Source organism: Schistocerca americana, chromosome 1 (genome assembly GCF_021461395.2).
Source record: "Schistocerca americana isolate TAMUIC-IGC-003095 chromosome 1, iqSchAmer2.1, whole genome shotgun sequence".
Taxonomy (NCBI): domain Eukaryota; kingdom Metazoa; phylum Arthropoda; class Insecta; order Orthoptera; family Acrididae; genus Schistocerca; species Schistocerca americana.
In genome coordinates, this window is record NC_060119.1 from 707,973,760 (window position 1) to 708,550,475 (window position 576,716).

Here is a 576,716-nt window from a genome sequence, read left to right on the forward strand (position 1 = left end):
ATTTGCAGTTTTTGGGAGGATAATTCTCTAATACATATGATGTACTGTTTTTGTACGTGTTGGAACTTTGAGCACTTTTATAATAAGTGCATGATGATCAGATATTCCTAGGTCAATATTCAAAACATCTGTATCTGGGCTTTCTATCTTTGAAAATATATTAGCTATAAGACTTTTTCAAGTGTTCGTCACCCTTGTGGGACTGTTTATATTAGAATATAGGTTGAAAATGTGTAGAATATTGAGGAATTTAATTTTAAATGAACTATCTACTAACATATTGACATTTAAGTCCCCACATACAATTATTGATGACTTCTCATCATGTAAGATAGATGCTCAGCAGTTCTTCAATCTTATTTTAAAAAATTCTGGGCCACCGCATGGTGATCTATACACTGGCACAACTGTAATTTTCCTTTTTTCACTGCTGTTGCCTCAAAATGTTTTTCTATGATCAGGGTTCAGCTTCAGGCCTGTTTTTCACTTTAATATCTGATTTTACATAGATGCAAACTCCCAAACTCCCCCATTCTTGGCTCCCTTCCTAGAAAAATGACCAACCAATGTATATGGGGAAATATTAATTACTCACTTCCCAATGTAGTTTTCTGTTCTCAGATTCTCTTTTTCCATTCCTATCTCATTCATTTCAATCAAAATCTCTTCTATTCCCTCCTTCTCCTTTCCACTTTCATTCTTTAATCATCATCACCTCTTCTCCCCCAATTAAAGTTTCCGCCCTCAGTACTGATAACCACCAGGTTTCAAATATCTCTGTGGGGCTCTATGCAACAGATCAACATATTTCACAAATTGTACAATTGAATTATAAGGATCATATACTATTCTCATTATATAACTTTTAGTAATCTCCCCTTTAATGCATCAATCTGAGTCAGTTAATCAAAAGATTTAGCTAAATAAACTAACCTTCTAAGTTGTTTCCTGCATAAACCCTTCGTGCTACCACTTTGCTCTCTAAAATTTGGCCAGTTTAAAAATTAACTTTTTACTCTTCTGTGTTCTGACTCTGAAGAAAATTTACACAAAAAACGTTGACAAACTGACTATAAAACAATTTTGAACCTTTTGATTTGCTTACAATAGTGCTTTCCCATACAAAAACTTATTTCCAAACTTAATCTGAAACATATAAATCATTTCAGGATCAAAGTTGGTATTTGTTTCTGCTACCTGATAACTTAGATTTTAGCCTGATTTGTCGGATGTGTCTGCTAACCAGTGACATAGCATGGTTGTAAAGGTTGGGGAGACTCTACAGTTATTATAGGGAGACATAATAGTACAATAAACAATAATTTAAACAAATGAAACAAAATGCATCAAATAAAACAATAACAACAACAACAACAACTACTACTACTACTACTACTACTACTACCACTACCACTGCCCATAATAATAATAACTAATTTGTTCAAGAAATTATGACAAATTTGTAGAACTCCAACAGCAAGAGAAGAAGCACTTATATTTTCTTGTATACAAGTGCAATGCGCCTGTCTCTTCTTTCCATGACCAAGTCTGTAACTCGGCCTACAAAGATCTGGTCACTGGATAGCTCTCCAAGTAGTGTCTTTTCTATTGCTAATGTGTTCAAACATGACTGCTAGGTGTTAGACATTGAATTGCTTAAATAATTCTTCACTCGTTTAAGGGTAGTCATGCTTTGTTCACTGCTTGCTGTAGTTGCGGGCAGGGTCAAAACCAAATGCAGGAACTTCATTGTTTCTTCATAAACAGAGACCAAATCATTGTTGACAATGTACTTTAAGATGATTCTTGGAGATAAGTGTTTTTTCTCATCAGCGTATATGTTACACATTTCATTTTCAAGTTGTTCTTGTTTGAAAAAAGGGTACTGTTCTAATAACTGAAGCAGTTTCAGCATTGGGAATTCTTTTTGATAGTTCGGGGAACACTTTTCATTCAAAAGTTCAACAAACTGAATTTGGGGAAAGTCTTGAAATCTTCTTTCCATCTGAACAATTTGCAAATCCAGTATCTCATAAGTTAGTGCCTTGAGAGATGTCTTTTGACTGTCATGGAACAATAAGTTACCATTCAAACACAAGCTGCATTTAATGCATTCATCAACGAATGTTTCTGTTCTTAATCGCCATAAGTTTTTCAAAACAGTTCTTATTTCATTGTGGCAAGCAGTTACACTGACAGATTTGACTGAAGTACATTAAATAGATTATCAACATCAACAAAGCACCCTCGGTAGAAGCAAAGCAAGTAGACAAATGCAGGATCATCCATCTGTCATTTCATTTCCACAGTACAGCTCAAAGATTCTGGGTCCCACTGAGAGTCTGTATCATCAAGTATATAATTAAAAACACTATATAGCTCTGAGAAATAACTAGGTATTGTTGAAACTGATCTGGAATGAAAGTTCCAGCGAGTGTTGCTTCCATGTGGCAGTTTAAATCCTTTCTCAGTTACCAATACACTTCATTTTGATGATTTGCTGAAAAATGAATGGAATGCAATAAGGTCACTTACAAACATGCATAGTCTACTTGTCGTATGATTCTGGAGGCATATAACAGTACCAAATTCAGTTGGTGTTCGTAACAATGAATAAACAGTGCATAGGGACAGAACTACTTCACCAATTGTTGTAGTCCTCTTTCTCTTCCCGCCATTACTGAAGTGCCATCATATGTTTGATTAACCACTTTTCCTTCCACATTCCATTCTTTCAATACTGCATGAATAATGTTTGACAAACCTTCAGCAGTTTTATCTCCAGAAACACTGTAAAATCCAACAAATCTTTCCCCAATTTGTCTCTACAGTACCTGAATATTATACTAATTTGACTCTTGCATGACACGTCTAATTTTTCATCAGCCTGAATCAAAATGAAATTGCAGTTTTGAATTTCAGATTTTATTTTCTCATTAACTGCCAGAGTTATCATTTCTGTTGCATCATTCTGCATATCTGGAGAAGTTCCTTTAAAGGTTGAAGATGATGACAGACAGCCTCAGATTAACTACTCTCCTTGAGCCAGTAAAATCAACAATTCCAAATAGTTACCTTTGTTGCTGTAGGATTCATCTTCTTGATGGCCACGAAAGGCTAGTTCTTGTTTAGAAAGAAATACAATTGCTTGAATAAGAAGAGCCAATACTTTCCTGTTGGATGCAACTTGTTCATTGCATTTTATTACTATCAGATGAGTGGCTTCAGAAAGGGTGTGCTCAATTCCACTTTTGCATAATAACTGAAATGAATCTTTGTTCTGCAGGTGACGTTTTGATATCTAATGCTTTTGTGCTTTCCTGTCAAAGTTATTTATTGTACAAATGCCCTCATTGCAACTTTCCTTTTCTCCACCAAACAGGAGACATATATAACAATATAATCTGTTATTAACTGCATTTGCAGTCAGTCAGGTATACTTTTCATACTAGGCTGTCTGAAAAGTGTGTTTTGGTTTGGCTTCACTTAAAACTACACTGAGTATAGGAGTAGGTCGTTTGTCCTTCAAATCACACTTTTTTTCATACGTTAATGTAGAAAAAGGCATTTATAATAATTAATTTTTTCAGTTGCTGGCTCACTCACGTTGGTGACACAATGAAAATATGCACTAAAATCACAGAAAAATTACTATGAACACACACTGCGCAACTGTTCACTTCCTTGTTAAAAGCCAGCATAGAAGTGGTAAAGACTAGTCTCGATACCTACTAGCAAGTGCAGCGCACCAGCCATCATGGCAGAGGGGAAGTGGAGGGGAGCTGAGAATGCCACTAATGTGCAGGTGCATACAGCCAGGTAAGGCAAGGGAGGCAGAGACTGAGAGCATTCAAGTCTCAAGTAGGCAAATACGCCAATACTCAGGTGCGGCGCGGGCTACAAAACTGATGTCTTCGCACATTTAGAGCTCTTAGTAGAAAGTTGTTTATATTTTTGTTATGAATTACTATTGCATCTTTTTTAATCGTGAATACAGGGGAGACTAAGTCTCAAAGTCTCCCCTCACACTACGCCACTGCTGCTAACTCACAACTCAGTTCACTTTCCAGTCATTTTAGACCTTGAAATTTTGTCTATAATTTTGTCATTCATTGTTCTCAGATCCCTCATAAGCTGTTCCAACAGAATGTTTGTTGCTTTAATCATAACCCAAATCTGACCCCTTGGAATTCTCCTTTATTTACTTGATTGTTAAGTTCTGCATTCATTTTTTTCATTCCTCTTTACTTTCTGTGATGAAAATAATGGAACTCCATACACAATTCTTCCCCATAAGGTACCTTTTCACTGAATGCAAAAGCAATAAAAAATTAATTTTGACTACCTATCTTTTTAATTATTAGTAAGGCAGTAAACAGTTTGATACAAAACACTTATGGAACTTCAGTACATAGTGGTGGTGAATGATAGGTGACACAGCAGTACCAAGTAAACAACACACTTTATTTTATGGAAACTCAGTATGTACAAGAATACATGACATAACACACTCAACTCAGTTGACATAGACAACTGACTTGCTACTGTCAACCATCAGAGAAAGACTGCCAGTCATTTTCTCTGACCAGTGATGCTAACGTTCCCACACACACATCCAGTCTTTCTGTTTGAGACCAAATACTTAGTAATCCAAATCACATTCCATTTTCGTCTTTCAAATTATCTGAAAATTCAGAAGGTACACATTACAATGCTACTTCTAAACACCAATCCCAGCTCCTCCATCACTCGTAATATTTATATTCTCATATAAGGTGTCATTTATTTTTGCAAATCAGTTTATACATTACTTTGTACTCTAAGATATTAATGAGTGATTGCAACAATCAGGATTTTTTGGGATACATTAGTATCTTGGTACTTAGCTTGATGAGCTGAGCAAGTTCATTGTTGAACAAATTAGATCATCTTTATCATTCGTTGTACTTCCATCTTTTGGAATTGGACTATATTCATATGAAAATCATTTACTTTTTGAAATGAAAATTCAGCATACATGGTACTTCGATTACCCACATTTATTCATTAAAAAACTAAGCTAGAGAAATATGCCAACAACTTGGCGAATGCTGTCCTAAATTAAACAAGTGTTTTGAGACACAGATATTTACATAACTTTTTCACAATGAGATTAATGTTTTCTTCTTTGTTAAAACTTATGGAATAGTTACAGTTTCATAACTCAAATAATTTTCCTGCAAGATTCACATTAAAATTTTATTAACATTTTAGACTATTAGAATTACAATGACAATTTCAATTAATATTTTCCTTTTTCAGTGAAGTTACCATACTTCCCATATTCATATTATTTTTAACTTTTCTTATTTACTTTGGTCTTTAACATTCTCCCACAAGAACTAGAATATTAATTAGTACAATCATCCTTATATGAAAATTACATCAATTACATTATGTTAACAATATTATGTTTTACATATCCCTGTGGTTATTTACTCAACTATTTTATTTATAGAATGAAGCGTATGTAAAAAAGGAAAATAAGTACAATTGAATAATACTAATTTAATGCTACAAAGATGGTCTATGAAACATGTAATTAACTAACTAAATTAACAGAAAGAATTAAAGATTTGAATGATTAGCTATGAAAAGTGAAATGCACTCCATCTTCAGGCCACAAGGGGCCCATTGGGACCATCCAACTCCCATGCCATCCTCAGCTCTGAGGATGCAGATAGGAGGCGTGTGTTGTCAGCACACTGCACTCCCGGTCATTAAGATGGTTTTCTTTGACCAGAGCCGCTACAATTCGGTCAAGTAGCTCCTCAGTTGGCATCATGAGGCTGAGTGCACCCCGAATGAAAAGTGAAATACATAGGCCTAAACGTGTTGTGATCTGTATCAGATAGGAGTATTGTATTCCATAAAATGTGCAGCATGGTCTGTTACAGTACACTAGCAACTGGAAATCTGTGTAGGTCATTATCACTTAGAGGAAGGCCTGTAGGACAGACACACATAATTATAGGCCTATATTGTTGATGTCAATATGTTGTAGAATTATGAAACAGATTTTATGCACACATACTGAGACAATATTGAAGAACAAAATTTCCCTCTATAAAAATCAACATAGAACCCCCAAACAGAGATCTCTCAACTCTCAGGTTGCTATGCTTGTCCATGAGATCCAGAGCACTGTAGACATTGGGACTCAGGTTAGTGTGATGTTTCTTGATTTTGGAAAGGCATTTGGTACAGTAGGACATTATGCAGAGAACTGGTAGACAGTATACTGCTTGATATTTTATTTTAGTATATAAGCTTAATTCAGCTTTATTGCTTTCATCAGTATATGCCATGACATTGTAGACAGATAAATGTCAAATTTGAGTAAACTATTATTACTGCTTATAGTTGTTTGAGGTATTTTTTTCAGTGACATTTTAAAGTTGTTTTTTATTTGCTGTTGCACATAAATATAATTTGTTATTTATTATTTCATAGTTGTAGAAATTCAGGTCTGATCGCTAATTGTTTCCTTTGAGTAAACAACAAGCTGTCAAACTTGAACTTCTATGACTGTCAAATAATGGATAACTGTCAGAACATTGTTGATACTTTGAATAAACAATTAGCTGTCAAACTTTATCAAGTATTAGACAAGATGTGTAACTGGATCCAGGATATCCATGTAGATTGAAATCACTCCCTCCCCAATTAATCATTACCTTCTTCAACTAGGAATATGTTGCTGTTGTTGTGGTCTTCAGTCCTGAGACTGGTTTGATGCAGCTCTCCATGCTACTCTATCCTGTGCAAGCTTCTTCATCTCCCAGTGCAACCTACATCTTTCTGAATCTGCTTAGTGTATTCATCTCTTGGTCTCCCTCTATGATTTTTACCCTCCACGCTGCCCTCCAATGCTAAATTTGTGATCCCTTGATGCCTCAGAACATGTCCTACCAACCAATCCCTTCTTCTTTTCAAGTTGTGCCACAAACTCCTCTTCTCCCCAATTCTATTCAATACCTCTTCATTAGTTATGTGATCTCCCCATCTAATCTTCGGCATTCTTCTGTAGCACGACATTTTGAAAGCTTCTATTCTCTTCTTGTCCAAACTATTTATCATCCGTGTTTCACTAGGAATATAAGAATGAAAAATAATTCACTATTGAATATGAATGATGAATAGAATCCTAACAGGCCAATGACTTCTAGAAAAATCTGCACTATTATTGCCTACTTTATACTCTTGGACATGGAAAGTCTTGAATGTGTTGTATAATGACCTTTTACCACTAATCTCTAAAAAAAAATAGACTTGAACTTCATAAGAATAAAGATATCCAATTGGTTCTGATGTCCAATATATTTTTCTTCACAATTTGGTTGATTTTCAGATGCATCTTTGCTCAAAATGATTATAATCTCTAACAAAGTCACATTTCTCAACATAACAGGAAAGCAGATATGGAACATTCCACAGTTACAAATTAAGCACTAAGAACCAACATCCACATAGTTGCCACATTTCTTCTACATTCATAGCTTATGGATGCCTGTCATAACATTGTGGATACCATCAAACACAGTGATTTGAGACACCAGAGTGGGACTTTGGCAGTATAATTTACTTGCTCTTTTCTGCTGCATAGTAATGAACTGCTGTTAATTTCCACTTCTGTGCACCAATTATTTTAAACATGAGATTGCATTTCCCACATTCTGTGACTTTTATTTTGGGTCAAATGTTTACCTAGGCATGTATTTGACAAGCAGTCTCACTGTTGAAAGTTCTTGCAGTATCATCAAGTGGGAACATTCTATTGTTAGACTGGTGGGAAAATATCATAATGGCAGTTGTCAACAATATCATTAGCCAATGATATTCAGACAATTGCTGTACAAGTTTGTTGTGTTTTTCATCTAACGTTTTTCGTGATATCCAGTGTGGCAAATTATTGTATAAAGAAACGTGATTTGTATAGAATACCTTTATTGACCCTACAAAATCAGGTGCAGCAAATACATCTAATAAAATTGGGAGGACAATCATTTCTAAATGAGGAAGAAGAACAAAGTCTGAAGCAAGGTTTCTTGAGGGCTGCACATTGGGGATTTCCTTTCACTCAATTGGATAGTATACATTTAGTGAGGCTACATTGATAAATCAAGCCAAAAAATGAAGAAAAATTCTAACAATTTACCAAGAGAAGAGTGGGCACATTTATCCCTCAAACAACATTCACAAGCTCTCTCCATTCTCATAAGAAAAAATATATGGGAGTGAAGAAAGTGACAGTTAAAATATATTTGTCCAATATAAAGCCAATGCTGGAAAATCTCCTGCCAAGTAGCCGGCCGGGGTGGCCGAGCGGTTCTAGGCACTTCAGTCTGTAACCGCGCAGCCGCTACGGTCACAGGTTCGAATCCTACCTTGGGCATGGATGTGTGTGATGTCCTTAGGTTAGTTAGGTTTACAAAATAGTGGGCATGCTGAAAACGTGATGGATTCATTGAAAATGCTGGCCTGATAGCAATGTAGTAAGTGCCAGTGGTAAAGTGCTCCTCCATATGTACTTCATAAATCAGGCCATTTGTGGGACATGTGGCAAGGAAGTGGCCCACAGCAAACCTTTTTCAACAGAAATAAGAATGGGTGGTTTGGTCTACTGATATTTGAAGGCTGGTTCTGTGCAATTTTCCCTATTAGAAGAATCAAAATGGACCAACAGTGATGATTAGGGACAGCTTATCCAGTCATGTGTCATTGAGGTGTGTGAAGTGAATAATATTTCAATCATTCTCCTTCCCTCTAATAGCACTTGCCTGCTCCAGCAGCTGGATGTAAGATTCTTGAGACCAGTGAAAGCAGTGTGGTGAGCTGTACTAACTCAATATAAGAAGTACACTCATGGGACCGCTTCTAATGATGCTTTCTATCTTTTTTGAAGTAGACACTGACTAAGATTTCAGCAAATTCCACTGAAAACATAGAGTGGATATCACACCACAGGCCTAATCCCACTTGTCCAGATCATGTCTTGCAGAAACTGCCTGATAATGTGGAGTGGCAGCAAAGCAACACAGAGGCATAGACTTCCAGTTATGAAGACATGTTCAAAGAAGTTCATTATCCTGCAAATAAGCCCAGTAGTTCCCACTGTTGCATAATAAATATTCCTCCTCAGAAATTAATTATGGGACATGACTTCAAGGAAGATGAAAACAGCATGGAAACAAGAGATAGTGCTTCTAGCAGTAGTGAAAGTGAAAATGACCCATCACCCAATCAAATTTTACTGCTGAAGGGAGAGGCTTTCTTGTTGGAAGTATAAATACTCATCCAGAAACAAAGAGCTTATGAGGCAGTATTTTGGAGTGGCTACAAATATTGGTGCAAGGGAAGTATGCCTGAAATTCTTGCACCTACGGAACAACAGTAGTAATGTATTTTTGTTTCTTAATATCCCTGATGAAGACACAACACAAAAAGAACTAGCTTTGTGAGTATTTTTTACACTAATTGACCAGAGAAGGATGTTTATTTTTACTGTAGATGTGAATTATTCATAGGCCATCGTAACTTTACATCCAATGTTTGAAATGATTGCAACTTAATTTTGAATGTGGAATAAGAAAACTGATTTTGATATTTTAATAGAGTTTCTTTGTTTTCTTTCTGTTTTTAATACATAGATACAGAACTTAAAAAATCTGTGATTTAATTAATTAGAAAATAAATTAACTGAATCTTTATCATTTACTCATAATGATGAACATCCTTAAAGTGCGTTAAGAGTCACTTAAGTCAAATACAAATAATGTAACATCAGTTTATGTTCAGACCTACCCCCTCCCTAACATCTGATAGAGATTTAAAAAATATGTGTGTCTAAAATCACTTGAAAGCACACTTTTTGATAGTATTTTTAATGTCAGTTTAGTTATGTTACTAACATCCAATTTTAACATATGATGACATCAACCACCAGTGTCAATGTCAGCCAACATAGTGACCACAGCAGTTATGGGCATGGTTTATTTGTAGCCTAAGTTTGTGATCTCTGATCACCAGTTCCCACTTGTCTCTCAAACAGCGCACATTGCAATACCATTTCTTTTACATCTTTGTTTTATGTTCAATTCAATAATGTGTGGAATACTTTGTCAAGGTGTCTGTACATCATTCTGCTCAACACTGGTTGCCTGTTATTCCTATATTGGTGACAGCAGACCACAGAACATCTGTTGCACACTTATCAGACACACAGATCAACACCAGGACAATGAATACCATGACCAAAAGTGAATTTTCAGACCACTTGTTCAGCTTGATAGTGTTCTTCACAGACTACATTGTGCAACAAGCAATTCGGGACAAGCAAAACAGGAAATTGTGAGCAAACATGACTTATTCTTCTCTCCCAGTTGTGCTCTCAGATACTTCATCCTCTCATGCCACTAGCTCCAATGGGTCACATCAACCCACATTTGGATCCAGCAATGGGTTGCTGCAAACCTCTGACACTGGATCTAATTAGATCTTAACCAATGGACACCTTCCCTACAACTCCTCAACAGTGCCACGTACATCTTACACAGTCTCCACTCATAGCAGATGAACCTCTTACCTTGTTTGCTACTGCTAAATCAGTATTTTCTGCACCCAACATGTTTGATGAAGCATTTTTTGTGTCATTTAGGTGAACATGCCACCATGAACAGTGACATCATACTGTCTCCACCTGACTTAACAAGTTTGAGACAGCCAAAACAGTGTTACTTCTGAGATTACACAAGACCCCCAAACAACAAGGACTGGAAGCCATCCACATGGAATAATTAAATGGATGTCCATCTTCACAGGCATGGTGTCTTTTATGTGCCACAGTGGACTCCTCACTAATGCCCGATATTTCACGGTGGGCCATATGGTTGAGCAAATTGCCACTCAAACTCCAAGCTGTGCTAATATGCTATATGAATAACTCCCATTGGACCATAAATTACCATTAGCAGATTGCATACTCACTTTGCAAAATGACCACCTATACTATCCAGCAGTCACCAGCACTACATATTGCAGGCAGCAATGTTGCACAGTGAGTTGGCAGATTGTTTCCAAATGACACTGACTCTTTCTGAGGTTACCCAGAGTACTGAGCATGGAGCAGCTGCAGCCATTTTGCCCTTTCCAGGATGCCACCACTGATCAGTACTGACCTGACACAAGGTTCTCTGGCACATCATACATGGAGCAGTGGCAACCATTTTACCTCCGTAGCAGCAGGCCGTGACCAACTGCTATCAGACCTACCCAATCTTGCCCAAAGCCATCACTGCCAGTCGCCAACACTGGGCGGCCCCAGCCACACTGCGCCCACCACAGCTGATGACAACAGACAACATAATGCCACCTGTGCTGCAGGTTATAGGCAACAAACAACAGGCTGTGCAGTGGTGCTAGTTTCAAGCACACTTTGGCAACACCACATGCAAGTTTTCCCAGCCCTGTCAATAACCATAAGCCTCCCATGACCTTCACTACACATCAGAGACTGCAGCATCAGCAAAGTTTGCCACACACGTTACCCAGGTGAACCAAACTAGTTTGTCTCCCATTGGCAACAACTTCAGGCTCTGTATGCAAGATCATCACACCAAAGAGTACTTTTTGATTGACCTGGGGCCGTAAATCAGTACAATTCCAAATACCACCCTACCCCTTCTCACACATAACTCTGCACCTATACCACAAGCAGCAAACTGATTGATCATTACCACTTACAGAATGTCTCCTGCAACACTAAACTCAGTAATGGCCAACACTTCACATGGACATTTCTTCAGATCACGGTCAACCATCCACTGGTCTGGGCCAATTTCCTACAGCAATTCCATCTCTGCCCAGATTTACAGGAAGAAATATTGCTCTGCTTACCAAATAATGTCACCACCATGGACACCATTGGTCGATCACTGACTTCAGCTACATCACAATACAAGGATCCAGGAAATGCACAAGAACACAATAAACACTTACTTGAACTCTTAGATAACCCCAACACAGGCCTTTAACTCAATCAAATAAAGTTCTCTGACTCTCACATTAAAGTTTTGTGTCACACCAAACACATCAGGGAAGACCATGACCACTAACCCCAACCCACTGACAAAATAAGTTTTTGACAGCATTCATATGCGGTCACATCCTATTTTCTGCACTATGAGGCTGATACAGTATATGTTTCATTTGGCTTGGGGTTAAAGCAGACTGTAGGAAATGGGTGAGGGCATGTGTTCCATGCCAGCACAGCAAGACCAGATGGTATGCATCCCCACCACAAGACACCTTCAGGGTACATAAATGATGCTTTCGGCACATACAATTGGACTTAGTCAGTCCCCTACCTGAGTCCAAAGGCTACAAATACATCTTATCCACCATTGCCCACATGACCCACTGCATAAAAGCGAAGCCCTTACATGACATAACAGCTGAATCAATGGCATGGGCGTTAATTATCTGCTGGATTTTGCATTTTGGTTGCCCCCTTTCCATCACAACCAACCATGGCCTGCAATTTGCGTCTAATCTCTTTGCTGAGCTGTGCAAACAGTCTATCACCCACAGAGCAATAGGTTAGTGGAAAGATGACACCAGACTTTAAAGGTCTCCTTAATGTGTCACAACACACACTGAGCCTGCCCAGTTAGCCGTGCAGTCTAACACACTGCTTTCCGGGCAGGATTATTGGTGAGGTCCAGTGTGCTCACCATTCTGTGCATGGTTTTTTAAGGCGGTTTTCCATCTCCCTCAGCGAATGCAGGATAGTTCCCCTTATTCAACCTCAGTTACACTATGTATTATTCTACCACACAAACATTCGAGTTACACACACGTCTCGCATGAGACATTCCCAGGGGTGGTGGTGGTGGGGGGGGGGGGGGGGGGGGGGGGTCCACTGGGGGCCAAAATGCACAAGTAACCCTGGGTTCAGTGTGGATTGGTGGTGGGGTGAGTGGACTGCTGAAGCCTGTTGTGGGGTTGTGAACCACTGAGGGCTACGGCGGGAACAAAGCCTCTCCATCATTTCTAGGTCCACAGTTCCATATAATACAGTACAATACACACATTGGACAGGCACTCTGCCATGGTTTCTGCTAGGTACCTGGGCACCATACAAGGATGACCTCAAGTCATCACTCATGGAGGTTTTGTGTGACGAATGCCTTATGTCTTACCCTCACAGTAGACATTCTCTTGCTGCGCCACCCACTTATAACCACAGAGCTAACTGTGTTAGTACAGAATGTCTCACACCATGTTAACAATTCTGTCATAGCTCTACCATACGCCCATGTGTTACAACCAACCTTCATCCACGAGGGGCTAAGTAAGTGCTCTCATGTGACGCTACATGATGACACAGTCCATGCCACACTCCAGCAACCATACACCAGCATCTACAACAAAATCTGATGAAGCAAACATGCTTAATAATGCAAAAGGGCAAACCCACTGGCTTAAACTGGCCTGGGTTCTAACAACAGAGGAGATCACTGACATTTCCAACTCTCCCAGCTCCCCCACCCCCAGCCATCCTGACATAGAGCTTTGCCCTGATACAACAACATTGACACCAGGACTAGAGATGCTTCCAGATGTCGCAAACATTGCTGGTGGTGACACTCCCTATTCCTGCTACGGTACACCTCCTCCGCCACCTCCACCATTTCCACAGGACTGTGAATGAGAGTGAATGAAGACTGTCAACCTATCCACTACATAGAACTCCATGCTGGGAAGGAGGAAGGGGGGGGAGGGGGGGAGGGAGAGGGCTCTGTGGTGACATCAACCATCAGTGTAGGCACTAGCCAACATATCAACTGCAGCAACTACTGACAGGGCTTATATGTAGCCTACGTGCATGATCTTTGATCGACAGTTGCTCCTTGTTTCTGGAACAGTGTGTATTGTGATAACATTACTTGTACATGTTAAGCTTTTGCTGATGGAAGGTGTCATAACTGGTATTTTTCCCCCCCAAAAGCTAACTACATTTCCATAATCAAAATGTAATTATTTCAGTACTGAATAATAAATTTTAGTCTAGAGCAGCTTAAAAAACTTCAACATGTTAAGCTTTTGCTGATGGAAGGTGTCATAACTGGTATTTCCCCCCCCCCCCCCCCCCCCCCCACCCCCCCAAAAGCTAACTACATTTCCATAATCAAAATGTAATTATTTCAATACTGAATAATAAATTGTAGTCTAGAGCAGCTTAAAAAACTTCATCATTTAGCCAACTGTGGTGATATATGCTAATTATTTTTAAACTTACGTTCCCATCTAACCTTTTTTGTTTTATAGTGAAATTTTAATAGGATGACTACTTTTGTAAAATATTATGTTTTCAAACTTGAAATGACAGGAATGTTCTTATTATTCATAAACCTCAAATACAATTGTTAAGGGACTGATAACCCAGAAGTAGTCCCTTTCCTCCCCAAACCAACAACTGTTATTATTAAAAAAGCTCTAGCATATTCAGCACTTCATCAAAAGCTAAGTACTGTGCCTTTCAAAACTAAAATGGCATCTAAAACTTCAAATCCAAGAGTGGTATCAAACAGTTCATTTCAGTAAACTGGTGTAAATCTTGGTTCTTTGTTTCCAAGATGCAGCTTGACACGTCACTCATAACAGTACAAAATTGAAGATGTAAAGGTAATTTTATGAGTATCTCAAGGATAGGGCAGTTACTGTTTGCAATACATAAACAATCTAGTGGACAATGTTGGAAGCTTCTTTAGACTGTTAGCAGGTTATGTTGTTGTCTATAAGAAGGTACCAATGAGGGAACACTGTAGTGAGCTGCAGGAAGAGACGTACAGGATTGATGAACATTGCAGGGTCTGACAGTTGATGCTAAACATAAATATATGTGACACATAGTGCAGAAGTAGGTGAACAAATCCACTACTGTATAATTACACTGTTGTAGACATATTGGTGGAAACAGTAATTCCCATAAAATACCTAGTAGTAACCATTCAGAGTGACTTAAAGTGGAATGACCACATAAAACCACACAAGAGTGAGATGACCACTGAGGTCCATAGGAAGAATCTTAAGAAAAAGTAATTCATCCAGAAAAGAATTGGCTTACAAAACACTTTTTGGAAAATTCTTGAGTATTACTAATCATCTGGGACTCATACCAGGATTTATTAATAGAAGAGGTAGGCCAGATACAATGAAGAGCAGCATGTTTCATCACAGGATTGTTTAGTAGATGTGAGAACATTATCGGTCTGCTCAACAAATTCCAGGGGCAGACACTACATTGTGCATTGTGCATTGTGCATCATTGAGTGATTTACTATTGAAATTCTGAAAGAGTACATTCCAGGAAGAGTCAGGCAACATATTACTTCCTCCCACATACACCTCATAAACCAACCACAATGAATAAATCTATGAAATTGGAGCTAATATGGAGATTTACTTACAGTCATTCTTCCCGGGCACCACTCACAAGTAGAATAGGGAATGGGTACCCTCCACCACACACCACCTGGTGAACTTTATAGTATCTGTGTAGATGTAGATCAGATTGGATATAGATGTGCTTGTCAGTTCTGCAATGTTGGAGCATTTTGGTTTTTCAGCATTTAATCTTTGTATTAAGTTATGCATTTTAAAATAGCCACTAAATACTGAAAAACTGCACAGTTGATAGTGTTCTTTTGTTTACAATTAACTGATGTTGTTTAAAACCCCTGTTCACTAGATAAATGGAATATTCTGTTATTTTTTCTTTTTCTTTTCAGAAGGAAGCATGGCAATTTCTGTGCACACGACACTTCACTTCTCTAAGCACTAAATTATTAATTACACCACTGAATATTTTTGTATTGTATGTGTTTGTCTGAGCAACTTTTCTTGAAATGTTTTGTCATTGTAAGGACCCAAGTGTTTGTCAAAATCAATCTGTTGTTTCTTTGTAATGAAATAAATTTTCTCTATTGATTATAGAACATTCATTACTTGTATTTATTGTTTAGTTTGTTAATTTTAAAATAATTTTAATTTTTATTTTATGTCCAACAAACTGAGATATTTAGTGACAGCATATCACACAAGATTTGAATTTGAGTCAGTCAATTAACAGTCTAGCATTAAACTGTTTTTCATAAAATTTCATGTTGTTTTCTATAAAAATAATGTGGGGTGCATCATTATATTGACCATGTGCACATGATTTGTTTCTATGCATGGTTACATGCTTCCATTTACAAAATATTACATAAATGAGATTTAAATGCAATTACAAAAATGAACATGTTAATCTATAGTAGTGCCCATGCAATGAGTGAAATATATTTAAAGTAACTAACAAAAGTAGATACTTATCTTTTATACTACCTGTTGCAATAGTTCTCAATTAAAAAATAGCCTAAAGAATACCTTAAAAAGAGTATGAAGAAATTTCCATCAAATATGAATTAACTACAAATTTAAAATATGCTTAGGTATCTGTCAAATTTTTTATGTTATAGGGATAAGACAGATAGCCACTCATCATAAAGATGACATGTTGAGTTGCAGACAGGCACAACAAAAAGGCACTTAGACTTTAGCTTTTGGCCAGAGCTTTCTTAAAAAAGGATACACACACGCACACATTCATTCACACATGGAAGCACATCTCACACACACATGACCACTGTCTGCAGCAGCTTTGACCACAATGTGACTGTCCTTTAGAATGGAAGCAGCAATCTGATGGATGGAGAAAGGGAAAGCAGATCATGCAGGTACTGCTAATCTGTCAGTGAGCACAGTATTGGTAACATGTGGGGTATGGCAGTGGGGTGAGAAAGGGGGGGGGGGGGTGTTGGGACTGAAATAGGAGCGGAAAAGGATATGGGTAAAAAGGGAAAAAGGGAAAGATGGGTGGGTGCATTAGCAGACTCTTCATACCAGCATACAACCAGACTCCCCCCCCCCCCCCTACAAGCATACAACCAGACTTCCCCCCCCCCCCCCCCCCCCTCTGCCCCCCCACCTACCCTTCCCAGCTAACCATCCCTCGGTCACTAGCCAGGAATTCCTACCCTTACTCAGGTGCTTTCCTCACAACACCAGCCTTTCAGCAGAAGAAAGGACAGCCACATACAACCTTAAAACAAATCCTGATGTAATCAACCTACTCGCAAACGAAGGTTCCACCACTGTTGCACTATTGTTATGAACTGCAGTAGCAACCTGGCAGAAGACCTCCGCCAGTTACCTGACTCCTCCTCCTATAAATTCTGCCAGAATAATCACATCCCAAAAGTTCTACATTACCTTCAATCCCTGCTTAAATCCTTAGGCCCTTCCCAGAACTTCTCCCCTGAATCTACATCCCTCCTCATCCCTATGTCACTCCACAAACTTTCCTTCTATATGCTCTCCAGAATCTGAAAACTCAAAAATCCTGGATGCCCATCGTAGCTGGTTATTGTTACCCGCTGAAGGAATTTCAGCCCTCATTGACCAACACCTCCAATCAACTGCCCATAACCTAGCCTCCCACATCCTTCACCAGCTCTCCACCATCCTCCCTGTTACCTCCTGGATCCCTATGCATCACTGTTGAAACCGTTTGCCTGTACACAAACATTCCTCATGTTCATGTTCTTGAAATTACTGTTAAAACGCTCTTCAAACTCCTAATCCACTATCTCATCTTACTGACTTTGTACTAACTCATAACTACTCCTTTGAAGGGAAAGTATACAAACAAATCTGCAGCTCAGCCTTGGGCACTCACATGGCATTCTTTCATGCCAGCCTGTTTATGGATCATCTAAAGGAGACCTTCCTAGTCTCACACCACTTGAAAACCCTAGTCTAGTTCAGGTTCACTGACAACATCTTCTTGATCTGGACTCAGGGTCAGGACACCCTACCCTCATTCCTCACAACCTCAACACCTTCTCTCCCACCTGCTTCACCTGATCCTCTTCAACCCAACACGCCACCTTCCTCACCGTTGACCTCTTCCTCTATGATGCTTCCATTCATACCTCTGTCCACATTAAACCCACCAACCACCTGCATTTCAACAACTGTCTTCCTTTTCACTCCAAAAAATTGCTCCCACAGAGCCTGGCATTTTCCCAATATGCTGAGTGTCTCATCAAGGCTTTCACAGACAGACACTATTTCCCAGACCTAGTCTGCAAATAGATCTCCCATACCCTCTCTCCATACACACTCAATCCTCTGTCCACCCCAATGAACCAGTTACAGGGGGGTGTACCCTTCGTCACTGAATACCACACTGGAATGGGAAAAATGAATGATATCCTTCATCAGGGCTTTGATTTTTTATCATTATGCCCTGAAATGAGGGATATCCCACCCAAGATCCTTCCAGTCACTCCTAAAATGGTGTTCCATCACCCAACCAACCTCCACAATATCCTAGTTCATCCCTATGCCACTCCCAGACTCAATCTGTTGTCATAAGGATTATATCTCTGTGGAAGACCCAGGTGCAATATCTGCTCAAACCATCTACCCGGCAATTCCTATTCCAATTCTGTCTGAGGCTTATCTTAGCCCATCAGAGGATGGGCTGCCTATGAGAGCAGCTATCTCATATGCTAGTTCTATTGCAATCACTGCACAGATTTTTAGATTGAGCTGACTACCAGCCAGCTGTCCACTAGAATGAACAGCCGATGCCAAACTGTGGCCAAGAATAAAGTGGACCACCACTAGGCACAACATGCAGTTGAACATAACATGCTTGATTTCAATGGCTGCTTCACTACCCAATCCATATGGATCCTCCCCTTCATCACCAGCTTGTCTGAACAACACAGATGCATTCTTCACTCCTAAAATCATCCCAGCCTCTACCTACAGTAATCTACTGCCCTCATACCCCCCTCCAACAGTTTCCACCCCTCTGTCCTATCACCTCCTAAGCCAGTTGGCCGTTCCCATCACTGCCATGTAAATGATAGGAAAATGTTTGCAGTTTGTTAACAGGGGAGAAACAAAATCATAACTAGAAAAACTTCACTTCGTCACTCTTGGACATCCAACCAGTCAGCAAGACTCAGTGGAGGAGCACTTCTAAGGATGTCCAACACAGTCCTTGATGAAACATCAGGAACAGAAGAGTTTCTTGGACCATGACCTCACATCCTGAAAGGTCTATCAGCAGCTATGCTATTGATGGCTTCGCCTACTGAAGAAAAATATTTAATGAATATGTTAGCAATTTCAAGTTGATCTTTTACTACCATCCCATTGTGATCAATAATAAAATCCATACAGGATTTGTCTCTGCCTGCTCTAAAACTGTTTATCATTCTGCAGATACCCATAGTAGCACTGTGCAAAGCCTGAAGGTTGTTTGCATTGTAGTTGCTCCTGGCCTATATTTAAAAAACTTTATAGTATCCATGCTAAGTTTTGAATGCTTCATTTAGCTTAAGATTCTGTTTATTATTCAACATTGCACTATTGAATAATTTTAATCTGTCCCTTGCTTCAATGACATCATTATTTATCCAGATACTTTTGTTTATATTTCTAGTTTGTTTAACTTTTGGGGCTGCAACTGGGTATGTGGTATCAAAACAGTAGTAAAAGTCACCACCAAAGGTATAATAGGAAAAGCTATCATTCACAAACCATGGTATGTGTACTAACATGCAGTTCAGTCTATTGATGTTACCATTATACATAATTCTTTTGCTTACATGTAGTTTCTCTTTAGAGATAAAGGACATCTCATTTGCCTCCAATTGAAGCTGTACTGCATGGCGATCAGAGATGGCTGGTTTTAGAACAGATGTACTGTAGGAAGGATGGGTCATGTTTGTTATTATATTATCCAGACATGTTTTGCTGTTGCCAGCCTCTCTAGTTGGCTCATGGATAAATGGTGTCAGATTGAATTCATCAAGTAGGTAGTGTAGCTTTTTGGTGTTGGCATCATTGATTAATAAGTTTGTATTTATATCACCTGTTATTATAGTATTTAATAGCCATTTAATCCAGAAAATCTACTGTTTTTATATATCACCAAGTCAGATAGATTTTTGAAAAATGTTTCCATACATGCTACAGGTAGCCCACACACACCAATAATTGCTATACTTTCTCTATCCCATTTTAGATATATTTCAGCAAATGCACTTACATAAATAACACTGAAATTATTTGCCTTAAAAATAAGATTGCTACACCACCCCCAGATTTGTTTTTCCTACTACAGGCAGAGCAAAATTTCATGGAGAGTGGTTGACTAATGGTAAATAGGTCTTCAGTGTACCAATGTTCAGTTATGACTAAAATACCAGGTTTATCAAGACATGTAATAATATCCAGATCATTGTGCTTGTTTTTAAGACTGCCTAAATTCTGGTGTATGACATTAAGTCTGAGTTTCTCCTGCTGGACTATACAGTATGATTTTGGGCTACCAAACTGTCCAGCAGGCTTTACAAGTTTCTCAGACTTGGCTGCAATGGATGTTTGTGTGACAGATTCTGATTTGGCGGGTTGTACCATTCCATGGCAATGCACTTCTTTACACCACTTTGTAGAGAATTTCATCTAATTTCCTCAACAGTTAGTTTTCTGACAGTGTTTTTGCCTCTTTCATTCATGTGCATACCATGAGTAGTGTGAATTTTCTGTGCAGATTGCTCACATTTACCAGGGAAACATTGTGAAATTTATTACATATTGTTTTAAGTCTATCATTTGTCTTGTGCACTTCCAAGTTCACAATAGATTGTTCCATTTTATCATGTCTCTGTGGAATATTAATGATAATTACTTAAGTATTAATCAACTTTTGATAGCATCATTTGCTTGGTTTTTTGCTACATCATTTGTACCTCCCATGATTACGACAGGAAACTTGAAGCTTTTTTCAATATCATTATCCATTACTGAGATACAGAGGTTGAAGGTTACTGTACTTAATACAGAAAAATGCAAAAACTGTTTTTTAGCCATTTGTGCACCATGGGACACAGTTGTCTACATAACTAACCACCCTAAAAAAACTCTATTTTAGCTGTATATCTAGATATTCATCTAGAAACACTGATGTGTCTTCAAACATGATGCACATGATTTCAGAGATCATGTGACCACACAGTTCAAAGGGCCACTTAAAGAGGCAAAATGCATCAGCCCCCTGGCATGCTCTGGTGGGCCACCAAAGAAACAATATTATTTAAATGATCACAAATGAGTGCTCAGCCTATTCTGTAACCTGTATTACTGTTGTTCAGTCAAAGTGGTCAGTGCTATGCACATCATATTTTACATGTTGCTCTGTAAAGTAATATGTTCTGTAAATTGTGTTCATTCTTGCTACAGCAAACACCACTTTCCCATTTTCTAAAATCTGTAGCTGTTATCAAGATATACCCAAAAAAAATTTGATTTTTGCATACCAAAAGTACCAGTTGTTGGGATGGGCACTTCTATAATTTCTGTTCATGGCAAATTGTCAAAATTTTCACCACATATTCTTAAGATGATGTTCTCATGGAACCTTGAAACTTTTTTTGATGTCATTACCCATTAATAAGATACAAAGTTTCAAATTTACTATATTTATCCACATAAAATATGCATCTAATATCTGATCTGAGGCGTGAATGTAGTTTTAACTGACATTATGAACACATGGCAAGAGTTCTAGGGTCATCACAAGGATTCTGTGTTCACCAAATAATGTTTTTAGTCAGAATTTCTTTGCCAATAAAACTTATTATGTGCTCTCTCTGTATAATGGGCATTTCACTCCCATACAAATATGCCCACAGAGGTACTGCAGTGATAAAAAAAAGGACTGAAAAGGGTCTTGACATACCTGAAAAGTACTTAAAATAACTATCAAATATTATATAATATGGAAAGACTGAAAATTCAGAGACATATTTCTGATAAAATTTTACTCTTTTAAGATACAAATCATAAGCCAGGTGTTTCTAATGAATTGCTATCGATGAGCGAAGATTCCAGAGAAAAAGTAAAACAAATGAGTTTTTGTTAATGTTATATTGTGCACACTTAATTTTTGTTTACATGTGTCAAAGCTTACAAACCTGGTAAAGTTATAAAGAGTCAGAAAATTGATGGAAATGTAAGTAATTTGATAGATAAACAACTTCTAACCAAGCAGCAAAGGTGAATACACATATAAAACAGGTATTACAGTTTGCTAGTTTTCAGAGCCAGAGGCTTCTTCTTCTGGCAGAAGGATTGAGGGGGTAGCAAGAGGGGTGAAGGAAAAGGACTGGCAAAATTAGGAAAATGGTAGAGTTCATAAAAGTTGCCCAAAATCCCTGGTCAGGGGAGAGTCACTGGATGGGATGAAAATAAAAAACTGATTGTTGAGGACTGCACTGAATGAGAGTTGAAAACCTGAGAGCTTAAAGGTAGAAGACAAGGTATATGCAAGATAGAGATAATTGCTAAAACATAATGCACAAGTTAATAAGAGTGAAAGGTTAAGAGCACTGCATGTTATAGAGGTGGGAGGGTGACAGTGAAAAATAGACAGGTCAGAAAATGAAAGAAGTAGGAAACACAAAAGGGAGTGAAGAAAGGAATAGTTGCTGTGAAGAAATGCCGAGACCAACGAAATTAACATAAATTATGGCCAGGTGGGTGTCAAGAACCAAGGACACATTGTAGCACCAGTTCCCAGCTGTGGAGTTCTGAGAAACTGGTATCTTGGGGGAGAATCCAGTTGGTACATGTGGTGAAAGAGGCACTTAGGTCACAACTGTCGTGTTGTAGAGCATGCTCTGCAACAGGATATTGTGTGTTGCCAGTATAAACCCTCTGCCTATGCTCACTAATTGTAACTGATAATTTGGTGGTAGTCATGCTGATATAGAAGACTCAACAGTGCTTACATAACAGCTGGTATATGACATGTGTCATTTCACTTTGATAGTATATGTTTTGCCAGTTGCAGGGCTGGTATAGATGGTGGTAAGAGGGTGCATAGGGCAAGTCTTGCAGTGGGAATAGTCCCAGGGGTGGGAGAAATAGGACAGGGAGATGGGTTTAGAAGGACCATAAGATCTGACAAGGATATTGCAGAGAATGGAAGGGCAACAAGAAGCTGTTCTGGATGTGGTGAGCAAAATCTCTGGCAGAATGGACCTCACTCCAGGGCATGATTTTACGAGGTCTTTCCAAAGTAGCTGATTAATACACTCAAGAACAAGATGGTATTGAGTGACCAAAGGTGAACTCCTAAGTTATTTTTTGGAGGGATCAGCAGTACCAGGATTGGATGTGATGGCCCAGGGAACCTGCTTTTGAACTAGTCTGGTGGTGTAATTATGTCTAGTGGACCATGAGGTGAAAATGGTGCTGTATTTCTGTAAAGTGTCTGCATCTGAGCAAATATGTTTGCCTTGAATGCCAAGGTTGTGTGGGAAGGATGGCAACTATCAAAACGTAAGTACTGTTGTTTGTTGGTAAACTTAATGTGAACAGTAGAGTGTAGCTGGCCTTTGGTGAGGATGAGATCAACATCAAGGAAAGTGGCATGGGATTCAGAATAGGATCTACACAATTCCTTTTATATTAACAGCACACCCTGCTATAGAGGGCAAAAAGGGAGCCAGCAGAAAAATGCTCCCATCAGAGTAATGGTGAAAGAGAGAGGAGACAGTGCCAGTGAGAGGGAAAGAGAGAGGAGACAGTGGTTGTGGGAGAGAGAAAGTGGCAGTAAAAACGAAAAAGAGATGGACCAAGACAGAAAAAGTCAGAGCAAAAGAGAGAGGAGGCAGTGGAAATGAATAGTACAGATGCCTGAGCACTATACTATGCTTGGGGCTTCAGATCCTCCCTCACTGGTGAACTTTAACATGTAGGTATAGAAAATGGTGAATTTTGGACTGAAATGTTAAACACATGGTGTAGAGGGAAAAATAAATTGGATCCCCCAGAATTTTTGAGCTTCTGGGGTATGGTGTAGGCAGTGTCAATGGGAAAGAAACACAAAAGCAAATGGTGCAAGTGAGAGAGCAAATGGTGGCAGTGAGATATATTATAAATCAATGGGAGTATGAATGCTTAACTACAAAGAGAGGCTGGGTAATGATCTGTGTTGAAAGAGAGTGAATATTTTCCCATGTCAAGCCAGAGATAAATTCTGCCGAAATTTTTACAGAGGCACAGACGGTGTTTAGAAAAGATAGATTGCATGCAACCGGTGGTGGCATGTTTGTCGCTGTTAGTAATAGTTTATCCTGTAGTGAAGCAGAAGTGGATAGTTCCTGTGAATTATTATGGGTGGAGGTTACACTCAACAACCAAGCTAGGTTAATAGTTGGCTCCTTTTACCGACCTCCCGACTCAGCAGCATTAGTGGCAGAACAACTGAGAGGAAATTTGGAATACATTTCACATAAATTTTCTCAGCATGTTATAGTCTTAGGTGGAGATTTCAATTTACCAGATACAGACTGGGACACTCAGATGTTTAGGATGGGTGGTAGGGACAGAGCATCGAGTGACATTATACTGAGTGCACTATCCGAAAATTACCTCGAGCAATTAAACAGAGAACCGACTCGTGGAGATAACATCTTGGACCTACTGATAACAAACAGACCCAAACTTTTCGACTCTGTAAGCGCAGAACAGGGAATCAGTGATCATAAGGCCGTTGCAGCATCCCTGAATATGGAAGTTAACAGGAATATAAAAAAAGGGAGGAAGGTTTATCTGTTTAGCAAGAGTAATAGAAGGCAGATTTCAGACTACCTAACAGATCAAAACGAAAATTTCTGTTCCGACACTGACAATGTTGAGTGTTTATGGAAAAAGTTCAAGGCAAATGTAATGTATTGCAAATACATAGAAAGAAGGAGCCTTTATTGTATGATTATATGATAGCGGAACAAACACTGGTAGTAGTTACAATTAGACAATGTTGAGTGTTTATGGAAAAAGTTCAAGGCAAATGTAATGTACTGCGAATACATAGAAAGAAGGATCCTTTATTGTATGATTATATGATAGCGAAACAAAGACTGGTAGTAGTAACTTCTGTAAAATATCTGGGAGTATGCATTCGGAACAATTTGAAGTGGAATGATCATATAAAATTAATTGTTGGTAAGGCGGATACCAGGTTGAGATTCATTGGGAGAGTCCTCAGAAAATTTAGTCCATCAACAAAGGAGGTGGCTTACAAAACACTCGTCCGACCTATACTTGAGTATTGCTCAGCAGTGTGGGATCCGTACCAGATCGGGTTGATGGAGGAGATAGAGAAGATCCAAAGAAGAGCGGCGCGTTTCGTCACAGGGTTATTTGGTAACCATGATAGAAAAATGGAGATGTTTAGCAAACTCAAGTGGCAGACTCTGCAAGAGAGGTGCTCTGCATCGCAGTGTAGCTTGCTCGCCAGGTTTCGAGAGGGTGAGTTTCTGGATGAGGTATCGAATATATTGCTTCCCCCTACTTATACCTCCCGAGGAGATCATGAATGTAAAATTAGAGAGATTCGAGCATGCACGGAGGCTTTCAGACAGTCGTTCTTCCCGCAAACCATACGCGACTGGAACAGAAAAGGGAGGTAATGGCACTGGCACGTTTAGTGCCCTCTGCCACACATCGTTGGGTGGCTTGCAGAGTATAAATGTAGATGTAGATGTAGATGTCAAATATTTGTGGTGAGGAGGCAGAATGAGGATTGAGGCAGCTAGTTCCCTACTTTTTTGTCAGAGTCTTTTAAAGAGGAACATACACACCTTTCTTGTGCTCCAACAGGAGCACTTTTTCCACTGGCATAAATATGTATGTGTGTGTACATGTACTTTAGCTCAAAAAAGGATTTATTTTAAAGCTAGTGATGTTTTGAGTACTGTTTGTGTGCCTATCAACAATTCAGTCCCTCTACTACTTAGTGAGTTGTTTAAGTATCAGTAAATAATAATTCACTAATAGCCTGTTCCAATGTGTACCACACAAATCACTGCACTGCACAGTGGCTACAGCCAGAACTCTTTATGTGTGCTTCTTCCACACTTCGCAGTTCAAGTGCTGGTCCCTGTTTCTGCCACTGGCATTGATTTTTCACACAAGTTATACATAAAGAATTTTACTTGTTGATTTGTTTTATTTTCTTATTGTTTATAATTAGTCAGGATAGTAATTACACATGCCACCCACACACTTTAATCAAATACTACAATGAATAGTATCTAAAATTGAAAGATCACACTGCAAAGTATAACAACTTTGATAGTAATTCTTCATTAACTGCTGAACATTATTCATCTCCTTACTGTATACACTTCTGAAACTTACAGTTTTGTATTTATTCAAAGCAAAATAAAAATTCTAATTTAGTTCTTATAGACTTCATTGGCTTTCTTTAAAATTACCAACATAACACACTCGCCCAGGATTTGAAAGATGAACTGTCAAGTACACTTGTCTTGAAAAGACTTTGTTACAAGTGGAGCACTGATATTTAGTCACATGGAATTTGTTATTATGTCGAGATAAAGATGTCTGAAATTTAAATACTTTTCCACAGATATTACAGTGAAAATTGTGCCTGATATTCATTGAGCAGTCTGAAGTTTCATATTCTTTGTCCAGAAGTTCTTCCTCTGTGTTATTTTGCATGTTGGTGAAAATAACAACAATTTCATTATTTCTATCAGACTCATGCATTACTCCAACTTTGAGATGTAGTTTGAATCTCCGTCACATCTGTCTGCACTAACTGTATTCATACCACAAGTGTAAAATTTTATAAATTCATTTCTTCTTCCCTTTTTTGTGGGTTTTATTGTATCTTGATCTTGATTTTGAGGATCTTCAAGTAATGTGCAATGCCTGATATTTTCAGAATTCAGAGAAGCCTTATCTAAAGGTGAATTCATCTGTTTGGCTTTCTGGCACACTGAATTATATTTTGGTTCAGACACTTGCAGCTGATCATTGTAATTACTGTCATTGTTATAATATTCACTCTGGGATTTGTTAATTGGAGGAGAATAGTCTGAAACAGATAAAGGTGAAGAAAAATCAAAGGTAATCATGTAAGAATACGAAACACTGTATCTGATTCCATAGTGATGACATTGTAAAATACATGGAAACTTGTCATATCTGGATATACATCATTCTATGAGCACTTTGTTAGATACTAAAAATTACATCAATTGTTATAAGCTGTGTAATGTGACAATTTATATTAGAGAATTCTGATCATAAAAAGCATTTCACATAATTAAATTTGTACTTAAGAAATATTTTTAAAAAGCATTGTAAATTATTAAAAATGTGTAGTGTGTGTTGTTAGCAACTAATGTCTTTTTACTTACTGTGCACATTTAGTATAGTAGGAGGCATAATTAATTAAATTTTTAGAGAATTTGGATGGTCATAGGGCACCAAATTTATTACACAGAGCTGCCATCTCTGCCAGCAACAACAGCTCTATCTCAGTTGGGCATTGAGTCTGACCAGGCTTGGATGACAACTGCAAGTACCTCATTCCATACCACTTTAACTTTGTGCCATAATTCATTGCTTGTAGTATCTTGCAAATGGTGTTCCTGACGCCAATGACCAAATGTTTTCAATAGATGGGAGATCTGAAGAACTTGTTTACCAGGAATACTGCACAACACACTCGGCATCAAGTATGACCAGGACAGCACGGGCAACATATAGTCTTGCATTATTTTGTTTAAGGGTAATATCACAGAGACGTTGATGACAAGGTGAAGGCACTGGCCTTAGGGTGTCAGATATGTAGCAGATCCTGTCCAAATTACCAGCTATACAAACCAGAGATAATCATATAGTGTATCAGCAGTACCCTGCAGCATTACACAAGGTGTGTGGATCCATATAACAGTGAAGAATGAAGAATGCAATATCGGAATGTCCATTCTCCTCAGAGCCTCAGCTCACAGCTATATCTATTGTGATGCTGTACACAGAACTGGGAATCATCTGGAAAGATGATGTGGTGCCCCTCATCTGTCCAGTCATCATTTGGTGTGCAACTGTTGGTGCATCTGTCTCTGTGTTACATTGTCAAGTGATACCACAACAATTGGTTGCTGCACTTACAGTTCATAGTGTTCCAGGTGTCATCACACAACCATGTGGATATTTGTCTTACAGCAAAAAAGCTCATTTCCTGACTCAAAGTATATGATATGGATGTATGATTCTGCAATATGTCTGTCCTTGCCAGCACTGAATCCTGCATGCCATTGAATAAGGCCTTCCTAAACCCACCAATCCCAAATTTGCATGACAAATTATGGGATCCCTATCAACACAAGCAGCAATACTGTGGAACAATACACTGCAGACTTGACTGACCACAATCTTGCTGCTGTCAGATTCAAACATGTGGTAGTAGACATTTCTCCTATTTAAATGAGGAACAAGACAATCTTCTCACAAACAACCAACATATAAATGAAGTTTCTGAATGAGAAACCCATTGCTAATTCTTTCCTTGTCTACAGAATCGAGATGATGTTTCTCTCACCTACTTTGGATAGTTTTCCTTAAATACTAATAATCTACATACTCAACATGTTGCATGCTCTTCATACCAATTTGACATTTGTTGCATGCTATCTTCATGGTGCTACAGCCATGGTCAGCAGTGTGGTATCTTTCCCATCATGGATTACATACACCTCAGTGATTGTAAATGTTTATTCTGCATCTAAATCTGTGCTCTACAAACCTCTATGACGTACATGGTAGAGAGCAGGTGTGGCTTGGCAGTAAAGGCTCTGAGGCAGAGCTGCCCCAAAACATGCATTAAAATAAATTTCTCAGTAATGTATTTCAAAATTTAAATAACCAGAGAGCATTTCACATATTTCCTACACAGATTTAAGTAATGCCAGTCAACATTTTTAGAACTGTTGATGTCTGATTTCACATGGTGTTTTTTGAATAGGTAGTAGCTAGTCTTACAGCTGTGCCTTGAATTCCTGCTTAGCTCTATATAGTAGAGGTTTGGGTGTGTGGTTTCCTCAGAGTGCAGCTCTTCTGGGCGTCTGGTGTTTCGGCCTAAGTGCGCCCTACCAACCTGCACTTAATTTTCATCTTCCACTGCTTGCATCAAAAGGAAATGAACAGAGTTCCTGAAACTTTGCTATCGAATCACTGTCTCTGTATCCCTATTATGAGTTGATACATCTTTAATCAACATTTAGTATTACTGTTTTGGTAGTTTTTGAAGTGTTGGCAGAAGCGCCAACACCGTGTTGCTAGAGGAGGCCGAAATGCACGCTTTTAAGCTCACGCAGATTGGCGTGAGGTCTGGAACAGTTAAGGGAATTAATAGTAGCAAATAAAGTACGTAGTTGATGTAATACTTAACTTTAATCCATAATTGGTGAACATTGGTCTGACGGTACAGGCATCACAATATATATAGCAAAGGATTATGGCGCCTTGCTAAGTCGTAGCAAATGACGTAGCTGAAGGCTATGCTAACTATCGTCTCGGCTAATGAGAGCGTATTTGTCAGTGAACCTTTCCTAGCAAAGTCGGCTGTACAACTGGGCCGAGTGCCAGGACGTCTCTCTAGACCTGCCGTGTGGTGGCGCTCGGTCTGCAATCACTGACAGTGGCGACACACGGGTCCGACGTATATACTACCGGACCACAGCCGATTTAAAGGCTACCACCTAGCAAGTGTGGTGTCTGGCGGTGACACCACAGTTTTAGACAGTTTTTCTGTTTCTGCCATTAGCTATTCTATCCAATGTTGGAATATGTTTGCCAATGTCTCACCGGAGTGCACTATAGTAGTATGGTAACAGAAGTATCACCACCTAGTGAGAATTTCGTGAATGATTAAAGGAAAAAGCGTGCAAAATATACACCTTGTATTAAATATGTCCCATTATCTTAGTTTCCTTGCTTGCTGACTGCAGGTAACATGCATTTTGTAAGTGTATTATGCATGAGTTTAGAGAGTCTTCTTTCTTGTGAATAACAGCAGCATACCAACTGTTCGAAAATGACAGAATATGAATTCAATATGTAATTTATCATGCAAAAGTTTGTGACATGTGGTTAGGATGAAAGTGAAAGAACTTGCTGCAGCCAGATTCGATATAGACATTAATTGAGAACAAAACAGCGTAAATCTAAGCAAGGGTACACACACAATTTTAACAGAGCAACATACAATGCAGCTGAGTGGTTGTGTGCACTGTATGATTTAAAATGCATATTTTTGTGATACGCAAGTGTAAATATGACAAATATAGTCTGCACATTTGCATGGAAATTGTTCAGGTTGGTCATGTCAACCAATCAATCAAAAGTTCCATGACATCATGGAAACATCACTGTTACATCACGCAAAGTCATAAATACTGTGGTTTGAGTGTACAAAACATTAAACATCTGAAGTTTAGAAATGAAAATACCAAAAACTACAAGCATGCAATGACGCTAACATATGCCACATTAAAGATTTCTCCAAAATGTGCCTTTTATTATGATTTGTTGTGGTAAGCCATCGGGAAATGTGCCACTGGGGGATAAATAAGCTACATTACCTATAGATTTTATTTTGGAGTTAGCTTTTGATGTTACTCAGATATTGATTATGAAACAGAAAGAAGATACAGTATGTAAACATTTGGTTAGTGTGATATTGCCACCCCCATTCTGCTGAATTCATGGTTGTGGTGACAGACTAATCCATAGCATAACCTGACGTCTAGGTTACTTCTGCTCAGTAAATGTCACAGCCTTCCCCGCTAGGGAGACCACAAGCTCTACCGGGTAGAGATTATGCCATATTGTACCAATTATTAGGGCATTTTGCCATTCCATTCACATATGGAACATGAGATGAATGATTGAATGAATGCCACTGTGCATGCTATAATTAATCTAATCTTGTCCTCTCAATCCCTGAGAGAGTGAGAAGTAGAGGGTTGTAGCATATTCCTAGAGTATCATTTAAAGCAAGTTCTTGAAATTTTGTATGAGGGATTTCTCAGTATAGTTTATATCTATCTTCAAGAGTGTGCCAGTTCTGTTCTTTCCACATCTCTGGAACACTCTCCCAGGGATGAAACAAATCTGTGATGATTCATGCTGCCCTTCTCTGTATACACTCAATGTCCCCTGTCAGTCCTATTTGGTATGGGCTCCACACACTTGATCAATATTCTGGGATGGTCCACACGAGCAATTTTTAATTCATCTCCTTTGTAAACTGATTGCATTTCCCTAGTATTCTACCAATAAAACAAAGCCTGTCACCCACATTACCCTCAACTGAGCCTCTAAAACTGTTCTGTTTCATACCTCTACAGTGTTACACCCAGGTGTCTGTATGAATTGACTGATTACAGCTGTGACTCATTAATCCTATAGCCATAGGATACTACGTTCTTCTCATTTTGTGAAGTGTACAGTATTACATTTCTGAAAATTTACAGCAAGTTGCTAATCTTTGCATCACTTTGTAATCCTTTCAAGCTCTGATTGACTGTTTGTGGAGTTTCTTTCTGACTGTACTTCATTACAAATAACTGCATTGCCTGTGAAAAGTCTGAGGTTACTTTTAATATTGACCACAAGATAGTTAATACGTAACATGAACAGCAAGGACCCAATGTCTTCTCCAGGGCAGACCCAAAGTTACATCTGCATCATTGCTGACTCTCCATCCAAGGTAACATGACATGTTCTTACCAGGAAATTCTGAACCCACTTACAAATTTCACTTGGTACCCCATACAACGGTACTTTGAAAGTAAGCATACATGTGACATTGAGTCAAATGCTGTTTGTAAACTGAGAAATACTGCATTTATCTGACTGCCGTGACCAATGGCTTTCATTATGTCATGTGAGAGAAGTGAGGATCAGTTTTATATGATCGATGTTAGTAAAACCCTGCTGGCTGGCACATAGTAGGTCAAGCTCTTCGAGGTACCTAATTATGCTTAAACTCAGTATGTTCTAAGAATCTACAACAAATGAATTTCAAGGATGCTGGATGGTAATTTCATGGGTAACTTCTGCTATCCTTCTTGTAGACATGTATGACCTGTGCTTTCTTCCAACAACTGGGCATGGTTTTTTATTTGAGGGATCTACAGCAGATTGTAGTTAGAGAAGGTGCAAACCTGGTCACTATTTCGGGATAGAAACTCATAGAGAATCCATTGGGCCCTGGAGTTTTGTTCATTTTTAACAATCTCAACTGTTTCTCAACACCACTGACATTAATATTTATTTTACTCATCCTGTCAGTGTTCTGAGAATTAAATTTGAAAAATTCTCCTTGGGTTTCCTTTTGTAAAGGAAGTTTGAAAACAGAGTTAATCATTACTTCTCTCAATGTACTACCCACAGTTTTGGTTCCTGTCTCAACTGTGAGTAACGGGACATTAACTGTGGTGCAACTAGTAGCCTTTGCACACGAATTTCAACATTGTATCAATAAGTGTGTGCATTTGATTTCTTTGTTATAGTAATTATGAAAAATTTTTTCAAATCTGTATTGGCCACTGCCCAAAACAATTTGTAAATTTTTTGTGGGGAACATGGGGGCTATGTAAGTAGGCTGTTTAGGTTTTTATATTGGTAACGCCACGTAGTGCTCTGTATGAATATCACCGGCTGTGCAGTGTGCAGTCTGTGGCTAGTTTGCATTGTTGTTGGCCATTGTAGTGCTGGGCAGCTGGATGTGAACAGCGCATAGCGTTGCGAAGTTGGAGGTGAGCCACCAGCAGTGGTGGATGTGGGGAGAGAAATGGTGGAGTTTTGAAATTTGTAAGACTGGATGTCATGAACTGCTATGTATATTATGATTTTTCAACACTATTAAGGTAAATACATTGTTTGGTCTCTATTAAAATCTTTCATTTGCTAACTATGCCTATCAGTAGTTAATGCCTTCCGTAGTTTGAATCTTTTATTTAGCTGGCAGTAGTGGCGCTGGCTGTATTGCAGTAGTTCGAGTAACCAAGATTTTTGTGAGGTAAGTGATTTGTGAAAGGTATAGGTTAATGTTAGTCAGGGCCATTCTTTTGTAGGGATTTTTGAAAGTCAGATTGCGTTGCGCCAAAAATATTGTGTGTCAGTTTAAGCACAGTCATGTATAATTTTTCTAAGGAGACATTTCATAGACAAAAAAATGCAATTTGGCAAAGCAAGCAGCAATATTACAACTAATATAAGGCAATGAACAGCAAACAAGAAAAATAAATCAGTAAAACTGGCTTAACAGAGTAATGTAAAGTGAAATTTAGTAGCACTATGCCTAGCAAACAGCAGCAGCAAATGCAATAACTTATATCTAAACATGACATAGCTCAAGCAGAAAAAAAATTACAGTAAAAATGGCCATGTTTAATACCTATGTCACATCTTAACACTAGAGTGATGCATCACAAAAACTTACTCTGCAAGAAAGTTACCAAGTCATTAAAAAAATTATTTATGCAATTCCTGTGAGGGGAAATGTCTATTTGTGCTCTCATTTCTAAGAAAGTATATCATAAACGTATTCTTTACTGGGTCTGTAGGCAGAAAATAGTGATATTAGTACATCTATTAAATTTTATAATAACCAATGCTGCAGTGCAGCTAGAAACTAGATATTAAAGAAAATGAGCAAATACGAACAAAGGAAGGCATGAAACATCATTCATTAGCCATATGGCATTTCATAAGGTAGTAAAAAAAATCTCTCAACTAGAAAGACAGTAGTCATAATCAGGTGTATATACACAAAAATATTTCTCGTCATTCTGAGGGGCTGTATGGGTTTGACAGGTACTGATTCTTGTGCAACATGTCTTCAAAATATTTCACAAGACTGGAAAATTCAGATTGTTCGAAATGTTTCATCATTATGATGCTACGATTTACTTGGTCTTGTGTAGTTTGAGACCAATATGCTGAGAGGAAGGCATGGTAAAATTCTCCTTCACTGTGACAATCGTGAATGACCGATCGCATTCTTTCAGCTGGTTCATTCTCTAAGTAGCCACACATAAATTCTAATCTGTGCTCTAATGACCAGTTGGGAGGAAAACAATGAGAGAATTGATGGAGCCACGCTTGTGGATGAATGTCATTGCCAGAATTCTTAAATGTTTTGAACTTACGTGTAGTAATGAACAGCTTATAGTCAAAATCATCGTGTCGGCGAGTAGCATATCGGTCATTGTTACGTTGTGTCGGCGGTTCCATCTCAAAATTCGGTGCACCTTGCCAATTTCTTTCATAATTTCCGAAATGCCCTGTGTTTTTATTTTGTGGCTTTTCTGTATTTCTAAGTTCCTCTTCCTGTGTTGGAGCGCGAGTGTCCTCTGAAATATGTAATTTTTGTATTACTTGTGCCAACTGATCTTGTACTTCCTGGATTTCTCTTTTGTATTGTGTATTAATTTGATTCTGATTTTGTTCGAATTTATTAATTTGTTCATACTCTTCTGTGTCAGTGATGGATACAGGTCTTGTGTCATTCAGATCATCATCTACCTTTGCAGATAAGTTAGTGAACTGATCCGAAAGTTTGGCTACTTTCTCCAATAGTGTACTTATTTCCTCAGTGTGTTTTTCTGAACCAAGTTTCAGAGTGTCCATTTGTGTTGAAATCGTATCTACTGTGTTCTTTAAATTTTCCTGAGTTTTTGCAAGTAGCGTAACCGAATCGGTAGATGCAACTGAATCAATTTTAGCCCACAAGGTCTCATGATTTTCATGAACAACGGTTTGCAGTTCTTTTATGGCTGCTTTGTGATTCTGTAATGCATTTTCATGCCACGAAAATATAGGTTGAAAATGCTCACAAATTTGTGTTTTTACATCATTACAGACTTTTCGACATTTCGATTCAATGTTATGTAACTCAGTAGTTAAATCTTCACATGTTTGTTCAAGTGTGGTGTCTAACTTTTGAAGCTTTTGCTGTGTTTGTCTTTGATTTTGTTCCATTGTGTCTAACTGTTGCTGTGTTTGTCTCTGGTGTTGTTCCATTGTGTCTAACTGTTCCTGTGTTTGTCTCTGGTGTTGTTCCATTGTGTCTAACTTTTGAAGCCTTTGTCTCATTTGTTGCATTAATTGTAATAACAATGCACTGGTGTCTGAAACATGTTCCTCAGTGCTATTCGGCAATGCATTTGAACTGCCAATATTCGCATTTTGAAAAGCAGAAAATATGTCTTGGCTTATTTGAGAAAACGGCAAGGATGCAAAACCTGAATCTACAGTATTTGCAAGATTGTGTCCTGTCATTTCGGATTCCTGAGGGAAGCTGTTGCCGACCGAACGATCGATAATGCTTCCCTGTTCACTAATTGTTTCACTGCCTACACCATTATTTGCAGCCCGCTCCATTTCCCTATGTACAATTACCAAATTACTACTTTGAACATTAGTTAATTCATTACATGGTGGCGCTAACACACTGTTTTCGTCTTCACTGTCATTTCTCAGTTTACTTTGGAGCCTAGTATTACGTTTTTCACACGCCATTATTGTCACAATATTTCACACGACAACATAGAAAAGCACAATTTGAAGAGCAAAATAAGAAAACACATTAACATAGCATTGAAAATAATATCTCATTAATTGCAAGCGCAGCTGCAAAATACTTGGTGCAAATCTACATGCATGCCACAACTGTTTTACTGTACAAGAATGAAAACTACAACTACAAAGGAAATTCTCTCTATGATCATGTGCTAGCAATAAACAATAGCTACACTAATTACACAAACTACAAGAACAAAATCAGAAGATTCCAGTGGGGTATCCTCAGCTAAGGGTCGACATATGAAACGTCCCCTTAGAAAAATTGTACATGACTGTCCTTAAACCGACACACAATATTTTTAGCGCAATGCAATCTGACTTTCAAAAATCCCTACAAAAGAATGGCCCTGACTAACATTAACCTATACCTTTCACAAATCACTTACCTCACAAAAATCTTGGTTACTCGAACTACTGCAATACAGCCAGCGCCACTACTGCCAGCTAAATAAAAGATTCAAACTACGGAAGGCACAAACTACTGATAGGCATAGTTAGCAAATGAAAGATTTTAATAGAGAACAAACAATGTATTTACCTCAATAGTGTTGAAAAATCATAATATACATAGCAGTTCATGACATCCAGTCTTACAAATTTCAAAACTCTGCCATTTCTCTCCCCACATCCACCACTGCTGGTGGCTCACCTCCAACTGTGCAACACTATGTGCTGTTCACATCCAGCTGCCCAACACTACAATGGCCAACAACAATGCAAACTAGCCACAGACTGCACACAGCACAGCCAGTGATTTTCATACAGAGCGCTACGTGGTGTTACCAATATAAAAACCTAAACAGCCTACTTACACTAGTAGCCTTTACACACGACCAGAATTTCTTTTGGATTTGCAAGAGATCTTTCGACAGTATTCTGTTTTGGTAGTCAGCGAAGGCTTCATGTATTGCTTTCTTGAGAGTCAAATGTGTTTCATTAAGCATCTCTCGATCTATAACCCAATGATTTGTTTCACACCAATTATGCAGCACTCTCTGCTTCTTCAAAGTTTCTTTATGCTCATTGTTACCATGGAAGTTCCCCTCCATCATTAACTGTTTTATTTGGTACATATCAATCCCATGCATGATCAACTATTCTTTTAAATGTGTGTGATAGGTAATTTAAATGACAACTTCCTCAATTGTCACTGATATCAGTTTCAATGTGAGCATCCCCAAAGAGGTCTGGTCTATTTGTTGCCATTAGAGCTAATATATTTTTATCATGGGTGGGGTTCGAAACTACCTGTTCTAAGTAGTTTTCAGAGAAGGTATTTAGTAATGTTTCACAGGATGTCTTGTGATGCCCCACCACTTTCAAAACTGCAATTATCCCACTTGATTGTTGGATATTTAAAGACATCTTCAGTGATTACAGTATAATTGGGGAACATATGTACAAGAGACCTGAGAGTTTCTCTAAAGTTTTAAGTGACATTAGGAGGTGAGTCTGGTGGACAACAAAAGGATCCAGTTATAATTTTATGGCACCCCTGATACTGAGACTTGCCTAACCAGTTTCACATGTGGCTTCAATTTCTATCTTGGTAGATTTGAGTTCTTTGTCTACTGCAATAAATATACCACCTGCTTTCCAGTTGCCTATCCTTTTGATATACAATTCAGTTTTTCCCAAAAATCCCACTGATGTCAGATTCAAGTTTTAATCAGCTTTCTATACCTAGTATTTTGTGTGCTTTACTGCTTTTTAGGAGTGATTCAAATTCTGGAACATTATTGTGAATACTTCAGCTGTTAGCCACTAGAATTTTAATACTTTCTCCTGTGGAGGACTTTTTTTTTTGGATCTTACACTGCTACTTCTGGGTCTCCTCTACAACTATCATTATCTGGACTGGATGGTTCATTCAAACCCAGAGGGCAATGATCATTTTGGGAGACAAATGCTGCAGAAAGTGAGCTTTGTTGAAACTGAGCAATACTTCTCTGCCAGTCATAGGAACGATCCAAGTATGACTTTGGAACCCAGACGACAGGCATCATTTGCTCCAATGTGCTCTGCAATATGTAGTAGGTTGCACTCAGTTCCCCTAATGGTTGGCTGAACAGCCTCTTCAACAAGCAGGCATATACACTGAGTGCACATAGTGTTCTTTCCCACCGTTTGCTGCCATTGTTCCCTCAGTAACTGTCTCACAAAATTGCCTTTTCATCCTATTGAATGAGGCCCACAGGCAAAGCCAATGAGTGCACATGCTGTTCCTTCCCACCCTTTGCTGCCATTTTGGTGATGGGTAACGTCATGTTTGAACTGCTGACAACTAGCCCCTTTGTATTTACCTCCCCTTGGCGCAGGACACAGCACTTTTGCCAATATGTAAAGTAAGTCTCACTGGATCTGTTTTAGTTTTGGTGAATGAGGTCTCCTTGGACTTGTTGGTTAAGGGGATGGATATAACATTCTGAGTCCTCCCTTGTCCCCATTACTCCTTCACAGGCTACCTGGACCTACCATTGACACATTACTTCTCTACTTGACCACATACAGGATGTGCACTGATAACCATGCAGTTGAACACCCCACAAACCAAACATCATCATCATCATCAATATTTACAGGAGAGGATAGTATCTGAGGTACCATTGGTGTCTCTGGTACAGAATATCAGTAGCCCTTCCAACACACCCATTCATAACTTCCAACACACCCATTCATAACAGTTTCCAGTTGCTTTATAGTAGTCAGGTTGATGTGCAGCTGGTTTCGAACAGAAACTAACTCATCCCATGTCTGAGAGCAGAAAATACAGATGGGCTACATTGTACCTAGGGTAATATTTCGCAGAACAGTAATTAAATAACTGTAAATTAGTCTCGTTGATTCTTTTTTTAATACAGGATTTAAATATGACTCAATAATTCACAGAACTCTTATTATATAACTTTAAATTAAGTTTGTTGATTTTTTTAAAGCTATGATTGTTACCAATAGCCTTTTAGAGATAAAGCAACTTGCAGCCAAGATGAGATATGTATTATGCCAACAGAAAAACTTGATGTAAAATTGACTCTTTTTCTGAAACATTTTTCATATCATGGTTATTAACAAATTCTATAATAGATTTAATTTACTATAAACCTGCCTGTTGAAAGAGAAGACCAATATGACATGATGTGTCAGTTAACTGCAGTAACAGTAAATCACAAATGATGATTTCTTACAAAGTAGGTTATGCCCAATGCTCTTAAATTTCAAAAATATTTGTTTGCAAAAATCCCAAAATTCTCAGAAGTATATCTTTTTCGAATAAATATATAATTAAATTAAGGAAGTATTAACTTTGAAAGAGGATATTGTAGCCAAAGGTTTCTAAAGCACACAAGTAATATCTAGGATTGATATAGTACACATTATATCAAGACACAAGCACAATTTTCATACAATAAACATAACACAAGTGTGAATTTTGTTACAGCCAACACAAAAAAAGTTTAAATTTTATGTCAAACTTTGGACCTAAGTTTTCAAGACAGTTTTATCTCATACATATGATTTTACTCAGACACAATGGAAATACCAGAAGTTGGCTTATATACATAAGTATAAGTAAATAAATGTGTGAATTATATATATATATATTTTTTTTTTTTCTTTTTTTTTGCACTTAGCTGATTTTGTGTTGCCTGTTACACTAGTATGCCAAAGAGGAATATTGCAGAATCAGTATATCACACAAAATGTGGAGCGTGAAGTACATAAATTATAAAGAGACTCAGACATTTATGCAGTTACTGTTAGGCCTATATACAGTGTAATTAAATGACATCTGTACAGATTGTAATAATTCATTTCCTTTGAAAAATGTAGTGCTGAATAAATTTTCCAGTCATCACAAACAATGTTGTATGAAACAGCCTAAAGTTCTGGTGGGTATGTATCAATATTTTATACCATTAAGAAAAAAGTTATTGTATAGACACCAAACATACTATCTTCACAAGTACTTTAGTAAATTTAAAACGCGCATTATTAGTGCAAAGCACGCTTCTGAGGCATGAAACATTAGTTCCTTATGTAACTCAGAAATGCAGTAAATAATGTAATCAGATGACAAACTAGAGAAATGTTATGCATATCTTGTACCATGTAGAACAATGGATACTGTAGAGAGAGAGAGAGAGAGAGAGAGAGAGAGAGAGAGAGAGAGAGAGAGAGAGAGAGAGAGAGAGAGAGTGTGTGTGTGTGTGTGTTTGTGTTTGTGTGTGTGTGTGTGTGTGTGTGTGTGTGTGTGTGTGTGTGTGTGTGTGTGTGTGCAAGGGAAAACTGTGGTAATGAATGTTTGAGTTTGTGTGTGTCAACTGTCTTAAGAATGACTAACACTGCTTTCTGATGCTCAATGCATTTCAGATTCAATGAGCAGCAAACTGTCATCACACAATTAGTTGTGTTTCTGAATGAAAAATGGTTGTCAAGGGTGGTTGAACTGATTGCCTTTTACCAACAATCAATACAAGAGTAAAAATGTAGCTCTGATTTAAAATTACCATTATCAGAAACATGAAAGCCATTAATAAACTGCATGCAGTGTGCTTTTATAACCAGTATTCAATGTAATTATCTTCATAACTAATACATGATACAGAAACATTCTAATAGTATAATTTCAATTAAAACTGGATAATTATCTTGTCCCTCCCTCCAGGAAGCATACCCCTGAATGTAGTGGCATGGCGTGTAGGCTTGATAGCACAGATGGTTATGAATGTGTTCTGTGTATGTTTGTTAACTTTCTTAAGAATCACTGATGTTGTTGTCAGTTGCTCACTGCTCACTGCCTTTCCAATTCAATGAGCAGCAAACTTTCTTCATACTGTTAGCTGTCTTCTTATATGGAAAATAATTACTGAGGTTGACTGGATTGATTGCTTTTACTTCTGTGCATGAAATCACATTGGAGAGATCCCTGTTGAGAGGCTGGATTCTTGAAGAAGGGCAGGAGGTTTGTCAGTAGATATATGGGCAACAGTGCTGTCAAAGCAGAGCTACTAAACACAGCCTTCTGAAATGCCTTCACAAACGAAGATGAAGTAAATATTCCAGAATTTGAATTGAGAACAGCTGCAAACATGAGTAACGTAGAAGTAAATATCAAATATCCTCGGAGTTGTGAAGCAACTTAAATCACTTACTAAAAACAAGTCATCTGGTCCAGACTGTATACCAATTAGGTTCCTTTTGGAGTATGCTGATGCATTAGCTCCATACTTAACAATCATATACAACCATTCGCTCGATGAAAGATCCGTACCCATAGACTGGAAAGTTGCACAGGTCACACCAATATTCAAGAAAGGTAGTAGGATTAATCCACTAAATTACAGGCCCATATTATTAACGTCATTATGCAGCAGGACTTTGGAACATATGTTGTGTTTGAACATTATGAATTACCTCAAAGAAAATGGTCAATTGACACACAGTCAACATGGGTTTAGAAAACATTGTTCTTGTGAAACACAACTAGCTCTTTATTCACATGAAGTGGTGAGTGCTATTGACAAGGGATTTCAGATTGGTTCTGTATTTTTGGAAGGCTTTTCACATGGTACCACACAAGCAGCTCATAGTGAAATTGCGTGCTTATGGAATATCGTCTCAGTTATGTGACTCAATTTGTGATTTCCTGTCAGAGAGGTCACAGTTTGTAGTACATCTACATCTACATTTATACTCTGCAAGCCTCCCAATGGTGTGTGGGGGAGGGAAAGTTGTACAGGTCACACCAATATTCAAGAAAGGTAGTAGGATTAATCCACTAAATTACTGTGCAACTGTAACTGATGGAAAGTCATCGAGTAAAACAGAAGTGATTTCTGGCATTCCACAAGGTTAGTGTTACAGGCCCTTTGCTGTTTCTTATCTATATAAATGTCCATCCCCGGTAGCTGAGTGGTCAATCCAATGGGCCCGGGTTCGATTCCCAGCTGGGTCGGAGATTTTCTCCGCTCAGGGACTGGGTGTTGTGTTGTCCTAATCATCATCATTTCATCCCCATCGACGTGCAAGTCGCCGAAGTGGCGCCAAATCGAAGGACTTGCACCAGGCGAATGGTCTACACGACGGGAGGCCCTCATCACATGACATTTCATTTCATCTATATAAATGATTTGGGAGACAATCTGAAGAGTTGTCTTCGGTTGTTTGCAGATGACGTTGTCGTTTATTGACTATAAAGTCATCAGAAGATTAAAACAAACTGCAAAATGATTTAGAAAAGATATCTGAATGGTGTGAAAAGTAGCAGTTGACCCTAAATAACAAAAAGTGTGAGGTCATCCACATGAGTGCTAAAAGGAACTCGTTAAACTTCGGTTACACAATAAATCAGTCTAATCTAAAAGCTGAAAATTCAATGAAATACCTATGTATTACAATTACAAACAACTTAAATTAGTAGGAACACATAGAAAATGTATTGGAAAGGCTGACCAAAGATTGTGTTTTATTGGCAGGACACTTAGAAAATGTAACAGATCTACTAAGGAGACTGCCTACACTACACTTGTCTGTCCTCCTTTAGAATACAGCTGTGCGGTGTGGGATCCTTACCAGATAGGGCTGATGGAATACATCAAAAAAGTTTAAAGAAAGGCAGCATGTTTTGTATTATTGCAAAATGTGGGAGAGAGAGTCACTGAAATGATACACGATTTGGGCACATCATTAAAAGAAAGTTGTTTTTCGTTGCGATGAAATCTTCTCATGAAATTCCAGTCACCAACTTTCTCCTCCAAATGCGAAAATATTTTGTTGACACCAACCTACATAGGGAGGAATCATCACCATGATAAAATCAGGGAAATCAGAGCTCGTACGGAAAGTTATAGGTGTTCATTCTTTCCGCACGCTATACGAGATTGGAATAATAGAGAATTGTGAAGGTGGTTTGATGAACTCTCTGCCAGGCACTTAAATGTGATTTGCAGAGTATCCACGTAGATGTAGATGTAGAACAGTTAGGATATTCGAGTGAAGAGGGCCTTATAACATTAGCCAATATGGACGTCCGATGTCGGTACTATGAATGGCCAACTGCACAGAGAAAACAGCCATTATATTTCTCAATGTAATGTGGCTGTCCCATATCATTTAATAATGATACCATCCACCTGGAGTAAATTATACTGGAGATAAAATAGTTTTCACTTTGAATCACCAGGGAGGGAATATTTAGGAAGATGTTTTCATTCTGGTGTTTTATGGGTCAGAGTATGAAATGTTAGATCCCTCAATCATGTAGATGCAATGCAGAATTTGAAAAGAGAAATGTATAGATCAAAGTTATATGCAGCAGGAATCTGTGAAGTGCAATGGTAGAATGAAAAGAACTTCTGGTCAGCTGAATTCTGAGTTATCAACACAAAATTAAATAGGAGTAATGCGTGGGGGGGGGGGGGGGGGGGCGTATAATAATGTAATAATGAAAAGAAGGGCAATGTCAAGGAGGAGCTTCATGTGCACAGCATCAGCAGTTCCATTAGCACCTGGAACTTGCCAAAAAGAGCTATGGTGAAATTTATTAAGCGAAAGGGTTGTGGAGACTGTCAAAGAGGAACCTGCCATGGGATTTCATCTACTGTACATGACATGGAAGGCACTAAATTAATTGAGAACATGAGTGTCACAATGCAAGATGAACCTTTGAAAGTAGCATTTCATGAATAAAGATGAATCCTGTGAGCAGGGCAGGTTTCTGCAGAAACCTGCCTAATCCTTGGACCCCACAAGACCTATATGCATCAAGTGATAAGGCCATCAAAATGGAAGAATTCTGGACTTACAGTCCTTCTAATTCCTGCAAAATTTTGTTATTATTTTATATTACTGTATTGTAGTTTTATCTGTTGTTTTGGGTGCCCACAATTAAAGTACCAATTTCAGACTGCTGTAGAAAAAGAACCACAGCTCAGTATGATGTTAGATTGAACAGTATATAATTGATGCAGGGAGAAACATCATGGAACAAAAAAATTATCAATAATTTGACCAATGCTTTAAGCAACAGAATATGTACAATGACAGATGTATATGCAAAATTGCTGTTCCTCAGTTTGCATCTGAGATGCCCAACACGACTGTCTCCATGAACAAGAATTGTGTGCCAGTAGTTCCACAGAAGTTCTGGGCACTCAAGAGTATGAAAAAAGTCATTGACATGATGTTTGCTAAGGTACTGGAGAGAATAATTACAAAATTTGAAAAGACAGGTTCTTTTGAAGTTCAATGTGGCAGAGGGAGAAAAACAATTTATTGAATGACTCTTGAAGATATGGCCACAGCATTGCAGGAGGGGCCAAGCAGTGGTGTACAAACATACTGTGCACAGGAAATTGCCAAAATATTGGTCATTCCTCTGAGCATGGTGCATAAAATCGTACTACTAAACATCCTACATTGCTATCCATACAAAATCACCAATGTTCAGGAGTTGCTTACTGCTCACCTGCCAACAAGACAAACATTCACTCTGGAATTTCTTGCTCATATGGAAGTGGACAATCAATGGTCATGGAACATTCTGTGGAGAGATGAAGCCTATTTTCACCTCCAACGACACATCAACAAGCAGAATTGCAGAATATGGGCCACAGAAAATCGGCACACACATCAGATTGTACCACTTCATTCTGCAAAGGTGACTGTGTAGAGTGGGTTTACAGCATCATTTATCATAGGTCCATATATTTTTCGTGGAGAAGAATCCTGTGGGTCCTGTTACCTGTACCATTGATGGTAAATGCTATGAGAGTCTTGTGCACCAATGTCATTCCAACCTTACAACAGCATGGATGTGTGGATAAGACCACTTTTATGGAAGATGACACTCCTCCACAAATTGCACAGCCAATGAAGGAGCTGTTGCAGAGGCATTTGAGAAATGCTAAAATTATCAGAGATCATTTCCCTAAAGGTTGATCTTGCAGATTACCTGATCTTAATCTGTGAGACTTCTGACTGTGGCTTTATCTGGAAGATGTTGTGTTCAGTTCTCCAATAATGAACACTGTAGTACTGAGTCACACACTGCACAACACACTCTGAATGTGACCCCTGGGACACTCTGATCTGTTGTGGAACATGCTGTTTCTTGATTTCAGCTTAGGGCAAATAACAGGAAATGGTGGACAGTAAACTGAACATATTTTACACTAGTATCATAACAGTTAGAAACCAATGTTGTTTTGTTTTTTGTGCAGTTTTTGGCTGCAGGAAAATTAAAAATTGATGTTATTTTGCTTTGCATGTAGATTTTGGCCTCAGGACAATTAAAAACTGATTTTTCCTATCTTATGTGGTATGACATTGCCAGGGCAGATGGGCTAACCTAAGAAGCAGTGCCACAGTCTAAACATAATGATTTCATGCTCACTGCAACCATGACTGTTGATATAATTAGGGCAACATGAGAACACACAGAGATTGTCTCCGGTGGAGTTTCATGTTCAACATTGTGCACTGAATGGTGTGTTCCGTAACACCTATGCCTGAACCAGCATTGTACTCTGTTACCAGATCTGGCACAGATCTATCCTGCTGTACGGAGCAGGAAAGCCTCCAACGTGCATTTACTGTGATTGGGCATCGACATCCAACACCTTGCTGCCTGATTGCAGTTTCACTAGCTTCAACCACATCCCATAGTACTCACAGTAGCACCACTTAATCACCCAAAGAGCCAGCTTCATGATTTTCAAGGTGCTCCCCCATGTGCTAGGCCATAACAGCCTGCTCTTTATCAAAATCACTTACGTCAGTGGATTTTTCACAATTACAGCCCATATTGTTGCTGGAATCATTCCCCATTCACCTCTACTCCACTTCTATACTTTCCTTACTGCATCACATGCTTGCAACACCACCAGCTGGGATTCAATCTTGTGACTCTCCACACCAAGTAGCTGCTCATGTTAAAGTACCCTGAACACAAGAAGGCACCCCAGGGCATTAATGGTGAGGGCCAGTGTGCTGGGCAGTCCAGATGTTATTTCTAGGCAGTTTCCCTCCCCCAACCCCCCCTCCCCACCCTGCCCCCCCCCCCCTCCACCCCAAATGGGTGAATACTGTGTTGGTACCCAACTCCCACCTCAGATAGTTGCTTCACAAACACCTTTATTACATATATACATCCAGTTTACTGTAAATGCAGACAGATGGGGTACATTGATTCCATTCATGAGTATCTCCTTTGTCCCACAATCAGCAGCAGTTGTCAGTCTTGTGATGAGCAGTGGTCATCATGTTTTGGCCCATCAGTGCAACTAAATTAAAGAAACCCCTGAAGAAAAGAGAATCAATTTTATGAACATGAAGACCCCAAATGAGAGGCCAGTACTAAGCTAAGAAGGGAAGCCTGAAATGTGAGATTAATATAATGATCAGTCAAATGAAAATGAGACAGATGGAAAAAAGTAAGTAAAATGTTTGTTATTTCAAATGTAATCACCATAACTGTTAACACATTTATCCCACTGTGCAATAAGTTGGTTGATACTTTCACAGAAAAATATCTGCTGTTGCCTGAAGAACTATAATTGTACCCACATGTGTTCTTCTTCATCTTAAACAACTGATGGCCATGAATGTCTTTCTTAAGGGCTCCAAAAATGTGGAAATCACATGGGGAGAGATTGGGACTGCATGGAGGATGTGTAAGGTCTTCCCAGGGAAACTTCTACCAAGGTTGTTTTCTGTAAGCTGTGGAAGTTTTGCTGGGAAGCCCTTAACAGCCTCTGTATAGTCTAAATCTCTCAACATGTGATTTCCATATTTTTGGAGCTCTGAAGAAAAATACTTGTGGCTGTTGATTGCGTTGGATGAAAATGTGCATGCCTCGGTACAGTTGTGTTTCCATAGGAAAATGTAAATATTTTTCCATGAAGGCATTGATCATTTTGCCTCACAGTGGGATACATGTATTAACAGTTATGGTGATTATTTTGAAATAATGAACAGTTTACTTATTTTGTTGACATTTGTCTCATTTTCATTTAACTTCTCTTTATATACAGAAGCACTATATAAACAAAGAAACTGGCAGAGAACATTATGGACAAGAAAGAGCAAATTGATGAAGATGGTATATGAGATGCTGTAAAGGTTTAAGGTACAAGAGATCATTTCAATTGGTATGATTACATTAATAACAGTTATGTGTGTCATCCTGTTACACTGAAAAAACAGCTATTAGAAAATTTTATTTGCCTTTCCCCATTACAAAATATAATAAAAAAATATTTCAGAATAATTATTTCAGTTCACAGAATTATTTTTCATAATCTCAAATTACTGTAGCAATTACACAAAAGAAACTGAAAATGATTCATTGCAGTAGTCAACAAGAAGAATGCATTTTTCATGCTGCATATTAACTTTTTATTTTATTTCTGCACCCAGAAGCATTTTACACTTTAAAAAAGCCATCTTCAGTTTTTTATATAAAAAGACTTCCATGAACTGTATTAAATTACGACTTACACATGATAGTGAAATTGTGTGAACACTACTTCATGAGGTAACATTTCTGGTGATCAACTTCACTCCAGAGCAAAAGACTCTTTTAAAGGATAGCTGGTCTGATGACATCACTCTGATCAGCAGCTTGTATGCCCATATCATTAATAAATATTGTTCTTCAGAGAACCAGGATCATGTTGTTATTCATTTTAATCATCTCTTATACCCTTTGGATCTACATTGGTGATGCCCAATGATCATGGTCAAATATAAATTCAACATATGTGACTACTGCAGGACGACAATGATTCCATAGTGCCCAAATTGAGCTGTGCAGTTTTCACTGGCAGTCTCTATGGATATCACCTTGCATGCAACTTGAATGATAAAAAGTGACAGTGACACCCTCTTGTATGGTGCTACATTAGTGTGCAACAGTGCAGAACAATGAAGTGTGCCACTCAATGTACTTTGTGATTTTGCTCAGAACCATAGAACTACACCTGAGCCATGGCAATCCAATCTGTTGGACACGTGTTTAATTGCTTTTGATCAGACAGCTGTGGAACATGTAAATATGATCATTCAGGAACTCATGCAGCCAGCTGCATCACCTACCATGCCACCCTCTGTGCACCGTATCATGCTGCTTACTGATTATATGTGCTCAGCTGTATTCCCCTGTCAACATCATCATGGTGATCTATCAACTACAGGTTACATATCAAACTGCCACCTTCCCAGCTAGAGTAACCTATTTTGTAGAATGTCATTGCAGACAATATCCTCACATCAAATGGTGCAATTGGTGATTCCACCAAGTTCATCATGCTACTAACCGGCTTGGGGGAAAATATAGATACAACAAGTGATATAAAACTAGGCCCTCAAACAGGCAATAAACATGAATCTGCAAAAACTGCTCTACTCTGCCATCTGAGCTGCTCCCTGGAAGAGCAAATTCGCCACGTCATTTATGACGAAGTGTCAAACGACAAAACCCCATCATAATTTTGGTGCCACCTTCATACACAGATTGACATCCATCTCATGCCAGACAACATGTTATGAACTCTGTGGATTGTCAAGCTCCCCATACAAGTACAGGTGGCAGTGGTTACCCACAACCAGGAAACCTTAGACACTCACCTTAAAGTTGTGGATTGAATACATTCAATCAAACAACACAATCAATGCATTAATAATGTTGACAACAATGGTGGTAGGCATAATGCCCAGTTTCCATGGCAACTTACGCAACAGCCTGCCAAGCACGAGCTGAGCTGACTTCCACCAACTCGGATGTTACTGCACCCAGCCAACAAGATGACCTACATGTTACATCAACAAACCCTCACCTAACTGCCATCCATGTTGTGCCCACACTTGTTCACAACACTGCCAATGGCTATGCCTCTGCACATATGTGACATGCCATTGACCTCACCAAATGCATGTCTGCAAATAACATCTTCAACCTCATTTGGTCTGCACAACTGCAACACATGGTGACCATGTTACACCCCGGTGAAACTGTTTCTGCTAGTAACATGCAACATACACTGTCACTGCTCACAGCTGCAGGCCACCAAGTAATTTCGCAAACTAAACACATGAAATGTATGATGAGATAAAAAAAATATTCAGATAGTGAAGGGAGATGAAAATTTAATAGTCATGAGTGACTGGAATTCGATAGTAGGAAAAGGGAGAGAAGGAAACATAGTAGGTGAATATGGATTGGGGGGAAGAAATGAGAGAGGAAGCCACCTGGTAGAATTTTGCACAGAGCATAACTTAATCATAGTTAACACTTGGCTCAACAATCATAAAAGAAGGTTGTATATATGGAAGAAACCTGGAGATACTGACAGGTTTCAAATAGACTATATAATGGTAAGACAGAGATTCAGGAACCAGGTTTTAAATTGTAAGACTTTTCCAGGGGCATATGTGGACTCTGACCACAATCTATTGGTTATGAACTGTAGATAAAAACTGAAGAAACTGCAAAAAGGTGGGAATTTGAGGAGATGGGACCTGGATAAACTGAAAGAACCAGAAGTTGTAGAGAGCTTCAGGGAGAGCATTAGGGAACGATTGACAAGAATGGGGGAAAGAAATACAGTAGAAGAAGGATGGGTAGCTTTGAGAGACATAATAGTAATGGTAGTAGAGGATCAAGTAGGTAAAAAGATGAGGGCTAATAGAAATCGTTGAGTAACAGAAGAGATATTGAATTTAATTGATGAAAGGAGAAAATATAAAAACACAGTAAATGAAGCAGGCAAAAAGGAATACAAACTTCTCAAAAATGAGATCGACAGGAAGTGCAAAATGGCTAAACGGGGATGGCTAAATGTAAGGATGTAGAGGCTTATCTCAGTAGGGGTAATATAGATACTGCCTACAGGAAAATTAAAGAGACCTTTGGAGAAAAGAGAACCACTTGCATGAATATCAAGAGCTCAGATGGAAACCCAGTTCTAAGCAAAGAAGGGAAAGCAGAAAGGTGGAAGGAGTATATAGATGGTCTATACAAGGGCGAAGTTCTTAAGGACAATATTATGGAAATGGAAGAGAATGCAGATGAGGATGAAATGGGAGATATGATACTGCGTGAAGAGTTTGACAGAGCACTGAAAGACCTAAGTTGAAACAAGGCCCCAGGAGTAGACAACATTCCATTAGAACTACTGACAGCCTTGGGAGAGCCAGTCCTGACAAAACTCTACCATCTGGTGAGCAAGATGTGTGAAACAGGCGAAATACCCTCAGACATCAAGAAGAATATAATAATTCCAATACCAAAGAAAGCAGGTGTTGACAGATGTGAAAATTACTGAACAATCAGTTAAATAAGCCACTGCTGCAATATACTAACACAAATTCTTTACAGACGAATCGAAAAACTGGTAGTAGCCGACCTCAGGGAATATCAGTTTGGATTCTGTAGAAATGTTGGAACACGTGAGGCAATACTAACCCTACAACTTATCTTAGAAAATAGATTAAGGAAAGGCAAACCTACGTTTCTAGCATTTGTAGACTTAGAGAGAGCTTTTGACATTGTTGACTGGAATACTCTCTTTCAAATTCTAAAGGTGGCAGGGGTAAAATACAGGAAGCGAAAGGCTATTTACAATTTATACAGAAACCAGATGGCAGTTATAAGAATCGAGGAACATGAAAAGGAAGCTGTGGTTGGGAAGGGAGTGAGACAGGGTTGTAGCCTATCCCCGATGTTATTCAATCTGTATATTGAGCAAGCAGTAAAGGAAACAAAAGAAAAGTTCGGAGTAGGAATTAAAATCCATGGAGAAGAAATAAAAACTTTGAGATTCGCCGATGACATTGTAATTCTGTCAGAGACAGCAAAGGACCTGGAAGAGCAGCTGAATGGAATGGACAGTGTCTTGAAAGGATGATATAAGACGAACATCAACAAAAGCAAAATGAGAATAATGGAATGTAGTCGAATTAATTTGGGTGATGCTGAGGGAATTAGATTAGGAAGTGAGATACTTAAAGCAGTAAATGAGTTTTGCTATTTGGGGAGCAAAATAACTGATGATGGTCGAAGTAGAGAGGATATAAAATGTAAACTGGCAATGGCAAGGAAAGCATTTCTGAAGAAGAGAAATTTGTTAACATCGAGTATAGTTTTAAGTGTCAGGGAGTCGTTTATGAAAGTATTTGTATTGAGTGTAGCCATGTATGGAAGTGAAACATGGACGATAAATAGTTTAGACAAGAAGAGAATAGAAGCTTTTGTTGAATAGATTTGGAGAGAAGAGAAATTTGTGGCACAACTTGACTAGAAGAATGGATTGGTTGGTGGGGCATATTCTGAGGCATCAAGGGATCACTAATTAAGTATTGGAGGGCAACGTGGAGGGTAAAAATTGCAGTGGGAGACCAAGAGATGAATACGCTAAACAGATTCAGAAGTATGTAGGTTGCAGTAGGTACTGGGAGATGAAGAACCCTGCACAGGATAGAGTAGCATGGAGAGCTGCATCAAACCAGTGTCTGGACTGAAGACCACAATAACAAACAACAACAACAAACACATGGTTTGCAATTGAGTGAGGTGGCACAGTGGTTAGCAAACTGGACTCACATTCAGGAGGATGATGGTTCAAATCTGCATCCAGCCATCCTAATTTAGGTTTTCCATTATTCCCCTAAATCACTTCAGCAAAAACCAGGATGATTACTTTTGTAGGGCATGGCTGATATCCTTCCCTAATCTGAAGGGACCAATGACCTTGGTGATGGTTCAAATCTGCATCCAGCCATCCTAATTTAGTTTTTCCATTATTCCCCTAAATCACATCAGCAAAAGCCAGGATGATTACTTTTGTAGGGCATGGCTGATATCCTTCCCTAATCTGAAGGGACCAATGACCTTGGTGTTTGGTCCCTTCCCCCAAATCAGCCAACCAATCAGCATGATTTGCATGAGGCACACCAGATATTTAAGTCACCTTGAGACTCATGGAGACAATAGTGGATCAAACCCATCCCACTGACATTACAATAACAGATTTTTTGTGTATGATCGCACCAGCAGCCAACTATATCTTATCAACACAGGCTCTGAGGTCAGCATTTTCCTGCCTTCTTCACCAGGTGCAAGACCCATCTACAAACCTGTTCCTCATCTCCACATGGTGAACGATTTGACAGTCTGAGTACATGGCTCACAGATTCATATACTCAACCTAGGCCTCATTGAACAATTCAACTGGACATTTATCACTGCAGATGTGGCAGAACACATTATGACTGCTGATCTTCTCTGAACTTCAGCTTGATCACGGATCTGTCCGGCAACAGTCTCATTCACAAGATCAGTGGCCTCTCCATGGATCCCTTGAAGAGGAGTCCCTAGGATGTGGAAAGAGTCGAAGGTTTTTTTTTCCATTCAGATACATGGATATTGTACAATTCTAATGCAGACAGAGTTATGAGCTATAATCCTTGTGAAGATACTCATCGATGGAGTAGAAGGAGTTAGCCAACAGGAAGTTCTTTAATTCACTCTGAAACCAATCTTTATCACTTACAAGACATTTGACATGCTCTGGTAAGTTATTGAATATGTGGGTACCCATGTATTTGACTCTTTTTGTACTAATGTTAAGCTTTTATAGTCCTTATACAGACTGTTTTTGGTTCTGGTATTATAATCATGTTTTGTACTATATTGTGTAAAAAGAGACATGTTGGAAATGACAAAGGACATCAATGAGTATATGTACTGAGAAGTAGTAGTTAGAATACCAAGTTTCTTAAAGAGATCTCTGCATGATGATCTAGGACTGGCACCAGATATAATTCTAATGACTCGTTTCAGAATTTTGAAAATGTTCTCTTTGTGAGAGGAGTTTCACCAAAAGATGATTCCATAGCTCTTTATTAAATGGAAGTAGGCCAAATAAACTAACTTCTTCATTTTTAAATCACCTATTTCTGCTATCATTAAGTCTAGAGAGTGAGTTTTCCAATTTAGGTTGTGGTCAATTTGTAGCCCTAAAAATTTGACACCGTCAGCAGCTTTAATTTCATTGTTTGAATACATTATACTTTTAGGGTCAGGTATTCTTTGTGAGGTACTAAACTGTATGTACTGGGTGTTGTCAAAATTCAGTAACAATCCATTTGCTGTGAACCACCCATTGATCCTTACAAACATTTCATTAGCTGATTGCTCAGTGAGATCATGGGTACTGTTTTTTATACAAATACTCGTACCATCTGCAAATTAGACAAAATTTGCATTTTGTGGCACTGCATCTGGAAGGTCATTAATACATAATAGCAACAACAAGGAACCTAAAATAGAGCCTTGAGGCACCCCTTGTCTGGTGGTTTCATATTTTGAATGACTATTGTTATGTGCTAAGCCGGAAACAGACATAAACTGTTTCCTGTTAAAAAGATAGGATGAGAACCATGAGCCTGCTACCCCTGTTATCCCATAATATTTTAACTTTTGTATGAGGATATCATGCTTAACACAATCAAAAGCTTTAGTGATATCATGGAATATTCCAAGTGGTAATAACTTTTGATTTATCAATTCTAATATATCATTTGTAAAACTGAATATAGCTTGATCAGTTGACAATCCTTTCCAAAATCCAAACTGATTGTGAATGAGAATGTTTTTCTGTACTAAGTGTGTATAAAGTCTGTTGTACATAACCCTTCCAAACACTTTTGAAAATATTGCCAATAATGAAATGTGACAAAAGTTTTCCACAGGTGATTTGTCTCCTTTTTTGTGTAATGGTTTGACAATAGCATATTTAAGCCTATCTGGAAAAGTACCACTGTGGAGGGATTGATTGCATAAGTAACTCAGTATGTCACAAAGTTCTGAGGAGCAACTTTTAATTATGGTAGTGCTGATTTCATCATAATCACTGGAACATTTGTTTTTAAGAGAGCTAATAATATTAGAAACCTCTTTCAATGAGGTAGGATATAGCTGAATTTTGTCAGACTTCTGCAGAAATGCATTTTTAAAATATTTTAAGATGTCTTCTTAGGAACTATGCAAACCTAAGTTGTCTGCTACTGAAAGGGAAATTTGTTGAAAGGTCTGCAATTTAGGAGGTATCTCTAATCAACTCATTATTTACATTTAACATAATTTCCTCATTTGCCTGATTAGTTTTCCCTGATTCACTTTTTATTATGTTCCATACAGTTTTTATCTTGTTATTAGAGGCCTTTACTTTTTCCTTGAAAATAAATACATTTTGAGGTTCTCATTACTTTGTTTAAATTTTTACAATATAATTTGTAATGTGATTTAGTTCTGTAGTCATTGTTTTCCCTTGACATTAAGTAATGTCTTCTTTTGTTTTGCAAGATACTTTTATTCCATTTGTAATCCAAGGTTGTGAAACATTTAATCTATTTTCTTTGATTACTTTCTTAGGGCAGCAGTTTTCAATGTGACCTATGACCGTATTAGAGAAACAGTTATACTTTTCATTTATCCCGGGTGAATTGTATACATCTATCCAGTCTGTATTCCTCAACAGTTTTTTATACCTTCAACCCCTGTTTCATTTATTATTCATATAGTTTCCCACTTCCTGTTATTAGTTGAATCAGACCCCACTATATTAAATGTAAGTAACTGGGCATCATGATCTGAAAGGCCATTAAATACTGGATTTGTACTATGATTTTCTAGTGTGGTAGTGTCTATGAAAATGTTATCAGTAGCAGTGCTGCTGGTACCTGTGACCCTGGCTTTGAAATGTACTAAGGGAATGAGATTATAAGAAGTGGTAAGAGACTCTAGTATGGATCTTGAGTAACTATCCTCCAGAAAATTTAAATTAAAATCTCCTCTTAGTATGAGTTCATTATTTTTAGAAGTTAAGAAATTTAAAACTGCATCAATCTGTTTAGTGAATGCTGTATCTGAAAATTACCAGTAGGAGCCCTGTATATTGTGATTATAAGTATTTTTCTTTTGTGTGTTTCTATTTGTGTGGCACATGCTACAAAATGCTGAGCACTACAGAATTTAAGAATGTCAATGTTTTTATAATTGTGACCCTTTCTAATGTAAGTGGCAACTCCCCTTTCTCCGTCTCTTTTCTACAATACTTTGAAGCTAAGGTATACCCTTCCATATTGAGCATTTCAGTTTCACTACCTAATTTATGTTCAGAAATACAGACAATATCAACAGGATTTGTAGACTGTAGCTCATCTAAACAGATCTGAAATTCATTAATTTTGTTTTTTAAACTTCTGATATTTTGATGTAGTAAATTTGCTGTTACTTTTTTTGTCTTCACAAGTATTATGCTTAACATTTTCAGATACAGCTTATTTCAATATTGAATGTCTAGATAATGAGCTTAACCTAAAAAAGTATTACTTCCATGAGTTACAGTGTCCCCTCTTAAAGAATTTGCTATCAACCTAGCCAGCATATCCTTCCCTATTCTATTGAGATGCAGGCCATGCATCTGTCATCAGTTTCTTCAGAAGTGCCTCTGCATGTCAGACATATGTGAAGTAAACTGTCAACTATGTCACAACAGCAACAGTATCAGAGACAAAATTCAGAAATCAAACACGAACTCCTCATGACATAGCAGTATCTCAACTGACTCACCAACCACATCCACTCATCACCTCTTCCTCATTGACATACCCAAAACACACTGACATGGCACCTTTTTGCCACCCACAGAGATGACAACAACATTGCTTGCAGCAGTAACTTCAAATATCAGCACAGCACCATCCATTTACTCATCCACCACTGAGTTTTTAATGTTACCTTGCAAGTGTGTGTTAGACAGTGTGCCATTAAGATCACAACAGTCCATAAAATTATCACCACATCTGGCTCCCCAGTATGCACAGACATGCTGATTACCACCTAACCAACTAATCATTGCCAAAGCATCAGCGAGTGAACTCTTACAATTACGCACATTCCACCCCTTCAAGACTACCTGGGCTTCACCCACAAAACTGGCCCCAAGGAAGAGGGTTTTGTCAGGATGTGTGGTGACTATAGAACTCTCAACCAGATTTATGCAGAAAATAGTCAAAGTTGCAAAATTCAGTAAGTTTGTATGTTTGTCCTGCCAATGGTCACTGGAAAACATGAGTTAGACACATGTATGTACGATATTAACATTGTTTGCATGTTATCTCAGAATGCACCATCTTTTTCTGTTTTGATAATTTGAGAATCAGTTCTGGTACCCCAAACTCATCACTTATTTAAACTGAATTGAATTTCACAACTATGGATGTTTTCTACATCAAATTAGTTAATACATGTTGCTGTTCTGTTATTAGCCCTGCATGCTTGAATCTGAAAGAATCCTTAATGCTTTCACTGTCATAGACAACTACCCTGTTCCAAACATAGAGGCCATCACCTAATATTTAGAGAACACCTCAATTTTTAGTATCATTGATTGTAAAGTGGGATATCTACAAACACTTATGTGCATGAATGACATTCCAAAAACAGCCATAGCCACATTATTTAAACTATCTGATTTTATGTTCATGCCGTATGGACTTAAAAACTTGGCACAAACAGTGCAATACTTCATCAGTGGGTTACTCTTCAAGTTCCCATTTTCTTGTGCCCACCTGAATGAGGTCTTAATTTTCTCACCTAACAAGTTACTGCACAATAACAACCTCAAACAAGTTTTTGACACCCTCTCTCACAACAGTATCATAATAAACAAAGGCAAAAGTCTGTCTCAAAAAATCATCTTCCTTGCACACATTGTAAATGCATCAGTAAGAAGACCCACACCACACTGTGTCAAGGTTTCCAGACAACTGCCTGCACCACAAGACTTCCAAAAACCACACATTCATAGACACGACAAGTTTCTGCAGAAGACATCTTCCACAAGCAGCATCTTTGCAAGCATAACTAACTCAAGCCCATGCTGGCAAACATACGAGTGGCAAATGTAAAATCATGTGGACAGACCAAATGTAGTCAGGATTTGAATGCCTCGAAGACTGCCTCACCCAGGCCCATCTCACTGGCACACCTCCTCCCCAATGCACAGTTCATCATAACAGCAGACATGAGTGACATTCAGGGCTGTGTTACAACAAGAGATTCATCCTACAGTTGCTCCAGTTCTTCTCTCACAATCTCACTCTGTCCCAAAGCAACTATTCCACCAACAACATGGAGATCCTGGCACTCTACCAGGCAGTATGATATCTCAGGCAATATTCTGAAGAACATCCCCTGATTATTTACACTGATCATTGCTCCTTGGTGTACTCTATTTACAACTCACCCAAAGAGCCCTGATCCCAATGGTATTGGCACTTGGACTATGTAGCCCAGTTTAACATGAATGTCTGCCACCTCAAAGACACAGAGTATGTCATAGCAGACTATTTTATGTGCATCGGCACTTTGTCATCTACCATTTATTACAATCAGTTCATTGACATGCAAAAAAATGACTAACAGTTATAAGCACCCACCCATGATCTGGGCACAAACCTAAGAATCAAATTTTGTCATATCGCAGGTGTGAACCACCCCACATAATGCATATTTCTCAAAATAAGATATGTGCTCTTGTACCTCAATACTTCTGTGTAGCCATCTTTGAACAGATTCACAATCTGGTGCACCTCAGAATTTGCCCTCCATTCAATTAGGGATAGATCACTCACTTTGTGACTGATAGGTTCATTTGGCCTAACATAAAAATGACTGCAGCCTTTGGGCTCATGCACATATAACATATCAAAAAAGTAGTCTATGTCATGGGCAAAAACAACTAATAGGTCAGTTTCATACCCTAAAGGATGCTTCCAAAACGTTTATATTGACCTTTCTGGCCCACTACCAGCCTCCAATGGCTATCTCTATATTATCTCAGATATCAACTAAGTCACACAATGGACTGAAACAACCCCACTTTAAAAAGTTAAGACCAAAGCATTCACTGAAATATGGATATAAAGATTCAGCTATCCAGTGTCAATCAGGACAGACAGTTTGAGTCAGCACTCTTCTTTAAATTATGCAATTTTCAGGTACTATGCGATCACTATACATTAAAAACGGCCCTCATGTGTCACTTTCCAGCACTCCTTTGCATCATGCTCAGAGTGGGTTGTTGTTGTTGTGGTCTTTAGTTCTGAGACTGGTTTGATGCAGCTCTCCATGCTACTCTATACTGTGTAAGCTTCTTCATCTCCCAGTACCTACTGCAGCCTACATCCTTCTGAATCTGCTTAGTGTATTCATCTCTTGGTCTCCCTCTACGATTTTTATGCTCCACGGTGCCCTCCAGTACTAAATTGGTGATCCCTTGATGCCTCAGAACATGTCCTACCAACTGATCTCTTCTTCTGATCAAGTTGTGCCACAAACTCCTCTTCTCCCCAATTCTATTCAATACCTCCTCATTAGTTATGTGATCTACCCATCTAATCTTCAGCATTCTTCTGTAGCACCACATTTCAAAAGCTTCTATTCTCTTCTTGACTAAACTATTTATCATCCATGTTTATCATCCATGGCCTGACTCCATACAAATACTTTCAGAAATGACTTCCTGACATTTAAATCTATACTCGATGTTAACAAATTTCTCTTCTTCAGAAACACTTTCCTTGTCATCACCAGTCTACATTTTATATCCTCTCTACTTCAACCATCATCAGTTATTTTGCTCCCCAAATAGCAAAACTCCTTTACTACTTTAAGTGTCTCATTTCCTAATCTAATACCCTCAGTATCACCCGACTTAATTCGACTACGTACCATTATCCTTGTTTTGCTTTTGTTGATGTTCATCTTATACTCTCCTTTCAAGACACTGTCCATTCTGTTCAACTGCTCTTCCAAGTCCTTTGCTGTCTCTGACAGAATTACAATATCATCGGCAAACCTCAAAGTTTTTATTTCTTCTCCATGGATTTTAATACCTACTCTGAACTTTTCTTTTGTTTCCTTTACTGCTTGCTCAATATACAGATTGAATAGCATCGGGGAGAGGCTAAAACCCTGTCTCACTCCCTTCCCAACCACTGCTCCCCTTTCATGTCCCTCGACTCTTATAACTGCCATCTGCTTTCTGTACAAATTGTAAATAGCCTTTCGCTCCCTGTATTTTACCCCTGCCACCTTTAGAATTTGAAAGAGAGTATTCCAGCCAGCATTGTCAAAAGCTTTCTCTAAGTCTACAAATTCTAGAAACGTAGGTTAGCCTTTCCTTAATCTTTTTTCTAAGATAAGTCGTAGGGTCAGTATTGCCTCACATGTTCCAACATTTCTACGGAATCCAAACTGATCTTCCTTGAGGTCGGCTTCTACCAGTTTTTCCATTTGTCTGTAAAGAATTCGTGTTAGTATTTTGCAGCTGTGACTTAATAAACTGATAGTTCGGTAATTTTCACATCTGTCAACACCTGCTTTCTTTGGGATTGGAATTATTATATTCTTCTTGAAGTCTGAGGGAATTTTGCCTGTCTCATACATCTTGCTCACCAGATGGTAGAGTTTTGTGAGGACTGGCTCTCCCAAGACTGTCAGTAGTAGTAGAGTGGGTTCAGCACATAAACATGGTCTTGGATCATCACTGGCTGAACTTCTATAGGATGAGACACTGTCCCTCCTGGCAGATTTTGTACTTCAAGGTCCGACAGCTACACCTACCAATCTCTCACACCTAGTCACTCATGTCAAAAAACACATAGCACACCTCTTAATACCACCACCTCTTCAACTCTCAGTACAAAAAATGTTTATCCACAAAACTCTTGCAGATTGTGACTTCATCATGTTGAGAGACAACACAGTATGTCCTGTATTACCACCCCCTCCCCACCTCCCATCCCACCCACCACTACCCACTGCAGAGGATCTCACAAAGTGCTTCGATAAGACAACCTGAACCTCCTTCATCCTATAAAATGGAAAACTAATAACTGTGTTTAATAACAGAGTGAAACCTGCATGGACATTAAACGATGCTAAATTGGATGAAGATGCCTGCCGAGTACCCAATGCCCAATAACCTTCACATTACTAACGCTATATCACTGACCTTTCAACTTTGTCTTGACATCAGTAATTTCTTTTCTGATGATCTCACCACCAACATTATAGACAATGAGCTCCTCTTCAAAGGACAGGACATGGACTGTCAGACTACAGATGGCTCCATTATGCAGCACTTTCATTAAGACCCTCGCAGTGTCTCATGACACTGATACAGCAGCCCTAACTTCCTACTTCTCCAGTGATGGCATCCTCACAGTCACAGGTCCATGTCTACTTCTATCAGACCTCACACCATTTTCAGTAAGACTCATACCTGATGATGCACTGCTCACTCTCCCTTCTCCTAACGCCACCACACATTCATACTACGGCTGGGTCCACTGAATGCTGGCCCAGCTCCACAATTTTCACCCGCATGCCTTCCAGCGTACCTCACCACCTGACATCCTCAACACTGCATATCCAGGAGGCCTAATCGACTCTGCAGTTGATGTGGCTCCAGCACAATAGACTCTTCGAAGGACAGTCCATCCAATTACTTCACTGCACTCAGAGGTTTGTCTGCTCATATCATAAATACATTTTGTTCTTCAGAGTATTGGGATCATATGGCTATTTGTCATAATCATCTCTTATAGCATGTGAATCTACAAAACAATTATATAATATTCCAGGACACCCACTGAAGATGCCTTCCTAAAAACAGAAAAACATCAAGGTGCACAAATAAAAAAAAGATATGCAGCATGCAAAAGGCATTTTCTTGCAAACTACTGCATTTAAATACAGCTGTTGTTAAAATGGCTACAAACTATAAACTCAAGAATGATTACTATTTGTCAACTTCTAAATATCTTTGTATTGCATTTTCTGTGTGTGTAAAAATATCTCTGTTTTTTTTTTTTTTTTTTACTTTGTGGCTGGAGTTTAGGAATAATATGCTGTTGTAACCCAGTTCTTGTTTGGCAAGCAGTCTGTATAGTCATGACAGGAGGGGTTGAGCACGTTAAAGTATGACTACCATTAAAAGATGTTGTGGCTGAGTAAACATAGTAGAAAGATGTGTTTTAAATAACATTTATTCAAGCAAATGCGAATAAATATGAATTTGGATTTAGTTAAAGAACTACCAGTTTAACACGTTTCACGCAAAATAATAAACATGCACAGCTTTCTGCAATAAATGGAATAATTATGTTCAACAATCATCAAGACTCAAGAGCATTGAAACACAAAGATAAATACAATTAATGAAGTACAAATATGCACAGAAAACACACACACATTTGCAATGCTCCTATGCCACTACATGGCACAAGCTGGACACACAGTGCCAGTACTCCATATTGGCAAACAGTCCAGTGTGGGCTGGGTAGAGAGAGACAGAAATATGGGAAGCAGGGGAGGAGTTGGGGGTGGGTGTTTAGTGGCTTGAAGGGAGGCAGCCACTTTGATGGCTAGGAATGTGGGATAGAAGCAAGCACAAGAGATAAGCATGTGATGCATGGTTGTCAGAGTCAACAGTGGGGAGGGGGGAGGGAGGGGGGGGGGCAGTGCATGCTGAAGGTGAAGTGGGAATGTGAACTGGGAGAGGCTGACCAGACAGAGGGAGAGGAACCTGTTGGGTGTATGATGTGGGGACAGTGGGTTACTGGAGATTGAAACCAAGACAATTACAGGAGCAAAGGATGTGTTGCAATGATAAACCCCATCTGTGTAGTTCAGAGGTGGTGGTGGAGGGAAGGATCCAGATGGCCCAGACTGTGAAGCAGTCATTGAAAAAGAGTAATACTGATGGACAGCTGACTGGAAGCTACACCAACATAAAATGCTGTGCACTGTTTACAGCAGAGTTGGTATATGAAATGGCTGCCTTCATAGGTGGCTGTCCCCTGATTAGCAGAGAAGAGGCAAGTAGTTTCTGACTACTAAAGTATTGGGAAATAGTGAGACAAAAAGCAGTTATAAAATTTCAGGATGGAATGACAAAAATATGGAAAGGACAGACATATTCACCACATAGAGGAGGCACCGAGTGGCAGAAGGGCACATAGAAAAAGGAATGTGTCTGTCTTTTCTCAAAGCCTCCTCTATGTGGTATATATCATCCACTCTTTTCATATTGTAGTTATGGAGTTCCATTACTTATAAGTCACTTCTATCATCTGCTTGGTGAAGGGGGCCCTATTGCTTACAAGGTCCATTAGAAAGCAACAATACCTCACAATGTGAAGAAAGAAGATAACAGAGATATCAATTTTCTCTGTGTATTGACTTTGATGCATTGAAATTCACAGTTAAATAAAATAATCAGTGTAATATCAAAGCAAATTTAGCACTCACAGAGAAGAGATCTGTTCAAAAATTAGCTGCACCTTTTTCTTTATGTGATGACAAAGAATTATAATGACATGTCATCAGTATCATCCATAACTTCCCAATTATCCATATTATGGATATCCCATGTGTTTGGTAATTTTTCCAATGTCTGATTTAAGAGAGAAATAATAATACAATGTGAATTTCTCCATAACAATAGAGAAAAGATTTGTAGAAATATATGAACTTCATAAGCAAGCTTACAAAGATAATACTCTATGGCAAACAAGTTGTTATGAATGTTTTGTCATTGCTTAAGTTGTTCTCAGTTAATTAAAGATAATTATCAATAAGGAAAGTTTCAAACATCGTCTGGTGGCACCCACATTAAGAATATTAAGGACCTGGTATGTGACATCCATCACATGACTGTCAAAGAAGTTGTAGATGAGGCTGTAATTCCATTTTCTTTGTGCCATGAAAGTTTTTTTTAAAAAAAACAAAGAAAAAAGCATTGAAAATGTGTCAGATTGCAGCAAATTTTGTTCCTTGTTATTTGACTGAACAGAAAAAGAAATATTGAGTGGAGGTTTGTGAGGCACTTCTTGAATGAGCTGATGAAACATTCATGCCAAGCCATGGAGATGATCCGACTACTTTGTTCAATGTGCTAAGCTCTAAATACTTTTTATTTATGTACCACTTTAATGAAAAGACTGATGATGTGAACACAGGAAGCCCACTGGGCCCAGTTGTCAGTAATCTACACAGACTGACAAAAAAAAGTGAAACACCAAAATGGGTCCTGGGTTCGATTCCCACATGGGTTGGGGATTTTCTCTGCCCAGGGACTGGGTGTTTGTGTTGTCCTCTTCATTCATCATCATCATCATTTGAAACAGTGGCTAGATTGGACTGTGAAAAAAATTGGACTGTGTAAAAATTGTGACATCGTACGGGTGCTGATGACCGTGCAGTTGACCACTCCACAAATCAAACATCATCATCATCACCAAGAAGGTTGGGAAGGAACAAAATGAAACTTCATGGATTGAGAGTAAGCTGATATTGAAACTTCCTAGCAGATTAAAACTGTGTGCCCGACCGAGACTCGAACTCGGGACCTTTGCCTTTCGCGGGCAAGTGCTCTACCAACTGAGCTACCGAAGCACGACTCACGCCCGGTACTCACAGCTTTACTTCTGCCAGTACCTCGTCTCCTACCTTCCAAACTTTACAGAAGCTCTCCTGCGAACCTCGCAGAACTAGCACTCCTGAAAGAAAGGATACTGCGGAGACATGGCTTAGCCACAGCCTGGGGGATGTTTCCAGAATGAGATTTTCACTCTGCAGCGGAGTGTGCGCTGATGTGAAACTTCCTAGCAGATTAAAACTGTGTGCCCGACCGAGACTCGAACTCGGGACCTTTGCCTTTCGCGGGCAAGTGCTCTACCAACTGAGCTACCGAAGCATGACTCACGCCCGGTACTCACAGCTTTACTTCTGCCAGTACCTCGTCTCCTACCTTCCAAACTTTACAGAAGCTCTCCTGCGAACCTTGCAGAACTAGCACTCCTGAAAGAAAGGATACTGCGGAGACATGGCTTAGCCACAGCCTGGGGGATGTTTCCAGAATGAGATTTTCACTCTGCAGCGGAGTGTGCGCTGATGTGAAACTTCCTAGCAGATTAAAACTGTGTGCCCGACCGAGACTCGAACTCGGGACCTTTGCCTTTCGCGGGCAAGTGCTCTACCAACTGAGCTACCGAAGCACGACTCATGCCCGGTACTCACAGCTTTACTTCTGCCAGTACCTCGTCTCCTACCTTCCAAACTTTACAGAAGCTCTCCTGCGAACCTTGCAGAACTAGCACTCCTGAAAGAAAGGATACTGCGGAGACATGGCTTAGCCACAGCCTGGGGGATGTTTCCAGAATGAGATTTTCACTCTGCAGCGGAGTGTGCGCTGATGTGAAACTTCCTAGCAGATTAAAACTGTGTGCCCGACCGAGACTCGAACTCGGGACCTTTGCCTTTCGCGGGCAAGTGCTCTACCAACTGAGCTACCGAAGCACGACTCACGCCCGGTACTCACAGCTTTACTTCTGCCAGTACCTCGTCTCCTACCTTCCAAACTTTACAGAAGCTCTCCTGCGAACCTCGCAGAACTAGCACTCCTGAAAGAAAGGATACTGCGGAGACATGGCTTAGCCACAGCCTGGGGGATGTTTCCAGAATGAGATTTTCACTCTGCAGCGGAGTGTGCGCTGATGTGAAACTTCCTAGCAGATTAAAACTGTGTGCCCGACCGAGACTCGAACTCGGGACCTTTGCCTTTCGCGGGCAAGTGCTCTACCAACTGAGCTACCGAAGCATGACTCACGCCCGGTACTCACAGCTTTACTTCTGCCAGTACCTCGTCTCCTACCTTCCAAACTTTACAGAAGCTCTCCTGCGAACCTTGCAGAACTAGCACTCCTGAAAGAAAGGATACTGCGGAGACATGGCTTAGCCACAGCCTGGGGGATGTTTCCAGAATGAGATTTTCACTCTGCAGCGGAGTGTGCGCTGATGTGAAACTTCCTAGCAGATTAAAACTGTGTGCCCGACCGAGACTCGAAATCGGGACCTTTGCCTTTCGCGGGCAAGTGCTCTACCAACTGAGCTACCGAAGCACGACTCATGCCCGGTACTCACAGCTTTACTTCTGCCAGTACCTCGTCTCCTACCTTCCAAACTTTACAGAAGCTCTCCTGCGAACCTTGCAGAACTAGCACTCCTGAAAGAAAGGATACTGCGGAGACATGGCTTAGCCACAGCCTGGGGGATGTTTCCAGAATGAGATTTTCACTCTGCAGCGGAGTGTGCGCTGATGTGAAACTTCCTAGCAGATTAAAACTGTGTGCCCGACCGAGACTCGAACTCGGGACCTTTGCCTTTCGCGGGCAAGCGCTCTACCAACTGAGCTACCGAAGCACGACTCACGCCCGGTACTCACAGCTTTACTTCTGCCAGTACCTCGTCTCCTACCTTCCAAACTTTACAGAAGCTCTCCTGCGAACCTTGCAGAACTAGCACTCCTGAAAGAAAGGATACTGCGGAGACATGGCTTAGCCACAGCCTGGGGGATGTTTCCAGAATGAGATTTTCACTCTGCAGCAGAGTGTGTGCTGATGTGAAACTTCCTAGCAGATTAAAACTGTGTGCCCAACCGAGACTCGAACTCGGGACCTTTGCCTTTCGCGGGCAAGTGCTCTACCAACTGAGCTACCGAAGCACGACTCACGCCCGGTACTCACAGCTTTACTTCTGCCAGTACCTCGTCTCCTACCTTCCAAACTTTACAGAAGCTCTCCTGCGAACCTTGCAGAACTAGCACTCCTGAAAGAAAGGATACTGCGGAGACATGGCTTAGCCACAGCCTGGGGGATGTTTCCAGAATGAGATTTTCACTCTGCAGCGGAGTGTGCGCTGATGTGAAACTTCCTAGCAGATTAAAACTGTGTGCCCGACCGAGACTCGAACTCGGGACCTTTGCCTTTCGCGGGCAAGTGCTCTACCAACTGAGCTACCGAAGCACGACTCACGCCCGGTACTCACAGCTTTACTTCTGCCAGTACCTCGTCTCCTACCTTCCAAACTTTACAGAAGCTCTCCTGCGAACCTTGCAGAACTAGCACTCCTGAAAGAAAGGATACTGCGGAGACATGGCTTAGCCACAGCCTGGGGGATGTTTCCAGAATGAGATTTTCACTCTGCAGCGGAGTGTGCGCTGATGTGAAACTTCCTAGCAGATTAAAACTGTGTGCCCGACCGAGACTCGAACTCGGGACCTTTGCCTTTCGCGGGCAAGTGCTCTACCAACTGAGCTACCGAAGCACGACTCACGCCCGGTACTCACAGCTTTACATCTGCCAGTACCTCGTCTCCTACCTTCCAAACTTTACAGAAGCTCTCCTGCGAACCTTGCAGAACTAGCACTCCTGAAAGAAAGGATACTGCGGAGACATGGCTTAGCCACAGCCTGGGGGATGTTTCCAGAATGAGATTTTCACTCTGCAGCGGAGTGTGCGCTGATGTGAAACTTCCTAGCAGATTAAAACTGTGTGCCCGACCGAGACTCGAACTCGGGACCTTTGCCTTTCGCGGGCAAGTGCTCTACCAACTGAGCTACCGAAGCACGACTCACGCCCGGTACTCACAGCTTTACTTCTGCCAGTACCTCGTCTCCTACCTTCCAAACTTTACAGAAGCTCTCCTGCGAACCTTGCAGAACTAGCACTCCTGAAGGAAAGGATACTGCGGAGACATGGCTTAGCCACAGCCTGGGGGATGTTTCCAGAATGAGATTTTCACTCTGCAGCGGAGTGTGCGCTGATGTGAAACTTCCTAGCAGATTAAAACTGTGTGCCCGACCGAGACTCGAACTCGGGACCTTTGCCTTTAGCGGGCAAGTGCTCTACCAACTGAGCTACCGAAGCACGACTCACGCCCGGTACTCACAGCTTTACTTCTGCCAGTACCTCGTCTCCTACCTTCCAAACTTTACAGAAGCTCTCCTGCGAACCTTGCAGAACTAGCACTCCTGAAAGAAAGGATACTGCGGAGACATGGCTTAGCCACAGCCTGGGGGATGTTTCCAGAATGAGATTTTCACTCTGCAGCGGAGTGTGCGCTGATGTGAAACTTCCTAGCAGATTAAAACTGTGTGCCCGACCGAGACTCGAACTCGGGACCTTTGCCTTTCGCGGGCAAGTGCTCTACCAACTGAGCTACCGAAGCACGACTCACGCCCGGTACTCACAGCTTTACTTCTGCCAGTACCTCGTCTCCTACCTTCCAAACTTTACAGAAGCTCTCCTGCGAACCTTGCAGAACTAGCACTCCTGAAAGAAAGGATACTGCGGAGACATGGCTTAGCCACAGCCTGGGGGATGTTTCAAGAATGAGATTTTCACTCTGCAGCGGAGTGTGCGCTGACGTGAAACTTCCTAGCAGATTAAAACTGTGTGCCCGACCGAGACTCGAACTCGGGGCCTTTGCCTTTCGCGGGCAAGTGCTCTACCAACTGAGCTACCGAAGCACGACTCACGCCCGGTACTCACAGCTTTACTTCTGCCAGTACCTCGTCTCCTACCTTCCAAACTTTACAGAAGCTCTCCTGCGAACCTTGCAGAACTAGCACTCCTGAAAGAAAGGATACTGCGGAGACATGGCTTAGCCACAGCCTGGGGGATGTTTCCAGAATGAGATTTTCACTCTGCAGCGGAGTGTGCGCTGATGTGAAACTTCCTAGCAGATTAAAACTGTGTGCCCGACCGAGACTCGAACTCGGGACCTTTGCCTTTCGCGGGCAAGTGCTCTACCAACTGAGCTACCGAAGCACGACTCACGCCCGGTACTCACAGCTTTACTTCTGCCAGTACCTCGTCTCCTACCTTCCAAACTTTACAGAAGCTCTCCTGCGAACCTTGCAGAACTAGCACTCCTGAAAGAAAGGATACTGCGGAGACATGGCTTAGCCACAGCCTGGGGGATGTTTCCAGAATGAGATTTTCACTCTGCAGCGGAGTGTGCGCTGATGTGAAACTTCCTAGCAGATTAAAACTGTGTGCCCGACCGAGACTCGAACTCGGGACCTTTGCCTTTCGCGGGCAAGTGCTCTACCAACTGAGCTACCGAAGCACGACTCACGCCCGGTACTCACAGCTTTACTTCTGCCAGTACCTCGTCTCCTACCTTCCAAACTTTACAGAAGCTCTCCTGCGAACCTTGCAGAACTAGCACTCCTGAAAGAAAGGATACTGCGGAGACATGGCTTAGCCACAGCCTGGGGGATGTTTCCAGAATGAGATTTTCACTCTGCAGCGGAGTGTGCGCTGATGTGAAACTTCCTAGCAGATTAAAACTGTGTGCCCGACCGAGACTCGAACTCGGGACCTTTGCCTTTCGCGGGCAAGTGCTCTACCAACTGAGCTACCGAAGCACGACTCACGCCCGGTACTCACAGCTTTACTTCTGCCAGTACCTCGTCTCCTACCTTCCAAACTTTACAGAAGCTCTCCTGCGAACCTTGCAGAACTAGCACTCCTGAAAGAAAGGATACTGCGGAGACATGGCTTAGCCACAGCCTGGGGGATGTTTCCAGAATGAGATTTTCACTCTGCAGCGGAGTGTGCGCTGATGTGAAACTTCCTAGCAGATTAAAACTGTGTGCCCGACCGAGACTCGAACTCGGGACCTTTGCCTTTCGCGGGCAAGTGCTCTACCAACTGAGCTACCGAAGCACGACTCACGCCCGGTACTCACAGCTTTACTTCTGCCAGTACCTCGTCTCCTACCTTCCAAACTTTACAGAAGCTCTCCTGCGAACCTTGCAGAACTAGCACTCCTGAAAGAAAGGATACTGCGGAGACATGGCTTAGCCACAGCCTGGGGGATGTTTCCAGAATGAGATTTTCACTCTGCAGCGGAGTGTGCGCTGATGTGAAACTTCCTAGCAGATTAAAACTGTGTGCCCGACCGAGACTCGAACTCGGGACCTTTGCCTTTCGCGGGCAAGTGCTCTACCAACTGAGCTACCGAAGCACGACTCACGCCCGGTACTCACAGCTTTACTTCTGCCAGTACCTCGTCTCCTACCTTCCAAACTTTACAGAAGCTCTCCTGCGAACCTTGCAGAACTAGCACTCCTGAAAGAAAGGATACTGCGGAGACATGGCTTAGCCACAGCCTGGGGGATGTTTCCAGAATGAGATTTTCACTCTGCAGCGGAGTGTGCGCTGATGTGAAACTTCCTAGCAGATTAAAACTGTGTGCCCGACCGAGACTCGAACTCGGGACCTTTGCCTTTCGCGGGCAAGTGCTCTACCAACTGAGCTACCGAAGCACGACTCATGCCCGGTACTCACAGCTTTACTTCTGCCAGTACCTCGTCTCCTACCTTCCAAACTTTACAGAAGCTCTCCTGCGAACCTTGCAGAACTAGCACTCCTGAAAGAAAGGATACTGCGGAGACATGGCTTAGCCACAGCCTGGGGGATGTTTCCAGAATGAGATTTTCACTCTGCAGCGGAGTGTGCGCTGATGTGAAACTTCCTAGCAGATTAAAACTGTGTGCCCGACCGAGACTCGAACTCGGGACCTTTGCCTTTCGCGGGCAAGTGCTCTACCAACTGAGCTACCGAAGCACGACTCACGCCCGGTACTCACAGCTTTACTTCTGCCAGTACCTCGTCTCCTACCTTCCAAACTTTACAGAAGCTCTCCTGCGAACCTTGCAGAACTAGCACTCCTGAAAGAAAGGATACTGCGGAGACATGGCTTAGCCACAGCCTGGGGGATGTTTCCAGAATGAGATTTTCACTCTGCAGCGGAGTGTGCGCTGATGTGAAACTTCCTAGCAGATTAAAACTGTGTGCCCGACCGAGACTCGAACTCGGGACCTTTGCCTTTCGCGGGCAAGTGCTCTACCAACTGAGCTACCGAAGCACGACTCACGCCCGGTACTCACAGCTTTACTTCTGCCAGTACCTCGTCTCCTACCTTCCAAACTTTACAGAAGCTCTCCTGCGAACCTTGCAGAACTAGCACTCCTGAAAGAAAGGATACTGCGGAGACATGGCTTAGCCACAGCCTGGGGGATGTTTCCAGAATGAGATTTTCACTCTGCAGCGGAGTGTGCGCTGATGTGAAACTTCCTAGCAGATTAAAACTGTGTGCCCGACCGAGACTCGAACTCGGGACCTTTGCCTTTCGCGGGCAAGTGCTCTACCAACTGAGCTACCGAAGCACGACTCACGCCCGGTACTCACAGCTTTACTTCTGCCAGTACCTCGTCTCCTACCTTCCAAACTTTACAGAAGCTCTCCTGCGAACCTTGCAGAACTAGCACTCCTGAAAGAAAGGATACTGCGGAGACATGGCTTAGCCACAGCCTGGGGGATGTTTCCAGAACGAGATTTTCACTCTGCAGCGGAGTGTGCGCTGATGTGAAACTTCCTAGCAGATTAAAACTGTGTGCCCGACCGAGACTCGAACTCGGGACCTTTGCCTTTCGCGGGCAAGTGCTCTACCAACTGAGCTACCGAAGCACGACTCACGCCCGGTACTCACAGCTTTACTTCTGCCAGTACCTCGTCTCCTACCTTCCAAACTTTACAGAAGCTCTCCTGCGAACCTTGCAGAACTAGCACTCCTGAAAGAAAGGATACTGCGGAGACATGGCTTAGCCACAGCCTGGGGGATGTTTCCAGAATGAGATTTTCACTCTGCAGCGGAGTGTGCGCTGATGTGAAACTTCCTAGCAGATTAAAACTGTGTGCCCGACCGAGACTCGAACTCGGGACCTTTGCCTTTCGCGGGCAAGTGCTCTACCAACTGAGCTACCGAAGCACGACTCACGCCCGGTACTCACAGCTTTACTTCTGCCAGTACCTCGTCTCCTACCTTCCAAACTTTACAGAAGCTCTCCTGCGAACCTTGCAGAACTAGCACTCCTGAAAGAAAGGATACTGCGGAGACATGGCTTAGCCACAGCCTGGGGGATGTTTCCAGAATGAGATTTTCACTCTGCAGCGGAGTGTGCGCTGATGTGAAACTTCCTAGCAGATTAAAACTGTGTGCCCGACCGAGACTCGAACTCGGGACCTTTGCCTTTCGCGGGCAAGTGCTCTACCAACTGAGCTACCGAAGCACGACTCACGCCCGGTACTCACAGCTTTACTTCTGCCAGTACCTCGTCTCCTACCTTCCAAACTTTACAGAAGCTCTCCTGCGAACCTTGCAGAACTAGCACTCCTGAAAGAAAGGATACTGCGGAGACATGGCTTAGCCACAGCCTGGGGGATGTTTCCAGAATGAGATTTTCACTCTGCAGCGGAGTGTGCGCTGATGTGAAACTTCCTAGCAGATTAAAACTGTGTGCCCGACCGAGACTCGAACTCGGGACCTTTGCCTTTCGCGGGCAAGTGCTCTACCAACTGAGCTACCGAAGCACGACTCACGCCCGGTACTCACAGCTTTACTTCTGCCAGTACCTCGTCTCCTACCTTCCAAACTTTACAGAAGCTCTCCTGCGAACCTTGCAGAACTAGCACTCCTGAAAGAAAGGATACTGCGGAGACATGGCTTAGCCACAGCCTGGGGGATGTTTCCAGAATGAGATTTTCACTCTGCAGCGGAGTGTGCGCTGATGTGAAACTTCCTAGCAGATTAAAACTGTGTGCCCGACCGAGACTCGAACTCGGGACCTTTGCCTTTCGCGGGCAAGTGCTCTACCAACTGAGCTACCGAAGCACGACTCACGCCCGGTACTCACAGCTTTACTTCTGCCAGTACCTCGTCTCCTACCTTCCAAACTTTACAGAAGCTCTCCTGTGAACCTTGCAGAACTAGCACTCCTGAAAGAAAGGATACTGCGGAGACATGGCTTAGCCACAGCCTGGGGGATGTTTCCAGAATGAGATTTTCACTCTGCAGCGGAGTGTGCGCTGATGTGAAACTTCCTAGCAGATTAAAACTGTGTGCCCGACCGAGACTCGAACTCGGGACCTTTGCCTTTCGCGGGCAAGTGCTCTACCAACTGAGCTACCGAAGCACGACTCACGCCCGGTACTCACAGCTTTACTTCTGCCAGTACCTCGTCTCCTACCTTCCAAACTTTACAGAAGCTCTCCTGCGAACCTTGCAGAACTAGCACTCCTGAAAGAAAGGATACTGCGGAGACATGGCTTAGCCACAGCCTGGGGGATGTTTCCAGAATGAGATTTTCACTCTGCAGCGGAGTGTGCGCTGATGTGAAACTTCCTAGCAGATTAAAACTGTGTGCCCGACCGAGACTCGAACTCGGGACCTTTGCCTTTCGCGGGCAAGTGCTCTACCAACTGAGCTACCGAAGCACGACTCACGCCCGGTACTCACAGCTTTACTTCTGCCAGTACCTCGTCTCCTACCTTCCAAACTTTACAGAAGCTCTCCTGCGAACCTTGCAGAACTAGCACTCCTGAAAGAAAGGATACTGCGGAGACATGGCTTAGCCACAGCCTGGGGGATGTTTCCAGAATGAGATTTTCACTCTGCAGCGGAGTGTGCGCTGATGTGAAACTTCCTAGCAGATTAAAACTGTGTGCCCGACCGAGACTCGAACTCGGGACCTTTGCCTTTCGCGGGCAAGTGCTCTACCAACTGAGCTACCGAAGCACGACTCACGCCCGGTACTCACAGCTTTACTTCTGCCAGTACCTCGTCTCCTACCTTCCAAACTTTACAGAAGCTCTCCTGCGAACCTTGCAGAACTAGCACTCCTGAAAGAAAGGATACTGCGGAGACATGGCTTAGCCACAGCCTGGGGGATGTTTCCAGAATGAGATTTTCACTCTGCAGCGGAGTGTGCGCTGATGTGAAACTTCCTAGCAGATTAAAACTGTGTGCCCGACCGAGACTCGAACTCGGGACCTTTGCCTTTCGCGGGCAAGTGCTCTACCAACTGAGCTACCGAAGCACGACTCACGCCCGGTACTCACAGCTTTACTTCTGCCAGTACCTCGTCTCCTACCTTCCAAACTTTACAGAAGCTCTCCTGCGAACCTTGCAGAACTAGCACTCCTGAAAGAAAGGATACTGCGGAGACATGGCTTAGCCACAGCCTGGGGGATGTTTCCAAAATGAGATTTTCACTCTGCAGCGGAGTGTGCGCTGATGTGAAACTTCCTAGCAGATTAAAACTGTGTGCCCGACCGAGACTCGAACTCGGGACCTTTGCCTTTCGCGGGCAAGTGCTCTACCAACTGAGCTACCGAAGCACGACTCACGCCCGGTACTCACAGCTTTACTTCTGCCAGTACCTCGTCTCCTACCTTCCAAACTTTACAGAAGCTCTCCTGCGAACCTTGCAGAACTAGCACTCCTGAAAGAAAGGATACTGCAGAGACATGGCTTAGCCACAGCCTGGGGGATGTTTCCAGAATGAGATTTTCACTCTGCAGCGGAGTGTGCGCTGATGTGAAACTTCCTAGCAGATTAAAACTGTGTGCCCGACCGAGACTCGAACTCGGGACCTTTGCCTTTCGCGGGCAAGTGCTCTACCAACTGAGCTACCGAAGCACGACTCACGCCCGGTACTCACAGCTTTACTTCTGCCAGTACCTCGTCTCCTACCTTCCAAACTTTACAGAAGCTCTCCTGCGAACCTTCCAGAACTAGCACTCCTGAAAGAAAGGATACTGCGGAGACATGGCTTGGCCACAGCCTGGGGGATGTTTCCAGAATGAGATTTTCACTCTGCAGCGGAGTGTGCGCTGATGTGAAACTTCCTAGCAGATTAAAACTGTGTGCCCGACCGAGACTCGAACTCGGGACCTTTGCCTTTTGCGGGCAAGTGCTCTACCAACTGAGCTACCGAAGCACGACTCACGCCCGGTACTCACAGCTTTACTTCTGCCAGTACCTCGTCTCCTACCTTCCAAACTTTACAGAGGCTCTCCTGCGAACCTTGCAGAACTAGCACTCCTGAAAGAAAGGATACTGCGGAGACATGGCTTAGCCACAGCCTGGGGGATGTTTCCAGAATGAGATTTTCACTCTGCAGCGGAGTGTGCGCTGATGTGAAACTTCCTAGCAGATTAAAACTGTGTGCCCGACCGAGACTCGAACTCGGGACCTTTGCCTTTCGCGGGCAAGTGCTCTACCAACTGAGCTACCGAAGCACGACTCACGCCCGGTACTCACAGCTTTACTTCTGCCAGTACCTCGTCTCCTACCTTCCAAACTTTACAGAAGCTTCCGTAAAGTTTGGAAGGTAGGAGACGAGGTACTGGCAGAAGTAAAGCTGTGAGTACCGGGCGTGAGTCGTGCTTCGGTAGCTCAGTTGGTAGAGCACTTGCCCGCGAAAGGCAAAGGTCCCGAGTTCGAGTCTCGGTCGGGCACACAGTTTTAATCTGCTAGGAAGTTTCACATCAGCGCACACTCCGCTGCAGAGTGAAAATCTCATTCTGGAAACATCCCCCAGGCTGTGGCTAAGCCATGTCTCCGCAGTATCCTTTCTTTCAGGAGTGCTAGTTCTGCAAGGTTCGCAGGAGAGCTTCTGTAAAGTTTGGAAGGTAGGAGACGAGGTACTGGCAGAAGTAAAGCTGTGAGTACCGGGCGTGAGTCGTGCTTCGGTAGCTCAGTTGGTAGAGCACTTGCCCGCGAAAGGCAAAGGTCCCGAGTTCGAGTCTCGGTCGGGCACACAGTTTTAATCTGCTAGGAAGTTTCACATCAGCGCACACTCCGCTGCAGAGTGAAAATCTCATTCTGGAAACATCCCCCAGGCTGTGGCTAAGCCATGTCTCCGCAGTATCCTTTCTTTCAGGAGTGCTAGTTCTGCAAGGTTCGCAGGAGAGCTTCTGTAAAGTTTGGAAGGTAGGAGACGAGGTACTGGCAGAAGTAAAGCTGTGAGTACCGGGCGTGAGTCGTGCTTCGGTAGCTCAGTTGGTAGAGCACTTGCCCGCGAAAGGCAAAGGTCCCGAGTTCGAGTCTCGGTCGGGCACACAGTTTTAATCTGCTAGGAAGTTTCACATCAGCGCACACTCCGCTGCAGAGTGAAAATCTCATTCTGGAAACATCCCCCAGGCTGTGGCTAAGCCATGTCTCCGCAGTATCCTTTCTTTCAGGAGTGCTAGTTCTGCAAGGTTCGCAGGAGAGCTTCTGTAAAGTTTGGAAGGTAGGAGACGAGGTACTGGCAGAAGTAAAGCTGTGAGTACCGGGCGTGAGTCGTGCTTCGGTAGCTCAGTTGGTAGAGCACTTGCCCGCGAAAGGCAAAGGTCCCGAGTTCGAGTCTCGGTCGGGCACACAGTTTTAATCTGCTAGGAAGTTTCACATCAGCGCACACTCCGCTGCAGAGTGAAAATCTCATTCTGGAAACATCCCCCAGGCTGTGGCTAAGCCATGTCTCCGCAGTATCCTTTCTTTCAGGAGTGCTAGTTCTGCAAGGTTCGCAGGAGAGCTTCTGTAAAGTTTGGAAGGTAGGAGACGAGGTACTGGCAGAAGTAAAGCTGTGAGTACCGGGCGTGAGTCGTGCTTCGGTAGCTCAGTTGGTAGAGCACTTGCCCGCGAAAGGCAAAGGTCCCGAGTTCGAGTCTCGGTCGGGCACACAGTTTTAATCTGCTAGGAAGTTTCACATCAGCGCACACTCCGCTGCAGAGTGAAAATCTCATTCTGGAAACATCCCCCAGGCTGTGGCTAAGCCATGTCTCCGCAGTATCCTTTCTTTCAGGAGTGCTAGTTCTGCAAGGTTCGCAGGAGAGCTTCTGTAAAGTTTGGAAGGTAGGAGACGAGGTACTGGCAGAAGTAAAGCTGTGAGTACCGGGCGTGAGTCGTGCTTCGGTAGCTCAGTTGGTAGAGCACTTGCCCGCGAAAGGCAAAGGTCCCGAGTTCGAGTCTCGGTCGGGCACACAGTTTTAATCTGCTAGGAAGTTTCACATCAGCGCACACTCCGCTGCAGAGTGAAAATCTCATTCTGGAAACATCCCCCAGGCTGTGGCTAAGCCATGTCTCCGCAGTATCCTTTCTTTCAGGAGTGCTAGTTCTGCAAGGTTCGCAGGAGAGCTTCTGTAAAGTTTGGAAGGTAGGAGACGAGGTACTGGCAGAAGTAAAGCTGTGAGTACCGGGCGTGAGTCGTGCTTCGGTAGCTCAGTTGGTAGAGCACTTGCCCGCGAAAGGCAAAGGTCCCGAGTTCGAGTCTCGGTCGGGCACGCAGTTTTAATCTGCTAGGAAGTTTCACATCAGCGCACACTCCGCTGCAGAGTGAAAATCTCATTCTGGAAACATCCCCCAGGCTGTGGCTAAGCCATGTCTCCGCAGTATCCTTTCTTTCAGGAGTGCTAGTTCTGCAAGGTTCGCAGGAGAGCTTCTGTAAAGTTTGGAAGGTAGGAGACGAGGTACTGGCAGAAGTAAAGCTGTGAGTACCGGGCGTGAGTCGTGCTTCGGTAGCTCAGTTGGTAGAGCACTTGCCCGCGAAAGGCAAAGGTCCCGAGTTCGAGTCTCGGTCGGGCACACAGTTTTAATCTGCTAGGAAGTTTCACATCAGCGCACACTCCGCTGCAGAGTGAAAATCTCATTCTGGAAACATCCCCCAGGCTGTGGCTAAGCCATGTCTCCGCAGTATCCTTTCTTTCAGGAGTGCTAGTTCTGCAAGGTTCGCAGGAGAGCTTCTGTAAAGTTTGGAAGGTAGGAGACGAGGTACTGGCAGAAGTAAAGCTGTGAGTACCGGGCGTGAATCGTGCTTCGGTAGCTCAGTTGGTAGAGCACTTGCCCGCGAAAGGCAAAGGTCCCGAGTTCGAGTCTCGGTCGGGCACACAGTTTTAATCTGCTAGGAAGTTTCACATCAGCGCACACTCCGCTGCAGAGTGAAAATCTCATTCTGGAAACATCCCCCAGGCTGTGGCTAAGCCATGTCTCCGCAGTATCCTTTCTTTCAGGAGTGCTAGTTCTGCAAGGTTCGCAGGAGAGCTTCTGTAAAGTTTGGAAGGTAGGAGACGAGGTACTGGCAGAAGTAAAGCTGTGAGTACCGGGCGTGAGTCGTGCTTCGGTAGCTCAGTTGGTAGAGCACTTGCCCGCGAAAGGCAAAGGTCCCGAGTTCGAGTCTCGGTCGGGCACACAGTTTTAATCTGCTAGGAAGTTTCACATCAGCGCACACTCCGCTGCAGAGTGAAAATCTCATTCTGGAAACATCCCCCAGGCTGTGGCTAAGCCATGTCTCCGCAGTATCCTTTCTTTCAGGAGTGCTAGTTCTGCAAGGTTCGCAGGAGAGCTTCTGTAAAGTTTGGAAGGTAGGAGACGAGGTACTGGCAGAAGTAAAGCTGTGAGTACCGGGCGTGAGTCGTGCTTCAGTAGCTCAGTTGGTAGAGCACTTGCCCGCGAAAGGCAAAGGTCCCGAGTTCGAGTCTCGGTCGGGCACACAGTTTTAATCTGCTAGGAAGTTTCACATCAGCGCACACTCCGCTGCAGAGTGAAAATCTCATTCTGGAAACATCCCCCAGGCTGTGGCTAAGCCATGTCTCCGCAGTATCCTTTCCTTCAGGAGTGCTAGTTCTGCAAGGTTCGCAGGAGAGCTTCTGTAAAGTTTGGAAGGTAGGAGACGAGGTACTGGCAGAAGTAAAGCTGTGAGTACCGGGCGTGAGTCGTGCTTCGGTAGCTCAGTTGGTAGAGCACTTGCCCGCGAAAGGCAAAGGTCCCGAGTTCGAGTCTCGGTCGGGCACACAGTTTTAATCTGCTAGGAAGTTTCACATCAGCGCACACTCCGCTGCAGAGTGAAAATCTCATTCTGGAAACATCCCCCAGGCTGTGGCTAAGCCATGTCTCCGCAGTATCCTTTCTTTCAGGAGTGCTAGTTCTGCAAGGTTCGCAGGAGAGCTTCTGTAAAGTTTGGAAGGTAGGAGACGAGGTACTGGCAGAAGTAAAGCTGTGAGTACCGGGCGTGAGTCGTGCTTTGGTAGCTCAGTTGGTAGAGCACTTGCTCGCGAAAGGCAAAGGTCCCGAGTTCGAGTCTCGGTCGGGCACACAGTTTTAATCTGCTAGGAAGTTTCACATCAGCGCACACTCCGCTGCAGAGTGAAAATCTCATTCTGGAAACATCCCCCAGGCTGTGGCTAAGCCATGTCTCCGCAGTATCCTTTCTTTCAGGAGTGCTAGTTCTGCAAGGTTCGCAGGAGAGCTTCTGTAAAGTTTGGAAGGTAGGAGACGAGGTACTGGCAGAAGTAAAGCTGTGAGTACCGGGCGTGAGTCGTGCTTCGGTAGCTCAGTTGGTAGAGCACTTGCCCGCGAAAGGCAAAGGTCCCGAGTTCGAGTCTCGGTCGGGCACACAGTTTTAATCTGCTAGGAAGTTTCACATCAGCGCACACTCCGCTGCAGAGTGAAAATCTCATTCTGGAAACATCCCCCAGGCTGTGGCTAAGCCATGTCTCCGCAGTATCCTTTCTTTCAGGAGTGCTAGTTCTGCAAGGTTCGCAGGAGAGCTTCTGTAAAGTTTGGAAGGTAGGAGACGAGGTACTGGCAGAAGTAAAGCTGTGAGTACCGGGCGTGAGTCGTGCTTCGGTAGCTCAGTTGGTAGAGCACTTGCCCGCGAAAGGCAAAGGTCCCGAGTTCGAGTCTCGGTCGGGCACACAGTTTTAATCTGCTAGGAAGTTTCACATCAGCGCACACTCCGCTGCAGAGTGAAAATCTCATTCTGGAAACATCCCCCAGGCTGTGGCTAAGCCATGTCTCCGCAGTATCCTTTCTTTCAGGAGTGCTAGTTCTGCAAGGTTCGCAGGAGAGCTTCTGTAAAGTTTGGAAGGTAGGAGACGAGGTACTGGCAGAAGTAAAGCTGTGAGTACCGGGCGTGAGTCGTGCTTCGGTAGCTCAGTTGGTAGAGCACTTGCCCGCGAAAGGCAAAGGTCCCGAGTTCGAGTCTCGGTCGGGCACACAGTTTTAATCTGCTAGGAAGTTTCACATCAGCGCACACTCCGCTGCAGAGTGAAAATCTCATTCTGGAAACATCCCCCAGGCTGTGGCTAAGCCATGTCTCCGCAGTATCCTTTCTTTCAGGAGTGCTAGTTCTGCAAGGTTCGCAGGAGAGCTTCTGTAAAGTTTGGAAGGTAGGAGACGAGGTACTGGCAGAAGTAAAGCTGTGAGTACCGGGCGTGAGTCGTGCTTCGGTAGCTCAGTTGGTAGAGCACTTGCCCGCGAAAGGCAAAGGTCCCGAGTTCGAGTCTCGGTCGGGCACACAGTTTTAATCTGCTAGGAAGTTTCACATCAGCGCACACTCCGCTGCAGAGTGAAAATCTCATTCTGGAAACATCCCCCAGGCTGTGGCTAAGCCATGTCTCCGCAGTATCCTTTCTTTCAGGAGTGCTAGTTCTGCAAGGTTCGCAGGAGAGCTTCTGTATAGTTTGGAAGGTAGGAGACGAGGTACTGGCAGAAGTAAAGCTGTGAGTACCGGGCGTGAGTCGTGCTTCGGAAGCTCAGTTGGTAGAGCACTTGCCCGCGAAAGGCAAAGGTCCCGAGTTCGAGTCTCGGTCGGGCACACAGTTTTAATCTGCTAGGAAGTTTCACATCAGCGCACACTCCGCTGCAGAGTGAAAATCTCATTCTGGAAACATCCCCCAGGCTGTGGCTAAGCCATGTCTCCGCAGTATCCTTTCTTTCAGGAGTGCTAGTTCTGCAAGGTTCGCAGGAGAGCTTCTGTAAAGTTTGGAAGGTAGGAGACGAGGTACTGGCAGAAGTAAAGCTGTGAGTACCGGGCGTGAGTCGTGCTTCGGTAGCTCAGTTGGTAGAGCATTTGCCCGCCAAAGGCAAAGGTCCCGAGTTCGAGTCTCGGTCGGGCACACAGTTTTAATCTGCTAGGAAGTTTCACATCAGCGCACACTCCGCTGCAGAGTGAAAATCTCATTCTGGAAACATCCCCCAGGCTGTGGCTAAGCCATGTCTCCGCAGTATCCTTTCTTTCAGGAGTGCTAGTTCTGCAAGGTTCGCAGGAGAGCTTCTGTAAAGTTTGGAAGGTAGGAGACGAGGTACTGGCAGAAGTAAAGCTGTGAGTACCGGGCGTGAGTCGTGCTTCGGTAGCTCAGTTGGTAGAGCACTTGCCCGCGAAAGGCAAAGGTCCCGAGTTCGAGTCTCGGTCGGGCACACAGTTTTAATCTGCTAGGAAGTTTCACATCAGCGCACACTCCGCTGCAGAGTGAAAATCTCATTCTGGAAACATCCCCCAGGCTGTGGCTAAGCCATGTCTCCGCAGTATCCTTTCTTTCAGGAGTGCTAGTTCTGCAAGGTTCGCAGGAGAGCTTCTGTAAAGTTTGGAAGGTAGGAGACGAGGTACTGGCAGAAGTAAAGCTGTGAGTACCGGGCGTGAGTCGTGCTTCGGTAGCTCAGTTGGTAGAGCACTTGCCCGCGAAAGGCAAAGGTCCCGAGTTCGAGTCTCGGTCGGGCACACAGTTTTAATCTGCTAGGAAGTTTCACATCAGCGCACACTCCGCTGCAGAGTGAAAATCTCATTCTGGAAACATCCCCCAGGCTGTGGCTAAGCCATGTCTCCGCAGTATCCTTTCTTTCAGGAGTGCTAGTTCTGCAAGGTTCGCAGGAGAGCTTCTGTAAAGTTTGGAAGGTAGGAGACGAGGTACTGGCAGAAGTAAAGCTGTGAGTACCGGGCGTGAGTCGTGCTTCGGTAGCTCAGTTGGTAGAGCACTTGCCCACGAAAGGCAAAGGTCCCGAGTTCGAGTCTCGGTCGGGCACACAGTTTTAATCTGCTAGGAAGTTTCACATCAGCGCACACTCCGCTGCAGAGTGAAAATCTCATTCTGGAAACATCCCCCAGGCTGTGGCTAAGCCATGTCTCCGCAGTATCCTTTCTTTCAGGAGTGCTAGTTCTGCAAGGTTCGCAGGAGAGCTTCTGTAAAGTTTGGAAGGTAGGAGACGAGGTACTGGCAGAAGTAAAGCTGTGAGTACCGGGCGTGAGTCGTGCTTCGGTAGCTCAGTTGGTAGAGCACTTGCCCACAAAAGGCAAAGGTCCCGAGTTCGAGTCTCGGTCGGGCACACAGTTTTAATCTGCTAGGAAGTTTCACATCAGCGCACACTCCGCTGCAGAGTGAAAATCTCATTCTGGAAACATCCCCCAGGCTGTGGCTAAGCCATGTCTCCGCAGTATCCTTTCTTTCAGGAGTGCTAGTTCTGCAAGGTTCGCAGGAGAGCTTCTGTAAAGTTTGGAAGGTAGGAGACGAGGTACTGGCAGAAGTAAAGCTGTGAGTACCGGGCGTGAGTCGTGCTTCGGTAGCTCAGTTGGTAGAGCACTTGCCCGCGAAAGGCAAAGGTCCCGAGTTCGAGTCTCGGTCGGGCACACAGTTTTAATCTGCTAGGAAGTTTCACATCAGCGCACACTCCGCTGCAGAGTGAAAATCTCATTCTGGAAACATCCCCCAGGCTGTGGCTAAGCCATGTCTCCGCAGTATCCTTTCTTTCAGGAGTGCTAGTTCTGCAAGGTTCGCAGGAGAGCTTCTGTAAAGTTTGGAAGGTAGGAGACGAGGTACTGGCAGAAGTAAAGCTGTGAGTACGGGGCGTGAGTCGTGCTTCGGTAGCTCAGTTGGTAGAGCACTTGCCCGCGAAAGGCAAAGGTCCCGAGTTCGAGTCTCGGTCGGGCACACAGTTTTAATCTGCTAGGAAGTTTCACATCAGCGCACACTCCGCTGCAGAGTGAAAATCTCATTCTGGAAACATCCCCCAGGCTGTGGCTAAGCCATGTCTCCGCAGTATCCTTTCTTTCAGGAGTGCTAGTTCTGCAAGGTTCGCAGGAGAGCTTCTGTAAAGTTTGGAAGGTAGGAGACGAGGTACTGGCAGAAGTAAAGCTGTGAGTACCGGGCGTGAGTCGTGCTTCGGTAGCTCAGTTGGTAGAGCACTTGCCCGCGAAAGGCAAAGGTCCCGAGTTCGAGTCTCGGTCGGGCACACAGTTTTAATCTGCTAGGAAGTTTCACATCAGCGCACACTCCGCTGCAGAGTGAAAATCTCATTCTGGAAACATCCCCCAGGCTGTGGCTAAGCCATGTCTCCGCAGTATCCTTTCTTTCAGGAGTGCTAGTTCTGCAAGGTTCGCAGGAGAGCTTCTGTAAAGTTTGGAAGGTAGGAGACGCGGTACTGGCAGAAGTAAAGCTGTGAGTACCGGGCGTGAGTCGTGCTTCGGTAGCTCAATTGGTAGAGCACTTGCCCGCGAAAGGCAAAGGTCCCGAGTTCGAGTCTCGGTCGGGCACACAGTTTTAATCTGCTAGGAAGTTTCACATCAGCGCACACTCCGCTGCAGAGTGAAAATCTCATTCTGGAAACATCCCCCAGGCTGTGGCTAAGCCATGTCTCCGCAGTATCCTTTCTTTCAGGAGTGCTAGTTCTGCAAGGTTCGCAGGAGAGCTTCTGTAAAGTTTGGAAGGTAGGAGACGAGGTACTGGCAGAAGTAAAGCTGTGAGTACCGGGCGTGAGTCGTGCTTCGGTAGCTCAGTTGGTAGAGCACTTGCCCGCGAAAGGCAAAGGTCCCGAGTTCGAGTCTCGGTCGGGCACACAGTTTTAATCTGCTAGGAAGTTTCACATCAGCGCACACTCCGCTGCAGAGTGAAAATCTCATTCTGGAAACATCCCCCAGGCTGTGGCTAAGCCATGTCTCCGCAGTATCCTTTCTTTCAGGAGTGCTAGTTCTGCAAGGTTCGCAGGAGAGCTTCTGTAAAGTTTGGAAGGTAGGAGACGAGGTACTGGCAGAAGTAAAGCTGTGAGTACCGGGCGTGAGTCGTGCTTCGGTAGCTCAGTTGGTAGAGCACTTGCCCGCGAAAGGCAAAGGTCCCGAGTTCGAGTCTCGGTCGGGCACACAGTTTTAATCTGCTAGGAAGTTTCACATCAGCGCACACTCCGCTGCAGAGTGAAAATCTCATTCTGGAAACATCCCCCAGGCTGTGGCTAAGCTGTGTCTCCGCAGTATCCTTTCTTTCAGGAGTGCTAGTTCTGCAAGGTTCGCAGGAGAGCTTCTGTAAAGTTTGGAAGGTAGGAGACGAGGTACTGGCAGAAGTAAAGCTGTGAGTACCGGGCGTGAGTCGTGCTTCGGTAGCTCAGTTGGTAGAGCACTTGCCCGCGAAAGGCAAAGGTCCCGAGTTCGAGTCTCGGTCGGGCACACAGTTTTAATCTGCTAGGAAGTTTCACATCAGCGCACACTCCGCTGCAGAGTGAAAATCTCATTCTGGAAACATCCCCCAGGCTGTGGCTAAGCCATGTCTCCGCAGTATCCTTTCTTTCAGGAGTGCTAGTTCTGCAAGGTTCGCAGGAGAGCTTCTGTAAAGTTTGGAAGGTAGGAGACAAGGTACTGGCAGAAGTAAAGCTGTGAGTACCGGGCGTGAGTCGTGCTTCGGTAGCTCAGTTGGTAGAGCACTTGCCCGCGAAAGGCAAAGGTCCCGAGTTCGAGTCTCGGTCGGGCACACAGTTTTAATCTGCTAGGAAGTTTCACATCAGCGCACACTCCGCTGCAGAGTGAAAATCTCATTCTGGAAACATCCCCCAGGCTGTGGCTAAGCCATGTCTCCGCAGTATCCTTTCTTTCAGGAGTGCTAGTTCTGCAAGGTTCGCAGGAGAGCTTCTGTAAAGTTTGGAAGGTAGGAGACGAGGTACTGGCAGAAGTAAAGCTGTGAGTACCGGGCGTGAGTCGTGCTTCGGTAGCTCAGTTGGTAGAGCACTTGCCCGCGAAAGGCAAAGGTCCCGAGTTCGAGTCTCGGTCGGGCACACAGTTTTAATCTGCTAGGAAGTTTCACATCAGCGCACACTCCGCTGCAGAGTGAAAATCTCATTCTGGAAACATCCCCCAGGCTGTGGCTAAGCCATGTCTCCGCAGTATCCTTTCTTTCAGGAGTGCTAGTTCTGCAAGGTTCGCAGGAGAGCTTCTGTAAAGTTTGGAAGGTAGGAGACGAGGTACTGGCAGAAGTAAAGCTGTGAGTACCGGGCGTGAGTCGTGCTTCGGTAGCTCAGTTGGTGGAGCACTTGCCCGCGAAAGGCAAAGGTCCCGAGTTCGAGTCTCGGTCGGGCACACAGTTTTAATCTGCTAGGAAGTTTCACATCAGCGCACACTCCGCTGCAGAGTGAAAATCTCATTCTGGAAACATCCCCCAGGCTGTGGCTAAGCCATGTCTCCGCAGTATCCTTTCTTTCAGGAGTGCTAGTTCTGCAAGGTACGCAGGAAAGTTTCTGTAAAGTTTGGAAGGTAGGAGACGAGGTACTGGCAGAAGTAAAGCTGTGAGTACCGGGCGTGAGTCATGCTTCGGTAGCTCAGTTGGTAGAGCACTTGCCCGCGAAAGGCAAAGGTCCCGAGTTCGAGTCTCGGTCGGGCACACAGTTTTAATCTGCTAGGAAGTTTCACATCAGCGCACACTCCGCTGCAGAGTGAAAATCTCATTCTGGAAACATCCCCCAGGCTGTGGCTAAGCCATGTCTCCGCAGTATCCTTTCTTTCAGGAGTGCTAGTTCTGCAAGGTTCGCAGGAGAGCTTCTGTAAAGTTTGGAAGGTAGGAGACGAGGTACTGGCAGAAGTAAAGCTGTGAGTACCGGGCGTGAGTCGTGCTTCGGTAGCTCAGTTGGTAGAGCACTTGCCCGCGAAAGGCAAAGGTCCCGAGTTCGAGTCTCGGTCGGGCACACAGTTTTAATCTGCTAGGAAGTTTCACATCAGCGCACACTCCGCTGCAGAGTGAAAATCTCATTCTGGAAACATCCCCCAGGCTGTGGCTAAGCCATGTCTCCGCAGTATCCTTTCTTTCAGGAGTGCTAGTTCTGCAAGGTTCGCAGGAGAGCTTCTGTAAAGTTTGGAAGGTAGGAGACGAGGTACTGGCAGAAGTAAAGCTGTGAGTACCGGGCGTGAGTCGTGCTTCGGTAGCTCAGTTGGTAGAGCACTTGCCCGCGAAAGGCAAAGGTCCCGAGTTCGAGTCTCGGTCGGGCACACAGTTTTAATCTGCTAGGAAGTTTCACATCAGCGCACACTCCGCTGCAGAGTGAAAATCTCATTCTGGAAACATCCCCCAGGCTGTGGCTAAGCCATGTCTCCGCAGTATCCTTTCTTTCAGGAGTGCTAGTTCTGCAAGGTTCGCAGGAGAGCTTCTGTAAAGTTTGGAAGGTAGGAGACGAGGTACTGGCAGAAGTAAAGCTGTGAGTACCGGGCGTGAGTCGTGCTTCGGTAGCTCAGTTGGTAGAGCACTTGCCCGCGAAAGGCAAAGGTCCCGAGTTCGAGTCTCGGTCGGGCACACAGTTTTAATCTGCTAGGAAGTTTCACATCAGCGCACACTCCGCTGCAGAGTGAAAATCTCATTCTGGAAACATCCCCCAGGCTGTGGCTAAGCCATGTCTCCGCAGTATCCTTTCTTTCAGGAGTGCTAGTTCTGCAAGGTTCGCAGGAGAGCTTCTGTAAAGTTTGGAAGGTAGGAGACGAGGTACTGGCAGAAGTAAAGCTGTGAGTACCGGGCGTGAGTCGTGCTTCGGTAGCTCAGTTGGTAGAGCACTTGCCCGCGAAAGGCAAAGGTCCCGAGTTCGAGTCTCGGTCGGGCACACAGTTTTAATCTGCTAGGAAGTTTCACATCAGCGCACACTCCGCTGCAGAGTGAAAATCTCATTCTGGAAACATCCCCCAGGCTGTGGCTAAGCCATGTCTCCGCAGTATCCTTTCTTTCAGGAGTGCTAGTTCTGCAAGGTTCGCAGGAGAGCTTCTGTAAAGTTTGGAAGGTAGGAGACGAGGTACTGGCAGAAGTAAAGCTGTGAGTACCGGGCGTGAGTCGTGCTTCGGTAGCTCAGTTGGTAGAGCACTTGCCCGCGAAAGGCAAAGGTCCCGAGTTCGAGTCTCGGTCGGGCACACAGTTTTAATATGCTAGGAAGTTTCACATCAGCGCACACTCCGCTGCAGAGTGAAAATCTCATTCTGGAAACATCCCCCAGGCTGTGGCTAAGCCATGTCTCCGCAGTATCCTTTCTTTCAGGAGTGCTAGTTCTGCAAGGTTCGCAGGAGAGCTTCTGTAAAGTTTGGAAGGTAGGAGACGAGGTACTGGCAGAAGTAAAGCTGTGAGTACCGGGCGTGAGTCGTGCTTCGGTAGCTCAGTTGGTAGAGCACTTGCCCGCGAAAGGCAAAGGTCCCGAGTTCGAGTCTCGGTCGGGCACACAGTTTTAATCTGCTAGGAAGTTTCACATCAGCGCACACTCCGCTGCAGAGTGAAAATCTCATTCTGGAAACATCCCCCAGGCTGTGGCTAAGCCATGTCTCCGCAGTATCCTTTCTTTCAGGAGTGCTAGTTCTGCAAGGTTCGCAGGAGAGCTTCTGTAAAGTTTGGAAGGTAGGAGACGAGGTACTGGCAGAAGTAAAGCTGTGAGTACCGGGCGTGAGTCGTGCTTCGGTAGCTCAGTTGGTAGAGCACTTGCCCGCGAAAGGCAAAGGTCCCGAGTTCGAGTCTCGGTCGGGCACACAGTTTTAATCTGCTAGGAAGTTTCACATCAGCGCACACTCCGCTGCAGAGTGAAAATCTCATTCTGGAAACATCCCCCAGGCTGTGGCTAAGCCATGTCTCCGCAGTATCCTTTCTTTCAGGAGTGCTAGTTCTGCAAGGTTCGCAGGAGAGCTTCTGTAAAGTTTGGAAGGTAGGAGACGAGGTACTGGCAGAAGTAAAGCTGTGAGTACCGGGCGTGAGTCGTGCTTCGGTAGCTCAGTTGGTAGAGCACTTGCCCGCGAAAGGCAAAGGTCCCGAGTTCGAGTCTCGGTCGGGCACACAGTTTTAATCTGCTAGGAAGTTTCACATCAGCGCACACTCCGCTGCAGAGTGAAAATCTCATTCTGGAAACATCCCCCAGGCTGTGGCTAAGCCATGTCTCCGCAGTATCCTTTCTTTCAGGAGTGCTAGTTCTGCAAGGTTCGCAGGAGAGCTTCTGTAAAGTTTGGAAGGTAGGAGACGAGGTACTGGCAGAAGTAAAGCTGTGAGTACCGGGCGTGAGTCGTGCTTCGGTAGCTCAGTTGGTAGAGCACTTGCCCGCGAAAGGCAAAGGTCCCGAGTTCGAGTCTCGGTCGGGCACACAGTTTTAATCTGCTAGGAAGTTTCACATCAGCGCACACTCCGCTGCAGAGTGAAAATCTCATTCTGGAAACATCCCCCAGGCTGTGGCTAAGCCATGTCTCCGCAGTATCCTTTCTTTCAGGAGTGCTAGTTCTGCAAGGTTCGCAGGAGAGCTTCTGTAAAGTTTGGAAGGTAGGAGACGAGGTACTGGCAGAAGTAAAGCTGTGAGTACCGGGCGTGAGTCGTGCTTCGGTAGCTCAGTTGGTAGAGCACTTGCCCGCGAAAGGCAAAGGTCCCGAGTTCGAGTCTCGGTCGGGCACGCAGTTTTAATCTGCTAGGAAGTTTCACATCAGCGCACACTCCGCTGCAGAGTGAAAATCTCATTCTGGAAACATCCCCCAGGCTGTGGCTAAGCCATGTCTCCGCAGTATCCTTTCTTTCAGGAGTGCTAGTTCTGCAAGGTTCGCAGGAGAGCTTCTGTAAAGTTTGGAAGGTAGGAGACGAGGTACTGGCAGAAGTAAAGCTGTGAGTACCGGGCGTGAGTCGTGCTTCGGTAGCTCAGTTGGTAGAGCACTTGCCCGCGAAAGGCAAAGGTCCCGAGTTCGAGTCTCGGTCGGGCACACAGTTTTAATCTGCTAGGAAGTTTCACATCAGCGCACACTCCGCTGCAGAGTGAAAATCTCATTCTGGAAACATCCCCCAGGCTGTGGCTAAGCCATGTCTCCGCAGTATCCTTTCTTTCAGGAGTGCTAGTTCTGCAAGGTTCGCAGGAGAGCTTCTGTAAAGTTTGGAAGGTAGGAGACGAGGTACTGGCAGAAGTAAAGCTGTGAGTACCGGGCGTGAGTCATGCTTCGGTAGCTCAGTTGGTAGAGCACTTGCCCGCGAAAGGCAAAGGTCCCGAGTTCGAGTCTCGGTCGGGCACACAGTTTTAATCTGCTAGGAAGTTTCACATCAGCGCACACTCCGCTGCAGAGTGAAAATCTCATTCTGGAAACATCCCCCAGGCTGTGGCTAAGCCATGTCTCCGCAGTATCCTTTCTTTCAGGAGTGCTAGTTCTGCAAGGTTCGCAGGAGAGCTTCTGTAAAGTTTGGAAGGTAGGAGACGAGGTACTGGCAGAAGTAAAGCTGTGAGTACCGGGCGTGAGTCGTGCTTCGGTAGCTCAGTTGGTAGAGCACTTGCCCGCGAAAGGCAAATGTCCCGAGTTCGAGTCTCGGTCGGGCACACAGTTTTAATCTGCTAGGAAGTTTCACATCAGCGCACACTCCGCTGCAGAGTGAAAATCTCATTCTGGAAACATCCCCCAGGCTGTGGCTAAGCCATGTCTCCGCAGTATCCTTTCTTTCAGGAGTGCTAGTTCTGCAAGGTTCGCAGGAGAGCTTCTGTAAAGTTTGGAAGGTAGGAGACGAGGTACTGGCAGAAGTAAAGCTGTGAGTACCGGGCGTGAGTCGTGCTTCGGTAGCTCAGTTGGTAGAGCACTTGCCCGCGAAAGGCAAAGGTCCCGAGTTCGAGTCTCGGTCGGGCACACAGTTTTAATCTGCTAGGAAGTTTCACATCAGCGCACACTCCGCTGCAGAGTGAAAATCTCATTCTGGAAACATCCCCCAGGCTGTGGCTAAGCCATGTCTCCGCAGTATCCTTTCTTTCAGGAGTGCTAGTTCTGCAAGGTTCGCAGGAGAGCCTCTGTAAAGTTTGGAAGGTAGGAGACGAGGTACTGGCAGAAGTAAAGCTGTGAGTTCCGGGCGTGAGTCGTGCTTCGGTAGCTCAGTTGGTAGAGCACTTGCCCGCGAAAGGCAAAGGTCCCGAGTTCGAGTCTCGGTCGGGCACACAGTTTTAATCTGCTAGGAAGTTTCACATCAGCGCACACTCCGCTGCAGAGTGAAAATCTCATTCTGGAAACATCCCCCAGGCTGTGGCTAAGCCATGTCTCCGCAGTATCCTTTCTTTCAGGAGTGCTAGTTCTGCAAGGTTCGCAGGAGAGCTTCTGTAAAGTTTGGAAGGTAGGAGACGAGGTACTGGCAGAAGTAAAGCTGTGAGTACCGGGCGTGAGTCGTGCTTCGGTAGCTCAGTTGGTAGAGCACTTGCCCGCGAAAGGCAAAGGTCCCGAGTTCGAGTCTCGGTCGGGCACACAGTTTTAATCTGCTAGGAAGTTTCACATCAGCGCACACTCCGCTGCAGAGTGAAAATCTCATTCTGGAAACATCCCCCAGGCTGTGGCTAAGCCATGTCTCCGCAGTATCCTTTCTTTCAGGAGTGCTAGTTCTGCAAGGTTCGCAGGAGAGCTTCTGTAAAGTTTGGAAGGTAGGAGACGAGGTACTGGCAGAAGTAAAGCTGTGAGTACCGGGCGTGAGTCGTGCTTCGGTAGCTCAGTTGGTAGAGCACTTGCCCGCGAAAGGCAAAGGTCCCGAGTTCGAGTCTCGGTCGGGCACACAGTTTTAATCTGCTAGGAAGTTTCACATCAGCGCACACTCCGCTGCAGAGTGAAAATCTCATTCTGGAAACATCCCCCAGGCTGTGGCTAAGCCATGTCTCCGCAGTATCCTTTCTTTCAGGAGTGCTAGTTCTGCAAGGTTCGCAGGAGAGCTTCTGTAAAGTTTGGAAGGTAGGAGACGAGGTACTGGCAGAAGTAAAGCTGTGAGTACCGGGCGTGAGTCGTGCTTCGGTAGCTCAGTTGGTAGAGCACTTGCCCGCGAAAGGCAAAGGTCCCGAGTTCGAGTCTCGGTCGGGCACACAGTTTTAATCTGCTAGGAAGTTTCACATCAGCGCACACTCCGCTGGAGAGTGAAAATCTCATTCTGGAAACATCCCCCAGGCTGTGGCTAAGCCATGTCTCCGCAGTATCCTTTCTTTCAGGAGTGCTAGTTCTGCAAGGTTCGCAGGAGAGCTTCTGTAAAGTTTGGAAGGTAGGAGACGAGGTACTGGCAGAAGTAAAGCTGTGAGTACCGGGCGTGAGTCGTGCTTCGGTAGCTCAGTTGGTAGAGCACTTGCCCGCGAAAGGCAAAGGTCCCGAGTTCGAGTCTCGGTCGGGCACACAGTTTTAATCTGCTAGGAAGTTTCACATCAGCGCACACTCCGCTGCAGAGTGAAAATCTCATTCTGGAAACATCCCCCAGGCTGTGGCTAAGCCATGTCTCCGCAGTATCCTTTCTTTCAGGAGTGCTAGTTCTGCAAGGTTCGCAGGAGAGCTTCTGTAAAGTTTGGAAGGTAGGAGACGAGGTACTGGCAGAAGTAAAGCTGTGAGTACCGGGCGTGAGTCGTGCTTCGGTAGCTCAGTTGGTAGAGCACTTGCCCGCGAAAGGCAAAGGTCCCGAGTTCGAGTCTCGGTCGGGCACACAGTTTTAATCTGCTAGGAAGTTTCACATCAGCGCACACTCCGCTGCAGAGTGAAAATCTCATTCTGGAAACATCCCCCAGGCTGTGGCTAAGCCATGTCTCCGCAGTATCCTTTCTTTCAGGAGTGCTAGTTCTGCAAGGTTCGCAGGAGAGCTTCTGTAAGGTTTGGAAGGTAGGAGACGAGGTACTGGCAGAAGTAAAGCTGTGAGTACCGGGCGTGAGTCGTGCTTCGGTAGCTCAGTTGGTAGAGCACTTGCCCGCGAAAGGCAAAGGTCCCGAGTTCGAGTCTCGGTCGGGCACACAGTTTTAATCTGCTAGGAAGTTTCACATCAGCGCACACTCCGCTGCAGAGTGAAAATCTCATTCTGGAAACATCCCCCAGGCTGTGGCTAAGCCATGTCTCCGCAGTATCCTTTCTTTCAGGAGTGCTAGTTCTGCAAGGTTCGCAGGAGAGCCTCTGTAAAGTTTGGAAGGTAGGAGACGAGGTACTGGCAGAAGTAAAGCTGTGAGTACCGGGCGTGAGTCGTGCTTCGGTAGCTCAGTTGGTAGAGCACTTGCCCGCGAAAGGCAAAGGTCCCGAGTTCGAGTCTCGGTCGGGCACACAGTTTTAATCTGCTAGGAAGTTTCACATCAGCGCACACTCCGCTGCAGAGTGAAAATCTCATTCTGGAAACATCCCCCAGGCTGTGGCTAAGCCATGTCTCCGCAGTATCCTTTCTTTCAGGGGTGCTAGTTCTGCAAGGTTCGCAGGAGAGCTTCTGTAAAGTTTGGAAGGTAGGAGACGAGGTACTGGCAGAAGTAAAGCTGTGAGTACCGGGCGTGAGTCGTGCTTCGGTAGCTCAGTTGGTAGAGCACTTGCCCGCGAAAGGCAAAGGTCCCGAGTTCGAGTCTCGGTCGGGCACACAGTTTTAATCTGCTAGGAAGTTTCACATCAGCGCACACTCCGCTGCAGAGTGAAAATCTCATTCTGGAAACATCCCCCAGGCTGTGGCTAAGCCATGTCTCCGCAGTATCCTTTCTTTCAGGAGTGCTAGTTCTGCAAGGTTCGCAGGAGAGCTTCTGTAAAGTTTGGAAGGTAGGAGACGAGGTACTGGCAGAAGTAAAGCTGTGAGTACCGAGCGTGAGTCGTGCTTCGGTAGCTCAGTTGGTAGAGCACTTGCCCGCGAAAGGCAAAGGACCCGAGTTCGAGTCTCGGTCGGGCACACAGTTTTAATCTGCTAGGAAGTTTCACATCAGCGCACACTCCGCTGCAGAGTGAAAATCTCATTCTGGAAACATCCCCCAGGCTGTGGCTAAGCCATGTCTCCGCAGTATCCTTTCTTTCAGGAGTGCTAGTTCTGCAAGGTTCGCAGGAGAGCTTCTGTAAAGTTTGGAAGGTAGGAGACGAGGTACTGGCAGAAGTAAAGCTGTGAGTACCGGGCGTGAGTCGTGCTTCGGTAGCTCAGTTGGTAGAGCACTTGCCCGCGAAAGGCAAAGGTCCCGAGTTCGAGTCTCGGTCGGGCACACAGTTTTAATCTGCTAGGAAGTTTCACATCAGCGCACACTCCGCTGCAGAGTGAAAATCTCATTCTGGAAACATCCCCCAGGCTGTGGCTAAGCCATGTCACCGCAGTATCCTTTCTTTCAGGAGTGCTAGTTCTGCAAGGTTCGCAGGAGAGCTTCTGTAAAGTTTGGAAGGTAGGAGACGAGGTACTGGCAGAAGTAAAGCTGTGAGTACCGGGCGTGAGTCGTGCTTCGGTAGCTCAGTTGGTAGAGCACTTGCCCGCGAAAGGCAAAGGTCCCGAGTTCGAGTCTCGGTCGGGCACACAGTTTTAATCTGCTAGGAAGTTTCACATCAGCGCACACTCCGCTGCAGAGTGAAAATCTCATTCTGGAAACATCCCCCAGGCTGTGGCTAAGCCATGTCTCCGCAGTATCCTTTCTTTCAGGAGTGCTAGTTCTGCAAGGTTCGCAGGAGAGCTTCTGTAAAGTTTGGAAGGTAGGAGACGAGGTACTGGCAGAAGTAAAGCTGTGAGTACCGGGCGTGAGTCGTGCTTCGGTAGCTCAGTTGGTAGAGCACTTGCCCGCGAAAGGCAAAGGTCCCGAGTTCGAGTCTCGGTCGGGCACACAGTTTTAATCTGCTAGGAAGTTTCACATCAGCGCACACTCCGATGCAGAGTGAAAATCTCATTCTGGAAACATCCCCCAGGCTGTGGCTAAGCCATGTCTCCGCAGTATCCTTTCTTTCAGGAGTGCTAGTTCTGCAAGGTTCGCAGGAGAGCTTCTGTAAAGTTTGGAAGGTAGGAGACGCGGTACTGGCAGAAGTAAAGCTGTGAGTACCGGGCGTGAGTCGTGCTTCGGTAGCTCAGTTGGTAGAGCACTTGCCCGCGAAAGGCAAAGGTCCCGAGTTCGAGTCTCGGTCGGGCACACAGTTTTAATCTGCTAGGAAGTTTCACATCAGCGCACACTCCGCTGCAGAGTGAAAATCTCATTCTGGAAACATCCCCCAGGCTGTGGCTAAGCCATGTCTCCGCAGTATCCTTTCTTTCAGGAGTGCTAGTTCTGCAAGGTTCGCAGGAGAGCTTCTGTAAAGTTTGGAAGGTAGGAGACGAGGTACTGGCAGAAGTAAAGCTGTGAGTACCGGGCGTGAGTCGTGCTTCGGTAGCTCAGTTGGTAGAGCACTTGCCCGCGAAAGGCAAAGGTCCCGAGTTCGAGTCTCGGTCGGGCACACAGTTTTAATCTGCTAGGAAGTTTCACATCAGCGCACACTCCGCTGCAGAGTGAAAATCTCATTCTGGAAACATCCCCCAGGCTGTGGCTAAGCCATGTCTCCGCAGTATCCTTTCTTTCAGGAGTGCTAGTTCTGCAAGGTTCGCAGGAGAGCTTCTGTAAAGTTTGGAAGGTAGGAGACGGGGTACTGGCAGAAGTAAAGCTGTGAGTACCGGGCGTGAGTCGTGCTTCGGTAGCTCAGTTGGTAGAGCACTTGCCCGCGAAAGGCAAAGGTCCCGAGTTCGAGTCTCGGTCGGGCACACAGTTTTAATCTGCTAGGAAGTTTCACATCAGCGCACACTCCGCTGGAGAGTGAAAATCTCATTCTGGAAACATCCCCCAGGCTGTGGCTAAGCCATGTCTCCGCAGTATCCTTTCTTTCAGGAGTGCTAGTTCTGCAAGGTTCGCAGGAGAGCTTCTGTAAAGTTTGGAAGGTAGGAGACGAGGTACTGGCAGAAGTAAAGCTGTGAGTACCGGGCGTGAGTCGTGCTTCGGTAGCTCAGTTGGTAGAGCACTTGCCCGCGAAAGGCAAAGGTCCCGAGTTCGAGTCTCGGTCGGGCACACAGTTTTAATCTGCTAGGAAGTTTCACATCAGCGCACACTCCGCTGCAGAGTGAAAATCTCATTCTGGAAACATCCCCCAGGCTGTGGCTAAGCCATGTCTCCGCAGTATCCTTTCTTTCAGGAGTGCTAGTTCTGCAAGGTTCGCAGGAGAGCTTCTGTAAAGTTTGGAAGGTAGGAGACGAGGTACTGGCAGAAGTAAAGCTGTGAGTACCGGGCGTGAGTCGTGCTTCGGTAGCTCAGTTGGTAGAGCACTTGCCCGCGAAAGGCAAAGGTCCCGAGTTCGAGTCTCGGTCGGGCACACAGTTTTAATCTGCTAGGAAGTTTCACATCAGCGCACACTCCGCTGCAGAGTGAAAATCTCATTCTGGAAACATCCCCCAGGCTGTGGCTAAGCCATGTCTCCGCAGTATCCTTTCTTTCAGGAGTGCTAGTTCTGCAAGGTTCGCAGGAGAGCTTCTGTAAAGTTTGGAAGGTAGGAGACGAGGTACTGGCAGAAGTAAAGCTGTGAGTACCGGGCGTGAGTCGTGCTTCGGTAGCTCAGTTGGTAGAGCACTTGCCCGCGAAAGGCAAAGGTCCCGAGTTCGAGTCTCGGTCGGGCACACAGTTTTAATCTGCTAGGAAGTTTCACATCAGCGCACACTCCACTGCAGAGTGAAAATCTCATTCTGGAAACATCCCCCAGGCTGTGGCTAAGCCATGTCTCCGCAGTATCCTTTCTTTCAGGAGTGCTAGTTCTGCAAGGTTCGCAGGAGAGCTTCTGTAAAGTTTGGAAGGTAGGAGACGAGGTACTGGCAGAAGTAAAGCTGTGAGTACCGGGCGTGAGTCGTGCTTCGGTAGCTCAGTTGGTAGAGCACTTGCCCGCGAAAGGCAAAGGTCCCGAGTTCGAGTCTCGGTCGGGCACACAGTTTTAATCTGCTAGGAAGTTTCACATCAGCGCACACTCCGCTGGAGAGTGAAAATCTCATTCTGGAAACATCCCCCAGGCTGTGGCTAAGCCATGTCTCCGCAGTATCCTTTCTTTCAGGAGTGCTAGTTCTGCAAGGTTCGCAGGAGAGCTTCTGTAAAGTTTGGAAGGTAGGAGACGAGGTACTGGCAGAAGTAAAGCTGTGAGTACCGGGCGTGAGTCGTGCTTCGGTAGCTCAGTTGGTAGAGCACTTGCCCGCGAAAGGCAAAGGTCCCGAGTTCGAGTCTCGGTCGGGCACACAGTTTTAATCTGCTAGGAAGTTTCACATCAGCGCACACTCCGCTGCAGAGTGAAAATCTCATTCTGGAAACATCCCCCAGGCTGTGGCTAAGCCATGTCTCCGCAGTATCCTTTCTTTCAGGAGTGCTAGTTCTGCAAGGTTCGCAGGAGAGCTTCTGTAAAGTTTGGAAGGTAGGAGACGAGGTACTGGCAGAAGTAAAGCTGTGAGTACCGGGCGTGAGTCGTGCTTCGGTAGCTCAGTTGGTAGAGCACTTGCCCGCGAAAGGCAAAGGTCCCTAGTTCGAGTCTCGGTCGGGCACACAGTTTTAATCTGCTAGGAAGTTTCACATCAGCGCACACTCCGCTGGAGAGTGAAAATCTCATTCTGGAAACATCCCCCAGGCTGTGGCTAAGCCATGTCTCCGCAGTATCCTTTCTTTCAGGAGTGCTAGTTCTGCAAGGTTCGCAGGAGAGCTTCTGTAAAGTTTGGAAGGTAGGAGACGAGGTACTGGCAGAAGTAAAGCTGTGAGTACCGGGCGTGAGTCGTGCTTCGGTAGCTCAGTTGGTAGAGCACTTGCCCGCGAAAGGCAAAGGTCCCGAGTTCGAGTCTCGGTCGGGCACACAGTTTTAATCTGCTAGGAAGTTTCACATCAGCGCACACTCCGCTGCAGAGTGAAAATCTCATTCTGGAAACATCCCCCAGGCTGTGGCTAAGCCATGTCTCCGCAGTATCCTTTCTTTCAGGAGTGCTAGTTCTTCAAGGTTCGCAGGAGAGCTTCTGTAAAGTTTGGAAGGTAGGAGACGAGGTACTGGCAGAAGTAAAGCTGTGAGTACCGGGCGTGAGTCGTGCTTCGGTAGCTCAGTTGGTAGAGCACTTGCCCGCGAAAGGCAAAGGTCCCGAGTTCGAGTCTCGGTCGGGCACACAGTTTTAATCTGCTAGGAAGTTTCACATCAGCGCACACTCCGCTGCAGAGTGAAAATCTCATTCTGGAAACATCCCCCAGGCTGTGGCTAAGCCATGTCTCCGCAGTATCCTTTCTTTCAGGAGTGCTAGTTCTGCAAGGTTCGCAGGAGAGCTTCTGTAAAGTTTGGAAGGTAGGAGACGAGGTACTGGCAGAAGTAAAGCTGTGAGTACCGGTCGTGAGTCGTGCTTCGGTAGCTCAGTTGGTAGAGCACTTGCCCGCGAAAGGCAAAGGTCCCGAGTTCGAGTCTCGGTCGGGCACACAGTTTTAATCTGCTAGGAAGTTTCACATCAGCGCACACTCCGCTGCAGAGTGAAAATCTCATTCTGGAAACATCCCCCAGGCTGTGGCTAAGCCATGTCTCCGCAGTATCCTTTCTTTCAGGAGTGCTAGTTCTGCAAGGTTCGCAGGAGAGCTTCTGTAAAGTTTGGAAGGTAGGAGACGAGGTACTGGCAGAAGTAAAGCTGTGAGTACCGGTCGTGAGTCGTGCTTCGGTAGCTCAGTTGGTAGAGCACTTGCCTGCGAAAGGCAAAGGTCCCGAGTTCGAGTCTCGGTCGGGCACACAGTTTTAATCTGCTAGGAAGTTTCACATCAGCGCACACTCCGCTGCAGAGTGAAAATCTCATTCTGGAAACATCCCCCAGGATGTGGCTAAGCCATGTCTCCACAGTATCCTTTCTTTCAGGAGTGCTAGTTCTGCAAGGTTCGCAGGAGAGCTTCTGTAAAGTTTGGAAGGTAGGAGACGAGGTACTGGCAGAAGTAAAGCTGTGAGTACCGGGCGTGAGTCGTGCTTCGGTAGCTCAGTTGGTAGAGCACTTGCCCGCGAAAGGCAAAGGTCCCGAGTTCGAGTCTCGGTCGGGCACACAGTTTTAATCTGCTAGGAAGTTTCACATCAGCGCACACTCCGCTGCAGAGTGAAAATCTCATTCTGGAAACATCCCCCAGGCTGTGGCTAAGCCATGTCTCCGCAGTATCCTTTCTTTCAGGAGTGCTAGTTCTGCAAGGTTCGCAGGAGAGCTTCTGTAAAGTTTGGAAGGTAGGAGACGAGGTACTGGCAGAAGTAAAGCTGTGAGTACCGGTCGTGAGTCGTGCTTCGGTAGCTCAGTTGGTAGAGCACTTGCCTGCGAAAGGCAAAGGTCCCGAGTTCGAGTCTCGGTCGGGCACACAGTTTTAATCTGCTAGGAAGTTTCACATCAGCGCACACTCCGCTGCAGAGTGAAAATCTCATTCTGGAAACATCCCCCAGGATGTGGCTAAGCCATGTCTCCACAGTATCCTTTCTTTCAGGAGTGCTAGTTCTGCAAGGTTCGCAGGAGAGCTTCTGTAAAGTTTGGAAGGTAGGAGACGAGGTACTGGCAGAAGTAAAGCTGTGAGTACCGGGCGTGAGTCGTGCTTCGGTAGCTCAGTTGGTAGAGCACTTGCCCGCGAAAGGCAAAGGTCCCGAGTTCGAGTCTCGGTCGGGCACACAGTTTTAATCTGCTAGGAAGTTTCACATCAGCGCACACTCCGCTGCAGAGTGAAAATCTCATTCTGGAAACATCCCCCAGGCTGTGGCTAAGCCATGTCTCCGCAGTATCCTTTCTTTCAGGAGTGCTAGTTCTGCAAGTTTCGCAGGAGAGCTTCTGTAAAGTTTGGAAGGTAGGAGACGAGGTACTGGCAGAAGTAAAGCTGTGAGTACCGGGCGTGAGTCGTGCTTCGGTAGCTCAGTTGGTAGAGCAATTGCCCGCGAAAGGCAAAGGTCCCGAGTTCGAGTCTCGGTCGGGCACACAGTTTTAATCTGCTAGGAAGTTTCACATCAGCGCACACTCCGCTGCAGAGTGAAAATCTCATTCTGGAAACATCCCCCAGGCTGTGGCTAAGCCATGTCTCCGCAGTATCCTTTCTTTCAGGAGTGCTAGTTCTGCAAGGTTCGCAGGAGAGCTTCTGTAAAGTTTGGAAGGTAGGAGACGAGGTACTGGCAGAAGTAAAGCTGTGAGTACCGGGCGTGAGTCGTGCTTCGGTAGCTCAGTTGGTAGAGCACTTGCCCGCGAAAGGCAAAGGTCCCGAGTTCGAGTCTCGGTCGGGCACACAGTTTTAATCTGCTAGGAAGTTTCACATCAGCGCACACTCCGCTGCAGAGTGAAAATCTCATTCTGGAAACATCCCCCAGGCTGTGGCTAAGCCATGTCTCCGCAGTATCCTTTCTTTCAGGAGTGCTAGTTCTGCAAGGTTCGCAGGAGAGCTTCTGTAAAGTTTGGAAGGTAGGAGACGAGGTACTGGCAGAAGTAAAGCTGTGAGTACCGGGCGTGAGTCGTGCTTCGGTAGCTCAGTTGGTAGAGCACTTGCCCGCGAAAGGCAAAGGTCCCGAGTTCGAGTCTCGGTCGGGCACACAGTTTTAATCTGCTAGGAAGTTTCACATCAGCGCACACTCCGCTGCAGAGTGAAAATCTCATTCTGGAAACATCCCCCAGGCTGTGGCTAAGCCATGTCTCCGCAGTATCCTTTCTTTCAGGAGTGCTAGTTCTGCAAGGTTCGCAGGAGAGCTTCTGTAAAGTTTGGAAGGTAGGAGACAAGGTACTGGCAGAAGTAAAGCTGTGAGTACCGGGCGTGAGTCGTGCTTCGGTAGCTCAGTTGGTAGAGCACTTGCCCGCGAAAGGCAAAGGTCCCGAGTTCGAGTCTCGGTCAGGCACACAGTTTTAATCTGCTAGGAAGTTTCACATCACCGCACACTCCGCTGCAGAGTGAAAATCTCATTCTGTAAGCTGATATTATTTCACTGATTACAAAACCAAGTCAAATTAACAAATCATGTGGCAGTATGAGCCCACTTATCAGTGTGCCATAGCATTCAATATGGTCTGGACCCATGCATGAAACAGTTAGGAAGCATGTCATTAAGTCATTGTATCCCCTCCTGAGGCAGGTTGGCCCAAAAGCATAGACATCCACAAAGGGGGCCAAGACATAATAGCACTTTCTCCCCTAGTATAGTGTGGAATAGACTTTTTATTCATTACAGAATTCTCATGCATTTCTAGTAATGATTGCCTGAGACTGAATTAGACTGCAGATTTAGCATTGCTGAGTGCAATGGAATACACTGTGGCTAATTAAACACTAACAACAATTGTTTGTCAGGCAGTTCACAGGAAATTATATCTTCTCTTATTGTGGCAGCAGTCTTGGCATTATTTTGCAATCTTGATGGATGTGAATATTTGTAGAACATTGTCAAAATAGAACACATCTACATTTACATCCATACTCTGTAAACCACAATTAATTCAACAAAGATAAAGTATAGTATGAAGGCTTTCACGACCGGATGACATATCTTCTGGTAAACCTTCCGAGATGTAAGGTCGTGGTCCATGAAACTCTTCAGCTTCTAACGTTTCGTCCAGAGCTGTGCTGGACATCTTCAGAGGGGTGTTTCTCCTCCGGTGAGTCTTGCCGACTGACGGGTCGGACGTCTGAGAGCGACTTATATATCGTAGAAAGTGGGCGTGGCCAGAGTTACACGTGATATGCAGAGAGAATCTTTGTCAGAGATTACAATCAATAGTTAAGTTTTATCTCTGACAAAGATTATCTCTGCATATCACGTGTAACTCTGGTCACGCCCACTTTCTACAATATATAAGTCACTCTCAGACGTCCGACCCGTCAGTCGGCAAGACTCACCGGAGGAGAAACACCCCTCTGAAGATGTCCAGCGCAGCTCTGGATGAAACGTTAGGAGCTGAAGAGTTTCATGGACCACAACCTTACATCCCGGAAGGTTTACCAGAAAGATAAAGTATGTTGGTTGACTTTCACCACATATACTATATACAGTTTGTGAATTGACCGTTCTTTGTTTGCTACTCGTCACCCAATGCATATATTTTTAGTGATGTCACTCTATTTTATTAATTCTGTAGCAGAGGACACAACCATTTCATTATTATTTTGACATTGGCTTACCAATGATTTTAGTCTATTTAACTTCTGAAGATGATAGTTTAAGCTGTTGTTAGTATTGAAGTGAACCAAATAAAGGTTTTCATGTGCAATTGATGAATGACTTCTTATCTCTGTTGAAATAATATGAAGTTGCTGAATTACAGCTATGAACAAGACCACTGCTAAGTGCATTGCAGAAACTATGTCCCACTGTACCAGGTATTAGAGCTCCCTCCCATCCCACTCATGTGTGGAACACTGGAGTCATGACTGTTTAAGTGCTTCTGTACACATTGTATTTAGTTTGATCTTGTTCTCACAGTCCTTGTGAGAGTAATATGTAGATCGTTGTAGTATATTCCTAGAATCATCATTTAATTCTGGTTCCTGAAACTTTGTACGTAGATTTTCTCAGAATAGTTTACATCTATTCTCAAGAGTCCACCAGTTCAGTTCTTTCAACATCTCTGTGACACTCTCCCTCTCATCAAAGAAACCTCTGACCATTTTTGCTGCTCTTCTCTGTGTATGTTCAATATCCCCTGACAGTCCTATATTGTACAGGTTCCAAACAGTTGAGCAGTATTCTAGGAAGAGTTCCACAAGACATTTGTAAGCAATCTCCTTCATAGACTGATCGCATATTCCTAGTATTCTGCCAATTAATGGAAGTCTAGCACCTGCTTCACCCACAATTGAGCCTCTATGATCATTTCATTTTGTATCGCTAGAAAGAGTTAAACCCAGGTATTTGTTTGTTTGAATTGACTGATTCCAATTCAGACTCATTGATATTATAGTCATATAATACTTCTTTTTTCGTTTTGTGAAATGCACAGTTTTCAGGTAAATCAAATTGTCAGTCTTTGCACCACTTTGAAATCCTGCCAAGATTTGTGCAGTTTCTTTCCAACTGTACTTCATTATAGATAACTGCATCATATGTGAAAAGTCTGCCATTACTATCAGTGTTGCCTACAAGCTCATTAATACATAACATGAGTAGCAAGGGACCCAACACACTTCCTTGGGGAAGACTTGAAGTTACCTCTACATCCATAGATGAGCTCCATCCATCCTGTGTCCCATCCATCCTGTGTCCCATCTTCCAAAAAAATCCTTAACCTTTTCACAGCTAATGGCATACATATGTGCCCAGCAGATAGAAAGGCCAGATACCTACAGGCGTATATGTATGCCCAATGGGTAGAAAGGCCAGACGTCTATGGGCATTCATGTATGCCTGGCAGGCGGAAAGTCCAGATGGCTAATGGCATTCATATACGCCCAAGCTCAGGAGCAGGTAAACATACACAATACAATGGCTACTTGCTGTTGTCCACGTTTCTGACAACAGTGCCATTATCTAGTCTTCTCTGTAATGTAGGAAAGCTCTTTAGTTTCCACTTCCCCTGGGCCGTTTTTGCTTATGAGTCTAATATTCAGTCAGTCCTCTTTTCACTTCTGGTGAGATGAAAGTGTTCACATGTGTAGCCTTTGCCATGTCAGGACACAATGTATCAGACAAGGAAATCATGAATATTCTTTTGAATAGTAGCAACATACATTGTAGTGATACTTCGGAGCTTTCTTGGATGCGTCTGGATATATTGCTGAATCCTTGACGTCATGAAGACGTCATGACAGAAGATTCTTCCTCTGAAGACCAAAAAGAAGATGAAGTAAGTATGATGGAGAATCATCCAGTGACAAAATGACACTGGCATATAGAGCCAGCAGAATTTTATTGCTTCCTGGTGTGTTCTCTGCTTATGACTAGAAGTAAAAAGTTAGAAGTGAATGAATATTGGTAGACAGATTCTTTGCTTCAAACACCAATATTTTCTAACATAATGGCCAGGGACCAGTACAAGTTTATCCTGCATTTATTGCACTTCAGTGAAAATTTCACATTACTGAACAGTGGTTCTCTGCACACGGGAACATGTGGGAAGCCTGCAGTGGCTGTAGCCTCCAGCGGCCACAGGGCTGGGTCTGCTGCCCGTCAGCCAGGCAGACACTGCATTTCCTCCCATCTGCCAGGCGGGCAGCCAGGATGCTCGGTCCTTGTAGCCGCAAAAGGGTTAATCCAGTCACAAATTTTTGTTTAATATACCATATGATACCACTTTTGATAATAGCATAGGTAAGGTACTGAGTCAATTGCTTTTCAGAAACTGAGAAATACTATACCTGTTTGACTGCCTTGATCCATGGATTTCAATATGCCATGTGAGAAAAGTGTGAGTTGGATTTCACATGAAAGATGTTTTCAAAATCTGAGCTGAGTGGCATGTAGGAGATCAATCTGTTCAGCATAATTCATTATGTTTGGACTCAATATATTCTAAAATTCTGCAACAAATCAATGTTAGTTGATGTTGGAAGGCAGTTTTGTGGATTGCTTCTGCTGTCATACTTGTAGACAGGTATCACTTGTGCTTTCTTCCCACTACTGGGCATGGTTTCTTGTTCAAGGGCTCTATGATTGTTTGTAGTTAACCGAGAGGCTACCTCAGCTACAAATCTGGTACGTAAATTAATAGGTATTCAGTGGGCCCTGGAGTTTTGATCAGTTTTAAAGATTTCAACTGTTTCTTAACACATTTGACACCAATATCTATTTTACTCACCTTTTCAGTGCTCCAAGAATTAAAATGCGGGAATACTCCTGGATTTTCCTTTTGTAAATGAACATTTGATAGCAGATGTAATCATTTCTTCTCTTGATTTGCTACCCTCAATTTTAGTTCCTGTCTCGCCTGTGGGTGACAGATCATTGGTGCAACTAGCCTTTACATACAAAAAGAATTTCATTGGGTTTTGCGAGAGACGTTTTGACAATATTGTGCTAAGGTAATCAATGAAGGCTTTGCACATTGCTCTCTTGACAGCTAAACTTATTGCATTCAGCAGCTCTCTATCTATAGCCCTTTGATTTGTTTCACTTCAGTCATGAAGTAGTCTCTGTTTCTTTAGAAGTTTCGTTACATTAACTAGATACCATGAAGGGTCCCTCCCATCATTAACTGTTCTAATGGGCATGTATCTGTCCAGTGCATGATCAACTACTCTTTTAAACTTGAGCCATAGTTCCTTTATTGCTCCTCACTTGCACCAAAAATTTTATTTTCCTCATTAAGATGAGAGACTATTGCTTCTTTGTCTAGATTACCAACCATATAAATCTTCTACTTGTTTCATTTGCCCTTTGTACTTTGGTATTCATTGTTGCTATAACTACCTCATGATCGTTTATACCAGTTTCAGTGTAGAGATGCTCAAAGAGGTCTGGTGTATTTGTTGCCATTAGCTCTAGTATATTTCCATCGAGAGAGAGGTTCTGAACTATCTGTTCTAAGCCTTTTTCAGAGAAGGCATTTAGTACCCCATCTTTTCTCAGTTATTTCAATGTACAGAACATAATGAATTATTTAGGGGGACAGCTCCAACAGTCAGTTGGAGCAGCCCCTGCACTCACTACGCAACTTAATCTCAACAATCAGTTAGTGTTTGTCTTGTACAAAGTAAATGCAATCAGTTTTGCAAAGTAGTGTGTTTGTAATACTAAACTCTACTAAACTCCATCCAAACATGCCTTGAAAGGCCCATTGATACCGACCGGCTGCCATGTCATTTTTAGCCCACAGGTGTCATTGGATGCAGATATGGAGGGGCATGAGGTCAGCACACCACTCTCCCCTGGCCGTATGTCAGTTTACAAGACTGGAACCACTACTTCTCAGTCAAGTAGCTCCTCAGTTTGCCTCACAAGGGCTGAGCACACCCCGCTTGCCAACAGCACTCGGCAGACTGGATGGTCACTCATCCGAGAGCTAGCACAGCCTGACAGCATTTAACTTCAGTGATCTGACAGGAACCGTTGTTACCACTGCAACAAGGTCATTGGCCATGATTGTAATAGAGGTGGGAAAGACAGTCATGGTACACTGTATATGTATGTATCTACACTTCATCTATGGTCTCAAAGAGGTCTGGTGTATTTGTTGCCATTAGCTCTAATATATTTCCATCGAGAGAGAGGTCTGAACTATCTGTTCTAAGCCTTTTTCAGAGAAGGCATTTAGTACCTCATCTTTTCTCGGTTATTTCAATGTTACAATTTTATGTGCTGGGAGAGAGGAAAATAAGTGTGAAATATCAAAATCTAAAAGATGTTGGGGCCTTCTTAAAAGGGCATATGGGGGTGCAATCTATCATGACTTGCAGTCGCAGACATATGAGTTACCCAGCCCAGTTGCTATGGCTATGCAGTTAAATGTACAACCTCTTTTGTTCAGTCGTAAGCTGTCAACAGTTGATCTACCAACCAACTTTATGGTTGTTTTAAAAGGTTTCTTTTGCCCACATTCATTGTAATAACAAAAAAAGAGGCATTTTCGATATAGTAATAGAATAGTCTTTCCTCTAAGGTATAACGTTAATCTACCTTTAAAAAATATTGGCTGGATAACCTGCAGTTAAATAAGGTACAGTGACTTTGTGTGTTTCCTATCAAATTTATGTCTTGAGGTAGGCCTGTTTCTCAGACTCAGCAAAGGTATAAGCAAAAGGCACTTTTTAAATCATGCCTCCTCTTGTACAAATTTCTGTGATCACCCATGCCCACAAGTGTTGTAACCAATCCTTGATATCCTGGATATTGGCACTGGGACAGACCTGGCAGTCAAGATGGTCCTGCAAACATTCTATTGAGGGCAGATCTGTGTATCTTGCTGGTCGCAGTAGTACCTCAACATCATTTAGACAGTTCATAGAGACATGTGCCGTATGTGGATTGGCATTGTCCTATTCAAAAAGGCACCGCAACGCTGACACGTGAGAAGTAACACATGATGACACATGATACCTGTGACATACCTCTCTTCTGTCACAGTTCCCTCAAGGATTACCAGCTGTGACCTCAATGGCCCCTCACACCATGACACCAGAAGAAACACCGCTCCGCCTCTCCAAAAGACTGGAAGAATGGAACCTCCCCACCCCATTGCTGCCTTACTCACTGTTTATGGTCATCCAGGATATTTCAGAACTTTGATTCATTGCTGACTACAGTGTGATGCCATCCATCAGCAGTCCATCCTTCTTGGGCACGGAACCATTCCAAATGTAGCCATTTGTGTTGTGGTGTTAACAGCAGCCTATACATGGGGCAGTAATTACATAATCCAGCTGCTGCCATACTCATTGATGATAGTCATCAAGGATATTGCAAAACCTTGATTCATTTCCGTACAGAATGCAATACAATTCATCAGCTGTCCCTGTTTGTTCATCACAGCACCACTCCAAATACAGCTCTTTGTGTTGTGGTGTTAATAGCAGCCTGTACATGGGACAGTAATTCACTAATCCAGCTGATGGCTAGGTTGCAGCCAGTGGTGCAGGATGGCTTAGAATGTTGCAAGGAGTCCATTACTTGTGCTCAGATGGAAGGCACAGATGTGAAGGGGTTATGATGTGCTTGGTGCACAATATGGTGAGCTTCCCTTTGGGTGATCAAATTTGTTTAATCAGAACCTCCCTTCATGTTCCTATGCAGTCCAACATTGGGCTGTTGCCACATGCAAATGTCCCACAAATCTGGATACTGTGTGATTCAACCAAGTGTCCAAATGGAGATCCACAATGAGACCCCTTTCAAACTTTATCAGGTCTAATAACACTGTCTCACATGAGTATGCAGCATATCTATCTCCTTCACAGTGATCACTTAACATCTGAGGCTGTTCACACCGCTTACATACTCTACCAGGCATCATAACAACACTAAACATGAATAGCATTAATGTACTCTCTGGTGGCTACTTGAGCTGTCACAGAGAACTGCAATTCTAATTGTGGTGTCACCGCCAGACACCACACTTGCTAGGTGGTAGCTTAAATCTGCCGCGGTCCATTTAGTACATGTTGGACCCGCGTGTCGCAACTGTGTGATCGCAGACCGAGCGCCACCACAAGGCAGGTCTCGAGATACGATATAGCACTCGACCCCAGTTGTACGACGACTTTGCTAGCGACTACACTGACGAAGCCTTTCTCTCAATTGCCGAGAGACAGTTAGAATAGCCTTCAGCTAAGTCCATGGCTACGACCTAGCAAGGCGCCATTAACCATATCTGAAGATAGTCTTATTTGTATTATCAAGAGCAATGTACCACAAGGATAGAATAAAGTTAAGTATTCGAGGAGCTGCATACTTTTCTTATTAGCATTCAGTACTTATCCTGTTACAGAATTCACGCCCGTCTGCGTTAGATTTCGGCCTCCTCTATCTACAAGGTGTTGGCACATTTGCCAACACATCACTAATCACAGTAATCGTGAACATACCTGCTGGTGGTGTCAACACACACAAAGTTTCATTGATAACTGACCACGTCTTTTGGGCACTTACTTTTTTGCCAGGAAATGTATTTACGTGATATTTTGAAGAAAGAATCTTCAAGTACACAGTTTGAAAAACTCCTTTAGGCATGTAGATGATACCTTTGTTATCTGGCCTCACTGCAGGGACAATTTTTGTGTGATTCTGCAATGCTATAACTCAATCAACTCAAACATTTACTTAATGATGGAGATAGAGAAAGATAATATTGATGTCATAATCAGAAGGAAAGATGATGAGACACTGCAGCATGCAGTTTATAGGAAGCTTACTCCCACTGACTTAAACCTCTAGCTGTATACCTTTTGCAGGAATGTATACAGTGAGGAACAGATAGAACACACTTTGGTTGGTTGGTTGGTTGTCTGGGGGAAGAGACCAAACAGCGAGGTCATCGGTCTCAACACACTTTGCACTGTTGACTTGCTGTAAGTGAGATGGTAAAGAGGGTGAGAAGTCAATAGCTTTTCTGCCAGTTGCAGGATGAATTTCAATAAAACACTCATTATATCTTAAATAAATATAATGTTCAGTGTGTTTTCAGACTTCCTTAAAGGTCACAATTCATTTATCGTCCATGGAGGATGATCTAGCTCTATGGAAGGAAGGAGGTAGGTGTCCTTTCAAATTCCTTGCAGTTGTAGTTTGAATTATATTAGAACGTAAGTGTAGAACATAAGTGCTAAACATGTTTACAACTGCCAAGCAGATTGGCGATTGCAGAATACTGTCTCAATATTAGCCATTGCATTGAGTATAAAAATGCAAAAATTTTGACCTCAACTTCTAACTCTTGCAACAACATTGTAAAGGAATCCACTGAAACAAAATTAGCATAGGAACATATTAATACGGACAAATGGTTTTGTCCAAATTTTGCATTGGTTCCTGCTCTTTCCCTAGCAATACAGTATAGGGATAGAGTGAGAATCATTCCTTCATCTGTATGCTAGGGTTTACTATTAACACATATTGGTAATAGCAGTCCATTTCTGGCAGTGATGCTATTGTTGATTTGTTTAATCTATCCTTCTCTGTTTCATTTGAGCCTGCACAGCCTGTTCACTAAGGGTTTATATTCTTGGGCATCATCAGGTTAGTGTACAGTTTATGCCTTAAGATGATATGGGACGGGGGAGAGGAGTGTCACCAGTTGAAATATTAATGGTTTTTGATAAATTTGTTATGTTTCCTTCTTGTGAGTTATGTGACCATTGTACATTCCAGGTAAAGCTTAAAGTTCATATTTATTTTTATGTCAGTAAATAGCTGTTCCAACAGAACAGCCAGCTAGGAATCCAAATTCTGATTAGCTAAGTACCCCATTATTACAAAGGCAGTTAATTAGCTTTTGTCAGTATCATTAGCCATTATATCATCATTGCTGTGTAGATTAATAGTGAGTTTATACTGTACTTCTTAATTTTTTGTATTATATCAATTCCTCCTCTTTCCAATAATTTATTTGATTGTCTACCAAACCTTTTTTTACTTGCCTTAATGTTGAAGGCCGCCATCTGAAGGTCACTTTGCTCTTTAGTGTATATTAAACTCAACATTTCCATTGTTCTCTTTTTTTTAAGTAACTGAGTGTTGCAAATGGCCTTAATTTTTAGGATGCAAGCTCTCTCAATATATATGCTAGCAATTTTATAAATTCTGTGATATTCTAATGCAACCAATATTTTGTGTACTAAGGCCAAACAGAACAGAGTAATTCCCAAACAAATATGAAAAAAATTCACATAATCACTCAATATTTGGATGTAAAGGCCACAGTTCATGCCACAGCTATGAATTTTCAAAGTTGTGCCTGAAAGTGAAATTAACACAGTTTAAAACTCTGCTAACCATCTCTAGAGTGACATTCAACCAAAACACCCAAATTATAATATCAAATTACCCCATGGCTTTGCATGTAAAACCTGCACTCATGACATCTACAGCAGCAGATTTTTTGTCATACCACACCCCTTGCATAATTTATCATGAGGAGATAACTTTTGCAAATATACATTTTGATATGAACTGGTTCATACATTTCATTTAGAATGTTACAGTGGTGTGCCCACCACCTAATTGTCAGTCAGACTCTGCCTTTCTAGCAATGCTCAATACCATGTTGCTTAGTGTCCTAGTGTTGATAAACAATAGGATGCTGTTCAGGCCTACCATTTTTTCTTTTCCTTTTTTACCCACATGGGGCACTTGGTTTCTCATGCTCATCAAAAATGTTTCCAGACTCCAGAGGGCAACTGGCTCTTGAACATTATAGTGCCTCTTGTCAGCCACTGGGCCATAAGTTAAGCTAGTCACTATTTCCCTTGTTTACTTCTTTCTTAATACTTTCACTTTTCTTACCTCTTGCATTATTTTACCTGTTTTTATTTTTATTTTAGACCTAAATTTTTCATTTATTTATCTATTTCAAATTTAAGTTGTATGTTTGATTTATCTGCCATTGCTCATTCTCAGAAGTATCTTGGAATATGAATTTGGACTGTCAGTCTAGTACTAGTTGATACCAGTTTTATCCTGGTGAAGGAATTTGAGAAAATTCTAAAATATGTTATTGAGTCGTAAATATCTGTTAGTGTCTTGGGATCATTTTTATTGATTAAATCATTTAAAAAATTTACTTTAAAATGACAATTAAACTATAAACAATAGAGCACGGCAATCAGTTGTCCTTTCTTTTACAGGTTTTATAATGCAAATCCAGATTTTGGCTAGTGCCTTGCCATTATCAGATCCTAAAAAACCTCACAACTGAGCAGAAGGACAATAGAAGAAACATGTGCATTGATCTTCTTGAGAGGACTGCCAATGAAAATGAATGGTTCAGCCATGTGGTCACAGCTGATTAATCCTGAGTAAAATCCTGAGACAAAGTGTCAAAGACCAAAGAAAACGCAAATGAGAAAACAAAGAACAAAACCATGCTGATTTGCTTTTTTGATGGTAAGGGTATCGTGCATAAAGAACTTTTTTCTCCAGGACAAACTGTCAATCAAGCATTTTACAAAGATGTCCTCGAAAGGTTCAGGAAGAGGGTGAATTGAGTGAGACAGGACACTGAAGATAAGTTGATGCTGCATCATGACAATGCCCTATGTCACCTAGTCGCTTCCGTTATGGAATTTTTGACCTCAAAACATATTCCTGTTGTTACACAGGCCCCCTGTTTACTGGAACTGAATCCATCTGAATTTTTTCTTTCCTGAAATTGAAAAACGTCTTAGAAGGACATTATTTTGGGGCTCTGGAGAACATTCAAAAGAATGTGACTCATATATTAAAGGCCCTGCCAGTTGAAACCTTTGGCACTGCAACCAAGACTAGGAACAATAACTCCACCAGTGTATAGTTCCCAATGGGAACCACTTTGGAGGGTACAGTACTGATATTTGAGGAAAATAAAAACTTTGGTAGATAAGAAATTGGTCCCTTTATTTTTCTCAAACACCTCATATAAGCTGATTTCTAGGTCATTTTAAGAAACCTTGTGAATAATTTTATTCAGTTTGTATGATGCACTTCCTTTTCTCACTTTCATGGTCTATTTTATTCTGGAGAAATTTCTGTTAGCATCTGTTGCAAATGACAGCCTTTTATCCTAGCATATCACATGATCCAGATTTCCTGCATAGCTATTATCTCTGTCTTTATCATTTACTAGCAGTTCATATATGGGCAATACTTCATCAGATAAACATTCTCCTATTCATCTGAATGCATTTTAAACTAATCTGTTGCTTCACATTTGGAAAAAAATTGTTAACTCTTCTACATGTTATTGAAGTGTCCATGAACATTGCCAACCTTATGGGAGTCACATTTCAGTGTTCTCTTTGGTGGACACTTATTTTCCTGTGGTCTCCTTTGTCTTTGACTCTCCCTCTAGTTTAACCATTACTCTGTACTCTTCCCTAAAATTGTAAACCAGAAGTTGTGTTGGTTTCACCAGTTACAGCCTACGTGCCCCAAACAACTACTTCATATCTTGCCGTAGTTGTTAGAATAACCTCATAGTATATTATGACAGTATGTAATGGGAGTTTGAACATATTCTGTCTAATTTTCACTAAATTGTGAAGTCATTTGTTAAAGACATATTGGATCTAGGAAAAGTTTTGCCTCTTGTCCATTACCAGTAGCCTGTGAGAACATCCACTGCAATATACATTGCTGATGTACAATAAGTGGAATATCTGTGACTTGACCAAAGACAACAGTGTGTTCTGCCTCAAGATGACTGGGTGTTTGTGTTGTTCTCATCATTTCATCATCATTCATGAAAGTAGCAAGATTGGACTGAGCAATGCCTGCACAGAACATCACCATCTGTAGAGCATGCTGTGCACACATCTGTACAGAATACTGCCAACTGAGTTGTGCCTCCACAGCTGTAATATGTGAACAAGTATGCAACACCTGAACCATTTCTACAGGTATCATGCAAAACGTAAATCACTGCCACCACTCAGCACATTGACCTCCACCCAGCCAACACAAACGACCAAGCACTGAACAACCACACCCCAGAGCCTGCCACATTCATATTGAGCAGTTTGATGACATTGCAAGTGACTGTTGCTTGTCTTGTGGCTCCTCAATAATGCATGCAACACTGTTCGCAACACACAGAGCCATGACCCAGACACTTGTCACTGTCTTGCCTTCTCTCAAGTACATTCTCTTTTATGGACATCATAAAACTAGGCCTTAGTATGGACTTTTTATGGCTGTTCCACCTCTCCTTGGTCGTACAACACACTGTGCTCCTGCACATTGACACAGGCTGCAGCATCCCATGACCTTTTGCCCTAGCACCCTCACCCCTACCTGGAACATCAACCATTCAAGACAAACAGCAGGAAAACAATCACACACTTGTCAACACACTAAGGGGGTTTGGCTCCACAACTGATGAGCTTCCAGAGGTTTGGCTGCACTCCATACAAAGAACATGTGCTCCTGTAACATATTTACAATGTATCTGCTACTCTCGCCCTGGCACGTGAGGAGCTCATGGCCTTGCAACACAAGTGTCATGGCAACAAGAGTGGGAGCACACATGTGGCAGTGGGTCCACTAACAGGTCATGATCACCTGATGTCCAGCTACAGCCTCCCCCTGCTCTACATAGTTCACACACATCATCAACCCCGGACATACAGCTAAGCACAAAAATTAGTGCACCATCCCCTGTCTCGCCACACAGATACCCTACAGCTGGCATCATCATGAACACCCCTCTGGCTGTACAGCACACCATCACCACATCTCTTCCACATGATTCATGACCATGTAGCTCGACTGCTGCCTAATGCTGATCTTCACGCAACTACACCAACCTCACTGTCTATGTTCACATAGTTCCATGTTTGATCACCACACACTGACAATTGGTTGAAGGTGCTCTGCAATGCCACATTCAGAACACATCAGGGGGAAATGAATGCAACACGACACCTTTTAAACCACTTTTAATCATGCAATTCACTTTCATCTGTCACTTACAACTTCAGCACATCTACACAACACAAGTTCACCACAAAAATGCTGGATTCTGTGATTGCATCTCTGTCCATACCAACTTTAAATATGATCCAAAACTTGTTGCTACTGTGTGTTCCTGCTTCTCCACAGCCCCCAATTTGTCACAGATGGTCATTCCACAGACCACATCCATTGAAGTTGGTGCCAGTAATCAAATTACCAGTTCACATGAGGCACATTTCCTCTCAAAATATGCCATAAGTCTCTCTGTCTCACCAGGATGTCAACATCCTGGCCACCTACACCCTTCTCCCACCTCTTTGGTTGTACCACTGGTATACTGTGTGGACTCACTGGACACTTTCCACATCACTACAGCCATACCACCTATTCAGCATCATATGATGCCCACGACAACTTTGAGAAGTAGTGCAGTTGTGTCTTGTGAAAGCATCAGCCATGACATGACTGGTCAAATTCATAAATTTTTGGACAACACAGTTGTATAGAGATAAACAGCAATTAATTTACTTATAATCAATTATTCAAAATTACAGTCACAATCACATAATTTATTTTGCTGCCAACCAGTTTCAACCCGCGATGGGGTCATCTTCAGGGCAATTTGCACTGTAAAGTTATAATATTAGTAAGTAATCATGTACGTAATCTACAAGCAATTAGTCAAAGTTACATAAATAAACAGATTTTTATACCTATTTGTTCACTCACTGGAGTCGTCACCCTACCTGTGCGCAGTTGGTAACTATGCATGGTTGGTTCTCTGCATGAGCTTAAATAACGGCCAACAATTTCATCTGCACAGCATCACCTCAAGAAACAGTCCAGTCTTTTCTTGCACAAGTGTCAGCCACAGTATGACTGGTCATGTGCATCTGTGTAGAATTACTTTTGGAAATGGTTCAGTGATGTCTGACAATACTGCCACCCATGGCTCTACCAGTCATTAACATCACTGTTCACCACTCAATCAGTCACTGACACTACTCTCACCTTCCCTTCAGTGCTCCAAACTATGGGAAAGGGAGGGGGGGGGGGGGTGGAGGTAGTTTGGTGGGGGGGACTTTGTCAGGGGCTCTATGGGAGCATCCACTGTGATATACGTTGCTGAAATGTAACAAGTGGAAAATCTGTGACTTGACCACAGACAATAGTGCATTCTTAGCTTACAAACAGAAAATACATGTACTTTTCACTGTGTAAATATTTGTGCAATAAAACTTTAGTTGTGAACTGTACTGTGCTGTACTTTAGTACCATCGTACCTGCAACATACAACTTCTACAAACGTTTATCTGCAAGATTTTTGTCCATATAGTTGTTTTGAACAAAGTGAGTTGAGATTTACATTACAGGAACCCAGTAAACTATCCAGTGTATGGCCAACTGGAGGCTGTACATGCATCTTGCAGTTCACATGACATGTAACTGCAGTTGTCTTGTAGTTTGTACCTCAACTATCCGCAATAAATTGTATCTGCCTACACAGTATAATCTCTCATTTGACTTGTTCCAAACTTTTCCATGATGGATCAGAGACCATGTCCCATAAGACTGAGTTGATATCCTGTCATTAATTTCCTTCTAGGATATGTTTGTGTTTTTCTAAACATGAAAAAATATTATGACAATTTATAATATCTAACAGTCTTCCTTCAACATGTCTGTCTGCTACTTAGTGCCTCCTCTTTGCAGATGACACAAATGTGTTAATAAAAGGAAGGAACAGAGAAGAATGACTGCATGAGATTAAAAAGTGTACCAACCACATTACAAACTGGTTTTCTGGGACCAATTTAGTAACTAACACAGAAAAACAGCTACAATGCACTTACACACAGTGCAAAATAAATTTCCACTAACACCAGATGCACAATTGTTCACCAGAACCCCTGAAAATGTAAGCTCTACAAAATTTCTTGGAATAGGATCCAAGAAGATCTAAGATGGATCCAACATCCAAAGTGCATTACAAATAAACTGAATACCATTTGTTATACTATTAAAATTCTTTATGCTTGCACATCAAAAGAGATGCTAAAATGTATACTTGACCCAGGCAGAACCTTACTGTGATATGGCATAATCTTTTGGATAAATCCACCTGCCAGCAAAAGTTGTTTTATATGCCAAAAGAGAATTGTAAGAGCCATAGAAAATGCTGCCCCAAGAAGCTCAAGCAAGCCCTTATGTAAGTAACTCCACATCCTTCCACTATCATGTCTATATATCTTACAAGTAAAAATATTTGTTAGGAAAATCTTAGAAAATAGCAACAATCTTATATCAACTGACCAGAGCATCCATCTGTATAATACAAGGAGAAAGCAGGATATACATGTTCAGCATGCATACACAATACTAAAACAGAATCGACCACTGCAAACAGGAAACAGTCTATGCAATAAGCTGCCTAATAATCTTAAAACAATAAAAGACACTTCAAAATTTAAAACTGCTGTCCATAAATATTTATTGCAAAAGTGTTGTTATCGTATAGACGAATATCTTAAAAAATAAAAATTTGCTGTCAAATATTTAAAAAATGATATATGAAATGTTAATCAAAAGTTTTATGTAAAAATCTGAATTACTTGTGTTAAGCATTATGTATGAAAGCTGAATTTTCAGTTGTCATAATATTAAGCTTAAATCAATGTAAATATTCTTGTATAATTTAAAAATATGTATTGTATAGCACAATGACTTGTCCAGTATCATGTTGTATTATGTGTTACCATTACACAAACAAAAATTAACAGTGTTTTCTGTTTTTATTTTATGTTTTCTTTCACTTCATTTAAAAAAGTCTGTTACCAATATTAAAGTTCACTTACCACAATGTGAAAACAATTCTTGAAACTTTATCACACAATAAAAGTATGAGCCGATACAGGTTGCAATAACGTATATTGCAAAAGTGAAGCAATGTGTTCTGACAACAGTAGTGATCCCATAAGAAACAGAAACTGATTGTTATATCAGTGTAATACAACAAGATGTCATGCACACACAGTAATGGTAAGACATATTCCAAAAGCTTTGGAACACCCCTAAGTTGGTTTGCAGCTGTCAGTCTGTCTTTGATTACTGCCACAGGTTCAATGTAAGTGCAGGATATTGTCTCTCATAGCATAATACTGTTCCCACCAGCCTGCATCCACAGTGTGCTGCATGTTATGAGCTGTCATTCACCTAAATGGCTGTGTCTGTGGAGACAACCATTGACCTACTGTAGTAAAAATGTGATTCACATGAAAAGACAACACATTTCAATTGATCAATGGTCAAATCCTGATGGTCCCATGCCCACTGCAAACATAATTGATGATGTCATTGGGTCAACATGTGAACATGTTGGGGGTGTCCACTGCAGAGCTCCATGTTCAACAGTGTACAATGAACAGTGTGTTTCAAAACACTTGTGCATGCATCAGCATTGTGCTCTTTCAGCAAGGATGCCACAGATCACCATCTATCCTACTTTATAGAGCAGACAAGCCTCTGAACCCCATGTTCAGTGAAGAGTCATGGACATCCAACCATTTAGTGTCTAGAGGTAGTTTCACTGTCCTTCTATCTCTTTTCATAGATGTTCATGACAGGAGCGTGTGAACAATAAACCAGCTTTGTGTTTTTGAGACACTCATTCAGAGGCTCCATGTAATAATAATTTGCCTTTTGTTAGAGTCACTTATCTCAATCGATTTCACCATTTGCAGCCTGTATCTTCACTAGGGTGATCCCCCATTCATGTCTGCTCCACTTACATATTTTTGTTGCTGCACCACGTATCTACAATGCCACCAAGCACCATCCAATGTTGCGCTGGGCAGTGGTCATAATGTTTTGACTTATCAGTGTAATCTGCACTGTAAAATTTTATACTGGATGATTAAAAAATATGAATGTTCATGTCTCATGTTCAAAATCAGAACACTGGACATGTGATTAAAAGTTTGCAACTTACCCAGGACAAAAGCTGAAAATTCCACATTGTTCCAGCTAAAATTGTATGCCTGGCAACCCATGTTTAGCTATTAGTGCTGGAACATGTATGTTTGATTTTAGACTCTGCAGATATATACCTAATTTTTTAAAGGAATGATCATCTTGTTGATTTTGGTGGGACATGTGGAAGTTCATGCTTACACATTTTTCATTGTTTATTACCAAAATCAACAAGATGATCATTCCTTTAAAAAATTAGGTATATATCTGCAGAGTCTAAAATTAAACATACATGTTCCAGCACTAATAGCTAAACATGGGTTGCCAGGCATACAATTTTAGCTGGAACAATGTGGAATTTTCAGCTTTTGTCCTGGGTAAGTTGCAAACTTTTTTTCAAACCAGTATGCTAGTGCCATCAGTGAAGTGTCTTTTGATGACTGAAGGGCTTATTTGTCTCACCCTGTAATCAAAATTCTGGTCTCATCTGCAAATGGGATTTTCTGTTTCACGTGAACAGTGTCACTCAGCTCATTTATAAGTGTGGATCCTCCCATTCTATGGCCATGATGCAGCAACTGTGGCATATTTTCAGTAAAAAGAACAGTGTAGGTTGCAATGGCATCAGAAGATTTATTGTCGTGTATTGCCTTTTTGAGGCATCTTCAGAAAATTTTTAGGAACTGCAGGTAACATAGTGGTCATAAATAGCCAAATATTTTTGTATGCACTTTTGGCCAAGACATGCAACTATGCCAAGATAGGGACATACATCTAATCTTGACATATGTTGCATAACAGCAAACACATTGGAAAAGTACAGAAATATTCTGGTAGCCAACTCCTTTCCATCTATAGTTTTTAGGACAGCATGTAGGTAATTGTAGGTAGCAATCATTATGAAACTATCTTGCCTAAAGCAAGCTGATGATTTAATAGCAATAAGTTTTATTTATAAACTCAGGCACCATATTATGAAAGAGATTCTCAAAGTTAATTGAGAAATTACTATGCTGTGCAACAGCCTGTAATTGTTAACATTATCTGCTGCTCCCTTTTTGTGCAAAGGGGTGTCTGTTGCTCCCTTTTTGTGTGATGGGGTGACCGTGACACCCATTAGCAGATTTGGAAAAGTTCCTATTGTAAAGGAGTGATTAATCATATGCCTCAGAAATTCTATATTATAATGTATTATTCTTTTTATAATAGAGTGTGAAATGTCATCAAATCCACAATGCCAATATGAGCTCATCATCTGTGTGAGAATCATTGGTTCCGTTGGTAAGTCGGAGGGAGGGGGGGGGGGGGGGGGGGGTGCCATTTTCAGTTTGTTAACTGTTAAGAGTGTGACAATTATTTAGTGTAAGAGCATTTGTTAGTTTCCTAGAGTACACTAAGAAGAATATCTGCTACTATCAAATATTTGTCCATTTTCTAGCTTCAGACTGATACATTCTGTCATTGGTTTTTCTGCAGACCTGATGATGCTCCATGTGTTCTGGGCCTTGTTTTTCTTTATTTACATCTTTATTCATCTCTCTTCATGCTTGATATCTTCTCCAACAGTGATGTCATCCACAGCAGTATAATTGTCAACAATTCATTGCAAGCCATCATGTATTTTTTTGTTTTAGAACTGATTTCTTTGCGGAAGTGTGTGTTTAAAATAGATGGTAATGTGATAAATCCCATGAATGGTAAATTAGATACACAACCAGCACACCCTGGAATAGAAGACTGCAAGTGTTTCATCAGTTTGTGAAAAATAATTTCCAAGATTGCGGTCAGTTTCAGGAAACACATATAAAGCAAGGTGTGTTGTCTGTGCGGAAAAAGCTAGATAGGGATTTTCAATTTCACATGGGAGCAAAACTGATGTTGGACATCATTATGACAGTATGAACCACAAATGCAGATGCTTAACATCAATACAATCTATGCTGATGAAATACTTTACAAGGCGGACTCAGTTAAAGCAGACAAGGAATGTAGTAGATGCATGCAATTTCAACATTTCTGATTTTCAAGGTAATAATAGGACTGTTTAGAAAATTATAGAAAGGCACTTTTAATAGTGCTTTATTTTTCATTTCAGATATCTATGTCTGAGCTTATATTCGTATTTCACAGAGTTAAACATCTTCTTAGCTGTGTCAGCACAGAGTGCAATGTGAAAATATCACCTTAGTTATTCCTGGATTTGACAAGTGCAAATAAAATAATGTGTGGTGATATCAAGCAATAATCACTGGTGTTTTGGGACCATATAGCATCAATAATTTAATGCCAAAGTTTAGGAGTTCCTGCCAAAGTTTAGGGGTTTCCTTTTTTTTTTTTTTAATGAGGGATTTGACACATCTGACATAGGTAATGAAAATCAAACAATGGAAAATCCAGGAAAGAAAGTAACAATATAATGAAAAGGAAAATTTCTACTCATCATATAGTGGACATGTTGAGTCACAGATAGGCACACCAAAAAGACTGTCACAAATGAAGTTTAGCCTTCATCAGAAATAAATGACAGTTGCCTGAGACTGCAGTCATGTATCTGAGTTACATTTGTGTGTGTGATATTTATGTACAGAAGTTTGATGTCCAAGCATGTCTCCCAGAATTCTAGATTTCTATGCAGGCTCTGGTGAACTTGCATCTGCAATGTCTGAGCAGATCTTAAAAAATGATCACAAAACATGAGTTGAGTTTGTCCCAGGTTTAAAGTTTTCTACATCTACATCTATACACTGCAAATCACCATGAGGTTCATGGTAGAGGGTTCACCCCAATGTACTTATTATTATGGTTTCTTCCTGCTCCATTCACACATGGAGTGTGGGAAGAATGGCTGACTGAATGCCTCTGTGCTTGCAGTAATTATTCTAATATTGTCCTCAGGATTCCTATGTGAGTAACACTTGGGGGGTTGTAGTATATAACTGCAGTAATTGTTTAAAGCCAGTTCTGCATCCAGCATGTGGCACATCCCAGAACCAACAGCACAGAGAAAGTGGTGGAGGCTTATTTTGTGCAGCCTTCGATCAAGGAAGATTAGTGGACTTGGGGAGGTGCTTGTATCCAGTGCCAATGCAGCAATGTGGATCACCATGTGCATGCTCCAATGGGCCATTTCCCAATATCTACAGCACAATTTGGACATCTCCACATCGATTTTGTTGGGTCCCTCCTCCCTCCAATGGCTATAGGTACTTATTTACCCTTATTTACAGCAGAAGACCATTACACTTGATGGATGGAGACAATCCCAACCAAAAACATTTCCACAGAGTCAGTGGCACAGACATTCATTGAAAATTGGGTGGCATGCTTCAGGGGGGGGGGGGGGGGGGGGGGGTATAAAAAATCTGTCCAGGGATGCCAATGTCAGTTAGAGGTGGGACTCCATCACCTCCAAAGTTTCGAGGCATTTTGCTCTGATTGTTGCCAGCATCATATTTAAAGTACCAGGGAAGCAGGTTGCTAGCCTTACTTGCCTCGAATCCCACTGAGTTTTACCCCTAACGGTTGAGGGACTAACCGGTGGATTTGGTAGTCTTTGCCGTATGAGCACAAAGGTGACCACGACTCAGAATATGTCCGAGGTGCCCAGCCTTATTCCAAAGTAAGTGGTATCCCGACTGTCGGGACCACTTACTTGGCCACTTATACATTGCCCGTGGTTCATGAACTAGGACATGACTACAGGAACCCACATGATGAACAAGATTGCAAAGTAATATTTCAGGGCTAGATCAGAAATGTAAGGACTATGGTATGAAGATTAGCATCTCCAAATCAAAAGTAATGTCAGTGGGAAAGAGATATAAATGGATTGAGTGCCAAATAGGAGGCACAAAGTTAGAAAAGGTGGACGGTTTCAAGTTCTTAGGATGCATATTCTCACAGGATGGCAACATACTGAAAGAACTGGAAGCGAGGTGTAGCAAAGCTAATGCAGTGAGCGCTCAGCTACGATCTATTCTCTTCTGCAAGAAGGAAGTCAGTACCAAGACTAAGTTATCTGTGCACCATTCAATCTTTTGACCAACTTTGTTGTATGGGAGTGAAAGCTGGGTGGATTCAGGTTACCTTATCAACAAGGTTGAGGTTACGGATATGAAAGTAGCTAGGATGATTGCAGGTACTAGTAGATGGGAACAATGGCAGGAGGGTGTCCACAATGAGGAAATCAAAGAAAAACTGGGAATGAACTCTATAGATCTAGCAGTCAGGGCGAAAAGGCTTAGATGGTGGGGTCATGTTACACGCATGGGAGAAGCAAGGTTACCCAAGAGACTCATGGGTTCAGCAGTAGAGGGTAGGAGGAGTCGGGGCAGACCAAGGAGAAGGTACCTGGATTCGGTTAAGAATGATTTTGAAGTAATAGGCTTAACATCAGAAGAGGCACCAATGTTAGCACTGAATAGGGGATCATGGAGGAATTTTATAAGGGGGACTATGCTCCAGACTGAACGCTGAAAGGCATAATCAGTCTTAAATGATGATGATGATGATGATGATGATGATGATGAGGGATGCCAATTCGAATCACCACTTTTCCACGAATTGTCAAAATTACGTGAATTTCAGTGCAGTCAAACCACAAGCTATCACTTGGCAAGCAACGGCATGTTCGAAAAGGGGCACAGCATCTTAAAGGTTGCACTGATATGTACCAAGAATATTCCCACAAGTATGTATTGCCACTGGTGCTTTTAGGTCTACATAACGCACTAAAGACTGACACTGGCTGCTTGTCAGTGGCATTGGTATACAGAGAATCACTACATGTCCCAGCGGAATTTGTAACACCAGATCCACTTCCTGATGAAGTGTAGTTATCCAACCTGGTGCAACAGCTTTTGAAACACATTGCAGAACTTTGGGCTACTCTTGCATCACAGCATGGTATTCAGCCAGTTTTAGTGCACAAGTCTCCCAAAAACTGTTCCTACATCAAGTTTTGCATGGACATTGTATGCTCCCCACTATAATCTCTATACAGTGGCCCATACCTTGTTTTATGACAAGACACACACACACACACACACACACACACAATGGACATTCATCTCCAGGGAAAGCCAACCAAGGTTTCCATCAAGTGAGTCAAACCCACTTGGGTGCTTCCGACATCTTCCAGCACTTCCCAACATCCTCACATGCCCCTGTGACATGAACTGTGACACTGGTGTCTCCAGTCAGCTGTGACATGCCTGAGCTTCATACCAAAGGACTGCAGGCATTGTCAGAGTCATTCACCAGCCCAACTCGCCATGTGCAGGCTGCGAGGTCAAATTTAAATCATGACATCCATGGGGCTCTACATTTTGAGGGGGGGAGGGGTGGGGAGGGTAGTGTCTTGTGGGAGTGATCCCATCAATAACTGACAATGCACCATTTGCAGGGTATCTTTATAAAACTCCATTCTTTGATGGTGGAAAATCCAAGATGGAATGTAACAATATTGTGAAAAGGAAAGTTGCTACTCACCCTATAGCGGAGAAACTGAGTCGCACATAGGCACAACAAAAATACTCTCACAAATAAAGCTTTTGGCCAGCAAGGCCTTTGTCAAAAATAGATGGCAGGCACACACACTGCTGTCTATTTTTGATTAAGGTCTTACTGGCTGAAAGCTTTAATTGTGACATTGTTTGATGGTGTTTTCAGTTGACATTTGCTCATGATTCACATATGCTTTTGTATTGATTGGGCTAATAAAGTCAATTTTTGCTTTACAATATGTGTGTACACATTTTTTATGTTGTAGGAGTGGTCCTACACGTACAATATGCATAATAGTGCACTAACAGTTAAAACTTCAGACTCGGATACTGAAAATTACTCTGGGAAAACTTTAAATTATAATGGTGTCAATACATGCTCAATTCTGTGGTTACTTAAATTTCCATTTGAAATTTTGATTTGGTGTTTTAAAGATCATTGTTTGAAGCATACAAATAATTTCAGAGAGCATCTTTACAAATAATCTAGAAAAGCACAGTACAATAACAGTACTTTGCAAAGAATAGGGTATGCAAGAAAACATTTTGTATAGGAATTATCAAATGGCACATATTAGTAACTACTATGAAATGAACTGTTTAAGTTTTAAAAAGAGCAAAATACATAATTTCCAATCATTTTTGGTACATTTTGTACATATTACATTTAAATAAACATGCTTATTCAGGAACTCATATGTTGGAAATATCATGTCAGATACTGTCAATGTAATTTTTAAATACTTTTATTATAGTAAACTACATGTACGTATTCAAAGACAGTTTTACACAGATCTTGTTTTCATGGTTAGTCACTTCAATTGATAAATATATTATGTATTGGCACTATCAAAACTATAAAGATTGTAATACAGACAAAATTTTCCAATCAACATCATCTATCATACATCAAATCTGTTAATTATAGTCTCATTGTCAATATAAAACTTGTGAAGTAATTAATACACAATCAGTTAAAACACTACCACACAAAAAGAGAATGCATTTACTGTTAGTACTACTTGTCATTTTCAAACATCTTCTTTTAATATAGCAATACAAAATGACGTACATCAATGATCTATTGATACAGTTATGATACTTCCTGTCCAGTAACGTTATACAGTTAAAGACTCATCACGTGCACCAGTACTGCATGTGCCTAAGTACTGTCCACAATTTAGAACAATGGTGTCCTATTAATGCAAATCATCTACATCAGTAACACTAAATAGTACTCAGTTTTTAAAAATATCACAGACATTTCAGATATTCCTCATTCGAGTGTTAAAATATGTGGCAGAAAAAGTACAGGTCATAGATTGCATAATGTTGAGATATACTGATAATTATATTTCAAGAAATTAATAGAAATACAAGTTATGTGCACATTTGTTATGAGGCTAGATTACAGTATTCACTTGACTTTTGGTCTAGAATGTCTCTGTGCTTCTGACGGATATGGCTTCGTAATGTGTCAATGCGACTATATGATGCAGAACAATAAGGACAAAGTGATCTTTGAATTCCATGACTGTGATAGTGATGCCATCGATTTGTAACTTCCTTCCCACAGAGTTGACATTTCCACAGATTAAAGTGATTTGGGACAGCTTCATATATACTGTGATACAAGGGAAGCTGATGACCTGCATGTGGAAAGACAGACATTTACATATGTCAGAATTTTTTGTGATGAACTATCGTCTAAAGCATGAAAAAATAACTATTTTACAAAAATTTAATAAGACACCAGCATCAATTACAGTTTGTTATGAATGTAAGGAGTTGAATCTCAAACTTTTCTGTACAAATCATATAATATACAAACATAATTATTGTTTTGAAACTAACAGCCTTATGTAGAAATATGTTAGCTTAAGAGATATCTAACAGCTCTTATTACTCTTTATTTTTCTTCTAATTTTTGAATCTGGTGAGTTTGTAAGCACACTATCTGAAATCATATCAGATGATGAATGTTGTATATTTCTCAGTTCAGAGTAACTATGTTTTCCTTTAATAGTTATGCATATATGTATATATGTGTGCCTACAGCAAAATAATATAAGTATTTAAATTGCAAGTTACTCTGTAACTGTGAACTGGAAATATACATTGATGTGTCCAATATTCCACTCAACAGTGATCAAAGAATGAATAAATAAATAAAAACATATGCATTGTTATCTCAACGATCAATTATGTAAATAACAGTGTTATGATAATGGCGGTTCCAGGAGGGAAATAACATGCAAAAAATGATAGGCAACAGACAGTTCATCCTTCATATAAAATAAGAACAGTTCAGGGATAAATGTAAAAACAAGATAATTACCAGTTTTAAGATCTCTCTCTTTCTGTGTGTGTGTTTTTGCACATTAATTCAAGGAAATAAAAAGAATAAAAATTTGAAAACTAATGATTATTTTATCTTTGTGTATGTTGATTCACCACCAAAGTTTCATCTGCAGGTGAGTGAATGCCAGTGCCATCTATGCACATCACACATGGGATAGTTGGAGAGCTATTACATGTTTCAAATCCAGATGAAAGAGTTATATCAATAATAAGAGAAAACAATAAGTATACTTAGCCATTAACATTGTACAGTTCTTGCCATTACTTCTGATCCACAATTTATCCATGGTGTTGAAATGAAACTAACTAGTTATGGATAGCAATGACAGTACTGAAAATTATTGTAATGTGTCATGAGTCTGAATTTTTAACATTGTCACATATACTGCCAATATTTGTGCTTGGATCCATGTAATGAATTTTCTTACATGGCACTCTTTTTTACATTTTTCTGTTTTCCTCCACATCCTCTCTCTCCTCCTCCCCGCCCCCCTTCCCCCCCCCCCCCCCTCCCTCTCTCTCTCTCTCTCTCTGTCATCACTGCCATGTAAAAAGAGATTCACGTGATGATATTGTTGTTTATTAACAACATCCTACAACAATGCTGCTTTCAGACATAACTATTGCTCATTCTTACTACTGTACTATAGATTCACAAACCAAATAGCCAGTGTGTTAGGAAGAGAACACTCTTATCGTCATGGGTGGTGGAATTTTTGGTGAATCACATGCCTGTATTGTCAACTGAGCATGGATTGGTGTGATAGTTGAGTCTATAATGGGCAAAGATGCATAATGTTGTTCATTTGACCACAATCAGATCATTGACCCCTGATGGGTGGAACGCACTATTTGCAAGGTTGTGCTGAACCTGGGCAACCATGTGAAATCACAGTAAGGAAGTGCAGTGGGTAACTTGATTCAATGAAAACTGATGCTGTCAGAGTCAAATTTTGAGGACTACAATACATTAGTGACACTGTTGAATAACATGGATTGTAACAGCAGACAGAAGGCCAACAACACATCCAATAATTCTTTCAGTGCTGGACAACAATTAGTGGACTACCATAATATTCTAAAATATTTCTTCACTATGAAATACAGAAATCATTGCATCATACACCATCATTCACCTCTAAAGGATACTGATTTCAACCCACATAGCCCGTGTTGCTTGTCCTGGGCTGGAAGGTACATGGTGAGGCTTGTCTGGCTCACCTGACTATGCAGTTGGCCACAACCTGCCAGGTTAGTCTGTCCTGGTTGATGTGCCCCGCCAGCCTGTTGCTTCCCCCACTCACCAGGCTGCATGATTTGGTTACTAACCGGGTCAGCCTGTTGCTTCTGCTATGTTAGATTCTGTGTCCATCTGTGAATCCATATCTTTATTCTCTTCTGTTGCTATTTCAGTTAACTATGTAGGAGCAGTTGTAATGTGTTCATGTGTCATAGAATTATAGGCATAGGTTTTGTTGGCATCTCAGTTTTAGCCTGTCAGTGTATACTGTTTGTGAGAAAAATAATTTGCAGCTTATCATAGATGTTTACTGAAGATTTATTAATGTCACATAAATATAGAGAGCACTGCTGAATAAGTACCTTTTAGATAAAGCTACACATTACATGAAAACTGAGCATATAAATAGTAATGATGTACTTCCCCATCAATCGACAATTTCAGAAAATGTTTCTGAGGCAGTTGAAAAAATCAAAATGATGTGCAGTAAGAAATCAAAGCTCACTTAGCAACAAATGAATGTGATTTTGTAGTGGCTTTATGACCCAGTAAATATACCAGATGTGAATAGGTTACCACTGTTGGTTACTATATCAGCTCCAAAATGCATATGAAATTGTAGGTTTACTATTCAGCACAGCTATCTTCTGAAGATGATAATTCTGGTCTCAACAACGCAAGAGAAATTTTGTTTGAATTAAAATGTAATGAAATTTTTGTCACCAATTTAAAGGGTACACTATTTGTATCAGACCAATTGCTCATATCAAGGCAGCACTTTTGTCTTTTGAACAGTTCCGCTGTATGTTTCATTCAATTGCAATTGTGCTATGAGATGTTAGATGAAGACAAATTTCTCAAATAATGAGTGCCATAGCTACTTAAATTAATAACCATTTCAAAGAACATTTTTAACAAATTAAAAAACTTGTTTGAATAAGCTCCTAAAGGTATAGGTAAAGCTCATGATAAATTTCCAACGGAATACTGTTGATAGCAAGATACAGTCAGTGGTAAATACTACTGATGAGATCAGTGTTATATTAACTGATGAGATCAGTGTCATATAAATGGAAAGGAAACAAATACATTGATTAAAAGGCTGGAATGGGGAGCTTGCTATTGCCTAGATTTATTCCGTCTTGGAATTTTCAGATGTTACTTAAGACTTTCACACAAAAAAGCTGCAAATTCTTCATTTTGTTTGTATTTAGGAGTTTGCTCTGTTGTAGGAATTACACAATCAATATCATCAGAACCAAACATCTCAGTAGGTACTCCAACTGATTTCTTATTAACAAGCATTTATTGGTACCAAAGAATACTGTTATCATAATCTTATTTTACATTTTAGACAGATATCAAAGCTCTTAAATAATGAGCAGAATCATTTCTGAAAGAGAAAATGGAGAATTGTGACAAACATCTTGTTGCAGTATTTTTATGCTAAAAAATTCATAATTTCAAGAATCTGAAACCAGAAGACAGAGAGAAAATGGACAGTACTGTACACAAATTGTCCAATGTATTACAGGAAGGTAGATTTTTTTCTATTCCAATGACATCAAAGTTTGAGTAGCAGACCTTAAGATATAAATACTGTGATTGTCAAGGTGAATAATGATCAATAATCAGTAGTATGGTGGATGCAAAACTTGGGACTTAAATTAAATGTTAAAAAGTTAAAAATAATTTTAATATCCGATCATAAATTAGTGAATTCTGGATTCTGTGAACATTTGTCTCATATTCTTGTCAATGGTATTCCAATATTATATCAGAAAACAGTGAAGAACATGGATGTAATTCTAGATTTGGTAGAAGCTGAGTGGAATGTGCTAGTTACTAAAGGCAAGGTTCTGTGATAGCGTAATTGTATCACACACAGTTTTCTCGATGAGTAAGTTTAACAATATTGTTGATCTTTTGTTATGTTAGACGACAGTTATGCACCCACCGATGATAATTGCTTGACAGTAGCACCTGATATTATTTACACACTTGATATGATCTAATTTAATAAAGAACACACATTGTTACCGAAAACTGATGTTTACTGCATACAGAAAATAGTTTGATAAACAAAACTTTACAAAATCAATAGTACAAAAAATACTGCATACAGCTCATTTGAGGTGCAATAAAATGTGCGAACATTACAAAGCTTTGAAAAGGCACAGTCCAAATCAATGTATTAGTCCAACAAGCCAGAACGAGGAAGATTAAATTTCAGAGTTAGCTCAGTTACCAACGTATGAGGATAACAGTAATCCACTGGGGGCACTGAATGAGGCTGCCATGAACAGTTATTTACAGTTATGTACCTTCATTGAGAGTATGACATTTTGAATAATCGGGACAAGCTGTGTCATGCTTCATAAGACCTTTTTTTTCCTGTGTTCTCATATGCTGATGATATTGAAGCTCAGGAAGTTTGGAAACTGATATGGGGAGACAGTGAGCAACTTAGCCAAATATGCTAGCAAAGTTGACCTCAAAATACATGCTGTGAAGATGGAATCAAGTGTGCTGTACAGGGGAAACAATGCAAAGATCTCCACTGCAAGTTGAAGATTTGAGTTTGGCCAAGGTAAAAAACTTTCAGAACTTGGTTTAAAAAGCACTACAGTTTAATTCTGGAGATAAAACAACAGATTATAAATGCATCCAAAACAGTTTTCAGTGTGTTACAGATAATGAAATCATCCATGCCCACCAGCCAAACCAATCTTAATGCATATAACCAGAGACCTTGGGTACCAGAACAGCAGATGACAAGAAATTGTTAGTATTTGAATGAAAAATATTGAGGAAGGTCCTTCATTCATTCATTCATTCTCACATTGCTTTCTGTAAATCCTATCATGAAGTAGATATAGGCTTCAGGGGTGTTGAACGAGTCCAGTTACACATTAACAGGCAAATGCAGTCACTGCTGGCTGCTTGAGTAAGGTACACTGACTATAGATTATGCTTAGTTCAAGACTACTCTGACTAATAATTATAGTAATTATTTCTACAATACTTAACATATTTGTTATAGGAGAAAAACTTCTACAAAGATAAAAACCAGTGCTCCTTCTACTACACTACTCGTAGCGGTTTTTATAAAATAATCCAAATGAAGCATTTACAGAATTTTTCACAGGTTTCTAGTAGTTGTCCATATACAGTCAAAGTCTAGATCTCTCTATCATATATATAGTACTTCTTTAAAACAGTTTTTAAATAGTTGGGTACATTCGATTTCCTGCCTAATCTCTACTGGTAACCTCCGTAATAAACTTTTCCGCCACAGTATCAAATTCCTTTCTGAACCGCAGCAAGGAATGCATAGATGACACAAAAATTACTTTTGCTTCTGGCACTGTGATCTTGTATTACAGAGTTAACCCTAAAGCCATGCTTGTTAATAACCACAAACACCATTAGAAAGTGTATGTGTCAGCACATAAGTCTAAGTTCCCGAAGAGGCTTTTGCAAAATGTTTAGCTATGAATTTTATAGTTTTATTATTGCACGCTTCTGGAGAATAACCAGTTTTTTCACCTTACTTGCAATGTCCCAGAAAATTAGTAGTCCAGTCTCCAGGTCAATACAGTGAGAGAGATTTCTAAGTGTCTAAGTGTAAAGGAAGCAGAACTGATTTTTTTTTCTTTAAACTATCCATAAACTGGTTCCATTTCAATTTATTATCCATCTGAATGCCTAGAAACTTCACATTTTGTGCCTCATCCAGTTATGCCCATTGATCTCTATTGATAGGACAGTACCCCTAAATAATTTAGGAGTAAAGAAGACCATTCACCAAATAACAGAAGCATTAAGACATCACAGGTATGGTAATATTACTTGTATATTTTGTAAATATTGAATTTTATTTGTCACTTTGTATTATGTATTGTTTACTATTTATTTATTTAACACTAGAATGCCCACAGGGAACATATGTTTTCATTCAAAGGGATTGTTTAAGTACTGTTTCGAACTATAAGTAAATAACCTTTTTAAATTTCTTGTCCTTCAGACTAACCATTAAGAGATTTTGTCCTTCACTTGTGATTTGGTCAAAATCTCTGGGGGGAGGGGGGGAATTATAATATTACAATAACATCAATGATCAGTGGCAGATGACATCATAGAGGCTCTCTGAAATAATGCAAAGGTACTATTGCCATATGTTGGTTATTTTCGCAGGAAATCAGTGTGCTTACATAGTGTCAATGTGTGATACGTCTTACAACAATTTTCCGTAGAATTAAAATACAGCTCAAGAACAGTGACAGTTAGCCACAGAAAATTCTTTTAGAATGCCAGAATGTGGGAGGGTTGTGGAAGTCTTTGTTATTTAGGATGGGCTACTTTGTGTGTCAGAAGTGATGACAGGCCAAGACAAATGTTGCTTGGCGTCTTTACCATTGTGGCAGTGCTGGAGTGTGGATTTGACCACTTAACTAGAATAAAGCAACATGTTTTAAACAGTAATTTTTTATTTGGCCCAACCAGCTGCAATAAGTGAACAAATGTCACTTAACGCTAGTAGTGGCAAGATGCTAAGCGAAATCGACACTAGAGAGAGCCATTAAGTTAACAGAAAATAAGGACAATTTTTTTGGTAGTGAAATGGGATGTTTAGCATTACAGCCTCATCCAGTTATGCCCATTGATCTCTATTCATTGTACCTCTAAATGATTTAGGAGTAAAGAAGGCCACTCACCAAATAACAGAAGCATTAAGACATCACAGACATACAAAAAAGAATGAAAACTTTGTTAGTTTTTGGTTGAATTTTTATAAGCTAGAGGACACACACACACACACACACACACACACACACACACACACACACACACACACACACACTGCTACAACTACTGTCTGGCAAGTGAATGGGGGTGAGGGGTTTTCTTAGCTGGTGAGAGATGGGCGGATGGTGAAAGAGGTGGGAAGTGGGAGAAGGGGTTGGGAAAGGATAGCTACCAACTTGGAGAGAGTCAGAAGGTGCATAAGAGTAATGGGGTAGGAAGGGGCAGTGGGTGCATGGAAACTGGATCTGGTGAGTTTGTGTGGCACATAATGACAATGACATGGAGACACGGATTGGGAGGAGGTGACGATGGAAGAAAGGGAGACCTATGGGTACAGGGAATGAGTGAAATGGGTTAGTGGAGACTGAGGCCAGGAGGGTTACAGGAACAAAGGATGTGTTGCAAGGTTAACTCCCAGCTGCATAATTCAGAAAAGATGGTGCTAGGGAGAAAGATACAGACAGTATGGTCTGTGAAGCAGCTACTGAACTTGAGCATGTTGTGCAAACAGAACAGGAAATCAAGGAGACATGTGGAAACACAATTTAATTTCAAGGAGAAGAAATAATAATTTTAAGGTATGCTCAAGAAAATGTCAGAAACAGCAAAGGACTTGGAGCATCTTTGTCAAAGGTGCACTTTACTTATGTTACTATAGGATTATCTTTGATTTTGGTGTGCAAAACTTAACACTTTTATGATTCTTTCACTTCCCTAACATGACACATACGTGACGTTAACGTGGTCAAATAATAAATGAGTATTTCTTGACATGCAATGTGATTTCGAAAGAGCAGTTATAGTCTTATATGTGGACATTATGGTCATCATGATTTTTCATGATGGAAATTGTACTGTTAGAATAATGTACAAGGGATTTCTGGAAAGTAATATTACAATGTGCAAGATGGTACCGGCAGAAATGTGCAGTGACACTTCAGTCTCAGCTCAAAAGCAGTTTCATAACAAGTAACTTGTAAAGAAAGCAAAAAAGTGTGATTAAAGGCATCCTCTGTGTGAAATAGCACACAAAAAGAATGCTAATGTGAATATCAAATTTGTAAATGATGACATTATGTGGACATGTCATACTGTGTTAGTGGTGAACGTAAAAATTTTCTCAATACTATAAATTGAAAAGACAAAATCATCAACTTACTATATAGTGACATTGAGACTCTCAGAACAGAAATTGGAATCTTAAAGCAAGAAAACCCAAAACTATTAAATGAAAAACGTTTATGGACTTGTGGAAACAGTGAAGGGGGGAAAAAAAAAAAAAAAAAAAAAAAAAAAAAAAAAAAAAAAAAAAAAAAAAAAAAAAAAAAAAAAAATCCTGCACCGAAAGCCAGTTCATCAAAGAAAGTACGAACTTCTTCCATCAGATTAAATAAGATGGAGTGGCCTATAGATCATAGTATTTTTTGTTCTGAAAATTTTGCTACTTTCTTGGAAAACTTCAGATATGTTTTAATGAAACTTTCCTCCCTAACTGTACATTATTAAAAAAAAAAAAAAAGAAATAAAGTAAATTGGATTACAGTACTGTACAGTACTGATGGAATAAAAATCTCTAGTGCAAGAAAAAGACAGCTACATAGGGAAGTAAAATATAGCAAAAGTCCAAATTTTGTTACCTATGTAAAAAACTACAAAAATATTTTTAAAGAAGTTGTAAATTCAGCAAAAGAAATGGCAAATAATAGATTTATTTTGCATAGCGAAAACAAATCAAAGGCATTATGGACAGTAATCAAAGCTGAAACAGGTGCCACAGATAGAGGCCATGATATTTCTGAAATTGAGGTAGAGTATGAAACTATAGTAATTACTGCTCAAATTTCCAAATTATTTAATGAATTCTTTATAAATGTTAGCAAATCAAACATCAATATAGATGATTTCTCAGATACAGGTAGGTGAGCAATTTCACGGTGAACTTTTCAGTACATTTATCAAAAGTACTGTAAAAGGTATAGAAAATGACATAATATCACTCAAAAGTAATACATCAGCAGTAGGGGATGAAATACCAACAAAAGTGTTAAAACAGTCCCTAAAATAATTGCACAGTCACTATCTACAATAGTTAACCAGTTATTTTCAAGACACACTGAAGTGCACAGTAGTTAAGCCACTATTGAAAAAAGGCACAAAAATACACATGGGAAACTATCTCTCATCTTCCATCACTATCAAAAATATTTGAAAGGTAGTCACCATATAAATTCCAAATTTCATAGAAAAGTTTAAAATAGTCTAAAAAAATCAGCACGGGTTTCAAAAAGCCAAAACGGGTTTCAAAAAGTCAAAACCACAGTATCTGCTATAAACCATTTTGTAGATTAAATTAGCTCCTCTCTAGACAACTCACTCATGTCACAGGAATTTTTTGTGACCTATCAAAGGCCTTTGATAGTGTGAAATACTCCTTGCTAATCTGAAAACTGGAAAAGTATGGAATTAGGATCATGGTATTAGAATGGTTTAAGTCCTATCCAACCAACTGAAGACAAAGAGTGGTTATATCATCAGTGAGAGGAACTTTGCTTCAAAATGGAAAACCATTTCACATGGAGTACCCCACAGTTCTGTCTTAGGTCCTATTCTGTTCCTGTGTTACATAAATGATCTGTGACTTATTAGTGAGCATGACTCAATTCATTTGCAGATGATACATCTGCAATCATTGAAGTAACAGTGCTGACCAAATTCCCCAAACTGTATTACACTTTAGAAAAAATAGATATCTGGTTTGATTTAAACAGGTTAAAATTAAACATAGAAAAGAATCAGTCAATGCAGAAAAAAATTAAATGATGTTCAGGTCTGTTACAGAAACCAGGACTTGCAGAAAGCTAGCTGTGTGAGACTCCTAGGAATACAACTGGATAAAAATCTATTGTGGGGCTTCACATATACAGTACTTGCAAATAAATTAAATAGTGTAGCATTTGCAATGGGGATATTGTACAATGCTACCAGTATGGGCATAAGAAAAGTAGTATAACACAGCTACTTTGAGTTAGTAATATGGTATGCAATTGTGTTTTGGGGTAACTCAAAACATATGCATTGAATATTAAAGCTTCAAAAAATCATCGTTAGAAATACCCACAATGTAGTGTGAAGAAAGTCATGTTGCCAACTCCAAAAAAATCTAAGTAGGCCCTATATTATGTGTTCACTCACTATACATCTATGAGCTGATTATCTTTGTACACAGCAACCCTCATTTATTTGTAACAAATCATTTTCAACATGATTATAATGCCAGAAATCAAAATAATTTTAAGCTGCCCATTCACCATTTAAAACTTTATGCTCAAACTCCACAGTATATGGTCATGAAAATTTACAACAAAGTGAAAGTAAGAGAATTACTCAGCATAAATTTAGACACACTGAAAAAAAAAACCTTATATGAGAAACTAGTGCAGTTCAGTAGAAGAATTCATGAATGACAACCTAAAAATTTAAGCAGGAGAGAGCAAGTACTTAACACTGCTAATTTTTAAAAGGTTGTTACTTTTGAAGGAAAAATATTAATCACTCAATTAATAAGTTATCCAGTACAGTATATTATATTACTGATATTATAAGGAAAATTGTAAACCAGTTTTTGTGTTTTGATGAGTCTCCTGTACATTACATCAATGACTTGAAATTGTATGTTACAAGCCAATAAAATTCTATTCTATTCTATAAGATTTTTTATACGAACACATACATTTCAATGAAACATACAGGAACAGTAGCACAGGTATTGCATTGTTTTACCACAAAATCACCCTTTACTTCTATGCATTTTGTCAAGAGAGGTATGATTTTTTAAAAATATGTGTGTCTCAGGTGTCTCTCGCCAACTCCTTAAACCAGTTTACCACTTTGATTTCAACTTGTCATCATCAGAAAACTGTTTTTTACCCATATATTTCTTCAGTTTGGGAAATAAATGATAGTCAATAGGCATGAGATTGAGAATCTGAGAGGGGTGGTTTAAAAGATTCCAATGAAATGATGTCAACATCTCCTGCATTGTGCAACTGGTCTGTGGCCTAGCATTGTCATGAAGAACAACTCCCTTCATCAGCATACTACAGCATTTGTTCTGTATAGCTCTGCCAAGTTTCTGGAGTGTCTGAGTACTGTGCAGAGTTGATTCTTTTGCTTCTCAACAAGATTTCATCAATCACAACCAGTTTCTTTCTCAGAAAATACCTGCTGTAATTTTTCAAGATGATTGGTGAGTTCTGCAATTTTTTCAAGGGGAATAAGTGTAGTGTTACTGTATTGATTTTCACTTGTTCTCTGAGGTATGGTGGTTGACCTGTGTTTCATCCTCCATCACCATGGAGTTGAGAAAAGTCCATCACTCACAAAATGATCACACAACTCTTGTGCGGCCTTGACTTGGCTGGTTTTGTGTCCCACAGTAAGCATCTTTGAAACCCATCATACACACAGCTTGCAATAAGCTAGTCAATCAATCACAGTTTCATAAACAATGGGTCAGGGAACATCAGGACACAGTTTGTGCACATGATCAATTGTCACACAGTTATCAGAATGTTGTGCTTTTCAAGTTTTTTTCCACAGTTCATCAGTCAACACAGACGGGTGTCCATTTCTCTACTCATCAGGAATTTCCATTCTTCTGAAAGTGAAATTCTGTACTAATTTTGTCAAACGTTACCATGGCATAAACTTATCTCCATATACTGACGCAATTCCATGAATAATCTCAGTGGTGCTCATGCCCTTGGCATTCAGGTAGCATATCACAGTGTGCTCTTTGCACCAGTCAGAGGACAGAATGAGAGCACTCATCTTCAACCACCACAAATGTTGGGATTCTACTGATGACCATGACCACTAATTTGTTTCAGTATGCACTACCATAGACAACAGTGATACCAATTGTGAAAAACTCAATTCCCTGGAAGATCTGTGGACCTCGTAACACTAGTTTCTGAATATCCCTCATACTAATGCTGATATTTGTACGCTAATTGCAGAATCATTTGATAGTGGCTTCAAATCTAAAATTATATAATTTCCTGAAGAAAATAAATAATAGTCAAATGATGTAAGCACTGTAATTTAGATGACTTCTCTTCTTTTACCTCAGAGAGAGAGAGAGAGAGAGAGAGAGAGAGAGAGAGAGAGAGAGAGAGAGAAGCAAATGAGTTGGTTTCGAATGCACAACGAATGTTAATTGATGAGTCACAACCACAAATTTACACTTGCTGACAGCATCACCCAAGCTGCCTTTGTTAATTGCAAAAGTCTTAGGAGGTACAAACCTAATAACAAAGTAAATTATAAATAATTTGTAAAAGCATTTTCCAATGTGCTTCCTAATTATTGGACTCAAAGAGAAAAAGTTTCATTTGTACTATTATTTGGTGGGTAAGGTTTGCAGAGAGTAGAGGCCTACAACCTGCTTTTCAAGTTTTTTTAATTCCAATCTGAAGAAAAGCTGAAAAATATTTTGGTAGATTTCTGTAGTGCACAAAGATACTAGGCACAGTAAGATACTTTAAAAAGGTTTTGTGAATTTTAGAAAACCAGGTTAGAGTAGTTGAACTGTGATATCGAGACTGAGTTCTTCATTACTGACACTGAACAAAAATTTTCTTTCATATCAGAAACACTTTAATGATGCATTTGCATAAGGAGAAATTCATTGGGGGCATGCAATTGAAGGACTGCAGCAGTTGCAAGGGTTATGTGACATCTCTCTCCACAACATGCTGTTTAAAGTCCAGAAATCTCTACCTGTAAGATCTTTGCTAAAGACTGTCCATGTGGAAGCAAGTATGGTCTTCCCTACTTCACCTACTAATATAGTGAGGTGCTCTGCAGCTGATGCACATGACTGAATGGCTCTTATTGTGAGAGCAAGTGTTCGCTCATGGGTACACAGCCAACATACCTTCATGGCATCACTTTCATTGCACAATCATTCAAAAATAATGATAACTGTTTATATAATAACATCACTCTGTTTTACCCATCCCATGCCCAGACTCTCATCATGCAAGTTATGAGGAAGAGGAGGGGAAGGTATCAACCTCGTTAGTGAAAAGGGGACATACCTGGGGATACAGTGAAGACCTCAGTGGTAATGAAGGCAAAGATAATGGATGTTGGTACATTGGAGCTAGCAAAAGAGGCACCTCATTTGACAAACTCAATTTTACATCTGAATTGGATCAAGTGGCAACATGATCAATGTCTGTTCATCAGAGTGTAGCTGGAACCTAAAATTCTGGAACTGAACTCAACCCAATAATTCCAAGTACACAAGTGGAGCATTTTAGTAACCATTAAGTATGCTGCCTTCAGTTGTACAACTAAATTGCTGTATTCTGGGGACACTTGGTGGAGATGCTACATTCCAGATCAGAGGAAATTCGAGTTCTCTGGCTAACTTAAGCCCAAAATTTAAACTTTCAACACTAACTTACTCCTAAAGTCAGGAAAGCTCCACAAATAAAGAGAAACACTTAAGGAACAAAAAAATTTAGTTACACAAGGAACAAGGTAGCTATAAAGGATGGATATTGTCACCTGATTATACACAATCTGAAACACCACACCATATTACCAATATCAATATCGGTGCCATTATCCAGCAGTTGGAATTGTTGATGGTGAGGTACTGGCAGAAGAAAACTATGAGGATGGATTGTGAGTTGTGCTTGTACAGCCCAGTCGGTAGAGCACTTACCCATGAAAGAAAAAGGTTCGAAACTTCCTGGCAGACAAAAAATCTCATTCTGGAAAGGTTCAAAGTTCAAGTCTTGGTTTGGCACACTGTTTTAATCTGCAGGAAGTTTCACATCAGAGCACATTCCACTACAAAGTTAAAATCTCATTATAAGTGGATGCTCTCATTATTGAAGACCAGCGAATTATAGTGGCAACCATTGTTCCAGAGGTTGACTGAGCGTCAGAACTGAAACAGACATTCACTCTTCGCACACTTGTGCCATTCTTCAATGAATTTCCACTCCACACATTACTTCTGTTGTAAGGAAATGCAGTACACGTTTTGCTCTTTTTTTGAACAATTCATTTCTGTATTTTCAGCACTACTGAATGCAGTGGACAGTCTGTACATCCACATGCTTCCTCTGTTATCACAAGGGTGTGTGGCCATATCTGTACAGAGGTGAGTTTGGAAGCTCAGCAGTATTGTAAGCCTCCTTTTTCTTACACACAAGTTCTTCCATAACAATGGCATTATGATCCCTTCACCAGTTTTCATTTTATAACCTGTGGCTCATTTCTTTTTCAATGACCCTAATAATTTTAAAGCTGCAAAATTTCAGCAAAAGGACGTCAGTAATTCCTAAATGTAATGGTAGTAAATTCTAACAACTGTTGTTAGCAAACGGACTTAAAAGTACTCTAACACAGCACTGGCAACACCTTAAGTGCAAATTTATCGGAACTGGCTAAAATCAAATTCGTTTACATAGCCATTAAAAACATCCTTGCAGGAAGGTTGTGAACAGGCAGTAAAATCTCGGCATGAGACATTTAGTATAAGGAACAAATCAAATTTTAAAACCCACATGATATTTTTCAAGCAAACAGAAAATAAGCTTCAAAATTAATTAGGCAAACAAAAAGACAGTATGAGACTGTGGCCAAGCCATGTCTCCACAACGTCCTTCCTTTCAGGAGTGCTAGTCCAGTAAGTTAAGCAGAATGAAAGCAGAAATTTGGAAGTTAGGAGATGAGGTACTGGCAGAAGTAAAGCTGTAAGGGGGGATAATGAGTCTGGCTTGAGTAGCTCAGTTGTCACAGCATGTGCCCGTGAAGGGCAAAGGTCCATGGTTCGAGTTCCAGACTGACACAAAGCTTTAATCTGTCAGGAATTTTCATATCAGTGTGCACTCAGCTGCAGAGCGAAAATTCATTCTGGAATATGAGAACAGTCAATTCTATGAAACTGGAGAAGACTTACAAAACACCACCACCATAACTCTTTTTAAACATTTAAATTATATTGAATTGGAACCAACTCCCAAATCTGTGCTCCAGGAGGAAAATGGACAATTGAGTTTTAACAACCAATAAAGCTGCAAGGAATCCAGATCCAAGAGTACCAAATGAAGAAGAAATATCTACACATATTAAAAGATTAAAAACATAACAAAGCGCCTGGTGAAGATAGAATTTTTGCAGAATTCCTGAAATTCATTGGCCCAAACGGCCTTAAAAAATGACATTTATCATGCAATACATTTGGCAAACTGGGAAAATTCATTGATATGTCCATGTCCCATACAGAACATGTTAATAATTATGGAGGGATTTCCCTTCTTCCCATCTGTTTCATTGTCTTCTGGATAGAGAACAACAACTTGGACACAATATTCGTGAATATAAAGCTGTTTCAGACAAAACAAATCTTGCCCAGAACAAATTTTAGTTCTAAAACTAATTCTTGGACAGCAAAAACTTTATATATTTTGAAAACAGTTTGTACCTTTGCAGTTTTTGAAAAAAGCTTATGACTCAAAGTGATGGTGTCTCCTCATTACTTCTCAAATGCATCTCAGAAAAAATGATCAAAGAATGGTAAAAATTAAAACTGGAGCTTAAAATTATGTACTAATCAAATTAGTGAGAACCAATATTCAGATAAACTACTTAGCTTTTGCAGATAACCCGGTGATTCTATGTCAAGACTTTCAAACAGGACAAAAAGAAATAGAAAGAGTAGGGCAACAACTAATATTCAAAAAATAAATAAATAAATGTATAAATAAATAAAAATTATGTTTTTGGCAATACCTAACTATCAAAATTATAAAAGCTAAATACTGTATGGTAAAATCGAGAGTTTCTGAGTTCAAGTACTTAGGCAAAACTATTCAGGAAACTAGCTTGGAAAAGATTGACTATGAAGTTCATTGTCATAAACATAAAACAGCTTTCAGCCTTACAAAGGAGATGGATATTAAAAAAATGCCTCTGAAAATACACAAAATTTAGAAACAAGGACACAGTGATCAAACCAGAGTGGTTTTAAGGGGCTGAAGTGCTCATTTGAAACAGAAAAGAGGTATCGAATAAGCCCAAAAGATTGAATAAGAAGGAACTAGAAAAATTTGGATATGAAAAAAACACACTCTAAAATAATATGGGCATATTAAAATAATGGAACCAAACAAATTAAAGACAGGATGTGGAATTTTACAAAACTTGTAGTGAAGCAATCATTGCACAATAAAATGGATCAGTGCAGTACAAGATGATCTTGAGGAAGCAGAAGTAATCCAACTTGATGTGCCAGACAGACACCCTTTTAGGCAAAAAATTCGTGACTGGGCAGCTGGCCTGGCAGAAAACCGCACAAAGACCAGAAAATTTTGGTCTAAAGAGAAGTAAAGAGCCCATTCTGGGAGACTGAAATTAATATGAGCACAAAGAACAGTTGCAGCAAAACTCTGAAAATTCCTCTTGTTGTACAGTGTGTGGTCCAGTAAGATCCAAATATGGATGATAATAATAAGAACATTATCATCACTAACTTGTAGCATATGAAAAAAGATAATGACAGCCAAAGTTTTCATAAACTGAAGTACATAATTTTGGAGTTACTGTATGTTGTTTGATGATTTTTATGAGTAGCAGGAAAAATATGTAGATAGCCCAAATTTAGCAGAAACTTGAAAATTTTTCACACAATATGCATTCATTAAATTTAGTCATCTTTTTTTTATTTTTTTTAATACTGCTGAGTAATTTTGGTAAAAACAAATGCTATGCAAAATTCAATAGTATTTGTGCAAAATCACCCACTTCCTGGTTTTGGCTTACACTTCTGAAATTCTAATGAGTCGTAGAGTCTAGAATTTAATGATATGGTGTAGGTTCTGCCTATTGTAACATAAATATTGCAGCCACAATCTACAGTTTAATGATATTTTCAGGACACGCAAGTATTGATATCATGTCCTTCAAAATTTCTGGTTGTTTTATTTTGCAAAATATGGTACTTTTTACTGGACTTTACTCAGGGAAAGATCCTTCTTTGCTAGGGGAAAATTAGTAGGACACTGCAAAGTCCCAATTTTAATAATCAAAATGTTTGAGGTCACTACAGGCAGCTGCAGGTATTAGCTGTTAAGAACATGAGCTAGGTGCAGAAGCTGACACAGCCTTCATTACTCCCTGTACTCTGTTTCAGATATGCAAAACTTTGAAATTTTACACTGGGAGCAGTACAAGACTTTGAATTTTGAACAATGAAATGAAGTGCTAGTTACACCAGATACACAAGAGTTTGGACAGAAACTACTACTTATCTCTGGATTGATGGTAAACATGTTACTGTGTACTGATTTTCTAGTCAAGATGTGATGCCAACAAAACATAAAGGATGTCACAAGTTGTTAGATACAAATGGGAAGGAAAGTAGATGAGGAGGAAAGGAGAAATTTGGCCATAAGGAGCACCAACTTGTCAGACCTAAGTGTAGACAATGATACCTTTGGTAACAACTTACCTTATTCAAAAAGAAGTGAATAATAAAAGGAGTGCAGGGAGAAATATGCTGCATTGTGGGAAAGCTAGACAGGATGAGCTTTGCATCAATTTTGCTATTACATAGTGGAGTCTTTTCCAAGGGGCCAGGACTGATGAGGGAATTTGAATGTCTACTGAAATTAAAATCTCAAAAACAGTTTTCCAAATGCCCATATCTGATCTTTTCTGAAAAGGAAACATTGGGAGTGGTGATACATGTTGCATGGTTACTGCTATTGGTAATTTAAAATTGAAGAAACTATTTTACTTTCCAATGTGCTATGGAATAATTCTCTGGGGCAATTCAGGTTACAGGGATAGTAATTTATTAATAGAGAACTGTATTGTAAGAATTATATCTGCTATTAATTCTAGGACATTGTCCAGAAACTTCTTCAAAAACCTGGGTACTTTCACAACTACTTGATAATACACATATTTCCTAATGTTCTCTGTGTTTACCAATATTTCTTTTTTTGCAAAAAAGTATTAAAAACTATGAATATAATACTTTAACTAAAATAACCTCCACAAAGACTTCAAAGGGTTAACTTTAGCACAGGAAGTAGTCACTTAAAAAGGATCACGTCTTCAACAATCTATCAGGTCACATTAAAAGTCATGAACATAATGTGGTGGAGTTTAATGCTGAATTAGGGAACTTCCTGTTGGATGACTCCCTGTACTTCACTGAAGAGTATCTAAACACAGACTCTTAATTCTAACATTTTAGTTCAGTTTATTATTATAATTAACACTGTAATGCATTAATGTAAAGTCATTTCACTGTAGTGCACTTAAATTAGAAAATGGCTTTGACTTCCATCCTCATACCAGAGAGATCACTCTCTGTGGGAGCCATGGAATATAATGAATGTATTGTAATTTTATACATTGAGTACAACACTGAATGCAATACCACATCTTTTAACAATCAAACAATGTTAAACTTGAATTAGTTTTTTACATTAGATGCTAATTTTGAAAGTGCAACAAAATTTTCATAGTGATATTTTCATATATTTCACACTATTATTTTCTTCATACAATAAAGTATTGTTGTGAATATAAATGTGTGGTGGGGTAACATCTCGGAGTCTGTAAATAAGGATCGCTGCCTCGCAAGGCAGTGGGAATTAGTATGCTCTGTATGCTCATAATACTTCCACATGTTTTGTATATGTGCTTACTGATAAATAGTGTGGAAGACATATCTCTGTGCTATGTCAGTATACTGCTATATGTATGCACTGTAAGTGTTCATTGCACATTTTTGACATCTTCGGAAATGCCATTTTTGACTGTGTTATGATGATTTGAAAATGGGTGTCAGCCCAAAACTAGTCAGCAAGTGAATAAAAAGTAAAAATTTGCAACTTTGGACTGGTTTTTTGTTCTACTGATTAACGTAAGTTGACCAAGCTACTCTAGCGTACTAGAAGTTCATGAATACGAAATTGCCGAGACACTACTTGCTACAATGACTAACACGCATGCCTGAGCAGCAGCTACATCTCTTCATCATTGAGACTACCTTGGGCAACAGCATGCCATATTCACTCTGGCACTGCTTGCAAGTTCTAATTGACCCAACGCTCCTACCTGATCATGTGTTGTGGACACTTTGGCTCCTAAAAAGGCCAGAGAACATCCAAAAAGCGATTTTAGCACGTGAGGAGGCACCATTGGAGTTTAAACTTCAGCTTGCTGACAGAATGCAGGGACCATCACAACACCACATTCTAATTAACAGCCAACAGTGTTACACTGCAGTCTACACTCAGTATGCCTACACCGAAGCCAATTTTGCATGATCCTGGTCAAGCTGCCCCATATTTCGCACAGCTGAAAACTGTCCGATGATGGCTAGACTGACTTGAACCAGGCTGTGCCACCCGCCTCTACCATCCTAAGTCCCTTTCATGGCTCCAGTGGACAACAGTCATCTACCAAGACAGCCCAGGTTGTCACCCTCCCAGCTGACCACTGCCCTGACTCTGTGTATAAACAAAAGCCGTGCCAATCAAGTGCATTGCTTGCTTCTGTACCCAACACACAATAATGCTACTGCAGTTTGTGACATGATGTAGGTGCATAAGGCTACTTTTCATTAACAAGACACCTCTGCACACCACAACAAAACAGCACCGACAGAGTGTTTCAATGGGCAGATGGTCCACAACTCAACTTTTATAGCCCTGTCTTCCTCAGCTGCGTGTAATATTACGGTATATTAATAATTTTTACTTATGGACCGTCTGACAGCAACTGAATAAAACACAATTTTAGTGCCATACGTGTTTTGCCTTTATTTTCTGCAAGGCATCATCAGTGGCCTGGAATATGTACATATGTTAGCTATTTTATTTACATTTTTGTCATTGTGCCTATAGGTTATAAACAGTTCTGGTGGTTGGTATTTCCTATTAAGTAGTAATGTTTTGAACTGTACTTACAGGTTGCGTGGACAATTTCCTACATATTACGCTCCTGTTGCATTTTTGGTGTTGTTCTTCTTCTTATGAACGCCAATTTGCTTGTTTTAAAGCAATGTTTTGGTTTCTGTTGCCGACTGTCAAATGTTTTTGCCAAAGATCGAATGTTATTGCCAAACTTATGAGTGTAACTATTGAAGTATCTATGGTCTGTTCGTGTATGCATTTGTGTGTGTGTGTGTGTGTGTGTGTTTTTTTTTTTTGGTGTGATATATATTTTTTTGTGCTGTGTGTGTGTGTATTTTGTATGTGTGTGTGTGTGTGTGTGTGTGTGTGTGTGTGTGTGTGTGTGTCCAGATGATGTGGGGAAGAGGGTGTTGTTCCCCCCTCCCCCCCCCCCCCCCCCCCAAGTGTAGTAGGGAGCCTGTGCTGATGTGTGTTTGTTCATTTATCACATGTTTGTTTTCTGCTATGGCTTTCTGGATGTGGAAGTTTTCTTGCATTTGTATAAGATGTTTGTCATGGTTGCTTATTCTCATTATTTTCATTTCTTGTTCCATGTTTGTAGGATGATGGTTGTAGTGTTTTAAATGCCCTGCAAATGTGGAATGGTTTGTTTCATACTTCCAACATCTGATATGTTCTTTGTATCTAGTTTGAAAATTCCTGCATGTCATGCCTATGTATACTGCATCACAACTTTGACATTCAAGTTTATATATTCCTGATTGTTGGAATTTGTCTCTCTTGGTAGCTGGCTGGCTTAGGTGTGATTGAAGGGTTTGCTCAGGCTTATATGCTATTTTGAAGCCCTGTCTCCTTAGGATGTTTGCAACTCTGTGTGTTAGTTTATGTGTGTAGGTCATGGTGTACCATCTGGTTCTTTTCTGTGTGGTGTTGTCATTGTGTGTGTTTGTTGAGTGTGTTTGTAAGTTTTCAGCTTGTGAGTTCTTTTGTATTGTGGAACTGTTGTGTTTGTTTTTTTATTTGTGTTTTTATTTTTTGATTGAGCTTGTGTACCACATGTATGTCATACCCGTTGTTCCTAGCTATTTGTGTGATTGTACTCATTTCTTGTTCATAGTTTCTCTTGCTGAGTGGGATTCTGTTTAATCTATCTAACATGTGTCTTAGTGCTGTAAGTTTCTGGCTGTGGGGGTGGTTGGATGTGGAATGTATTATTGTGTCTGTGGCTGTTGGTTTTCTAAAGATGTTAAATGTATGTTTACAATTTTCTTTTTTAATTGCAATGTCAAGAAAATTTATTTGATTTTCTTTTTCTTTTTCAAGTGTGAATTTTATGTTCTGATGAGCTTTGTTTATTTTTGAATGGAGTTCATCTATTTTTTCACTTGGCTCATCTACCAGACAAATAATGTCATCCACGTATCTGTACCAATATATGATTTTGAAACTTTCATTTGTGGTTATCTTATCAAATATCTGATTTTCTAGGTGACTGATGAAAATGTTTGCTAGTGTTCCTGATATTGGGGATCCCATGGGCAGTCCATCAGTTTGTAGATAATATTCTTTCTCAAACTGAAAGTAGTTTTGTTCAGTTGTCAGTCTGAGCATATCTGTTATTTCTTTTATTGCATATGTGGTGAGGTTGCTGTGGGATGAGAGATTTTGTTCTATGATTTCTATTGTTTCTGTGATAGGGATGGAGGTATACATATTTTCTATATTGAATGAAATCAGTGATGCTGTGTGTGGTACCTGTATGTTCTGTATGTTTTCTATTAGGTTTCCTGTGTTTATCACTGTTCTGTTGTTTTCTACTTTATAGTGTTTTGTAACTAACTTTTGGAGGTGTTTGGCTATGTGGTATGTTGGGGCTTTCTTGAAGTTGATAACAGCTCTCATTGGCATTCCGTCTTTATGTACTTTCGGTTGACTGCGGAGTGTCGGTACTTGTGGGTTTTTCTGTGTTAAGTAGTATTTCTGTTTGTCTGTGAGTGTGTGTTCAATGTTTTTCAGTGTTCGTTTCACATTTGCCCAGAATCGTGTAGTTGGATCTGACTTCAGTTTTTGTATGGCGTTGGTGTTTATGTATTCCTTGGTTTTTGTGTTGTATTGCTCTTTATACATGAGTATTGTTACATTTCCCTTCTCTGCTCTTGTTATTAATACGTTATTGTCTGTTAACTTTTGTTTTAACCTTTTCATAGTAGTTGCTTCTGTTTGGCTGTTCTCATTGTGTGTCTGCTGTGTTTGTTTTATTATGCCTTTTATTTCTTCTTTTACTAGTTCTCCTGTCAGTCCTATGTTTATTTCACAATTATTTTGTTGTTCTTCACGTGTAAGGATGTGTTCGGTTTCTACTATGAGATTTTCTTTGTGTTGATTGTTCACTTTGCTATTGGTGCAGTGTTTCAAACCTTTTTCCAAGAGCATTTTTTCATTTTCGTGTAGTTCTGTGTCTGTTAGGTTAACTAAGCATGGATGGAATGTGTGTTGGTGTTCATGTGGTTTCACATTTAAAATGTAAATGTGTTTTTGCGTCTTTTTTACTGTTAGTTTCATTATCTTCTGTTTATGTTTGGTTTGTAAATGTTTCATTGCTGTATATGTGTTGTGTTCAGTTTTTTCTACTAGTGCCACGAAAACTGCGGCGTTTCCTACGTTTTTTGCCAACTCTAGATGAGTCTCATAGAGCATCATGTTTAGGTGTTTTATTCAGTTGCTGTCAGACGGTCCATAAGTAAAAATTATTAATATACCGTAATGGTCCACAACTATTTGTCCACTGACTCCAGGGCCAATTTGAGAACTCAACCATCTGCTCTCGCACCTACTACACTGTCACCATCACTACTGGAACTGCACGCTACCAATGACTCTGTAATCACAGTTTCTGGAACTCCACACATCAGACTCGACCTTGGCACAGATACACAATGACAACAGTCATCTACCAAGACAGCCTAGTTTGTCACCCTCTCAGCTGGCCACTGCCCTGACTCTGTGTATAAACAAAAGCCGTGCCAATCAAGTGCATTGCTTTCTTCTGTACCCAACACACAATAATGCTGCTGCAGTTTGTGACATGATGTAGGTGCACAAGGCTACTTTTCATTAGCAAGACACCTCTGCACACCACAACAAAACAGCACCGACAGAGTGTTTCAATGGGCAGATGGTCCACAACTATTTGTCCACTGACTCCAGGGCCAATTTGAGAACTCAACCATCTGGTCTTGCACCTACTACACTGTCACCATCACTACTGGAACTGTGCGCTACCAATGACTCTGTAATCACAGTTTCTGGAACTCCACACATCACACTCGACCTTGGCACAGTTACACAAATACTTTGGAGAGTCCTAGTGGCGGTGATGTTGAACCAGTTCTGGGAGCTGACTTCCTCTGGAACTACCAATTACTATCAAATTTAAATCTCATGCCCCTATTACAACTGGATGGCCATTAGTTGGTCTGTGGTGTGGTCAGTGATACACTACCTGCTGGCACTGCAATGATTTTGGTCATGCTGCCATCACTCAACACATCATTTGTCCTGAAACTACAAAGTGAAGCACTTTTCAACCTGCTGTGCTTAAAGGCAGCCAAATTTTCACCACTACACCATGACAATGAGGTCATGTGCCTCACTAACGAACAACTACAGAGACAAATCGTGGACACCACAGCATCACTACATGCAACTCAACAGCATCTTGATGAGATTTATCATCTCAATACAGATTACTAGCATCTGCCGATACTATGGACACTTCTCAGGATGGTGAAGCATTACAACCCTCACTCAAGTACACTCCTGAGACAGTGCTGTGTGACACTAACAGTAACGGCAAATCACGTCATGCCTCACTTCCTGGACTTGCTCCATGCTCCCCCATTATGCTTCCTGGACTCGTTCCATGCTCCCCCATTAGATCACACACCATTTGTACCATGCGGGATGGTGCAGTCTTCCACATTACAACCACACCAGGTCCCCTGTCCTTCATCACCAATGTTGTCTGGCTTCTCACAAACTTAAAGCATCAAAAGCTGTGTCGGATGAGCTTTTGCAAGCTGGCATAGTCAGGACATCAGATAGTGCTTGGGCCTCCCCAATTAAACTAGTTCCTAAAACAAATAGTACTTGGCACCTATGCAGTGACTACCACTACCTCAATGCCTGTATAATCATTGACAGCTACCCCATTCTGGACTTGCTTGATTTTTCCCAAATCTTGGCCTGGTGAAAAAAAATTTTTGTGTTGTCGATTGCAAAACAGCATATCTGCAAATTCCAATTGCAGATGAACACACATCATAAACTGTTTAACTGTTTCAATCATGCCATGCAGTCTCTTCAAGTTCCTTTACATGCGGTATGGACTAAAAAACGCGGCACAGACATGGCAAAGGTTTATTGGTAGTGTACTGTTGAATTTGCTTTTTTTTTATGACTACCTAGATGACATCGTAATCTTTTCACAAAATGAACTAGATCACCAGCATATCATCCTTGAGAAGCTGGCCTTTCATGGCGCTGTGATAAACAGTGACATGCGCCAACTTCTGCAACCCCATGTGACCTCTGTCAGACACCCTGTTGATGCATCCGGGGTGTGTCCTACTCCTGAGAAAACTGACTAGATACGCCTCCTCCCACTTCCCAACAACTACCTAGAGCTGTGTAGGTCTTTGGGGGTCATAAATTTCTACAGGAATCAACTGTCACACACTGATGAGACTTTGCTACCACTCCCCTAAGCATTGCATGACAAGAATACATCTAGTAAAAGACACCTAAATTGGGCTCTGCAAATGCAGGTGGCCTTTGAAAAAATAAAAGAGCACCTGTTGCACACCATGACCCTCACCTACGCATCACCTGATGCAGATCTAATTATTGTATCTGATGCTAGCGACCTTGTGATCATGACTGCTTTACAGCAAGAGATCAGTGGAATCACTGAGCTGCTCATGTTTTTCTTACGCACACTTACTGACACCCACAAAAAATGGTCTACATTTGACTGTGAATTACTAGTCATATATGAAGCAGTCTGTCCCTTTTAAGATGACTCTGAAGGGACACTCGTTACCACACATATAGACCAATGCCCACTGGCAGATGCATTCCACAACCCTTCAGCGGATTCTGCACCCAAGAGATTCCTCCACCAAGATTTCATACCACAGCTCACTACCAACTGTGATATGTTAAATGTGCTGATAATATTGTGGTGGACTGTCTTTGCCATATTGCAGCTACCTCTGCCTAGTTAGACTTCAATAGAATCACTGATGCAGAAGTGACAGATGATGATCTCAACAGCTTGTTTAACAAACCAGACAGCAGACCCCAATTGCAACACACTACCTGACATGACCAAACAAGTTTGGTGTGATGTGTCAGACAGACAGATCGGACCAGTTGTCCCAGAGCCATATTGCAGAACAATATTTGACTTTCTCCTCAACCTTGCTCATCCGGCTGTGTGCCCTGCTGTATGCCTCATCACGGAATTGTTTGTGTGGCCTAATATTAAAGAGGACTGTGCCACATGAACAAGGACTTGCATTCCACGCCAAGAGGCAAAAACTGGCCACCATACAAAGACCCCATTGGCTAAATTCCTGATTCCAAATGAGCAGTTCCAGCACATCCACATTGACATCACAGGGCCACTCCCGGAACTGCATGGCTACCATTACATTCTATGAGTGATAGATCATGTGACACAATGGGTGGAGGCCACACCCATTTCCGGCATATCAGCAGAGACAGTAGCAAAACTTTTTGTCAACAGTTGGAGTGCCAGATTCAGCTCCCTGGCCTCCTCAACAGTACACCAGGATCAGCCCAATCCCAACAGTTCAATGACTTATGCCCCCATGCGGAGGCCACCAGTACCATGCAACTGCCTACTACCCCAATCCCATGGCCTTGTGTACAGTGTCATCGGACAACGAAAGCTGCTCTTATGTGCCACTCAGAATCATGGGTGGAGGCTCCTTCCATTGGTTCTCCTGGTCATTTGCGTGGCACATGAAAATGACCTTGACATGCCACTTGTCAAAATACTATACAAGAAGCCCCTCACTCTTCCAGCTGAATTCGTAGCACAAGGAACAGTCCTCACAGACAAGGACGTACTAGACTTAGTTGTGCACATGTACACGCATATACAAACCATCCATGTGCTACCCCCCTCCCATCATATGACACAAAGACTTTTCATTTGTAAAGACCTGGCCACATGTTCTCATGTGATAATACGTACAAACACAGTGAAACACACCCTACAATTGCCATTTACAGGACCAATGTTGAAATATGATACAAACACTTTTAATATAGTAATTGCTGGAAAACAAACAACAGTGTTGGTGACCCGGCTTCAACCAGTGTGACTTACTGGATTTGTCACAATCGACACTTCCCAGCCCACCACCTCCTGCGCACATGCTAGTCAATTTACAAGTGTGTGCAAATCACCATGATTTTCTACCTGATGGCATATCCGTCACATTACTTGATACCGATCTCATGGTTATCACTACCTACGAGAACATGCACTCAGGTGCAAGCACTGTCATACACTGTTTCATCCACACACTCTTGTCCCACCGGAAGTTGACATGGCAGGACTCACCTCCCATTTCTCAGCAGACGGTACACTCATTGTCACTGCACCAGCTTACACCACCACCAGCTCCACAATGCCTCCTCTGTATGCAACAATGCAAGACAATGCCATCAACATGCATCACTCTGTAAAGGCCGCCACTGAGTCACCAACTATAAAAGACGCCACCGAGGCTACTTCCTTATCTGCTAATGCTCCTGGTGGCAACCTGCTAATCACACCACCGACGTCGCGATTTGGGTGTGTCCTGCACCCTCCGGTGCACCTTGCTGACTATGATGTGTCTCCCATCACATCTACCATCACACAGCCGCCTACATCACTTACAACAGACGATGCTCCACCACAGCTTCTCCTCACATGAAATGAAGATTGCTGCCCTGCGAGGAAGTGGGAGTTAGTATGCTCTGTTTGCTTGTAATGCTTACATGCTTTATGTACATGTGCTTACCAACAAATAGTGTGGAAATTGTATATCTACACTGTGTCACTAATCTGCTATCACACCACTGGTACCCCACATCTCACAAATGCATTGAGTCACATTGTGTATGTAATATCAATATCTTGAAAAGGAAAGTTGCTACTCAGCATAAAGTGAAGATACTGATTCACAGATAGCCACAACAAAAAGACTGTTCCAAATAAGACTTTCGGCCCATAAGGCCTTTGTCAAAAATAGACGACACACACACGCACACACAGACACATGCAAATGCACAACTCACACATGTGACTGCAGTCTAAGGCAACTGTAGCCACACTGTGAGCAGCAGCAGTACATGATGGGAGTGGTGACTGGGTGGGGGTAAGGCAGAGGCTACGGTGGGGAGAGGGAGGGATAGTAGGGTAGGAGTGGCGGACAGTGCAGTGCTACTAGGGAGCATGCAGAGATGCGGTGGAGAGGGTAGGGCAGCTATGTGCAGTTGGGAAGTTAGATGGAGGGCAGGGGAGAGGTGGGGAGAGAGGGTAGCAGAGAAGGAGAAAAGTAAAAAGACTGGGTGCGATGGTGGTATGAGGGCTGTATATGAGGGGCGTTTGAAAAGTCCACGCAAAGTCTGAGAGATGGCATCACCAGCACGTATCGAGGTCATGTTTAGTTAGTAGCATCTTTCGAAAGAACACAAGCCAAGTTTCAGCCATATTGGTCGATTTCTTTGTGTTTGGCATTCTTGTGAATCAAGGAAGTCAAGTAATTGTCAAAAAATGGATGAACAATAATTTTGTGTGGTGATTAAACATTTCTTTATGAAAGGCAAAACGCCTCAGGAGACTAAAGAGATAAACATTATGGTGACTCTGCACCTTCGATTAGAACAGGTTATAAGTGGTTTCAAAATTTCTGGAGTGGCCTTATGGGCACAAGTGATGCTGAACTTTCTGGACACCCTGTGGAGGTTACAACTCCAGAAATTATTGATAAAATCCATGATATGGTGATGGATGACAGAAGAGTTAAGGTGCATGAGATTGATGGTGCTGTGGGCATCTTGAATGAATGGGTACATAATATTTGGCATAAAAATTTGGACATGAGAAAGCTATCCACAAGATGGGTTCCACAATTGCTCACTCTTGACCAAAAATGGAATTGTGTGAAGTGTTGCAAGGATGGTTTGCAGCTGATCAGGAAGAATCCACAGGACTTTTAAGCACTGTTTTGTCACTGTCAATGAAACAGGGATACATTACTATACTCCTGAGACCAAACAAACAACAATCTATGGGTTACCAAAGCAGAAAGTGCACCAAAAAGGCAAAGACCATTCCTTCAGCCGGAAAGGTTATGGTGACTGTCTTTTGGGATTCACAAGGGATAATCCTCATCGACTATGTGGAAAAGGGTAAAACTATTACAAGTGCATATTATTCATCGTTATTGGACCTTTTGAAAACTGATCTGTAAGAAAAATGCTGGCAATTGGACCGCAAAAAAGTCCTATTCCATCACGACAATGCATCAGCAACCCTCGTCAGCAGTTGTGGTCACAAAATTAATGGAAATAGGATTCCAACTCATTTCACATCCCCCCTATTCTCGAGACTTGGCTCCCTCGGTCTACTATTTGTTCCCCAATCTGAAGAAATAGCTGACAGGACAAAGATTTTATTCAAACGAGAAAGTGATTGCAGCAACTAATAGCTGTGTTGCAGACTTGAACAATTCCTATTATTTGGAAGGGATCAATAAATTAGAACAGCATTGGATGAAGTGTATAAGTCTAAATGGAGACTATGTCAAAAAATAAAAAAGGTTTACCCCAAACACGGAAGTAGTTTTTATTTTTGCACGGACTTTTCAGACACCCTTTGTAGTGCTGGAATGGAAACAGGGAAGCTGGATGGGTGAGAACAATGACTAACAAAGGTTGAGGCCAGGAGGGTTACGGGAATGTAGGATATACTGCAGGGAAGTTCCCACCTGTGCAATTCAGAAAAGCTAGTGTTGGTGGGAAGTATCCATATGGCACAGGCTGTTGAATGAAGGATGTCATGTTTGGCAGCATGCTCAGCAACCGGGTGATGCACTTGTTTCTTGGCCACAGTTTGTAGATGCCCATTCATATGGACAGACAGTTTGTTGGTTGTCATGCCCACATAGAGTGCAGCACAGTGGTCGCAGCTAAGCTTGTAGATCACATGACTGGTTTCACAGATAGCCCTGCGTTTGATGGGATAGGTGAGGTTTGTGATCAAACTGGAGTAGGTGGTGGTGGGAGGATCAGGGCTTGCTTCTAGGTCTATTACAGGGGTACGAGCCATGAGGTAAGGTGCTGGGAGCAGGGGCTGTGTAGGGATGGATGAGTATATTGTGTAGTTTCGGTGGAAGGCGGAATACCACTGTGGGAGAGGTGGGAATGATAGTGGGCAGGACATTTCTCATTTCAGGGCACAACAATAGGCAGTCCAAACCCAGGCGGAGAATGTAATTCAGTTGCTACACTCCTGGTTGGTACTGAGTTACAAGGGGAATGCTCTGTGGCTGGACAGTGGGACTTTGGGAGATGGTAGGAGACTGGAAAAATAAGCCATGGGAAATTTGTTTTTGTACAAGATTGGAAGGATAATTATGGTCTGTGAGACCCTTGGTATATTTTGAGAGAGACTGCTTGTCCCTGCAGATGCAGTGATCACGGGTAGCTAGGCTGTATGGAAGGGACTTCTTGGTATGGAATGGGTGGCACCTACCAAAGCAGAGGTATTGTTGGTGGTCAGGAGGTTTGACATGGATGGAGGTGCTGACGTAGCCATCTTTGAGGTGGAGGTCAACATCTACAATAGTGGCTTGTGGGGTTGAGTAGGACCAAGTGAAGCAAATGAAGGAGAAGTTGTTGAGGTTCTAGAGGAATCTGGATAGGGTGTCCTCACCCTCGATCCAAATCATGAAGGTGTCATCAGTGAATCTGAACCAGGGAGGGGTTTAGGATTGTAGGTGTTTAGGAAGGTTTCCTTTAGATGGCCCATGAATAGATTGGCACAGGATGGTGCCATGAGGGTGCCCATAGCTGCACTTCAGACTTGTTTGTAGGTAATACCTTCAGAGGAGAAGTAATTCTGATTGAGGATATAGCTGGTCATGGCGTCTAGGAAGGAAGTTGTTGGTTTGGAATCTGTTGGGCATTGGGAAAGGTAGTGTTCAATAGTGCTAAGGCCATGGGCATTAAGGATGTTAGTATAAAGGGAGGTGGCATCAATAGTGACGAGCATGGCACCATGTGGTAAAGGGGCAGGGGCAGTGGAAGAAATGTTAGGTATCTTTTATATAGAAGGGTAGGTTCTGGGCAGCATGTTCAAGGTGTTGGTTTTTGAGAGGATAAATTCTCTCAGTAACCAGCCACAATGGGGTATCCTGGGTGGTTGGGTTTATGGACTTAGGAAGCATGTAGTAGGTACGAGTGTGGGGAGTGGTAGGGATGAACAGAGAGATATATTAATGTCATGTGACTAGGACCTCCCGTCAGATAGACCGTTCGCCGGTGTAACTCTTTTGATATGATGCCACTTCGGCAACTTGCGCGTCAAAACAGAGAGATGAGCTCCAGGGAGAGGTTATGGGATGGGCCTAAGGATTTGAGAAGTGACTGGAGATCCTGCTGGATTTCTGGAATGGGGTCACTGTGGCAAGGTTTGTGGATGTATCTGACAGCTGGAGGAGTCCTTTTGCCAGGTAATCCTTGTGGTTCAAAACAACAGTGGTGGAGCCTTTTGTCTGCACGTAGGATTATAAGGTCGGGATCAGATTGTAAATGGTGGACTGCAGTTCTTGCTGTGGATGTAAGGTCAGTTTGCACGTTGAGGGACTTGGGGAATAATAGTGAGGCAAGGTTCGAGGATAAGAAATTCTGGAAAGTTAACAGGGGATGGTTTGGGGGCCTTGCGGATGGATCATGGTTAGATGGAGGAGTGAACTGAGTTAGGCAGTCGCCACTCCCATCATGAACTGGTACTACTGATTTGTGTGTGTGTGTGTGTGCATGCGTGTGTGTGTGTGTGTGTGTGTGTGTGTGTGTGTGTGTGTGTGAGAGAGAGAGAGAGAGAGAGAGAGAGAGAGAGAGAGAGAGAGAGAGAGAGAGAGAGAGATATCTGTTTTCGACGAAGGCCTTACAGGCTGAAAGCTTTATTTAGAACAGACTTTTTGTTGTACCTATCTGTGACTCAGGACTGCTGCTATATGGTGAGTACCAACTTTCCTTTTCATAATATTGTTACATTCCATCCCTGGATTTTCCATTGTTTAATATCAATATCTTCATTAGGTATGCAATAACAGATTAAACAAATTTTAGTTCATAAAAATAAAATTTGAATAAAACAAGTCATCAGTAATTTATAATATCTTTTCTGGATATTTTATTTGCCTGTTAAACTTACTGGTGAACTTCTGCTAAAGATGAGAAGTGCATTGCTACCCTATCTCAGAGTTTTGCTAGCCCAAGATGGCAACTAATAGGATTGTTGGAGGTAGCCAATTGAACAAGTGTTGGCTTCTAATGTGTCTCAAATAGGAGAGCCTGAGATTAACAGTGCCTACCATGCAGCATCATGTGTTTTCTGGAATTCCCAAAAAATGGGATACATGTGCATCAATGCAGTGTTTATGTCATGAAATTAATGGATCAGCTTAAATCAGACATTGTAAGCCCATCCAATAACTGCAGTGGAACTAAAATTCATTTCTCAATAAAAATCTTGTGTGCTCAATGTACTACACATACAGCTTTTCTTCATGTGAAAAGATTTGTAATAGCCTTCAAGTATCATTTTTGAATGCCATTTTAAAATATATGTAACCTCAGTCACTCCAAATCTTCTCCCAGTAATTAATGCTCTTCCTGCACTTAGTTTAACAGTATGTACCTATTAAATTTGTTTTAATTTCAAGATTTTTCTGGAGTACATGCATACCATTGACAAAACAGAAATAAAAGCACTATGTCTGTCAGAGACAGCAAAGGACTTGGAAGAGCAGTTGAACGGAATGGACAGTGTCTTGAAAAGAGGGTATAAGACGAACATCAACAAAAGCAAAACGAGGATAATGGAATGTAGCCGAATTAAATCGGGTGATGCTGAGGGAATTAGATTAGGAAATGAGACACTGAAAGTAGTAAAGGAGTTTTGCTATTTGGGGAGCAAAATAACTGATGATGGTCGAAGTAGAGAGGATATAAAATGTAGACTGGCAATGGCAAGGAAAGCGTTTCTGAAGAAGAGAAATTAGTTAACATCGAGTATTGATATAAGTATCAGGAAGTCGTTTCTGAAAGTATTTGTATGGAGTGTAGCCATGTATGGAAGTGAAGCATGGACGATAAATAGTGTAGACAACAAGAGAATAGAAGCTTTTCAAATGTGGTGCTACTGAAGAATGCTGACGATTAGATGGCTAGATCACATAACTAATGAGGAGGTACTGAATAGAATTGGGGAGAAGAGGAGTTTGTGGCACAACTTGACTAGAAGAAGGGATCGGTTGGTAGGACATGTTCTGAGGCATCATGGGATCACCAATTTCGTACTGGAGGGCAGCGTGGAGGGTAAAAATCGTAGAGGGAGACCAAGAGATGAATACACTAACCAGATTCAGAAGGATGTAGGCTGCAGTAGGTACTGGGAGATGAAGAAGCTTGCACAGGATACAGTAGCATGGAGAGCTGCATCAAACCAGTCTCAGGACTGAAGACCACAACAACAACAACAACATGTCATACAGAGGCAAAAGCACTCAAATGTACACATTCACTTTTTTAATATAATAGAGGGAAACAATCCACGTGGGAAAAATTTATCAAAAAACAAAGATGATGTGACTTACCAAATGAAAGCGCTGGCAGGTCGAAAGACACACAAACAAACACAAACATACACACAAAATTCAAGCTTTCGCAACAAACTGTTGCCTCATCAGGAAATAGGGAAGGAGAGGGAAAGATGAAAGGATGTGGGTTTTAAGGGAGAGGGTAACGAGTCATCCCAATCCTGGGAGTGGAAAGACTTACCTTAGGGGGAAAAAAGGACGGGTATACACTCGCACACACACATATATCCATCCACACATATACAGACACAAGCAGAGATATTTAAAGACCATTTAAATATGTCTGCTTGTGTCTGTATATGTGTGGATGGATACGTGTGTGTGTGCGAGTGTATACCCGTCCTTTTTTCCCCCTAAGGTAAGTCTTTCCGCTCCCGGGATTGAGATGACTCCTTACCCTCTCCCTTAAAACCCACATCCTTTCGTCTTTCCCTCTCCTTCCCTCTTTCCTGATGAGGCAACAGTTTGTTGCGAAAGCTTGAATTTTGTGTGTATGTTTGTGTGTCTTTTGACCTGCCAGCACTTTCGTTTGGTAAGTCACATCATCTTTGTTTTTTGATAAATTTTTCATTCACTTTTTTAGTGAGATAAATCTATATTTAGTTGGCTTCATTACTATAAAACATTTAATGATCACTTTCTTTCTCTTGTTTAAATAAGTGGTTTAGAGTCAGTTGTTCTGAGTGAACTGATTCTTAATATGCCACAAGCAAAATTCTTTCAAAAATAAATACCAATTCCTGAATAGCAGTAGCTGTTACTGAAGAATGATCTAAGATGATATCTACTGCACTTTCCCACCATCTGAAGAGCTGATCACTGCATGTCTCTCGAAACCTCACACATTGGGCTTCATGTCAGATGGATTTTCAATCAGTACAAACAATATTATTGAATACAGTGGCAGAATTCTCAGCACTTTGAACTTCTGTCAGTGAGTAACAGAGAAACTTGGAAATATGCTACTTCTTCTTAAATCACTCTTGGCATCAATGTTATTTTTTCCCCACTTGTCTGTTCCTGTTTTGTTAACAGTACACATATAACACTCATTCAAAATATCTTTTATTACTTATTTAAGTGATGATATTCACAACTTTCTTATTTAGTTTGTAATTTCTCAGTCAGTGAAGATAATCTTGTTTCCAAAAAAATATTCATGATTTACTACATTTGCAAACCATGTGAATGTGAAATATTCTATAAGCAAGTAGTTGTTTGTTTCTAAATTAGTACAGATTATTTGAAAGTCCCCATTTTCCTATTTGTAATAAACACGTTACTCTTTCCAAAAACTTTGTATTTCAAAAATTATTTGTATTTGGAAGTTCCAGAACATTAATATCTTAAAATTTACTTCTTTTCATCAGAATTCACTACCGTAGTTCCATAACCCCAATTTCTGTGTGTCCAAAAATGCAAATTTGCATAAAAATAACTTGTCGGTTAGTTAATTATTCCAATCAGAAAATTTCACTTTGTCTAAACTTTTTGGTGGGTTTGAAAATCCTTGTGTATCTTAAAATCAACCTCATAAATAGTACCTATTATTTTTAGTGTTTTCTGGATATCCTCTATTAGTTAAACAAACTTACATCACTGACTGTCGTCTCTGTTTCTTTTCATTTTCCTGAGTTTTATGTTACTACCTATGTAACATGTTACAAGCTTGTATTTCAAGAAATTGTTATTTTAAATATTAAGCTCATGTATAAAGAGGCATAACATGTAAAATCTTAGACAGTCAAAATTCAGCATTTAATACATTAATATCATTTGATTACTTATTATTACATTAAAACCATGTAGTTATGAGTAAGAGCTCACTATGTAACTTTTCAGCCATGGACTACTAGTGTAACTGCAAACTTCACTTGTTTCTCAGACAGTTAACTCCATGCTGTTAAAATGTGAAGTCAGTATGTTTATCAGAGTCATGTAAAGGAATATGTTAATTTGCCACCAATGAACTTCGTGAATGTTTTTCAATTAGTGTTATTTGCTGATCTGGTTCAAATACAGAGACTCACATATATTACAGAGTTGAACATCAGAAAAGGAATATTATGTGGCATAAATATGGAAAAAGTGAAAATCATTTGCTACTGTGTTGTGTATTTTATTTAACGAATGTCCACTAGGACTATTTATAGCAGGAGGATGACCTAAAATGGTAAGTTATGTTGCACCAGGTCCATGTCAGGTGAATTACAGGTGGATTGTTAATAAATTTAATTCTGACTTGTTAAAATTGATATACACCATTCCACTTGTGCTAAAATGCGGCTACAATAATACTACACAGGTACAGAGTTGTTCATACATTTATTTACCCTGTAATGATTATCATCCAACAAAAGTTACATGAGCAAGAAATAAGCACAAAGGAATGGCATGCACATCTTCACTGTAGATGAACACAATGATATTAACAGAAAATTGCTATACTGAAAGAAGACCTCCCAATATTTTCAAAAGAATGTAGTGTTTCCAAGATGTAATCACTCAAAATCATACATTTCTTACTCTATCTTTGACCCAATCTTGGCATACATGTTTGTTATATTGCCTTCAGTAGGGAAAGAAGTCACGTATGATTCCTGTTTTGAATTTCTGGATGTGGCAATATCTGACTATGAAATATTCCTGAAAAACCTTCCCATAATAGTGAAGTCTTCAGTAATTAGTTCAACAGGACACACCGGTACAACCAAATTGGAGAAGAGAAACTGTGATATATAAAGGTGAGTTTCTGAAAAAGTAAGAAATTGCACTTTTTGTCAGTGATCTCAAATACAAATACCTGACATTTAGTTTTAGATTTTAATGTTAATATGACTAATAAATCAGACCATTGGCCCCATTCATGTAGTAAACAGACAATGAGTTGAATTCTGCAGTGTGAGTTGGTGTGTCTGTCATCATTCTGATGTAAATTCTTGATATTTCTTTTTTAACATCAATCACCCACGGTAAGTTCTTATGAAAGGTGCACTGAAAGAAACGGATGGGAAAAAGAGTTTTTCTGATGTCTGTTACACCAAGACTTCTAAAAATTATGCACAGTTTTTGTACCAGCAGCATAGAAACTGGATAAATTTAGTGGACATGTCAGCATCAGATGTTTTTATGTTGACGTTTTTCAAAACACTTCTGTTATGTCTTGACAGTACATACAGTATATACGAGGTACTAGTGGCTTAAAATAAAAGGTACCATAATAAAGATGCACAATCAGATACTACTTGAGTTTGATGAAAACCTTACCAATTTGTTTTTGAAATTCATTAACTTTTACATTAGCCATTACAGACAAGACTTCAAAGTCAATTATGAGAGGCACAAAACTAAAACTTCAGGCACACAGATGAAATTTCTCACTTTTGATGTTGCAGAGAAACCTGCAAAATGTGTACTCATATGGTATATTCAGTTTATCATGACATATATCATCAGAAAACTTCTACAATTCTTATATTGTATAGGAAAAATATTAGCTTGTTTGCTGCATGTGAACCATCATGTTTCCTATTGCACCATTCAGAATATGTGCAGATTAACAGAGACATTGTAAAAATAGAAAAAAAATTAATGCAAAACACAAAATCCAGAACAATGATGCGTTTTTCTAGGGAAAGAAACAATACTATCTTCCCAGCATACTGTTACTTTAGGAAGGTAAAGGAGGAGGTGTATAATGTAAGGACGGTACACTTAAATGAATGCACAATGCATGCTCTCTGACATATGATAATGAATGTACAGAAAGAATAAAGTATTGTTATCTGACAGAATAAATTATGTTAATGGACACAAAACATAATTAGGAATGTCAATAACAACAAAACAGAGAGACTGCAATATGAAAACACCCTAGCACTCCTGAACAAATGTGCAGTGTCATTAATTGATTATTATATTGTAAAACAAGAGTAACAGTTTTACAGTAAAAAGTGCTACCATCTGTTGGCAGTATTCTGTTAATGCTCAGAACTCGAGAGAGCTACATGAAAATAAAGTGTACTTCAAAAAGATTTCAGAGGTGTGAGGAGGAAAGTAACTTTTCTTCTGCACTATACACGACTGGGTGATTTTGTGATAAGAAAAGTAACTTTTCTCTTGTACTATATGTGACGGGATACTAATTAATGAGAGGTAGAGAATTAGGATGTCTGCCTCTGTAGCTGAGTGGTCAGCTTAGCAGACTGCCATGCAGAGACCCCAGGTTTGATCCCCAGTACTGCCAAGGATTTTTCCTTGGTGAAAGGACTGGTACGGGGTGCACTCACCCTCATGATGCCAATTGAGGAGTTACTTGACTGAACAGTAGTGACTCCATAGTCTGGAAAGTCCGCAAAGCAGTCAGGAGAGTGATTTACTGACCACATGCCCCTCCATACCACATGACATGCCAGCTGGTTGACGACCCTTGGGCCTTCACAGCCTGGATGAGGAGTTCATTTATAGAATTAGGATATGGATGCACAACTGGATCTCCATCATAAGACTGTTGCTTTTCCTCCTTTTGCTTTAAGGTGTGAAAACACAGATAGAAATTAAGCACTTTAAAGGACAGTTCAGAATAAGATACAACTGTAGTGCAGATAAATTATTATTGATAGTACCAGCTGGCACAGAAATGGCCACTACTCTAACTCTGCTTGTGTTGAATAATTTATGCACTAGGTGACTCACTTAACAAACTATGTTAAGGTACTCTCATTAGGTACTTCAATTACTGACTGACTCATAAACTGATGATCTTACTCTAATCGAATTACTGCAACACTGAAGACCCAGAAATGAACAATGATTAATTAAATGTAACTGAAAGTAAAGCAAATGTTTCTTTTTTATGTAACAAATATTTACAAAAGGCAATTCTAATAGTGATATAAACAGCAACAAAGATAATTTTAGTAAAGTGTCATCATTAAATAATCATAAATTTTTGAGCTAGGCCAGCAAATAAAAATTAGATAATGCTACAATGATTTTGGTACTTTGTGAACTATTTTGGTTCATATAACAACACTTTTTTCTTTAAAAACATCTGATATTTGTACAAATGATATTCTTCAATTTATAAAAAGTCATAATGGTGGCTACACATTAGCCTCCAGGTCATGAACTGATTACATTTAAAGGAACAAGATAACACAGTGACTTCACACAAAACATACATTTATGACAAAGATTTTTACATTGGTTCCCTGCAGACACTCAAAAACAGGAAGTATTTATTGTTCAGAGATGATAACTAGACACTTGTAAAGTGCGCAGGGAATGTCAGGTGCTTTGTCCGGTAGTGGTAGCGAAGCGAGTCACTCCGTGAAAACACACTGGGGCAGTGTGCACAACGATATTGGCCAGGAAAGTGAACATGATAGTGATTCCACAGATGTGACACAGCTTTACCACACAATTTACACGTGTGAGTGATACTGCCTGCCACTTGCTCAAACAAATTCCTATAGTTCCAAGCCCTTATTCCTGCAATGAGGAAACACTATTTCAGACAGGTCAAAATGTATTTCTCTTCCATGAAAATGCATCCAGTTTGTACAACTATAATCCATGAAGCAGCATAGAAATTACCAAATTACAATATCTGTTTTATAATCATATAGGCACAAACTAAAGATAAGAAATTACACATAATAATAATAATAACATGAAAATTAGTGTCTCTATGTTATTAGGAAACTGATAGGAGCTATTTACACTTCATACTACAGATATAATACTAGGATGAAAGAAAAACCTGAATGTTACTACCAAGAGGGAAGAAAGCATCAAAACTACATGAAAGACACATTAGTTATACAGTACAAACAACATACAGGGATTCTTTTATTGGGGCAGAATTGGAAAACTGTCACTCTTCACAAGGTATCAGCTTGTAGATCTAAAACCTCTAAAATTTTGAAAAATTTGATTATAAAACGAGAGTGTTGTTTTTTGCTGGTGTTGACAGCATAATCACAGCATGTTCATTCTTTTATAAGTTTATAAGCAATGCACCCCATACCCTCCCCCCCCCCCCCCCCTCCCCGTTCCTACCCACTATGATTTTACACAAGTAGCACTAAGTGCCTACAGCCAGTGGCTATTCTGTATATGAATGGATATGGACAAACACCTCACTAGTTCAATGTGGGATGGCGACTGCAGTATTACCATGAGTTGCAGTAACAGCCAGGCATTGCATTTGTTTCATGCTTCAGTGTTGCTTGGAGAAGCAGGGTGCAAAGCTGAGTAAAGAGCATATCATGACAATACTGATGACATCACAGTGAACAAAAGATGTACAAAGATATGTCAAAAACAGATTATTCTCTTGTTGTGCTGTCATATGTCACCATAAAATTTACACTGAGATTGAGACTCAAGTAATCATTGCAACATTCCTGGAGAAAGTACTGTTCATGAAGAAGATATTTGTATAATAGTGCAAGAACATGCATCACAATGAATGGAAAAGTATCATATTTATTTACGCATTTACAGAGTATGCTAAGTTCTGTGCTTCCAATGCCTACTGCAAAATATGAAGAAGAAATCTGAGTTTTTTTAGAATACATGGTCATGAAGAAATAAAACAGTGCAACCTACTACATAATATCAGCTAGTCAGAGCTCGCAGACAAATTAGTTATTAACATCAGTGATATTCACATTACAGTGTCCTAGGAAAATCATCCAGAACAATTACTGCTGGAAGTTAATTAAATTGATGAATAAAAATAAACTGAATTATTGAAGAAGATTTAAGATTTTTAATCAGAGATTTACAGGAAATTGTCACTTTTGCCACTGACATTTGATTCAGTAGTGAAGGCCCAAGTAATCACAAGCATTACAAGTGTTGAAACTAGAAATAGTTTGTCAACTGAAACTAAATAAATTAAATAATAATATAAATGTTGCCAAATAATTTAATAAAGCTGTAATTTGGGAGTCTGTTGGCCAGAACTACAAAGGACTATGACTGTGTCATCAGATCCTATGCCACAGCAAGCAGCAGCAATATCAGGAGATTAGTGGAAAATTTATTATCTTTTAAGTGGCATACCAGTAGCAACTCAGAAAAAGGAGGAAATTTTTAAAGCCACATCTGAGATGAATACTTGACTAGATAATGCAGATTTAAAAGCAGATTTAAAGGCTCAAAGAGATGAATTAAAAGTCAAATTACAAGTAACTAACCAGAAATTTGATCAATATACGAGGGTAATCCCAATAGTAAGGTCTCCTATTTTCTTATAAGTACATAGACCTGTTTATTTCAACAATGGTTTACATCAGTTTACAGCTTGAATATTTAGTTATTTTTTGACATATTCACCATTTCTGTCACTGCATTTTTGTAGGTGCTGTGGCAGTTTTTGTATGCCCATGTCATACCAGCTCACTGCCATGCTGTTCAGAAAGTTATGAACTTCTTCTTTCATCTTGTAGAAATAAACTGGTCTATGTATTTATAAAAAAACAGGAGACCTCATTTTTGGGATTACACCTGGATCACAGTGTCTCATAAAGAAAACTTAGAAATAATAATAAAATATTGAATTGGAAAATGCCATCTTAAATAAAGCAGAAGAGTTACATTCTGATGTATCTGCACAGTCTGATTTGATCATAGATCCATCACACATATATGTTATTGATTTAAATACAGTATTAAAACAAATTGTACAGTGGAAACATTGAGTAGCAAAGCACAACAAAAAGACTGCTAATTGTCCACTTTGTCAACTTTAGAGGTAACAATTAACACACCTCTTTTGTCAGACTTTGTAGCTGATAACCCTATTTGGGAAAGATTATTTGATTTTAATGCCTGGTGGAAATCAAACTGGTGGAACATTTATGTGGCAGATTTTAGTCAACAGTTTGGAAATAATTGATTTTAGTTGTCTACTAGCATTTGGCTGACCGCCATGTGGGGGACCCAGGTCTGATTCTGCCAGGAATTTTTTCTTGGCAAGGAAATTGGTGTGGGAGGCACTTAGCCTCGTGGTGCCAACTGAGGAACAACTTAACTGATTAATAGCAGTTCCAAGGTCAAGAAATCTAAAAATATCTGGAAGAGCAGTGTGCTGACCACATGCCACTCCATACCATATCTGATTACACCTTTGGCAGAGGATGACATGGTAGTGGGTTGGGTCCGATTGATCTATCCATGGCTAAAATGCAGAACTTTACCAAAAAAAATAGAGAAGCATTTGGAGTTAATTTAAATGATATAAGACTAAGCTCAAATGACTTAGTGTTAACATTTAGTGAAATGATTACATACAAAAAGGACAGAGTCAGGTTTAGCTATACATCTATGTTTGAATGTTAAGTTACAAGGGGTGACTGAAAAGTTTCTGTTTGAATACTGTACAGTCCATAATCAGTATGCCAATCAGGAAAAGTGCTGCCAAAGTAGAGTTACTAAACACTTCTTCTTCTTCTTCTTCTTCTTTCTTGGCTCTAAAGCTCATGATGAGCCTTGGCCTCTTCTATAATTTACCTCCATCTCTCTAGGTCCTTTGCCAATACTCTGCAGTTTTATAGCCCATCTTCCTAAGAACTTCGATTAGTCCATCTTCCTATCTGGCTCTTGGTCGGCCATGTCCTCTTTGCCCTCCTGGCTTTCCTTGTAATATTCTTTTTGGTACTTCTGTATCATTCATGCGACCCACATGTCCTGCCCACCTCAGTCTGGATGATTTCACTATCCTTCTGATGGGCTGGTCTTTGTATATGGTATACAACCCATGGTTGTATCTCCTCCTCCATCTTCCTCTTTCACAGATTGGGCCGATAATTCATCTAAGTACCTTTCTTTCAAATGCATCAAGTGTTTCAATATCTTTAGCTGTTAATGTCCAGAGTTACTAAGCACAGCCTTCCAAACTGCCTTCAAAAAAGAAGATGAAGTAAATATTCCAGAACTCAAACCAAGAACAGCTGCCAACATGAGTAACGTAGAAGTAAATATCCTCGGAGTAGTGAAGCAACTTAAATCACTAAATAAAAGCAAGTCTTCTGGTCCAGACTGTATGCCAATTAGGTTCCTTTCAGAGTATGCTGGTGCAGTAGGCCCATAATCATATACAGTCGTTTGCTCACTGAAAGATATGTACCCAAAGACTGGAAAGTTGCACAGGTCACACCAATATTCAAGAAAGGTAGCAGGAGTAATCCGCTAAATTACAGGCCCATATCGTTAACATAGATATGCAGCAGGATTCTAGAACATATATTGTGTTCGAACATTATGAATTACCTCGAAGAAATCGGTCTATTGACACACAGTCAACATGGGTTTAGAAAGCATCATTCCTGTGAAACACAACTAGCTCTTTATTCACATGAAGTGTTGAGTGCTATTGACAAGCGATTTCAGGTTGATTCTGTATTTCAGGATTTCTGGAAGGCTTTTGATGCTGTACCACACAAGCAGTTCGTAGTGAAATTGCGTGTTTATGGAATATCGTCTCAGTTATGTAACTGGATTTGTGATTTCCTGTCAGAGAGGTCACAGTTGTAGTAATTGATGGAAAGTCATCGAGTAAAACAGAAGTGATTTCTGGTGTTGCCCAAGGTAGTGTTATTGGCCCTTTGCTGTTCCTTATCTATATAAACGATTTTGGAGACAATCTGAGCAGCCGTCTTCAGTTGTTTGCAGATGATGCTGTCCATTATTGACTAGTAAAAGCATCATAATATCAAAACAAACTGTAAAACGATTTAGAAAAGATATCTGAATGGTGTGAAAAGTGGCAATTGACCCTAAATAACAAAAAGTGTGAGGTCATCCACATGAGTGTTAAAAGGAATTCGTTAAACTTCGGTTACACGATAAATCAGTCTAATCTAAAAGCCGTAAATTCAACTAAATACCCAGGTATTACAATTATGAACAACTTAAATTGGAAGGAACATATAGAAAATGTTGTGGGGAAGGCTAACCATTTTATTGGCAGGACACTTAGAAAATATAACAGACCTACTAAGGAGACTGCCTACACTACACTTGTCCGCCCTCTTTTAGAATACTGCTGCACAGTGTGGCATTCTTACAAGGTAGGACTGACGGAGTACATCGAAAAAGTTAAAAAAAAGGCAGCACATTTTGTATTATCGTGAAATATGGGAGAGAATGTCACAGAAATGATACAGGATTTGGGCTGGAAATCATTAAAAGAAAGGTGTTTTTCGTTGCAATGGAATCTTCTCACGAAATTCCAATCACCAACCTTCTCCTCCAAATGCAAAAATATTTTGTTGACACTGACCTACATAGGGAGAAATGATCACCATGATAACATAAGGTAAGTCAGAGCTCGTACAGAAAGATATAGGTGTTCATTCTTTCCATGCGCTGTATGAGATTGGAATAATAGAGAATTGTTAAGGTGGTTCGATGGCACTTGAATATGATTTGCAGAGTATCCATGTAGATGTAGATGAAAATCACCAAGAGCATGGAGAAAATCATCCCACCAATGCACCAGGTTGAAGACAGGCATTTGGTAAAACACCGTGTTCTGCTGTGTGAACAGGTCCATAATTGTCTGCTGCACATCCTCATCTGACAGGAATTATTGACTCTTCAAGGCCTGTTTTAAGGGACTGAAGGTGAGATAATCGCATGGGGAGAGATCAGGATTGTAGGGTGGATGCTCGAGTGTCTCCAGCTTGAGTTGGCATAATTTCTGTGTTACAAAATTTGCAGAATAGGGACATGCATTATTCTTAAGCAGCAGCATGGAAGTTAGCACACCATTCCATAAAGTTGGATTGATAGACATGCTGCCTCATACACATTCTTCATTCTCCTGTGAATGTCTACTGGTGTCTGTCTTTCAGCAGCAAAGAAAAGAATAACAGTATGTTGTCCCTGTTTGGATTCATTGGGTTATAATGTCACCGTACTTCATTTTCCCCACTTACCGCATGCACATTGGAAACACATAATGCCACAATAATCCCTTGCCTACATATTGATGTTTACATACCCACTTCAGAGTCATGCTAAGTTGCATATATGCTGCAGCAACAACCTCAAATGAGAACTTTTTGGTTACCCATTACACATCAAATAGTGATTTTAAATATTTGTGGAAAATCAAAAAGAAATAAAAATGGAAGTTTGAAATGGAACATTGACAGCCTCATACATATACTAAGCAAACTAAGGTACACGGTTTACAAAATTGTGTGTCAGAATACTCTCTTCGATCCCACAGTCATGCACTGATTATAATTACATGTCATTAATCTCAGTGGGTTCTCAGTCTGTTTGAACTATGTAGAGGAATGCTTACAACACTGTAGTTGGTCATTATAGTACTTCATATTTTAATTTATGTATAGTAATTCTTCACCTTTTACTATTCTATCTCCTATAGTTTCTTCTACTATTGTTATTATGCTAGAACTATAAGGTACTAGGATAAGCTTTAGTTACAACCAGGAAAATGTTTTCTCTCAGAGGCACTGTTCACAACTTCTGAGTAGAAATAATTAAGCAAGGGCAACTTTAAACTGCCACTTTTTGGTTTAAAAGCAACTGTTAATACTAGTTTTTGGTGTAGTATTTTGTGTGGTGTGTTATGTCATAAGTGCAGTAAGACTGTGGTACACTCTTTCAAAAGTGCCACACGCTGTTCAGGAAACAATAGTTCACATCCACAAAAGAACCTACACTAAAATTCTGTACAGGGTTCAGAAACTTTGCGGTCCTCACAACTCAAGTCTGTATTCCTGTGGCCTGAAGACCACAGCACTTTGGCTCCACACTGTCCCTCGCCATCCAAATGTGGCAGGTTATATTTTGTCATACTAGTAGACATACTCTTTGCACAACTTCCCACACATGCTTATGTTGCAAGAGAGTCATAATTACCAGAGTATTGAGTGTTTTGGAGTGCTGCACGTTCATTTTATATTGACAGAGTCATACCTATCAGTGGACTGAGTGTTTTTGCAGTCAAATATGCTTACATTATGTTGACAGCGTCATACTTATTGGATAGTACTATTTTATCTGTTCATAAATGCTTGTAACATAAGGATTGTTTTGGCAACAGGTAGTTGCTTTTATCATATGAAGGGGTCATACATAAATATTCAGAGGAAATTGTTTGCTGCAAAATATATTGTCAAGTGTTCTGTTCTGCTGGTTGTACTTTGAAGTGTGAATGGAAATATTTCCTGCACCACACATACACATGACTTACATTACACCAACAATGTCAATAAGATTTACTTATATAGCCACAAGAATGCTACCCTCTAACCGGGTTTCCTAGCCAATTATGAGCACAAATAACTCATACAACCATAAAATAAACACAAACAATACAGTTATAACATAGAGATTGCTCTACTCTTGCTGATACTTATTTTAGTTCTTTTTTATTTGAGTGAGATGAAAATAGATGTTACCGCAAAGCCACAGCCACACAGACCCAGCATTATAATGTGCAGATATTAGTGACATAATGTTGAGGAGAGAAAGAAAGGGTGGAAACTAATACATTTAGATTAAGTCCAATGATGTACTAACATCCAGATTAGATCCAAATGAGACCATTAATGTCCATATCACACAGTTGGTGTCATTTTTGACAAACCAATGGAATTCCATAAATAGGTATGGGAAGTTGCCAATCAGGTACTGGTTCTCAATGGTGTAGGAGTAAGTTATCTCAAAATAAATTAGTGAAGGGAAGGGAAGAGAAGTATATACTTACAAGCAGGATGTGCACCCTTTTAAAGATTTATGGAATGAATAAGGTAGCTGTATCAATGAACGATGATCTGCACCCTGAATATGTGTGTGTGTGTGTGTGTGTGTGTGTGTGTGTGTGTGTGTGTGTGTGTGTGTAAAGATATAAGTGCCTGAACTTCACAGCAGACATAATTTGTTGATATGAACTGTGAAAGAGATTCCAAAAATCATTGGGCCATTGACAAGTAATAACTCTTTGGTTATGATGTTATTGCCACCAAAGTATTAAAGTCTGGTGTTGACTCGGTACCATCTCCTTTGAGTTACTTTTGTAATCAATGAGTCAATGCATATTTACTCAATGATCCCTAATGGATTCTCCACAGATCAGATGAATTTGGTGGCCAAGACATCCATGTGAGTTCACTATCATCCTCTTCAAACCACTATAGAATGATTCTGGCCTTGTGCCACAGACAGTTATCCTGCTGGAAGGTTCCATCACTGTCGGGAAAGACATCAAGTCATCAAACAATGGAAAATCCAGGATGGAATGTAACAATATGAGAGAAGGAAAGTTGCTACTCACCATATAGCGGAGATGCTAAGTCGCGATAGGCACAACAAAAAGATTCACACAATCATAGCTTTCGGCCATTAAGGCCTTTGTCAGCAGTAGACACACATACACACACACACTCACGCAAGCGCAACTTGCACACACGTCTGCAGTCTCAGAGAGCTGAAACTACACTGCGAGCAGCAGCACCAGTGCATGCTGGGAGTGGCGACTGGGTGGGGATAAGGAGGAGGCTTGGGTAGGGAGGGGGAGGGATAGTATGGTGGGAGTGACGTACAGTGAAGTGTTGCAGTTTAGACGAAGGGTAGGAGAGAAGGTGTGGAGGAGGGAGGAGGTAAGTAGCGGAAAGGAGAGAAATAAAAATAAAAATAAATTAAAAGACTGGGTGTGGCGGTGAAATGATGGCTGCGTAGTGCTGGAATGGGAACAGGGAGGGGGTTGGATGGGTGAGGACAGTGACTAACAAAGGTTGAGGCCAGGAGGGTTACGGGAACATAGGATGAATTGCAGGGAAAGTTGCCACCTGCGCAATTCAGAAAGGCTGGTGTTGGTGGGATGGATCCATATGGCACAGGCTGTGAAGCAGTCATTGAGATGAGGGGTATCATGTTTGGCAGTGTGTTCAGCTACAGGGTGGTCCACTTGTTTTTTGACCAGTTTGTCGGTGGTCATTCATATGGACAGACAGCTTGTTGGTTGTCAAGGCTACATAGAATGCAGCACAGTAGTTGCAACTTAGCTTGTAAATCACTTGACTGGTTTCACATGTAGCCCTGCCTTTGATGGGAGAGGTGATGTTAGTGACCGAACTGGAGTAGGTAGTGGTAGGAGGATGTATGGGACAGGTCTTGCATCTAGGTCTGTTACAGGGGTATGAGCCATGAGGTAAGGTATTGGGAGCAGGGGTTGTGTAAGGATGGACGAGTATATTGTGTATCTTCGGTGGACGGCGGAATACCATGGCAGGAGGGGTGGGAAGGATAGTGGGTAGGACATTTCTCATTACAGGGCACGATGAGAGGTAATCGAAACCCTGATGGAGAATGTAATTCAGTTGTTGCTCCAGTCCCGAATGGTACTGAGTTACAAGGGGAATGCTCATCTGTGGCCGGACTGTGGGACTTTAGGAGGTGGTGGGAGACTGGAAAGATAAGGCAACGGAGATTTGTTTTTGTACAAGGATGGGTGGATAATTAGGGTCAGTGAAGGCTTCAGTGAGACCCTCGGTATATTTAGAGAGGGACTGCTAGTCACTGCAGATGCAACGACCATGGGTGGCTAGGCTGTATGGAAGACACTTCTTGGTATGAAACGGGTGGCAGCTGTCGAAGTTGAGGTACTGCTGGTGATTAGTTTGATATGGACAGAGGTACTGATGTAGCCATCTCTGAGGTGGAAGTCAACATCTAGGAAGGTGGCTTGTTGGGTTGAGTAGGACCAGCTGAAGCAAAAGGGGGAGAAGTTGTTGAGGTTCTGGAGGAATGTGAATAAGGTGTCCTCACCTTCAATCCAGATAGCAAAGATGTAATCAATGAATCTGAACCAGATGAGGGGGCTTAGGATTCTGGGTTTTTAGGAAGAATTCCTCTAGATGGCCCATGAATAGGTTAGCTTAGGATGGTGCCATGTGGGTGCCCACAGCCTTACTGCGGATTTGTTTGTAGGTAATGCCTTCAAAGGAGAAGTAATTGTGGGTGAGGATATAGTTTGTCATGGAGACTAGGAAGGAGGTTGTTGGTTTGGAATCCATAGGGTGTCTGGAAATGTAGTGTTCGATAGCAGTAAGGCCATGGGCATTAGGAATGTTAGTGCACAGGGAGGTGGCATCAATTGTGATGAGCAGGGCACCGTGTGGTAAAGGGAAAGGAACTGTGGAGAGTCGGTTGAGGAAATGGTTGGTATCTTTCATATAGGAAGATAGGTTTCGAGTAATAGGTTGAAGGTGTTGGTCTACAAGAGCAGAGATTCTCTCAGTGGGGGCACAGTAACTGGCCACAATGGGGTGTGCTGGGTGGTTGGGTTTATGGACTTAAGGAAGCATGTAGAGGGTGGGAGTGCGGGGAGTGGTAGGGGTAAGTAGAGAGATGGACTCTGGGGAGAAGTTCTGGAATGGGCCTAGGGATTTGAGCAGTGACTGGAGGTCCTGCTGGGTTGCTGGAATGGGATCACTGTGGCATGGTTTGTAGGTGGAAGTATCTGACAGCTGACAGAGTCCTTCTGCCACGTAATCCTTGCGGTTCAAAACTACATGTGGTGGAGCCTTTGTCTGCAGGTAGGATTATAAGATCAGGATCAGTTTTTAGATGGTGGACTGCAGTTATTACTGTGGATGTAAGGTTAGTATGCACGTTGAGGGATTTCGGGAATGATGGTGAGGCAAGGTTCGAGGATGAGAAATTCTGAATAGTTAACAGGGGCTGGTTTGGAGGCAGTCAGAGTGGATCACGGTTGGATGGAGGAGTGAACTGAGTTAGGCAAGGTTCAATATTGATCTTTGGTTAAGTGTGATTGGTTGGGTTGGTGGCAAAAAAGTGTTTCCACTGCAGGGACCGGGAGAAAGAAAGAAGGTCTTTAACTAGTCCCGCATGGTTGAATTTAGGAGTGGGGGAAAAGGTGAGGCCTTTGGAAAGGACTGATATTTCTGTGGGACTAAGGCTTCTGGAGGAAAGGTTCATGATTGTGTTGCAGGTCTGTTTCAGTTTTTAGTTCTGTGTGGTGGTGAGAGGGAGTTTTGGAGGGATGGGTAAGTGTAGTAGGTCTGCAAGACAAGGTTTGTCAACTATGAGGGGGCATGGCGGAGGTTTGGAGGTTGTTGTAGAAGTGCTGGACAGCGGTACTCCGAGGCGGGAGTAGGAAGTGAGCAGGATGGAGAGCTTTTTGAGGTGGCGTTGTGCATGTTGCTCAAGTTCCTGCAGGGCAAGAGTTTCAATGTGTGTTATGGGTTCCAGGAATTTGGGATTACATAGCAGGAGAATTTTGTGGATGGAAAGAAGGTACTGCAAGAAGAATTGGGCTTGGTTGATATGGTTTTGCAGGACTTTGTTGGTGAGGGCTAAGGATTGGCAGAATCTGAACAGATGGAGGTCATTGTGGAAGGAGGGGTGGCACCAGAGATGGGTAATTTGATGGTAAGGCCATTAGCAGGGATTTCATGAGCCAAGCAACAACACAGGAACAGTATGTGGGACTGGGATCTGGCTAAGGATAAGGCAACTTTTCTGTATTGACGCAGATGGAAGGAGCAAGGATCCATGGTGGTTCAAAAATGCGAAAAAATACCTCTCGTCATGCCCTGAAATGAGAAGTGTCCTACCCACTATCCTTCCCACCCCTCCTACCGTGGTATTCCGCTGTCCACCGAACCTACACAATATACTCATCCATCCTTACACAACCCCTGCTCCCAATCCCTTACCTCATGGCTCATACCCCTGTAACGGACCTAGATACAAGACCTGTCCTCCTACCACCACCTACTCCAGTCCAGTCACTAACATCACCTATCCCATCAAAGGCAGGGCTACCTGTGAAACCAGTCAAGTGATTTACAAGCTAAGCTGCAACCACTGTGCTGCATTCTATGTAGGCATGACAACCAACAAGCTGTCTGTCCGCATGAATGACCACCGACAAACTGGTCAAAAAACAAGTGGACCACCCTGCAGCTGAACACACTGCCAAACATGACACCCCTCATCTCAATAACTGCTTCACAGCCAGTGCCATATGGATCCTTCCCACCAACACCAGCTTTTCTGAATTGCGCAGGTGGCAACTTTTCCTGCAATACATCCTATGTTCCCGTAACCCTCCTGGCCTCAACCTTTGTTAGTCACTGTCCTCACCCATGCAGCCCCCTCCCTGTTCCCATTCCAGCACTACACAGCCGTCATTTCACCACCACACCCAGTCTTTTAATTTATTTTTATTTTTATTTCTCTCCTTTCTGCTACTTACCCCTCCCCCCTCTCCACCTTCTCTCCTACCCTCCGTCTAAACTGCAACACTTCACTGTCCGTCACTCCCACCATACTATCCCTCCCCCTCCCTGCCCCAGCCTCCTCCTTTCCTTCACCCAGTCGCCACTCCCATCATGCACTGGTGCTGCTGCTTGCAGTGTAGTTTCAGCTCTCTGAGAGTGCAGACGTGTGTGCAAGTTGCGCTTGCGTGAATGTGTGTGTGTATGTGTGTCTACTGCTGACAAAGGCCTTAATGGCCAAATGCTATGATTGTGTGAATCTTTTTATTGTGCCTATCGTGACTCAGCATCTCGGCTATATGGTGAGGAGCAACTTTCCTTCTCTCATATTGTTACATCAAGTCATCAAGTATATAGGGATGTAGATGGACTAAAGTAATGTTCACATAGTCCACAACTGTCTCGATGCCTTCTGTTACTACAATAGGCCCCCGTGAGAGCTCAGGCAACTGCCCCCATAATCAGTACTGCCACCACATGTCTGCCTCTGTGGCACATTGCATATTTTGAGCAGCTGTTTATGTATCTGGACATGACAACCAAGCTGGTGTAACAAGATATCTGAGTCATCTGAAATGCAACATGTTTCCATTGATCTACTGTCAAATCTTGAGAATCCTGTGCTCAAAGCCATCATAATCGATGATGCTGTTGGGTTACTGCAGGAAGACATAGTGGTCATCTAATGTGGAGCCACATGTTCAGCAGCGTACAATGAATGGTTGGCACTCAAACACTTATGCCTGTGCCAGTATTGTACTTCATCTTATCTTCCAAAAATCACTACCCATCCTGCTTTATACAGTGGACAAGCTAATGACCTCCATGTTCTTTGATGAGGCATGTATGTCCAACACCTTGTAGCCTGCTCATGGTTTCACTGTCCTTCAATCACTTTCCATAGGTGGTCATGACAGCAGAAGCTGACCAGTTTCACTGTTTACAACATGCTTGTTCCCAGGTGCCAGACCATAACAATTTACCCTTTGTCAAAGTCAGTGAGTTTTCCAATCTGCTGCCTGTATCATCCCTAGAAAGATTCTTCATATGTCTCTGCTCCTCTTATACACTTTCCTACTGTATCATGTATCTGGAACACCAGCAGGTGGCACTGAATCTCACAGTGGGCAGTGATCATGTTGTTTTGGCTTATAAGCATTTTGTGTGAAGATCATAAAGAACAGCTTGGAAAAACCTCTTTGAGTATGTAGGGATGTTTACTTTACTTTCCAATACATTTATACCCTAATGGTATTTATAGTTAATAGCAAGAATGAATTTATTTATGCATTTGTTTCATCTCACAAGGTTGAGGTCTTCACGTAATCCCTTACATCCAGCCAGATATCTTCTGTAAGTCACATACAATTCACATGCTACAACATAAATTTAAGACTAACTATACAATTTTCAACTGTAACACTGTAAAGAAACTTATAAATAAACAGAGACTACTGCATGTTGGGCATAAAACAAAGCAAAGGGCTATAAGTACATAGACAGAGAGATGCTAAATGAAATGCATTTGGCTGTCAAGAGTGAAGTGTGTGAAGCCTTCAATGACTACCATATCAAAATACTGTCAAATGATCTTTAAAATAAACCACAGGAATTCTGGTCATATGTAAAGGCTGTCAGTGGCACCAAAGTTAGCATCTAGTCACTCATGGATGAGACAGGAACTGAAACTGAGGGTTGCAAAGCAAATGCATAAATGTTTAACTCAAGTTTCAAATACAAGAGAACTGCCCCAATTTAACCCTTGTACCACTGAACAGACGAGTGAAATCAGTGGTAGTGCCAGTGGCATTGAGATACAGCTGAAATCATTAAAACTGAACAAAGCTCCAGGGCCCGATGGAACCCCTGTCAGATTCTATACTGGATTTACTGAACTTGGGACTGAGTTAGCCCCTGTGTTAACTATAATCAATCATCAATCCTTCAAACAAAAAACCCATTCCCAGTATTTGAAGGAAGTACAGGTCACGCATTTACAAGAAGGGAAGTAGAACTAATGCACAAATCTACCATCCAAGATCCTCAGTATCCATTTGTTGTAGACTGCTCATAACCTTATGGACAATATTAATGGTAACCTCAGATTTTTTGCAGAGTATGCAGCTGTCTATAATGAAGTAATGTCTGAATGAAGCTATATAAATATTCATCCAAATCTTGATAAGATTTCAAAGAGATGCAAAGATTGGAAATTTGATTTAAATGTTTAGAAATATAAAGCTGAACAATGAAAAATCCAGGATGGAATGAACAATATTATAAAAAGGATAGCTGCTACTCACCATATAGTGGAGATGCTGATTTGTTGATAGGCACAACAAAAACACTGTCAGAAAGTGAGTTTTCAGTTAACAAGACCTTTGTCAAAATTCGACCTCACACACATATGACCACAGTCTCTGGCAGTTGCCTATTTTTGACAAAGGCCTTGTTGGATGAAAGCTCACTTTCTGACAGTATATTTGTTGTCCTATTTGTGACTCAGCATCTCCACTATATGACATGCAGAAACTACCCTTTTCATAATATTGAAATGTAAAATTGTGCACTCCCCAAAACAAAAAACATATTACTCTATGACAATAACATCAATGAGTCAGTTGGAATCGGTCAGAGTCACATGTGGAATCAGTTAATTTATTATAATACCTGGGTGTGTTACTTTGTAGGAACATGAAATAATATGAGCACATACCAGGTGCAGAAGTATGAAACCAAAATTTGGTTGCAATAATTAGACGTCTGTTGTCTGAAACTGATAAACCATATTTTATTCAAAATAATCTCCATTGCTATTTATACATTACTCCCACCTCTCCAGCAGGCTAAGAATGCCATGCCAAAGAAACAGTTCTTCTTTAGAAGCGAACCAGTCAGCAAGCCGTTTTCATACAAATTGAAGCGTTGTTCAGTGAGAGCATGTCCCAGCATTGCAAATAGATGATAATCGGATGGAGCCAAGTCTAGAGATTAAGCCGCATGCCCTAGTGTTTTCCAACTCAACACCCAAATTGTTTCCCTGACCTGTTTTCTTGTGTGTGATGGTGCGTTATCATGGAGCAATATGACTTTGTATTGCCTTTTCCATATTCCGGTCATTTTTCAAATAATGCTCAATTTAAATCAATCATTTGTTGTTGGTAGCGATCAGTCTTAACTGTTTCACCAGTTTTAAGCAGCTCATAGTAGATGACATACTTCTGATACCACCAAACACAGACTCACCAAACAGAGAGCTTTGTCGTCTTTCCAAAGTGATTTGGTCTAGCAGTGAATGTTGATGGTTTTTCTGGATTCAACCAAGATTTACAATGCTTAGGATTCTCAAAATATATCCATTTTTCATCACGTGTCACTATTTGATGGAGAAATGACTTTCTGTTATATCTAGTGAGCAGCATTTCACAAGTGGTCTTTCGATTTGCTTGCTGTCTTTCATTCACTTCATGCAGAACCCATTTTACCACTTTCTGCACCTTACCCGTAGCTTTCAACCAAAGAGAAATGGCTTTCTGCATCACATTCAATTGTTCTGTGAGTTCCTGTTGAGTCTGAGTACCATCTTCATCCAATAAAGCCTGCAATTTGTTGTCTTCAAACTTTTTTGGTGGTTTCCCACACTCGTCGTTTCTCACGCCAAAATCACCACCTTTGAATTTGTTGAAATACTCAAGCCACTTCTGTTTTCCCAAGAGCATGTTCACCGAAAGCTCTGACAAGCATTTGATGCAATTCTGCAGCAGTTTTCTTCAAATGATAACAAAAACCAAATGCTGTCTGCAAATCATAGTTCACAGGCACAAAACTCAACATATTTATGGGTTTGAAACACATACCAATGTATGGAACTTGCGTTACCACATGTTGACATTCGTCATCAGCTGTTACAGGTGACAGATGGCACTGCAGACATGGTCTCACAGGCCCTACACTGATGGCTAGCACCATCTATAGGGAAATTCTGGTTTCATACTTCTACACCTGGTAGGCTTAGTCATTGGTAAAGTAGGCAATAGACTTCCATTTATTGTTAAAATACTGGGTAAACACAATCAGTCTGTAAAGGAAATTGCTTACAAAACACACATGCAACCCATCCTAGAATATTGCTCAAGTGTTGGGACCCGAACAAAATAGGACTAATAAGGGATACTGAATGTATACAGAGAAGGGCATCACAAATGGTCACACGTATGATTCATGGGAAAGTGTCACAGAGATGCTGAAGAAACTGAACTGGAAGAATCCTCCAGGTAAACATAAACTATCCCAATAAATCCTACTTACAAAGTTTCAAGGTCAACCTTTAAATGGTGGCTCCAGGAACATACTACAACCCCGTAAACATCACTGCTGCAAGGATCGTGACAAAAAGATTAGATTAATTACAGACTACATGGAGGCATTTAAACAATCATTTTTCCTGCCTACTATACTTGAATGGAATGGATAAAAGCCCTAATAACTAATACAACACAACATACCCTCTTCCATGCACTTCACAGTAGTTAGCAGATGACAGACAAGGATGAAGAAGGAAAAATAATTTACATGTAGACTATGCATCCATACCAACAGTTGATAATCAGGATTTATATTCTGGTGCAAAGTCCTACAGTATAACATGTTGCTCATAGAGATCAGGCAGGAAACTGGAAATCCCAAATATTACAAGAACTGAGAGATCGCAGACATAAGCTCTGCTTAACACTAATGTTCATATTAAACAGGTCCTGATTATACTGGTATATGTTGTTGTTGTGGTCTTCAGTCCAGAGATTGGTCAGATGCAGCTCTCCATGCTACTCTATCCTGTGCAAGCCTCTTCATCTCCAAATAACTGCTGCAATCCATATCCTTCTGAATCTACTTAGTGTATTCATCTCTTGGTCTCCCTCTACAATTTTTACCCTGTACACTTCCCTCCAATACTAAATTGGTGATCCCTCGATGCCTCAGAACATGTCCTACCAACCAATCCCTTCTTCTAGTCAAAATGTGCCACCGATTCCTCTTCTCCCCAGTTCTATTCAGTACCTTCTCATTAGTTACATGATATGCCCATCTAATCTTCACCATTTTCTGCAGAGCACCACATTTCAAAAGTGTCTATTCTCTTCTTGTCTAAATTAATTATCATCCATGTTTTACTTCCAAACATGACTCACTCCATGCAAATACTTTTAGAAAGGACTTCCTGACATAAATCTATACTTGATGTTAACAAATTTCTTTTCTTCAGAAACGCTATCCTTTCCATAGCCAGTCTACATTTTATATTCTCCCTACATCAACAGTCATCAGTTATTTTGCTTCCCAAATAGCAAAACTCATATACTACTTTAAGTATCTCACTTCCGAATCTAATTCCCTCAGCATCACCTGATTTAATTCGACTACATTGTATTAGCCTTGTTTTGCTTCTGTTGATGTTCATCTTATATCCTCCTTTCAAGACACTGTCTATTCCTTTCAGCTGCTGTTCCAGGTACTTTGCTGTCTCTGACAGAATTACAATGTCGTCAGCAAAACTCAAAGTGTTTATTTTTTCACTGGGGATTAATTCCTACCCCAAATTTTTATTTTTATTTCCCTTACTGCTTGCTCAATATACAGATTGAATAACATCAGAGATAGGCTACAACCCTGTCTCATTTGCTTCTCAACCACTGCTTTCCTTTCACGTCCCTAGACTCTAATAGCTGCCATCTGGTTTCTGTACAACTTCTATTTTATCCCCACCACCTTCAGAATTTGAAAGAGAGTATTCCAGTCAACATTGTCAAAAACTTTCTCTAAGTCTACAAATGCTACACGTAGGTTTGCCTGTTATATAGGCAGCTGATATTTGTCTCTATAAAATTACATAAATTATTTGTTGAAATATTAGATAACAACAGCAGCTGAGTATTATATAAGAAGTCTTTTTTATTTTATTTTTTCAAAATTACTGTTTTCTTCTAATATAAAAACTTAAGCTAATGAAGAAATAATTCCTGTAATTTTATTATGAGTGTGAGTAGATAAGTACTAGTCATAATTTTGTAGTTCTTTTTATACTTTATAGAGGTAGTCTGCAGTGGTTGCTTCCGCCATTTAATGGGGGACTCATTCCCCACCTGCAAAGGCTCTTCTTCAAGTTGAGATTTACTGAACACGACAAGTGAGTGAATGAATGAATGAATGAGTGCACTTGAATTTTTTTTACTTGCCCTCCAGCTGTCATTTTCACAGTATAAGATCACTTACTTTTGCATAAATTCCAGCACAGATACATGAAGCTAAAATAATCATATTGTCCTCATGCTACTGCAGTATGGTATAAGATGAAGGAAATCTGTTTACAGCAGAATTGCAAGAAAACTAAGCAGGGTGGATTTTCTAACAGACATGGCATGGAACTTATAAGAATTTATGATTTCTGAATACATCATTCACTTTCATCTGTATTTACATGTACATCTATATCTCTACTGCAAATGCCACTCAACATCTCTATTGCAAATGCCACATTTCAGTGTGTGTCAGACAGTACTTCTGACGCGTATCAGCTTTACCCCCTTTGCTCTTCCAATCATGAATGGGGGACATGAATGAAAACTACAGCTAAGTCTCTATATGAGCACAAATTTCTCTGATTTCTGTGTCATTTTGCAAAATGTTAATATGAAATTTAAGTCTTTGTAATCAAGTTACATAATTCTTATAAAAAAGGACAATTCGTGTTATGAATTGAAGGAGGATATTTAAGATTAGACATAATTATGCTGTCTTACACACCACAACAATTATGGAGCAATTCTGACTATATTATAAGTGAATGAGTGGCAAAGAGCTGCAAGAGACCAAGTCTCTTGGTGCTCTGTGCTGTTCTTTGAATTGAAATATTCTTGTTTGTCATAATAAGAAAAAAAGGACAGTTACAGAGGTGGTGTGGTTTTTTTCCCCCCAGCTAGGACATTATTGTTAGCCTCCCACCATGTTTAATTTCAGATTTATTTGAAGTTTTCTGAAGTACTACGACATTATTAAGTGTAGAACGTGTAAATACAAAATGATTTAAGGTGACTTTTTCACTGAACATGCCATTCTGTGATATTCAACACAGAACAGACTACTGCCTGGACAGTTGGATTCCGAATGGACTGAATACCAACATGAACCTGCTTGTGGTCTGGCTTTCCAAACTATGAAATGTTCCCCCAGCATAGTCATTATTTTCAAGATTCATTTTACTGTCTTTAGTATCAATAATCATCCAAATAAGGGACAAGCTACATACACTTGTTGTCTCCAAATAGCCATAGCCTTTCTGCAGAATCTATGTCAAGTTTTATATTGTTCAAGCAGAGTTTAGCTGCAGTGTTGTGGAGCCTCAAGGGATTAAGGCTATCGGATTATTTATTTGAAGCTCTATATGACTTTCAGCAGCATGTCATACAGGCACACTAAGAAAACAACTACCGTTGACCATCATTTTTTGTGGAAAGAACATTACTAGAGAAACTTCGATTCAGTATTAGGATTAATATTTTTTTACAACCAGTGACATTTTCTATTCACACCAAACAACAGATTTTTTTTTTCTTGAGCTCCAAGTGTATTTAGTAATATCTCTTCTGCAAAGCCCACAGTTCTATGTCTCTCAGACAGTACTTCTGATGCCTATCAGGTTTACCCCCTTTCCTCTTCCAGTCTTGAATGGTGGACAGGAACAAAAACTGAAGATAAGCCTCAATATCAGCACAAATTTCTCTGACCTGTGTCATTTTGCAAAATGTTAATATAAAATTTAAGTCTAATTTATGTAATAGACCATTTGCCATGCCGTTCAAAGGTTAGACTATAACTTTAAAGTTGGTAGTTGAGAGACTCCCTCAGTTATGAGTGATTTCCAGCACAGCAATTATCTGTTCTAGTCAGATATAGATATTATTACATTTGAAATTGATTAATCTCATAGATCCATTTCAGTTAATAATTACTGAGAAGTAGGGAATATCTTATTTAGCTTCTGATCGCCCTGTATGATGATACCAGAATGAACTTTCCCATTACGCATCCTCACCCGGCAACCACATACATGCAGGAGAAGCTTGTCCTCTCCATTCCTCCATCTTTTAGGACTCCAGAAAAAAGTGCAAGGACAGTAACTCTGAGGATTTTTTCCTTTACCTTTTAAGCATCTTTACTTTTACTGGGATTATTACTGACATTTTTGTTCATATTTGGAGCATTGCCTTTCTTTCTGTCATTTGCTGACATTTTGAAGAAGGTGATCAATAGAGACATAATTTTTTGTGCTGTTCAAGTTCTCTATCCACAAATAGTACATAGCAGATATCGAAATTATTTCAAAGTGAGAGGCATGCAATGGAAATGTTATGCCTTGTAGTACACATTTTCTAAATAATTTATTAAACGTGATAACACTATTGTGTTAATCTTTACTTAACAAGTCAGTTAATCAACAACTGTTGTGTATTAAACATATCATATTACCTAAAAACATGGCTTTCATTAAGACTTCTAATTGCAAATATTACATTACAAATTTCTTCATTAACTATCAAACAGGCAATGTAATTTCACCCAGTAGAAACAAAAAGTAATCAATGATGAAGACAAAGTGCAAATCAGGGTACTGCTAACCTTTCTCCATGGGTCACGTTGTGCTTTACTTTCATGTGTGTTTTTAGGTGATCTCTCCGGTTGTGAACCGTTTTACACAACAAACATTTGAAGTATTTTGGGTTGTGGTAATGATAATGGTGCCACTTGTTAGAAACAATTTTACCACATAACTGACACTGGTGAAGAGATGCACTATTATAACCATCCCCAGGTAATGTCCTGAAGATGGAGTTAGTAGTTCCTCTGTTATTATAACTTGTTTTTTCCAAGTCTTCTGGATAATTTCCTGAAATGTAGAAAGCAACGAAATGATACCAGTTGCTGATGGTGAGAACAAAGGACAACACTCATATTCTCTGGCAAGATTACAATTCTATAACTGAAGTGGCAATACCTGATTTTCTTTTCTTTCATGAGATTTTGTGAAAACCATTACTATTGGCCCACCAGCTACCAGGTTTTATGAAGAATTTTTTTTTATTTACATGAGTATGCAAGCAACAGCAACAGCTTTTACTATTCTGTTTCATTAATGGGTAATCTAAAGGGGTATGTCCTAATGATTTTATAGATTGCAAAGGATATGATGAAAACACTACGTTAAGCAAAAATTATAGCTGAATGTTAAAGTAAATGTTTTTCTTAAGGACAGTGGGATTAAGTGATTGTGCATCACAAAGGGAAGCACAAAAGGTACAGAACTGATGGGAAGAAGATGCACTACACAAGACTAACAATGAGTGCAAGAATATATGTATATCAAACTAAGTACCGATCTCAGTTTTTGTCTCAGCAAAATAAATGTAAACAAAAAGTCTTCTTTGTGGCATGGTGGCTACCTCAGTCCAATGTTGACTGCTCTGTAGAAGAGAAAAGAGAAGCATATGTGCAATTTTTAAATTATTAAATCAAAGCGTTACCCAAGATGCATGATGGTAGGGAGCTTCCAATAGAGACCATAAATCTTAATGTACCATTCAAAATAGTTGACAGTAGTGGACACTGGAAAATAGTAGACTACTATTTTGGTATTGCTGGCAAGTATGTCTATTACTATGGCCAAACTCATCAATAACTTTCAAAATCTATCTTAATTATCCAAAACTTGGATGAATCTCCTAAAAAGCACTAAAGATACATTCCTTTCACAATTCCCTCCATCCAAGATTTTAGTCCCCTTCTGGCTGTTCATTCATTGGTTATCTTAATAAACATACTGTCACTGTTAAGTGTTGTATTTGATTACCCCACTTTCAGATTTGGACGTGATTCTGGTGACAATGTGAGAATGGCGGAGTGCCGGGTACTTCAAAACATCTGCATCACCATGGCACCAATTATTCAATGTAAAAACCATCACCTACACGGACAGGAACCAGAATACAAGCAGTACATCATTCCTAAACAGCAGTAAGTCAGTTGTGCATCATGCATCCATCAGTGTTCTTTGCAGATGCTGGTCACAACCTGATGAAATGGCTGAAAGGATTTACAACCGAGCCACCGGGTATAACGGATGCAATGACATGTGTTTGGCGAATGTGATCTTTTACTTGGATGGTACAGCTCTGCAGTAGTGTGAGAACAATGAGAAGCTCAGTAGCTGAGATAAGATTTGATGACAACTAGCAACATGTCCACTCAGCACAAGAATAATTGAAGAACTGGGCCCAATGTCACATGAAACAACACAGTCCCACATACAGAATGTTTTAGCTCTATGCCACATTGTGGACCTGAATATGACAGGAGCTGAGAAAATTTTGGTGAAAGAGGTCACAGAAGGCATGTACCAAGCCCTCCTGTCAGCAACTGCTCATATCAGTATCGGTGTTTGTATGTTTGTGTCTATGTTCTCAATTGTGTGATATCTCAGATTCTAACAGGACCAAATCCTACTTTTGATCAGGATGAACTCCTTTGTTTTCACGTAGATGTTCGGTACAATTCACAGTGGAAGGGTTTCTTATTACAGGCTCCCAAAACACAGCTGCTGTTATTGCCGATCTGGTTTTGTTGGCTGCTTTCAGCTTGGTTGGCTGGACAGACCATAACTATGTTGTCATCCATCACAGCCTTTCAGTATTGGATGGTGTTCTTCTCTTAGCTACGGACAGGCTGTTACCTAAGATTCTACTCCTGTCCACCCTATAGTGAGATGTGCTTCAGTTTGTACATCAGATACATTGTGTGTGTGTGGGGGGGGGGGGGGGGGGGGGGGGAGGGTCCTCGCATACCAATTTCTTGGCCTGTTGGTTGGCACATGTTCCAGCCTAGTGTCAATGGTGACATTGTAATCTTATAGGAGCCTGCTCTCAGTGTGCCACGCAACAAGCGGCACTCTCTCAGTGGTCTGCACCGCAGTCTCCATGGGAACATGTTTATGTTGATTTTGTGGTATCCTTCCTAAATTCTAAATTCTTACTGGTTGTTGGTTGTCAATGGTTCCTCTAAATTGCCATACATTATCTGCTGTCCTTCAGTGTCATGCTTGGTAATTATTCAGGCCCCCACCAAATTTTGTTTTATTGACGGATTTCTTTATAGGCTTGTGACAGATAATGGTCCACATTTTGTGTCTGAGGCCTTTCACAGTTTCTACATCCATTAAGGCATTCACCATATGACTGCTACTCGTTTTCAACCCCCCCCCCCCCCCCCCCAATCTAACCAATCTAACGTTGAGGTGGAACATCTCATCCACACATTTAGCATTGAAATGAAGAAGTACATCACAGACTTCTGCGTGGACATGCATCTTGAGTTCCTACAAGTTTACGTCGGTGGGGATCAGAGTCCAGCAAAAATGCTCCATAGTTGCTAGCAACACACACCCTCCTACATCTGCTCATGTGCCCCACCAACACCCATTAGCATGGCTCTTATTGCGGTTCGCTCCTGCCTCTGCAGTCTGGGCTCAGAAGTTCAGCTGCCGACCAAAGTGGATTCCAACCAAGGTCCACAGCTGACGAGGCAGCCACATCCGTAGGGCGTGTGCTAGGGATGGGCTGCTGGCACACCATCACAGCAATGGCTGTGGGTGTGCCGGCACTGCCTCTGCCTGCTTCCTCAGTGCCTGTTCTGGCCTGGCAATGCGTCCCTACCCTAAGTGCGGGTCCGCCCTCTTATTCAGCGTGGACATGCATCTTGAGTTCCTACAAGTTTACGTCGGTGGGGATCAGAGTCCAGCAAAAATGCTCCATAGTTGCTAGCAACACACACCCTCCTACATCTGCTCATGTGCCCCACCAACACCCATTAGCATGGCTCTTATTGCGGTTCGCTCCTGCCTCTGCAGTCTGGGCTCAGAAGTTCAGCTGCCGACCAAAGTGGATTCCAACCAAGGTCCACAGCTGACGAGGCAGCCACATCCGTAGGGCGTGTGCTAGGGATGGGCTGCTGGCACACCATCACAGCAATGGCTGTGGGTGTGCCGGCACTGCCTCTGCCTGCTTCCTCAGTGCCTGTTCTGGCCTGGCAATGCGTCCCTACCCTAAGTGCGGGTCCGCCCTCTTATTCAATGTCACCACCTCCTACCTCTCCTCTGGTATCCAGCCCCCGATGTCTACTGCCAGACCTTCCCACAACGCTTTGCTGCCACCAGCTGGGCTGGTGCCTTTGGATCCTTTGACACCAGCATCCCTTGTGGCACTGACAAATGACTGGCACCATCAATATCAGTGCTGTTCCATCATGTTGGATAACCAGATATCTAGATACTACTAGCACTTGTTTCACTGATCCTTTCTTATGATAATTCACATTGGAGCAGCTGCAGCATGATTCCTCAGCCACGCCACATCTACTCCTCTTCACTGGTTCTGGCCTGGAACCACCTTCTACTGCCACTGTCATTGCCTAAGGCTGCCACCACAGAGGCTGGTTGTCTCAGCAGTTGCCTCGATGCCCACATTGGTGGAGCAGCCTTTCCACTATGTGGAGGGGTGCTATAATCGTGTATGTAATACTTGGGTATATGCTGTGGCACCAGACTGTTGGGGCATTACACTGTGAATATTCAAGCAATGGCATCTGCACAGGCTGCAACCAGTGGTCAACTGCGGTGGACCACATGACATTCGCACCACTGTGCCATCTACCAGAGCTCTCCTCTTTAAAAGTGCTGTGCAGCAGGCACTCCCTATCATATTGTGTTGATACTTACTGACAGCAACTGCTTGTATCATTACCTACATTGTTTCTGTGCTGTTGTGTATGTTCTCAAGTGTTGTTTGCTTGTAGGTGGAAGGAGATGGCTCTGAGCACTATGGGACTTAACATCGGTCATCAGTCCGGTGGAAGGAGAATAAACTTTGGTTCATTGTGGCCATGCTTTTTGCTTGTGTCTTACAGTACAACAGTGATGTTGTAGGTGAAAAAGCTGGAATTTCTTCATCTACTTTAATGCTTTAACTGTGGTTGCAGCAACATCATTGGAAACTCTGCTTACTCTGTCCTTGTTTAAAGCAGTGGGCTTGAACTGGTGATTTTCTCTCATCCCAGAAATGGTGTGGCCTTTGGCAAATCTTGTTTCCTGATCACACTGTATATGTTCAGTTTCTTTCTGTGCAATGCAAAAAAAAGATGATGCCTGAAATGTTATCATTGCAGAACTTAAATAGATCATGGGGTGTCTACATTCGCTTATCTAAAGGGTTCTACTGACTACCATGAGCTCCCAGTCTTTTAGCTGTTCCTCCAATTCCCCAACAAGTAAATTTTCTATGGCTGGTTCCAAAGAAATTTCATTCAGCAGAGATACCAAAGTCCTTTTCATGCAGGCCTAAATTCACAAAATTCTTAAACATTTTGTTTGGGGCAGCAAATCTATCACTAAAGTTGTGGATGTGCTTGATTTCTCCTATGATTATCCTCAAATATTTAATCAGACTCATTATGAATGCATGAACTGTAGTAAATTCATGATGAAGGCAGTCACTAGGGCCACAGATGCTCATATTCTTTACTACCAAAGTAAACCGCAAAGAGATGTAATGTGGCCTGGCTGTTCTCCCAATGAAAACCTTGAATAGCTTCATGAATGACAGATGAATAATTCTCAGCAAAATCCGTCAAAATGATCACTTCACCATTTGCAAGATTTTCTTTCAGGTGGCTCAGATATGAACTTTTTTTAATGAAATGGTTGCTTGTCAGGCCATGAATTTTTAGAACCAGTACCTCTAAATGCTCTTCTACAGTTGCATGATAAAGTTCTAGTCATCCATCTCAGTACCAACCCATTGTTTGTATTCTATAATTTCAGTTATAACCGATTTTATTATCTGTTTACTCATTCATGTCACATTCATACAAATACACTGTATATGGAGAATAATAAATTCAAGCTGAGTCTTGTCAAAATTTGATGTAAACCCATTCGTCTTGAACCATCGATTGTTGTTTTAAAATATTTCATCCGGTACCTTTTGTTAAGATAAATGGTACTACTTTTTATTTCTGTGCTTTTATCATCTGCAAAGGGGAAAAAATTTGCATCTCCTGACAATGCAAGAGGAAGATCATTTACACAGTGTCCCAGGAAGAATGGTCAGTATTGGTGGACTTGACAGGAATGCCCATTTGACACAAAATGCTCCATAAGGGCATATGCTCTATTCTGCATAGTTTCTGAGATAGAGTGCTTTTAATGTATATTTGTTTTGGGGCTGGTCATTTTAAAAGCACGAATCATGAGACAGAATTATATGCATGTCTTGGGAAATTTGTTTATTGATCACCTTGAGGACATTCCGCTGGCCACACGGTCTGCAATACACTTTCAGCATGATGGAGCCCCTCCACATTTTACATGATGTGTGAGGGAACATCTTAACTGCACTTGCTAATCGTGGTATTGGTTGTGGTAGCACCATTAATTGGTTACCAGGAACACCAGACCCTAAATCATCAGACTTTTGTTTATGGGATTAATTGAAATATATGGTGTACAAATGAAAGGTGAATATGCAAGATGAATTGCTCAGTCACATCATGGATGCCACTGCCCTCATTACGGAACATGCAGAGACACTCAAACAAGCAACACAGCAAGTTCTCCCAAGAGTGCACAAGGGCATTGGGATAGCTGAACATTTATTGCTGTAATGTGACATGTTCAATAATGCTTAGAGGTGAATGTGTTAAAAATATGTAGTTTTCAATTGATACTCCATAAAACACAAACTGTAATGTTTACTATGCATTTTACATGTGTAAGTCTCACAATGTACTGAATAATATACAAAAAAATAACATATATTAAATGTGTTCTATAATAGGAACTGCTCAGAAAATGGCATATGTCCATATAAGGGTTTTTTTCTTTGCTTCAGATCCCTGAAAATGATAATTCATCCAGGTACAGCCTGTACAGATCAGAAACAACAGTGAACCCAAAATAGAACACTGTGGTACATCGTGCCCGATTGCTTCAAATTTCATGTGCCTATTGCTGTATGATTGATAAGGAATTGACCTTTTGTCAAGCAGATAAGATGAAAAACATGAATCTGCTTCACCTATTATTCAATAACATTATAACGCTAGGATGAAGATACAGTAGTTCACATAATCAAAAGTCTTTGGTAAGTCACAAAATATTCTCCATGGTAATAATTTCCATACAGAGAATTCAATAATAGTCACTTCTGTATACTGAAATATTTCAGCATAAATGCAGTATTACTTGGGCACAGAGTTTTGAGGGTCAGTAAAACTATGGCGTCTTTCAAAATTACCACGTCTTCCATAGCCTTAAAAAAAAAAAAAAAGACTGGTTTTACTGAAAATTCAGCCCTGCCATTAACAGATTGCAGCCCTTTTCACTGTCAGTAGGTTCTAACACCACCACGAAGGTTTTAGAGCCAACTTGGCATTCAGAATAAATTAAAATGATGACCAAAATGCATACAGTTCATTTCTACAACAATATAAAGAAGCAGAATTTCTTCCTAATACACCAATATTCTCAAAGGACCACATTTATACAGATATTTAAAATGAAAATCATAATATAAATTTCCACCAAATCTAAATAAATTAACCCCACAAGACATATGAGAAATAAATAAATTCTTATTAAAATAGTTCCTTTGGCTAAGCTTTTCATTAGAAATCTGCACATCAGTGGGTTGGGAAAACTTTGGGACAAGCTGATGCGTTAATGACACTGAAACTGGATAGTCTAAATTCAAAGATGTAGTTAAGAAGACTGCTGCATAATAGATAGGACTCAGAGATATTAAATAAGAGAAGAAATCTCTTCACATTTGGAACAAGGAACATGAGGAAGCAACACAAAAGAAGAAACAGTTTTGTTAACATGCGAGCCAAGCAAAAATTGGAGGACAGGGAAGAGTACAAAACATATGCAAGAACAGTGAAAAAAACATGTGAAGAAACTCCATGGAGAGTCTAGAGGAGTACACTATATGCAATTATTAAGCCTGAATTTGATATGCATGGGAGACAAAAAAATCAACAAATAAGATGACGAAATATGACAGTAAGGAGGAAACAGATGCCTTAAATCTCATTTAGTTTAATCCAGTAACTTGGAGTTGATTCTGTAAAGAACTCTTGTGTCTGAGGCTGACAAAGTTACATGGGGATGGGGGGGGGGGGGGGGGGGGAGTTTTAGTATGAGAAATATAAATGGTACTGAACACAAAGAACTGCAGAAAGCACTAAAGGGAAGATGACTTCCTGAAACTGATAATATGGATATTGTACTGTAATACATATTTCAAGAAGCAAAGCAAGGATTGTTGGAAATAATCAGTTAGTGATGGATGCAAGTGATGATTCCAAATCAGTGTAAAGATGATGTATTAGTTCCCATACTCAAGACACAAATCACAGTAACAACTGAGGGATCAGCCTTCTAATTAAGTCAGTGAAACTTGTGTCCAAGCCACAAAAAATAACAAAACATAGAATTCACCAATGAACTGTAGAAAATGTATTCTAAAACATGATGGAAGACAAATAAAAAGCAGCCACGGTGCAGGAAAGCCAAATGCATGGTGTATTAAGTTAAATCTGTGGTTGGTTTTGGTTTGCAGCCACAGGACACAAACAATATAAATAAAAGGAAAAATAAAGGAAAACCCACTGAGGATGTCACAATTGTGGTGAAACATATTTGGGTATTAAAGCACAACAATAATTGGGTACTTGCAAAAAGGCTTAAAATTCCAATATGATAGTCTATACTTTGTTTGTTAGCTTTAAAACAGGATGGTCAAACCTTCATCCTGCCAATGAATCACACAGTTTCTGTAAAGGTACATGCTACTTTGAATTTTTTAAATGAATCCTTCCAAAAAGGAGAGAATGGAACCACAGCACCTGTGTAGTATTTGTTTATGATGTTAAAGCTTTTTGTACAGTAAGGAGCAGTAAGTTGTGGGACAGGTGGGGAATCCCAAACTACCTTGCAGGGGAATGTAAAATCTTCATGACAAGATTTAAATATGTGTGATCACAGTCCAGATAAAAAATAATCACAGTGTGTAACTGTGAGTGTATCACAAGGCTGTGCTATGTCACTGATTTTACTCTAATTATACACTGAAAACAGTATACAAGAACTGAAGACAAAACTTTTAAAATTAGGTTTTAATATGAATAATGACCATTTTGATCTGACGATCCAGATTGTAGATGATCAAGTAACAGTTTCCAGCACTGAAGACATTGCAGCAAACTCTCCTTGAATCAAGAGACTAATGAAAAAGAGTAATTTTGAAATATTGCTGAATCTATAGCTTTTTATGGTCCACCCAAAGACTGCTGTAAGTTAATTATTAATAAAAGAAATCTATTTAGTTGGTTGAAACATTCGTATTCAGTTTCTTGGAAAAGAATTTTTCTTAAAATTCTGTGTTTCTTTTCCTCAGTCTTATCAATGTCTGTTTTCCTGTTCAAAATCAGTGTTTCTTATCCATAGAGGCATTCTGGTCTAATTACTGTATCATAACATTTTAATTTTATGTCTTTGCAGATACATTTCTTGTTGTAGTTATTTTGAGTAAGTCAATATGTAGTTTCCATGGCATCTAATTTCATTTGCTTTTTGTTTCAGCTCCATTTTCCTAAATTATATTTAAATAGTGGGACTCATTTTAATTTTGGTCTTTGAAATTTGGTTCTTGTTTGTTTGAGATCATGTAACCTTTCTTTTGAAAAAACAACTGGAGATTACTTTTCCTGCTTTTTTTTTTCATGATTGTTCACAGATCTATACCTCATTCTTTTAATTTTTGGAAGAGCAATTTACAGTCAACTGGGTCAAATGTCTTTCTGAAATCAAGAAATGTGCAGACTAATTTATTTTTTTACAGATTCTCTAAGTCTTTAGGTTCAGGATCTGCTTTGGACATGAACGGCCTGGTCTGAATGCTGACAGATCTCCAAATTTTGGTTGAAGTTGTTTCTGTGCACCATCAAAAAGATATTGTGATAGAATTTTGTATGCAACTGATATTAAACTACATTAATAATCAACTATTGTTAAACTACAATATAAAACCCAAACTAAGTTACCAAACAAAGTAAAATTGTAACTTGGAAAAATGTGCACTTTCTCAGTTACATGAAACAGCTGCTGTTTATCTCCTGAATACACTGACATTCATTATAGTAAAAAGAGTTCTCTGTTTGCCCTAAGAATGGAGGCCTGTTTATGGTGATAAATGATACTTTCTGTTCATATAACATGAACATGTGTTGTTATTTATTTAATTAATATGGACTCCAATTTCTTGCTTCATGTTAAATGGGAGATTGTTATAGATCTTCAGTCTAGACTAACCTCAAACCTTAAACCAATCTCCATGAAGATTATTTTTTGCCTTCTATTTTGGCTGTGTGTGACAGAATTAATGTGAGATTTTTTTTTATTATTAGCAACAATCACCATTAATAAGTCAATGTACTTGGAAGTGAGTGCAAGAATTTGAAGAACTTTGAAGACACCTGTTAGATGTGCAGGTATACAATTTATACAGTGTTACCATTATTTGCTTTGTTGAATGAATACTTTCTTTAGGTCGAGTGCATTGCAGCAGAAACTGATTTCATAATGATTTGGATTTCAACTCCTGACAGATATTGAGAATTTTGAATGGAACATGTTCTGTGAAATATTAATGATTGATAGTGATCAGTTCAGCGGTGTTTTTTTCCATTAAGTGGACTTTGTTAGTGTCTCCTATACATACAAAAATTATGATCACAGATGAACAATATTATAGAAATCTTCTAGAAAATATCTCCTAAGGTATTTATGGAAATAGCTGCATTTTGTTCAGCACTGACAAACTTAAATTTGTTATTCCACAAGATGAGGTAAATCTTAGAATCACAGCTCAGCAGTAAACTGTGGAAAGTAGTTTCTCAATAGCTTTTGAAAATATCTGTAAAGAATACTTCCCCAGGTTTGTGTTGGATACAGCTTTTTTTAAATGTTTGACTGTTCTCAAATGTAATCTGTCAACAGATTTAAATTAGTTATTAAATGCATTGTTTTGTAATAAAAATCACGTAAATCTTAGAGGCACTGTAATAACAAACTATAAATTACTGCATATTTTGGCTTACATAACAAGACCCATTTCAGTTTCTGCCTGTCAAATCACCTATTGCCATATAAAATACTTTATTAGAAGTACGGCTGAAACACGCATGACTGTTTACAAAGAGGAGGAGAGAACCAATGACTTTATCAGAATTTTTTTATTAATCATTGTATTAAAATTGTTACAAAAAATTTTTATCTTTAGAAACATGTTATTGCACATTTATCAATATTAGCACCCATCCAGGATTATCACATTCTTGCACATTTACATGTGCAGAAATTCAACAAGACAAAACAGTTTTAAGAAATAAATTCTGCATTAAACCATGTAATCTGAAATATCACAAAATCTGGACCATTCAAAATGGAACATTCACTAAGACACCAGTCCAACAGTTAAACTGTCTCTTTCTTTTACAAAAAATCTTACCATATCAATTTAAGTGATATAAAACACAACCTTGAAATCAAAGCTCATTCTCATATCTATAGGTACAGATAAAATAAAACTATAAAGCTGAAATAACCAAAATAAACATTGAATATGAACTGTCAAAAACAGATACAAAACTTAGGTACAACTCAGTACTGGCAGAACATAGTACATAAATATGATTCATAAATAATCATACAGTAAGTATAATTGTATCAATCATGAAATAGATTTTTGCACTTATCTATTTATGCTGTCTGTGACAACAGTAAGCTGGCACAAAATAAACAATTACAATCTGTGAAACAACAATTCTGTGCACCATAAAGATAATAACACAAACATAATACTGAAACAGAGAGATTTATTTAACCCTCAACAGTTCAACTTGCTAAGGACCAGATGACTAAGCAGTTTGTAAAATGTACTGAAAATTGAATAGTAAATCGCCCTTTCACAAAATTAATTTTACTGTTAGTGTCTTCCTCCAAAATCAGTCAATGGTTTTGATTTATTTAAATAAAAGATACTGTGACTGAAGACACATCTTCAATGCATAAATATAAGTATGTAAGATCTGACAAACAAGAGCTATTGCTGTTAAAAAATTAACATAGATAATTTTACAGTTGTGGAACAACACTACAGGAAGAAATTTGAAGTTAGAGTCATTAGATGTAGTATACTGTGTGATTCTGTCATTAGTATTGCTCATTATTTCAAATCAAACAGAAGGAGTGAAATAACAAGTGGTAAATAGTGGTGCTTTTCTATGTATCTGAGGACCTGTCACTGCTATGCAGATACATATTTTTTTCCAACTTCTATACTGCAATAGTTTCACTTTGGCCTGCTCTTTTACGAACATTGTCTTGAATGTTTTCATTCATCAGCTCACATTTTTGAAGTGAGAAATGTGTTCAGGTAATATTTATTCTCAAGTTTATTTTTTTCAGTTATAAGTATAAAGTGTGAATTACGCAGTGTTGAGAAGCCACTTCCAGTGCAAGGGGACAGACATATATCCTAAAATAATTCTGCTAACAAATAATATTGTATAATAATCAGTCACTGGGCTGCTTCCTGGGCAAGTTGAACAGTACACTGTAGCACACTGCCATTCCAAGAAAGAAATGAAGGAAAGAAAATTAGGGTTTAATATCTCATTGATAGTTAAGTAATTACATATGGAGCACAATCTCAGATTGCAGAATGATGGAGCAGAAATCAGCTACTTCCTTTTATATAGGAACCATCTGGTATGCACCATAAGTGATTTTTTAAAACCATGGAAAACACAAATGTTGATGGACAGGAAGGGATTTGAACTGCCATCCTCATAAATGCAAGTCCAGTGTCTCTCCACTGTGCCACCTCACTTGCTTCTGTTGTTCCTGTGTTGCAATTTTATGAATGTAATTTTCTTACGATATTCAGTGAGAATACTAAGGAAACTGTGGTACAACAAGAACAGCCTGACCCATCAAAAACCAACTATACAGAAAAATAATACAATTATGTATGGTGTCTAGCAATACTGTCTCACATGATATAAGTAATCTCTCTTTGTCTACAAATTGTATGAATTATGGTAGATTGGTACTCACCACATAGAAGAGGTATTAAGCAGTAGACAGACAGATTTCAAAGTGGATTGTTGGATATTATTAAGCCATCAGACAAAGTCTTTCACCAGATACAGAAACACACACATATTCATATGTATGCAACTGACACATATGACCACTGTCATCTCATGCACTGTAGGTCTTGACTGGTGACAACAGTGGCCATATATTTATGAGTTATGAATTGTATGCATGCATGTGTGTCTGTGTTCTTCATCTGATGAAGGACTTCGTCTGGTAGCTAAATAATAATCAACAGTCTACTTCAAAATGTGACACTCTTGTCACTTAATACCTCTCTCTATGTCATGAGTGGCAATCTATCCTAATTCATATCATTATTCCTCCTCATATTTTTGCAGTTTGTCTGCACTCACCCCAACTACACATGAGACACTCATACTGGATTCTGAGTGACATACCTTTTCTTTTTAATGCTCCTCAATCTCTCTCTCTCCTACCTGTGGAAGTAACGAATAGTTCCAATAGCCACCAGTTTATTGACACGTTTAACAGGGAGAGCAAAACACAAAGAATGATCAGTACTCCAGCAGCTGCATGGGGCAGGGCAGTACATGAGACTAGGCAAGTTTGTCAAGTACTGCTGCTGGAGTACTAGTTAATCTTCATGTTTTACAATCCCTTTTAATAAATATAGATAAAGCAAATATTGCTCTAGACTAATTTGGGACCAAGAGCACACACAGGCAACTGTTAAAACTAAGATTTCAACAACAACCACAAGTTGCACTTTATATTTTTTTTATTACAACTGGTTTCACTCTTAAAACGAACAAGAGCATCATCAGAATATACAGTTTAAAGTTGTCTGACAGCATTAAAGATTGCCTTTACAGCTGTCTGATAGCTCTAAAGATTAATCTGACTGTACTAGAGTACTTAAACTTACGTTTAAAGTACTTTTGAAGTACAGCAGTAAATGATGACATTGACATTGATAGCACCAAAGATGAAATTACTACTGTACTTTAAACGTAAGTTTAAGTGCTATAGTACAGCCAAATTAATCTTTAGAGCTGTCAGCCAACTGTAAAGGCAATCTTTAATGTGTCAGACAACTTTAAACTGCATATTCTGATGATGCTCTTGTTTATTTGAAGAGCAAAACCGGTCATAATAAAAGCACAAAGTGCGACTTGTGGCTGTTGTCGAAAATTCTATTTGAGACTGCTTTATTGAATGAACTCCACTTAAAAATCATTTTGATTGTATCCAGAAACAAACTAATGTTTCCCATTAATGCTGGGAACACCTTGAAAAATGTGATAAGCAGTATTTATTTAGGATGACTTCAGCTACACATTACAAAAAACGAGTTGCAAATATTTCATAAAACCCCAGAGAAAACATGCCTGATGGCTTCTGGTAGATACACTCTGTGTGTGTGTGTGTGTGTGTGTGTGTGTGTGTGTGTGTTTCTTCTAGCTGTTAGTGTCTTCATGAGTAGTGTCAACAGAACACTTTCATATTAATGTTGTGTGATAACAAGCACTGGGTGCAGCTAGGCAATAAAATCAATCTTAACAGCTCAATGACAACAGTAAGAAAAGATAAGCCATAACAGGCTGATTTTAATGGAAGTCAGGACACTTCAGGGATCAAAGAATATGCACAAGCAATGTACACTAAAGCCTCTTTCAGGAAGGCATATAAACAATAGGTTCCTAATTTTGCACTGTAAATCAAGCTATAAAATGTGTAAGCGAACTAGCAAAATATATCTTCACAAAGTTTTTGTTAAAACTGTCTGAGAAATGTCTGATAATACAGATACTGCTTAGAAGACAATGTTCAAGAGAAACTTTTAAAATGACAGAATATAATATAAAATTTACCACATTATGTTATGAAATAATAACAGCAATTACCTTCATTAGGTGAACATCTCAACATCAACAATGAAGGAAGGAGGCAAAATGTCATAACATATTTGATGCTACTAGGGCTAAAGCAAACATGAAACATATGACTGGAAGATAAGAGCTAAAATATGTTGAGTATGCTAATTATTATATAGTTTTCATTTGCAATAAAGCACAGTGCCTACACTTGTCACCATATAATGCCATGTAAAGGTGTTTCTGTTACAACACAAACAAAACATGAATGTATATTCTTATGCAAATATTTTCAAAGTCAAGTGTGGTAGTGAGATGATATAGTTAACAGTGAGAATGCTGAATGTAATTTACCCTTTTCTTTTACTATTAAGTGCATACACTTATTTTAATTAATGATCTCTGCAGTTATCACAACAAAAACATTATTATAGAACGCTTTACTAATGGCATGATTTTTATGTATCTATAAACTCATATTTCATTAATAAACATTGCCATTATAAAGACAAAAATATTATTTAAGGAATGGAATACTAACTGGACATATTTTTATGTTTCTGTACAATCTATTAAAAATATATCTAATGTAGTACAGTGTAAACGGTAACATAACATAAAAATCAATTTTCACTGTACTATTACAATAAATATATCTCCATAAAATAACAACTGTTGACATAAAACATGAATATAAGTTTCTAGCAACTTCATAAAAAAACATATTCTTAGGAGCTCTTATAAATCTCATCAATGTTACATGGTATTGACACTTACTGCTTGCATGTTGTGTATATTAATTTCACAGTTTTTACATGACATGCAATACTGAATATGGTTGTAGTATGAGTACAACATTTTTCTGGCACTTTCATACATTTCTCTCACAACAATAATTAATACGGATCAACTTTAAGTCCCAACCAACATGCTGAGAAGATATTCAAACTTACACCAGCAACAACAAGCACATAATTATTTTCATACAATGTTATTATGTACCTGTGTTAACGTTCAAAAGACATACAAATAAAATTAAACAACTTACTGAATCAGAAATGAATACACATTCAGTCTGTGTTTACCAGTAAGAACTTACACAATCAGATACACTATTTGTAAAAATAATGGTTATCATAAATATTAGCAGAACTTTCAGGCTGGAAATCCCACATTGTTCACGAAATGAATGACCGACCTTCTATTCCTAACACCAAGTACAATGGGCCAAAACATTAAAATGAAATGTAACTGAATGATCTAAGTAGCATAAAGTATCATTAGTTCTGCTAAGTTTTACAACCTGATGATAAGACTATTGTCTCTTGCAATGTATTGTTGTGTTGTGTATAGGACAAAAATTATGGCTGAGTGCTACCAATTATTACTGTAGTACCAAGATTATCAAAAAGGGAATTCCTGCAGAGATACACACATGAAATCAAGCAGTGAGAGAATGTAAGTAGCATGAGAACCCTGACAACAGTGGCATTATTAGCCAGAAAGATGAGAAAGACCAGTCCTCATCAATACACAGGAAAAAAAATTGCATGTGTACTTACGCAATTTAAATATGGTGCAAAACAAAAAGTTTGTAGTAATCTAGAACATGAAGCACAAAGCATCAAGAACATGTCTAGCAAATATAATTCATAACATGTGAACAGATAACTAATATGTTGCATTCTTAACACTATTTACTTTTGTGGTACAAACAATCCTCCTGAAACTATTCAGAGTGTGTGGGACTCAGATTCAAAACTTGAAAAAAGTGGCAAGATGACATTTATGAAATGCATTATATTAATCCCTTATCCACTGAGGATGAATATGCAGGAAGATCAGAAGGGTTTTGTATGTGAAATAATCTAAGAATTATTTGTCTTGTGAGAGATTCCACTTGTGCTCTTTGTGGTACCATAAAACATGCTGATGCATATTGGTACAGTTGTACTATTCATTAATTAATGATACCATCTGAGTAATGGAGGTAATCACCACCAAAATAGGGATAGCTGACATATGAAAAGTTATGCTATGATAACCTGCATTTTACTAGAATGGCAATATAATAAATAAAATATTTTTTGCATTGTTACTTTCTGAAGTATTGCTAGCTCTTAACCTTATCTGCAATAATATTTGTTTGTGCCAAAATTTTAAAATAATAAATTCATTTTTCTGTTGATGAGCACTATGAGAATGGATAAACAACAGTGTTTGATACATCCGTAATAGGAATATGGGAATGCCTCCATTTAATATGTTGTTTAAGGTGGTCTGGTCGTGACAAGACACTTAAACAGATTGGGCACTGATACCTAGCAGGATTATGGTAGAGGTAGTGATTCTTCATATTATTCACAACTTTACCACAGACTTTGCATTGCCTTGCAGTTCCTGTTAGTTTCACAAACAACATCTTATAGTTGGTTATTTCATTCATAAGCACCGACTCTGCTCTCCCTGGAAGAAGAAAAATGAAATGAAAATCACTACCTCTACTCTTTTTCTGTACACTAACTCTCTCAGCTTTAAATAAAAATAAAGAACATTTAAAATATAAATAAATCATTTCACATTTTTGCAATGCTGTTATTCACATATCATTCATTACTTCTCTGTTTTCATAATAATTTCTTAAAACTTTTGCAGACATAAAATTCACATAAAGTGAGATAGTAAACTGAAGCATGAAATAGGCTTCTGTAAGGACCAATCATGGTTTCTCAGTGCTTCTGTTTAACGGGGCAGCTTTTAGATCAGAACTGCAAGGTGGTGACTCAAACTTTCTAGAGTCTGGATTAAACATTGGATGTTTAAATCGGCAATGAGTACGTAGGTTATCACTGCGTGTGTAAGTGGCTTGGCACAGAGGGCACTCAAACCTCCCTGGGAAGTGAACATGATAATGGTTGCGAATGTGTGTAACAACTTTGCCACAAAGTTTACAGCGATGGAGGTTGGAGTAGCCAGGGATCTTGTCAAACGTTAGCCTCATGTGCCAGGCTTTTGATCCTGCAAAAGGAAAAAAATAGTGTGTGTCACTTAATGTAAAACAGAAGTCTAAAACTGAGACAATTTTCTGATTAACAGAAAATACTGGTTACGAGCTCTTTACTGTAAAAATTTTTAGTTTATGTCCTCTGATGCACATTCATGTGACTGCAGTTATATTTAAAGTAACATATTGCTTATAAATAATGTGACACATACTACTTTACAGTACTGTTTTACATAACATAATACACTAAGTTTGCAATATACTGGTTTTGGCACTTTTTATATTAATGCAAATATGGTTTTTACAACATAGTAATGTTTATAGTCTAGACAGAAAAATAATAGTAACTGATTTATAGTACAACATTATGAAAAGGAAAGTTGCTACTCACCATATAGCGAAGATGCTGAGTCACAGATAGGCACAACAAAAGACTGCCACAATATAAGTTTTTGACCAACAAGGCCTTTGTTGAAAATACACACATACACACACACACACACACACACACACACATGAGTGAAGCCTCTGGTAGCTGCCAGAGGATGCTATCGTGTGTGTGTGTGTGTGTGTGTGTGTGTGTGTGTGTGTGTCATCTATTTCAACAAAGGTCTTGTTGGCCAAAAGCTTATATTGTGACAGTCTTTTTGTTGTGCCTATCTGTAACTCAGCATCTCCACTATATGGTGAGTAGTAACTTTCCTTTTCATAATATTGTTACATTCCATCCTGGATTTTCCATTGTTTGATTTATAGTACAACATTTACTTGAACATTTCACACAAAATATCTTTAACATTCACTTTTAGGACTGTATAAATCTGTCAATACACAAATAAAACAACTGCTTTTTTGACAGGAAAGTGAGAGAACAAAGTGGTGTAAAAGATATAAACTAGGGAAGACACTGAATAATAGTTGATTGCTATGGATAACTATGCCAGTAGGAATATGTAACTTGGTAGCCAGGCACTTGCATTTATTAATAAAAATGTGACACCATATGATTATCTTATAGTGAATATTAAGTGCAGTACTTTCATGAAAGAAAGCACCATTTTTTATCATTATTCTGGCCTACAGTAATAATTGAGGCATCTAGCACCAAGGTCTAAAATTTACAAAAATGAATTTAAGTATCAATTTACAGTAGAAGTATAACACTATCAGGTGAAACAGTCTTTTGCACTAATATCTGCATTCGCAGGCTTCTTACTGTGATCGGCAACAAAAGAATCCTATTTTCTGTGAGTTTGTATTTTATCATTATTGTGAGAGTAACATGTATATTATTCCGAATAGTGAACTGAAAAATTGACTTTTGTGCTCCTGATTTGGTCACAGAAATACAGACAGTTTTCCCAGTTGCAGGTCTTCATTTCTTACTCCTGACTGTGCTTTTGAAAACTGAAAAAGAAGTGGGAGGGTGTGGGTGTGGCTTGTAAGTTGAATGGTTGGAAATATCAGGCTGCTAATGTGTCGAAACCTTCTTATCAATAGAATTTTCACTAGCTAAGACTAAAAGAAATATTATGAAGAAAACAGAGAAGCCATAAAATTCTGTCCACATAAAAAATGAGGTTTCACAATAATGATATTGGGAAGTTCCAAAGTCTGTGTGAAACGGGAAAATCACTGACTCAAATGACTTCTCAAATAGTAATAAAACACATTACTCTCCCCATCTCTAAAACAAAAGAAAAAAAAATCTCCTGTAGAAACACTTTGGTCCAGCAAGGGAAGAGCTTCAGTCACTGCTGTTTTATAAAGCAATAATATTAGCTAGTGAAACAGCTTGCACCGGTGATAAGAGTTCTCATACAGTCTCTGAAGTCTGCTTTAAAGGTCAACGCGAAATCCCTGATATTGTAATCTAAATGAGAGCAAACCGAAGACTTAAAACAATGAAATTATTCAGTATGTCTAAAGCTGGGCCTGGTGGTCGAACGGTAAAGTGCTTGCCTGGAAACCGAGAGGTCATGGGACTGAATTCCGGTCAATCCATGAATTTTTCAGTCTTCGTTCTAACCTAGCCTTCACCTCTCAACAATGTGAGGAGTCACCAGAAAGGACAAGTGGTTCAGATTCTATGTAAAACTGTGGGTCCCCTTTCCCCAGCTAGATAACTGGGATAGGTTTTGGACACGTTAGTCGCTGAAGTGGTAACGATTCTATTAACATAATATATTGATTACTTGCAGATCAATTTCTTCTAAGTGAACAAGCTTCTAGTGAAATAAATTCTATTTTGCATTCTCTTCAGTTTGCTAATGTTCGTCTTTATATGTTATTACACAATTTATGCTGAAACGCTTTTTCATTGGTATAAAGAAAAGTAATTACAATGTCTCTTTATTTTCTTTACTTGCATTACTCACAATGTTTAGGAATTTAAAAACAGCAAAATTATATAAAATTGCAACAAAAAGGCCAAGTCAAAACATAAACTAACAAAAAAATGGGTTCTTTATGAATGAAAGTTCACTGAACAAGAGAACTTAAATAATAAACCATTAAGGATGGAACTATGAAATAAAATCATTTGTGACCATCACTGTTTTGTCTCTAGAGGTTTTTCATCAAGATTGAAAAACATCCCTTCAGTAATGTGGCTAGTTTTGCTACTAGATGCCTCAATTATCCACAGCTTTTTGTTCACAATATTAGACTCTTAATATACTAAGCAGGCATAAAAGAAAAAAGTAATTGAAATCCATGGGCCTAAATTCTTTATCAGGAACACTTCTAAGAATTGTTGGACACAACATCGGACTCTACCACTTTATAACAAATAAGGTTGAGTAGTTCACAAAGAAGTTTACATAGGTCATGAAACTGGAAATAATAACTCAAATACTCCACCACAGCCAATAAGTGAGTGAGAGATGTTTTAACGAACAGTTTAAAAATTTAATTTATGAAACTTACAGATTAAAGCTATGGCTGAACCAGGACTCAAACCCAGACCCTTGCCTTTCATGGAAAATTCTCTTACTGAGTGAGCTATCCAGGCATGATTCACGGCCCACACTTATGTCTTCAATTTTTTCAGCACCTCTCGCCTACTGCCCAAACTTCACTGAAGCTCCCCTGCATAACTTGCATGGCTAGCAATCATGGATGGAAGCATATTGTGGAGAAATGGCTTAGCCACAGCCTTGAGGAATTTATCCAAAATGATTTTTCACTGTACAGTGGAGTGTATACAGACTGAATTTGAGCCCCACCCTGGCACAAAGGTTTAATCTGCCGGTCAGTTTTAAAGGAGCACACACTCTGTCGCAGAGTAAAATTAATTCTTAAGATTAAAACTGTTTTCCACACTGGGACTCAAACATTTAGGGATTTGCATTTCCCACAAGATTTCTAGAGATCTTTCATGAAGTTAGAAAAGTAGGAGAGATGTGAGTGTGGGTAGTGACTCTTGTTTGAGTACCTCAGTCAACAAGAGCACTATCCAAGAAAGGTAAGGTTCTGGGTTCAAGTCTGTCAATGTTTTGAAACAGCACACACGCTCCTGCAGACTGGAAGTTTCATTCTGCAATTTGATTTATATTTCTTATCAGATTCAGTTATCCTCTGAGGCATAAAGTGTAGAAACAAGATAGATAATGACAGTCAGGCAATGTAGGAATTCATAATTATGTACAACTATATATCTGATTAAAATTAAGAACATATTTTGATGATACAGGTCCTGCAATATACTTATGTGATCCATGTCTGGACAGTTAAATACCCTAACAACGTAAGTTTCTGTTAATATAATAATCAAGAAAGCTGTAGCTGGTTATATGCCCAAAAACATCCAACATAGTTTCCCCCCCAACTCTGAATATGAAAACTTTTTTCCTGAATCGCAGCAACAAAATTACATTTCAAAATTGTACAAATATGAAATGTTTACTTTGAATTACATATGATGGTTTTATAAATGATATCCCAGATTTTGTACAGGAAAAGAAGGTCATACACATTTTATGACATCATACACAATAAAACATGTCTAACTATGAATTACTCTCCCTGCAACTACTGTGCTTTTAGTCTGCAATCCCATACCACATATAAGAGGGGCAACAACTGCAATACATGAAATGCTTTTCAAGACAAGCAAGGGTCAACTGAGACGAATACTCCTTTGGAAAAAGAATATGGACTCCCTGAATACGTAAGGAGTGAACGTGTGTTCTGCGTACTTGCCATCTTATTCTGTGTGCACTGTAGCTAAAACGATAATCATTTCATTTCATTCTCAGTTGTTTCAGGTCACAGTATTGGTCACATGCTTATAGAGCACACATGTCCTCTCTGGAAGGTAATATGAGAATGACTTGTCTGATATTCATACGCATAAATAATCCCTAATTTATAAAACACATACAAGAAAAAAATAAGAAAGAAAAATAATAATGTCAGGATTTGCAGAAAATAACAATGAAAAATGTGAGAATTTAATGTATTTTTAAGAATATGTCTTACTTCAAATTGATACAAGGGTTAAACGATTTTATTCTGTTTGAATATATATATTACACTGTGTATTTACAGTTAACAAAAAACCACCACCTACTTCATTTATGCATATACACAACCTCCTTTGACAAGTACTGTAGAATATTATCATTCATTTTACTAACTAAACTTTTCATCTAGTCAATAAAAAAAGCATTGAAATAACTTCAATTTATAGATACAAAAAGGAATATTTCTCTCAGAAATATTTATATCTGCAGTACTGCTACAATAATGAAGTACTGCTATAATATTGCTGTCACCTACTTTAGAAGAAAAAGTGCCATATTGTATACAGATGTAGGCAACTGCCAAATTGAGATAACTTTTTACTAGGGGTTACGATCAACCTGACCATTCAATTTTGTACTCTACATCTGGGATGCATTGTGGAAGCAAATGGCAGCCCAGAGGCAGCTGCCTGTCTCTAACAGACCTCCATACAGGGGAAAGCCTGTCTTCAAATATCTTGACCTGCATCATCATAGAGAGAACACTATTCTGAAAACAAGCACGTGTGACAGCTATGTGTTGGTGTGTGGAGTGGATTAGTGTAGTTTACTTATTCGCATGTTCCATGGGTCATAACTGTAACCTTTCGCTTTCATGTGGAATGAGGCTGTTTTACAAACACAATACACTAGCTCGTGGGAAAAATATATCTAAAAACACAGATGATGTGACTTACCGAACGAAAGTGCTGGCAGGTCAATAGACACACAAACAAACACAAACATACACACGTAATTCAAGCTTTCACAACAAACTGTTGCCTCATCAGGAAAGAGGGAAGGAGAGGGAAAGACGAAAGGATGTGGGTTTTAAGGGAGAGGGCAAGGAGTCATTCCAATCCCGGGAGCGGAAAGACTTACCTTAGGGGGGAAAAAGGACAGGTATAAACACACACACACACACATATATCCATCTGCACATACACAGACACAAGCAGACATTTGTAAAGGCAAAGAGTTTGGGCAGAGATGTCAGTCGAGGCAGAAGTACAGAGGCAAAGATGTTGTTGAAACACAGGTGAGGTATGAGCGGCGGCAAATTGAAATTAGAAATTAGCGGAGATTAAGGCCTGATGGATAATGAGAAGAGAGGATATACTGAAGGGCAACTTCCCATCTCCGGAGTTCTGACAGGTTGGTGTTAGTGGGAAGTATCCCGATAACCCGGACGGTGTAACACTGTGCCAAGATGTGCTGGCCGTGCACCAAGGCATGTTTAGCCACAGGGTGATCCTCATTACCAACAAAAACTGTCTGCCTGTGCCCATTCATGCGAATGGACAGTTTGTTGCTGGTCATTCCCACATAGAAAGCTCCACAGTGTAGGCAGGTCAGTTGGTAAATCACGTGGGTGCTTTCACACGTGGCTCTGCCTTTGATCATGTACACCTTCCGGGTTACAGGACTGGAGTAGGTGGTGGTGGGAGGGTGCATGGGACAAGTTTTACACCTGGGGCGGTTACAAGGGTAGGAGCCAGAGGGTAGGGAAGGTGGTTTGGGGATTTCATAGGGATGAACTAAGAGGTTACGAAGGTTAGGTGGACGGCGGAAAAAGACTCTTGGTGGATTGGGGAGGATTTAATGAAGGATGGATCTGATTTCAGGGCAGGATTTGAGGAAGTCATATCCCTGCTGGAGAGCCACATTCAGAGTCTGATCCAGTCCCGGAAAGTATCCTGTCACAAGCGGGGCACTTTTGGGGTTCTTCTGCGGGAGGTTCTGGGTTTGAGGGGATGAGGAAGTGGCTCTGGTTATTTGCTTCTGTACCAGGTCGGAATGGTAGTTGCGGGATAAGAAACCTGTTTTCAGGTTGTTGGTGTAATGGTTCAGGGATTCCGGACTGGAGCAGATTCGTTTGCCACGAAGACCTAGGCTGTAGGGAAGGGATCGTTTGATGTGGAATGGGTGGCAGCTGTCATAATGGAGGTACTGTAGTTTGTTGGTGGGTTTGATGTGGACAGACGTGTGAAGCTGACCATTGGACAGATGGAGGTCAACGTCAAGGAAAGTGGCATGGGATTTGGAGTAGGACCAGGTGAAACTGATGGAACCAAAGGAGTTGAGGTTGGAGAGGAAATTCTGGAGTTGTTCTTCACTGTGAGTCCAGATAATGAAGATGTCATCAATAAATCCGTACCAAACTTTGGGTTGGCAGGCCCGGGTAACCAAGAAGGCTTCCTCTAAGCGACCCATTAATAGGTTGGTGTACGAGGGGGCCATCCTGGTGCCCATGACTGTTCCCTTTAATTGTTGGTATGTCTGGCCTTCGAAAGTGAAGAAGTTGTGGATCAGGATGAAGCTGGCTAAGGTAATGAGGAAAGAGGTTTTAGGCAGGGTGGCAGGTGATCGGCGTGAAAGGAAGTGCTCCATCGCAGCGAGGCCTGGACGTGCTGAATATTTGTGTATAAGGAAGTGGCATCAATGGTTACAAGGATGGTTTCCGGGGGGTAACAGATCGAGTAAGGATTCCAGGCGTTCGAGGAAGTGGTTGGTGTCTTTGATGAAGGATGGGAGACTGCATGTAAAATGGGTTGAAGGTGTTGATCTACATAGGCAGCGATACGTTCTGTGTGGGCTTTGTAACCAGCTTCAATGGGGCGGCCGGGATGATTGGGTTTGTGAATTTTTAGGAAGAAGGTAGAAGGTAGGGGTGCGGGGTGTTGGTGGGGTCAGGAGGTTGATGGAGTCAGGTGAAAGGTTTTGTAGGGGGCCTAAGGTTCTGAGGATTCCTTGAAGCTCTGCCTGGACATCAGGAATTGGATTACCTTGGCAAACTTTGTATGTAGTGTTGTCTGAATGCTGACGCAGTCCCTCAGCCACATACTCCCGACGATCAAGTAAAAAAAAAAATTTTTTTCCGCTTTCAACACTACCGCTGCTATAAAATCCACCGTCTCCAGTTCACAAACAGTTCCTTTCACCTATTAAACAACCATTTCGGCTAGTTCTAATAACTTTCGCTTTATTTCCATTTTTGTTTTTTTTCCCACATCACTGATCATTTTTAGCCACTTCCGAGTTTTTAACGTCATTATTTCCTCGTCAGACAATTGTTAGCCTCATTTTCATAATCTGCCACCACAAAACCACTCCTTTCAATACATTTGCACGCAGTTTTTTCGAAATTTTCCCAAATTTCTCCACCCTTGAACGTGTTTTGCCGGCAACACAACCACCTAACCTTTGTGCACATCGTTGTTTACCAACACAAGTTCACCACAGGATCAACACTTTTTCGTCTTTTTTCACACCAGATCTCCAGTTGCTTTCTAGTTCACCTTTATCTCTCCCCATATATTTTTATTTTCATTTTCATTTCAGCCTCATGTCATACTTTCCACCTTCTAATACCATGTCACCCTCACAAAATCCCCACAACGACCCCATTAAGTTTTATTTACATTCCCTCCGCAAACATGCCTTCGCCCTAGCCAGATTACGCTCACATATTTTATTTTCCCAGGCCTGTCTGACATTTGGCATTACCCCCAAAGGGCTCACACTTAAAGTTCCCATCTCTGGCTGTAACCCTTCTTTCCATCAGTCCCTATACCAGTTCCAAACTGAACAATCCATTGCCCTCACCCACCTAATCCTTCACCTACACATCAACTCAGCCAATGAACACACCAGTCAACTCCTATCCTTAGTAAAAGTCCTCAATCTTTCCTCTCCCACATCCACACCAGCTGTTCAGAGCATCCTTCTACAGGCCAAACGCAAATTAGAACAGCATGCCACCCTTCACCTCAAAAAACTATCCAATCTCCTGGTTTCCCACCTCCGGAAAGGCAACTCACTCACCCTTCACAATCTTTCCAACAAACCTCAACCTCCTCTCACTGCACACAAACCCAGTCTCTCCCATCTACTCAATCTCCCACTTCCAGCTCCACTCCCCCCAAAACCTCAAAATTCAAATCAACACAATCTGGAACAACAACACCCTAATTCAGTAGTTAACCTTTCCTCCAAACCTCTCTCCCAATCCAAAACCTCTGTCCTATCCAATGGCCTCACCTTCAGCCCCACTCCCAGATTCAACCAAACAGCCCTCGTCAAAGATTTACTGTCCTACACCCGTACTCTCTGCTGGAAATATCACTTTGCCATCAAGAAAAATGATCCTAATCCTACTCGTAATGATCCAACTCCCCAAGACACTATCCAAATTGAGCCCTGCCTGGAACAGTTCCGTCCTCCGTCACAGCGGGACCCACCTCCTCTTCCGCAAAATCATCCTCTCCAAACCTTCCATGAATTTCTGACTTCAAGCCTTGCCTCTCAATCCTTCTTAAAAAACCTTAATCCTACTCCCAACAGCACCACTGCTGAAGCCCAGGCTATCCGTTATCTAAGGCTGACCGATCCATCGTCATTCTTCCGGCGGACAAGGGTTCCATGACCGTGGTACTTGATCGTCGGGAGTATGTGGCTCAGGGACTGCATCAGTTTTCAGACAACACTACATACAAAGTTTGCCAAGGTAATCCAATTCCTGATGTCCAGGCAGAGCTTCAAGGAATCCTCAGAACCTTAGGCCCCCTATAAAACCTTTCACCTGACTCCATCAACCTCCTGACCCCACCAACACCCTGCACCCCTACCTTCTACCTAAAATTCACAAACCCAATTATCCTAGCCGCCCCATTGTAGCTGGTTACCAAGCGCACACAGAACGTATCTCTGTCTATGTAGATCAACACCTTCAACCCATTTTACATGCAGTCTCCCATCCTTCATCAAAGACACCAACCACTTCCTCGAACACCTGGAATCCTTACCCAATCTGTTACCCCTGGAAACCATCCTTGTAATCATTGATGCCACTTCCTTATACACAAATATTCCGCACGTCCAGGCCTCGCTGCGATGGAGCACTTCCTTTCACGCCGATCACCTGCCACCCTACCTAAAACCTCTTTCCTCATTACCTTAGCCAGCTTCATCCTGACCCACAACTTCTTCACTTTCGAAGGCCAGACATACCAACAATTAAAGGAAACAGTCATGGGTACCAGGATGGCCCCCTCGTACGCCAACCTATTTATGGGTCGCTTAGAGGAAGCCTTCTTGGTTACCCAGGCCTGCCAACCCAAAGATTGGTACAGATTTATTGATGACATCTTCATGATCTGGACTCACAGTGAAGAAGAACTCTAGAATTTCCTCTCCAACCAAAACTACTTTGGTTCCATCAGATTCACCTGGTCCTACTCCAAATCCCATGCCACTTTCCTTGACGTTGACCTCCATCTGTCCAATGGCCAGCTTCACACGTCCGTCCACATCAAACCCACCAACAAACTACAGTACCTCCATTATGACAGCTGCCACCCATTCCACATCAAACTGTCCTTTCCCTACAGCCTAGGTCTTCGTGGCAAACGAATCTGCTCCAGTCCGAAATCCCTGAACCATTACACTAACAACCTGAAAACAGGTTTCTTATCCCGCAACTACCCTCCCGACCTGGTACAGAAGCAAATAACCAGAGCCACTTCCTCATCCCCTCAAACCCAGAACCTCCCGCAGAAGAACCCCAAAAGTGCCCCACTTGTGACAGGATACTTTCCGGGACTGGATCAGACTCTGAATGTGGCTCTCCAGCAGGGATATGACTTCCTCAAATCCTGCCCTGAAATCAGATCCATCCTTCATTAAATCCTCCCCACTCCACCAAGAGTGTTTTTCCGCCGTCCACCTAACCTTCGTAACCTCTTAGTTCATCCCTATGAAATCCCCTAACCACCTTCCCTACCCTCTGGCTCCTACCCTTGTAACCGCCCCCGGTGTAAAACTTGTCCCATGCACCCTCCCACCACCACCTACTCCAGTCCTGTAACCCGGAAGGTGTACACGATCAAAGGCAGAGCCACGTGTGAAAGCACCCACGTGATTTACCAACTGACCTGCCTACACTGTGGAGCTTTCTATGTGGGAATGACCAGTAACAAACTGTCCATTCGCATGAATGGACACAGGCAGACAGTTTTTGTTGGTAATGAGGATCACCCTGTGGCTAAACATGCCTTGGTGCACGGCCAGCACATCTTGGCACAGTGTTACACCGTCCGGGTTATCGGGATACTTCCCACTAACACCAACCTGTCAGAACTCCGGAGATGGGAAGTTGCCCTTCAGTATATCCTCTCTTCTCCTTACCCGCCAGGCCTCAACCTCCACTGATTTCAAGTTGCCACCGCTCATACCTCACCTGTCATACAACAACATCTTTGCCTTTGTACTTCCGCCTCGACTGACATCTCTGCCCAAACTCTTTGCCTTTACAAATGTCGGCTTGTGTCTGTGTATGTGCAGATGGATATGTGTGTGTGTGCGAGCGTATACCTGTCCCTTTTTCCCCCTAAGGTAAGTCTTTCTGCTCCCGGGATTGGAATGACTCCTTACCCTCTCCCTTAAAACCCACATCCTTTTGTCTTTCCATGTCCTTCCCTCTTTCCTGATGAAGCAAGTGTTGGTTGCGAAAGCTTGAATTTTAAAGGAAACAACCTTGGTCCATTTCTCAACTCTCAGGGCCTGCCCCTGTTTGCAGTTTTAAGCCCCCTCTTGCATGTTCTCTTTACTTATGATTTAGTGTGAATAATCACCCTCCGGACAAAAATTTTACAATATGCAGACAATGTTTATTCATTTGCAGACTCATATCTTCAGACTAAAACAGAATTACTCATCGCTACAGAACAAATTGAGGGATGGCTATTTAACAGTGGGTTGGAGATCTCGGCTGAGAAACCTGTGATTGCACCTATCTACAAATTGAACACTGCTCACATCACTGATCATGCCACATGCAAAAAGTATGCTTTCCAGATAAAATCTTATGCTTGCTTCCTTGAGATGATATTTAATTCTTGGCTCAGCTGGGTGCCTCACAGAAAATCTATCATTAATAAAAACGAAAAAGGATTTAATGTAATTCGCTCTCTCCTCCATATAATGTGGTGAGCATCCTGCTTACAATGTACCAAAAGATTATTCAATCTAGACTGGACTATGGTGGTATGCTGTATCACAACATGCCTAAGAGTTACCTCTCAAAATTAGATATTCTTCAGCAGATTTCCTTAAGCATTAGACATCAAATACTGCACAGACAAATTTTTCATTCAAGGAATGGCCTTCATGAACGTCCTGTCTATACGAGTAGAGACTGCACTTACCAATTATGGAATGCCTCCAACAGAAGAACTAAAATTCCGCCCGTCTGCACAAGCTTTGACTCTTGGCATCCAACCAAACATTCTATGTAAGCTTCTTCACCTGTGCTTTTATTTGAATATGATCTTGATAGACTCAGCTGCTAGATTTCAGTCTATTCTTATAATACGGCAGGCTCACAGAGTGTTAACATAAACTGAAGATTTAACTGTCTCAATGAAGCTGAGTGGCCTGGTTACGTCTGAATATATACCGAAAGATCTAAAATTCCGCACGAGGAGTATACTGGATATGTTTTCATATACCATCACATCCAAATCAGTAAAGCCTACAAACTGCCTAAAAGTGCTCCAGTTTTTACAGCGCAGACTGTGGCAATTTTGGAAACAATTAAGTTTGAATCTTCAGCTTCCTTCTTATAGACATCAGTCATATCCAACTCCAAAAACTAAATTAAACTCCGCCTGAACAGGCCATGAAGGGCCAACGGTACTGACCGGCCGCAATGTCATCCTCAGTCCACAGGCATCACTGGATGTGGATATGAAGGGTCATGTGGTCAGCACACTGCTCTCCCGGCCGTATGTCAGTTTACGAGACCGGAGCCGCTACTTGTCAATCAAGTAGCCCCTGAGTTTGCCTCACAAGGGCTGAGTGCACCCTGCTTGCCAACAGCACTTGGCAGACTGGATGGTCACCCATCCAAGTGCTAATCCACATCGACAGCACGTCACTTCAGTGACCTGATGGGAACCGGTGTTACCACTGTGGCAAGGCCATTGGCATATCCATCTCCAGAGTGTTCTTATAGTATTCAACATCAAAGGTGGAATAAAACAACCAATCATTATATTTTGGAGGTTGTATTGAAATATACTCACTGTAAATGGAGAGTGCAGGCAATCACTCTGCTGTGTGTGCATTCCCACACCAGCATAATCTATTCTGAGGAAGCTGATGTCTTCGCAAAGTAAGCTGCATCTATAGGAACTACTGTTGATTTAAAATTACCATATACAGGCTATTTATGTGAAGTCAAGAGCCATGGAAAACAGCAAAGGCAAGAGTTGTGGAATGTGTCTCAACAAACGAAAGGTAGATATTATGTGGCATTACAACCTCAAATTCCTACAAGACCATAGGTTATGAGGACACATTTGGACCAGTCTACAATTTACACCATCATTCAACTCCACTTTAACCATGTCCCAATTCCCATACATCTGCAGAATCAACATTTATGGTTCCCCTACATATGAGTGTGATTCTGAGTCAGAAGCTGATGTGAACCACATCTTGTTTTCATGTTCCAAATTTTACACTGAACGATCAGAATTTCCGAAGACTATGATCAGTACAGACTTCCTCCCTCCTCAACCAGCATCTACTCTTTTGGCTTCTAAAGACATTTTCCTGTATAAAGTGATTGTCAATTTTCTCAAGAGTATAGGGAAAAATCTCTAGGACTCGTGTTTTCATTTACCTGTATTAGTTACCACAGAATTCAAGTAGTAGTGTGAACTGATAAAATAAATACGCCTAGTTTACTTATCACTCTAATTTGTTAAACATTTGCTGTGGGAAAAATTGATGGCTGGAATTTTTCAATTCTCTAAATATTATTATATGTATTTTCTCTGTACAATTACGAATTCTATGTAAACATGTGTTCTTGATGGTTAAGTAGAACAGAAACTCTGGAGGCCAAATAAAACAAACAAACACAAATGAACAACATGCACTTTTGCTATCTTTTATGCACTTTCTTTTCTTTTCCATACTATTGTAAGTTCAGTGCTTTTCATTACTCTTCTCTACTGATTGCTCTCGTACATTTTTGTTGGAGAATAAAAGGTTAATTCCATAAGTTTAAAAGCACCTATCAGCCCACACAATTAGTGTCCCCTTTTTAGAACATTTTTGCCTTGCCAAGAATGGTATTCTTGACAAATGGCTGAAATACCCATGGAGACATTGGATAAAAATGACAGGATATTCCATGACATCACTGACAATATTAACAAACTCCACAATGACATACATGTTTTGGAGGTTGCTTTCCTGTCAAATTCGTACATGAATGCTATGCAGTGCAACATAAATGGCATTAATTCTGCAACGACCACAGATCACAGTGCAGTGAAAGGGAAGACAATTTTAAGCTGAACGTAAATAGTCTGTAAGCTCAGGAAAATTCTTCCGTATTGTAACCATATGTCATGATAAACCCTACAACAGAGCTGTGAATGCAGACAAAACAGCCAGAGCAACAAAATGGTGGAGTGAATTTTCCCACTAAGACTGAGAATGTGGTTATATCAGATTCAGAAACTTTAATGGTAGTGGTGACCTAGTAGGTACCATTACCACAGTACAAAGCAATGAACAATTCGCCAGCCAGATCCAGCAGTTCACTGCACCAAGCCTGCAATTATGGACTCCACCACTTATGTCCATCCAAGTGAAAACTTGGCTTGTAATAATGGAAAACATGTCTTGACAACAATAGGTAGTTGAGCTTACAAGAGACTAAAAGTTGAGTGATTTCTCACTGTACAAAATCCATCGACTCAGAAACAGACAAGCGATATATCAAGAGAAATGTGGCGACAAGACATCATCAGTGTTCTGGTACTTTAGTAGAGAGCTCCACAATATCCAATAATTTGTTACTACATGTTTGGCAGCAATAACTACCAGCACAAGTAGAGAAAGCATTGGCAGTATATGACAATAAATCTCATGACAAATTACTGTGGGTCTCTGACAGGGTCTATGTCACATCAAGTCACCTGCAGCAGTTGCCATGACAACATTGCCAGACTAGCTGGCCAAACCGACCAGAGTCTACTGAGCTCACCCTCGATGACAACAGACTGTGCAGCCATCATGTCACATCGTCCGCAGAGTGTTCCCGAAAAAATCCAAAGCTTAAAAACCTCAATGGAAGTGCTGGCAACATATGCATGTGCTGCAGAAATGTTGGAACAACAGGACCAGTTCAACCTTACACACCACCACAAGAACTACAGTGCCAGCAGAGCTTCACCCATGGTGTACACTGGTATCACAGAAGTTTTGGCTGACACACTGCAAAGTGTACTTCACTGTGCAGCTACACAAATAGCCCCTGCATCTATAGCAGCAGCGCAGTGACTACACACAGTCCTCAGCAGTCATCTGCATGCACACATTCCACTGCATCAAAACAACTTGTGTCAGAAAGGCACACTTTACAATGTTCCTCATAGACATTGACTCTGAAGTCAGAGTGCTGCCTATCAGCTATGCACCAGACAACAAACAGGATGTTTAAGCAAGCTGAAAGTGGTTAAAAACTTTGCGATCAATGGCCACAAAGCATCTGCCTTCAATGTGAGTCCCTCCGATCCTTTTACTTGGTCATTTATAGTCACCAACATCTCCAAACCTATATTTTAGGTGTCAAATTCCTCACACACTTTGTGCTAACAGTTGACCAGCATGGAACACTTTTATTGATGACAACTGACAATAGTGTATTATCAGGGACCTGAGGCCGCCTTGCTGACAGTGTATTACAGAGAATCAACAACACATATGTCTCCAAGCGACACATCACAGCTCTAACATGGAAGCCTTCCAAGAAACACACAATTAGATCATCAAGTGAATTACATGTTCATCACAATGGCACCCAGCACAATAAAAAGCACCACATCGACACACCACCCACACAATCCATCTCACGACGCACATGGGAATTGAACCTGAGTAGCTAAAAGAGATAAAGGCAATTTTTAAAGATGTTGCAGTCTGGTATCAATCATCGGTCCACAGCTCATGATCTTAACCCCCACACCTTGTCTACAAGAAAGATGCCTCATGGAGACCACAAGATCATTACCATTTCTTAAATGCAAGAACAATTCCAGACAGTTATTTGGTACCTAACATACAGAATTTCACATGAGAGATAGCACATGCAAACAGTTTTTGCATCCTTTGCTCTTGAAAAGCATATATCCAGATACCAGTAGCAAATAGCGACATCCCACGGAGGCTGCGGTAATCGCACCACTTGGTTTATTCAAATTTTTATTTATACCTTTTGAACTCAAAATGCTGTACAGACTTGGCAATGTTTTGTGGGTGAGATACTCAAAAAAGACCTGTTTTGATCAATTTACTCAGACATCAATTTGGTGTTTTCCCCTAATGCTCACGAACACAAACAACATGTGTGCCATGTGCGACAATAGCTATTTGACCATGGAATAGTCTTAAGTGACAAGAAATGCATCTTTGGGAAGATGCAAGTCACTTTCCTTGGCTGTACAGTTTTGGCCGACAGCATTTGCCTATTCGCAGAGAAGATTACAACACTACAATATCTGCTGAAACCAGCACATTACTAGCAACTGAGTCTATTTTTTGGTATAGTAAATTTCTATCGCCATCACCTCTGACAATGGTGGCTCTACAAACATCGCTCACAGATGCAAGTGTAAGTCGCGACACCACAGGTCAGCGACCTGTTAACAGACATAGCATTTTGCGGCCACTGGGTGAGGGGAAGTTAGGAAGTGCTCCTCGCCGTTTGTTACCTTATGCTCACCTGTCTATAGTTGTTGAATAAGGCAGCAACTGATGGAGCAGTCCACCAACAGGTAGATGAAGACTGGAAACCACTGAAATTTTTCTATAAAAAGTTGTAAAGAGCCAAACAAAAGTGAAGTGCATACGATGGAGAGCTGTTGGCAATCTACAAGGAAATCTGATAGTTCCAACCTCAAATCAAAGTTCAAGGAACGAGTATTTTTACGGACCACACACTAATTACTTCCACATTGAAGAACATTAATTAGAAGTGCTGACCTAAGCATTTCTGACATAATGAGTTCATAACCCAGTTCACAAGACACGTTCACTACATAAAAGGTGCTCAAAATTTAGTAGTTGACTACATATTTTGTATCTGTGGTTTGGTGTAGACTATAAAATACAGAGTACTCCAGTCCTCTTCCATCCACAGATGGATACAGGTACTTGCTCACAGCCATGGACAGATGTACGTGGTGGGCAGAGTCAATCCATGTTGCTGACATCTCAGCTGGAACTACGACAAAAACATTTATTTGTCTATGGATTGCACACTGCAGTGCCACTGCACTGCACCACACCAATAGCCACTGCCTGCACATCTCTCGTCACAGCAACCGTCAAATGTTTGTTCACAATGACACAACTGTTCGTATGTGATGCTTGATACGGATTCAGTCAGAATGCCCCTACAGCCACCATACACTGATCCCTTTCTAGTGTTGAGTAGAGGGGGTCACAACGTAAAACATCCTATAGAATGGCTTGCCCTTGAAAGTATACACCGAATGTGCCAAACCAACATGGATTTTGTCTGCAACTGTCCCACACACCTCACATATGCATCACACCACAATCAGTCCAGATCAAACTTTCTGGACATTGACCAACCATGCCTCACAGCCTGGACATCGTTGCCACCATGAATTTGGCCTGCGTGAGCCAGTCAATGCATCAAGTGTATTACCAGGACATTCCAGGTGCTCAGCACTACTGGGGAGGGAGGGGTGAGGCTATGCGGCAGTGATATATTTTGGCATTTGTGTGTCGTGAGGATAACAGTGCGTAATTGTGAAGTCTGAAAGAGCTGTGAAACATCAATGAACGAAAATGGTCAAAGTAAGTCAAGTTTCTGATATTTTCATCTCCAATAACTTACTATCCATAACACCAAAGTTACAGAACTTAGACGCTGAAGAAGATCTTTAACACATGACTTCCAGTCCACATTCTTATAAATATAAACAACCAAGAATTTAGAATAATCAATTTCATTCACTGATAACTCCTCATGCATTATTTCCATAAGTGTGCTCAAGCCTTGCGCACTACTTATTTGCATGTATTGTGTTTTATCTAAACTCAGTGATAGTTCAGTTGCAGAGGACAAGTGATTAAATTTCAAGAGAATATTTTTATGTACTGAACTGAAGTTCTAAAGTTATTCCTTTAGGCTTGATTATAACACGTGCACCATCAGTAGAGAGAACTACTGTATTTCTGCTTCTTGGATATATGATGGTAAGTCATTTATAGTATTGGCCATTAAAGTTGCAAAACCATGCAACATAGCAAACAGCAAGTACACATATTAAATTTGTAGGTGATCCTGCATGGTTGAGATAACAATATGTCTGTCCTCTCAGACACTAGTTGATAGGGTCTGTTGAGATCCTATACAGCAATGAACACATCAATTGCACATTCTTATGACAGTCCCGGGATACCAATCAATGAAAGCAGCAACATTGTGAAACGATAAAACCCAGTCTCAATAAGCCATGTACGTGCCACATCCAAATTCTGACACATGCTGGTAATGTTCCTCCTCCTTACACAAGGTCTAATGTGTTCTTCTCACAAACAAACAAAATTCAAATTCAATTTCTGAATGACAGACCTGCTACTTCTCTTATATACAGAACTCAGATAGTGTTACTCCTGCCTATTTTGCACAGTTGTGCTTAAGTGATAATCATTTCCATAACCAAGCATACAGCACCGTTTCTCTCAGTTTGACCTTCTTTACGTGTCTGCTTCATTGCTACATTGTCATATAATTTAATAACCACCAGTGTACAAGAGAAGGATGGATCCAATATCTACCCATGTCGTACATCTGTAGTGACTTTTCCCCATTCTGAAGATATATTTCATTGTGTTCATTCCCTGAATTTCTCAGTAAAGAACACTGCATTTTTTTAATAGTAAGATAAGATGACAACCAGTTACCAATACCATAATATTTGGACTTCTTTCTGCAGGAGAATAATGTGAACTGTGCAATCAAATACTTTTGACAAGTAACAGAATGTACCAATTTGCAGCATTTTGTCATTCAGACTTCGTTTAATCTGATTTGCGAATTAAAAAATAGTATATTCTGTTGAGAAACGCTTTTGAAATCCAAAATGAGAGACTGATTAAATAATTTATTTTGAGAAAGGTGTCTTATGGTTCTTGCATACATAATCATAATCACCACCACCACCACCACCATCACCAGGTGGCAGATCCAGTTTCCTGGGCACTGGTGACAAGCCTCTTCCACATTTTTCTGTCCTTGTATAACTCTTCCTCTTGGATCCTATCCTAAAGGAAACAACTTTTGGTGATATCCTTTTTAACTACGTCAACCCATCTTCTCCTTGCTGCCCAACAAATATTTTCCTATTTATAGTCATTTCAAGGAATTTCTTGGCTATCATGGTTTCTTCCCCCCATTTCACATGATCACATTAACCAACATACACTATAGACATGCACCAAGAGACAGTTAATTACATCGCTCACACAGTGGAGTTTCAATTTGATGAGATTAACGGAAATGAAATAACTGAGATACATTAAAAGAACTAACATTCAGCTGGATGGGATGGTATGTCAAGTGTTGTAGTCAAAAAATGCAAAAAAGAATTAGTTACATCACTAGACTACCTCATAAACCATAGTATTAGGGAAAACACTTATTCTAATAGCTTAAAAGATAAGCAATGTTAAACTGGTGTATAAGGAGGGAAGTACGATGAAGTCTTCAAATAACCATCCGATATATAGGGTTTTGAAATGATTATCCTTCCTCAGCTCTCTGCTTATTTTACAAAAAACAAATTCTTAACAAGATTATAGAATGGCTTTAGGAAAGATAGCTGTGCAACAATTGCGGGTGCTGAATTTCTCCATAAAGTGCACACCCTCCTAGACAAAGGAAAGAAGACGATGGGCAAATTCTTAGATCTTTCTAAAGGCTGTGACTCAGTCAACCATTGGCTACCCATTAAGAATTTGAAGGCTTACAATATCAAAGACTCATCTAAGAATTAACTGTCCACATACTTAACAAATTGTAAGTTGTGTACTAAACTTTCATGCAGAATAGATACTAATGTCATAACTTTCCAGTCTTCTAGAGAAAGAATAATACAGGAGGGGTGCTGTAGGAGTCAAATATTGGTCTCTTCCTCTTCTTGATTTACATAGTTGACATGAAACAACACTTTAAATCACATCTGGTAAGTTTTGATGAAGACACCTCCCTCTTATTTTAAAGAGAGACTTTGAGGCATTATAGTCAGCCGAAACTAAGGGTGTAATGGCAGAAACAACATATTTTCTACACCAAGGCCTAAATATTAACATCAGCTACTAATACTTAAAAAAACTGGCTATCATGAAGTTCAAATAAACAATAAATGTGGTATTACATCAGTAGAAACAGAGAACATTAAATTTCTTGGTGTCCATCTGGGCAAAAATATTCAATGGGTAAACCATATTCATTCTGTTTATGAGAAAATCAGCGGTAGCTTGTATCTGATAAGCCACCTGGCAAAAATAGTTCCACATCAAGCCTCAAAAATAGTTTACTATGGAACATTCATCCATTTCTTAATTACAGTACTGAACTGTGAGGCTACACGGCAGACCTACACCTAAATAGAATATTAGTACTACAGAAAAGAGTAATTAGGCTAAAGCATGGACTCAGACCCAGATAGTTCTGTCGTGAAACTGTCATTCCACACAAATATTTAATGATATATTGCTCATATTTGTATAAAATTATTACTTTTTGTGAATTGTAAGAACACTATACGCAAGTGCGGTGATACACATAATTATGGGACTAGAAGTAAGGGTAAATATTTCAGGCAGACAAAAAAATTAAAAATAACAACAATAGTCCTTATATTAATGGGCAGATATCATTCAACAAGCTTCCACCCACTTTAAAAATTTGTGAAGTAAAGTTGTTTCACAGGAAGTTAAAAGCTTTCCTAGTAAATAAGCATTTGTATTCACTCAGCGAATTGTAAGTTACATGTCCTCTGTTGTAACATATACTATACTTAGAATGTTAAGATGGGTGTACCACTACTATTTGTAAGTGTTATTTAGATTAATTTACTACACAACCCATGCATGTCACTTGGAAAAAGTCAGCAGGTTGATGGCTAAATGCAAAAAAATATAAAGAAATAAATAGTCCACTGGTGGAATTTTTTCCAGTACACTGAGCCTTAAAGCTGTGTCTATTCTGTTTCTATCATTCATTATCTTATCCTTTTTGGTTTGTTTCAACATATATCTAATGAGCTTCATTTCAGATAAGCAATCTAGTAATGAGAATGGACTAATTATTATCATCTGTCTTACTACCATTCTTGTAGATGGGTCTTATGGTAATACATTTCAGTCTGTCTAAAAATACTGGCTATGTAACTGAATACTTCGTGTGTGTATATGTGAATTCCAGGATTTGAATTGGTAGAGCATGGAGTAATTATGATTTTTGTGAATGATTATGACAACGGTTCTTGCACTATTGCTGTTGTTTTATCCCCTTCTGAGCTTGTTCATGGAAGTGATTAATGAATATGTTTAATATCTGACTGCTGTCATGTATTTTGATTGTTTTCTTTAATGACATGATAATTACATTCATTAACTGATTTTCTAGTTTATCTTTTAACTATTATCAATACAGATTTAATTTTATTACCTGAATCCTTAATTCCAGCCATTGTAAGGTGGCTTCCTTTAGTTTTAATCTGTCCTTAACATTAAATCAGTCTTATTCTGTTTCTCTTTTTCCTTGCACATGATATTTTGATTCATTTGGTAATTCACAGCTTTTTGATGTTTTACTAGTACCATATTTTATTGTTTTCTTGGCAAAGCAGCTGCCAAATATTGATAGAAACCCATCTACAATAACATTAAATTTTTAACTGATGTATATTACAGACTCCTTCCAGCCAGCATCCTGTAAGTTTGCCTTGAAATGTTCTGTTGTCTCTTCTTTAATTACTTTGTTTTCCATTATATAACTCCAATATAGTCTGGTAAATTATTTGTATGGCAGCTGGCCAGAGAGGCCATTCAATGCTAGATAAAGACTGATTAAGTGTTTGCCCGCAAAAATGTTTTCTATTAGTATACTGATTTACTATGTAATTTTGATGGGAAAATTACAACACAACTCATGTTATGAGAGTTATGTACCACTTCTAATTTTTTTTAAATTTTAGCTTAACCTTCAAGAACATTAATATTAAACTTTGCACAATCATCATTTTTTTCTTTTATCCTGTTAGGCGGCATAATAATAACTAATATTTTTCTAAGAATATCTGAAAGTTTCCCAGTGGGGATCCATATACTGTAACAATAATATTTAAGTGCCTTTTCCACTAGCAGTAGTTCACAACCACAAGCTTTCAACTGAGGTGTTCTCTGCAACAATGACTTAACTGAAATCCAAATCAGTCAGTAATACATTACACTATCATTTCATATATTCTGAAACTAAAATATTTCATTTGTTTGTTGACTGATATTTAGTCCATGTGTGGGAGCTTGAAAAGAATAAAAAACTATTTCAGAAGTTTGATGCTCTGTATCTCGATCTCCATATATTTCAGCTAACTTGTTGTTCCAAAGAATGCCTCAGTTGTTGAACTACTGATTTCAGTAGATTTGAGCTTGATGTTATTTTTAAAATATATGACAACACTTCCATTCTCTATATTTTTCCTATTAGTTTTATTCTTCACATTTTTCCTACTGGAGTAGTTGGTAATTTATAGTACTGTAAGTTCAACATATAGATTCCTGTATTTACAAGGTCTCAAACAGACATAATACAACTTCATTTTGATATTCCAGATTAATAACACCATAGACAACCACATGTTAGAGTAAACAATATTTGGAAGAGTGTCCTGTGAAGCTGGGCACTGAATGTTCACAAAGAATGTTCGTTTGTAATATTTATTAGATGATAGTGAACCATATTTGGATTTACTGCTGAGGGGGTCATGTTGATGCAAATGAAAGAAATGCAGTTATAGCTTCTATAGTTCTAACAGATCATCTGACAAATCACATAGAAATTTAATGAAATAAAAAAGTAGTTGGAGAAAATTATGATTTATTGTCATTATGATTATTAATTATAATATTAGAGTACCCCTGCAAGCTTGTGTTGAGTCATATTCATAACAGTTAGTGTGGTTTTGTATAAATAATTATTATATTAGTGTGACTCATCCAATAGTTTGTTTCACAATAGAAAACAGTGATTTTGTGTTTTATGTGTATATCTGTAGAAGGCAAAACACATTTTTTTGTTTGCCAGAATGAAAGCCACTGTAAAGGAAATGAAACTGTATGACTGAGACTTTTTCTGATGGTAATAACATATTGCTCTTGAAGTGTGAAATTTGATGCTTGTGCTTTGGTCAATAACATAAGTCTCAATATGCTTGACAGTAGAAGATATCCACGGAAAGTTTTGGTATAACTAGTACAGAACTGTTGTGGTCAGTAAGTGTAATGTGTACCCATTGAATTCTGACATCTTTTTATGATAAATTTCGTGTCTTAGAGAGAAAAATAAAAATATAGGAAGCAAATGGAAATAAGAAAGAAAAGAGGCAAAGATGAAATTAAATTAATAGCTAGAAACTTTGTAAGCGGGGTAAGACTGTAGTAATTGTACAGGTTAAGAGAGAGAATGGCAGAAAGAGGTTTACAATTTCGAAAAGAATGGAAAGATAAGTTTGGGCCGAAATTAATGCAGCTAAAGAGGTTATAAATCTCAGAGACAAATGGGTGTGTAAGGTGATGAGATACACCAAAGCTGACTAAAATGGTGATTCAATGAAGGACCAGATATTGAATCATACATTTTCACAGGCTTGTTGCATAAGTAATAGACTGTATTAAACAAGTTAGATGCAACTGTGCCAACAGGCCCATTGGGGCTTTTTGTTGGGCAGAACAGGCATGACAGAGTCAGTTTACATATGTCCAGAGGCTTTTTCAGGAGCACAGAGCAAGATCTGTTCTGTATGTCACAAAACCACTACAGTTTAGTGAAAAGTGTGATGATAAAATCAGAAACAAGTATTCAAGACTAGTTGCTGTATGTATAGTTAATAATAAACAATAAGAAAGATAACCGGTATTGCAATTATGCTTTGAGGAAAATAATTGCGCAAGTTAAATAAAATTCAAGAACATGAGGAGGACAGAGGTGACCTCTGATAGTAAGAGGTAGATGACACTGTAATATCAGAGGCACTTTGACATCAAGTGGAAATAAGTGGAGATGGTAATTGGGTGTAATTATATCAGCTCTGCCTAGTGTGTACAGTAATTACATTTTCAATTTCAATCTGTGTGTCAATCCAAGACATTATGAAAACAGGGCTTAGGTGAGCTCCATTCAGCACAAGTCTGGTGAAAACGTCAAAATGGTGTCACATGTACTTTACAGTTATAAGAATTGCATCACTTCTCTCTGTAAAATATTCTAATTGTTTTACTGTAAATCAGTTATTATTTTGAACCACTGAGTGCTTAGTGGCAATGCAGTGTTCCCTTCCACATGTAGGATGTAATGATCTGCACCACTTGCAATGTGGTCTGTGCACTTCTCTTCTGAACTCTCACACCTAAAATACATTTATGATGAGCCCACAAACAATTTTACTTTTACTTTGCCGCAAACTTTGAGTACATGGCTGTCTTACATATTCTGTGGATGTCACATCAAACAGGTAAGGGGCCAAAAACATTCAATCACTTGTGGTGTGGTGATGGAAGTTCCTTGATTGTGGCATTCACTGTGGAAGAATGTTGAATTTGTGGAGTCTGTCAAGAATGACAATATGACAGCAAGTATAAGAAATTTACTGAATTATAGAGGATCAGCACAAGTTCGGTCTGGGAGGAGGGAGGGGGGGGGGGGGGGGGGAAGAAAAAAAACCAGAGTTGGTTGCTGTATTGTGATGAATAATGAAGATAACAGGACAATATAACAGAAACAATTAACTAACTTACAGGTGTTTCCTTTTCAATTTAGACTAAATGCAAAAGAAATAAAAGAAAGAGTGTTAAACATCTGACTCATGTAACAGCATTGCAGAATACAGTCAAGAGATTGTGATTGTAAGGACTTCATGGGGAATTATACTTCAAGCAAGTGATAAGAACAGTTTTACACAGAAAAACTGCATCACCACAAATGTTATAACAGAGAAGAATGCATATTCATCTGCAACTCCAGAATCACAATGTGAGGTTTCAAGCTAGATGTATACCTACTTGAAGTGTCATTGAATTGAGAAACGTTTTGGAGAAAATTGTTTACTTAAAGAAATATGAAGGTTATCATGTTGACACAATCAAAATACTAGACTTTGGTTTGAAAGGAAAGAAAAGAAAAAGTATTTATTGTCTACAGCAAGTTCCCCATTGTTGGGACAGAAAATTCAGCATTCAAGTAGATACTGAATTCAGCCTTTAGGTTGATGATGGCCTGAAGCAGTTAACACCAAGTATTAAATGTGCATATGCATTAATGTTTTGATGACAGAAACCAAAATCATTTCAAAGACAGTGTCATTTTTCTTTTGGCTGGAAAATCTGTAAAAAGATAATGGGTATACACAGGTCAGCCAGAGTCACTGGATGAAGAAAATATCAGAGCACTTTCATAAGTGTGACAGCCATACTGTGAAGAATTGAATCATTGAGAACAAAAGTACTGCAGAGAAATTGTCTGAGCATCTTACATTACTGATGTATGACACCAGACATAATTCAGTACATGGAATAGTAGAAGTTGTGGTGCCATAGAGTATCAAGAGGGGTGCAAGAAGTCTCAACCACTGCAGAGATATGGCACAGTAAAGTGGTACCACGAGGTGCCAATGAGATGCTAGAAAGAAGCCGTGCCTCCTGTAGTTCCAAGGCCTTTTCTGCCCTGGAACAGTGTCACCAGAGGCCAGTCCTGTTCGAGGTAGAATCCTGTCAACTTCTAAGGAGTTCCTGTCAGAGTAACTTCATTGTGCTTCTTACTCGCCATAATACATCCCATGTCAGCTGTCGGGGAGTGAAGAGACTTTTGTCTCCTGTGAACTGAGCCTATGCACCAAAGCTACAGAACTGTGTCAACAAGTGTCTATGACCTTGGGTTTATTAGTGACTGTAGTGAGGCCACAGCACAGTCATTCTGAACTTGTATTGATTCACCACTCAATAATCAGAGCTCATTTAGTGTGATCGGAACAGCAAGTATGCATGTGAAGTTTCATAGCTACAGCCGAGCCCGGTGAGCAAAGATAAGTTTTGTGGTAATTAACAAAGTATTACTTATTCAGAGTGTTCTAATTAACTGTATTATTACTAGTCACCTCAGTGTCTCAGAAGTCAGACACAACAAGTAAATTGATGCCGATAATGCAACTCAGGAATAGATCACTGTGGTGTATTGTGTAACTAACCTTCTCTTGCAGCAGCACTACTTTTCTGTCTGTGTGTGTTGCCATACTCAGTGTTCACAATATCTCTTCTGGATGTGTCTGTAATGCAAGCCATACAATTGTAGGGACAAAGGATTGAACAGTTATTACAAGCACTGCAAAGAATTGTGGCACCACGACAAAAAATTGCTAGCCCAGCCTGTTCAATTGCAAACAACTCAACAAATGGTTCAAGTGCCTAAATTCAGAGAGTTTCTGGGGCAAAGTGAAGACTGGACTGATTACGCTGCACAGTTGATGGCACATTTCAATGCCTATGGCATAATAAGTAAGCAGCATATTTACCATTTTCTCTCCCCCATAGGATCAGATGTATTCTGGTTGGTAGTAAAACTGCTTCCAGATTGCCAACCTGATGAGGTCCCCTACAGCGAGTTAGGTGATGAACTGTCAAATCATTTTAAATCACAGGTGCATGAGCAACTGCTTATTATAAGCTTTTCAGATTAAAACAGCAGGCAAGACAGTCCTACAAACAATAGGTAACTGAACTTTGTGTTTATTTGGATTAAGTTACAGAGACACTATTTTGAGAGATGTGATTACTCAGAACATGACTGATTCTTGAATTCATGCTGCCATACTAAATCATCCAAACCCTGACCTCAGTACAGTATTGTTAACTATTAAGTTATAGGACACTGTTGATGAAACTGAGCACAATTTTCAAGCACCTGTTGTCAAGAGTAAGACAGTTCAGGGGTCAATACCCCACACTCATGTCAGACGTTGCCCAATGCCTAGATCATGTGTGAACCAGTCACACCATCATGCCACGGTGCGGCCTGCACAGTCGGAAAAATCCTGTCTGTGTTGCTTTCAAACACATAACAGGGCACAGTACCCATGACACAAAGCCATGTGTTTCACATGTGGCAAACATACCACAGACAACGGATACATTTAAGCGCAGATGGTGCTGGGCAGCTTTCAAATTCCATTAGAGACAGTGATTCTAATGAGGTGTATGTTTTGTCAAAGTACAATGAACAACCTATCCAGTGCTTGGAATGTACAGTTTACCAGCCACATTTCATGCTACAACTAAAACAGTGTTATTTCATGTGTTGTGCTCTCACGAATCTACTAATTTTTGGCATGTGTAGCTCTGACTTTTTCAGATGGTCTGTTCATGGGAAAGTGTTAGAAATTAATACATATGGGTTTCTAGGCAATATTAGTGCATTATGTGACATGTACAGTTTCTGATAGTTTAGGCAAGGCCCAAGGGTTCAAGGCCCACGTGACAATAGAGGACAATGCGCACCCGAAGTTTTTTCATACTCGTCCTATCCCTTATGCACTACAAGACCAGACTGCCACATAGTTGTAGTGGTTGCAGGACAGTGATGTCACCAGACCTGAGTCGCACAGCTAATGGGCATCACCCCTGGTGGTTATTACTAAACCATCGGGCGAGTTGAGACTCTGCGAAAACTTTAAGTCAACCGTCAATCCACAAACTGTTGTTGATTCTTTTCCGTTGCCCCGTCCTGATGATCTGATGGACAAATTAGGTCAGGGTCATTTCTTTTCAAAAACTCATCCTCAGGAGGCCTACCTGCAAGAGCCTATAGAAGAAAAGCCAAGGAAGGATTTTGTGATCAACACACATGAAGGATTATTCAAGTTTCAGCAGTTACCATCCAGTAGCGTTTCCACTCCATCTATTTTCCACGGGCACTTTGAGCAACTTATGTCACAAGTATCTTCTTGTTCTAACTATTTGGATGAACCAATTGTCTCTGGTCATAAACCAGCAGAACACTTTCAGAAGCATTGTTTCAAGTGTTGTCCAAATCAAGACTGATGTGCAACTGTTCTAAGTGTTCCTTCTTTCTCAATGAAATTGAGTATCTTGTCACGTGATTAATGCACACGGCATCCATCTGACACAGTCGCACTTAGTGACCATTTGCGAATTGCCTGCGCCAACAAATGTATCAGAATTGCAGTTTGTAACAGGGAAGCCAACCTATTACACCTGTTTTATCCTGAATGCTGCTCAGATCATGGAACCTTTAAATTGGCTGCAGCGCAAGGGTGTTCCATTCATATGGTCAGCTGGTTGTCAGACCACTTTCCAGCAGCTGAAAGATGCACTACTAAGTGATTGGTGCTTGGTCCACTTTGATCCCAGGAAGCCTGTCTTTCTTGAAGTAGATGCCTCACCTTGTGGCACTGGTGTGGTGTTGTCACTCCGAGTGAGCTCCAATGACAGCCCAATTGCATTTGTGTCAAAGGCATTTACAAGACCCAACACATCTATGGACAACTTAAAAAGAAGGCGTTGGCTATCATTTATGGGATCATGCACTTCCATCAGTACCTGTACAGCAGCCATTTTTATCTAGTTATGGACCACAGACCACTGATGGCTCTGTTTGGATCCTCCCAGTCTGTCCCAGCCATACAGCACAGAAATTGCAATGGTGGGCCCTTCTCTTGTCCAGTTAGCTTATCAGTCCATTACCAAACACTCCAGTGTTGACCTCCTGTCAAAGCTCCCTACTGGCTCTGATGCTGAGTTTGATTCTTCCAAGGACTCCTGTCATTTAAATTTACCCATGCTATATGGATGTTGTTTGAGGTCTTTGACTGTATTATAACATTATGTGGAACAATTTTATACTACTGCAGTCACTTTTTACTAATACTTTATTAGTACATCCCTGTACTGATGGGTGTCCTCCTGATGCACACTGAGAATCACAATGCAAGCATCATTGTACTTCAGTACCTCCGGCAGGAAGTTCTTCAGTTGTTACACCAAGGACATAGGGGTGTTGTCCACACCAAGCAGTAGACAAGGCGCCATTGTACATAGCAAGGAATGAATGTGCAAACAGAGGACATGACTTCACAGTGTGCAGTGTGTGCAGAGTATCAGTCCACTCCACAAGAGTGATACTTTGACTGGCCACATCCTGACGGACCTTGACAATGCATGTGCACAGGTTTCGCTGGGCCATACTGGAATATATGTTGGCTAGCGGTTGTCGATGCATGCAGCAAGTTTCCTTTCAACGTTCCAATGAAATCTACCACATCAGTCGATCTTGTGCACTGAAGGCTTACCTCAGGTGATAGTGTCAGATAATGGGGTTCAGTTCATGTATCAAGAGTTTGAACAGTTTTGTGCAGACAATGGCATTCAGCATGTCAGTCAAATGCTGAAGCCAAACACCTCGTAAGAACATCCAAATCACAGATGGACAAGTTGTGAGCCATCCACATATGGGAACCTGGCTTTGAAAATTTTTCTGTCATCGTATCACTCCCTGCCCAAAGATGCGAAGTCATCAGTTGAGACTTCTGTATGGTCAATGACATAGGATTCAGCTCCATTTTCAACATCTGCTGCAGACACTTATTTTCCTTCTTCAAGTCACAGTTTTGGCCTCAGTAAACAATGATCTCTGATGTGTTTGGCGGGGTCACAGATGGGAACAAGATGTGGTGTCTGACGTGTTGTCCTGTTCCACCTACATCATCGATGGTCCGATAGGGTTGCTCAGGCGGCATCAGAACCAGCTTCGGCCAATCCATCCACTCAGGAGATTCTACCGTCCCCTTTTTGTTCACAAATTCAGCATGCAGGCAGGGCATGTAGCAGCCACTGTCACAGTCACAGACGTCACCTCTGGCAGCACGGTCTTCTCCACAGTGGGAGATGCTCATGGAAGTCGACCTGGCACCACTGCCATCACCGCAGTTGTGCTGGCAGCCCATGATGCAGCCAGCAACAGGGTCACCCGGTTGAACACCCCAGAGGGACCAGACATCATGTCCAGTGGCCTGCCAGTCACATCATCTGCCTCTACACCTACAGTCGCCAACATGCATCCCATTGTGGGTTTCCCGATTAGTGTTTCTAGCCAACGTGCATGGTTGATCACGGGGTGTGAATAGGTGCTCAGCGCTGACTGAAGTTACAGCACTTACGACCGAAAGTGCATTGATGCTCCATCCTCCCCTCTGCCATCATGTCCCATCTTCATAAACAACACTGGGGTGGATGTTTGGCAGGGAAGCATACAGTGTCATCACTTATCACGAGCAGAGTAAGAAGCATTGGCCACCACAAAGAATCTGCCCAGCAAAGTGGTATCATAAGGTACCAATGAGATGGTAGGAAGAAGCCATGTTTCCTTTAGTTTTGACATGCCACCATTGCACCTCTGTCCTGAAGTAATGTTGCTAGAGCTCTGGAGGGCAGTTCTGTTCGAGGTCAGTTCCTGCCAACTTCCAGGAAATTCCTATCAGAGTAATGTCGTCATGCTGCCTGTTCACCGTGATGCAGCTTGTGTTGACTGTAGGGGAGTGAAGAGACTGCCATCTCCTGTGAACTGTGCCTACATGCTAACAACTACAGAACTGTGTAGGTACGACCATTCTGAATTTGTATCAATTCACCATTCTGTAATCGTGGCTCATTTAGTGTGTTCTTAATCATAAGTCCACATGTGCAATTTCATAGCTATAACTGAGCCTGGGGTGAGCGAAGATAAGCTTATTCTACCTTGATTAGTCAATGATAAACTTCAGTTTCAATTTCAACAGTGCAGGGGAGATGGGTGCAATTAGAGAAGCAGCTGTGGAAAGTTTCTGGACCAAAAATCTCCTGACTGAGCAAAATCACCTGGCTGTAGTGTCTGATCCATGAGTTGACAAAGTAGCTGCTGTTTGATTCATCGTGAGTTCTGTGAAAGGTCAAAAGCCTTAGTAAAAATAGATTTCTCTCTTCATGAAGTAGAACTATCGGAGAACTTACAATACCAAAGAGTGGATTTAAATTACATGCAATATACTTGACTAAATGATAGCTGCCACTACACTGCCGCAGTTTGTAAGTTATTAAATACATGAGTGTGTTCAAGTTGGGCCACATTTATTCTATGTAATATCATGGCCAAGTACTCCTAAAATTACATTTTACGCATGTAATTAAATTACTACTTTATAAAAAGAAGTTGTGTCTTCTGCACAAACATCTTACTTAGACTACGTGATCTGAAAATGAATATGTATTCAAATGTTTTGTTAAGTAGACACACTACTTTTTATCTGGCTATCTGCTACCTGGTACTTCATCTTAAAGTGAGTATTTAAGAAAGAAGAAGCTATAAGAGAGGCCTTTGCCCATAAGACATTATAAGATAATTTAAAATCAACAACCACATATTGAGTTAATTATACCTCTACATTGTCAAACACTGCACTGACAACAGCTGAATTTTTATTGGCTGCAAAATAGGACATAAAATGTAAAAAGAGTCATATTATCAGATGCAATGAGATTTACATGAAAAAAGATTACTTGCATGTAAGGTTATTAAATGATCTGTGATCTGTCTGTGGATTAACAAGACAATTTATAAATGAATGTGAAAATCAGTCTGAAGTTATTTTGTTTTCTCTACATTCAGGGGGGAAATGTCATTATGAGAAAAGAATGACCAGAAACTTGGGTGTTCTTTAAATTATACTATCTTAGACTTTGTGCTTCGGGCTTGTAAATTTAGCCTGCAACATTTTTTCCTATATATCTCTTAAACTTATTCTGTGGCCTTTACAGGCAATGTAGATGTAAACTCCTTCCACAGGCATCGCGGGCCCAGCGGTACTGCCTGAGCACTGTGTCATTCCCTGTCAATAGTGTCATTGGATGCAGTATGGAGGGGCGTGGGACCAGCACACAGCTCTCCAAGTTGTTGTCAGTTTTCATGATCTGGACTATTTGGTCAAGTAGCTTCTCCCTCAGATACAGACAAACTGCAAAGGTACTTCTAATTTTATTTTATTAACAATTGTTCTTTAACCAAAACTATTTATCTCAAAGCACTTTTCTACCACTTTTTGGTATCTTCAAACAATATTTGTATATCTGTTACAGTTTCATCACTTCATTTGCAACAAGCAAGATACACTCCATTCTATGTTGATTAATTATTCCTTAATTTTTTTAATGTGGCAACTATCATCATTTACAAGACAGGAAACATACATTCACATTGTCACTCAGCACTAATGACATGAACTGACTATTCTTTTCTTGCAGCTACAGATCTAAGTAAATCTAGTTCATCGAGAAAACGAATGTGAAATAAGTCATATGTTGTTATTTACCCCATCCATCAAAATGTCAGAATAATATTGGAGGCAGAATTTTCATCCTCTAACTAGCAACACAAATTAATTGAATATGTGACTTGCATATGTTCTTCGGTAATTATACTGCAGTAGATGACAGAAAGAACAAAATCTGTGGATTGTGCCTGTAACACCAGTTTTCACCTAACATTGCGCCTGTCTGTAAACAGGCATCAAAACAAGAATATTATAAATCTTCATTATATTGTAGCAGATTTGATCCCTTGGATATATATTAAAAACAAATATAACTCAGCTCCCAAGTTACCACCCCAAGTGAGTAGACATTAGCGACAGATGCCATCCTGAGGTCCCACACCAAACACTAGTGGGAAGAGCCAAATTGCTATTGTTTACAAAGCAATGTGGCAATCCTGGCTGCTATGAATGCTACCTGCTCCAGGACTCCACTGGACATGCAGGTTGAATAGGGTATTTCAGTGGTTTAAAGCTTTTGTCTTCATATATTTGCAGTTGCTTGTGCTTGTAGCGAGTGGAAAAAGATGTGTCAGTAGCTTTCCATTGTTGCATTCGTTGGTGGTTATTGTGTTTGTTGGTGTCATCCATTCATCATTAACATATCATTTCAGTTGATTGCGCAGTATTTGGGAACATGTTTCAAAGGTTCACCCAGAGAAACTTAATGATATCGCGCCATGTCTGAAGCAACAGAAATCTTTTGTGTACAGCTATCAAATCTGTGGTAAGAATTTTAATTAAGAATACAGTTTTAAATGACATCAGTGAGATCAATACAGTGAGCAATGACATAATTATGAAATTGTGACTGAGCATAATAATTTCGAGGACTTAAGATTGGGACACCATACACAAGTAAAGGCAAAAGAGCTGCACTTCTCAACATTTGATTCTTTTAGAAAATGGAAAGTAGAAACTGAGACGTCTACACAGGGGATGTTTGTAAAATATCACAGCCCACATTCTGCTGCTGACAACAGTATAAGACACTATTATGCATGTCATTGGTCAGGAAATTTTGTGTCTAAAAGTAAAGACATTAAACTTCTCAAATTACAAGGCAACAGTTAAAGGTCCAGCAAAAATAAAAGTCAGTCAGGCCACACACGAATCATGCCACACCAAATTTGTGTCTACTCATGTCGATCACACAAAATTTAAGTCAGCTGGGACTCAATGAAACAGAAAATGAAAGTACAGCTGCGGATATTGCGAATCAAATCCATTTCCACACTATACTAGATCAAGTACAAGACTACCAACTCTCAAATTGGAAGAATAATGAGGCAAGACTTATATATCACTAAGTGTTGCTATAACCTGTGCTCTACAACAGTTCAGCATCACAATGAAGCTAGCAGTGTAGAGGCGTGCATGCATAAAGTTAATGAAGGTGTATTATTTTATAAATTGCAGGACACAGTTAAGGAGCCACACCTGGAGCTGAAAAGCGCAGATTTTGTGTCAATTATAATCAACAATATTCTGGGAAGATTCTAAAGACATATGGGAATGACTGCATTTCTATAGATGGGACACAAGGACTCAATAATTACGATTTTGAGCTGACGATACTACTGGTGTTGGATAATATGAGATACGGGCTGCCTTGTGTTTTCCTCAAATCAAACAGATACGATCAAAAAGTACTGCTCCCATTCTTCAACTACATAAAAGCTGAGGTTGGAGTCACCTAACTGAAAGTTGTCATGTCAGACATAACAGAAACTTTCTTTAATTTGTGTGGAAGGCTTCAATGGAAGCCCCAAAAAGGAGTTCTATTGAAGGTGGGACATAGGCAAGGCTTGGAGGAAAAACAAACATTACATTAAGAGGCTGAGGGGAACAAGCAGAAGTGTGCAAGACCCTGAGGACATTGGTCCAGGAAACAGATGCTGCTGTATTTGCAATTATGATGCTTGCTCCAGTAGCAAACTTAAACATGTGATTCTGATACAGCAGTTTGAGACTTTCTTTCTGGAGAACAATGTTAATAACACACTGGGCACTGCCAGACTGCGCAACTTGCCACTCTTCGGTGCGGTCTGGGACTCGAGCCCCAGGAAAGCAACTATCACTAAGGGTACATTCCCAGGTACGCCACTAGTGTGGAATCAAAATATTTGTCTTTGTCAGCTATGCACCAATACTACATTGAAGAACTACAAATTTCTGGGTTACTCATGTTGAATACGTAAAATGTGATGATAAATTGAAGCAATTCAAAACATTCTTACAAAAAAAAAAGGTAAAGCACACTGAAGACATGGTGAGATGTCAATATAACTTTGTACACATACACACTATCAGCAGGTATGTAAATGATTTGAGCTGCAATTCACTTGACATGTAGAATGGCCATTTGAGTACATGGGTGTTGTTCATGTTTAGAGTTGTTACCAGGCCTGCTAGGATATATAAGAGGCATGAGCAGCGTCAGATGTTGAGTGATCACCATGAAGGACATGGAAGTGCAGGATACTTGCATGAGATAGTGTTAGCAGCACCTGACAGAGTTTTAAAGCACCCTCATTTTGTGTCTAAATGTGGCTGGGTATTCAAATTGTGCAGTGTCCAGATTTGTTGGGTACTTGCATGTGACTGGTCATCAAGGTTCTAGTAGACCACATCTGACCACCACAACAGTGGACCAACTTATTGTCCAACCAGCATATCTAGCCTCTTCAAATTTTCACTGCCCATCTGAGAACGAGTAATGGACTTCCTGAAACATTCTGTGGGATACTGCATCACTGATCAGAGACTAGCAGCTCCTGGAGTAGGGAATTACCACACATAGGCTGTCATCAACACCACAACACAAACAGCTCCATTTGGAGAGGTGCCGTGACTGGGAAGCATGGACTGCTGATGAATGGCATTGCATTATGTTCACTGATGAATCACAGTTCTGCACTGTCCTGAATGACCACCATTGGCAAGTATGTGAGCTCAAACTTCCAAGTTCTTTGTAAATCTGGCTTGATTTTGTAATCACTGAAATAGCATCACAAACCCTCTCAACCCATGAAGTTTCATTTTGTTTCCCCCTCCCTTCCAAGTGCTTCACTTTTTGTCAGGTAGTGTAGTCTTATGGATTATGTACCATCCTCAGCAGTTACAAGCTACCGATATTAATGGAACCAACCTACAACTGAGTCGCAGCATCAAAACATTTCCTTGTACAAAAATATCCTAATTCAGCATTGTGTGCTTGAGAACAACCTGCAATATTCTTAGCCAAAAATTTAAAAACCTGATTCCAAAGTAATTTTGTTTCTAAAATAGTTGTGCTTAAGTTTATCACAGGAATCCACAAAAGCCATCGGTATCCCCTTGAATTGATATCCAAATGGGGAAGCAAGCTATTGAACAACAGATGTCATAAACTTTTCATTTGAAGAGGACTACTGACTGATGAGAAATAAATTGAATAATGTAAAGAAACCATTGTCAATGAAAGCTGCATAATTCCACAAGGCTAAATAATTCAAAAATTCACAGAAACAATCTCTTACTTATGGCATTATTAAAAACTTCCTTTGCCATCCACACTGAATTAATGATAAATGGTTCTCATAACACAATTCTCCAAAAGATAATACAGGTAGATTACCTGTTTTGTATGAATTGTTTACATTTTGCACTATTTCACATAATGTACAGATTTTTCTGAAATAACAAGGTACTCCGTTATTCCATACATTTTGATTTATCAGTTACCTATTGCAATATTTTGCTACTGACCAATGATTTATGTTATTCTTATACTTATGAAAGTTTTTGAGGTTGTGACAAAATTTACATCAAGAGCTCAGTTTTCAACTTTAGGAAAATATAACATGAAATTAAAGCTATCGCTTATTTGACAAATCATTACTGATGGCAGTGACTGAAACCAATCATGCAAGATTTGATGTGCCAGTGGGAGGAGGAAGGAATGCTGTATATACTGCAGGGCTGAGTGGCATACCACAATTTCTGTTTGCTAAACACTGCAAGATTTATAAATAAAATTTATTTATCTTGATCACAAACATATGTAGGCATTGCTGGTTATGACTGATCAGAGAAACATCTTCACATCCTTAAAACCTCATCACAATGAATAACTCATCAAATATAATATTTGCACATACTGAGGTAAGTTTTAACAACACAGTATATGGTTCTACTAGCCAAGTTTCTCTCCATAATGAGGGTTAAATTATACGAAGAAGATTGCCTGACCAATTAAAATAGGGCATCTTTGTATAAATTTTTTATGAAGACAAATAACTTTTGAAATGCAAATTGAGGTCATGTACCTCACAATCATGACTATGTCATGCCTTATAAGAGTGTGCATAGTGTTCAATTAAAATCATCATGGTACCAGTCTAAATGCCTAGTGTTCAGATCCAGTCAATACCTATCGCTTATTCAATCACTTATCGCACCTCTCACCTCTGGCAGTAAGTCATTAATGTGGACAAAATATGCCAATTTGCACCTTCATTGAGAGTCCAAGTTAAAACCTGGGTCTCTATAGACCTGGATGGGTAAAGCAGTTCAAAAGTCAGAAGAAGGTATCCACCTCTAATAAGACCACTGCAGTGTTCAAGCCCAACTTCTCGTTAATAAGTTACACATTGGTTGTGATAGATAACAGCCACATGAGATGAATGCTTTTCTTTCATCCAGCTTCAATGATTGAACACCACCAGTTTCTCAGTAATCAGCACATTTCTATGTCAACAACATCAAAGCACTTATGTTCATCTATAAAGACTACTTCTCCACATGGTATAAATACTGACAAATTTTCATGACTATATCTCTTTATAATACATTTTTTTACTGTATGATCACTAATTTTAAAAATGACTAAGAACACAGATAAACCATGTGCTGCTGTAAATGATCTAGAAAAAAATCATTTGTTTGGTGGCTCTGCCACTTAGGATTTGGGCCAACCATGTTTCAGACCACAAATGAAAATCTTTGATACAAGACAGCTTTGAGTGCACTTTACATGCTCATGCAGAGTAAGTACAGAACAACATATGAACTACAGAAAAGCTACAGCTTTCCAGCTTTCCAGCTTTCCACAGAGTCTTTATGTACAATCTCTTCAATGATGGAAATATAAGCTTTGGTGACAATGATATACTATTTTCATTGTGTATTTTCATGCATGCTACCATTCCTGGAACTGAATAATATCAATGTCTGTTTTTAGCACATAATAATGCACAAAGCAGCTCTTGCAGATTTATCATCAGTTAACTGCAATGTGTGTCACAGCCAATTGATACTTGAGAAAATATCAAAGAATCTAAAACACATAATTAATTTTATTACGATACTGAAAAAGTGGTTTATAACTGTATCAAGATACATTTACACGCTGGTTCATTTTTCAGTCTGGCTGCACATATGCCTATTAAAAGGTCACCCTGCTTGCTGATTCTTGCTACAAATAGATCAATGACTGCCAAACTTTAGATTTTTGAACTGCTGAAAATTTCTTTTTGAGATGGATTTGAGTATGTCCCAGGAAATGTTTACTACAAATCTTTCTATACTTTTCCATGGTCCTCAAGGCCAAAAAAATGTGGACTCACTTAATGCTGAACCTGTACATTATGTTTAAGAACCTAAATCAAGAAGATGCCACAAAAGTATTTTGATATCAAACAACATAACTAAATTTTTATTGAAAAAAAGGCTGGAGAACATGATGCCTATACATACAAAGTTCTGATAGTTAAAAAAAGAAATTGTAATATTTCAATTACACTCTTTAGTCAAGCAAGCTTATGAGAATGATTTCATCATTAACATCAACATGGTTATTCTCTTTGTTATCGCCTTTTCTAGAAAATATGTCTATCACTCATGCTGAGATGAGATTTGGGCTCAATGGATATTTAATGGATGACAGTGCATTTTACATACAGACAATCTGTCTAAGTATAAGTACAAACTACTAAAAAACAAAAACTGAAGACGTATGATTAATGGTGTTTTAATCACTCACAATATTAATATTTTCTCAGTCTACATTAAGACACTGAAATTTACTTCAGTCTCACTATACACATATAGTGTACTTTCAAAGAGTACAAAAAGATTATGATACATCATTAGTAAAAGTATTTGCTACTGGCTGAGTGTAAAGGGACTTGGTTATATGACACAGCGACATTGCATCTGCATTGTGCTTCCATTTGAGATGTGCTTTCATATTGTCTTTCCTGGTGAATATTTGATGGCACAATGGGCATTTGAGGTTTTGAGGCTTATGACTCCTCAAATGATGCCACCTATTGCTCACAGTTTTGCCACAGAAACGACACATATAGAGAGATGGGTTATTAGGAAGTCTATAATACATGTACTCGTAACTTGGATCCGACTGCACATCCTTGAATCCTGAATCTTTCTTATGTTCCCGTTTTGCTGGAACAGAGAGATGAGGAACTACTTAAACAGCCACATATAAAGTGGATAACATACCAAGTTTCACAGCTGTAGAAAATGCTGCTGTAAATTCAAATAACACTTCTGATATGATCATACATTGCAAAACTTCTCTATATCAAAATAATCTAAACATGTAGAATACTTGCTTAATGTAAATAAAACCAATGAAGTGTACTTTTTGGAAAAGTTAGTTCTTCTCTTAGTGTAAAAATGGAAGCAACAGATGTTACCTACAAATGCAAAGTTGTAGCCTCTAGTTGGAATATGAGTCAAATTTCTATATTAATAATGAAAATCATGATGACAATAATAACAATGGGTGACTTTAAATGTAGTCCTTTTACAACAAATAATTTATAATCTACTTCTGAAATAAGTAAGCACACTCGGGTTACAGTGCATTTTCAGTACTTCAGAAGACAAACTGAAGCTATCAAGTCATATGTCATATAATTATCACACATTAATTAAATGGATAGCAATATTTTTATCAAGAAAGTCCAGCCAAATATTCATGACTGTGAATTTTGAGCTGTTCTATTCAGCAAAAAGAGAAGACTTTTCCATATGGCAGTTTACATAACATGTCACTTTGCTTTTAACACAATGCACTGTTAAGTGTGAAGTGTAATATATAGAGAAGGCTGCAGACTAGACATTTTAGAGACAGAGATGAAATTGACTGTGCAGCATTGTGCCACTTTGGTGTCCATTATTACCTTTGTGCCAGCAAGCTAATACAGTATGTTATTCACAAGAACTTCGATTGCAACATCTGAATTAGTATTTCTGTGAAGGATTTTCACTGTAGCTCCTTCTTAACAAATGATGGGAGGTGTGGATGTTAAATTTATATAATTTGTTTGCTACCATCAACTGGAAACAACATTTTTTCTGATGTGATTTTTTTAATGCAATGATGGTGCAGCACTAGAATACCAGTGCACAAAAAGATTTTTGTGGAAGATCTTGAGTTACACACCCAAAAATGAATCTCTTGTTACTATTTTGTAACTACAGTATCAGGGAATAAATAAAACATGGCAGTCACAGACCAACAGGTCAAACCAATGAGAAAAAGTAAGATATAATAACAAGTGTACCACCAATGGAAAAATTAGCACTTTTGTTACATATAACAACCACAAAATAAATTTTAGGTTAGGATTCAGCATTCTGCCAAAAAAGAAATATGAACTGGTTTTGGCTAAACTAAAAGACTTGTTTTAGCATTTGTCAGCAGTGGTTTTGTAAACTAGTGAAACTATTTTTAGCATGTCCACAGTCTAGTGTTAACACTTCTGTCACAAACATGCGACCACAATGCTTCAGCCATATTGTTGGAATCTCTGTAAGAAAAAACTAAACACTCATCATGATATACATGATTTATATTGTTATTCCACAACAGACTGGATTCCAGGATTCCATCTCACCCCCCCCCCCCCCCTGCCCTTTCCAAATGCAATACCTCTTACATGAATTTTGTCAGTTGGGAAAGAAACATTACTTCCAACTCACTCTCTTTTCCTTTTATTATATGGGGTGAAACGTAATAAAATTTCTTAATTTTGCAAGACAGAAAATACTCTTCTTGCTAATATTCCTCCTTATAATGAACAAGATATTTGAATTCCTATAGAGATAGTAGTGTTTTCTTCTAGAATGTCATGTGCCAGCAACATTCCCATCCGTCTCTTTATCCATCCAAGGTTAATAACAAATTGTCTCACATACATAAACAATGAACTATTCACTGATTATTGTACAACAAAATTATAAATTTTAGCTTTTGGCCAAGCTTTCATTTCTTCATATCATTATCTACAGAAATGGTCAGACTGTTTCCAACTCCCCCCCACTCCTCCTCCTGTATTCTGAGTACAATTCAAAGCATATCATAATAAACAGCAGATTATAACACATTTTGTTTTTGTAAGAACCAATTTATATACGTCTGTTATCTGAGTGGCTTTCAGACTACGGTACCTATAATTTCTGTCCTTTTTAAAGTTCTCTCTTACACAGTTGATTTTTTAAAAGAATGTGAGTAATTTGTTCCAAACAATAAGAGAAAAACTATCAAGGAAGATGGCTCATACATGGCTAATGAGGGTATAGCAAGTCAATAAGGTACATCTTTATAGGCCCACAGCTATTACAGCTTCCAATATATTTAATTCACGCATGTAACTGTTAAATGCACAATTTCCTATGGACTTTTCTTGCCATGACTTTTTTATGAAGCTTATTTGGATGGAGTCAGCTCACTTATAATACAGTTACATTTATTTGAGCATGACATTACATCAGAATCATATAAACTGAAAACATCACTAAACTGCTTAACAATCTTTGTGATCTTTGGATATTATTGTGTACTTACAAGAGAAATTACAAAGTTTTAATTTATCTCATAATGCCAACATTACAAATCATGAGAAAAAAGACCGTAAGTTTAATGTTATAAAGGCACTAATTACATTCCACATTAGTACAATCAGAAAAGTTTGATGTTATGATGCGCAGCTGAACAGAAGCCTCTAACATCCCCTGAACTTGTCTAATTTTCATAATAATTTTGACTGTCTATTACAGTAGTATATATGACTGTTAACCATTAGCTGAAAGCTATGCAATAAATCAAGGAAACAGGTAATGGGATTGGTATGATGTGATGCTGATATTCAATAAATATATCAGATATTATCGTGTCCTACATCAAACAAATGGTCCCTCCAGATCGTCATGCGTGTGTATGTCCCCCCCCCCCCCCCTCTCTATCTATCTCTCTCTCTCTCTCTCACACACACACACACACACACACACACACACACACACACCTCCAATGCAATGCAATGAAGTAGCCATTGTTTAATGAGCAATGCTGTTTCATATTACTTTCGCAGTACTGATCAGTTACTTGTCTATACCATATTACTGCACGACTCATCAGAATGTTTCATTCGTATATGACGACGTAAATTATCTGCTCTTGTAGTAGTTGCAAAGCAAATGGGGCACTGATGCCTTTCAGGCCTGTGTTTTAAGTAGTGGTTTCTCAAGTTTGAAACAATTTTTCCACATACAGTACACAGTGACAAACCATTCTGCAGTCTATGAAATATAGAACCAAATGTTTTAATTCCATTCTCAGCATCTGGAAAAGACATTCCTGCAAAAGAAAGGAGGTACCACTGTGATACATTATCTTTAAAAGTCCTCAAATGCTATCAAGATCTACAACACATTTGATTGTTCTAATGAATGTATTTTTTTAAGTGTATATTTTTGCTTTTATCTTGTATAAGCAATAAATGTGTGTGTGTGTGTGTGTGTGTGTGTGTGTGTGTGTGTGAGAGAGAGAGAGAGAGAGAGAGAGAGAGAGAGAGAGAGAGAGAGGGAGGGAGGGAGGGAGGGAGGGGGGGAGGGAGAGAGAGAGAGAGAGAGAGAGAGAGAGAGAGAGAGAGAGAGAGAGAGAGAGAGAGGGGGGGGGGGGGGGGAGGTGAGAGATAGGGAGAGAGAAGTAGGGTGCAAAGGTGAGAAGAAAGGAGAGGCGGCAAGTTTCTAAGAGCCAGCTATTGTTCATTTCTCATAACAGTTAGGGGATAAGGAAAGCTATCTATGCTCACTGCAAAATTGTGTTAGAATACCTACCAACACACAATACTACATTTACACACTTTCAATGTTTTTCCTAATTATCCTGATATGATTTAAACACTGACAATATTAATCACAGCAAAAGATTAATATGTTTACTTCAGGCCAAAGGGTCACAACCCACTTATTATTGTTTTTGTACATTCCAGAAACTGTGTGTAAAAACAAAGTAACCAATATTTACATGTAAAAGTAAGAAATTAAATTTATGTACAATGGTAAACTTATATACGTTGAAATATGTGTCAATGAAAGACAAAATTTGAGTACAGAAGTCAGCAACATAAAACAAGTAACAATGAAGATTTCAAAGCAACAGGAAAACAAAATTGGAGTAGATATGTTGCGTTAGTGAAAATGATAAACCAGTTAGCGGTATGAACTTCAAGGGAGCTGTAAGGAGAGGAACAGCATGGGAAGTATGTAGTTTTTCCTTTATCCATTTGTTGCTTTTTTGTGATGTTTTCCACCAAAGTTTAACTTCTTTCACATTTTCCAGCCAACGGCTTTACTTCAATGTCTCCTTTTAGATGTGAATTTTTTTGATGATATTCTTCCAATAAACATTTTAATTTCTCTGCAATCTGAATTTTGGTTGTTGCATTCCACTGTTTATTTGTTACCCTTTCAATAAATGTATCACAATTTAAGATATTTTGGTATCCATCACTATGTATTTTCAACCCTTCTGCAGTTCTTGATGTCACTGAGTATAACCTCAGAGCTCACTGTAGTGTTTCAAGAATTTCCGCATAAATTCTAGAACCACTCGGCCTTCTACCATCTCGAACACATGATATTTTAAATATAAGTGTGAGAGAGCCTATCTACTACGTGTCGCCTGCCTGTGTGTGCAGGTCCAAAGTGTGTAGTAAGAAAACTGTAGACACAACGGTCAAACGGCACTGACAAGTGTTTGCCGGCCGCGCCATCGAAGCCGTAGTGAAGGAACAAGGTGTGTGTATGTATTCTGTGCTGTTTTATAACTCTGACTATTGAAGTGGAAAAAAGAGAACAGTTGAAATATTGTTAAATGAATGCTCATCTTGGACTTGGAGAGGATAAGAAGTGTATTCAGATTCAGGATGAGAATGGACTTGGTTTTTACACCAACTTACTCTTACATGTAAATGAACTTTGTTTCTAACCATTGGATACATGAAGAGACTTGCTTGACAGTGTTTGTTTATGTTGAGAATGAGATTTGTAAAAGTTTGATGTTTAAATATCCATCATTAAGTGAAGCAAAAGAAACTGTGTATGTCTACTTCTTTTTATAAGTAGAAAGAGTCTTGAGAAATTCCTGTTCCTAGCAAATATATTTCAGAGAAGAAGAGAAAAAGAGGTTGCAGCAGCAAGCTAACCTGCAAGGAAAAGTTGGCTGACAGTCTCAAGTAAGTCGTATTATTAAAGGAGTGGGAGTTGGCACACATACTTCACCACTTTAAGTCATCCAAAGCGTGAGAACTTGGAGGCCTGTGTGAAAGGACAGAAGAAAACAGGAATTTTGAGACAAAAATTAGATAAGAAGATATTAAGTGTTGCCATACCAACCGAGTATAACAAGACAAGAGAACCATTATGAGAAACTGGACTAAGCCTAAAAATCAAATGGAGAAAATTAGTAAATGTAACAAAAGGGAAGACATAAGAAAGTCATAACGTTAAAAGAAAAGAGATATGCTGAGACCAATTCGACTAAGAAGATCTGGTGAGGGGAGTAGACAGCTCTAACATGCATCGCATGGATGCAGACACGGAAAACAACATCTGACGCCACCGGCACCAGTTGCTGTTCATTGGTGCTGACCTGCTTCCACATCTGCTCACCGACGTCGGTGTGGAAACCTACGTCTGATGCCACCGGCAACAGTTGCTGCTCACCGGTGCTGATTCCACATCTGCTTGCTGACGCAGCCTAAACTCTATGCCGGGTGAGTGTAAAACAGTAATTTATTGTTTGAGCGTAAAGTTGGATAATCTGTTGTATTCGTGTAGTTGTTACACTTAGAGTGAAGTTTTTAAGTGATTACTAGATCTAAAGCTCATAAGAATATGGATAACGTGAAACAAATCGAAGAAACTCAAGAACCAGCTATGGCTATGAGAGTCAGTAGAGAAATGCCAGACTGGGCTGAGTTAGCAAATTTAATCAAAGCACAAAGTGCAACTTCAAATGCTCAAATTGTGACTTTAAGTAAAACACTAGAAGCCCAGAGTTTACAATTAAATGAAACTTTAAATTCTTGATTAAATGCTCAGAATGAAACTCTAAGGAAAGAAATAGGTTTGGTACATTCTAGTTTAAATGCTGAAAGTGAAGTTCTAAATGACAAGAGTGAAACCTTGAATAGTCAAGCAACAAATACAGGTTTACTAAAAACTGAATTTGACACACTAAATAGTAAAGTTGAAAATCTGAAATTAGATTTAAAGAATGAACTAGCTAGTTCTTTGAACATTCACATAAATCAGCTGTTCACTGACCTTAGTCATAAAACAGAATGATCAAATTCAGGACTTGATAAAAAAGTGAGAATATGATATTGAAGATAAAGGTAATAATGTGGAATCTGAACTTTGTGGACAGTTAGGATCATTTGAAAATGTATGTAATGTTAAGTTTGATGCTAGAAAGCAGAAACTGCATACCTCAAATGGGAGCGACAATAAGAATAGCGAATTAATACCAATAATCCAATCAAAAATTACAGGCATTAATACATGAATAGAAAATGAGAAAGAAATTTCCAAGAGAGGATAGCTAACTCTGATACAGTAAATATAAGTAGTTTGGAGGAGTAGGTAGAGGAAATTATAGATCGAAATGTCACTGAGAGAATAACATCCGGGAATGCTTCGCCTATGGCTTCTTCCAAATTTTCTGATACCAGGAGGGGCATAGACGAACTCTGGAGAAAAGTCAAACTTATCCAGGAACAAATAGAAAAAGAGAGTATCTTCACCTAATGCTGTGTTTACTAGGGAAGTGGTGACTGATTTGCAGTGAGGAGACATTCAAAAGAAGTTTAAAGAGAAATACTGGTCTGCCAGTGCACAAGAAAAGTTAATATCAGATCCATGGGACACAGACAGAGTCATATACACCCCAGGGATGTTAGCATTTTGAGTTACATTCAAAAGAAATTTAAAGAGAAATACTGGTCTGCCAGTGCACAAGAAAAGTTAATATCAGATCCATGGGACACAGACAGAGTCATATACACCCCAGGGATGTTAGCATTTTGAGTTAACGGGCGGAGTGACGACTGTCAGATCCCGAGTTGTTTTCGGTGTTCCTTCCAAAATAGTTTTCCCACACTGAATTGCCTTCAAATCTTAAACTATTCAGTCATCTATTCTTACAATCTTAAACTATCCTATAATCTTATTAACTAGAAAACTGGATATGCTACAGCTTAGGAGAATCACAGAATAAGAAAGAAAGTAATCTCTAGGCATGAAATAAAATGAATAGAATATTATATTAGTAAAGTGTAATATGATAGTACTATTTAAACAGAGTGATATCTTGACAATTTAAACTGAATTGGATATTATATTTCTGGAAAAATATAATATCAGGTGAATATCTGAACAACTTCTATACTGTAGTGTATAGATTTTCTATTTTGAATAGAATATTTTATACCTTTTATGAGATGTGATGTAAATGGGAGGGTTTGTATCAGTTTTGGAAAGGGGTGGGTATTGTGGATAAAAGCATGGTTTACGAAAACACACAAATCACGACTAACACAAAACACACACACCACACCTATCAGACAACCCTCACAAACAAGTGTGCCTGGTTCTTCACCATTTGCCATTTCCATAGGTATGCTAAGATTTCCTTCGGGGATCTCAAGGGTGAAGGTGGGAACGTCCGTTCTGTAGGGACAATTTAACACCAAACCTCCTCCGGCTTCTCACTCAAGTACCTGCACGTTAGGGATCCTGGGGAAAGGGGGGGAAGGGTTTCCCGTCTTTGGGGGTATCTTCTTTCTCTTCTTTGACCATAGCAACCATTTCTATTTATTTCCATTTGAGGACCTAGCTATTTTTCTCTTTTTCCATAATCATCTACTTCTATCGCAGAAGTCCTTTCTTGTTTCCGTGGTTTCCAATAACCTACATCTTATCTTCAGATAAGAAGGCCGTACAAGAATAAGGGGGCGTACCTGGCATCTACTGACTATAAAGGGCAGGCATACTTGCATGGAGATAGGATAGCCTCTAGCCTAATGAATAGGGATGTTGTATAAAGGGGCATAACTACCAGAACAGAAAGAGGAAGTGCACTCGTATGGTCAACCCACAGGAAGGTAAAGGGAATGATCTAGGGGAAAAGATCAGTATCGTGACAGAAGTCACACATTTTGTAGGGATTATTCTGGTAAGTTTGAATTCTATACACAACGAGCATTATTAAACACTACGTAAGTTTACAAGTGTCAAAAGGAACACTTTCATGTTGCCCAGAGTTCCTCCAAACTACATAAAATATTAGAAGTAATAAATACTTAGGAAAGGTACTATTAAAGATGAAAACAGAAAATATATTATTCAAGTGTTACAAACACCTGTAGTTCACGATTGAAAATAAAAATAAAGTCTCACGTTTCCTAAACACTAGTCAGGCTTACTGGGTCACTAATGAATACTCAGGTCTTGATATCAAAGAATCGCTCAATGTATGCTGTTAAAATGTGAATTGTTATTATGTGTGATATCAATGTACATGATGATTATGTATAAAATATCACATGTTTGATCTGTGGAGGCAGATACGTAGTTTCGAGAATTTCCACGTAAATTCTAGAACCACTCAGCCTTCTACCATCTTGAACACATGATATTTTAAAGATAAGTGAGACAGAGCCTATCTACTGCATGTCGCCTGCCTGTGTGTGCAGGTCCAAAGTGTGTAGTAAGAAAACTGTAGACAAAGTGGTCAAACGGCACCGACAAGTGTTTGCCGGTCAGGCCATGGAAGCCATAGTGAAGGAACAAGGTGTGTGTATGCACTCTCTGCTGTTTTATAACTTTGACTATTGAAGTGGAAAAAAGAGAACAGTTGAAATATAAATGAATGCACGTCTTGGACTTGGAGAGGATAAGACGTGTATTCAGATTCAGGATGAGAATGGACTTGGTTTTTAAACCAACTTACTCTTACAAGTAAATGAACTTTGTTTCTAACCTTTGGATACGTGAAGAGACTTGCTTGACAGTGTTTGTTTATGTTGAGAATGAGATTTGTAAAAGTTTGATGTTTAAATATATATCATTAAGTGAAGCAAAAGAAACTCCATACGTCTGCTTCTTTTTGTAAGTAGAAAGAGTCTTGAGAAATTCCTGTTCCTAGCAAATATATTTCAGAGAAGAAGAGAAAAGGAGGTTGCAGCAGCAAGATTGTCAAATGATCTGATTACCACAAGTTTTGTGCATGGTTACTACCAAAATATCTAACTTATGTCCACAAAACTGAAAGAATAGCTTCGGCCTTGGCATTCCTTCAGCATTACCACTAAGATGGGGACTAATTTCTGAACACAACAGTGACTCGGTGCAGTATGTGAACTCTGAAACTAAGGAACAGTCCAACCAGTGGAAGTGCCCTCATACCCCAACAAGCTCAAAAAAATTCCACATGCCAGACCACAGAATGATGTTTACAGTTTTTTGATATCCTAAAAAACTTTGAATACAGATCTCATGAGAGTAACACTACAAATACTGTGGCATAACAAGTTTATTGTGAGACTCTTACGAAACTCTGAAGGTCAATGCAAAACAGTCTGTGGTAATTAATGAAAGAATCATTCTCCTTCAGCAATCTATACCGTGAATCGAATGAAGGAAAAACTTAATACTTTTTGGCTGAGAGGTTTTTCAACATCCTCTGTATAGTCCAGACTTGGCACTAAGCAACTTTTCTCTCTTCCTCAAGGCTACTACTCAGCACTTCATAACTGACAATGAGCTCAAGGATGCTGTCAGCAGCTAGCTGAAGCACTAGGCAACACCATTCTTTGATGAAGGTATAAAGAATCTAGTGGTGTGGTATGACAAATATTTCACTTTGAGGGGTGACTATGTGGAGGATTATTGTTAACGTGTAATTACAGACAGTATATAATATTTTATCCATTTTTTTTCTTTTTTAACAGCCAATCTGAGATTAATTTATGAACAGCACTTGTATTAAGCATGTGCTTAGTGTTAGTTTTCTGCATTTTTGTTAGTGTGCAACCCATTCACTGTCCACTAGTACCTACTAGATGACTACATTAAAACAAATATTTCCAACAGAAGTTCACAGTCTCATGTCCAACCAATCTATGTAATGCACTGATGTCTGCAGATAGTATTACAATAAACACCTGTGACAAATACTGACAGTGAATTGAACAACTTTGACTATAGAATTGTAGATACTTGACTTTAGTCTGGTTTTTCTGCTTCACGGTATTAGTACACTCATGCTCATTTGTAGTGTTTTCGTGAGCCAGTAAATAATTTTGTTACATGGACACGCATTTTTGTGTCTACCTCTGTCGATTATAGTACCAGAAACCCACACTCTTTTGCTAGACATATCTGATTTATATAAAGAATTGTCAGTCAGCCAAGAAGAAACTAATAACTGAGAAAATATATTGCACATTATATGTGTATAAGAGTTATTTTGAGTGTTGTTGTGTCTATTTCTTACTCTACCACTGCAAGTTTCAACAGCAAGTATCCCTACAATCATGCTTTGCATATAATTTGGTCACAAATAGCAATGAATGAGGGCTATTTTTGTGCCATAATTTTCAAACAGGTTTGAATACATATCAATGCTTCAAGCAACTGCACAGGTTTTGAACATTCTTCTAACTCCGTGACTATAACCTTGTGCTGCTTCAAAGAATTTAAATACAAAAGGAAATCTCTTGAAGACAACAAACACGTCACAATGTTCCACAACTGTAACTTGTTAAGCAGTCACACTATCAGGAGGATGAAAGAGAATGCCTGCTGCAACTGCCAGTGTCCTGATTGACCTCTAGGGATCAAACATGCCACCCAACCCACTAACAGGGGGCTTATTATTTAATATTCTATCCACAGATGCTTAATATGTTGATTTCTAGGTTGGTAAAAATTTATATAACCTCATAATTGGTGACAAAAGCTTGGTGAACAGTATTACATAGATGGTGGTAACTGAACGAATCACTTTTGGTTGCCTGCTGTGTCACATTGTGAAATGAAATGAGGTAAAATAGAGGTTGACATTTTGAGTGCCTTGAAACAGTTTTCTCTACAGCATTCAAACTACTGATCAGATGCATGAAAGAGGATCACTGCTAATTAGTTACCCAAAACAGCGACTTTTATTCAAGGCTATTATTCCAATCTTAGGAGCGATCACATATACGAAAATTTCTCATTTATGTCAGTCCAACAAAAGTGAAATAAGCAAGAAGAGAGGGCGGTAAAATAATGAGTGCAATTTTTTCACTGCAACTCAAAGATTACCACAATCATATTTAAAGAAGACACAGCAGTAGTTATGGTGACCAAGTCTTTGATGGCGATTGAAAAGAAGAGAAATGTGGATAAGATTTGAAAGGTAGCACCAGAATGGTAATGTGTCAATTTCATTCAGCCAATTTGAGGACAGTTTTAGGCAATCAATGAAAGTCAGAAAACAGGTAGTGGGTGTTTGGTGCAGAAACCGAGAGCTTCCAATATTGTTCAGTATTCAATTTGCTCTTTCAGAATTTCTAAAATCATCAATAGAAATGGCAACCAAATGATTATTAAAGTTAGTGTGTAGAAACAGAGATGGAAGACATGTCATCTGACTTTCAGAAGAATGTCATCCACTCAATCTGGTTGTTATCAAAGGCAGAGAACAATGAGAATTATCGCTCAATCACTTAACAGGTAATATATATAAGCTGCTAACAAGAACGACATAAAGAAAAATGAAAAGAATATTGATGACCTATTAGATGGTAATAACTGGCTTTAGGAAAGGTGAAGGCACCAAGAGGCTGTTCTGACAGAGAAAAGACTTAAGGAAGATCAAGCACCTTTATGGGATTTGTACACCTAGAAGAAGCATGCAACAACACAAAATATTGAAAAATGTCTGAAATTCTCAAAAAAAGTATAAACTATAAACAAAGATAGGACACACACACACACACACACACACACACACACACACACACACACACACACACACAGAGCACAGCAGGTCGAATCACCAGACTGCTGTACAAATTTGCACTCAGGGTGCATAGGATAACCACAACAGTGCTCCTGCTGTCATACAAAATCACACCCCAGACTACAGCTCCTGGTGTAGGTCCAGTGTGTCTAGCACACAAACAGACTGGTTGCAGGCCCTAAACTGGCTTTCTCCTAACCTACACACAGCCATCACTGGCACCGAGTCAGAACCAAATTTCATCAAAAAACACAACAGACCTCCACTCTGCCCTCCAATGAGCTCTCACTTGACACCACTGAATGGCAGTGATTTGGTTTCAGTGGAATACATGCTACAGGGCATCTGCTCAGATCTGTCCTTGAAGTAACTGATTTGTAATGGTTCACTGAGTCACTGTGGTGGCTACTGCTGCTGCACGCAGTACAGTGCACCAGAGCCATATGCTGAATGTGATGGTCTTCCCATATGGTAGTGCCATGTGGCTGTCTGAAGCCTGGTCTTCTTGAGACTGTACACATTTTCGTGACCATCGCTGCCCTCAGTCATGTACAGTGGATAAATTCCTGCCAAGTTTTTTTTGCAATATCGTAGAAGGAACATCCAGCTTCTTGTAGCCTTTTACACAACCTTGTTGAAACTAAGTGAGGTGCTGATAATGCCGTTTTTGTTACCTTAAATTCATTCGTGTCTAACAACAAGTCATCACATCCAATCTCAAAGGTAACCAACGCTCATGAGCATTACAGTGTGTATTTAAAGCTAACCTGATTTGCATCTTGATAGTAGCACTATTAGCGCCACTATTATGTGACTGGTGCAAAATTTAAATAGACATCATCTTTCAGATTTAAAAACACACGTCATAACTTTCATTTTTTTATATGGCTCCTTCTTGGTGTTGCAGTTTTTTTCCATGTGTGTGTGTGTGTGTGTGTGTGTGTGTGTGTGTCTGGAATATCCTCCCAAATCTCTGGATTGACTACAACCAAATTTGACACACTAACAGAAAACTTCTTGAGTATCGGCACTGTAGGGCTCACAACATCTTAGTTCCAATAGAAGTGGAGTTAAGGACAAAAACATGTTTCTGTCAGTCCCTGTCATATAAGCTGCCCAGCACAAAAGGAGTACTGTGCAGTAATAATATCAGCCTGCTTTATCAATATGCTTTGCAGGGACAAAAACAGTTTTTCAGCCACAGATAAGTAGGCTGTCCTGCACAACAAGAGTTGTGTTGGCATAGTATTCGCCTCTTTTATCAACCTTCTTAACACGGCAGCCTATACATCAGGGGCAGAAAACATTTTTCAGGCACCTGAAGTGTAGGCTGCCTTGCATGATAGGTGTTTTGTGGGAGTAGTATTGGCATACTTTAAAATCTGTTTTGCAGGGGCTACACGTACACATGGACGCGGTTGGAGAAAGGCTGAGGTGGATGGAAGTGGCGGTGGATAGAGAGGTGGGACAAGAGAGGGTTGATCAGGAGGGAGGTGGGCAGGAGATGATGGACAGAAAAGGAGGAAGGACAGGAGGGAGAGAGAAATATGGACAGGGAGAGGAGATACATATGGGGTCGGACAGGAGGAAAGGAACTGGAAGAGAAGGGGACAGGGAGGTGGACAGGGAGAGGGGGCAGGAAGAGATAGACACAGTGTTAGCAGGGAGGAGGAGATGGACAGTGAGAGATTGGGGGAGAGGAGATGGTCAGAGAGATAGGGGGAGGGGGGAGGAAGAGAAGGGCGGAAAGATTGGGGGAGAGGAGATGGTCAGAGAGATTTGGGGGGGGGGGGGGGGAAGAGAAGGGCAGAGAGATAGGGTGGAGTTGGACACAGAGAGAAAGAGATGTACAGATGGGGGGAGGAGAGGATGGTCAGAGAGAGGGATATGAGGAGACAGTCGGAGAGGAGGACAGGAGGAGATGGACAAAGAGAGGTGGGAGATGCAGAAGGCAGGAGGAAGGTGTAGAGCATAGGTGAGCAACTGGCACCCTGTGGTCCAGATCAGGCCTCTTATTGGCTTCTGTTGGACCCATAAAAGAAATTTGTGGGAGAGCAAGAAGCTCACATTGTACTCTGCCTATGAAGAAGTTTTGAATATTTGCATGTCTGTTGTTCATGTTATTCTAGTTTGACTTCTGCATAATACAGTTGATACATACTAAGTTCACGCAATTTAGACTTTTAAACTCTTTAGATGAATGAAGAAGTGACACCTTCACTTTATTTACTGAAAGTCACTCCTAACTGCTTCTCGACTGAGACTGCCTGTCTCATCGCCACTGTGGCTGCATTAGAACACTGCATAAGTTGAAACTGAAGGTTATTTATAATAAATTAGCTGCAACCAGTTGCTTTTATAAGCATTTATTTTTCCATGATGACATATAGTGATGACTGGCACCCCATATTCAGACATTTACATTTATTTACGTCTCATGAGCAGTCTTTCTTTACTATGAGAGTTGTAGAACTTTTCTATATAAGTTGTTAAGATAGCTATTGTAAAATGTGGTAAGTAAAGAAAGGATGTCCATGACACATAAATAAATGTAAGCATCTGAAGACACAGTGAAGATAAAACGAATATTGAGACATAATTTGTTGGTATAGCTTATTGGAAAAGGGATGCTGTTCATATTGGTGCATTACCCTACAAAAATTAATGCCCCGGGTGCTATAGTTTTGCCTTTATGAGAAACGTGCACTGCTGTCACATCACAGACAGCTTGGCCCATGAGCTTAAGTATGTGAATCAGGCCCATGGGTTACCAAAGTTTACCCATGCCTCGTGTGGAGGGTTACTGGGTAGGGGAAAAAGGAAGAATGAGGAGGACAAGATCAATACAGAATGAGAGTGTAGGAATCAATGAAGAGACTGAGGGAGGATATGAACAGAGGGAGGGAGGAGGAAAATGTGGCCGGAGAGAGGAGGTGGAGGACGTGAACAAAGAGAGGGGGGAGGAGGAGAAAGTCAGATAAATGTCCTAAGATGGGGTGGGCAGAGATGGGAGTGGGAAGAGGTGGGCACACAGAATAGGAAGGAGGAGATGTGTGCAACATGTGTCAAACACATAAAAGGTCGAAATTGTGAGGAAAAGGCTAGTATACAACCAATGTTAATGAGACATTATTAAATGAGTGCATTGGCCCCTTAGTTAGCTTGCATTTAATGTGAATCTCTTGCCCATTGCGAAGTCCCAATTGAATGGAAAAAAGGTGCAGACGATTATGGCGTAAAAGGAAAGTAAAAGAACGGACCTGCAAAATTACCAACCAATACATTTAACATCAGTTTGCTGCAGAATTCCTGAATGTTTTCTCAGTTCAAATATAATAAATTTCCTTCAGACCAAAAAGCTTCTGTCCACAAATCTGCATAGTTTTAGAAACCATTGCTCGTACAAAACTTGACCTGTTCTTTTGTGACATGATATACTGCAAACTACAGGTTTACAGCAACAAGAATATTCCATATTTCTGAAAAACATTTGAGGCTGTGCCCCACTGCAGACTGTTAACAATGGTACGAGCATATGGTATAGGTTCCAAGATATATGTGTGGCCCCAAGACTCCTTAAGAAACAGAACCCAGCACATTGTTCTCGGCGGTGAGTGTTCATCAAAGACAAGAATATCGCCAAGAGTGACCCAGGGAAGTGTGACAGGACCACTAAAATTTTCTATATACATAAACGATCCAACAGGCAAAGTGGGCAGCAATCTGCAATTGTTTGCTGATGATGCTGTGGTGTATGGCAAGGTGTCATCATTGTGTGACTGTAGGAGGATACAAGTTGCCTTAGACAGCTCATGTACTTTTAGCACCCCCACCACATCAGATTGTAGGAGGGCACCAAAGTAATTCAGAGACAGGCTGCTAGATCTGTCACCAGTAGGTTAGAACAATGCACAAGTATTACAGAGATGCTTTGGGAACTCAAATGGGAACTGCTGCAGGGAAGACAATGTTCTTTTCAAGGAGGCATTATTGACACAATTTAAAGAACAAAAATTTGAAGCATTTGAAGCTGACTGCAAAATGATTATACTGCTGCCAACATACATTTTGCACAACGACTACAAAGATAAGATATGAGAAAGTTGTTTTTCCCTTGCTCTATTTGCACGTGGAACAGGAAAGGAAATGACTGGCAGCAGTACAGGGTACCCTCCACCATGCACCACATGGTGACTTGTGGAATATGTATGTGTATGTAGATAGAATATGTAGAAGAACAAAGAGAGAAAAGTAAGAATATAAAACCAACAGATAAATGTTTGAGTTAAAAAGCCTGGTTGAAAAAGGAGGTGGGGCGGGGGGGGGGGGGGGGGGGGGGGGAGGGGGGAGTAAAACCTCATTAAAAAACCTTGGTTCACCTGATATGGGTGATAGTACCTTGTGAGGGCCCCTCACCAGGGTAACAGTGAAGACTTCAACAGCACTGAAGATGGAGAAGAATATTCTCTGTTGGTCCATTATGGCCAGGGGACATTGGCTGGTATGTAATTTTCAAAAAAATATTGGTGGAACAGGCAGAAGAGGCAACCCTCCAAACACATGTACATATCATAGGCGGTAGGCAGCTGATGAACTGGGTAGGCTGGTACTGGATAGCAGCAGACACCAATATTGACTTGATGCACAGAGGAACTGATGCTTTAGGTGAATAATGATCAAAGATTCATGGGCAGAACCAATCACAGTCTGGTTCTTCAGCCGTAATAGTGTGACATGGAAAGGAAATGAAAAGACTACCACATTATTATATTTCCTGAACATCGGAAGACAGGTAAACAACTCACCTGTTTGGATCTCCGGGTGGGGAGTACATCAGGGGATGTCATCAAAAGAGATAACCATTTTAATTTCAGGTTCGTGACGTGTACCATAAGAATACTTCAAAGTGGAGGGAAAACTGGGAAATATGAAGAGAGAAATGGACAAATAAAGATGTGAACATAATAGGTTTAAGAGACATAAGTCGAACAGATAGTGGTGAAATAGTGTTAGGTAATTATGCAGTGTTTTATTCTCGTAGAAAAAGTTTTGAATGTGGCATGGTAATAGTGATGGAAAACCAAATAATTCAAGGTGTGACTAAAGTGGTGTGCCGTAGTGATTGTTTAATGTCTGTGAAAAAAAGTACAAAATCAGTGAACTTTCTGATAATTGAAGTGTGCATGCCAACATCAGACCATGACAACGAAGAATGGTGAGAATGTACAATGGAATATAAGACATCATCCATTCTGAAGACAGAGGAAGAGTAAACACCATAATCATGGACATCTGGAATAGTGTGGCAGGACTAGGTGGTGAAGCAAACATCGTGGAACAACATGATTTAGGAAGAAGAAACAAAAGAGGAGGGATGCTAGTGGAATCCTGTTAGTGACACAACTTGGTGGTGATGAACACTTGTTTCAAGCAAAGGAAGAGTAAACTGTATACATGTAAGAGCCCAGCAGACATTAACAGACATCAGATATACTATGTACTCATCAAACAAAGGTATAGGGGTAGCGTGAAAGATACCACAATGATGCCAGCTACTGATGTTGGCTCAGATCACAACCTTTAGGGTGCAGACAGGAGTGCAAGGCTGAAGAAGATCTGAGAGTGTCAGAGGAGAAAGCCGAGATGGGACCTGGAAAAGCTAAGAGAGAACAATGAGACAGTGAGAGAATCATTGGAGCAAGATTTTAGTGAAATGAGAGGTGAAAATGCAAGTGCAGATGTTTAGGTGGCAAAATGTTACATTGATTTTGTTGAATATTTCAAAAAGTGAAGTTGGGAGAGAAGGAAAGAGAGTGAGGAAACTGTGGATCATCAATGAGATGCTGGAAAAGATGGAGGAAAGGAGGAACTTCAAAAATGTTATGAATACAGAAGACATAGCAACACACTCAGTGGAGAAACAGACAAAATGAAGACGAAGTACACAGAACAAATGTGCTACAAAATTAAGGAACTACGAAGAAGATGAAGGTACAACCTCATGTACCAGAAAATGAAGGAGCTGAGATGGAGCAAGAACAAAGCAGTAAGGGCCTTTGGAACAGAAGACGCCAGAGGACAAATGGTTGGTGGACAAGTGGAGGTGTTGAAAACACAGGGAGAATACGTAAATGAACTCTATGATAAGGAGCATCATCATCGAGACAGGGGAGGATGAAGATGAAAAAGGGCTCAGCATACTGACAATGGAAGTACAGGAGATGATTAAGGACATGAAGAAGAGGAAAGCTACAGGTGATGACAATGTACCAGTGGATTTGCTGAAAGAAATCCAAAACAGAGGTTTGGAAGTGCTGATGCAACTCATCAACACAATCTACAATACCGGAGAATGGCCTAATGACTTTTTGAATGTCAAAATGGTTGCTCTTGAGAAAAAACAACAAGCCAAGAACTATAGTGATTACAGAACAATTAGTCTGATCTCACACATGGCAAAGACCATCACAAGAGTACTGAACAGACAGCTTGAATACAAAACTGAAGAAGTAATGGGAGAGAAAAAAGGACCACAGAAGCCACTGGCATGGCGTGAATTTTGTCTAAGAGAGTTTTGGCTGTTAATGAAGAAGTTTGTGCTTGTTTTATAGACTGACAGAAGGTTTTTGACAGAATCAACTGGAGAAACCAGAGACTAATTCCCAGCTTGTACGTAGGGCAAAGAGTAAAGGTGCGACTGAACTATGGAGAAATAAACAGTTGGAAATATGAAGAGGAGTGAGATAAGCACGTCGTCTATCACTGAGTCTCTTCAACCTGTATGGAGAATGACTGGTAAGAGAAGCTATGAAAGGATGTGGGAACTTCACAATAGTAGGAAATCTCATCAACACCTTCAAGTATGCAGATGACCTGGTAGTGCTTGCAAAAAGCAAAGACAATCGCAACACATGATGAACCGGTTGGTGGAAACTGGAAGGAAATGTGGCATGCAAATGAACACCGAGAAATTAAAAGTAAGGCTGATAACAAAATGATAAAAACCTTTGAGGATAAATGTTGACAATCGAGAACTAGAGAGTGTAATGCAGGTCAAGTACTTGGTAAGCTTGCTGACAAAAGATGCCCACTGTGTGAATGAAATTTGAGCAAGACTCACTGTGGCCAGTCGCATTCATCATTTCCTGTCTTCTGGAATTATCTTCTGGGACAATGAAAGTAAATACAACATTTATCCAGCAGAAGTGAGACTTAATAACATTGCCTGAAATAGATGATTATATGTTTTTCAGGGGTTACACTCACTTCCCAGTTCGGTTACTCCTTAATAATTTATGTTGCTGACAATAAAAATTGGGTTCAACTGGATCTTGATGTACAGTATCACAATACATGACAGAAAAATAATTAGCGTATAGACTTTACCTCTTTGTCTAGAATACTATTGCCTCTGTGTCTGGGATTCAGAGTGAAGTTATATAATTTTGTGTAGCAGTATTCAGTAAGCTTGTAACTAATGTAAAGATAAAAACTGGGAATTTATAAAAATCCAAAAGAAAATCAGAAAAATATCTCATTAGCCCCAACTTCTACACTGGTTGTCTAGATTCAAGTATGAAAATTCCTTCAGCTAAATGGTAAGTAGCAGTGCTCATCTAAAGCAGCTTGACAAGGAACAGTGCAATGCAAACAGGCCTTTCTTGTTACGGATGAAGATAGCTATTTTATCTGAAAAAATATCATTGTGATGAAGGAAATATCAGTTTACCAATAGAAGATAAACACAGTAGCTATTTAATATAAGTGAGAAACATTATCATTTTTTCAATGTAGTGGCTTTCCTTCCAATTTATTAGTTTAGTTGTCATAAACACAAATAGTTATAAGCAGCATATTGATAAATTATCTTGTAGTCTAGTCTTGCTGACCCTAAATCGCAGGGTTCTGGGTTCAATTTCTGGTCGAGTCAGACATTTACTTCGCTCGGGGTTTGGATGTTTGTGTTGTCCATATAAATAAAAAACAAAAAAAAGGGATCTGCACCAGGTGGGCAAACACCCCACACAGGGTCTCCCAGCCAGTAATGCCACATGAGAATATTTTCTCATCATATTAAAACTGAATAAAGTTTATAACTAATAATTATAATTCACCTTGCAGACAGGCACAATTAAAAGACACTCACATAAAGTTTTTGGCCACAGCGTTCATCAGTAAAAGACACTCACATATAGCTTTTGGCCACAGCTTTCATCAGGAAAAACACACACACACTCGCGCACACACACACACACACACACACACACACACACACACACACACTCCTCATGCACAGGACTGACAACTCCAGCATCTCAGGCCGGAATGCAACATCACATGAGATGTAAGCAGCAATCTGGAGGGGGCATGGAAGGGAAAGGGATAGTAGTGTACAGGTAGGGAGAGAGACGAACGCTGTCTGGTGAAGTGTGCAAGGACAAGACTGCTAACAGGTAACAGGTGCAGTGTCAGGAGGTTGTGGGGCAAGGAGGTGGGGGGAAAAAGAAACAAAAAAGGAGAGGAGTAGGTAAAGATGAATGGATGCATTGTCAGAGAGCTGCAAATAAACAGGGTGGGAGATGAGAATGGGGAAGAGATGATGGGACAGAGGGGATGGAAACTGTTGGGTGGAGGGTGTGAGGACAGTATATTACCATATGTTGAGGCCGGGATAACTATGGGAGTGGAGAATGTATTAGAAGGATAACTCCCATCTGTGCAGTTCAGAAAAGTTGGTGGTGGAGGGAAGGATCGAAATGGCTCGGGTAGTGAAGTAGCCATTTAAATCAAGTGTGTTATGTTCAGATGCATGTTGTGCCACAGGGTGGTCTACTTTAGTCTTGGCCACAGTTTGGCAGTGGCTGTTCATGCTGGTGGACAGCTGATTGGTAGTCATACCAATATCAAAAGCTGTGCAATGATTGCAGCAGAGCTGGTAAATGACATGGCTGCTTTCACAGGTGGCCTGGCTCCTGATGGGTAAGATAAACCTGTGACAGGACTGGATTGGCAAGTGCTGGGAGGGTAGACTGGGCAGGTTTTGCACCTGGGTCTTCCATAGGGATATGATCCTTGTAGCAAGGGGTTGGGATTGAGAGTGGCATAGGGATGGATTAGGATGTTGAGGAGATTGGGTGGGCAATGGAAAACACTTTAGGAGGGGTGGGAGGTATCTCAGGCAGAATGTCCCTCATTTCAGGGCATGATGATGGGCACTCAAAGCCCTGATGAAGGATGTGGTTCAGTTGTTCCAATTCGGGGTGGTACTGGGTGATGAAGGGGACACTCCTTTGTGGCTGGTTCTTGTGGATGATGAGAGATTGGGGGTGTGAGGGGAAATGTCATTGGAGATGTGTTTGTGGACTTGGTCTATGAAGGCCTTGGCAAGACTCTCAACATACTGAGCAAGGGAGTTTTCGTCACTGCAGATATGCCATTCCCAGGTGGCCAGTCTATATTGGGGGGGGGGGGGGGGGGGGGGGGGGGGTGTTTTTGTTGAGAAAGGGATGCAAAATTGAGGTACAGTTGGTGGTTGGTGGGTTCAATGTGGACAGATGAGAGGAGGAAGTCAACATTATCTAGGAACGTGGCACTCTGGATTAGGGAGGACCACACGAAGCGGATGGGAGAGAAAATGTTGAGGTTGTGAAGGAACAAAGAGAAAGGGCGTCTTGGCCCTGAATCCAGATCATGAAGATATCATCAATGAACCCGAACCAGATTAGGGGCTTGGTGTTTTGTGTGTGCCATGAATTTGTTTATATACCTTCCCTTCAAATGAGATACAGTTCTGGGCTAGGATAAAGTTAGTATGGTGTTTCAGGAATGAGGTAGTGGGTTTGGAGTCGAAAGGACATGGGGAAAGGCAGTCTTCAACAGTGGTAAGACAATGGGCATGCCAATGTTGGTGTATAGAGAGATGGCTTCAACAGTGATGAGTAGGGATCCAGGAGGTAAAGGGACAGGGTTGGTGAGGAGTCTGTTAAGGAAGTGGTCAGTATCTTTGCTGTGGGAGGCTAGATTATAGGCAACTGGTTGGAGGTGTTGGTCAATGACGGCCGAAATTCTTTCAGTGGGGGCACAAAACCTGCCACAATGGGGTGTCCAGGAATATTGGGTTTGTGCATTTTGGGGAACACGTAAAATGTGGGTGCGTGGGGTGTCATAGCAATGAGAGGAAAATGGATTCAGGGGAGATGTTCCGGGAAGGGCCAAGGCCTTAAGCAGAGATTGTGTTGGACCTATTGGATGGGATCACTGGCAGAGTTTGTAGGTGGAGGAATGAGATAAATGGCGGAGGCCTTTTGCCAGATAGTAACTGCAATTCGTAACAACTGTGGTGGAACCTTCGTCTGCAGGTAGGATGATTAGATCAGGATTTGTTTTTAGATTGTGTATGGATGTTCTTTCCTGTACTGAAAGTTTGGTGTTCTGAGGAAGAGTCTTGGGGCAGGATGGTGAGGTTAAGTTGCAGGTAAGGAACTCCTGGAAGGCCACCAGTGGTTGGTTAGGTGGGAGAGGGCACAATCACAGTTGGATGGTTGTATGAACTGGTAGAGGCATGTCCAGTGTTGGAATTAGGGTCGGTTTGGTTGGAGGGATTGGTGGTAAAGAACTGCTTCCATTGCACGGATTGGCAGGAGAGTAGATCTTTGTCCAAATTCATAGTCTGGTTCAGGTTCATTGATGATATCTTCGTGATCTGGGCTCAGGGCCAAGACACCCTATCTTCATTCCTTCACAAACTAAACACCTTCTCTCCCACCTGATTCATGTGGCCCTCCTCAACCCAGCATGCCACCTTCTTACATGTTGACCTCCTCCTCTGTGATGGCTTCATCTACACCTCTGTCCACATTAAACCCACCAACCATCAACAGTACCTGTGTTTTGACAGCTGCCATCCACTCCTCACCAAAAAATCCGTCCCACATACCCTCGCCACCTGGGGATGGCATATCAGGGGTGACAAATATTCCCTTGCTCAGTATGCTGAGTGTCTCCCCAAGGCCTTCACGGACAGGCACTATCCTGCAGACCTAGTCCACAGACAGATATCCTGTGCCATTTCCCCTCACACCTCCCAATCCTCCCACCACCCACAGAGGAGTGTCTCCTTCATCACCCAGTACCACCCCAGACTGGAACAACTGAACAACATCCTTCGCCAGGGCTTTGAGTACCTATCATCATACCCTGAAATGAGGGACATTCTGCCCAAGATACTTTCCACCCCTCCAAAAGTGATGTTCTATTGCCCATTCAAGCTCCACAACATCCTACTCAATCCCTATGCCATTCTCATACTAGTCAATCCCTATGCCACTCCCAATCCCATCCCCTTGCCACAAGGATCATATCCCTGTGGAAGACCCAGGTACAAAACCTGTCAAATTCACCCACCCAGCACTTTCCACCCCAGTCCTGTCACAGGTCTATCCTACCCCATCAGGGGCCAGGCCACCTGTGAAAGCAGCCATGTCATTTACCAGCTCTGCTGCACAACTTTTTATACTGGTATGACTACCAATCAGCTGTCCACCAGCACGAATGGCCACTGCCAAACTGGCCAAGACCAAGGCACACCACCCTGTAGCACAACTTGCATCTGAACGTAACACACTTGATTTCAATGGCTGCTTCACTACATGAACCATCACGATCCTTCCCTCCACCACCAGCTTTTCTGAACTGCGCAGATGGGAGTTATCCTTCCAACACAGTATCCACTCCCGTAATTATCCTGGCCTCAACACACAGTAATATACTGTCCCCACACCCTCCACCCAACAGCTTCCACCCCCTCTGTCCTATCATCTCCTCCGCATTCTAATTTCCCACCCTGTTTACTTGCAGCCCTCTGCCAACACATCCACTCAGCTTTCCCTCTACTCTCTGTTTCTGCTCTTTTTTTTTTTCTCCACCTCCCTGCCTCACAACCTAATAATGATGCACCTGTTGGCAGTCTAGTCCCCATACACTTCACCGGACAGTGTTCATCTCTCTCCCTACCCATACATTACTTTCCCTTTCCTTTCCTCGTCCCTTCCCCTGCAGATTGCTGCTTGAATCCCATGTGATGTTTCACTCCGGCCTGAGATGCTGGAGTTGGTGGTCGTGTGTGCATGAGGTGTGCTTGCTTTTGGTTGTGTGTGTGTGTGTGTGTGTGTGTGTGTGTGTGTGTGTGTGTGTGTGTGCGTGGGCCAAAAGCTTGATGTGAGTGTATTTTAATTGTGCCTGTCTTGCAACTGACATGCCTTGTTTATGATATTCCTACCTGGAGTTTCCATTGTTTGATATAATTCACCTTGTTAGATAACCAAATTATATTAATACAAATCACATTTTATCCTCATTGGCAATATGTTGCCATGAAGACAAAGTTACATTTGACATTTGTTGACATTTTATTATAGTCTGCTGCCTTGAACATTCATTTACATAATAGTAGTGTGTTCTTGATAAGTTTTTCCAGCTAACCATAGTGAAAGATTAATTTCATAATGAGTCAGATATTATTTTAAGTACAATGTATAAATAAGGATTTACAAACAAAAGAAAATAAAGTCAGTCAACCATTGGCACTGTTTATCAATGTATTACTGAGACAGTATCTGTAGCGTCACAATAGTGGATCAATATGGACCATGATTTGGCCCTATGCCTGATAAAGAAAAATGGTTTCTGCAGGATGCTCAAGAAGATCCCTGTACAAGTACACAAAACATTACTGTAATATGTGTTACATTTCATGGTGTCATATAGGAAGTAATTCATGGGTAGCTCATGTATCTGTTGCCACGTGCTGCCAATTACTGACCATGGGAGAATATTTCTTAACGGTTTGCTGGGAAAACTGCTAATCCGTTGCTTCTATCTTCAGTCCAATCTGAGGTGTCATTTGGAAGAGATCTGTGGCGTCTCTGGCACAGTGCGCCCTATATTTGACACTTTTCTTCTTTGGACTAGTATGTCTACTTTTGGCATGTAAAATGTGTAACAGCCATAACATAAATTATCATATGTACAAGTGATCAATAAATGTATATTTCATATCGAAGTGAGTGGTGACCCTGACACCATCGACATCTCATCCAGCGTTATTTATGCTTGTTTTCATCATTCACTCACATGACGTGCCAGACTGCAATGCTTTCGCCACAATGGATCTACCTGTAACTTTCAGTGCCAGTGTAACGGACCCCTTAACTCTGCCGTTTGCGACCATGAGTGGACAAATGTACCTCCTTCGAACTTGATTAAAAGTGAACAAATATTTAAAACCCGATCATGCTGGTGGCCACCTAACCTTACCCAGTTCAACATGGCTGCTGCCTAGTGTGGCAGCACAACAACAGCCACAACATAGACAGAGCCCGCCGCCTAACCGCAACATGGAGGATATTCCAATTAAGGACATTGCCATTTATCCTTCATGTACATCGTTACCTTCGGGAATGGCTTGATGTGCCAACAAATTTCCATTCTCATTTACATAGTGTCACAGCAGCCCCACCGCACGCTGTTTCAGTGACGCTGGTCGCCTCAACTGCGCCGGTTTCCGCGACCGTCGCACCCTGGTTGCACCACAACTGCCTTCCCCTCGCTTTCGTAATGGCACCAGCCGTTCCACCTGCACTGGTTACCGGATCCGCCATCTCATGGCTCCACCATGACTGCACCCTGCCTGCTGTTGCAACGGCTCCGGCTGTTACACCCGCACTGCATTCATCAATGGGTTTGCGACTGGACACAGCTTCCTGGCTTATATGCCAGCCGTCTCCAGAGGTATCCTGCTCTGCCCGCACTGATCTCCATCTACTGGTGCTGACTCAACATGTGTTACCAGGTAGGTTCCCTAAGCTACCTGCATTGCAAAAAAGACAACCCAAAAACTTGGTTCACTTCAATGGACCACCTCCTGGATATGCACGGCATTTCCGACTACGGCACCCGTTTTGTCTGCCTGGTGAGCCATCTCCACATACTTATGGACCTCATCAGCGACTTGCTCCTCTCACCGCCTGCCTCGCACAAGTATTCGATGGCCAAATGACTGCTTATCAAGTGCCTTTCCCACCCTCCGGCAGAGGCTATCCATCACATCTTCGAAGCTTTGGCGGTGTCTACAAGCTTTAATTGATGACTACGCATTGCCTGTTGCTGCTCTTTGGACATTGTGGATGTTCAAAATGCCTTCGGATCTGCAACTTATCTGCTGTCTCATGTTGCTGACCCACTCAAAGTTTGATTACACATGGCAGATCAGGCTTACCCCATCACTCGTCACTGACACCACCTGTCACGAACGACATCTCCATCAGTCTACTCAGTTGGCACACCTGCACCTCTGGTTCCATGCCCAGTCAACAGAGGCCAGCATGCTCGCCTCGGTGCCTCAGCTGCCCATCAGAAGCTGCCACCTAGCAGCCAACAGGATGTACTGCCAGCGGGCTCCAGACAGCCACCGACCTCACCTGAGCAGCGGCCCGATTGGCTACCGGGGACACCACTCTCAGTCACAACCCCCACCCGCACTGCGCCGGCCCACCAACCGGCCTACCCGCTGTGCAGGTTTCACGCTCCTCGTAGGGATGCCATCTGCAATTGCCATGCGCCCTGTGCCTACCAAAACGAGACTGGCGGGCACATTTAGGTGCCACATCCTGCCAAATACCTTCATGGCCCCTATCTTCTGATGCTGCACCATCTTCTTCAGCGACACGACGCCCCTGTGCCACAGATATCTTGACCTGCTATCTCGACGACATTGGTGCCAATGTTAGCGTCATCCTGGCCAAGCAAGATGTTGACACGCTATCCCCCACTACCCTTGCCTTGATCGTCACAAACCGTTCTCCCGTTGCGGACCACGGCTCAATCAAGATGTCGCTTCACCTCTCTCCGGTTCACAGTTTCCCTTGGATCTTCCACGCTGTATACGTGGATGAATCTGATCGGGTTGGATTTTCTACACCATTACGAATTTTCACCAGACCTGCAGCCCGCCACACTCTGCCACGCATCAGGGTCTACAGTTCCGTGCATTCCTGAGTTCAGCACTACTTTGCTCTCCACCTCCTTAGCAGCTCTTTCCATGTGTGCTTCCCTGGTCGAGCGCATAACCACACTGCTCTCTGATGTGTTGTATGTGCACTCGTAGGTCAACAATCTCTGCACACAGAACAATGACTTACGCGCCCGCATCACCTCTGCCTCTGCAAAATTGTCACATGCATGGCATACCACACATCGCCTATCTACAGCCTGCAGTGAGACGACCCAGCACATACCTCTAGAGTCTTCTCGCCAACCTGCTCCAGTGTTGAGCATTTCATTGCCTGCTGTTTTTTTGACATTGCCATGGATGAATCTCCAAGACACACCTGCATGCGCCTCTCCAGATTCTTTGTGCCACTTCACTCCTGCATCGCGCCTTCCATTGCTGACTACAGCTGACACCCCGCCTATGTCGCCCTAGTTCATCATGGTCAGTGAACCAACGTTGCCTGTGGATACCTTCTTGACCCCTCATGCCGACTTCTCTACGCGATTATCAGCCATCAGTAATGGCACTTGCTATAAGATTCACACCACCAATGACCCACCTGTTTGTTATAAGGCCAGGTGCCTTAAGGCCTCCAAACGTCTGCGCACCAAGGAGATCGTTCAGGATCTGTTGGCTTTGGGTGTCCTCTGCCCCTCCAGTAGCAACTGATCTTCCCCTATTCACCTTGTTCCCAAAAAGGACGGCACCTTACGCATGTGCGAGGACTACAGGTCCCTTAATGCCCACACCATTATTGATAACTACCCCACACCACATATCCAAGATTTCATACAGTTGCTTCATGGTTCTATATTTTTCTCAGTATTAGATTGTTCCAAAGTGTATCATCAGATTCCTATACAACCACTGGATATTCCGAAGATGGTCATCATCACACCCTTCGGGATATTTGAATACTGTTACATGCCTCATGGATTGAAAAATGCTGCGAAAACATGGCAGCGGTTCATTGATTCCATTCTTCTCCCTCTGCCTTTGCTTACGCTTACTTAGACGATATCCTTATCTTTACTTCCTCCGCTGAGGAGCATCAAGTCCACCTCACTTCAGTCCATTCGATCTCGCTGCCTACGGTGGGGTGATCAACCATGATAAATCTCGACTATGTTCCACATCTGTTACCTTCCTCAGCCATTCCGTCTCTGCCAACGGGCTCTGACTGACGAGCTCTCGTGTTGAAATCATACTTAAACTTCCTCTCCCTGAGGATTATGCTCAGCTCTGTCATTTTCTGGGTATGGCAAAGTTTTACAACTCCCATATTCCTCAAGCTGCCTCCGTCCATATGGCTCTCACCAATGCTCTCTCCGGCAAGAACACCACTGGAAAATGGAAGTTAGAGTGGACCCAAACAATGCTCGATGCTTTTGCTAACCTTAAAACTGCCCTAGCCAAAGTCATCACTTCCGCCCACCCTGACCCTGAGGCCCTCGTCGATCACAACTGATGCCAGTGGTTCAGATGTGGGTGCCGTTTTACAGCAGCACATCATCGACTCCACTCAGCCTCTCCGCTTATTTTCCAAGAAACTGAGTAAGAGCCAGTGCAAGTGGTTGGCATTTGACTGTGCACTGCTCACAGTATATGAGGTGATTAAACATTTTTGTAGTGACCTCGACGGGCGACCATTCACGATCTATACCGATCACAAGCCACTCATGGATGGTATTCATAATCCTGCTAAAGACCTATCGCCCAGAGGTGTTTCCTCCATAGGTACTACATCTGTCAGCACTCTTCCGATGCATGCTATAACTGAGGTGTGGAGAACATTGTGGCAAACGCACTGTTGAATCTGGAGGAGCTTGCCCGACTACAAGCCAAAGACATCAATATACATCAACTAAGATCAGACAATGGCTCATTGCTCTCGGTCCAGCCCCATACACTATCTGGTTCGGCAATCCCTGTCCTTTGTGACATCTCTATGGGCACACTTTGCCCCATGGTCCCTGCTGCGCTTCGCCATAGGGCCTTACTGCCTTGTATGGCTTGGCTCACCCTGGGACACAAGCCACAACGCAGCTGGTTACGGAGCACTTTGTCTGGTTGGGTGTGAAGCATGACTGTCACACTTGGAGCCGTGTATGCATTTCATGGCACCGCAGCAAGGTCGGCAGGCACATCCAACCCCCTCTGAGTAAGTTTGACATCCCTAAGGCGTGTTTCCAGCAAGTCCATATCACCATCATTGGTCCTCTAGGGCTACAGATATATCTTATCGGTCATCGACTGTGTGACCTGCTGGGTCGAGGCGGTCCCCCTTACTGACATCACGGTTGAGATCATTGCCTGTTCCTTCGTCTCGACATGGGTTGCTCACTTTGGCTACCCCCCATCTCTCACCACTGACCAGGGATGCCAATTGGAGTCAGTTTCATATCACAGCTTACCACCTGCAGGCAAACGGCCTTATCGAGCAGTGGCACCACACGCTCAATGCCGCTCTAATGCAGAGCCATTCATTTCTGATGTTAAAAGTGATGATATTCTACACAAAAACACAGTATATTCCAGTTTTTCCTTGAAGACGCATAATACCAATTATGAAAAACTGTTGCTGTTTTTAATTTCTGAACAGTATATAAATTGCTCTTTTTACCTCTATTTCACTCTGGAATAAAGTGAGGCACAGTCAAGCAGACATATCACATGGCCACACTTTACAGTGACAGCTTCATTTCCTAGCAGATTTTATGTTTTCATTAACAGTTACAGATATAATGAATGTAATATATATCCCAATTAGGTTTTTTTACTCTGAGCTCCATGCTATCATTTCATGTGATTATAATATTGAGATAGTGTGGCAATACTCATATGGAAAATATACATCCTACAGAATGCCTGCCTAGAAGATTTAAATTTCAGAGCAGTTATGGACAAGTTGTAGCTAAAATAAGGTATTTGAGAAGTCAGTACTCAAACAAGAAGTGGAAGTGTAGGTGATGGGACAGCAGGGGATGGTTGTGAAAAGAGTAAAGGACAAAAATATGAAGATTAAAATGAAAAAAAGAATGGATTACAGAAATTAAATAGTAGAAGAGGAAAACAACAGACTGTTATGTAATTGTCCAGTTTAGCCTTGCCTATCTTGTTAATTCGGAGATGATGTGTGTAAGTGAGTGAGGTTCTGTAAATTAACACAGTTTTGTCACAGTATAATTTTTGGTGGTGGAAGTACAAAATTACGCAATTCGTAAAAAGTGCTTAGCGTTTTTAATGTTTCTAGATGTGCAGTCAGTTTGAGAATATTTTCGATAACAACATTCTTGGAGAGATCAAGACAATTGTTTATAAAAATAAATGGAAGTAAAACAAAATCCTAATTCCAAAATAGTGAGTAACTGAAAAATATTACTACATAAAAATAGCAAAACCTTTGTAGCATTCATGAGTCAACAATGTAATAAGGTGTACTTTTGAATTACTTTATTTGTTTTGGTCTCATCACCTTCGAGGCATCAGTCTGTATTAAACTCTTGTTCTTAGTTAGTAGTAGTTGTTGACACAGTTGAAAATCAGATGCAAGTAAAATGAGATGTGATGAAAGTTTGGAAATTACAAAGCGAATAAGAGAGAGAAGAGAACAACAGGCAAATGAAAGGAAAAATTAATGTATAAACAAAAACAATGGAAAAGAAAACCAATCCATATTCAAAAAGAATTATGTTCGCTAGAGGCATTAGAAAAACAAGCATTGGTAAATAAGGATAATCACTTATTTCACACTAGAGCTGTATGGTTGTTACATTCACTTCTCACAATACATGTAAAATTCATCACAACGAAATACAGAATTCAACATTGCACAATTATCCCACCAGTATCATTACCAAATAGCGTCTGTACGATACCCCAGCCTATGCAAAGTGGATTGCATGATGTTAATGTATCATAAATACAGTGCATAATTCACACATTTGTTACCAACCCATTACAGAATTTTCACATACTGCTCTTTCACCATAATAATCCAGGCCCATCACTAGTGAACCTCATTTGGTTCCATTTTAGACTGAAATGACAACCACGGAGGTTTTTTTTAATGAACAATGCTGGCAATTGTGCATTTCTGTGACACTTATTTCTTGTGTTTCAGGATGTCATCATAGTCTGCTGTTTCCAACAGCACTTCTTAAACCTCTGACTCATCATGCGACCTGTCTACATTGCATATGCACAGTAGCTGGCAGAGTTAAGTCCATGCAGCTAGGGACACAAGACAAGGTGTTACCCTCACACTGTCAAGTAGATATCCAGGATGCAGAGAGTAGTCATTAAGAAAAAGGCCACAATGTCCAAATACACACCGCGCTTTAAGATCTGGAAGTGGCTGGGCATTTGCATTGCTCGTTAGCTCAAAGCGATCCATTTTTTGTCTCCTTGCATTGGGTAACAGGGTTGACAATTTCCCTGCCCGTTCTCTCAACTGGCAAGACTGAGCTGATGGGACAAAGACAGGGGGGGTTTGTGAGATTTGGAGAGGTGGTTCCACTCTCATCCTACATTTGGGTCAAGTCTCCTTTAATGGGGACCACCTAGGTTAGACGCAATTGTGCGTGTGTACAATAACACATTTCCGAAGTTTAAACCAGCATAAGTTAAGAACCTGAAGTAACCTGGGATGGCTCAGGCTTCACACTGGGTGAGTCTAGTCAACTAGGACCTTTGGTTTCACAGTAATTGTGTGAATGCCTTTAGGCACTGTCTTTGGGTAGTGCTTGGTGTGTTCCAGTCAACCATTTTATCAGTGGCTGTTGGTGGTTAAGGACACCCATTTTTATGTGGTTTGTCATTTTTTGAATCACAATTTCCAGTGTCATTGTATGACCAGTGAATTGACCAGCTGAGACATGATTATTACCTACAATGCAAGCAGCTGGCAGTCACGACAGCTGTATACTTACTGAACAGTGGCACATCAGACATTAAAATTCTTAAACGTCATCAGCTGCACCCCTACTGCCTTATTTTCATTCCAGTTTCTTAATTTTATATTGCTCAACCATATTTCACTTCACTTTTTCATTATTTTTGATATAGCCTCTTCTTAACTATTTCCTAACTCTCTTTTAGATCTGGAAGAAGGAATTCCAAAGTCTGAAAAGTTTTGCAGTCTTTGTGTATGTCCACTGTGTTGCTTTATCTGGTCTTAGTAAGAGCTCAATAATATTTTTTTAAATATAATCTTAGAACTAAACTTCCACGATTATCATTATCATACTTGAATGTCACATGTCACTAGATTGGCTGTGTACACACTGTAAATGATACACAGCTCCCCTAACCAAAAAACATTCTGTAAAAACAGACTACACACTCTGCTACAGATTGCAAAGTGTTCATTTAGATCACTGCACTGATGCTGCTTCTATAGTCTCTGAATATATTTCATTACCATTTACCCAAATTGTAATCCATACTACTGCATAAAGACAAGTTGTTTTTTCACATTTTTTGTCAAAAATCTCAAAAAGTACTTCAGTGATTTACTTTGTCACATAATATTCCAACAAACATTCGGACGAAAATGTTATTACAAAAAAACCCTCTAAAAGTTCGTGGCTGGTAACATAAAATTTTTACATGGTACTCTAATAAACATTCAGACAGGCATAGTCTATATATTTTTAACATATGTAATATGTAAATATATATGTAATATAAATGGGAAGCAGTGTTACCAAAAATCTTCCAAAGTTCTTGACTAACTTACTTAAAATTTTTATATGAGAGACTAATAAGGGAAACATTGCTACCAAAAATCATCACAATAATTTCTTGATAAGTTTACATCAAACTTTTACACGACACTGTAATGAATATTTGGATGGACATGGGCTACCTTAAAACTAATTAAATGAAAAAGTAAAATGTTAAATGTCAAAAATCTGGAAGAACGGAAAGAGGAATTTCAAGAAAGAATTCAGAGAAAATTAAAAGAATGTGAAGCAGAAGAAGTATCAAAGGTACTAATTACGACAGCTGAAGAAGTGGGTGGCTTATGTAAATCTCAAAACCAACCCAAGAAACTGACAAATAAAACAACAGGTGTGATGGACAAGAGAAGACAAATGAAAGCTGATACAGACAAAGATAAGATACAATACGCAGAGCTGTGCAAAGCTCTGAGAAAGAGCATGAAAGACGACATCAGGAATAATGAAGAACACACGCTAAAAGCCAGTCTTGAGAATAAAATTAGTTTAAAGAAAGCCAAGTGAATGCTTATGATTGGAAGGAATCAGATAATAGCACTAGACACAGATCAAGACCGAATTACAGACAAGGAAAAAATACTTGAATATATTGGAAATTTCTATACTAACCTATACAGTAATATCGACGATGATACCTTGATCCTAGACAAATTGGATGCTTCTGTCTCCCACATTCAGAAATACTCCAATCAGAAGTAAAACATGCAGTAGACAATATGAAAAAATAGGGTCTGCTCCAGATAGCGATGACCTCCCAGTCGATGTTCTAAAGCTGATGGATGAGGAATCCATAAAGCATTTAGCTGAGATATTTTGAGGTTGTTTGCACAGTTGTTGTTGTTGTGGTCTTCAGTCCTGAGACTGGTTTGATGCAGCTCTCCATGCTACTCTATCCTGTGCAAGCTTTTTCATCTCCCAGTACCTACTGCAACCTACATCCTTCTGAATCTGCTTAGTGTATTCATCTCTTGGTCTCCCTCTACGATTTTTACCCTCCACGCTGCCCTCCAATACTAAATTGGTGATCCCTTGATGCCTCAACACATGTCCCACCAACCAATCCCTTCTTCTGGTCAAGTTGTGCCACAAACTTCTCTTCTCCCCAAGCCTATTCAATACCTCCTCATTAGTTATGTGATCTACCCATCTAATCTTCAGCATTCTTCTGTAGCACCACATTTCGAAAGCTTCTATTCTCTTCTTGTCCAAACTATTTATCGTCCATGTTTCACTTCCATACATGGCTACACTCCATATGAATACTTTCAGAAATGACTTCCTGACACTTAAATCAATACTGGATGTTAACTAATTTCTCTTCTTCAGAAACGCTTTCCTTGCCATTGCCAGCCTACATTTTATATCCTCTCTACTTCGACCATCATCAGTTATTTTGCTCCCCAAATAGCAAAACTCCTTTACTACTTTAAGTGCCTCATTTCCTAATCTAATTCCCTCAGCATCACCCGACTTAATTAGACTACATTCCATTATCCTTGTTTTGCTTTTGTTGATGTTCATCTTATATTCTCCTTTCAAGACACTGTCCATTCCATTCAACTGCTCTTCCAAGTCCTTTGCTGTCTCTGACAGAATTACAGTGTCATCGGCGAATCTCAAAGTTTTTATTTCTTCTCCATGAATTTTAATACCTACTCCGAATGTTTCTTTTGTTTCCTTTACTGCTTGCTCAATATAGAGATTGAACAACATCGGGGAGAGGCTACAACCCTGTCTTACTCCCTTCCCAACCACTGCTTCCCTTTCATGTCCCTCGACTCTTATAACTGCCAGTTTGCACAGTAGACTGGAATAAAGCCAAAATAATTCTAATACATAGTACTAAAGGTAGAACCAAAGATATGAAGAACTATCGCCCTATCAGCTTACTCTCCATAGTGTACAAAGTTTTCGCTAGGATACTGACAATCAGATTGAGCACTACACTCAACCAAGCTCAACCCATTCAGCAAGCTGGTTTCTGATCAGCATTTAGCACAGTTTACCATATCTTCATGCTACGGGAAATAATTAGTAGAACAAATGAGTAGCATCTACCTCTTTGCCTTGCTTTTATAGAGTTTGAAAAGGCCTTTGATTCAATCAGTCACCCAGCTATGTTTGCAGCTCTAAAAGAACAAGGAGTAGAACAGTGCTATATAAAAATCCTACATAACATTTACGAAACCTCCACAGCCTTTGTGATTGTTGCCGAAGATACTGATGAATTTTGCTATTGAAAAGGGTGTAAAGCAAGGTGATTCTATATCTCCCAAACTATTTTCAGTAGTCTTAGAAAAAGTCATGTCTAAATTGAATTGGGTAGAAAAGGGAATTCAAGTACTCAGAAAAAGACTGAACAACTTGAGGTTTGCTGATGATATTGTCCTATTTGCAAATGACATAGAAGAACTTCAAGTATTAGTTAACGATTAGTCTGCTCTGAAGTTGAACTGACAATGAACATTGATAAAACCTAGAAAATGATCAATGAATGGACACCTGAGGGAAGTACATCAGTTGCAAGTACAAAACTCCAAAGAGTCTCAGAATATATCTATCTGGGTCAACTGCTAAACATGAAAGTATATTTAAAACGAGAAATATTATTACAAATTCAATTGTGCTGGCAAGCTCTTCAATTTTGAAATCTAAGATGTCGGTTGAGCTGAAGAAATCTATTTCTGACCAATGTATATTTGCAGTAATAACTTATGGCTGTGAAACATGGATATTAAATGAGTTCATTGGTAGGAAGCTATGTTGGGTAACATGAAAAAAGACAGGAAGAGAGCAGTTGAAATAAGGTGAACAACGAAGGTCACCAACATAATGGAAAGAGCGAATAGATTGAAATGGCAGTGGGCTGGTCATATTGCTCGAACAAAAGATGGTAGATGGTCTAAACAAGTCCTAGACTGGGGACCAATTTACCAAAAAAGACCTAGAGGAAGACCACCAGACAGATGGGACAGAGATATAAGGAAGACAGTGGGATTCAGTTGGCATCGGGAAGCTCGGGATCGGATGAAATGGAAGATCTTACTGGGATGCTTTGTTACACACCGACTCGAAGAGGCCACATCATTAAGTGATAGAACTGGCTGATGATGATGAATATATAACCACATATGTAATACATGAAGACCAAATGTTACCAAAAATTTTGAAATGTTCTCAACTGATTTACTTCACATTTTACACGATAATCTACTGAATATTTGGATGGACATTTAAAAAAAAAGCTGAGTTGTGCTCTGTTGTAAAAATGAATGGTTTTTTTTTTTTTCCTTTCTCACAGTCAGTTATAACCGTAATAGCAGGGCATTTAAACCAGTAGTCAAACTAGTACTTCCCCACATATTATTTTCATAATGCACTGACAGAAAAAAAAAAAAAAAAAAAGAAAAATAGTAGTCCATTTTAGAGGTTTCCAATTTACTCGAGATTTATTATTGTAACAGTGCATACGATGCACATGAAATGATTACATTTACAGATCAACAGAACTAGCAGTTCTGAGGCACCAGGTATCAACCCACGCTGAACACCCATAATAGTATGTGGTGTAGACTCCACGGGTGGCTTTGCAGGCAAAGACTCTTACATCCAGTAGGTTGTACAGATGAGGAATAGTGTCATGGGATATGTTATGCCAAGCCTGCTTGACCTGTTGGTGTAATTCTGCAAGAGCTGTTGGTTCTCGTCCCATCATAACCAACACATGCTCAATTGGAGACAAATCTGGAGATTGTACTGACCAGAGAAGTTGCTGCACGTCTTGCAGACTATGCTGAGTTTCATGGGCAGTGTTTGTGCAAGCATTATCCTCAAGATTGGCAAAAGAATGGGTCTAACAACATTCTGACTATACTGAGCTCCCATTAGCATCCCTTCCAGAAGCATCAAAGGTGAATGACAGTTGTAGGTTATTGCACCCAACACTATAATGCCTGGGGTGGTACCTACATGTAATCAATGAATGCACTCAATAAGAGAGCAGTCAGCAGGCCTATGTTGCATGTGCACACAGCCATCCTTGTCTGTAGGCATAATTCGCTTTCATCACTGAAGACCAAGATGCATCATTTCATCTTCCAAGTAATCCTCTGATGGCACCAGCTGAGCCAAGCATGTCAATGCTGTGGCGTAAGTAGAAGATAAGCTGTAGTCCCACTGCTAACAACCAGTTCACAACAGTTCATGTTGACATGTCTGGGCTCACAAGCCCTGTGATCTGTACTATGGTAGCTGTACAATCTGCCACTGCAGCCCTTACAATACGATGATCCTGGTGGGCATCTGTGCCACTTGGACATCCAAAAACTCATCAACGGGTATGAGAGTGTTCACGTGACCATTAATACCAGCACTGTTGTGCAACTGACTCAGCATGTCCAACTTGTGTGGCAAATCCCCCAAAGTACCATCCTGTGACTTGCAAGGCCACAATTTGGCCCCTTTTAAACTCACACAATTGGCTGTAGGAAACACGTTGTAGGAGCATATTTTGAGGCTTAAAATGAACAAGATATGAAAAATCTTTACTGCATCTACAAAAAAATAAAGTAAATAAATAAAAAGATTATTGGAAAAATTGGAAAACCAAGTGGAATATTTTCCCAATATAAATGAAGTAATATTTGCTATGTAGTGTGTTATTTAAAAATTGGGCTACACATGCAGAAAGTCAAGGAAAACCTATGTTGACGAAAAAAGTCAAACCGCACGGGAAAATGTATGGGTTCCTACAGAAAAACAGGATGTATTTGAAACATGTGGAAGCACTATTTATTACAGTGAGGAGATTTAGCATGATGCAAACAGCAGCAGAAAACTTAAGATGGTGGGGGCACATATTCCTAAAACTTTAAGAAATGAATATGATTATCACAAGGGAAACTTGAAAGACTGTAATTGTGAAACTGTGTAATTAACACATCATCCAGTTCTGAAAAGACTGTTACACATTAAAACAGTCGTAGACATTGATTTGACAATTACAATTTGTGACAAAAAAAGGTTTTTTGCAAACACAAAACATGTTTCCAAACAGTGTCCTCATCATATAACAAGTGTAAGTAGTTCATAAGTATTTGTATACTCCTTGTCTTGTCTCAGAGACAGACAGTTGTCAGTTTTGAATTTATGTACTGAAGTCATGTAAATATATTCATTTTGAAGCAACCTTTGTAGAAATATGGACCATTTTTACATGATTGATTTCTTATACATATCAGTTCTATTACTGTACAATGGAGAAGTATATAATATTGTATTTGTACATTTCAATCTGGGAGTTATCTTCAGAAGTACTCACACAAAAGTTACTTTAGCAGAACAGGTTGCTTATGAAAGTAATGGCGTCTCTGAAAGTGAGATTTTGAAACATTTGTTGTAAGTTGATCACAATCTGTAGTTTGCAAAGAGACATTGGAGTAAATAAAGAAAATATTTACATCTACTGAATGCAGAATATGGTGATTCTCTAATTATGCAGCAACTGGAGATCTCAAGTATTGTGTAGAGATTTAACAATTTTATTACATAATCCTCACAAATAAAATAAAAGAAGACATATCCCAGATTTGTTGAGGTGACATACAGGTGCTCACTACGCTATACGGACACATGATGAACTCACAGTGAAGAAATAAATCATCACGAAATTGATAACAAACTGTCACATTAAAATTACATGAAATTTTCAATAAGGTGATGAATGTGGATAACAGAAGCCAAGAGGGAAAACATAGCAAACCTCAGAGGTTAAAGCAAAGCACACAAGGTATAAGGAAAGCAAAAGATGAAACACAAAAGTAAGCAGAAACAGATAGTATAGTGCAGGTACAATACATGAACAGTGGTAGACTGGAGGTACTGTATATGTCCACGTAGAATGAATGAGCAAATGAATTAAAGAGGAGAAATTTATGTTTTCTGTGACTTGAAAGAAGGGATAGGGAACAAATGGTTAAACCAAGAGGGCAACATATACATAAAGATTATAAAAAGGATACAACGCACCAAATAAGCAGCACTAACAGGCATTGCATAAAGAAGAGGACAAGACATGCAGGAAAAGACTACATACAGTAGAGAGAAAAATTAAGTTTGGGAGGAGTGAAAAGGGGTGCGGATAAAAGGGGTTAACGTATATGCAAGGATAACTGTTGACAGTATCCATAGGAAACACACAGTGCTAGCGTATAAAAATATGGGTTGGGTTATATTCGTGACTGATTAATAACATCACTCTCTCTGATAGTGGGGTTGACATTAATGTCTACTTAAACCATTCTCTGTTGCCTTCAAAACTTCTTACCTCGGTTTCCTCTTGTGCTGAGTCTTTCTGCCAAAAATGTGTATTACAAACTGCATATGATGTTGTCAATGTTTCTTCAACAAAAATGTTGTTGGTATGACCAAATAACAGTTCAACATAATGTTCATTTGGCCAAATTGTCCTTTGGCCTCATTAATGAAGACATTAACCATGTAAAAAAAAAAAAGGAATACTGGGTTTAAGCTCTCGTCAACACCGAGAAACCATCCTGGCATTTGACTGGATTGATTAACGGAAGTTACCGAAAACCCAAATCTGGGTGGCCAGACGCAGGTTTGAACCGTTGTCCTCCAATATGAAAGTCCTGTGTGCTAACCACTCACTTGGTTTTAACTACGCAAGTCTCTGTCTTCATTTGAGTAGCTTATTATTCAGTTTCAAACAGAATTTTCTTTGTACATTAGCAAAAGAACCCTTCATGCATGTGCTTTCTTAGCTGTAAGATATCTGTAGGCTTCTTCACTAAAATTCAATTCCCACCCTTGATAACTTCAGCAGAAGAGAATAATTTCTGGCTGGAAAAAAAAAACAAAAAAAAAAAAACTGTAATTCACCTTAAAAAGTTATCCGGCAATTATCTGTCCCCACCTCATCCTAAAAATATCCCATGAATACTTCCAATCCTGAACCTAATAGGACCCTCTCATCATCGAGACCTTGTATAAATTAATCAGATCTACTGAGGTTTTCATGTCTTCCTTAAGGGACTCTTTAATTATCTTGAGCCTTGAGTTTTAATCTGGGGAAAAAAATTTTACTCATGACAGCACCTTCCATATTTTTTAAATAAAAAGCTTTTCACAACACTACAGTATCAGTACTAACAGTTTATGACTATTCCACAGGTTTTCAGTCTGTCTTTCGCTAATAACTATAGCTTCACAGTTGGAACATTTGTTCCTTTGCTGAATCTCTCAATAAATTGGTTCCCTTTACTAATACTGTCATAATTAATATACTTCTTAATTACTCTGTACCCTGGAAATACAATTCCCCTTTCTCATCAAGTAATGTGAATATATAGACCCTTTAAAGCACTAACATTACTGTGTATACATCACAACTTCCAGAAATGGGTCCTGAAATGAGATCCTCCTTATCTGCTATTCTTCCACATAATCTAGTATCACTCATGGTCAGCTGCTCAACCCTTACAACTACTTCCACATGCCTGTGATGTCACTAAACATACAAACAGTAATATTGCATCCTGCTGCAACCCCATCAGTGAAATAAATTAAAATATCATTTTTGAAATCCACCATGCTATTGAATTAGTTCATGTGCCAACAAAACAGAATGCAATGATCCCAGAAAAATTACTACATATATTGCTGTGTCATCCGAACAAGACACAGTCAGGGCAAAAGCACCACAGTCGCAAAGATGTGAGCTGGTGCCAGTGCCATAGAGACTCGCCACTTGCACTAGTTCCACCAGCACCATGGGCGGCACTGAGGATGAAGATATTGACTTCGTCTCAGCCAATTGCCAATTGAGTACAATCTGCTAATGACCAGACGACAATGGACAGAAGCCTACTCGGAAAAAAGAAAAGCAGCTGTCACCCACTTGGCCATAGATCATCATCCAGGGCTGACTTAAGACAGGAAACATTGTTTAATGAACTCTTAAAAGTGAACAGACAGTTGTTGTAAACTGCACTGTTATGCACTGTGAAGTTTCCCTATGATTATTTGCACTTATGTAACAATCCTGGGTTTTCCATTGTTTGATTATTTGCACTTAGCCATTGAGGGCCTTTTTGTGTTACATTACATGCAGTGTTGCAGACTTAATCATTCAACAAGTCACAAAGATAAGTAAACCTTTTTTACTCATTTGTGTGACTTTGTTACTAATTTGTTGGAGTGTTGTAGAACCATCATTTTCCTATCTTGTTACCTGACCCTGATGCATAGCTGTGTAATAGTGGCAGGGAAAAATTGTCCTAGTGGTGTAATGCACCAGAAGCCATTTCACAAGCTCACAAACTTGGCCTACCATAACAGTGGCAACTTGAGCTTCACAGCAGTAGCATTAAGGCCTTCACAAAACTGACGACGAGGGTTTACAAAATATATTAAGTGTGCTACAAATTAACTGTCTATACAGACACTGTCAAACATAACGTGCTCTGAAATAAGACAGGAGAAGCCCATTAGACATTGATGTGTGAAAAATGAAAGAGGAAGAAAGTGAATAGATTTGGAGGAAAATAATGACTAACTGAGCATAAATATCAGTTAATGTGATGTAAACGAAATGAAATAAGATGGAGCACAAGATCGGAATTATTCAAGAATAGGGAAGGAAATTGGCCTGCTCTTTCAAATAAACCATGCATGGAGCGATTTAAGGGAGTCACGGAAAATGTAAATCAGGATGGCTGGACATTGATTTGACCTGCTGACCTCTTGAATGCGAGTCCAGTGTGCTAACCACTACCCACCGCATCACCTCACTCGGTATATAATGAAGATGGAAGGGGGCTTGGGAGATTGAGATGAACCAGGTGTGTGTAGTGTATGACAAACTGTGAGAATCCCAGAATGGAATAACAACAATATGGAAAGGATAGATCACTATTTTTTGAAATGAGAGATACAATACTGTGTGAAGAGTTTGACAGAGCACTGAAAGACCTGAGTCGAAACAAGGCCCCTGGAGTAGACAACATTCCATTAGAACTACTGACAGCATTGGGAGAGCCAGTCCTGACGAAACTCTACCATCTGGTGAGCAAGATGTATGAGACAAGCGAAATACCCTCAGACTTCAGGAAGAATATAATAATTCCAATCCCAAAGAAAGCAGATGTTGACAAATGTGAAAATTACCGAACTATCAGTTTAATAAGTCACAGCTGCAAAATACTAATGCGGATTCTTTACAGACGAATGGAAAAACTAGTAGACGACGACCTCGGGGAAGATCAGTTTAGATTCCGTAGAAATGTTGGGACATGTGAGGCAATACTGACCACGACTTATCTTAGAAGCTAGATTAAGGAAAGACAAACCTACGTTTCTAGCATTTGTAGACTTAGAGAAAGCTTTTGACAATGTTGACTGGAATACGCTCTTTCAAATTCTGAAGGTGGCAGGGGTAAAATACAGGGAGCAAAAGGCTATTTACAATTTGTACAGAAACCAGATGGCAGTTATAAGAGTTGAGGGACATGAAAGGGAAGCAGTGGTTGGGAAGGGAGTGAGACAGGGTTGTAGTCTCTCCCTGATATTATTCAATCTGTATATTGAGCAAGCAGTGAAGGAAACAAAAGAAAAATTCGGAGTAGGTATTAAAATCCATGGAGAAGAAATAAAAACTTTGAGGTTCGCCGATGATATTGTAATTCTGTCAGAGATAGCAAAGGACTTGGAAGAGCAGTTGAATGGAATGGACAGTGTCTTGAAAGGAGGGTATAAGATGAACATCAACAAAAGCAAAACAAGGATAATGGAATGTAGTAGAGTTAAGTAGGATGATGCTGAGGGAATTAGATTAGGAAATGAGACACTTAAAGTAGTAAAGGAATTTTGCTATTTGGGGAGCAAAATAACTGATGATGGTCGAAGTACAGAGGATATAAAATGTAGACTGGCAATGGCAAGGAAAGCGTTTTTGAAGAAGAGAAATTTGTTAACATCGAGTATAGATTTAAGTGTCAGGAAGTCGTTTCTGAAAGTATTTGTATGGAGTGTAGCCATGTATGAAAGTGAAACATGGACGATAAATAGTTTGGACAAGAAGAGTATAGAAGCTTTTGAAATGTTGTGCTAGAAAAGAATGCTGAAGATTAGTTGGGTAGACCACATAACTAATGAGGAAGTATTGAATAGGATTGGGGAGAAGAGAAGTTTGTGGCACAACTTGACTAGAAGAAGGGATCGGTTGGTAGGACATGTGTTGAGGCATCAAGGGATCACCAATTTAGTATTGGAGGGCAGCATGGAGGGTAAAAACCATAGAGGGAGACCAAGAGATGAATACACTAAGCAGATTCAGAAGTACATAGGTTGCAGTAGGTACTGGGAGATGAAGAAGCTTGCACAGGATAGAGTAGCATGGAGAGCTGCATCAAACCAGTCTCAGGACTGAAGACCACCACAACAACAACAACAACAACAACAACAACAACAGATCACTATTTATCACATAGAGGAGGCATTGAATCAGCTCCAACACAGTGCATGTTTCAGACATATTTTTACTTGATGGGACTATCTACAAATGTAAGTGAAACAATAGCTGATAACTGTGCTCAAGTTCAAATATGAGATTGTGGCAATTGCCTCTAATTCTATTTTGTACATTCCAGGCTGGTGATGATGTGGCAGCAGTTGAATGAAGACTATAGCCCCCCCCCCCTCCCCCACACGTTTTCCATTTACTTGCTTCCTGCGTATCCTCAAACAACAGGAATCGGGTGACCCTTCAAGGTTTTTTTGAGGAACCAAAAGCATGATAATCGCTTGGGGAGAGATCAAGACTATAGGGCAAGTATTAGAGTGTCTCCCACTTCCATTGGTGTAACTATGGTGTTGCATCATTTGCGATAAGGGGACATGTGTCAAAATGTGTACCCGGAAAAAATGGATTTCCCGGTTACAAAATACACCTTTCTCAGGTGAAAATACATTGTTTCCGTGTTAAGTGAGTGACAGTACACTTTCTATCGGAACTGTAAACCTTATCGCCGCGCAGGATTAGCCGAGCGGTCTTAGGCGCTGCCGTCATGGACTGTGCGGCTGGTCCCGGCGGAGGTTCGAGTCCTCCCTCGGGCATGGGTGTGTGTGTTTGTCCTTAGGATAATTTAGGTTAAGTAGTGTGTAAGCTTAGGGACTGATGACCTTAGCAGTTAAGTCCCATAAGATTTCACACACATTTGAACATTTGTAAACCTTATCAATCCTTTGAATGGTTAAGGTTTATACACCAGCGTAGAACTTCTGGGCACTTGCCAGAGAGAGAGAGAGAGAGAGAGAGAGAGAGAGAGAGAGAGAGAGAGAGAGAGAGAGAGGGGGGGGGGGGAGGGGGGGAGGGGGGGGGGGGAATGCGTCTTAGAAAGATCTTTGATGTGCAGCAACATGTACGCTGCATATTTTCGAATCAGGATACGCTGCATATTTTCACAGTATGGAAGTACATACTTGAATTCCACAAAACAGAGCACATTGATTTCTGGAGCATTGAAATTAGACTGTGATGCGCTTTTGTAAGCTAATCATGGCTTTTAACACTAGGACCGCTGAGTGGTCAATTTGACCACTTTTTATATTTTAACATGTTATTATTAGGTCAGTTTCTAATCTATGCTGTTGTGAGTTAATGACTTTTCCTAAATGTTTATGTAGATCATATAAATAGTCCAATATTTATTTTATCTGCATTAGTTTTCTTTGAATGACAACTTATACTTAAAACCGCCGAGTCATCACTTTGAACACATTACATGTATATTTGAAAACAGATTATTTAAAGATTGTTGTGCGTCACTCCCCAGATTTATTCTTAGCACACGTCAACAACGTACTAAATATATTGGTTACTGAAGTCTATTCGCATTGTTTGAATTTAAAAGTTCAACCATGCAATATGTCATTTATTGTCTGCTATTGGGTTTCGCATAAACAAGACTGATTATTTGAGTACTGGTCTCAGAGCAGTAGACATGGCTCAGATGTCACAGTGATACAAACCACGGCCACGGCCACTTTCAGATCAAGAAATTGTCACACTTTTGTATGAATCGGATGCTGAAAATGATCCTTAAGTTGAGGACCTTGTGGAAGATTCTACAGATGAAGATTACCAACCTGTTGCTAATGTGGAGAGTGACAGCTCCGGGACTGAAGATGAAGGTAATTTACATTCACTTATATTATTACTATTTCTTTCCTTTCTCAGATGTTATGTCTCATTAAAAATGGAAAGTGACGCGGACCTTGATCAAGTGTCACTTCCTTTTAACTGTACGGTATATGTTACATTGCATTTAGGAACTTTCGGGTAATTGAACAAGTGTCAATAATTACAGATTTCTGTAGTTGTATATATAAGTTTGGATGTGGCTGTATTGCATTGATGTACTGATGGATATTGTGTGGTATGACTCCTGTAGTTGATAGTATAATTGGTATAATGTCAACTTTATCCTGATGCCACATGTCCTTGACTTCCTCAGCCAGTTGGATGTAATTTTCAATTTTTTCTCCTGTTTTCTTTTGTATATTTGTTGTATTGGGTATGGATATTTCGATTAGTTGTGTTAATTTCTTCTCTTTATTGGTGAGTATGATGTCAGGTTTGTTATGTGGTGTTGTTTTATCTGTTATAATGGTTCTGTTCCAGTATAATTTGTATTCATCGTTCTCCAGTACATTTTGTGGTGCATACTTGTATGTGGGAACATGTTGTTTTATAAGTTTATGTTGTAAGGCAAGCTGCTGATGTATTATTTTTGCTACATTGTCATGTCTTCTGGGGTATTCTGTATTTGCTAGTATTGTACATTCACTTGTGATGTGATCTACTGTTTCTATTTGTTGTTTGCAAAGTCTGCATTTATCTGTTGTGGTATTGGGATCTTTAATAATATGCTTGCTGTAATATCTGGTGTTTATTGTTTGATCCTGTATTGCAATCATGAATCCTTCTGTCTCACTGTATATATTGCCTTTTCTTAGCCATGTGTTGGATGCGTTTTCATCGATGTGTGGCTGTGTTAGATGATACGGGTGCTTGCCATGTAGTATTTTCTTTTTCCAATTTACTTTCTTCGTATCTGTTGATGTTATGTGATCTAAAGGGTTGTAGAAGTGGTTGTGAAATTGCAGTGGTGTAGCCGATGCATTTATATGAGTGATTGTTTTGTGTATTTTGCTAGTTTCTGCTCGTTCTATAAAGAATTTTCTTAAATTGTCTACCTGTCCATAATGTAGGTTTTTTATGTCGATAAATCCCCTTCCTCCTTCCTTTCTGCTTAATGTGAATCTTTCAGTTGCTGAATGTATGTGATGTATTCTATATTTGTGGCATTGTGATCGTGTAAGTGTATTGAGTGCTTCTAGGTCTGTGTTACTCCATTTCACTACTCCAAATGAGTAGGTCAATATTGGTATAGCATAAGTATTTATAGCTTTTGTCTTGTTTCTTGCTGTCAATTCTGTTTTCAGTATTTTTGTTAGTCTTTGTCTATATTTTTCTTTTAGTTCTTTAATATTTGTATTATCTATTCCTATTTTTTGTCTGTATCCTAGATATTTATAGGCATCTGTTTTTGCCATCGCTTCTATGCAGTCGCTGTGGTTATCCAATATGTAATCTTCTTGTTTAGTGTGTTTTCCCTTGACTATTATTATTATTATTATTATTGTTACTATATGTACAATGATCACTATTATAAGAGAGCTGACACTTCTATTGCTACTTCAGTTACTGCTATTTTATTGTGTGGTATGTTATCTTTATAATGAGTTGTAGCTTTCTAATTGTCTCTTTCCTCACACAGTTGCTGAACCAGGACCAAGAAGTAATATAAACAATGCTAGAGAAGGACCTACCCTGAGTAAAAAAAGAACTGCATCTCCTGTAAGTGGACTCATACAGAATCGACGTAGAAGAGGAGAACGAAGTGAGGGTTCACTTCCAGAACCTGGCCCAAAACTCCTGGGGAAGGACGGGATCACAGAGTGGATTGCAGCAGACTTCGGTGTTACTACTCCAGGTAGGATAGGTCAACAGAATATATTGAAAGAAACACGGGAACCTACTCCACACGCAAGTTATATTGCAAAATGTACTTGGACATTTTATCGTTTGTGTGTAGGAGATGTATAGAAGAGACGGCTCCAGAAGAGAGTTTCTTTACATTCTGGAGATCAGTTTACTATTTTGGTACTTGCATAATGGACTATAAAGTACCCCTTATGGCGAGGAATACTGTTTCTGTTGAAAATGACTTCAAGAGCCAATGCTATTGGCAATTATCAACATTGTTAGTAATAAGTTGCAAAGAAGCATAAATCTTTCCTGGGTCTCCTTCCCAAGCAAGTCATGTTCTGTGGCTACAATCCCTTCCCTAAAATCATGTCCAAAATTCATGTCCCCTTACATTAAGAAATGCACAGAAGCAGAGGCACAACGGCTTGTTGGAAACGATTCCTGGAGTTTGCATTTAGAAGAATTAGATGCATTTGTTGTCCCCCCCCAGATGACTTCTGGTCTATTTTACAAATATCAAATGTATTTATGTAGTATTACTATTCTGTATTTGTAAAATGAAAAGGACAAAAGTCACAGCAAGTTTACTCACGCCCATTAACCGAGGTGATATACGTTTATGGACTGCTGGTGCGTAACACCCTCATGACCTCTTGAAGTGTCTTTCAGGCAATTTGTCAGTCTAATAATAGATAGCTGTCAGGTACATCAAGACATCTGACATTTGAATCAGCAATTCCTTCACCATTAACTGTAATAATTGACTTGGAACTTTTGATGATGTTCTCATTATCATTTTATACAATAACTTTAATTAACTCAATCAGCAAGAAATTACAGGAATTCGCTTATGACAAACTTAAAGCTGTACATTAACTATAGTTATAAAAAAAGGAGAACAACCTTACGTTTAGGTCACACTGAAAGAAGACGCTTTGATCTGTTGCTTAAAAAAGACTGAGGATTTAGCAAACAAGGTGTTTTATACATGAAAAATAAATGCATTTGTATGTAATTGTTTATGTAGTTTTATAAATTTTATAGGTGTAGAAATTAGTTATGTTCACTCATTTATTGGGGTGGTAGGTGAAAGAGCGCACAAAACTTAAAAACCTGAGATACATATGAATGATTCGTGCTAAAATTTCTGCTCCCTTGATGACGTATATGAATGAGTAAATGTGTAGGGTTACAGCAGTATTCTTATATTGATTTGTGTTAAATGACATTCTGCAAACAAAAGTTTCACTTCTGTATTGTAGATATTTGTCTCTGTTTGGTTTTGTGCACCATCTATTTGCAATATTTGTTGGGCTATGGGTAGCACTGGGACACAGGAGCTGATGCTGTGACGTCAGGACAAGTGCAGAAAAATATTGTCAATTGCAGCTCCAAAGAATATGCCAGAGACAAAGTGCACAGAAACCTCATCATCAACTGCAACTCCAAGGAATACGACAGAAGAAGATTCCATGAACCCAAAATGAACAGAATAACAAGATTGGATGTACATTTTTTGGCAGTCTCTTGCCGGAAGTCTATGGATAGAGCTCTCTTATGACGGCATTGCAAGAGGCATGGTACCGGTTTTTGCATAACTGAGTCTGGAAATAAAATAATTTATTAATGAGAACTCCAATCTACCAATTTAATAAGAATGGCTAAATAACTGTTTTGTGTGATGTACTGCAGTTCGAGAATTGTATGAGAGTGTTTCATGATTGGCATGTTCACAGATCAATAGAGTATCACTAAAGGTGCATTTACACTTGTGTGTCTTGTGCCTAGTCGCTGTGCAGCTATGCTTGCCCCACACACAAATATAGGCATGTGTGTAGGCACGTGCTCCTTCCTCAAAAATGTGCATATGATTGATTCCATTCACACCTGTGTTCACAATAGGTGCATCTACTTCCATGTAGGGCAAGCTACAGCCATACGTCCACTAGCCACAAGGCGCACAGGTGTAAATGAAACTTAACACAAATTTGTGTGGCATCCCCACAAATTTCCCTAATTTTTAATGGATGGACAGATTGAAAATTGTTTGGCACCAAACAGTGTCATCATCAGTGCTCTTTCATAAGATTGTGGTACTGGTAAATGTGTAGTACTCTTGTTAAAATGAGAAGCAAGAGCCATATAACGATAATCACAGTAACGTAAGAAGTCATATACAATTTCTAGTACATATAGTCACGCTTGTGCCACATGTAAAATGAACAAATAAAACAGTGGAAGTCATTCAGAAGGCTAAAAGGACGAGTCAGCCACTACAAAAGCAGTCATTCAGTTAAATTAAGCAGATATTCTGATACCATACAAAATATCAGTTTTCTTGCTATTATTTTGCCTCAGCAGACCAAATGCTCCCTCTCATCAGCATAAAACACACATGACATCAAAATATGGTGCACCGTGAGTATGACATGCAAATACTGCATTCCTGTGGGTCTTCTTGCCACATGAGATATGCAAGCACCATTGGGTGGTGTCCGTTATGGAGGTAAGTGAGGATTACTTTGTCCCTTCATAAAGTCTGAAAGGAAGTGCATCATGGGCAAATATTCAATTTGACCAGATGCAGCTTGTTTTTAGGCACTGTCAACCACTGCCTTTCCCACTCAGCCAACACTGTCTTTGTTATCCACAACGTGGCAGCCTGTAGGGGGATGCATCAATGAAGTGTGGTATTTTCCTGGCAAGCTGCTTTCCCTGCTCTGTCAGCTTCCTCATTCCTTTTGATTCCCTTTCATCCCTGGACTGAGCAGCAGGTCACATCTTTCTTTTGCTGGTGCAGGAGGTGGATAGTGTCCTGTATCATCTGAACTATCCTATCTGCTGGGAACATTTTCTGAATAGCCTGCAGAGAACTAAGAGTGCCCACACAGAGAATTCCCTTCACCAAGAAGATGCATATGCTCCAGTGCCTTCTACATTTACATCTACATACATACTCTGCAAGCCGCCACATGATGCACTGCACAGGGTACCTTGTACCACTATTAGCCACTTCCTTTTGTGTTCCACCCGCAAATGGAGCCGGGGAAAAACAACTGTTCACATGCCACCACACGAGCCCTAAATTCTCTTATCTTATATTTGTGGCCCTTATGTTAAATTTATGTTGACAGCAGCAGAATCATTCTGCAGCCAGCTTCAAATGCTGGTTCTCTAACTTTTCTCAACAGTGTTCCTTGAAAAGAATGTCATCTTTCCTCCAGGAATTCCCATTAGAACTCCCACGTAAATGCATAATACTGCATGCTGATTCAACCTATCAGTAATAAATCTAGCAGGCTGCCTCTGAATTGCTTTGATGTCTTCCTTTAATCGGATCTCGTGAGGATCCAACACAGCTAATGAGTACCCACGAATGAGTCGCACCAGTGTTCTATGCACAGTAACCTTCACAAATGACCCACAGTTTCCCAATATTCTCGAAATAAACTGAAGCCCTCCCTACTACTATCTTTACATGCCCATTTTATTTCATGGCGCTCTGCAATGTTACATCTATACGTTTAATCGACACTGTATTCGAACTTCACATTGTTTTTCCTACTCATCTGAATTAACTCACATTTTTCACATTTAGAGCTAGCTGCCATTCATCACACCAACTAAAAATTTTGTTTGAGTCATCTTGTATCCTCCTACACTCATTACACAATGACACCTTCCCATACACTGCAGTATCATCAGTAAACAGCTGTAGATTGCTGGTCACCATGACCATCACATCATTTACGTATACAGAGAATAATAGCACCCCTATCACACTTCCCAAGGATACGACTGATAATACCCTTGTCTCTGATGAACACTCACCATTGAGGGCAACATACTGGGTTACTTAAGACATCTTCGAGCCACTCCCATACCTAGTAACCTGCTCGGTATACTCATACCTTCTTTAACTGTCTGTAGTGTGATGCAGTGTCAAATGTTTGTAGTATATCAAGTGAGAAAAGAACAAATTTCCTACATGAGATGCTTTCTTAATCCATGCTCATTTCTGGACAAAAACTTTTCTGTCTCATGGAAATTTTATAATATTTCAACTGAGAATAAGTTCAATGATTCTGCAGAAAGCCAATGTTTAGGGTACTTTTGTGGGTCTGTCATTTTACCCTTCTTATATACAGGAGTCACCTGCACTTTTTCCAGTCACTTGGGACTTTGCACTTGGTAAGAGATTCATGATAAATGCAAGCTAAGTATGGAGCCAATGCCACACAGTACTCTTTATAAAATCAAGTGTGGTCTCAGCTCTCTGAGACTACGTGTGTGTGTGTGTGTGTGTGTGTGTGTGTGTGCACGCGTGCCTGTGTGTGTTTGTGTGTCTACTGCTGACAAAAGCCTTAATGGCTGAAAGCTTTAATTGTGTGAATCTTTTTATTGTGCCTATCGCAACTCGGCATCTCCGCTATATGGTGAGTAGCAACTTTCCATCTCTGGTATTGTTACATTCCATCCTGGATTTTCTATTGTTTGATTTGAGTCTCTAGTAACTTTTGCCTATTGTCATTTGTGCATTCTCTTTTGAACTGAGAGTGCAACAGTCTTTGCTTCCTCAGCATCTATTCTGAATTTTGTTATTAACCCACAGTGGATCTTTAAACCACAGTGGATCTTTTCCAACCTTAATCTGCTTACTTGACTTATTTTTCTCCAGAGTGCAATTTATATTCTGCTTAAACTTTGCCCATAATTTCTCTACAACCATCAAACTGATTGGTTTATTAACTGTAGCTATGATGACATAATGATTGCTAATCCCTGTCTCTATACTGGTGCCATCAATCCATCAATAAGGTCAGGCCTGTTTGTAGCTACAGCGTGTAAAATATTTACATTGCATGTGGATTGTCTAAATACCTGCTCAAAACAGTTTTTGGAAGATATGTTCAAAAGTACTTCACAAGACTGCCTGTCCGCAGCACCTGCAATGAATCCATATATGTCCCAGTATACACAGTTCGCTAAAGTTGCCGCCAACTGATACTGCATGAGGTGGAGACTTTCTATGATTGACTCTAAAACTGTCACAGCAGAATTGGCTGGCTGGTCAAGGCATCCAACAATTAGCTAGATTTCACACAGATTTGTTACATGCATTCAGACAGCTTCAGTGTCATATCAAATTCAACCTCAATAGAGACAATATTTTCTATTGACCGCAATGAACACTCGTCCTCCTAAGCTGTCTAATCTGTCTTTCTGATACACATTCAATGAGCTGCTAAATATTTCAGAGTTTTCTACTTCTTTAACCAATACTGCAGCTGTGCATGTTACATTGACAAATGGCTTGATAGGCAGTGTTTAAGTGACAAAATGTGAGAAGATAACAGATAACCTGAATTGTCCCCTTCCTTTGACCCATCAGTAAAAGCCACCATGTGCCTACAATACTCTGATAAAATGCCACTAAAAACCTATTTTAAAACAAAAGGTAGAGTGGTGAGCTTGTTGTATGCCATCATGCCCAAATTAAGGGTGAGACTAAGTTTTCTTCTTCAAATCTGAATCACACTGCTTCTCAATTATTTCAATTTGCATTTGAATAGGTACAGATTACAAATACAAGGAAGCGAAGAAAACTTGTTTTTAACTATTTAAAATGTGCAAATTTTGATTCAAACTCATTTCTGAGGCTCAAGATTTTTTTCTATATATGTTATGTGTGACACTAAATCTGACTTAGATTTGTTCATGCTGTATGCTTGTGTGTTAAAATCATCATTTTTCAACTACTTTTCCCATAAATCTAGCTTACATTTGAATTCTTTAGCTTGATCACATATTTGTTATGATCTGATCAGTTCCTTGAAATTTCAGATTCAATTGCTCTGTTATTTCAATCATGAAGAATGAATATTGTAACTATATTTGTCATAAAAAAGAGTCTTGCATTTTGAATTTTGATTGTTAAGAACCCACTACACAAATCAATTCATACAAGACAATAATCTGTTGGACACAGATGTGTCATATGAGGTGGCAACAGGAGAAAGCAAATTTTGGCTGCTGCGAGGTGTTGGAGGGTGACAGAGGGGAATGTTTTTCTTTTTATGCTGCATTGCATGGTAGAACTGGCACATGGATAGAACAATGTTTCGTGAAAACATATTACAGGAATGTTCATGTTCAAATGTATTACTTTTTTGTAGTATGGCAAGAAATAATTTCATTATTAATTGTGTTATTAATTATTACTGGGCACCTGTTCACCAAATGTGACACAGTTATGTCAACAGACTGCTCTGATGAAGACTATGGTCAAGATCGGTCTATTGTTTGTACTTGAATGTGCACCAGTATACTCTTTTGCTTGTTAATGCAAACACAACTACCTCACAGGTCCGTCTGCAGCACATTCTGAAGGGAGCAGTCTACAAAACACCCAAGTGAAATCTCCTATTATGCTCTGTTGGTCTGTTATGTGATAATCACTTACCATAATATTAACTGCTAGTTGTGTTTTGTGTGTCTGCACATAATGTGACTCAATATTTATGTACCATTATATTGGCAGGGCAGGCAACACCCTTAGCTGCTTACAGGCGTTGACATACGTCAACAGGGACAGATGAAAATGTGTGCCCCGACCGGGACTCGAACCCGGGATCTCCTGCTTACATGGCAGACGCTCTATCCATCTGTGCCACCGAGGACACAGAGGATGCAGGGATTTATCTCTGGCATGCCTCCCGCGAAACCCACACTCTCAACGTATTGTCTCGCACTACATTCGTGGTGCCCCCGCCCATTATACTCATTACTCGCGGCACATTGCTGATTCCCGTAAGAAGAAGAAGATGGTCAAGTGGCCGGTGAGCCTTAACTATATATATACTCACCGGCCACCTGACCATCTTCTTCTTCTGTGCGAATGCACGAACAGTGCCCGAACTCATACGGGAATCGGCAACGCGCCGCGAGTAATGAGTATAATGGGCGGGAGCACCACGAATGTAGTGCGGGACAATACGTTGAGAATGTGGGTTTCGCGGGAGGCATGCCAGAGATAAATCCCTGCCATCGCGCTATCCTCTGTGTCCTCGGTGGCTCAGATGGACAGAGCGTCTGCCATGTAAGCAGGAGATCCCAGGTTCGAGTCCCGGTCGGGACACACATTTTCATCTGTCCCCGTTGACGTATGTCAATGCCTTTAAGCAGCTAAGGGTGTTCATTTCATTGTAATTTCATTCTAACGAGCTGCATGGTCACCGATGGTATCTGTTCTTTCGGACATGTCCGAAAGAACAGATACCATCTTAGTATAAACATAAATAATGTTGTGAATTTGAAATCTTTGCCATTGATCAATGGTAGCAAACATGCTGAAATAGGAGAATATAGCTGAATAATGTGTTAATGAGCTATTCACAATATCAGGCAGCTGAAATGTTGGAAGAGATGCCTCCTGTCACCAGGCAAATGGAACAGTTCTGTGCATGTCATGTGACTGGGATGTTGTGAGATAATATACTGGCCACCAGCAAGGCGAGAGAGTACATGTTGCCCACAACAGCAGTTCAGCACCAGAAGGGAAACAAACACAAAATCAGCACATCTGATGGTGGCCATTTCATGTGTGTTCAATGAAAGGACTGGAATTTTTACTTGCCAATGTATCAAGAACATAAGACAAGTACTACAATTTGGGGAAAGCCAGTACCACCATCAGAGTCTATAGCTATGGGTAACAATAAGTGGACAAGAAAGACCACCATCAACTGTTACATAAGGAACAGTGGTCACACACTCACAATGCAGTAAATAATTTTCCAATGGAAAGCTGCTAACCAGCTGTACCATCCACAATCAACTTTTCACTATAGAGTATACACACCAAGCACCCCTTTTTTACAGAACACAAATATAAGCAAATCACCAACTTTGGATGCTTGAACTATGGAAAAAGTCAATGGGCTTATGAGTCATTATACATTACTGAGAAAGTGTGACTAATTCAACTGCTCAAGACTGATAAACATATTACAGAATAAAATAAAATTTCATTTCCAAAACTATATGCTTACTCAGCGAATATATTACAACAAATTAATAAAGAGTTTTATGAAAAAAGGGCTGCATAGACATCATTATGTTAATACCACTGCTGAAATCTCACAGTATCCTTCCCCATTTTCCAATTATGGGTACTGTCTGGATGAAGAATGCAAGTTCAAGTTTTAAAGCTGAGCTGTTATTGTGTTCAGTGTTTTGTTCACATGTCTATCTACGGGATTGTCTTTCCTCACACCACTGCTTCCATTCCATCCAGAATTTGCCAATATCATGTCAAAAAATTAATAAATAAGATTTTTGGGAAACATACCTTGTCATTCACAAACAAGAAGCTATGAGTGTAATTTGGAAATATAAAGCAGCACTGATGGTTTCTTTGATTAATACAGTCACAATATACCTCATCCATTTATTCTCATCTTTTAAAGACAAAATGTATATCACTTTAATATATGTCTGATAATTTTAAAATCATTTAGACATGTCTTCCAGGTACCACACACTATAACATATTATCCTGTGTGCAGCCAGTATGTTGACTGAGAAACTGACGACAGGAAAAAATGATTGAGTAAACAAAACCTCTATTTTGATGAGCAGATACCTCTTTCCAAATCTAATAAAATCTCACACGATGAGGGTTTGTTATGATAGTGAGATCTACAGAATTTTCTTGCAGTAAGATTAATAAGGTCCAGGCACATAATTTATCAAGTATTTTAGGTTATTTCATATCTAAGGGCAATTAAGTTATAATGTAAAGCATCCAGTACTTCTAATTGTAGGTTACCACTATTCAGTTCCCTTGTAAATAATGGTTTTTGTAATAACCCAAAACTGGCCAGTGCTAATAAAATTTCTCACGAGCAATTCTGTTGCCAAATAATTTACAAAAAGTAAGAAAACTTTGAGGTAATATACTAGTTTCAGAAAAAGTCGAACTTTAAAGTGAACATATATTTTACTACAATAGCAGTCTAAATGCCATTATCAAAGATCTGCATTTTTAGCTTTACTTTCTTTTGCAGCGTTATTTATATGATTATAAGCATAACGTGGGAAAAAGAAAAAAGTGGAAAGAGAAACTGACCATCAAGTTTTTCTGACAAACTAGAACTGTACTATCAATATAGGATACAAATACTCCTTGCGTTGAAGAGGCATGTGATACACAGATAAACAAAAACATTGCTTTACATCTAATGTTGTTGATCATTTTGGAACTTTCGGCATGAGATTACAATTTAATGTCACAGATAATATGGTTGACTGTTATTTGCAACCCAGAGTCCTCAGACATCTCATAACAGGTCAAACAAACAACTTTGTTGTCAGCAATACTGACTGGCAACAAAGTGTCATTTCAAGGTTTTGGTAATGTTTCTGGCAGCGGGACACCATTTTATCGTTGTGGAAAACATCTTACAGTTTTGCAATAACTGAACTATGTACCTAACAATAAATATCATTATAGGTAACTGTTAATTAACAAGAAACTTCAACTTCCATTACATTAAATAAATGAATAGTTTAGCCACTCTTAACTCGCAATGATAAATGACGCTTATGAAGCACAAACACTTGTAACATTTCTCTCTCTCTCTCTCTCTCTCTCTCTCTCTCTCTCTCTCTCTCTGCAATATTTCCAGTGCTGTTCAAACCATCCTCATGCTCCTTTCATTTCACCCCCACCGCCCTTCCCGCGCACGCGCGAGCGCACCCACCCACACACACACACACACACACACACACACACACACACACACACACACACAGAGAGAGAGAAAAGAAAATAACTACTGGTCCTGGTGCAATGAAAACGCTATATTCTCAAATGCTGAACGATGGATAACTACTGACTGGATTGAATCATCTGCCACAACAAACCAGGGACAGTTCTGCACAAGCCTTCTTCATAAGACAGTGTCGAACTATGTACAGTTGTTTATTTATTTGACACAGAAGACATGTTTAGTTTTGAAGTCTCTGAACTCTTGTTTCTCACCAATGTCACATGGGAAATGTCACTATGTTCACTGTCATTTCTTCCCAAAATCACTTCAATCAGAAAACACTTAAGGGGTTCTCTCAGGAGCCATTCCCTTAATACAGCTACAAATTTTCTACCTCAAGGATCCTCAGCATGCTTCTTTTTTAATCCTGACTCTTACCAGATATATTCAATCTTTATTTTATCTATGTAAACGGAGTAATTTCATTTCTGGTGCTTGCAAGCAACTCTTAGTATGTCCAGTAATTTAGGTGCCTCTAATCAAATATGAACAGAGGATACTACAGTTTGATTTTGCTACAGAGTGGTGGTGTTTCATTCCAAAGCAATTGGCATTTTACATGGCATGTAAAGAAGCCCTTTGTATTATGTTGCAGATCTCTTTGGGAACAGTATTACTTGAAGAGATTATGCTAACTGCTTGCTGCATTTCTCAATAACCTCTTCCATTCTGATTCTTAAATGAAGTGTTGGAAAAATTCTTCTCGACATTAAACCCACTATATTTCTTTTGCTGATTTTGAGAATCGTTATCACAAGTTCTTCGTTTATGTGAGCTTGTTTAATGGAAATAACTCCGCTGTATATCTGGAAGCCCATCATTAATGAACTTTCTCTTCTTTTTGTCCCATATATTGCATTACTGTTAGATACTATAACATTACGTGTTGAATCCATCCTTCCGACTGTTTTACACCTTCATGCACTATGATAATTTTACCCATATTGGGTGCTGTTGAGCTCTCCGACTGTTCCTTTAAAGGATAATGTTGAAGAAAATCCTCTACAAGTCACAACTGAAGGCGACTGATTTACAACATGACCAGTTTTGTGTTTGTGCCCATCGTCAGCTGACTACATTCTGTTTCACCTTTAGACATTTGATGTTGGAGATCACTGATTAACATAAAAGGCAAACTGTGTGATGTAAAACATATTTTAACTAGATATTTTTCAATTTTTTTGATATTGCAATATCGAAAGGCTTAGTATGTCTCATAAGTCTTTTATGCCAAACAGTTAATTCCAACACTAAATGTGAAAAGCTGAAACTGTATGTAATCACCTGAAGATGGGCATAAACCCAAAACTGGTCGCTTTTTAAATAATCCACCATCAACTGTGACTGGCAAAGGATTTTCTTCAACAATAACTGACCTATTTTGAGGACATCATGAGAAAATATGATCCAGTGGAAAAGATGTTAATGCCGGGCAAGATTCAATGCATATGGGGAAGATGGTGAGAAAGGATGAAATGGGTGGATGGATGGGTGGACCACAGAAGTAATGGATTCCAGCCTAGAAAGTCTGCAGGAGGCAGTGAAAAACACAAGAAATTGATGTGCTTCAGTTCATAGGGTCACAGAGAGTTGGAATTGACAAAACAATAAGAGAGAGAGAGAGAGAGAGAGAGAGAGAGAGAGAGAGAGAGAGGCTTTTATTCAACATTACCATCCATGCACTATGGTGACGAATAAGAGTGGCGAGGGGCGAGAGATGACTTCCTCACTGAACATGACTTTTTGTTCTCAATAAATCTGATTTTCTGTTTTTGGTCTGTTTAAAGTTCTTGGTCTAGTCATATAACCGTCAAACTCTCATTTTGATGTTTTCTGGCACTTTCTGTCACCACAAACATTTCCTTACATGCCTAAGTGTTAAATAATCACAGAAAGGGAATACTTAATTTTTCTCCCAGATTATCTTATAAAGCATTTGTGCATCAAAAGTAGATCAATATTACGTCATGTTGTACTTCCTTGAGTGCTGATTCTATCACATTCAGCATTTCAGTTAGTTGTCCCCAGTTTTAGCAAGCAAAGATGTGAAACTTCCTGGCAGATTAAAACTGTGTGCCCGACTGAGACTCGAACTCGGGACCTTTGCCTTTCGCGGGCAAGTGCTCTACCATCTGATCTACCGAAGCACGACTCACGACCGGTACTCACAACTTTATTTCTGCCAGTACCTCGCCTCCTACTTTCCAAAGTTTCATATCAGCGCATACTCCACTGCAGAGTGAAAATCTCATTCTGGAAACATCCCCCAGGCTGTGGCTAAGCCATGTCTCTGCAATATCCTTTCTTTCAGGAGTGCTAGTTCTGCAAGGTTCGCAGGAGAGCTTCTGTAAAGTTTGGAAGGTGGGAGACGAGGTACTGGCAGAAGTAAAGTTGTGAGTACCGGTCGTGAGTCGTGCTTCGGTAGCTCAGATGGTAGAGCACTTGCCCGCAAAAGGCAAAGGTTCCAAGTTCGAGTCTCGGTTGGGCACACAGTTTTAATCTGCCAGGAAGTTTCATATCAGTGCACACTCCGCTGCAGAGTGAAAATCTCATTCTGGAAACTTCCCCCAGGCTGTGGCTAAGCCATGTCTCCGCAATATCCTTTCTTTCAGGAGTGCTAGTTCTGCAAGGTTCGCAGGAGAGCTTCTGTAAAGTTTGGAAGGTAGGAGACGAGGTACTGGCAGAAGTAAAGTTGTGAGTACCGGTCGTGAGTCGTGCTTCGGGAGCTCAGATGGTAGAGCACTTGCCCGCGAAAGGCAAAGGTCCCGAGTTCGAGTCTCGGTCGGGCACACAGTTTTAATCTGCCAGGAAGTTTCATATCAGCGCACACTTCGCTGCAGAGTGAAAATCTCATTCTGGAAGCAAAGATGTACTATATGCAAAATAGAGTATTTTTATTCTTCTTCCTACACCTAGCTACACATATACTTTCAACTGTTCTCAAAATTTGCCGTAATACTGAAAATACACTGCAAATAAGGAAGATGAAAGTAACTCTACCTGTGCAACTGGTATTTTATTATTACTTCTTCCAGTATCCTGCACAATAAAACATAGTCAAATCTGCCAAATGCTTTATCAAAGCCAATGAAAGATATGAACATACATAACTATATTTAATGTAAGACCTGCCAGGGTAGCCAGGAGCACTAATGTGCTGCTTCCTGGACTCGGGTAGACGCGCCAGCCCCGGATTGAATCCGCCCGGCAGATTAACAATGAGGGCCAGTGTGCCAGCCAGCCTGGATGTGGTTTTTAGGTGGTTTTCCACATCCTCTGGGTGAATACCGGGTTTGTCCCCACGTTCTGCCTCAGTTACACGACTAGCAGACATTTGAAACATGTTCGCACTGTTCCATCGATTACACTAGACGCAGACAGCTGGGGTACATTAATTCTGTGCCGGGGGGGCTAGGGGTGGCAGCAGAAAGGGCATCCAACCACCATCTGCAACTTACAATGCCAAATCAACAGTAACAAAGCCGACACCGCATTTCAGCGGGAATAAGGCCTCAAGACGATGATGATGATTTAATATAATGCTGATCTCATTTGAATACCATTTGATCCTCAAACAGTATACCTGCAACTCTAACTTAACCTCTTCCAAAAACTATCATTGTTATAACTTTTGATGCATCTGACAAGTCTCAGGTTTTGTAACAGTAGCATTTCTGCTGATTGTTGATTTCAAGGAAGGATATTTTATTGACACAAATAAATAACAAAATGACACCCAAATAAAAACCTAACATCGCATTTCCTTTTGGTTTCAAAATAACTCTGTTGGTGACAAAGAGACAAAAAACAAACTGCTAAAGATAGTAAAAAGAAGCATCAGGAAAGAGATCATCAGTTGTTCCGGAATTTAATTAATTTGTAATTTTTTTCTTTAATATCATCACTCATTCACATGAAACTTTTACCAACAGAGAAATAGAAATAGGGAGAAATATTCAGCTACTGCATTATATATTTATAAAACAGAAAACTCAAGTAAAAAATTGAATATTTTTTATGAAAATAAAGCATCAAATGCAGCATGCTTGGTTTCCAAATCTAATCAACAAACCTTACAGTAAAAAAAGAAATAAATGTAATCTACAATAACAAACTTTACAGCATTTTCCATTCAGTTTCTAAAATTTGTAACTGTTTCTTTCCGTAAACATTATTTTGTCCTAGTTATATTCGTCATGATACTGCTTCTCATTTGCTTATATTATTATGAACTGCTCATTCCAGGAAAAACATCTAATTAATGGTCTGTTTTTGGTTTACAGACCAATTGCTGAACATTAGCATAACAATGAGATTAACCTTTTACATCTCAGTCTACACTTTCTTTTGTATATTAAAGGAAACAGACTGCAGCAATTTGTTTGTATTTACTCACTGTCAAATAGTAAATCAAGGGTGAAATCTATGGTTACAGTCATATGTAAAAGCCAGTGACATAATAAAATAATGTAATTATAGCAAACCAAATACTGAAACTCACAAACAAAAAAAGTAAACTGCATATTGTTTCCGCCAATACCACCATGAGTCAGCAAGACAATGTTGCAACACAAATACTTTATATCAACTGTTGGAGACCACTCAAGAAAACCTTGCTCTTTACTCTTGTAGAGATGGAATCAATACACAATTAAGAGGGTTATAGCCCTATTTGAAAATTTCAAATTTTTTTTTTTTTTGTTAAAATTTTCTCTGGGATCTCTATTTTGTTACAAGGCAATTTGTGAAAAAATATCTCTGAAAATCGTCCACAGCAAGAAATAAGTAGCTGACAAGTAATTTCTACAATGACCTAACGGGCATTATCAAAATTAAGAATGTGCTTGAACTTCAAATTGGACCAGCTTGCTACAACTTCAGCACAAAAGTGGAGATGAAAAGCAAATCGAGCAAGTAGAGCAGCAGATGACAGAAGCTGCAACAAAAAAAGCCTGCAGGACCACCATGGAAATGTTGACAATGATGGAGAAACTCATATTGGGTCTGGTAGGATTGCTGTACGGTCCATGGACTGCTGACTATTGAGGTGTGTTTAACTACAAAAATGTAACACAAAATTTTTAATGTGTTTTTCTCAAAATAGTATTTTTCAAATTGGTGGAAAATGTAACTAAAGAAAAGTAAATGTGATTATGATCGGTATTTGATGCCAGCATTCTAAATTGAACTTTCTATCAATGTATATAACTGTTCTGCAATATCTTCAAAAATCTAATTTTGGTGCACATTTTTGTCTTGAGTTTGTGGGCAAAAAAAATGACAATTGTTAAAACTTAGTATTTTTCAATTATCCTACATACACTGACAGAAAATGTATTGAAAATGACTAATACAAAATTATTTTGTTAGGTCCAATAAGAGAACATCGGAAATTCCAGTCAATGGCCAATATTCTGGCTGCAAGGAGCCCTGAAGACAAAAGTGTCCGGAAAAACAATATCATCAGATTTAGCTTTACTTTTATTTTGCCTGGAAAAATATCACAAGAAGCACCTTTTTTCATGTGTTCAAAGGGGGCAACCCCTTAAGGAGATATTTATTATCTTGCAATACTGTGAAAAAGAAAGTTGCTACTCACCGTATAGCAGAGATGCTATATACCCTCCTATATAAGAGATACCAACCATTCCCTCCACTGACTCTCCACACTTCTTCTCCCTTTACCACACGGTGCCCTGCTCATCACTACTGATACCACCTCCCTTTACTCTAACATTCCTAATGCAAATGGCTGTACACTACCTTTCCCAATGCCCAACAGATTCCAAACCAACTACCTCCTTCCTAGTCACTATGACTAACTATTTCCTCACCCACAATTACTTCTCCTTTGAAGCCATTACCTACAAACAAATCCGCGGTACGGCTACAGGCACCAGCGTGGCACCATTCTTTGCCAATCTATTCATGCACCATCTAGTGGAATAAACACCCAGAATCCTAAACCCCTTGCCTGGATCAGATTCACTGATGACATCTTTGTGATTTGGATCGAGGGTGAGGACACTCTATCCATATTCCTCTAGAACCTCAACAACTTCTCCTCCATTTGCTTGAACTTCTCCTCCATTTGCTTCACCTGGTCCTAATCAACCCAACAAGCCACCTTTCTAGATGCTGACCCCCACCTCAAAGATGGCTACATCAGTACCTCTGTCCATATCAAACCTACAAACCATCAACAATAACTCCACTTTGATAGCTGCACCCATTCTATACCAAGAAGTCCCTTCCATACAGCCTAGCCACCCATGGTCGTTGCATCTACAGTGACGAGCGATCCTTCTCGAAATACACTGAGGGTCTCACTGAAGCCTTCACAAACCATAATTATCCTCCCAACCTTGTACAAAAACAAATCTCCTGTGCCTTATCTTTCCAATCTCCCATCACTTCAAAAATTCCCACTGTCCAGTCATAGAGGAGAATTCCCCTCGTAACTCAGTACCACCTAGCAGTGGACCAACTGAATTACATTCTCCGCTAGGGTTTCTACTACCTCTTGTTGTGCCCTGAAATGAGAAATGTCCTGCCCACCATCATTACCACTTCTTCCACAGTGGTATTCCGCCGTCCGCCGAACCTACACAATACACTCTTCCATCCCTACACAACCCCTGCTCCCAACCCCATACCTCATGGCTCATACCCCTGTAATAGGCCTAGATGCAAGACCTGTCCTACACATCCTCCCACCACCACCTACTCCAGTCCGGTCATAAATATCACCTATCCCATCAAAGGCACGGCTACATGTGAAATGAGTCATGTGATCCACAAGTTAATCTGCAACCACTGTGCTGCACTCTATGTGGGCATGACAACCAACAAGCTGTCTGTCTGCATGAATGGCCACTGACAAACGGTGGCCAAGATACAAGTGGACCACCCTGTTGCTGAGCACACTACCAGCCAAACATGACATTCTTCATTTCAACGACTGCTTCACAGCCTGTGCCATATGGATCCTTCCCACCAACACCAGCTTTTCTGAATTGTGCAGTGGGGGAACTCTCCCTGCAATATATCCTAGATTCCTGTAACCACCCTGGCCTCAATCTTCATTAGTCATTGTCCTCTCCCATCCAGCCCCTTCTCTGTTCCCATTCCAGCACTACACAGCCCTCATTCCTCCATTGCACCCAGTCTTTTTACTTCTCTCCTTTACTGCTATCCCCCCCCCCCCCCCCCCTCAGTACGTCAAACCTCCCGACTGCACATAGCTGCCCTACAGTCTTTCCACCTCGTCCCTCCATGCTTCCCACGACTACCCTACTAACGCTCCCCCTCCCTGCCCCAGCCTCCTCTTTATCCCCACCCAGTCGCCACTCTCATCATGCACCAGTGCTGCTGCTCCAAGTGTGGCCTCAGTTGCCTGAGGCTGCAAACGTGTGTGTGAGTTGCATTTGTGTGAGTGTGCATGTGTGAGTGCGCTGTCTAATTCTGACGAAGGCCTTACTGGCCGAAAGCTATATTTGTGACAGTCTTTTTATTGTGCCTATCTGCGACTCAGCATCTCCATTATATGGTGAGTAGCAACTTTCCTTTTTACAATACTGTTACATTCCATCCTGGATTCTCCATTGTTTCATTTGTTATCTAAGTATTTTTTTAAAAAAACAGCTTTAGGCACACAAACCCATAAAACATTCAAAATACAACAAGCATAACTAACCAACTACGAGTTTCTATGTCCAGTTACATCCTTAAAAGAATATTAGTATGCAAGATGAGTCATGCAAGATATAACACACTTTTATTTTGTTAACAGTTTCAGGTACCAAACTAAAGTTTTTGAAAAATGATAGTATGCTAAGTAGTATATACTTCAGTGTGTGATAATGTGTCTTAACTCTTGTATCAATGAAGATACTGAAGGAAATATGATTTTTTTAAATAGGACGCCACACTTTTTTGAAAACCATCCTAAAGTGCTTGTAAAGACAAGTACAGTGACATAATGCTTCTTAATGCTGAGGTTGAAACTCTTTCCAAAAGGAAGAAATGTACTAAAACTGGAAAGCGATGTGGCCACAGTCAGCTACTGCAGTGTAAACACAGCCACATAGAGCTCTCACGTGGGACTCCACGAATATATGTAGGAAGACAGGTCTAAGAATATCCTTGCCTACATAGCTCAAGAGGAGACTGCATATAGGGATTAATGGTAGTATCATAACATACACCTTAGCCATATAGCTCAAGAGCAGATTGCAATGATATACCATTATGAATAGTGTATGCATCAATAATAAATCATAAGAGTTGTGACAAGAAGAATTTTAATTACTTATCAGAAAGAAATCAAATCAAGTGTTGTAGAGAGGCTTCTGCAGCTGTAATGAGCATCAAAGTACAAAGTACATAAAAATAGTAGTTAGCATGTAAAAATAACTCAAGAGGAGAGTGCAACACAGTTTCGAATGTATGTACTTTCAGTTGTAAATCAAAAATGGTTTGACAAGAAACACTTTAACTATTTGTTGGAAAAACACTGACTCAAGTATTGCAAAAACAACTGTAGTGGAAATCACAATACATACCAAGAAAGAAAAAAAAATTATCATACACGACCTGACACTAGTATCAAAAATACATATTAAGCTCACGTGGAGGCTGTGATACAGTTACAAATGTCTGTATGTATGTATCAGTAGTGAACAGAAAAAGTTATCACACAAGAACTTAAACTATTTATTGGAATAAAAACGAACCAAGCATCATAAGAAAACATTTCAGCTGTAGCAGAAACCACTATGAACAGTATGAATTAAAAAGAAAATCTTAAAGAAAAAAAGACTGATAACAAACTAAATATTATTAATCTGTATGAAACAGAACAGACAGTATTTTGTTTCTCACACATAGCAGAGATTAAAAATACAACTTCCCTACATAGCAGAGATTAAAAATACAACTTCCCTCATAACCACTGAAAATATGACAACCAATGGTACTATGAAGAACTGAAAATCAAAATGGACACCAAGATGTGACATCGCAGCAGCAATTACTACTACGTCACTGGTTGAAGCTCAAAATTAGTACTGTGCATTGCTCTTGGCCCTTCTATAATGTCGAGCTATTGTTGGAATCAGTTACAACTATCACACTTTATCAAAACTTTAACCGCCAACTCACCTCTCCTACCATGTTGATAAAACACCATATGTTGTTTTCAAAATAAAATAGCTCTTTTAAAAACTAAAAGGTACAACAATATTGAAAAACTATCAAACATTCAAAGTACAAGTACAACTGACTAATTAAAAGTTTCTATAATGTCAAGTCATGACCTTCAAATGACATTGGAAACAATTATTTTCACAATAGCAATGTCGTAATTGGTGAGATGAAGGTTGCAGCTGGCACCTGCTGAAGTGAGTACAGTTTAACTAATCATATTGATTATGGAATTCAAACATTTTACACAAACTTCGACTTGAAATGATGGTTAACGTAGAAAAAAATTTTGAATGGTAGTGTGTAGAACACTTTGCTAAATATAAGTGATTTTACAATAAATGTTTAAAACTGAAAAGAACTTAAAAGAGGGCTATAAACAGGAATAAAACCAACAGACAGACAGTGATATGATGTGTATCTGAATTAATCATGTGCTGCAGACACACTGTGCTTAGTTTCGCTGACATTGTTCCAGGGAGGACTGTTCTCTAATGTGCAAATGGGAAAGCAACTGCTGCACTAATACAAGGCACACCATGAATTTGCCAAATTGTAAGTACCAACAAATTCCAGACAGAAATGTAATGTCCCTCTCAACAATTTGCTGATTGCAATGCTCCTCTGTGAGCTATTGCACCTTTACTGCAATGCTGTATTTGCCACAATGAGGATTCTGGGTGAGACACAGTTCTTGTACAAGATAAGCATACGTATTTAAGAAAACCATAATTAATACACATTATTATTTGTTAAATGCTGCTTGGTTAGCCAAGGAACATGCAGATATCTGAGGTACATTATAAAAGCAATTTAGATCTAAACCCTATCCAAACCTGTCCAGCAGACAGTTTCTTAAATAAACTACCACATGATTGAGACTATCCAAAGAATCCAGCTCCCCCATACTTATTATTAGATTGTGACACACACAAGGAGTACCACGAAATTGTATGTTGGATGCATGGATTAGTATGTTTCACCAATAATTCTGGTGATACCCTGAGATGATGAGTCACTGCCATCATCAAGAAGAAGGGGGTGCTACAGACTGTCAGTTATTCATTAGTGTAAAACCATTAACAAGTAAGACCCTCTCACCACATTTTACTGTGAAAAGAAAAACAAATTAATTGAGAAATGTGGCAGTGACGTATTTTTCACAAACTAATAATGTACCAACCATTACATCAGTGTTCTGAATGAAAAGCAATTCTACCACATTAGAAGCAATATCATAAAGCATTAAATGGAAACAAAATCATGTTAAATTAACTAATATTGGTAACAAAAAACACTGTTAAGACCAGAGAGAAAAAGAGGGAGAGTGGGAGGCAGAGAGCAAAAGAGAGAAGAGAGAGAAAGAGAGAGATATGCTACAAAGATCACTTGAGCACTATTCATTTGCCTCGCCTTGCTTGTCCTGTTCTTACTAGACACTGCTATGTTGTTTAACTTATTCCTGTCACCACATACTTGTATCTCAGTTTCTCTTATTCATGTTATTTTCCCTGTTTTTCAGGTATACATGATAGTAATTGTGGTTTGAACTGTGTAGTGATTACACAGGAAAGGTAATTTTCCGTGTTCTGCGTAATCTACTGAAATGAACACTCATAAAACTACACACAAATTATTGAGGAGGCAGAGACACCACCTAACACATAATACTAAAAATTTGGCCAACCTTTAGCATCACGTCATAAGACACAACTTTTGTTTATGAAGCTCAGAGGACATTACACTCATACTAAAAATATTTCTGTATTATTAAAATTGCTAGATTGCTAGTGAGGAGATTTTAACCATGATTAATTAAACCAACTACATTTAATGCAGCATGCAAAAGCTTTACTTCATTGAAATGTTAGATTTAGGAAAGGTCTTTCGACCAAAGTGTGATTAAGTGTATGAGGTTAAAAGGTGATTTTTCTAGACAAAATTGGCCCTTTCCTTTAGTTACGAATATCACAAGAATAATACATATCATTCTAACAATATTACAAGAAGGAAAGTTGCCACTCACCATATAATGGAGGTGCTAAGTCACAGACAGGAACAACAAAAGACACTCTCAATTTTAGCTTTCGACTGTTACAGCCTTCATCAACACACATGTGCGCGCATGAATTCACACACACACACACACACACACACACACACACACACACACACACACACAAAAACTTCAACTCACACACACGTGTGTGGCAACTTTCCTTCTCATAATACTGTTACATTCCATCCTGGATTTTACACTGTTTGACTTATCATTTTATTCTAATTAGGAAATCCTCTCACTTGAAGTGTTCTCCATTCTTTCCTACTTTTCCTTTTAATGGGCTACTGCAATGACATTTATGACAAGAGATTACTCTGCACTGTATGGGACTCCTGTCTTAAATAAAAATTCCATGTGTGTAATAACAGCAGCCATCAAACAATATTCAACAGGAACCTATAATGTATTACCATAATTTTTGAAATGGATGTTTTAAAGCAGATAGTCTCACTTTCAACTCTTCAATTGTAATCTATTTGAGGGTAATACCCAAAATTAAGACTGCAGAATTGTAGACAATAATTTGAAAGAAACATTAATTTACATAAATTCTGTATGTAATTTATCAATCATTTTCTTCTGGGTTGGCACCGCAGCCTCAACAACTTTGAAGGACATTATTCCATTGGGCTGGAATAATGTCCTTCTTTATGCACTTTTTTAATGTTAGGACACATTACAAATGGAAAATCGTAATTTCTTTTTTTATATTTAGTGTAACAGTTCTGTTCGATGTTCTGATGCACCAACTATCCAAACAAAAATACAATTAATTCAATGGTTTCTGTCTCACAAAAAGAAATACATAATTGGTCAAACAAACAAGCTTCAAATTCAAATGGGCATAGATAAAAAGCTGTGCTTCCTAGGAGAATCGGTTATTAAAAAGCCAAAAGCAATATAAAATGTCAACAAAGAACATTCAGTTTTTGGAATCAACTACTTCCTAGACGATGTGGTTATCAGTTACCTGCTTTAGTCAAAAGCTTCTCAGATTCCTTAATTACATTTCCTGTTTCAGTTAGTGCGCAGATTCTTATTTTCAGAAAGCACAGCCTTTTTACTTAACAACGGCTTATATCCATGGAAAAAAGTGCAGAAGGTTGAGCTGAAATAATTACCCTGTGATACACACGTTTGTTGTATTACAACAGCACTCAAAGTCTCTCTCTTCTGATTCAAAATTTTAATGTCAATATTAAGCACAGGGAAAAAAAGAGGGGGGGGAGGGGGAGGGGGGAACCAAACACGGAATGGCAATGCAGAGGAGACAGATACCATAATCAATATAGATTAGTATATCCACTTAAAATTAGGAGAAATCCGATAAAGTTTAATGTTTTCTGTATTTCAACTAAGTTCTCCACAATACATGAAAAATATTAAACATTAACAATTGCATTTTAAAAGTCACAATATACATGAATGAACTGCATTTGAAAATGTCTTGAGCACTGTTAAAACTAACAGTTCACATACCCTGGCACAAAATATTTATGTGTGATTTTAGAGAGGTGGAGGCTCAACAGAATGTAGTTTTCTGACATGGAGTCGAAAGTTATCATATCGAGAAATAAATTTATGGCAAACTGGGCACTCAAACCTCTCTGGGTAATGTTTTAGATAATGATTTCTTGTGTTTATTACTCTCTTATTACAAAATACACATAAATGAAGATTCTTTTCAAGTCTCACAAATATTGATGACCGCAAGTCAGTGTGTGTTCCTGTAAAAAAGAGAGTAATAAGTATTAGGGACTTCAGAGTGTTTGACGAAACTCAAAACTCAACAGTATTATAGATGGAATGTGATGAAAATCAATGTTATAATGTATGATGAAACATCCCTTACAAATGGAGGATGTGATATCAAAAAACCTTACAGGATAATTACCAAAGAATAATGGTAGTGGTAATAATCTTTATATCTTTCACTTTTCAAATAATGTATCAACTGTTAGTCATTTATCTGTCTCCTTTATATATCTCCTATATTAGACGGTGTCCTGAATATGCATATTATCATTTTATACAATTATATCAGCTAACTGTGCTTTGACTCCAAATTGCGTATGACTTTCTGTATATTATAAAGCTGCTTCTTAGTAATTTTTCACAGTTACATTATTCTTGTTGAATTTAATAATCTTTCTTATAAAAGTAGGGCTTAAGTGACCTTTAATTTTTGACCCACCACCGTCATTCCCGCATTCTAAAAAATCTTTTAGAAGATAGGTTATAACTGAAGAATGAATTATTTTTCTGACAGTAACATTTTAACAACTGCTCAGTTTGTCTTCCGTAACAGACACAGTTAGTATTTCCTTTACCCTCGCCAAGGCCTTCAGTTAAACAGGAAATAAAATTTTACAAAGGAAACTACATGGAATGATGCCAAAAGACATCCCCATTCGAAGGCAGGAGTCATAGCTTAAAAACAGAAAACAGAGGGTAACCTTACCTAATGACACAACTGGAATAAAACTAATTTCAGAACATTGTGTTCTCAAAATATTAGTACTTGGTCCATTTGTTTTCATAATCTGCATAAATTATATACCAAAGACACAGGAGGGCTATTCAAAAACTGAGCTGTGCTGATGTTAGAAGTATGCCAATACAAAGCCTAAGCACACCCATACAAGATACTGTTGGGGGAATAGTGGGATAGGTATCCAACTGTTTCAAAGCAAACAGTTCATTCTTATTCTTACAAAAACTCCTATTTTGCTAGTTCCACACAAATCAAAATTACTGTAAATACTATAAGTATAGACAATTGGGAACACACTAAATGCAGCTCTGTGTGTGAAATTACTACACATCCAAAGGCTAACAGAAATTGCTACAGCATATGGATAACCTAACTGGAAAGCTCAGTTCTGCCTGCTTTGCACTTAGTACCTACATCGATGTGTTGACCTACAGATTGGAATGCTAGCACATCTGTATAGGGTTCAGAAAGGAATTTCACATTATGGTGCAAAAGTATTTTACCATTATCATCCAACTGAGGCCCATCATTGGAGAAAGGCCTCCTCCACTAGGCTCCCACACATTATGGTCTTCAGTTATTTGCTTCTGTTTTGATTCTACTTGTTTTTTAAAGTCATCTATCCATCTTCCGTTACCCTGCTCTCTCAATCTTTCCTTATCTTCTGGAATGAAGTAATGAACTTCTTTGGTCCCACTATTATCAATTCTCTGGGGTCTATGTTCCATCTTCTTCAATTTCATTTTCATCACAATCATAATTTTATCTTGCACTCCAGTCCATTCCCTGTCATTTTTCCCCCCTAGTATTTTGCAACATATATCTTTCTAGCTCAGTTTTTCGAAGGTTTTTCACTCATTTAATCATCATCTTCAACTGCTCATAAGAGTAAAAACACATCAAATGATTCTATGACTTCCTTAGTAATCTGTATTATTTTATTTTTTATATAAACTTATACATTACATCTGTCTTGATATAACTCAATGTATAAACTTCATTTTCTAAGATAATGAAATTGTTGTTAATCTACTCACACACTTTCATATTCTTAAACAAGTTCTCAAAATAGTCTTCCATCCTGATGGGTCTTGTTTATTTCGATCTTCGTGTTTGTTTTTAACTGCACCTTGTGAGTTTATGATCACATGCAGTCTAAAAGTCATTTAAAACTGCCACATCCTGTTCAGTTTTTTTTTTTATTATTTAGTAAAATATAGTCAATTTAATTATTACCTACATCTGGTTCTGGCTAAGTCAATTTTCAATTTATTTTCTTCTGGACGACTATGGACATGTTATTTTCAGCAGGTTCTACTAATGAATAAATTCTGTCATATTTATGTATGATCCAGGGATAATATAATACAATAAAGTAAGTGGCTCAAAGTATGCTTTTTTGAGGATAGGACAGGCGTTTGGCTATGGCCTTGATGAAGGAACCATCCCAACACTTACCTGAAATGATTAAGGAAAACTAAAGAAAATCTAAATCAGGGTGGACGAACAGAACAAACTCTATCCTACTGAAAAGGAGGTCAATTAGGCTTGCTGAGCTTGTCTGAGATTGTAACTGTATTTTAAATGTTATATTCACTGATGATGTCTCCTGCATTGGAAGACAAAACATTATGCAGAGAAATATGCCTTGGACGATGGCCTAATGTCCATAAAATAAAAATCACCAAAAACGCAAATACCAATGTGAAAGCATGCACTGTATGACACGAATATGCTGCTATGCTCCTTTCACAAAATACAGCCTACAGAATGATTCTAGGTCTGTAAACAGGTCACTATTACCCAAATATGCCTTGATGACCTCCCCAAGTCCACCTCAAAAACGGAGTCAGCAATCCTCCATGATGAGAGAGAAGTTGAACTCAGGAAAACAACATCACATCCACAGTTTTTCACTGAGTAATTGTCCATTAGTTTTCGCTGCTTTTGCATTACCCTCTCATCCTCCTCCATTGTCAATTTATAATGGAATATCTGCTTCTCCATTTGCAGAGGTTTCCGCCACCTTAACAATGCGTGAGCACAAATTACACAATGGATTTCCATCTGAATTTTCACAGTCAAAGAAGAGTGAGAAATGGACAAATTGGATATCAGAGAAAGGCTGAATTGTTTGAAAGTAATCACAGTAACTAAGAGAAACTTAATTAGTGATTCCAGGGAAATTTGAAATATTTCATGAACAGGTCCTGCTAGCTGTGTAAACGAAGTTTCAAGTAGTTCAGCTCTTCAAGGCCTAATTATTTGGCACACAAATAGTTACATTGGTGTGATATTTAACTATCAATATTTCAGAAAGAGTCAAATGTTTTATTAAGTGAGTTGTTTAAAAATAAGAAATAAAATACACTCCTGGAAATGGAAAAAAGAACACATTGACACCGGTGTGTCAGACCCACCATACTTGCTCCGGACACTGCGAGAGGGCTGTACAAGCAATGATCACACGCACGGCACAGTGGACACACCAGGAACCGCGGTGTTGGCCGTCGGATGGCGCTAGCTGCGCAGCATTTGTGCATCGCCGCCGTCAGTGTCAGCCAGTTTGCCGTGGCATACAGAGCTCCATCGCAGTCTTTAACACTGGTAGCATGCCACGACAGCGTGGACGTGAACCGTATGTGCAGTTGACGGACTTTGAGCGAGGGCGTATAGTGGGCATGCGGGAGGCCGGGTGGACGTACCGCCGAATTGCTCAACACGTGGGGCGTGAGGTCTCCACAGTACATCGATGTTGTCGCCAGTGGTCGGCGGAAGGTGCACGTGCCCGTTGACCTGGGACCGGACCACAGCGACGCACAGATGCACGCCAAGACTATAGGATCCTACGCAGTGCCGTAGGGGACCGCACCGCCACTACTTTTACACAGATCATTTCACAAAACATTTGATCTTTTATTTTCAATGTTTTTTTTTATTTTCTTGTTTAGAATAAAACCTAGCATACATTGTATGATGTTTCTATGTTCCTGAATGCACTCCACCACGGTAGCTATTATGGAACAAGGTGTGTGAATGAATGAATCTTAGCTGGCAAAGCTCTACTTATACTCATGAGAATAGGAGATATATAAAAAGTATTTCTTTTCATCTATATTCACATTTTTTTATTATTTACTTTGACTACTGGCTTTCAGTTTCAATACACAGAGGACCTACCATCAACAGATAACTCTTTGGTACACCATCATTACAGTCGATTCCCAAATAGGTGTCACAGATGATACATTTGCAATAAATAAACGAACATGATGACTGCTTACGGCAAACAGTCCCCTTGCGCTATTCCCAAATAGGCGTTTCAAATAATATAATAAATATTTAACAGACCTTGGGAAATGAGTGCAATAACTGCTTACTGGCACACAGTCACCAAGCTCAGTTTCCAAATAGGTTTGACAAATAATATAAACATTTGACAGACATCTCAGAAATCAGCATGACAACTATGTACCACAGGATGGCCTGAGATGGTACTGTCTACTGAAACTGTTAGCCAGCGGGCAAAATAAAAAAAGTAGGAAATGACATTAGACTTAAATGAATACTATTTTCTGATTGTGTTGGTCGCTGTTCTAATCGGCAGTATGCCAAAAATATGTAAAATAAAGAGCTCTTTGAAAAAATTATTTTGAAGTTTGATAGAAATCAAGACTTGTAGTCATAAAAGACACAAAAAATGAAAAGTAGTTGTGGGTAACAGGGTATCATTTACATTCATCAACAGAATAGCTCTAATTAATCATAGGCTAATAATTATCTCTGAAAATTCAGATTAAACGATTCTGGGACATTTAGTTTGTAAGTTGTTCCATAGAGAAAAATCACAATAAATGCTGTGATGTGGAACGTTTTAACGGAACAGACACAGAACACTTATATACAACTATCTGCTAACTATCAAAAATCTTATTTCCATGGGTAGATTGTGAAAAGAGTTTTACAGCTGATACTTCACCCCTTTTTGTGCCAAAGTTAGATTCAATAATGGGTAAGGCATATCATTTAGTGTTGTACATGTGAATATCTCTTGTTACTCACAAACTTAGATGAATTGTTGATAACAAATTTTGTAAGTGAATAAATGTACTGTCAGACTGTGATTAATATTCCTAGTTACTTAGTGAGACAATTGCATGATGTACGTGGGTGAACTCCACACATTATTATAATTACTTTCCTTTGTGCCATGAATAATTTTTGCCTAAGCAAGCAGTTACCCAGGAATATTAACTCTTAAGACATCAAAGAATGAAAATGTGCATAATATGTTAACATACTGACTTCTGTATCCCCAAAGATGGCAATTATTTTTCTGGAAAAAGTAGCTGAACTTAAAATATTTCAGCATTTCTACTTTACGGTTTTCCAATTACCGAACCCAAATGTTTCAGCAGCTCTGCTATCAGTTTTGCAAGTTTAAGTTTTCACTAATATGTTCATCTAAGAATTCACAATTTTCTACCCTGTTTATTATTTCTTGCTAGTACATCATATTAACAGGTGGTGGAACGTTTCCAACAGTACAATACTGGATGAACTGCATTTTTTCAAAGTTTAAAGCTCATTTGTGCAAAACCAGTTAAGTCTCACAAAAACATCATTTACTATTTTCTATGTGCGTGCTTCAATGCTTTGTTTCACAACACTTGTATCATCTGCAAACAGAGCTAATTTTGCCTATTGATGCAAAAAATAAAATAAAAATCAGATCATTAACATAAAATGATTGAACTCTGTGAGACTCTCATTGCAATTTCTCCCCATGCCGTTAGTGTGGCATTCCTTGTTGTATTACTTGAACAGCCTAAGGTAGGTCTCTGCATATGTTTCTTAAATAGGAATTATACTACGCAGTTGCTGAACTACGTATTCCATAAAACCTAACTTAATTAATGAATTATTATGATTGACTCAATCAAATACCTTCGATAAGTCAAAGATTTTCCCAACTGGTAATGTTTACCATTCAAAGATTTTATTATTTGCTCAGTAAATGTATACATAGCCAACTCAATGCAGTGGATCTTTTGAAATCCATACCATGATTGGCTAAATATCTCAATAGCTCTGATTATATAGAGAGCAATTTTCAGCAAAAAGTTGGAATATTGCAATGGATCTGTGTAGACGATATACAAGAAAATCAGTATAGCAATACCTGAAGATACTTGTATCAAAAATGCCAGTTCGCCCAATTCACTCACTGTTTAATACTGAAGTTATACATACAAATTGGTCTCTGGTAGGTATTCATAGTCAGTCTTTTGATGTGAGTGAAATTAATATATATTTAACATTGAAAATGCAAGACCATCAACTTATCAATCAGTATAGTTTTGCATAATTGTTTGGGCTTTGTGCATCCATGTCAAAAAATGTATTAGACTACGGTATAGCCCATGTGTGCTTCTGTGTTGAACTACACTCCTGGAAATGGAAAAAAGAACACATTGACACCGGTGTGTCAGACCCACCATACTTGCTCCGGACACTGCGAGAGGGCTGTACAAGCAATGATCACACGCACGGCACAGTGGACACACCAGGAACCGCGGTGTTGGCCGTCGAATGGCGCTAGCTGCGCAGCATTTGTGCACCGCCGCCGTCAGTGTCAGCCAGTTTGCCATGGCATACAGAGCTCCATCGCAGTCTTTAACACTGGTAGCATGCCACGACAGCGTGGACGTGAACCGTATGTGCAGTTGACGGACTTTGAGCGAGGGCGTATAGTGGGCATGCGGGAGGCCGGGTGGACGTACCACCGAATTGCTCAACAAGTGGGGCGTGAGGTCTCCACAGTACATCGATGTTGTCGCCAGTGGTCGGCGGAAGGTGCACGTGCCCGTCGACCTGGGACCGGACCGCAGCAACACACGGATGCACGCCAAGACTGTAGGATCCTACGCAGTGCCGTAGGGGACCGCACCGCCACTTCCCAGCAAATTAGGGACACTGTTGCTCCTGGGGTATCGGCGAGGACCATTCGCAACCGTCTCCATGAAGCTGGGCTACGGTCCCGCACACCGTTAGGCCGTCTTCCGCTCACGCCCCAACATCGTGCAGCCCGCCTCCAGTGGTGTCGCGACAGGCGTGAATGGAGGGACGAATGGAGACGTGTCGTCTTCAGCGATGAGAGTCGCTTCTGCCTTGGTGCCAATGATGGTCGTATGCGTGTTTGGCGCCGTGCAGGTGAGCGCCACAATCAGGACTGCATACGACCGAGGCACACAGGGCCAACACCCGGCATCATGGTGTGGGGAGCGATCTCCTACACTGGCCGTACACCACTGGTGATCGTCGAGGGGACACTGAATAGTGCACGGTACATCCAAACCGTCATCGAACCCATCGTTCTACCATTCCTAGACCGGCAAGGGAACTTGCTGTTCCAACAGGACAATGCACGTCCGCATGTATCCCGTGCCACCCAACGTGCTCTAGAAGGTGTAAGTCAACTACCCTGGCCAGCAAGATCTCCGGATCTGTCCCCCATTGAGCATGTTTGGGACTAGATGAAGCGTCGTCTCACGCGGTCCGCACGTCCAGCACGAACGCTGGTCCAACTGAGGCGCCAGGTGGAAATGGCATGGCAAGCCGTTCCACAGAACTACATCCAGCATCTCTACGATCGTCTCCATGGGAGAATAGCAGCCTGCATTGCTGCGAAAGGTGGATATACACTGTACTAGTGCCGACATTGTGCCTGCTCTGTTGCCTGTGTCTATGTGCCTGTGGTTCTGTCAGTGTGATCATGTGATGTATCTGACCCCAGGAATGTGTCAATAAAGTTTCCCCTTCCTGGGACAATGAATTCACGGTGTTCTTATTTCAATTTCCAGGAGTGTAGTTAATTTGTTCATTCTTGGCAATGAGAAAGAGCTTAATGCACATAAATTGTCTAGAAAGATAGGCATACTGGCAGCCAGTAAAAACCTGAAATCATATGCAGAAACCTTCTGATTATTTTCTAAAAGCATTGCATACCAACTACAATCTTTTCACTAATTGTTTCTCGATAAGATGATCCCATGCTGAGATCCTTGAATTTTTATATTAAAACCCCACAAAATTTCAAACTTTACCAATAAAAGGAAGAACACTTAAATGCTTTTAAAGTATGAAGGCATGTTGAAAAGTAATGCCTCCAAACTTTTTATTCTATTCTGAAAATTTTTTGAAAAATGTTTGGTCATTTCGAAACTCTTTTTTCACAGCACAGCACGCTTCCCCGGCTTTTTTTTTTTTTGTTCAGTCAGCAGTCCTGGCATGAATTTGGCAGCTACCTCTTTCATTCCAAAATCTTCTATCATAATTCACTCCATTGAACTCCAAGTCAATCCCAACAGCCCCACAATTTCTTCAATGGTCCATCATTGAACTTCATCGATGATGCATGAACGTTTTCAACATTTGCGAGTGTTTGGGTCATGGAAGGATGACCAGAACAAGGTTTGTCATCAAAAGACATTTCACCATTTTTGAAACTGGAAAATCACTCAAACACTTGAGTTTTCCCCACAGCATCATACTTGTACCCTGTTTTTAACATTTAGAGTTCCTGTTCCGCTTTTGCTAAGCAAAAAGCAGAATTTCACCACCGCACGCTGTTTATGAAAATCAGCCGTTGCAAAAACAATAATCATACAAAACAGTTGTCTCTATAAGCTCTGTTGAAAGTAGTCTCAATTTTCCTCAGTGATGAAACTCGGTTTATTGAATGATCGTTCTATGTGCTCCTAGTGGCAAAATGTAGTACGGTACCGCAAAAGCTTTGCCCACAAAAGCATTAGTTAAGTTTCTTTTGTGTACTGCTCTTTTGCATATATATCCAAAATACTAAGTCTAAAAAATACATAACCACAATAGGAAAGAGACGAGTACCAACCTATTTTCAAAAAAACATATGGACTGATCGAACGCTTTAAGATGGGCCCCCAGGGCTCAAAATGTTTCATGTATTGGAATAAAAATTATAATTTTTAACTGAAGGCAGTTTTTTTATATTTGTAGGCTACAGAAAAGAAAAGAGATTCAAGTTTTGAACAGTTCTTTGCCATAAGAAATACAAACACTCAGGGTGCTGGCTTTTGAAAATTAGTGTGGGTGCTCTAAACCACAGTTCAAAAAGGTTCAAAACCAACACTTTTTTATTAGGTTCTTTTTCTGCACAAAAAGTAATCAACAATCCACATAAAATTGTTTTATTTATTTTCAAATTGCTGTGGAATTTCTAGTTCTCACTCATACAGAATGTGTTCTTACGAACAGTGGATCATTAGATGAAAATATTTTATTGAAGTGTCAAGTTTTTTTAAAGGAAAAAAAAAAAAGGGGGGGGGGCATGCATGGCAGCATTTGCACTCAATTTCTCTTGCGTCATGGTGTTGCGCAGTTGAGTTTCTAATCTTCTAAGGGCGAAGAAAGAACATTCTGCTGTACATGTAGAGAAGGAGGAGATTACTGTTTAACGTCCTGTCGACAACGAGGTCATTAGAGACAGAGCACAAGCTCAGATTAGGGAAGGAAATCGGCTGTGCCCTTTCTAAGGAACCATCCCAGCATTTGCCTGAAGCGATTTATGGAAATCATGGAAAACCTAAATCAGGATGGCCGGACGCGGGATTGAACCGTCGTCCTCCCGAATGCGAGTCCAGTGTGCTAACCACTGCACCACCTCGCTCGGTGTACATGTATAAACTAGTTTAGTTAAAGCTATCTTTATTAGTTTCATTATCTCTGGTACAAAATTTACAGACCAGTTTATTTGTAGAAAAGAAATACAACAAGTCTTCTTTACATCCAACAAAATAATTTTTGATTTACAAAATCTAACATCATATTTCTGTGCAAATTTAATATTTCTGCATCAAATTCATCTTTGCATAACTGAAATCTTTAGTTTTGGAGAGAAGAAATGTTTCTATTTTCCTTAAGGAAGTCATAGCAGCTTCAGAAAATCAGTCCTCAAAACACAGGATCACAATATCTAAAACTTCAAAATAAATTCTCTGGCAATAATCATCAAGTGAGAAACTTTTTGAATATTTGGAAGTTTCGGATCTCTGACATCAAATTTTTGGATTAGTTCCAAGAAAGAGCTCCACACTTCATCAAAACTATCATCAGTTCAAGATCACTTTACAACATCCAGGAAACTACTAATGTTGTCTGAGGCTTTTTGGAGCTGTAGAGAGGTATTTTGAAGAAAAGCATTCAAAATTTCAACTGGCTCTAAAATTTTAATATGAAGAGTTGTGAAAAAGATAAATTCAAAAGAACATAGCGAATTTAAGAAATCTTTTCCAGCAATGGATTTTTCTGAGCTTGAGTTCCTCAAAGAACAAAACTAACTGTTTGTAATTCTGGAAAATACTTTTGACGAACTCATTCTACAACAACACTGACAGCGCAAAAAGGCTGAGGAGCTACAATATGAATAAAGCTAGCACCTTGCAGAGACTCACATATTGCTCATCACCTGGGGGACTGGCATTAAAAAAAAAAAAAAAAAAAAAAAAAAAAAACAACAACAGTCCTTTTTTCACACTTGAAAGACAGTCGCTCATCATGATTTAATTTTGCATTGCCTCTTGGGTCACATGGTTCAAAGAATGCGCCAAACAGTGAACATGCAGCTCAATTTCTCTGACTTTGGATTGCAACCTAGAAAAACCACTGGTCATATTTTACACTCCATCAGTAGCAATACTTCTGCATAACTTGATATCTAGAGAAAAATGAGTGGGTACATCCTTCAAAACTATCAACAATATTGCAACTGTAGTTGATTCATTATTATAGAAACCAAAAATTAATACATTAATTTGAAAATTATTGCCACTGACACATAGAAAGCACACAGGAAATTCCTCATGTTCACATATGTCACTAGTTTCATCCACAATCGTTGAATGGTATTGAGAATATTTTACAAACTTTATCAATGTGTATAACATTTTGCTAGCCATAAGAGAACCTACTTCATTCATTATGTCATATAAAAGCCATCTGTATTTTGTATGCCAATGACAAGAGTGCAAATCGCAGTTATCTTCAGCAACCACAAACATTAATGTATGTCTGTCAGCAACTAACTGAATATGTCATAGACGCATCACTTTTCTTCACCAATGATGGAACCATAGATTTATGTATTACAAAACCCTACAACAAAAAGTAAACTCAGCAAAATGTGGGTATTATGTTACGCAATAAAAAATGTAAACTAAATCTTAAGGCAGCCATACATATAACTGCATGCTTGACAATCACGCTTGTGGAAGTGTGGTTGAGAGTGTGGAAGATAAATGTGTGCAAACATCAGAACTGTACAAGCAGCTTGATGCTTCATCGTATTTCGATTATGCACGCTTGTGCAAGCGGTCAAGCGTGTGTAAGCTTGAGTGGGTGTGTACCAAAAATAGGGAGGCTTTTGGAAGCATTTGCCAATGGTCTGGCTTAATTTAATTCTCATTTGGTTCTTTTAAAATACATTCTTTACGAAGGTTGTACTGTATTGTCGGTCAAGTCAAAGAAAATCAACAGTACTGTGAGATACTGTTTGTTCACGATAACTTGACGTTTGGCGCCAGGACTGTCGGGAACGGATGTACCAACGCGTTATGGATGCGAGAGGTGAGGGGTATGAGTGGAAAGCAGCGTCGCCTGTTTGCAGCTGTGCTGGCATCACTACACGCGTTTTGCGCTTAACGCAAAATGGGACGCGGCACTCGCGAATTACTGCCCGCTTACGTGACAATTCCGTCGGATCGGAAATCAACAAATTTGTTGACATATTCATGCCGAGAGGTTTACCTACAACTTATGTATTATTTATTTATCCCAAATAATGACAAAGTAAGTAGATGACTGTACAACTTACGACACTATAAACCGAAAGTCATAATCTGAGTTTTGGAATCTGTCTGCACACTGTATTTATTAAAGACAGCACAGCAGTAACGTTTACACAGTGCAATTAACTGCGATTGAAAGAAATGTCAAAATGAAGTTCGATAAAGATCACTGTCATTCGTGTTTGATTCAATATCATCACCATCATCGTTGCTTGAGGGCGTGGTATTGATATTAACTTAATCGATGACCATTCCCATCATTCCATCTCGTGTCCAATGCTGTTTGCTTCAGCTTGTGCACTTTCCTGGAGTAACCTTGCCAACTCTGTGCGGTAACTGAAAGGAAAACATCATTAACAAGATTCTGCAATCTTTCCTTTGGCATGTCACCAGTGACACTGTTCTCCCTGAAATTATGGTGTGTGTGTGTGTGTGTGTGTGTGAGAGAGAGAGAGAGAGAGAGAGAGAGAGTGTTTTCCCCTATGCCAATTCTATCGGATTTACATCGCAGTTATAGGGCGGTAAACGGACCATTTTATGGCCTTTGCTCTCAGCGGTTTGTTTTCCTTTTATCTTTATCCTGAAATCATATTTATGAGGCATTTTGTCGAACTCCTTGCCACATTATCCAAACAATCACAGAACTGGGTAGAATATTACGAACGGCCGTACCTGCAACACCCCCCCCCCCCCCCCCCCCTACACACCTACATCCACTAGTTTAGTCAAATTTAAGAACTTTGTAAAGTAGTGAACAGTTTCTTGCATGAAACTTCCTGGCAAACTAAAACTGTGAGCCAGATCGGGTTCCCAAGTTCGAGTCCCGATCTCCACTGCAGGGTGAAGATTAGTTCAGGTTTCTTGCATACTGCTCAGCCCCGGATCTACGATATTTCCGAAACGGGGCAAAAACTTCATAGTGGAGCTCCCCAACCCCCCACCCGAGCGGTTGAGAAAGGACCTCAAAATCTGTTTTAACTCTATTTTTCAGAATTTTTTTAGATGCTTCTTTCTAAAGAGTTTGATATACAAAGTGTACAACTTTGCTTCCGCCGGTTTTTCCCCAACATTTGAGGCTTTAATGAAACACATTGGTTACACATGTATCATTCAAAGTTATCTGCCATCGCTGCCCACTACTTTCTCCCATCTTTCGGGCAGTGTACGAATCCCGCGTCGAAAAAATTGTTAATCTTCTGAAGCGATCCACGAATCGATCCAATTTGTGACTTCTTCATAAGATCGAAGTGTTGGTCAGCCAGGCCATGCTCCATTGATCTAAACAGAAGATAGTCAGAAGGAGCAATGCCTGGAGTATACTGCGGGTGGGGTAGGACTTCCCATTTTAACGTTTCCAAGTACGTTTTGACTTCTTTGGGAACGTGGAGTCGAGCGTTGTTGTGCTGCAAAATCACTTTATCGTGCCTCTCGCTGTATTGTGGGCGTTTGTCTTTTAATGCTCTGCTCAAACGCATTAATTGCATAACGAGCGCCTGTGATTGCTTCACTTGGTTGTAACACCTCTTAGTACAAGACGCCGAGCTGGTCCCACCAAATGCAGAGCATGATCTTGGAGCCGTGAATATTCGGTTTGGCCGTCGACGTGGAAGCATGGCCGGATTATTCCCATGATTTTTTGCGTTTAGGGTTATCGTAATGAACCCACTTTTCGTACCCGGTCACAATTCGATGCAGAAATCCCTTCCGTTTTTGCCTCTGACGCAACTGTTCACGAACACACAAACATCGTACGTCTCTAGGTTTCAGCTCACACGGGACCCGTTCCTTCTTTATGAATCATGCCCACAGCCTTGAGACGTTTTGAAATGGCTTGCTGTGTCACTCCCACTAAACGTGTCAATTCTTTTTGAGTTTGAAGCGAGTCTTCACTCAGCAATGTCTCCAATTCTTCATCTTCGAAAACATTCTCTCTTCCACCACCGTGCCGGTCTACGACGTTAAAACCACCGTTCTTGAAGCGTTGAAACCACTCACGACACGTCCTTCCACTAATAGCGTCCTTGCCATACGTACTTGAGAGCATTGGATGAGACTCAGCCGCTGTTTTCTGCATATTGAAACAAAACAGTAACACCTCCCGTAAATGACGAGAATTAGGCTCGTAAACTGGCATTTTCAATCAAGATCAACTTCATGATGCAGACACAAATCGACTAATGCTTGAATGAGGTTATGTTGACCGAGATCCAAGGTAACTGCCTGACGTCTGCGATCTGTTTCTTTCGAGCGCTACTTACCGTTGTCGCCACCTATCGGGAAACAAAGTTGTACAACTTTTATAAAACGTATACGTTCGAGGAAATGTAAGAATTTATTCTTAAGTGTGTGAAGTGCAGTGCCACGCCTCTTCACACAGCATTCTATCGCACGTCAATGTATTTCGCTCTGTGGAATTCAACCGTATATATTTTGTAATGGAAGCTATCAAACCTACATTCAGGACAGTGGAAACTAAAATGTCTTGTTGTGACTATCCTGCTCCCAGTCGGCTGGTTTGACATCCTACTCCTATTTTAAATAATAATAATAATACTGGGTGATGGAATTATTTGTGACCGGGAGAATAAGAACGCTACAGAAAATTTGCACTCTTTATTGCCTATTAGCTAATAACTTTCTCTTTTGTGTGACATAAAATTAAACATAGGAAACATAAAATCAGTAAAGACAAGAGACTAACAATACAGTACACATCTCTTCAATCCTTAGGTCCCAGCATTTCTTTCCCTCTATTCTTGCTACAGCTTTACACGACGTGCTTTCCTCTCTGCGAAACAATCTATTATCTCATCAAAGTTGGTCAAACGTTTTGTTACATGAAAATGTATGAAAATACAGGTTGCCTCTTACCGTAAATAAGACACGTCAAATTGCAGACAGGCGCAATTAAAAGACACTCCGGCCCGAGATGTTGGAGTTGGCGATCGTGTGTGTGTGTGTGTGTGTGTGTGTGTGTGTGTGTGTGTGTGTGTTTGTTAATTGTGCTTTTCTGCAACTTCACGTGTCGTCTTTACGGTACGTAGCGGTCTGACTGTTCCTACATTGTTGATAACCCTACTGGGAGTGTCCACTGTTTGAAAAATCAAAGTGTCGTTGGCTAATACTGAGAAAGTTGTTAATACGAATAGTGGCCACGAATGGTGTGGTTTCTCGATGTGATTACATCTATTTTGTCACTGTGTACTAGATAGAACGAAATAGGCCTTCCTAATATCGCGACAGTTGTAACATGCGCCATATAAGCCAGACTGTTTTGGCACTGTCATATTTATGTAAATGAGGTACGTAAAATTGACGAATGATACACATAATTCACGACGTACCAATATCAAATGTCTATTAGGACCACTAAAAGCAAAAACTTGTGTCAGTGAGTAGTTTCACATTTCACTCATACGCTCCAGTTTCTCAAGCAAGAGATCGAAAAGTAGTAGTAGGAAATCTTAACATAAATTTGAAATCGTCATATTCTTTCAAATAAATTGTGTGATGTCCCCGTTTTTTCTCCGTTCTCGTTCTAGCAGACAATCTTGTCATCATTAATAAGGTAACTATCCCTGTCATTGACAAAACTTATTCTCTGGTTCCCTTCACTAACCCTACCAGAATCAGAAGTTCAGTTATCCCCCGTTTATTCTCCGGTTAGGCGTTTTCTGCACTATTCCGAGAATAGAACGTAAGGGGAGGAAACCACATCAGGAGGTTCAAAAAATCCGACTTTTTATTGCATAAATCGTTAGCTTAATTATCCAATAATACGCTGTCAAAATTTCAAAGCGAAATTCGCATTCGTTTAGATGTTATGAGCATAGAACCGAGTGCACATCAGGTACAGCGAATGTTTCGATCACGTCCAGAAGAGAATGGGGACTCGACTTCGAAAAACTAAAAAGTCAATACTGAAAAAGTTCAGCACTTATTATGGATTAACAGCAACTGGAGCGAATAGCAGAAACGAATAGCCCTTGGAATGGAACATGAACCGCGCCCTACTCCATTGCATCCCTACGTAAAGCAGGAAATTCTTCCAATATATGAAAATTTATCAAGGGGTGAATTACTGGAGAGATGTTTAGGTGGCTACACACAAAATGCGAAGGAAAATTTTAATTCCACTATTTGGCGGTTAGCTCCTAAACACCTGCACTCCGGACTACAAGTCGTTCAATTGACATTGTATTTACCAGCGGGCTTATTCAATGAGGGAAATTCATTCTTTCTGATGGTCAGGAACGAGGCAGGAATTGTAGTAGGCACGCAAAGATTCAGTTATGCCAAATATACGGAAAACCAGGGCGTGAACCGGCAGAATCGACGTAGTTCATTGGCATCGGAGGAGGTCGGAAAGCAATGCTGCAAGGGCAAAACAGAGCCAATGAGGGAGAAGAAGGATATGTTGCTGGACATTTTACATTATTATTAACTTCCTTGAATTTCTAGTTTCCGAGAATTTATTTTTCAAACGCGTTGATCTCGAAATTACTTTTTTCATTATGAAAATTGATAGTGTGATTCTTCATAAAATTTCTAATTATACGAACCAACTTGTGAGATGATATCATGATTTTAAGGATTTCTTTTTTGCATAATAAGAGAAAAATTGTGAAAATCTAAGTATATTGTTCCAATGCCTGCAAAATTTTTAATTTTCATTATTTTCACCTGGACTGAGGTTCATATTCTTAGAAAATGAGTTATTAATGTAAAATCGAAACCTTTCTGATTTCAGATGAAAATCGGAATAGCTCCATTGCTATTGTTCGAAATATGAATGAAATAATGTCAAACTTTAATTAAATTCTAATCCATTCTTCAGAGTCAAAAAATCAGTGTCAAATAGCCTCCTAATGTAGTTTCCCCCCTTAAAGCGGCTGCTAACTGGGGACTATACAACTGGTAGTGTAGCGATCTGGCAAAATTTTTCTGTCAAAATTTCATCTTCTTGGATACACCGAGAAGATAATATGTGATCCTTCTTACCTGTTACTCCAGTTACTCGTTTATTTTCGCTCTGGTGGTCTGCATCTATGGATTTCTCTAATAATTGACTGGCATTCACCTTTCGGGTTTGACTCAGGTCGTATAGCCCCTTCACCTTTTGTCCCAGAATCAACTTAAGATTCGTTCAGAAATCAACTTAGAATGTGTTCAAAACTGTAAGTACTTACCGAATTTGTCATTTTGTGAAGTTTTTCTCAAATGTACAGAAGTTGTGTGTGTTCGGTACCTATGTGAAAATGCCATTGTCGAAACTGAGAACGGCACAAAGACAGATGGGTCGAAACAAATGTACCATTAGATCCCTCTAACACACATAGTTGGCACCACCAATCAAGAAAGTGCGAAATGAGTTTACCAATGAATTTCTGTCATCAAAGGAGAAAGCAGAATGAGAGTATAGGCGCCATTAAATTTTAGCTGATTTCTGAATGTTACCGTAAACATAAATGCATCACTTCTATGATGAAGGTAGTACGCAGTGCTTGCAAAAATCGAAGAGTAATTAAAAGACAGTCTCTTGGTGGGATGCCGCGCCACACTTTTGTTTCCTGTTATCGAACATTTGATTATACAATAGACGAGAGATGTTCGAAATTTGCGTACACTGATTTTAATTAAGTAAATATTGTTTCTTGGAAACATCAATATGTACTCCTCTACCCTTTTTTCCTACTTTTTCATTTTTATGTTTCGTCACGATTTTTATTCATTAATAATAACGCAACGGCGGCGGCTACTGCCTCGGGTTTTAAGAATACCTGCAACAAGTACTTGCAACAGTTCAGCGGCTTGAAGCAGAAATCTTGAGCAAGTTTTTGCTTTAACATAAACACCTCAGCAAGTGCTTATGGAAGTTAATTGATAGTGGGCAGAAGCCTTTCGTAATACTTCGCCTCTACGGGCGGCTTGACGTTGGCAGTGCTCGGAGACAAATTAATTCCTTTCGAGTTGTGCCGATTTTCTCCGCTTATGACAGCACTAGCGCAATCGTCAAGTTATCGTGGGCAAAAAAAGTAATTTCCATAGCGTGTCTACCGCGAATAGTTAACATGGGAATAATGTTTAGGTTTATAAGTACTCTTTACTCCACATTTAATATACTATCTTTTTTTCCGTAACTCAAGGCAAAAGGTTGCCAAAGCCAGCGCATCGTCTGAGCTAGCCATTTTCTGATAAACAAACTAATGCCTGAATAAGACTGCTTGAGCCTGTGTTGTTGTTGTGGTCTTCAGTCCTGAGACTGGTTTGATGCAGCTCTCAATGCTACTCTATCTTGTGCAAGCTTCTTCATCTCCCAGTACCTACTGCGGCCTACATCCTTCTGAATCTGCTTGGTGTATTCATTCTTGGTCTCCCTCTTCGATTTTTACCCTCCAATACTAAATTGGTGATCCCTCGATGTCTCAGAACATGTCCTACCAATCGATCCTTTCTTCTAGTCAAGTTGTGCCACAAACTCCTCTTCTCCCCAATTCTATTCAATACCTCCTCATTAGTTATGTGATCTACCCATCTAATCCTTCAGCATTCTTCTGTAGCACCACATTTCGAAAGCTTCTATTCTCTTCTTGTCTAAACTATTTATCGTCGACGTTTCACTTCCATACATGGCTACACTCCACACAAATACTTTCAGAAACGACTTCCTGACATTTAAATCTATACTCTATGTTAACAAATATTTCTTCTTCAGAAATGCTTTCCTTGCCATTGCCAGTCTACCGTGTGTAGACGCCAGAAATTTGTGCATCCTTGCTCATGCACGCTGTTACGTGTGTGGCCGCCTTAATTGCTCCACAAAGAATGCTACGGAGTGGGTGAAGATTTATTAATACAAAGCAGCCAGTTTAAATCTCTGTCAGCCGCTGACCGTATGGCGGAATGTTCAAAGCATTTCATAATGTTTCCGTGAGAGGACGCTGAGCGGTTATCACATTTTTCTGGAAGAGTGAGCAACACTTTAGTCGAGACGGTGTAAAACGATCCCTTACCGCTTGCAGCATTGTTGCCAGCTTTCAACTGCTAATGGCTACAGCCGAAAATAGTAGCCATATACGGAGCCGTCACAGCAATGTGGCGTTGCCACAGAGTAATTAACAAAATCGCGTTACGTTGAGGCTGGAATCGCGTTACGTTGAGGCAGGCCCGCAAAGGTCCCACACCCAGCCCACTGTAGCTGTCAGGCATCAACTTATACGCTGACTCAAAAATGCTCAGACGTATGGGCCAATACGAAAGCACGATGTCAAAACTGAAATAACTGACAGACTGGAATTTCTCCCCAACTTTTCTGTTTTAATTTTGTGTTGGTACTGGGAGCCCCAGAAAAATTAGAGGAAGCACCCACAGAGTCGGCATCCCAGCAAACATTAACCTACAAAACGCTCTCTTTTCTATGGTGAGAACACGTTCATGAGCATGAAGGGAAATCTCGAGAATAACAAAATTGGAACTGATACTTGTTCCTCTGTGCCACAAAACCAACTCCGTCCATGTGAGGTGCAGCTATGCATGCCATATCATTACTAGCTACCGACTCAGTGAACTGAGACTTAAGGAATTACTGGAATAAGGAAACGACTCATACTGATATCTGGGTATTAATAATTTGTAAGGATATGAAATGTAATTCTTTCATAGGCCAGATGTAGGTAAAACGGCTGCTAGACTTTGTGTAATTGGTAGGATACTGGGAAAACATAGCACGGCTACAAAAGAGACTGCTTACAAAACACTCATGTAACACAGCCTAGAATATTGCTCATAATAATAATAATAATAATAATGTAACATTGAAAAATAGGTAATAAAGCAGGCCTTAGATACACAACCGTGTAGAACCATAGTGCCTAAATCAATATGTCTCTGTTACAGAGGGCATTCCATAAACATATAATATTCACAAGTCCTTAAACTAACCACTATGGAACAATAACAAAAAATACGAACATGTAAAATCCAGTTTAGTAGTAAGGGCAACAACTCACCAAATTGTAGAGGTTCTGAGTCGTGAACACACACACACACACACACACACACACACACACACAGCACACACCTATGCACCTACCTGATACCTTCTACATACAGGATGTTTCAAAACTCAACAGCAAAACTTCAGGAATGGATTCCTCATATTAGAAGGAAAAAAAAGGTTACATCAGTATGGGTCCTGAAATGCAAAGTTACCTATTTATTTGACCATCAATTTTGACAGACTGCACTATACATCTGTAACAACAGCTAGTATACACTCTGGTTACATATCAGAGGAAATATTCGAAGTAATCTCCTCCTGTCTGAACACAGGACTCTGTTCATCATCTCATTGAATTCTATATGCGATCATAAGTTCTTGGTTCAGTTCACACTGTCTGAGAAGTCACACAAAGATTAGGTTCATCCACAACAGCAGTTGAATACATAAGAGACTTTCTGTGTCCCCACAGGTGAAAGTCCAGAGGGTTTAAGTCAGTTGAACAGGGTGGCCAAGCAATTGGTCCATCTCTACCTATCCAGCACTCAGGAAAATGTGCATTCAGATGCCTCCAGGCACATAGACTGAAATGCGTGAATGAAACGTTGTGCATGAAATACATTTGTCGACAGGATCCAAGTGGCATGTCTTCTAAGTACTCAGGAAACACAGTACATAAGAAATCTGTGTAGTTAGGTCCAATAAGTCTCCCTGGGGTGTCACATCATCCCAACAAGGAATTGTCAACAATGGCTGTCCATACGTTAATGGGGAACTTCTGCTGGAGAGACGACTGGAAGTTGTATGGCGATTTGAGTCCGCCCACATTTGCTGGTTATGCAAATTCTGGAGTCCAGCCCTTATGAATGTCAGCGAGTAAAGCAACAGCTGCAAAGTTGGGCATCATAATACTTTGCTGCAGAAACCATTGGCAGAACGTTACCTTTGGAGTATAATCTGCAGAAGACAAGACTTGTACATGCTGCAGATGGTATGGATGGAGCATATTTTCACATAAATATCACCAGTTTGTCATGTGCAGCACATTCCTCTACAAGCCTAACCACCTTGTACTGATCCCAGGACTTTCCTCCACAGCATTGAGTAGATCTTCCTCATCCTCTGGCATTTTACATCTAAGCCGAGCCCCATTGTCTGTGGACACGTGAAACTCCCTTGTTCACAGAGGCCAAGATCATCAAATGTCTTTCGGTCTGGTAATCTGCACAATGGGTAGCATTCCTGGTACAAGTGACATGTCTTTATGCATTGTCATCTGCCAAACCATACATGCAATGCATGGTCACCAGCTCTTGGTTGGTTTATATTTCTTGAATGTATACCACAGGCTATCACAAACCTACCCATATGCACTTTGCAAAGGGCTGCAGATACATTTAAAGCCTACTACTTATGAATCACTTCAGAGCATACTGCAAACCGCAATTGCTAACTACAGAACACCTACATATTTAACTAGTGATAACTGTACTTCGTCTGCATTGGATATTCAGGCCCATACCACATTGGTTCACAACTTGTTTAATTGTGTAACACTTGTAAGTGGCATCACACATTTTCCTGTGGCAAACAGCATTTGTCAACACGCATTGCGTAACAGTAACATGCTCAAATAAGTTGGTAACTATGCAGTTCTGGGCCCATATTGACATAGTCATTTTTATTTTTCTTCTTCTCCTTTTTATATAAGGAATCCATTCTTGAAGTTTTGCCATCGAGTTTTGAAACACCCTGCATTTATACTGTTGAATTCATTTGATTTTGTGATATTCTGTCTCAATGAACTTTGAACTGGTTTGTTGCAATACATGTATTCTGCCTTTTTCAAAAGATATCTGGAGACTGATTTTTTCTGCACCATCTATAAAGAATTTAATCTGATTCTGGGCTCATCGAATGTTGTGAGTGAAGGCTGCTGAATTGTCTGCAAATGTGAAGCAATCTATAGATAACTTACCTCTGTCTAAAATGTCTGACTGTTGATGATTGTTTTCTGTTTGTGTAATTTATGAAGGTAACCTCAAAAGTAAGGTCTCCTATTTTTTTGTATGTACATAGACCTGTTTATTTCTACATTGGCTTACATCAGTTTACAGCTTGAACGTTTAGCTATTTTTCAACATAATCACCATTTCTGTCGATGCATTTTTGTAGACACTGTGGCAGTTGTTGTATGTCCATGTCATACCAACTCACTGCCATGCTGTTCAGAATGTTATGAACCTCTTCTTTCACCTCGTCGTCAGAGCTGAATCGCTTTCCGGCTAAATGTTCTTTTAACCTAGGGAACAGGTGATAATCACTTGGTGCCAAGTCAGGACTATAGGGTGGATGGTGATTATGTTCCACTGAAACTGTTGCAGGAGAGAAATGGTTCGCCAAGCGATGTGTGGGCGAGTGTTGTCATGGAGAATGTGTACGCCCTTACTCAATATTCCTCTTCTCAGGGTCTGAATTGCCCATTTGAGTTTTTTCGAAGTCTCTCAGTACCTGTCAGCATTGATTGTGGTCCCAGCAATTCAGCTCCATCAACAAGGTAAAAGAAGAGGTTCATAACTTTCTGAACAGCATGGCAGTGAGCTGGTATGACGTGGGCATACAAAACTGCCACAGCGTCTACAAAAATGCATCGACATAAATGGTGATTATGTTGAAAAATTGCTAAATGTTCAAGCTGTAAACTGATGTAAACCACTGTAGAAATAAACAGCTCTATGTACTTATAAAAATGTAGGAGACCTTACTTTTGGGATTACCCTCTTATGAATCACTTCTCCAAGGACACAGTTGAAAAGTAATGGAGATAACCCATGTGGTAGTCTTAATTCCATTTTGATTTCTACAGGCTCTGAAATGTCCCCTATATATTTAATTTGGAATTTGTGTCTTTCAGTGTTTGTTTTATGATTGGAAGTGCTTTCAGATCTACAAAGTTTTCTTTTAATGTTTGGAAGAGTGGTTCGCAGACAGCTAAGTCATACATTTCTTTAACTAAACTCCTCCCGAACAGGCCATGAAGGCTCAATGGTACTGATCGGCCTCCATGTCATCCTCAGCCCATAGGTGTCACTGGATGTGGATATGGTGGGGCACATGGTCAACACACCGCTCTCCTGGCCATATGTCAGTTTCCGAGACCGGACCACTACTTCTCCTCAGTTTGCCTCACAAGGACTACGTGCACCCTACCTGCCAACAGCACTCGGCACACCGAATGGTCAACTATCTGGGTGCTAGCACAGCATGACGTGCTTAACTTTGGTGATCTGACAGGAACCAGTATTACCATTGTGGCAAGGCCGTTGGCTCATATGTTTCTTTGGAATCAACAAATGTACAGACCAAATTTTTGCTGTAAATCCTTTGATTTGAGAATTAGTTTTAGGTTCAAGATTTTCTCTGGTCACAAATGAGCTGATACACCTCAATTTTTTGGTTCTTTCTTTGCTATGTCAAGAAGACACTGGGATAGAATTCTGTGTGCAACTGATATTAATGAGATTCCCCTGCAGTTATTTACACATTTTCTGCCTCCCTTCTTGTGTAATGGGCAAATAATGCATTTTTTGAATCTTCTGGAATTTGTTCTGTTTTCTAAATGTCTTGCAATATTTTGTTGATTTCTTTATGGTGTTTGAGCCTGCTGATTTGAACAGTTTTGCTATGATTTAATCTCTCCTCTTCCTCCAATGCTTAATTGTTTTTGAGTCATTTGATCTGACTGGCAATTTCTTCTTCATCTGGTGGTAATGAACTTGAATTAGTGTCCTCAGGTTCTTGTGATGGGAACCTCTGTGTTGGTTTTGAGCAGTTATGTAATTCTTTGAAATATCTGGCAAGTTCCTTGCAATGTTCCACATTGTTTAGAGCCCATTGCCTATTTTCTTTTTCGAAATAGGGACTTTATGGTTGATATCCCATTTAACTTTGTTTTAAGTGGCAGACAATCATAATAAAAAAAAGGGCTGTTAAATATTTCAGCTTTTGGACAAAACAGCACACAAGCACAAATACACACATGGCTACCATTTCTGAGCAGTTGGGGGCTGGACTGTGACTGCTTCTGACAAGAGCTGGGGAGGGTGGTGGGGATGAGGAGGCAGCATGGTGTGGGGAGGGGAAGGGATAGCAAGGTAGTGGTGGGGGAAGATGCTATACTGCAAGTGGGAGCATGCAGGAATGTGATGGGGAGACAGTATGGGCTGCTAGGTGCAGAGTTGAAAGGCTGTGCTGGGGAGGGGGGCCAAGAATATGGGAGATGGGAGAGGAAACAAGTAGGGACGGAGTACAGTCTAGTAGTTACATTGGACAGTCTAGTAGGAACATTGGTGGGTTGGAAGGTGTGTATAGTGCTAAAGTGGCAGCAGTAAAGGGGATAGGTAGGTAGAGGGCACAGACTAGTGAAGATTGAGGCCAGAGGGTTTACAGGAATGAATATTTTATAGGTTACTGGATTCTTCCTACCAACACCGGCTATGCTCATTTGTGCAGGTGGGATCTCTTCCGACAACATACCTTCCATTCCCACAAGCCACAACCTTTGCTTGTCCTTGTTCTCAACGTATCCATCCCCTTCCTTACTCCCACTTCAGCACAGCCTCCCGACTCTGCACCTAGCAGCCTCCCCTGCGGCCGTGATGACACTGCATGTTCCCACAGGAGCAAAGCACTTTCCTCCAGTTGTACCCTGCTGCCTCTTCTCTTCTCTGCCCCATACGTCTTCCTTACCCCAACATCCACTTCAGCAGAATGGTGCTCATGTCAGATGCAGTCGCACTCCGCAGTCAGGCCTCATTTGCTGAAGACAGTGGCCAAGTGTATGGTTGGGATTTTGTGTGTGTGTGTGTGTGTGTGTGTGTGTGTGTGTGTGTGTGTGAGTGTGTGTGTTCATCCTGGACTTTCCACTGTGTGAGTTTAAGTTTTCAAGATCTTATGGAAAGTTTGTGTGTTGCTGTTTATGAAGTCTTTCTCAATTTCAACTGGTAGATCCTTTTTGCATTTCCTTTTGGTCTTCCCATTTCATTTGGCTGTCTCTTCCCTCCCAGTAGTGAATGTTTTGCAATTGTCCTCTGTCACATTGCTGTTCCACCAGTTGTATGCATTCTGTCGAGATTGGACTGTATGATCACATCCTCTTGCCATCTCATTCTGTAGAGCAATTAGTGTCTGTGCTGCTTCAATTGATCTGCTTCTGAGTTGCTGCCCACTGTTTGACCACTATTTCTCTAATGTTTCCATGAAAGGTGTTTAGATCCAGCTAGTTTCAAACATAATTCTTTTCTTATCATACTCTAATGAGGATGCATGCACACACGCCTTCCCCTACACTGTCTCTCAGTGCCTCCCTCATTTCTACCACTGCCCACATTCTGACACAATCTCTCACCTCCCCCCCCCCCCCCCCTCCAGTCAGCCTGCAGAAGTGGCATTGTGTATTTAGCCTGTGCAATGTAGCTGTACACGTGTGTGTGGGGTGTGTGTGTGTGTGTGTGTGTGTGTGTGTGCTGTAGCTCACAAACCAATTCATATAAAAGCTAACAAAGTTTTCAGTCCTGTTTATGTGTCTGTCAACAACGCAGTGCCTCTACTATCCAGTGTCATGTCATCTACACTTTAACATAATTTACAGTCAGCTATAACATTTCATAACATATGAAATACACATTTGTGTATACGGTAATATCAATTACAAAAGAGAGGGTCCTTTTTTCTCTTGACCAAGCCCTAAGATGAAATCTGTGCACAATTTCCACTGATCCAAGAGGATTTAAAAATTCAAATTTTTGCAGTGTAAGCAAAGATACTGAAGCAATGTTTTCAACCTATCCAGGAGTCATAGAACCACAAATGTGTTTTGCAGTAGATGATAGGCGTTTCACGCAATTTTTATCATAAATGGTATGTTATGGAAGTGTTTATGACCAGTTTATTTTATGATTTACTTTTTGTTGTCATTGCTACTGTAATTTTACAACAGACGTGTGTATCTCAAAATTAAAATCCTTGTGTTGTTTTTTCTTCACATAAAATTAATGATCTATAATACTGAGTTTCCAGTTTTACAAATCCATTCAGTTTGTGACAACTGGCATTCTTCTGAAGGCTTTGGCAGAAACAATTGTAGAACTATTAGCATAATTAAATGGTGAGCCACCTTTACAGGTCATCTTGTTTGGCTTGCAGTTAGCACATTTCCAAATACTTGAGGACAAGTACAGTTTGTGTCAGTTTCAAATTAAACTTTATTTCACCAATTCCAAATTTGTAATTTTGCTCTCTTGGCTGCATTAGATAGTTGTGACAGTTTCATTTCCAACTAATATCAGATTTCAGAGAGTGGAATTTGGTTGAATTCATCTCTTTGAAACGTATACTACAAATAAACAAAAACTTCTACAGCTCCATTTTAAAAGAGTGAAGCTAACAACAATACATTTGTAATTAATATAGGTTTAACAAAGACTGTGCATCATTTAGTACAAATTTTTTCACAGTCAGTCTCCGTGAAAACAGGATATTATGATATCTCAACTGGTTTTGAGACTACCTGAGGCAAATAGCTTCGCTGAATAACCCTCTATATGCAACTGAAAGCTCTGACTCATTATGAAATATATGATTTTAATGGGAAACTGTTGTTGTCTGTTACCAAAAGACCTAGAACACTGACATTAACTCTGGTGGTAGTATGGTCAGAGCAGAAGAGATCAAAACAGACACATTCTCAGTAACTTCTCCATTGAAAATTAACCGATTTTATTCGTCACAGTAAAAGCATTGTTAGTATTTTTAGTCCAAAAATATTCAGTGACATCTCACACAGACTGAATGACAGGGTAACAGATAACATATCCCATATTACAATCATTCGATGTTCATTGTCAAATATGATACATACCACTGTAGTAGTGCTACCTGTTATTTGCGCACAATGAAATCAAAACGGAATGGAAAAGACAGTGGACATTACAGCAGTATGTAAGTTAAGTGGACAATAAGAACTCTACAAAACTTGCAAAGCTTTGTAAGCCAGTTGCATTAATGCAACAATTCACTATCTTTAAACAGTGGTCTAAGACGTTATCTTTATCCACTATATTTGAAATAATGAGATAGCAGATAAAATTATAATTGTGATCTACTTATTCCAAGATGGAAATAACGGTTTCCTCATTTCAGTAACCATAGTACACAACAATTGATTGCATTTACACTGCCTGCCTGCAATATGTTAACTAACTATTATAAAATTAGTTAAAAAACAGCACCAAGCCGCAAATCAGCTTCAACTTCTTACTTAAAGATACAGAACGACTGATGGTGGATTTGCAATATCCATCTTCATATAGCTTTCCCATACTTGTCTACTGATATCCCACAGTGCATCACACTGGAAGAACATGTGGTCTTAACAGTTATAAAGCCTAATGAACACCTGTATTTCCTTTTTTAATTTCATTTCTTGTATGTTATATTACATATGTCGTTATCAAGATGTTTGTTTACAGAAAATTTTCATCAATACATTATTTTATACGATGCAGCAGTTTTATATGAAAGATGAGTCTTGTCTTCCCCCACAAGAATATATTCAGTGCAATGGCTTTTGCTTATTAGCCTGAAAGCAAAAGCTTATATTTAACTAAGTGTTAAATCAAATCCCCAAATATTTATAAAGACGAAAGATTTATTTTAAAAGTATTTCAGATTTAAAAATTACATTTGGATTGAACTGTTTTCCGCAGTCCACTGAGGCTCTCCTGGGGGTGTGAATATTACACAGTGAGTATCATGATGTTTCATACGCATGTGTGTATTTCCTTCAAAAAACTAAATAAAATTTTTTAATGCAGACAAACATATGATCTAACAACATGGTGAATGCTGTGCTGCAACAGTGCTTGTGTAAATAAAATTGTCTGTTATGTACATAAATCTGAGGTAAACATTACAGGATGCAAAGTAAAAGCTCATTGCATAATTAAATGTGTATAAAAGGTAGCTGGTTGCTGTATTTTTTCATGCAGTAAGAATAAAACAGAGACTGTTTTTGAGAGGTGTGGGGCAAGTGGAGTATGAGTAGCATCAAGTGTGCTCCATGCTTCTTCATATGCATTTCTCTATCAGAAGGAGCCTAAAATAAATTCAATTTAACTGTAGCATTTTCCATATGGTTTTAACAGTTTCTCTTGAGTTTTGATTGGTTTTCTCAAAAAGTTACTTTCTAACAGAGACATAAAAATGTAAAACCGTGATAGATTTGGTCATTGGTATTCTCGAAAAGTTACTTTGTAACAGACATAAAAATGTAAAACCGTGATAGATTTGGTCAGTATATTACAACCAGTGTTCATTATCTACATAAATAACACGAATAATGTTAACTTCTAAAATGTCATTTTATTTACTCTACGTATACTAAAACTGCACAACTTTAATGTATTTATATTTTAAACGCTCTTCTTTAATCAGGTAAGATGCTGCAAACAGTCTTTGGTCGGTTCTCTTCTTAAGTTTTTCCCTAGTTTTCACAATATCAGAACACTCAAATGAGACAGTTGACTAACAAAAACTATTCAAACCCCTCTATCAACATGGACATACACACACTCAAAATGTATCACAAATTATACACTGCCTTAGAAAGCTACTGAAAAAGCATTATGTACAAAAGGCATTACACATTATATTTACTGTAGTTCACTGCATTTTATCTATTACAGGATGTGACAATATGCTCAGAGAAACTTGATCCCCAACGGATATATTTCTGGATTTCTACATTATGTACACTTCGCAAGTGGGCTTTTAGTTTGTCAATTCGTGTGTAAACGGCTGCACAATAACAACAACGATGATCTCCAGGGAAGTGCGAATTAAGGTGGTGCCATTTGTTACGAACCACTTTGCAGCACAATTTACAGCGATAAGCACCTGCAACTATGGGATCTGGGCAGAATTTGTCTTCGTATTGTGTGCGCACTCGGCCTGGAAGAAAAAGAGGTTAACTTTCAGTCCTCTGCTTCCAGACCTAATGCTGTGTCCAGTCAATAATGTTGTTATTTTTTTATGCAACTGTGCAATTATCAGCTAATGCTTTTACTTCTTTTGGAAGCAAGTGTGCATATAGACAGATGTTAAATAAAGTATACTGAAGTTATATAAGAATTACAGTGTTATATACAAAAATACAAGGACATATGTGTAAGGGTATTAGATAACATTGCAGTTCAAGATTATGTACATTACGTAGTGTACACAAAGAAGGGGAAAAGAATATAAGAGCTGTTTCATATGCCTTGTACATTGTTTTTCTTACATACTGTACTACTTTTCTCCGAATCGTATTGGATGGAAACCCTGTATGATATAAAGCCTTTGGATCAAGATAGAAAGTTATAGGCACATATAATAAGAAAATGAGCCCATAATTGAAGTGGCCATCAGCTGGGGGGATTGTACAAGAAGCAGGTCAATTATTATTATTACTACTACTACTACTACTACTACTACTACTACTAATATTTTTTCTTGAGGGCACTGACAATACATTTACACATTAATACAGGGTGTCCCATTTATTTTGACAACCCCAGGAGTAAAACAAAAATTTACTAAGCAAATAATATTTAGCTACCATAAGGACATTAACCAGCATGACTGCCTTTCTTGTAAGTTTGTTCGTTACAAACATATGAACAGCAGTACGTCTTTTTTAAAAAGCACTCCAAATTTTTTGATTTGGTAATCCACTTCCTATCTTTAACACCTGTTCAAAAACACATTGCAATGTACCAGTCACGTAAGTATGACACTATTAAAAATGTAAAACAGGACTGACTTTGACACTCCGGTACTATCACAGTACACCAGCACTCATCCACTTGCTGACTGTCAGTGCACAAATGGAAACACACTGGCCATTCAGTCAACATCTTCAGTTGAAGGTTTGTGTCAGTTCAATGTACAGCAAGGACGAGAAGATAAAAATGCTACTCATGAAAGGACAATGTAAGCTGGCAGAATAGTAATTCCAATAATATTTTCTTATACACAATATGAGTACATGTAGTACAGTACATTAGTACTTTTCAATGATATGGCATGTAAGTAAAGGCAACCACTGATAAAAACTAAATCACCATTACTTATCTTTTATTGTGGCTGAAGGTAAGCATAATGCTACTCAGGGAGAGGAACCCTATACACAGCAATATTCTGAGAAGAACCGCTCTTTCTAATTCTTTTTACACTTCAGACAATGAGGTGTTATAACAAAAGGCTTTACAATTTCATAGAACTCGTGCACACACGAAGCCGCCGAAAGTACTATAAGATTGTACTACTTGTACCTGTGCTGTACACATGAAAACATTATTGCAACTATTGTTCTGTTAACTTTTTATGTTATCCATACACGAGTAGCATCTCTGTCTTGCCTTCATTGGTGTACATTTGTAGTGCCTCGAGAATTTCGGTGAAAGTTCTAGAGACACTCAGCTTTCCACCATCTCAAACTCACAATATTTTAAGTATGAGGGTGAGAGTGTGGAGATGTGTCTACCCCGCCACTGGTTTCTGTGGTTGCAGGATGGACATGTATCGGGAGGATACTGCAATAGTGACGGTCGATCGGCGCAGACAAGTGTTTTCCGCTCGCGCCATAGAAGCTGTATGTCCAGTACAAGGAGCAAGCACGTTTTCTTCCTTGATTGTGTAACAACTTTATTTGTTGTGAACAAATGAATTATGTATTGAACTAAGGACACTTACATTAGATTTTCTGGTGTTGGACTTTCTAGAAGCAAGAACTGGTTTTATAGTAGTTATTAAACCAAACATATTGTAATTGTAGCTCTTAGTATCTGTTGGTCCAAGACAGGGTTGACATGCGAGAGTTGAACGCTATGTGAAACTTGTGAAGTTGTTTTACTGTGGAGATGAAAATACAACAGAGTTGAACAAAAAGTATCCTGAGAGTGCAGAATAATTTCAAGAGTAGAAAAGTAGTCTATTTTGAAATTCCTTTAACCAGCTATAGTCTTCGGAGAAGAAGAGTTTGTGAAGATTGACGCAGCCGTCTGACCTGAGAAGAAGATCGTCTGCACACAATACATAAGTCAACTGCAAGAGACATGAGAGTATTGCAACCCAGTACCACACTGTCTCGTGCCATCAGAAACCATTAGAACGTGGCACTCCAAGTGACAGGACACGAAGAAAACAGGAATTTTAAGACAGAAACGGGAAGAAGATATCATGACTTGCCGTAGCAACCAGGCCTAACAAGATGTGAGAACTGTTTCCAGTAATTGTATCGAGTTCAATAAACCAATGGAAGAAAGAGGCGAGTGCAACATAGTAAAAGACGTGAGAAAGTATAGCGAAAAAGAAAAAACTGGAGAGAAGACCTCAACCTTTCGACTAAGAAGACTGGGTGTGGACAGTAAGCAGTTTTCACACACGTACAATGCACCGATGCCGATGCAGTAACCAGCCACTGACGCCGACTGCACCAGCTGCTGCTCACTGGTGCTGACTCCGTGTCTGCTCGCCGCCGCCGACGCTGAAACCGACATTTGAAGCTGCTGGTGCCAGTGCTGTCAACTGGCGCTGATTACACATCCGCTTACCAACGCGGCTAGAAATCTACGCTGGGTGAGCAAAAACAATAATCGTTTGGTAAACGTGAAGAAAATGTTGAATGATCAATTGTTAGTGTAGTTATTGTACTCAGTGGCGAGTTTTCTTTTAGATGATTACTACGCCTAAAATTAATAAAGTTATGCATCAAGAACAGCAACTAGCAAAACCAGCCGTAGCTATGACAGTGAATAAGGAAATGCCAGACTGGGCTGAAGTAGCAAATTTAATCAAAGAACTAAGTCTAAAGTTAGAATCAGTGAGAAAAAGAGTCAAATGCTCGAATTACTACTCTAAGTAAAAATTTAGAAGCTCAAAATACTCAATTTTATCCATTGTTTTCCAGTGTTTCGTCCACGACTGTTTTACTTTCAGAAAATGAAGAACAAACCGCCTTCAGTTACAAGTTGTGTTTCTTTACTGCACTATGCATTTCGAGCCCTGGAGGCTCATCTTCAGGTGCTTTTTAGTGATTTACATCAGGTTTTTTTTTTTTTTTTTTTTTTTTTTTTTTTTTTTTTTTTTTTTTTTTTTTTTTTTTTTTGCCTGTTGATATTACATTTTTGTGTTACAACATGGTATATTGTAGATATAAGTTTAACAGCATTACTAATATGAAACTAACTTACAGTTTAAAATTGTATGATGTCTGGTTCTGTGGTGCAGTTGGTATACACAATACACATCTTTAATTTTGCAGTACATACATAGTCACACACTTTTTTGCACACTGTAGTAGCAGAACGTAATAATGCCAAAGATTCTCATTCATACAGATGCTCTACTTCTAAATATAATCGATTTTCGTGTTTCACAGAAGATAACTGTTCTAGTAGATTAAGTTTTTTACTGTTGGATTCTGTGTGAAGTACAGTTAGGCTGTTGTGGATGTCGTCAAGTCTGTGTTTATTAATATACATGTGGTTAGCTATTGTCGATTTTTCAAAATGGTTTAGTCGAAAGGCGTCGGTGTGTTCCTTATACCGTGTGCGGAAGGTTCTTCCAGTTTTTCCGATGTAAAATGCAGGGCAACTGTTACATTGTATTTTATATATTCCACTGTGTTGTGTTATTGGTTTGTTTGTGTTCACTGTGTGAGGTAAGTGGTATCCAAGTTTGCTGTTTGTGGAGAAAGATATTAAAATATCTTTTTTTTTTTTTTTTTTTTTTTTTTTTTTTTTTTTTTTTTTTTTTTTTTAATAAGTTAGCTACTATTTTTTGTGATACTGTGCCTAAGTATGGAATGCTTGTGAAGATTTGTTTAGTGTCGGTAGTTTTCTTTCCAGTGTTTTTGTGAGTGATGTTGGTCTGAATTTTTCTAGATAGTTTATCAATTGATTTTACAGAGTAACCATTATTTACTGCAATTGTTTTGATAGTATCTATTTCTTGTGCTAGTGCTTTGGGTTTTAAAGGTAATGTATGTGCCCTCTTCAACATTGATCTAAATGCAGCATACTTATGTGTGTTCGGGTGGTATGAAGATTCATGTATTATGATGTAGGTTGGTTATCGGTAAATGTACAAGTTATGTTCTTGTTGTTCATTCACAATTGTGGGGTCTAAGAAATTTGTGGATTGATTTATTTTATTGTGGAGTGAGCTGAATGATGTGAGGAGTTCTTCAAGTTCATCTTTAGTGCCATCAAATAAGAGTAGTGTGTCATCTACATGTCTTTTGTAATACACAATTTTTGAACAAGTTTATTTTCTCCTTTGAAGAACTTATTCTCTAAGTGGTTGATGAAAATGCCAGCTAGGAAACTTGACATGCATTTACCCATAACTAAGCCTTCTTTCTGTTGATAGATTTTATTATTAAATGAAAAGTAGTTGTGGGACAGTACTAGTTCAAGTAGATCTACCAACTCTGTAATCTCTGGTATGATTAGTTAAAGAAAAATATGACAGTGCCCATAATAATGTAACTTCTAAAACACAGACTTTTCATGAAAGAGTTATCAACGAAACAAACATTAGCTTCACAAACACAGAACAAGCTTCACTGGACAACGGTCTTAAACGCAATATTAAACCAAAATTTAATCATCATAATTTAAAAAACCTCATAGTTGATACAAAGAAAGCTGCAGATATGGCCAACCTGAACCACAATGAGCAGATTGTCTTAGCACATAATGTTAATGAAATTATCCAGAAAGAGAAGAAGAAAGCAAAACAACACTCCAACAAAACTTTTGAAGAAAACAAAGTGTTGAAACAACTGAAACACAAACTCAATGAACATGATGCTCTCGTTGTGAAATCAGATAAAGGAAATTCCACAGTCATCCTTTATAAAAATGATTACATTACTAAAACTCTTAATTTTTTCTCAGAAAATAACATTACTGAAATGAAACATTACTGAACTGAACCATGATGCAACCACTAAGTTTCAGAAAAAACTGAAGAAAATGCTTAACCAATGTAACTTCCTACTGTCTGATAAACAAATAAAAAGTTGCACATTAATGAATCCCACTGCCCCCAAACTCAGAGCACAGCCAAAGATCCATAACAAGAACTCTCCAATTAGACCAATTGTTAACTCCAAGAACACACCTGCATATAAACTTTCACAGTTGTTAAATAATATCCTCAGAGAATTTTACACTTTTGTAACCACATACACAATAAAAAATGCACATGAGTTAACAACATTCATCAAAGATGTAAAAATCCCCGGAGAAGCTAGATTTGCCTCATTTGATATTATCAACCTGTTCACAAATGTACCTGTTAAAGAGACAATTGAAATTATTATAAAAAACCTCGTCACACACAAAAAACTAACCATACCAGAGATTACAGAGTTGGTAGATCTACTTGAACTAGTACTGTCCCACAACTACTTTTAATTTAATAATAAAATCTATCAACAGAAAGAAGGCTTAGTTATGGGTTACTGCATGTCAAGTTTCCTAGCTGACATTTTCATCAACCACTTAGAGAATAAGTTTTTCAAAGGAGAAAATAAACTTGTTCAAAAAATTGTGTATTACAAGAGATATGTAGATGACACACTACTCTTATTTGATGGCACTAAAGATGAACTTGAAGAACTCCTCACATCATTCAACTCACTCCACAATAAAATAAAGTTCACAACAGAGCATGAAACAAATCAATCCACAAATTTCTTAGACCTCACAATTGTGAATGAACAACAAGAACATAACTTGTACATTTACCGATAACCAACCTACATCATAATACATGAATCTTCATACCACCCGAACACACATAAGTATGCTGCATTTAGATCAATGTTGAACAGGGCACATACATTACCTTTAAAACCCAAAGCTCTAACACAAGAAATAGATACTATCAAAACAATTGCAGTAAATAATGGTTACTCTGTAAAATCAATTGATAAACTATCTAGAAAAATTCAGACCAACATCACTCACAAAAGCACTGGAAAGAAAACTACTGACACAAAACAAATCTTCACAAGCATTCCATACTTAGGCACAGCATCACAAAAAATAGCTAACTTATTCAAAAAAACCAATATTAAAATATCTTTCTCCACAAACAGCAAACTTGAGATACCACTTACCTCACACAGTGAACACAAACAAACCAATAATACAACACAGTGGAATATATAAATTACAATGTAACAGTTGCCCTGCATTTACATCGGAAAAACTGGAAGAACCTTCCACACACGGTATAAAGAACACACCGACGCCTTTCGACTAAACCATTTTGAAAAATCGACAATAGCTAACCACATGTATATTAATAAACACAGACTTGACGACATCCACAACAGCCTAACTGTACTTCACACAGAACCCAACAGTAAAAAACTTAATCTACTAGAACAGTTAGAAATAATGCTACACAAAGAAAAATATTCCGAAAACTTGTTGAATGAACAAACAGAGTTTAACAGCCACAATTTTTTCTACACCTTTAAAAGTTTATTTTTTCCTGAGAAATCAAATCTATAGTAGTACGAACAGCGGACAACCTACAATAGCAGACATCATACAATCAGGCAAACAACTTAAAAAAAAAATACCTGATGTAAATCACTAATAAGCACCTGAAGATGAGCCTCCAGGGCTCGAAATGCATAGTGCAGTAAATAAATCAAAATACTCAGCTGAATGTTAAGTTGGATGACCAGATGGCTGATTCAGCCACTCTTAAGTGAAAAATTAGATGATCAGAGTGAAATTTTAAGTAATCATAAAGTGAAACCTTGAACAGTGAAGCAGCAGATACAGTTTTATTAAAGACTGGATGTGGCTCTTTAAATAATAAGGTAGAAAATCTTAAGTTAGATTTAAAGAGCGAACTCACTAGTTCTTTGAATACTCATGTTAATCAACTATTTACTGAATTTAACCAGAGACAGGATGAGCAACTTCAAGATTTAATTAAAAAATTACAATTTGACATTGAAGATAAATATAATAATGTAGAATCTGAATTTAGAGAAAAATTAAAATTTTGTACAAATGTATGTAATGTTAAATTTAATTCCATAAGACAGGAAATGAATACTTTCAAAGAGTGCACAGATCGACCTAAGGAAGTAATGTCGATTATTTAGTCAAAAATCCCAGGTGTTACTACATGCGTTGTTAGCTCACAAGTTGACAACATCGGTAGCTCCGTGAGGCTATTTGCAGATGACACGGTTGTCTACAAGAAAGTAGCAACATCAGAAGACTCGTACGTACTCCAGGAGGACCTGCAGAGGATTAATGCATGGTGCGACAGCTGGCAGCTTTCCCTAAACGTAGATAAATGTAATATAATGCGCATACATAGGGGCAGAAATCCATTCCAGTACGATTATGCCATAGGTGGTAAATCATTGGAAGCGGTAACGACCGTAAAATACTTAGGAGTTACTATCCGGAGCGATCTGAAGTGGAATGATCACATAAAACAAATAGTGGGAAAAGCAGGCGCCAGGTTGAGATTCATAGGAAGAATTCTAAGAAAATGTGACTCATCGACGAAAGAAGTAGCTTACAAAACGCTTGTTCGTCCGATTCTTGAGTATTGCTCATCAGTATGGGACCCTTACCAGGTTGGATTAATAGAAGAGATAGACATGATCCAGCGAAAAGCAGCGCGATTCGTCATGGGGACATTTAGTCAGCGCGAGAGCGTTACGGAGATGCTGAACAAGCTCCAGTGGCGGACACTTCAAGAAAGGCGTTACGCAATACGGAGAGGTTTATTATCGAAATTACGAGAGAGCACATTCCGGGAAGAGATGGGCAACATATTACTACCGACCACATGTATCTCGCGTAATGATCACAACGAAAAGATCCGAGAAATTAGAGCAAATACGGAGACTTACAAGCAGTCGTTCTTCCCACGCACAATTCGTGAATGGAACAGGGAAGGGGGGATCAGATAGTGGTACAATAAGTACCCTCCGCCACACACCGTAAGGTGGCTCGCGGAGTATAGATGTAGATGTAGACGTAGATGTAGATAAAATAGGACGAAGTTTTGAAGGAAAATAGCCAATTTTGACATTATAAATGCAAGTAGTTTGGCGGAACCATCTGAACTAATAAAAGATTGAGAAGTTACTGAGAATATAATCTCCGGAAACATTTCAACAATTGCTTTTTACAAACTTAATGATGCTAGCAAGGTTATGGACGACTTGTGTAAAGAATTCAAACTTGTCCATGACGAAGCAGAAAATAGAATAACTTTGCCTAATGTTGTGTTTCCTAGTAAAGTGGTGATTCTTTTGTCATGGGGAGGCTATCGCAGGAAATTTAACGAGAAGTACTCGTTTGCACTTGCTCAAGTGAGGTTAATGTCAGATCCATGGGATCTGGGCGGAGTCACATCTGTCTCCCAGGGATGTTAACGTTCTGTGTTAACGGGCAGAGTGATGACCGTTGGATCCCTAGCTGTTTTCGGTGTTTCTTCTGTATTATTTTACCTGCATCGAATTCCCTTCAAATCTTAAACTATTCTGTAATCTATTCTTGAATTCTTAAACTATCCTATCATGTTAGTAATTAGACTATCATAGTTAGTAATGACTACAAGAGTGAGACCAATTTAAGAGAATCACGGATGAACAGTGATCGCTAGACACGAAGTGAAACGAATAGAATGTTACATTAGTGGGAAGTATAATATGATGACACTATTTAAACACAGTGATATCGAGACAACATAAACTAAATAGAGGATTTTATGTATGTATAAAAGTATAGTGTAAACTGAATGACTAAACAACTATGTTTTCATAGCGTATAATTTTCTATTTTTTATAAAACATTTTATACCTTTTATGAGATGTGATGTATAGGGGAGGGTTTATATTAATTTTGGACACCCACCACTCCTTTCAGACAACCCTCGCAGACAAGTGCGACTGGTTCTTCACCATTTGCCATTCCATAGGGGTAGTTAAGATTTTTCTTCTGGGACTTCAAAGGTGAAGGTGAGAATGTCCGTTCTGTAGGAGATGTTTAACATCATACCTCCTCCGGCTTCTCACTCAAGTCCCAGCGAAGTAGGGATCCTGGGGAAGGGGGATGGAAAGGGTTTCCCGTCTTTGGGGCTATCTTCTTTCTCTTCTTTGATCTTAGCAACCATTTCTACTTTTTCTTTTCTTACTTCTCATCTGAGTACCTAACTATCTTTCCCTCTTTCCATATTCATATACTTCTATTGCAGAAGTCCTTCTCTTTTTCCGTGGTTACAAAGAACCTACAACTTATTTCACATAAGTAGGCCGAAGAATGAGGCTGCACAAACACACATAGACATACACACAAAGAGAAACCACAAACATGAAAATTACGGATCAGAAAACTGAAGCGATGTCCAAACTGCCAAGGGATGTAGGTGAATAAAGTCATATGTACATCTGAGTAGATGCACATATTACATTGTTGATATGTGATGGTTTTGCATCGTTATTTTTTTATCACTCTCATATATATATATAAAGATAGGAGAATAACAATCAATGCATGTGCCTAGAGAAGCAGGAGCAGGAGAACTGGGGCAATAAGTATAAAACAGGGATAAGTTAATTGAAGTTAGTCATGCTAGTCTTTTGAGAAAAGGCATAGTATCTACTGGGAGTTGATAAATACAGGTAGACAGACATGGCATCTACTATGTGTAGGCATAATACATGTTTATATAGTATGAGTGAGGAGTGAAAGAGGACTGTAGGGTCTTAGATGGAGTTTCTGAAAGTGTCTTAGATGGAGTTTTGGAAAGTGGAGTTGAGGTGTAAAGTAGATTTGTAATTTTATCAGAGAATACTTAAGAATAGTAGACATAAAGATGTATGCTAGGGCCCGGAGAGCGCACTCAACATTTATTGGATGAGAAAAAGGGCGGATAGGCAGACCTATGAAATGCTGACATATATTGTGCAGACAGGGGCACCAAGAAGGGGACTGACCTGTACCATAGAAGGATAGGAATAAGAAAGGGGGATACCTACCAAAACGGAAGCAGAAAGGGTACTCCTAATATCAGCGCAGGTAAGATATAGGTACTGTTCCTAAAGGGAAAAAGGGCAGTATCGTGACAGAAATCACATGTTTAAAGAAATGAGTCTGGAAGGTTTGAATTCTATGCAGCACTAGCATTTTTACATTTTAGATTTACAAGTGTCAGAAGAAAGGAACACTTATTTTATCCAGAGTTCCTCCAGATTACAATAAGTAATGAATAAGTACACACTTTAGAAAAAGTAGTACGGGAAATAAGACCAAAGCAGTAGAGTATTCATGAGTTAGGTACACCTGGAATTTATGATTGGAAAAAGGCAGAAAACAAAAATTGGTTACTCATGAATTGTCAGAGAATTGAAAAGAGCTAACTCCAACAGGGATTGAAAGAGTCATGTCTTAAATTGAAGTAAGAAAGAGAGAGGGAGACAGAGAGAGAGAGAGAGAGAGAGAGAGAGAGAGAGAGAGAGAGAAGTAATGAGAACAGGCATATTCACTATTATTGACAGAAAAGGCATATTGTTGAAAGATGAAGTGTTATCCTATGTGTCCTTACTGTACATGATAATTACGTATAAAATATCGCGTGTTCGAGCTAAGGGGAGGGATCTGTAGTGCCTCAAGAATTTCGATGTAAATTCTAGAGACACTCGGCTTCCCACCGTCTCGAACACCCAATATTTTAAGGTGAGAGAGTGGAGATGTGTCTACCTCACCACCGGTTTCTGTGTGTGCAGGATGGACATGTACCAGGAGAATACTGCAATTGTGACAGTCGATCGGTGTGGACAAGTGTTTGCCGCTCGTTCCACAGAAGCTGCATGTCCAGTACAAGGAGCAAGCACGCTTTATTCCTTGATTGCGTAACAACTGTATCTGTTGTGAACAAATGAATTATGTATTGAACTAAAGACACATACATTTGATTTTCTGGTGTTGGGCTTGTTAGAAGCAAGAACTGGTTTTATAGTGGTTATTAAACCAAAGATGTTGTAATTGTATCTGTTAGTATCTAATTGGCCAAGACAGGGTTGACTTGCGAGAGTTGAACGCTATGTGAAACTTGTGAAGTTGTTTTATTGTGGAACTGAAAATACAACAGAGATGAACAAAAAGTATCCTGAGAGTGCAGAATAATTTCAAGAGTAGAAAAGAAGTCTATTTTGAAATTCTTTTAACCAGCTATAGTCTTCAGAGAAGAAGAGTTTGTGATGATCGACATAGCCGTCTGACCCAAGAAGAAGATCGGCTGCACACAATATGTAAGTCAACTGCGAGAGAAGTGTGAGTCTTGCATCCAAGTACCACACTGTCTCATCTCGTCAGAAGCCATTAGACATTACACTCACACTTCAAGTGTAGATGGTTGACTGAATGACCAGTGTGCATTTACCTTATGTTTCCATTTGTTTTCTGTCAACTGCAACAAGTGGACGAGTTACGATACCCTGGGTACTTGCACTGTGCACTAGTGCAGCACGTTCAAAGTCAATTTATTGTTATATTTTCAGTAATACCAAGTTTACTTGAATAGTACAGTGTGTGATAAGTTTTTGAACAGGTCGTCTTTAAAAAAAGAGGTTCTGCTGTTCATATTTTCGTAACAAATAAAGTTATAAGAAAGGCATCATGCTGATTAATGTCCCCCTGAGAGCTAAACAACTTTTGCTTGATATAATTTTTTATTTTGCGCCTGCACATAAAAGTTATTAGGACTACCCCATACACTTGGAATGCAAGAGTACACTGCATCACACTGAGATTGTAAACAATACTAAGATGAAAACATATCACAGTGACGGTGTTTGCAGTTATGTGTAGAGAGTGCAACAGACAGCGTCCTAGCTGTTGTGACTGGCATAACGTGGGGGCTTGTACAACACAGTTAAATGTCACTCTGAAAATTCCAGACATAACATGGACGCCTACTGTGAAATAGCGGAACAGATACTCAACAGGCAGATAAGAAACTAAAAACATATTAACACAGGTAAGTAAACTACACTGTTTTAATGTTGGGTATGTTAACAATGCATTCTAACACATTGATGTTTTACGAGTTACTGAAGGTCAATATTTTGTTTTACATACTTTATGGTTTTAAACAGCATAATATTGTTCTTAAATTACTGTGACTTGACAGCTCATTACATGAAGTTCCAGGCTACAGATTTACAGGTCTGAGTCCAAACCCAAGTCGAACGAAGGATTTTCTGTCGCTTATTTCTTCCTTCACTTCTGGCAATGATTTTTTAATGTGAATATTGCCAAGACGAATCATGGTCTCATATCAACATTAATCTGGTTGACTAAGTCAGTTCAAAGAATGGAGCAAGGCAAGGGCATACCACCTCAAATTGGACCATGCCTAGTAAAGCACTACAATATTCAATCCAAAAGGCAATTAAGCAAGAAAATGCAAGGTATCAGGCTGAAATGAAAATATGGCTGTTGAAAGATGGAGAAATATTGCTGAATAAAATAAAAACAAAGTCTGTCTAAAATAAAGACAAAATGCATGACCTAATCAACATGAGCAATGTAGCTGACTTTAGTAACAATATGATACCCAGTCTTAACAGTTTGTTTCTAACTTGTGTGATCAAAACTCTCCTGTGAAATATTTTCTGGGTGAAACAGAATAGGCAAGTTTCAAGAAGAGAGAACCAAAATATGAATGCATACGAGAACGCAGCTAATAAGACTCTTTAAACTGGAATACTTTTATTCATTGTCCTCAACACATATGACTAGAGAAATAGTGTGCAGTAAAGGCAGTTGGTAATTTAAATGAAACAGTAGCCAATACAGTAGTACAAAAGTGAATCACTAGCAAATAAAGTGTATTGCATCCACGGAATGAGGAAATCTCTAATACTTAACAGTGTCAGATTTCCATACATTAAAACTGTAATAACTGAGCACAAGGCTCTCTCTTATTATCACACAATAAAATAATAATTTTAGATAAACTTCCAATAGATTGAATACCAGCAATTACGACATCATGATTAGAAAATATGAAAAACCACATACAAAATATTGTGTGAAACAAATGCCTTTACTTCAACATGTGATACAATACATAAACGCGCAACAGAATTATCAATCTATTCTCTGGAATGCAAAGAAGTATATACTAAAAATATCACCAACCCGCAAAGAAACAAATTCAGATTTTAATCAGACAAAAGAATCAGCTGGTTTTAAAAGAGGACCAGCTGGAAGTCATGAACAAGATTACTGAACACTGCAATGAGACTGAAACATCACTTTCTCTGGAATTTACATATTCTGAAACACATTTTGAGTCAGTCTCAACAAAATCTGTAGTAACAGCCCTTGCAAAACATGGTACCAATTCAGCCTACATAGTATAATGTGTGACATACATATGCCAATGTTATAGCTTCCATTAGACTTCATATGGATAGTGATAAACTAGAAAAATGAAAATGGAATGTGTGTTAAGAGAACGTATATAAAGCACATTCACTGTGTCGATGACATTATATGTCTGCATCTAGTGAAGACAACCTTCAACAATGAATAGAAGAAATTAACAGAGCTACTTTGTATGTAGACCTGAAAATTAATCATGATAATACTAAAACAGTATATAACTAAACATGCTGAAAAGAAACAGCAGAAGTTAACAATGACATCATAGAACCAGCTGATAAATTTATTGCATCTAGGAAAGTGAAAAACTTCAATTGGATGAACAGCAAAAGAAATAAACAGAAATGTTCAGCATTTTCATGATTTTTCCCCGATACTTCATCATTATTGACTGTCTTAAACAGTGGTTGACAGTGAGAAAAAGTTATCTAAATGTTTGAAATTATGTGTAAGTTTGTTGGAAATTGTGAAGTGCTCTCATTCTCAAATACTGGATGAATAAAGTAATAAAGTACAGGTATCTCCACACCATCAGTTATTTGCCTCAAGACACACACACACAGTTTCTAGTACTTGTTTTATTGTGTTAAATTTTTAACACAAGATAATACCTCTTAATGAGTATACTATGAGATCATTTTAATTTTTTTAATTCAGTGAATAACTATGTGAAATACTGAAAATCAATTTTGTTATCACTGTAAATCATTCAATAGGCAACCTGCAAATGATACCAGGTTCCAGGATAGTCACTTAGTAATATGGAAAGTGTGAAGAGCAGTTAATAAATGACACTGCTGAATCATTTGCATATCTATCCTACCGGAAAAATATTTTTCCGGTCTGTGTTACTACTAATGTTGACTTTTCAATGTGTATAGAAATCTTGCCTGCGAAAGAAAGCACATACAATTTGCAGAAAGACATAACACTTCCATTATTTGTTTGTCCAATGAGTCACTCATGGTTACCGTGGCAGTGTTTTGTTTGTAATAATAACCTTTGAAAAATGCCAGTGGCTGAAACAGGTAGCTGTGTGCAAATGTCAGAACAAGTTCCTGGTTCGTGTTGACGAAACATGAGAGATACATGGAACTCTGACTACATGACATTAACCAAGCTGACTACATGATATTAACCAAGTAACACTGCAGGCCAAACATAAAACATGTATAGTAAGTTTCCTAAGTTATGCCTCTTTTTCATCTGGTTCCCTCCTAAGACTATTTGTGAATTTTGCGACCAATATCTTTCGTTTAGACAAACAGCTTCATTAAATATTTATAATGAAATTATTTTATGTTTGAATTAGTCAGTTTTGTATTCCTCCAACTTGTCGTTTGTAAGCTACAGGAGAATAGTTTTTCACTTTATAAACAATGGTTTGCAAGAAAAAAATAGTATATCACTTTTTGATTCTTTTCAGCATTATTTTCCGTACACATAAAAGAGTCAACCTGGCTACAACTTACCTCAGCTAATGATTGATGAAACAAAAAACAAAAAATATCAAGAACATGATAGTGAAAACTTGTCCGTTACAAGGCTCATGGAAAAAAAACGAGTGGAAGTGAATATGAGATCCATTGTACATGCCAAATAACCCAGATGGTTTTATAATTAACCATACCATTCTAGATAGGAATATGTGATGATACGCACAACAAAAAATGTCCCTGTGGAAAAAGCTGTATGTTTACACGCATGACCTGGGACCTGGACCACTTTGGCAGAAAGACCAAACATACACATCAGCAAATTATTTCAAAACCATTGCCAACTATTCCATATAATAAATGTATGCCTGGAAATTTTAAGTACAACAAATGCAGTCATATTATTTATGGATGTACAAGCATTGTCACATTGTGTAAAAGTGGGAAACAACTCATGAGGAAATGAAAATCATGAATTAAGTGTCCAAACAAAACTTTTTGTGATAACAGGAGTGGCCATTATATTCTATTCTTTCATGTGTATAATGTTCTACTTTTAAAAAAAAAAATATTTGACAACTATTTTGATGTTCCTAAATCATAATGTTTATCATTTGCTGGAGATGTATGTTTGTGCACTGCATTCAATGTGCACAGAAAATACATTGGTATTAAATCAGAAGTGTTGCCAAATTTGTTTGTAATAACAGATACAACACACAACACTTATAAGCATCCGACAAGTTAGGTTCATTTTGTGTACCAACTTGATGCTTAAAACTGCTTTTTGATCCAGCACTCCATCATGTTCAGAAATTTTACTAGCTGTCAATATCACATAAGTTTAGACCGTTAGCTTCATGATTTACCTAGAACTACATCATGTTCAGATATTACATTAGATGTCAATACCAGATAAGTTTAGAACACATGTTTCAAGATTTTACTTAAGTATGACTTCAGTTAATATGTTACACACACTCAGTCAGCATGAGCTGTGTGGGCTCATGATGCACACTGATGCTTGCACGAACAACACAACATATTTTACTAGTTCATCATTTGCTTGCTTTATTCAGTCACAGATCTATTTTCTCTATTTGAAATATTTATACTGCACCATTTTATGAGGAAGTACTAACAGATGTCAGTGGACAACCTCACAGCGCAAGTCACTTAAGCCAACCTAACTGGCTTTTAACTCTGGGCTGATACTGTTTCATATTTCATTTTTACAAGTTTGTATCTCTCACAATGCTTCCGAGAGACTTCTACTGTACAGGCCAACCAAAGTAATTTCATTCCTAAAAAAGAATAAAGGATACCTTGCTCATGCTTATGAAACCACTGACAACTTTTAGTACAAGCTCAGTTCAAGGGTCAAATCAAGCTTTGATGGTGAGGGTAGAAGAGTGACACACAATTGTGACATTGCTGTTTCACTGTGTTTATTGTTTCTAAATCACCTATTACTTGTCCCACACACTTCTTTGGATTTATATACTTAGTTGGTCTTCTTACAAGGGAAACTCCACATTGCACCCCTCTCAGATTTAGTGGTAAGATGCACTGGAGGATATCCCATCAAAAACTGATCACAGTTCAAGCACGAAAACAGGAAAGTGTACTGAGCTGCGGAAAAAGAAGCAAAGTAGAAGCAGTAAGGGGCCAAGTGCAAGAAGTACAGCATCAAGCAAATTTGAAGATCAACACCATCATGTTTGTGTGGTCACGGCGTCGGACTGCAAAGTGTGAGATCCCTGTTCAAATCCCCTTGTACCCCCCCCCCCCCCCCCCCACACACACACACACAAAAAAAATTGTGAACTGTTCATCCCGTCACTGATGTGTCTGTTCTCCTTCAGTAGTTTTGACAATTGTCAAACTATACAATGGTTATAGGATATGAGTCATGTGATAGGAATATATTATCGTCGCAAGTAAATGTCATGAATAGTGAGTGCAGGTGAGATGCCGCATAAATCTCGCATAGAAGTGAAGACAACAAATAATGTGGTGTGCACCATGTTGCAACAAAACATCCAAAACAGAATGCAAGAGATATAATGTGGGATAAGAGTCAAAACGTGGTACTTGTGTAGAACAAATAGGAGGCATGCATGAGGGTGAGACAAATGAAAACCTTAAATATTTTTTAAAAATATTTTTTATTGTGCAGAAAAGGTACAAAGCTGTATCACTTTTCAACATAATCTCCCTCATGCTCAATGCAAGTCCTCCAGTGCTTACAAAGTGCATAAATTACTTTAGAAAAAAATTCTTTTGGTAGTCCGCACAAAAACTCATGCACCGCGTGGCGTACCTCTTCCTCAGAACAGAATTTCTTTCCTCCCATTGCATCTTTGAGTGGTCCAAACGTATGGATATCACTTGGGGCAAGGTCTGGTGAGTATGGTGGATGAGGAAGACACTCAAAATGCAGGTTTGTGATTGTTGCAACTGTTGTACCAGCAGGGTGGGGCCTTGCATTCCCATGTTGCAAAAGGACACCTTCTGACAGCAATCCACATCACTTTGATTTGATTTCAGCCCATAGATGATTTTTCAGGAGCTCTGTGTATGATGCACTGGTGACAGTGGTCCCTCAAGGCATGTAATGCTCCAAAATGACGCATTTTTTGAACCAAAAGAGAGTCAGTATAACCTTCCCTGCTGATGGTTTTGTTCAAAACTTCTTTGGTTTCGGTGATGAGGAATGGCGCTATTCCTTGCTCGCTCTCTTCGTTTCCGGTTGGTGGAAGTAACCCAGGTTTTGTCCCCAGTAAAGATTCTTGCAAGGAAGCCATCATCCTCTCGTTCAAAGCGCCGAAGAAGTTCACAAGTACCAACACGTCGTTCTCTTATGTCAGGAGTCAGCTGCCATGGCACCCATCTTACAGACACTTTGTGAAACTGGAGCACATAATGCACAGTGTGGTGTGCTGACCCGTGACTAATCTGTAAACAAGCTGCAATGTCATTCAATGTCACTCGGCGGTTCTCCTTCACTATGGCTTCAACTGCTGCAATGTTCTGTGGAGTCACAACTCATTGTGTCTGACCTGGACGACGAGTATCTTCCACTGAAGTCACACCATTTGCGAACTTCCTATTCCATTCGTAGACTTACTGCTGTGACAAACATGCATCACTGTACTGAACCTTCATTCATCGATGAATTTCAATAGGTTTCACACCTTCACTACACAAAAATCGAATAACAGAACACTCTTCTTCCCTGGTGCACGTTGCATGTGGGGCAGCTATCTTTATACTGATACTGCGACGGTAAGTGTGCATCTACACTATGCTGCCACCTGCAGGCCATTCTGCACGCTGTTTGTAGCATGCTTACCAACTTACAGGATAACGGCGCGAAATTTCGATTTGCTACTACAAATTTAAGGTTTTCATTTGACCCAGCCTCGTACGTCTGGAGGTCCCTTCCTTACATCTCGCTATTGCAAACAGATGTTACACCACGACAGACACAAATTTGAATACAGTGAACAGTCACGTCAATAACCAGAAGGACAGTTCATAATTCTGCACGAGAAAAAAAACGTGGACTCGAGGGAGATTTGAACACAGATCTCCCCGTTCACAGTCCAACACAACCGTGACGCCATGCTCTTCAAACCCGCTCGATGTTGCATGTCTTAAGCAGGAACCATTCATTGTTTCAATTTTACTTCTTTTTTCCTAGTTCAGAACAACTTCTTCCTGTTTTTGTGTTTGAAATGTGTTCAGTTTTTGACGGGCTATCCACTGAGACATCTTGCAACTAAATCTGAGGGGGGTGCAATGGGAAGTTTCCCTTGTCAGTAATTTCACAACCATTGCACAGTTAACAAAATGGTGTGTACCCATGAAGTTCTCAAGACTGAAAACGTGTTAATCCTATGCAGGTTTGATATGTTTGACAGTACAATGTATGAGGCATGTTTTTTAAGTAAGTACCATTTTGAAACTAAAAAAAAAAAGTGCTAACAAGGGAACCTCCCCATCGCACCCCCCTCAGATTTAGTTATAAGTTGGCACAGTGGATAGGCCTTGAAAAACTGAACACAGATCAATTGCGAAAACAGGAAGAAGTTGTGTGGAACTGTGAAAAAATAAGCAAAATATACAAACTGAGTAGTTCAAGGGAACATAGGCAACATAAAGGACGATGGGAACGCAGGAGCGCCATGGTCTCGTGGTAATGTGAGCAGCTGCGGAACGAAAGGTGCTTGGTTCAAATCTTCCATCGAGTGAAAAGTTTAATTTGTTATTTTCAGTTTATGTGACAAACTCTTATGTTTTCATCACTTTTTTGGGAGTGATTATCACATCCACAAGAAAACCTAAATCGGGCAAGGTAGAAGAATCTTTTTACCCATTCACCAAGTGTACAAGTTAGGTGGGTCGAGAACATATTCCTGTCATGTGACGCACATGCCGTCACCAGTGTCGTATAGAATATATCAGATGTGTTTTCCTGTGAAGGAATCGGTTGACCTATGACCTTGCGATCAAATGTTTTCTGTTCCCATTGGAGAGGCACGTCTTTTCGTCTACTAATCGCACGGTTTTGCGATGCGGTCGCAAAACACAGACACTAAACTTATTACAGTGAACAGAGATGTCAATGAACGAACGGACAGATAATAACTATGCAAAAATAAAGAATGTAAAATTTTCAGTCGAGGGAAGACTTGAACCAAGGACCTCTCGTTCTGCAGCTGCTCACGCTACCACGGCGCTCCTATGCTCACATTGTCCATTATGATGCTTATGTGGCCCATGGACTACTCAGTTTGTATATTTTGCTTATTTTTTCACAGTTCCACACAACTTCTTCCTGTTTTCTCAATTGATCTGTGTTCAGTTTATCAAGGCCTATCCACTGTGCCAACTTATAACTAAATCTGAGGGGGGTGCGATGGGGAGGTTCCCTTGTAAGATATCTCAATAATTTTATTCTTACATGCAAGCCTGTACCTTATAATTTCCGTCAATATTGGGGCACTTGTCATAACGTTGTACCAGTTTTTGAATACCCTCCTCATAAAAGTCTGCCGCCTGAGTTGTTAACCACTGCATCACCACTGTTTTGACTTCATCATCGTCTTGAAGACGCTGACCACCCAGGTGTTTCTTCAAGTGCAGGAACAGATGGTAGTCACTGGACGCAAGATCGGGGCTGTACGGAGGATGATCTAGAGTTTCCCATCGAAAAGATGTGATGAGACCTCTGGTCCGATTCGTCACATGCAGATGGGCATTGTCTTGCAGAAAAACGATGCCCTTGCTCAACTTGCCACATCTTTTGTTCTGAACTTAACGGTGCAGAATGTGCAACGTCTTAACAGTAAGCTGATGCATTGAATGTCTCATTACGAGGCGGAAATTCCACAAACAATACTCCTTTCCTGTCCCACAAAACTGTGCACATGATTTTCTGGGCAGAAATTGGTTGCTTAAACTTCACTTTTCTGGGTGAATCTGAATGCCGCCATTCCATGGACAATTGCTCTGATTCTGGTGTGACATAAGCCACCCATGTTTCATTGCCTGTAACAATTTGGATTAGGAAACCATCACTGTCGTTGTGGTACTGCTCAAGGAAAGTCAATGCACTGTCTAAACGTTTGGTTTTGTGCACATCCGTCAACATTTTCGGTACCCAACGTGCGCACAATTTTCTGTAATTCAAGTGCTCGGTTACAATGCCATAAAAAACATTATGAGAAACATTAGGAAAGTCATTCTGCGAGGAGGAAATCATAAAGCATCTGTTTTCTCTCACCTTATCATCCACTTCCTGCACCAAACTTTCATTAACGTCCGAAGGACGCCTACTCCATTGTTCATCATGCACATTTGTGCGGCCATCTTTAAATGCTCCTACCCACTTTCTTACCATTCCATCACTCATAATGTTTTCTCCGTAAACTGCACAGATCTCACGATGAATATCAATAGCTTTTATGGCTTTAGCACTAAGAAATCTTATAACAGCCCGTACTTCACAGTCGGCGGAACTCACGATTATCAGAGGCATCTTAAACACTCAGACTGTAATGGCGTCAGTGCGTAGACAACAGATGTAGATACCCAGCATGCATGCACAGAATGCCGACCACAGTACTGCGTCCGCGGTGCGGCAAAATTGTACTTGCTTAAAGATCATGCCTCGTATCAAGATCATGAAAGTGAGTGGGGACAGAGGGGCAGGGCCTGGAGGTGAGAGTAGGGAGTGATACAATGAAATAGTAGATGAAGGTATAAAGGTGCAATATTGCAATCAAAACTTCAGTGGGAATACAGAAACAAAATAACACCAGTCCCAACTTGTTATGAAGCAGAACATCCCATGGTCATTCTCTTTACCTTGTGACTCATTTTTTCTTATTACCTTGAACTTTTACTGATGCTTTGAAATTTGCCATTTTGTCAGTCTTAGTCAATTTTATGTTCTATATAATGCTTTGGCTCGATAAATAAAGCTCACGGTCTGATAATCACTGTAAACTCGAAAGCTAAATGAACATATTGTTAGAGGAAAGAAGGCCCTATACTTTAATCCATTAACAATATTCTTCTGAAGAGTGAATTAACCTTCAAGAAACACCTGAACGTGCAATAATTTCATATTCTTGGGCAAATCTTTCGGCTGCTTGGCATTTTAAATGAGAAGTAAGCTTCATATTTGAACACATAGGGAGAATACAGCATACTCAATTCATTACTCACACTCATAATCTTGTACAATTGAAACGAGTATCACTTAACATAGAAATAAGAAATGATATGGACAGCACAGAGTAATGTCAAATATTTTTCAGAAAATATTGCACATAGCTTTAGCTGGTGTATAAGCTCTTTATAATAAAATGCACATCTGGAGTACTTGCTTCTGAAATTCCTCAAAGAAAGCACAACTGCAAATGTAGGTATAGTGAATGACTTGAAATAGTACTGGGCTCAAAAGAACATCATGAGAGAACAAGAAACCTTGTCACACTAAACCTAGTTTGTAGTACAAGAAATTGTTTTAGCATTATAAATGTAAATAACAAAAAAAGTTCTTGAAACAATAGGTATAAATAAAACATAAATAACATTTTTATAATACAACCTTCATTGCTAATTTGTCTGTCATTAAAGAGGTGAAAACATAACTGCAACTGAGAAGCACAAAGATGACATAAATGAGCGTCAAAAACAAATTTTTCAAGCACAAGCTGACGTTGAAGGAAAAATACAATCCGGAAAAAGAGGCCCTCTACACAGAAAGACAGACAGCAAAGTGTCTGATGCCTGGGTTGATTTTTATGGTAAAAATAGTCATGCTTTCAATGGCCTGACACAGAATACATCTAAAAATACAAACACACTCAGTTTCAATGGTAAGAGAGATGTGTGACTGTCACTGTCTCCCTATTATGATTTTATGTAAAATGGTTGTGAAGTACAGTGTTCTACCCGCATTAATGTGGGCAAAAAGAGAACTGAAAGAAAGGAAATAAAGAGATGAAACTCCATGAGAAAAAGTAGCGGATTTCCCTTGGAGAGTCGCTAAGTATAATGTTAAAGTATCATACAATAGCAGAGAAGGAAAGTTGCTACTCACCATATAGCGGAGATGCTGAGTCATGATAGGCACAATAAAAAGATTCACACAATCATAGCTTTCGGCCATTAAGGCCTTTGTCAGCAGTACACACACACACACACACACACACACACACACACACACACGCAACTTGCACACATGTCTGCAGTCTCAGAGAGCTGAAACTACACATAGTGTAGTTTCAGCTTTCTGAGACTGCAGACGTGTGTGTGCGTGTGTGTACCAGGTGTACCGGTATGAAATGAGCATTCAGATACAAATGTGTCGATAGGGAAGATTTGTTGTGACTGAGCCTCATTTTTTTTTGGTTTGGTTGGTATGAATTGTCAAAGATATTTAGTATACATCAAGTCATGGAACAAACAACATCATATGTTTTCATTGAGTTACCAATGTCGAATTTTGTACCAGAAAGTGATGATTTGCGGAAAGCATTAATTTTTTGTTTTCCTTTGAAAAAAAGTGCTGCAGAGTCACATCGAATGCTTGTCAAGGCATATGGTGATCATGCTCTATCGGAAGAAACATGCAAAAGATGGTTTCAATGGTTCAGAAATGATTACGCCGAGTTGCAAGCAATATTGGATGAAGATGATACTTTGAATCAGCAGCAAATGGCAGCAGTGCTAAATGTTGCACAACAAACAATTTCTGACCATTTGAAAGCTATGGGAAAGATCCAAAAATGTGGAAAATGGGTGCCACATGAATTGAATGAAAGACAGATGGAAAACTAAAAAACCATTTTGCTTCAAAGACATGAAAGAAAATCAATTTTGCATCGAATTGTTACTGGCGATGAAAAATTGATTATTTTAAGAATCCTAAACGGGAAAAATCATGGGTTAATCCAGGACAACCATCAACATTGACTGCAAAACCAGATCGATTTGGCAAGAAGACAATGCTCTGTGTTTGGTGGGATCAGAGAAGTGTGGTGTATCATGAGCTTCTAAAACCCGGCGAAACTGTGAATACTAATCGCTACAGGCAACAAATGATCAATTTCAACTATGCATTGATCGAAAAAAGACCAGAATGGGCCAAGAAGACATGGCAAGGTAATTTTTTTTACACAACAATGCACCTGCACACAAAGCAAAATTGGTTCAGGATACAATCAAAACACTTGGCTGGGAGCTGCTACCCCACCCACCGTATTCACCAGACTTGGCCCCTTCCGACTACCATTTGTTTTCATCAATGGGACATGCATTGGCTGAGGAACACTTTGATTCTACGAAGGGCTGAGGAACACTTCGATTCTACGAAGAAGTCGAAAATTGGGTGTCTGATTGGTTTGCTTCAAAAGACGAACCTTTCTATTGGTGGGGTGTCCACAAATTGCCAGAAAGGTGGTCAAAATGTATAGAAAGCAATGGTCAGTACTTTGAATAAAATGTTTGTACTTTTCAATTCAAAATTAGTGTTTCATTTTCACAATAAAACACTCATTTCAAACCAGCACACCTGGTATGTGTGTCTACTGCTGACAAATGCCTTAATGGCCGAAAGCTATGATTGTGTGAATCTTTTTATTGTGCCTATCGCGACTCAACATCTCCGCTATATGGTGAGTAGCACCTATCCTTCTCTGGTATTGTTGCATTCCATCCTGGATTTTACGTTGTTTGTTCAAGTATCATATGTGCATAATCACTCCACAAAATCATGAACACATGGATTTCCAGGATGGAATGATGACAATATTATAAAAAGGATATATACTGCTACTCATCACATAGGGAATATGTTGAGTTGCATATAGGTGCAACAAAAAGACTGCTACGCATTTGGACTTTCAGCCAAAGTTTTCTTCTAAAGCAGAAAAAGAAAACACACACACACACACACACACACACACACACACACACACACGACCACTGTCTTTGGCCACTGAATCTGAGTATGGCATCAGTAGCCTGAGACAGTAGTCATACGGGTGTGTGTGTGTGTGTGTGTGTGTGTGTGTGTGTGTGTGTGTGCGCGCGCGCGCGCGCGCACCTCTGCAGCCAGGGACAGTACTTGAGTGCGCGAGTTGTACTTGTGCGAAAGTGTGCATGTTTTCTACATTGGAAGAAGGCCTTTTGGCCACAAGCTCAAATGTATAGCAGCCTTTTTGTTGTGTCCATCTGCGACTCAACAGCTCATCTTCATGGTGAGCAGCAATTTATCTTTTCCATAATATTGTTGAACACATTGACTTTTGAGGCAAAAAAAACTAAAACTGACAAATTATGAAAAGTGAACCTGGAGAGCAAAATCTGCTTAACTTGGAAGACATTTTAGCTTAAGACAATGGAATATTCTACAACAGTATACTCCTGATTATTGGGGGTAATCTAGAGGAGAAGAGGCACAATATTACTTAATCAGTGAAAACTCGAAAATCATTTTCTCCTATATATGGAGGAATTTCTCTCCATGACCGAACTAGTGTATGTGGCTTAACTTCCTGACAGGACATTTTATGTATGGCATCTAGAACTGTCAACTTCTTCCAGAACGCTACAAAATCATCCTTGTCAACTACCATTCTCAGTAGACCAGCCCGATAGCACCTTTTCACCAATGCAATTATGCCTTGGTCCATTGACCGTATAATGGAAGTTATGTTAGGAGGTAAAAAATTAGTCAAAATGAGACTATCATACAAAAATCCTCTCACGAGATGTGAAGGGGCGTTATCAAGTAATAGAACATCCTTTTGTAGAATCCTTTCTCTTCTAGAAATCATCAAATTTGTGGTACAAAATGTGTGTGGAATCAGTTTTTGAAAATTTGTACATCCATCTATTCTCCTTTTTGGTTGTAAAAAGTGGAGGAAGATCCTTGGCTGTGACATCCTTCAATGATTTGTGCAACCCCCCCCCCCCCCCACCCCCCCTCCCGCAAAAAAAAAAAGAGAGAGAGAGTCACTAGTTGTTTCACTCTGTGGTTCCCAGAAGCATTAGCTGTGCACAAAACTGTAATGCATCCTTTAGATGACTTATATCAGAAGAATGAACTTAATTCTTAAAAGCAAGGGTTTTGGTTGGCAGACATTTCCAATAGACATGTTTCATCTGCAATATAAATTAATTTGGCCTGGTGTGAAACTCTCTTCTTACAAAAATTTCTGGAACTCTTCCCAAAAGGCATCAGCTGTCACAAAATCTGAGATAAGCTATTCCCCTTGCACAGTAATTTCACAAATCCTGTGACATTGTTTGAATCTGGTTAGCCATCCCGATAAAGTATTAAATTCTCCCTCTAATCCTACAGCTTCACGAAAAAAAAAATTGCTTTATTGGCACATATCAAGCCTGAAACAATGTCATCTTCTGCTCATTTTTGGCTAAACCACTGTGAATCAAAAGCATCTAATTCATCAAATGTAGATCTCTTCATGCATTTTGATGCAGATGGTCCAGAACTAGAATCCCATTTCCTGACAAAATCCTGTTTTCTACTTATTCCTTTTAATGTCCTGCACAGTCAACATTCCAATACTATAAGCGACACTTACACTGAAGAGCCAAAGAAACTAGTACACCTGCCAAATATTATGTAGGGCCCCCACGAGCACGCAGAAGTCCCGCAACACGACATGGCATGGACACGACTAATGTCTGAAGTAGTGCTGGAGGGAACTGACACCATGAATCCTGCATGGCTATCCATAAGAGTACAAAGGCATGAAGCTCTGTTCAGAACAGCACATTGCAAGGCATCCCAGATATGGTCCATAATATTGTCTGAGGAGTTTGGTGGCCAGCGGAAGTGTTTAAACGCAGAAGAGTGTTCCTGGAACCACTCCATAGCAATTCTGGACACATGGGAGTATTGCATTGTCCAGCTGGAATTGCCCATGTCCGCTGGAATGCACAAAGCTTGAACAGTCCCCTACTGACATCCAGGGTCCATGGATTCTTGAGGTTGTCTCCATACCCATACACGTCCATCCACTTGATACAATTTGAAACAAGACTCGTCCAACCAGGTATGTCTCCAGTCATCAACAGTCCAATGTTGGTGTTCATGGGCCCAGGCGAGGTGTAAAGCTTTAGGTCATGTAGTCATCAAGGGTACACGAGTGGACCTATGGATCAGAAAGCCCATACTGATGATGTTTCACTGAATGGTTTGCATGCTGACACTTACTGATGGCCCAGCATTGAAATCTGCAGCAATTTGCGGAAGGGGTACATTTCTGTCACATTGAACCACTTTCTCCAGTCATCATTGGTCCTGTTCTTGCACAATCTTTTTCTGGCCACTGTGATGTCGGATATTTGATGTTTTACCAGATTCCTGATATTCACAGTACATTCGAGAAATGTTCATACAGGAAAATCCCCACTTTACTGCTACCTTGGAGATGCTGTGTCCCAATGCTCGTGCGCTGATTATAACACCACATTCAAACTCACTTAAATCTTGATAACCTGCCATTGTAGCAGCAGTAAATGACCTAACAACTGCACCTGCACTTGTCATCTTATATAGGCATTGCCGACCGCAGCGCTGAATTCTGCCTGTTTAGCATATCTCTATATTTGAATACGCATGCCTATACCAGTTTCTTTGGCGCTTCAGTGTAGTTTAGTCACAAACCTCTCAATTAATTCGAATTTTTATTTTAGCATCAATACATGTGTGTGTCGTTTCTCCTCCATCTTTTTTACAAATCTCTTTTAACTTGTTTCATTGACACTTAGATGCTGATTAACATTAGAAAACTAAGGTTTGTTTTGGATTTACATGGAACAGGCTGCCTGATAACAATGGAAATGGTACTCTGTTGTCACCCGGCAGTAATTTAAACAATGGAAATAGAACTTTTTGACGCATGTGGGTTGTTCATAGCTGTTCACCAGGGAAAATTATTGCACTTTTTTTCTGTTCTTTCAGATGCACAAATAATCTACCAACTGGACAATTCACACATGAATAATCAGGAGTACACTGTATCTGGTGATAGAATGGGTGGCAAAATCAATTATATGTATACATAAAATCAAATTTATTCTAATGTGAGGATTGGTTTCCATTATATACATTAAGGGCCATGAGCAAAACGCCATGTAAAGGTAACTCTTCATGGCATCTCCAACTGAATGCAGTATGGCTTTAGAGGGAAAATTCAGAGACTGTGTTAAGACTTGAATGACACAAAGACATTCTCCTGAAAAGTAAGATGAGAGAAGCACACAAAGAAGATCAAAAGCTTAGTGCACCAAAAAAGAAAATTCGTATTTTCAGGGCCCTCAAGATTATTAGATACAAGATGATTCCACAATTAGTTAGCTGTCTTCTGCAATCAGCTATGCACTACTGGCAACAGATTTAATTACTCTAAATAAACACACTATTCACTTAACCTCCGATGATTACAGCTGTATCATTCCAACTTCATTTACATGAATATACAGAACTCACTGTTCCATTCCAAAAGTTCTAGTAACTTTTCAGTGAAGTAGCAATTATCTACATCGCCTCTTTATAACAGTTCTGTCATTGCTTGTGATTCTGTGCTCAAGTGAGGCTCCAACTCTACACTGGTTTTAAAAGTAATGGACACAGAACTCTATTGATGAAACGTAGAGAGATATCTTCTGAGACGGCAATTGCAAATCTGACATTTAATCTATAACAATGCTAGAAACTCCACTGACAGGACATGGAACAAATGTAACACTGTGAAAAGAGAAATTTTAACACCATTTCAACTATCATCAAGTCACATAATGATACTAGTGATAAGATGTTGCTGTGTCCATTTTACTTGACAATGTCATAGTGCATGTTAAGAGAAGCAGTGACTACCCATAAGATCAAGTGTGTTTATGATACTTCTTGTAACAATTACATAAAAAAATCTACTCACCAAGTGGTGGCAGAGGAACACATACAATTGGACTTAACTTTTACAAGCTTTCAGAGCCAGTGGTTCCTTCTTCTGGCAGAAGAGTTGAAGAGGAAGGAAGAGGGGTGAAGGAAAATAACTTTAGACGTTTAGGGAAAGGCGTAGAGTTCAGAAATGTCACCCAGAACTCCGGGTTAGGGGAGACTTACCGGAGAGGATGAGAAGGATAGACTGACTGTTGGGGACTGCAACAGACGAGATTTGAAAACCTGAGAACTTAAAGGTGGAAGACATGATAATATGCAAGACAGAGATTAGTACTAAAACATTGTGAATGAGTTAATAAGAGTGAAAGAGTGAAAAGCTAAGTGCAGTCTATGTAACTGAGGTGGGAGGAGGGACGGCAAAAAAATAGACAAGTCAGAAAATGGAAGATGTAAAAAACTAAAATGGAGTGAGGAAAGAAGTAGTTACTGTGAAGAAATGCTGAGACAGAAGGAATTAACATAAATTAAGGCCACGTGGGTGGCAAGTACTAAGGACATGTTGTAGTGCTAGTTTTCACCTGTGGAGTTCTGAGAAACGGGTGACTTGGGCAAGAAGCCAGATGGCACATGTGGTGAAAACGGGCAGTGAGGTAGTGACTGTCATGTTGTACAGCATGCTCTGCAACAGGATATTGTGTGATCACCTGTATACACCTTCTGCCTATGCCTGTTCATCCTGACTGATAATTGGATGGTAGTCACGCTGATGTAAAAGGCCAAACTGTTTACATGACAGCTGGTATATGACGTGTCATTTCACAGCTGGCTCTCCCTTTGATAGTTTATGTTTTGCTAGTTACAGAGCTGGAATAGGTGGTGGTAGGAGGGTGCATATGGCAAGTCATGCAGTGGCCTGTAACTGGCAATACAAATGCTATCAAAGGGAGAGCCACCTGTGAAACGACACGCCATATACCAGCTGTTATGTAAACACTGTTTGGCCTTTTACATTGGTGTGACTACCACCCAGTTATCAGTCAGGATGAATGGGCATAGACAGAGGGTATATACAGGCAACACACAATATCCTGTTGCAGAGCATGCTGTACAACATGACAGTCGTGACCTCGGTGCCTGTTTTACCACACACGCCATTTGGATTCTTCTGAACTGTGACTTTTCTGAACTGTATCCCTCTCCATAAACCTCTCCAGCCCTCTCCCTTCACCCCTCTTCCTTTCCCTTCAACTCTTCTGCCAGAAGAAGGATCCACTGGCTCCAAATGCTTGTAAAAGTTAAATCCTTTTGTATGTGTGTGTGTGTGTGTGTGTGTGTGTGTGTGTGTGTTCCCCTGTCACTGCCTGGTGAGTAGATTTTTTATCTATCCATTGGTATTATATTATCAATAATTGATTATTTTCATTCTTGTAACAATTATTGGATGACAACTGATATATTGAGTTCAATGTTTATCACATTTAAATGAGGTGTAAGGTGAATTATCTCAAGATTGTTCTATCCTAAAGTTAGAGGAAATTGTTTACTCTCAGTCTGTAGCAAGACTACAGAGACTCAGAAAGCACAACAATAATGGAAAGTCTATTGACACAAAACATGTAACTGTAACAATCTCAGAGAAATGTTCTGTCTTTCGGGATGCAAAGAATTGCAGTTTTATTGGGCCATGGCACCACATTAAATCAAGAATGATATTTTAACATTTCAAAGAAGCTTCAATATTACCCGCAACACATTTGTCAATCGGGACAACTGACCCTTTTGTACAGGTGCACAAGATCTTTTATGCATCTAAACACAAAGGAGGACGGAAAATTTCAGTGGCAGATTTTTGCCATTTATGTTACATGCCCAGATGTAAATCGTCTGTTGCTTGTCTCTCTCTCTGAATCATATAAAAGTGCGACTTAAGGGATTGAAACTGTAGAACGACAATCAATTGAAATACACGAAGCAGACTTTTTTGACTGCAAGGATACATGTTTCAGCTCAGTGGTAACATTGTAAATTACTGATGTATAATGCAGTGAAAATAAGGTAAAACAATATTGTTTGTAAACTTTTCCTAGTTTTTCAGGCGAGTATGGGAGATAAAATATGTGATGGATTATTTATGGCTAACCTTAATATGGCCACAAAGGTGGGAATTAAATCAATTACTTCCAGGTCAAAGTACTATGTCTCTTGGGAAACACAATTAGAAATAATATGTTTTATGTATTATATATTTTAAATCAAAGCATACATCTGATTATCACAAAACTGACAGCGTACGTGACAAAACACTGTTGTAACCACACAAAAAATAATCATAAGCAAGTCGGAACTACTGGCAATTCCTGCAATCTGTAGCCAAAAATAATAATAGAAGTAAAGGTGTTGTTGTATTCTTCACTCTGAAGATTGGTTTGATGCAGTGTGCTCCATGCTACCCTAACCTGTGCAAGCTTCTTCATCTCCAAATAACTACTAAACCTGCACTCTTCTGAATCTGTTTACTACTCAATACTGAGATTTAAATTTTTGAGTTAGTTTCACACTGTCCTTGTGGATCTACTAAAGCAGCAGAAAACAGCTGTCATGAAACATTCTGAAGGAACACATACGATGCAGGCATGCCAGTAACACTCTGATCACGATGAGCTATCTGTGAGTAAAAGAATGCAAGTTGGAACTCTGAGGCCACCTATTACAGATAAGAAGTGAATACCATTTATTTATTTAAAATTAATGATATTTTTAACAGCAAGATGGAAAGCACTGTGATAAAAATTGAATAATGTATTCAATTCTATCCAAAAATAAATCATATGCTCCAGCGTGGCTGTATTATTTGCTTGATTAGACACAACTCAGTATCAGCATTATTTTCAAAGTTTATTAAATATTACCCATCTCTATATATCTGTGTAGTATACAAAAAACAGTTATAGTACAACAGATTTAACAAGAATATGATACAGAGGGCCAAAATTCTAAACCTAGCTTTCAAAAACTCGTTTAAGGTAGAAGACTGCAGCACCACTCCCCCTTTCAATTATCGAACAATCGTAAGGATGGCTAACACAGTGTTTAATGTATCAGGGATTGTAAAACAGTTAAGATCCTTAAACACCAGGAAGGCATCTGGCCCAGACAATATCCCCGTACGATTATATGTTGACTATGCTACAAATATAGCACCATTCTTATCCATCATCTATCAGAGATCATTGGAACAGTGGAAAGTTCCACGGGACTGAAGAAAGGCCCAGGTCATAGCAATCTATAAAAAAGGTAGAAAATCAGATGCACATAATTACCGGCCAATTTCACTGACAGCGATTTGTTGTAGAATCATGGAACATATTTTGTGTTCAGACATAATGGCCTTTCTAGACTCTGAAAAGCTCATCTGCAGAAACCAGCACGGTTTTAGGAAACAGCAGTCATGCGAGACACAGCTGGCCCTCTTTGTGCACGACATACAACAGGCTCTGTCCTGAATGGGGTGACTTCAACAGAAACAGGTGTGCCCCAGGGCAGTGTAATAGATCGACTACTTTTTACAATTTACATAAACCATCTAGTTGATGGTACTGACAGCGGAATTAGACTGTTTGTCGATGATGCTGTAGTCTACAGGAAACTAGTATCACAAGAAAGTTGTGAACGAATCAATGAGGATTTGCACAAAATAAAGGCTTGGTGTAATGACTGACAATTATCTTTCAATATCAGTAAGTGTAACCTACTGTGTATAACAAGACAATAATCCCCATTAATGTATGAGTACAAAATAAATGCTCAGTCTTTGGAAGTGGTAACACCCGTCAAGTATCTGGCTGTGACTATTCGAAATGATTTCAAATGTCAGATTACACAAGTAACGGGCAAGGCGAATTCTAGATTGCGGTTTATTGGTAAAATCCTTAAGCGATACAGGCCTTCAACAAAGGAAATTGCTTACAATATGTTAGTTCGTCCAGTATTAGAGTATTGTTCATCTGTATGGGACCCTTAGCAGTTGGGTCTGATTCAAGAGATTGAGAAGGTCCAAAGAAGAGTGGCAAGATTCATAACTGGTACACTTAGCCATCGCGAGAGCATTACAAATCTCATAGAAAGTTTGAATTGGGACACACTTGCAGATAGACGACGCACTAACCGGAAGGGGCTGCTCACTAAATTCTGAAATCCGATCTTCACCAAGGATGTAGAGCATATATTATTACCACCAACTTTCAGATCACGCAATGTTCACCATTGAAAGATAAGGGAAATTAGAGCTCATACTGAGGCGTTCAGACAATCGTTTTTCCCTCGCGCGATCCAGGTGCGGAACAGAGGGAGGTGATATGACTTTGGAGCAAATTGTGCCCTCCGCCACACACCAACTGGTGGCTAGCGGAGTATATATGTAGATGTAGATACACAAGCACACACTCGTGTGAACCTCTTCCTTCCCTTGACCCTCCCCCCCCCCCCCCCTAAACACACACACACACACACACACACACACACACACACACACACACACACACACACACGGTGCTTGACAAACTATGCAAAAATTACAGGATACAGATACATTAAGTCATCACACCAGTGTTCAACACCTGCTGCTGCTTCCTTTGCGTAATCATACACAGGATGAACCAAAATTTGTGCACTCTGATGCCACAGTGTGATTCTACACATAATAGTAACAGTACAAACACATTTCTTACAAAATTTAGTCACATGCATATTTTCAGTAGAAAATGGACGCCAAAGGAAGACAATTTGGCAACACCATAATTATAAGTATCTTCATTCAATTGCGTGTTAATATGTTGCCCAGTTGGTGCAATGGGTAGAGTTTTCTGTTAGAATACTTAAGTTTGCAAGTTTGATTACAGGTCTAGGTATAAATTTCTTATTTCCTTATTTTACACTGTGTCTGGCTTCTTAATCATTACACATAAATTACAGCAGATCTTATACAAAATACATGCAATTATTCAGTACTGACACAGAAATGAGAATACAACTACTTTCACTGTTCCATTTTTAAAGATATATTTTGGTTTAAACATTTCCTCTGTTTTCCATACGCATTATACCCCTCCACGCGTTTTGGTTCATTAGGAGCATTGCTACCCTTTTCTTCAGTTATAGTCTTCCCTGAAAATTAAAAAAAAAATGAAAGAAAGATAACCGCTCCCCCTCTCTTCTCTTTGGTCTTTAATGCTACACAGTTCATCTGCAACCATGGAAATCACATAACTACTTCTTGTAAGTATATTCCCCCCCTACCACCACAATAACAGCATTCGACCCTGGTGTAACACCAATTATCGTGCTACACTAAAGTTAAGGTCATCTGCACATATGAGAAAATGTACTTAATTCATAAGACAATAATTTACAAGTTACTGGTACATTTCGTGATGTGTCAAAGGCATTGGACTGTGTAAATCACATAATACTTTTAAGAAATCAGAGTATTACAGTGTATTGCAATGTGATTCAAATCCCTTATCTCTCACAGGAAACAAAGAGTTTGATTAGGAAAGAGACCTTTATTAAGCTATCAGGAATCATCCAACCAGGAACTAATTACATGTGGAGTACCCACAAGGTCCCATTCCAGAGCCCTTACTTTTTGTTGTCTATATCAATGCCTGTCATCAGTAACATCACCAGATGCCAAGTTTGTTATTTGCAGATGATAAAAACACTGCAATCAAGGGTAGTCTTAGAAATATCAATTAATGACATCCAGCATAGGTAGTATACGATATGTTAAATTGTAAGCTGCAATAGATAATGGCAGGTAGTAATTCCATGGAATTCTGGATGGTAACATACCTTACAAATGGATGACTTCATCAGCCAAATGGAAGCAATAGAAAATCCCACCACTTGTGAGGTCCTTCTGTGACTAGGTTTTTATTGTTAAAAAACTGAAAAATCAATTGAAATGTATCGCTACCCTTGTGATGCATACAGAAAAGGAACAATGAGTGAAAGACGAGTGGGACATAATAGTGCATTGATTTTAAAAATGGCCCTATCAATGTTGATGTTGAGGACCACAGTGGTAGCCCTAGCCTTGTGACTGATAAACTAGTGACAAAAATCAATGGAAAATCATCTTTTGATGATTACAGGACTTTCACAATATTTTCTCCAAATTGCATGGAGCTTGGTGCATGAAATTGTGGTGGAGAAGTTTGATTACCACAAATTTTGTGCTAGTTGGGTTCCCAAAATCTTAACAGAAGACCACAAGAAACAGAGACTGGCTGCAGCACTGACCTTCCTCAAAGATTATGAGAAAAAAGCTTTTGATCATATCATAACTGATGAAAATGTATATAATAAAATTTGATTTTTTAATATTGTTAATTTTTTGTTTCAAAATGTCTGTTACTTTTTGGATAACCTTCATAGAACTCTTCACGTATATTTCTGAAACATTCAGTCAGTAACTGTTATGTTAAAGTTTAAAAATCTGTAGCTGTAAGATATGTATTATTTCAGAAATAGCGTATGTTGCAGCATTATTGAGCACATCAAAATTAGAAAATAAAGACTAAAATATACCTACACTCAGAGTAGATCTCAAACAGATGAGGATTCAAATGCAAATCTTCACCCAGTACGCTAATTAGGCAGCACAGATCTACAGTCTTGAATGAAGATTTATGTCACAGAGCTGATTACAGTGTTGCCAAGTCACCTTACTTTGACAGGCATTTTCTACCAAAAACATGCACAGTACGAAATTTTGTAAGAGACATCTTTTGTACTGTTAGTATGCAAGGAATCGTACTGAGGCATCAGAGCGCACGGATTTTGGTCCAACCTGCATAAGGTGTGGATTAATTCAGTGCATAATTATATCTATTATCAAATACAACAGCATAAAACAAAATGAATCATTATGTAAATGGAATAAATGATGATGTTAGTGCAACATAAAGTTAACATTTTCGGTGCCATGCCTGTAAACACTACATTGTCTTCCATGTTGGAACAAATGCTACACCCCTAATATTAATGACACAATTTTCTTAGTGAAAACTTCATAGATTATGTTTTATATATCTTCTAACTATGACCATTCAACCCCCTCCCCATCTTCAGCTATGATTAGCTTCTTCTTCTTCTTCTTCTTCTGTAATGGTCAATCCAAGGATTGGTTTGCAACAGCTACAATGGAAGCTTGTTTCCATTCTGTGCGTCTTTCAGCTTTTTCTCTTCATTTCTTTATAGGTGTTACATCCCACATCTTTCACGATTCGATCCATGTACCTCAGCCGTGGTCTTCCTCTTGGTCTTTTTCCCTCGACATATCTCTCTATGATTGTGTTCAGGAGTCCTTTATGTCTTAATAGATGGCCTGTAAAATTGCACTCTTCTTTTAACAATGAAACTCCAGAAGCTTCTCTTCTCACCTGCTCTTTCCAGAACCACTTTGTTTGTGACCTTGTTGATACATTTTATTTTGAGCATGCGTCTATAGCACCACATTTCAAAAGAATTTAGCTTCTGGTCTTCCTCTGTCTCGAGAGTCCATGTTTCACACCCATATCCTTTCAAAAATCTTTTCCTGAATTCAAGGCTGATGCTCTTAGATGTTAAGATGATTAGCTAAAACAGTCAAAATTTGCAGATTCTCTCATTCATTCCTAATTTCCCAACAAAAAGCAAACAAAAAACAAACAGCAGCAGTATTTAACGCTGCTTTATTAGAGCATTAATACTATTAGCTGCTCCCCTTCTTCTGTTCAGGACTAACACTGCAGAAAAACAGAGCACAGGAAATATGTTTCTGATGAAGAAAATAATTTGTATGATGAAGCTATAACCATTCTAAGGGTAATAGTTGGGGGATTTATAAGCAGTTAAGATACAGTTTCAGATAGATACTAATTTGCAATTAAAGGAAACTAATTTCATGTAATCCAAAAATATTACTTCACGGTAACACAAAATCAATACAGAAAGAAAGTGTTTTACACTATTTAAGTTATCAAACAAGCTTTGTTATTGTAATTTAACTTTGTTTGATAACCACTTTAGCGGCTGTAAAGTCACAGTTTTCATCAATTTCCGAACTTGATAATCTCTCCCAGCCAGGCAATTTAAGTGCTACAAGCATTATATAGTTGATCATAATCATCAACAATTTTATGAAAAGGATAGTTGCTACTCACAATACAGCAGAGAGGCTGAGTCTCAGATAGGCACCCCGAAATGACTATCAACCAAAACTTTCAGCCAAACAATTCTGATGAAGACCTGTTTGTACCAACTATACTTCTCATAATGTTGTCATCATTCCATCCTGGATTTTCTATTATCATCATCATTGATGTAAATACTAATGTTATTGCATAATATTCAGTTCTTCATTCAGAAATTACTCATAATAAATACAATCATGTAATTACAGAACACTATATTCCAGAAGGAACAGTAACAAAATTGTGTCTTTTGTAAGTTCTTATATTTGGAATTATACTGGTTTGCATACAACATTCATCCAGCAATCTATTTTGCATGCACGGCCATATAAAGCTTCAATTCTTTTAAAAAATTGTACTGTCACAAGATTTTGTAAACTGAATGCCACTGAAGTTTATGTCCCAGAACAAACCACTGTGTATTCTCCCTGTTGTGCGCAATCTTCGGTCAAATTTATGTTACACTCGAGGAAGAATAACTTACTTTCCTTCTTCGATTGAGAAATTGTACTACTGCATCTCCTTAGTTGGAGAAAAAGACTATGCTTTGCAGATAATGCCAAGATCAGAAAAAGAAATAACGAGAAACGTTTTACCACTGCTTATATTGTAGTTTCTGACAAAGTAACACATTCACAGAAGCTAAAAAAATTAGAAAGTCAACATAAAATATAATTCATCTTGAGTTACACATGTGTCCAAAAACATACGTAAAATGAAACATGAACATGCAATGATTATATCTGTAGCAAATAATTCTTTACAAATAACTTATTAAAGTTATAAATTATGCTCAAGGGCAATAAAATGTAAACAAAAAACAATTGTTCTGTATATTTTATTTATAGCATATGTTTATACAACTGAAATTTAAATGTGTGTCTAATCATTGCATGTACAGAGAATACGTCAAAAGCATTTCCTTCAACAAGTTTAATTCTACAATGCAACAACTACCAAAGTCTCGCAAATCATGCTAACACAGCTATCATGGAGGAATTTTTTACTTACCTTAATCAGGAAGAAAATGTGTAGAACGTTTATCTGTGCAGATTATTTTAATTTGCGATAGTACACTTCACTTCAGAAATGAATGAAGACATAACCCCAATATTTTTTTAAGTGAATTTGGTATTAATGATTTTCTGAAGCGTAAGAGACTAACAGGTCTTAATTCTGGAAGTCTTGTGACAGTGTCAATAACATTTTATGTCCCACTGTCAAGCTGTTACCCATACAGCACACAAACTCTTTTATAACTCATAAAACCCACTTATATGTTCATGGACTGTGGTTATAATTAATCTGTCCTTAGTTACTTGTCTGGTGGCAATAGGGAATTCTAGTTTTGACGTGTCATGTGTGATGCTTGGACATAATAGTAGAACACTATACATTATAATTTGTGCCATTAACAAATTAAAAAATATATATGAAAAATTACAAGTTTTGGTATGAATCATACTATTTTCATAATAATATCTGTTTAATGAATGATAAGATTACGAAGAAGTAATACTGTGCATCACATATGATTTTCAAAACTGCACTGGACAAGCAAATCCAATTTGAATTAAAATCAGTACATAGGTATTATTACAAACAAAAAGGAAACCGTGTCTGTCAATCAGAAACAGCTCTGATGCTGGTGCTATAACACATTGCGAGACATACAGCAAAATATTAAAGGTAGTAATATGGACATCGAAGCAATGCATTACGAGAAAAAGTAATGATTTCAGGTAACAAAGTAAAGACAGTATGGGATAGAGGGAGGGAGGAGATTGGTAAAATCAGACATGAAGAGATCCAGTTGGCATTAATTGTAAATTATGCATGGTAACATATGTATGCAGTGTTACAAAACTTTTTAACAAACATGTCATACCTGCTACTGGAATACTCTTTTTGAAATTTGGCAGGTAGCAGAGTAAATCCAGAGCAAAAGGCTATAGACAACATATACAGAAACCAGATGGCAATTCTAACGGTTGAGGGGCATGAAAGGGAAGCAATAGTTGAGAAGGGTTGTACCCTATTCCCAATGTTATTCAACTGTACACTGAGCAAATAGTAAAGGAAACCAAATACAATTTGTAGTAGGAATTACAGTCGAGGGAGAAGAAATAAAAAATCATTTACGGAAGGAGATAAAGAAATACCATCAAATTTCGCTTTAGACAGCATTCTCAAAATATTAAAAAAGGTAATATACAATCATCTTCTTAACCATATTGTCAAAGTCAGACTTCACACTTCCAAAGGTTCTCATATTGATAAAGTTATCTGCATGTAAACTAAAAATGTACATAATTCATCAGACAATAATTTACAGGTTACTGGTGTATTTTGTGATGTGTAAAAAATCTCAAATTCATTTAGACTAAATCAGAATATTACGGTGTACGAGGAAATGCTGCAATGTGGTTCAAATTCTGGACAGGAAACAAAGAGTGTCATTAGGAAAGAAACCCTTATTAAGCTATTAGGAATTGTACAACTAGGAACTAATTACATGTGGTGTACCTACAAGGTTACATCTCATAGCCCTTACTTTTTCTTGTCTATATCAACAACTTTCATCAGTAACATTACCAGATGCCGAGTTTGTTCTGTTTGCAGATGATAAAAACACTGCAATAAATAGAAATTCAAGGTTCTTCTTAGAAAAATCAATTAATGAAATTTTCATGGAGATTAATAAATGTAAATAATAGATTTCAGCTATCAGTCGTCCTTTGGAATTTTTATTGGCAGATCTAGATTTCTGCTAGAAACTAGCCATTCTCAATGCACTATCATTTTTGGTCAATGCATATAATGCCTGTTAGTTGGACTTTGTCCACAGTTCATTGAACAGTTCAATGAACTGTGGATAAAGCCCGACCAACAGGCATTAAATGACCAAAAATGATAGTGCACTGAGAATGGCTAGTTTCAAGCTGAAATCTAGATCTACCAATAAAAATTCCAAAGGACGACTGATAGATGAAATCCATTATTTACAAATCAAAATAATGGTCGCTGCGTGCAACAGCCTCTGAATGGAGGGTAACCTGATCATTAATAAATAGTTCCTAGCATACTTTTTGTCACAAAACTTTGAAAAAACTCACAACATGCAGTTCAGGACTCATAGGAGGTGGTGCCCTCCAGTATATGCCTAAAATATAAAAGGTGGTGCCCTCCAGTATATGCCTAAAATATAAGGACAAACAGGTACAAGAAGATGACAGTGCTAAATTCTTGGGACTGTAACTTGATAATAAGTTCAACTGGTAGGAGCACACCACAGAACTGCAGCAGCATCTAAAAAAAATCCTTTTGAAATGCAAATGTTGTCAGACATATACACTATAAAAATTAAAAAAAACTGGCATCCTATGCTATTTTCATTCCCTAATGTCCCACACAATTATTTTTTGGGGTAATTCATCAAGCCAAGCTAAAGTTTTCCAGATCAAAATATGTAGTAAGAATTATTTGTGGTGTCAACCCACGAACATTCTGCACAGGCCTGTTTAGAGAACTACGGATATTAACTATGCTTCACAACATAATTACTGGTTAGTGAAATTTGTCATTAAAAATATTTATATTTTTCAAACCAACAGCTCAGATCGTGGAATCAATACTACAAATAAGAATAATCTTTACAAAGCTTTAAAGACACTTACTTTAGTCCAAAAAATGTATCCACTACTGATAAATGTCTGAGTAGAACCAACAGATGCGTACAGGTTACCAATAATATCAAACGATGCGAGTATTAGTATAGTCTGGCCTCTGTACAAATTAAGTGAAGCAATGCGAGCATTGTAAATAAGTATTTTAAAATGAGTTTTTTGTTTCATGATTTATTCCACATCCATGATGATTATTTCACTTGGGATCAGTGGAAGGTACATTATCATTTTTTTAAAATTTATCCATGTTATATGGGTAGTGTTTGAGGTCTGTGACTGTATTATAAGATTATGTGGAATAATTTTATACTGCTGTCGTCACTTTTTGCTAATATTTTATTAACACAATGCATTTCAGCAGCATGTTGCCATCGTCAGGTGCATTATACAGTTACTTACACATCAGCTGGTAGGTTTTGTACGTTAGCTGTGTGTGCCAGTGGGGTTAAAAATTGAAAAATAAACCTGTGTGGAAGGATAAATGTGTTACAGTGTGTACATTATGTGAATAGTATGATTAGGTAATATATATTAATACGTTTACTGGCATTTTTGTTGGCAATTTCATTTTCTGGCACACAGAGCACAGGTCAAACACAGCTTAGCATTTTCACAAACGTATGTTTACAACTTTCCAAAGAGTTTTAAAATCTAAGATAAACTACTTACAATTTCAAAGACTGTTTACAACTTTCAAGAGAGTTATAAAATATAAAGCTAAACTACTTCCAATTCCAGAGACAGTAATATATACCTGTAGTGAAGATGAAAACTTTTATCTAGATGTATTGGCAATAAGGAGAATGTTACATGAATACTTAATGAAAACTTTTCTGTCAATGGAACAAAAATTTAATGCTGGAGAAGTTTTTGAAGAAGTTAACATTATTACTTTCAAGCTTATCATTTAATAATACATCTCCATGTGCTGTGCCATGAATGAAGATTTCCAGTTCTTCATATAAGTCCATTTGGTGTCCCTTATCCTTTTTATGTAATATATGAAGATCATTCGCAATATCATGGAATGGGTGGCCTGTGTCTTTTATGTGGGTGGCTATTGCTGGCCTATTGTGATTGTTAGTGTGGTAAGCATTTATGTGTTCATTACATCTTGTTTGGAAGTCTCTCCCAGTTTGGCCTATATAAAGGGATCTGCAGGTATAACATACTATTTTATAGATGCCTGATTGTGAGTGTTTATCAGTGTGTGTGTGTGTGTGTGTATTGTGCCTCGGTGTGTGTTGAAGTTTGTTGTGTGTTGCAAAGGCAAGGTTAATGTCTTGTGGTCTGAGAATGTTTGCTATTTTGTAGGAGAGTTTGCCTGTGAAAAGTATGCAAGTCAGCTTCTTTTTCATTTCATGTATGAATGGTGGTTTACCATTGCTCTGTATGCAACAAGTTTGTGTTTTGTGGGGTGACAGGATGAACTGTGCATGGTGGTACCTGTTACTGTTGCCTTCCTGAAATGAAAAAGAAACCCACGGTGTGCATACCTTTCACAGGCAAACTCTCCTACAAAATAGCAAACATTCTCAGACCACACAACATTAACATTGCCTTTACAACACACAACAAACTGCAACACACAGCGAGACACAATACACACATACAGACTGATAATCACCCACAATCAGGTATCTATAAAATAGTATGTAATACCTGAAGATCCCTTTATTTAGGCCAAACAGGGAGAGACTTCCAAACTTAATGACAAGATGGCCACGAGAGTAGAAGTGTGTGATTCTAACTTGAGAAATAGTTACAGTTATGCAGTTTAAAAAAGGAGTTTTTAAGAATTTTAATGCTGAAATAACAACACTAAAAGAATGAATTGCAAGCTTACAATTCATAGTCAGTGCTTTAAGAAGCGATATTCATTTACTCAAGAAAGAAAATTGGGATCTAGGATCGAAGCCAACACCAAATGAAGTGATGCAAGTCAAAAGTAATAAATCGTCCAAGTGGGTAAAAGCGTTGTATAAAGATAGTTTTCCAACTGCAAAAAGAACAACAAACTCTGCTAAAACTGTCACATTTTCCGATAAAAACAAATATCATGTTTTGCAAACAAGTAACTGTGATAACAACTCTTCAAATGATCGTGAACTTGTAAAAATCAGTGAGCTGAAAATGAATAGTGTTTTCGCAAGAAATGTAAACAACAATCACAGATCATCACGGAAAAAGTGTAATGCACTATTATTAACAGACAGTCATGGCAAAAATCGATTCAGTATGCTCCATGAGAAAAATCGCGACATAGCAGTGACTAGTGTAGTGAAACCAGGAGCGGGATGTAAAAATGTTGTAGACACTAACTACCAGACGAAATTAATGCAGGAAAATGACTTTATCGCCCGTATAATTGGTTCAAATGATGTGGCGAAAAATGGAGCAGAGGTTTGTGTAAAACGCTGCAGAATTTTCTACAAGCTAACAAATGCAGAAACACTGTAGTTGCCACACTGCCTCACAGGCACGACTAATTTATAGTAAATGTGTAAACAAAGAAATTTGGAAAACAAACATTAAAATAAGGAAACCGTGTTCTCAATACGCTACGTGCTATGTACTGGATATACGTAAGCTGCATTGAAATCTGCACACGAAGCATGCAATGCATTTTAACTATGAAGGGAAACGGTTTATTTGTGATTGTGTTAGTGAAATAATTAAAGTAAGACTTCTAAGGAATAGGACAATCTATCAGCTTCCTGTACATCCCTCAAACAACAGTGAGGGGACACAACCTGCTAGAGCAAGGTAACCACCATCAAGAAGTGAGGATTTTTACTGGCTACAGATGACAACAGCACCTCAATAGTTCATCCCAGAAGCGTTCTTCAGATTAAAACGGAAGGAAGGCAGAGACAAATAAAGGTAAGTGATGAATCAGATATGCCAAGCAGAAACCCCAAGTTTATAACTGTCCCTCAAAATGTGCAGTCATTATGAAACAAAATTTATGAGCTAGAGGTATTACTGTCACATCAATTAAAAGAAGTATCTGTAATGTGTTTCAATGAACATTGGCTAACTGATGAGACGTTAGCAAATCACAAGTATACAGGGTTATGTTATGACATCTCGTTTCTGTAGAAAAATATCTAAACATGGAGGAACATGTATATTTGTGAAACGCAGTATCAGCTATTGCTGCCTAAAATCTCTCGAAAATTTAGGAAAAGAAGGTGATTTTGAAATCTCCGCTGTAGAACTAACATCAATAAAAACGACCATCATTTGCCTGTACAGAAGTACAAACTAAAACATAAAAATATTCTTTAAGCAAGTTGAAGGTAGTCTTGACAGTATCAGGGGTCTAAACAAAACAGTTATAATACTGGAGACTTTAACAAAGTTTAAAAAGATAGAGATGATCTTATGGCTATTTGTGCAACACACAACTCGCTCCCAATCATAAATTCCCCTACCAGAGTTACAAGGGTATCCAGCATCACTATTGATAAGATACTGATAAACAATGATAGCCATGAATAAGCAGCTAGAAACTTCAACACAGGCTTCAGTGACCACTTGCACAGCTTCTTGAAATATCTTCAATGCAGAACATAATTAAACAAACAGAAACAATAAAAATAGGAAGAACCTTCAGCCATCAAATCATTGAATACTTTAGGAATTTCCTAAAGAAGGAAACATGGACTGAAATGTACAGATACGAAAACACACATGAGTAGTTCACCATATTTATGGATATATTTACATATTATTTTAACATGTCATTTCCAGCTAAATATCAGAAAATCAAGTGTAGTAGGCTTAACAGAAAAAACTGCTGGTTGACAACAGGTATAAAAAGTCATGTGCTGAAAAACGAAGACTATATGAGATCTCCAAGTCTTCCATAGTATCCAATGAATTCCTTGCATATTTCAAGAATTATAAAATGATACTTAAAAAAGTGATCAAAGAAGCTAAAGTAATGGCAAATGACTGCTATATAAATAATTCCAATAACAAAATGAAAGCTGTGTGGAGTATAGTGAAACACAATGTTTCTCCTAAAAATTCCAGCATTAAATTGAATTGTAATGGCAAAGACATTCATGATCCTACAGAAATAGTAAATGTGTTCAATACTTATTTTAGCAATATAAGTGAGCAATTAATCGCTGAAATCAAACCTTGCAATATAAATGGCCCAGTATCATCCATAAATACCAACGTAACTCCTACTTCACTGTTTCTCTTTCCAACAACCCAGAAAGAAGTCCTGTCAGTTATCAGAACTTTAAAAGTGAATCATTCCACTGGAATAGATGGCATCCCAGACAGCTTTATTAAAACATGTGGAGATCTCATTAGTGAACCATTAGCTCACCTTTATAATAGTTCCTTTCAAACCACAATTTTCCCATCATGCCTGAAAACAGCTAAGCTCAAACCACTATTCAAAAAAGGTAAAAAGGATGAAGTGGTTAACTACAGGCCCATTGCTCTACTATCTGTATTCTCAAAAATCATAGAAAATATTTTTCAAAGAACAGTAGTAGATTTTCTGGAAGAGCACAAAATACTATCCACAGCACAATATGGGTTCAGGAAAGGCCAATCAACTGATACAGCAATATTTGAACTATTAAGTGAAGTACTTCAGAGACTAGATAATGGGGAAAATGTTATTGGAATACGTCTAGATCTCTCTAAGGCTTTTGATATCATAGATCACACAAAACTATTGCCTAAGCTTGACAACATGGGGTTAGAGGAACATCTAACAACTGGATAAAATCATACCTAAGTGGTCGAAAACAAGTGGTTGAAGTGCAACATCAAAATTTCATCAAACTCACTCAACACTATTCGAACTATGAAACCATTAAATTCGAACTATGAAACCACTAAATATGGAGTGCCAAAAGGTTCAGTTCTGGGACATCTTCCATTTCTGTTGTATGTGAATGACCTAAACAACTTCTGCGGGAATGTCATCCAGTTTGCTGACGAAACAAGTGTGCTTGTGAGTGGGAAAGAAATCAAAATGCTTCAGAAGTCTACAACAGAGACACTCAACAATACTGAAAGCTGGTTCAGTCACAACAAATTGCTAATAAATGCAAGTAAGACAGTGGCACTAAATTTCTTTGATGTGAAAAAAGGTGAGCAAACTGTTCAGATTCAGATATCTGACAAAGACCTTCAGAATGTAAACAACATTAAGTTCTTAGGAGTATGGCTCCAAGCTAATCTTAAATGGAGGACGCAAATTGAAAAAGTTTGTAAGAAATTAAGCACTACATGCTACTTAATGAGAATATTAGAGGGATGCTGCAACAAAGATTCTTTGGAAACTGTGTATTATGCCTATATATATAAATAGATATGGAATTATATTCTGGGGTAACTCCCCTCTCAGCCAAAAGCTCTTTAGGCTATAATAAAGAATTATAAGAATAATGGAAGGTGTAAAATGAAACAAAACCTGTAAACCACTCTTTAAAAAGCTAGAAATCCTCCCACTTCCATGTATATATGTGTAAGAGATAACCGAGTTTGTGAAAAAATATTCAATGGAAAATCCCATTCTCTTCCAGAAAAATGAAAATATCCATTCCTTTAACACCAAGCAAAAAGGAGATTTTCATCTAGAGCCCACCAACATCACCCCGAATAAAAAAGGAAGCCCGTATTACGGGAAAGTTATTTATAATAAACTTCCCCCACAAATTAAATCAATAAATGACCTGGTAAATTTCAAGTCAACTGCTAAGGCATATTTGACTTATCACTGCTTCTATAGCCTTCACGAGTTCTTTCAAAAAGTTCACTAACGATTTGTCTCTTTGCCTTAATGATGAATCATATAAATGTTACTAGAACTTTAATGATTTACTAAGTAAATGTTACTGTAATACAAATATTAATCTGCCAGTACAGTACATGCTCTTTCTGCTTTAAAATATCTACTCTTTATTTTTGTACAACATTTGCACTGTGATCATTTAATGTATAAATAATAACATTAATGCAAATTTAATATTATATTTTGTTGTACATTGACTTGTCCTACATCAGAATGTACTATTTGTGTACTATATGATCACCAGGACCAATAAAACTCAACTCTACTCTACAAGATATAATGAACACATAAATGCTTACCACACTAACAATCACAATAGGCCAGCAATAGCCATCCACATAAAAGACACAGGCCACCCATTCCATGACATTGTGAATGATCTTCATATATTACATAAAAAGGATAAGGGACACCAAATGGACTTATATGAAGAACTGGAAATCTTCATTCATGGCACAGCACATGGAGATGTATTATTAAATGATAAGCTTGAAAGTAATAATGTTAACTTCTTCAAAAACTTCTCCAGCATTAAATTTTTGTTCCATTGGCAGAAAAGTTTTCATTAAGTATTCATGTAACATTCTCCATATTGTCAATACACTGTCTCTGGAATTGGAAGTAGTTTAGCTTAATTTTATAACTCCCTTGAAAGTTGTAAACAGTCTTTGAAATTGTAAGTAGTTTATCTTATATTTTAAAACTCTTTGGAAAGTTGTTAACAAGACGTTTGTGAAAATGCTAAGCTGTGTTTGACTTGTTACTGTGCTGTGTGTGCCAGAAAATGAAATTGCCAACAAAAATGCCAGTAAACGTATTAATATATATTACCTAATCATACTATTCACATAATGTACACACTGTAACACATTTATCCTTCCACACAGGTTTATTTTTCAATTTTTAACCCCACTGGCACACACAGCTAACGTACATAACCTACCAGCTGATGTATAAGTAACTGTATAATGCACCTGATGATGGCAGCATGCTGCTGAAATGCATTGTGCTAATAAAATATTAGTAAAAAGTGATTGCAGCAGTATAAAATTATTCCACATAATATTATCATTTTTTGTTTGCCTTGTAAATATTTATTGTGAATTCTTGTTTTTCTGACATGTTCTACATCCTGGAGGATCTCCTACTAATAGGTCTATTGGAGTGAACATCAGCACAAATGAAATTCAGATGTAGGGTTTACTGTTAACAAAGAGATCAAAAACAAAACTGGAGATACTGAATGAATCTCATACATGGAGCACGACTTGTTTTAAAAATAAACAAAATATATTTGATGAAATTTACTCAAATCTACACATCATAATGCTCTTATTCTGATGGGGAGGTAGAAGAATTTTAAAAGATTAACAGAAAGCGTTAACATTCATCAAATCCCATTAAAAGATGATAATGGGGAATTGTAATGTAAAGGATAAAAAGAACATAACAACACTTAAATTGGAAATGTTGTGTACAATGTCAAAAATAACAGAGGTCAAAGGTTAGTGAATTTCTCAAGAACAACAAATACATTCTTCCAAAATAAAATAAACTGGATACGGGTTTGTCAAGAATGAAATAAGACTAAAGTTGAAATTGATTACATATTATCAAACAATATGAAAACTGTAGAAAATGTTGGTGGTCCTAACTATTTTCCAATTGGAAGAGATCACTGACTTTTGAGGTGCATAGTAAGAAAAGATAGTGCTCTAAAAAGGAACAAACTCTTCAGGAAGGCAGAAATGTAGGTTATGAGACACCATTTAACAACAGGGAGGTATAAATGATTCAATTAAATAGGCTCAGCATCATGAATAAAGAAGGTTATACCAACACATTGAAAGGTGAAATTCTTCAAAAAATTGATTTATGCAAACAGTAAAAAGTATGAAGCGAGCCAAACAAAAGAAAATCCCAAACAAAGCATCTAAAACAAACTATAACACAAAAATGATGGAATATGGTGAATTAAACAAAACTATTCAGAAATGTCTTTGAGAAGACTGAAGATGATACACTGAAATACTGTAGAAATAGTACAAGAATATGAATAAGACAAAAAAGAATATTATACTTGAAACTAGAAGTAAAGCTGTGAGGACGGGGTGTGAGTCATGCTTGGATAGCTCAGTTGGTAGAGCACTTGCCAGCGAAAGGCAAAGGTCCCGAGTTCGAGTCTCGGTCCGGCACACAGTTTTAATCTGCCAGGAAGTTTCATATCAGCGCACACTCTGCTGCAGAGTGAAAATCTCATTCTGGAATATTATACTTGTCAGGAATCACATTTCATAAGTTAAATTGGCACATGGCACAATAACTAACACAGAGACAGACTTGTGCAAACATTCCCTGACTCCTTTAAATGTTTCTCTAGGTCAAGAGTTGAATCAAAAAGATGTATAGTTAGTAATCAAAATAGTGGCTTTCTCGAAGAAATGTCAGTGTTACAATAAAAATCATTAAATCTGGAGGTGAGGTAATACAAAAAGAACTTACAAAATAGTTAGCAGAATGTGTGTAAAGAGTACTACTACCCAGAACTGCAACAATACTGAAATTATTTTATTTCACAAGGAAGGAAACAGAAAACCATACAAAATATTATATTTTCAAAGGAATAAATTGGTTTTAGAATAGGACCAATTGCAAGTTGTAGGTAAAATTATTAAACATTGCAATGAGTATGAAATATCACTTTGACTGGGATTCATAGATTTTGAGTCAATTTCAACAAACAACTGATTCAGCTTACAGTAGCATAATGCATGAGATACATACACCAATGTTACAGCTTTCATTAGACTTTATAAAGATAGTAATAAACCAGGAAAATGAAGAATGTGTAAAGGAAATATGCATGAAACTCATTCATTATGTGGATGACAATGCACTGTTTGCCTCTAGTGCAGATTACTTTCAAGTAGAAGGCTCTATGGCTCTGAACACTATGGGACTCAACTGCTGTGGTCATCAGTCCCCTAGAACTTAGAACTAAGTAAACCCAGCTAACCTAAGGACATCACACACACCCATGCCCGAGGCAGGATTCGAACCTGCGACTGTAGCAGCAGCGCGGCTCCGGACTGGAGCGCCTAGAACCGTGCGGCCACCGCGGCCGGCTCAAGTAGAAGGAAGTAATAGAGTTAGTTTGCATGTATACCTGATAATAAATAATGATAATACCAAAACAGTCTACAACTAACATACTGAAAAGGAAATAGTAGATATTAACAATGAAGTCATAGAACCAATTGACAAGTTTTTTGTATCTACAATAGTGGCAAACATGGACAGCAAAAGAACTAAACAGAAGAGTAATAAAAATGGTCTCCTGTACTTTTCCTAAACAGAGTTTTCAAAACTAAATTTCTGATGTCTGGAAATAATAGTCTGCACTCAGTGTGTAATCATGGCAAAGACATGGACTTGTGTGAAAACCATCCAAGAACTGCCAGTCACTCAGCAATCAATTGAGAACTAAATACTGTATGTGAGACTTAAAATATTCAAAGAACTTTGAGATTTATGATGGATTTATTTGTCTGGTGCATTAATATTATGGAGAAAATATAGCAAATTTGAATGGGAGGTACTTTGCAAGAAAGGTACTGAATGGCTGGTAAAAGGTAACATCATGTGTTCGCAAAAGAAAATCCTTAAGTTATAACATTAAAGAGAATATATTTACAGAACCGTACAGCAGTATGATCTATAAACGTAACTGCTAAAAAAAGAAGCTAAGCGTAAACATAACTTCAGGTATAAAAAAAATACGGGTTGTGTATAGAGTCAGGAAGGGTTGGTATGAGGTTGAGTCCATATGTTCCCTAGAGGTATACCTCACAAACAAAATACATAAAAGAATGAAGGACAACAAACAAAAAATTAGACGATTAAACTATTTAAGAGACTAGAGATGGATGAACTGAGCTAGTGAATATACTTGTGTGGTTAACAATGCAGTAAAATTATGAATACTTCTAAAGATGATGGGGTTATTTACTACTCTAGAAATGGAGTGAGAAATAGCCTGAGACTGACAAATTTGACAGAATAGAATTCTGCAGCAAAATACTGCATTCGCTCCAATACTGCATAAGTTGTCTAATAATCGAGGAATGCCACCCATTATACCATTACAACTATTCAGCACTCTTTATATGATTGTATCACCTTTTGGAACCTGTCAGCGACAAAGGACTTGCAAGCAGGAAGTAACTCAAAGCTGTGAAGCTATACATATTTAAAACTATGGACATCCAAAAAAAGGACAACAATATGAAGAGCAGGAACAGATTACTGTGTATGACAACAGAGTGACATTGTTAATTACCACCCCTAGTTAATTACATCATACTCGGGTACTTAACACTGTGCTTTGCTCCAATGGTATGGCACTGAATAAATTTTGTAGTTCTCTGAAGATGATTTCTAAATAGAACTAACTTCTCTTATTGTACAATGTATTATAATGAACAGTATGAAGGCCAATAATATGCCTCTAACAAGGAAATGCTTCAGACATGTTAAAAATGTAGTAATGGTGCCTCACCATCAAGTCCATCCATGGTATCTTGAGAGGAGGGACCCTGCTCATGCTCACTTCCATCCGACTGACCTGCACCTCCTGCACTGGGGGGAGCCTGCAGTGACAGATCGTCATGATGGCTCAAAACGGTTGGCAGAACCTGGCAACAGAAATGGAAGTTGATTACTCTAAGCACTCGCTTCTGGACAAGGGAAGGTGCGCCAGCCCTGCACTGAATCCACTTCGCAGATTAACAGAGGGGGCTGAGGTACCGGGCAGCCTGAATGTGGTATTTGGAGAGTTTTCCACATCTAATGAAATAAATACTGGGCTGGTTCCCTCATCATGCATCCAATACATGATGCACAAATACTTTGAAAAATGATGTCACATTTAACCATGCAATTGCACCTACATATAAACAGAAGGGGTACACAGATTCCTCCCCAAGGGGAGGTGGTAGTAGTTAAAAAATGCGTTTGGGAGTGGTGACCCTGCCATAATAATAGCCTAAATACAGGTATGGTTGATTCTCTGTTAAACTGTAAAGGTACCATACCAGTCCTAGCTCTGCACTGGCTGGACAAAGGGGCATGGGAAAGGAAAGAAGGAAGGATTTATACAGAGATCTTACACTGAAGTTTTATAGAAACTAAACAAAAATTTGGAGCCGCAAGTGAAGTTTGCAACTTGAATTTTTGCACCCTAACATCAAATTTTTCTAACAGTTAATTCATTAGTGTAAGAAAATAATTTTTAAAGCATGTCCACTGACAAGAATTTAAAAATACTGTATAAACCAGAATTCCACCGACAAACTTGCAGAAGTTGTTCACGGATACCTTCTGAGTATTTTGGTGTAAGTGACCCATGGTCTCCGGTGGTTCGTTACAGAGAAATAACAATGTAATTACGATTTATTCGGTTTCTTGGCCCAGTTACATTTATGTGAAATTGCTGGCACAATACTGGAAAAGGGGTAATATGCAGTCACCAAAATGTACAAAACCAAAGCAGAGTAATGCAACAATCCTCAAACAGATACAAAAGAAGTGTGATCTTATTGCCACTGCTGCGGGAACAGCTCAGCATAGCATCATTATGCTGCTCTTCCATTGCATCTAGTGAACAATACACAAAGTGCATACTGGCCAACTCTTCATCAATAAACCTATCCATAGTACTACAGTGTACCACTGTTAATGCACAACCAACTGTGCTGGATAACAAAAGCCCAGACAAAACCAAACAGTACTGAATACAAACTTCAGGACAATAAGTTAAAGAAGGTATTACTATTCTCAACAGGATGTACCATGAGCTAATGGAAACAAATCACACTTTTTGAGGGAAATGAGTTAAAGAAGGCATTACTGTTGTCAACAGGATGTACTGTGAGCGAATGGAAACAAGACATACTGTGCATATCATTGACATTTACATTTTCAGTTTAATACAGATATAATACCTGAACAACCTCTGAAAGTTAGCTGGAGGAGTTCTGATTTGCCCTGTATATAGCACTTTACAATTTGTTATAATGCACAGAAAGGAACTATAAAGAAGAAATCATGGAATATATTCATGTAGACAATACCCGAGACAGATTTGAAAAACATGTTTCCTCTGAAAGACTTTGTGAATGAGAAATGTGTAGAGAAAATGAGAACACACATAAAGGGAACTAAAATTACCACATATCTTTACAACAAATATCAATGAATAAATTTCAGTGAAATGCTTGCACAGCTTTTCAAATATAATTCAATTAACCTAAGTACATTATTGTTCATGAACAGGGAAGATACTCTCTAAAACAGTGCTTGCAAAACAGGAGGTAATTACCCAATGAAGGGAAAAATGAAATTTTCTGAGGGGTAAAAACAGTAGGTTTCAGTTGTATCTTCCTCACTCAGTCTACCCACTACAAACATAATTCCTACCAGGCATCTGCGACAGTAAAATTGCTATTATTATTAGTGGCAGTGGTCAGAGGCAAAGCACTGGCAGCCTGAAGTCTTCCATTTTTCTGCTATTTCAAAAATAAGACGACCAGCAATGAAATGATTTACAAACAGTAAGTACTGTGTACACCTTCTGATTTAGTCAATTTTAAATGGGGATGTAGGATGTGGGCAAAGCAAGTATTGCTAGAAAGAGGAGTGGTGCAGAGAAAGCCTGTTTTGTAATAACTGTCTACATTTAGAACATTTGTAGCACTTCAAAATTGTCTAAGGCTGAAATCTAGGTAATGTAATATAGCTTATCATACAGTCAAATGACAGTTATATGAGTGTGGCTACAGTTGCCTTGGACTGCAGTCATGTGTGTGTGAGTTGAAGTTTGTGCATGTGTGTGTGTGTGTGTGTGTGTGTGTGTGTGTGTGTGTGCACGCGTTTATCTGCAACTCAGCATCTCCGCTATATGGCATGTAACAACTTTCCTTTTCGTAATATGGTTATATCTTTCTGTATGTTTTATATGACCATGGCTCCACATGAAGAAAAAATCGTCAATTGTCTCATTGACTCCTTATTTCATGGTTTAATAAACCATCTACAAAAACTAAATAACATATATCATTAGTCATTTTAAACATAAAAATGTTGTAAGAAAATTCTTTCTCGCTCTAATGTTTAGTTAGTTACTGGTGAAGAAGGTTACTGAATTTTATCTGCTGTGTGCGTATAGTATAGTAGGCAGAATATATAATTCAGCTTGTAAGTGACTGAGGGTATTCAGTGTGTGAAATTAATTACACCAATCTGCCAGCTCTGGCAGATCTGCCAGCAGGAATTAACCCAGCTGGGCATCAAGTCGAACTAAGATTGGCTGACAGATAAGGGCATGTCCTACCTGCTGCTTCAATTCTACACCATAGTTTACCAATCATAGTGGCTTATGAGTGCTAGTGTGGAGTGTCAGATGTTTTCAATGGATTGGAGAGACCTAGAGCTTGGGCTGGCCATGGATACACTTTAACCACCTCTGTATCAAGGTAGGTCAGGACAGCACTAGCAAAATGTGGTCTTTTCGAAAGATAATGTTACACTGACATCAAAGATATGGCACAGTCACCAGCCACAACACATATCTGGTGCCCAAAACATGTTGTGTACCCAACTGCACCCTAACCATCACACCAGGTGGTGGGTCTGCATGGTGGTAATGAATGGTATGTCACATTGTCCGTGTGGATATATCTTCCTGCAAACGAGGCAAATTCTGACTCAAGACACATGATGTGGCTGTAAAATCCTGTGCATCTGGACAAATAATATGCCTAATCTCTTAGGCGGTGGTTAAGTGGGGGCTGTTGCGATTCTGTATGTCACTGACTATAGACCTCCTGACTTCGTTGGTTCTACGTGCATAGTCATGTTGGAGTCATGGTATCCTGACCAACACAAGAAGCAATACTGACGAACAATAAAAACGTACTCTTGATAGGCCACCGTCATCAAATTCTGGCATGTGCTGGTTAACATTTATCCTTCTTACAAGAGACATAACAATACCTTCTCAGTTGTAACTAACATTTAAATATACTGAAGGTCCACAAAGATGGAATGCCATTCCGCCTAACTGTACCCACCACTGGCTCATCAACAAACAAGCTGGTGAAGTACTTGACCAATCTGTTCACTACACATGTGGCACACTGCAAACATTGTATTTTACCAGCTGAATTAAACATCTTGGGCTTAGTGAGGGTAACATTACGGTCAGTTTTGATGTAGTGGCACTGTTTACGAATGTGCCTATCAGAGATTTAGAGCTACTATCCCAGTTCTTTGTAAGTGATATGGTCAAGCTATTTGAACACACTCTTACAGCTCCTTACTTTCTTAACAGCCAGTATTATGATCAGAGGGATGGCGTTGCAATGGATAGCCTGTTGGCTCCAGCTGTTGCAAGACTCTTCATGGAGAATTTTGAGGATATCGCCTTAGACATGGCACCATTAAACCCTAGTTGTTTGCTTCGATGCATTGAGGACACATTTGTCATTTGGCCCCATGGATGTGAGAAACTTGATGAGTTACTGAAATGCCTCAATGGCATTAACAGTAGCATCCAGTTCACCATGGAGGTAGAGAAAGACAATGCATTGCACTTCCTCGACATCCTCATCAGCCAAAAATGAAAGGGATGCCTCAGCCACAGCATCTACAGAAACCACAGCATCTACAGAAACCACAGCATCTACAGAAACCCCAGCCACACTGATACTAGGCACACCATAAGTCAACATCTTCTAACACAGAAGTGAACAGTGTTACAAACATTGGTGCATCATGCAAGAACGATAACAGACAGCGATAACCTATCCTATGAGCTGAGCCACATATTCAGTGTCTTCAGGAACAATGGCTACGTTCATCAAATAAACGAAATGATTTCAAGCAGGAATCACAATAAGACCATTGATGAGTAGCACGAAAAGAAACTTTTTTTTGTCATTCTGTGGAGCCATGTTGGGCAAAACAAGCTGGCTGCTGAAAAAGACACTGTATCAAATTGATCTTCAGCCCTCTGACAAAAATCCTTCAATTACTGAGACCAGTTGAAGATCCAGTTGATCACCTGGGGTCTACAAGATATCTTGCGAATGTGGCCTGTCATACATCAGACAAACAGTACACACTGTGGAACAACACAGGATGGAACCCCAAGAAATGTACTTTAGCTGAGCACCGAATAAAATTTGATGAAACATCTGTCATGGCTTGCACTATGGCTTCTGGGACTGTGTAATTAAAGAAGCCATTGAAATAAAAATCACTAATAACACCCTAAATAGAGACAGTGGCCTGTAGCTTAGCATAGCTCAGGATCCAGCGATCATGCAGTTGAAGTGGGCATATGAAAGGCAGGGTCAACGTATCCCCAAATATGATGATGCTGCAGCAGGCAACGGTGACATCACAGTTGGCAGCTAGCATATGTAAGGTGGCATACCAGCAGCCCAGTGGCAGTCATACCACTTGACAATGGCCAAGGAGTGTTTGGCCGAAAGAATGTGTAATTTTAATAACCAGATGCAGCTGGAATCCTGTGACTTTTTATTCAATGTTACCGCTGTGAGACTCTGTTTTCTTCAATATTCAAATGTGAGATCTGAATGACAATCCTGCTGATTAAACTCTGACTGTACTCAGGATCTGGATGGCATTGCTTCTACCTACTCCGTATGTTTGTGTTGAAATACCAACACTTGCACATTCAAAAATGAAGTACACCTCATAGCAATTTGACATTTGTTGCATGGAATTGCAATTTTAGTGCTCAGTAGTGTAATTTCATTCAAGCTGAAGCTTTTTTCCTCGACATCTCAAAACTCTAGCCAAGCTATGTAATTGTCGTAGCTCTTCCTAACCGGTGTGACCTGAAAAGAAGTCACCTGAAATGCCCACAAGTACAAACATACTGAAGGAAAATATAATGTGCTGTTGTTCAGAACTCTGCCGTCTGACTCTGTATAAGCAGTTGTAAGCCATTTTGCAAATAATGCTACCAGTTGCTGGTTAATGTAATTTTGTCTAACTTGTAGACGTAGGCTTCCACGGCCGTTGTCACAGTCAATAAAATTCTTCTGGGTTTGAGGCCGCATTGTCATCTGTAAAATTCCAACATTTTGGCGACTGTTGCTAGGCGCCTTCCTCAGGATGTATTGCTAACTGCTGAGTGAGTACTAATTTAGATACTTATATACTATGGAGCAGTGCTGTCATCGGATGTGAGAGTGAGGAGGAAGGGTATTAGGAGTTCATTTTATTGGTCTTTGCATTGCGTGTTGTCATTGGCAGAAATGGGCGCTTTCCATTGGAGTTTCCTTTACTGCTTGCCGTTGGTGAAAATCGGCGAATAGGAGGCTGAGTGCGATTACAGCGTGGCATTGTTTACTATCTGCCTAGTATCGACTAGGCCGCATCAGCACTCTTGTTTACCCTCCACTGCTGTGGCCTACCGCGCGCCTGATGCTTTGCAGGAGCTGCACTTCTGCAAATCTGTCACAGCTGGCAGTCAAGAAGCTGGAAGTCAGTACCTGTCTTCTCTATTCATATTGTCGGGTCGCTTGGCTATTTCTATAGCCTCTCTAATCTTCCTCCTCAAACTAAACGGTTGTTTCGCCGGTACGCGGGCCTCTCAAAATTCGATCTTCATCCTGCACTCTTCCTGATGTACTGCCACTGCTGATTTGTTGTACTGTTTGAGGTGGATATATCTCTTGTGTTCAGTTAACCTTGTGCTTATTGGACGCCCAGTCTCACCTACATACACCAGCCCACATTCACACCTGATTTCATAAACTCCGCACCCAGACATGAAAATGATGATAAAATTGTAAGAAACTGCTCTGTGACAAAAATAAGTTTATCCTGACTTTTAAAAATGTAGCAGTAACCAAGGATGCTATGGAACAGGTACCTGTGCAACATAAGGATTTGTGTCACAATACTTCCAAACACAAGCTTTTGCATTAAATGCATGATCACTGGTGATTACAATATTAGTAATAATGATAATATTATTGTGAATGTAAATGTACTTTCAAAAATGTTGAAAATGTCAATAAAATTAAAAGATTTCAAATATTTAGATGGTACTGAAGTTTGCAGGAGTAAATCCATCATTAAAAATCTAGGCAGTACAGCAGTGGTTGTAATCTGTGCCATTTGCTTATCAAGAAACAAGAACAAGGCATCTGGTTAGTAAGAACTCAACATTATGGACTACATATTTCTCTTTCATAAGCTATGACACACTGGAAAAGGGAGAAACACAGCTTAAGCTTCCTGTGTACTGTTGGATCTTACCCACCACGTAAATTAGAAAAATGTGTCATCTAGCTCTTAACTGAGATAAATGACTCGGCAACGAAAAATGCACTAAAGTACGTGTTGGATATGATGGATAGTGGCAGAAGAGAGATCGTACCTCTGTAATCTAAGCTGCTGAAAGTCTTAGTCACATTTCTATAAACTGGAAAAGTTGGAGTCTTTGTATGTTTATCAAAACACTGACCAGGTCGTGTGAATAGAACAGAGACATTCACTTCTTTGTAAAGAAATTTGAAGAAACCAATGACAATATGAACGAAAGTGTCATAAATACCTTCAGAAATTCTAAAGCCAGTAGCAATGTATAGTGCGTAGGTATACTCAGAAATGAGAGACTGTAAATGCTCTACAGAATTAATACATACAAGATGTGTGAGAACAATAAGTTGTGTTTTTGCTGAGTGTTACAAAAAAGGAACAGTGGAATTTAGAGCAATGTTAAGCCATCAAGTTCTGTGTTGAATGAATGTGACCTCTTGAAAAGTTGAAACAGGCCTATGGGTGACATTTCTTATCAAGAGCACAAGTTTCTCACTGGCACCCATCATTTTTGGAAGGCCACGAACACGTTGAAGAAGAACCTCACTCTGAAAGACCTCCAACTTAAAACACTTATGAAAGTATTGAATGAGTGCATGCTCTTGTGAGTACAGACTGACATTTAACAATAAGGATGATGGGTACATATTAAACACATTCGCTATTTATCAAAATTTTTACCAAAGTTTTGCACATGTGAAAGGTTTGTGCCAAACTGAGACTGAAAAACCTCTCACAACTGAGCAGAAGGACAATTGAAGAAACGTGTGTATTGATGTTCTTGAGATATTGCCAATGACCAGGAATTGTTCAGTCATGTGATCACAGGTGATGAATGCTGGATTTTTTAGTACAACCCTGAGACAAAGCAGCAAAGTGCAGAGTAGCACACTGAGACATGATCAAAAAGAGTCTCAAATGAGCAAATCAAAGATCAAAACACTGCCAATTTTGCTAATTTTGCTTTTTGGACACTAGGAGTACCATGCGTAAAGAATTTGTTCTTTCACAACAAATTGCCAACCAAGTGTTCTTGAACGGCTCAAGAAAAGGGTGAATCAAGTGAGACTGGACATTGCGTTCAAGTGGATACTGCATCATGTCACATGGCCACTTCCATCACAGATGTTTTTCACTTCAAGAGGCATTCCTGTTGCTCTACAACCCTCCTGTTCAACTGATCTGAGTCTCTCTGACTTTTTTCTTCTTCCAAATTTGGAAAATGTCTTAAAAGGATGACTTTTGGGACTCTGGAGAACATTCCAAAGAATGTGACTGACATGTTAAAGGCTCTAGCAGTGAAGCCTTTCCCAAGATTGGGAACGATGATGCCACCAGTGTATGGCTGCTGAAGGGAACTACTTTGAAAGGGACATTGTTGTTTGGAAAAAAAAGGCTGTGCTAGAAAGAAAACAACAAAGAAATATACAATCTCATTACTTTTCTCACACACCTCATAAGTATTGTCTTTGATAGATGACAGTAAATACTTAAGTCTTTATTTCCAACAAGGATAATCTCTGCTGGCCGCATGTGAGCTTTTACCACACCCCTTTTACACAGTCTTTATGATTGTATCCAATGTCTGACCCATCAGTCAGCAACACTCATGGAACCAATACCACTTCTGAGGGTGTCTAGCACAGCTCTGGAGGAAATGTTGAGAACAGAAACTTTCATGGACCACAACCACACAACCTGTAAGAATCAACAGAAGCTAAGACATCTGGTCATGAAAGCCATCTTTGACTGAAAGTTGTATTATAATTTATCAATTAGAAAAAGATTGTAATAATTAAACAATCATACATAATTTGATGACCTTCTTAAAATAATTACATGATTTTCCTACTCCTGCTTTGGCTAATAACATACAATGACAGAACGAAATCACAACTTTCTAGATTAACAGTAATGCATTTTTAAAGTAAGGGATGAAACATGTCCAGGTCTCTTTAAAGCCAGATGTGTATGCTCAAGAAGAATATCAGTTTTCTAGCTGAAATTTTAGAACCAATGTTTTCCATCAAATACTATAAGCACTTAAGCACTTGCTTGTAATTGACATGACAAGTTTAAAGATTAGTAGAAGAGCAGATTAATGGACACAAACCATTCTTCACAGCACTCTGAAGTCCGAGCCAAAATATTCTGACTCTGTGTCATCCAAAATATTCTGACTGTGTCATACCAAAATATTCTGTGTGTCATCAGCTTTACACTTACACCTGAGAAAGCCAAAGTATTGAGATGGGAAAGTATACCTGGAACCTATAAACAGGAAACCACGGAATTATGAGGAGATTTCACAACTACAAGAAGCACCACAAACCTTTCCAGTATGTAAACAAGCTATCTGAGAAGTCTGTGTTGGGAAGTCTCCTATATAGACTTCTCATATGGCAATATGCCATCCGTATTTCATCTAAGATAAACTCATTAAATTACATTTCCCAAATTTCTGAATTATTGTTGTTGTTGTTGTCGTTGTTGTTGTTGTTGTGGTCTGCAGTACTGAGACTGGTTTGATGCAGCTCTCCATGCTACTCTATCCTGTCCAAGCTTCTTCATCTCCCAATTACTGCAACCTACATCTTTCTGAATCTGCTTAGTGTATTCATCTCTTGATCTCCCTCTATGATTTTTACCCTCCACGCTGCCCTCCAACGCTAAATTCGTGATCCCTTGATGCCTCAGAACATGCCCTACCAACCGGCCCCTTCTTCTTGTCAAGTTGTGCCACAAACTCCTCTTCTCCTTAATTCTATTCATTACCTCCTCATTAGTTGTGTGATCTACCCATCTAATTTTCAGCATTATTCTGTAGCACCACATTTCGAAAGCTTCTATTCTCTTCTTGTCCAAACTATTTATCGTCCATGTTTCATTTCCATACATGGCTACACTCCATACAAATACTTTAAGAAACGACTTCCTGACACTTAAATCTATACTCGATATCAAAAAATTTCTCTTCTTCAGAAATGCTTTCCTTGTCATTGCCAGTCTACATTTTATATCCTCTTTACTTCGACCTTCATCAGTTATTATGCTCCCCAAATAGCAAAACTCCTTTACTACTTTAAGTGTCTCATTTCCTAATCTAATTCCCTCAGTAACACCAGACTTAATTCGACTACATTCCATTCTCCTCATTTTGCTTTTGTTGATGTTCATCTTATATCCTCCTTTCAAGAGACTGTCCATTCCGTTCAACTGCTCTTCCAAGTCCTTTGCTGTCTCTGACAGAATTACAATGTCATCAGCGAACGTCAAAGTTTTTATTTCTTCTCCCAGGATTTTAATACCTACTTCAAATTTTTCTTTTGTTTCCTTTACTGCTTGCACAGTGTACAGACTGAATAACATCGGGGAGAAGCTACAGCCCTGTCTCACTCCCTTCCCAACCACTGCTTCCCTTTCATGTCCCTCGACTCTTTATAACTGCCATCTGGTTTCTGTAAAAATTGTAAATAGCCTTCCGCTCCCTGTATTTTACCCGTGCCACCTTTAGAATTTGAAAGAGAGTATTCCAGTCAACATTTTCAAAAGCTTTCTCTAAATCTACAAATGCTAGAAACGTAGGTTTTCCTTTCCTTAATCTTTCTTCTAAGGTAAGTCGATGATGATGATGATTAGTAGTAGTGTTTTAGGGCGCACAACAGCGAGGTTATCAGCGCCCGAGGTAAGTCGAATGTCAGAATTGCCTCACGTATTCCAACATTTCTATGGAATCCAAACTGATCTTCCCCAAGGTCGGCTTCTACCAGTTTTTCCATTCGTCTGTACAGAATTTGTGTTAGTATTTTGCAGCTGTGTATTATTAAACTGATAGTTCGGTAATTTTCACATCTGTCAACACCTGCTTTCTTTAGGATTGGAATTATTATATTCTTCTTGAAGTCTGAGGGTATTTCGCCTGTCTCATACATCTTGCTCACCAGATGGTAGAGTTTTGTCAGGACTAGCTATCCCAAGGCTGTCAGTAGTTCTAATGGAACGTTGACTACTCCCGGGGTTTGTTTCGACTCAGGTCTTTCAGTGTTCTGTCAAACTCTTCATTCAGTATCGTATCTCCCATTGCATCTTCATCTACATACTCTTCCATTTCCATGATATTGTCCTCAAGTACATCGCCCTTATATAGATCCTCTACATACTCCTTCCACCTTTCTGCTTTCCCTTCTTTGCTTAGAACTGGATTTCCATCTGAGTTCTTGATATTCATATAAGTGGCTCTATTTTCTCCAAAGGTTTCTTTAATTTTCCTGTAGGCAGTATCCATTTTACCCCTAGTGAGATAAGCCTCTACATCCTTACATTTGTCCTCTGGCCATCCCTGCTTAGCCATTTTGCACTTCCTGTCAATCTCATTTTTTAGACTTTTTATTCCTTTTTGCCTGCTTCATTTACTGCATTTTTATATTTTCTCCTTTCATCAATTAAATTCAATATTTCTTCTGTTATCCAAGAATTTCTACTAGCCCTCATCTTTTTACCTACTTGATCCTCTGCTGCCTTCACTACTTCATCCCTCAGAGCTACCCATTCTTCTTCTACTGTATTTCTTTCCCCCATTCCTGTGAATTGTTCCCTTATGCTCTCCCTGAAACTCTGTGCAACCTCTGGTTTAGTCAGTTTATCCAGGTCCCATCTCCTTAAATGCCCACCTTCTTGCAGTTTCTTCAGTTTTAATCTACAGTTCATAACCAATAGATTGTGGTCAGTGTCCACACCTGCCCCTCGTAATGTCTTACAGTTTAAAATCTGGTTCCTAAATCTCTGTCTTACCATTATATAATCTATCTGATACCTTCTAATATCTCCAGGATTCTTCCATGTATACAATCTTCTTTTATGATTCTTAAACCAAGTGTTAGCTATCATTAAGTTATACTCTGTGCAAAACTCTACCAGGTGGCTTCCTCTTTCATTTCTCTCCCTTTTCCTACTCTCGAATTCCAGTCACCCATGACTATTAAATTTTCATCTCCCTTCACTATCTGAATAATTTCTTTTATCTCATCATACATTTCATCAATCTCTTCATCATCTGCGGAGCTAGTTGGCATATAAACTTGTACTACTGTGGGAGGCAAGGGCTTCATGTCTATCTTGGCCACAATAATGCATTCACATGCTGTTTTGTAGTAGCTTAACCGCACTCGTATTTTTTTATTCATTATTAAACCTACTCCTGCATTACCCCTATTTGATTTTGTATTTATAACCCTGTATTCACCTGACCAAAAGTCTTGTTCCTCCTGCCACCGAACTTCACTAATTCCCACTATATCTAACTTTAATCTGTCCATTTCCCTTTTTAAATTTTCTGAAAAAGAGCTAAAATAACTTCTTCCTACCAATTCAAAAATATTCCCGCCAACAAAAGTTATTTTAAAGTGCTGTTTGCTTTGCCATGCCCTACAATGTGTTCTAACATTGCCCATATTGATGCATTGTGGTCCAATGAGTTTATAAGAGGCAAGATTTAATTAAGTCTCTCATGGAGAAGTGAATGTTGAAACTTTCGCTTCACCAACCGTGAGACTCATAATTGCTGCTCTCAGCATTGCCTCTCTTGAAACAGGAAATAACTAACTTTGGTAACATTTATTGAGTAACCTATCTTGTTTGAATGGAGCCTTTCATTATTCATTTGACCCACAGAATGTCATCAGTATCTAATCAAAATCTCATCGGTCTCCCCATTCTTGTACACAGTGAAACTGATTTATTGTACCATGCCAACAACGAGGAGTGGAAAGGAGTTCATTACCAAACCATCTACACTCAGTGGTGTGAAATAAACAAAGAAAATGACTGATAATGAAACTAAAGTGGGAAATAGTAATCAAAACAGCAGCAGAAAGTACATGCAAGCTGATACTGAACTTACAGGTTAATCAAATGAACAAAATCACTGAAAACAAACCCTTAAAAAGAAAGAATGTACAATTTGTGTTTCAAAACAATGAGGGACCTACGGAATATATATGTAGAGGAACAGTGAAATCAATAAGTAATAATGTAGAACAACAAATGTTTACTCAATTGACTATCATACCTTGTTTAAGCAATATGAGATGTCATTATATATTATACTGAAACTGTATTTATTTTGTCTTGATTATTTTTATTTATAAATTCATTTTGTCTCTGTATGTGATTTTTTAAATGTGAATTTCCTTTTCCAAGCAAATATTTAAAAATTAGAACCAGAGTAATAACAATTAGTTCCACGTATTTCTTGAATTTCTCTGGAACTACAGCAATGTTATGAACATTTTCATAAGATAAATCACAGTTTTGTTTGTCAGTCAACATTACAAATTAGTTGTGTAGCATTTTTTATTTTCTGTACACAAAAATGTTGACCATGTCCAGAACTGATTTAGTTTGCATTTCCACTTTCTTCAGTCTCTTCTACCAAATACTGCCTCCTTGGAACAAATAGAAAAGTTAACTATCATTGGAAATATCACTGTTCATTTTGTTGGGTCTATGCTTCTCACACACCTTCCAAAACAGTAGATTAAGTATGACAGCAAGAGTAGTGACTTCAAGGCACTCATCCTGAACTATCATTTGTTTTGTCTCATACTACATGAATATGAAGCCTTTTATTTTGCATAGAACTTAAACTTCACCAAATACGGCAGTAATAATTGAGTCTGGCAACATTATGTTGTTCTACTTGTGTAGACTGGTGCATTCAGCCCTTCCAGATGCTCAGTCTGACTTTCAGTTCAGTACAACCATCATGTGATTTCTGAGAGAACGATCAGTGAAGTTGTGTGTTACGAAAATGGAATAGTGGAATTTAAAACAATGTTGTACCAACAAGTTTTGTGTTAAATTTGCAGAATCTATGAGTGTGACCTTTGAAAAGTTGAAACAGGCCTATGAGATCAAGAGCACAAGTTTTATGCTGGCACACACAATTTTTGGAAGGCCAAGCACACGTTGAAGATAAACCTTGCTTAAGGAGACCTTCAACTTCAAAAACTGACAAAAATGTCAAATGTGTGCATGCTCTTGTCAGATCAGACTAGTGTTTAACACCAAGGATAAAAAGTGAACTGTTAAATTTAACCACTTTCACCGTACATTAAATTCTGACCAAAGTTTTGCACATGTGAAAGGTTTGTGCCAAAATGGTGCTGACAAACCTCACAACAGAGCAGAAGGACAATTGAAGAAATGTGTGCACTGATCCCTTAAGAGTGCTGCCGACAACCATGAGTGGTTCAGTTGATGAATCCTGATGAATCCTGGATTTTTTAGTACGATCCTGAGACAACGCAGCAAAGAGAGGAGTAGCACACCGAGACATCTCCTTGACCAAAAAAAGCTCCAATGAGCAAATCAGCGATTAAAACAATGTTGATTTGCTTTTTTGAAGTAGCAGTATCATGCATAAAGAATTTGTTCTTCAGGACAAATTGTCAACCAAGTGTTTTATAAGGATGTCCTTGAAAGGCTCAGGAAAAGGGTGAACTGAGTGAGAACAGACAATGCATCCTAAAGGATGCAAGGATACAGCATCATGACTACGCCCCCATGTCACCTGGCCACTTCCATCATGGAATTTTTCACCTCATAAGACATTCATGTCGTTCCACAACCCTCTTATTCACCTGATCTGAGTCCTTGTGACTATTTTCTGTTCCCAAAATTGAGAAATGTCATAACAGGATGTCATTTTGGGACTGTAGAGAACAGTCCAAGGAATGTGACTGACATGTTACAGGCCTTACCAGTTGACTACTTTGAATGGGACAATATTTTTGTTTGAAAACAATAAAAACTTTGATAGACAAAAAATCACTCTCGTTACTTTTCTCACACAACTCATACTGTTCAAACAGAGCAATAAATACATTATCATTTTGTATGATTTTAAAGACTGAACTATCAAGTAGGTTGAGAATATTTTTGTGGAGACTTTCACATTAACAGCAAGGATTATATTCATCAGTATGGATATTAATCATCTCACATGTAGATAACAAATTTCATTACAATTACAAGGCTGCACCAAAAAATTTACACTGTATTTTGCAATTGCACACGGTACAACAAGTTTGGGACCTACGAAATGTTTGTAGCCATCAGAATTTACTCCAGTAAATTATATTGTTGATATTCACCTAGCTCCTCTACCGGCTGATTTTCAAGAGACAAGACTCACTGTATGACTGGTTTCTGAAGTATGGCTCCCTTGGCAACACCATCCTTGACTGTTGGATGTATGTGCCTCAACCACAATACATTTCTATATACTATTTTTAAGAACATCAGTCTCATTGCTATACTGCACACCTCCAACATCTGAACATAGTGAATTAGAGTATTTCTGTTTTATGCTGAACATTCACACAAGTCATGAACAAACAACACATACAAAGTCTCTGGCACTACATATCTTATTTAGCAAAAATAACATCTCAACCATGTCAACTAAACAACTTCATGCACTGTACAAATTAACATCTTACGCAACATACTCCCCTCTGCTTCTCATATTTACCATGCTACCACAAAACACTATTCTATATCATTCAATTGGTGTGGTGCAGTGGTAAAGTGCTTAACAATTAATCCAAACTTCTCAAGTTTGATTCCTATTCTGTTCTGTGACATTTATATGTCATTTATCACTTCTTTCACCGCTGGAGAGGTTGGTTTGAAGTCCGTGTTAAACTGCAAGTCACCTATAACTGGCTAAGTACATCAGTTCAAAGGTCGGAGTACACCACCTCCAACAGAAACACATCTTGTACACACTTGGGTATTAACCACCTGTCTGTTATGATAATAACATCACTTTCTTTACAACTTTCTATATCTGAAGCTCCTAACAACCTGTAACCTCTATATTATCAAGAGTAATTTATTCAAGTAATAGTATTACATACAAAAGTAGGTTTCAAATCAATAAAGCCACCTCATTTCTTCTTTTATTCCATTTTTACCAACCCTTTATTACTTTACCACAACTGTTTATAAATTTCTTACATAACATTCCTCATCTGTGTATCAAAGTTGAGTCTAGATCTCTCCTCATTATTGGGCGGTAGGGTATAGCTAGTATCCTCCTTTTCGAAAAAATATTTAATGTGCAGCAAAACATGTACGCTGTATATTTTCGTGTTACGAAGGTAAAAATTCGAATTCCACCAAATACCGCATGTTACTTTCCGAAGCACTGCAATCGCGATTGCGACGCGCTTTTCTAAGCCAGTCATAGCCCATGTCACGTGATCGCGCCAGCTGATGACACCACAGGACACGTGATGTAGTCAGCCAATAGCAAGATCAATCTTAAGTAGCGCGAACACACAAATAAGAAAAATTAATGGTTTAAATTAATACACATAGTGTTGCTACAAGAAAAACAAAGCTTTCCAATATAATATTGGTCTCCAAGATTAAATATAATGTTGATCTTTTTTGCGTATGTTACACTTTAAGATACATCACACAAATGTGCCAGTAAAATTTTTAATAACGAAGTAAATGTCTGATCTTCTGGGCTCGAAATTCTTCTAGATGATCGTCCTCAAAGAGTTGATTTTTAAATGAGAGTCAAACGCTCTGTGATTTAAGAAATTCATCGTACATTCTCGCACATAGTTCATCTTGCGTAAAAGGAAATTTACTTTGAAAGTAACGCTTTTCAAACCACCATTCGCAATATTTTCCCGTGACCTGTTAGAAATAGGTTCGTTTGAGCAGTTGCCAGAGAGCGCAAGATAACAGGCGTCACTGCGCTTGCGCAGCTACGATAACGCAGAAAGCCCGATGTTCGTATGTGTAAAATATTAAAAGATCTTGCATTATGTCATAAAAGAAACAAGACATCAAATGATACTTCAAGAGTATCGGAATTTCGTGAACCGTACTAAAATGCAAAATTCGTCTTGAAGTGCACCTTCATATGTCCAGATTCGGATGTAAATTTTCTTGCATGACTGTACTGTATTATCTCATGTTTGGTTCTTTATTTTGGCATAATGCCATATGAGCTAGAAGATAGAAAACGTGCACTTGAAATGCAGCGAACAATTCAAACTAGCCAACAGTGTGAAATTAAACACTTCGTTCCACGTAAATTGACTGCCTCTGCGCAAAAGATGAATAAAAGCCAAATCTCTTTAGCAAATCGACAAAAATAACTTCATTATGCTGCAAGGCGATTAATGCTTGACTGTCAGAAAGGTGGAAATAAAACTTGAAACTAATAACATATTTTAGCCTTCCGTAGCTATGCGAATGTATTTTAATTCATTTGATAGCTCCCGAGCACAGAAATCCGTTTTGTTTCCATTTAATTTGAGAGCAATAAATGACGAGGAAACAGCAAAATCACTAAACGTAAACACACGTCACGTGGAGACTACCCACCTCCCCACTACATCTCAAGACTGCTCTGGCATCAGCCCCGGATCTACGATATTCCCGAACCGGGGCAATATTAGGTAGTGGCGCCCAGCCACACATCTGTAGCCAGAAGCGAGAGAAGGCACCGCTTCATATGCGACTCTACTGCGCATGCACAAGAGCCCGCCCGCAACTGCTCAAACAAATCTAATGTAAACAGCTGTCACGTCACACTCATTGGAGGCAATTTGTTGTTAGGAAGTCTTCCTAAAGCCTTTGACACACTTTGCTGTTGGCATACACTAGTATGAGCACTATGTTTTGTCGTGTATCTACATCCACATCCATACTCCGCAAGCCACCTGACGGTGTGTGGTGTGTGGCGGAGGGTACCTTGAGTACCACTATCGGTTCTCCCTTCTATTCCAGTCTCGTATTGTTTGTGGAAAGAAGGATTGTCGGTATGCCTCTGCGTGGGCTCTAATCTCTCTGATTTTATCCTCATGGTCTCTTCGCGAGATATACGTAGGAGGGAGCAATATACTGCTTGACTCCTCGGTGAAGGTATGTTCTCGAAACTTCAACAAAAGCCCGTACCGAGCTACTGAGCGTCTCTCCTGCAGAGTCTTCCTTTGCGACTTAAGTTTTATTTTCGTTTTTTGCTGTTGTTCATATTTTTTTGTTGCTGCAGTATTATTCTGCATCCAGAACTTTAAAAAATTCCCGGATGAAAAAATTCCCGGTTGTTAACTACTGCAAACGGGATACATGTACACCTTTTGGGGGGAGGAGGGGGAGGAGGTGGGGTATATCTTCTGAGCAATAAGGGAGGAAAGAGAAACACTGGACACTGCTTTAGTCAACATTTGACAATACAGTTGAGAGAACTGTAACACAAAGTGCTGTTATAGTGGATGGGTAATAGACTGGGTTTTGACATGGTCCTTCCCTTTCACAGGCAATGTGCTAGCAAAAATGCTACCTGAACATGCTCCTAGGACTCACTCAAATCTCCAGCTTGTCACAGGCTCCTCTCCTTTCCTTCCACTCTCTAAAACTCTCTTACAGTGCTACAGGAATAACGCTTTCAAAACAAGGGATATCAATGGGAGTTCGGCTTATCCATAGTCTCAGGATTGTTGCTGGGAACAAACACTCTATGTGGAGTATATGCTGGACTGATTATATAAGACAATTTAAAACAGTATGCTGGACAAGGATTCAAAATTTGGACCCCTAACTTTAAAAGACTGCATTTCCAATTATGCCATCCCACCAAGACTCAAAGATGGACTTAAACCTTCACCTTCTTGCGGGTTCGTCCCCTTTATTTCCAAACTATACAGAGGCTCTTCCACAGTGCTGTAGCATTAGTATCTTTGAGAGAAACAATATAATAGGGCATTTAACTTATACATACACTGGCTGACAGAGAAAGGGAAGCATCCAGAAGGAGATCTGAGGAGAGGTCCCATTCTTCCAATGTTTTGGAGGTGCACAGAGGTATTACTCCTGTTGTCATGGTGTGAGGAGTCATTGGATATGATCTGAGGTCACTGTCAACAATGATCATCTAGGGTAATGCAGAACCGTGAGCCATTGTTGAACACAATGTGATGCCATGCATCGACAGGCCAAGTTTCCTTGTCACAGTGCCACTTCAAATACAACTGTTTTTGTTGTGGCATTAACAGCAGCCTTCACATAGGACAGTGATTCTCTAGTCTAGCTGTTGCTCGTCTCTGACCAATTGTGCTGGATGACACAGAATCTTGCACAAGTCCAACACTCGTTTTCCCCTGGCTGGGACAGATGTCCAGGGGTTACAATAGGGTCGGTGCACAATAAAAGGATATTCCCTTGTGGTGGTCAGACATGATCAACCGGAAACTTGACAATGAGTATGCCTGCCATGATGTTCTTACGTAGTCCAGTACCGGATCACTGTCGCATCCGAATGCTCCATAAATATTGCATGATTTCCACACCAAGTCAAATGGAGACCCACAATGAGGTTGAACTATGTCACAAGCTGATATGCTGTCTCACACGAGTATGCGGCATCTCCATGTCCTTCAAAGTGATAACTTAATATCTGACATTGTTGTTGCTACTTATACACCCCAACAAGCCTCGTAAGAACAATGCTGAACTCTGGTGGTCATTCTATAAGTCACAGAGAATTGCAGCTCTAAATCATTTCTGTATGAAGTTACACTGACATTGTACTAGGTTTTCTGGGTGCTTCAGGTAGTTTTTTTTTTTTTTGTCAGGTAGTGTATAATTAGTGCAGCATATACTTCGCACATATTCAGCAAAGTCATTATCAATGACGACACTGAGACAGTAGATAAGCCACTCTCATTGGTGTGCCAAGTTTTTTTTATTTTTTTATTATTATTATTTTTTAATTGGTAGGTTATTTCAAGAATAGGGAATTACAGACTGTTTGAAGTATGGTACAACAGGATTATTTGAGTTCATAACACACAAAATGTAGAACAAAGACAATTTCAGTACACTGTAAAGGTGAAGAGATTCACCGAATTAGTTTTATGGTACAAGTTTGCTCTCAGACTCTGTTTTTTCAATAGCCTATTTCAGCTCAGTCACAACTTTGATAGATAACTTCCACGTTCCTTTTCAGTGAGTGTATCTGCAAAACCAAAGTTATTTTGGATAACTGTGTAAATAATCTAATATAATGTATGCCGTCATACATTGATCTAATGTGGTAAAAGAAAGCTGAAAAATAGGTATAGAGGTCGACGAAAAGATAAGCCATACAGGAACACGAGCTGCAGCATATGACATACAAATCATAAGATTCCACCCTACAGATTCTGATATTAGCACTGTATGGTGATGTGCAGAATAGAGAAGAGAGATACTTGAACGCCATTTTGGCTAATTGGATATATGTTTTCCTATGTGAATGCTAGGATGTTTCCTTGACAAAGCCCAAAATCAATTTCATCTCCTATTTCTGTCAACACAGAGGTTTTGATGCATTTCTAATGACCTAGATGTCAACAGAGCAACAAATTCTAAATTTATTTCCTTAAAGCTGACATGGATCTGATGATGAAACTAAAAACATCCTTGGAGATTTTTTTCCAGAATTTACCATGTTTCATAAAATTTCTTAAAATATAAGAGTTACACATAAGCCTACTGTGATACAGTGGGTCTTTGCAAGCTATAAAAAATAACACATGATCTCTTAACACCTTGGAGATCAAGCCCAGGCATAGCTCGGGACGAAACTTCGTGATAAAACGACCATGCCTGTTTATAGAGAAGGTTGTGATTTTTCTCAAGGAATGAGCTATCTATTACTCAAAAACTGGACTCATTTCATATGAGAACGATACACAGGTGTCTTGTGATCTGCCCCTTGAATGGTTCTGCCTTCCCTTGTCAATTTACAGAATTATTTAAAAGGAAACATTAGCAAATGTAGCACCTGCTTTCACGAATGGTTGAGACAATATGATCCCATTGACGAAATTTTTTGTGTGTACTCATTAGGTTTCGCAGTTTGCTGTAACTCTGCTACAAATACATCACATTTGTAGAGTAAGCAAGAAATTTTGAAAGCTCAAAAGGAAGACATGGCTCAATAAGTCATAATCTCACGTTTTTCTTTGGAGGATAATTGTACTTTCTGTCATCATTATTTTAAAATTTGTACTCTACCAGTGAACTAAGTAAATATGAAAAATAAATCTCTAAGCTTAGCCCTTTTTTGGTATATATTACTCCTCAAGATACATTGATTACATACATGCCCAGAACAATTTGAAAACTAGCATAAATTGCCTGTTTCCTAGGCCCAAAATTCCTCTAAATGCTCGGTCTCCAACGTATTAAGTTTCATATTACCAATAGGATATTAGATGGTCCAACCATTCAATATAAGATTAGGATGAAGGGAAAAATTTACAAAAACTGTTGACTACGGTAAGCAATGAAATATACTGCCACACAGAGAAAACATCCCATCACGAATAAATCATCAAAAAAACTATGAACTCTATGACAAGTACAGTTGGTTAACAGAGGAAGAAAGAATAAATGATGACAATGTTGTTATAAAGTGTCAAATTGCTGCCATATTGTGATCCATATCTGTGCTTGTGCACTGACTGCACCCTCATTCATCTCACATTCATCTCTCAGCAAGTGTGATGATGTCTTCATTAATCTTTAACAGAGTCTGCACATAGTTTAACATAGAGCCAATATGATGCAACCGTAAAGGTTACCTGAAACAATTCTTCAGAAGTTGAACCCTGTGTCTTAAAAAATGTTAAATGCTTTCTGGTGAACTGTTCAGGGCATATTATTTTTTCTCGGATAGACAGAGCATAAATCCAGCAGGGAAATAAAAACTAGCATTAATAACCATAAATTATCACTGCTGAAGACATTAACAAAGATCACACCATTTTTGTTAGATCCTATATTGAATTTGTAACAATATGAATTAATTCATTATGTAAAGCTGACCTGGAGGGAACAAAATATCTTTAAAGGCTACAGGAATGTACAACAGACATCATTTAAATTGCACGGAGTAACTATCTCATTTCAGTGGGTTATATTGTGAACAGAAATTAAAATTTGGATGTAATGCCCAATATCGAGCAACACAGCCCAATGCAAGGTAATCAACATCTTAAAACACTTATCAAATTATACTTGACTCATATGTTTTCATTATACGCTACAGAACAAGAATATTTGTTCACAACTTATCTATCATCTTCCACTTTTAAAAACTCACTCATTCACTACCACATCAACATCGTATTCCTAGTGGTATTCCAACAGCATTTATGATTTCTTCAGAGGTACAATATAGAAATGAAATTGCTATTTACTCACATATAGTTTACAGAGATATGTAACTTTGTTCTTGAGTAATATAAATGTAGTAGAACAAAAACATAAATTCCAGAAAAAAATTGATATGTTATAGAATTTGTGATATAGGGTAAATTAGGGTCAATGAAGTGGTCCAATAAAAATTAAGTTGGTTGCTTGACCGTTTTTAAATATGTTAATGTTTTATATGTGGTTACCGTATAATTGACAAGTTCAAAACAGTTTTTAAAAAATTTTACCTTTCACCTTTACTAAATGGCGGCCATTTTAGTTTGTAAGCGCACGATGATGTTTCAGTTTAGAGACGTTAGCAAAAATATGAATATCTCTGCAGTGGGTTAAGTTACAACATCGCAATTGACACGACTGTTTTTAGAAAAGTGTCCGTTAGAACATTGTCTATTACACAAAATACCCTAAATTCAAAAATAACTACTGAGATGGGTTACAAAGACAATACTGCTGCGACCACAAAGACAAAGTAAGATCTAGACAATGTCCTTGGCACTATGGGAAGGACTTTCTATAATTAATACACTATGAGAGTAACCAAGTGAAAATTAATGTGATGGTAAGCAGTACTGAAGAAGAGTATGAGCCTTTGAGAATGTGAACTGTAAGAAAGGAGCTACATGTGGTACAGCAATTTACCTCCGTGGGAAGCAGGACCATGAAGGATAATAGAAACCAGAAAGAAATTGTGAGCAGAATCAAGCACGCACAAAATGCATTTAATCTGAGAAAGAACTTACTCATCTGCTAGAACACCAGTCTGGAAATAAGGAAACAGATCATGGAAGCAATTGTTTGATTGTGGCCCTATACGGCTGTGGAACTTGGACAATAAGAAAACAAGTGAGGACGATTGAAAGCCCTGGAGATTCTATGCTACATAAGGATGATGAAGATCAACTGGAGAAACAGAGTTACCAATGAAGAGTTGCTTGGAAGAGTACATCAAAACGAGGATCATTGTACAACACAACACCACTGAAATAGTAGCAGAAGGAGCTATTGAGGGAAGGAATCACCAGGGACATCTAAGAATATCATACATGCAGGAGATCATGAATGATGTGGGATGTACTACATATGCGGATGTGAAGAGGAAGACATACAGAAGAGGGGAATGATGTACTGCTGAAACCAACCTCAGGGCTGAACACTACAGAGAAAAAAAGAGACACACATTTTACATTTGCAAAAGCCATCATGCTGACTCTACACAAAAAATCTATATAAATAAATAAATAACGAAATAAATAAAACACTAAACAGCCACATTTGTAGGTGTAAAATGAGGAACAATGTTAAGTTGTCGTCTATATGAGAAATGTGAAGCACACTGACCAAAATGTTTATATAAACTTTGTTCCAAAGAATCAATGGAATAATGAAAATGAACTGAAACATGTGCGTATGTCAACAGTTACTGTAAGGCTTGTAAATATAGGGATTATCAATATTAAGTAAAAAGTTCAGTCTACAGAACCTCAGTCTTTGCAAATGTTCATTGCATAACACATCTATCAATATTAAGATGTGCCATTATTCCATGGTTGGGACACTTTACAAATATACATTAATACAATTCTATTTATCTGAATTCAAAATGTCATTACTGATGGTATAGGATAGCTACATATTCATTCCATCAGGAGTAAATGACAAAGACAATAGTAGCAATGGGCCTGAGACCAAACTGATTATCTTCTCAAATGTGGTGTATGATAGTGATATTGTTAACAGAATGTGATGAAAATGTTTAGTAGCACAATGCTACATAATTACATTCTATAGGCAATATATACCATGTATTTCATAAATAGTATATATTTTAAAAATAATTATTCTATATTCATTAGTTATTTATTATTTTTGTGTACATTTTGTAACGTTATTTTCAATCCCATTATTCATTTGTGCAGTCTTGCAGCATTTTAAAATCAGTAGTTACTTTGAATTAGATATTGAGTCTACTATAATTTTCCAAATTCAATATCAGTTACTACATTAACATATGCTAATTAAATACAAACACAGTATAATGAACAAAAATAGTAGTTACATCTCGGAGACATTCAACAAAATCACTACTAGTTATGCTCCAATATATAACAGACATCAGTTGCATAGCATTAGTATGATCTGTGGATTGTACAAATGCTTAACAAAAAAACACCTGTAAGAAGGCAAAATGTGCACCAACTGAACCTGTTATACCAATGTCTGTTGTAGAAAATGCCAAGTATCTTTAAATGCTGAAAATTTAGATTTCAGTTTGCTAAATATAACCATTTAGAACTGTTAAACTGAATGACATAACAGCAGTAGAACAAATTATACTGCATGAGTACTTAGGGCTAGTGCGTAAGAAGAGAAGTCAACTGAAATTCCTGTATGAATGGAGCAACAAATGAACATTTTAAGCATTAATGTTTGCAGTAATGTCTATTATGTTATTCTCATGGTCCTACATGAGATACATGTCTACTTCTAACATTGGTTCTCTAAATTTAACTAGGCCAGTCTTGTAACTATACTGTCTTTCATTCATGGATTTTCATTTACATTCTCTGAGCACCTATGGCACACTTTTGTGAAGACTATGAGGGCCTATTACAGCACAGCATCTCTGAATTACTTCACTGTCACTCTTATTTCATTAGAACAGAACAGAACAGAACACACCTCACTAAGAGTTTGATACGTGATTTATTTCATAAATGAACCAATTTTCACAGAATTCTCCCAACAAATCAAAGTTTGCGATTTGCATTCCCTACAGCTGATTTCATGTTCATTCCTGTCATATCACTATTCTAGTATTATCTCAAGATATTTAAATGCTGTAATTTGGCTAAATAAATTAACTAGCAAATATTTTAAGCTGATACAAGATACTTCACTTTGTTATGGACATGGTATTACATTTATCCACATTTAAAGAGAGCTGTCATTCTATACACCAAAAGTATCTACAATATGCTCTAGTATCCTTAATGGATGGTTGCGATTGATATTGGTCTCTGTGTTTGTGCAAATGATGTTTTTCTCTTACACAAGGTGTCTTTAAGCAATTTGGGTCAAAGTGGAACAGGTGATAGTGGGTCCACAACAGATTATATTTATAGGGAACCAATTGTCAGAAACGCATATTTATTGAATTATGGACATACACAGTGTACACCACTTAACAACATAGCTCACATAATTGTTCAAAGCGATGACTATTAGTCTCAGTACATGGATGGGAACAGAGCATGAAGTTCTGCAGCACTCTCTCAAATATCCCTTGTCTTTTGTACCAGGAGACATTCATCTGTCTCTATGGGGATCTCACACACCAAGATCTTCACATAGCCCCAGGATATGAAGTCTAAGGGTATTAGATCTGGCCCTTCCAATCCACAATCCAACGATGAGGGTACATGTCATAGAGGTGCTTATGGCCATTAACACCTAAATGGGTTGGTGCACCATCATGTTGCAACTACATTCTTTTGCGGATGGCAAGGGGTGCAGTATCCGCGAACTGTGGCAGCACATCTCACAGTAACACCAGGTAATCTGGAAATGTCCAACAGAGAGGCAGCAAATAAAGTCCCATTATGTGATCTTGGACAATGCCTACCCATATATTGACAGAGATCTGTTACTGGTGGCCACTGACGTGGGTGGCATGGGACCTGTCCTCATTCCAGACACGACGTTGAGATTTTGAAAACACCATCACCGGTGGCTGTTGGAAACGCCATCACAAGAGAATGAAGCCTGATCCGTGAACAATACAAACTGTACAAAGTTCAGCACTACAGCACTGCAATGTAGATACTTCACTGACAGCAATGAATGCAGGGCTCAAAATCCGTTGGTCCTGGTGCTCAAACACGTCCTTTACAATAGGGGTGTAATAGCTGTTCCACCAGTACTCTCCACACTATATTCTTCGAAATGTGTCTTTCATGGACAAGTTGGCAGCCACAGGATCTGGCAACATCTCAAAGTCTGGTGTCCAGACATGTAATTAGTGGGAACCTTGCCAGATCTTTGTGGCGTGAATGACCACATCTCTCATAAGTTGGTATCTGTGGAGATAAATTTCTTCCAATTAAGATGACCCTTGTTGGGAAAGCATTCTCTGTACATGTGTCCTGTTTTGCTAGCACTACATCCTGCCGCACCATACAATAACTCCATCACCATACAATAAAGCCAACTCTCGCGATGAGTAACATTCCATCTCTGACTACATGTCATGCACTGTAAACAGTAACACACCTCACCATGGATACATTACAAGCTGTCTGGTGCAATGGACAACTGACACCAGGAATAATAGTGTGCATGTGGCACAAGTTAATGGACTGGTGTGATGCATGTGGTCATCACATGACACACATACTATGAGATAAGTTGTGTACAGTGTGTCTGGTGGTCAGGGCTGTATGCTGTTTACCATCCATCGTCTGTTCCATTGTACAACAGACACTCGGGATCTCAGTGACAGCATGACAGAACTGCATGCGCTGTTGCAATACATGCATTAAGACAGGCTGTCATCACTTGAACAATTGCTATTAGCTACATTGTTCTTGTTTAGTATATGCCATCAACATCCATAACACAATAAATATGCATTTCCGACTACTGGTTCCCTATCTCAATATAATCAGTTGTGGACCCAATATCACCTGTTTCAATTTGATCCAAAGACACCCAGTATGAACAGGAATGACTTTTATTTTTTGCTGGTGTCAAAGAACTGTTTGCTGCACAAGACATACACAATAAATAAGGGGTCGAATTAAAGAACACAACATATACAAAATCTAACAGGAATTCCATCAGGATCTGGTGCTTTGTTCCCTTTGAGCAGTCTTTCAATAGCAGTAGTGGTTATTTCATCATCATCAATTTGTGAATTCATGAAGCATTCAACACTTAGAACTGTTTTATTTACAGTAACAGAAATATCCCCCTCCCCTCCCCCCCACATACAAATACATGTGTTTAAAATTGGCGAACTTGTACTAAGGCATTAAGTACAAGAAGAGGTTCACCACAGATTTCAATGAATGCATTTACACCTACATTCTACATCAATAACATGGTTTGAAATGCTGGCAACTCTTGTAAATACAGGGTGTCACAGGAGAAATGGCCAAAACCTAAGGAATACGACAACAACTATCATTCAAAACAAGAACGTCCAGGAAAGATGGGTTGTAAAACACATACTGTAAGGGCTATGAGCCACTCATCATCTTCAATACTGTGAAACAAATCTCTTCTACTGCAAACTCTTTGCTTTCCAGATTCCACGAGGAGGCAGTATGGTCCAAAACAAGGAATATTTGTCTCTAAACATGGGCTTTAAAATCCATAACTTAAGATCTATGAACAGTTATTCATTACAAGAGATGTGTTAGACATTAGCAAAGGTGAACAGGGGCTCTTAGGTCTTAAGGTATGTACTTTTAGAGCTCATGTTTACTAGACCTTTTTTTCTTGTTTTGGTCCATTCTACCACCTTCAAAAATATGGAAAGAACAAGCCTGCAGTAGAAGAGATTTGCTTCACAGTACTGAAGATGATGAAGTCCTCACAGCTCTGAAGGCATGCATTTTTGAGCCTATTTTTACCCAACTTTTTTGCTTCAAATGATTGTTCCTGTCATATCCCTGAATACTGATCATTCTTCCAGGGACACCCAGAATATTCTACTTACACAGAGAATCACGAGTACCAATACACAGCACATCCTGAAAAATTTCATCATCATGTATTATTATTCCAAATACTGGCACATATTCTCCAAAGATATCTTACAATATGTCGTTTTTACTATAATCCTTTACCATACGGCATTTTTGCACATCACATCATGTCTGGCACAATAACTACATTTTATTGATAATGGAGTGTCCATTCACACTTACTGTAAGTGAGTAACTTCCAGTCTTTACTTTTCCCCTTCAATGGTCTATGTTATGTGTAAGAAAGGTGACCTATTGAATATGAATAAAGCCTAATGACGAACATTGCAAAATTTTTGTAATGTCCTCATCAGTTGCATGTCTCTTCTCAATTCAACAATCAAATTTTTTATTGACAATATATCTTCCGAGACAAATGAAACTGTTTTTTCAGCAAATATTTCCTTTAATCTGAAATAAATATGTGCCATGGGATCAAAAGTATTTGGACACCCCCAAAAACATATGCTTTTCATATTAGGTGCATTGTGTTGACACCTACTGCCAGCTACTCCATATCAACGACCTCAGTAGTCATTAGACATCGTGAGAGAAAAGAATGGGGCACTCTGTAGAACTTACAGATTTCGAACGTGGTCAGGTGATTGGGTGTCACTTGTGTCATACGTCTCTATGCGAGATTTCCACACTCCTAAACATCCCAAGATCCACTGTTTCCAATGTGATAGTGCAGCTGAAACATGAAGGGACATGAACAGTACAAAAGCGTACAGGCCGGCCTTGTCTGTTGATTGACAGAGCCTGCCGAAAGTTGAAGAGGGTCATAATGTGTAATAGGTAGACATCTATCCAGACAATCACACAGGAATTCCAAACTGCATCAGGATCCACTGCAAGTACTTTGACAGTTATGACGGGAGGTGAGTAAACTCGGATTTCATGGTCGAGCGACTGCTCATAAGCCACACATCACGCCGGTAAATGCCAAACGATGCCTCGCTTGGTCTAAGGAGTGTAAACATTGAACAACTGAACAGCAGATAAACGTTGTGTGGAGTGATGAATCACGGTACACAATGTGGAGATCTGATGGCAGTGTGTGGGTGTGGTGAATGCCAGCATGTGTAGTGCCAACAGTAAAATTTGAAGGCGGTAGTGTTATGGTGTGGTTGCGTTTTTCATGAAGGGGGCTTGCACCCCTTGTTGTTTTATGTGGCACTATCACAGCACAGGCCTACATTGATATGGAGCCACCTGTGGCGGAGTGGTTGCATGACAATAACTTCCCAGTAATGGACTGGCATGCACAGAGTCCTGACCTGAATCCTACAGAACACCTTTGGGATGTTTTGGAGTGCCGACTTCGTGCCAGGCCTCACTGACCGACATTGATACCTCTCCTCAGTGGAGCACTCCATGAAGAATGGGCTGCCGTTCCCAAAGAAACCTTCCAGCACCTGACTGAACATATGCTTGCGAGAGTGGAAGCTGTTACCAAGGTTAAGGGTGGGACAACACCATATGGAATTCCAGCATTACCAATGGAGGACGCCACAAACTTGTAAGTCATTTTCAGCCAGGTGTCCAGTTACCTTCGATCACATAATGTATCTGTGCACTACTGAATGCTCTGCACAATATGCTGTACAGTTGTAGTCAGACCAGAAAATAATTAAATAATAGTATTTATCCCATTTACAACCAAATTTCTTTCCAAGCAGCTTCTGTTCAAAACTGCAACAGAATGAAGCGGCACTAGCTCATACATGTACAGGAATCCTTTAATAGTTGATTTTATGCAACTGTTTCTATAAAACAGGAAACTAGCGTGTTGCAACAATATCACACAAAAATGTGAATTGAAACACAGTTTATCCTCTTGATTTCCATTTCCAAATACTGTAACCCAACCTACAATATTTCATGTATTACCCTTTTTCAAGTAGTTAATAAAAATTTCTATGTGGTAATACAGAAAATGAATTACAGTATACCACCAGACATAACATTTCGTACGTCATTAGAATCTTTCAGTCTAGTTCAGTGGACGTCAACAGTGTCCTTACGGCTCACTAGTGGGCATTCCAGCTTTCGAATTGGTATAGTGCTTTGACAGTTTCTTTTTTAGGTCAATCTACCACTCTACTGATTTTTTTAGTACAGAGGTACCATGAATATTCTTTCTTTACATTTGAAACTTTCAAAGTATGTTAGCGAAACACTCAATCATTCTCATACCTCCAGTGACAATGAGCAAGCATTGCAAACAACATGTGTCGAATTCAGTTTCCACAGTATGCAAGTTTTAGTCAGCCAGTGTTCCTCAGTGAAAATGATCACTATCCCTTGTTTGAACTCAGCAGTTTCCTAGCATAAATTAAATACGATTCACTGTCAATCTGTGCACAGTTTGCCAGTTTTTTCTCCTGAAATTATCACCTTTAGTCAATTTTGAAGGTAGTTAATAAGAGCAAGCAGACAACTTCCTGCATTGCTATTAATATGAGGGTAATCCAAAAAGTAAGGTCTCCTATTTTTTTTATAAGTACAGAACTGTGTGTGGCAGTTGGTCACACTATTATGAAGAGAGCTTCACGCGCTGTGTGCAAACATGCGCATGTCACGCTGAGGCACTCAGGCTTGGCTTGACAGCCGTTGAGAATGGAGCTCCCATTGGATGTTACCGCCAAGTGCGAATTGCCCGCAGTTATTTGGTTTTTGAATGCTAAGGGCACTGCGCCCATTGAAATCCATCGTCAATTGACCGAAGTGTATGGTGAGTCGTGTATGGATGTCAAAAGTGTTCGTAAGTGGTGTAGAGTTTGCAGCTGGTCGGACCAAAATTCACAACGAACAAACAAGCGAGAGACCATCAATTTCTGAGGAGACAGTATTGAAGATATAGCAAAGCATGCATGAAGATCAGTGGATCACCCTGGATGATCTCTGCATATTGGTTCCTGAGGTTTCCTGAAGCACTGCTCACAGAATTTTAATGGAAATATTGAACTACCAGAAGGTGTGCGCAAGGTGGGTACCACGCATGCTGACTGAGGACCACATGCGGCAACGAGCTGATGCTTCCACGCATTTCTTCACCGCCCTGTAGCTGAACAGGACAACTTTCTGGACACGGGCGACAAAACCTGGGCATAGCACTTTACACCTGAGACCAAGCAACAATCACGCCAGTGGCGGCATCCTTCTTCGCCAAAGCTGCGGAAATTCAAACAAACACAGTCTGCCGGTAAAGTCATGACAACCGTTTTTTGGGATCGGAAAGGGGTATTGTCAGTCAACTTTATACACACTGGGACCACGGGACACTGACAGGTACTGTGAGACTCTGAAAAAACTCAAATGGGCAATTCAGAACTGGAAAAGAGGAATGTTGAGCAAGGGTGTACACATTCTCCGTGACAACACTTGCCCACACATCGCTCGGCAAATCGTTGCTCTCCTGCAACAGTTTCAGTGGAACATAATCACTCACCCACCCAATAGTTCTGACTTGGCGCAAAGTGACTATCAGCTGTTCCCTAGGTTAAAAGAACATTTGGTCGGAAGGCAATTCAGCTCCGACGAAGAGGTGAAAGAAGAGGTTCATAACTTTCTGAACAGTATGGCAGTGATTTGGTATGACATGAGCATACAAAAACTCCACAGCATCGACAAAAATGCATTGACAGAAATGGTGATTATGTCGAAAAATAGCTAAATGTTCAAGCTGTACACTGATGTAAACCATTGAAGAAATGAACGGGTCTATGTACTTATAAAAAAAATAGGAGACCTTACTTTTGGGAGTACCCTTGAAGTACTCAGCAAAAGAAGATCACTGACAGCTGGCAGCAGTATTGCCAAATTTCAACTGCAAAGCACAAACTGCTACAGGTGGAAAACAATAGCAGTCACTATAACTGTGAAAACACAAGAGCATTACCACAGAGATGCATACAAATTTGGTTACATGACTGGTTAAGGTAGACACATAAAGAAGCTATAGTACCAAATCTACTCCAAGTGTTAGGGATCTTCTTTCGCCATCTATTGTTCTGGCTGATGTAGCACTGCCATTATTATCCTACCCTATCTCCTTCAGAGTGGAAGTGAATGAACTATTAATTCTGAATAACAAAGCGTCAAGGTTTATTTTTAAAAAGCAGTCTGTTTTATCTAAGTTTCCTCTTTAATGATCATGCCAGTGTTCTAAAATATTACATAGTTCTAAGGGAAGTGCAGGATCAGGTTTCATAACATACAAAGATATTGACTACACTATCATTGTAAAAAGATACCCCGATGTAACACTAATATTGGAAAGCAATCAGTTTCTGTGTATAACATAAAACATGAGATGTGATACTTAATTTGTGATACAGTGCAAACTGACAGTTCACACACTGACAGGGACTTCAGATACTAAATGGAACATAACTAGAAGTACAGAGAAAAACAGAGGTGATAATATTCCAAATGGTTCATAAAAACAGTGAAATACCAGAGTGTTCGTATGTTAAACAATAGCGCCTTTATTGTGACTTACAAATTTGTTATGATATCCAGCAGCACACGTGAATAAAATGTACATGTAATTACAGGCACAAAGTCTGACGAGAACGTAAAGATTTGTCTGCAAACACATCCACAACTATAATTATAGCAATAAAAGAAGTAATGTAAACAAAAATAAAGATTTTTGTAATCAGTGTGCCATTAACTCCAACTTCATTTAAACTTCAGAGTAATGTATGTTACCACATAGACAAAAGCAGTATTATAAAGAAATTTCAAAACCAAGAACATATATCTGTAAAAGAGAAATAACAATATTTTCTCCAGTTATCTTGCACATAAACAGGTATAACTGACAAAATATATCATGCTCAATATCTTACACAAGGGAAACTAATGAAATATTGTTCATTCCTAAATACATTATAAAAGTTTCGTTGTCCAATTAAATTTGTTTTAATCATCTTTCACTTTAGAAATGACTGGTCAAAATAACAAATACTTAATTTTCCAATCGGTATTTCTTGTCACAGCCCTCTACTTTTTTTCCTTCCTTCTTTAAGAAAATTTCCTTCATCAGATTCTGAGTGTACTATAATGGACGAGAGGCCATGTGGCTTAATTAGCTCTGACAATATCTTACAGAAAGATATTCTAAAATGAGAAACTATACGAGTAGATCGGCTCCATAAGAATTTCGCCTCTAAGAAACCAAGATGACTTATTTAGATGTAACACAACACAAAATTTTGTGCTGAATCTCAGCAACACCTTTTTTGTTATAGACTTCTGTAGTGAAGAAACTTGTCGCATTGCCACATGGTCCTATTTCAATCACACAAAAACTTACAATTTATCTCTGGGAAGATTAGAGACAGAAAAGAAGTTATCTCAGTAACTCAAAAGATATATAGAAGTTTACACTCATTCTTAAAACGTGAAAATGTCATCAAAACAAATTCTCTCTACTTCAGCATATTTGTCATACACATGTGGCACCACCACAACAACATAATTTTTGTGACATGGGGGTGAGGGTGGAGTGGGCGCAATTCCACAGTACTAATTATAGCTTTCTTTTTTTGAGGTGTGGGAAGGGAGAGGAAGAAAAAGCAAGACAGTAGTGTAGTCTGCAAGACAGTAGTACAGTCTGCCCACTAAATAAATTAAAAATGTTGTTCAGCCAACAGGCAAATATCCTGCAAACAAAAAAGTCCCAGAAAAATATCATATTTTTATTCAGGTTACCATCACAGATATAAACTGCAAAATTTGAACTATCACAATTACTAACAAGACACAGCAATACACAGCACTGGTTTCCACTTCATGCAAAATGTCTTTGATCATGTGTTGTGCAAGAAAGGCCTGCTCTTCATGCTGAATATTTGTACAAGCTATACACTAAAGGTAACTGATAAAATCCAATATGTAATATATTTATCTATGTCTAAGCATAGAATAGGAATGCCTTAAAATATATGGAGAATCTGTAGCAGGTACTTCAATAATATTATGTTAATTCTGTGTAAGATACTAATAGCATTATACCTTCCTTGAGAATTTACAGCAACAAGCCTCATTGCTTTATTAGATGTGCTAAGCACTTAAAACAGTTAAACAATAAAAGCAAGCACCAACCAGAAAGTACCAAGGTCTAATGAAAAGGGGAACTAGGAAATCAAATATGTCAATTACTCTACTTCTGAGACATTTCAACATAAATAAAGGATAATAGTTCAGGGCAATGCAATATAAAAAATTATATCTAATAAACATAAAACTCTTCAATATACATATGGTTTCAAGCTATAAGTAGGCAAGAGAGAGTTATATCACATAAAAGTCATAAGCAAGATAGGAGACCATTTCCGAAGGGTCAAAAAAATTCTTCTCAATATGAGAAATCATACAAAGACAGAAAGCTTGCTTATGTGCATTAAATGAAAGACATTACTTCGGAAATCTATTTCCATATTATAGATGTTTTCTAAACCTAACTATAATCTCTGTACTGTTTCAATAAAAATTGCCAAAACTGCATATTTTTTTACTCAAAAAATCTTTGTAGTACAGTAGTGGTGTAACAAGTTCACTATAACAATTTTAAAAAATTCAAATATAAATTGTCTATGATCACTTTCAAAATGAACACTACAAATTATTGCAATCTTCCTTTAGTCCTCAATACTTCATTTGTATACAATGTACACCTTATTTTACATTACTGTTTGAAGCACATAGAGATCCTAAAACTTTGCAATTTAAGGGACTGAAGTGAAGAAACTGACATATCACATATGGAATAGGAAATGCAGAGTAACTCTAGGACGAAACCCTTGCAAATGTAGTAACACTGCACAGTTAAACATGAAATAAGATCAGACTAAAATGAAGCATAATATTTAATGACTGGACCATAAACCAATCAAGAAATGGAATTTAATATATGAGATTACATCTCCAATTGCCAGTTGCACAAAGAGGTGAAAATGCACACTAACTGAGGAGCAAAATATATGAAAGCAATTTAAAAGAGAAATTCTTCTAATAGTATACCACTACGGCTGAAAGTTTTGCTATGTAAGAAGATTGCTGATCACCATCACAGAATGCTCAATTTAAAAAGGTCTGATATTCTATTTACACCTGAAAAACTTCATAACTGACAGATATCACACTTTGACTGCTCATCATATGTGGAACTTATAAGAGGATAAAGAATTTATTCACATTTAAATTTGGTAATGAATTGATCACTACAATGGTATTTATTTATGATGATTAATGTAAAAGTCTCCCTCCTCGAATACTGTTTCTACATTGTAACTTGAACATCTGAGTTAAATAAACACAAATTTCTTAGAAAATCTGTAGATGAGAAACTACACATTTTAAACAACCACAGTAATTGTTTAAGGCTCACTGAACATATTTCAGATATATACAAATACAAATTCTACATTTGTCATATCACTTCACACTCCCAGCCAATATTTAAAATACCAATCTGAATGCAATTCTCTAAAAATCCCAACAACACTGATGTCTGTAGAATACAACCAAGAATCAAACACTTTTGGCTGATTCTGTAAAACTTCCTAAGTTGTCACTAGCAATTAGATATACATCACTGTACAGTAAAGTTTCTTTGTACTTTAACCATTTTCTTCAGCTGAATGTATCACATACCATCAAATACTGAGCAATTACTCGATAATCACTTACAGCCAAAGCATTATAATAGAAAAATAACAATTCTGAGAATCAGATTCAGTTATTCTATCATATAACAGGTACACACAATGTTCAGTGATGGTGCCATCAAGATATCACTCTACAACCATATGAACAACTGGCAACTACATATAGTTAAAAGCAAGATTCCTTTATACATTATGTAATGTGGTTTCCAAGCAAGAATGTACTGCTTTTCAACTGTGGAAGAGACCTACAAAGGCACAAACAGAAGTATCAATAAGTTCTAGCTAAAACGCAGAAACAGTGGTGAAAAGAGAAACCACATACATGAAAAAGGATAGAAATGTTATCTAACACTGTAAAATATTGAAGTTCTATCATACTCATATAATTTACTGCCTGCACCTGTATTTCAACAAACACTTCTGCAATGGAATCTAGAATCATGTTTCAGCAAAACTGAATTTAGATAGTTACTTAGGAGTAAATAATTGTACTAAAATTTGAAAAGAACGTAACAACTTTCAGCAAATTTATAAAATCTACCAGTTCTATAAAGTTCTACACAGACACACTTCTGCAAACATAGCCATGTGCCTTAAGAACCTACTGTGGAACAATATGACTGAAGGAATTACACTACACATCTAGCAAAGTATGTTGAATTTGTAGTAAATGCCTACTTCATATGGTCCCTGACTTGCAAAAGACTGCATGCACATAATATGCAACAGTGTCAACTGCAGCTGTTGAAAAGTGGCAAAGAAAATAAAAACATCATTAATGTAGATACGAACTCTTACTACAAGTGGTATGTATTATGAAGTATAGTTATATTAAACAGCTCCTGCTGTTGTAATTATGACCATTCAGTATTACAGCAATATTAATACTGGAGAAACTATTTGTTGAGAAATTCGGCCTAAACAAGTGATTGATAACTTAGGACCAAACTTTTGTTTTATAGCATGAGTCAAAAAAAAAAAACATTGCTGAAAAGATTAAGTTTGCCTACAAGAAAATAACTATGGAGTCTGTGTCATTTAGAAGACACCTTTTCAAGACAGTCATACTTTCTCTAGATTTCAATCTCTTTCTCATTCATTCATCATTTAACTAATTTCATAAAACTCCTGGCTTTCTCATTCTGTGTAAGAGACTTGCCCCAAAAAACTATCAAACTGATTCAAATTATAATTGCACATCTGATATTTAATATTATCTCCTCCTGCTTCTGATGCAAATTCTATTTTACTCCTAAAAATACAACAAAATATACCAAAGAAAGAAACAAGACATGAGAGGATGAAGTAATTACAACTCTGCTAATTTTCACCATGAAGAATTTTGCATTATGAAAAATAACTGGAGTGCTGAGGAACTCCAGTAATGACTCAAACTTTAGCTATAAAATAGCTGCTAAATGAAAACCATATTGACATTTGTTGGGGGACAAACCAGAAGAATAATCTGAAAACACAGTACAGAAATATGTATCAGTTCAGTGAATATAGCAACAGTATGATAGTATTGCTACAGCACATATTAAATGACAATATGAACAAAATAGATTCAGTAACTTAATAGGATACACGAAGTACAAAACACCAAAGATATTTTCTCCGAAGTAGTAAAGCAGTACAACTGAAGATGCTACACTACACACCAACATTACAATGATCTTCATCAGTTTACAACAGTATTTGTGTAATGTACAAAAACTATCCAAATCAGATCAGCACAAAAATATATTTCCAAATAACACATTCTTTCAATTTTAATCTCAATTTTTTTACACCAACCCCAATAAAATATTTTGGGCAAAAACTTAATGTATGTGTATATATTATGACAAAATAGTGACTAAGACTTCTTCAAATTGTAATAGTAATATCACTGTAATATAAATTAAACTTTCATAACAGACACAACATTTTAATTATAGAATAACAAACTTTATAAAAACAGCAGCTAACAGGACAATAACTCTGCTCTATTATCTTTTACCTACGATTAGAACTTCTGTCAGAAAAATATCTATTTTATAATATTTGTATATAGGTAATGTATTAACAATTACTTGCACTCACAACCTGAGTTTTGTATGCGCTCACTACATTAATTGTTACCACAGCCAAATATCTGTTGAAAAAGAAAACACCTACCAAAGATTTTAAAACACACACACACACACACACACACACACACACACACACAATAATGTACAAATTATGTGAGATTTCTTGGTTCTTAAAGGGGTTGTTATCAATACGTTACTCTAAAACGATTTCTGACTGTAATGTACTTTTGACAGACTTAACATTTCACAGACACCAGAGACCAGCACTGTTAAATCCAGTGAGCTATTAGTGTCATTATCTTCAATTGGTACTATCTTTCTTGCAGTAAGTGGCCAGAGAATGGATTGGCGTCTTTACTGCACTTACATTTTGTTTACATGGCACATCACAACTGTGACCAGCAGTCATCCTTGCACCATTTATGATATACCTTCCTCTTTTTCTGCTATAACAGTTGAATTGTTGACGTGTTTTTAGATTTCAACAATCTCTCAACCTACACAAGTGCATTAATTGTCAGTTTCAGCCACAAGTTGATTATTAATTAAATTTATGATATATTGGCCATCACTTAATGCACACTTCACAACAGCAACTCATTTAATATTTTTCCTTGTCTGTACAATCTTTTGTGCCCAAGAATCAAGTATTTTTATGTAGTCTCATAATTCTGGAACAATTTTTCCTCATATGCACTTACCTGAGGAAGCTAAACATCTGAATGATGGCATGTGTTACAACAGCCCAATTATACAGCACATCAATAGTACAGGCAAAGAAATACAAAAAAACTTTTGAAATTGATGGATAAGAAGTAGACCATGAGCATTTAACATCTATTTTAACAACACAAAGTTGGCCACTGACATAGTTCTTTGTTTAAGGAGACAACTGGAACTTACAAGAACATCACGTTCATCAACAGAAATGAAGGACGCTTGAAATTTACTTGAATTAAGTGTGCCAACTTGCCTTATCTATACAGCTGACAATGTTTCCCAATTTGTTCGCAAGAGTTTATTCAATATCCTCAATATCTGGAACTACTTTTTTATCTAGATCTTAATTTGTACTGTGTTTATTTAATTTTATTTTGTTACTTCTGAAAAAATATTTGTAGCATTTATTATTTGAACAACAACTGAAAAAGCTGATATAGAGAGGCAGACAGAAGAATTTTAGTTTTCTACCTGCAAATACATAAACTGTCAGCACAGACAGCTAAGATCAGACGAAGACCAGGAGAAAAATGAAGAGGACAAAGAGAAAGGGCAAGAGGGGGGGAGGGGAGCACTATAAACATCAAACAGCTGTTTAACTTAAAAATAAAGTAAAAACAAATTCTACTGGATTTAACATTATCTACACAGTATCTCTTTCAAAACTTCCCGCAATTGTATGTACAGAAACTCCCATGAATGAGGTTAGTTACAGGACATACATTCAGTTTAATTCGGTGACTATGCTCTGCATAAAAGAGTATGTTCCATACTTGCTAACGTTTCTAGACACATATGGCTGAGTTTCATGAGGTGTTCAACAGATCTTGACTGTGGTTCACAATGTAGCATGCTCTCATAAATGACTGTTTTCAACATAATATCACAAGCTCACTACTCTCATTCAAAACTATTTGTACGAGACGTTTCAATCTTCACATTAGAATCTACTTCTTTTTCCATACACAGCCTATGCGCCTTGCACTTGTCATGGTGATTGACAATCTCAAGTCTGAAATTACTATTTCCTTCAGCAAACGAAGTTCGTATGTCAGGAACTGCACTGCTCCACTTCCGACAATACTTGCAGAACATGGTATTGAGTTGTTCATCATACTGAAGCCACACAAAAGTCTCCATCCAACCATGGCGGAAACGACCTCCTTTGCGAGGCTGTGGTGTGCCAGAATTACAGATCGTACTTCCACTGGTGGACCACCCCTTTTGTGATTTCGTGGATACCGATTGTATTACAGATATTTCTTGCCCAGCTGTTGTTGCAGCTGTACTCTGACCTACCCTTGAACTAGCAGCACGTGATTTGCTATTTCCCTGGCTTGTGCCAGGTGACGCCTTCACAGAAGAACCTGCAAGCAAATTTGGATTCTTCCATACTCTCAGACTCTGTTTGAGTCGAGGTGATTGAGTTGTGCTTCCTTGTTGCTGCAAAGAAAATTCACCTGTTGTTGGTGTTGCCAGTTTTGGTAAATCCAATTTCTGATTGACGAGATACTGTTTCAGTGTTTCATGTGGGTGAAGGTAATTAATAGGAGAATGCTGATGATAGCTTGCCGTCTGATCATCACTCCTGTGTGGAGGTTCCAAATTGTGGACAGATTCTGAGAAAGGTGTTATGCCAATGGTTTCATCTGTTTCTCCTCTTCCAAACGCCACATTCGTCTGTCAACAGAGAAGGAAAGTATTTGTCAGTGCCTTGATTTAGTCATATCTCCTTAACTTTTTTGTCTTGCTCACAAAATATTTTATAATGTGTAGTAATCATCCAAATATGAGGCACTATGTGTCCACCAAAACGATTAAACTTATATTTGACAGCATTTTTTCTCTCTTTTCTAGATCAACTCTGGCTTTCATCTCTCTTCTGAAGATTAAATTCATTGCATGCAGCATTCTTCACTCAATATTTTACTTTTTGTTCTAAATCTTCTGACTAAACATGTTTCATGTGATTTCTGAAGCCACATCTAGAGTCACTTTTTCAATTGCAAACTACCTTGTAGATAGGGCAACAACAGCTGTGAGTAATCACCATCGGTAACAATAAACTACTTCAACTGTATTTAATCCTTTATTTTAGATCACTACTGGTTTCATGACACTAGGAACCAGACCTCCAGGTGAAGATTGCCTTACAGTGAATCATGAAGGAATAACAACTGTGAGACATCCACTGATATATGTCATTGAATAAAACAGTCATATGCTTGGATTCCAATCCAATACAGCGGATGGGGGCTAAGCAAATTATATCATAGTGATTCACTGGTAAGGTGAAAATATATGACAAAGTATTAAGACCTAACATGCAGCATGAGAAATCAAGGAATGGTTGCAGTAAATGGAGGGATGTTCTAAGCAACCTGGACAAAATGTATCAAATAAATAGCTAATTGACAGAAAAATAGAACATGAAAAAAACACTTACCATTTCTCTGGTCTACATGCAAAATATATAATGCTGTAATACATATACCCAGTGGTCTTCTTAAGTCACTAAATGCCCTCAGTTGAAGAGTTTCCTTTCGGCTGTTAATTAATGTCCAGCATCACTTATATTCTACATATTTTTTTCTTATTGTATTTAGATATCCCAATATTCTTTGTTCTCATTCACTATTGATGCAGTTCCCCAAAATATCAACTAAATTCAGTTACGCATGTGCATCTTCAGCACATGTGTGAGCCATCTGTAGGCTACCTGTTTACTTTCATGCAGTCAGTAAGAGATAGCAAGTGGTCACATACCCTGTTCCACAATTGCATATAAACCAGAGAAACAGTAAGTGTATTTTCCATGTTATATTTTTCCGTCTATAAGCTATTTACTTGACACATTTTATCCAAGTTTACTTAGAATATTCCTCCATTCACTGCAACCATTCCTTAATTTTTCAAAGTTGCCACATATTAAACCCAAACAATTTGTCATATATTTTCATCTTACCTATGGATCCCACTGATATAATTTGTTTGGACCCTATCCGATGTATTGGATTGGAATTCAGGTATTTCGCTGTTTTATTCAATGATGGACTGCATTTTAGGGGTGCTTTATTTTGATGGACAACAAATGTCACTAAATTCTGAGGTTTTTTAGTTCTAATGTTTTAATTATGTCAGAACAAGTATTTTAATATTCTTACATAAAAACTTTTAAAGTCTTACAATAAATTAAAAAATTACCAATCAGGATTTTTATTCCTTCTGATTTATTGTTATTCAGATGTTCACCTGATGATGTGGCTCCTAGTGCCATGAAAATAGTAGAGATATAAAACTAAGGATTAAATACAGCTGAAGCAGTTCATTAATACCCAAGATGACTTTTTCAATTCATCTGACAAAACAAATGTAATATTACTACAAAGAATAATGTGGTTAAAGGTGGAGCCTCGCTGAATATTACAATAAAATTCATGACCCTTCACAAAGATATAAACAAAGAACTTCATTGTAAAAAAATAAGCAAGCTAAAAGTTGTGTTCAATTGCAGCAGAGAGAGAGAGAGAGAGAGAGAGAGAGAGAGAGAGAGAGAGTGTTAACCCCTCAAGTGCCACATCAAACGAGACACAATGAAAAACTTGTAAAATACCAAACAGCTATTTTCAACACAACTAGTTTTTTCTCCTCCACAAGATGGGACATGGGACCTTAATCGCTTTAGAAACAATCATTCTATGGACACAAAAATACCTTCACATTTTATCAGTGCCTCCCCCCCCCCCCAAAAAAAAAAAAAAAAAAGGCTTCACAGAATCAAAAAGTGAGACTTAAGCAAAGACTGTGGTTGCATTTCCTATATTCCCTCCGTCACAGAAACATTAACAAATTATTAGCTCATCACAGAGCATTTTACGTATCACAAATTTTAATGACTGTGTACTGTTAGTCACATGCTACAGAAATACTGAACCTCTTGATACCACTTGTATGGTTTGACCCACAAAATAATTAGAATGGTGTGTATTAACTATTCATTGAAATGTGCAACATACTTGCCATAACAAGAATAACAGTTCTTCTTCTCATGACATTACATTCACTGGCTTCCCAACTTGAAACCAAACTATCACCTCTCAACCTAACCTTTATCACAGACTACAAAACATATCAATAGGTCATCAGTATTAAGACATACCGGGTGTCCAGAAAAGGACTCCCCGATTTCAAAATTAAATATCTCAAACACAAAGATTGATAGAGGAATGCAGTAAACGGTATGTTTATTGTGAAAGCTGTGAGAAGTTTATACAGCAGTTTGAAATAATAGTTACAAAAGCTGCCAACAGATGGCGCTGTAATCGCCATACGTAATGCCTAGTATAAATAGTGATCTGAAGCCCAGAGCGATCAGTTCCACTATTAAAACGTCAAAGGAGGTTAGCGTACCAAAGGAAGAGATTAAAACCGTGTACTCCATTGAACAACACGTTTTTCTGGTGCTAGAGTACCACAGGTTAGAAGAGAGTCCTACGGCAACAAGGCGAAGTTTTCAAGCACGATTTAATGTTCCAAAAGGACCCGATGCGAAAACCATTCGTACGCTCTTCGCAAAATTTCAACGAACAGGCAGCATAACTGATGATCTAGTGGGACATGTTGGCCGCAAGCAAACCGCAGTTACGCCCGAAAATATCGCCACAGTTTCTGGAATTATTCAGCGAAATCCAATGTAATCCGTCCGTAGAATTGTATCTGAGACTGGTTTGAAGCGTTCCAGCACACGGAAAATACTGAGAAAGAGCCTACACATGTTTCCATTCAAAATTCAAACGCACCAGGCCATACCCGTACGAGCTGTGCAACAAAGGGTTGCCTTTGCTAATCAGATGCTCACAATGATTGATAGGGAAGGATTTGATGTTGGCTGCATCTGGTTTACAGATGAAGCACACTTCCACCTGAATGGATACGTGAATAAGCAGAACTGGCGATTTTGGGGTTCCAAAAAGCCATATTGGTGTGAAGCGAAACCCCTGTATTCTCCTAAAGTTAATGTGTGGGCTGCAGTATGCAGCAGAGGCATTATTGGCCCTTTTTTCATTTGAGAAACGGTCACTGGTGCACGTTACGTTGCAATTTTGAAACAATTTGTCGCCACACAGCAAGCGTTAGAGGATCGACCAGGTACTGAATGGTTTATGCAAGATGGAGCCCGACCACATCGGACCGAACAAGTGTTTCGCTTTCTTGAGGAATACTTCGGGAATCGAGTCATTGCTTTGGAATATCCCAAATTTACTGGTGCAAGCATGGATTGGCCTCCATATTCGCCGGATTTGACTCCCTGTGACTTTTTTTTGTGGGGTACAGTGAAAGACATGGTCTACCCGAAGCATCCCGCCACGCTGGACGAGCTTGAATCAGCGATCTCTGTGGCATGTGAATCCACTTCGGTTGAGACACTACGAAATGTGATGGCGAATTTCATTCTTCGTTTGCGCCACCTCTGTAGTGTCAATGGTGACCATTTTGAAAACATTGTGATGTGATTGTTTGCAAAGATTGTTTTCAAAATGATTATTTCACTTATGTATGCCGATATGAGCTGTACAGCGTACAGCACCATCTGTTAGCAGCTTTTGTAACTATTATTTCAAACTGCTGTATAAATTTCTTACAGCTTTCACAATAAACATACCGTTTACTGCATTCCTCTATCGATCTTTCTTTTCGAGATATTTAATTTTGAAATCAGGGAGCCCTTTTCTGGACACCCTGTATCACATTTGTTGGTTCCGCTAGCTCACAACAGACTTTCACCTTGGAATCCAATTTCTGGATACACTACAGATCAGTAACTACACAGCACAATCCAAAATATAATACAGGAAAAAAATATAATCAATGTTCCATCTCTGTTTGTTCAAGTATCTTTCTTTCTTTGTCTGAGCTCACTCTTCCTGTAGTCCTCCTATTGATCTTTGTTTGTAGTACGGTTTGTGTATCAGTATTCTGGTTTTCACTGTTTTGCTTTTATATCATATACCGTTACTTGGTTCTCTTATATCTTCGTTAATTTCTGTGATCCATTTAATGTTGCTCTTACTATTCCACAACTTTTCTATTATTTTCTTACTAAATCTGCTTTCTGGTGTTCTCATCAGACGTCAGCAGGAAGAGATGTGTTTCTCCCTGGTCCTATTTTACTGTATACTGTTACATTCATAGCTATTCTCCAAAGCCCTTTTCCTTGATATTGTTTATTTATGCATGTCCTAATTACTCTTCTTTATACCTTTAATGTTTTGTCAAATTCTGCAGTATTTGTGATTTTCAAGATGGTTTCAGCTGCATATGTTATTTCTGGCTATGTTTTTATTGTTGTATGTGTTTTTGGTAATGTAATTTCCTTTGTTCTGTTTTTTAATTCTATTTTGCTGTGTTGGTTTCTCATTTTGACTGTATATTCCAATTTTAGTTAAACACTTAAATTCATTAACAATTTTGATTTTCTGTTCTTCTACTGTAGTTGTTTGCAACTGGTGGATCAATTAGCATAATATCTACCTTTTGAAATGATATTCCCAGGCCACTTTTCTGTGCTATTTCTTCTAGTCATTTAACTTCTCTGGTTCCTTCAACATTTATGGCCTAGGGAAGCAAGATCAGCAGCAAATCACAACCAGTTTAAAATTATATCTTTTTGCACTTCCAATTCCTACGTTTTTGAGCCATCCTTTTACCATTCTCTCATTATGTATTTCAGTGCGTTGTTGAACAGCAATGATGATAGGCAAGTCACCCTGTCTTAACCCTGATTTGATGGAGATTGACTGAGAAATTTCTCCTCTAAATCTGATTTTCTACTTGGTGTTCTTTAGAGTAAGTTCTATTTGTTTAATTAGTTTTGTATGGCATCCTAGATTCCCAAAAATTTTTAATGCTGGAGTCTACGGAGACAGTTACATGTTTTCTTAAAGTCTTTAAGTGTTACTGCCAGAGGTTTGTTCAGTTTCCTGTAGTATCCTATAATGAATTTTACACTAATAATCTGCACTGCACAACTTCATGGTCTGAAACTTCCCTGGTATTCCTGAACACTGCACACGCGACGCCCGCGCGCACACGCGTGCGCACTGGGAAAGCTGTGCTGCCAGATGGCGATGGGAGTGGGGTGGGGTGGGAGGGGAGAGGGCCAAGAAGAGAGAAACAGGGAAAGGACCAGGCAGATGAGTCAGGGGGATAAAACGTGAGGTTGAAGTGGGAGCAGGGAAGACGATAGAGGAAGGTTGAAGTGAGGGAGGGAGGGAAGGGAGGGAGGAGGTAGGGAGGGAGGGAGGGAGGGAGGGAGGGAGTTACAAGAACAACGGGTATGCTTTAGGGAGAGCTACTACCTGCTCAATTAAGAAAAGCTGATGTGGGTGGGAACGATACAGATGGCATGGACTGTGAAGCAGCCACTGAAACCACACATGCCATGTTGCTTGGCATGCTCAGCAATTGGTTGTTCTACCTGTCTCATTGGCACAGTCAAGTAATGCAGAGGAATGTTTATGCACAGGAATAGCTTGTTAGAGGATACCCACAAAGAATACTGTACAGTAGTTGCAGGTAAGCTGGCAGACTACAGGGGTGCATTCATGCTAGGCCCTGGCTCTGATAGGGTAGAAAATGGCTGTTCCAGGACTGGAGTAAGTGGTAGTGAGAGGATGTATGAGACCGGCCTTGCCTCTAGGTCTTCTATATGCATGTATAAGCATGAGGCAGGAAGTTGGGAGCAGGAGTGGAATTGTGATGGAAATTGATATTGCATAGGTTGGGTGAGTGACAGAATACCACTGTGGCTGAGGTAGAGAAGACATTTCTGATTTCAAGGGACAATGAGAAATCCTGGATGTTACTGAGTCACAAGAGGGGCACCCCTCTGTGGTCATTCAGTGGATATTTGATACCGAGAGCTGCACTCATTTGTGGCTTGTCAGTGGCTATGTGGGGGATGGTAGGTGGGAGACAAAGTGCTGGAGATCTGTTCTGGACAGCATGAGGAGGGTGATTTCACTCTGTGCAGGTCTCAGCATCATCATTAACTCATTTGAAGAGGGACTGCTTGCCACTGCAGATGAAACAACTATTGGTATGGTAGGGATTTCTTAGTATGGAAACTAAGATTTGGTTAAAAACAGCTTGGGAGCTGCTGATGCATGTCTACTGGCTGGTTAATTTGTCACTCTATGTCTAAACATTTTCTTCCCATCTCTAAGTATGTGGTATTCTTACAGACTATTAATGTTACATAAGTTGTATGTGCATCTTCTCTTTGCTCTTCGGCTTCTTATTCCTCTAAAATTAGAAACAAGAAAATTTGAAGTGGATAGTATGTCTACATAAACATCTAATCAATCTTCGCAGTAAATCAACATTTCAACACTGTCATAATTACTCTACTATGATCAGACACCTATGTTTAATTTAATTTGTACTAATACATGTATCTTTATGTGCATTTACTAGTTTATAATCCAATTTAAATTTTGATAAAATTGAACCTTTATAGACATTCCACACTAAACACAAATATTTTAATCAATTTTCGATGCTAAAACCACTTCCATCACTTTTTTTTAACAGTTCAACCTCGTGATTGTTCCATGCCTGAGCTTTACTTGCACTGTGACATCTACACTCCTTTTGTTAATTCCACGCCTTCTATACTCAGGGCTGGTACACAAAAAAGCTTGTTTGTCTTATGCTATATTTCATGATAATTTCTTACAGCATCACAGTCCCGCCACTTGTTCTAATGTACATGCATCACGTACGGTAATCACTAAGTATTTTCATCATCATTCAATACTCCATATTGCATTTTCTGGTCAGAAACCTGAATTCTGTTACTGATTTGGAGACCAACACGTTGATAAATGAATGTATCAAAAAGTCTTTATGTTAAGAGAGGTTTCTAGATGATTATGGCAATTATTATTTGCCACTTTTTAAAACTTAAATCAGGTTTATGTGCAGAGATAGCATCAAACGTGTTTTGCTTTGCTTCAAAATAATTCCTTTTTCCACAACACTTATTTACGTCTTGTCAGACAGAAGTGGAGGAATAATGACAAGTACTTAAAATGAGATTAACATGCTTGAGACACTGGGACATGATGACTGCAAACCGGTTAAAACCCAGTCTTAACCACTCAATAGTTCCTAGTCTGCAACCACAACGAAAAATGTGGCATGGAGTGAACGCAAATGACTGGACTGAATTGTCCAACCTAGTTCACAATGAGAAGTGATACACTGAGCAATTAAATAAAGAGGATGCGAACACCACATCTACAAGAGACCACTCCCCTTTACAATCTCAGCTCTTACAAGAAATGAAAATGTGATGATAACACAGAGCCAATAACAACTTCAGTTGTGTTTAATCACTAACAAGGGAAGTTCATTAGCTTGAATGTTCAGAACTGCATGAAAATGTGCTTAGAATGTAAATCTTTCATCTAAGAAAACAGTGGTACGAGTCACTCACATGCATAGTCATTCACATGCACAGAAAAAAAGAAAAATAGTGTTCAAGGAAAAATGTGTTTAAAACTGGAAGTAAGTGCAAGTCTTCATTCTGAATCCATTGGAACACGAACAGCCTCAGCGCAACAGGATAAAACCACGAAAATTGACGACCTTCAAATTATTCTCTCAGAAGGAAGAAATATCAAAGTCATTTGCCTAAATGAATACTGCCTTAAGAAAGATTCAGTCACAGTTTTAAACAAATTAGAAAACAGAATCCATGGTGCCCCCTGTATACTGATTAACAACTCGTTAGAATATAGAGAGATGATTTTAATCTTCTTAATGAAGATCTTATATTTGAAAGTTGCTGTGTAGAACTAGAACAACATAATATTATCCTCATCATCTCAAAATATAGGATTCCAGGTAGTGATGTGGCTAAATTATTTTTTGAGACATTCCAGTGTCTCCTACAGAAACTCACAAAAGAAAAAGGGAAAAAATACTAATTGCTGCTGATTTTAACATAAATATGGCAAGTGAAACAAACTTGTCAACCAAGTTAGTTGACTTTATTCAAGAATATGGTTTTAGACTAAATTTCACCGATTTCACCAGAGTAAATGAGTGAACTGCAATGTATATACACAATATTTTAACAAATTATACATTTAATGACATCGCCAAATTCTATTTAGACTTTGGTATCTCAGATCACTCTGCTTTGCTTATTGAATTACTGAAAGTAAATAAAGAAAATGGAAAATGTTTCATGAAAAGATAGTTCAGTGAAGGAAACATACACTTGTTCTGTTGTAGACAGAGAGAGGTGAACTGGTCACTACAACATGGAACCTCATGTTCAAAAAATTTTGATACGTTCTTAAAAAGCCTTTTATGTGTCTTCAATGAAACGTTTTCAAGAAATAAGTCCAAGGCAGATGGACAATTGTCAAATCTGAACTTGGAATCAATCCTATGGCCTAGGAAACTTCTAAAATAGAGATACAAGACAAAATAATTGTAAATCCTGCTCCAATATAAGAAAATTTTAATAACAGTAACAAAATCTGACGATGTAAATGTAGACTCTTATCAAGATAACGTACATTTATTTGCGATGTAAATGTCAACTCGTATCAAGATAATGTACATTTATTTGGGTCAAGTCAGAGCAAGAGAATCTTGTCAGCCACTATTAAGAGACGTAAACATACTACGTGCTCCCTCAGTGTATTTACATGAATTAATTCTTTTCACAAATAATAATCCACAATTATTTGCCCCAAATAACTTCCAGCAAGGATATGAAACCAGTAACAAAGAAAGTTTCATGTTTCCTACATGTAAACTCAACCTTTTTGCACAGATCCCGCAATATATGGGGAAGAAAATATACAATAACTTAAAAAAGACAAATTTTCCAAAATTGAAACTGATTCAGTAAAAAGAAAACTATATAGCACTCTGGCACAAAAATGCCATTACTCTACTGATGAATTTTTTAACGATGATCTGACCATTTCAGCAGGATAAAAATTAACAGTATATACAGGGTGTACATAAAGTCTGGGAACACTTTCAATTATTTATTACAAAAGAACTAAACATTGTACAGATGTCATATGTTGCATTTTGAAGAGTTTTTTTTTTTTTTTTTTTTTTTTTTTTTTTTTTTTTTTTTTTTACACAAACATTCGATATGCGAACCATGAGTGACCCGGCAGACGTCAATACAGTAATCGAAATCTTGCCACACCCATCCCAACATGGTATTGTCGACTGTGGCAGTTGCTTCCTGTATTCTCTCCTGAAGCTCTGTTACATCAAGTGGCAGATGGGGTACATACACCAGATCTTTAATGTGTCCTCACAGAAAAAAGTCACTTGGAGTGAGATCTGGTGATTGGTGCAACTGCAAACAAAACTCAAAACACTTGTCTTTGTCATCGTCAATGAGCTTCTGCACTAGCTCCAATTTGAATGGTTTCATAGACAGCTTCTGTCGCAGGACTTTCCACACTGTCATTGGAGCCATTTTGAGTTCACGGGATGCACGACGCACTGATTTCTTTGGACTCCTTATGAAAGTCTCTCATACACACTCCACATTCACTTCACTCACACTGGGACGTCCACTTCTTTCTGCCGGGCACAAGCAACTCATCGTAACGAATTTGTTGTGTCAGTGGTAAATGGCCTTCCTTGTTGGTGGCTCCTTACCATACTTGGCTCTAAACATCCGCTGAACAGCTGTAGCATACTTGTTTTTGTCGAAATCCAACACACAGAAAGCTCGCTCCACACCTGAACTCGCAATGTTTGCGACTAGTGCTGACTATTGGCAATTACCAAACTATGCTGTGGCGATATACGTGCGAGGGAGGGGAGGGGGGGGGGGGGGGGACTTTCAGGGTTTCTCTTCAAAATGACATGTGTATGATATCCGTACAATGTTTGGTTCTTGTTCAACAAATAATTTAAAGTTTTCCCAGACATTATATGTTGTTGTGGTCTTCAGTCCTGAGACTGGTTTGATGCAGCTCTCCATGCTACTCTATCCTGTGCAAGCTTCTTCATCTCCCAGTACCTACTGCAGCCTACATCCTTCTGAATCTGCTTAGCGTATTCATCTCTTGGTCTCCCTCTATGATTTTTACCCTCCATGCTGCCCTCCAATACTAAATTGGTGATCCCTTGATGCCTCAGAACGTGTCCTACCAACCGATGCCTTCTTCTAGTCAAGTTGTGCCACAAACTTCTCTTCTCCCCAATCCTAATCAATACTTCCTCATTAGTTATGTGATCTACCCATCTAATCTTCAGCATTCTTCTATAGCACCACATTTCAAAAGCTTCTATTCTCTTCTTGTCTAGGCTATTTATAGTCCACATTTCACTTCCATACATGGCTACACTCCATACAAATACTTTCAGAAACGACTTCCTGACATTTAAATCTATACTCGATGTTAACAAATTTTTCTTCTTCAGAAATGCTTTCCTTGCCATTGCCAGTCTACATTTTATATCCTCTCTACTTCGACCATCATCAGTTATTTTGCTCCCCAAATAGCAAAACTCCTTTACTACTTTAAGTGTCTCATTTCCTAATCTAATTCCCTCAGCATCACCCGACTTAATTAGACTACATTCCATTATCCTCGTTTTGCTTTTGTTGATGTTCATCTTATACCCTCCTTTCAAGACACTGTCCATTCTGTTCAACTGCTTTTCCAAATCCTTTGCTATCTCTGACAGAATTACAATGTCATCGGCGAACCTCAAGGTTTTTATTTCTTCTCCGTGGATTTTAATACCTACTCCAAAGTTTTCTTTTGTTTCCTTTCTTGCTTTCTCAATATACAAATTGAAGAATATTGGGGATAGGCTACAACCCTGTCTCACTCCCTTCCCAACCACTGCTTCCCTTTCATACCCCTCGACTCTTATAACTGCCATCTGCTTTCTGTACAAATTGTAAATAGCCTTTCGCTCTCTGTATTTTACCCCTGCCACCTTGAGAATTTGAAAGAGAGTATTCCAATCAACATTGTCAAAAGCTTTCTCTAAGTCTACAAATGCTAGAAACGTAGGTTTGCCTTTCCTTAATCTTTGCCTCACGTGTTCCAACATTTCTACGGAATCCAAACTGATCTTCTCCGAGGTCGGCTTCTATCAGTTTTTCCATTCGTCTGTAAAGAATTCGTGTTAGTATTTTGCAGCTGTGACTTAATAAACCAATAGTTCGGTAATTTCGGTAATTTTCACATCTGTCAACACCTGCTTTCTTTGAGATTGGGATTATTATATCCTTCTTGAAGTCTGAGACATTATATACACCCTGTATATTCAGATATTTTATAGTAATAGTAAATGATGTATTCCATGTACAACATATTATAGTTACAAGCTTGACGACTGCAAAATAAATCAATGATTTGACGCATATGTTATGAGACAATAAAATTCTGATTCTGCATGTCTTACTACAAGAGACATTAGAATGATAACCTACTCAGGGTCTAAGAAAGGAACTCTAGTAACATGTGGAAACAAAATATTGCTGTAACAGGATCAAAAACAGACATTTTTCAATGTTGTGACCTACAGCGCGATTTCCCTCTACTTAAAATATTTACGCTATCTGAACAAGAAACATCTCTATTGACCTTTTAGTGTTGCACAGCTATTATGCTTCAATAATCGGGCGTGGGTTTTCAATGAAATGGTCAAAGCAAAGTGGAACAGAATAATACACACATCTGACTAAAGTCACGTTTTCACATTCAACAACACTTCTGCATTCAAGCACTCCAATATCAAACACCACACTAATTAGGCTACATTTTCAAATGATGTCATTGGTATGTCAATGTCCTAACCTGCCTTCTGCCACGCATATTGTAAGACAGGCTTTCACTTCACTGCAGAAAACTGATTTTATAGTACAGATTGAAATCTGATGATTAAATGACAATCTTGTAACTCTACTTGTGGTTTTTCACACTGAAGCCTTACAAAGTCAATTATCATTATCGTATGGAGATTATATTGTCTAAAGAAGTACACATCAAATGGTTAGCATTATATTGCTATCTTCAGAGGTAACATCTTTGGTGTAACATCCTTGTTTGGAAAACTTTCATCTAACAGAGTATGCTCTTTATGACCTGACTAGGCATCACTGTGCAACAGACTCTTTGCATCATTTCTACATTTACATCTACTCCCACATTTATACTCTGCAAACCACCATGAGGTACATCCCATTGTACCTGCTATTAGGATTTCTTCCTGTTACAGTCATGTACGGAGCATGGGGAGAATGATTGTTCGAATGCCTCTGTGCATGCAGTAATTACTCTAATCTTTTCCTCAGGACCGCAATGTGAGCAACGCAAGGGGATTGTAGTATATTCCTAGAGTAATCATTTAAAGCTGGCTCTTGAAACTTTGTTAATACACTTTCTAGGGATAGTTTACATCCCTCTTCAAGTCTTCCAGTCCAGTTCCTTCAGCATCTCTGTGACACTCTCCAAGAATTAAACATATCTGTAGTCATTCCTCCTGCCCTTCTGTGTATATGTTTAATATCAATCCGGTATGGGCCCCACGTACTTGAGCAATATTCTAGAACCGGTCACAAGATTGATTTTTATGCAATCTCCTTTGTGGGCTGACTGTACTTCCCCAGTATTCTATCAATAAACGAAAGTCTATGACCTGTTTTACCCACAACAATCTATGTGATCATTCCATTTCATGTCCAAACAAAGTGTTACACCCAGGTATTTGCACGAGTTGGACAATTCCAACAGTGACACGTTGATATTATAGTCATAGGGTATTAAGTTTCATCTTTTGTGAAGTGCCAAATTTTACATTTCTGAACATTTACAGAAAGCTGCCAATCTCTGCACCACTTTAAAATCTTATAAAGATCTGACTGAATATTTATGCAGCTTCTTTCAGATAGTACTTCATTATAGATAACTGCATCTTATGCAAAAAGGCTGATTTTACTATTAATCCATCCATCCAAGATAACACGCTGTGCGCTCCCTAACAAAAAGTCCTCAATCCAGTCACAATTTTCATTTGATACCCCCTATGACCATATTTTTGACAGCAAACATAGATGTGGTACTGAGTCAAATGTTTTCGGAAATCAAGAAATACTGCATCTACCTAATTGCCTCGATTTAAAGCTTCCAGTATGTTGTGAGAAAACTGCGAGTTGTGTTTCACATGACTGATATTTTCGAAATCCATGGTGGTTGGTATTGAGGAGGTCATTCTGTTAAAGATACCTCCTCATTATATTAGAGCTCAGAATATGTTCTAAGATCTACAACAAATCGATGTCACTGGGCACGGTGTTTTGTTCAAGCGATCTATGATAAATTATAATTAGAAGAGGGGTAACTTGTAAAACTACAAATTCAGTATAGTATCTGACAGGGATTCCATCAGGGCCTGGAGCTTTCTTCAATTTTGGCTTCAGCTGTTTCTCAACATCACTGACACCAATGCTTAGTTAATTCATATTTTCAGCGGTATGAGGATTAAATTGGGGCAATTATCCTGGGTTTTCCTTTGTAAAGAAACATTTGAAAACAGAGTTATGCATTTCAGCTTTTGCTTTGTTACCCTCAATTTAGGTTCCTGTCTCATTGGTTAGGGACTGGACACTAACTTTGGTGCCACTAAACAGCCTTTACATACAGCCAGAATTTCTTTGGGTTCTGTGAAAGGGTCACTTGGCAATATTTTGCTATGGTAGTCATTGAAGACATCACACGTTGCACTCCTGACAGCCAAACATGTATCATTTAGCATCTCTCTCTCTATAGCCCTATGCTTTGTTTCACACCTATCATGCAGTAATCTCTGTTTCCCTAGAAAGTTTCTTTACAGTAACACTATACCATTGAGATGTTCTCTCATTATGAACTGTTCTACTGGGTACATGTCTATCCAGTGCATGATCAACTATTCTTTTAAACCTGAAACAGAGTTCTTCTACATGCTCCTGCCCTGTGTTCAAAGTTTCAGGTTCCTCATTTAGATATGACACTAACGATTTTTTTTTTATCTAGTTTACTGAACATATACATCTTTCTGCTTGTTTTAGTTGTCTTTTGTTCTTTGATTATCACTGTTGCCACTGCATCATGGTCACTGATACCAGTTTCAATACAGACATCCTTGAAGAAGTCAGGTCTATTTGTTGTCATTGATCCAATATATTTCCATCATGAGTGGGGTTCCTAACAATCCGTTCTAGGTAGTTTTCAGAGAAAGCATTTAGTCAAGTTTTACATAATGTCTTATCAGACCCACCACTAACAAAACTGTCATTTTCGCAATTGAGTGTTGGATGCTTAAAGCCTTCACCAATGACTACAGTATGATTGGAGAACTTAAGTACAAGTGAACTCAGGTTTTCTCTGAAGTTTTCAGTTACTTCAGGAGATGAGTCTGGTGGGCAATAAAAGAATACAATCATCATATTATGCCCACCCCTGGTACTGCGTCTCGCCCAAATAATCTCACATGCAGCTTCAATTTCTATCTCAGTGGATTTGAGTTTCTCGTCTACTGTGACAAATACACCACTTCCATTTCCCATTTGCCTATCCTTTTGATATACACTTAAATTTTTCCCAAAAATCTACTGCTGTCAATTTCAGGATTCAAACAGCTTTCTGAACCTAGTATTATGTGAGCTTCACTGCTTCTCACTGGCACTTCAAATGCATACATGTTCACCAAGGACTGTAGTCAGAAAGCTTTTAATGTGCTCTTTTGCCAAATTTTCTGCTTTTGTTTGCTTCCTCATGAATGTTTCATAGGCATGTTACTTGAAGTTTCTTTTAATTATTTGGGCCAAAAGTGCCCTTGTGGCTCTTGAAAACAGTTATAGAGCTTGTTATCTAATCTACCATACACTGATAAAGCCACATCAATTTTATAGCTGTGTGTAGAGCTATGCACAGACTATAACACACCAGCTGTAGTTTTCTGTCCTCTGAAAGACATTGTTGACATTGAAGATAGTTCATAATAAGACTTTGGTTACTATTCCGGACATTTTTGTTGTCCACACTACAGCCGTTAAAATCTTTGTATTTCCTCCAACAATCCTTGTGCCTTCTGATGAATACTGTGATCTTCTCATAAGTTTTTGTGTGTGATGAATGTAGCAATATTCTGGAAGAAATGCCATTAAGAATTAAATTTGTTGGTAAAAGTAGCTGAAGCTGTGAAATTGTCCAGGCCAATGACTTTGGACACTTCTAGTGCCCACATTTGCAGATGCCAACAGTGAACAGCACATCTATACCCTCTTGCTGTATGAAATTGTGATATTAAGTACCTTTTTCAAGTTTTTAACTGTGATAGCCTGTTTTCCCTTCAGTGATCTCAATCTCCCATTTTGCTGGTCAATCTAATATTACCATGTAATCAGATTTATTTTGAAGGCACTTACAGTGCCTCATAAGTTTGCCATAGGAATTGAAACCACAATTGTAATAATCTTCATAAATGTTGTCCTGTATGTTGTCATCAATCTCTTGTAATATGCTGGTTCCTGAAATTTTAAGTGGAGATGGCTCATACTCACTTTCACTTGATGGTTCCTGTTGGTCTGGATGAGCCATCTTCAGATACAGGGTTTTACTTTTCTTCAATATCACTATACCTATCCTGTGCATCTTCTTACATTTCTGTATTATCCCCTTCGTGTCTCTGAATTATTATGATGGGTAACACAATTGTGAACTACATACCTTTGACTCTGTTTATGTTTCACTATCCGATATGTCACAGTTTTGTGTCTAATATTTTGACAACATTCATGATACTAATTTGCTTCTGATACCAATGTACACTCTTTACACTCTAACCCACAACTTAACACTCCAAAAGATTGATCTCCTATTGCAGCTATGCTATTCACACAACCAGAGTAAGTACTTGTTTGTGCAGGTACAACATGCACCTGATGGTGGCACTAGCAGACAACAGCTGTAATTTGCATAAGAATCGCTCATAATACTGTTTTTGGAATGAGCAGTTTATATTCCACACACATTTTCATGCGGTTCTGAGCACTCACTTCCCTTGCAAGATCCACATATTGAGCAATGTAAAATGGCTCTGAGCACTATGGGACTTAACATCTATGGTCATCAGTCCCCTAGAACTTAGAACTACTTAAACCTAACTAACCTAAGGACATCACACAACACCCAGTCATCACGAGGCAGAGAAAATCCCTGACCCCGCCGGGAATTGAACCCGGGAACCCGGGCGTGGGAAGCAACTGAGTAATGTAAACTGTGAAAGTGATCGAAAACAATTACAGAGTACACAATTTTATGAATGAAAAGATGTTTTTGCACTCTTCATCTTTTTTTAATTTCATTACCTCCCAGCAGAACTTAAGATATTTTCCTGCTGTACCAACTATGAAGATAGCAAAATTAAGCAAAAATACTATACATATAAAAAGTTACAAAATAATAATAATAATTTCCCCTAATGAGTTAAAATTATTTATTAGAGTGCTTGGTCCAAAATTACATAATATATGGTCTGAATCAGGGCGCTATATCCATGCATTACCGGGAAATTAAGGACCTCAGTTTGCAGATTTACAACAGCATGTAGAAAACAGATGTTAATAGTTGTGTGATGTGCACAGAACACAAACAAATGCATGGGAGGATTACAGTACACAGGGCTGAACGTAAGGGTTCAGGTGACTGAAGTACTGCAGTCTGACAACCAAGAAACAGATACACAATATATTAAGATGATGATGAGGCGTGTCAGATTACATATATGTTGTAGCATTTTTCTTTTATATTCATCATCAGTATTCTGAGATCCTACTAGCAGACAAGGGCCTCCTCCAGGCTTCTCAATAACTATGGTCTTCAGCTGCTCACACTCAAGTTGCTCTGCCTGTTTTCTTGTCTCTGGTCTTCCCTTAGATAGGAGACTCTCTCTTCTCATCACTTCGAGTGTGCAAAATTATACCTTCAGTCCTCTACTATCCACGCAACTGGTTACGTCTCCTATCCATTTCCATTTAATCGCTGCTACAGTCATAATCATGTTTCCCATTACAATTTATTCTCTGATTCATTTGATTGTTTCCCTCTCTCTTCCAGGAATTTCCAATATGAATATCTCGACTGCTCACTGAGAAACTATTAGTGTATAAATAGTTTTCACATTGGGAGTCAATGTCTCATCGTTATAAGTAAAATTTTTCATATTCACTGCAAGCTTAGTTTTGAAACTCTTCAGATTCACCTAGTATGCCCGGCTACTTACATGCTTCTGCTTGTTTCCTTTACTGTCCAATCAGTTGTTATCTACATGTGTCCCAGACACAAATATCATTTCCCTTTATATTATTTTAGTGTTATTAAAAGTGATTTTACCTCTACTTATAGACTTCCTCTGTTAAGTTCTTCCATTACACACTACAATTATCTGCAATACAGAGTACATCACCATCAGTGAAGCAATGGTGGTTCCAATATGTTCCACTGACATATTTTCCGTCTTGTTTTGACCAGCTTAAGGACCTACAGATTCACTTCTAGTTGCTGAGAACACTTTTGGTGGTATGCACTACCCTTACCACACAAATCATTCTATTCTAAATGTGTAACTGGAACTAACAGCACTGACATACACATTCTTCTGTACGCTAGCACAGGTTGAATCAGTATATTTTTTCTCAAAATCTGTTAATAAAGATTTTATTGAAACTGACTTAAAAAGCTTTCTCAAAATTTGTGATACTATACAAAGTGCTAAGTCATACTCCCTACTCTGTTCCATAATTTCATTCACGTGCTGTTCAGTATCCATTATGCTATATTCATTCCTGAAGACAGCTTTGTGCCCACTTGAATACCCTTCTTTTTTTCAGTTTGTAACGGTTGTAATAAATATTTTGTTCATTGAAAGAAGAAGCTGATGGCTGTATAGTTATTTAATATCTAACCCGACTCCTTTCTCATGACGCAGAAAGAAATGAAGTATTGTTCCAGTTTTTAATAATTGTCCTCTGCAGCACATATTCTGCATATAATTTTGCAAGTTTCCTTTTTATTACTTTTCCTCTAGGTTTACATTTCAACTGAACAGTCACTGTCTCCCAGATTTTTCCCTTTCTTGATACCCTGAATGATTTTCTGTACATTATTTAGCATTACTTACAGAATGCCACAACTTTCATAATCAATTAACAGTGTTTCTGAATCATTTCTTAAATTAAACAAACTTTTAATGAAATCTTTGTAAAACTTTTCAATTTCCTCCCTGTTTTTAGTCACTAAACCATCTGCTAGCCTAACTGATGTAATATTCTCTGTATTGCTTGCTTAAAATATTAACTTGATTCAACTGTGTTTCTTATTAAACATTTATTGTACATCACTATGCACATAGTCCATCCCACTGACTATGTTTGACATCAATGTGCAATAGTCAGTCACAGATGGCAGCACTTGTAGTGGATGGTATAAAAATGTGTTTTTGAGGGATGGGGGTGGGAGTGGAGAGGGGGGGGGGGGGTAACAGAGCAGTCACCATCATAATGCAGAAATAGCGTGATTTGTCCAATGTTCAAAAGGGCATCATCAATGGCTTTAGGGCCAAGGATGAAATAATTTCCAAAATGGCTAAGTTTGTGAATTGTTTGTGTGCTGCTGTGGCTAAAGCATACTGTGCATGGCAAAATATCACTTTCAAAACCAGCACTGAGGTAAAAGTGGTTCACCATGGGCCATAGATAACAGGGGTAGTGGCAGCTGTGGAGATGTGGACAAGTAAACAGATGTGCAACTACTGAGCAACTGACCACCCAGATGAACCAAGGGGCTGCCAAGAGTGTCTCCTCGACAGCTGTTCAGCAAACTTTGCTGTGTATGGGCCCTCACAGCTGGTGTCTAGTTCATGCAGCCATGCCACCTGCTGAACACTGTTGACAAGGGCTGGAATTTGCATACCAATACTGCAACTGGACATCCAGTGAGTGGCACTAGATGGCCTTTTCAAGTGAACCATGTTTTACACTTCATCGTACAATGGCCATTGGTGCGTACAGTGTGAAATGTTTGAAAGCAAATACCTTGCAACAATCGTCAGAAGGATCCAAGCCAGAGGAAAAAGGAACATTGTGGTCTGGGGAATGTTTTCACAGCATTCCCTGGCAGGGTATATACGCATGCACGAAAGATGAAATCCCAGATTTTCTTTATCCCAGGTGAAAATACACTGTTTCTATTTTAAGTGAAAGTACACTTTCCCCTGGAAGTGTAAAATTTATCAATACTTTGAATGGTAAAGATTTTATACACCAGCATTGAACTTCCCGGCACTTTATAAAACGAAATACAGCAAGAGAATAAATTTTGGAAAGATCTTTCATGTGCAGTAACATGTACACTGCGTATTTTCTTACTATGAAAGTATAAATACGAATTCCAGCAAATACAGCACACTAGTTTCTGAAGTACTGAAATCGAGATTGTGATGCGCTTTTTTCAGCCAAACATAGCTCATGTCACATAATCTCACAAGCCGATGATACCAGATATTCAGAGCATAGCACATGTTAAAAAGTCATCCAATAGCAGTATCACCTTAAGAAGCACAAACACACAAATAGAAAAAGTTAATTGTTTAAATTAATATACATATAGTATAGCTTCCATATTAATACTGGTGCTCTTTTTCACATGTTACCTTTCAAGATCTACCAAGCATATATATGTCTGTAAAATTTTAAGTAACGACATAAAGGGAGAAATTTTTATCAGTGGCTGGTTTTCAAAGTGTGAAGTTTCCAATGAGAGTAGAATGCTCTGTGATTTAAGAAATTCGTCCCACATTCTCACTTTTAACATAATTAATCCTGAGTAAAAGGAAATTTACTTTGAAAGTAATGCTTCTCAAAAGCAGAGCGCCAGAGAAGAGGCGTTACCGCGCATGCACAGATACAATGATCAAGGAAGCTCAGGCTTGGTGCTTGCTCTGCTCATTGGCACTTCATTGCATTTCTGTTTGGAATTTCACGTGGACTGAGACATCACGCCGCCAAGTACAGCGCTGCAGAATGTTGTTCAGCGAGGACATACAAAGTTATTGTACTTAGGGCAACTGTTTTTATCATATCCTATCTAGATAAGGAACACAAAATAAGAAAGCAGTCCTTGGCACAATATTCACTTCAAAACTAGACTCTACAAATTGAAGTAACCTAATATTTTTCTATGCAGTAACTTTAACCTCGATTTTTTTTATTCATACTCTGCAATATTGTTATCTAGCATTTCCAATCAGGTTTACATCCACACAGCACTGCGGAAACCTAGTAAGAAGGAATACAACTTTCGTGCGTTAAACACAGTTGTTTGCGTATGCCAGAACCAAGAATGATAAGTTTTTCATGGTATAAAAAAATTTACAAGGTTTTCTGTGGAACCAATAAACTGTATAGCTGGCAGTTCATATTCTACTCCAGAAGTAAATATAAAGCCTTGTGGTGAATTATGGCAATAAATCATGGTCACTGCCAGCCAAAAATTTACCGAAAAATGGCGTTCTGTAAATTTAAGACATAAACTACAAAAATTAACAAATCTGTTTTGTTTTCATTGGGTGTAAGAGCTGTAAACAAAGAGAAAATAGTAAAATCACAAAAGGTAAACCACGGTCACATGGAGACAACCCCCGCTCCGCAACTACAACTGGACTGCTCAGCACACACTTGAATCTAGTAGCTTGGATGCACCAGAAAAATTTTTCTGGCTAGTATTTGGCTGCTTGCTACTACTGCTTATACAGCTAAAACTTGAAGTAGCCAGGAGTGGGAGAAGGCGCTGCTCATACATGACTTCAGCTCTGCGCAAGCACAGGATCCCACTGGCAACTGATCAAATGAAACTAATGTAAACAGCTGTAACACTCACCAAAAGCAGGTTTTTGCTACCAAGGATTGCGTAAATATAGTACTAAAGCCTTTGACAAATGTTACTGTTGGCAGACACTTGTGTGTGCACTGCATTTTTTTGTTGCAAATAGTGCATTTTCTTTGCAATTTAAGTTTTATTTTGGTGTTTTCTCTCATTTGTTTTATTGCTGCAATATTATTCTGCAGTAATGGGCTAAAGTAAAATTCTTTGTTAGGGTATCACTTTTTATTAATAAAAATTACAAAAAATTATTGGAAAACTAAAAAAAATAAAAAATCCCTTAATTCTAAAAAATTTCCAGGTTTTTCCCAGTTTTCTCACTGCTGAAAAAGACCTGGGTTTTTCCCAGATTTCCCGGGGCATATACACCCTGCCTGGGTGATACTGTCACAATGGATCAACAGAAGTATGCCTCTACCTTTGATGACAATGTGCAACTCTACAAACAGTTTGTTTTTCTTCTGCATGATAGTATCTATTAGCAGGACAATGTAACATGTCACACAGCTTGCAGTGTACGTGCATGGTTTGAAGAGCACCAGGATGAGTTTCCGTATTCCCATGACCACCAATTCCACTGATTCAAACCTATTAATGATCTGTGGAGACCGCCTCCTTTATACTTTCACACCATGGATTTTCAAATACAAAATCTAGCACAGTTGGCAACGGCAGTGGAGTCGGCATGGCTCCACATCCCTGCTGGTACCTTCCAGAACCTCACAGACACACTTCCTGCATGTATCGCAGCACTTCGCACTGTAAAAGGTAGTTATGCAGGCTTCTGACAGGTGGTCACGTTTATGTGATTGGACAGTGTATTAACTTCCAAGGATAATTAATGCATGGTTTTGTTTAGTTCAGCATATTATCCAAGTTTTTAAAACATCTGCTTGAAACTCTTGCCTTCTCTTTAACAATTGCCTTGTACCATTCACGCTTTTCTCTTCTTTTGCCTCCTCTAGATACAAAATAGCTCATAAATCACTTTTAGTTTTTCTATTACTTTTGCACTAAAATGCACTACTATAATCTCTTAAAGACATTTGCTGTCATTAGTCATGTCTGTAATTCTTTCTTCTTATCAGAATACAAACACACTGATACAGTGATCTGAATGATTTCTTTGGAATACCTTCATTTATTTTTAAAAGAACTCTTGCTGCTCTATCTAAGATACTTTCAATATCCGTAATATTATTCTTGATTTTAGTTTCTGCAACCTACATCTGAATTTCCTCCCTTCCCTGTTCCTCTGAAGTAAAATATATGTCTCAGTCTTTAACCCCACTTGACATCCACTTTTTGCTAAACTTCAGATGACCTTCCTAGATCCCATTTTTACGACACTTCACATACCCCTATGTACATTCCATGTGATCTTACCTAACATCACTTTTGAATTGCACTGATCTACATCAGATATAAAAGTTCTGCAATTTAATATCCCTAAACAAAAATTAATAGTAACAATACTGTAGCGATTCGAGAATTTCTGTGTAAATTCTAGAACCACTCAGCATTCTACCATCTCGAACACACGATATTCTAGATACGAGTGTGGGATGGTAAAATCCTATCTACTGCGCATCACGTGTTTGTGTGTGCAGGTTTAAAATCAGCTGCGGGAAGAAAGTAGACGCGGCAGTCGAACAGCACCAACAAGTACCTGTCAGGCAATCCATAGGTTAGTGAGTGTGTATGAAAGAACCATGGAATCTATATGCAGCTTTGTGCTTATTGTGTCACTGACTACTGTTACGTGAAACAAGAATAGTTGAAAAAGTACTCATGTAGGCTATTGACTCAGCCTTGTTAGACACAAGACTTTTTTTCAATACCTTTTCTGAAGGCCAAGGTGTCTAAGCAGACCTTCTTTGGAATGTAAATCAATTTGTTTCTAACATACGACTGTACGAGAACCTACTGAAGATACATATTATGTTGAAAGTGAGAATTTGTATTGTGCTATAAAGTCAAATACATCGTTGATTAACGAAATGTGAAGTATGTATGGCTACTTATTTCACTAGTAGAAAGAGGCTTGGAAGTTCCTGAACCTAGCATTATTCAACAGAGAAGAAGTCAAGAGTGTTTCCAGCAGCCGGCTATCCAGTAAAGGAAGTTGTGGGGATCCATGAGCTTGCTATAACTATCTCCCTCCTGCCCCATCATCACAAACCCACTGTCTAGCCTATGAAGTGTCACTGCAGTCTAGGGAACTTAAATAAATGTGATGTGTGTTATCAGTAATAGTACAATATTTTTGTTAGTAGCTAGTTTTGTAATGGAAGAAAATGAGCGATACTCATGTTACGGGCTATAAACTAAAATCAATAGCATATGCAGAGGAACAGGGAAAGAGAGCATCTGAGCAGCATTTCGGCCCTCCACCAACAGAATAAACCATTCACGATTGGTGAGCTAGTAATGAAGAACTGAAAAAAATGAGGAAGACTGTATGTGCAAATAGAAGAATGAATGCAAAATGGCCAAAATTAAAAGATGACATATTAAAACATATTCAAGGGCACTGTCAAAATGGCATTGGAATAGACACAAAAATGATTTAAATACACACTCATGAGACTTTACAGACTTTAAGGGTGGAGTTGCTTGGTGCTACAAGTTTATGAAGTGTCATGAACTTAGCATGCAAATTAAAACCAAAATATCTCTGAAAATGCCACAAGAGCATGACAAGAAAATATTGTCTTTCCATTACGTAATCATTCAACTTCAAAAGAAAACTAGTGCGAAACTAAGCCAAACAGTGAATATGGACCAATTTTGCTGACAATCGATGTGCCAATGTGCCAAGTAACAGAACAGTTGCCATGAAAGGTGCTACCTCTGTAAATACAAAAACAAGAGGACATGGAAAAATGCACTACACTGTTGTCCTTTCTGACGATACTAAACTTAATCCAACAATCATTTTCAAGTGCAAAACAATGCCAAAACCGTCTGAAATACCACTAGGTTGTGCTGTTCAAGTACATGACAAGGGTTGGATGGACAAGGCCGGTATGAAATTATGGACTAACAGGGTATGGGGGAGCAGGGAAGGTGCTTTATTGAAGAGGAGTTCTCTTCTTGTGCTAGATCATCTTAGTAGTCATTTGAAAAATTCTGTGAAAGAGAAACTGAGGCAGGGAAATACAGAGCTTGCTGTTATTCCAGGAGGACTTACTTCACAATTGCAACTTCTTGACGTCTCAATATATAAACCATTTAAAGACAATAAAAGAAAGAGGAATGGAACATATGGATGATGGGTGAAACCCAACATGCATTCACACCGATGGGAGCTTTAAAATGAGCTACAATCAAACAAGTGTGTCAGTGGGTACTCCAGTTGTGGTCTGAAGTGAGAGAAGGCATTATTGTTAATTTTCTCAAGAAGTGCAGCATTAGTAACGCTCTTGATGGCAGTGAAGAGGAAAACTATGATGATAAAGAGGTAAAGGAAAAGGAAGAAAATGAAGAAGAAGAAAGTTCATATGATGATATTCTGGGATTTTAAAGGTCAATTCAGTTTCACAAACCACGAATTTTTTTTAGTTTAGCTTTGCAATCTAATAATAAAATGGTAAAAATGGTATTTTTTTTTTAGACTGCTGAATAATTAAGATGTGTCATAGTCTGTAGCATCTTAATAGTTCGTAAAATATGCTAGCTGATCCGAGTTTTGCTACATGGGCAGCAAAAAAGTTGAAGATGGGGGGGTGGGGGGTGGGGGGGGGGGGGGGTGGAGAGGGGGGGAGGGGAGGGGATGGAATATGTCAACATAAAATATAAATTGACTTGTTACGAAGTCTTTTATGAAGATATTTGTCTGGTGTGTAGTCTTGTACAGGATTGACACGGATGACAAATGGTTCAGACAAGAAGAGAATAGAAGATTTCAAATGTGGTGGCACAGAGGAATGCTGAAGCCTATATGGGCAGATCAAATAACTAAAAAGATGGCAATGGACGAAATCGAAGAGCGAAAGAAGGAGACTAAAGCTTGAATACAGTAAACAGGTTCAAATGGGTGTACATTGTAGAGATAAAAGAAACCTGCTTGGGATAGGCTAGCACGGTGAGCCGTATCAGACTAGTCTTTGGATTGTGTCACAAACAGCTCATAGAGCAAGAGCATGTAAAATGTACTGGAATACAAATTCACATGAAAACAATGTTAACCAAAAAAAACTATTTTCATAAACAAGAATAAAATTGGCCCCTCTTTGAAATGTGGCCCCTCTCTTTTCTATAATAAAGCAAAGGATACATTTAAATTGTCTTGCTGACCACTTCTAGATTTGGATCTGCCTCTCAAAGACAACTAGGTTCTCTAATGTGTGTTTCTGGTTTGTGTAGTCACAATATGTATTTACATTATCTCTGCATACAAGTCACAATTCCCAAAAACACTGAATTTATAACAACACACTGATTATGAAATGTGTGACTGGTGCAACCTTATCAATCAGCCTCCCTGCCCTAGTTCTTTACATCACTGTGCTCAATGTAGCAATATAATATCTGCAGTATTTTTGTTTTCCTCTTTTAAGAAGTTTTATTTGGATAATACCAACACAAACAGCCAGTCAAGATCTTACACTGCTTATTTATGATTTGTGCAATAGTAATTCCATTGGTGCTGCACTCCTACTTCATCACATATTCTTTATGTCAAATTGTGGCAGCTTGGTCTATAGCAGTCAGTACCTGTCATGTCCAGGACACTGTTCAGAACTACGTAAGCGGATTCCTTCCAGTTCATTATTTGCAGAAAGAAAATAGATCATGTGTGCAACAACATTTCAAATAATACTTTTTTGCAATATTTTGCATCTGTGAAACTAATTTCTATTTTTTAATGTTTATTCAATTGTCCAAAATTACATACCTTGATTATTGTGTTATATCATTGGATATGGTTGTCAGAGCAATCATCATCAGAAGACATTAGTGCCACAATAATGTTTAGTAAATCTTCAGATGTTCAAATAAGTGCACTGCCAGTTTCAAATAAGCAAGTACTTGAATGTGCAATAATTGTATACTACTGCCATGAGAGGAATTTACTCTGAAGATTATTGCTGTGGCAACCAAAACCCTTTAAAACAGAAAAAAATTACGGAAGACTTCTCTATCACAACTCATTGTTGCAATTTACATTAATTTTTAATCAAGCAATTTACAGCTTACGTGTATCAGGTACTGACAGTCAACAAAAAGTTCACACTATATTGCCTGTGAACAAGGTACTCTTCTTCTGCACTGACACTTAGCAGCAATAAAAATAAAAGTATGAAATGCACAAAGACACTTACACATTCTGTTCTGCTCTTTTGCTAAAGATATGCTGGGAGATGGGAACAGACAGGGGACTAGGAAGCAGGAACACTGCGAAGATAATGCAACAGAGGATCCTAACTCAACAGATAAACGAAGTGCTAAATGATGAATTTCTTGTTTGTAAACAATTTATTAAAGTTTTCAACAGCTTTAAAACGGACTGAAGGACTATGTGTATAGGGAATGTTAGCCTCATCTATTTCTGTCACTCTTTCATTTCATTTCAATGTTCTTATTCTAAAATGTTATTTAAGCTCCTTCATCAAATAACAATGTGGCATACCTTAAGCTCATGTCGATAAGTGATTTCAAAGCACAGATGTACAGTACGTAGGTACATAGGCTACTAAGCTGTACACACACAGTGTTTCCATTACTTGAAATCATAATATTTGCCATGTTGTGTTAGAAATACTTTTTAAAGAAAAATACACAAAATGCAAGAGAGCAGTGGGTAATGGGTTAAACTATCTGAACACATACAAGGACAAAATCAATGACAGAACTGCATCCTATGTACATCTTCATGACATTATGAGTTTGATGATACGAAACTACAGTAGTTCTATTCTGTATTCTACAATCATTTGCTTAAAGCAACTTATTAGACTGGTCGTAATGTGGCTAGGAATGAAGCCATGAAAATTTTGCAGAACGAAATCAATCAGATTTGTTTATTCTCTATCACAGCAAATGAATTAGAGGCAGTAACAGCACACTGAAAAAGAAAAATTGTACTTACGAGGGGTGTTTGAAAAGTTCATGCAAAGTCCAAGAGATGGCACCACCAGCACGTATTGAGGTCATGTTTAGTTAGTAGCATTTTTGGAAAGAAACACACACCAAGTTTCAGCCATATTGGTCTATTTCTTTGTGTTTGGCATTTGTGTGAATCAAGGAAGTCTAGTAATTGTCAAAAAACGGACAAAAAAGAATTTTGTGTGGTGATTAAACATTACTTTATGAAAGGCAAAACACCTCAGGAGAATAAGGAGAAGCTTGATAAACATTATGGTGACTCTGCACCTTTGATTAGAACAGTTTATAAGTGGTTTCAAAAATTTCGGAGTGGCCATGTGCGCACAAGTGTTGTTGAACATTCTGGATGCCCTGTGGAGGTTACGACTCGAGAAATCATTGATAAAATCCATGATATGGTGATGGATGACAGAAGAGTTAAGGTGTGTGAGACTGCTAGTGCTGTGAGCATCTAGAATGAATGGGTACATAATATTTTGCATAAACATTTGGACATGAGAAAGCTATCTGCAAGATGGGTTCTGCGATTGCTAACGCTTGATGAAAAACAGAATCGTGTTAAGTGTTGCAAGGACAGTTTGCATCTGTTCAGAAAGAATCCGCAGGACTTTAAGCGTCATTTTGTCACTGTGGACGGAACATGGATACATTACTATAATCCTGAGACCAAACAACAATCTAAACAATGGGTTACCAAGAGAGAATCTGCACCACAAAAGGCGAAGACCATTCCTTCAGTCGGAAAGGTTATAGCAACTGTCTTTTGGTATTCGTAAGGGATAATCCTCATCGACTATCTGGGAGAGGGTAAAACTATTACAGGTGCATATTATTCATCATTATTCGACCGTTTGAAAACTGAAGGTGCAACAACAATGCTGGCGATTGGACCGCAAAAAGTCCTTCTCCATCAAGACAATGCACCAGCACACACCTCAGCAGTTGTGGTCGCAAAATTAATAGAAATTGGATTCCAACCCTTTTCACATCCCCCCTTTTCTCCAGACTTGGCTCCCTACTACTATTTGTTCCCCAATTTGAAGAAATGTCTGGCGGGACAAAGATTTTACTCAAATGAGGAGTTGGTTGCAGCAACTAATAGCTATTTTTCAGACTTGGACAATTCCTATTATTCGGAAGGGATCAACAAATTAGAACAACATTGGACAAAGTGTATAAGTCTAAAAGGGGACTACGTCAAAAAAGAAAAAAGGTTTATCCCAAACACGTAAGTAGTTTTTATTTTTGCACGGACTTTTCAAAGGCCCCTCGTATGTGGACAATTTATTTAGCAAAGCACTAAAATAATGTTACAAATTTATAAACTAAATACTCTGTCACATTTTTTAGTGAATAACTAAACTAAGGAACTGTACCTGATAGATTCAAATATGCAACTGATAAATGTTTTGATGGCCAAATCTTTCTAGTAATAAACATCTCTGAAGTGCTTGAGAAGCTCATGTGTAGTTGGATTACAGAACACTGTAATAACCACAAAATTAGTATTTACTGAAAAAAAAAGCTACAAAAGAACAGGCAGTATTGCAATTTGAAAATACGTTTTCGAGGAAGGTTATAGAACGAAAACAGTACTCACATGCCAAATACAATTACTTACGGTACCAATCTGCACTCATTTAAACTCAAATTACAAAAACTGACAATTCCAATTACATTACTAACAAGAGACTGGATGTTATTGAGAGCATGATGTTAAGTAGGGTTTTTAATAGTCACATTTCACTGAAGTTTGGCGCTACAGGTTTAATCAGACGCTGCTAATTCATGTCTTCAATGGAAGGCCACAAATGGGCTTTTCCCTCTCAAAACCATCAGCAACCCTCAAACAACAGATATTCAACAAATGCTTGTCTGAGAAGTGGTGACTGGGACTCAACAATTCTGACAGTATACAGACCAAATGCAGTGTCGCATCCAGCTGTATCTTTTCGTCAAGCTGAAAGAGCACCTAGGGGACGGGGCATCTCTGTTTATAGAGTCATGGTGACCAAACTAAAAAATAGTGTTACGTATCTGTGTCACTTTGAAGTGCAGTGCAGCAGTTAGAAGTTACTTGGCCTGGCATAATAATGTGAAATTTACATTTTCAAGTCCCCCTCACTGGTCTGTAACATGCTCCAATACAAAATCTCATTGGAAGCGTTTCATATTTGGAATGCATTTTCCTTACAATATGATTACAGTACAAATGAATGCTGTTTCTTTATTTCTTAATAACTACTCAAATTAAAGTGGCTGGAATTGGTGGTCATGTGTGCATGAGGTTTGCTTGCTTGTGTGTACGAACAGTGCATATTTCTCTTTTGTTGATGAAGGCTGTAGCCAAAAGCTTCACGTATGTGTCTTAATTGTGCCTACCTGCAACTTAATGTGTCTTCTTTACAGTCAGTAGCAATCTATCTTTTCCTACACCGTTAACTACCAAATTGGACATTATTATTAGTTTACTGCCTCAACTAGTGTACTTTAGAATCTAACTTGTCACTGCTAAACCAGGCATAGCTCTTCCAAACCAGTGCTCAAGGTAAGTTACACTTCCACATTTTTTTCTTTTTTAGTTTCTGAACAAAGATAGCAGGGCAGAAATTCTGATTTTACTAACTTCACAGATCATTGTGTGTGTCTTCCACCAGATGACAGTTGCAGGTTAAATCATATATATGTGAGTACATAGGCTTTCCCAGCGTAGGGATATACTGCAACCATCTATGTATCGTCCACATGTGAGGATAAGATTAGCGTAATTACCGCACACAAAGAGGCATTCAAACAATCATTCTTCCAACACTACAGCTGTGAATATAGCAGGAAGTACCCTAATAACTGATACAATGGGATGTATCCTGAGCCATGCACCTCATGGTGGTTTGGATAGTATAGATGTAAATGTAATAACTTAAATTTTATTGGATCTGCAGCCGGAACATGAAGTTCCCTCAACACAATATTTCCATAGTCCACCTGGCCACCATCTTCAGGTGAGTGCAGAAACTCGCTGATTCGTGCAGCAGCAGCATACCTGAAGATGGTGGCCATGTGGACTGCAGAAATATTGTGTCATGGTGACTTCATGATCTGGTTGCAAACCAAAGAAGATTATTATTAAAATCATCTAAAATCTAATGTGAGGAGCTGTAGATTCACTCATTTGAATTTTTTTGCTTTCATTTAGCAACATTAGAGACCTTGTTCAGAAGAATCATTTCCAGAAGCTTCTTTTGCAGCACAAATGTGTTGTATCCTGTCTCTGGCTGCCTGCCTTCACTCTTCTGTCTAGTCACTGTCTTGCTTCTGCTCTTTGTGCAACCCCTTAAAGTAGTTGATCACAATCTGTACTTTAATTGGTTAGACACATCTTCCTGATTCAGTTCAGTGCTCTTGATGTCCTTTCTTCCTAGAACCATCTATCGGACATTTTAGGTCCCTTGTTTAGCAAATTAAAAATTGTTTCATCAGTCGGGTTGCATCAATCGTGAACAAAAGTCAGTAGAACTTTTGTTGCCATTTCCTTATTGACTCCATCAGCCATTCATTATTCCTATATAGCTCCTCTCACTGTCAGTCTTTACTGCCCATCTATTATCGTACGATCCACTGTCTTCTGAAGCATTTTGCTCTCAAACTTTTTGGGCTCTTTCAGTACAGGCTTTCCTGCCATTCACTTTTGTATAGACATTCATTTGCCTTATAAAGAACATGTGTCCTATGAAAAGCAGCAAACATCTTTTATCTTCTGCTATCACTGGCTTCTCTTTACTAGTTTTCATATGTTCTATTTCACCAAGCTACCTGAAACTGTCCTCTTTTTCCATCTTACCATACTCTGTTACTAGTTCATGAGACATTGTTTATATGTTGGGTACAAACTTTGCTTTCTCGGAAGAAGTACAGAGGTTAGCTTTTTCTGCATGTTGCTTCAGTGTGTTTATCTGTTCCACAGGCTTGTTTATGTTTCTTGATAGGATTGCCAGATCACGTTTGAATGCAAAACAGTTCTTCTTCCCATTCTCAGATGGTCCTATCTAAAATAAAATTGAAGACAACTAGGGATACTCCATCACCCTATTGAGCCTCAATTTTCTTTAGAAAGTTTTTGGAGAGTTCTCTCATTAATCTTACTTTTGTATGTGTCTATGTTAACAGTTTGTTTGATAATTTCTACTGTTTTTGGGTCCACTCAAAGCTGTATTAAGATATCAAACAATACCTCTCCATCAACAGAATTGTAGGCTTCTTAAAGTCAATGAAGACCACTATCAGTGCCTCAGAGATGTTTTCTTTCCAGACTCAGGATCTACTCAACACAGGATCTCCCATTTCCTGAATCCAGCTTGATATTTGTCAATTTGATGACCTACTTGCTCCACATGCCTTGCCTGTAGCACCTTGAAGAGTAACTTTTGAGTTTTAGCTACAACACAAATACTACCGTAAAGGTGACATTAGTTCTATCTCCCTTTTTTGTATAGAGGGTGAGAATCGGCACTGTTTTCTATTCACCATGTACGAGGGTGAGTCAAATGAAAACCTTAAATATTTTTTTAAATATTATTTATTGTGCAGAAGTGGTACAAAGATCACTTTTCAACATAATCTCCCCCACGCTCAATGCAAGTCCTCCAGTGCTTACAAAGTGCATAAATTCCTTTAGAAAAAAATTCTTTTGGTAGTCCGCGCAACCACTCATGCACCGCATGGCATACCTCTTCATCAGAACGGAACTTCTTTCCTCCCATTGCGTCTTTGAGTGGTCCAAACATATGGAAATCACTTGGGGCAAGGTCTGGTGAGTATGGTGGATGAGGAAGACACTCAGGTTTGTGATTGTTGCAACTGTTGTACAGGCAGTGTGGGGCATTGCATAGTCATGCTGCAAAAGGACACCTTCTGACAGCAATCCACATCACTTTGATTTCATTGGAGGCTGCAGATGATTTTTTAGGAGCTCTGTGTATGATGCACTGGTGACAGTGGTCCCTCTAGGCATGTAATGCTCCAAAATTACGCATTTTTCGTCCCAAAAGCGAGTCAGTATAACCTTCCCTGTTGATGGTTCTGCTTAAAACTTGTTTGGTTTTGGTGATGAGGAATGGCACCATTCCTTGATCGCTCTCTTCGTTTCCGGTTGGTGGAAGTAACCCAGGTTTTGTCCCCAGTAACGATTCTTGCAAGGAAGCCATCACCTTCTCGTTCAAAGTGCTGAAGAAGTTCTTCACAAGCACCAACACATCGTTCTCTCATGTCAGGAGTCAGCTGCCATGGCACCCATCTTACAGACATTTTGTGAAGCTGGAGCACATCATGCACAGTGTGGTGTGCTGACCCATGACTAATACGTAAACATGGTGCAATGTCATTCAGTGTCACTCGGCAGTTTTCCTTCACTATGGCTTCAACTGCTGCAATGTTCTGTGGAGTCACAACTTGTTGGGCCCGACCTGGATGAGGAGCATTTTCCACTGAAGTCACACCATTTGCAAACTTCCTACTCCATTCGTAGACTTGCTGCTGTGACAAACATGCATCACCGTACTGAACCTTCATTCGTCTATGAATTTCAATAGGTTTCACACCTTCACTATGCACAAAGCGAATAACAGAATGCTGTTCTTCCCTGGTGCAAGTCGCAAGTGGGGCAGCCATCTTTATACTGACACTGCGATGGTATGTGTGCATCTGCACTATGCTGCCACCTACAGCCCATTCTGCCCGCTGTTTGTAGCACGCTTACCAACTTACAGGATAACGGCACGTAATTTCGATTTGCTATTACAAATTTAAGGTTTTCATTTGACTCACACTCGTATTATTCTAGCTCATCAGATCTTTTTCATCTCTTTGACCTAGAGCAGTAATCGTGGTTTCTCTCCCATTTTTCAACATTTTCGCTGTGATTCAAGTCTTCCACAGCGGCTTTGTTGTTCTTTAGCTCTGCAAGTATCCCCTACATTTATCAGGACTGGGAGGAGGTGAATTGTTTATTTGATCTGGGACTATTTTTGATGATTTTTCCCAAAGTTCTTTGCAGTTAAGCAGTTTCTCAAAGTACTTTGTTAGGATCTCAGTTTTTTACTTTGGTTTTTACGACTTTATGGAGCATATTTGCAGTACGCTTCTTCTTTGTACACTAAGTGCTCATCTTCTATTTTGTCTGTGTACCATGCTTTATAGGCTACTGCTTTATGAGAGTCTACAGTCCATAAGAAGTGTTGATGTCTCCTCCTCTGCAGTATGTACAACACTGTTCCAGATATCCCACCAGGTTAGCTTAATTTTGATTTAACTTTTCAGGGTCTGTTCTTAGAACTTTATTCTGAGGCAGTTTTTTTTCCTTCTCCCCACATAAAGAAGAGACCTGAGTCATGGTTGGTTCCTTTCCTCACTTTTACATTCATAATTTCCCTAATATTCAGTTTCAATATTGTAAGGCAGAATTTACCAAAATCTTCTCAAGGAAAGCATAAAGTTTCCCCCCCCCCCCCCCTTCCGAGATGCGATTTGAACTGAGTAAACATAAGTTCGAGATCAGAGACATCACACACATCAAGATGTCTTCTGCCATTTTTAATAGTACTACTATGGGCAGGATAGATGCCAATGAAATTTTTGAAACTGGTCTTCCTTTCCAACTGCACATCAGAATCCCCCAATTAGAACTACTTCATTTACAATATTGCTGACCCAAGATACCAACTGTGTGCTGGCCATTATCAAATGCTTTGTGCTGTGCAGAACCCGTTGTTTTCTTTCCTTATTTTTAAGAAAGTGAAGAGACAAATCCTGATCCATCACTGACTTCAATTATAACTCATACTACACCAGAAGGGATCTGCAGTTCTAAGACCATCTCAGTTCGCAGAAATGCAGAACACAGGTGTAGGTTGCTGCCTTGCAAGAAGAAGATGGGGCTTGTCCCCAACACCACTCCTCTCACCTCAGATGGTCATAATTCTATTTCGTCTATGGTAACAGATGATTGGCAGTTTAGTGTGTCTGCACTCTGCACTATAGAGACAAAACCTATCAATGTATTTTGATAATGCCAAAATTCTTCCCCTAATGCGCAAATAGAATTATTTTTGGTTCTCTTTTCAAGCTATGTGCCTTATCATTTCTATAACAGCATGTCAGTTATGGGTCACAATACTGTGAATGCCCACAAAAAGATGAAATTAACATTCTGAGGATAATGTAAGTATCGAATTGAGTGAGAAAAGAAACATAATGTCACGAAATAGATCTTCAGCTTCTCAACAGTAACGACGATTTGCTGAAAGCTTAAATAAGAGCCAAAAGAAGGAAACAAGCAAAGACCATTTCAGACAAAGAACCTGTTGAAATTTTTGCAAAAGCAAACATTCCTGTCAAAAGCTCCCCTACCATCACATTTTTTTAAACAGTCAATTTTGAAGCACTAAGGGTTTGTTTTCACGCATGTAGCATTATAACCTTTTAAAACTGTATGACCAATCATTCACAAATAAAACCAACATATGTGAATTTTGCCACAGCTAGATGCTACATTTTCAGGTCCCTAGTCACAGGGATTGTTGTTCTGCTCCTATGTTATTGGAGATTTTCTTCTTCTGCAGTCGAGGCCATTCTGTGGTGTCCTTTTAGTCTCAGTTGATCTGTGGGTGCTTGTCTGACTAGACCTTCTTTGCATCCCTCCCTGTATGAGTGTGGTTTGATAAGTTTGGAGAGGGGGGGGGAAAAAAAAAAAAAAAAAATGTTTGTTTCGTAAACAATCCACCTCACTTCTCGACACAGTCTCCTTTGAGGGATACACACTTGGTCAAATGATCCTCTCATTTATTCAGTCTATAAGAAAAATATGTTCTGTCACTCTGACAATCTCTGCAAAATACTCTTTGACTGCAACTATCACTTCCTCATTTGATGAAAATTTTTTTCCAGCAAGCCAATGATTCAAGTTACAGAACAGGAAGAAGTCACCTGGGACTACCGTATTTACTCAAATCTAAGCCGCACTTTTTTTCCAGTTTTTGTAATCCAAAGAACTGTTTGTGGCTTAGAATCAAGTGCAAAGTAAGCAGGAGTTCTGAAAAATGTTGGTAGGTGCCGCCACAACTAACTTCTGCCATCGAGTGTATGTAGCGCTGCACAGGCATGCTTTGCAGGCACGAAGATAAACACTGGCGCCAAAACCTCTGCGTCAGTAAATAAATTTAAAAAAAGGTAGAAGACAAGCTTTTTTCTCCGCCCCGAGTTTCGACCACTGCATTTTCAAACATTATCCAACAAAGTAAATAGAAATTCCATATTGTTCATCTTCGAATGTAGCAGCCTTTCAAATATTCATAGAAACAAAAATAAATTTCTTTACACAAAAATACCAACAATGCACAAGGCTTTAAGATTGTTGCACAAGTTGATACGCTGGGGCTCATTTAGATTTCAAGTAGCAGCACCTATTGCTTGCGGAATTTTGTGAAGTGTTTGTTGGTGTTAATGAGCCATAATGAAGCGCTTCCATTATAGCGCCAAATTCAAGAGGGGAACAAAGTTCTAATCTTGCTGCAAGTCTTCAACGCAGGATTGTTGAGAGCAACGTCATGCGATGGCGACTGCAGAGAGACATATCACTTGAATGTTCAAGTAGCAGGAAAGCGTTTAGTGGGCCAAAGTGTGGCCGATATCTTGCACCAGAAGTGATTTTAAATGAATTTGTTAAGGAAAAGTGTCAGACATTCCCACCTGTGATCGCCAAAATTTTAAAAATTAAGGCACATGAAACTGCTAGAGAGCAAAAAATCTAAAATTTTAAGGCTAGTTGCAGCTGCATTGATCCCTTTATGAAGTGCTGTGGTTTTTCACTTCGGAGGCGAGCTTCAGTTTCACAGAAGCTGCCGAAAAATTATTAAGAAATACTTGCGGAATTTCAGTGCTTCATAATTAGGCGGCGCACAGAAAAGCAATACCTTCTTGTTCAGATAGGAAATGCTGACCAAACTCCCGTGTCTTTTGACATGCCGTCAAATTATACGGTTGACGCCAAAGGAAAGAAAGACAGACGTGTTCTTACATCAGGGAGTGTAAAACAGCGGATGTCCGTCATGCTTGCTTGCACAGCAGATGGACACAAATTACTCCCATTCATAGTTTCCAAGTGAAAGACTTTACCAAAATCGGAAGTGTTTCCAAAACTGTAATTGCATGAGCAAACGAAACTGGGCGGTTTACAGAGGACATGGTGCTAGGATGGATTAAGCATGTGTGGAATCGTCATCCTGGCACAATGCTTGGTTTACGCACTCTGTTGGTATTAGATGCATACACATGTCATACAACACCTGCAGTAAAACAAACATTAGAGGAAAGCAAAATGAACTTGGCAGTAATTCCAGATGGGATGACGTCAATTCTGCAACCACTTGACGTCTGTTTGAATAAACCATTTAAGGGCAAGCTTAAACGCATGTACACACACAGGCTTTCGAAAAGCGACAGACAACTGACACCAACAGGACGTGTAAAACGCACAAGTTTGTCGCAAGTGTGCCAATGGATTTATGATGCATGGAAGTGTGTTCCAAATCAGACTGTGCAACAAGCATTTAAAAAATGTTCGATATCCAATGCACTAGATGGTATGGAGGACGATGCTCTGTATGAAGAAATGAGCCACAAAGAATCGAGAGATAGTGATTCAGAATCATGACTGATATTTTAAACATTTCGTATGAGATGTATTACAAACCCAACCAAATTTTGTTTTAAATTTCAGCGTTTAATTTCTAACTTATTTTTATTCTTATTTTATAAGTGTTGCTACTCTGCACTGCACAGGATAGAAAAGCGTGGAGAGCTGCATCAAACCAGTCTACGGACTGAAGACGACAACAACATACTCTGCATTTGAAGTAATCACTAAAAATCTACTACGAAAATCCGAGTGGCAAGACTGTTTGGGATGTATGTCAATATGAGCAACTCTACGTTCTGAATTTTTTCCTACCTGTGACAAGAGATGGTTGCTAACAGGAACTTTTATGAATCGTGAAATCACATGCAGTATTCTCTTCACCATAAGAATAATACGAATGTAAACATTATGCCATTATCCTTTCGTGTTTGCTGCTTTCTCATTTAAATCCTGTCTGCCTAATAAACTACGACACTAGAGTGAGACAACAGCAAACGCGGAAGAATATACATACCATGCCATGTTTATATTCATACTATTCTCATGCTGAATAGTGATACAGAAAGAAATGAAGCACAGCAACTGACTAGATTTTTAAATATAAGATGACTCTAATTTCTGTGCAGAACATAATGTACTAAAGAGGTGTCTGCAATGATTTTCAAACAGAGAAAAATTTTCGCTAAACTCTCTTTCAGAACATCTTCTGTCATACACAGTCTATTATTTGGTTCTTGTTGACCATTATCAAAGAAATCAGCAGTGTAAGTAAGAACAAATAGCAGTCTCTTGCCATTGTTTTGCTAATGAGACAATTCCTCTCTTTTTTTATTGTAAGCGGCGGTAGCGCGCACAAAAGCAAGCAATGCCGCGAGCAGCGACAGGTCGTAAACACTCATCATCAGAATGCGACAAACAATGCATGACAGTACAATAATGCATTTTCAGCTTAGAAAGACGTAAACACCAATAACAAAGAGAACAGCACTTATCAGATCAAAGCAAAATGAGCAATAGATTCAAACCAGACGAAGCACGCGGAAAAGGAAGGGTACCCGTATAAATACAGACGGAGCGCCTGACGCATAGCAATGGCTACTTGGTAAAGCTTAACTGCTAAGCTTACGACTTGAACCAAACTACTGTAGCTGCATCTTCATCCATTCGACCTAAATTGTGTCTCATGTTACAGTGGACCAATTTTGTTTCAATTTGGAGGTGTGGCCTACAACTTTTCTCTCCCCTTAAATTTTGAGTCTCAAATTGCAGGTGCGGCTTTGATTCGAGAACATTTTTTTTTTCCTCTTGATTTCGAGTCTCATTTTTCAGGTGCGGCTTAGATTCGAGTAAATACGGTAAGTCTGGTGAACAGGGTGGATGTAGAACCAATTCACAGCCCAATTCATGCACTTCCTCCACTGTCATCACTGATGTATGGGGATGGTACATTATCCTGGCAGAAGAGCACTTTTTTTGCGTGCCAGCCTTGTTCTTTTTTCAATTAACACGTTTCAAACAATCCAACAACTAAGCATGATATGGTCCAGTTACAGTTTTGTCTTTTTCCAAGTAATCTATGAGGATTATTCCTTGGGAATCCCAAAACACTGTGGCCCTCATCTTAGCAATTGCCAAGATGGTCTTTGCCTTCTTCGGTGCACTTTCGCCAGCCTTCGCCTGGCTGCCATTTTGCCTCTGATTTGTAACGATGGACCCAAGTTTTATCAACAGTCAAAAATTGGCACAAAAAGCCTTGCGGACTGACTTAAATATCGCCAGACGTAAGTGTTGAAATGTTGTACTCGATGCACTTTTGGTCGACTGTGAGCAATCACAGCACCCACTTACAAACAGCTTCTTCATAACCAATTCTCTGTGCAAGATATTTTGCACTCACTCAGGTGAGATGCCCACAGCCTCAGCAATCTCACAAATTTCTATGAATTTCTATTTGGTGGTTTGCATTACCATATTGTGGATTTTGTCAGTGATTTCCTTTGTGGTACTGTCAACCGGAGAGCCGGAGCACATTACGTTTTGTGTGTCTGTCCGACCATGTCTAAATTCATTAATCCAAAAATAAGTGGTCTTCAATAATAGTGCAAAGTCCGTATGAACTTCATCTAATTCTATTTTGATTTTTGCAACAATCCAACCCTTCAAATGAAAATCTTTAATAACAGCACAAAACTTGGTATCGCCTATTTTCAATCTCAGTCGACACACTGACCATTTAAGACAGCTGTCAACAATGAACTCACTCCACATTATTGAAATTCTTTATACGATTCTTGGAATAATCAAGCTTACCAACCACGAAGGCACAACAAAAACGTTCCATACTTTCATGAAAATTTACCGGACTTATGAAATCAATCGCATATGTACAGAAACGTTCCTAGTCAGCCACCAAGACTTATTGTTTCGGGGTTGAAGACCTCCATCCCAGTGTCTATAAAAGTGTTCAGTTAGCCCTTACTTAGTTCAGAGCTAAACCTCCATGACCCAATTATGAAGTTTAAAGACAGTATCAAGTACATTTGGATCAGACATAGAACAAAATGATTACCTATTCATTCTCTGAATTCCTGTTTATGCAGAACCTAAATTCTTGTCACAACAGCCACGATTTGGAACAGAGCATTTCCATGAAAATCCAGTTTTAATTAAAACATCTAACATACTGCTGATGTTTCAACTTTAATAAATACTTTTTTTTACTAGAGCTTTCTAATATATGGGACAAGATAGTAGTTTTCCAAATAACCATTTCATTAAAAAATAAGGGAAGAAAAACTTTTATTGACATTTAGATGGAAATGATAAAGAAAACATAAATGCTCACTACAGTATTTAGTAAAATGGAAGGCTCAGTGGAATAGTAGTAAATACAACCATAAAAAGCTTGCTGCTAGAAACGAAGCACAATTAATGCACAAATGAGTCTTGCACAAGACCTCTGAGATTGAAAACATCTTTTGGTAACTCATGATACTGTTAGTAACAAATAAGGAGATGGCTGTGGTATCATAGTTCAATACCACCCCCACCGTCGCCTGACTGCTGGTAATAGAAACATACATTTACAACAGACACCAATAGCACTCACACATCGACCGGCGGATCCAATGAGGTGCACCCACTGAGCCATGCCTTCAGTAGCTCAGACTACAAGTGCCCTCTGCCACTGCAATGTAGAGTGGCCAGCGCCAGCTACATGGTCCAGTCTCAGTCACAGTCTTCATTCTTAGTCAGCCTTTGATAGTTTGGACATGTGTTGGGAGCAGGAATCTGACACCACACAATGCTCTTTAGTTTCCCTCTCAGAACAGCTGGACTTTACTGCTATTTGTTCTCTTGTTAAGTTTCTTCACAATGATTGGGGAAAGCTACAAGCTAAGCAAAACTTCTGGTTACTGTATTTATGTGTTCACTAGTTACTTCTACTCCTGGCCAGCTTCTCTACAACAACAGCTGCTGCTGTAACATTCTATAGCCCACCTTTCTTTACCATTGTGATCAAACCAGCATTAGATATTAGTCCCAAGAGCACCTGATAGCCTCCCAAAACCTGCTGAAGTTTCCATACTTTGGGTGATAGCAGTAAATTGAATGGCAACAGCGATCTGTAATACTGAATGTACAGAACATTGCCTAAAATCCCAATAATGTAGACAATAAGATTTTTTGTGATTCTGCTAATAGAATGTACATAATTAATATGTTGTGCCATGACAACTCAGAAGCTCACATTATGCAGTGACAAATTATAGCCAGCCACAAAAGCCACATTTAATGGCGAAACACTAACATAATATGTTTTCAATTTCTTAGATAATTATCCATCAAAAGTTAATCATATCCATGTTACTAAAGAAGAAGGTGCCACTGTTTATGAACCAATGGCTGAGAATAGTTAAATCTGATGAAAGTGTCAAGTTTCTGGAAGATGATTTCCATCAACATTTCTGAACCATCTTATTAATCACTGGAATATATCTTCAATATCAGTGATGATCAAGTCAAATAAGCCATCCCAGCATTAACTTACATTTATGTAAAGAAATGTATAAACCTTCAATCAGGACAGCAAGATGGTACTTTGAATGCTGACCCCCTACCCCGCAAGGAAGAGTAAAGCTATTTCATTAAATTATTTAGGCCTACCTAAAGCCTAATTCAAAGCTTCAGTCGGGCAGTACATCTGTCAATCTTTCTCATTCCCACTAAGGCACCTTGCTTGGACACTGAGAATGTGACACAGGTTCATTTACAAGGGTCATTAAAAAATAAACGAGTCAAAGACTGTAAACTGAAAACTGTTGAAGGGAATATAATGCCATTGCCACTGCGGTCTTTATAAAGAGTGCTGAGGCCCCAAACTCACCTCTATCAGTGACGTGGGCATGACATGTAACGGAAGAGTGAGCATGTGTGCATTAACCATCTACCACACTTAGCTGGCTGAAAACGGAGAAATGGAAGCTACAAAAGAAGAGCAAAGGGGTGTAGTGCATTTCCTTTCAGCAGCAGGAGTGCAGGTAATGGAAGTTCATCACAGAATGGCATAAGTGTACAATGAGTACTCCATGTCCGTTACGAGGCCCAAGGTGGGGCACAAGCGATACGAGGAAGGACAGATGTCACTGGCCGATGATGCATGAACTGGAATGCTACATCTCTCTATTAATACTCTTGTCCAGCAGGTGGTTGCCCTCATTACGAGAACTAGCAAGCTATGATGACAGCCTCTGCCCCATAGTCAGATTGAGCACTGGAATTGCAATGGACATTCAATGTTCTCCATACATTTGCGTCATTCTTCAATGAATTTCCGTTCCCTGGACTTCTTCCACTATAAGGAAATGCATCACCCTCATTTGCTCTTCTTTTGAAGCCCTATTTCCCTGTTCCCAGCACTATTGAGTGCAGTGGACGGTCAACGTGTGCATGTGCTCATTCTGCCATCTCATTGGCATGCACCCATGTCCCTCTAGGGCAGGTATGGAGCCTCAGCACTGTTATGGAGAGCACATCTTGTTCTGTGTAGGCAATGGCATTTTGATACCATTAGAGGTTTTTCGTTTACAGTCTTTGGCTCATTTCTTTTTGAATGATCCTACCTCAACTGTAAGATTTTCAGTGTCCAATGTAGGAGTTGTCTGTTACCTACATTGACAGAAACTGATTGATAGTGTGTGGGGGAAGGTGGAGGAGAGGAGGAGAGAGGAGGAGAGGAGGAGAGAGGAGGGGAGAGAAAGGTGGAGGGGAAAGGGGAGGGTGGAAAGGGTGAGAGAGAGAGAGAGAGAGAGAGAGAGAGAGAGAGAGAGAGAGAGGGGGGGGGGAGGGAGGGAGGGGGCAGACAGAGAGAGATATTATTTACAATTGGCTTCTTAGTTAATGCAAGTATGTACCCCTAACTGCAGCATGTTTTACTCCATTGGATGCACAAAGTTACTTACTGTGTACACAGTCTTGGAAAATTATGTACGTACATGGAGAAGAAACAGGAAAAAGCAAGCTTTATCCTACTCTTTGACTGCCATAGCAAGAGGTACAATGCAGAGTGCCATAGGATTACAGATACTACATGGCCCAAGAAGTCCCCTAATCCTTGATTTGCTACAGCTGCACCCATCAGCAGTGACACCTCCATAGCTTCTGATCTTTATCGTGGAAGCACTAGGCTGGGTGCAAACTTGCAGTGGGTGTGTTTGCCAGATGTATGTGGTCACTGCAAATTGTAATATATTACTCACTACAAAATTTGGTTGCAAGCTGATCACCTTCTGGCTTCTTGGCCCCAAACTGGTGTTCCCATCATCCACTGTTTATGTGCCAGAGGCTCAACAACTGTAATACAAACATTATCTTTTCCCTGCCTAACCACAATTACTGATGTGTGCTGACCTGACAAGGTTATTATGAGTCCCACTGGGCACGAACCCTCAAAAAGGGCAGTCACCACAAGTTACCACACAGCCTCTTTGAGAAGGTCAGCAAAGTTGATTTTTGCGCAGCCCATGATTAGTCAGGTATAAGCCAGAGGTGGCAACAGATTATAGGAAGATCACAGAGGTCGAACCACTTCAGTCAGCTGCTGGGAATCCCATTCCCACCAGAAGAACACACCCCTAAGTACCTGTCCCCTCCACCAATCGCCACTGAGCCATCGGCACAGATGCCCAATTCTCCTACCCCTTCAGTTTAACCTCTGATGAAAATGTTCCGTTCGGCCGACTGAAGAGGGCAGGGATCTAATATCCTGTTATTCCATCAATATGGAGAGACACTAAGCAAGTGGCAGCAGCTGTGTAGCAGATAGTTCCTTTTTCCGTGGCCATGACTCCAGAGGAGGCAGTAAACAAGTCACATTGGTGTGCATGCCTGTCAGTCCACTGCATGACATACACACTCAGTCCAACAGCTGGGCAGTAGTTATGTTATTACTGAAGCATCTGCACACTGGTGTTAACATACAACAGTTAAGTTACTTACTGGACCACAGAATTGAACTGGAACACTGTGTGTGTGTGTGTGTGTGTGTGTGTGTGTGTGTGTGTGTGTGTGTTTTTAAAATGATTTTTGGCTCACTCATTAGTTCTGATTTGAGCTCCCATTACTTCTACCCCTACACTTACACCTACAAACACACTACACAAGCCACTGTATGTTGCATGGCGGAGGGTAACCTGTATCGGTATCAATAATTTCTGTTAGCAAATAGAGTGGGGAAAACAACTGTCTACATGCCTCCATATTAACCCTAATCTTATCTTCGTGGTCCTTATGTGAAATTTATGCTGGCAACAATAGAATCATTCTACGATCAACCTCAAATTCCAGTTCTCTAAATTTTCTCAATAGTGCTTGTCGAAAAGAATATCGCCTTTCCTCCGGTGTTCAAACCCACCGGTAAGCAGTCCACCTCTGAACTGCTTCAATGTCATTCTTTAATGCAACCTGGTGTGGATCCCAAGACAAGAACTCAAACAGTCGACAATGTGTCACACTAATGTCTTATATGTGGTCTCCTTTACAGGTGAACCACACTTTCCCAAAATTTTCCCAATAAACCTAAGTCAACCATTTGCCTTCCCTACTACAATCCTTAAACGCTCATTCCATTTCATATTGCTTTGCCTATATATTTAAATGATGCGACTGTGTCAAGCAGCACACTACTAATGCTGTACACTCACAGATTATGGATTCAGTTTTCCTACTAATCTGCATTAACTTAAATTTTTCTACATTTAGAGCTAGCTTCTATTCATCACAACCAATTTGAATTTTTTACAGTCACACTTAATGACAACATCTTCCCTTACATCACGGCATCATCAGTAAATAGCCGCAGAATGCTGCTTGCTCCATTCGCCCTATCATTTATGTATATAGAAAATAACAGTGGTCCTATCACACTCCCTTGGGGCACTCCTGATGATACCCTCATGTCTGATGAACACTCACTGTTCAGGATAAATAATGGGCTCTGTTACTAAAGAAGTCTTCAAGCCACTCACACAGCTGGGAACCTAATCCGTATGTTTGCACATTCGTTAACAGTGGCAGTGAGGCATTTTTCAAATGCCTGACTGAAATCTAGGAATGTGAAATCACCTACTGCCTTTCATCCATGGTTCACAGGCTCTCATGCGAAAAAAGGGCAAAAAGGTGAAGCTGAGTTTGACACGAGCGACACTTTTTAAAACTGTACTGTTTTGTGGGCAAAAGCTTTTCCCTCTCAAGGAAATTTATTCTATTTGAACTGAGAATACGTTCAAGTATTCTGCAGCAAATCAATGTTAAAGATACTGGTCTGTAATTTTGCAGGTCCGTTCTATTACCCTTCATACATACAGGAGTCACCTATGCTCTTTTCCAGTCACTTGGGACTTTACACTGGGTGGGAGATTTGCAATAAATCCAAGTTAAGTATGGGGTCCATGCTGTAAAGAACTCTTTGTGAAACCAAACGAGGATTGCATCCGGATGTGGTGATTTATTTGCTTTCAGTTGCTCCTCTACACAAGCGATGCATATTCGAATCAAAATTTGATGAGAAGAAAATGTGGTGCATTGCATATTGAATGTCCCTCATAATTCTCTTACCTTTCAGGAAAGAGTCAGGTAAAGCCGGAGTGTAATCTTAGGAGGTTAAACAGTGTACTGATTAAAGCTGTTTTCTTCTAAAATGTAGATCCTAGTCCACCGTATTTTCAAACTAATATAATGTGTTACAACAGAGTTAACATTCACATAAGAAAATATAAATATTAAACCCTTTTTCCACTACATACATTTAGCACATATCATAATCATTCTTTCAAATCTCTATCACTGAATCAACTGTCTCATACACCATAAAGGCCAATGAATATCCTATTACAGTACCAGTAAATTAATGAATCACAGCTTGCTTGCAGAATCATTACAAAGAAATTGCACACAAATAATATACTTACAGGAGGTGGTTTTATGTCTCCAGCATTATGGAAAGACTCCTTAAAATCAGGTTGTGGACTTGAGTCAACTTCTTCCTTGATTGGTGGAGGTGATGATGCAATATCCACAACTTCATCTACTTCTGATGATATGGGGTGGAGTTTAGGTAGAGGAGCTGGCGCACTGCTCGTTTTGTAACTACACTGTGGGGGCATCTGCATTTTTCACAAAAGATGAAAAATAATTAGCAATCAAATTTTAGATACACAGTAACAGCCTATTATAAAATGGAATTTATTATTTAAAATTATATTTCCTGTTTGTACTTGAAGATCAGGTGGCATATCAACCTGAAAACAATATCTTACTTTAGAGGCACATGAGTTGAGTGAAAAAGAGTTTAACGACGTAATTATACCACACACAGTAACTTATGGCTTCTGCCTGCGTCACATTATTACATATGGCAAATGCCTTTATCTCCCTAATATAGTAGCAAGGTAAGAAGAGCTTTAAACATCACAGGTACAGAAAAGTTTCAGACAGATAGGTGCTTGAAAAATTTCTTAAATTCTAAATGTAACACATTGTTTTTCACACCCAAATGGATAACACACATAAAGCTGCAGGATTCCCCCCCCTGTCCTTTCTCCTCCTTTTTTCCCATTTCCATATTTTTATTTTGTTACAAATTCAATATCACCTGTTAGCCCTATTTGGTACAAGTCCCACACAATTCAACAATATTCTAGAATTGGTCGCACTAGTGATTTGTAAGCAATCTCCTTCGTAGACTGATTGTGCTTCCCCAGTATTCTACCAATAAACCGAACTCTATAACACCTACTTTACCCACAACTGATCCTATGTGATCATTCCATTTCATATCCCTATAAAATGTTAGACATAGTTATTTGCATTAGTTAGCCGATTCCAACAGTGAGTCCCTGATGTCATAGTGACAGGAGTGAAGTGCACAATTTTATATTTCCGAACATTTAAAGCAAGTTGCCAATCTTTTGTACCATTTTGAAATCTTATCAAGATCTGAATGTTTATGCAGCTCCACTCAGACAGTGCTTCATTACAAATAACTGCATTGTCTTCAAAAAATCTGAGGTTGCTATTAACATGTTCACAGAGGTCATTAATATACAACATGAACAGCAAGGATCCCATCACATTTCCATGTAGTACACCTGAATTTGCTTCTACATATGACAATGACTCTCCATCTGAGATAATATGCTGTGTCCTCCCTACCAAAAAGTCCACAATCCAGTCACAAATTTCACATATGATCATGCTTTCCACAATAAGCATAAAGTGTGGTGGGGGACTGATGACCTTAGCTGTTTAGTCCCCCTTAAACATCCCAACAACCACCACCACCACAAGTGTGGCATTGAATCCAAATGATTTTTAGTCCAGTAAGGGGTACTTTTTGCTCACGAAAAATGAGGTAGAAGATTTTTTTTCCTTTTTTGTGCATATAGTTGAGAGTATGTTAAATCCAAGTTTTCGACCTATAAAACCCTCGGGAAAATTTGATATATCAAAAAACCAAGAAATTTTGACATTTTTTCAAGGTTTCGCCTATAACTCGGGATTAAGCACCCTAATGAATATTTTACTATTAGCAGAATTAAAGAGCATTAAATTTTGTGTTGAATGACCTACTCACATGTCACAATCAGCATTTTTAGTCATACCCACAGCAAACAAACCTGCTAAGTTTTTCTTCCAACCCAGCTGGCATGGATCAATTTTCTTCCCAGTTAAGATTGCACCTGGCAGAAATCTTTCAAGTCTTAAACATTTTCTCGTGGCAGACTTTACACTACACTCATATGAAGTCGCACATTTGGAACTCCCATACAGTGATAACATCAGCTGTTCTTCTGCCTGGGCTATTACATATTGAGAGACTGAGGGTTTAGCAAGTTCCGCAGCTTGCACTGAGCACTGAGGTGTGGCTGTTGCTCTGTAAGGTTTAGTAATATCCCTTTTCCTTGGCAAAAAAAAAGGGATGTGGTACCACATCCTGTACGGCACGACTGAAAAGGACAAATGCAGTATCAAAACTGAGGGAATTACTGGAATGCCACAATCTTGCTCATTTCTCTTTTCCCGGTTTATGGAAGTACAAGTTGTTTCCTCGACCCATTAGGAGAACAAGCATGTCAATGTCCTCGCTCACATTGTCAGACTCAGCAACTTGGGAAACAGCTGTTTCCACAATTAATGAATCCCCATCTTCTTCTGCCTTAGCACTTTTAATACTTCCATCCTCAAATTTTCACATGAGCATCAATATCAGGTGGTTCTTGTTGCTCTCATTTGCGAGAAATTTCTTCTGTGTGACTGCAGCATTTTTATTTTCATCAAAAATGATATCTGATGAAGAACCTGGTATTGATAAACGGCATGATCTTTCAGAGCACTTTGTTCCCCTCTGTTAAGCATCACTTTGGTAGCCATAGAATATAACTTATTTTGGATCCATTGTGCTTTCTCAAAGAGCTTTCATATTCCATCCAGATGGTTCCAAACTTTTCTTTGATGTGTCATTCAACCTTATGGAGAAGGTGACCACTATCCACCACACAGCTTTTTATTTTGGGTACTTAATTCTGCTGGAGAGGTGTGAAAGCACTTCTGTGAATAGTGCTGTGGGAAAGTTCAAATGAGAAACAGAATTTCAAGTCTGTATCAAACTGGCTGATAACACATAGTCTGTGAAGCAATGTCAATGGGTTTATGGTAGGAATCCTCTTCTTCCCTATCTTGAGAGCCGTAGTGCAAGATGCAAGTGTTAGACCCTTGGAATCATATTTAAATGAGACATTTTTAAAGTTCTCTCCTTTAATTGTGCTGATCCCTTTAATTCCTTTTACTAATGCTTCATGACAATCTACAATTCATCACCAATCACATCACTGCTTACAAACATAAGGATTAAATTTTGGAAAATGTCAGTCTTTCAACTTCCAATCACTCAGTTTGTCACTGTCTGCTATATTTCGATCTCTGCATGAAGCTCGTCAAAAAAAGCTCGTAAACCCACATACTGCTCGCTTGTTCCTGATGATACACCACAGAATTCTTCAGTTTTCTGACAAATATCATGTAAGGATGCCATCCTGAAGCCCACTTTGTGAGCAAAGAATCTGAAAACCATGTCTGTGAGTTAAGCTACCTAGTGTTTTCATTGTCTTCATGAAAGTTAGCTCTGTTTTGATATCAGACCATAAGCCACTTCAAAATTTATCACTTCGCCTAGTGGTGAAGTAGCCTTCAGTTGTAAATGTGTTGAATTCAGCAGCACCCTTTCAATCTTCCCATGTGAGCATCTCTTGTAAGTAAAGGTGCAGGGCCTTTTGTTTACTTATATTTTCAAAGACAGTCTAATCAGTTTTGAGTTATTGTACTACTTCTGACAAGTACCGTGCACTTCAACTTCCCATCTTCGATCATACAAGAATGAATTTGATTTTAATAAACACTACTTCTGTTGTGGTGAGAAAATTAATGCTAATTGGGAGAAACTTAGCAGACATCCCTATAATAAGTGAAACTGATTAAATTTGAGTTAAGAGATATTGAACTAGAAAGACTACATGCTGCTAGTGTGCTGAGATGCCAGCTGCACTTAATCCTTATAAAACAGATACTATTGCTGCATTTGAACCCCAATACACTAAACAGTGCCTGAAACAGAAAAACGAAATTTCAAGCTCTACACCTTTGATAACTTGCAATTTTTAACTTAGAGCAGCTGCGTTTTAGCTAAGGGCGTTTGAGCAAATTTTTTAGCCAAGTCAGAAAAAAAATGATGGATTTTCGCTAACTGATTCCAACCCAATGGCTGCACCGACTGACATTTAACACTCCTTCATTTTGGTAATGGTAACGTTTTCAGTAGGATGCACGAGTTCCAAGTAAAAGATGACAATCTGAAAAGAGTGCCAATTCCCCCCCCCCCCCCTCCTCCTCCCCCACACACACACAAATTTGTCATGAGGCTTTAATGGATTCTACACACCCTCAACTATATACACAAGATTAAAAAATAAAATCTTCTACCGCACTTTCTGCAAGCAAAGGGCCTTTTTTGTGACATCATTACTGGACTATTTCTGAAATCAAGAAACACTGATACCTGACTGCCTTGATCCAAAGCTTTTGGTTATTGCCATGTGAGAAACGTGTAAGTTGGGTTTCACATAATCAATGTTTTTGGAATCAATACAACTATACAGACAGCAACATAAGAAATAGAAAACAATGTTCTTAACAGTGTCACCAATTCATTTTCTGTAAATAGTCTCACTCAAAGAAAAAAGAAACAACACATTCAGTTCTGCACAGCTAGAAGTACTAAACCAATAAGTGTAACACATGGCAAGGAAATAATAAAACAGGGCGAGAACTTCAAAAATTTTAAGTGTTCATACTCACGAGAATTTAAACTGGGGAAAGACCAGTTTGAAACATCAACAATTTACGAAAAATACAGAATGCTACTCACCATAAATGTAACACACTGTGTTGCAGACAGGTACATTGAAAAGACCATACAAATTGAACTTTCATCCAAAGTCTTCTTCAGAATAGGCATTGAATGAAAGCAGCGCCGGGAACAGAGAGGGATAGCAGGGTACCAGTAGTGAGACGGAAGACCTTTCTGTCTGGTGGAGCATACAGGACTAGAAGGCAGCAGGACAAGGCCAGGCACAACAATTCAGAGAGGCTGTGGTAGACGGGAGGATCCAGATGGGCCACAATGTGAAACAGCCATTGAAATCAAGCATGCCACTGGGTGGTCTACTTTGCACTTGGCAACAGTTTGACAGTGGCCGTCCTGGTGGATAGCTGGACAGTAGCTGTACCAACATAAAAAGCTTTACAATAATGATTGCAGCAGAGCTAGTAAACGACATGGCTGCTTTCAAAGGTGGCCCAGCCTCTGATGAGGTAGAAAAAGACTGTGACAGGACTGGAAGAGGTAGTGCTGGGTGAGCTGAATGGGCAGGTCTTGCACCTGGGTCTTCCACATGGATACGATCCCTGTGGCAAGGGGTGGGGATTGGGAGTGTTACAGGGATGGACTAGGATATTGTGGAGATTGGAACACAACTTTAGGAGGAGTGGAAAGGATCCCGAGTAATGGGCAGTAAAATGTTGCCGCAGCATTTTGATAAGTTTAGCCAAGTTTGAAGTGCTGTATGCGAGTGAATAACTGTGGTAAAGCTGTGAAACTTGGCAAGATGGTTTAATAGTTTGCACTGTGCGTATTCTGTAAGAATTACGTCATTCAATTCTCTACCTATGTTCCAAGTGGCACTCAAAGCAGTCAGTAAATTTTTGGGGACAAAATAAAATTACTGCCAAGTTTAAGTATTGTGATCACTTCACACTGTTGGCTTAGCAAGCTCCCCTTTGCTGACCGTGTCTAGAAGCTTGCTTCCATCCGAGCAAGTTTTGTTACTTTTGTCTTTATCGCTTAGTTTTTGTGATACAGGGGGCTAAAGCTGAAAAAAAAATGCAAAAGTACATTAATTTAAAAACTTGTATCTCAAAAGGGATGCTTCATTCTTCACAAATTAATCATTTAAAAGGGCACTGTTTCCTCCACAAAATATTTTCTATGACGCACTATGAAGGACTTGTCCAAATGGGACAGAAATAAGCAGATGCGATGTACATCTAGACATAAAAATGATGACAATTTCAGAAAAACTGGATAACTTAATCAAGAGAAAGAGCTTTACAAATTGAGCAAGTCAATAAAGCATTTGTTCACATCTGGTCCTTATGCAAGCAGTTATGCGGTTCGGCACCGATTGACAGAATTGTTGGATGTCCTCCAGAGGGATATCATGCCAAATCCTGTCCAATTGTATATTATTTCTGTTTACAAAGCAAGATTAGTTGTCAGGGGGTTTCAACAAAAAGAAATCGTTGAGGATATTTATTCTCCAGAAACGCAGTCTCTACGTCCATTTGTTCTATAACCAAACCTTCTTGACAACAGTATGACAACAAAATCTTTAATGTTTGCATATTGGTTACTGGAGAATAAATATCCTCAACGATTTCTTTTTGTTGAAACCCCCTGACAACTAATCTTGCTTTGTAAACACCCTCTGATTTCTTTGTGAAAACCCACTTTACATCAATGGCTTCTTTATCAACTGGTTTATCTACTAATTCCCATGTTTTGTTTTTGTTCAAACAATCAATTTCCTTATTCATCGCTTTTTCCCAATAATTTGATTCGGCACTGTTAATCGCCTCCTCAAAGCTTTCCGGACTATTTGCACTGCAAAAGTTTACATAAATAAAATTGCTGTAAACATAATCATTTAATATTTTTGGTTTTCTTTCTCTAGATGATCTCCTCAACTCAAGTACTTTCTCTGATTCATGATTATCAGAAAGCTTTTCATTTTTCTCAATTTCCTTCTGTTTTTCTATTAGTTCAGTTTCATTTTCTATACTTTCGTGTTCAGAATCACTAGAATATTCACTTACTGAATCATAATCTTTAAACCCAATACATTTAACACCACTTTCAACAATGTCCACATGTCTAGCAACAACTATCTTGTTATTTATTAGCACTCTGTAGCCTACTTCACAATAACCCATTAAAACCCCCAAATCGGCTTTCCTATCCCATTTCGACTTTCTCAGTTGCTCGGGTACTCTTACAAAAACTCTACTCCCATACAACTTCAAATGATTAACATTAGGTTTTTTTCCCAGTAATATCTCATAAGGAGTTTTCTTTTCAATGGTGTTAGCTAAAGTTCTGTTTTTGAGGTATGCTGCTGCACAAACCACTTCAGGCCAAAATCTCTTGTCTACTCGCGCTTCGGCTAGCAGACACCGTGACATGTCCATGATGGATCTGTTATACCTTTCAGCAGTACCATTAAGCTCATGCACATAAGGTGGACAAGCATTCAATACAATTCCTTTTTGTCTCACAAATTCATAGACATTTTCATTTAAATATTCCTTCCCATTGTCACATCTTATCTTTTTAACAGTTTTCCCAGTGAGATTCTCAACTTCATTAATATACTCTACAAAACATTTGTATACTTGATCTTTAGATTTTATGGTGTAAACACGAGCTGCCTTACTGTAATCATCAATGAAAGAAAGAAAATATCTTTCCCCATGCATTCCAGTAGTTGAGTGAGGCCCATTTAGATCTGTGTGAACAATTTCTAAGATTTCTTTTGCTTTGGTTCTATTATTTTTAAAAGGAACATTATGCATTTTGTTTTCGATACAGATTTTACATTTCATAAATTCTGATTCTAGTTCTGAAGGAACCCCATCTAACAATTGATGTTTACATAAAGTATTTAGATAATTGAAATTAACATGTCCCAAAATGCGGTGCCATTTTTCCTTTGCTGTCATATTATTGTCTTTACTCATAACATTAACATTAACTTCTCCTTTATTAATAGTACTACTCATTTTATACAACCGACCCTCTTTCCATGCAATCGCAATCAATCCATTAGCTTTATCAAAAATTTTTGCATTATTCCCTACCGATACAATTTTGTGATTATCTGTAATTTTAGCATAACTGATCAAGTTTTTGTCTATGTCTTTTACAAAGAAAACATTTCGCATATTAATTGGAACCATTTGATCATAGACAGGAAAATTACTAATTACATTACCAACTTTAGTAGCTTGCAAAATTTTTCCATCAGCAATTTTTACATTTATAGGTTGTTTTAAAGTTATACTCTTAGAAAAATATTCCTCATTATTAATAACATGATCAGTACAGCCACTGTCTAATAACCAATTGATTTGAATTTGATTGTTATTACTTGACTCTACTGTTCTATTTTGACCTATCATAGAATTAACCTCTGTTATAAAACTACTCATACCATGATCACTCTGATGGTAACCTTGCTTGCTGTGATGCCGACCGCTGCTAAAACCATGCTGCTCTCCTCGACCACGTTGCCTGCTGCCATAACCTCCACGCTGCATGTTGCCGTAATATCCACGCTGTACATTGCTATAGCCTCCACGCTGCATATTTCCATTACCTCTGTCGCTGCTTTGAAAATGTACTCCACGATGCCATGTGCCTCTGTTACTTGTTCTTCCCTGGGTACAATCACGTTTGAAGTGACCTGCTTTGCTGCATCGATAACATACTTGCTCCTGATTTCTTGAATTCAATTTTCTTTCTGTGTGAAATGCATTTGATTTTACCTCTTCATTTCCAGTTTTTGCATTCAATAATTGAATCTTACTTTTAACGTATTCAACTGTCTGGTCCTCTTCCTTCAAGACGTCCACTAAGTCCCCAATATAGCTCATTGACTCTGGTAACGTTCGCAGCATATAATTTAACTTCTCCTTTTCCGTTACTTTGGCGCCTGCAGATTTCAGCTCATTTACAGTTTTTTCAAATGCACTGAAAAATGTCCCCGTATCACTGTAATCACTTAACCTCAATTTGTCCAACTTGTTTCTGCATAATATTTGAAGGGCTGTAGACTCTTTCGAATATAATTCATCAAATTTCTTCATGATCTCGAAAGCACTTTCTCTGTCACTCACGAATTCTAGTTGCTTATTTGTGATTGCACCATAAATATAGTTGATAGCCTTCAAGTCCTCTTCATCCCACGTTTCGTTGTCTGAACTCACTTTTGCCCTCGTAGTCACTGTATAGCATTTCTTCATTTTTAGGTACATGATTATCCGCTGCTTCCAGTTCCCATAGTCTTCGCCATCAAATACAGGAATAGTTATATCAGCCATGTCGAACTTTCTGAATAACACGCGACGGCCACAATATAATATTTAACTTCTACTTTTCTTTTCAAGAACCACGCTCTGCTACCATGTTTCAAATCAAGTTCTCACTTTTACTTTTAAAACACTTTATTTAAAATATACACATGTTGACTTTATTAAAATAGGCGCACGAAGACTGACTAATGCGCCTCAACGCACACACATATATACACAAACATCTGTCACCACAATCGATATTTCTCGAACATATCCGATATAAATGTATTACAATTCCAACAATTTCATCAAAATCCTGAGCTAGTTGAAGAGCTCTGCTCATAATGCTCAAAACATTCTCAGCTAAGGAGAAATCCCACGACCTCACTGGCCAAGGCAGGGTTTGGAAAACACAAGGACTAGCAGCAGAAATTCTCACCATGTGTGGGCAGGCATTAGCTTGCTGAAATGTAAGTCCAGGGTGGCTTTCCATTAAGGGCAACTAAACGTTGTAGAATATCATCAACATAACATTGTGCTGTACGTGTGTCACAGACAAGAATCAAAGGGTCTTGCTGCGAAAAGAAATGGCACCTTGCTGTCACGGCATATGGCTGGCAACAGTCAGATTGGTACCCCGCCACTGTCTGGGGTGTCTCCAGACATATTTTCAGCCTGGAATCTCATTGACTGGGGTAGAACAGGTGTGTCTCACTTAACCCTGATGAACAGCGAAGACGTTTCTGGAGATGCTCCTAACTACAATAGGATATCAAGCTGACTGTTGCCCATAGTACAGACCAACAACCAAGGATGATAGTCTTGTATGCTATTTCTTTTGACAGGACCCCTTTTGACTGTCATCTGTGGCACCCTCACAGCACAGCAGTACGTCAACAATATTCTACACCCCACTGTGTTGCCATTCATAGCAAACCATCTTGGGGTTACATTTCAGCAATATAATGCCTGCCTGCATGTGTTGAGTGTTTCTACTGCTTGCCAAACACTACCTAGGCCAACAAGGTTGCTTGATCAATGTTTGGAGAAATATGGGCAGGGCCCTCCAACAAGTTCAGGATTTTGAGATCTAACATGACAACTGGACAGAATTAGGCATGATATCCTTCAGCAAGGCATCGAACAACTCTACCAATCATTGTCAAGCTGTATAACTGCTTGCATAAGGGTTAGAGATTGATCACTGCATGACTGACTTGCTCAATCTGTGAAGGTATTTCTCTTGGATAAATCATCCAATTTTCTGAAATCGTAATCATTTGTTTGTCTGTACATGTATATCACTTATTTTGTCTTGGAATGTAAATAAAACAAGTTGTTGTTCTGTAAAGTTTCAATACTGTTGTTGTTGTTGTTGTTGTTGTTTTTCGTCTAAAGACTAGTTTGATGCAGCTGTCCGTGATCGTCTATCCTGTCCAGGCTGTCTCATCTCTGCAGTTTTCATAACAAAAAATTCATTCTGTTAGTCAATCTGTATCATAATTTTCTTTTCTCTCTGATTTGATTCAGGAACTCAGAATTACTATTCTAATCTACTTAATGAACTGAAGTGTCCTGGGAGATTAGAACTGTGTGCCGGACAAAGACTTGAACCCAAAACCTTTAGCTTTTGTGCGCTATTGCTCTACTGATTGAGCTGTCCAGGTGTGAGTCACAGCCCTCCCATACTCTTCCACCTACCTCTTCTTAACCTCACTTTTGTTAACTCGAGCCCCTTATATCTCAAAAACTATAAACCCAAAAGTGATAAAATTTTTATGTTTTATAAACAATTTACCAGCTGGCAAAGTTACTAAAGCACAGCCTATTAAGCAAACTACATGAAAAGATCAAGATATTTAAAACTTGTGAGAAATTTTGTTATCACAAAATTTGTCCATTAATTAGTGCTGCTTGGAGCAAAAACAGAGACTCAAATGACATAAGCCTTACAGAATATGCACAATGACAACTGTTAAAATCACTTGCCAAGTTACACAGTTATGCCACAATCATCCACTGAAATTTTTGAAATGTTGCCATGACGTTTTTCTTGTTTGATATAAGAGACTATTATTTATAATGTATCACATAGCCTAGACCAAAGATTTGTATAACTACATTTAATCTTTAAACAATCCAGCACACAAAATCTGAATGAAATTTGAGGTGATCAAGTGGAGAACATGTCCAAAACCAGACCACTTGCAATGGGCTGGCCCAATTATAAACTACAAAAATACATTATCAGTTTATGTAGTAAAAATTTCAATTTACAATTTCTGTGTTTCATAATCCAAGAATTATTTTACTGGTTAATACCAATGTTCCATCCAACATTGTATGAGAAGTTTATTCTTAAAGGAAATTTTATTTCACTTCAATTTTAAATGGCCATGTAGGTTATGTAATGAATAAAAATATGTAATTAACCCATACCACTAGGTTATTCAATAAATGGTTTTACTGAATTCCCCCATACAACTACGTCTACTTTGGCCCACGATGCCATCAATGTGGCAGACATAAACCAACTTTTTTTTTAGGGGGGAGGGGGGGGGGGGGAAGGGGGGGAGGATGTGCATGTAAAATATGTCATAACAAGAACTGCAATTTTCTCATGACATTACATTCATTGTCTTCATCAACTCCCACCCAGATTAATACCTTCCCACCTAACAAAGACCACAGATTAGTGTACTACACAACTTACAGTTCAAATTATGACACAGACTCTCTCTTTGCACTTATGATGTCACAGTCCACATGATTATTTCATGATAAAATCCTATGTCCAATATTGGAGGTTCAATTAAAATAAATTGTTTAACTGTAAAAGTATGTGTGAAACACTTTTCTGATATCGTGCTATTCAACACTGAGACGTATCCTTCTTTGCAAACAGGATAGAGCTTCAGGTCAACCTATCAATACCAGATGTCAGTTTCTTCCAATGATTGTGTGATGCTGTACACATACAAGGAGAAAGAGAATGTGTCACTGACGACACTTATTTTTTGGAATTTAGTCTTTGGTAATAGATTGATCTGTACTGTAGCCAGAAGTAGGCTATAGTTTGAAAACTGACAATTTAGTTGTAGCTGGGAAAACTAAAGACTGTGAAAATGAAATCTTAACTGTGGCGACATTGATCTGCAATGTATCCCTTTCGCTGAAAGGTGACAATGTGGTTATGAGGTGGTGAAGTGATATCAAAGGTTTCATGCAATCTGCTATATTTCAAGTACTTAAGTTCCAGTAACTGACTTCTATCACGTAGGCAACTTTTAGGACTCATTAATGAATTTGTCAAAGTGGCAGTGGGTATTCTTTGTTTATTATTATCTTATCCAATTGAAAAGTAACAACATGCAGAGAAGTATCTACTGCTGATGCCATGTACATTCCTCAAGTCTCACTCACACTTCCCACTGTAGGCCCACCTGCCCTGTTAACAGTTCTGCTTATTAAAAGCAATTTTAACATTATTTTTACATTTGACAATATGCCACCAAAAGCTTGGATGTTAAATAGTTTACTTCCCCTCAAACGGTAAATTTACCTCCAAAAGAAATGTGTCATATCCATAAAAGGAACAAAAGGGGTAAGAAGAATAGAGTTCTAGCAAAACCAGATAAAATAACAAACTACTATCATTAAACAAAACTACAACACGACACACCTATAACTAATATTGTAAACAAAACATTTGTAACTATAAATCCAAGAGTAATTATTATTAAATAAATGAAGTTACTCACCTGTGTATCTCCCAGGAATCGTTCATTATTGTTCCCAGTCATGGGAACTTCACAACTTCCAGAAGTCTTTCTTTTCCTTTTCTCTGGTGGTGGACTACCGGCACTACTTCGTTCTTCGATCGTTGTTCTTGCTGGAGAGACGGCGGGAGTGGGACTTGTCCTGTCTTCGGGTTTCTTTACAGCACCTTGCGTCAAACCGCTAATTTCCAAAGCTTCGGCAGTTTTTAAAAACATCGGTAACAAACTCTGACTAACGTTCACTTCTCCCTTATACATGAACTGCAATAAGGCCCTCATTTCTGTGTAATGGACATCCCTCAGAAATATTATTGGATGAGGATGAGTATTCTGTAGGAAAATTCTTTCAAAGTAAGGGCTGCAGGCTGATAGGATTGTCTGATGCGCTTTAAACGTTTCACCTTCACAGGCCAGGGTAACATCAACAAGGGCCTGTCTATGTAGCAAATTGCTCAATACGTCTGTAAGATTAGTCGGATGATTGTTCCATCGCAGGCAGAATTGTTGATCCATGATTTCTAACAAAAGCTGGTTGGAATCTGGAAATAAGCATTGACTGTCAGTGTATCATCATACTTTTGTTCCAAGTGCCTACATAGTGAACGGAATTGGAATTTAGAAAGTTACTATCAATAATGAAAATGCTACGCTTATTGGGATAATAGCTCCTAGCATAATGTGAAACCGCCATTAAAGAGTTCCAAGAAATCTTAATAATCAAAACATCACATTGTACGACGACTAGTCACAGTCAATCGAAAATTTAAGTCTTTTTCTGAGTACTATTAGCTTATGAGTACTTGACAAGTGTTTCCTTAGCTTTCTTCGTATTTACAAACAATTACTTACCTCCTGCAAACTTTTTGCAATAACATCACCACTCTTCCTGAAGGTCACTGCCCCCTATATTCTGGGCACCCTGCCGCACGTCGAGAAGTCAAATAATTCATTTTCGATTATATGGGCAATTAAGTTATTACAGAAACCGTAAACGAGAAAGCTTACTTCATTTCTTTCCTCCGTATAAGACTCTGAAGAAAACAGAATTCAAGTCTCTTTCTGTAGCAACACAGTTCCTGTTGATATGATCCACAATACTGTCATTCAATTTTCGTTTCAACATGTTTGTAAAAATTCAAATTGACAAAACCATAAAAACACAACAAAAAGTCTGAGCAATTATTTTATCTCAAAATTTGGTTTTGTATGTATAAAAATATATAATTATCTTTAAAATGAAGTTTATACGGCACTTAAAAGAAGCAGAAAATCGACTTGCTCCAACCTCAGGAGTAGAGCGTAATATCCTTTAAAGTAGGTCACTTTTCTAGCATCACACTTCGATTAATTTCTTTTATTTTCTAGTGATTCGGTAAAGAAAATATCCTCAACCATTTTGCTGACATTAACGTGACGTCGTACGGTACATATAAAATTAAGTGCTTGTTCGTTATGGCACACCTGTGAAAGTGTTTATTGTACACCAGTGTGGAACCATTTAGCTTATAGCTACTAAGCGGCATTTCTTGACAATATTTTCGCATTGTGATGATATAATAATACGAAAAATGTGTAGTATTGTTGACACTGAGAAAATTGCGTATTTTGTCCAATTTGCAGTATAAATTTGGTTTCAATTTCATTTTAACATTCATTCCAAATACAATCTTACATTCTTATAACTTATTTTGTAGTGTTTTCTTCAGTTATTAATCTTTCAATGTCACCAATTATTTTGATCTGTTCTAAATAAACAGTAAAGTAATTTACATTAATGAATACCAGTATATATTTTTCATATTTGGGACTATGTTGGTGCTGGTTTCATTTCATTTCATATGGATCACAGACATAATGCAAGCGAAAAATAAAATTTTATCGCCTCCTCATCGCTCTATCGTTGCACTCTTCGAAGTATGTGGATAATAACTGACATGAAGATTTTCTCTTTCTGCAACTTTTATCTACCGAGTGCGTATGTTGCTGTTGTGGTCTTCAGTCTGAAGACAGGCTTAATGCAGCTCTTCACGCTACTTTCTCCAGTGTAAGCCTTTTCATTCCGGAATAACTACTGGAACTCATATCTATTTGAACCTGTTTGCTGTACTCGTCTCTTTATCTCTCATTACGATGTTTACCTCCTGCATTTCGCTCCAGCATTTAATTGACGATTCCTTGATGTCTCAGAACATATACAATCAATTAAAGCCTTCTTTTTGTCAAGTTATGTCAAAAAAATTTATCCCCAATTCGGTTCAGTACGTCCTTATTAATTACACGATTTATCCATCTAATCTTCAGCATTCTTCTGCAGTGACACATTTCAAAACCCTCTATTATCTTTTTATCTGAACTCCTTATAATTCATGGTTCACTTCTGTACATGACTACACTCCACACTAATGTCTTCAGATAAGAATTCATAATATTTAAATTTATATTCAATGTTAACAAATTTCTCTTCTTCTGAAATGCTTTTCTTACTATTGCCATTCTACATTTTATATCCTCTCTGCCTGAGTCATCGTTCGTTATTTTACTGGCCAAATAGCAAAACGCATCTATTTACTTTTTCATTTCCTAATATAATTCCTGTAGCATCGCCTGGTTTAATTCGACTATATTTCATTATCTTAGTTTTGCTTTTGCTAATGTTTATCAGATATCCTCCTTTCAAGAAACAATCAATTCTTTTCAATGCTATTTCCAACTCCTTTGCTGTCTCTGGCAGAATAACAATGACATCGGTAAACCACAAAGTTTTTATTTCATCTCCCTGAATTTTAATGACCTTTCCAAATTTATCCTTGCTTTCCTTCACAGGCTGCTCAATGAACAGGCTAAACTACATTGAGGATAAGCTACAATTCTTGGCTCACTTCCATCGTAACCACTGCTTTCCTCTCATGCCCTCCAACTCTTATAATTGCAGTCTGATTTGTTTAAAAGTTGTACTTTAACTCTCACTCCCTGTAGTTTACTCCTGCTACCTCCACAATTTTAAAGGGTTTTTCCAGTCACCACAGCCAAAAGCTTTCCCCAAACCTACAGAAGCTATAAACATAGGTTTGCCTTTCCTTAATTTATCTTCTAAGAGAAATTGGAGCGTCAGTATTGCCTTATGTGTTCCTAGATTTCTCTGAAATCCAAACTGATCTTCCCCAAGGTTGGCTTCTACCATTTTTTCCATTCTTCTGTAAATAATTCATGTCAATATTTTGTAAGCATGACTTGTTAAACTGATAGTTCCGTAATATTCACATCTATCAGCACCTGATTTCTCTGGAATTGGGATTATTATATTCTCCCTGAAGTCTGAGGTTATTTTGCCAATCTCATACACCCCGCACACGAGTTGGAATGGTTTTGCCATGGCTGGCTGTCCCAGAGATATCAGTAATTCTAACAGAATGCCATCCATTCCAGAGGCCTTGTTTCAACTTTGGTCTTTCAGTATCCTGTCAAATTCTTATCACAGTATCATATATCCTATCTCATCTTCATCTCCTTCCTCTTTGCTTTTTTCGAATTTATTTCTCTCATATAGCCACACTCTATATTCCTTTCATCTTCAGCTTTCCCTTCTTCGTTTAGTACGAGTTTTCCATCTAAGTTCTTGATATTCATACAGCTGCTTCTCTTTTTGCCAAAGGCTCTTCAGTTACCCTGTAGGTGGTGTCTATCTTTCCTCTACTTACACATGTGTCTATAGATTTACATTCATTCTCTAGCCACTACTGCTTACCCTTTTCACACTTTCTGTCAGTCTCATTCTTTAGACATTCATATTCCCTTTCACCTGCTTATTTGTTACATTTTTGTTTCTTCTCTTTTGTCACTTAAATTCAATATGTCCTGCACTATCCAAGGATTTATGATAGGCCATGTCCTTCTTTCACATTTGATGTACTGCTGTCTTTGCTCAAAGTGACCGGTTTATTTTCTGCTGTATTCCTTTCCTGTGTTTCAATCAATTGTTGCCAAATACTCTCTTTGACACTCTCAACAGCATTTGTTTTTTATTTTTTCAATTTATCTAGGTACCATTTCCTTAATTTCCTATTTTTTTGCAAAGTCTTCATTCTTAATTTACAGCATTTAAATTTTGTAACAAATTATGGATAGACTTCGCATCTGCCCCTCGAAATGTCTTACAGTTTAATATCTGGTTCCAAAATCTCTATCTTTCCATTATATAATCAATCTGAAACCTTCCAGTTTCTCCAGGTCATTTCCATGTATGCTACTTTCTTTCATGATTCTTAAACCAAGTGTTGGCGATGATTAAATTATACTCCATCCTAAATTCTACCATGCGACTTCATTCCCCCAGGTCTATACTCACCTACAATTTTTCTTTCTCTTCCTTTTTCCTACTATCGAATTCCAGTTCCCCATCAAAATTAAATTTTCCTCTCCCTTAACTATCTGAAAAATTCCTTTTGTCTCATCACACAGTTCTTCAATCTCTTCGCCATCTGTGGCAGTAGTTGTCATTTAATTTGTTCTAACTTTATGCAGATACAGTTGCCAAATTTTCATTAACACGTAATTTCCGCTTCAGTTGTTCAGTCTAAATTAGATGTTTCATTATTTGAGAATTCTGATAAAATTCTCTTGAGTTTTCATCAGTGTTGACTGGTTTAAAATCCATGAGCTTTCAGTCGAGTACCCCTCAGCTATTGTCAAGTGGTGACTATCCTTTGGATGCTACTACTGTCCTTTTGTAGCAGAGCTCGCTCCAGCGCCATATAAGGTCATATTTTCGTTGTGCACTCACTGCGCCTACTTCATCCTTCCGATGGCCAAGTTCCAAGCTGTGCCTAGCGGTAGGCGACCGTCTTTATTGACAGTGTTGACACAAATTTTTATGTTGATTGCCGGCCGGAGTGGCCGAGCGGTTCTAGGCGTTACAGTCTGGAACCGCGCAGCCGCTATGGTCGCAGGTTCGAATCCTGCCTCAGGCATGGATGTGTGTGATGTCCTTAGGCTAGTTAGGTTTAAGTAGTTCTAAGCTCTAGGGGACTGATGACCTCAGAAGTTAAGTCTCATAGTGCTCAGAGCCCTTTTTACCTTGATTGCTTCTTTTATTATACTATCATAGAAACTATGAGTCAATGTAATAACAGATGTCTCCCTGGATTTAGTGTGGTGTCTTTTCCAGAGCATGCTCTGCTACCACTGATTTCTCAGGGTACCAGAGGAAAAAACGTCTCTTGTATTCTACACAGCATTGTTCAATAATACGCACAGTCTATCCGACATAAAACTGTCCTCACCCACATGATACTTTACATACTCTTGGCGTTCTGAGGCCTACATTGTGTTTCACAGGCCTCATGAGTTGCCGAATTTTTGCTGGAACCTTGAAGACTGAATGATTTTTATGCCTCTTTAACAGCCAGATCATCTTTCCCACTACTGAGACACAAAACAACAAAAACGCAAGTTTCTTCAGTCCTTCTCAGGATCCTTCTGCTTATGAGTTTTCGGAAAGATGGCTTGCGAAATCTAATGTTTGTTGCAGCCTTTCCTCTTGAATACTTTACATAAGTGGCTCAGTTCCTGCGACAAGTTTTCAGTGTCTGAGATGGCTTTTGCTCGATGACTAAGGTCCTCAGGACAGAATGTTTGTGTGATGGATGGTGATAGATGTTAGTGTGTAGATATACGTCGATGTGGGTGGGTCCCTGGTTTGTAACTACTGTGGCTGAGTTACTCATTTTCTTTACAGAGTTGGTGGACATCAAGGAATGGCAAGGCACCATGTGTCTGTACTTCTATCATATCATGGATACTGTTGATGTGGTCCAAAAATTCTCCCAGTTTTTCACGTCCATGAGGAGCTGCTAGGCTTCGCAGGAGCCATGACCATGGCAATGTCCTTAAAGTACTGCATAAACAGGTTGGCTGCAACTGAAGCTAATAGGCTGCCCATCATGTTGCTGTCCATCTGGTTAAAACATTCTCCATCATACAAAAAATATGATGACATCAGATGTGCTCAAATAAATCCACAACAGAACCGTCAAATAACTGAGAGATCAGATCTATAGACTCTTTGATTGGACTAATGAAACCACATCATAGGTGACCATAATATCTCCTTCTCCAAGACACAAGCATTTAATTTGATTGATGAGGTTGGTCATCACGCAAAGCTAATTCCCTTCTTAAGAGCCTACATGGCACCCACAAGCTGATGTGAGACCTGGTCATCAGAAGTTTGAACTGGACCTGGCGGGCACACAACGAAAATATTATCTTATAAGGCACTGGAGCGAGTACCAGTGACATTGCAGAAGGCAGTGTGGCTATATACAGATGGCAGCAGCAACCAAAAGATTGTCGCCACTTGACAGTGGCTGAGAAGTACTTGGCTGAGAGCTCATGGATTTTAAGCTGTTTTAAATGGCTGGAAGCTTGAGAGAAAAAATATTTATTTAAGAAGATTTTGTGAACAGCTTATGAAAAATCTTGAAGTGTAAAAAAAGTTTATACTTGTTCATCATTCTCTACTTTTTTTTAATTAACACCTTTTCACTGTAGTAACTAACTTCTTACTTCAGGCAAAGTGGATACAGAAAAACCTTATGACCATAGAGTCACATTTAACATATTCTAAGAAGATTTAATGTGATTGGAAAAGTTTGTCGCTCAAAGACTTGAATAAGTCACAATTTCCTTTCCATGTAATATCATCTGGAGTGACAACAATTTGTAACTTAGTTTTTCAGCCAATTGTAGATCAGTGGAGGATTTCTGTTAAAAATGTAGCTATGCTATTTCATATGATTATTACGTTTCAAATCTTTCTTAGATGATTATAAGTTACTGTAACATTTCTGTAATACAGTTTCATAAACTGCATTTTCGTCACTACAACAATAAAATCAAAGTCCAACAGCACTGTTTCAAGATTTTAAGACTTTTTAGTATTTGTAGTAGACAGCCATGAATGAAGAAATTTAATGTAACATAGCAGTATGACGATTGTCTGGGTAGTCTATACTACTAGGTGATAAAGTCAGTCAAAAAATGATCCTCTAGATGAAATTGTTCTTACATGAAATATTGAAAATATTTTAGCAGTTGCAATGATCATTTAAATTTTCATTAGGATTTTGTTTATTAGCTGATTTGAAATACACCCACATTTTTTTCCATTTATAACTGCCAGATGGAGTAGAGAAGTAACAAGCTGAACACTGTAATATCCAAACCTGTTCTAACTTTAATCACTTATTTGAGACAGAACTGAACACACAATCTTGCTAAGTTTTCAGGCCTTTTTGAATAGTTTTATGGTTATCAATACCACATTAGCCTAAAACTGGATATAAAGTAATTTTGCAAGATTGCTGTTTTGTCCAAGTTAAACTGCCTATCTTATATAACTTTCCCTCTGAATCAGAATGTATATAGTCAGTAAATTTTCCCATCAGAATTTTACTCTGAAGAGCTAAAGAAACTGGTACACCTGCCTAATATCATGTAGGGGTCTGCGAGCATGCAGATGTGCCTCAACAGGACTTGGCATGGACTCGACTATTGTCTGAAGTAGTGCAGGAGGGAACTGACACCATGAATCCTGCAGGGCTCTCCATAAATCCGTAAGAGAACGAGGGGATGGAGATCTCTTCTGAATAGCACATTGCAAGACATCCCAGATATGCTCAATAATGTTTATGTCTGGGGAGGTTGATGGCCAGCAGAAGTGTTTAAACTCAGAAGAGTGTTCCTGGAGCTACTCTGTAGCAATTATGAATGAGTGGGGTGTCGCTTTGTCCTGCTGGAACTGCCCAAGTCCGTCGGAATGCACATTGGACATGAATGGATACAGGTGATCAGACAGGATCTTACATATGTGTCACCTGCTGGAGTCGATTCTAGACATATCAAGGGTCCCACTTTACTTCAACTGCACACACCCCAAACCATCACAGAGCCTCTACCAGCTTGAACAGTCTTCTGACATCCAGGATCCATGGATTCACGAGGCTGTCTCCATACCCATACACATCCATCCCCTCAATGCATTTTGAAATGATACTCGTCCAACCAGGCAATATGTTTCCAGTCATCAACAGTCAAATGTCTGTGTTGACAGGTCCAGGCGAGGTGTAGAGCTTTGTGTCATTCAGTCATCACGGGTAAACGAGAGGGCCTTCGACTCCAAAAGCCCATATTGATCATGTTTCACTGAATGGTTCGTATGCTGACATTTGTTGATGCTCCAGTATTGAAAACTGCAGCAATTTGCGCAAGAGTTGCACTGCTGTCACATTGAACGATTCTGTTCAGTCATCATTAGTCCCGTTCTTGCAGGATCTCTTTCTGTCCACAACGATATCGGAGATTCGATGTTTTGCCAGATCCCTGATGTTCACAATAAACTCACGAAATCATCGTACAGGAAAATCCCCACTTCATCACTACCTCAGAGATGCTGTGTCCCATCGCTCACGCTCCATTTATAACACCATGTTCAAATTAACTTAAAACTTGATAACCTACCATTGTAGCAGCAGTAAACGATCTGACAATTGTGCCAGACACTTGTTATCATATAGAGGCATTGTCGACCACACAGTCGTATTCTGTGTTTTTACATATCTCTGTATCTGAATATGCATACCTATATCAGTTTCTTTGGCGCTTCAGTGTGTGTTCATATCACTGGCACTGCAACAACATAAAATAATGTGTCTCATTTGTTTAAGTAATTTGATTTTAAAAATTATGATCTAAATTATGATCTAAATTCAGAGAAATAATTCTAAAGAATCTCATAAATATTTACAAACTCAAGTACATATTCACAAAAAATACTGGCTTAGGAACTTTCCATTGATGTTAAGCCACCAGCGTTGATAATTTGATCATAATAATTTCGTACTAATATACAGGGTGAGTCACTAACTATTTCCACCAAGAGTAACTCCGAAAGTATGATAGGAGCCAAAAAGTTTGTGGGACAATAGTTGCATGGGACAATGGGGGCCATAATATGATGTTAGGTTTTTTTGGCTAGGTGGGATCGCTTGAGAGATATGAAGGTGAACTTCATACATTTAAAATGGGATGCTATAGTTTGGTACTCATTTCCTGATAGTGGCTATTGAGACAAATCCAGTGATGTGTAACAGTAAGGTCTTTGAAGATCAATGAAGGTCAAAAAGGAGGCATGAACGTCCATTTACAGAGGGTGTTACAAGTGATGATCATTGGTATCAAAGCAGTGCTGCAATCTTATTATCATGGATTGAATGCTATTCCTTAGATTGGCACTTATCGAAGCACATGCTCTTACAATTCTCTCTCGCATATCTTCAGCTGCAGTTGGAACAACTTTATAAACAATGTCTTTTACGAATCCCCACAAGAAAACATCCAGAGGCGTCAAGTCTGCCGAACGAGCCGGCTATGACACATCTCCTCTGCATCCAGTCCAACGATTTGGGAAATGTCTCTGCAACTCATTTCTAGCCATCATCGAAAAACGTGCCAGACACCCATCGTGTTGATACCACATTCTGTTCCTTGTTCCCAAAGGTATTTCTTCCAATAACAGATCTAATGTTTCTTGTAGGAATGTCGTGTACTTCCTTCTATTAAGACTTCCTTCAATGAAGTATGAGCCTATAATTCTGTCCTCCAGAATCCCACGCCATACATTCACCGACCACAGTTTTTGGTGTGCAACTTGTAGCAGCCAGCATGTATTCTCAGCTGCCTGATAATGCATGTTATGCAAATTAATATTACCATGGTTTATGAATGTAGCCTCATCAGTAAATAAAATCAAATTAATAAATGTGTCATCCCTTTGAATCTTAAGTGGAGTCCATCGTCAGAATTCAATGTGATGCATAAATCTTTACCAGTTAATTCTTGATGGAGACTGACGCAGTAAAAATGATATTTATGGCGATGCAGAACATGAACAATACTACTCTGGCTCATACCAGATTCCCTTGCGATCTGATGCAAACTAACACAAGGATCTGGAACCACAGTGATAAGAGTACCAACTTCGGTTTCCTAGTTAGTAGCTTTCCTTTGCCGGATATGTCTCTGGTGCCTTAAAGATCCAGTTGTTCTCAATTTATCAGACACATATTTAAATGTACGACATGTAGGACGAGTATGTTGAGGATATCTCTCAGCATATAAGTCTCTAGCTCTCACTGAGTTTCGTTGGCATTCTCTGTAAATTAGAAGAATATCGACTTGTTCTTCAAAGGAATACATCATTCACATTCACTTGATTCGATGATACTAGTCCTACCGTTCATATTAGTATTGATTGCGAAACTGTCGAATGGTGTTTGCATGTCAATGGCACGTTAGATGGATACGCTGTATTCAGCGAATATTTACTATTAGCATGATATATGAGAGAGAATTGTCAGAACATGTGCTTTGATAAGTGCTGAAGAGATAAGGAATACTATCAATCCATGATCAGAAGATTGCAGCACTGCATTGATACCACTGGTCTTCATTTCTAACACCTTCTGTGAATGGACGTTCATACCACCTTTTTGACCTTCAAAGTCCTTACTGTTACACATCACTGGATTTGTCTCACTAGCCACTATCAGAAAATGAGTACCAAACTATAGCATCCCATTAAAAAAAATGACCTTCATACCTCTGAAGCGGTCCCACCTAGCAACAAAAAAACAATTTCATATTATGGCTCCCATTGTCCCATGTAACTTTTTTCCCACAAACTTTTCGGCTCCTATCATACTTTCGGAGTTATTCTTGGTGGAAATAGTGAGTCACTCACCCTGTGTAGATACTGAGAAAATGGAGTTGTTCAGAAAAAATCATTATAGTAAATCGTTTTTAAAACTTTAGATTTCTGTGACTTCTAGTCAGCCTATCTTATATGGACACTGTTGATCACAAAAGTTTCCTTAGTAATCTGGAACACTGCAAAATGTGTAATATTCTGTAATAAGTGAAATATTCCAGCCTTGCTAACTGACAATAGTTATTTTCAATTATACCCACTTATCAGAACTGTTATGAAACCACTAAAGTTATATCTAGTGAAGGCACATTTATGGGACCTCTTTTTTCCTCACATAAGTCAGTGGTATATGTTTAAATTAGATGCACATCAGTATATCTTATTTGCTGATGACACAACAATTCTATAAAATGATGAGAGCAGTGTGTCAGTGCAGCAATCCGTAAACTGTGTCACAAATTGAATTAGAAATTGGAAAATAAATAACAGTGACTTACAGCATGCTCTTTTATTCAAATTGATGCAATAATCCATATGAACTTGTTTTGTCCAATAGAGATGTACAAGTGTAAGCAGCATAGAAACTAAATTCTCAGGTTAATAGCTACACAAAAGCCTAAAATTGGTTGTGCATATTGAAGGTGTTAATAGTAAGCTAAACAGAGGGCACTATGGAGTAAGGGCTCTGAACTCCTTCCCCAGCTTTAATATAGTTATGAGAGTAGGGCCTAATATGCTTACACCTATTTCTCCTAAATTATGGAACAGTATTCTGAGGAAACTCCTCAACATCACTCATTGCATTTAGACTAGGATAGTGAATGGGATGTAAACTAGGGGACTCACCAACAGCCTTGTCTTGTTACATACACCCATTCCCATCAGATCACCTGAAGTTAAACAATGCCAGGTGTGGCCAGTACTTGAATGGTCAACTGCTTGGGGATGTCACACACTGTTGCAAATTTTTCCTTTGTCTTACCACCAAGGGGGAAAACTGATGGTGGCAAAAAGTTCTTAAAACCAGATGTTACACCAGTGTTTGGGATTAAATTACAAACCTTTAAGCAGTATCTCATAAAGTGAGGCCATATGACACAGTTTGCGATAATCCACCCATCAGATGGGGACATTAAGTTCGAGAGGAGTATGCTATGTGCCAGCACTAAGTTGCACTCTCTCCCTTCTGAGTGAGATGGAGCAGTGGCTAGCACATTGGACTCACGTTCAGGAGGACGATGGTTCAAACCTAGATCCGGCCATCCTGATTCAGGTTTTCCGTGCTTTCCCTAAATCGCCCGAGGCAAATACCAGGATCATTCCTTTGAAAAGGGCATGGCCGACTTCCTTCCCTGTCCTTCCCTAATCCGATGAGACCAATGACCTTACTGTCTGGTCTCCTCCCCCAAACAACCCAACCCCAACCCTCTCTCCCTTCTCTCCTCATCCTACAATGCAAACATGATACCACACCACACACACCACAAAGACAGACAGACAGACAGACACACATACACTCTCTCTCTCTCTCTCTCTCTCTCTCTCTCTCTCTCCCTCTCTCTCTCTCTCTCTACAGTCATCTACACATATCAATTACACTTACCACACAAATTTCACACTTAGCAATAGAGAAGTGTTAGTGTGCATGAACGACACAAAAAAACTCTCCAGTTAGGTGGCTAAGCCTGCCCCTCAGGTCTCCCAGCCAATCGAACCATACAATATTACTTCTTTTAACTAGAGTGCTCATTAAACTAACTTTAACAGTATCTAATGCATATCCCTTTCTATATACAGGGTGATTATGTGATGCTTTTACCAACTTTCAGGGTCAATGGAGAAGGCCAAATATATCAGTCTGAGGTATGGGACCTTGATCTGGAAACGACTGAGTCGAAAGATATAAGCGAAAACTATTTTGAAACTTCTAACAGTGGCGTACATGCACTGGTACTATTGTTGCTAAGATTGTGAGGCAGCAACTTTTAAAGGCTGTAATAACGACCAAAACAAGAAAAAGTATCTTGTAAACATGGACCATAAAATCCGTACCTTAGGAGCTATGAGCACTTTTTCATCTTCAGTACTATATTGCGAAACATCTCTCTTCTATTCTGCTTTACGAACCCTTACAACACAAGAGATGTGAACAAGTAATGCACTCAGGAATCGTTTTGGTGGTCCAGGTGTTATGGTGAGGGGAGGCATAATGACACTTTGAACATGGTACATTCGCCACTCAACGTTATTGTGACATCAAACTCTTTCCTCATTTCTACCTTTTCAGGGGTGCATTTGGTCCTGACATCATTTTTAAGAATGACAATGTGTGACCGCATTCAAATGTGAGGATGGAGAAGCTCCTGGAACAAAATGATATTTTGTGAATAGATTGGGCTGCCCATTCCCCCAGCTTCAATCACATCGAGCACATGTGGGATGCGTTAGGGAGATATATTGCAGCATATAGACGTGCAGCAATGACCATTCAGCAGTTGTCAACCACACTGGTGGAGGAACAGAACTTTTTGTCAATCTTGTGGGCAGCATGGAAGCCTGTTGCAGAATGGTCACTGCTGTCCATGATTATCAAGCACCCTATTAAGCACAATGTCACACCTTTTTTAATGTCCAGAGGACCATCATAAATAACAATAACTTCCGCACAATTACTGTCTTTGAATAAAAGTGTCATTTATATTTGGCTCTTTGCGCATTTCTTTCAGTTGCCTTCTACTATATGTAGTAATTCTTTCTCTGTGTAGTTCATGTTTCATCAAGTTTCTTTATTTGGCAGTGATACATAATGCAAAAGTTACACTCATCCCTAGGTTTTGCACACAAGTGTTTATATATATGCTTATTGTTCAAAGGAAATCTGCATCATTAAGAATATGGAGACAAGGTATACCAAATTAAATCATAATCGTCCTGTATAAAAACGACTGAAGTTAGGAAATTAATGTAAATGGTTTGCTTCTCCAGTACGGCTCTGAAGCTACTGAATGAAAGTAAATAAAGAGATGAGTTTTATTTCAACTATTTTAATGAATGTTTCATTCATTATTTTCAGTAATAGATGCTTGGTTAATAAACACAGACCACAAGCTGAAAAACTGAAAGAGCAATAGTAGCGGTTGAAGGTCCCTTTTATATACTGGAATAAAATACATATGTATGTCGTTAGATGGCAGATTTTGCCAAAAGAAAAAACATTAGCTTAGTGCCAGAGGAAAAGTGTAATGATAAAAACTAGCAACTCTTATTACATCAATTATACATGGCTCCTTATTGTACCATCACCAAGATGTAGAGCAGTATAAAATAAGTGACTGCTTCTGACAACTAAACACTGAAACTATCAACACTGAACTGAATTCCAGTAATATCAGTGTACATATGAAGATCGGTGAGTTCTCATCTACTGTCACTCCTCATCAAAGAGGGTATGTTGGAGATTTGGGCAGTAACAACAGTATTTGTTGATACAAAATAATTGATAAAATGAGGAAATCTAGAGAACTGAATATGAAAAGAATCACTTAATTTGGCTTGTGATATCAAAGACCTTCAGATCAGCAAGAGTGAAAGCAAAGTAAATTGGATGTATGTGTTGTTACAATTGACAATTCCAGTCTACCACTCCCACACACAAGAAATGTTTTATTTAGTTTATCACAGCTATACTCAATATCTGAATTCAGTTGCCTTTAACTACAATAGTTCAGAAGCCAAGAATGAATCTTAGAAAGACAAATTGGGGATTTTATAGAAAAGAAATTACGGTCGCTTCCTAGGGGTACATCAGAAACATACATCTGTTGGGGATACAGAAAGGCATATGGTTCCTGTTGGAACGAAAAGACAGGGAATATATGCACAGATTATCAACAAACAATGGACGGCAAGAAATGACTGGAAATCTAGACTTCACCCAGCAACTGAATTCTTAGTCTCTTTTGCAACAACTGGGATCAGCAACATTAATATGAAGGTAAGCATCTAAAGTTACTCCCTCTGATGTAGCCCACCATTTCAAAATCTGTACAGAAAGGAAGTCCTTTAAAAACAGCATTAAGTCAGACCTAGGAGATACTAAGAAGAAGCTAATGGAGGATAAAAATTTTGTTGTACCTTTACTGAAGACAAGATTAATACAGCAATTAAAAGGCTCAAACTGAGGAAGATGACAGGAAATGATGGAATTAATTCAGAGTCTATTAAATATACAAGCCTTCAAGCTAGAAAGTGTCTCTTGCAATTCTACTATTATGGTCTCAGCACTGGAAGAATTCCACAGCAATTTAAAATATGCCAAAAGCAGCTACTCTGGCTAGGGATATCTAACAACGACCACAGAGATTATTGATTCATCGCATTATGCAGTAATGTTACCAGCAGAACATCCATCGACTGGAAAAAAATCGCAGCACCACGAAGGAGTTGTGCAACATACACGAAAGTTGGTAGGCGTGTATCTACATCTGAAAGATGATATCTACTCAGATTTCGCTACAGTCGCGTAAGAGTGGCGCTGGTAGTGCCAATATGAAGATGCAAATCAGGTTTGCTTTAAATATGCAATCTAACGGCCGTGAGCACTATTTATCTCTGAAATTGGACGTAGTGAGCTGATGTCACACAAGAATGTCTTTAATGCAACAAAGACGCCTTTATCAACACCTCACTGAGTTTGAACAATGTCGTGTAACAGGGATTACGAGAATCTGGACGTTCCTTCTGCAGTATTGCAGAAATACTTAGCAGAAATGTAGCCACTGTATATGATTTCTGACAGCGGTGGTCACGAAAATGTATGGTCACGAGAAGACTCGGCTCGAGACGGCCATATGGCACTCCAGGGGTGGAAGATGACTGTGTTCAGTGTACGGCATACTGCGTCTGTAACAGCAATCTTAGCAGCAGTTGGCACCACTGTGATACAACAAGCTGTTACAAATGGTTTACTTCAAGAACGCCTCGAAGCCAGAATTGTGCATTCCACTGACCCCAAACCATTGCCATTTGCAACTACAGTGGTGTGAAGCGAGAGCTCATTGGATGGTAGAGTGTATATCTACTGTGTTTTCTGATGAAAACTGGTTCCACCTCAGTGCCCTTGATGGCCATGTGTTTGTTAGGAGGCCAGTCAAGTGCTTGCAACCAACCCGTCTGCATGCCAGACACTATGGGCCTGCATCAGGATCTATGGTCTGGGGTGTGACTTTGTACGACAGCAGAACACTGTCGTGGTTACCCCACACACACTGACAGCAAAATTGTACGTCAGTCTGGTGATTCGACTTGTTGTGCTGCCATTTACGAACAGCATTCCAGGGGATGTTTTCCAGCAGGATAACGAACGCACGCATATCGTTGTGGTAACCCAACATACTCTGCAGAGGGTTGACATGTTGCCTTGGCCTGCTCGGTAACTAGATCAGCTCCAACTGAGCACATATCAGACATCAGCAGATGAGGACTCCAGCGTCATCCACAAACAGTGTTAACCATCCCTGTACTGACCGACCAAGTGCGACAGTCATGGAACTCCAACACACAAACTGACATCCAGCACCTGTACAACACAATGCACGCACGTTTTCATGTTTGCATGCAACATTACAGCTAGTTCACTGGTTATTAATGTATCAACAACTCACATTTGCAGTGGTTTATCTTGCACTTACATTAAGCTGTGATCTTGCATTTAAATGTGTTACCTAGACAAATATATTTCCGAAACTTCATTACTCTGCATTAATTATTTTTTGGTGGTACGATTTTTTCTATCAGTGTGTATTGGTGTAGACAGCATAATATTCCCAGGTGATGGCGGATTCAGGTCAAAATGAAGTTGTTGTGATCAGGTATTACTATAACTTCCTTTATTGAAATGATGTTCCAGAGAGGCTTGAAAGCATCAATAACTTTTGCTCATTTAACTGCAGCGTATCATACAGAATTTGTAAACAGACCACTGCATAAGCTGAAATGAACTATGTATTGTGATAAGATCATTAAGCTACTAGAGGTGATGCTTAAAAATTGCCCAGTCACTGCAATAATATATTCAAGCAAATAGTATAAGATAAAAAATCGAATGCCTCAAGATTCATTGTTAGTTCCCCTTTCATTTAACTTACATACAAGTTTCATGCTAGCAACAGCATCTCAAAAATTTTGCATTACAGGTGATATAACTCTGGCAACATAAAGGACAGTTTTTTCAGAGACAAAAGAAACCCTCTCAGAGACGCTACACACACACTAAGGAGATATTGAAAATGGAGGAGATTCTGCGTCAGCCCCAGTAAAACAGAGGTGCATGTGCATTCCACTTAAATTAGAAGCTTGAGTGACATAAAATCAGTTTCTGTGGATCACAGTTAAACCACAATGTGCATCCTAAATTTCTTGGCACCGTACTGTACTGTTCCTTAGCACTCAGGAAACATCTTGAAATCACAGGAAAAAAAATGTAACTCGAAATAACATTATCAGAAAGTTGACAGCCACAAGCTGTGGAGTACAAGCAGACACTTTACATAAAGCAGCATTCTGTCGGCGAATAATGCATCTGTGCATGAGCTAGAGGCAGTCATGTCTGCCAGACTGATGTCAAGCTAGATGACACTATGAGAACTGTGACTGATATGCTGAAAACAACACAAGTTCTTTCGCTTCTTGTTTAGAGTAGTACCTTCAGATATGTGACAATCAAAGGCAGAGGACTGATAATGTAGTAAGATACGCAATTGATCAGTTTATAAGAACCCTTCAAGCAACAAAATACTTCCTCATTGTCCATGTAGCACACCTAAATCTGGAAGACCTGGAATCTCAACAATTTCCACCAACTTACTATTTTCAGTATAGAAGAACTCAGGAGAACTATCTGGGCACTGGTTTTTGGGCAAGACCTGGCAAATGAAACTGGGCCAGCTGTACTGTTGACAGACATAGAGCCCACAAGAAAAATCTGGAGTTGACTCAGCCTCATCAGAACCAGACATCAAGAGACTAAACACCCTCATAAGTGGGAAGACTGCACTCACTCCTAAATGTGGTTGTGGCACAATAGGGAAAGTGGGCAAAGCAACAGATCACATTGTTCACCAGTCATCAGATAGGGGATTTCAAGGAAACTGAAACGACATCACAAATGTTGTTACTTTGTTAAGTTTTTCAGATACAGAGATGTGAAGGGACTGAGAAATTAATAAAATCTCTAATGTTTACTTGCTATTATTGAAGACTTCAACTGTTAACATGGTAACAAACAATAAATGAGAAACAGAGTTACTGCATGTAAAATGTGTTAAGTGATGTGTTTTATCCATATTAGTTAACAGTTCCACTACAAATGGAGAGATAGAAGCTAATCTCTAATTTTGTAGTAGATTGTCGCTAATGGCAGCTATGACAGATTGTATGCATTCCAAAATCATGGGTACCAGGTGTAGTAAGGAATGCAGGGTTCGTTCCAGAAAAATGCATTTCAGGGACTATTCAACAAATGTTGGATTGGAAGTTGACTGAGCCATCCACAAGCCCATACTGTAGTCCTTTACTGGTTGTCCTAAACCAGAGATCAGAGTTCGACTAGTTTTGGACCCAAGACAGGTAAATAAGATTATAGTTCCTGTCGCACTCATCCAGAAAATATCGATGGGCTTATACAGAAGTTTCATGGGAAGAAATTCTTTTCAACTTGTGATCTTAGTACTTCTTACTGGAAGATAATGCTAAGTCCTGAATCGAAGAAGTACACAACATTTGTTTATGAAGGGAAATGGATCAATTGGTTACATTGTGTATCAAAAACCCCACACATATCGATTTATATCAGCAGTCCAGCAGCTGTCACCACCCTCAGCAGAAGAATGGAGTTTTTAAGACACTGGTCAATAGAGCACATATCCTGTCAGACCAAGAGAGTCTATCAATGGAAATACAGCATCTTAAAAAAAATGAGTAGACTACGAAACAAATTGAGATCGCATTCAAACCAGTCATTTCACCACAGGTTCCAGAAGAAGAGCAAGATGAAGCAAGGAAGGTGGCGTATCTGCCCTATGCTAGGTCTATTTCTGCCAGAATCAGTAGGATCCTCCGTAAACACATCAAGTGTGTTTTCCGTCCATCCAGCATGATCAGGGGACTGGTGGGAAATGTTAAAGATGACCTGGGGTTACAGAAGCCAGCCATTTACAATATACCTTGTCAATGTGATATGTCCTACATTGACCAGACGACAAGAACAGTGGATATCAGATGCAAGGAACATCAAAGGCACATCCAGTTAAGACAGGTGATGAAATTAACCATTGCTGAACATTGTCTAGAACTAGATCATGCCATGAATTACGATGAAACCAAGATTCTAGCACAGACACCCAGATTCTGGGACGGTGTCATAAGGGAATCGATAGAGATAAAAGTAACTGACAATCTCATGAACTGCGATGTGGGGTACCAGCTAAGCAGAGCCTGCGATCCTGCTCTGGAATTGTTAAAGGAGCAACGGGGACAGCTGCAGCGCTCCATGAATAGAAGAACTGAAGGCGTGGATATAGCAAGCTATCCCCAGACAGAGTGCCAGGCTCTCCGGACCGAAGATGGAACGTCCGGGAGCGTGTCCGACGGGCGCAGACCACAGAGGGAACACCCAGAAGTGCATCGGACCGGAAATGGTACTGCAACGCTCCAGAAGATCGTAGTGAGCGGGAGAGGAACGCAGGGAGAATGCCTAGCAACCCAGACAGAACTCCAAACGCACTAGGCCGAAGATATAACACCTAGGAGCGGATCTGGTGGGCGCGGACCACAGTGGGAACGCCCAGAACCGCAGCGGACGGGAAACGGGAAGGCACCGCTCCAACAGATCGCTGCGTGCAGGCGCGGACTGCAGAGAGAACGCCTGCAACCGCCGGTGGAGGGGGAAGGCCACAGACGTAATTACTGGACCAGATCCGCTCGAGGAGCGGTCTCAGGTCTCACCTGATGAAGGTTATGAGCAACATTACCAACGTATCGTGCAAGATCGACACTGATATACGGCAGAACACTTGACAACCCAAGATGTCATTAGATCGCCAGGAAAGCCTGAAGAGTTACAATGCTGTTGTGTTAGGCAGACTATTGTTACTAGGCAAAGACAGTGATCCATCCTGCTCAGTCGCTAGTACACATGTGACTGTTTGCACAAATCTTCTCTGAAGATTTCTAGTGTCATTTTTGAATGTAACTGTGGATACTCTGCAACGAATCTGGTGCTGCGAAGATATCTTGGTGTACTTTGTTTTCACCGTGCTATGACTGTTTTTTTTTTGTTTCTTTGTTGGTTGCTGGACTTTCTTGCGTGCAAGTACAAACACGAACCGAAGTGGACTGTTAGTACATAAGAGCGAGTTGACTACACCTGAACGCTAACCCGTTTTATTTCAGATAGGCGCTGTAGTTAGCTGTTATGTCCATGCTCATTCTTTTCTACCTTGTTGTATGTTGCCAGAACTTCTGTCTTGGTGCTTTGAGGGCTTAGCAGTTCCATCCCAGCCTCCAGTCCTTCACTAACAGCGTCGCATCTAACCACCTGACCAGCCATCACCACCGACCACCATTTCATCCCGATGTCTTGCAGCTTCTCACCATCCTGCTGTACCACCGGCATCGGACCGTCGACGTCGTACCATTATCACCGCATCGTCGATATAATACACAGAACATGATTGTCTATTAAATGAATCTTGTATTGTGTGAATAATTCCGTTTTCAAGGATTATAAACAGTTCTACAAACATTTAAACCATTTTCTGTATTTTTTGTTCCATACAAACTCAGTAACGTATTTTTTTCAATATTCATGCTGCAAAACAATATGTTTGATTCAAAGTTCCGATGTTTTTGTTGAATATGATAACTACAACCGATTTGGCGAGGCCCACTGGGGATCTCGGATTTTCTCCGCCAACCGCGACCGCATGAGCGGGCGTCATATGTATTGTAATATCCATTCCCGAGAAGGTTACCATGAGTATTTATGCAAGCCGGTGATAAGAGTTGCTAAGAAAGTATACACAACTCGATGGTTTAATTAATAACCATAATATTCATGAACAAACAGGAAACTTAGGTTACGATTACATATCTGTTATTATATATGGTGTACTCAAAACAGGAAACTTAGGTTACTATTATCTATCTGTTAGAATACATTGTGTAATCAGAAGGAAGCTTAGGTTACGATTACATATCTATTATTATATATGGTGAAACTTAGGTTACGATTACATATCTATTATTATATATGGTGCAGTCAAAACGGGAAACTTACGTTACTATTATCTATCTGTTAGAGTATATGGTGTAGTCACATGAATGGTTTTTAGTGACCAGGATACGCCATATAATATCCGTACCTAATGTAATGTTATTGTAATATTCCGCTGCGAGTACCAACGATGATGCGCTACCGTAATTGAGATGAGAACGCTCTTTGCTATGAAAAAAAGAGCATCTATGCATTTTGTAAGTGATAGAGATAAGGAATGCCGATTGGACCTTGTGTTTTTTGACGTCGGATAAATTTGCATATAGAAGAAAGTTGAAGTGCAGAGGATTACAACGTTTCATTGCAATTATCAAGAATAAAAAAGAATCTCTTGTAAAAAAGAAGGTAAATGTCGTTTACGAACTTTTATCCGATGCTGGATCCCCGGACCTTGATAAAACGATTTGTGTGTTCAGCAATCCAGTGCAGATTGATGTCTTCGCAAATTAATAATACACTCCTGGAAATGGAAAAAAGAACACATTGACACCGGTGTGTCAGACCCACCATACTTGCTCCGGACACTGCGAGAGGGCTGTACAAGCAATGATCACACGCACGGCACAGCGGACACACCAGGAACCGCGGTGTTGGCCGTCGAATGGCGCTAGCTGCGCAGCATTTGTGCACCGCCGCCGTCAGTGTCAGCCAGTTTGCCGTGGCATACGGAGCTCCATCGCAGTCTTTAACACTGGTAGCATGCCGCGACAGCGTGGACGTGAACCGTATGTGCAGTTGACGGACTTTGAGCGAGGGCGTGTAGTGGGCATGCGGGAGGCCGGGTGGACGTACCGCCGAATTGCTCAACACGTGGGGCGTGAGGTCTCCACAGTACATCGATGTTTTCGCCAGTGGTCGGCGGAAGGTGCACGTGCCCGTCGACCTGGGACCGGACCGCAGCGACGCACGGATGCACGCCAAGACCGTAGGATCCTACGCAGTGCCGTAGGGGACCGCACCGCCACTTCCCAGCAAATTAGGGACACTGTTGCTCCTGGGGTATCGTCGAGGACCATTCGCAACCGTCTCCATGAAGCTGGGCTACGGTCCCGCACACCGTTAGGCCGTCTTCCGCTCACGCCCCAACATCGTGCAGCCCGCCTCCAGTGGTGTCGCGACAGGCGTGAATGGAGGGACGAATGGAGACGTGTCGTCTTCAGCGATGAGAGTCGCTTCTGCCTTGGTGCCAATGATGGTCGTATGCGTGTTTGGCGCCGTGCAGGTGAGCGCCACAATCAGGACTGCATACGACCGAGGCACACAGGGCCAACACCCGGCATCATGGTGTGGGGAGCGATCTCCTACACTGGCCGTACACCACTGGTGATCGTCGAGGGGACACTGAATAGTGCACGGCACATCCAAACCGTCATCGAACCCATCGTTCTACCATTCCTAAACCGGCAAGTGAACTTGCTGTTCCAACAGGACAATGCACGTCCGCATGTATCCCGTGCCACCCAACGTGCTCTAGAAGGTGTAAGTCAACTACCCTGGCCAGCAAGATCTCCGGATCTGTCCCCCATTGAGCATGTTTGGGACTGGATGAAGCGTCGTCTCACGCGGTCTGCACGTCCAGCACGAACGCTGGTCCAACTGAGGCGCCAGGTGGAAATGGCATGGCAAGCCGTTCCACAGGACTACATCCAGCATCTCTACGATCGTCTCCATGGGAGAATAGCAGCCTGCATTGCTGCGAAAGGTGGATATACACTGTACTAGTGCCGACATTGTGCATGCTCTGTTGCCTGTGTCTATGTGCCTGTGGTTCTGTCAGTGTGATCATGTGATGTATCTGACCCCAGGAATGTGTCAATAAAGTTTCCCCTTCCTGGGACAATGAATTCACGGTGTTCTTATTTCAATTTCTAGGAGTGTACTAGGCGAATCTGCTACTATCACGCTCCGAACGACGCGCAATATTTCGGCGTCAGCTTGTGTGTACCTGATGCGTTCTCTCCTTACATGAGCCTCGAGAAAAGCATATTCATCTATAGTCAATTTTTTTCACAGATTTTTATATTAGACAGGTAAAGAAAATTAAAATATATGCATCTAGGCATAAGATCAAAAGAGAGTTTAAATGCAGTACCTGTCTTATCGTGTCAAAGTCAAAGGTCAAGTTAATTAACCTTTCTTTAGACATGGCAGTTAATTATAATTTGTTTCGTGCTGAAAGTAGACCCCAAGCAGGTATAGGACAGGGAATTTAGTGTCCTGTCTCCACACAGCAGGTGTGCTGAGAACGGCCTGCACTCCACAAAATCTGTGTAGTGCAAGACACTAGGAGGAAACCATTTTAGAGAGACAAAAATCGAGAAAGTCAGGTGAAGCACTGAGAAATTGAGGCCATGGGAATGGCCGTTGTCCATAGCCACAACTTGAAGGAATGTTTCTTTAAATCCAAGTAACTGAAAGCCTGATTAAGTCAAAATACATATTTTGGTAGACGGCGCACTTCCCTGCATATATCCATGAGCAAGCCTTTTGGTTGACTGGGGTTGAGAACCTGACGTGTTGTATGAATGAATTTCTGCCTCCCTTCCCACACCACAGCACTGTTGGTTAACCACAATAAAATCCGTGAGAGTAGAAATTTGTTAAACATCTTTATAACAACTCAAGAAGTCTGCTACAGCTAGCCAGCGAGATGCCTATGCTGGGAGATCAAGCTAAGTTTTAACGAAGTAGCCTGCTCGTTGCTACCATCGTGCACTTTGGCGATTCTGTTGGTGTTCATACTTACTTTTCTGGTGTTCTTTCCTTAAATTACTAAACATTTTTGCAGTCATTGATTGTGATATAGTTGCATGATATGCGTCATGTCCCACCTGCCTGTGCCAAGGCTATATTTCATAATTACAACATTTTGTTTATTTATTAAATGTTTACATATTTCATTCAGTAGGTAATTCATTGTTCTTGTGCTAATAAAGCAAAACCAAACTGTTATAGTAACCGCTAGTTTCCTTTTGTAGTTAGATGAACCCTTAATTAATATATCCATGAGAGGCGAAGAGCCCATACTTTCATGCTTAATTGAGCTATGCCTAGCAATTTCCCGACAGTAAGATGTTATCCATTGTGTGACATTGTTCCTACTGAATTTGCATGATCTTATGTGTAGCTTCCCTTCCCTATAAGACACCGGGATCAAACTTCTATCATTCTTAGGGGCATGCTGAACAACTCAACCGACTCTTCACATAGGAGTTTGTTGACCCTCAGCCAGTTTTTCGAAGAATGATTTACATTGTCAAATGTTTGGTCGACGACTGTTACTATTTGAATCACTTCTTGTCCATCGCATTTTTAACCAGAAAAGTATGGACAAACATTATGGTAATCAAAGAAGCTCGAGAATTTAAAATAATCATATCCTGAAACTTCCTGGCAGATTAAAACTGTGTGCCGGACCGAGACTCGAACTCGGGAACTTTGCCTTTCGCGGGCAAGTGCTCTGTGAATGAAGTTTGGAAGATAGGAGACGAGATACTGGCAGAAGTAAAGCTGTGAGGACGGGGCGTGAGTTGTGCTTGGGTTGCTCAGTTGGTAGAGCACTTGCCCGCGAAAGGCAAAGGTCCCGAGTTCGAGTCTCGGTCCAGCACACAGTTTTAATCTGCCAGGAAGTTTCATATCAGCGCACACTCGGCTGCAGAGTGAATATCTCATTCTAATCATATCCTACTTGCGCTGAACTAATTTGTATTTTCCTTACAGCAAAGGTTGGTGAATAGAGTTCATCACTGTGTTCAGCTTAGATGCTGCAGTCTTGTGGCAAATATTTTAATATTTTTGTATTTCTGGCAGTATTTCATTGTGTTTTGTGGCATGCCTAGGTTATGAATCTGGCTATTAAGGGGAAAAATTCATACTGCGTAGATGTTTGATTATGCCAAGGTTAACTCATGTTCGTGCGCATAGTATAGAGAAGATGTGTACAATTGATAGGGAAAAGTGAGTTCATCTGTAACTGGAAAGTGTGAACTCAATGTGAATCTCGAACAAGCAGTTCACAGTGTGCTGAGTTTAGATATTAAACTCTAATTCTCCTCCGTCGATGTTAGAGAAAGTCGAGAGCGTAATTTGGAATGATCGGTAGTGACAGTTGGTGAATTAAATATCTTGCATATTAACAGAGAAAAATCCGAGGCTGAGTTGTTTGGTGAGGAGAACGTGATAGTGTCATTGACAACTTGAAACTCTGTGGCCGCTGGATGCAAGGACGTGACACAGACTTTTACTGATCGCCCGCCAGCTCCTTATCCATCGTCACCTTTTGATCTCCAGGGTTTCTTAATTGAAATGGCGTTGGAAAACAAGCATCAGTATGAGAAGAACGACCAGCGTTGCAAATGGACGGAAGAACAACTAAAAAAGCGGAAGAACATTCCAAAAATTCGGATGAGCGACATGGAAAGGAGGAAGAGGTCCAGAGAATTTCAGAAGAGCTTCATAAACAGTCCAAACAGCAGAAAAAAAGCAGAAGAGTTTTTCAAAAGGTCGGATGAGAGTTACAAACAGAAGGAAGCATTCTTCAAAAAGATGGAAGAGAACTTCACGGCACTCATGCTCATTAACGAACGGCAAGAGGAGATGAATGACGCACGATTCAAAAAGCCTGACGAACAATTCAAGAAGCATACTCATACATTTCAGGAGATTAGAACAACAGTTAAAGGGTCACGTGCAAGGTGTGACAAAAATATTGTAGCATTAGATAAAAAGATAGGCGAAAAAACTAAGAAACCCGAAGACAAGACGAAACTATTAACTGAGGAACAAATCAGCATTTGCGAAAATAAATTATGCACGGTACCTCAAGAAAGCAAGGGCACAATCGATGGATTTCGCAAGTATATTGACGTCATTAAAGAGTGTAAAGACAAAGTGAAGACAACGTATCGCAAGTATGAAAACAGATAGATCAGTTATTGTTACGTAGTGTTGTGGGTTCCGATAAGACCGTTCCTCTAGACTTGAAAGATCAAGAGGAGGTAGGGCTGTAATTCAAATTTGAGGATATAGGGGCAGACATCAGCTGTCACAACCTGAAGCACTGGTACAATTGTTTAAAAGGAGACAACAGTTTGCATTAAAAAATTACAGTCGAACCGTTACAGGATGGACTTCTGAGGTCATAATTTCCTGGTCATAAAATTAATTTCATTTGTGTGCAGCTGTGGGAAGAAGCAGCTGGAAAAATACAAATAATCACGGCAAAGGGCAGAACTTACGAGGAATTTAAACAGGTCTTTCTGCACGAATTTCGGGTGCAAACTAGGCTTGTCAAACTAGGCATTTTGGTGATGGGGGCTTGTGCAGAATCGCAATTTCGTAGTACAACGCAGTATTTTATAGAATTGGTCAAAAGAAAGCAGCACATGGATGCATCATTTGAGCAGGAAGAGCTAATATGGACCTGCCAAACAAAATTATGTAACACAACTCAGAGGGATACCACGTTAGAAGGTCACAGAATGAATGACACAAGAACATTCTTGCATTTACCTGACGAGTTTGGTTATGATCATGAAGTCGATGTCAGAGGAGTAATGCACTTTGTGCAAATGCACTATGAGCCACCACAATGTGGACCACTTAACACGAAATGGAGGACGAGGCATCAGCCCCACAAAAATCGAAACAGATGGAATAACAACAATACTCATGGCTGATTGGTGCCTCCGGATAGGGTAAATGAGTGACGAAATTACGGTGGACGAGATGATCAGAGACGAGAGGATGCAAAACTGTATGCATACGTGACCCTGATCCATGAAGGAATCCACGGTAAAATGGCAGTGAGAGAAATTGTGGAGAAGATTGACTAGCGGCCGACTTCACCGTTAGATGGAAGTCAACATCCACAAACCTTATTTGTCAATTATGAAGACTCAAAAGAAGAAACTTTCAGAAGGTGTCGCTCAGTTTGACAACAGGACGGAAGACTTATGTACCCAGTGATCGGTGTGATGTTATGAGATGTTACATTATAATGTATTCTGGATTCAGGCAGCCAAATCTCGGTACTTGATAAGGCTGTGTATGTTATGTTTGATAAGAAGTAGCAGATGGTCAGGAAGCAAGGGATGAGAGTACGAGGTGCAATACCCAGAAAGCTCGCGGAAGTAAAGGAGCAGTCGGAGCCGACTTTGTTTATCAGTCACACATGCTTAGTGCCAGTTTTATGATTATGTGGAACCTAACTGTGATGGTGATTCTTGATCTTCACTTTCTCAAGCTCTACAGAGTGGTGCTGCCCTTGAAACAGAGGTATGTACCAATGTGTTTATATGGGGAATAATTTAAATTAACTTTTAAGGACAGTGAGGGCGGCTCATGAAGCGAGGTGTTAGTCATCGTTCTGGGTAGTGAAGTACATTCCACGAAATAACATAATAGTAATGGAAGTAGGCGAAGAGGAATTAGGAATAGAAGGAGGAGAGACTCAGCTACCTATTTCTGCAAAAGTTCCGAGGACACAGGCAACGTCTGAAGTATTCGCGGAAGATAATGAGTCAGGGTACAAAGAATATTATACGAACAATAATGAATAGGAAGACCTTTGTTCTGGCGATTCCGCGGATGAAAAAATCGGTTATTAATACTCAGCGTAGGCTGGGAAAACTTTTGATATATTTCTCCAGGCAGAAGACTGGATAAATGCGACGTTAGAATTACAGGAGGAAGATGATGATTCCAATGGAGATAAATTTTAATCTGTGAACTGCAAACGAAGAATAAAACAACGAAAGAAAAGTAGTGTTCCAGATACGGGGAGTCCGGCAATACTGTTGATAGAAACAGAGCAGAAGGCAATAGAGAAACTGAACAGCGTTCAAATAATGGTTCAAATGGCTCTAAGCACTACGGGACTTAACATCTGAGGTCATCAGTCTCCTAGACTTATAACTACTTAAACCCAATTAATCTAAGGACAACACACACATCCATGCCCGAGGCAGGATTCGAACCTGCGACTGTAGCAGCAGCGCGGATCCGGACTGATGCGCCTAGAACCGCTCGGCTACAGCGGGCGACTGAACCCACCGATTCCATATTCTGCTAATAGTCATTGGATTTCGACCAACGCGAGCAGCAATGTCGCGATACGATAAACCGCAATCGCGATAGGCTACAATCCGACCTTTATCAAAGTCGGAAACGTGATGGTAGACAATTCTCCTCCTTACACGAGGCATCACAACAACGTTTCACTAGGCAACGCCGGTCAACTGCTGGTTCTTTATGAGAAATCGTTCGGAAACTTTCCTCATATCAGCACGTTGTAGGTGTCGCCACCGGCGCCAACCTTGTGTGAATGCTCTGAAAAGCTAATCATTTGCATATCACAGCATCTTCTTCCTGTCGGCTAAATTTCGCGTCTGTAACACGTCATCTTCGTGGTGTAGCAATTTTAATGGCCAGTAGTGTATATAAATATCAATACATATGTAATATATAAATGGAAAGCGTTGTAATTGAAAATCTCGATACGTTCTTGATCGATTTACAACAAATTTTACACGACATGCTACCAAACATTCGGACGTATATATGCTATATATTTTTGTAATATACATAATATATACATACATAATATATATACTATATAAAGGAGAAGAGTAATTACCACAAACCTCGAAAAGTTCGTGATGGATTTGCTTCCAATTTTTGTATGATACTCTAATGAACATTCGGATGGACACAGGCTATGTATTTTTGTAATATATTACATACATAAATATAGATGTACTATATAAAGGTGGGTTACCAGAAATCTCGAGAAGATCTTGGCAGATTTGCTTCAAATTTTTACACAGTACTCTACTGCACATTTATATGGAAATGACATAGAGAGGGGTGAGGCGGAGATGGACAGAGAGATGGGAAAGGAGATCATGCACACAGAGATGGAGGAAGGAGATGTATGGAGAGAGAGGGGGGATAAGAAGATGGGCAGAGAGAGGGAGGCAAGGAGTTTAGGATTTATATTCATTTCCTGCACAGTTTTATAATTTGTGAAGCATTGCTGGATTTGCTAGTAGGTCATAAATTTTGTTACAGAGTGAAGAAAATTCTACACAATAACGTTGATGGGACTGAGAACCTCAGTAGTCGCTAATAGAAATGTCTTTGACATATATTGCACCTCAAGAGGTTCACTGAATAAGCTCTGTTGGAGGACAAACAACCAATCTCATACCCATGGGCGAATATACATGGAAGAAGATAAGAGGATGATATGGAGGGGTTTTGTTGCATGTGAACGACTTCGCAGTAAGATCTGAATCATCGAGACTGCAATGAAAGATGACAATGATAAATTTTTTTATTGTGTTTAAGCACACCATTAGGGCGAGGCATTGAGCGGTTATGTAGAGAGAATAGATTACTTACACGCCATGTACATGATGTACAGGTACACGAGTCCAATCAACTGGAACTGCAGGATTTGCTTGATATTGTGTATGCTGCTCACTGGGGATGAGACTGTCACCTGGAAGATGTCCATTACTGCGATGTTAACTATCTTACAGTAAGACAAATACTACTCACGAATGTAACGATTTGGTGAAGAATATTCTGAACTGAAAATGGAGGTAATGTGTGGTAACAGTTGTAATGAATGCCATGGTAGAGTGTTTTGTGCTTTCTTGTGTTATCAGCTATATGTTATGATTGTATGTCTTACATGTGTTTCAGAACAGTCATCCAATACGTGGAATGACCAGTTGTTTTCATGATTTAAGTATTGTAAAGAGAAGGAAGCATCCAACAGAGTGAGGAAAACGCTTTATGATACTCAAGGTGTATGTCAGTGTGTGCTGCAGCACAGTAGTTAGCTGTAGGCTGCGCCAATAATTAAAGCAAGTAGCATGCTCAACTAAGTAACGAGGATTCCATTTAGCATCTGAGGATACATAGAAAACTATAACCTGAATTGTATGTGAGGTACACTGATGAGCCAGAACGTAATGACTGGCCGGCCGGAGTGACCGAGCGGTTCTAGGCCCTTCAGTCTGGAACCGCGCTACCGCTACGGTTGCAGGTTTGATTCCTGTCTAGGGCATGGATGTGTGTGATGTCCTTAGGTTAGTTAGGTTTAAGTAGTTCTAAGTTCTAGGGGACTGATGACCTCAGATGTTAAGGCCCATAGTGCTCAGAGCCGTAATGACTGCCTACCTAATAGCCGGTGTGTCCACCTGTTGCGGCGATTCGTCATGGGATGAAAGTAATGAGGCCTTGGTCGGTCGCAGAATGGAGTTGGCAGCACACCTGTGCACATAAGTCACCTATCTCCTGTAAATTCCGGGGAGGGGGTGATGAGCTCTGACACTGTGTTCAATCACATCCCAGATGTGTTCGATTGGCTTCAGATATGGCGAACTGAGGTCCGAGCACATAAATTGAAAGTCGCTGCTGTGTGCCTCGAACCACTCTATCACACTCCTGGCCTTGTAACATGTCGCATTTCTTGCTGAAAAGGGCCACTGCGGTCGGGAAACATGATCGTTATGAAAGGGTGTACATAGTCTGGAACGAGTGTACGATACTCCTTGGCCATCGTGGTATCTTCCAGGAGCTTCACTGGACCCATAGAAGCCCACATGAATGTTCCAAAGAGCATAATGGAACCGCCGCTAGCTTGTCTCCATCCCGCAGTGCAGGTGTAACGAGCTGTTTCCCAGGAAGACGACGGATTCGCACCCTCTCATCGGCATGATGAAGAAGGTATCAGGATTCATCAGACCATACAACACTTCGTCACTGTGATTATGTCCAGTGCCAATGGCCACGTTCCCATTACAATCGTAGTTGCCGATGTCGTGGTGTTAACATTGGCACATACGTGGGTCGTCAAGCTGCAGAGGCCTATCATTAGGAGTGCACGGTGTGTTGAGACGCACTGTGCACTCTGTTTTCAGACAAACATTAAAGTTTGATGTCAGTTCGGCCACGGTTCTCCACCTGTCCAGCCTATGATATCGAACATCTGCAATGAGATGTGGCTGCCCAACCCCACGAAGTCTGAATACGGTTTCTTTATGTTTCTTTATATCTCATATTCCCAAATAACACTGCCTAAGTGCAATACAATCGACACAAGCAGTATAATCCACATAAGATGGCATGGTATACATCTAACCACATAATTACCTGTGTGGGAAAGTGATGAAACCTTGACACAATGGTGAGACAAGGAAACAGTTCCTGCAGAGCGGCTCCTGTCAAGGAAGCACTGCCTTTTCCAACCAAGACGGGCCTGTTTTCGAGTACGACTTACCTGTCAATGTGTGCCCACTGCATCTCCACTCCAACACAGTACACCTACTCTACTGATCGCCGCCACTAGATATTATGCTATGCTGACTGGCGTAAGAAAACTGTGTCATTAGCCAATGAACTGATCACGTAGCAATGCAGCGGAGGACATCCAATCTGAGTCTACAGCATTAATTATCAGGGAGGCTGTAAGTCGACCTGAGTTATTAGCAAACCTGTGTGGGAAGATTGCACAAGGAACCGTCTCTGAACTTGTTATTGTGTTGCCAAAATGGTCGTGCTGCGCAGTAAATAATTCTCATCTGACAATTGATACGAACTCTTGCCTGGTTATCCACTTGAACTTTGAGTCTTGGGATTCGGTTGAATTCATTGTTCAGGTAGCAGATGACCACATTTCTTCGTTGCTTGTGTATGACAATGAGCATTATTGTGACACTCTCCACAACATCAAATAATTTGTGAGTAAAGGAAACAAACTTTTGCTGTGCTCACTAACTATCTGAAGACTGATCAGATATTACAGTAGGAAACTCGTGAACTTCATTATGATAGACACTGTACATAATGTGAGAAGGAACCAAATGTTGCCAGGAACAGGCTATGGACTTGAACTTCTATGCTAGGAGCCCATTAACTAGAGCTGATGTGTCTCATCGGTTACTTGGACGAGCAACTAACTTCATCTTACGAGCTGTGTCAGGCTTACATGAGGAGAACCACAAAAGCTCCATGGTGGGGAAATTTGTAAAGGTAGCCTAGAGAACAGAGTTCCAGGGTACAAAGAAACACAGCAGAGGAAAGGAAATACAGTACTAACCTGATTATAGTAGATGTTGAAAGTGATTCTTTTGGCACTTTTGGGCACTGATCAGGAAGTTGCTCAAACTTGATAGAAGCTGGTCTGCTGGAATTGCCACATTCTCATCCAAAATGTGCTGCTACTGTTCTTGAAGACTATGAGGGTCGTAGCAAAACACCTTACATTTGAGGGCTTCCGACACAAAATAACCACACACTGACAGATCAGGTGACCTGGTTGGCCAGACAGGGCCACGACCAAACTGACCTCTGCTGACAACTCTGTCAGGTGTGAAGCTTGCGTAAATGTGCTACAAGGTTCAGCTGGTTGTATGGACAGTTGCTCTATCCTGTTGAAAGCAACTGCATGTCTCTTCCTCCTCCACTAATGCTGTTACAAAGGGTTTCAAAATGTTGGGTAAAAATGTCTGATAAAAGAAGATGGGACCAACAATGCAGCGTGCAGATACTGCACATCAGACCCCAACCTTCTATCAAAAATGGCTCTGAGCACTATGGGACTTAACTGCTGTGGTCATCAGTCCCCTAGAACTTAGGACTACTTAAACCTAACTAACCTAAGGACACCACACACATCCATGCCCGAGGCAGGATTCGAACCTGCGACCGTAACGGTCGCGCGGTTCCAGACTGTAGGGCCTAGAACCGCTCGGCCACTTTGGCCGGCCCCAACCTTCTATCATGCAGTGGTGTTTCACAGAGATTATGCAGATACTATGCTGCCTAGAACCTGTGACTCTGTGAGTTGACATAACCACTCAGGTGAAACCAGGCTTTATTAGATATAAAGAATAGATCAATGTCCAAGCCATCCAATGTTATCTCAGTGAACAGCCACTCTCAAAACTGGAGGCGCTGAGGAGCATCTGCCGGTTTTAATGAATGAACAACAGACATTCGGTAGGAGTTCATGTGCAGGTCCAGGTGGAGTATTTGTCCACATAATCGATGTGATATGCCGGTCTCTTGTGACCGACGTCAGTTTGATTTGGAAGAACTCTGAAGCATTTTATGATGAACTGCATCTACATTTTCTTGTGTGAGGGCCAGTTTCGCAATGTGTTTTGACTTGCTCAAAACAGGTCCTGTCTGACGCCATTTTCGGAGCAAGCATAACATAGCACTCTTTACTGGCACTTTGACACCACTAAACTTTCCCGCAGACAACTGACCAAATCGTTTCCGCGACCTTGTTGTGATGCAACTATCCACAAGGAACACCTGCTGCTCCATTGAGAGTACCATCGTCCCCTTTACACTTTTTCACTCACACTGACACACCTGCAATACGTCCTGAACTACTGTGGATCACGTGGCGGAAGTTCATGTGGAGTTCACTTTATGGAGTGTGGTTATATGCATACTTTCACATCTAGTTGTATCCACCCATCCAGGCCACTTTTATTTTCCCCACCCTGTATAAACAATTCTTTCAGTTTCGTGTCTTTTGTGCAGAATTTTCGTAACAATAATTTGTGTGATGAACGGTGTGTTTTTCTGAGAGCTGTGAAATGTATTTGTGTACATATGCTTGTTTTCTGCATTTATTTTTAATCATTCAGGGACAGTACCAAAGACTGGCATGGAGGCTTGGCTAAGAATTACGAGTATTCACTAAAGTGATAATTTTGATGCACGCCATCAGCGGAGCTGCAAATTGTGTTTATTTGTAACCTAATGTTATCTAATTGATTAAATACGGCACTTTCACTGTAATCGTGATGCATACCATCAGTGATGTCCAATTTGCGCATATCTGTAATCTTATGATTTTTATTTTCAAAATATGCTGTGACTTTGTTACAAATTTGTTTGATTCTGCTAGAGCTCGATCTCACAATCACGAACCTTATTTGCCAATATGTACCTCAATCTGTTGATACAGTGACTCAAGTGTTTGTATGTGGGAGTTTGTTTACTACTTTAATAGTCACGATATTTTATTTGCATTTACACATTTTGAATTTGTCATGATTATCTGTTTCGAGAATTTACAAATTTATACTTCCACATAATTATACAATAAAACAAGTGTGGTACAACTTGCTTTTATTATATTTTGGTTGTCATGTACATCTTGTTATTCAGTGAGATAAACCACGTGGTAGGATGTGATTCTAATGAAACGAATGATTTAGTATTGTGAGATAGTAGCTATGGATGTAGAAACCCACTCACCCTGAGAAGGGACAGGTGACCGCTCGTTCAGCAGTGACCGAGCAGGCACATGGGGGAAGGGGTTTACTAGCTATCGGAAGCTCCAACATTAGGGGCTTTTGGAGCCCCTTAGGCAAATAGCGTTCAGAGCTGGAGAGAAAGCCAATGTGCATTCGGTATTCTGCCGGAGGCCTCATGTGAGAGTGCAGGGTGCAGGCGTCTGCAAGTTGTGGCTAACTTTGGCATCAAAGACGCCTGTTGCATGGGTTCTGAGGCCATCCTCAGTTCATACAGGCGGCTGGCGAAGGTGTTGAAGAATGCTGGCCACACGCGCGAGTTGCAAGCAGAAATTGCAATTTGCAACATTATTCCCAGAGTTGATCAGGGTCCTTTGGTTGGGAGTCGAGTGGAGGTTCTCAGTCAAAGGCTTCATCAAATCTGTGATGGTCCTGGCTGCAAATTTCTAGACCTGCTTTATCATCTGGGGATTTGTAGGACTCACTTTGATAGGTCAGGATTGCACTACAAGAGGAAACAGCTACTCAGGTAGAACAGGGCTTGTGGAGTGCACACGAGGGTCTTTTAGGTTACTTGGCTGTTTGAAGTGCTCTGATGAACACTCGCCAGTCAATACGCAGCAAGGGAAGTGAGACGGCGTTCAGAGTAAATACACTTCGATTGCCAAAATTTTATCAGTAAGCTGTCGAAGTATTCGCAATAAAATCTACAGATTCATATAGACAGATAGTCATGTGAAATACTTTTCAACACGTTTTCTCAAAACTGCCTTCAGCAGCTAGCTCGGCATCCCAAACGCAGTGGTAATCTCACTTATACAGTGAACTGATATCACTTAGTTCCAGTAAAATGGACGTAGAGGAATTATGGGCAAAGTTTAAGAAGATTGTAGATCGTGGTCTGGAGAGCTATGTGCCTAGTAAGAGGGCAAGGGATGTAAAAGACCCACCATGGTTTAATAACGAAATTCAGAAGATGCCGAAGAAGCAGAGTCTGTTGTAGTTTCAGTTCAAAAGAGAACGCACAAATGACGATAAGCAAAGGTTAGTAGAGTTTGGTGCATCTTGAGAAGACCTGTGCGCGAAGCATACAACAATACCACCGTCAAACCTTAGCAAAAGATCTGGCAAAGAACCCGAGAAAATTCTGGTCCTATATAAAATCGCTAAGCTAGTCTAAGGCTTCCATTCAGTCCTTTCTTGACCAGTCTGATGTTTCAGTTGAAGAAAGCGAAACGAAAGCTGAAAATTTTAAATTTTACGGTCAAGAAATCCTTCAAACTGGAGAATCGTACAAACATACCGTCTTTTGACCATCGGACAGATACAGTAACAAGTATCCCTTGCGCACAGAAACCTCTGAAAGAGTTGAAACTAAAAGAAATCACCAGGTCCTGATAAAATCCCAATTCTGTTTTACAAGGAGTGGTCTACGGCTTTATCCCCTTACCTGACTCTGTCACCCAGCACAAAGTCCCAAGCGACTGGAAAGAAACACAGGTGACTCCAATATATAAGAAGAGTAAAAGAGTGGAACCTGGTTTGATGAATGGCAGCTAGCTCTAAATGTAGAAAAATATAAGTTATTGCGGATGGGTAGGAAGAACAAACCCATAATGTTCGGTTACAGCATTACTAGTGTCCTGCTTGACACAGTCAAGTCATTTAAATATCTCAGCATAGCGTTGCAAAGTGATATGAAATGGAACAAACATGTGAGAACTGTGTTACGGGAGACGAATAGGTTGACTTCTGTTTAATGGGAGAATTTTAGGAAAGAATGGTTCACCTGTAAAGGGGAGTACCGCTCAGGTGTTTGGGATCCATACCGGGTCGGATTGAAGGAAGACATCGAAGCAGTCCAGAGATTTCTTTCAGGAGTGCTAGTTCTGCAAGGTTCGCAGGAGAGCTTCTGTAATGTTTGGAAGGTAGGAGACGAGATACTGGCAGAAGTAAAGCTGTGAGTACCGGGCGTGAGTCGTGCTTCGGTAGCTCAGATGGTAGAGCACTTGCCCGCGAAAGGCAAAGGTCCCGAGTCCGAGTCTCGGTCGGGCACACAGTTTTAATATGCCAGGAAGTTTCAACTGTCTTTTTGGTTCACACATAATTTGGTGGTCCTCTTTCTCTCATAGAAACTAACGATTTCAATGTTCATAATGTAGATTATTTGAACCTACTTCCAGTAGTGTCTGCCCTGCAGAGGTTCTAAAAACACGATAGAACACAAGAATTTCTCATTTTGGTATGTATTCCATATGGGTTATGGTACTTTTAAACTTTTCTGAAATAACTGTATGAAGTTTACTTAAAATGATGAGAAGGTGCCACATGTTATGTATTTCTTTGAGCTGAGTTCCACAAGTCTTTGTACACCTTTCGCAATTAATCACTGAATGCTGTGGAAAATTGAAACAGTGCTGTTGGCATCATCCTTTGACACCATGTCAATAGGTAAATGAGCCTAGTGTTTATATAGACTTATTAAGAAAGTAAATATTTAAAGCTATGTTGTTTCTTTTTCTCATTTCATGCAACATTTTACTTATTTATCCTCTTCTTGTTAAGTCTTTTTATGCTGTGCTATTACAATGACCTTTTAACAAGTGAGGCCAATAACAAATAGTTTAGTTTTTAGTATATTTCCTGATCTAATGACAACGAAAATTAAATTTTTGAATTGTAATTCAGTTTTAAGATCTAATGTTCACAGTTGACAAAAATTTATAGAAAATGTTTTTCTCTTTGACATTTCATTTTAAAAGATTCTTCACTGAATGGGTCACATTTGAGTCTCTGCCATTATATATGGTATTAATGAACAGTATTATGAGTCTTCTCCTTACAGTTTATGTTAACTGATGTTGACACCTTAACTTCAGCTAATTTTATTACAAATGAAATTTCCTTGTGAACAGACTGGTAAATGCTTTTCATGCATAAATATTTAATTTGGTTCTTTTCTACCAGAATTTCATTTTTAGGTCTGAAGTTTCAAGTTAAAAAAAAGAGGATGGAAGTTTTCCTTTCTGTTTTTGTTTCCAAAAATTTTCTCACTGGTTTTGTCTCTTAACTCTGTATGAAATTCATTATTTCTGCCAGGACACTTTATCATTCTATTTTTCAGTAGCACACATTTATTCCCAAAAATGAATCAATAATGTCACACAACATGTGTAAATCCTTTTTCCACATCTATCTAATTTCTGTTTTCATTATCCTTGGATACTGGTGTATATTCCTTAGCATTGTTAACAACTTCCCATTTTTCCATTTTGTTTTAAAATTTTTTAAGTCCTTTACTTATGCTTCATGTTTTGTAAGGATTAATTCATTTTGTAGGAAGATAATTCTAATCTGACTGTTCATTTTGTTGTCTCATTGCAGTCAGGTTGCCTCCCTGCTGTAACGAAATATATTTATTTTTTGTTTTTGGTATATTGTGTCCATTCTTCACTGCTTCAGTTTCTCTGTTCCCGCTTCACATTGTTTTCTGAAACCTAAAGCCATACGATGAGGTGAGTTCAAAAATTCATAAGAGCACAGTAAAAACAAAACTATGTTCATTTATCACATAGGAGCAGTTCAATAGCTCCTTGACAAGTTATATTGCCATTCCAACCCTGCACGAACATCTGAATGTTCACACCCTCAACAGAATTAGGTAAAACTGAGTAAACTATATTTCAGGTGAATGCAAAGGACCAAAGGAAGGGCATTTTACGCAACTCTTTTAATTTTGTTTGTTATTTTATTTTGATAAATGAACATGTCTTTGTTCTATACAGGAAGTTTAATTACTAAGAGTTTAAATATGTGAAATAGCAAAACTGTGCAACTCTACTGGAAAAACATACACATTACTTCGCATTAGTTATTATTTTTTAGACTCAGTTACATCCATAAACGGTAATATAATTTTTTATTAATAATAGAGTAGAAAATCATTTCAAACTGTCTCTGAATTGAGTACTTAGAATAATCAGGACAGTGAAACTGAATAACGAGAATGCTAAACCAACACTCCACATTTCTGTGCTTGAGTATTTGAGAAGAAATCTTCATTCATATTTACAAAATATTCCAGAACAAGTGATCTGGTTTTCTTCCAAATTTAGAACACGCTTGAAAATACTAAAAGCTGAATAAAACAGCTGTAGATAAGGACGTTGCTAAAATGTAATGAATCAGATACTAATATTATTAAACATGCTTCATAATAAAACAATGTACCTCTATTGAAAACTGAGCACATAACAGTGAAGTAAAAATGTGTGGCAGTAATAGAGAGAATAGATCTTCTCACCATGGCAAAGACTGTATTCTTATTGAAATAATACAGCTGTTTCCAACAGTGTTATAATAATACGCTAGAGTATTGTATGGAAATGAATGTCTGTACAATGTTGTTCTTGTGAAAAACTTCTTATGCTAAAAATACACACACATAAAACACATAATGCATGTAAAACGTGCTCATACTTGGCAGCACATCATGTTACTAACGCTGTAATAGAAACATATAGAAAATTATATAATAAATCATATGAGAAGGGGCAAATACATGTTGAGAAAGTGGAAAGAGATCTTCTCTGTTTGGAGGAATTTTTCCATTTATAGGATCATGCTTTCTACATTTAGTAAAATACTGACAACTGAATGCTTAAATGAATTACCATATTCTAAATAATACACGGTGCAACACCAAAACGACTTTCACCTAATGTCTGAGAAAAACGCTAACAATCAGTCAGTCATTAGGTGATGAACAGGTTTAGCCATATCTATATTTTATGATTAGAGACATGCCAGGTGCTATAAATGATCATGTACTATGATAAGAGAAACCTTATGTATGTCATGTAACTGAACAGTAACAGTTGTGATACAGAAATAAGAAATATACCTAGCCCCAAATATTAAATCAAAGAATGGAAAAAATGTTATATAGAAAAGTAAGGAAATTCTTTCTGCCCTTGTTGCTTTGAGAACTCAAATGGGAATTTCTGGAGGAAAGTTCTTTTCCCAAAACACTGTTGAGAAAATCTAGATCACCTGGGTTTGAAGCTGACGTAGAGCATCTCTAATGCTGGTGATGTACATTTTGTTTAAGGACCACGAAGGTTGGATATGAGATACACAGTCGTATACACAGTCGTTTTCCCCTCATTCTGTTTGTGAGTGAATAGGAAAGGAAATGTCTATTAGTGGTACAAGGTACCTTCCGCCATGTACCATACAGTGGCTTGTAGAGTATGTATGCAGATGTAGATGTAGATACTCATTGTCAGACGATTCCAAAAGCTGGTGGGTGATCAAAATGGTAGTAAATGATAAATACTTCAATTGACACCTAGATACAGAAACATTAAAAGAACGTTCTTCAAAGGCAGAGACTTTAAGGAAATGGTCACAATTAACATTTCCTGATGTATGATTGTAAACCAGAACTGTAAATACAAGACCTTGGGTCCATATGAGCAGTTGTCTGAAACTGCCAAGTGTGTAAACTCTACAAAAGACGGATTCTAGGAGGGGCAATGACTACTGTTAATTGTGTCTGACATACAATTAATTGTTAAAGCAGTGGCAGTAAACCAAAAATGGACTTGCAACTGTCAGTACTAGTCTGAGGATTATCTTCAGGCTGCTTCAAACTTCCAGTTCGAAAGATAAATATAGCTGATATTTCGACCTATGTTTTGCCTTTGTTTATTGCTTATAGTTAGTTTTGTATCTGTATAGGATTCTTCAGAGAAAGTAATTCTCAACTTATTTGTTTTCAGAATTCTTTCCCTTTGTAATTCACACAGATTCTATCATGAAGATCATTCTTTTGCAGTACATTAAAACAACTATAACACTGTGGTATTCGTGTGAAGAAAATATGAACTGTTTTGAAGAAGTTACATCTGTTACAAGAAGGAAAAAATCATTAATCATTTTCTAACATTTATATGTAGACTACTCCTGAAATATTTACCAACAGTACACATAAGAAAGGTTTACTGTCTATAAGGTAGCGTTTAGTAAGATATATTATATTCACATCCTTTTTTACTTGATAAATATCTTCTGCTTGGTTAATTGCAAAAATCTGCCTTTATTAATTGTTATGTGGCAGTCATTTTTTGATAATATCATAATTTTGCTTGGTATCACTGTCTATGAGTAATGTGGGTTGTTATAAAATGAATAAGTGTTAACTCAAGCACTATTTGTTGCAGGTTATAAATGCATTTCTTGTGCAGATTAGTATAGCACCATGCACATCTCTGTGGAAACATGCTCATTAGTGTCTCAAAGACCAAGCTAACAACAATTTTCTTTCTTTGATGTAGGTGCAAAGTATACCTTGTGTTCACTTTTCCATTAAGTCGACCGCTTTGCCTGCAGCTATACTATGTAAATTGAGTATAAATAAGTTCTGACATAATACTATTAAAAAGTTAGAAATTTATCAAATTAATTGCAACAAATGCTTACTTGTGAATGGTCTCCCTTCAGTCATTTCTATTTAATGAAGATGTATACTAAGTGTGTGGATTCTGATGGCGAAGATAAATTCAGTTTGGAAGTAGGACTCAAATACCAATGAAAAAAACTCCAGTAAGGCATATGTCGTTTCTCTCAGAAGCTCACACACTGTGATCGTCTCTCTGTCTTAAATTATTTTTAAACTTTGGTCAGAAATAGCACAAAAGGTAAATGTTTAGCCTAGAAGCCAAGTACAAAGTTTGGCTCGAACACATATCTACAAGGTGGTTACACTTCACTCTATTTATCGCTGTTTGACCAGTTTGGCTGTTGAGTCATTAGTTTTTTTCTGAATTTCCTAGAAATTGATGTGAGTTGCAAATTGTAGCAAAATTTACAAATAAAATTAAAAATTAGGATCATTAAACAACATCAAATTATTATATTTGAACAATGTTTATTTTAGCAAATAGAATTAAATTCATTTGCAAATAATGGCGGCCTCATAACAAAAGAAACAAAATTTAAAAAACTGTTTTGACATGAAAAATTTGCCAGTAAGGTTTGTATATGCAAGCAGTAAAACCAGCAGTACATGAGATATAAATATAGTGAAGTTCTACACAAAGCAACTATCATATGTGGACACTTAATTTCAAAGTCCAAAAGAGTCATAAATTCACGCAAAATCGGGAATTACAGCTATGTAACTGATCCTGTAGTTATTGAAAAGTGGTAATAGGACAGACAAATAACAAGCATTTAGTTTCTCAATAGCTCTACTAGTTTGTGAGTTGGCTAGGATTTAGCATAGATGTGCTTCATTTTACTGCAGCACATCGCAACACACTGAAAATCATAATAATTCAGTTTCCTTCAGTGTCTAAAACTTATATAAAGTAAAGGTTCTTGCAGTCAGTGAACAGCTATTACTTGTGAAGAATGACCTAAGATAAAGTGGAACACACAGGGTAAAATTTAAAGTCTTTCATAATCGGTACAGGCAATATTCCACACAAAATTGTCCCTGCAGTACTGCCTATTGCCAAACTTACACCTAAGATAATGACCGTAATTGCAGCAAAAAAGACGCTGTGGAACTGGTGTGTCTTACTTGTAAACCATTACCGATGTCACAATACTTCCCGCGTTACAACAAAAACTACTTTAATGACCACCATTAAAATTTTGCAAATGAAACATTAAACTTTACATTTATAAAGACAGTTCTCTTATCTGTGGCAATTTGACGCATGCAGACTACAAAATCTATTAGGTTGCCTTGTTATAGACAAAATGTGTAATGAAATTTTTTTGCTAGACTAATTTATACAAAGAACCTTGTGTCAAATCAACATAAAAATTAGGAGGCCATTATTCCGAATAGGCTTTCGACGAGCTTTAACCTAATGCCTTTAGAATCTACTATACACGTACCATACCCATTAGCAAATCTCTTATTAATGACTACATAAATTTAATGTTCCTATAAAATCACTGAATATCGTAAAATGCCCGGCCATTTTGGTTTATTTGCAGTGCAAGTAACGTAAAAATTGAATATAAAACAGGTCTCCACACAGGGACCCAAGACCCTTGGACTACCGATCTGAACTCTTTTCGTTGTGCTAACCGCTAAATGCAAACCGCCGTAATATAAATGGCTCATGCCTCACCCGACCAGCGCCAAAACTACTACCTTTTTCCAAATGCTGGCCATCTAGAGCTCCCACTTCTGTCACTTTAACTCCTGACGAAGCCCTGCATATGCTATAAAATTGGACGAAATCGGTGATGACTAGTAGGGACAGTTCCCTTGTCAGTTATTTGAAAACTGCGAAATTGGTCTTTCATGGTTCATTGTGGATTTCGGTATTGTTGTCTGCGTTTGAGCTATGGAATGTGAGAGAAAATTCGATTCCAGTTCTGTCAGTTTTGTATTTTCTTGTTCGAAATATTCTGGAGGAATTCGAGTGTCATTTTTCGATTATGTTGTTGTTTTGTGAGTGGGGAGGGGGGGGGGGGGGGGAGGGCGGGTGTTCTGGCCTCGCTGTGCTCGTTTGACAACCGCGTTATTCGATTCCAATTCTGTGTTTTCTGTATTTCTTTGTTTGATTTACTATAGAGAAATTGTTGAGCTTGATTTTTTGGTTGCTTTGTAATCATCTTGATTTTATCAACAAAATCCTTAACTCCCGCAGTTGTGCCGTTAATTTAATTTATCAACTGATTGAAATATTTCGCATGTTTTTTGTTTGTTTTCGACCGTAATTGTCCAACTTTTGGTCGCCATTTTGAAGGATGTAATCGGCTCTCCATCATGAATTATCTGTGGTTGGACAAAATAGGAAATAGCTTGTGCAGATTATGCTCTTTGATCGAAGCAAACTGAAAGCCAAAGAAACTGGTACAAATGCTTGATATCGTGTAGGGCCCACGCGAGCACGCAGAAATGCCGCAGCACGACTTGGTTTTGACTCTACTAATATCTGAACTAGTGCTGGAGGGAACTGACATCATGAATCCTGCAGGGCTGTCCATAAAACCGTAAGAGTACGAGGGGTTGGAGATCTCTTCTGAACAGCACGTTGCAAGGCATCCCAGATATGCTCAATAATGTTCATGTCCGGGGAGTTTGGTGCCCAGCGGAAGTGTTTAAATTCAGGAGAGTGTTCTTGCAGCCACTCTGTAGCAGTTCTGGACGTGTGAGGTGTCGCCTTGTCCTGCTGAAATTGCCCAAGTCAGTCGGAATGCACAATGGACACGAATGGCTGAAGGTGATCAGGCAGGATGCTTACGTATGTGTCACCTGTCATAGTTGTATCTAGACGTAGTAGGGGTCCCATATCACTCCAACTGCACACGTCCTACACCATTACAGAGCCTCCACCAGCTTGAACATTCCCCTGCTGACATGCAGGGTCTGTAGATTTATACTCGTACACGTCCATCCGCTCGATACAATTTGAAACGAGACTCGTCCAACTAGGCAACACGTCTCCAGTCATCAACAGCCCACTGTGGGTGTTGACAGGCCCAGGCGAGGCGTAAAACTTTGTGATGTGCTGCAATCAAGGGTATATAGTGGCCCATATGGGTGATGTTTCGTTGAATGGTTTGCACGTTGGCACTTGTTGAGGGCCCAGCATTGAAATCTGCAGCAATTTGTGGAAGGGTTGCACTTCTGTCGCGTTGAACGATTCTCTTCAGTCGCCGTTGGTCCTGTACTTGCGGGTTTTTTTTTCCGGCCGCAGCGATGTTGGAGATTTGATGTTTTATGGGATTCCTGATATCCATGGCATACTCGAGAAATAGTCATATGGGAAAATCCCCACTTCATCACTGCCTCAGAGATGCTGTGTCCCATCGTTCGTTCACCGACTATAACGCCACGTTGAAATGCACTTAAATATTGGTAACCTGCCATTGTAGAAGTATAACCGATCTAACTACTGCGCTAGCCACTTGTCTTATACAGGATGGAGGAAAACTGTGTCACGAAATTTTAACCCTGGATACTTCAGCCAGTAGGGTCCAAAATTACTAGTGGTGTGTAAGTCGACAAAGCACCGTTTTTAAACTACGGGAACTTGGCGCCCCGCACTCCTATTTGCCGTTGGATTGCCGTGTTGCCGTTCATCGGTTGACGGGCAGGGCTATGGTTGTTGGTTCACACATAGAAACGTCCCTCGCCCCTTTATTGTCCCGACGTAATAAGCACACGTGTTGAATAGGTCTTGCCTCCACCTCACGTCAGAGGCATTCGCACTTAAGCTTCGCTTCGGAACACACACACGTCACCTGCGATTTAGTCATACAGTAAGCATGGCGGCGCAGTATCGAACACGACGGGATGCTGCATTTGAACAGACTGTTCTGGAGCTCTACGGCAAGTACTCGAGTGGTTGGACACCACATGGGGGTGTCTCATCGGTTATTCTGGGTGTTTTAAGGGATGACGGCCATTCATTTAGTTGCCACCCTGTCCAAGATCTACATCCTGTGGCGGACTTTGAACACAGGTTTTGCCGATGACTTCTGCGACGTGTTGCACAAGATCCCGACTTCGCCGCCATTGTGTTGTTTACCGACAAGTGCACCTTCCATCGGGATGGCCTTTACAACACGTGAAACGTTCCTTACTGGGCAAAGGGAAATCCTCACGTCATGTACGTCCACGGACACCGGGAACGATTTTCGCTCAACATTTGGGCAAGCATTGTGGGTGACCATCTGATTGGGCCAGTCCGTCTACCTCCTCATATTACCGGTGCAAATTACCTTCACATTTTGCAAGAAACTCTACCCGACCTGCTGGAAGATGTTGCCCTGGACATACGCCTACGCATGTGGTTGCAGCATTATGGGGAGCCCGGATATAACAGTTGTGCTGTGTGCGGATATTTAAATGAACTCTTCGACGGCCGGGTAATTGGCAGAGGTGCTCGTGGGGCAAGGCCCCGCGATCACCAGACCTCGAGCCACTGGACTTTTGCTATGGGGAATTTTCAAGGTTCTAGTTCACCCACCCGGACGCGAACCACCTAGAAACGAAGATAAATTAATGAATCGCATTCAAAATTCCGCCAATCACATCAAGGCAATGCCAGGAATCTTTGAAAGAGTTCGGCAAAACACCGTTCGACGATACCAAGCTTGGGTCGCGTCAGAGGGTCGCCAGTTCGAGCACCTGATTTAAGTAAACAATGTCCTAGCTACAAAAACGCTATTTGTAGAAGACTTTCTGTACGCGAACTAACAGCCGTTGACGGGTTCATTCCCGGTACATCTTATCATGAAACAGGGTGTGTATGGCTCCGGCGGATTCGCCCCCAGAGTGGAAATCTGGGGCGCTACCACCGAGCGTGCGGGTCGCCTTGGATACATCGCGATCTCCGGTAGACAAAGCATTCGCGGTCGTGCGCTGTCCAGAGCATCCGGCAACAGGGCAATCCCGAGGCCAATCGAAGCGTGTGGCTCCAAGTTTCCGTAGTTTAAACCTTGTGCGTTGTCGACTTATGCAACATCAGTAATTTTAATTCCACTGGCATCAGTTATCCAGGCTTAAAATTTTGTGACACAATTTTTCTCCACCCTGTACAGTCATTGCGGACCGCAGGGCCGTCTTCTACCTGTTTACATATGTCTGTATTTGAATATGCATGCCTATAGCAGTTTCTTTGGCGTTTCTGTGCATATTGATCCAAGCAGACAGGTAAAATCGGACTTCGCTTTATTCCCATAATTTTTGATGTAACAAATACAAGTGTGTTGGAATGCCAAGTGTGTAGGTTTATGTAAAGTACATTGACATCTCTTGTGAAAAGTAAAAAAATATTCTGAAGTGAATACAATGTTCTCGGTTTTCAAGGCACGTCAATTTGAATAAAATTCTCCTGCTTTCGACGGCTATCACCGCCATCGTCGTCAGGAGTAAAAACTACTGACTGCCGCGGCTGGGACGATTTTCTTCTGATGTAGCAATGAATATGACCACTGGCACCAATCAGAGAGGACAGAAACGATGCGCATGCGTAGGGTGAGATGGGCTGTACATACCAGCTCCGGACCGTCGCGGGACCGCGTGACGTCAGGTGGCGTGGGGGGGCCTAAGCATCCGTCTTTGCTTCCTTTCGTCATCCATAAGCAGAAAACCGTACCAGCCTTGGCAGTCAGTAGTTTCACTCCTGACGACGATGGCGGAGATAGCCATCGAAAGCTCGAGAATTTGATTGGAATTGAAGTGGCTTGAAAACGGAGAAGATTTTATTCTGACATTCTGCCGCGAAAGACTCCGAGGACACATTTGAAGTGAATAACTGCCGTGGTTATGCCATGAGGTGTACTGGGAAGGGAAGAAAAGCAGCCCATTATTCTGTGGTAAGATGGATCTCCAACTGTCACTTGTCAAATTTGAGGGTTCTGCACAAAGGCCTAGCGTGAGTCAGTGAAGCATCTATACTGAGGGCAACGAAAGAAACTCCAAAAACTTGTCAATATTGTTGCTGCATTAGACGGTCTCTGGCGGAAGGCAGGCTATACATCTCTCAATGGAGATGTCACAGTTACCTTTGTAAACATGGGTAATGTACTGGACTGTTAATATCTGACAAAACACTGCCAATGTTGTGTGAATAAAGTAAATGAACACAAATGTGGTGAAATCTTTCAGGGATGCTGTGGCGGTGTGGAAGCCAAGGGGTCAGTCGGAATTTTTGATAGGCCAGTTGCTAGACGTCGTGAGCAATACACTCAGTACCTTGGTAGTGGGGACTCTAAAAGTCTTCAGTAGTGATGTGGCTGCTAAAACACACGGTGAATCTGAAATTTAGGAAACCGAATGCATAGGACATTTGCAGAAGAGAATGGGGGCAAGACTTAGGAAACTCTGCAAGGACTAGACATAAAATAAACTCTCTGGTGGGAAAGGCAGACTAACCAAATCAGAAACAGAAAACTTCAAAGAATATTGTGGTCTGTCCATTATGAGAAACAGTGAAAATACCATTGCGATGGGAGAACCTATCTGGGCAACTCTATGTCACAGAATATCCACTGACGTGCACCCACAGCATGGCCTCTACCCATAAGGAAATGCTCCATGCTGCAAGTACGGTAAGTATGAAGCAAAGGTACGAACACATACACATGCACAGCTGGTGAAAGAAACAGTTGTAGTAGAAGTAAATCCAGTGGATAGAGGTATTTCAGACTCCAAACTCCTGTAAGAATGTTCACATGGCAAAACGTAGAACACAAATGAAAGTCTCAATAGCTGCATTTAGGAGTACTTGCTAAAAACTGTTTCTGTTGGCATATCAGCTTTTCATATTGGTGTGATGGATGCCATTGTATGTTATAATGATGGAATAACAAGCAGATTAAAAACCATGAGCAGGCTAGCCATCGAAAGAGGGGACAACATGAAAAATGTTCTTCTTTGAGTGGACAGTCAACGTGTAGCTGAAGCTGAAAAAGCTGCTGACACCGTGACGAAGGAGGTCAGAATAACTAATAAAAGAGAGGAAAAAGGAAACGAAAGATGATCAAAACGACATTCAGAGTGAACAAGCTGGATTGTTTCGGCGTGTTATCGTTGAGAAGGAAACGACATGCAAATCTTTAGTTCCAATTTCCTATGACTAGAGTTTTGTGTAGTTTGGTATTACTATCTCACTGCGCATTAAAGCTACAAAATAAACTTTTGCATGAGTATTTACATAATACTTGCCAACACAGCGAATCAGATTATCCAGAACTGGAGTACTGTAGGTATGATAACGTTGTGTAAAACATTGTGGTTGTTGACTGACACTGTACAGTAGAATGGAACTTTACCGCATCAACTCAATGATACTGTTCTTAAAGGTTTTCGAGAAGAGCGACAGTTCTGCTTACATTAGCAAATTTTTGCTACTTCTCACAGTGTCTGTATCTGTTACAGCTAGTTAAATGAGCTTCGATAGAGAGAGGGAATTCATCTATTCTACGACGATCATGTCTCATTTCCGAAAAATGTCTCGTAGTGAGTGAGTGAGTGAGTGAGACACAGAGAGAGAGAGAGAGAGATACCAGGAATGATTGGGTAACACGTTCGGTCGTCGATAAATCTCATGTTGAATGACACCTTTCATCTTTAGTCTTTCACAAAATTTGTGGATAGGATTAGGAATTGTGACAGAATGTATATTAGCTACCTGACATGATTTCAAGAAATTTCTTTCAAGAGTACCATATTAAGATTCCAGATTTAGGACATGGTGAATTACGGGCTAAAACTGTAGTAGGGACGGTATATCCATAATCTAGTGTAAGTGAACCAGCTTGGTTTCGTCTACAAAAAAATGCTGTAGTGGGACAAGTCGCTAACTAGGTCGCAACCAAGTTCATGTCATGTATAATACAACCATCTGCATACGAGCCTTCAAGGCAGATGCACGGGTTGTGTACTCGTCCTAACGAACGAACTACTGCTGGTTAGTGACGTTTGGCCTCCTCCAATGAGAAACGTCTCCTGCTGCGTACAGCTGGTGGTCAGCATCAATCCCAAGAAGAACGACAGAAATCGCACATTCTGAAACTATTGCTGGGGGGGGGGTCACAAAGAAGTGGGTGAGCATTTTGAGCTTTGAAACATTTGATGTGTTCCCGTAGGATAATTGAAGGGGTCGGTGGAAGAAAGAGCTACGTAGATGGTTTTGTCTTGGCCTAGTTGTTTTGTCGTCTTTGAATATACAAAAACGTGTAACATACAGTATCCTTAAATAACCTCTTGCGGCTTAGCACTTTCTTCCAACGACCCCTACATTTCATCCATATGGGGGCTGTCCTTGACCGGAAGTACACCATCGTCCATCACATTCTATGCTAATCAATAGAGAAACTTTGGGAAAGGTCGCATCCTTCAGAAAGACACACTTTGCCATTGGCCAATAAGTGTCTAAAAAGTCTGGAAGGACAGACTCAGAATTTCAAAAATACTCTCAGGATCTGAAGCCTACTGAATGTGGTAAATGTGGTAAAAAAAAAGTAGTGTCGTAGACTGATAATCGGGCGGGCTGCTGGGCGAAGGTTCGCAATCCGTCATGATTTGCAATTTTTTGTTCGGTTTAAATACTTAAATCATTTAAATATGAAATTTATCACGTATGTGTTAAGCAACTCATACTTAACCATCATTTTTTCAAGAAAAATGCACGTCTTCTAGATTCTAATTACATGCAACCCACAGAATTCTGGTTTTCATTGTAAACACTCATTCTTAGTTATCGATATATTAGAATAATTGTTAAAGATATTGAAGTTAAGAAAACATTCACAATTAAATTTTTTGGAGAAAAATCAAATACTCTTTGTTTGAATATGCCCATTTTTTGTAGGACAGATGTCCCATACGAGCCAGTGATAAGCGTCGTAGAAACACGGAAAACAATTTTTAGAGCGTGGAGCACACTGTCACTGTATCAATGATGCATTTTTACAGTTGTCACCTTAACACAGCAATCTGAACCCAATAAAATTGATCTGGAGCCAAGTTAAGGGATTTGTCGAGAGAAATAACAAGACATTTAAGCTGCCAAACTTACTGGAACTAATGCACGAAGCTTTGTGAAACGTCATTGCCAAACGACCGTGAAATGTAGAACAGCACGTCATAAAAGAGGAGGAGATGTGGACCTTTTGGTGGCTTGGGATTCTGTTGCTGATCGCCTCGTTACCAACGCAGCAGTACTCAAATACACCGCACCCCTCGGAGTCCGATATGGAAGAAGTTCAGAGATTGCCAGACGACTGATTGTAATACCTTCAGTGGCTACAGTATTTAGCCACATGGTGAAATCCCAGCAGTGCGCTCTTACGCCGCACATAACTCACGCACAAAAATTATCCTTGTTAAATTCAGGAATTTTCATCATTCTCGTTTTTAATTACAGTACTACGTTAGCTAAAAACGAGAGCAAGTTATGTTTTCCATCAACTCGTCTAAGAAGCGTATCGCCTGAGTTTTACAATTATTTCCTTCTGTCAAAAATTAAATGAAATTCAAGGCTATACTGTTCACTACTCGTCTCTTTTTGCGTTTTTACTTCAGCTGTTCTATTCACTTCAGGTTAATTGGACCAGGTGGCTGGCCAGTGCTTTCCAAGTTAAATGCGCCGGTAAAGCTGTTGTCCCGTATTACCGCCGAGACGATGTACGCTTAACGCACAGCATAAAACGTATACTCATTATCGTACTTGACTGTACTACGGACAGCTTGGCTTCTGCTCCACGTGAACCGAAATCCAATGAGGTTGCAGTAAACGCGGTAGAATACATAGCGTAGTGTTTACGTGAGGTTCTTTCTTACGATGAACGGAGTATAGTTGAGTCCGTGTCACGTCGGGTCGCTGCACTGCAACGGATAGGAGGTCCGACACGATATAAGGAGATATCCCATGACTTGCCATGTTGTGGGAACTATGGCCCTGCGCAAAATTCCATCTTTTTGAAAACTTTTGGCCCAAATTTTGTGGGGTGTAAGATACATTTTTTTATACTGACTACCTACCAAACAGAGAAAAATTAACTAGTGGACATACGTGGACAGGGCCTTGTATTACAGAAGCAAAATTCATCTTTAATCACGGTAGTGAAAGATACTTTTAGAGCAGATACATGAAGTATGATTTGTTGGAATATCCACATTATTCATCACATTTAGGACCCTATGAGTTAAATCTGTTCGCAAATTTTATGAAGTTGTGTGTCCAAAAATCTTTTCGGGTCCAATGAAGACAGAGACCTCGGGGAGTTTTCTGTTTGCCGATACCACTCGTCTGCTTTGACTCATGATGTCTTCATAACGATCGACCTAAACCACTAACCGAAATGCTGTCAACATTGCATAATAAGAATTGCATTTATTCTTACAATATCACATTCACTGGAATAGACAGCTCGCACCCAAACTGTCAACTTTAATCGCAGCCTAGATCTGAGGCTATGCTACATATCAGTATATCACCGTAACCTACTTGCCAAAAAATTATTTGGAAGAAAAATAAATATGGTCAGTGTCTGTTCTGTCTCTGTTAGCGTCACAACATGATTACATCGCATGATACTTCTGATAAACCATATCGGTAGGTTCAGTCCCACGCAGTTTCAGACTGGAAACTCGTTGGAGAACGTGCAATAACCTGAAAGAGGACTACGTCGAGAAGCTGTCTGGTAAGAAACACAATATTTCACTCTCGATCTGACGAAATTTCACTTGAAACTTCCTCAGGGATTAAAACTGTGTGACGGACCAGGGTCCAGACCTGAACCCTTCGCCATTCGCTGGAAATGCTCTAACGACTGAGCTACCCAGGCATGTCAACTCCCACGTAAATTTGACAGAAGTTCTCTCGCATAGCCAGCTGGCGTAGCACTACTGGAAGGGCTGTGGTTGGGAGTCATGAATCGTTTCTGGGTAGCTCAGTCGTTGGAGCATTTGCCAGCGAATGGCAAATGGTCAGGGTATGGGTTCGGCACGCAGTTTTAATCTACGAGGAAGATTCAAATGAGCGTACACTGCTTATATGAAAGTTGATCCGATAACGTTTCAACTGCCTCTACCAGAAATCGTTTAGCACCAGGGCCAAGATTATCACGAGCCCCTGGAAGTTTTGTCAGAGCTGTGGTCCCTACCCCAGCTCTCGTAAAACTACATTTATGAAGTTTTTTCTAAAGAAACTTAGGAAAATTTTATAACTATGCAAGTAGGTTTAAAGAAAATTAAATACTATTGAATACTATTACTGAAATCAACTATATTGACGACAAATGTTCCATACAACAAATTAAATGTTTCATACAGTTTATTAATTAAGTGTTCAATACAGTCTACAAATTATAAATCGTACAACATTTCTAAGAAACGAGACTAGAACAACATTTATATTAATGTTTATTGGGGCTGCAGTACATTAGTTTTAGTGTGAAGTGTAATAATGAACAGATTTATTTACCACTCATAAATTATCAATAGCGCATCAATTATGAATTAGAAGTAAGGAAAAAGAGGTATAATTAAGAGATGAGAAAATATTCCTTTTCAGGAAGTGTGTTATTATTGTATGTCCCATTTCCACGCTTTGTGCGAAGCAAACATCATTGATTACTTCATTGTTGTAAAGTTTAGCTGTTGTGTCGCATTCTGTTGACTGTCTGGAACGACAGAGTCAGTTGAAAAATGGGATACAGCCCGTCGACTTTCACAAATGACGTCATAGCTTATTCATAGATGTTAATGTCTTTACTTTCGAGCTGCAGGTAATAAATCGGTTAACCTCCGTGGTGAGGCGTCATCATTGTAAATTGAAATAAATGAAAATGTTTTAAAAGAAAGGGCTAGACATTTTGTATAATTTTTGTCACTTGTACTTATTTAAATCATTTGCTCTTTACAATCCATTCCGTGCTTATTTTCGTTATTAGTGAGTATGAAATATCTTGGAAGAATTTTTTTTCCATTCTGGACAATTTTTACGTTGGTTGGTTGGTTTGTTTAAAAGAGGGGGGAGGGGGGGGGAAGGGACCAAACTTCGAGGTCATCGGTCCCTTGTTCCCGGTAAAGTAATTGCACAAGGGAAAGAAGAAACGAAAGGAGACGTACAGCAGAACAACAGGGGAAAGGAAGAGCCAGAAGAACAACAAAAGGACAACCAAAACTACTGTGGACAAAACAGGAAAAGAAAACCACAGAGAGAAGCAAGAAACAGGTAGAAAGGGTAAAAACAAGAGAGCAGATGACTGTGGCTGGCCGACAACGAGAATAAAAAGGAAAAGCCAGCCACTCTGCGACAGATAAAAACATCCACCCTAAAAGCATCAGAGTGGAGAACACAAAGGGACAAAGGACATGCGCTGAAACTTATATAGAATGATAAAACCCATCGTCACGTATAAAACGTAAAACTAAATTAGCCGATGAGGCGTTGTCAGCTAAAATTAATGGCAACGAGTCCGGTAACTGAAGCACCCGTCGCAGGGCAGCCAAAGAAGGGCAGCTCACCAAGATATGGGCCACTGTCAGCCGGGTGCTGCACCGACACTGAGGTGGGTCATCACCGGGCAGGAGGTAGCCGTGTGTCACCCAAGCGTGTACAATGCGGAGCCGGAAGGGAACCACAGAGTCCCTGCGAGAGGCCCGCATGGAGGACTACCACACACTCGTAGTCCTCTTAAAGGCACGCAGTTTGTTGTGCTTGCTGAGGTTATGCCATTTCGTCTCCCAAAGCCGAAAAACCCTGCGGCGTAGTACTGAACGCATGTCAGTTGTAGAGAAGCCCATCTCCATAAGCGGTTTCCGCGTAGCCTGTTTGGCTAGCCTTTCGGCAAGTTCCTTGCCTGGGATTCCGACGTGACCTGGGGTCAGACAAACACCACTGAACGATGGGACCGTTTCAGGGCGTAGATGGACTCCTGGATGGTCGCTACCAAAGGATGACGAGGGTAGCACTCGCCGATAGCTTGTAGGCTGCTCAAGGAGTCAGTACACAGAAGAAACGACTGCCCAGGGCATGAACAGATGTGCTCAAGCAGGTGATATAGCCACCAGCTCGGCAGTGAAAACACTGCAGCCATCTGACAAGGAATGCTGTTCAATATGTCCTCCACGGACATATGCGAAACCGGCTTGAGCCTCAGCCATCGAGCCGTCGGTGTAAACCACTTCGTGACCTCAGTACAAGTCAAGAATAGAGAGGAAGTGGCAAAGGACAGTCGTGGGGTTAACTGAGTCCTTAGAACCATGTGAAAGGTCCAGGCTAAGCCGCGGCCTAGGTGTACACCATGGAGGTGTACATGAATGGACCTCAAGTATAGGTGGTAAAGGCAAGGACTCCAGTTCGGAAAGAAGGGATCGGACACGAACTGCAATTGGAAGCCCTGACCTGGGCCGCCGATGCGGAAGAAGAACAGCCATGGGTGGGAAAAGGAGATGGTGATTTGGATGTGAAGGAGAACTACGAACGTGTGCAACGTAACTGGCCAGCAGTTGTGCACGCCTAATCTGCAATGGAGGGACTCCGGCCTCCACAAGGACATTGGTCATCGGACTCGTCCTAAAAGCTCCCATCGCTAGGCGAACGCCACAGTGGTGCACTGGGTCAAGTAAAAGCAACGCTGATGGCGCCGCCGAACCATAAACCAGACTCCCATAGTCAAGGCGGGATTGAACAAGGGGTCTGTAGAGCTGCAACAGCGTAGAGCGATCTGCACCCCAGTTGGTGTTGCTCAGGCAGCAGAGGGCACTGAGGAGCTGCCAGCACTTCCGCTTAAGTTGACGAAGGTGAGGAAGCCAAGTCAATCAGTCGTCGAAAACCAGACCTAAGAATCGATATGTCTTCACTACAGTGAGCGGATCGTCATTAAGGTGAAGTGCGGGTTCCGGATGAGTGGTACGACGCCAACAGTACTGCATAACACATGACTTTGTGGCCGAAAACTGGAAACCAGGGGCTAGAGCCCATGACTGCGCCTTACGGGTGGCTCCTTGTAGGCACCGCTCAGCAACACCAGTACTGGTGGAGCAGTACGAAATGCAGAAGTCGTCTGCATACAGAGAAGGTGAGATGGACGGCCCTACAACTGCTGCTGGACCATTAATGGCCACTAAAAATAGAGAGACACTCAATACAGAGCCCTGTGGGACCCCATTCTCCTGGACATGGGGCGGGAGGGGGGAGGGAACTATGGGAGGCACCAACTTGGACACGGAAAGTACAAAGCGACAGGAAATTGTGGATAAAAATCGGGAGAAGGCCTCGGAGACCCCACTCGTACAATATGGCAAGGATATGATGTCGCCACGTGGTGTCATATGCTTTTTGTAAATCAAAAGAGATGGCAACCAGGTGTTAGCTTCTGGTAAAGACTGTTAGATGGCTGACTCCAGGGACACAAGATCATCAGTGGTAGAGCCACCCTGGCGGAAGCCGCCCTGACATGGAGCCCATGACTCCAGGACCCAACCCAACTGCCAACACACCATAGGTTCCAGCCGCTTACAAAGAACATTGGTGAGGCAAATGGGCCGATAGCTATCCACATCAAGCGGATTTTTACCGGGTTTGAGCACCATAATGATGGTGCTCTCCCTCCATTGCGATGGAAAGACGCCATCGCACCAGGTCCGGTTGAAGATGATGAGAAGATGTCGCTTGTAGTCAGACGAGAGATGTTTAATCATCTGACTGTGGATCCGATCTGGCCCAGGAGCTGAGTTGGGGCAATGTGCAAGGGTACTGAAGAGCTCCTACTCTGTAAACGGGCCGTTATATGATTCACTGTGGCATGTAGTGAACGAGAGGACTTTCCCTTTCAGCCGCCGTTTGAAAGTGCGAAAGGCTGGGGTGTAATTCTCTGACACAGAGGCTCTAGCATAGTTGGTGAGTGCTCAGCAATCGCGTTTGTGTCGGTAGATAACACGCCATTTACGTTAACACTGGGAACACCTCTTGGGGTCTGGTACCCCAAAACACGTTTGATCTTTGCTCAGACCTGGGAAGGTGACGTATTGCACCCAACGGTCGTGACATATCTCTCCCAACACTCCTGCTTCCGTCGTCTGGTAAGTTGGCGAATGCGAGCATGGAACTGTTTAAAGGATATGAGGTGCTGCAGAGAAGGATGCCATTTATGCCACTGTAGAGCTCGCCGACGCTCCTTAATTGCTTCAGCGACTTTCGGCGACCACCAAGGGACTGCTTTTCGCCGGGGGCACCCTAAAGAGCGAGAATCGTGTTTTCTGCCACAGAAATGATTGTTGTAGTCACCTGCTCAACCATCACATCGATGTTACCGTGTAGGGGAGTTTCAACGGTGACAGCAGAGATGAAATTTTCCCAGTCCGCCTTGTTTAAAGTCCATCTGGGCAGGCGTCCGCGGGTCTGACACAAGGGAAGTGACAGGAAGATGGGGAAGTGGTCACTACCACACAGGTCGTCATGTGCTCTCCAATGGGTAGATGGGAGAAGTCCTGGGCTGCAAATTACTAAATCAATGGCCGAGTAATTAGCATTAGCCACATTGAAATGTGTGACAGCCCCATTATTTAAGAGGCAGAAGTCGAACTGAGACGGTAAAGTTTCGACATCTCTGCTTTGGCCAGTAAGTACGTGCCACCCCACAAGGGGTTATGGGCGTAAAAATCTCCCAAAAGTTGGAAAGGTTTTGGGAGTTGGTCAATCAGTGCAGTTAATACAGTCAGGGTTACTGCAACATCTGGAGGAAGATATACATTGCAGACAGTTATTTTTTGCGTCGTCCTTATTCTGACAGCCACAGCTTCAAGAGGTGTTTGAGGGGGCACAGGTTCACTACAGACTGAGTTTAGGACATAAACGCAAACTCCACCTGACACTCGATTATAGTCGATACCGTTCCTTTAGTATCCCTTATAGCCACGGAGGGCAGGAGTCCATATTGCTGGGAACCAGGTTTCCTGGAGGGCAATGCAGAAAGCAGATGTAAAGCTTAAGAGTTGCTGTAACTCAGCCAAGCGGTGGAAGAAACCGCCGCAATTCCACTGGAGGATAACATCGTGAGACTGGGAAAGCATGTAACATTCAGTGAGGCAGTTTAGGCCTCAGGGTCACCTGCTGCCATCGACGTTTTGGCTGAGCAGTCTATATGCATTGTGTCTGGGATTCTGGCGAGATCTAGGTCCTCAGCGGACGCTGGAATCTCCACCTCATCCACAGATGCAGAGTTAGTAGTTAGCGGTGGTGTGGGTGCCACCGCAATTTCCTTGGTCTTGGGGACCTTTTTGGATTTCTCTCGCTGCTCCTTTGGTTTCCTTGGCTGTGAGGACTTCACTTATTCGTTCTCTGGGACTGAGGATGAGCGTGAAGCCCTACAACCAGCTGCCTTTGGGCTCTTCAGCCACTGGTGGGTGTCATCTTTCCCACTAGCAGAAACCTGGGAAGGGAGTGACCCAAGGGACCACTACCTAGCGAGAGGAGCTGAAGAAGACTTACGTTTCTCGAGCTCAGAAGTGGGGACTGATATCCCCAATGGCTGGGGGGGGGGGGGGGTGTTGCTCCTGTAGTAGGTGGTGCGGGTGCAACAGGGTGGGTGGTGGCCCCCACCGTCAAGGTGCAGGTGTAGTGTACTGGTTCTGAGAGACGACAAATGACAAAATGCGAGGAACTGATGGGACGATAACTGTTCTCATAGCGGTCGCGTAAGAGGAGGTCATAGCCACAGGATGTAGGTACTCAAATTTCCTCTTATCCTCAGTGTAGGTCAGTCTGTCCAGGGTCTTATATTCCACGATTTTCCTCTCTTTCTGGAAAATCCTGCAGTCTGGCAAGCAAGGTGAATGATGCTCTCTGCAGTTGACACATCTACATCTACATTTATACTCCGCAAGCCACCCAACGGTGTGTGGCGGAGGCCACTTTATGTGCCAATGTTTTTACCTGCCTTTCCTGTTGCAGTCACATATGGTTCGCCCATCTCCTTGGGGCACTGGGACTCCCAGCAATGGCCATCCTGCCAGGTGGCCCTTGCTGAGACTGGGTGGCGGGCCACATGGAATATTGGGATGTGATGGACGTCCACAATCTCTACATGTGACACTGAAAGCACAGTAGGAAGACATATGGCCGAACTTCCAGCACTTAAAGCTCCGCATCAGGGGAGGGATATATGGCTTGACATCACAGCAGTAGACCATCACCTTGACCACCTTGGTCAAAGTGTCACCCTCGAAGGCCAAGATGAAGGAACTGGTGGCAACCTGATTATCCCTCGGACGCTGATGGTCACGCCGGACGAAATGAACACCTCATCACTCTACATTGAAGCACAGTTCGTCGTCAGACTGCAAAAGAAGGTCCCTATGGAATACAATATCCCAGGCCATATTTAAGATCTTGTGGGGCGTGATGATAACAGAAACATCCCCCAACTTGTCACAAGCGAGTAATGCCAGTGAATGGGTAGAGGATGCTGTTTTTATCAAGACTGACTCAGAGTGCAGCCCTCCACCTCCCCAAACTTGGCCTCCAAATACTCCACAAAAAACTGAGGCTTCATGGACATGAAACATTCTCTATCAGCTCTCGTACATATGAGGTACTGGGGCGAATAATCTTCACTGCCATCCTTAGCCTGGCATTCCTCCCATGATGTGGCCAGGGAGGTGAACGATTTGGGGTCATATTTCCTAGCACTGAAGTTAGACTTTGTCCACTTAGAGACTGCTGGTAGCGGACCACCAGCAAGAGATGATGTACTACGCTTCATGGCGTGTCATCCGCCCTGATGCCACCCACTCCGACCAAGGGCCCTTCACACAGGCGCCACACAGCCTCAGCAAGGGCCACCTGGCAGGATGGCCTTTGCTGGGAGTCCCGATGCCCCAGGGAGATGGGCATCTACAGCAGAGCGATCCCTGTGTTGTCAGGGGACTACAACTAACAGGGTACATGGCGGCACCACCACAACGGACTTGCTACTGCGGTGGATAAGAGGTGCTAAAAAGTCCATATTCGTCGTCGGCGCAGAAAGCGACAATGCATAGTGCATGGTGGAAAACGCACCCAAGAAGGTGTCGTCGCCCAAGAGATGGAGAATAAGTTGGACTGCAATACGACGACGAGAAAGTGGGCTAAAGATCTCAATGCACGATGGACACGATGCACCATTTAAGGCGCCCTTGCCCAATTGGCTCGCTCTTATTAAAAATTTAGACAAGGGACAATCACATAAAGGTCGAAACGTGTGAGACTGCTTTTAGTCGCCTACTCTAACCCCCGGACCCGCAGGGGGGAAGTTTTACGTTTTGATTTCCGTATTTAGGTATGGATTTATCTATTCCTGTGAATATGGAGGACTTGAAGGAGGTTTAGGGCGTACAATTGATGTCAACCATCCGGTTTTTGCAATTATGTGATCTTATTGCTGATTATGGTCGATGTCGTGAGTGCGGCGAACAAATGCCTCTGATAAGTGCGTCAGAGTGTCGTACTCATGGTTTATTCATACGGAGGTGTACGAAAGGTCGAGTATGGCGTTCAATGCGCAAAAAAAGAGAAAAATTAACAACGTCGCAGAACAAACCCTTCGCATTACAAATATTGTAATGAAAGAAATAGTTTTTAGAACGAAAAAGAAATGGAGTAAGCCCTGTTGTAAAAAACACAACCTACCGCTATAATGGACGCCGGAACGTAAAATATGAAAGTGGAAACAAATGATTCTGGTAAAAATAGAAACTATTCGTACTATAGATGAACTATTGTACACTAAATCGAATACGCCACAAACTACCAAAGCAAGAAATTCACATTAATCTTCTCAAAATATGGCCCGTGTAACTGAGGAAAAAAAACTTGCTACTAAACGTTAGAGTCAAACCTATAATACCAAAAAGCAACTAGAAACACACTTAGAGACTCAACTTCTTTTTCTAAGTCTACTACTGTTGATAATGGTCGCCATAACCTTGCTTGGCGAATACCCGTACCTCACATTGCACTCGAAAACAACGAAATATTTCTAATAAATAATTTCTCGTAAATCGAGCCATATTCAGAAAAAAGTCAAATAAGCACCACAACGAACAAACTGATAACGTGAAATCGTTAGTATGTCCTCAGACAATGAGAATACTCATTCGTAGATAATATCAGTTGTAGTTTTCTACTAATATCTCGTAACTGAACCACATAGTCCAAATATTCGGCAAAATCGTAGATACAAGTAGGATACTGCGTATAGCATCATATATCACGACAGACGATACAGATCAACCAGGCACCGTATATTCGTGTTGGCATTCGGTTCCTTCGACACAGCAACGAAATCTGCAGTATACACCTAACACAGGTCCTGATACACTATAGGTGAATCGCTTAACACATGTAGTTTTCTTGGTTTTAACTAGAGAACTGTTGAACTATAGCCTAACCTAGACCTCAGGCTACGCTGCAGATCAGTCTGACGCCACAGAAAGCTTTCCCGTTGTCAGATTCATTGCCAACTCACAACCAGACTTGCATTCCCACCTAACCTAGATCTCGGGCTACACTACACATCAGTCTCTCGCCATAGAAAACTTTTTCGCTGTCACAATGTTTGGCTTTTCCAACTCACAACCAAACTGTTCTATTCCAACGTTGACCTCGGGCTACGTCACCGATCAATCTGTCACCATAGAAATTTTTTCCGCTGTCACATTCGTTGATTTCGCCAACTCACAATTAAACGGTTGCTTTCCAACCTAGCATAGACCTCGAGCTACACTACAGATCGATGTGTCACCACAGGAATCGTTTCCACAGTCAGAGTCGTTGGCTTTGCCAACTCACTTCCGAATCATCACATTCCATCCTAATCTAGACCTCCACTAAATCAATCCATTATAGTGACATTGTGTTGTTATATTGACTCAAGAGGTAAATTCGGAACTTCTTCAAAAATTCAAAAAATTACATTTCTCTTTTCACTCCACCTCCTCCTCGACATGTACTCAACTACCGTCTACAAGTTCGCTAATACCAACGTCAAGCAACTACCAATATCAGCACACAATGCAAGAACCGCCACACAGCAAGTCACTGTTAGACAAAAGTAGTATAGAAGTGAAAATTACGGTAATTGGATACGCAACAGTTCTTATCAACAACACATTGGTGTCCCCAATAGGTTGACGTCCAAGAAATCAAGGTTATCTATAAATTATTAAAAAAAAACCTAGTAGTTGAAAACCAAAGATGAAACAAATTTCGTGAGACAAAAGTAACTGCAAAAACCAAAATAAGAAGAAACGAAAAATGCACCTCCATTCCAAAACCGAAAGTTAACTCTCTCTTTTTGGCACATACATCCTCCCCAGGTCTTCCAAAAAAACTTCAAACTAGCACCGATTGTGTGGAACATTCTTCTTCCAAATACTCTCATCTAAATGACTCTGTAGTACTGAAATTTTCCTTTTCCTACGCCCAATAATAGTTTTTATTGCCCAGCAATACCGTTCAATTGTGTTTGTACAAGTCCCTGTTTTTTTGTCTTTAAATTCAACGAAATGATTCACAACCAAATGTATGTACCCAGTTTCGTCTAATCCATTATAACTACCCCACCCGTCTGACATTATTATTGACCCATCTGCTATACAACTTTTTACTAACTAAAACGTAGTACAAGCTGTCCTATCTTTAATTACCTTAAAAACCATGTCGGGAGAAGAGTGATTCTCTGAAAGAACGGCCACCCACATCCATGGTCCAACAACATCGTGGCCTCACACACCTTCCTTTTTTTCTAATTGCGATTCGTCAATTTTTATAATAACCCCAGCACACCAATTTTGTCCCTTCTCATGACAAAAGTCGAACAACTTCCCGGCAAAGCGAATACCAATCTATAATAGTTTTATGGTCTATTTCTGTCTCATGAGCAGCAAGTCAAACAGATCTTAATCAAACAAAAAAAGGAAGTAATAAAATACTTTTCATGGGAATCCTTGATTTCTCAAACCATGTGCCTCTACGAAGAGACCGCCACACACGATCTTTTCACAGCGCTACATATACTAGTACAGATCGCTAGTGCACTTCTTCGAACCCTTGCAGAATGTCATCTCGTTGCCACAAACAATACACAATTAAATTGTACTGCCTGGAAAAAATGATAACATTCATTGGTTCCCACTATTCATGAGCCAATTTCACAGTAGTGAAAAGAACGTGAGGAATATGTTGTTCCCCATTACCACTATTTTCCACATCTTCAAAATCAGGAACAGGACTTGGCCCCGCACTTGCCTCCGTATTCCGTGTTGCTAATAATACCTAAAAAACAATTTCAAATCCCACGCAAAGATTAACAAATTACTTTCCGTAAAAGCCAACGAGATTATTGCCGACGGAAAGTAAGGCTATACAGAAATTCAATTAAAAATACGCACCAAAACGTGACGTCACAGCAGCCATTACATTACAGGTCAAAGCCGACGACTAGTATCGAACAGTCCTCGAGACCAGGTTGTGTGTACATAAATGTCGTGTGAGTGAGGGTACCGTTCTAGACTGCTGCTCTTTTTGTAGGGAAATCTATGGGGAATATATGAAGTGTAGGGAGACTTTTTGGGCCGAATGTCATTGTCAAAACAGATGAGTCCGCTTTTGGCAAAACCAAGTACAAAAGGGGGAACCTGCGGTGGGATCATGGGTTTGGGGGGGTGTAATTTCAGGCCAAGGTGTGATATAGTATTTGATGTGGTTCGTAATAGAATGAAGAAAGTGTTGATGCAGTTAACTGAGGATCACGTGGCCAAGAATTTTCTTCATTTTGGTATTTGGGGAATAGGGGTTGTCAGCATATTGTCGTGAATCGTAACACTGAATTCAGAAGTTCAACTACTGGGGCTTGTACCAATAGTCTAGAGATTCATTGGACAGCCATGGAATCTGTTGTAGAGAGCCATTTACATGAATTCTCTTCGAGATTGGTGTACCCGATACTTACTGCCCATTTAAGTGTTTTCTTAAACGTGTTAGGCAAATGTATCCTCCAAAATTTGTTAGCTACTTTCATGTTGGGATGGAGGGTAAATGACAATTAAGGAAAAGGGTGGTTTAGGTCGGGATGCTTAAGGCATTGATTTGGAGTTTTTGGGGTAGGTGAATCATTCTTCATTTTCTTATGTAAGGTAATGTTTTTCTGTGGTTATCTTTTTCATTATTTTAGTTCATTTTGTCGATGTGAACTTCCGGGTTCACACATATGTGATCAAAAGTATCAGAACACCCCAAAAAAATGCGTTTTTCATATTAGGTGCATTGTGCTGCCACCTACCGCCAAGTACTCCATATCAGCGACGTCAGTAGTCATTAGACATCGTGAGAGAGCAGAATGGGGGACTCCGTGTAAGTCATGGACTTCGAACGTGGTCAAGTGATTGGGTGTCACTTGTGTCATACGTCTGTACGCGAGATTTCCACACTCCTAAATATCCCTAGGTCCACTGTTTCCGATGCGATAGTGAAGTGGAAACGTGAAGGGACGCGTACAGCACAAAGCGTACAGGCCGACCTCGTCTGTTGACTGACAGAGGCCGCCAACAGTTCAAGAGGGTCGTAACGTGTAATAGGCAGACATCTATCCAGACCGTCACACAGGATTTCCAAACTGCAACAGGATCCACTGCAAGTACTATGACAGTTAGGCGGGAGGTGAGAAAACTTGGATTTCGTGGGCGAGCGGCTGCTCATAAGCTACAGATTACGCCGGTAAATGGTAAACGACGCCTCGCTTGGTGTAAGGAGCGTAAACATTGGATGATTGAACAGTGGGAAAACGTTGTGTGGAGTGACGAATCACGGTACACAATGTGGCGATCCGATGGCAGGGTGTCGGTATGGTGAATGCCCGGTGAGCGTCATCTGCCAGCGTGTGTAGTGCCAACAGTAAAATTCGGAGGCGGTGGTGTTATGGTGTGTTCGTGATTTTTCAAGGAGGGGGGGGGGCTTGTACACCTTTTTATTTTGCGTGGCACTATCACAGCACAGGCCTACATTGATGTTTTAAGCACCTTATTGGTTCCCACTGGTGAAGAGCAATTCGGGGATGGCGATTGCATCTTTCAACACGATCGGGTACCTGCCAGAGTGCAAGCTGTCATCAAGGCTAAAAGCCTAGTTTACACGACGACATTGGGTTGCGCCACTCGTTGCGTGGAATGAGTTGCTCGCAAGTGGTTTCATATATATGACTGTAGACATCGCGACACCAGTATACACTTCAGTTTCGTCGTTTTGTGGGTGCTGAGTCGTGTCTGAAATGAAAGTTTTGCAGCTGCACGTCACACGAGTTGTGATGGAGTTAAAGCTTGTTGCGTGGAATCGCTGCATAAGAAAAGAAATAAGAAACGTGTTTCAATTCGTGACTGGATGAAGAAAAGACCTCAGCTGGGTTGCTCAGCATCCTTGCTGAAATAGTTTATAACGGAAGATCCAAGAAGTTCTTTTAATTATCTTAGAATGAAACCAGAGCTGTTCGAGTTTCTTCTAAATAGAGTTAATTATGCGGTAAGGAATAAAGGTACTGTAATGGATAAAGCACTATCGCCAGAACTGACATTACGTATCATATTACGTGCAATACAATCGAGAAACTAGGCATGCAGTAAGATACGGTTTTAGCTGGTGATGATGTTATTTCATTAACACCAATTTTTATTAACAGTAATAATTATTGACATTAGCAACAATAATTATTCGAAGCAGGCCGCATTAAGAAGAGAATGGTTTGCAAACTACTCTCTTGGATATAGATCTGTACAGTGGCAATATTTCAATATTCTAACATATGTGAATGGGGAGCACTGCAGTAATGTTTTAAAAAATGGTTCAAATGGCTCTGAGCACTATGGGACTTAACTTCTGTGGTCATCAGTCCCCTAGAACTTAGAACTACTTAAACCTAACTAACCTAAGGACATCACACACATCCATGCCCGAGGCAGGATTCGAACCTGCGACCGTAGCAGTCGCGCGGTTGCGGACTGAGCGCCTTAACCGCGAGACCACCGCGGCCGGCAGTAATGTTTTAAATAGATACATATTGAATAAAGAAAGTAGCTTTTTGGATTGATATAGCCTTCCCTCATGTCAACAATATTCCTTAACAAAGAGTTGGCCAACTTGGCCGTCTTGTAGACGAGAGCATTGCCGCAGCTAGAATTACACTTGGTTGTAGTTTTCTTAATTCAGCTGTATAAGGGCTGCTATCTCAATAAATTTTGCCCTGCACCTCAGATATTGTCTAAGCACCTATTTTATGATTGCACATGACGGTCTCAGCGGCAGCAATTTGTCGCTTATTTTTGTGATGGGCATCACTGAAATCCTACAAACACCTATGCAAAGCATAGATATCTAAAAAGCGAACATTGTTCTCCGTTCCCCACTTCATATTTCTGTTTGGCTGCACTCTACGAACACACATAACCTCAAAACTCATGGAACTAGTGTCGCCAAAGTTGGAACACGCCGAAAGTGTTTAGTTTCACCAACGAGTTGCGCAAACGCACGGCGTGCATGCGCAGTGGCCGGTAGCGCAGTTGGCTGCAACCTAGTGTCGTCGTGTAAACTAAGCCTTAGGGTGGGCCAACACCATATTGAATTCCAGCATTACCGATGGAGGACGCCACGAACTTGTAAGTCATTGTCAGCCAAGTGTCCAGATACTTTTGATCACATAGCGTATATTTGTATGTATGTTTGTTTTTTGTGATGTTGTGTTTCTTGTGTATTTGTATGTGGGTAGGCTATGTGATTTTTGTTAGCGTCTCTCAGGGCCAGCTTTGGTTTTTTCCGGAGGAATTTGTGTATGCTAAGTTTAGTATCTTATTTTTATGTTGTATTGAATGTATATTTAAACGGATTTCTTTGTCATATTATATTGTTCTCAGTTGTGTTTGGGTTCGTCATCTGCAGTACGGAATACAAATTTTACAGTTGTTGCCTTTTTTTCGCCTTCGCTACCTCTGGTATCCTATTCTTCAGTTGATTTATATAGGTCAACTGACGTATGGGATACAAATTTTTCGTATGTCGCTTTTTTTCGACTTTGCTAGCACTAGTTTACTTATATGGCTCAACTGGAGGACAGGATACTATCTTCGTAGTTAAACTGAGGTACAGGATGCCAGTGTTACGTATGTTGGTTTTTCCGTCTTCGCTAGCAGTGTTATCCTATTCTTGGCAAAAATGGTTCAAATGGCTCTGAGCACTAGGGGACTCAACTGCTGAGGTCATTAGTCCCCTAGAACTTAGAACTAGTTAAACCTAACTAACCTAAGGACATCATAAACATCCATGCCCGAGGTAGGATTCGAACCTGCGACCGTAGCGGTCTTGCGGTTCCAGACTGCAGCGCCCTTAACCGCATGGCCACTTCGGCCGGCTCCTATTCTTGAGTTGACCTATATAGGTCAACTGCTGAAGTACGGGATACAAATTTTACTGTCGTCGTTTTTGTCACCTTTGCTAGTAGGTCCTACTACTATGATAATTTTCAGTCGATACTATTAATTACGTTATTGTTGTCAAGTTTAGCTGTTGTGTCGCATTCTGTCGACTGTTTGGTACGACCCATCCATGGGAACAATGCTTGCAGCGAAACCGACTGTTCAGTGAGGTTTAATACATGCACCATGTGGATTTTAACATTTACCACAATGGTTAGCAAAGAAACTTAAGACTTTCGGTGTTTGAGCGCTTACCACCGTTTCTCTCACGCTAGAATAACAACGAAATATCTAATATATTACATATGTAACACCTACCGCCTGCGGCCTTACGACACCAGATGCTTGAACAGTGCAGCCGATTACCAGTGGCGGAAATCTTTTCACTAGAGTACTGTAATCAGCCGCAGAAGCTTTACACAGCGGATCGTATCAACAGACACTTGAAAGCATCCTAAGTACTGGCTGAATGGTCCCTCAGCTGTCGCGTCGCGTCTTACTTTAGTCCTCAGAGGGTATAAATCGTCAAAAATCGGAAGCCTTCAATCAAATAGCGTATTTGGTTCACCACACCCTTGGCGACCTTTGAGCTCCTGCAATATCATAGTGAAGTACATCTACGTCTACGTTTTACACTTCGCAAGCCACCTGACGGTCTGTGACGGAGGATACTTTCTCAGCTTTTCCTATTCCATACATCAATGGCGCATGGAAAAAATTAATGTCGGTAAAGGTCCATAAGACACCTAATGTCCTTAGTTTTGTCGTTGTGATCATTTCACAAGAAATATTTAGCAGGAAGTAAGATGCTATTTGAGTCTTCTAGGAACGTAAGGTCTCGAGGCCTCTCCGTGGTCTACAACCCCTCTCTTGCAGCGCCTGCTACTGGTGTCTGTTGGCCATCTTTGGAACGCTCTCCCGCCCAGTAAACTGCGCTGTGGCGAAAGGCGCCGTTCTTCATTGTATTTCCTCTATTTCTTCTGTTAAGGGGGGTAGGACGTCAAACGGGCCGACTTGGAGCAGGAGAGGCACCACAGGACATTTTAATTTCCACTGTCTATACTTTTACATATAAATTCACAAAACTTTGTCAGCATGATCAGGAAGGATTCAGAATTCACACTTATAGCAGTGGAAGTTCGAAAACACAAAGAAGTAATTTTTTTACATGTGAAATTTCAACATTTTTTTCACTTACTAATGGCAGCATTTGTTGCTATAGGTACACTTTTCTTCATAAGTAAGAGAGATGGTTCAATGAATTTTGCACAGCATACAAACCATTCTTAAAGGTGTATGAAACTCTAGAATTTTCCAAATCTATTAAAAACTGTGGTAAAACTTGAGGTAATTAACAACAAAATTTGTGTTTTTTCTAAACATGAAGTTTAAAACACAAGAGATCACTCGTTTTTTCATAAATTAAATGAATTCTAGAGTTTCATTCACCGGTAAGTATTGTATGTATGCTGTGCAAAATTCATGGAAGAATCTCCCTAATTTATGAAGAAAAGTGTACCTATAGCAACAAATGCTGCCATTAGTAAGTGAAAAATATGATGAAATTTCACACGCAAAAAAAATTATTTTGTTATGTTTTCGAACTTCCACTGCAATGAGTGTGAAGCCTGAGTCCTTCCTGGTGATGCTGACAAAGTTTTATGAATTTATTTGTAAAAGTATAGACACTGGAAATTAAAATGTCCTGTGGTGCCTCTCCTGCTCCAACGGTTTGACGTCGTGCCCCCCTTAATACTACTTGTTATGGATAGCATCAAGAGCTCCACTGATGAACATGATCGAGCTGAGCAGGCGGCAGCTAAGTGAACCGAACGCACTTAGCTGCAAAAACCATGTTAGCGACAGACATCTGTTTGATACTATAGTTGAGTCGCTGGTAATCGGCTGCACAGCTGCACTGGGATAGGCGCAGCAGCTTCGCACATCTACTGCAACCAATCACGTTACAGAAATTTGTCTCTACAGTAACGCCTCATTGTTGTCGGAGCTTCATAGGCGGCTACTGTTCCCGCCGGCAGCCGTTTGAGCTTTGTAGTTGAAATCTGGCAACAGCACTGCCAACTGTCAGGAATTACCTTATGCCTAGCTACTAACAACCTACTAGACGAATACCAATCAGGTTTCCGTAAACATCGAAGCACAACATCTGCACTGGTAAAGGTTACAGATGACCTGAAGCTTGCCATTGACAGATAAGAAGCGACTATCATTTGCTTCTTAGATTTCAGTAAAGCATTTGATACTGTCGACTTCGACATCTTGCTAGCCAAACTTAGCGGTCTAAATCTCTCACCAAGTGCAGTGTAATGGTTTCGCTCATACATGACGTCTCGTGAGCAACGCGTCCTATCTGGAAATATAAAATCACAATGGTGGCAGGTAGTGTCAGGCGTTCCCCAAGGCTCAGTATTAGGTTCTATATTCTTCTCTCTGTATGTCAACGATGTGTCATCGGTTCTGACCATTGCAAATATCATATGTATGCTGATGACCTTCAGTTGTATGTAACTGCGAAACCAAGCAATCTTAAGAAAGCTATTGAAAATTTCATTACTGACCTTGATGCACTATCAAAATGGGCACAGGACATAGGACTAAAACTAAACCCATCTAACACCCAAGCGGTACTTGTTGGTCACTCTAAGCTCATTAGCCCAAAACATCGGGAATCCGTACCATCTCTTATCCTAAATGGAACAAATATTAACTTCTCTCCCTCAGCAAAGAGTTAGGGAGTAATAATAGATGAAAATCTAATTTGGACAGAGCACGTAACTGCAGTGTGCAAAAAAGCATCAGCATCCCTTCATGTCCTACAAAAATATAAAAAAATTCTTCCCTTTAGATCTGAAAAAGAAATTAGTACAAACGCTTATACTCCTAATCATTGACTACAGCGATATTATCGTACAAGGCCTCTCTCAGGAAAATTCGCGACGTCTAGAACTGGTCATGAATGCCTGCGTCCGATATATCTGTGACGTTCGACTTTTTGATCACATTTCACCAGCATATGCAAAATTGTCCTGGCTACGTGCAAACAAACGCAGAGATTTCCATACACTCTGTCTCATCTACTGCCATATAAATGTACACTGTCCCTCATATCTCCCCTCGTCCTTAACGCTTATGTCGCAACAACATGACAGAAACTGACAGAACCACACGTTCCCATCATAATAAAATCCTCTCTGTTCCATTGCATCGTTCAGTCACCTTCTCCAAGTCCTTTACAGTAGCGGGAACCCGACTCTGGGATAACCTCCCTCGTTATGTTATAGAACTTAAAAACATGTCCGGCTTCAATAAACAGTTAATGACGTATCTACTTAAGTAACAGTAATGCCTTCCTCTGTACACGAATGCACTTCACCTCATTACTTCCCTCTTTCCCCCTCCTTAAATCTCCCTTCCCCAAAACTCGCTATACTAGTAAACATTTATTTTACACACCAAGATATTAATGTACATCTGCATAAATCTTCATTACTATTGCCAATTTTTCTCATGTTTATCATTATTATTTGATTTTTTTACTGTTATTGTTATTGCTTTTATCATAATCTGTATGTATAGCACCTGTTGTAAAAATACTGCCAGCATTTACTTTATTAGGTCTTAGTCATTAGTCTCTATTCATATTGTCACTAGAGTAATCTAATTTTCTTATTTAAACTATTGTCATGATGTAACTGATGTGTGAAATGCTGCATGTGTAGAACACTGGTCCGATGCAAGAGAGTGCCTGATGGCCTTAATCTGATCAGTCTAAATAAATAAATAAAATATAATCGTTTCTTTCTGTTGTTGCTTCAACACTGCAGAAATATTGATTGATTGATTGACTGATTGATTTTTATTGTTGTAGAGACCTCAGAGATCATCTGAGGCATTACGAAAGTCAATATTACACAGTATAAATGTTACACAAATAATTACAAAAACAAGAAAAATATTACACAATATAAATATTGCACAAATAATTATGGTACCTTCACACAAATACAAAACAGAGACACTTCTGGTACAAATTGATATTGCATAGTAAATTTAGCCAATTACAGACTAACTCATATATAGAAGCATATAAAAGCTAATCACAAAGTGTAGTCATACCATATTCTTTGCCTCCATTAAAAATTCATCAGTTTCATAAATGCTGAGCTCAAGAAGAAATTCTTTTACTTTTTTTTTGAATTGTTCAATTGGAAGATCCCTGATATGTTGGGGTATGGCATTAAAAATGTTATAGACTTGTATAAGAAGCACTTTTGTGTTTTTTTTATAGTTACATCGGAAAGATGCTATAATTATGACACATGTCATACTGCTGATAACTCGGATAGTTTTCCTTGATATGCATTACACACTGTAGTACACATAATGACGGCAGGGTCATAATCTGACTACAGCATGTGTTAACGTTCGCGGATCGAGAGATAAGCACCTTCAAGCATTTTCTCGTAGATAGAGGATAGAAAGACGAGGGTTAAAAGATGTACCTCACCCGGTAAATTCTTAAACTGTCTCTCTTTCTCGTATGGTTTTCGGTCGCATTTTGCACCTTGTCTGTGCCTGCACGGCGAATCTCGCCACCCGCAAGGTAATGCTGCGGATTAATGGTTCAAATGGGACTTAACTGCTGAGGTCATCAGTCCCCTAGAACTTAGAACTACTGAAACCTAACTAACCTGAAGACATCACACACATCCATGCCCGAGGCAGGATTCGAACCTGCGACCGTAGCGGTCGCGCGGTTCCACACTGTAGCGCCTAGAACCGCTTGGCCACTCCGGCCGGCAATGCCGCGGGTAACACGCAGACGAATCACAGCTCGTCTAATTGCTGTGAGTACTGCATATGGCGAATTCTCTGGACGCGGTCGCAACAGTGCGTCTGTGTAGCGTGGTGGTGACGTCGACTAGTGACAAGTCACTTGGTCACAAAATTAAACTGGAGCTGAAAATACTGGCTGCTGTGACATGCAGGACGAGCAAGGCGGGCAGCCGGGCGGCCAGGGGCGCTGGTGCTGCCTGCAGGCGGCGCTGCGCGCGCAGCTCTGCCCCGCGGCCTCTCCCGCCGCCCTTAACCTGGTTCCGCAGCCACGCGCAGACCAGACCGCCCTCCCCCCCTCTGGCGCCGCCGCCCCCGCGAAGCCCAGTCTGCGCGGCACGTGTCACACAGTGACGCCGCCGGAGCTTTCCCAAGGTCGGCGCTGCGCCACACCCAGATTTTTTTACACTGCCCTCTGCACAGAATACCAACAATACCAACAAGAAAACCCCACGTCACACAGTCCAGTATAGACTGTCATGACACTCTGCTGCGGAGGTTGTTACCGTTTGACAACTGTAGGGACACCAGTGCTCCAAACGGTGAGAAAGCACTATCATATGCGTCGTAAGGATAATCTTCGTTTCTCGTCTCTTTTGTACGTGATTTACGAAATACGTATTTTATATTTTGCCTCCAACTGTTTGTCTAATATCAGAAGACAGGAATGATTACGAAATAAATGTAGAAAATTTCGAATCTCACTGATTCAGTGACGTAAGCTGTAACTTACTCATGAAGAAGTACACTACTGCCCATTAAAATTGTGATTTCCCTAAATCACTCCAGGCAAATGCCGGGATGGTTCCTCTGAAAGGGCACGGCCGACTTCCTCCCCAATCCTTCCCTAATCCGATGAGACCGATGACCACGCTGTCTGGTCTCCTACCCCAAACCAACCAACCAACCAACCAACCCATTAAAATTGCTACACTACGAAGATGAATACCTAATCAATGTTTTTAAATGAAAAGCACCAGTTTGCTTTTGTTCTGAAGCAAACTGGTGCTTTTCATTTATTACAATGTTGTTCTACCAAGAACCGACGGAAGATTCTGTTAATACAATCAATGTTTGTTTGTTTGCAAGGAACGTTCCTCCAGTCCCACTACACACTGAAATACTTGGGCCACTGTGATGTAGCACGTTCCTATAGAAGCCTGAAAATGGTGCAAATCAACTCCATTTTGCACCTACAAGCAACAAACAAAATTAATTAAGTAACATTATTTGTTGACGTGATAATTAAGGTTCTATTATTACCCACTAAAAAGTCCCAAGCGCTGATTATACTGTGTTGACTAACGTAGGTAAGTGCATGATTCTTCACTACAAGAACTATTGAACTCATTGAAAATGGCTACTTGTCTTCATTTGACATGTGGCACTTAATATGTGACGCCAGGAATGGACAGTGCGCAGTGACTCTCTCTTTACCGACTTTTTTCTGTTTGGTCTGAGGCTATTTCATTACAGGACGAGGGATACCGGCTTGAAAATTAACAGTCGTCTCCCGTTCGAAACGGCCTCTGTATTGCGTGATACGCACCGACATGACACTAGTCATGGGATAGCGATATGCACAAATACACTACTGGCCATTAAAATTGCTACACCACGAAGATGACGTGCTACAGACGAGAAATTTAACCGACACATATTTTGATGTCAGTTCCACTGCTACCAAAATGTACGCAAAACCATTAGTAGAACGAACCACTGGACCGAACAAATCGACTGCAGCCATCTCCTTTAATTTCGCTGGAATGATAGGAAACAACGGTGCTCTGTGAGAAATAGTTGGCGGCTTAGCCTTTTGACATAATTTGCATTTGGCAAGAACAGATCGAATACGTTTTTCCATATTACTGAAGTAGCAATTTTCTCGTAATTTATGAAAGCATTTTCTGGGACCAAAGTGTGCATAACTGAAATGTGTATACCAAATCAATTTATTAACCCACTCATCAGGAATGCAAACTAACCAAACAGAGTTGTCGACCGATTTTCGTTTAAAAAGAATATCATTGCTAACTAAATAATACTGTCTAATCGCTACGCTTTCCTTTCTCCTCCACTTCTCCTTAATGTCCTTCCAGATTGGATCCTTATTTTGCTCCTTAGCGATTTCCTGTAGCGAAGAAGAAATAAAATTTTCAAACGCAACACCTTTAATATACATCAAACAATAATTGTTTTCCTTGCAGTCCTCCTCAGCACTTTGTTTAAAACCCATAGGTGCACGTGATAAATCATCAGCAATAATATTTGAAGAACCCTGTATGTAAACAATACTAAAATCAAATTCCTGTAGATACAGCGCCCATCGTGACAATCTTCCATGTGTTAATTTTGTTGACATAAGAAATTCCAGAGCTCAGTGATCGGTGTAAACCTTAGTATGTCTGCCATACAAAAATATGCGAAATTTTGTGAAAGCCCATACAACAGCCAAGGCTTCAAGTTCCGTAATCGAATAATTCTTTTCTGATTTAGAGAGAACACGACTTCCAAATGCAATAGTTTTCTGTACTACAACGCCGTTTTCTTCTATCTCTTGAAATAAGTGTGCACCTAAGCCTTTGTATGATGAGTCCGTCGCCAAACAAAAATCTTTAGATAAATTCGGATGTGAAAGAAGTGGAGCAGCAACTAAAGCACCACGAAGTTGTTCAAATTCTGATTGAGCTTCCTCATCCCAACACCAATTAGAATTCTTACCAGATAGTTCACATAAAAATAAGAACGGGTTTTAGAGCGTCATAGATATATATTCTACAGAGTTGGTTGGCAGAGTGGCTCGTGATATGTGTATCCTCCGGGCGGTCACCGTATGCCACTTTCCAACTGTCGACGAGACGAAGGCGACGGACGAGGAAGCGAAGTTCCGGACATGTGGTGAAATGTGGGTTATGGTCTGTACGCTCAATAACACCGTTGCAGTCTCCACCCACGCTGAACTAATCGTGTCTGCCGAGAAATAAAGGCGTGATCTCTTCTACGTAGAACTGGAAGCGATCCCTTTGTTCATCTGTGCCCGATGGGACGTAGAGATTTATGATTCTGACTCCCTCAACTGTTATGGCCACCCCTCTTGCCGTTGGGAGGTATGCGACATCGGAAAGTGCAATTCCGTCTTGGAGGAGGATAGCTGCGCCTGTGAGTTCCATAGCCGCCGAGACAGCGTACGTGTCGTATCCGTAAGATGCGAACCAAGTTACTGCCCTCAGTTCTTGTAGTAAGGCGATGTCGATGTCCGCTGCTCTTAGCGTGTCGGGGAGCAGAACTGACATGTGATTACATTTTCACGCAATTTGGGTGCATAGATCCTGAGAAGTCAGTACCCAGAACAACCACCTCTGGCCGTAATAACGGCCTTGATACGCCTGGGCATTGAGTCAAAAAGAGCTTGGATGGCGTGTACAGGGACAGCTGCCCATGCAGCTTCAACACGATACCACAGTTCATCAAGAGTAGTGACTGGCGTATTGTGACGAGCCAGTTGCTCGGCCACCATTGACCAGACGTTTACAATTGGTGAGAGCTCTGGAGAGTGTGCTGGCCAGGGCACCAGTCTGAACATTTTCTGTATCCAAAAAGTCCCGTACAGGACCTGCAACATGCGGTCGTGCATTATCCTGCTGAAATGTAGGGTATCGCAGGGATCGGGAGAGCCGCGGGTCGTAACACATCTGAAATGGAACGTCCACTGCTCAAAGTGCCGTCAATGCGAACAAGAGGTGACCGAGACGTGTAACCAATGGCACCCCATACCATCACGCTGGGTGATACGCCAGTATGGCGATGACGAATACACGCTTCCAATGCGCGTTCACCGGGATGTCGCCAAACACGGATGCGACCATCATGATGCTGTAAACAGAACCTGGATTCATCCGAAAAAATGACGTTTTGCCATTCGTGCACCCATGTTCGTCGTTGAGTTCACCATCGCAGGCGCTCCTGTCTGTGATGCAGCGTCAAGGGTAACCGCAGCCATGGTCTCCGAGCTGATAGACCATGCTGCTGCAAACGTCGTCGAACTGTTCGTGCAGATGGTTGTTGTCTTGCGAACGTCTCCATCTGTTGACTCAGGGGTCGAGACGTGGCTGCACGATCCGTTACAGCCATGCGGACAAGATGCCTGTCATCTCGACTGCTAGTGATACGAGGCCGTTGGGATCCAGAACGGCGTTCCGTATTACCCTCCTGAACCCACCGATTCCATATTCTGCTAACAGTCATTGGATCTCGACCAACGCGAGCAGCAATGTCGCGATACGATAAACCGCAATTGCAATAGGCTACTATCTGATCTTTATCAAAGTCGGAAACGTGATGGTACGCATTTCTCCTCCGTACACGAGGCATCACAACAACGATTCACCAGGCAACGCCGGTCAACTGCTGTTTGTGTATGAGAAATCGGTTGGAAAGTTTCCTCATGTCAGCACGTCGTAGGCGTCGCCACCGGCGCCAACCTTGGGTGAATGCTCTGAAAAGCTAATCATTTGCACCTGTTCAACATTGCTGGGTGCCACTGATGGAACTGCTTCTATTGAAATGATGTCACTTGTTGGTGTCTGCACCGGTTCAACATTGCTGGGTGCCACTGTTGGAACTGCTTCTACTGAGATGATGTCACTTGTTGGAGTCTGCACCTGTTCAACATTGCTGGGTGCCATTGATGGAACTGCTTATACTGACATAATGTCACTTGTTGCTGTCTGCATCTGCTCAACATTGCTGGGTGCCACTGATGGAACTGCTTCTATTGAAATGATGTCACTTGTTGGTGTCTGCACCTGTTCAACATTGCTGGGTGCCACTGTTGGAACTGCTTCTACTGAAATAATGTCGCTTATTGGTGTCTGCACCTGCTCAACATTGCTGGGTGCCACTGATGGAACTGCTTCTACTGACATAATGTCACTTGTTGGTGTCTGCACCTGTTCAACATTGCTGGGTGCCACTGTTGGAGCTGTTTAAATACTGCTGATGAAATGTTATGAGACTGCTATTTGCACCTGTTGACCATTGCCGGGTGCTACTGTTGGAACTGTGAACTACTCTGAGGAGTGCTACTTGTTTATTGAACTATTGAAAGGATTTTATGTGAATATTTGTATAAACTGATTTTTTTGTGTATTTACTGTTTATGAAATGTTATGAGACTCTTACCTACACGTATTCGTCCTTGCTGGTGCCATTGATTGAATGATACTTGTGTAAACTATTATGTAAAATCATATGTATGCAAGCATTTGTATTCCTTACTGCATTTTATATATTAGGTTATTGAAGGGTCAGTGCAAAGCCAAAATTTATCTAGTTATGTGATATTTACTTATTAATATTATCTTTTATTTTTGTCTGTATTTTTTTGACGAATTTGGTGGTATTTTCACCACCAATGCTGGCAAAAATACCATCAAATTCTAGCCCGTGGAGGAAGGGCATATGAAAGGTGGCTACACTGAGTCACAGCGCCAGAGATCGCGCCAAAGAGTTTTATTCTGCCGCCTCCACTGGAGTGCTTGTTCAGAAGTTGTGGTTGTTAGTGCTTTGCTGAGAGGATGTTGATAGCTGCACTATTTGAGGCAATGTCGTGTGCAGTTGTTTTGATGGGCGGGACAGCAGATATTGTTCGAATGGAGATGTTGTAATGATCAGAGTGTATTTTTAGTCAATATATATGAAGGTAAAAAACATTTTTTTTTTAAATTTGTAAGTAGGCTGTTTAAGTTTTTATATTGGTAACGCCACGTAGCGCTCTGTATGTGCTGTGTGCAGTCTGTGGCTGGTTTGCATTGTTGTTGGAGTATCTGCCATTGTAGTGTCGGGCAGCTGGATGTTAACAGCGCGTAGCGTTGTGCAGTTGGAGGTGAGCCGCCGGCAATGGTGGATGTGGGGAGAGAGATGGCGGAGTTTTGAAATTTGTAAGACTGGATGTCAATTATGACTATTCAGGTAAATACATTGTTTGTTCTCTATCAAAATCTTTCATTTGCTAACTATGCCTATCAGTAGTTAGTGCCTTCGGTAGTTTGAATCTTTTATTTAGCTGGCAGTAGTGGCGCTCGCTGTATTGCTGTAGCTTGAGTAACGAAGATTTTTGTGAGGTAAGTGATTTGTGAAAGGTATAGGTTAATGTTAGTCAGGGCCATTCTTTTGTAGAGATTTTTGAAAGTCAGGTTGCGTTGCGCTAAAAAAAAAATATTGTGTGTCAGTTTAAACACAGTCATGTATCATTTTTCATAAGGGGACGTTTCATATGTCGATCCTTAGCCGAGGATACCTCACTGGAATCTTCTGATTTTTCTTGTAGTTTGTGTAATTAGTGTAGCTTTTGTTTATTGCTAGCGCGTAATTATAGAGAGAATTTCCTTTGTAGTTGTAGTTTTTCATTCGTTGTACACAGTTGTGGCATGCATGTAGATTTGCACCAAGTATTTCGCAGCTGCGCTTGCAATTAACTAGATATTATTTTCAATGCTATGTTAATGTGTTTTGTTATTTTGCTCTTCAAATTGTGCTTTTCTGTGTTGTCGTGTGAAATATTCTGACAATAATGGCGTGTGAAAAACGTAATACTAGGCTTCAAAGTAAACTGAGAAATGACAGTGAAGACGAAAGCAGTGTATTAGCGCCGCAGAGTAATGAATTAACTAATGTTCAAAGTAGTAACTTGGTAATTGTGCATAGGGAAATGTAGCGGGCTGCAAATAATGGTGTAAGCAGTGAAACAATTAGTGAACAGGGAAGCATTATCGATCGATCGGTCGGCAACAGCTCGCCTCAGGAATCCGAAACGAGAAAACACAATATTGCAAATACTATAGACTCAGGTTTTGGGTCCTCACCGTTTTCTCAAATGAGTCAAGACACATTTTCTGCTTGTCAAAACGTGAATGTTGCCGGTGAAAATGCACTGCCAAAAAGCATAGAGAAACACATTCCAGACACTAATACATTATTATTGCAATTACTGCAGCAAATGAAACAAAATCAGAGACAAACACAGCAACAGTTAGACACAATGGAACAAAATCTTCAAAAGTTAGACACAATGGAACAACACCAGAGACAAACACAGCAACAGCCTCAAAAGTTAGACTCATTGGAACAAACTCTTGAACAAACACGTGAAGATTTAACTACTGAGTTACATAAAATCGAATCGAAATGTCAAAAAGTCTGTAACGACGTAAAAACACAAATTTGTGAGCATTTCCAACCTATTTTTTCGCGTCATGAAAATGCATGACAGAATCACGAAGCAGCCATAAAAGAACTGCAAACTATTGTTCATGAAAATCGTGACACCTTGCAAGCTAAAATTGACTGAGTTGCATCTACCGATTCGATTACACAACATGCAAAAACTCAGGAAAACTTAAAAGACACAGTAGATACGATTTCAACACAAATGGACACTCTGAAACTTGGTTCATAAAAACACACAGAGGAAATAATTTCACTATCGGATAAAGTAGCCGAACTTTCAGATCAGTTCACTAACTTATCTACATAGGTAGATGATGATCTGAATGACACAAGACCTGTAGCCTTCACTGACACTGAAGAGTATGAACAAATTAGAAAATTCAAACAAAATCAAATCAATACACAGTACAAAAGAGAAATCCGGGAAGTACAAGTTAAGTTGGCACAAGTAATACAAGAATTACATATTTCAGAGGACACTCGCGCTCCAGTACGGGAAGAGGGACTTAGAAATACAGAAAAGTCACAAAATAATAACACAGGACATTTCGGAAATTATGAAAGAAATTGGCAAGATGCACCGAATTTTGAAATGGAACCGCTGAAAAGACGTTACAATGACCGATATGCGACTCGCCGACATGATGATTTTGACTATAAGCTGTTCTTTACTACACATAAATTCAAAACATTTAAGAATTCTGGCAACGACATTCATCCACAAGCGTGGCTCCATCAATTCTCTCATTGTTTTCCTCCCAACTGGTCATTAGAGCACAGATGAGAATTTATGTGTGGCTACTTAGAGAATGAACCAGCTGTAAGAATGCGGTCGGTCATTCACAATTGCCACAGTGAAGGAGAATTTTACCATGCCTTCCTCTCAGCATATTGGTCTCAAGCCACACAAGACCGAGTAAAACATAGCATCATGATGATGAAACACTTTGAACAATCTGAATTTTCCAGTCTTGTGAAATATTTTGAAGACATGTTGCACAAGAATCAGTACCTGTCTAACCCATACAGCCCCTCAGAACTCATTCGCATTTGCTTAATCAAACTGCCTGAACATTTACGACATATTATTTTAGCAGGACGTTGCAAAGACGACGTTGAAGCTTTTCAGGGACTGTTACAAGAACTGGAAATTGACGCTGACAATCGCGGATCGCGAAAACAGCAGCACAAAAATTACAGGTCACATCTGCCACAATTCCGCGATGACAGAAATAATACGCAACAAGGCTATTCTTACAACGTAAATCGTGACGAAAACAGACACCACCCGTATGACAACCGTTGGCAGAATAATAGTTACAGAGAAAGATCGCATTTCCGTAGTAATGAATATGACAGGGACAATCACAGAAACAGACAATATGGCAACCAGAACAATTATTATCACGGGAGACAGAATAACTTCAGACGCAACGGTCCACCGTGCAGTGATAATTCAGGGAGAAATTCTCCACCACTTAACCGACAAGAAAGAAACTACAGGAACTACCGACATGACGACAGACGATATAATCAGAACGACAGACCTGAATTTCATCAGAACTGGCGGGATTTAAACAGGGCTGGGCCCTCTGGGCAAGGTGAATTTGTAGAAGTTAGGTCTCCTCATCCCTATAACGACGCACGCCAACAAAGAGATAGCAGACAATGACTCGCACCGCAGGCAGCCACGTGCGCCAGCTGGCTCAGAGAAAAATAACATAGACGCTAACCCTTAGAAAAATTCCAGTATTCTTTACCGACGTATACCACATGATAATTGCGTTAAAGTTGAAACTCTGCGTACTAGGAAAAGCAAAGGGTTACACCACACTTCACATGTAAAACCATTTATTGAGAGTTAATCTGCTTTTTAACTTAGTCTTTGCTATAAAATTTTTTCACTTCGGGTTACTAGTATGCTTTGTCAGACTTAGAAACTGTTAACATGCAACAATGTTTTGAAGTTCACTATCCAGTCTAGAACCTAGGGAACACATTTAGACAGTATTTACGAGTGCATTGTTATAGTGAACAGACGACACAGTGTTATTGTGTGTGTACATTCTTCCTTGTTAGTTGCACAATTACGTAACGACTATAAGGCTGACATACTTAGAACATATACTGGTACTGCTAATGAGGATTTAATGTAACATTTTGGTTTACTTGAAAATACATTCTGGATTTAAAGTACTTTCAGTGAGATACCAGATGACACAGTGGTTAGTTTTTGTGGCAGCTACACGATTTTATCATGACCCTAATAATGACTGACAATTTATATTGTTGCTTTTGCAGTGTTTCTGTTTTATATCTCCACAGTTTTTCTGTATTATTCTGGAAAGTAAAACATGTTTTAGTAGTAACTTTTGTGGTATAGCTACAATGAGACAGCCTTTTCCGTAGCATAACAATACCTTACATTATAGTACTTTCTTGATCACGGTAAGGTATGTAATAACTATGGTATCTATACGCAAAGCATTTCACTTTTGTTTATCATGAGGTAAGTACATTGGCTTCTGCAGAACTTAGCTTTCAGAGGAAAATAACTACGACACTTCCACAGAGATTATCTTACAGCAAGACGCACATTTAGCGCTACAGGACATGTATTTGAGTGATTAATTTTGTACTTAAATCATTTATTTTTAAAGATATTTGAAGTACAATGATACAAAGGTTTTCCGTGATACATTTCATTCCATTGCTGTAATCGGTAACACCTAAGGGTATAATTACATTAATCCTCAGGGGGGTACACGTTTACTTTGTGTACCATGTGTTTGGCAAGCACAAGGAGCCCTAGCTAATATGGTATTTGCTTATACATCTTTACACATCGGTACCATATTTTTCTGACACACAAATTACACAGCTATCTGATCATTTAACTGAGAGATAAACATTTTTTTTTACTAAATCAGTGACAGATGTTTACGTAATTACACGGTTGGACAACTTCACACTTATGAAATTGTATTTTGTCTGTACTTTGTGAACTGTTCATATTTTTTCGGAACCATTGTGATACTTTGAGAGCGTTGAATGATGTATTTTGTATGAGATCATGATTTTTAAACTACGTTTGAGGTAGATGACACTATTGAAATGAGCAGAGAATTTTTTTTAGGTTTTGACATTATTGCAGAAAGCTACGCCTTTATGAGATTTGGCTGAGGTTTTATGATGTTATGATGACAATGTGTATTACGCTGTTGCAGTATGTTTATGATCAATAAGCTGATGCTATATGAGGAATTTGATTATGCTACGTATTTATTATGATGAAATATTGAAGAAGTGTCGACGAATATGTATATGTGTAATAAGGTAAGGAATAATGAGTAGTGGTTAGGGACTCTGACTTGTGAAAAAGTATGTTGGAAACCAAGAATCGTACTTTAAGAGTTATGAAATGTGTCTCAATGCGTGAATGTATCGCAATGCCGATGAATATTTTTTGGACACTGTTTTATTTATAGGATTTTGTTTCTACAGATTTGCAACGCAAATTCTCGAACCGTGAAATTTTTATATGAGACTGTCACAGTAGTGCAAACTGGTGTCGTAAATATTTCGGTAAGAAAGCCAAGTGACCTTGACGTAATGCGTCTTGAACGGCCAGCTGTGTCAGACGTCTGGAGAAAAAGCCATTAGTGTGTGCCTTTTCAGAGGCACAGGTAAAAAAAAAAGAGGGAGGCCATTATCCTCACTATTGACATTCCTTTGTAGAAAGCTTCGTAAATACGACACCCTCAAACTTGAAAACGTGATTCCACTGTAGAGTTCTTAATTTATGATATTTACTGAAATGAAATGATGAGAAACATTTCATGTCTATTGTCTTGCTAGTTGAAGGATTGTTTACTGCATTATGAAATGCCATATGGCTAGTGAATGACGTTTCACACCTTGCTTTGCCTATTTTGTTTACTATCTAGTTCCTAGCTGCACTGTAGCATTGGTTAAAATAAAATTTTATAGATGTACTAATATAAATCTTTTATGCCTACAGATCCAGTAAAAAATAACTTTATGATGGATGTACTCCAAAAAAATGAGGGAGCACAAAAAGACATTTCCACTTCACAGGAATTGCATACATAATTTTTGTCAGTGACTTGGTAACTTGTCTGCTAGAGCAAGTTACAGTGATGCATCATTCTAGTGTTAAGATGTGACATAGGTATTAGACATGGCCATCTTTACTGTAATATTTTTTCTGCTTGAGCTTTTTCATGATTAGATATAAGTTATTGCATTTGGTGCTGCTGTTTGCCAGGCATAATGTTATTAAATTTCACTTTGTATTACTCTGTTAATCTAGTTTTACTACTGATTTATTTTTCTTTTTTGCTGCACATTGCCTTATATAAGTTGTAATATTGCATTTGCTTTGCTAATTTATGCTGCTTGCTTTGCCATTTGTATTTTTTATCATTGCTGTTTGTGTTAATTGTTTTGTGCTGCTGCACTTCCTCGTTCCTTAGTTTAGCATCTGAGCTCAGCAGATTTAAGTTAGCTTAAGATGGGGTAGGCTATATGAGAGAACGAGTTGTGATGAATTGGAAGAAATGCATTGAGAAGCTATAAGAAAATGGTTTGGCCAAAAAAGTATTTTGAAAGAGGATATGAGTAAAAAAGTAGGGTTTAGGGACAACAGGTTTACGTTGGATTTTCTTGGAAATAAATGATGAGGTAAGATAATGGGAAATAAATAATGAGGTAAGAAATATGTGAACATATAAATACAGAAAGCATGCTTGGATAGGATTTTTTTGGTGGAAACAAATGTTGAAATAAGACGAAAGATCTATGGAATGAAGTGTTAGGTTGGACTGCAGTACCAAATGTTACACTGAAAACAAACCCTTCCCTTTCCTCTTGTGTTATTCCGCTATGTGTATGTGTACTCTTGTATATTTGTGTTCTTCCTGTCTTTATGTGTTTATCTGATGAGAGTTACATTGTAGAATTTTTCTGATAATATGTTATTTACTTTGAAAAGATGTTTAGACATTATTTATTCTGTTTTGTTGCTCATATGTGAAGGTGATGTTTCAAAAGTTATTCGGATCTTTATGTATGCACTTATGTCATAATTCCTGTAACACTGATGTATCTGTTTATTTCTATTCTTTTGTAAAGCCTGTTTTACTACAAATGTTATCTGTATTATTATGTTTTTAATGATGTATTTTGTACCTTTGTTATTGTATTTTTATGTTATAAAATTGTAATTTACACCAGTTCATCAAATTATTAACTTGTAAGTTACATTTACTGCACACGTTTTTGTTGGTCATAGTATATGGACAATATGTGAGAAGTCGGGACTGTTAGTGCTTGCACATGTGTTAATAATTCAGCAAGAGACTGGTTAACAGCATTGCTGGTTCTAAGGACAATTCCAAAAACTTTGTGAGTGCACAAGTGGTGGTTTATGGACTTGCTATATTCTCCGCAAGACTCTTCGATGGTGATTGTGCACCTGCACAGTCGCAACAGATGGCTGTTGGCCATCACTACAAGGACAACAGTGGGTCTGCACCTTTGATGATCCACCAATACCATTATTTCTACAAGGACTACAGTGGGTCTACACCTTTGCTGACTCACCAGTACCACTATTTCTACAAGGACTGCAGTGGGTCTGCACCTCTGGTGGCCCACCAATACCGTTATCTCTACCAGGACTACAGTGGGTCTGCTCTGTGATGACCTACCTACCAATATTCTTCAAAACTTCGACTGACTCTGCGGTGGGTTTGCTCTGTTGTGGCCCATTACCTGTCTGCATGTCAAGGGTCAGCACTGTCTTTTCGTTGGAAGGACAACACTACTTCTTCAAGACTGCATGGAAATCCACTACTTCTGTGTGCCTTTTCTTCTACTGCTCAGACTTTGAGAAAAACACTGCTATTTTACTGTGATGAACGATCAGGACTGTCTTAATGGACTGTGAGAAAATTTTAGCTTTTGACCAACATTGTATCAATAAGTGTGTGAATTTGATTTCTTTGTTATTGTAATTATGAAAATTTTTTTCAAATCTGTATTGGCCACTGCCCAAAACAATTTGTAAAATTTTTTGTGGGGAGCATGGGGGCTATGTAAGTAGGCTGTTTAAGTTTTTATATTGGTAACGCCACGTAGCGCTCTGTATGTGCTGTGTGCAGTCTGCGGCTGGTTTGCATTGTTGTTGGAATATCTGCCATTGTAGTGTTGGGCAGCTGGATGTTAACAGCGCATAGCGTTGCGCAGTTGGAGGTGAGCCGCCAGCAGTGGTGGATGTGGGGAGAGAGATGGCGGAGTTTTGAAATTTGTAAGACTGGGTGTCAATTATGACTATTAAGGTAAACACATTGTTTGTTCTCTATCAAAATCTTTCATTTGCTAACTATGCCTATCAGCAGTTAGTGTCTTCGGTAGTTTGAATCTTTTATTTAGCTGGCAATAGTGGCGCTCGCTGTATTGCTGTAGCTTGAGTAACGAAGATTTTTGTGAGGTAAGTGATTTGTGAAAGGTATAGGTTAATGTTAGTCAGGGCCATTCTTTTGTAGAGATTTTTGAAAGTCAGATTGCGTTGCGCTAAAAAAAAAAAAAAAAAAAAAAAAAATTATTGTGTGCCAGTTTAAACAGTCATGTATAATTTTTCATAAGGGGACGTTTCAAATTTCCTAACTAACAATGCCTCTTGGTCACAGGTTCCGTCAACAAAGCATCTGGCTTGTGTTCATGTATTAGACAGTAATTCGGGTTTCTATGTGCAATTATAGTATTTCAGTTTTATTTAATTAATTCAGTGTAAATAGTATTTAAAATATCTTGTCTTATTGAGGAAGAACCGTGCCAGATGTGTACGTTGAATCACACTTCCACACACAGAACAGTTACACTTGTGCTTTGTTGTTCGTAGTTTTTGTCTCGTAGCTTTTATAGTTGCTGGGGACTTAATTAATTAATTGTGGTAACGGAAATTTCCTTTCATTCTTTGTTGTTATTCTATGCAGTCAGATTGCGTACTAATACTAGTCAGGGCCAGCCGGTTACGAGACTTCGTAGCCGGACATACAGCGACTAAAATTAAAATTATTTGCAATCTATATAATTAAGCCCCCATGCACTGTGTTTCCGTGCCAAGCCTACCTGGATGGCTTGGCCCGTGTCGTAAGTTCAGTGGGCGACGTACAAGTTACGATGCAATGGATTACCCGTTACAGTGCAGGAAGCGCTACGAGTGTTGCGAAATCATGCGCCATGAAGATCCGCCGTGGCCTTCCCACAGACAGCGTAGCCCCTCATTCAGCTGATGGAATATCTGGGATTGGTGTACACTCGAGACATTCGACGCATCTCGACGATCAATTTTCGGGCACCACCGCAACGCACCCGGGCAAACATACAGAATCACCTACTACGCCTGCTGAATATGAGCCAGAAAGTCACCTTCGTCAATACTCATCTGGCAGCCTGGCTACCCCACATCGCTCAGATTCTGCCCGTCACTGCGACAATGGCGGCTTTCCGGTATTTTATATGTTCCGGACAAATCTCCAAAGTCCAGTATGATGCCCTCACCTTACAGAAGCGGGATGGTGGCCCCGATCTGGTTAAGAGCCAGGACCAATACTATGCTCCGGTTATGGAAAAGCCAAAATACTAGCTTCACTGGAATGTTGACCACCGAGTTTGAACCTATTTCGAGACGCCCGCCGACGTCTTTGACACACATTCCACCTCCGAAGTCGCACACCGGCCGCTTCTTTTTATACATATGTACCGAGCTCCCCAGAAATAGGAAGACGACCACTCGCGATATTTACCGCCTTCTCCGACCGTTCCCACCACGAATCCTGTCGAAGGACGTCACCCCCAGGTTTCATTGCCTACAGTTTGGAAAAACATCCATCAACCATACCACACCACTGAAACCACCGCGACATGATGCCTTCTCGTCAACAGAAAATATACTAAAAGACAGAAACCGCACCGCATCGCGCTGGCGGACTCACCCCTGTACCTCAACTGCAATGTCTTACACCGTTTTGAGTGTGGGCAGTAGCAGCAGTGTGGACTCTCGTGGCTTTCTACCTCCGAGTACCCCTACATCACGTCTCTCCTGCCATGCTGTTATATCCCGACACGACCTAGTTTCCATCATCATGGCATGGTTATCAACTATCTCTTCCGGGACGACATCGTCGATCCGGCGGACTTCCGGAAACGTCTCCAAGCACAGCACCACACCCTTCGCCGACATCGAAACTATCGGGCCATTTTCGCGAACTATTCGCAGAGTATTTTCGCCAACCCACCTCGGAGCAGGAATCTCGACGAAAAGTGCCAACCAAGACTCGACGATCTCACGTTCCCCTTCCAACGACAGAGTAGAAGTTGTTCTGACGGCGTGACAATGTGGCACATGGCGCAGCAAGTCCTCCTAATTTTTTTCACTTCCCTTTTCTCTGCATCTTCTAAATTCTTTTCCTTACACATGTTTATTCACGGATGGGTCTGTATCTGCAGCCTATTTGTTTTTATTTCTCACGCACTCTGCTGAAAAAAAAAAAAACATAGGTGATGTTGAGAAAGTATACTTATTTACGTTTTCTAAAATATTGTTTATTTTATGAAGAACGTCTTCTTTTATTTACGAACAATAGAGATTTTTATTTGAAAAAGAAAAAAAAAAAGGTTAGGCGGTCGCTCGCGATAAGCGGGCAATCCAGATTCGAGCCCCTGTCCAGTACAAATTTTCATTGTCGTCGTTCCATTATACAGCTGATGGTTTATCCATATTCGCATCTGCAAATACATTTCATATAATATACATAGGATGGGTGTTTCAGTTCTTCACTGACTTGTTCGGAGGGACGGTAAAAGACCATTTTGTTGTTGTGAAAGACATATCTTTTTTAATCCACCATTTATGAGTTTTCTACATGAGACAATGAAACGTTCTGAGAATCAATTTCAATTGTATATAGAATCATCATCTTCATGATGGTTTTTTCAGTTAGTTTCGTTGAAATGGAAATGCAAGATATAACTAAACACAAATTTTACTTTTTTACAGATGCTGAGACATTCAGCTTTAATCATCATTATATGCTGGACAACTTCACAGCAATGGGCGTCCAATACTGTCGAAGATAACAGGATACTGTTTCATTTTGTGAAACAGTCACAGTCCTGGGGTGACCGGAGTAATGTACACCTCACTCTTGTCGTGGTCCCAAAAGAAAACAGTTCAACGGGAGTTAATCGGGCGGCTGAGGTGCTCACTCAACACATCTCGCACGATCTCACCAACATCTCCACAGCCGACGTTCGCAGGGCAGAGTCATCATTTCTGAATACCAGAGCCAGAGGTTGGTGTATAAAGGAATCGGTAACCTCTCCATCAGATCCGTAAAGTTCAGAATACAAAAACCTATGGTAAGCTGCACAAGTCAGGTGTAGTGGTGGAAGTCGAGGTCCTAAAACATGATTATCAACGATGATAGTCGATATGTTCACGGAAAAGTTTTTTGCTGAAATCTGACAGCAATCGCATGAGGGTTATCATAGTCCCAGGTGCGTCTGTTAAAACGAAATTGGCTAGATATAACGCGCCACAGAAAGTTCACGTCATATGCGATATCGTCGGCATTTTCCAGTGCCCCGATCATATGAAGGATGTACGCGTGTATGTTTTACTGGTGTAATACCCCCGAAACATCCGCGTGAAGACATCAGTGAAGTGTCAGAGATAGGGACACTTGTGCAAGATATGATGAGGCACTCGCTCATTGCCCGTCCCTTCCCGAATTACGTAATAATGTCCTGAGATCAAACAACTCATATCCATGCAGAATATTAAAGCTCACGTCCTATGTTCGGCTGTTTTAAGCCTGCCCATTTTTATATTCAACAATGCTCTCACTTTGTTCATAAAGAGATGACTGTAAATAATTTGATGTCAGGATGAGAACAGGACGAAATAAAAGAATGGGTGAGCTAAAACCTTGGTACCGAGACAAGTGAGGATCTTTGGAACACGCAGTATCTTATAAACTACATCATTAATTTTATACATCGTCTGTAAACGACCTTGACTGCTAAAATAGATGCAATGCTTTTTTTTTTAATTTTTCGACAAAATTTCAACCATCCTTACAGATGATCGGCCGTTTTCACATCCAGTCTTTATAACTGTGATTGTGTCGAAGATTAAACAGAAATCAAAGGTGGCTGCCTTCTACGACGAGAGTACTGGAAAACTGGTACAAAGCTGCGACAAATGTCTAAGTCGAAACGGTGATTAAGTGCGCAAGTAGCTGGGAGGTGTAGCTGACTGTCGCAAAGAAAATATTTCTGATTTTCGCTGTGGTTTCCATTTCGCAACCGATTGAAATTTACTTTCTGGACAACCCTCGTACACTGCTTTTCAGTGTGCTTAAATCAGTATGCATAAATGGTAATTCTATTTACTAGCTGTGAAAAATACCTAGCGTTAGCACTATCAAATGGAATGTATTCGAAAAATCAGTAATGGGAACAGGCGAATGGAAGATACAGATATTTTGGAAGGATTCTGAGAGCATTTGTCGAGGAAACTGCATAAAAGGGTTCTTGTGTGACTTATTTAAAATCATTCTGCAGTGTTTGGTGGAAGACTTCATGAACTCAATAGCAGGACTGTACGGGCTGATTCAGCCCATACCCACACGTATCGGGAAAATGAAAATTTTTGTAATACAAGTGTCGTTGTTTTCATGAAATACGAACAAGTGGAAAACATATTGAAACGCCTGGTTAAACCGCAGGACAGGACAGGTAGTTGGAATTGTGGAAAGGAGCCAAAAATGAGCGGCTGTCTGTTAAACTCGAACACATATAACTTTATTTAGTTGCCCAAACATGATTTAAAAACACAACTACAATAAATTTCAAAGAAAGAAGGCCCAAAGCTATATATCTAAAAAAATTAAATGAGGCTGAAGGCCCAAACAATGCAAAACTTGACAAGTAAAGAACTTTCAACTTTATAACGGCTAAAGGCCTATTATTTAAAACCCAACTAAAAGCACACAAATTCAAACCATCGGCTATGAGCCATTAAAATACACAGTAAAACACCAATAAGAAAAGGCGGTACAGCCAGCGGCGCTTAGAAGTTTCCGGGGGTCGATCTGCACTTGAAATATTAACGTTCGCTTGGGGGAGACAGGTAGCCGGCCCAACTACACTCCTGGAAATGGAAAAAAGAACACATTGACATCGGTGTGTCAGACCCACCATACTTGCTCCGGACACTGCGAGAGGGCTGTACAAGCAATGATCACACGCACGGCACAGCGGACACACCAGGAACCGCGGTGTTGGCCGTCGAATGGCGCTAGCTGCGCAGCATTTGTGCACCGCCACCGTCAGTGTCAGCCAGTTTGCCGTGGCATACGGATCTCCATCGCAGTCTTTAACACTGGTAGCATGCCGCGACAGCGTGGACGTGAACCGTACGTGCAGTTGACGGACTTTGAGCGAGGGCGTATAGTGGGCATGCGGGAGGCCGGGTGGACGTACCGCCGAATTGCTCAACACGTGGGGCGTGAGGTCTCCACAGTACATCGATGTTGTCGCCAGTGGTCGGCGGAAGGTGCACGTGCCCGTCGACCTGGGACCGGACCGCAGCGACGCACGGATGCACGCCAAGACCGTAGGATCCTACGCAGTGCCGTAGGGGACCGCACCGCCACTTCCCAGCAAATTAGGGACACTGTTGCTCCTGGGGTATCGGCGAGGACCATTCACAACCGTCTCCATGAAGCTGGGCTACGGTCCCGCACACCGTTAGGCCGTCTTCCGCTCACGCCCCAACATCGTGCAGCCCGCCTCCAGTGGTGTCGCGACAGGCGTGAATGGAGGGACGAATGGAGACGTGTCGTCTTCAGCGATGAGAGTCGCTTCTGCCTTGGTGCCAATGATGGTCGTATGCGTGTTTGGCGCCGTACAGGTGAGCGCCACAATCAGGACTGCATACGACCGAGGCACACAGGGCCAACACCCGGCATCATGGTGTGGGGAGCGATCTCCTACACTGGCCGTACACCACTGGTGATCGTCGAGGGGACACTGAATAGTGCACGGTACATCCAAACCGTCATCGAACCCATCGTTCTACCATTCCTAGACCGGCAAGGGAACTTGCTGTTCCAACAGGACAATGCACGGCCGCATGTATCACGTGCCACCCAAAGTGCTCTAGAAGGTGTAAGTCAACTACCCTGGCCAGCAAGATCTCCGGATCTGTCCCCCATTGAGCATGTTTGGGACTGGATGAAGCGTCGTCTCACGCGGTCTGCACGTCCAGCACGAACGCTGGTCCAACTGAGGCGCCAGGTGGAAATGGCATGGCAAGCCGTTCCACAGGACTACATCCAGCATCTCTACGATCGTCTCCATGGGAGAATAGCAGCCTGCATTGCTGCGAAAGGTGGATATACACCGTACTAGTGCCGACATTGTGCATGCTCTGTTGCCTGTGTCTATGTGCCTGTGGTTCTGTCAGTGTGATCATGTGATGTATCTGACCCCAGGAATGTGTCAATAAAGTTTCCCCTTCCTGGGACAATGAATTCACGGTGTTCTTATTTCAATTTCCAGGAGTGTATATTCGATCCGCCGGCAACCCAACCAAGAGACAGTCAACGGACCCACCGACAAGACGAATTGCTTTCCACCCGACCAGTACAGAAGGAACTCCAAAGCCAAAACGTAAAAGCCGTAGCCACCCGCAACCAAGTATGCATAAGCTGTCAAAACTACACACACGTGTTGGACAGCGACAATTCGGTGAGGAAAGGACACTGCCTGAATTTTACGTCAGTGGACAGGGCAGGTAACCGGAACGCTAACAGTCACAAGGCAGAAAATTCCGCTGGTGCACTTGGATTTCAAACAAAAATTAAAAAAAAGGATAAACTCCACCGGATGGTGGCCAAACTTTCGCCAACTCGAACACTCGCTGTTCCTCACGAGAATATTCCCCACAGCCAACCATGAAAACCAACGGCACAATGTGAACAGACTGGCTTCGGTAATTAAATCACCACTGAACCTTGATGTCCTGGCTCGGTGAGCCACGAACCTCGTAGCAATCGGAACAGCTCCCACACACTCCGACACTGCGTAGAGAGCGCCAGCGGGTCCCGACCAAACTACGCCCCGCCGAGAACTCCTCACTGCTCCACGTCAGCCGACCGACTCCTCAGCACCAATACCCCGACAACATTTAAAATAACTTGTCAATTAAAATCACACAAACTACTCACAGTTTCACGAACACTTGCACGGAGAACCAGACAATGCTAACAGCAGTGACTGTACAATAACAGGGACGAATCATGAGTCGGCAAACACAGCCAACCCTTTAGCAATCGCCGGTCAAATACACGTCGTCCGGGAGGACGACCGACCGACGACCAACCAAAGTTTCCACCACTCCAATCATGTGTGTCGGCAACCAGCAGGAGAGTCATGGCGGTCCGGACCACACTGCTGCCGCGGCCCGACTGAACTTGTGCCGCGTGCCAACTCAAACACTGCCAGGTCCGAAGAAACTGCTGGCACGTTCCAACCGACTGCACAACACACGACAACCGGGAAGTAATATCAGTCCAGCAAAGATAATACGCCAGGGCCTGTATCGATAATCACTGCTGCTGTCGCTCACGGGCAGGCAAGGCAGCAACTCAGTGACACCAGAAATTGAAAATTAACATAATGATGCGGCAGTACCGTAAAAACACAAGCTGTAAAATAAGAAATTGCACGAACACGAGCCATGCACGGCTCACATATATTCAAGCTAGACTGTGCTACATTTCTACTGCGTCCGTTAAACATCGCCAATAGTAATCACGAGGATAGCGCACGCGAGGCCGTGGCGTATACGC

At 39.9% G+C, this 576,716-nt stretch overlaps 2 protein-coding genes and 5 non-coding genes across 15 annotated transcripts; 3 read left to right on the forward strand and 4 right to left on the reverse strand.

Annotated features, from left to right (window-relative positions):
* Positions 1-20,674: 20,674 nt before the first annotated feature.
* LOC124593757 (zinc finger protein 83-like) lies at positions 20,675-26,742 on the reverse strand. Its single transcript, XM_047132101.1, has 3 exons — positions 26,452-26,742; positions 26,042-26,122; positions 20,675-20,827 (listed from the first exon to the last, which is right to left on the reverse strand). The coding sequence occupies exons 1-3, from the start codon at positions 26,740-26,742 to the stop codon at positions 20,675-20,677; spliced, it is 525 nt and encodes a 174-aa protein (XP_046988057.1).
* LOC124609918 (sex determination protein fruitless-like) lies at positions 26,612-485,410 on the reverse strand. Of its 9 annotated transcripts, XM_047140115.1 has the most exons (6): positions 485,168-485,408; positions 484,301-484,857; positions 471,767-471,961; positions 386,134-386,269; positions 180,942-181,209; positions 160,312-160,467 (listed from the first exon to the last, which is right to left on the reverse strand). In XM_047140115.1, the coding sequence occupies exons 2-6, from the start codon at positions 484,829-484,831 to the stop codon at positions 160,446-160,448; spliced, it is 1,152 nt and encodes a 383-aa protein (XP_046996071.1). In that variant the 5' UTR covers positions 484,832-484,857; positions 485,168-485,408; the 3' UTR covers positions 160,312-160,445. The 9 variants fall into 9 exon arrangements, with proteins under 9 accessions (XP_046996069.1, XP_046996074.1, XP_046996076.1 ...); XM_047140113.1 differs by lacking the exons at positions 160,312-160,467; positions 180,942-181,209 and adding an exon at positions 26,612-27,073 and having other exon boundaries at positions 485,168-485,410; XM_047140118.1 differs by lacking the exons at positions 160,312-160,467; positions 180,942-181,209 and adding an exon at positions 121,374-122,292 and having other exon boundaries at positions 485,168-485,405.
* Positions 64,899-64,973, reverse strand: Trnas-cga. The gene has a single exon. It is a non-coding gene; the product is annotated as a tRNA-Ser (tRNA).
* Trnal-caa lies at positions 73,327-73,401 on the reverse strand. Its single transcript has one exon. It is a non-coding gene; the product is annotated as a tRNA-Leu (tRNA).
* Positions 79,265-79,339, forward strand: Trnaw-cca. The gene has a single exon. It is a non-coding gene; the product is annotated as a tRNA-Trp (tRNA).
* Positions 80,469-80,543, forward strand: Trnal-caa. The gene has a single exon. It is a non-coding gene; the product is annotated as a tRNA-Leu (tRNA).
* On the forward strand, positions 97,024-97,098 carry Trnas-cga. Its single transcript has one exon. It is a non-coding gene; the product is annotated as a tRNA-Ser (tRNA).
* Positions 485,411-576,716: the final 91,306 nt, after the last annotated feature.

Bases quoted from the DNA above. Each gene is read 5' to 3' on its own strand.
- LOC124593757 (XM_047132101.1), bottom strand. From the start codon at position 26,742: ATGCATGAGTCTGATAGAAATAATGAAATTGTTGTTATTTTCACCAAC. The intron at 26,123-26,451 runs GTTGGTAATTTT...AATCAATGCCAG, and splicing joins ATCCTGGGCGAGTGTGTTAT to TGGCAGAAACAGGGACCAGC. The intron at 20,828-26,041 runs GTGCAGTGATTT...AATATTCCACAG, and splicing joins CTGGCTGTAGCCACTGTGCA to AGACATGATAAAATGGAACA.
- LOC124609918 (XM_047140112.1), bottom strand. From the start codon at position 484,831: ATGGATCAACAATTCTGCCTGCGATGGAACAATCATCCGACTAATCTT. The intron at 471,962-484,300 runs GTGAGTAACTTC...TGAAAAATGCAG, and splicing joins GATTCCTGGGAGATACACAG to ATGCCCCCACAGTGTAGTTA. The intron at 426,186-471,766 runs GTAAGTATATTA...CTCTGTTGACAG, and splicing joins GAGACATAAAACCACCTCCT to ACGAATGTGGCGTTTGGAAG.